The following is a 514,762-nucleotide window of genomic DNA, read 5'->3' as shown; positions in this document are numbered from 1 at the left end:
CACCTCACCCAGATGCCCTCAACCTGGTGACCTCCTCCTGCGAGCCACAGATGAAAACAGCTGCTCCCCGGCTCCGTAACACCTCTCCCCGACACAGAAAAGTTGTAATCAGATGACTTTATCAACTCATTCTCTTCAGGGCCCGGCACACGCGTTTTGCTGTGAGCACTGAGAGAATAACCTGAAAACAGGGAGTGTGCAGAAGCCGAGCCCTCAGCCGAAACTCAACTCCATCTCCATTCCACCCAGGGCATCAGGACGCACCCCGAACACAGCTGGATGACGGACCCTCCCAGGAGCTGCTGTGAAACCAGAGCGACACCTTTAGAAATGGCCCACATCATCTCGTGGAGGGGGGGTGACAAGGGTGCTCATGCCTTAGCAGGTTGGACCTAAACCAGAGGGTCCCTACTTTTCCATTTTTCCCCTGTCCCTAGGATCCTGGCTTTATTCCCAGGCTGGCATGATCTGGGATATCCTTGTCGCCCCAAGAACAGCAGAGGGTGTCCTATGCAGTACCCAGGAGGCACCACTCTCCCGGCGACCCTAGCAGCCCCCCGGCCGGGTTCCAGCCGCTGCTCATGGAGAATGTCCCTGGGGGCTGCCATCCTCATTCCCTCTTTGTTCCAAATGCCCTCCTCCACGTTCTCCAGCAACACTGCCCCCAGCAGGTAGAGCCTCATGCCAGCGGTGCTGTGCCCTCATGGTCAGTCCTCAGCCAGCCATCTGCCAACCTTCCGTCCAGGCCAGTCCTCCACGTGCCCCCTTCGGTGGACTCTGGGGATATCGTCAATCCTCCAGCAGTTCCGGACACTGAGGTCAGGAGACCCCCGCCCACCTGGTGGGGATGACCCAGATGCGGGCTCCAGCAGGCCACCCAGCTGGTTCTCTGAGGACACTGATCTTTGTCACTTTTCAATTTTTGGTGGATCGGGGGTCGGGAGGAAAGGGAAGTAAGGATTGAGTAACATATCAGCAGGTCCCTTGTTTTCAGAAATGCCACAGAGCTGATGGGAAGAGCCCAGGTGACCCTCCTGCTGCCTGGTGGCCAGCAGCACATGTGCCCCTTCGCCTGCTCTCACGGGGACCCTGGGCTCCAGGTGCCCTGGCCTGGAGCGCCTGTGCCCGGCGGGCCTGCCAGCCTGGGGGACACCTGCCCGTGTCGCCTCCTCCACCCCCTGCCCGAGTCTCTTTCCTCCAGAGCCGAACACCAGCTCCTCCAGCGCCTTCTCAGCCTCCAGCTGCCGGGAGGAGACGGGGACCCGCAGCCGCTCTACGCAGCTCACCGCGCGGCCAGCTTCTTCCCTTGCAGGGCTTTTCCACGTGAGAACATGTCTTTTCTGCGAGGACCCAGAGGCGGGATTTTAAAGCAGTATCTCCACCGGTAGGTTCACATCAGTGACATGGGCACCTACGTGCCATCCACTGCTCACGCAGGCCTGGCTCAGATGGTCTAAAACAACGTCTCTGTTGAAGGGGGGGGACTCCTGTCCTTTGGTCTGGATTCTTGTTTCTCTGCTTTTGCTGGGCTATGACCTTGTGAGCTACAGGAAGGGGGCTCACTGGTCCTCACTGCCTCTACCACCCCTCGCAGGAGGGGATTGTCTAAGAGAAGGCAGAGGGGCTCGAGGCGCCAGCTGCGGCGAGAAGGCGTAGAAACATTTTCATTTCAGGAGGATTGGTTGCGTTATCAGGAGAAATAACCCTGTGGCTTTGTTGCCCTCGAGAGCAGAGCTGGCATCAAGGCCTCTGTGTGCCTGGCGGCCGGTGGTGGAGGTTCCAGCGCCGAAGCGGTGCTGAGCTAGCAGGCCGTGCTTCTCCCTCCTCAGTGAGTGCGTGCACGTGTGTGAGGTGTGTGCGTGTGGCTATATGTGTACACGCGTGTGCAGTGTGTGTGTGGACAGCCCCATGACAGCGCCTGGGGCACAAGTGTGCACCAAAACAGCGCCGTGTCCCTGCACCTTCTGTCGCCCACTCCCCTGTCCTTAGGCAGCCCGTCCCCTCAGAGGCTCTTTCAGAGTGAGCCTCTCAGCAGGATGCTGGGGACCGTGAGTGTTTCCGGGTTCCCCTGTGCCCCACCTGGATGTGTCTGTTCTCTGAACCCTCTTCCGTGAGCCGTCCTCTAGGGGCCCTGTCTTGGTCCTGCGTGGACCAGTCTTAGGGAGATGATTGCCACCTCGTGGGGGTAACAGTTAAGAACATGACCACAAACGGGACGACGGTTCCCAGGGGAGGACACACACCCCCTACAGCTGCAGGCCGACTGGGTGGTGGCGTTGGTGGCAACGCTACTGGATCCATCTGGATTCATCTCCACGTCGTCCGCGGTGAACCTCTCCGTTCCCGTCCTCCTATGCTGCCAGCGAAACCTTAGAATGTGGGCGTCCCACACGCCTCTTACGATAAATCACCTTCTGGCCAAGTGTGTCGAGGAGTGACACACACTTCCGCCCCTTCCAACTTCCACCACTTTGCCGCCCATACCCACACCCCATACGCAAGTCAGAGGCCCACACCAGCAGCCCCCTTGTTTTGTAGGTCTGACCGACAGCACTGAGATGCTCTCTGAATCCAGATATATCTGCAAACATACTGCCTTCACCAATTTTACCTTTTACACAACGCACTGCCCTTGGAGATCTGAAAACAGAAATCTTGATCCAACCATGGCTCCTGAAGGCAGGAATCAGCATATCAGAGGCCACTTCCAGTGTTTTGAAAGCTGTCCCTCTCAGCCACACCCCCCTTGGGGTCTCCCTTCAGGGCAAAGGTGATGGAACCTGCTCTGGGCATCAAGTGCTGACAGCTGCCTGGGGTCAGGGGAGCCCCACGGTAGCTCACGTTCATGGCCACTAAATTTTGGCTGAATCACAGGACAAAGTCCATAATGGGAAGACATAAAATAGGCCCACAAAATGCTCAGGAGTTTTAGGTTTTATTTAGGATATAAAAGAAATATTTATTACGGTCCTGCACGTAATAAATATTTCTTGCCACGTGCATCATCACTCGGCAACTGACACCATATTTTAGAAATGGAAACAGCCCATAAAGAAGCCGGTGAGCCCGCCGTGAACGCATCAGCATCGCCCGGGAGGCAAAGGGAAGGGCCGCTTCTCTCCGGGCTGCTCGCAGTAAAGCGTAAAGTGTTCCTGGCGCCAATTCAGGGGACTATGAACTCCGGCAGCCGGGACGGTTTCCGTGAGGTCAGGTCAGCAAACCCTGGGTTCTCGACTTGAGGAGCCCCTTGCCCAGTGGGTTGTCGGCTGTCCGAATCCTGCCACCGCCCTCATCTCTAGCTGTGGACGGTGGGACAACTAACTAGGTCCCACGTGGCAACTTGGCAAAACAGATGCTGCATCCCTACCAAGTGTCAGGGCCTGTTATGTTCTGGGGATGGAAGGCGTAGACCCAGCCCCTGCATCCAGGGCTCACAGTGGAGACAAGGGAGACGTGAGACGGGGCCCTGCTGACCTAGCACAGCCAGGTCCAGGGTGTTATGGGCTGAAGGCAACAATGGCCCTCGATGTCCTCAGTGCAGACCCCCTGCCAGGCATTTCTCTGCTTCACGCTGCAGACTCCTGTGATCCTCACATGCACCCAGGAGCTGGTCAAGATTATCGCCCCATTTTATAGATGGACAGACTGAGTCAAAGAGAGGCCGTGTGCACTGGGGCAGTGACTGGAGCACAGCTGGCTGTCTCGAGGACCTGGGTGTCCAGCCACCGTTCCACACGGCCCCCTCACAGTCAGGACGGGAGGTGACCTCCAGGGAGAGAGAACTTCCTGTGATGACCACTCTGTGCCCAGAGCCCCATCAATCCTTTTAGCCCCTTCCCTCCCGCACTCACCCAGCTCTCAGGAGTCCTTTCTTATGCCTTCTGAGGCTCAGACAGAAGGCACTTACCTAGGGCCACAGACCTAGCCCACACCCGACCTCGTGGTCCCTCCAGGGCTGACTCACGTTCAGTGTTGTTTGGAATAGAGCCAGAGGGTCAGCGAGGGCTGGTGGGCGGCCAGCAAGCTAGGGCTGGCCCTGTAAACTCTCGGAAGAGGCAATTCGGTTCTTCTGCTGCCAGATAGCGGTTCCCGTCTCGTGAGGGCTGCAGTGCGAGGGGGTCACACGTGCAGGTGGCTGGCACAAGACAGGTCCGGCCGATGCCACATGCACAACATCTTAGGCCTCCAAGACGTCCTTATCACAGGGAAGGAACCCTGGGGTCTGGACTGCACTGGGCGTGGCCAGGACCCTGGGCCTACGGAGGCGGACGGTGGAAGCGGGGCGGAGGAGGTCAGGGAGATGGCGGGTATGGGGACAAAGATTCCCCCCCGCCCAGCTCAGATGGGGAGGAGACCAGCCTTGCTGCATTTAATCGCCCCTGCAGAGGTATTATTATAATCCCATTTTCTTATTATTCAGGCAGAGTTAGGAGAGAGAATATGTAACCTGATTATGTACCACATAATATATGAAGCCAGGAAGCTCTTAAAATTAAAACATTTAAAAAGAACTATCTGGGGAGGTAGTTAAAATCCATTTATATCCTTATCAAATAATGAAAATATCTCCAGAAAAAAAATCAGCCTCTCAGCTATGTGTTCACTTCCACGATCATTTGTGGTTTTAGTATTAAGTCTAAAGGCAAATTTACATGAAAATATTTAGGATTTAACTGTTCCTTTCATCCACAGGCTGAGAAAGCAGGCCGGGTGCAGGGTGGCTTTTTAAAGAGCCTCTGATCAGGTGGGGGTCGTGGCTGGGGGGGGAGCGGTGTCCTCGCCTGTGCACCCCCGTCCCCCCAGCACCGCCTCCTCCTGGTCCGGGCTTGGCGGGGGGCGGGGGTGGGGGGCGGCATCCAGCAGCACAAGCCGGTCAATCCCTCCTCCTCTGTGGGACTGTGATTCTCCACCCGTCGGTGAGGGTTTGGGTTCCATCATCTCCAAGCCTCCCTCTGTGGGTTCTGTGCTGCCTCCCAGCCTCTGGCAGCACCCCCCGGGCTGTGAATGAGGCCACCGCAGAGGCCTTGCTGAATGCTCCGAGCTTGGTGGAGCCTCTCGTTACCTTTATGCATATTTCATGAATTAGTCACCTTCTCAGCAGTCCTCGCACCAAACCGCCAGAGGCTGTTTGGGAGCAAAGACAGGGAGGCAAGGGACGCTGCCAGATCAGATCACGCTGGTGGCCGAGGGGCCCAGGCCAGCACTGGGCTGCTTTTACAGCAGGCTCTGGCCGCGTCTGGGTTGCTCAGCCCGGGAGCGGATGGACCCGGGAGGCAGCGAGGCTGGGACCGCGTGGTGAGTAACACGTCTCCTCTTGGCAAGCAGTGACGGCCCGAAGTGGACGGAGGCCCGGCTGGAGACCAGGACGGGGAAAGCGAGGTCCCAGGAGGGAACGAGGGCTGACTCGGCACCAGAAGAATGACGGGCGACGTGCTTACACGTCCTAACCTTCACCCTTCCCTGTTTCTGAGCAACACTCAGACGGACCTAGATGAGATTCTGACCTGGATGTATTAAGGCCTTTAAAAAATGTTAAGATGGAATTTTTCAAACATGTAGAAGAGTGGAGAGAAAGCAGTGACCCCCAGGACCCCAAACCTCATGTCAGGAGCCCCAGTCCCCATAGCTGGGACTTTGGGTGCCCCCTCCTCCTCCAGATCCAGACTTCATACTCCAGAGTTAGCACCTAGGGTCAGGGGGTGACCGAGGAGGGCTCCTGGGCACAAGCCCCACATCAGCGTCCCACTCAGCTCTGCCCGGAGTGGAGACGGCCCTGACCCTGCGTTGGTGACATAAAGAGAGAAACAGTCCGGACCCCAGGCCCCTGCTCCCAGGCCCCTGCTCCCGCCTCGTGCTGCCGAGGGATGACCAGCCCAAGTCCACCTCCCAACAAAGCCCACCTCCTCCCTAGGCCCGCGGAAATCCAGCCACTCGGCCCGCCGGGTCCTCTGTGCATTGGTTGGTTTGATGTTTCTTTTCATTTTCGGTTTTGCGTGCACTTGTTGTTTGGGCGGCGTTGTGCCGTGTAGACCAGTTTCCATGGAGGTGACATCTGGGTGTGGCCACCCCGGTTCTCCTGGGCAGACAAGCTTCAGCGGGTGCAGAAACCACTCGTCCACGTGGGCCCAGTCTCTCAGGTCCTGCTGGGCCCTCGGTCGTCAAGGGCCTGGCCCCGCACTGCTCAAGGTCAGCCGACCTTCCTGCTGTTTCTTGAGTTTAGAATCAGCTGCGCGAAATAGAAATTTGTGATGAAGGCCCAATAATGAGACTAGGACAAAATCTACATCTTTAGAAGTTTATTGATCGTCTCAGCAGAGTCGTTAGACAAACTATTGATTAATGAAAAGACTTTTTTTTCTACGAGAGAGGCATTGAGAACTCTCTTGGTCAGACTCAATACAGAAACGCAGGAAAAGAATGTCTCCCGAAACCCCTGGACCAAAAAGCTTGTGTTCTGAGTGGATTGGAGGGTAGTTACTCCGCAGCCAGGGCCGGTTGAGCTCCGCCCGTCATAACCAGGCCCTTCCCTGAGCCCACACGCCCTGCCCGGGTGCAGCCCTGCAGGGAGGGTCGTGTGTGCAGTCGTGAGGCTGGAGGGACAGTGCCGGTGACGGTGACCGTGTGCGCCTCTGGCTTCAGGAGCCTTCGTGGAGGTGACGCGAGGACTCTCCCTGTGGCTAGGGTCTTCTGTAAGGGAGTGCTCGGGGTGCTTTGCCGTCAGGAAAGGAGTGGGCTGCGGAGATCTGGAGGAGGGGCCGGGGATCTGCTTGAGAAGGGAGTGAAGCCAAGGGGAGCCAGCCACCTGAAGATGGGGTCACGTGCAGGAAGGAAGTCACAGCCCCGAGGCTGCCCCATGGACCCTGCAGAGCCGCCTGGTTCTGGGTGGAAACTTCTGTGTTCCTGGGCTCTTTCCTGCCGTGTTCTAGACAGCCTGGGGCCGGTCCTCAAGGGGCCACAGCAGCCCCTTTTGCGTTGCAGGGACACATGCCACACCCTTCCCTCCAACAGAATCCTTGGGGGCTGAGACCACGGCCAGAGCACATGCCCAGCGGGGCTCTAAGGTGGGTCCTCCCCTGGAACATCACACACGGGGTCTCTCCGTCGGGGTCAGGGTCGTTTCTGTCCTTGCTGACCTGTGGCTCTCAGGCACTCATGCCTGTTGCCATGAGCCCCAACCCAACAATTTCACCCTGCTTTTCTCAATTACCTGGACGACATTTACTGAGCTCAGCCTGGACAGACAGGCAGCAGTGGAGGCCAGGCCAGGTTGGGTGGAGGGGTGCTCATGGTAGAGGTAGCGCGAGCTGTGTGGGCCACCAGGGTGCAGGGACCACTGTCCCATTGGGCTGGGATGCTTTGAGCTCTCACGCTTTGGAAGCATGGATGCCGTAGGGACCCGGTGCGCGGTCTGAGCTATGAGGGTTAAACATGCAACGTAGAGTTGAAAGTACCTGGGGAGCAAGGACTCACGTGTGTGTGTGTGTGCGCGCACGTGTGTGTGCATGGAAAGGAAAGGAGAAGAGTGCCACGTGGTGGGTGATCTGTCCACACCTGGACTGCAGGATTGGATGGCAGGCAGCAGCAAGGCCGGGCCTGTGGTTTCCTGACAACGGGGAGAGCAAAGCCCTGCATGTGTGTTCATTCAACACAAGACCCAGTGCACCCTGTGTCCACACACCCACGCACGCTGGGAAATGCAAGTGTGAGATAATTTGGGTACAGAAATTGTTAAAGGCATCACTTCCTTTTGAAATATGAATTTTATTCTGCTATAAAAATATTTCGTAGTGAGCACATAAACATCGGACATCATGTAGCTGTTGCAATGAATGGAATCATGGGCGAGTAGATTCGCGCTGAACAATTTTACAAGTGTATAGTTAGAGGGATACAGCTTAGGGAAGGGGGTATTTTTGAGGAAACTCTGAGCATTGAAGACAAACCACCCAGCCAGGGATGGGAGGGCAGAGACCAGGACACTCTGCCCAGGGCTGGAGGAGGATGCGGCCGTCGGCCACACTGTGCCCAGAGCCCCCTCTTCCTCCGTGTCCCGAGGGCCAGAGGCAATTCCGGTCCCTGCCGGGTGGTGGCCTGACATACTTGCTTCTCTGAGGGATTCCTTCTTTTCCAGCCAGAATCAGCTCTGACTCACCTTTCATATTAGTGATTAAAGAAATTACCTAGCTTTGTGTACATAGAATTATTCTTTGTTCCCTGGCTTCTAGTTTAAAATTTTGAAACCTACAAAAAAAGATTAAAAATTGTAAAACAAACAGTGCTGTACTTTTCAGATTCATAAGTTTTCAGCAGTTTGTCATATCTGTGCTCTCTCTTTATATATGTATACACATACGTACACATACACCTCTGTAAACACACTTACCTTTTTTCTAAATTATTTGAAAGTGAATTTAAGACATCATGACATTTTACCGCTAAATGCTTCATCATGAGTCTCCAAAGAATAAGAACTCTTGCCCACCCAGCCAAAAATGCCATTGTCACACCTAAGGCGTTTTGACAGCAATGCAATAATATCAGCTCATGGTCCATATTCAAGTTTTTTCTATTTATAAAAACGCCAGACTTTTTCCTCCCCCAGGATACAATCAGGTTCACTCACTAGATGTGGTCAGTTGTCTTTGGACATTTAAAAATCCAGAACTCCCTTCGCTTCCCAGTATTTTGTTTATTTTTCAGGACCTTGGTTCTTTGGAAGTTCAGCATCAGCCCTTGGGATTGTCGGATTGTCCCATATGGTTAACCTCGGAATCAGCATTTTCGCCCAGAACTCGACTATGTCATCTTCCCCCTGCCTCCTGTCAGGAGGCGCATGCTGGCGCTTGCTCCGCTATCGGTCCCCAAGTTGGGTGGTGTCCTTGGAAACGCGCTCTGCAGTGCTGTGCACTCAGTGGGTGAGGCTGAGCCTGCATGGACACCACCTCCCTCCCAGGGTCACGACCCTTCACTTAGGGAACCACAGGTGGCAAAATAGTGGGACGTGTGTTACACTGGTAAAGAGAAATATTCCTTTTTGCCTCTTCCTCTCTCATGGTCATCTGTATGGATAGGTTTTTCAATGCGTTATCACCCTTTATCACCAATATTCTTTTTGATGCTCAAATGGTCTCAGATATAGCCAGTCGGTGGTCCTTGAAATGGGCATCTGTGTCCTTTTGGCATGGAGTCCTTTGGCTTCAGGCTCTGCCTTATTTCTGGGACAGTGAGATGTCCTGGGTTCATGTGCCACTCTCCCTCTGCCAGGCTCTGAGGAACGCTGATTCCTTTTACTGGGCAGATACAGGAGATTATATATACATACACGTATAGGCACATACATCACACATATATACACACAATTACAGCAGAGGTACATGGAATTTTATTTTTATATTTTTAATTAAAGAATGTATATCTTTAAGATCATAGGCTATACCGACACTACTATTTCAAAGCCAGCATCACAGGTTTCTCTTACACCCTCTGTCGTTCTGCATTTTATTTCCCTTCCGCCACAGTGAGAGCTCTCATTCATTTGCTGTCTCCTACAGTACGCACAAAATCATTTCACAATTACTACATCATTGCCACTTTCAACAGTAAACCTAACTAAAATTTAAAACTTTTTTATTTTCGTTCTCAAAATATATCCCACTAAGGGTAGACAGAGTGCACTATTTAAAAGATCTTTGAATTATTTTCCTGTTTGTTTTTTGTTATAAATTTGATATACACTTGGGTCCATGTAGTTCTGTTTGAATTCCATTTTATGGCTTGCTTTTATTTCCTCTTTCTTTCTTAACTAATTTCATTTCTTGAATATGGAAAATATTTACATGGCTCAAAATTAAAATCATAAAACAGATTAATCAGAGGAGCCTCACACCCATTCCTGCCCCTTCACCATGTGTCCTTCCAAATCATACAGTTTAGTCTTCCTGGGCTTCCTTTTGTAAAAAAAAAACAAGTGATTGTGTACTATGTGCAATTTTTGGAATTTTTGTTTTTGTTTTTATTTTTACTTACAGACATAGAAAACAAACTTATGGTTACCAAAGTGGGGGGGGATAAATTAGGAGTTTTGGATTAACAAACTACTATATATAAAATAGATAAACGACAAGGACCTAGTGTATAGCACAAGGAACTCTACTCAATATTTTATAATAACCTATAGTGGGAAAGAATCTGAAAAAAAAATATATGTATATATATATATATATATATATATAAAACTGATGCTATACACCTGAAACTAACACAACATTGTAAGTTAACTATACTCCAATCTTTTTTAAATAGTAAAAGTAATAATAAAACAGGTCCTGCCCTCTCAGCATAGAGAGGCGCCTGGTCATTTCTCCAGTTTCCTGACTTCCCACCAGCAGGAGGTGCTGTGGTCCACATGACTACCCCCTGGGATGCTTCCACTATTCCCAGAGGGAAACCCGCTGCCCTGGTGAATGTGTGCAAAGGTGGGTTCATCTTTGAGGGGATTCCTAGAAGTGCACCCTGAGGCCAAATTGTGTGATTATGCCATTTTCTTAGACATTTAGTTTAGTTCCCCGTCACAGGGAAGTAGCATTCTGTACACCAACCATCACTGGGGAAGGGGCCCTTCCTCCCCCTACCTGCCAAGGGGAGTGTCGTCAAACTTATGAATTCGTGTTAATCTGAGAGGTGAGAAATGGGATCAACACGTTGTTTTAACTTATGACTCTCCTTTATGAGTAAAGCTGTAAATACATTTTCACGTTTGCTCTTTTCCTGAATTCATTTATGGGGATTTGTACCACACAATTTTAAAAGTATGCTGTTGTGTTTATCAATCTTTCATTTTATTGTTTCTAAATTTTGAGTTCCAAATTGAAAAGCTTTTCTCATCTCTGGGTTACAAAGAAGTTCACCCCTGCTTTCCCCTAATGTTTGCATGTATCTATTTTTATCTTCAGATCTATCTGAACTGTGTTATGATGAAAGATGAGAGGGATGGCCAAATTTTCCAAGTGGCTGTCAAGTCCCTAAAAATCACTAAACAACATTTATATTCTCCCCAGAGATTGGAGAGATAGTCAAATATACTTTAAAATATACTAAATTTCCACATATAATTGTGTTGATTTATAGATTTCTATTTTCATCTATTGGTCTGTTGATTCATGTCCCAATATTACACTGTTTTCATCATAGATGCTTTATCATATTTTTAATATCTAATGTTTCCCTTCATTGCTCTTCTTTTAATTTTTTAAAAATTTATTTATTTATTTTTGACTGAGTTGGGTCTTCGTTGCTGCGCGTGGGCTTCCTCTAGTTGTGGCCAGTGCAGGCTACTCTTCGTTGCGGTGCGCGGGCTTCTCATTGCGGTGGCTTCTCTTGTTGCGGAGCACGGGCTTCAGGCATGCGGGGTTCAATAGCTGTGGCGCACGGGCTCAGTAGTTGTGGCTCACGGGCTTTAGAGCACAGGCTCAGTAGTTGTGGCTCGTGGGCTTAGTTGCTCCGCGGCATGTGGGATCTTCCTGGACCAGAGCTTGAACCCGTGTCCCCTGCATTGGCAGGTGGATTCTTAACCACTGTGCCACTAGGGAAGTCCTCCTTTTAATTTTTTAAAAGATCTTTTGCTTTAGCTTCCATATGAAATTTAGAATCTACTTGTTTGTTTTCAGAAAAAATAAACTCATTAGTATTTTTATTGGTATCGCAGGAAATTTATACATTAACCTGAGGGACCTGGCATCTTCATAACTTTGAATAGTCTCACCCCAAAAGAGAAGATGCCTTTCTATTCAGGCAAGTCTGGTTTTATTTTTTTTAAGTACTTAAAAGATTTCCTCATATAAGTTCACAGTTTTGTTAAGTTTATTTTTTTGTATTTTTTTCTTTTTATTCTATTTAAATGGTGTTCTCTAATCCACCATCCCCTCTATGTGGTCATTGTTTGTACACACAGAAGCTATTTATTATTGTGTTAATTTTATATCCTGATACTTCACTGAATTTGCTTTGCCTTTGTACATCTAGGTTTCAGTTTTACTTTAGTAAATTTAACTTTATCCTTGATCCTCCTGGGTTTTCTAGGGATATGCTTACACAACTGCAAACAGGAGGTTTTCTTCCTGCCCCTCTATTCTTTCCTCCTGTGTGATTATACTGCAAACAGGAGGTCTTCTTCCTGCCCCTCTATTCTATCCTCCTGTGTGATTATACTGCAAACAGGAGGTCTTCTTCCTGCCCCTCTATTCTTTCCTCCTGTGTGATTATACTGCAAACAGGAGGTCTTCTTCCTGCCCCTCTATTCTTTCCTCCTGTGTGATTATACTGCAAACAGGAGGTCTTCTTCCTGCCCCTCTATTCTTTCCTCCTGTCTGATTGCACTGCAAACAGGAGGTCTTCTTCCTGCCCCTCTATTCTTTCCTCCTGTCTGATTGCACTGCAAACAGGAGGTCTTCTTCCTGCCCCTCTATTCTTTCCTCCTGTCTGATTGCACTGCAAACAGGAGGTTTTCTTCCTGCCCCTCTATTCTTTCCTCCTGTCTGATTGCACTGCAAACAGGAGGTCTTCTTCCTGCCCCTCTATTCTTTCCTCCTGTCTGATTGCACTGGCTGACACCTCCAGCGGAACATCCAGCAGGCATGGAGATGGTGCATGCGACGTCTCACCATGTTTTCTTATTAGGAAACAGCTTGGCTTTGGGACTGAGGGATATTTTATCACATCAAGGTTGTTACCATCAATTCCTACCTAATTGAGCATCTTTGTTGTTGCTGTTTTAATCAGAAACTGGCCTTGGGATTTGTAGAAGCCACAAAGCAAGCATGAAGTTTCACACAGGGCTGTCTCCAAGCACTGTGTCCTTGGAAACTGCAGGGTGAAAACAAGCGGGGATCACTGTGTCTGCCTCACCTGCTGTGCAACCTCTGAGATGTAGACCTATCATGGATCAGGAGCTGTGCATTCAGGACTTGGGTCGACCGGCAGGAAGGAATAAAAGACTGTAGGCGCAGGGACCGCAGCTTCTGTGTCCCACACGCAGGGTGGCCCTTGTCCATGGCAGCCAGACACACTCAGGTGGGAGAGGCCCAGCTCCTGAGAGAACTTCCTGTGAGAGGAAAGGGCCGTGTGCACTGAGCCCGGCCAGCACCCTCCCTCAACACTAAGCAAACCAGGCATTAGATGAACACCTACTGTGCCCATTGAGTTTGAGTGCCAGCTGAATGCATTGTTGGGTCGGGGTTAAGTTCTTTAAAAAGCTATATATAAAATGGATAAACAACAAGGATTTACTGTATAGCACATGGAACTATACTCAATATTTTGTAATAACCTATATGAGAAAAGAATCTGAAAAAGTATATATATATAACTGAATCTCTTTGCTGTACACCTGAAACTAATACAACATTGTAAATCAACTATACTTCAATTAAAAAAAAATACAGAAAAAATAAAATAAATAAATAAGCAACAAGGATCTATTGTACAATGCAGGGACTATAGCTAACATTTTATAATAACTGTAAACGGAACATAACCTTTAAAAATTGTGAATCACTATGTTGTACACATGAAACTTATATAACATCGCAAATCAACCATACCTCAATTAAAGAAAAAGGATGTAAATTCAATGAGAAGAAAAGCTATGTTAATTCCTCGGTTCGGTGCTCTAGGCTGGTTTTTAATCTCATGGCAAGCTCCCCCGCTCTGGACCCCGGTGTTCGTGAAGAAGTGCTTGTGTGTGAGTGGGAGGTGCCTGAGAGATGACCCCCGTAGCACTCATCCTGTGCCGGCTGCTCTGGGGGCCGAGCTTCTAGGGAGCTTCCAGGAAGCACCACTCTGTGTCTGACCACTGTTCCCATCCAACAAAACTCTGAGAGGAAAGCTCTTCCTCAGAGCAGGTGCTGGCCCTGCTGCTGGAACACAGCCCCGAGTGTTTGGGATCCGGCTGGGAATGGGGCAGGACCCACAGTGGCCACCTGTCAGGGGCTCCCCGTGCTGGAGTCCCAAGCGTGGCTCTGAGGCTCCGTAGGTTCAGAGCTGGAATTCCAGACCCTGGGGACCACCTGGTCCTTACTGGCCCCACAACGCCAAGTGTCAACCCAGACACCCATTTCCTGTGTGTCATCAGCAAACAGATCTTCCCACAATCCAGGGCGCCTCATCCGTGGTGAGGACGCCAGGAGAGCCGGCCCCGCAGCCACAAGTGTTCCTGGCACGTGTGCAGTGAGGACAGGGGCACTGGTGGGGCTGAGAGGTCGACGCAGAGCTGAGCTGTGGTCGGCTCCTGCCTCAGTAACTGCTGTGGAATAGCGAATGATCCCCCACTCACTGTTGGAGACGCCAACAAGATGACAGGTGGGAGAGTCCCGTCAACAGCAAGCTCTGAAGGTTGCCAGGACGGCTGCTTCCTACTCTTTCAACAACGCTTATCAAGTACGTAGCCTGTGCCAGGAACTGGGGACCACGGGCTGAAGGAAAGTCCCGGTCCTTGCCCCACAGAGTTTAACATCGAATCTTGTTTTATTTTCAGTTGTTTACGCATGAGGGCAGAGAACCACTCTTACTTATTTCTGTGTTTCTCTCAGAATGTTGGCATTTAAAACTCTCAAGAAAATTTATTCATTGAATGATCACTGGTCAACCTTGAATTTTCCTTTTGTGAACTAAGTTAAAGACGTATGCAGAACATAGTCTCTTTTCCTATTTTTTTAACAGTTTTTCCTATCTTTCTAATAGTCATGGATTTTATCATGTTAGCATTCCTGCTGGAAGACGGCACACAGGTGAAGTGTACATTTTATGGCTGACTTTTTCAAAAAGTGTCCCCAGGTTTCCTGATGAAAATCCACACTTCCAGCCTCCTTCGAGGTTATTTCCTCAAATTCCCTCATCGGCTTATAGTCACTCCTGTTATCTTCTGTATCAGAAATGACATTTTCCCAGCCCAGCTTCCTTATCAGACTCATGCAATGCACTGTCTAAATGAAGAAACCATAAGTCTGGTCCTTAGAAGGCATCACTTCAGGATCCATCTCCTAAGTGGTCCAAGGAGCAAAAGAATCTCCCCACCGCCGAGAGCCTGCATCCTGATAGGCCCCGCCCTGTAAACTCTGTTTTCAAACTTGGTTCCATAGACTCTGGACCATCCTCACGGGGGCAGTAGTGACTTGCTCCCTGTGTCTCTGGAGGGCTCAGGTCCTTGTGGGTGGAGGAAGCCCCAGAGGGGTCAGCAGCCCTGAGTCACCGTGAGAGCCACCAAGGATGGGGACCCTCAGGGGCCAGGGCAGGGGCAGGCGGCAATGCCACAGGCCTTGAGTGGGGTATGATTTAGGAGTTGGACTAGATGTTCCTTGAGTCTGCTTGCCTCCAGCATTCCACCCCCCTTGTGGTTGCAGGTGGATTGTAAAAATGCAATTCCCATGAAGGGCAGGGGCAGCGCTCCTTTCTTAGACGCCCAGCGGACAGTTGCTTACACTCGGTTATTCAGAGAAATGTGTTTGAATAATCGGCAGGTGAGAAGAGCTGGGGCCATTCTGGAAAAAGTCTTCAGATGCTGCAGTCCTGAAGGAACTGGCACAGTGCGATGCTTTTGGAAGAATGGAGAGATCAGAGAAACAGAAAAGACTTTTCACAGATGGACCCAACTGAGTCTGAGGGCTTAATATTTAATCAGAGAATTGTTGCTGCTCAATCAGGGAGAGATGCATTAGTCAGTGTAATCTACCAAGACATTTCTTATCTTGAAAAAAACAAGGGGGCCGTAGGGTTCTTACACTACACGATTATAACAAAACAAAAGCCACGTGGAGCTAAAGGCAGAAGCACAGCGCTGAGGGCAGGGAACAAGAAGGAAATTTAGGAGATTATTACCTGATTTCTGGATGAGTGGAAATTTCTTGTTTGCTGTTTCTTTTTTTGTTTGAAGTAGATAAACAATACAAGAAATCACAAGAAGATGATGTTCTTCTGGATAGGACTAAATAAATGTTCAAAACATCATTTGAAAAGCACAGGAGATGATTTATAACCTGGGGAGCAGGAGTTAGGGAAGAGAATTTCTACAAATATACCAAACAAAGAGTCAATTTCCTAAGTGACAAAAACTCAAGAGAAATTAATAAAGTCTTTTGTTTTCCTTAATTGAAAAGTGGTTGAAGGAAATGAGTAGATTATTGACAAGGAGATTACTGATAAGCCAACTTAAAAATTATTCAAATTTGCTGGTGATTAGTGAGAGACAATTTATCACAATAGTGAGATATTTGTTACTTACTAAATTAGAAAAGTTTAAAAATAATGACAATAGTTATTACCTGTTAGGGAAGAGTGCAGTGAGCTTGCTTCTGCTACTTAAGGATTAACTGGCACATTATGACTGTGGCAAAGTAAATAAAGTTTGTGTACAAAATATTTATTTCTATGGGAACCATTATGTTCAGGATATATAAAATGTATCTAATTAAACAATTATGAATCTAAAAAAAAAAAAAAAAAGTCTTTCTTGACTCACAAAATTTGACCCAGTGATTCCTTTTGTTAGTATCTGTTTTACTTTTCTTAGTGTCAGGAAACAGTCAAATTGACCACCAAAGACTTCTTTGTAAAGGTACTCATCTTAATATTATCCATAACAGTGAAAAAATGCAAAAGTCTTATGTCCAACCATAGGGAATTATTAAATTGTGCTAGATCACTCAACAGATAATTACACCACCAAGAAAATACTTCTCGAAAATTGTCAACAACATGTAAAAAATTTTACTACACAATATTAACTGAAAAAAAATCAGGATACAAAATTACACATGCAGTATAATTCCAATTATGTAAATCTCTGTGCATAAGCCCAGCAGAAAATGCAGATGAATTTAACAGTGCTTACCCCTGGGTTATGGCATTATAGGTCTTTAGAATACATTTCTTCTTTAAAATATCTCTTCTTTATTCTTCCTTATAAGTATGTATCACTTCCTAAAAATAATAGTAATGACAAAACCAGAGTCCTTTACATAAAGAGCTGTATTGGGCTCTAGCAGCTGAGCTAGGGTGCTTGAGTTTCAAAACCCCAAAGTTACCGTGTAAATCAACTCCTCCTCTTAGCTAGACTTCCATCTGCCGCCTTAGTCAGCCTCCTGCAAAAATCACATCATTCTATTCTGCTCTCTATTGACTAAAGAAGCTCCTCGTCATACATCATTACACATTTATAGATCTTAATTTTCCAGTCTGTTTTGTCCCCTCCTGTCTGGGTGCCTCAGGACCCACCATGGCCTTCTGTCCCACTTCAGCTGACCATCAGAGGAGGGGCTGAGCCCAGCCACAGAGGCCAGGACTTCCACATCTGTGACTCCCACCCTGACCCTGGGATGCAGGGGTGGTGGCCCTGTTTGAGCCAATGAGTGGGCTCAAGGCTGTGCATTTCCCTGTGTCTGCCTCCAGCTGCCAAGGCATATATCATTGTCCCCAGCCCAGGTGTCACTGTCTTGGCTGGCCACAGCTGCTCTGTGTTTGGTCACTGAAATCTGCACAGTGGCCTCCAGTTAAACTCCCTTCATTCAGAGAATACCACAAGACCCTCCTGTAGAGGGGTCAGGCCTCAGCTGCTGGATGCCCTCACCTGGAGGTCCTCACCTGGAGACCCTCACTTGGAAGCCCTCACCTGGAGAACCTAACCTGGAGGCCCTCACCTGGAAGCTGTCACCTGGAGAACCTCACCTGGAAGCCCTCACCTGGAGGCCCTCACCTGGAGAACCTCACCTGGAAACCCTCACCTGGAGAACCTCACCTGGAAGCCCTCACCTGGAGGCCCTCACCTGGAGAACCTCACCTGGAAACACTCACCTGGAGAACCTCACCTGGAAGCCCTCAGCTGGAGGCCCTCACCTGGAGAACCTCACCTGGAAGCCCTCACCTGGAAGCTCTCACCTAGAGGCCCTCACCTGGAGAACCTCACCTGGAATCCCTCACCTGGAAGCCCTCACCTGGAGGCCCTCTGAATCCAGGGTAAGAGTCAGTTGCTCAGGGGTATTTGTCTTCAGGGATGCTCTTTGATGTAGACAGTGTGTGAGCTGAATGACCCGGAAGTGGTGAGGCACTGGGGAAACTAGGAGAAGCTTTGTCAGCAAGGTGATGCTTGACCTGGGTTTTGAGGTACACGTAGGAGTTTTTCAGGTGGGCAGGAAGCAGGTCAGGGGGTTCCAGGCAGAGGAAGCAGCACAGGTGGAGAAATGGGCTGGTTCAGGCTGTTCCGTGAGTGGGAACACAGGGCTCAGACAGAGGCCACTGTGATGTGTGTGAGAGGACACCCTGAGTGCCCTGGGATCGGAGCTGTGTGGCTGGATGCCAGGCCCCGTGTTCCTTTGTCCTTTCCTCGGGAAGACTTGCACTTCCCGCCACCATCTGCCTCCCCCATAAATCCTGCTCTGGCTGCTCGCTTTTTCCTGGATGCTGACTCTCACCGAGTCCCGCCTGAGAAGACATCCTAAAGGCCTCTGTGTCTCCCTAGAGGGGGACCTAGATGTGGGACCGTCCAGACTGGCACAGCCTTGTGGGGAGATGGGATGTCAGTGGGTGGATGTGCAGGCGTCCCTATGGGCTTCCAGTGAGAGTATCCCTATGATGACTAGTGGGTGTCCGCCCCGGTCCCCAGGAGAGCAGGACCCCACGGTCACTAGCTGGTGGCCTACGTGGTGTTTCTGACACATAGGAGTTGGTGCTTTCTTTTCCCATGCCGAGCCCATCTTATGTTTTATGATCCAGACACTCAGGGAATGCTGCTGTGGCATCTTCTAAACCTGAGCCCAACACTGCCTCAGCTCACTCCTAGGCCCTCCACCCAAAGACAGCCACGCCAGTAGAGGCCCAGAGGGCCGAGAAGTGATACTGCTTAACCAGCGAGAAGGTGCTTCAAACGTATGCAGGAACACGCGGTCTCCAAGCACCAGCACAGGGAGAGCTTAGTAATAACTCATATCTGCCCCTCGGGTCACAGGTGAGGAAACCAAGGCCCTTGCTTGAAACTCAAAGGAGGGAGATTATCACCCAGAGTGAAAGATTTCCAGTTCTGATATTCCATAGCGGGTCATTTTTAGACCGGGACTGACGTCATTGTCTCGGACACCTGAGCACCGTCTCTGAAAGGCAACAGGAATTCAGAGCAGCGAGGCTGGGTGACGCTTTCAATCAAGGCCACCTGGGCCTCTGGGCGCGCGCTTGCTCCGGACCCAGTGCGTCGCGTCTCTGTTTCCTAGGACAGCAGCTTCTTTCTCATCTTCCTTTCTAAGTAAATAACATTTAGATGCTCTAACCCAGCGGTCCCCAACCTTTTTGGCACCAGGGACCAGTTTCGTGGAAGACAATTTTTCCATGGACTTGGGGTGGGGTGGGGGGGATAGTTCAGGCTGTAATGGGAGGGATGGGGAGGGGTGGGAAGGGGTGGGGAGGGCTGGGGAGGGGTGGGGAGCGGCAGATGAAGCTTCGCTCGCCCACTACTCACCTCCTGCTGTGCGGCCTGGTTCCTAACAGGCCGAGGCCCAGGGGCTGGGGACACTTGGTCTAAACTACACTCTGCAAGAAATTCCTACTGGGAAATTCTACAAGTTATTAAAGTCTAGAAGTTCAGTGCTTCTTCACTATATATGTGTATATAAATATATATAAATATATATTTATATATATAAACATATATATTTTATATATAAATATATATTTTTATATATTTTTTATATATAAAATATATATATTTATATATTTTATATATATATAAATATATATATATGTATGTATTATCATGGATCTCTGTGATTCTGAGAAAAGCTATATTCTACTGACACATGCTCATAGAAATTTGCATACAGTTGTGGTATATCGCACCAGAGACAACTATCTTTAATAAAAACAAATGACCACATTTTGTAGGAAATATCTTTTAGCCTTCATTTGTTCTCATGCAAAAATTGATTTCCAGTTTATGTAAGATACCTTACACAAATGTTAGTTAGACCAGTAAGACAAAAAAGTGCACTTAAATAGTGCATAACAGAAAAAGTCAATGAGAATATTTCCACAGACGGGCTTAAGTGAGTTGAAAGTGAAGCTGGCACTTGGACATGGCAACCTGTCATCTTTGACCTCCGAGGTGGCTCACCAGTCCACACTCCCTGCAAGGGCACAGTCTTCCTGTGTCTATAACATACACAGCATCTGGGGTGGTGGTGGACTTAGTGGGATGCACAGGGAAAAGTTCATCTACTCCATCTTGCTGGAAGAAGCCCTAGATTCCTTTTAAAAGAGAAATGGAAAGATATTTTCTTCTGGGCTTTTGTCTGCAGAAATATGGGAGAGGCAGCCCTGAATTTCTTTTTTTTTTTTTAATTTTTTAATTAATTAACTAATTAATTTGTTTATTTATTTATTTTTGGCTGTGTTGGGTCTTCGTTTCTGTGCGAGGGCTTTCTCTAGTTGCGGCGAGCGGGGGCCACTCTTCATCGTGATGCGCGGGCCTCTCACTATCGTGGCCTCTCTTGTTGCAGAGCACAGGCTCCAGACGCGCAGGCTCAGTAGTTGTGGCTCATGGGCCTAGTTGCTCCGTGGCATGTGGGATCTTCCCAGACCAGGGCTTGAACCCGTGTCCCCTGCATTGGCAGGCAGATTCTCAACCACTGCGCCACCAGGGAAGCCCCAGCCCTGAATTTCTGAAGCAGGACAAAGCTCTCATCCATGGAAAGCTTTGCAGTCGCACTCAACGTGGTGATGGTGGGACTTTTAATCACACTGCTTACCTTGCTCACATGTCAGCAGAATTCACCGAGCGAGCCGAGCTGTGAATTACATCTCCCGTGTCAAGCTGTCCCCAGAGCCAGCTCCCCTTCTCCCGCAAAGCGAAGTGTATGTATGAGGTTCAAGTGGGCACTTAAGAACGCGTTGAAAAGCAAAAGGATTTCTGCGGAGAAAAATCTTACATCCTACTTCCATTTCTTGACAAAAATCTCTTGAAAGGCAGTAATTCAAGACTGTCTCTTATGAATTTGATAAATCCATGGTCATAGGCATTTTCCAGATAATTGATGGTGTTGGAGTGTAATCTGATATCGGATGCGAAGAGACAGGGTGGCTCATGGCGCTTATTCCTACACCAAAAGCAGCACAGCCAGATGGGTTGCCAGACACAGAAGGCATTCTGTCTGTGTATTGAATACTAAGATTTTTACTACAGTCAAACTTACTCTTGGAATGAAAACTTTCCACAGTTTCAAAGATATGTACATCCTTTGAAGTTTAAAAAAGAAGCAGGAGAGGGAAGCCAAGGATAGGCAGCATACAGATCACGATGGCAGAGTGTGAAACCAAGCAGGACCCTGTGGGACCCTCCCGTGTACAAATCCTTTCCATGTCCCCCACTTCCTGTTTGTAAGAAATAGGTATCATTCAGGCTCCTAGAGCTTCCCTGAGTTCCAAGGGACAGATTCAAACTGTTGTTAATCAGAGAAGGGAGGGAATGCAGAAACAAGGGAGGAAGAGTCAAGAAATGGTTGTCCAACAATTAAAGCAGGGTCCTGGTTCCTCCTCAAGGGATATACATAATAATATCTTTGAGCTCTTCTGCAGGAACTGAGGCCTGCACCCAGGCTGAGGATGGTAACTTCAGGCTGAGCACAAGATCCTTGGAGCACCGCCCTGTTACTTCACCACTAAAAAAAAAAAAAAAAAAACAAAATCAAAAGAAAGTCACACACCCTACAGCCCTCACCTGAAATTTTGCCTAGAAACACTTTTCCCCCAAAGCCATCACGGAGTGAGGGTTTTTGACCATGAACAACCCGTTCTCATTGCTTGGCCCTTGCAATAAAACTTTCTCTGCTCCAAACTCTGATGTTTCAGTTTGTTTGGCCTCGCTGTATGTCGGGCACATGAACTTGTGTTTGGTAACAAGTGGACACAGTGGAAAGCAGGTACCAGTGGAGTCATCCGGGTGCATGAGGAGGGGACACCTGCTCAGGTGTGTCACATGAAATGGCAGCAGTTCTGGAAACGGCTGCATCATTAAACAGAGGCACTGCTTCCCTTCCCTTCCTCCACTCTAAGCTACAAATCCAGTTTCTTCCAGGACCCAGGGTTTTTTTCATGGCTCCCCACTTTTATGTGGCTTTTTCTACTCAGCAGGAAATGAGCAGCCTTTCAGGGTGTTTCAAGGCAAGGTTTTTGCCTTGGGGCCGGTTTGAGTTTTGCTTAAATTACAATCTTTTCAAAAAGAGCAATTCTCCTCTGAAATGATCCATATTCTCCAATGTACTTATGCAAATGCACAGAAGTAAATCACTGCTAAGTGTGTCAGTTGCCAACAACCTTAACAAGAAGCTCTGTGCCCTTTGACTCCCACTCCACTCAGGGACAAAAGTAAATTCCATGGACACTTTCTCTCTGTTGTGCTTTCCTTTCTTTGCTTACCTCAATTATGTTAAAAGAAATGTAAAAAAAAAACATCGGTGATGACAAAGCAGTTTTTAAAAATTCTGGCTGCTGGACATAAAGATTATTAGAGGCTATAACATGGTGGTAATGATTGGTATTTTACCTGATTCTGTTTGGGAATTGTTGAAAGAAACCACTGCCTTGGCCAGGCACAATGATAACCACGTGCATGACTTGTCTCACAGCAGGAGGTCTGATAAGGACCATGATGCTGCCGCCACCAAAAACTAACTGGGAGAATTCGGGAGGAGCCACAAGAGGGCAGAGACGCCAGCCCATAATATGTCCTGCCAACCTCCCAAACACCCTCGTGCTGGAGTCCCTCTTGGGTGAGAGATATTCGTGCCCCCAGGAAGGACCCTGAGTCAGACCAAATACAGGCCAAGCAAGACGATTGGCCAGAGACAACCTGAAAACTAACCCCATCACCATAAACCCTGAGACTGCAAGCCATGTGGCAGAGCAGTTCTCCCGGGTTCCCTCACCCCTGCTGCACTCCGCCCGGGCGCCCCTTCCCAATAGTCTCTTGCTTTATCAGCACGTGTGTCTCCTCAGACAATTCATTTCCGAGTGTTAGAAAAGAGCCCACTCTTGGGCCCTAGAAGGCGTCCCCCTTCCTGCAATAATTCTGCCCGGTCACATCCCATGCTTAGAAATGAAACCAAATAACCAATGAGATCATTTGATATTGCAGTTTGTAAAAATTCCAAGTAAGGTGTATGTACCCCAGTAGACCTTAGGTAAAGAACTCCTGTTTTCTTCCTTTGAAGGATATTCATGTACCAAGAAAATCTTCCTTTAAAATGGAACGCAAGTTCACCAGAACCTCAGGAAAGTGACTTACTTATTTTCTCTCAAAAGCAAAAGTTCTAAATTGAGAAGAGCTGTGTCACAAATACTAGTGTTTTATACTGGAAGTGGTTTGATAGAGGCCATAGGACAAAAATAAAGGAGGTTCTGGAGGCACTTAGAAAGACAATTTCACAGGTTAATTAAATCATCAAGGGTCATAAAGTTTGAAATTTCCTCCCTTGCCAGGAAGCCTCTAAGTTATGGAGGGTTTTTTTGCTTTTTTTTTTTTAATTCAACTTTCCACAGTAACAGAAAAATAAGACTCTAAACTGCAGTAATTCTGGGGGAAAAACTGAAGATTTGCTCTACAAATTCTTTCCTACTTTGCATTTCTTGTGATATGATCACAGTAAAATAAAAATAGTAACAGGGACCACAGGGCTCATCATCTTATCCATTAATTTATGGTAATACAATTTTATTTACCTGTAATGCTATGCTCATTCACTAGATGTCAATTTACCCAATTTGAAGAAAATTATTATCCTTCGGCTCAAAAAATATATCCATTACCAGAATTTTCTATATCATAATAATTGTATTTTTGTGTTTTAAACATCTGTATATGTGAATTCCAGCCCTTTCGTTATTTCCGTCTGCATAAAGTGGCACAACATTCTATCCTTCTATTACCTTATGGGAGCTGTGCTCTCCCAGAGACTTTGGGAATATACTGTGAGTGCACATAAAATGTGTGTGCCCGTGTAAAACTTTTATTTCATAGTTTTAGAGAGAAGTAAGAGCGTAATAATTCTTGATTTACTAGAAATGGCAGTAACAAGAACCCTATTTCCAATGCATTTTGAATAACTAACGTGCATAATAAATAATGCATCTAGCCTTTATCCCCATGTGCTGGGAGGAAGCTTCTAAACACTTTGGATTTCGTGAGCATAAGAGTTGATGTCTTTGTTATTCATGGTGGGCACTGGGACCACATCTGTGCTTATACTAACTAGGTAATTCATGGAAAAGCAAAGGTTTGGTAAACAAATGTTTGCTGGGCCTTGGAGAGACAATGCGACACCAAAAATTTTGCTTTTTATTCTCCATGTCAATTGCCTTTCTCCCCTTTGAAGTCTCAAACCACAGCCCCCAATATCTTCTTCTGTCTTGTATGAAGATGGTACTTAAGGTGCCATCTTGAGGTGTTACTCAGTCCTCCTGGGTCTCTCCCATGCATACCTGTTATTAAACTTTTGCTTGATTTTCTCCTGTTAATCTGTCTCATGTCACTTTATTAGACCAGCCAGAAGAACCTAGAAGGGCAAAAGAAAATTGTGTCCCTCCCCAGCAGTCTCTTCACGTGGCTGGTCCTGATTTGTAGCCTCTATAATAAAACTGAATCATAAGCGTACCACTTTCTGGAGTTCTCTGAGTCATTCTAGTGAATTATTGAAACTGAGAGGGTCATGAAACCCTCAAGTTTGTAGCCAGTTGGCTGGAATTTCAGGAGGCCTGGGGACCCCTGAACTTGCAGTTGGCATCTGAAGTGAGGACAGTCTTGCTGGGGGCTGTGCCCTATGCGGTCTGCACTAACTCCACACAGCACAAGAACTGCACTGCTGTGTTGCACTAGCTATGATTTCTGTCTCCAGTGATGCAGCTGCTTGGATTCATGTGTTCAGTGATGACTAAAGTGCCAGGTCCGGAACGTTTTTGCTAAACAATAAATACAAGCACCATTATTCCAAGCCCTATGCACGCCATTCATTCAATGATTCGTAATTACTAACATGGAATCCACTACAGTCTTTGGAATATATAGAAGGTGGCAACCCTTCACAAACCTGACATGGCGTTGTGGTGAAGGAAAGTACAGCATTTACTGAAGGGTGCCAAGCAAGGAGAATGGGCAGCTGGTGCTCAAAAGATATGCGTCAGATTGTTATGTATATCCCTTGAGGGAAAAATAAGACTCTGTTTTATCACTGAAGTACTGTTGTTACTTTTCTGGCTTAACTGCTTTTCCTTTGTTTCTGCATTCCTGTACTTCTCTAATTAGTAAGTGCTGGAGTCTGCTCTTTGGAACTCAGGGAAGGCCTAGGAGACTAATGCCTTTTTCTACAAACAAGAAACAGGGGACAAGGAGGGACTTTGTACCTGGGAGGCCCCACAGGGATCTGCTTGGTTCCAACCCCCCCTTTTCTTTTGCTCCTCAATCCTCAGGGAAACAGAAGCAGGACAAGAAAGGGAATACAGTTTTGGATAAGGAAGTTAATCATAAACTCGGCAAGGGACTTGGTTTTAAGGGGGCTCAGCTTCAGTGTCACAGTGAATTCCTTAATGGGAAGAGAAATTGTGTAAATTCACTATGGTTAGAGAAAAGTCCGAGGAGTGGGGAGGCGGCAGAAGGAAAAGGACCAGGTTGGTGGGGAATGAGACCAGAAGGTGGGGAAGGGTTGTTGGGGGGGGTAGTCATGGAGGGTTGTGATGATGTTTAGGAATGGGGGACGGATGAGGGCCTGTCCAGGATTCTCTACCCTCAGACACATCTGCAAACTGTTACCGAACTCAGGTTTGACTACTTGCCACTCAAAAAGCCAGTACTCAAGAGGCAAGTGTTGGTAGAAAGGAAAGGTTGCTTTATTCAGGGTGCTGGCAAACCTGGGGAGAAGGCAGACTTGTGTCCCATACCAACTCTGAAGATTCTGCTTGGCCATGACAGCTTTTAAAGGAAAAAAAGGGAAAGAATCTCAGTAAATCATTGAGACAAGAGGATGGATTCTGCATCATTTTCCATGCAGACTGGCTGACTCATGATCCTTCTTCAGATGTTATCTTGCCTGTGTGGTCTGCCTGACGGACTGCTAAGGGGGCTTGCTGGGGGTAGAGAGCTAGTCATTCTTTAACTACTTAATTCTTCATTCTTACTTCTTTTAGTCTAGGAAGAGAATCAACAGGTTAGGTAAGGCATGGTGCGCATTCGGTGGAGCACGTCAGGAGTTAGGTTAAATTGCCTGGTGATCACGTTCCTGTAATCAGGTTCTTTTAAGGTGAGAGGGGAACAGGAACGGGCAAACAAGAAAAGGGCAAAAGAGTTGTTTTCAAAACCAGGGCTGCAGGGGGAGCAACCCCACAGTCTTGCCCAACGGGCTTGGGGAGCCCAGACTCAGCACTTCCTATGAGACAAGTGCCATGACACATGAGGTCCATGAACTACACACTGGTATTATGGTATTTTTAAGGATAAGGAAACCAAGTCTCGGAGATGTGAAACAACTTGCCCGAGGTCACCAAGAGGAGGTGTAGCAGGATTTAGCCCAGGTGATCTGACTCTGCAACCCACAATCTGAACCCCTGAAGAAGCAATAATAAGTCAGTGAAGTTCTTGAACAGAGGATTATGGCAAGTGATGCCCTAGACCTGTGAGGCTACTGATCCCTTGAAATGGGGCTGAGCAAGACTGAGACGTGCTGTAAGTCCGCAATGCATGCTAGAGTTCAAAGACTTTGTGTGAAAAAAATGGGAAGTGTTTCACTCACAATTTTTATATTGATTACATGTTTTAACGATAATATTTTTGATATATTGGATTAAATAAAATACTATTGAAATTAGTTTCACCTGTTTCATTTTTTTTTAAATGTGGCTGCTAGAAAAATGTTGTTTTGGTTTTTTTTTTTTTTGGCTGCACCGCACGGCATATGGGATTTTAGTTCCCTGACCAGGGATCAAACCCACACCCACTGCAGTGGAAGCACAGAGTCTTAACCACTGGACAACCAGGGAAGTCCTCAGAAATATGTTGAAAAGTGATATTTGTGGCTTGCTTCATTGCGTGGAAAATACAACTGTATTGTATTGTACGGTAGCGTTTCTATTGTTCAGTAAAGTGTTGCTTTGAAGAATCAGACCAGGAGAGGGATTAGGAGAAGAACCAGGACCCCTGGAGAGTGGGGACCAGGCACCCAGACAGCACAGGGCAGCACCCACTGGGGTCTCTTTAGCCTGAGTCATCCGAGCACAAGGGATGAGTAATTGAAAAATATTGTCATTGGCCCCAATCATCATTCCCCCTGCAACCGGCTGGGCCCACTGAAGTGTGCCCCTCCTATTGACAATCCTGAAGATTAACTCTGTGGGGGGCAGCCTGGAGGAAGAGTAGGCTCATTACCCCGTTTGTGATGCTAAAGGGATTACACACTGTGCAGTGGAGGTGGGTGGGCGGAAACCCTTCATTAGTTCACTGAGCAAAGAGGCAGTTTTTTTTCCAATAGAGCAGGTAAAAAGCAAACTCTTAGAGAAGAGAATTTACCTTTTAACGTGGGGGGTTCCTACTTTTCTGTAAAGTGGCGGTGTGTCTTTACTTTTGAGCAAATGAAGGCAGGGTGCCGTGAGAACAGCTACTGCAGTCTTTGTTATATATTGATGGGCATTATCTCCAATGTCATCACAATGACCACAGTGGAGGGGGGATATTTGGATTTTGATCTTTTCTCAAGAATGGGATCAGATCTAAGTGCTGGTTCCTGTGTGTGTGTTGAAAGCATCCTGCCTGCTGGGCTTTCACTTTCAGAGCGTACTGCCAAGCTTTCCCTCTACGCTGAGGCCTCATTCCTCTGCAGCCCCAGTTCTAGGCCCCCCCCCACCCCGGTGCTCAGGGGAGCTTAGGGGGGTGGTCTGAGCTGCAAGCGCCCCAGCTGTTAGCATGGAGCCTGTGCCATCCACTGCTGCTGTGGCTGAAATTGGAACAGGGTGGAGAGGATGTGACTTGAACACCAAAAGCATCTCCTGTGATCGTTAACTGCTGCTCCAAGTTCAGAGGAGGAGAGAGAATGTTCATTTTCCTTCCAGGTAATGCTCCATTTTTCTTCACAAAACAGGAACCACAAAGCTCTGTTTTTCTTTCAAGGCTCGTGTTCTCTTGAGAAAAGCTTCCCTCTTCCTTATCTGTTATCTGTTCTTGTCCTGGTCGCCCTGAAGACGGTGTTTGGACGGTGATACTCTCCTGGGCCAGAATGCCCACCTGCATCCAGAGTGACCTAGGTCCTTGGGAACGAGCCATCCGAATGCCTGGCCCTCGTGCCTTGTCACCATCACCTCTACACACTGCAGCCCCCGCACACAGTTTCACCGTGGCACGGTGGCATCTCTGAGACCTGAAACTAACATGTGCCCTGGCGCCTGTCATTCTGGATCGCACGTCCTGGTTCCCAGCACCCCTCTTGGACCTCATCAGGGCCAGCAGCCCCGGGGCCTTATTCTGCTCCACCATTTCCTTCTCATCTTCACGTCCATCTCCACCTGGTCTGGACCAGCAATGCGTCACTTTACCTGAGCCCCGTGTCCTTCCCTAGGAAGAGAGGTATCGTTTCCTGGCTGCTCCGTCACCTGCCAGGCACTGCTGATGGGGAGGAAAAAGAAAAACCTTTGAGAAAGACAACGAAATGACAAATATAAGTTAGATACAAAAATACATATGTATAATGACGAGAGAAATCACAACAAATTACGAAATCTGAAAATAATGACAAATACCAGAAACATCACAAACTTCCTCCCCGCAACAAAGAAGCCATCATGCATGTATTAGCTGCCTGACATTCATATGATCCTTTTTATTTTTACTACATTTTTGACTGTGGACTCTTCAATGACTTTTCACTTAACATGGTTTTGCAAAACATTTTCTACGTAGAATAGTAAAATGAATCAGTTCTTTCCTCTAGCATGGTAGATCAAACTTTTTTTTTCTTCTTTTCTTTTTAATTGATAGCTTAGACAATTTCTTTCAGCTTCCCAACTTCTTGGGAATGTGGTGCACATTTTAGGACTGTAGTCAAATGTGGGAAAATCTCGTCAGGTTTCTTTCATATATGAACCCTAATACTTCAGGGCATTTGAGTGTCCTATGCAGCTGCTAAATCTCAATTAGTCACTGAGTTGTCAACACTTGTTAAGTAGTTTGTCATTGATGGACTCATGCGGTATGAGTTTTATGTTATCTTCTTTGATGTAAACATTCATGTCATCTGAGCAGAGAATATGAATATTTCCCCGGTGGGTTTATGTGAGTGCATGAGAACAGTGAACTGGGTTGGTAATGGGGCTTCAGGCAGTCCTGCTAACTGTGCGCCATATAGAATAGGAATTCTGATAAATTACATTCCATGCAATTTCAGTCAAAAGTAATTATACATACCTCTCTATATATACATAGACATATATATTATATATGTAATTATTTTTATTGAAACTATATGACATAGAATATACAGAATATACATTCTGAGAGCATATATTCTATCCACCTATCTATCCATCCAGAGAGAATATATATCTATGGCACATGTGTGTATGGCACGTTTTCAATTGTATGTGCTCAGTCATTGAGTTTAACCTGACAAGAGAGACTTCCCTTTTGTCTAGGTATTAATGAAAGTTGATTCGCCTCTTAGAGTTTTACCCAGATGATGGTTGGGAAAATTTCCCCCAGACCAGCTTCTGGCTCCGTAGATTTCCAGCCCTTTTCCTCCTTCGTGAACCATATTCTTCCAGTGCTGGTGCCATGAGCCAGGTCCACATTGTCTAGAAGCCTGGTCCTGCACCTTCATGTCCCCACACCTGAGAAGTCACCACGGTGAGCAGGTCATGCTTCCTCAAAGCCACCCCTACACCAGGACAGGCGCTAACTCTAAACCCATAAATATGTCTTATTGAACTTAAGTCTTCCTTAGTTGGATCTTAAAAATATCTACATCTGACCCAACACCACCACACATGAGGGGAAGAGTGGCAGAGATTTTACAAATTTTATTAAAAATATAGGAACATGTGAACACTTCACTAGGGTCCCTCCCAGGGCTTTGGGAGGAGAGGAGCAAGACGGGGACCTAGAGTTTGGAGGTTTCATGGGGCTCCAAGAGCCCCGTCAATGTCCTGACTTCAAACCTGCAGATTCTCCTGCCTCTGAAACTTCCTTGGCTCCTTCCCATCCACTGGGCTTCAGAGGCGCCCTCCCTCTGGTCCTGTCTCATCCTCCCACCTGGGCCCCTCCTGCAGGTGAGCTCTTCATGCATCTCTGCCAGGTCTCCTCCCGGAGCGTCCTCGCCTCGGCATTCGCATGGCTGTGTCTCTTGTCAAACATCTCTCTCTCGAATCCATGCCCAGAGCCAGGGTTCCCCACCAAACGCTCTTTTCCTTCAGAAATCAGCATCACGGAGAATAATGCTTTTGCTTTAGGTCTTCGCCTCTTCACCTCGCATTCTTCCCTTGACGTGTGACATCTGAAAGAGGGCTTCAGCTTCAGTGGGAAAGCCAGTGCACGTTTCCCCTCTTTCATCCCCCTCTTCTGGAAGAATCTGGCACCATCTCCATGCTTTAATTTTCAAGGTGTTTTCTCTTGGCTTCTTTAACCCCACATTCTCCCATTTCCACTCCGACATCTCTGGCAAGTTCTTCTCACCCTCCCCGGAGTCTCTCCTCCAGTGCCCTCCTAGGACTTCTCCCCTGTCCCTCCTCTCATGCCACCACCACAATGCTTCCCTTATAGGCTTATCCACTCTCTTGGCTTTAGATACCATCTTTTACTCATGAGACCCCAACTCTGTTGTTCTTGACCCTAATTTCTGACGATCTACATAGTTTCATTCACAACCTCTCAAACTCAGGTGTTCGAAAGTCTCCCACCCCTTTTCCTTTGAGACTCACTCCACTTTCTCTGTCCCCTGCTGGAACTAACCATGGCTTCCGGGGTCCCACTTTCCTGAGCCGGAGACCTGGCTAGCCCGCCCTTCCCCTGAAGCCCAGCATCTAGTTATCCCTCATCCCACTGCCCCTTCCAAACAGTGCTCACAGCATCGCAAGCTCCTCCACCCCTTGTTTAACACCCTCCCAGCCCACGCAGCCACTTCCCGCCCAAGCCTTTGTTCTCGCAGCTTCTTTCCTCTGTAATCCTGCATCTTCCTCTTCCCCCCTGCAATGCTGGTCGGTTCTCAATCTCCCTGGCCACTGCTCCCCAGGATGGTCCCCTGGCCCCCGGCTCGGCCAGGAAAGTGGAGGCTCCACATGGACAAGGCCGCCTTGCCTGGGGAGGGTCAGTCCTTGTGTCCGGGGTGCCGTTGACAGGACTCTCAGCGTGGCCTTCTGCCCCTGACCAGGGGGACCAGGCACATGGCATCCATCCATGGGGGCCGCCCTGGAAGCCCACCTCGCCAGTGCTGTTCCCCCTCCAGGTGTGACAGCCTGGCAGAGTGGTCTCTGAGCTCCTAAATTCTGTCTCTTCCCCCACGAGATTCTCGGAAGCAGAAGGAAGGTCCACTGCCGTTATGACAGGGACCAAACTCTTGTCTTAAGCGTTCCTGGTGGTGGCCAGAAAGGGGAGTAGCAAGGAGGGAAGCGAGCGAGGGGAAGTGTTATTTAGAGGCAAGTTTCTTGTGAAAGGGGTTTTGGGGGCACTGTGAGGAGATTAATGGTGTGGGGATCAGGCAGAAATCTTGCTCTGAGTTACACGATGTCATTTCTCGGTACAGCCCCCTAAAGAACGCCTTCCTTGAATACTCATGTGCACTTTAAGGTTTCTAGAGGCAAATGTATTTCTTTCAGATGTGGAACTAGGCTGAGATGGGCCTTAAAGCAAATAGGAAAAAAAACAGATTTATTTGGGTTTCATAACACCTTGGAACTAATCTGTGACTGATTGGGTGTTTCACATGAAAAACATGAATAGGAAAAGAAATGTTATAGCAAATCCATGTTCCTCTGCATAATTTTATCAGATGACTACTTTGTTTAATGTATATTTTATGATTAAATTCTGTCCCTATGCTAGAATTTAGATAATACAAAAGTGGAGGAAGTGTTGGGGGAAACCACACCTTTTTTGGTCACTATTTCCCTCCAGAGTGAACCTACACATGCCAGGCAGAGAGCAGATGCAAAATGTATATTTGTCTCAAAAATTAGAAAATTTGCTCTATTTTTCTAGTCATATGTTAAGGTATGAATGGTACCTGCTCCCCTTATTTAATAGTTGTTTTGTAGTATTTTTCTAGTGGAGAAAGTTCTCATTTACAAGCTGTACCCCCAGGAGGCCAGATCAAGATGCTTAAAGGTGGAAAAATTGAACAAGAACTGCCCGCCTTTCTCTCTTCTCCTCCCTCCCCTCCCCCTTCCCCTTCCCCTCCCCCTCCCCCTCCCCTCCCTCCCCCTCCCCCTCCTCCTCCTTCTCTCTTTCTGTCTCCCTCTCCCTCTAATGAGATGCCAAAGGAAGGATGAGGTAACCCATCCCCTCACACTGGAGGTGCTTGCGGCTGAGTTCCATGTAGACCAACAGCATGATCTTGGCTGGAAGGGACCTCAGCGGGGCTGTGGGAGAACCCACCTGCCTTCTTCATTGCGGTGCCCTGGTCTGATCTGGACTCAGGTCGGCTCCCCAGGCTCTGCGGGGGTCCTCACTCACCTGGAGGGGGCAGACGCACCAGCCACGGGACCAGGGGTCTGCACAAGAAGCCTTTCTGGAGCCTGGTTACTGGCGTGGATCCAAGGACATCGTGGGTCAGGGCGCCAGCAGCAGGCCCGGCTCACAGTGGGCTCCACAAATGCTGGTTTCCCTTCTCCTGCCCCTGTGGCCTGATTTCTGTGGCTGTAATTAGTGCTATATTAAAGATCAGTGATCAGAAGTTCAGCTGCACCCACCCAAGTGCTCTGGCAGAGTGAAGGAGAGAGATGAAAACATCTGCTCAAATTGCCATGGTGACTGCAAGAAAGTGGGGGGGAGGGAGAGAGGGAGGGAGGGAGAGCTAGGGGTTGGGGGAGAGAGAGAGGGAGAAGGAGAAGGCCTGAGCTTCTTATTGTACTTTACTGGCCCATGTGACAGGGAACAGGTCCCTGGGGATGACGAGGCAGGTGCAGATGCGGGCCACCTGGTCCTGTCCCTCACCTGCGCTAACCAAATGCCCGGGAGCATGAGCGTCTCTTCCCTGGTGGCAGCTGCCTCATCGTGCGATAGCAGGAGGAACTCCCTTGTCCCAGGAGCAACAGCAGCTTCCTACAGACGTGTGACCCCAGGGTGCCCAGGTCCTCGGGAAGGCACAGCCTGTGTCCAGCAAGTGTCCAGCAAGGCTCCTGACAACGAGTGTTCTGTGGCTCTGCTTAAGACAAACGAGCCCAGCCAATGGCCTTGGACACAGTGACCAGCCTACGACAGACAGCCTGGGAACTGCACAGGTGCATCTGCAGACACTGGGGCGCCTCCACGCCTGGCCTCGCCCCCCTCAGTCCCTGGGACAGCACTGTGGACAGGGGACAGGAAGCTTGCGGTGAGTGTTGCAGCCCCGGCTCCCGGAAAGGAGAAACACTGAGGTGATGGTCTTTCTACACATCACGTGCCCTTTCTCGGGGAGAAGACGTGGCTCCTTTACTCAGGCAGTGAGCTGTGAGCTCCACACCAGTGAGCACAGTGGCTGAGGGTGTGGGCGGGGACATTTCCTGAGAATGCCCTGGAGCCAATTCTGTGGCAGTGGGACTCACCTTCCCTCCTGCCTGTAACCATCAGGAAAGGGGCGAGGCGGTGCCCCAGTTGACTGGATTTAGGTAGCGTGCTTGCCCCCCAGCAGTCTTTGCTGCCGAATCTCAGATCCTGCTCTCCTGGGCAGGCTGTGGGTAGAGGACCCCCTGGAAGCCTCCTCTTCCATCAAAGGCAAGAGCATGGCCCCCTCCACACCAACCACCCACGCAGCCACTGCTCCACTCCCATCGCACTGACTGCTGCACCCACCCGCTTCCTAGCAGTCCTCACCCCTTACTAGGATGACCGTCAAAGCCAACAGTCTGTGGTCCTGGCCTCTATGCTCCTTCATCTCTCCTGCCTGGTTAGTCTTACGAAAGCATCACTCAGATTATTCCCCTAATCAAAACGCCTCAGTATCTCCCTGTGGACTAGATTAGCCGAGGCAAATAGAGTCCAAGTTGCCTGCCCACCCCGAGTGACCCGTGATGGCTTCCCGGAGCGCTGCTTTGGGAATGACTGAGAGACCCATCAGAGCTCCAGTGGTCAGGAAATGCGCTCTGGTCCACAAGGGATGCTTTCCTGGGAAAGAAGGAGCATGGCCACCAGGCAGGTGCCTTCGTGGTCTCCACACCCTTATCTAAACTCCTTTGCTGCGCCCCCATCAGGACGCATGAGGAATTGCTATCGTTACTTAGACTGTAAGTTTCCCTCCACTTGCTCCCTGCTGCCCACTCCACCTCTGACCATCTGGAGCCAGCACGTCCTCCAAGCCTCCTCGAAGGCAGAGGTGGAGGCATATTTACGGGATGGACATCACCCAGCACGTCTGAATGAAATCACCATCGGGCAGATGAATGGATGTATGATGGGGAGAGAAGGGAGAAAGTTTCCCCTCCATCTCTTTCCTGATTTGAAAGAGGCTTCCAGGGCCCTGAATGGGACGATGGCAAGGAGTTTCATTGCTCTCCTGGGAGATTCCACAGTTCAGAATGAAGCCAGTCTCCAGCCAAGACCCACCCTTGCTTAGCTGTCCCCAGCCCCACCCTCTTCCTTCACCCGCATCCTCAGGGCCATCCCCGCAACACATCAATGGACCATGCTTTCCCATCTCCAGTGCTGCTTCTGGGGGACCAGACCTGGGCCAGTAGCTATGCAGATTTTATAAAGTCTGGGTGTCTGGGGGATTTCTTAGACTGCATCTTAAGCATTTGAGGTCCTCACATCTCAGTGCTCATACCAAGTTCTCCTGATGCCAGAATGGTGAACAGCTGAGCTACTAACCCCCTCTCCCACCACTCCCATGATGGCCGTAGACACTCCCAACTTCTTCTCTCCCACAGACACACTACTGGGTCTAAAATTAGGGCCACAGAGTCTGATTATGAACCTTTGACACCATTAGCATTAATATTCAAAATTTATTTCCATCCAGTCTGCAAAGTAATCTAAATTGCCCTGTGAACACAAGGCCTGTGTCGTTGGAAGATGGCCATGCTGAGCAGATGTCCCCAGGGCACACGCCCGGGGCAGCCTTGCTATTTGCATAAATATTGGCATATGTCCCCCATTTTCCTGTTAGCCACAATTAACCACGCTGTGAACTCTGGAGCTGCAGCCTGGTTTACAGACAGTGCTAATGTTGGATGCTTTCAAAATCCATTATAAATATGCTCATAAAAGATGTAGGTGGAGATCCCTGCAGGAGTGTCTCTGGGAAGCCTACACTGTTTGATGGGTTTTGTAGCTGGCAGGACACCCACATGATCCAGGGTTGGCCACAGTCCTGGTCCCAAGAAGGGTGGCTGAAGAACTTTACTACAAAGCCCAGCTGGACACAGTTGAATTCAGCTGTGCCCAGAAGGAGTGCTGCCTGGTGACGGCCCTGGCTGTCTGGTTTGTCACTGTTGCCCAGGTGGGGACTCTGTGTCCCTCTGTGGCAGCACAGCTCCCACTGTGTCCTGTCTCCATCCTATGTTGGGTGGGATCAGGCTCGTGATTGACTGTTACAAACTCAGAAGCCCCTTTCTTCATTGGTTCACCATTGACCAGGCAAAAACAGACCTCCTGATGCTTCTACAGCTCAGGCTGGGACTGACTGCCCCCTCAGCTTTGTTGGGACAGGCGTGAAAGAAGTTTCCTCCATTCTCTGTTGGGCTTATGAATATGGACTTTTGGACTAAACGGTGATGACTAATCCATCTATACCAGGCACCTCGTTGACCAGGATGGGGCATCTGTTAGGATGCACTAAACTACAAGTTAAAGAAAACCCAAACAATGTCTCAAATTATAAAGACATTTACTGAACAAGAAGTCTGAAGGTATCAGGCCCCAAGTTTGGTTTGGTGACTTTTTTGGTTCTTTTACTCTACCATTCTTGTCATGTTATTTCTCATCCTAAATCATTTCACTTCATGATACCCAAATAGCTGCCACAGCTCCTGCCATCACATCTTCATAATAATATCCAAAACTGGCAAAGAAAGGGAGGTGGTGAAGGGCCATCTAGTGGTAGTTCTATAATATATCAGTGAGATAAATCTTTCTGAAAAGCAGCTAGTACCTCATATCTTACACAAAAATAAACTCAAAATGGATCATAGATCTGAATGTAAAATAGAAAACTGTACAAATTTTAGAAGAAAATATAAGAGAAAATTTTCTTGACCTGTTCTGAGGCAAGGGCTTACTAGGTATGATTCCAAAGACAAAATCCATTTAAAATATTGATAAACTGAACTTCATCAAAATTAAAAATGTTTGCCCTATGAAAGCTCAAGATAAAAGAATGAAAAAATAAGCCACAGACTGAGAGAAAATATTTTCAAACCACATATCTGAAAAGATTTGTATCTGGAATATATTAAGAATACTCTGAACTCAGTGAGGAGCAATCAGACCATCTAATTAGAAAGTTGGCAAAATATTTGAGCAGACGCTTGACCAAAGATTCATAGCTGTCCCTTCTTTAGAGAATTAGATCACAAATAAGCACATGAAAATATGTCTACCATTATTAATCATGAATAATACAGAAATTAGCTCTAGGATGAAAAAATTATGCACACCTATTAGGATGGATAAAATAAAAATACTGATAATAGCAAGTGCTGACAAGAGTACAGAACAACTGGAATCCTCATATATTGCTGGTGGGAATGCAAAATGGCACATCCATTCTGAAAAGTGGCAGTTACCTATGACGTTAAACAGACATTACTTTATGACCCAGCAATCACACTCCTGGGTATTTATCCTGGAGAAATGAAAATTTATGTTCATACAAAAACTTGTTCACAAATATTCATAGTAGTTTAATTTGTAATCTCCCCAAACTGGAAACAACCCAAATGCTCTTCAAGAACTGAATGAATAAATCAACTGTGGTAGGTCCATAGGATGGAATACCAGTCAGCAGTAAAAAGACACACAATAACTCAATGGACCTCAAGGGCATCATGCTGAGTGACAAAAGCCAGGCTCAAATGTTTCCACGCCATCCAACTCCATTTTTATGGTATCCTAGAAGTGGCAAAGCTATAGTGATGGAGAACAAACATGGTGGCCAGGGCTTAGCATGAGGGAGGGCATGACTCATGACTGTTCAGGTGGTGCTGGACCAGTCCTGCATCCTGTGGTACTGATGGTAACTTGACTCTGTGTATATGCTAAGTTTCCATAGGACTATATGCCAAACACGTAAAACAAGAGAGAGTCCATGAAAAACTGATGAGTCCGGACAAGAACTATATTTGAATCAACTGAATGGTACTGAGGCCGATTTCCTGCTTTTGACAAGGCACCTGATTATGCACGACGCCACTACTGGGGGAGACTGGGGGAAGGGGCTTCAGGAACTCACCGTGGGATTGCTGCATCTTGTCAGTCTTAAGGGATTTCAAAATTTAAGTCTATATGTTAAAAAATATTGATCAGCAGACTTGTGCTTCTCATTCGCCAGAGCTGGGCTGTACGCCATCCCAGACCCATCTCAGGTAAAGAGGCAGCAGGTGGCAGGATCAACGCGGGCAGACCCTGATTTAGCCTCCAGGCTGAGCACAGAGCTGTCTGAACCCAGTCGGGGTTATGTGACACGAAAGAGGAGCGGGGAAGGTCTGGAGGCTGGCAGGTAGGTTTCACATTGGACCTTGCTGCGTGGAGGCCTGAGTTAGGGCATGCCCCGTACCTGGAGCTTTATGGATTAAAGGGGGAGCCCAGGGACCAGGCACCTGGGAAGCCTTGAGTGCCCTCCTGGAGGGGCAGAGGTCTGGCTGAAATTGACCTCTCATTCCTTTAGCATGGATGTGGGCGTTTTTCAAAGCTCTGTATTTCTCAGATGCTTTTGGGGGGTGGGGCTCCGTTAGCTCTCTAGTGTGGGCCCAAGGCTGGCACATTGTAATATCCAGTACATCAAAAGTTGCAAGTGACGGAATCCCCAGCCAAGAGGCCAATTGACTGATACATGGAACTTGTCATTCGAAGGGCAGCTTCAGGAACAGCTGGATCCTAGGGCTCAGGCGATGTCATTGATCTCTCTCTTCCTCCTTTTTACTCTTCATCCCTCAGTTCTGCGCCTCTTCTCAAGCTGTCTCTGAGCGCTTCTGCCAGAGATGGGCTTTCTCCGTGTGGAGGGGAAGATGGTGGCGGCAGCCCAAAGCCTCTGTCCTTACAGATTGTGATCCGTAAGGGAGAGGGAGCTTCCCTGGGCTCCCCAGAAGAGCTCTGAAAGGCCGGTTTGGATCTGTCACCTCTTCTTGGACAAACTGGAGTCGTGCTGAGCCGTGGGGCCCATCGGAAGAACATCCTTGTACATAACTCAATGGTTCTAGAACAGCGCCTCCCGTGGCTGGCATGTTCTAGGCACTGGTGACAGTGTGGGTGCAAAACAGACAAGAGGCAGCATGCCCGCCTTCGCAAAGTTTACCCTCTCATGGGGAGATGGGTCATAACAAGAAACATAATCATCGTGATGCTTTGACAGGAATGATGGCTGTCAAGGGAGGAGGGTATCGAGTTTGATGGGTGCTGAAGTGGTAGGAAGGGGAAATGAGGGGCATTGCTGGGCAGGGGGCACTTGGGAAAGACATCATGGAATGAGGAGTGGGGGTCCCCGTTGGAAGGAAAGCAGGTCAGACCGAACAGCCATGACCACCAAAGCCTCGAATCTGCTCAATGCTGACGTATAAGGGTGGCGTGTCCACCAGTGTAGGAGAGGTGACCCCAGGGATGTCTGGAGCCAGGACCTTGGCTGCATCTGATTTTGCCTTTGAAGACGAGGCCACCTTTGCCCCCAAAGCTATGCCAGCTGTCCCTCGTCATTCCCGTCTTCCTGAGTTCATGTGTGATAAGAAACAAGACTTCACAATGGGAAATGACACTGGTGCATTTTGAGGGGAAGGAGTTTAGAGAAAATTCGGTGTGCTGGGCAAGTCCTTGCCTGGGAGGACCCAGCACCCCCAAAACCATCCTCGCCTGTCACGCACAGACTCCTGGGACAAGGATGGTGTGACACCCATGGCTCCACACACACACACTGCTTAGCTGATGCAGCAGAGCTTGTCCATGAGAAGAGGCACCAGCCTCTGAGTGCAGGATCGGTGTGGCTTCAGAAGGGCAGGGCGTCAACAGCAGAAAGCGTCCCCGCTGCAGAACCACGGTGGACCAACACTGAGGATGGGGCCCTTCTGCTGGGGGCTCCCTCCAGCCCCCTTGTTGCCTGGGGGCTTTCTTTGAAAGCGGGGCCTGCGAAGAACTGATGGAGAAGTTGTCACGGGGAATCTTATATCCTGCCAGAGCCCTGGGTCCCCAGCAAGAGAAAGGTCAAGGCCATTGCGTTAGCGAGCTGGAAAGCTAAACACTCAATACCCAGGAAACGCGCTGAAGAAATGAGCCACTTTGGCAAATACCACAATGCTTTGCTGATCTCAGGAATGAGAACAGAGGTCAGGGGAACTTTACCTGTAGACTCAAGACTCCCTCGATGAGGTCACGGGGAGGCATCCTTCCCACCCCGCCTGCCACCCTGGCTGTCTCCCTGAGGATCAGAGCTGACTTCTGACCAAAAGGGGACACTGCTTACGATTCAATGCATTCCACAGCTTCCAGTGAAGATCAATGACATACACAGTACAGAAAAGGGAAGCCAGAGAGACATAGCTAGGCTCAAAAATAATTTTAATACATTTCTGTGTGTCGGAAATAGAACAGAAACAGAGATGTAAAAGACACAGGGCTTTTTTTTTAAGGTTTTAGAAGAACTTTTAGGAGAGTCTCTTTGGCTCTGGGGTAGGCAAAGATTTCTTAAATAAGATACACAAAACAAAAATTGTAGAAGAAAAGACTGATAAATATGGTAACACTAAAGTTTTACGTTTCTGAAAAGAGAGGATGCCATAAACAGAATGGAAACTCAAGGTGCAGACAGAGAAGGTATTTGCAATGCATAGAATCAATGTCTGAGATAAATAAAGGTCAATAAATCGATAAGATAAAAGGCAAAACCCAATGCACAAACACATAACTTACAGATGAAGGACCACGAATGGCCAAAAACATCCAGTGCATTTCTGAGCCTTAGGCAACTGGGGAAATGGACATTGAAATGAGAAGCTATCGGACTCAGCCGCTCGGATGAGACAGCGGCGTGGCGCTCAGACACTGACGGAGGAGAGTACCCTACAGCCCCGTTTTAGGGCAATTTAACAAAAACTAGTAAAGTTGAAGATGCCCCCCAAGTCCTCCACATATGCACACGGGGACGAGTATCAGAACACGTGTTGTGATATGAAGCGCTGAAACTCTTTGAATTCCCATGAATAAGAAGATGGGCGGGTAAAGTCTGTAGACTTAAACTATGCACAGTGACACACCAGTTTAAATAAGCAACAAGGAGCCACAGATGTCAAGACGGCTAAATCTCCAAAGCCAGTTGCGGGGAGGACCGCAGGATGTTTACATAAAATTGTAGGACGTGCAAACTGCTTATGGATTTACACAGAAATCACAGGGCACCCCGACATGGCCACATGTTGGCGCACCTCCACCGTGGAAGCACTGAAGGAGCCACTCCTCCCAGGGTGGCGCTGGGGGGCTGGCCCCCGAGGGACCCAAGTGGCAGGGCTCTTGGGTGCAGGCTCACGTGGCCCCGCTCAGCCCTGGCCTGCGCCCTCGCGCAAACCTGATATGACCCACATCTAAAAGCACTCGGGTACTGAAACGACAGACTCAGGACCAGGGGTGCCTCTGGGGCGAGGAAGACAGTGGAAGGGGCTTCGGGGAGGGGCCGGGGCCTCCGATGCGTCCACCACGTTTTACACCTTAAAAATCTGAAGAAGTTATGCGGAAGTGCTAAGATTTGTTACAGACGGGGAAGGGGTCCCATGTTTTCATGACGATGTTCTCTGGGCTCCTTTGTTTTAAAAATATTTCATAGCTTAATAAAAACATTCAAACCTAAGAGCCCTGACCTGCCTGCTGGGCACCGACCGCCTCCCCACTGCCTCTGCCTGTCACAAGCCTCCGGTGTCCACTGGTCCGTGTCACCCACCGCAGGTCCAGGGAACCTGGGCCGTCTCTGCGCGGAGAAGCAGATCCCAGCCAGGTCCCCCAGCTCCACTGCTCTGAGAGCCCCTCCCTCTCGGGCACTGCGGACGGATGTCCATCCTCCGAGTCATGTTTCCCAAGAGGCTGCCTGTAGGGTCTCTGGCTGGTGTCCCGCATGGTGAAGCTGTGGGTTGCTGCTGGCTTAACCTGCCTGGGCGCCTTCACCAGGGTGGCCCGCGGCCTTGGGAGACGCTGGAAGAGGAGCAGCTCTGCCCGTCTTGACCGCCCCTTCTGTGGCTGGCTGTATCTGGGGGAGCAGAGGGGACCACCACAGCCACGGGAGTTCCATCACCGGGAGAAGGATCCCAGGCCCACCCCCATTCCCCCTCCCCAGGCCCAGCCTCTGCCCTCCCCGCCCCCCATTCCAGTCTGGAGGGTCCTTCCCATTTCTCCTCTTGCCCACTCCGGCCTCTTTCCAGCCCCAGACCCCGGCTGTGTCAACAGAAGCCTTCCCTGTGGGCTCCCATCCTGCGGCTGCGGGACGTGTCCCAGGAGAGACTGAGCCCCCCTGTGACCTCGTGCACACCCAGCCCTCACCCCGATGTCCGGCATGGTCTGGGCGCAGCACCTCCTGGTCAACACGTGCTCAGGAGAGCCGGACCCTCCCGCAGAGCCTCATTCTGACGCATGCTCAGTTCTCACTCAAGTTCCTCCCATCTCCCCAGCGAGACCACAGCTCCTGGGACGTCGGGGCCCCTCTTCCTTCTGCGGCGCTGCAGACCTGGGTGCAGTTGCAGGACTGGCCGGGCGGCCCCAGGGCTCCCTCCGGGGTCTGGGTGTGCCTCTGCGGTGGGCTTTCCTCCATCCCTCCGATGCTAGGTGCCCAGGTGCCTCCTGCAGGGGAGAGAGTCATCCAGGTGAAGCCACTGCCCACATGCAAGTCGTGCCCTGAAGGGGATAAGCGTGAATCTGGGGTCACCCACACCTGGTTCGGCGCCCAGAGTGGCACACACCAGCTGTATGTCCTTGGAGGGTCACATCTGTGCCTCTGCAAAGGGGTTTAGAATACCTGCCCCTGAGGGCGGCTTTGAGACGTGAACGAGGAAATACTAAGTCAAGGCTGCTCTTCGCAACACTTACCCTCTTCATGCATCTCATGAGCAAAACCAGGGCATCCGGTGGGGGGGAGGCCCCTAGCCAACATGTTTGGGGATGTCCTGTATCGCTGCGATGTTGTGTATCGCCTCCCTTCCGGGGAGCAACCCCTAACCTCAGAAACCACGTGGGGCCCTCATGCTCGCCATGGAGGTCTCTGAGAACAACCAGCGATCCTTCTGTGACCTTTCAGAGCGTCCGTGTGACCAGCTCAGGAGGGGAACCCCTCGCCTTATAAAGTGCGAGCTGCACCGTGGGGTCAGAGTTCTGATTACTTTTAGATCGCAGCTGTGCTGGTGAAGACAGATGAGCACAGAATCAACTACATTTGTCCTGCAGCTGCAAAGGGGGAGGGGTGCTGGGGGGAGGCCTCTGGCCTCCGTGGGCCTCACCTTCCCTGGCGAGCCACACCAGCGCCTGATTTAATTCAATGTCAGTCATATGGAGCCCAATCAGCGTGGAAACAGTATCGTCACTACTTAGAGGGGAGAGGGAAAATGGAAATGTGACTATAGCAACAAACACCATTTACGTCGAATAAGAATTAAGTAAAAAATCAATCTTCAAGTACTATAACTTTTTTTTTTTTACATCTTTATTGGAGTATAATTGCTTTACAATGGTGTGTTAGTTTCTGCTGTATAACAAAGTGAATCAGCTATACGTATACGTATATCCCCATATCCCCTCCCTGTTGCGTCTCCCTCCCACCCTCCCTATCCCACCCCTCTAGGTGGTCACAAAGCACCAAGCTGGTCTCCCTGTGCTATGTGGCTGCTTCCCACTAGCTATCTATTTGACATTTGGCAGTGTGTATATGTCCATGCCACTCTCTCACTTCGTCCCAGCTTCCCCTTCCCCCTCCCCGTGGCCTCAAGTCCATTCTCTACGTCTGCGTCTTTATTCCTGTCCTGCCCCTAGGTTCATCAGAACCATTTTTTGTTTAGATTCCATATATATGTGTTAGCATACGGTATTTGTTTTTCTCTTTCTGACTTACTTCAATCTGTATGACAGACTCCAGGTCCATCCACCTCACTACAAATAACTCAATTTCGTTTCTTTTTATGGTTGAGTAAGTATTATAACTTTTTAAATAAATAGAAGAATTATAGGGAAGTTAGGAACTCAAAATTCGAGAGAGCAGAGAAAGGCCTCCTAAGTGTGCATTAGGTAGAAGCCCATCAGCTGAGTGTCCTTGCTGGACAGGAGCTAACCCAGGACACATCCAGAGGGGGCTTTTCTGGGTCACGCATTTCAGATGAATCGAACAGATCAGGAACCGACTGGATTCAGTCACTAAGCCAGAGGCATGGTGAGGATGGGAAGGGGCTCACCTGAGCCTTCTGAGACAACTGGAATGTTCAATGGTGGTTGACGCAGTGGTGGTTCCAAAAGTATATACACATGTAAACCGTAATGAGGCTGAATCCTTAATATCTGTGCACTGTATTGTATATAAGCTCGATCTCAACTAAAAAATATACAAAAATGTATCTCTAACAAGCAATCTACTCAACAGTGAGCTATTGAGTTTTGCTCATGAGGTCAGCAACAGGACGAGGATGTCCACTATCTCCACACTGAGATAAGTCCTCTCTTCAACAATACGGCAAGGAACAAAAAAAACGAAAGAAAGAAAATGCATAGGGGTTTAGGAAAAAATAACAAAATGGTCATAATTCACGTATGACCTTATTATGTATATAGAAAATCCAAAATATTATTGAAATAAAATTGAAAATGAATTTAACAAGGTCTCTAGATACCTGGTCAATATACAAATAAATATATGTTACTGTGTAATAACAGATAAAATTATAAAGTCACGATTTCTTAAAAATGATACCAGTTACATTAGCATCAAGAAGCATCCTGTATCAAAGAGTAAAACTAACAGTTGTGTAAGTCAGACACAGGAAAATTACAAAACATTTTTGAGGTAAAGTAAAGGTGGCCTGCCTAAGTAAATAGAGCTTTCTGAAAAGCATTTTTTTAGTAATAGATTTTTTATTGAAGTATTGTTGATTTACAATGTTGTGTTAGTTTCAGGTATACAGCAAAGTGATTCAGTTATATATATATATATATTCTTTTTCAGATTCTTTCCCATTATACAGGTTATTACGAGCTATTGAATATAGTTCCCGTGCTATACAGTAGGTCCTTGCTGTTGTAGGTCCCAGAGATAATCATACAAAGTGAAGTAAGAGAGGCGGAGAAGGACAAACACCATATGATATCACTTATATGTGGAATCTAAAAAAAAATGACCTAAATGAACTTATTTACAAAACAGAAATTGACTCACACTCACAGACATAGAAAACAAACATACGGTTACCAAAGGGGAAAGGGGGGATAAATTAGGAGTTTGGGATGAACAGATACACATCACTGTACAGAAAATAGAGATGGTCACTCTTGCGAGAGTTTTCAGTAGCTTTGTCCTCCTCCAGCTGTGTCGTGGCCTGGTCTGTGCTCTCGCCGGGTCCTGATGGCACATCCCCCATGGGAGGACCCCAGCGAGGAGCACATGTGGTGTCTGCACTTCTGGTTCTTCAAGGAGCTGGACCCCAAAGGGTGGCAAGCTGGCAGGGTCTCCCCTAGAGTCTCGGGATGCTGAATTCTGACCAGTAAAGACTCCCCTGCCGAATTGTTTGTTCTTCATGGGGTGGTCTTACGTTCTGTCGTTCAGACCAGAACACTTTAGAGAGAGAAGAGGGGCTGGGGGTCACTGAAGAGACACGATGGACGTAAAGTGAAGTGTCCCTGTAGGCAGGACGTGTGGTGACCCTATTATAAAGCCCCAGTCCACACTCTTGACCCGTGTGTTTGGGGGGGGGGGTGTGTGTGCGTGGGGCAGTGACAGATGTGCAGTTCCTGCAGCCCAGGACCTTGAAGGGCCACCAGGACCAAGGTAGGTTGCAGGCAAGAGGCACGGTGACCAGAGAAGAGCTGGTCCAGGCTGCCCCTGCTTCCCATCAGCTAGCCTGTGCAGAAAATCCCACAGGGCCGTGGACGCCAGCCTGGCCCTGAGGACTGTCCCAGGGATGGGCCTTTGCCCCGCCTACCCACACACCTGCGTGTCCTGCACAGTGCAGGCGGCTCTGTGGGGCGGGTGGCCTGGGAGCCTTGCCAGGGTGCTGCTCTGAAACACCATCACTGAAATCACCTTTCTACAGTTTATTACCCTTAAAATGCAGAAGGAGAAACCCACTGATAGCTCCAATTTGCCCTCCTTACCTACCCAGGCTCTCAAATTTGGTGCACCTGACTCTCAAACCAGTTTCTACGATGCATCTCTTTGGGGAAAACATTCCAACTGGGACTGATTTGTCTGTCCAGCCAATCGAGGCTCCCAGCCCAGCCTGCATCTCAGGATTTCCAAGAAGCCACGTGAACGCGGCACCTGCAGCTGCCATCTTCCCCAGGCCGCCTCTGTGCCGCAGTGAGAGGTTCTCTGCTGGTGGGTGTAGGGGAAATGCCTCGATTCCTGTGCCACACGCAGCGTGCCAGGGCTGGACTACTGGCCTCCAGGGGCTCACGTGGGACGGACACGCACCCCCAGGTGAGGCCCGGTCTCATCTCAGTGGGCATCACAACCCTCCCTGTGAAATCCAGGGCAGGCGTGTCCTCCAGGACCAGCTCCACCTGGTCTTGGATCACACCTGGGCTTTTGTTCTGATGCCTTGAGATGATGAAGCAGCCCTTCCAGGTCAGGTCTCCCTCCCGCCCTCCAGCAAGCCCCCGCCCCTCTGGCCCATTCTCTAAGGCAGACCTGTGTCTGGAGGGTACGGGCCGGTCTGCAGTTGCTGTTTTATTGCCCTGGGTGGATGGATTCCCTGATGTGCTAAAAAGGTTATGTGTTTAATATGACACTAATGCCGGCTAATTCCATCCTTGCCCTGCAATGATGGGGGCGGGGCAGGTACGTGGGGTTAGATGGACAGCATTTTGGGCCAAGTTTAAAAAATTATATTTGGGAGATTCGCGTGATCCCATGACCCTGATAGTGAGTTGTCGGGCACTGCCTGTGTGCCTGCAGGTCCGACAGGCTCCAGGCCACCATCCTGAGTCTTCAGGGGCTGCACATGGACAGCCCTGGTGCGGAGAAGCTGAAAGGACCAGCCCGAGGGCCGTCCTGGGGTGGGGCCTCGTCGTCCTGTGACCCAGGGCCCAGGTGCCCACTCCCTCGGGTGAGGGGGCAGCAAAGGGGAAGGCTGCTGGACACCCTCGTTCCTCCACGAGACCCCCCTTCTTGGTTCCATTCACCAGCTTGACCTTCCTGCGGTGTGTTTGGGGTTCCTGCCGTGTGACCGCTTTCTGGAGAACAAGCTCTCCTTCCCTCCCACTCAGCAGCGGGCCACCGATGCACCAGCTCCAGGGCCGAGCAGCTGGGTCCAGGGCAGGACAGAGTACCCCGTCCCGGGCTGCTGATGGACACGTTCAGAGAGCTCAGCGAGGACACCGCACCGCGCGTTCTGTCCCCTGTGAAGCCCCGGGACACGTCCTCTGACCGTCCCTGCAAACTTGCTATCCTGCCCTGTCCTGGGGGGTCATGAACTCCTGTCCCCTCCAGCCTGCATTCAGGAAGGCACTGCCTCAGGGTCCTGGCTCCTTGGGGGCCGAGCTGTGCTATCCTGGTGAGGTGTCCTTCCATCCTGGCCACTGTGTGAAATGCACGTGCTATCTTCCCGGGAACTTCCCTTCTGTCTCTTAAGGAAGGTGCCTTTGTCCAACTTCATCTTTGATCAACCCCAGAGCTGGCAGCCCCCCACCTGGATTCTAAGTGGCCCACTGCTCCCCTCGAGCTGGTCCTGTGCTGTGCCTGGGGACCTTCCTCCTCTTCCTGTGGACACAGGAAAGAGGGTACGAGCATCTGTGAACCCACAGCGCAGCTGGGTATCCACAGAAGGTGGGGCTAATCCAGGGAATAGGTAACTGGATGCTTCCAAGATGGGCCTTTTGTGCTGGTTTTAGAAAGACTCTCCTAGAGCAAGTATCTCCAGCACACGGGTGACCCGAGGGGCAGCTCTGGCTGATGGGGCAGCTCAGGATAAAGGGTTCCCCTCAGACCACCCGGCACGGGCTCTGGAGAGTCATGTTACGGAACCCGCCACGGCCTTGAAAAGAGGATGGGACGTGGGTCCTGAGGACCCCGGCATTCCACCCCTGCATTGTATAGGTAACACCCAGACTCAACACCAGCCTCACTGTGCGAACAACACCCGACGTCCACCCTGCCCAGGCGGAGGTGACGGACGGACACACAGGATGCAGGGCGCACAGCCTGGCTGGGCCAGCACCCTCTCTGGGCCTTGGAGCCTGAGCTTCCTGTGTGGCAGGAAAGCGTGAGCATGCCGTGTGTGTTCCGAAAGGATGAAAGCCCCTCCTGCCCAGGTGAACTCCTAGCCCATCAAGACTCAGGATGGCGTTATCCCTGTTGTCTGGGGAAGGCAATTCCGTACCTGCCCTGCGGGAGGACAGGGCCTTGGGGGGGGGGGCAATCCCCTCATCCCACCACGAAGCCCGGGCTGCTGGGACTCTCCATGTGGCAAGTCCCCCAGCCCCCAACCCACTGCAGGGGCACAGACAGGGGTGGTGTCTCCCTGCCCAGGGAGCTTGCGCCTGGACAGGCCTAGGTCCCTGCATGCGCAGGCGGTGAGAGGAACATTCTAGAGCACCGGGGCGGAGCAGGTCTGCAGAGGACTGGCCCCGGAAGCAGAGTTGGGGACTGAGCTGTGCTCTGTAGGAAGTCACCTTCCCTTCTCGGAGGCGAGGGCGTCCAGGCGGCAGGATCAGGACGAGGAAAGCCCGACGTGATGAGTTCACAGCACTTGGGGTAGACGGTCCAGTGGGCAGAGCAGGCAGCCAGAGGCCTCCAAGAGAGGCCTGGCGACATCCTGCCCTCCATGAATGAACTCTGTGGTCTATGGGAGCCCAAGCTCTTGCAGAGTGGGGTGGGGCAGGGCTGGCTTGCTTCATCTGGGGGGGCAAGTTGTTGGGGAGCGCTGCCGACAGGGAGAGAGAGAGGCCAGCAGGCGGGCAGGGCGCCCTGAAGCCCTGCTGTGTCTCCACGGATCCACCCACCCCCCTTCTCCATCCTTCTCTGTCCCTGTGCCTCGGGGCCTGAGGCGTCCAAGGGAGAGCTGAGTTCAGCCGTGGAGACCCCAGCAGGAGACGCCGGGGGAGGAGAGAGACCCAGGTGTCTGTCCCAGTGGTTCTCACGGTGGCTGAGTTCTGGGACGGCCTCCACGCTGGCAGAGCGTCCCCATGACTGTGCTCTCCCCGCCAATGTCACACCGCTGTCTCCTTTGTGTCCCTATGCTGAGGGGCCGCGTGGCCTGGGCGACCTCCCCGAGCCTCCCCTGCCCTTGTCCTACTCGAATAGTTACAGTCTATTTCTTAAGCCTCCTTTGGTCCAAACGTGCATTCTCAACAGGGATGTCAGGGCAACGAGAATTGTTTCTTAGGGGGACAAAAAACCGTAGTCTTTTTACGTCGCGCGCACACACAGCGCATGAGCAGATGCACGGGGTGTCTGAGAGCAGCATCTCCTGGGTCCCTCCTGAACCTGATCCCGCCTGCCAGTGACACCTCAGGAGGATAACGGCGTGGAAGCATCATCTCCTGTCCGATAAACATGAAGCTGCCGCTGTTTGAAAAATGACAAAGCAGCGATCCGGGGCCCTTTTCCCAAGTGCACCGAGCACAGGGTGGGACCATCACCAAGAAATAACGGAGTGCAGCCCAACACAACAGCTCTGCTGGCCCGCCGTCCCCAATGGCCCTCAGCTCACAGTTGGGAGGAAGGACAGGAACGGCTCTGCTGGACAAACGTGCTTCTCGCTGCCATCTCCTTCTCGGCTTTGCTAACGCACTTGGGCTGCAGCCCTTAGCAAAGTGCAGCAGGGGGCTAGGGGAACACACCCGACAGCCCTCAGGGCCCAGCCCTGGTCCATCACAACTGCAGATGAGACAGGACGGGCTGTGACCTTGGGACATCAACTCTCCCCTTTGGGGTCACTGATCCCCGAAAGCTGAGAACTCCTGCTTGTTTATTTATTCACTTAAATTGATGGAAAATTCTTACAAATTAATCCTAATTCATAACCCAGGGATCAAAAAACAATTTAAAAAAAAAAGTGAAGCAGGTGCTTCTCTAAACCAGGAAGCAGGATTCTGAGCTTTGACCTTCATGACCTTCACACAGCCTGAAGTTGTGCCTGGCTCGGGGCTCAGACAAACGGACCTTGTCTGTCTCACCTCATTCAAGGCTGCTTCCTGCTGAGGGGGTGCAGGGGGAAGCAGACCAAGGAGCATTGACAATAACGTACCTGCTCCAGCTGTGACTTTATCTTCAAAGCCCGTTCGTATTCATTTTGTTTGAGAAAATGGTCAGTTTATCAATTGTGAAAAAGATCTGCGGAACTTAAAAAACATGAGTGATGCCAGATAAATATTTCATTTGGAGGGTTTTGGGGTTTTTTTTTCCCCCTGCCATTATGTTTGTAATTGTTTCTCCCATAGAGATTTGATCTTCAACTGGGGCTGACAAGTAATAGGCAACAGGCCAAAAAACACCAAGAGGAGATTACAGACTGTACTGTCTATTCCTAAATGTCAAATATGCTCAGTAAGACTGCAAAACCTCAACTTCCAGCTGCTTTCAGAGAAGATGAGGGGCACACAGGCGGGGGCACAGAGTTTGGGGGCCCACAGGCTGGCGATGTGGTCTGGTCCTCACCTCCATCTGGTTAGGAAGCCCTGAGCATCCAAGCGTGGTTGATGTAAGGGGTGCTGGAGCTCCTACAGTTCTACGATTATTTGTTTTCCACAGGAAACACAGGGAGTTATGACTAACCAGCTGTATGTTATCTGTTGCTCTGTAACTACATTTCCAGACCCTTAGTGCTTAGAACTGCACACACAATCACCTTTCATTTCCAGGGGGGTCAGGGGTCCCAGCACAGCTCCGTTGGGTCTTCTGAGGGGCTAGATCAGGTGTTGCCAGGGCTGGGGTCTCATCTGAGGCTTGACTGGGGAAGGATGCATCTCTGAGCTCATGTGTTCATCAGCAGTATTCAGGTCCTGTGGCTACAGGACTGTGGCCTCGGTTTTTGCTGGCTGATGGCCTGAGGCTGCCCTCTGCTCTGTGCCATGTGACCCTCTCCCTGCAGCAGCTCACAAAACAGCAGCTTCTTTCTCCAAAGCCAGCAAGGGAGAGCCTGTGTAAGGCGATCACTGCAGTCGTGCATTGGTCACACCCTGTCACGTGCTATACTCCAGTGGGTAGGAGCAAGTCACAGTTCCGCCCATGCCCTGCAGGCGGGGATCACACAGGGTGGACCCCAGGAGGTGGGATCACAGGAGCGCCCTAGAGACTGCCTGCAACACCGCCTTTTAGAGAACGGACACTGGCTTGAAATTGAGTCCGATATTTGGTTTGTTTATTAACACTTGCAAACCTTCAAAAGCTTTTAGATTCGAGTGGGTATTTTAGCTGCCATCAGCTTTGAGGAGACTCTCTGCAGTGCTCCAGCTACACAGCGTACCTGGATACCTGTTCCTTTCTGGTGGTCCATAAGGATGGTCCCTTCCTCACCGTGCCCTCCCAATCTGCTGCAGCCCCTCCCAGTGTGAGCAATCTTGGTGAAAGTGATGTCTCTGCTTGGTGGTTCCTGCCACCAGGAAAGCTGACAGCTAAAAGGGCTGTAGCAGTGGCTCCCTCCCCCAAGAGGGAACTTACCTCAGCCAGACAGACCCCACGCACCCAAGCCTCCGACAGTGCACACGAGAGGGAACTGGCAGATGGTCATCAGGTCGCGGGGCACTCATCCACCCCTTCCTGCTGGGAGAGCATGCGGCGTCCCTCACCCAGCCTGCAGGTGCCTTCAGGGCCGCCTGGGACCCCAAGCCGGGCTCCCCAGTCTAGGGCAGGTGCTGTGGCTCCTTCATTTCCTGCTCAAAATTTCCTTTGGCTCCAAGTAGTCAGAGCTCAGCTCCGTACTGGAAGTAAGACTGCTCGCTGAGGACCCCTGGCTGTGTTAATGTGGACACTGCCGACCCCATGGGCTATGACACTTGCAGCCAAGCTGAGCCTCATAGGGTTAGCGATTCAGCATCAAAGGAAACAACAATATTGGTTCCATGGTCGGAAGTAGCAGAATTAAAAGGAAAGAAGAGCTTATTTACTTATTTATTAGCAATGGAAGCTATGCTTACTGTCAGTCTGAGCAGGAACTTCGACAAGAGGGGTTCATTTTATGAATATTCACAGCTTCAGAGTTCTAACCCCCGGCTGAATTTAGACCGTGCCTATTACTTCTTATTTGTTCAACTTCTTTCTCTTTGCTGAAGACACACATCTGTGTACATACCTATTGTGATACGCACATTTATATGAGTTATTTCTAAGTTAGCTATTCCTGGGCACCATTTTATATTAAGACAGAGGGTAAAGCATATTTAATATCTGTAGCTGATTTTACTGAGGTAGATTCATTGCAGTTTTTGGTGCCTTGCTTTTTTCCTTCTAGACTTCCCTGGGTTGCACTTTTTTGTGATGTATTTTAGTTGGTCTTTTCTGTCGGCGCTGTTTCTCTCCTCGGCCTCCCTAACCCAACAGCAATGGCCACCAATAGTGCAGCCACCAAAAGCTCCACTTTGCTCCCTGGTTTAAAATCGGACCATTGTAGAAAACTCCTCAAAAAAAAATAATACTGTGTTGTAAAAAGAGTATGGAGCAAAATGTGCATCATGTTTTTGTTGTTCATGAGAAAAGTGGGCTGGACCAGTAATGGGAAACTGGGTATCATTTTTCTGATTAAAACAATAAATGAAAAGCCAAGATGCTCATCATTTTTTGTTAGGGTGAGCAGTTATTCACTTTTAAAAAAAGAAGACTTTTGAGAATAAAAGTATCATGTAAAATTGATTTTTAACTGAAGAGAGCAAATACATCTACAATCCCACACACGCAAAGAATTGGAGCGCGTTATAAAATGCAAGAGCTCACATTGCATTCCTTGGTGAGGGAAAGAAGTACGATCCGAAGGCTGGCACTTAACCAACAATGGTTTGTTTTAACACTTTGCTCGACAAAGACACGAGAAAACTCTTCCAGGGGATGCATGGACGGGGACCAGGACAGGCTGGGTATCCCTCCTTCCTGCAGCGAGGCCCTCAATGTCCACCAGGTATCTGGACTCCGGGACATTGTACCTGCAGAGGCAAGGGACGGCAGCCCTGCCTTGATCCCCCTTCCAGCTCCCCTTCCTCCCATTTCTAGGCTCTGAATCTCTGAAAACAAAAGCTTTATCTGGAGATTCCTCCGCTTGGCAACTTTCTGTTCTCATTGGGACCTGTCCATCAGAGCAGTGGGGGCTCTTGAGGTAAATGTTTGTGTTCGGTCTTTGCAAACTGTCTTATCTCCCATGGACCCCAAAATATAACCAGGGCTTCAGCCAGACCTGCTTCCTTCCCGTCCTCTACTCACACACACCGGAGCCTCAGCTCATGCTGTGCCCACGTCACACTTTCCCTTCTCCCTTGTGTGTGGCCAAGTCCTCACACAAGTCCTTCAAGTCCTAGGTGTTCTCTACCTGGGCTCCGGCCACATGTGAAAGAGACCTCCCTGCTTCCTAATGACTTTCACAGTGTTTCCCTTTTCCCCTGCATTTGGGACCATCTCATACACACCTGGATTGGAATTGACTCAGTAGTTGGAGTACATGTGTCAGTTGTATGTACATGTCTCAGGTGCCAAAAGGTAGTCAGCCCAGAAGTCAGAGAGGTTGATAGATAGATGGTTGACAGGCAGATAGGTAGATCAATAACTAGACATAGAAATAGTTATAAATATATAAAACATTCCCCTCAGTCCAATGCATGTGGGAGGCACCAAGAAAATTCCTATCGATGGAATAAGATGAATATTCAAACGCAAGAAGAACTCTTCTCCAAGAATCCTTTTAGGTACATTTCCACAAAATTTATCTCCCAGCTTGTAAACATCGTGATGAATTCTTTTGTAATTTTTCTTCTACTCTTACAAAATGCCAGATTGTCCTGGTAATAATTTAGAGATGAGTATGAGAATCCAATCTCAGAAAATTATCAAACGACTAAGAAAAATGCACCATCCCAAATGATTTTTATAATTATGCTTAGCCTGTGTTTTATAATACAAATATTTTAAACATAGTATCCTATGATTATGTTCTAAATTTACAAAAGGATGATTCATCTACTAAATCCTAACCTGTTATTGATCATTTATCTGAAATTGACAATGTGCCTGTGTCTGAATGCTGCGAATTAGGCCACTTTTTCCTCATCACTAAACATCTGCCATCCGTGGGCACGCGTGGGCTTTATCTGCCCAGGATCCCTGCTCTTCCCCCTTTGGTCGTAGCTTCTCCTTTTCCTCTGGGAGCTGAGCCACACATTCTCTGAGGTCTTGGTGAGTCTGTTGACTGGGGGCCGTGACCTCTTAGAGCCAGGGGTCACCCCGGCCAGGCCAACAGGACTCCCGGCCCTGGAAGGGATGGCAGGAGATCTCAGCCTGCTCTCCTTCCTTCCAGGGGCCCGTGGGTCCAACCACCTCCAGCGCAATGAGCCACCAGAATCATTCCATGCGTTTCCTTTTTTCTTAAATGATCATAGAGAATTTCCACTGCTTTCAATCAAAGAAACCTCACCCCCCATCAGGCTTTCTTTGCCGTCTGTGTTATCTTGAACCAAAGCCAAACAAGGTCCTTTTCAAATACTCATTTGTTAAATTTTAGACAGTAAAAACCTTAAAATTAAAATAAAAATGATGATAGGCCATGTCACTTAACATTTGTAAAATAAGAACTTTAAAAAACTTCGTTTGTACCATTTATGAGTAATATTCAAATTGATATCATTTTAGAATATTTCCTGGCTTTTTTGTATAAAGTAATTTCTCCATTTATAAAATAGAATAGCCTGTAGAATCAATTAGTAGTGATTATGTGATTTAAAGATATAAAATTATTTTTGTGCATGAAAAGAAATCTGAATTGTATCATTTGCTTTTGGAATAAAATGGATTGGAATAATCGCCCTCTGACTAGCTGTGGGCAGACACTGACCCCACGTGGTCACTTAGCAATGGCCACTCTGCCCACGGGGACCCGAGAGCCACTGCTAGCTGTCGGGCTCTGTGGCTCCCAGGCTCTGGATTCATCCTGTGCTGAATCACTGGGAGCGTGAGATGCAGGAGGGGACCGTGTGGGGCCAGCCATCGACGTGCAGGCAAAGCCCTGGGAAAAGCATCCAGTGAGCCAACTGCATGGTCCCAGGGCTCAGAAGTGGGCAGGCACTGCCAACACAGAGGAAGAGTGGATTCCAGAGGCCAGGGAGGCAGATGGCCAGTGAGAGCCAGTCGGGGTGGTGACAAGCCTGAAGAAGCCTCAGCTTGGGTAGGTCCCACTCTGCTTGGGCTGCTATGACAAAATGCCACAGACTGGGTGGCTTACACATGACATGACTTTATTTCTCACGGTTCCAGAGGCTGGAAAGTCCAAGATCTAGGCACCAGCGTGGTCAGCCGAGGGCCCTCTTCCTGGTTCGTAGCTGACACCCTCTCCCTGGGTCCTCACATGGTGGAAGGGGTGAGGGAGCTCTCTGAAGCCTCTTTTAAAAGGGCACTGATCGCATACATGGGAGCTCCACCCGCATGACCTGAGCACCTCCCAAAGGTCCACCTACCAATGCCACCACCTTTGGGGGTTAGGATTTCAACATATGAAGTTTGGAGGGACATAAACTTTCAGTCCCCAGCAGGGAGAGTTTGACAACTGTGACTCCAAGAGAGGTGTCACCCAGACAGAAAGCCAGGCAGCGGGCAACCCGGGGCAGGTCTGGGTGCAGGTGGGCTGGCTCAGACTCAGGTCAGGGTTCCGGGCAGGGGCCCCAGTCACCGGTTGGAGGTGCCTGGGGAAACCACATCGGGAAGGTGATAAATGCCCAGTTATCCAATTGGAGAACAAGGCCAGGGAAAGACAAGCAGACACTTTCCAACGTATTGGGCTTAAGCGGTTCCCATTCTCCCGGGCTTGGGTCAGGCTCCCTCTGAGGGTGCCGGCTGGGCTGCACATGTGGTTGTTTTGACTGCTTCCTCTTCACCCCTTTGGTGAGGGAGGAGCCTCCGCCTTAGGGTTATGGGGATGGACGGACACACGTCTGACCCCAGACAGAGGAGATCAGCACAGTTCATCCATCAAATGTGCTCACGGCTCCTGGAAAGAGGACACGGCTTGCCACACGGGGTCATAGGGCAGGTGCTCTGGGGAGCAGAGTGAACCAGCAGGGGTTGCCAGGGGATGCTTTATAGTGACAGGAGAGCGGGTGCCCTGGATCCTGAGGGAGGATGTGATTGGCTTGCTTGGATAATTCTTCAGGATGGCAGGGACCCAAGACTCGCCACCCAGGGATGGGCAGGGCCTGTATTCAATTTGTTTGAGAAGGAGGGCTGTTTCGGCCAGGGGACCTTATCGGTGGGAGCGGAGATGAGAGGGGACACCAGCAGTTAGCTGTTCGAGGCCCCCCAATTTCAGATGCCAGGGCAGCACTCAATATTGAGCCTTAATGTTGGGTCTTCTCCCACAGGGGCATTTAGTGTGGGGGCGGGAGCTGACATCAGTGCCCTGACGGACCACACCTTTGGTCTCAGCACCCCGGCCCCTGCTCTGTGGCCAAACCCGTGTTGCCGTCAGTCCTAGGACCTGTACGACTTCTCTGCTGACTCCCAGCTTCTCCCGATCCTACTAATATTCACCACCACTGCTCTTCCCAGGAAAAGACTTCTGCTCCTGAACCTCCCTCCCCGGGAATACGGATGGACTCCGGCTGCTTACCTCCACCCCTACCCCTCCAGGCACAGACACAGACATGCAGAGGAGAGCAGACTCCAGATTTAAGCAGGTGTAGGCACGGGCTTCCCTCCCTGCAGGGAAGACCATGAAAGGCACCACCTCGGGTTCTTGGTGCCATGTGTAGGGAGCGACAGCTGAGAAGGATCTGGAAACCAGGACATAAGATCGGTGGAATTTACAGGGGGACGGCGGCTGTGAGTCTGGAGAAACAACGGTGCAGGCCCAGGTATGCCTGAAGGAGAACAGGAGAGGGCCTGCTCTCAGTGGCTGTGGACTCAGGGTGGGAGTTCCGGGGCGGAAGGTCGGGACGGGCCCCTACAGGACCTGCTGGGGTCTCGTGCAAGTGTTTTCATCACCTCAGGTCTCTTCACTCTGTCCTGACTCCCCTTCGATAACCCCCAGGCCAGCCTGGCACTCGGTCCCTGGGCTCTTGCAACGATCCTGCTGCGATGCGGCGGGGCCTCGCCCTAAGCGCTGCCCTTGGAAGAGGTGGAGGAAGTTTATAAATGGAAACCAACACACAGGTGTCCTTATCTCTGGTCCACCAAAAGCAAAGGTGGGCCATGGGAGGTGATTCAGTCCCGCGGCCAGGCCTGTGAGGCCCTCGGATGCCTGGCCTCTGCGGGCTAGGGGCGTGGGAAGCCAGCGCTCAGCCTCCCACCGTCCCCCAGCCCTGGGAGAGGTGGGTCCTCTGTCTCTGACCCTGATCACCCGCTGAGCCCCCTCACTCCTCCCATGTCTGGCTCGGCCGCGTCCCCTTTCTCAGGCCTGCTCAGGCGGCTGCAGGCACAGTCCCTGTTCAAAATTTTCAAGAAAGTTAAACCAGACACTTAGAATTAAAATGTACCCACTTTTCCATTCACAGGAGATTATTTGATCTCAGGAACAACTGTCTAAGACACTACTAGTGTTATCCTCATTTTATTGAAAAGAGTCTGTTCTCAACTATACAAAATTGCTATAGATAGTATCGTACTGGTCAAAGATAAAAGCACCACTTCTGACCAAAGGAAACATTTCCCAGAAATCCACCCACATGATGTTTGCAGTCTCAGCGTGTCTTACTGACCCAAACACAAAATTCACTCTGTTTTCATGTGACTCTGTTTCTCTTTTCCCCCAAGCTGAGACTCCTAGACTCACTTGTATTGACAACTTGATACATGAAGAGATAATTAATATTTCTAGGGAAAAATTAATTCTGAAAATAACAGAAGATGATTAGCTCTTGGTTGAGTACAAAAGAGGTTTACTTTCCCCAGAGCGACGTCACCTGAGCATTTGACATGCTACTTCAGGGTCCAAAAACCAAAGAAGACTAATTCTCATTGTAAAAAGCAAAACAAAAATCCTTTCCAGAGTCGTTGCTAATGGTCTGCGAGAGATAATTATTATGTCAAATTGTTCTCTTTCCTTATTTACCGCTGACAATGCTAAGAGAAGGAAAGAAAGTCTTTGTCCATGAAGTTTACAAACTCTCAGAGTATGAAAGCTACTCCATCTTCTGTAACAGTAGTAAGCCACGCAGAAGTGAAATAGGGATGCGGGTTGGATGTATGTTGGGATGAGAGCAGATTGTCAGCCCAGCTCTGTGGAACAGCTGAGGGACGGGTGTCTGTGCTCAAAATAACTGGCAACAATTACCATTATATTAGAAAAGAAAAACCAGCTATATTCTTAAGGTGAGAAAAACAACACTCTTAGAGGTGCTGAAAGTATGTTTGTGCTGGTGCGAGCTCCCTGTGCTAGAAGGGTCGGTGCGCAGGGGCTAGGTTCGCCCAGGGGCACACTGCAGCCCCGGGTCCCGCCCAGAGCACAGCCAAGCAGGCCCTTCTGGAGGGTCACCAATGTCCCTCTCCACCTATGGCTGAAAGACAGGGAATCCAGTCTTGTCTGGGATCTCCTCCGTATGCCCAGCTGTCCTTTCTGGAGGTCACGCCACCCCGCATGTCATAACCCCCCTACCCCGAGACACTCACCCCAGAGCCTCCCCAAGGCCCCAGTGCTGTCCTTTCGTGGTTATCCTGGAAATTTCCACTGTAGGCTGAACAGAGACTAGATAATCGATACTTCCCTCTTCTGCAGGAAAAACACAAATTCTCTAAAGCACTTGAACTCTGATCCCCGCTCCCCACTTCCTGTTGGGCTCTTTACCACCTGTCCCCATTTTACCGCCAGAAACCGAGCGTCCGTTATTTTCACACAGTCTGTTTTTGTTTAGATTTAATCCCATTCACCAGTCTTGTTGCTTCCTCAGATCATCCTCCTGAGAGCGTGTCCTTCCCCTTGAAGTGCATCTCTTAGAATTCCCTAGAGCAGGGCTTGAGGGTGGTCAATTTTCCTGGTTTTATTTTCCTGAAAACACTTTTTATTTCAAGGTGGTTCTTCAAAACCGTGAATTTGCTGTGCCTGCAATTTTTAAATGTGCCTTAGACTGTGTTCTAGGCAGCCTGGGTTTAGAAACTGCCTTTGTTTCCTGATTTGAAATTTAGATAGTATCTTTGAAATTTAGAGTATTTACCTTATAAGAAAGTTGCAGTATTAAATATTACATTATTTCTTAAAATACTGCCTTGCACGTAGTAGGGCTCTCTGAGCGAAACCTTTTATCAGAACATGTAACTCTTTCCTTTAGTTATATTTTACTTAGTTATTTTTATGATATTATAAGTGCCAGCAAATCCACTGTCAAAAACAAAAATTAGGATCTTGCCAAAAAAAAGGAAAGAAAGAAAGAAAGAAAAGAAACCACCTCTAACCTATGGTGGATCCATCCCCTCCCTTGCCTCCTTCCATCTAAAGTAAATATCTTCAATCCCAGACTCATCATTCTTTTGTTTTCCAATTTGCATATTTTTCTTTAAATTACATGTTTTATTTTATTATTCATTATTCTTAATTTTCATTATTCTTAATTTTATAAAAATGTTATTTTCTTGCCTGTAACCTTCAGGGATTTAATTGTTCACTTAATATTATATTGCTAAGATTAAGCCATATCAGGTTGTATTATTGTGTTTATTCACTTTGATTTCTAGAAAATGCTTTGCTGAGTACACCACAGTTTTTATCCATCCATTTACACCGATGGGCACTTGACTTATTTCCAGGGCTTTGCTATATCAACAGTGCTGCTAAGAGTGTCTCCAGGTGTCCAGAGGCAGGAAATCCCCTTGGGTATTTATCTAGGAGGGAAATGTCTGTGGAAGAAGGCATATGAATATTTGACTTTAGGAGAGAATGTCAAACAGTTTCCCAAAGTAATTTTACTAATTAATACCCCCCTGCCCGCCCCGCCCAGCAAACGGACAGGAAATCCTGTGGCGCTCCCTGCTCTCCACACCTGCATTGATTCCCGGGGGATGAGCATCTTTTCAAGTGTTCATCAGCCAGGGAGCCCTTTCCATCCAGGAAGGCAGGCAGGGGTCCTTTCCTAAAGGGACCATACTCTCTGCCTCTCTCTGGAGACAGAACAGCTCGATGACATGCGATGCAATAAAAGACATCACAAACGACACAAACAAAAGACTTCTCACTGGTCTGAGCTATGCACAAAATGGATTTGTGTGAAATTGTGCACTAATCCCTGTGTTAGGGTCTAGCATTCAAAAATGAACAAAATACCCTCGGGGAATCATAATCCAGTTCAAATTCTCGTCGTGTGTTTAAGCACTGAAGTCATTCCCAGGACTTAATTAAAAAAACCCACAGGCGTGGTCTGCATGACCTGGGCTAATGTATCATAGTTTGGGTGCAGGTTCTGACTCCATCACTCTGAGCTCTTAAGCAAATCTCTGAGTGCACCCCTGCCTCAGTTTCCCCTCTTGAGCATCCCAGCCTCATCCACCCCTCTGTGCCCGCCCCCTGCAAACATGCCACATCTGCTCTCCCTGCCACTGAGAGAACCAGATGGGGTCACGGAGAACAAGGGGCTTTCCCAGCTGTAAGCCCCACCTCCGACACTGTACTTCTTTGCTGTCAACTGGAGCAGAATGGTTTGCAGGGTGCCGTTAACTGGCAAGACGTATGCAGCGCCTTGTAAACACAGGTATGGATCAATGGAGGGGGAAGAGTCCAAGGGCTGCTGCTGCTGCCCCCTTGCCCTGACCCCCCGGGCCCCGTGTGTTGGGGAGGGGGAAGCCCCTCGGGAGTCAGGGCTCCCGGGAAAGACACAGTGTTTCAAGCACCCGTCCAGCTCCTGCTTCAGTGAGAGCAGAACGCAGCGTCTTCAAGGCTGCCGAGGGGGCTCAGCTCTTCTTCTCTGGAGCATAAATCTGATTTCTCTCCTCATGGCTGGCAGCATGAAACAGACTCAAAATGGCCATAAATATCAGATTAATTTTGCTCTCTTCATTTATCACAAAACTTTTGACTTAGACGTGTTACTTGTGTTTCATGCCCAGCTTATGAAAACCATCTATATTTTAGCACCTCAAGGTCAATGTGCAGGTAATTTAACTTCCTAAGTAAATAACATATTGATTAATGCAAAGGAAACAGTCTTTCACAGAACAGGTTCTTATTTCATCGGTGTGGATGACCCATCCTGTTAGGCTGGCAGAGAATGGGTCTGGCAGGAGGAGTGGGGGAAAAGAATATTAACGTCAGATCTTTTACCACAAATTTTGCAGCCCAGAGGAATGATGGGCACACAGAATCCCTTTAGCAAGCCTTGGGGAGAATCCAGGGGCTTCGTCAGAATAGAGGGCTATTGTCTTTTTCTTGTCCTCAAAACCAGAGCCCAACTGTGACATGAGAAGATGGAGAACCATTATGGTAGCTCTGAGAAACCAAGATGGTAGCTCTGAGAAAACTATATTAAGCCACTTGTGGGGTGACATGAACTGAAATTCACACCCTCATCATTTCTGAGACCAGACAAGCAGGAAAGAGAGAAGGATCATGATTTGCATGCTGACACTTTGCTTCTCCCCATCACCACCCATGGATCACTCTCCATCCCTAACAGGTCCTTAACCAGCAGCAAATCGGGCCAGGAGAGATCCAGCCGTTCCAGGAGGAGAGGCTGTGCCCTTCCTGCAGCTGGTGCCCACAGCACTGCTTGGCCGTGACAAGGCTGAGACAGGTGCAGACTGGATTGTTGAAAAGATTTGCAATTCCATAGGCTGCCTTCGAACTTGACTGCGAAACCAGATTATATTTTTGTGCAAAGCCAGGGTGCAAAACGGCTGTGGCGTGGCCAGGCCGGCCCCCAGAGCTGTCAGAGGCGTTCATGAGGAGTGAGAGGAGTCATGGCCATAAATCTGTCGGCCTCAAATAGCTCAGCAGGTGGAATCGTATTTCCACCAAATGCTTCACCAGAATTCCATCCCTGCCTATGTCTGTCTTGTGTCTAATAAGCGAAAACAAGAACACTTGTCTTCCTTTTCTCTTTTTCTTACAGATCCAGTAAGGGAAGAACTCGTATCCTGAATACTGAGCGGCGGCCTCATGCAGGCGTGGGGATCCCCCCAGGACCACACAGACCAGAGCCCTCGAGGATTACGGGGCCTCTTCCTGCAGCCCCGAGCCCCCCTGATCCCACCAGGGGTGTTCTGTGTGCAGGAGGCTCCCGGCCCCACGGTGCACAGAGCCTACAGCTGAGGAAGGAAGAGAAAGCCCCCCTCTTCCCCCCTCTCTCCGTCCACACAGACACATCTCCAGGCAGCTCTGAGTCCCTGGGGCCAGGAACCCAGGAGTGACTGAGATTCAAGCAGGGGGACCACAGCAGGCGGCCAGAAATCGGAGGCTTCAAAGCCTTCGTCAATTCAGCAAAGCTCGTTCTGCTCAGTCATTTCTGGTGGAGGAAGCCAGTCTTTCACAGGGAAGCTCGTTATTCTGTGGTTCTTTAGGGCACGTGAGTTTCTAAGAGAGGGAACACTTTGCTGCTGTGTGTGAAACTGGGCTGGATCCCTGGCGAAGCCAAGACTAGGAAAACATTCTGGGTATCAAAGACCTATGAAAAGATGCGCTACCATTTAAGGGGGTGCAAAGTCACGTGACACATGGCTTCTCCCACAGGGCAAGGACCCTGGGGGGATGGGCGGGGCTGGGGACACACCATCACGGAGTGAATGGATAATGGACGACCCGCACGTATTCCAGCCAGGCAGGGTGGCCTCCTGTTCTGCCCGCACTTGCCTTTTGTGGGGGGGACCAGGGAAGCCCTGCCTGTGTGTCCAGCCGCGGCTCTGAAGGGGAGAGGACGCCCACCAGGCCGGCACCTCTGAAGCTCAGCAGCCCGGCTGCCCGAGGATGTCTCCGTCCCCAGGCGCCCCAGGCAGGAAGTGAAAACACCAGGTCAAGTCTTGGAGCCGGTGGGGATTGCGTCTGAACCAGGGGTAGAGCAGGGGGTCTGGAGACCCAGAGGTTGAGAGGTATCAGAGCCACAGAGGAGGTGAGGTGAGGCCAGCGCCCAAGACGGAGGCCCCGGGGGTCCCGGCTTTGACTTCCCCTGGTCCTCTGTGGCTGTGAGTGGCCACGGGGTGAGGGGGGAAGCAGAAAGGGGGAACCCAGTCCGGTCCACTCTTCCAAGGGAAGACCCCACCCGACCACAGACCACAGGAGAATTCTGAGCACAGAGAACCCATCACAGAAACTCCTGACTCCCGCTGACACGGGTCAATTCTGGGCCCCCGGCAGCCCCTGTGGTTCCCCCTGAAGGCACGTCAGCCGGGGCACCAGCTCTCAGGTGGCACCGAAGCTTTGTCAGGCCCCCCGTCTCCTCAAGCTTCTGCTTCTCGCTCTGCGTCACAGGCGGGTTGGAGCTCAGCCTCCTACCCCCGGGACAGGAACAGGGACCCCCCCGCCCCGTTCCCACACCCACTCCCTCTTCACAATGCCTTTCATGGTCTCCTTGAAAACACAGCTGGCCTCCTCTAAGACTGCTTCCCTCGGGAAGAGGGAAGAGAGAGGAAATGTTTATTTTTGTATAATTTTTTGTATAACGATGACAACGTTTCCTAAATAATATGCAAAAAGGCTCGGAACGCTGGTTTTAGAAAGGGGGGAAAAGGAAGCCTGTCTTGGTGAGAAACAGGTGCTTGAGCAACACGGGAGAGAAGATTATGTTTGACAAACACCAGTGGAGATGCTGTAAGATGCTGGTGCTGACGGCTCGACAATCTGAAGCGAGAAACCCGAACTCGGCAGCCCAAGGGGTTCCATCCAGAGGGCACCTCACTGTGCCCCTAACCCCTCCAATCCTGGAGAGCAGGGGCAAGGCAGCACGGCCTCAGTGGATGCCATCCCGGAGCGCTCCCTGCACACACAGAACTCTACCTTTGCCGAGAGAAGACGTTCAGTACTGGCTCGTGTTCAGTGTTCTAAATAGGAAACGCCGTGCTGTTCCTTGTGCGGGCTCTGCAGTGAACGTGATTCTGCTGACTGTTTTTGTGCCCACAGCAGAGTCGGGACGGGGAAGCCTGGGGCCTCACTCAGCACCTTTCCCAGGTCCTGTCTCAACCTCCGTTCCTCGTCCCCAAAATAGAATGATGGCATGTCAATCTTTAATTCTGCAGGGATGCTTTTCTTTTTTCTTGTAACCTGGCAGGATGACCTCTGTGCCTTGCTTTCTGATGAGAAGGTGAGAACAGCAGGGGTCCACCTGCCTGTGTTGTCTCAGTAACAAGGGAAGCAGGAAGGTGTCCTCGCCTTCCGACGGCCTGGTACCAAGCTGCTGATCGCTCACGAAGTGGGGTTAATTCTCACCTGCTAACATCTCTACCGGCACCCCTCGCTCCATCTGTCACTTCCGTGGAAATGGAGCAAAGCCAATCATCCCACTCAAGGTCCCTCCATCCAAACCTGAATCCCACTCCCAAAGCCCTTTGCAGAGCCTGTCCCAACATTTATGCCTTCTCCTCCTGTATCACTAAATACTCTCTTTTCATTTCATCCTCCTCAGCCTATAAAGGACTATTTTCCCCAAATTTGGAAGGACAAACACAGAAAGTAAACAAAAAGCTAGGGAAAAAAAACCCAACAAACTCTCTCCACCATCCGCTCCTCAACACTGCCTGCCGGCTTTTCTCACTGCCATCAGGGTGAAATCCCACCTCTGCAGCCGGGAGTGGGCCTGCTCAGATTTGCATCTGGCCCAGCTCTAACGCCAGAGAGCGGCCCCTCCTGCCCACCTGGTGTCCCATGGACAGCCTGTGTCCAGAGCTCTCTGCTCTCGCGGGGAGGCGCCCCCGGGCACTCACACTGTGGGGTCTCCCTGTGATTCAGGAAGGAAGCGTCTGGAACCCCACGGGCAATCAACTAGCTCGTTAGGTTCCATACATCAAGGAGCACAAGTACCAAAATAATTGATGGAATGGTCTCTGACACAGTTTGATTTGAAACCCTAGGGAACTGTACAAAAACCTTAGCAACAGTCTTTTGTGGGTACAATAATTATACTCTGATTTTAGCACCTCATATTTTAATCACAGAATGATTTTTTTTAAGGTGACTAGTAGAGGTAAATGATTAAGGCTATTGTCACCATCTTGTTGAGTTTCTACCTGTTGCCTAAACCTAAAATATGACCTTTTAAATATTCTTCCTTAAGAATCCAGAATCAGTGTTACTTAACCAGATGGTTAGCAAAAATCTATTAGAGGTTAACGACCTTAGCTTAGCAAACTAACTTGCTCACAGATAATAATCATAAATGTTAGACTAAAAATATTTTTAAAGAATATAACTTTTGGCAGGCACTGAGGAACACTGGAAACTAGGGAAACTGGAGGGAATTTCTGTTGAACACTGAACTGTGGTGGGTGAGGTTTGCCAGTTTGTAGGTTTTTGACTGGGGTGGGAGAAGACCACTCACGCCAGTGAGACTTGACTGCAAACAGAATGCTCAGGGTAGCCATAAAATCAGTGAGGAAAGCCGGGCAGGGAGGGAGCCTCCCAAACTGTGTGTAAGACCTGACAAATCCCTGGCTAAACCTGCGTGTGGAGGGACAGGGGATGGTAGAAAAGAAGGACTGAAAATTGAAATAACTGAGTTGAGATTAGCTATTTTCCACCACAGAGGAAACAGAGAAGATGGTTTGATTCCAAGTAAGTTAATTGCCTTCTAAGACAAAACTCACTCTTCAGATAACGTAAGAACTGCCTGGGTCTCCACAACATATCACTCATAACACCCACTATCTAATTGTAATAATAATAATGATAAAAAGTAAGATGTAACCCAAACTAAGAATGAAAAGAAGTTAAATAGAAATGGACATTGAGATGACCCAGATGTTGCAATTAGCAGATGATGACTTCGAGCAGCTCTTCTTAACATGTTCAAGGACTTGAAGAAAAATAAACACACAGTGTCAAAACAGAGATTCTCAGCATATATGTAGACAGCTAGAAAAAGAACCAAGTGGAAAATTGACAGCTCAAGAAGTACAAAAATTAAATGAAAAACTTTACTAGGAAGGCATAACAGAAGGTTTGAGAAGAAGAAAAAAAAGCAGACTTGAAGATAGATCAACAGAAATGATCCAATCTGAAGAATAAAATGAAAAAAAAGAGATTAAAAATATAAAACAGAATCTCAAAGTCATGCATGGAAATATCAAGCATACTAGCATATATAAAATATTATATATATAAGTGAAGTTCTAAAAGGAGACAAAAGAGAGGGCAGAAAAAATACTTGAAGAAATAGGCAAAAATGTCCCCAAAGTTGATGAAGAACATTGATTTATAGATCCATGAAGATCAAGAAATTCTAAGTAGGGTAAATAAATAAATAAACAAATAATAACTATACCTGGACACATCATGATCAAATTGCTTCAACCCAAATATAAAGAGAAAATCTTAAAAGCATCTGAAGAAATACATTGGATATAAGAGAAAAAAATTATACAAATGTAGGTGGACTTTCCATCAGTAACAATAAAGGTTAGAAGGCAATGGAATACTGAAAGGAACAAAAAGTCAAACCAGAATTCCATATCCAGTGAAATGGCCCTTCAAAAACGGAGGTGAAATAAAGACATTTTAGGTAAATAAAAATGGAGAGAATTTGTCAGCAGCAGACTGCTAAAGGAAAACTTCACGATGAAGGAAAATAAGAGCAGAGAATCACAAAGAGCACCAGATGTGGTGATTATGTGCGTAAACTGACTCATGAAAGCAAACAAAAAATGAACTCGTTATTGTGCTTTAACGGATGTAAAAGAGCAGAGAGGAAAGTGAGCAGGTAAATGGAGCTGTGGTGTGGCAAGTTTCTTGCATTTTACACAAAGCAATGCATTTTAATTATTGTGATAAATTCATGACATATCATAATCTGAAGAGCAACCACTGAACAATAGTGAACAATAGTGAACAATAGCACTCTACCTCCCAAGTCAACAGAGGAATCTAAATGGAATCCTTAAATATATTTAATTAACTCAAAAGCAGGCAGGGAAAGAGAAATAGAGGAAAGAAAATAGATGAGATGACTAGAAAACAAAGAGCAAGTTGCATGCCTAATCGAACATCAGTCATTACATCAAATGTAAATAAACTAAACACTCCACCTAAAAGGCAGAGCTTGCCAGACTGATTTTAAAAAGTAAGACCCAATCAGATGCTCTCAGCAAAAACAAATGCATTTTAAAAACAAAGACAACACCAGGATAAAATCAAATGAAGGAAAAACATATACTATGCATTCCTTTCTGTGATTGAATAATGTTCCATTGTATGACTAGACCGCATCTTGTTTATCCATCACCTGTTGATGGACACCTGGTTGTTTTCACCTTTTTGCTATTGTGAATAAGGCTGTTGTGAACATGTGTGTACAAGTATCTGTTCTAGTCCCTGTTTTCAGTTCTTTTGGGTAGATACATAGCATTACACTTACATGAACTATCTAGAATAGGCAAATTCATACAGTCAGAAAATAGATTAGAGGCTACCAGGGGCCAGGGGGAGGGGAGTTATTGCTTAATGGGTACAGAGTATCTGTTGGGGACAATGAAAAATTTTGGAATTACTGGTGATGGCTGTACAACATTGTAAATATGATTAATACTGTAGAATTGTATACTTAAAAATGGTTAAAATGTAAATTTTTATGTTATATATATTTTACCACCATAAAAAGGTATATATATCTTTATATATATATGTGTGTTTATGAATTTTATATGTATTAATTATAAATTATATATATGTATATGCAAACAGTAATTATAAGGAAACAGGGGAGGCTATATTGTTAATAGCATGCAAAATAGAACAAGAAATACAACTAAAGGTCAAATAACATTCCATGATGAAAAGAGCCATACGTTTACTAAGACGTAACAAATCATAAATGTGTGTGCCTAATAATAGAGCTTCAAAACATACGAAGCAAAAAGTGAGAGAGGTAAAGAGAGAAATAGACGAATCACAACATGCTGTCACCTGAAAAACAAATGTGAGAGCAGTTTTAGGGGCTGAAACACACAGGACAGCATCTACTACAGTGACTGACACAGTTTCTCCATCGACATCTATTCTGTTTCTTCTCTTACTCCTCATTGGAAGCATATTTTCATCAAACACTTTAAATCTCTCGGGAGCTTCTGAATGTGGTGCCTCCTGGGTGTCACGGGCCCCTGGCCACGGGGTCCAGATGCAGGGCTGGTGCAGCTCTGTCGACAGGGAGCAGAGGCCAGAAAGGTCCGTGGCTCACACAGTCAGTTTGCTCGGCTGTGGAAGAGTCACAGCTAGAAACTGTGCCAGCCTCCCATCGCCTCGGACTCTACACTCAACTTTTAATATTCTAGGCTTATTCTCTTTCCTAGAGGCTTAGTTCTGAGTCTTGCAACCTGAACGGCATAATCTGATTTTTCAATATAATAACATGTTCTACATGGTGATAGGAGGTGAAACAGAGGAACGTGAATTTGTGATTAGAATAGGGAAATTGTCTCATTTCTGGTGTTTTGTTCTCATTTTTTAAATTTAACAAATGGAGCATTGAATTTATTAATACTGAAACCCTAGGAGTATAAATTATTGACTTGACTCCTTTATTTATTCACTCATTCCTCGGAACACAGCCGTTGGCATTGCGAAGCTGGACAGGGTGCCGAGGAGTTTAACTTTAGGGAGAGGGCGCCTCTGCACGCAGCGCCCACACGTGGCCCCCACCTGAGGGCCAGGCCTCCCGAGGCTCTCAGAGGAGCCCTGCCTCCCCATGGCCCTGCTGCGACCCGCACCTCACCCTGCTGGCCGTGGGGCTCGTTCCAGCCTCAGCAGGATTAAAACGCTCCCGTCTCTAAATAGGCCCATGGTCTCTCTCCAGTTCTGCTTTCTGCCTTCTCCCCTTGTAGGCTGAAGACCCCCGAGCTGTCTTCTTCCGTATGCCCCCAGCCATCCTTAGAAACCAGAGTGCGTGGGTACCAGAGTGGATTGAACAGTGCACCCTCAAAACACGTTATCTTCATCCTAACCCCACAACCTGTGAACGTGGCCTGATTTGGAATTAGTGTCCATGCAGGTGTAATCAAGTTAAGGCTCTTGGATTCAGGGTGGACCCCAAATCAAAGACAGTGTCCTTACAAGAGAAAAGAGAGGGGGATCTGAAATGGGGAGTCATGGGAGGGAGAGGCCATGTGAAGACGGAGGTAATGACTGGAGGATGTGTCTACAGCCCAGGGGGTACCAGGGAGGGAGGGGCCACTGGAAGAGAGGGGAGGGGCGTGACAGATCCCCCTCGGAGCCTCCAGAAGAACCAGCCCTGCCGGCAACTTGTTTCTTATTCTGGCCTCCAGAACACCGAGAGGAAGGATTTCGGGTGTTCTAAGCCCCCGCAGTGTGTTGTGTTTTGTCATGGAGCCCCAGGAGAGTAACACAGGGGCACCACAGTCCTGCAAACAGAGGCTCCGACGCTGGTCCCCTCCAGGCAGCTCCTTGGGCGTCACCCCCAGCCCCCCACTATGGGCGGCGCTGGCTCTCTCTCCTCGGCTCTCTCCCACCCCCCATACTCTGCGTCCTGGCTTCCACTGCCTCAATCGCACTGGACACAAAGGGTCAGGCCTGCCCGATGTGCCCCCCCGACCTTGTCCCCAGGGCTGGGGTTCAGCCTGGCTGTCCCGCTGGGGGGCAGGATGCAGGGCCCGGTGTGCATCAAGACGAGGCTTCTGCAAACGCCTTTGCCAGAGACCGTCCCGGACTGAGTCCGGCGCGCAGGGAGCTTTCTGCGCCTTGGTGACGGCTGGCCTGGGCGGCCTGGCCCTGGGTCCCAGTTCTGCTTCTGAGACCGTTCAGGACCTTCGTTTCCTAGAGTTCAGATGAAGAGGTGGGGCTCCCCCCACTCTGAAATACCGTGCTTCTCCTCCAGCCCTCCCTCGATGACCCAGGTAGCTCCCTCGGAATAAATGTTGTGGAAAGCGCTTCTGGAATCAACCAAACGACCAGAAAGTGGTGGCACAGCATAAGCTGTCTTTCCGGTACAGTGTTCCTACTCAAGAAAAAGAAGGCTGTGCCTTGGGGCGGCGGGGCAGGGGGCAACTGGGAGGAGGGCGATCCGTGTGCGATGCGACCCTGAGAATAAGAAGAGTCCACCCGGGGGCACGAGCAGCAGGAGGGCACCGCCTCCGCCCCGTGGGTTCACCTCCGTCATCGCACCGCCTGAGGCTTCACTCCTAAGACCAGGCCCAGCTCCGGGAGGGGCTCCGACACCAGAGACACAGCCCACTCCCAGGCCCTTCTCCTACAGGGGAGGAGATACGTGCCCCATATTGTCTAAGGGGTTCAGGGTTGGTAGAGTGTGCCAGGTGGGGGGCTTGGGGGACGCAGACAGTTGTATGCAGGGCATTTCAGGGGCTCCCAAGAGGAGAAGATGCCTATGTTGGGGGGCTGTGACCTGCTGTGCCCCCAATCCCATCTCCAGCAGAGATAGGGGATGTCAGGGTGGTGGCTATACTTCTAGAATGAAGTCAGACGCACTGTTTTAGTTTCTAGGTGCGGGAGGCCTCCACCTTGATGAAGCAAGAGTGAGAGCCTCTAACACGTCTGCAGGTGTCTTTATTTCAACCTCCAGCATCACCAGCTTTCTGGAGGTGCTTTTAATGGGCTCCATATTTATCTGCAGAGCAAATATCTACAACTCAGTTCCTTCCAGACCCAAGGGAGAATCAGAGCCTCTGCCCTTGATGACATAAAGCATGACCCGGAGCTTGCTTTGACTGATGAGGTATGAGGAGAAGTGACACATGTCACCTCTGGGCGGAAAGGTGAAGAGCCCGGGGCCAATTTGTTGTGTCCCCTCTTCCCTCCCGAACAATCCAGAAACAGGAAGGTATCTCCTCCTGCAGCCTGAGTCTCTAAGCAAAGACCACAGAGCAGAAGCCCCGTCTGGCCATCACAGACAGGTGGTGAGAGAGAGAGGCAGATGCTCTCTTCTGCGCTGAGATCTTTGGGTGGCCGGCGGTGGCAGGGTCACCACCTGCGTGACCGATGCAGCAGCAAACACCCATCTTGGAAGAGCGGCCCGCAGGGCTGCAAAGCCAGTACATGCTGCCAAGACTGGTCCCGCTGCTATGGAATATCAAATTCATTTCTGATGAGCTGGGAACACTTTTTGAGTTTAAGTGACAGCCTTGATTAATTTGCATTTGGAAGGAATAAAAGGAAATTTCCAATACTTACTGGAATTGGAACAAGAAACACTTTCTGGAATTCTGTAAACCACGCACAGCCCCCTTCTGAGCCTTGTGCAGATGTGTTGCTGGCTCAGTCATAGTTAACAGGAAAGAACACCCCTGGCCATGGAGAATAATTTGGTGAACAGTTGAACTCGAAGGTCCCCTTTTTACAAGGCCTTTAAACCCAGGAATAGAGCGGACAAAATTATAAAACTGTTGACTTGGATCATTTGAACAAACATCAGTGTTTAAGGCAATCGGCTGGACTGTTGCAGGATCGCATCACTGAGACGGGCAATCCCAGCTGGGGCCCGGGAAGGTGTTTCTATTTGACTTTTTTGACCCATGAAAATACTAAATACAAGACGACTCAGGCTTACTGTTTAAGCACAAAATGCACCAGTGCCCTCCTCCCCAAGTGCCATCAATTTCATTAAAAGGATAGATAATTTAGGATCAAAGGAAGGGGTTACACGCATTACCTCTTGTAACCTCCATCTGTCTGCTGACGGCTGAGGGGAAAACCTGTGATTGTTTTCCTCAGGTTACCTTCTCTAGACCCTCCTGTGTGTGTCCTGGACGCACCTGGACACGCGGCCCATTTAGCTCATCAATAAAGTTTAGGAAGCGGGCCCCTGTTAGTTAAAGGTCAAGATTGAACTGTGCCATGGGCCCCCTCCAGCTTTCCTACTGGCAGAATTGCGTGTGTGTGCGGGTGTGTGTGTGTTTCTGTGTGATATTCCCCGTGTTGCTTGGTCTCTCTATGCATCTGAATAAATTAATGTTTATTTTATATATATCTATGTGTATATATATGTATACACAGCTATACACATACATATATAACTATATATGCATATAGATGTACAACCAAACCTCAGAGGTATTGTGGGTTTGGCTCCAGTAAAGCTAATATCGCAATAAAGCAAATCACATGAATTTTTTGGTTTCTTACTGCATATAAAGTTGTGTTTACACAATACTGTAGCCGATTAAGTGTGTAATAGTATTATGTCTAAAAAATGTACACACCTTAATTAACTATACTTTATTGCTAAAAAATGCCAGCCATCATCTGAGCCTCCAGCATCTGAGTCATAGTAGTAACCTCAGAGATCACTGATCACAATTCTCCACAGCACATATGATAATAATAAAAAAGTTTGAAATATTGTGAGAATTACCAAAACATGACCCAGACGTGAAGTGAACAAATGCTGTTGGAAAAATGGTGCTGTACTCTTGCTGAAAGCAGGGTTGTTACAAACTTTCCGTTTGTAAAAAGCGCAGTTATCTTAAGTGCAATAAAGCAAAGTGCGATAAAATTAGGTGTGCTTGCATAGACATGTGTTTGCATACACTATCACACATATAGACACTGTATGTGTCTATAGTGGTGCATGTATATATACAAAACATACAATGATACAATTTTTCATCCAAATATACATAAAGAAAAATATTTTGCTGAAATGTCCTTGAACCAGTTCTAACTTGCACACCTGGATCCATCACACATGGGCGCTGTTCCCACCCCCCTCCCCATGTGCGGTCCTTCCCACTAAAGGCATATTGGGCAACAGGTGCGTGCACAAGAGAAGCATTTAGCAAGTCTGTAATTTTAGTGTTTATGGCTCTGCTGGGGTCTCCCCATTAGGTGCTTGACAATCCTGGGATATAGCCTCTTCTCTGTTGATCTCAAGAGAATCATCCTTTTATCCAGAAAACTACTTCTCAATTATATGTTGAGCGGATTTGTCTGTTCTTATTGTTTCATAGATGGGACGTTTGTGACAGTCATAAGCTTGTTTACAAATGTTTTTATTTAAAGCTGAGAGAGGCTGGGAAGCAGGTCTTCGGATAAACAACTTGCCATTTTAAACGGTATTCCCCAAATATTTGACAAGTCAGAAGTCCTTTTGGTGAATTCTGTCCTGGGAGGAGTGGGGAGAGGGAAGGAGGGAGGGAGAGAGGAAATACAAGGAAGACTCTGAGATTCAGGGGGCCCAGAAGGTCTGTCTTCAGAAGGCCTGCGGCAGGCCTGCTCTGAGCTCTCTGAGTCCTGCCCCAGCTCACCGCAGGGTGAGGGAGGTGGCCCGCACCCTCTCTGTGCCCCAGCAGGTAAGGAGCCCCAGGCGGTGTCTGGGTGGCCCTGCCTGGGCTCAGGAGCCCTGAGAGTGCTTGACACCCATAACACCTGGGTTCCTACAGGAAGGGGCTTGAAGAACCCAGACGCTGGGCTCAGAAAGGAGCCAGAGGCCCTGGGGAGGCAGGGCTGTTCAAGTCTCAGAGAAGCACGTGGTCTCTGCCCCCCAAGGAGCCTGTTTTGGAGACAAAACACCCACCTGACAAACCCTGGAGGGGGCCAAGCACCGCGGGTTGTTCTGGCTCCATGCCCCTGGGGTCTCGGAAGGTAAGCCTGCCCCGGACCAGCCCTAAGAAGCCATCCTGGGGTCACGCAGCTAGTCTTGGGGCCTCAGGACGGGGATGCGAGCGGCCGCGGGCCTGGGTCCCCCAAGAGCACCGAGAGCGCGGGAGCAGAGGAACATCCTGGCGGGCAGGGGCCACGGAGGGAGGGAGTGCAAGGCCATGGAGGTGCGTCTGCTGGGGTCTCAGCCAAGAGGCGCCGAGAGGGCAGAGAAACACGAGGAGATGCACAGCAAAATGGACGTCTCTCTGCAGCTGCGTCACCGTGCGTCTGGGTCCTCAATTTCGCAGCCCACAGATGAGTTAGGGGAAAGCGTGGTGCCTACACTGGGCTCAAGGCGGGGGGCGGTCGGGGTCTCTGCCACACAGAAGAGGGGAGGTCGTCTGTAATATTTTGCACCGCGTGCGCTGGGCTATGCCGTCAGACCGTGACAGAGATCGATGCTCCGTGTGGGTAACCTTAAGGGAGCCCAGAGGATCCCATCGTTTCCATAGCAACTGGAGGACTTCAGAGTGGAAACAAGAAAAGCCGGAAAGATGAACAAAAGCACATCGGAGCCGCAGCCGCTCCCGCTCAGCTGGAATATGCTCCGCCATGTATTAGGCACTTGGTCTCACAGTGGCTGCGGCTCCAGCTCCAGCTCCGGGAAGTGACCCAGGTGCCCAGGAACGTGCTGTTGGCCCGTCCTCTAATTACCTACCTGCATCTCAGAAGAGCCCGGAGTGAGGCACTGAGGACCCCTGGATTGGGCAGCTGTTTTTACAAGGAAGACTCATCAATGCTCCCACATTGAAAATTAGTCCAGAGAGCGGGAGAGCAGGGCAGGAAATGAGGAGGGGGATGGGGCATGTGTGGTGGGGCTCATTTCCAGGTGAAATGGAGGAGATGGGGGCAAGGAAGATCAGTTCGGGGCACCTTGGACCTGGTGCTGACCCTACAAACTGCCCTTGGGTGTGGCACTTTCAACTCCCTCTGCTAATGTCCTTTGCAGGTGTTTTCATACCAACCACCTGGCCCTCCTCAGCTGCTCTGGGGTCGGGAGCTCTCGTTCATTTGCAAGAAGATGGAAGTAGCTAAGTCACCAAGTGGCCTTCTTGACATCTAAAGGGCACAAAGGAAGCAATGAGTCTATGCCAAAGAGCAGATCCTTAGGGATAGAAGATGGGGCACCGATGAACAATGAGAAGGGCTTTCTTCCGGATCGGGGGGCAGTCCTGGAATCCCTCCAAACCTTAAAGCTTGGGTGGTCGGTACCCTGGGAAGGTTTTCTTGTCCTGGACTCAGAGGTTGGTCTACCTTGTCCGTGGGGGAGGGAGGGTATTCTACCTTCATGAGGGCTTGAGGGGACCCTGCGAATTCCAGGAAGAGATGGATCTGACCTTGCTGGAGAGGAGAGTGCCGGTATTGGCTCCCATGGTCCAGGTAGGAACCACCTGAGGGCTGACCCTCGGTCCAGATGCAAAGGATCTGACTCACCACCGTGTCCTCCTGGTGGCAGAGAACCAGGCCGGGGTGTCCCAGCACCTGAAATGTCCCGACTGGTCAGACATCACCCCCCCACGAGGGCAAACACGTTTGCTATAAGCATAAAAAAGCCGGCTCATGCACAGGAAGACCAACCTGATTAGAGGTTCACTTTGTACCCTATCAATCACTCACCATCTCGCCCGAGCTCTTCTGCCTAATCGTTCGCCAGGGGAGGGAGACGAGAGAACTCACTTGGCAAAAACCATGCTGCAGGATTTTTTATGGAGTGCTCTTCCGCTTCTTGTAATATCCCAGGCCTGGAGACAGCTAAGAAGTGATGTTAAGGAATGGCTGAAATAATAAATTTTTTCTTTATCTAGCTTGATTCCATACCACCGTGAATCATATTTTCTCCAGGTATCCTGTAAATGACGAAATATGATCACCCTTTTCCCCCTCACACAGCACATCCGTCACCGGTTGAAGGAGGAACAGCATTAGAAACCCGGCTCCCAGCTCCCCCTGCCCCACTCTGCTGGCCCACGGCGCCAAAACCGCTGGAACACCCTCTCCAAGACGGGATCATTCACCCAAGAATGCTAACAGCCAGCCCATCGTTTCACGAGAGAGACAAAATGGGACTGGTGATTGCTGTTTTCACTTTTGATCTAGACACCTTGGTGTGGTGTAGACCGACATACTGGGGACAAAGCAGACCTGGATTTCTAGGAGCTCTAAAGGAACACGGAAGTTTGGGCTGTTCTGTGCTCAGCATAATTGCAAAGGGTCTGTCTGGTGGGCGTCCTGGTGGGCGTCTTGGTGGGAGGCTGGCAGGAGGATGTTCCACTGTGGCTCCCTGGACCTGTCGAGTCCAGAGGAAGGATGAGAGCTCCGAGGTGCCTGGAGAAATGCTGGAAAAATACTCCAGCACCCCACATGCTCCAGCAGTTTTATTCACTCTAGCTTCTCTAAGATTCTTCAGGACGTATTTATCAAACGCCAGGCCCAGCCTCTTGATGTGCAATTAAAAGCTTCAGAAGTAATGGGTATGAGATGAGATGAGTACTGAATTCCCGTCCAGGAGTGGGTGGGGGACTGGCCTTCCCCTAGTGAGGCCGAGGTGTGGACACCCTCGCTGGGAAGGGCGGCATCTCCCTCTGTAAATTGTCCCCAGGGCAGGGAAGGAGTAAAGGAGAGAGCACCTTGGGTCCCAGCTCAGGATCACTAGGGGGGCTCAACTCCGGCCCAGCGCCCCCTGGGGTGCCCCCATGCACAGGCTGGGCACCCGGTCCATCTCCTTCATTCCACAGCCCCCGAAATTGGACGCTGGGCCTCTAAGAAGGGGGCATGAGAGCTGCCGTCTGCTTCCAAGTAATGCGAGCTTTATAGGCAGATGTTCTGAGTGCCTGCTATTTGCCAAGCACTGTGTGGGAAGCAGGGGTCCCACTGTAAATAAATAAAACCAGAAGTGTCTGCCCTCCTTGCAGTGTGGTCTGGCAGCAGGACGGTGACCTGAGGGCAGTGGGAGAGATGCAGCCCTGAGAGCTCTGGGGCAGCTCAAGAGGGGAGTGGTCCAGGGTCGGGACAGGGTGGGCGGCAAAGGGACCTCGGCCAGGGCTGGGGGCAGGGAGGGCAAGTGACAGCACCTTCTTCTTGGCCACTCCAAGGAGCCTGTGCTGTCACACCCTCCTTGTTGGGGGCACACGGAAATCCATCCGCCGGAGCAGAAGCAGGGAAGCTGGGGCGCCATGTGCTGCAGGACACCAGGCGACTCCCTGGGGGACATGCACAGGTATTCAGAGGCGTAAAGCCTCAGGACAGCCCGGAGAACCCAAATGCAACTCCAGGGTCTTTACTCGTCTCAGCGAAAATGACAGAAAATGTGCCCGCGGCTCGGGTAGGGTTTGTGTTGCCAGGTGTGCACACAATGCTCCCTGCCCCACAGACACCTCCACCTGCCCGTCCTCCCAAAATGCCCCCCCCCGCCCCTTCTGTCTGGGGAACTCTGCATAACTTTCCGAGACCCAGTGAAGCTGTCTTTTCATTCACTTTTGCTTGATTCTCCACTGGCATTCATTGTCGTCCACAGCACAGGAAGAAAAGATCAGTTAACTTGAGGACACAGGGATAGCACTGATCCAAAATGAAGCAGACAGGGGAAAAAATGCACAAAAGTGGACAGAGCATCAGTAGCTGTGGGACTAGTGTAATGTACATGTAACTGGATGCCCTGAAGGTTGGAGATGATGGGGCGGGGCAGAAATAGTATTTAAAGAAACGATGGTCAAAAATTTTGCAAATTCAACACAAACTATAAACCCACGGAACCCAGAAGTGGAACAAACTCCAAGCACAATAAATATGAAGAGACCTACACCCAAACACAGCATAATCAAACTGCTCAAGATCAATCATAAACAGAAGATTCCAAAAACGCAGAGAGAAAAAAGACACATTGCATACAAAAGATAACAATAATGGAAACTTTCTTGCTGGAAGCAACATGAGCTGGAAGACAGTGGGGTTAACGGCTTTAAAGGACAGTGAAGGGATGGGGTGAGGGAAACCCGTCAACCTAGGATTCTGTACCCAGATGCCAAAGGTTCTCGCAAAGACACAGCAAACATATTGGGTTTACTTATTTACCTATCTATCTATCTATCTATCTATCTATCTATCTATCTAATCTTCTATCTATCTATCTATCTTACTGTTATGTTTTTAGTGCCACAGGAACCTACTAAAGTCTTTAAAACAGGGGAGTGATATAGGATTTATGTTTTTCATTCATGTCTGTCTGAATTATTTCAACTTTTGTATGTCTGAAAATATGTTTATTTCATCTTCATTTTTGAAATATACTTTTTCTAGTTATTCTGCATAAAAAGGAGTCACACAGCCAAATAAATTAGGGGGAAATACTTTCTATACACTTTTCTTCAATCCTCATATGCTTAACAGCTCTGTGAAATCCTAGTGTAGGAAAGTTAGCATCTTAAAGTATACTTTATTTATTATTTGCTACCCATTTTAATTAAGAATTAAGATACTGTCGTGTAAACCATGATTGTGTGCTTTGTAATGCAAGTGCCTGGCTTGAGCTTGGGTATTGGAAGAAGCACCCACTTCAAAGGTGGCCTTCTAGAACAGACACCTTGCCGCCACAAGACTACTTAAAGAGCCAGGCTGCCTCCTCTGACCGAGGCCCTTTTGGTTAGAGACGTTGATGGATTTTGATAACTGACCCTTTTAGCCACTTGTTTGTTCTCTTCCAGTGCTTTAAACTCCTGCTCTTGTGTTGTAAATTTACCACTGAAGAGTGAGCCCACATAACCCTGGGCCCCCCGTCTTGACCCCAATAAAAGCAGCACCCCGGGGTCCGCTCTCACTCTCTCTACCCATGACCTCTCTGTGTGGTCCCAGGTGTGCTGTGTAATTTGCAAGCCCTGCAAGTAATAAACCTTTATTTTTCAGTTTCTGAATGGTTGTTGCTGAAGGGTATCTTGCAGTCATAATAAGAACCACAAGGGCTGGTCCAGCCACAGGGTTGTTTACTGACAGGCTGAGACCCACACACAGTGGACACCTAATGAGGAAAACATTTCCTGGCCCCGAGGCCCATCTTATTTAGAAAACAAGCCACACTGTTGTACACTATTTGGATTCAGTTGCCTCGTGTAGCTAATTGAAGTCCATCCAGGGTAGGCACTGTGTCTCATTTACCCTCCCAGCTCTAGCTTGGGAATTGGAGCATAGGTCACACTTTAAGAATATTTTTGGATCCAGGAGAAATATATCTGCTCCTGTATTTGCAACACCATATTATTTGTTAGTAGCTATCCTTATAAAATCTTTAGACTCATTAAAAAATATATTTATTACCTAAATATATTTTGTTCTCTATTGGGATGACCTTATGTTTCCTATTGATGTAACAATGTGATGCAGTAAAGGAGGATATTGACTAATTCCAGTTTTCTTAGGAGAAGCTCAATATTCTAAATATATAATGTCATGCAATCTTTCAACTTTTATTAAGCGCTTTGATGTGGCAGGACTTTTCCATTATCTAGAAATATAGTAGCAAATGGGCAAAGTCCCTAATTAACTTACATTCTAGTCAGGAAGACAGATAATAAACAATCAAACAAATAGATAAAGCTTTAGGAGAGTGATACATTATAGAAAACAAATGTAATAGAAGAGGGGATGGAGAATGAGAGAGCATTGGTGACTGCATGAGTCAGATGTAAAATCACTAAAGAAATGAAATCTTCAGTCCAAAACCCCACCAAGGTCTCTTCTGTTCCCCACTCTCACTTTGCCACCAAAGAAAACGTGGCCAGGTCCATGTAGTGTTACACAAAGGTTCAACCCAACATTCAGAAATGAAATAATCCTTATCTTATACAAATAGCCTCATAGTCTACAAAATAAATAAATCAAACAGGGGAACATACCTAATCCATTTTTTACGCCAGCAGAGCCAAGATATCAAATTGGAGGAAGACAAAAGGAAAAAGAGAACGTGCAGTCCGGTCTCATTTGTGACAATAGAGCCAAAATTTCTAAAAATATCAATATATTACAAATCTCATCCACCAATGTACATGGCCAAAAAGGTACATCCTGTCGAAGCAGAGTTTATCCAACACATCCAAAGAGGTGGTACCACCAACTTTTTAAATCGTTACAGTGACACTAAATAAGGGGAATGTTTTTCAATAGCTGTGATAAAAGCACTTTTAGTAAAAATTTATATTCATTAAAACACTCAGGAAATTAGAAGAGGACACACCCTAGTTATGGTGCACAGAGAGGTGTCCTTGTCCTTCTCCTACAAGGAAAGAGCTTCTGTCCAGCTACATGGAGTAGAGTCAGCAGTGAGTCTTCGGCCATCTGCCCCTTCGGGTGTAGCCTCAACAGTAGACGTGCCTCTCCCCAAGGTTATGCCACTCTGGGGGCAAATCTCATCTGGCGGATGAGCTGGGAGGGGAACTAAAGTTATGGCCATTTTGGCCCAACATGGAACAGCTCTGGTCGGCAGCTCTCACCCTAGAGTTTCCCCAGCAGACTGGCCAAGCTTGACCTGGTCACAGTTAAACTTCATCTGCCCGGTCAACCTCCTCCCCCCTTTACCGGATATGATCCGTCATAAACGTCCTTTGCCCCAAGCTCTATCTTAGCACCAGAGAGTCCAACCTGTGACACTATGCATGATACATAGCATTGACCACAATATTAAAATATGATATTGACAGATTAAAAGTATTCTTTTTTGTAGTCAGGAATAAGGTAAGAGTGATGGTCATCCCTCAGTGTTATTCAACATTATATTAGAGTTTCTAGAGAGGAAAGTGAAATAAGAAAAACAACTTGTAAGGCATGAAAAGGGTGAAATACACTTGTCAACATAGCAGATATATGAGATTTTGCAGGCAAAGTTTTCAAATGAATAGGAGATTTCACCAAGTTTGCTAGGTACAATAAAACAGAGATCAAATGTTCTCCTAGACACAGCAACATTCATTAGAAAGCATAGTTTTAAAGAAAATCCTACCATATAACAACACAGAAAGTAAAGCAACTAATAATAAACTTAACAAAAACAAAACTTTATGTAGAAAAATTTAAACCTCTTTTTAAATAACATAAAAGTCAGCTTAAATAATCAGAGGTACAGATCTAGACAAACTAATGCTAAAAATTCATATACAAGTACAAAGTGGAAAATTGACAAAACAATTTAAAATAATAAAAGGAGAGTTAGAATATCACTCCAGCAGATATCAAGGCTTATTATAAAGTTATGGTACTTAAAATCATGTGATATTGGTACAGGTGATATAAATAGACCATAGAGACACCTGTGAGGTCCAGACACAGATTCATTCGTCTCTGACCAAGAAGGCTTTGCAAATTAGTGGAGGAAGAATGTACTGTTCAATACCCACTACTATATATAAAATAGATAAACAACAAGGACCTGCTGTATAGCACAGGGAATTGTATTCAGTATCTTGTAATAACCTATAATGGGAAAGAATCTGAAAAAGAATAGTTATATATGTAGAACTGAATCTCTTTGATGTGTACCTGAAGAATTATAAATCAACTGTACTTCAATAAAAAAATTTTTTTTAAAGAGTTAACTGTTCAGTTAATGGTGTAGAGATAATTGGTAGAATAAATTCTAGGTAACTTCAAGACTAAATGTAAAAAGCAAAACTTCAAAGCTTTTGCTAAAAAAATGTAGAATTCCATTATGATTTGGGAAAGGGAGAATTAAAATCTTGCTTTGGAAGAAATGGTATATGAAACAGAGAGACATGTCACAGACTAAGAAAAGATATTTATAACATAGGACAACATATGAATCCAGAATAAGTAACTTCTACAAATTAATATTTTAAAAAAAGAAAACCAACCCAACAGAAAAATGGGCAAATAATTTGTACAGAAAATTAATGTGATAGGAAATCCAAGGACCCAGAAACATGAAATGATTCACAATCTCGTTAGCAATTAGAGAAAAATAAAATAAAACAAAAATGAAGGCTGGCCTCAGACTGACAAACTCTAAGCTGTGCCTGTATCAGGGGTTAATAAAATGTAAAGTAATAATGGTGGTTGTAGCTTAAGTTGGTATAACCAGTTGGACAATATCTAATAAAGTTAAAGATGCAAATTTCCTACACCCTGCAATTTCATTCTTTGGCCTAAATTTTAAAAACACACAGACATATGCCAGACATTCATATATGAGAACTCTTACACCATTGTCGTACAAAGAAAAAGGGAGAGAATTTACCTACCTTATTGGTAAGATAAAAAATATATTTTCATATGTTGGAAAACTATATGGTATTTAAATGAATGAGCTGCATGTGTCAAAATGGATAAACACAAAATAAAATGATGATTGGAGTTTGACTTTCAGAATTGCCAAATGACATGCAATATTTCCTCTTCTTCATGAAACAACCATTTAACTGCTGAACATTATTTAAAAACAAAAACAACAAACCAAAACAACAACAATAAAAACACCATCTCTGGAAGTTGTCCTCAGAGCAAGTGGCAAATGCAGAAGCATCTCTTCAATAAAATCTAGTAAGTTTCACTAAGAACATTGAGAGTTTATGGCATTTGAGTGATACTAACGCCAACCTCTTCCCTCTTCCCGTCCACAACCTGAGTTCAGTGTGACTGAAATTCTACTTTGTGTGTGTTCAGCCAAGAAGACCAGAATGAAAGAAAGAACATTATTACCTGACATTACAATAATAAAAGAGATTACAAGATAAGACTATGAAAAATTGTATGCCAATGAATTAGATAAATTAGATGAAATATATTCCTAGAACAGACCTATAATAATAGTGATTGAATTAGTAACTGAAACCTTTCTACAAGGAAAAAGCTTTGTCTACATGACCTCACTGATGACTTTTATGAAGCAATTAAAGAATTATTATCAGTCCTTCATAAACGCTTCCAAAAAATAGGGGAAAAGAAATCCTTCCCCAAGTCATTCAATAAGGCCAGCATTACACTGTTACCAAAAACAAACAAACATTTGACAAGAAATAAAAAATACTTAATACAGCTTTTGAATAATGATGCAAATGTCCTCAAAAAAACCCAGAAAACCAAATCCATCAACACATAAAAAAGATTATGCACCATGAGTAAGCAGGATGTATCCCTGGAATTCAAGATTAGTTTAACAACTGAAAATCAATCACTATAATACACCATATCAAAAGAATAAAGGACACAATTCACATGATAATCTCAATATAACATAAAAAGCTTTTGACAAAATCCAACTCCCTTTTACAATAAAAAACACTCACTAGGGCTTCCCTGGTGGCACAGTGGTTAAGAATCTGCCTGCCAATGCAGGGGACACGGGTTCGAGCCCTGGTCCGGGAAGATCCCACATGCTGCGGAGCAGCTAGGCCCGTGAGCCACAACTACTGAGCCTGCGCGTCTGGAGCCTGTGCTCCGCAACAAGAGAGGCCATGACAGTGAGAGGCCCGCGAATCGCGATGAAGAGTGGCCCCTGCTCGCCGGAAATGGAGAAAGCCCTTGCACAGAAACGAAAACCCAATGCAGCCATAAATAAATAAATAAATAAATTTTAAAAAAATAAGGAACACTGTAATGAAATCTATTTAAAAAAAAAAAAACACTCACTAGACTAGGAATCAAAAGGAATTTCCTCATACTGATAAAAAGCATTTATAAAAACCCACGCTAACATATTTCAAGATGAAAGACTGAACACTTTTCCCCTAAGGTCAGGAACAAGACAAGGAAGTCTGTTCTTGCCTATTATTCTATTCTATTCTATCCTATTCTACTCTATTCTATTCTATTCTATTCTACTGGAGGTTCTATCCAGGGCAATCATGCATGAAAATGAAATAAAAGTCATCAATATCAGAAATGAAGTAGTAAAACTAACTCTATTTGCAGATAGGATAATGTGTGTTAAAAATTCCAAGGAATCTATAAATAAAACCTATTAGAACTAAGAAACAAGTTCAGCAATATTGAAGGACACAAGATCAATAAACTAAACTCATTTGTATTTCTTGTCACTAGCAATAAGCAATTAAAAATGAATTTAATAAAACAATTCCATTTATAACAGCATAAAAAGAATAAAATACTAATAGAAATAAATTTAATAACATATGTGCAAGGTGTACCCTGAAAACTATAAAATATTGTTGAAATAAATTTTAAAAGATCTAAGTAAGTGGAGAGACAACCCATGTTTATGGATCAGAAGACTTAAATATTGCTAAGGTGTCAATACCCTCCAAATTAATCTATAAATTCAACAACATATCTATCAAAATACTAGCTGGCATTTTTTTTATGCAGAAACTGAATAAGCAATAATTGATTTTGCTCTCTGCCATATCCCCAGTACCTAGAAGCATATCTGGTACATGGTAGGTACCCAATAAGTATATGTAAACTAATAAATAAATTTGAAAACATAAAAAGAAATTAGATAATATTCTATCATATTCCCTCTCTGGATGACTTAAAGTGACACACAAGTAATTAATTCCTGGGACCTTGGGCAGAATTCCCCAGTAAGAATGTCTGTGTCAAGAATTTAAGGTGTTATCATTCTTCAATACCATTCTGAATCCCTTGAATTGAGTGAAGAAACTTGAAATAAATGCTTTTTAAACATTTGAACAATCAAGGGCTAAAAACTGCATCCCATTCAGGATGAAAACTAATTATTCTTTTGGCTTCTTGTTCAAGACAGCTTAGTGTGCAGTTTTGAGAGAACAAACCATACTTGGCTTATTTCCTTATTGAAAACCACTCCAGGTTGTTAAGACATCAACTTTGATCAATTTTATTTTATCTAGAAATAAATAAATAAATGTAATACTGCCACTTTATCTTTGGATAAACATTTTATCGAGATTCTATCTGCACAGCTGTTTGAGTCCCAGAAGCCTGACAGATATGGGTGGACGTGTGTGGCCGGCATTCTCTTGTTGGTGTGCTATGGACCGTCCATAAGGCACGAAGCCCTCTCCTCACATTGGACATGAACTTGTCACATTCTGTGCATCAGCACTGGGTCCATCTGTTCCTGTGTCTCCGATATGGGAAGCACATCTCTCCCATGCACAAACCACCAATGTGCCTCATGTCTCATTTTAGAAAAAGATAAAATGCAGAAGCCAGGTCTTCCAAAAACACATGCCCAGAGGCTAGGTGATTGGAGAATGGATGTTTTGTCATGTAAAGAACAAATTTTATGGGGAAATTTTGTCTCTATTTCATCAGTTTTGTGGACAACAGCATTTGGAAGAGAAGTATACAAGTGGACATCATGGTTTAATATCTCTGAGCAGCTGCGTACAAATTATTTTTATAGGGTGACTTTTTTATTCCACCCCTTTTTGTCATTTGCACTCGTCCCAGCTGCAGACTAAGTATCCACTGAGTATCCACTGAGTATGGCTCTAGGTGACCGTCTCCCTCACCCCACTGTACTGCTTTAAGGAACTTGACTGGACCTTGATTTAATACGCCTTCTCTGCAACGGGTCACCAGTCAAATGGGTTCTGAGCTTCCTCGGTGACAATCTGAAAATGCGCAAGGGCACTTAAGGGGGCCTGGGGCCTGGACACTCCCAGAGACAGGTCCTTGCCAGCTCCGTCCTGGTGAGGAAGGCTCCAAGACGCACCCTGAAGCCTCACACCCGAGCAGGGGGCAGGCGGCCCGGCTAGCGCAACCCAGGGCAGAGTTGCGCGGGCTCCAGTCTGAGTCTGCTGCTGGGACTTGGTGAGATGCTTCCTCTGACCCCAGGCACAGTCAGGGGCCCACGACCACTTGCTCAGCTGTGCTGCAGCCCCAGGCACTACAAGCATAGAGGAGAGGGTCACCCTGCTCTCCTCGAGCCCCCAGGGCAGTCCAGCCTGCCAGAATGCCCATTTAGCAGGTACATAGAAGCTTTTATCTCCCATCTCCTCAGAGAGACCCAAGAGGAGGGTGCTTGTAGAATTTATCATTCACCAGGTATATTTGCCAGGAGAGAGGGAGCTATCAAAAGTTATGTTGAGGAAACAAGTGTCAACTGGGACTGTCCTGGGCCCCCCAGACTGATGACACCCGCTGCCTGCAAGGGGCCTGGCCCGGCCTCCTCTGCCCTCAGAGGCATGAGCTGTGACCCACCAAAGTCTGTGCAGAAGGAGGCCCCACGGGGTGAGGGGACTTCAAAGCCAACCTGTTCCAATTGATTACCGCTCTGTCACCAGCCACCTGGGAAAGAGCCGAGCATTCTACTACAGCTCACAACTCTTTAGGTCAGGAACCAGGCGGGGCTCAGCTTTGCAGGGGCTCTTTGTTGCTGTGACAACCGAGGATCCGCGGTGGCACTCGCTCACCCACGTGACAGGCGCTCCAGCAGCAAGCGTGGCTGAATCAGCCCTGAATGCCGAGGGCTCAAGGACTCAGGGCAGGGGACTTCAGGGGACACCTCGGGGCTCCCAGAGAAAATGTTCCCAAGACCCAGGCAGACGCTGCAGGTCTCTTGAGGCCTGGTCCCGGAAAAGAGCACCGCCTCCCTTCCTGCCCATTCTGTTGGTCAGGGAAGTGGCAGCCCAGGTCCAGACTCCAGGGAGCCCATGGCCTGAGCTGCTGGGAAAAGCAGGCTCGGAGGGGCACCAGCACATCCTACCTACTCACCACGTCGGCCCCGCTAATCAGACAGGAGTGTGTCTCCCCATCTCTCTTCTCCTTTGTGTGTCGCCACATCTCCCTCTTGCAAGGAGTTGGTAATAGTCATAGAAGCTGCGTCTTGGAAGAAGTCACTCCGCTGAAGTTACCTTCTATGCTGTCCTGTGACTCTGAGTGTCCCAGTGCCTGGGTTCTATCAGTGACTCCATTTCACAGGTGAGAAAACTGAGGCCCAACAAGAGTAGACAACTTCCCAGGGTTTGTGTCCCTGGGTTGCAAAAGGCATATGATAGGGGCCTGTGTGCAGAGCAGACTGGGGGACCAAGGCTACCGTCCCAGGGTGTCATGCTGTGTCCCCATCTCTGGGAGCCTCTCTGCCCCTGCTCCAGGGTGGAGACTGTCTCTGTCTCTCAGGTTCATGGTCATCAGGCTGAGAAGGTCCTTGATGTACTTAAACATACTGTGGATGTTCTGTTGTTAAAGTCAGGTTTATTGAGAGCTAGTTTACACACAGTAAAATTCATCTTTTCAAATGTACAGTTCCATGAGTTTGGACAAATGCATACAACACCTCATATATATGTATGTATACTTAATGGTTTTCCTATAATAAAATTCACCGAGCGTAGGGGTATAATTCAACTACATCTTACTGAAATTTTCAGAGTTGTGCAGCCATCACCACAGTCAAATTTAGAACATTCCTAACCCTATGGGTCCCCTTGTCTGCAGGGTAATCTCCATCCCCACTCCAGCCCTGAGCAAACACTTGTCTGCTTTCTGTGTCTATAAATTTGCCCTTTCTGGACATTTCTTATAAATAGAATCACACAGTGTCTGGTCTTTTGCTTCCAGCTTCTTTCACTCAGCATGTTTCTGAGGTTCATCCACGAGCCAGAACTTTCTGGGCAGGGTTCCATGGTGTGAATGTATCACAATTTGATTATCCATCACCCAGGTGATGGACATTGGAGTGTTTCTGGTTCTGGGCTCTTTACATGGACATGTGTTTTTATTTTTCTTGGGTAGATTCTAAGGAGTGGAATGGCTGGGTTGTGTGGTAAGCTTGTGTTGAACTGTATGATTTCTTTTGTTTAAGAACACCTTTGGTGCATCCATAATCTACTGGGTCAGGTGGAAGCAGTAAGTGTCCTAAATCTCTGATGACTTGTCCCTGTGGAAAGTGCATTTAGCGGCTCTGGAGACCATTCCTGGCCCTGTCCATGCCCACTGAGATCAGTCATTACAGACTTTCTAGACGAGACCTGCTTGGCCCGGAGGTTAGCTGAGCGGAGTCTGGCAGTACCCGATGTGCCTCTAGAGGGCTTTCATAGGCATTTCTGGGCCAGCCCACCCCGGGATGCTGGCCCCAGCAGGCTCCTAAGTAGAGGGGTTTGCAAGGCCCAGTCAACCCCTCTCTACCCTCCACCTTGCTTTCCCTCAGCACATCTGGACCCTATGTCCACACAGCCTGCAGAAGAACAAAACTTATGGGAAGCCCTCCTGCACAAGTGCGTCTCCACCCCACCAGATAAGGCCTGATTTCAGCAAATAAGCTCCTTTTAAAAAGACGAATGTCCATTGAAATGGCTGGCTTCATAGTGTCTTGGCTGTAACTTTACCAAATACCCGCGTCTCTGACATAAATGGCACTTGAATCTCTGATCATTTGATTCAGAACGAGCAAGGGATGCACTACAAGAGAAGGGTCAGTGTTAGGACTGGCGTGAGGTCTTTGAAGAACCAACTGGGGTGAGGTGTTCACATCTTTAGAGAAAAGAGTCCTGAGTAACCCTGTGTGCACGTCATGTGAGTGAGGATTAAACCTTTTTGTTTCAGCCGCTAAGAGGTTTGGGGGGTTGTTTGTTACTGTACTATAACATATCCTGCCCTGACTAATATTAATATGATAATAGCACTAAAAATATAAAATACTTAGAATGAAGTTAACCAAAGAAATGAATCAGCTTTTAAGAGAAAATTATTATACTTTAGTGGAAGACATTAGAGGAGACATAAATAAGTGGAGAGAGATACCAGGCTCATGGATGATAAAACGCAATATTGCAAAATCAGAGAAAGCTCCCCAAACTGATCCAATTTTTCAATGTGATTCTAGTCAAAATCTCAACAGGGTTTTTCAAGGAACTTCCTAAACTGAATCTAAAATGCATGTGGAAAAGCAAAGAAGAGTAGCTAAGACACTCATGGAGAAGAAACATGCACGTAGACGTACCCAGCGACATAGCTGGGATTTTATGTTCTAAAGTTGGAATAACTGGATGATGAGGAGTTGGGGCAAGGAAAGACAACAGATGGACAGGAGGAAATAGCCAAGTAGCAGACCCAGGCGTTCATGGAAACTTCACGTAGCAGACAGGCGGCACTGAGGTCACAGGGGAGGAGGAAGACCGTTTCATTCAATGGTCCTGAGGCAACTGGTCCCACATATTTGAAAATAATTAAAATCGACTCGCAGCCATTATAGAGAACTTATGTATTTGAGACTAGCTATTTTTCTACTCAACTTTATAATTTAAAATGAGGAACTTATCAATAATATTTTATTTATGGAAATGTATATAGTAAAGTCACCGGCAAAATGATAAATACAAAATCCAGGGAGGCAGGAGGGCAGGGAATGTGTGAAAGGATGGTTACCCAGGAACTGCACCTGAATTTCTACTCCGGAAGCAAAGGTGATGGGCACTTTGCTGTTCATTATATCGTTCTTTATGTCTTAGATATTTTAGGCATATTTTCTTCAATGTACAAAATAATTCAAAACAAAAACTTTAAAGGGAAATAGCCAACCCACTCTCCTACTTTAAGATGTGTTTTGGGTCTACTTCCATTTTCTACAGTAGAAAAAGAGAGAGTAAGAAAACACAAAGCTTGGAAAAAGCCTCTGGTGGTTTGAAGGTTTCTGTACCTTCCAATCCTTCAGAGAGAATTTTTTGCATAAATGGGGAAGAATGAAGTATTTAGAATAATCATCTATATAGCTGTGGTCTTATTTCTGAAATAAGCTAATTCAAACATGATTTGAATAAACCAAGCCAGCCTCTCTCATCAGCCATACGTCTCTCCAGGGTTTTGCAGACATGGGTTCTGCCAGCTCTGTTTTTCTAGAAGTTGAACTTTTCCATCTGGGAAATATAAAAGCAGGCAGAGCCTCTCGCAGGTGGTGTGCCCAAGTTTCACTGATGAATGGTGCTGGAGATGGGGCCGGGAGGGGACATAAAGCTCCTTTGGGGACCTCATTGTTCTGGTTAGTCATTTAGTGACTGTCACTTGATTATCGCGGACAGCAAGTAGGAAATGAGCTAATTTACTGATTGACATACAAAGAGGAGGGTGAATGGGCATGATTTTGATAGTTCAGAAGGATGCCTTGTTTTTTTTTCTGTTTTAATTAATTTATTTTTTTAATTGAAGTATAGTTGATTTACAATGTTGTGTTAGTTTCAGGTGTACAGCAAAGTGATTCAGTTATGTATATATATTCTTTTTCCGAAGGATGCCTTTTGATAGACAAGAGCCCTTTGAAAGTCCAAACCAACAACAACAACATTTGAACACCAAGCCCTGCAACCTTGGTTTGAAGGCAGATGAGAGGAAGGGCTCAATGACACAGATACTTTGAGTCACTTTTTTGAGGTAAAAATTGGTTTTAACTCAAGGATGAGGGCAAGATGTTAGTTGAGAAGTGTAATGTTATATAGAAGACATTTCAATACAATAAATACAGATACTAATCTCCCAGTTTGAGAGGATTCAATTAAACTCTACCACTTGACTCCATCTGAAGGCAAGCAGGGTGAATACTTCCAGCTAACCTCTACCAGTGAAGTCACTGAGCTGGGACCTGACAAGGCAGCAGGGTCCCTGATTTCCTCGGTCAGCATCTTTCTGCCAGTGTATCAGCTGCATCCCACCAGGACGTCAGGTCTCTCTCCAAGATGACACACCTCAGTGCCTTTGTCCTATGACCTGCAAAGGAAGAATTGCATCAAGTATACGAGTGGGGGTGGATGAAGAAAAGACCAGGGGCTCAGAAGTTTGGTTTATAGGGATGAAATATGGAGGCCAGCGTGCCGGGCTGTCTGAGATGGGACAGGCAGCTGGATGAAGCCAGTTGCCTGATGCTGGGACCATCAGTGGGCAGTGAGACTAGAGGTGGCTGTGATCTTTCTCCATAGCAGCCTCACAGGCACCTCCCCGCTCCCCACCGGAGACCTTGAGAGCTGCATTTGCGTTGCTGCTGGCTGGCAAATGAGGTGAATCATTTTCTCCCAACTCCAGCATGGGAAACATTGTTTGACATTGTAGAAAATACACAGTCTCTGCTGATTTATTTCTATCTCCTTCTGGGCCTGGCCAGCGTAGGAGAATCAGGGATGTACCACTCAAATGACAAACATATCAATAAGACGAGGTAACGCATTGGCATTCCAGCCTCCCAGCTCATCAGGCTGCATTTCTGAAATAAATTCTGCCTTGAGATCATGCTAACTCTTTGTATTTATGTAGCACTTTTACTCCCAAAGTGCATGTGAATATGGCATCTCCTTTCATCCTTGCAGGCTAATGCTTACTGAGGTTTCCCTGGAGCGTGCACCAGCCAGAGAAGGACCGATGGATGGTGATTAAGCTGATGTGTAGCTGCCTACCCACTCCATCCTTCTTTCCCTCCCACCCCTAAGTTCCCTGCTCCTGGCCATAAATCAGCGAGAGGAAACTCAGAAACATCACTCCTTAGGAGTTAGACTTTGTTGCTCCCCGCCTCCAGGTGTCCCCTCACTGTCTCCCCTCCAACCTGCAACCCTGCTCCCTGCCCCATCTCCTTCTCATGTCCTTGACCTCTGCAATGAGGAGATTTGAGGACCATTTGAGGTGGCCTCCTACATGTGTCAAGCATACTCACCACTGAGGGCCAACCACCCAGGCTCTTTTGGTCCTAGAAGAACTTCCAAGGCCCCCACTGACAATCAGTGACATGCAAACTCACTTTTCTGTTACAAATCTGCACGTCTCCAACCTGGTAAAGCTAACTGTTTCACGGTACTAGAAAAGAAGTGGTGCCAACCCTCCACCCAAAGAGTTTCTCTCTTGGATGCAGTAGGCCCACTCCACACCAACCTCCTCCCCAACTTCCCTGCAGCATCAAACACGTTATGGGGAGCAGCTCCTTCTTGGTGGGTTGTGACACTGCACTTCACAGAGTCCCCACCCTGTGCTGTTCTACTTCCTCTGTTGGCTCAGCCCTGTGACAACACATGGTCACTTTCCCCATCATTCACTCATTGGTCTCACCTTCACCATAGTCTGCATGACCCCTGCCCTACACTCCAAAGCTTCATCTTCAGGCACATTCATTGCCTTGCTATTTAACATGCATTTCTTGCTGATTTGGGACACTTTCTCTTCTAATCTTGATCTGTCCAGACTTGAAATGGATCATATCTTTCACAGCTTCCCAGCTCAGCCTGATCATGGCTGCCACTCTGCCAGATCAGGAGAATGGAGACAGGGGACACTCTGGTTTTTGCCTTGTCTTTACCCCTGAGCAGACATTGCTGGTATCCTTCCCAGGTCCCCAGGGGCTCTTTTACCAGCTGCTGCAGAGGCTGCTGCTAATAGCTCACACCTGCAACTTCCTCAAAGCACTGCCCTGGGTGCCTGCAGCTGCCTTGCCCATTGGTTCCAGTCTAAGGAAGGGGCAAAACAGGTAAATGGGCTGAGGTCAAAAGGGCAGAAACATTCTCAGATCTCTGCTCCTGTTTGTTCACATGGAACTGAGTGGCTTCAATAAAAAAGCAGGGTAGAGATGGGGACCTGGCCTGGTTACTTAACATCAACCGCCTCTGTGGAGAAAAGTAGAACAAATCAAAGCTGAACTGACATCACATCTGCTGATTGATGTGGAGAAGAGCTATAAGGCTCATGATAAAACCAAGTGCCAGTACCAACAGCTGCCCTGGCCTACTGGAAAGTTTGAAATGCATCCCAACTTCATATAATATTAAAAAACTGATCATTAACTTCATGGTGCATTTCCTACAAATGGCAGTCTGCAGGAGGCAGCAGGTTCTTCTCTTTATAAATTTTGGTGACCAGGCTGGGCTGCCTGTGAACTTCTCAGAGAGACAAGGGCCCAAGTAGGGTCTCATTCTGGAGCAGAGGAGGTGGTTACAGGTGAAGGTTAGATCTTGGCAGAAGCTTAGAATCAGACTGAACTGCCCCCGATGTCAAATGTGAGCATCGCAAAGTAAGTTAAAATGAGCAACTCTTCCTACAAGCCTCACAGAGGTGGTGAATCCCACCTGCCCTGCCCCCACCCCTATATAAAGCCTTAGATCTTGTGGCAGAACCTCAGGGAAAAGCCACAAGAAGAGGCCTTCAAAGAGAATCCAGTGAAAGAGACCATGACCAGATTTACATTTTAGCATGACCACGCTGACCACAGTGTGAATAGTGAGAGGCACGGTAGAGAGGCATGTGCAGTGACCTAGAGACAGGACCACGTCCTGGACTCAGGCAGTGAAGGGAATGAAGGGATGTTTCAGAGTGAAAGTTGGCAGAACTTGGCAACTGATTAATTTGGGGCGAATGAGGGAGAGGGAGGAGCCAAAGTTCACAGCAAAATCTGAGTCTTGGATAACTTAGCGGATGGGGTGTGAGCGTCTAGATTAGGAGCCATGCGAGAGATGGGAGGGGGCGAGCAGCCAAGGGGCAAGCAGGGCCAAAGGACGAGGGTGCACACTGGTCCACTGGTTCCTTCAGTGTTGGTCTTTTTGGTTTAAGGTGCTTCCAGGACTCTCCATGAGGATCACGAGCTCCACCTGGGAGCAAGGTATGACCTGGACACATCGGGTCATGGACACTCCCAGGAGCAAACGCTCTGCCCCGGGCAGCAGTGAAGAGGCCGGCTGGTGTGTCTGCACACGCACTGGCTCACGCTGATGGGATTCAAATGGAGTCAGCGTTCACTGTGAGGCTTCCCTCTCCAATGCTGCGCTGAGCTCCACGGACAGCACATCTACCACCAAATCTCAGGAAAGCAGGGGCGGTGGGAAGCATGAGAGCGTGTGTGTGTGTGTGTGTGTATTATACACACACACGTATATGCATATGCATACATTATATATCAAATAATATTCAATAACTATTAGGGTAATTGCGTGTCTCCCTCTCTATTGAGTCAGATATTAACTACAATCACCGTCCTTTGTTCTTGTCTCCCAGCGTGACTGATTCAAGCAGCACTGCTCACTGTAAATCCCCCAGTAACTGTAAGGGCATCTACTACATCCATCTTTCAAAAGAAAATTACTAAGCGCTTATTTATTGTGAGCCTAGACAGGCCCACAAGATATCATCGCCAGAATGTATCCCAGAAAAGGGAATGAGCACTTGACAGGGCCGTTATCGATTATTCCAAGCTCTTCGCTTCCAGATCCATCTGGTGAGCAGGCAGGATGGGGCTGATGAGCGGCTTTGGGTCCCTTGTTAATGACCTAGTTAGCAGCTTAATGGAGAAATGGGAGGCTTAAACAAGAGGGGAGCCTTCCCATGTTACGTTTGGCTGTCCCTGGAATTATGGGCCTGGAGTTGCTAACCTTCTGTAAAATAGTCATCGCTCTTATTACAGAAAACTGTCTATTTTTAAAAGCTGCAGGAGACTCTTTGAATGCAAAACAGCTTTTGCAATTCTTTTGACTGATTTATTTATAAGGGAGTGTTTTTTTCCTTTCTTTGTTTTTGATGGGAGCTGCAGAAATTAGGGAGGAATGTTTGCAGAGCACCAGTATAGCTCCATGAAACTGAACTTCTGACATATGCAGAGTCTCAGCCTGTATGTAGCATGGATAGTGAAATGCTAAGATGTTGCTTCTGGGGCAAGGGGCTGCCCTGAGAACAATGGTGGGCAATCAGGGTTACAGCCACCTAACTGCCTGGGCCAGTGTCTCTGAGGTTTTTCCATTACCTGGCTGGTCTCTGAAAGGCTTTCCACTTCCACATACTTGCAGAGGGTCTATAAATCAATTTTTTTTAATTACCTTCATTTCTTTCTTTATATTCTGATATCAAATGTGGGTGCTGACGCCAGGTCCCTGGGGTTAATGTCCCTGTCAATTGTCTGCTCAGTGGCTGATGCTGTCAACTGCTTCCTCACCTGTGGATTCAATCCACAAATATCTGCTGAACAACTTCTATGTCCATAACACCTGTTCTAGGTGCTGAGATGTACACGCTGGTACCAGGAGTTCAAGTCCAGTTAGGGAACAATAGTTGGTTCATTCAAGATCAGTATGTTTAAAACTATAAAAGAAATCCACACGGAGTGAGGGGCTCAGAGAGTGGGGGGGCAGAGCTAGACCCATAGTTTCTCTGTGTTAGACAAGTCAGATAAACCTGAGTCCTTATCGAAATGACTGAGCAACCCTCAGTGAGAGGGACACTCTAAGGGGTGTGAGTCCCACTGTGTCCTTTCTAGAACCCTCACTAGCAGGATTTGCGACTTGCTGATGAAGTCCTGCCTCGTTCTCAGCCTTACAAGGGGCAGGGGGTTGGAAGGGGTAGAACCCGCCTTATACTTTATACCACAGACCAGGGTGCTATAGTTTCTAAGCATCTCTCAATCATCAATGTGTTCCAAAGTGAGTGAGAAAGAATTTATGAGGTTAAGGATGTTCCATTCATGTCAAAAAACTGACTTGATGCTGCATTTTTGACATTAGTTACCAGACACACCAGAGAAATTAGATATTTGAGTCCACTTCTGGCTGCACTGTCCAAAATAGATCCCAAACTGGCAAAGTTATTTTAAACAATCCATGAAATTGTACTGTGTGATGTTATATTTTATGGTGCATATATAGTGCATTTAAATTTTTCTTTAATAACATGCCATTTTGTAATGTCATTACTTAATGAAGCTTAACAAAAACATTGAAAATATGTGGGTCCTCATTGTTTCTCTTTAACTGAATTGTGCCTCAAAATCCCGAAGCTCAGGACCACTGGAGTGGAGAAGGGAGTGAGTCCTCCTGGAAGCCTTCTCCTCCCTTCCACATTTAGTGTTCTCCTCAATCCCTGGAGCTGTCCGTCCCTTGGTGCTGAAAGTGGTCCTGGAAGAGCTGCTGCTTGTCTACTTCCTGTCAACCACATTGTATTGCACCCAGGCCAATTCATGCTGGCTGAATTTCATTACGTTTTCATCCTGAGGCCCAGGTTATGGCCCCATTCCTGGCACATCTTGCTTTGTAATGTTGGGCAAAGGACTCCTGTTTCCTAAAGTTTGGGCCCCAACAACATGTTGCCATGCCTTTCAACTGAGCATAAGCTAACCACGTAAGTCAGAAACACTTTCTGTGTTATTTTACTAGTATTTATAGAATTTTCCAATTTTATTAGATAAGAAATGTATAGTAATTACTGAAACATAATTTAAAAATACATAAGAAACCTGCGACTGTGATTGATGATTTGCTGGAGGCAAAATGCAGACAACTCTGAGAGTTAAGAAGTCCCGGGAGACCCAGTCACAGGAGGGCCCCTACAGTATTGTAAGATTTACCTCCTGGAGCTCAACCAGACTCCCTCAGTAAATATTGGAGAAAAACCCCACTCAAACTTCTGGCAGGGAGAGGGGAAAAGGAACCATTTTGAAATATGACAGAGCACTCGTTCTACTTAACAAGATCTGCTGTTGGGGGAAACTAGTTAACTGGAGTCTAACTGACCAGGAAAGAGAAGTCACCTATTCCAGCTCACTCTAACTAACCTGTCCCACCTAAGGGGTTGGGGGGGGAGGAAAAACTTAGAAGCACTTGTGAAGTTCACAGTCCAGAGTCACAGGCTCACTAAAAGACTGAGACCTAAGCAAAGCACTATGGAACACTTCCCTTTCCCCACAGCTCAGTAACACATTATCAAAGTTTAATATATAGCAGTTCCTTTTACCTGGTACATCATGTCCAGCTATAATGAAAAATTACAAGGTATACCAAAAGGCAAAAAACACGACTTGAAAAAAACATAGTAAACATAAGAACCAGACATGGCAGGGATGTTGGAACTATCAGGTTGAGAATATAAGACAACTCTGATTGATTAATATGCTAAGGGCTATAATGGAGGAAAGACCATATAGGCAACGTAAGCAGAGAGATAGAAATCCTAAGAAAGAATCAAAAATAAGTGCTAGAGATCCAAGACCCTGTAACAGAATGAAGAATGCCTTTGATAGACTTCTTAGTAGACTAGACACAGCTGAGGAAAGCATCTCTGAGCCAAAGGATATATCAATAGAATTCTCAAAAACCAAATAGCAGAGAGAATAAAGGATGAAAAGAAAACAAACAGAACATAATATCCAAGGACTGCAGTACAACTACAAACTGTTTAACATATGTATACATAATGGGAATGTTGGAAGGAGATTAAAGAGAGAAAGGAACAGAAGAAATATCTGATGCAATAATACGTGAGAATTTCCCCAAATTAATGTCAGACACCAAACCACAAAACCAAGAAACTCAGACAACACCAAGAAGGATAAATGCTCATAAAACTACACCTTGTCACTGTCAAGTTACAGAAAATCAATGATAACGGAAAAATTCTGAAAGAAGCCAGAGAATAAAAGCATCTTAACATAGAAGAACAAAGATAAGAATCGCATCCAACTTTATCTCAGAAGCCATGCAAGCAAGAAGTGAGTAGAGGGACTTCGCTGGTGGCGCAGTGGTTAAGAATCCGCCTGCCAATGAAGGGGACACAGGTTCGATCCCTGGTCCAGGAAGATCCCACGTGCCACGGAGCAACTAAGCCCGTGCGCCACAACTACTGAAGCCCACGCGCCTAGAGCCTGTGCTCTGCAACAAGAGAAGACACCACAGTGAGAAGCCCATGCACCGCAGCAAAGAGTAGCCCCCGCTCGCCACGACTAGAGAAAGCCCATGCGCAGCAACAAAGACCCAATGCAGCTGAAAATAAATAAATTTATTTAAAAAAAAAGAAATGAGCAGAGTGAAATATTTCGTTTTGAGAGAAAAAGCCAACAACGGAGATTTCTATACCCTGAAAAAAATGATCCTTTAAAAGTGAAGGAGAAATAAAGACTTTCTCAGACAGACAAAAATTGAGGGATTTGGTGCCAGTAGGCCTGTCTTACAAGAAACGTTAAAAGATATTCTTTAGGGATAAAGAAAATAATACAGGTAAAAGAACTTGGATCTACATAAAGAAAGGAAAAACATCAAAGAAGGAATAAGTGAATGTAAAATAAAACCTTCATTTTTATTATTCTTAATTGATCTAACCGATAACAATTTGTTCAAAATAACAATAGCAACAATGTATTTGATTATGCTTATGTATATAATATATATATATATTTACACATGTTTATGTATAAGTAAAATAAATGGCAGCAATGATACAAGGACAGGAAGAAGGGATTGGGATTTGTTTGTTATTAAGTGTACTCACACTACCATTGAAGTGTATAATGTTATTTGAAAGTGGACTTGGATTAGCTATAAATGTATATTGCAAACTCTAGGGCAACAAATAAAAAGGGTGAAAAAAGAAGTATAACTGGTTTGCTAATAAAGGAGAGAAAATTCGATCATATAAAATGCCCAATTGAAAAGCAGTGGAAGACAAAAATAGGAATCAAGAACAAGAACAACAAAGAGAAAATAGTCACAAATATGGTAGGTATTAATCCAACTATATCAATCATCAATTTGAATATTAATGGTCTAAATGCACCAAATAAAGAGATTGGCAAAGTGGACCAAAACATGACCCAACTATATGTTGCCTATAAAATATGCATTTTAAAGACACATATAGATTAAAAGTAAATGGATGGAGAAAAGTACACCAGGTTAATACTAATGAAAAGAATGCAGGAGTAGCTGTGTTAATTTCAGACAGAGCAGACTTCAAAGTAAGGGGAGTTATCAGGGATAAATAAATGCTCAGCATAATGATAATAAAGGTGTCAGTTCTCCAAGAAGGTGTAATATGTATGCATGCCTTAATATGTATGCACCTAACAACTGAGGGTCAAACTACTTTAGGATAAAATTGCAAGGAGAAATAGATGAATCCACTGTTATAGTTGAAGACTTCAGCACCCATCTCTCAGGAGTGGACAGATCCATCAGGCAAAGGATCAGTAAGGACATAGTTGAACGCAACAACACCATCAGTCAACTGGATATAGCTGACGTCTTTAAACTACTCCATCCAACAACAGCAGAATTCACATTTTTCTTAAGCTCACATGGAACATACCAAGATAGACGATATTCTGAGCCAGTAAACACACCTTAACAAATTTAAAAGAATAAAAATCATACAATGTCTGCTCTCAGACTACAATGGAATTAAACTAGCAATCAGTAATGGAAAGATGCTAGAAAATCCCCAAATACATGGATATTAAACAACATACTTCTAAATAGCACATAGGTCAAAGAAAAGAATCTCACTAGAAATTTTTAAAATATTTTGAATTAAATGAAAATGAAAATAAAACTTATCAAAATTTGTAGGATACAGCAATAGCATTGAATGCATATATTAGAAAAGAAAAAATCTAAAATCAATAATCTAATTTTTCACCTTATGAAACAACAAGAAAAAAGAGCATCTAAGTCCAAAGTAAGCATAAGAAAACAAATAAGGATCACAGTGGAAATCAATAAAATCAAAAACAGGAAGTTAATAGGGAAAAATCAACGAAACCAAAAGCTGGTTCTTTGAAGAGATCAATAAAATTAGTAAGTCGTAACCAGGCTAACTAAGAAAGAAAGAGAGGGCACAAATTACTAACATCAGAAATGAAAAATGGGATATCACTACAGAGCCCATGAAAATTAAAATGATCATAAAGAAACACTATGAAGAAATTTATACCCACAAATATGATAAACTAGTTGAAATGAACCAATTCCTGAAAGACACAACCTGCTAAAACTCACACAAGAAGAGATGGATGATATGAGTTGGCTTGTATCTATTAACAAAATTGAATCAATAATTAATAACCTCCCAAAACACACAGCATCAGGCCCAGATGGATTCACTGGTGAATTCTACCAAATGTTTAAGGAAAAAATTACACCAGAGCTCTATAATCTCTTTCAAAGGATAGAAGCAGAGGGAATAATTCATAACTTATTCTATCCTCATAGGATTACCCTAATACCTAAATCAGATGAAGACATCACAAGAAAACTACAGATCAATGTCTCTCATGAACATAGATGAAAAATCCTCAACAAATATTAGCAAATCAAATCCAACGAAGTCTAAAAGGAATTATACACCATGAACCAAGTGTGATTTATTGCAGGTATGCAAGCCTGGTTCAAAGTTCAAAAATCAATTAATGTAATCCACCACATCAACAGATGGAAAATGGAAATGCACATGATCACAATAACAAATGCAGAAAAAGCAGTTGACAAAATCCATCACCCATTCATTCATGATAAAAATTCTCGGTAAACTAGGAATAGAGGGGAACTTTCTCAACTTGATAAATAATATCTATTTTAAAACCTACAGCTAACATCGTACTTAATGGTGAGGAACTTCCTTTCCCACTAAGATCAGGTACAAGGCAAGAATGTCCCTTCTCACCACTCCTTTTCCACATCACACTGGGAGTCTTTGCTAATGTGATAAGGTGATAAAAGGAAATAAGGAGTATACAGATTGTGAACGAAGACATAAAATTGTCTATGTTTGCAGATAACATGATCCTCTGTGTAGGAAATTTGGAAGAACTGACCAAAAAAATTAGTGATTATATCATGGTTTTAGGATACAAGGTTAACATACAAGATTCAATTGTTTTTCCATTTGCCAGCAATGAAATTAAATGTACAAGTGGAATATGAAATTAAAACCACAACATTTCAAAAAAGTGAAATACTTAGGTATAAACCTAACAAAATCTGTACATGATCTATATGAGGAAAACTATAAAACTGATAAACAAAATCAAAGAACTAAATTAATGGAGAAGATAGTCCATGTTCATGAATAGAAAGACACAATATTGTCAAAATTCCAGTTCTTTCAATTTGATCTATAGATTCAATGCAATCCCAGTCAAAATCCCAACAAGTTATTTTATGACCAGTGACAAACTGTTTTTGTTTGTTTGTTTGTTTTGATTTGTTTGGCTTAACTTTCTTACAATACCTAAGTGTACTTCCTATGCTGGGGTTAAGTGTAGGGAGATTTGTAGCTAATGATAGTTATTTACTTACTCATTTTTATAGGATTTTAAAGGAGCACTTTTTCTTGGTAATGTTGTCTTTATGTTTTTCTTTACTGTATTTGAAGCTCTTGTCTTGGATACGGAAAACACTGAAGCTGATAAATTGCATTTCACAGCTAAAACAATCTAAATTTCTGGCATGGTGGACATTTATATAATGTTCTTTGCCATGGACAAAACTTTTTTCTAAAGAATTTGAAGATGCTTTTTTTCCCCCTGTGAAGAAGGAAATCCTGATAAATCTCAAATTATCCTCAGCTGAGATGTTTGATCTCAAAAGTATTCAAGAAACCTAATGGCGTGTTATTCCAGTAGACTTAGTGTCTCACTGCTGTCTCCCCACTTTGTCTTGTCTCCTTGGGATCTGGGTGAGCAAATTCTCCAGCTTGACAGGGAACCACAGCTCTCTGCTGGAGTAGAGTTGGGCAGATGACACCATAGCACAGAAAAGGCTCCTGGCTTTGCATCAGATCTAATTCTGCCTTTTCTTTAGCTTGGATTTTATGCCTCATGGTTCCTTCCTCCCAGCATCCTTTGCTTGTTCCTCTTCTTCTTGCTGACCTCCTGAGGTCAGAGTGCACCAGGGCACAGTCCTTGCACCCCCTTCCATCTACACTCCTTCCAGCTCATACACCCGATGACTTTCGTGACATTTCCACTGGGGTGTCTCATAGGCGTCACAGCCTCAGCACACCCAGACTAACTCCCAACTACACCATGGCAGCCTGGTTGGCTTTCCATCCCATCCTTCCACTCACTCTGGCCAAAACCTGGCAGGCATCTTTGAATCTTTACTTTCTCCCGCACCCATATCTAATCCATCATCAAATTATACTTGGTCTACTTCAAAATATTTCAAAGAGCTGTCACTCTTTTCTATGTCTATTGCTACCTCATGCTTCCCCCCTTACTTCTCCATAATATGTTCTCTACCTAGGAGCCAGAATGATTTTTTTACAAAAGTCAAATCATGTCACAAAGATATTCAAAATCCTGTAAGAGCTGCTCACTTTACTCAAAATGAAATTTAAAGTCCCCGAACATCTGCAGGGTCCTCTATGAACCAGCCATCTGTTACTTCTCTGCTGTTACCTGCACTGGTGTCCTCTCTCACGCAGCTCTGGCCACACTGACCTCCTGCCTTTTTCAAACTCACCAGGCTCACCCCATCTTCAGCCTTTGCTCTCGGCGTCCACTCTGCCTGGGATGATCTTCCCCTTTGTAGCTGCTTGGCTGACTTTATCATCACCTTCAAGTATTGTTCAAATGTCAGCTTCTCCATGAGGTCTACCCTCCTGCTCCTACTTAACCTCTCTCCTGCTCTGTTTTTCTTTTTTCCACCTTTACAGGCTTTATCACCTTCTAACACACTTTACACTTTACCTGTTTAAAGTGTTTGTGGTTCATTGTCTGTCTTCTGATGGAGGTAAGCCCTCTAGGGAAAAGGTGCACTAATACTTCTCAAGTGTTTATACCATCCTTTGGCACAAAGTAGATTTTCAATAAATACTTGTTGAATGGATGCAGCCTGAACCAGATTCAAACCCCAGCTCTGATATGGGTGAGTTGCTTAACCTCTCTTGATCTCAGAGGCTTCATCTGGAAATGGAGTCATATATAAAGGAACCATCCTGAGGATTAACTGAGGTACCATTTGCAAAGTGTAAGCCCGGTGTCTGCCACTGAGTAAGTGGAGAAGAAGCTGATTCACCTGGTCTGTAACCTTCTGGATTCTCTTAACAAGGTGCATTCTCCTTTAAAATAAGCAGTGATCATGCCACTTGCCTACCCCACTGTACGGATGAGGAGCAATCTATCATATCTCCCCCACACCCGGCCCAGGGCAGCTATGTGCTAGGCACTTTCCATGCAAGATCTCATAAAAATCGAATAACAATACTGAAAAGTAGGTACTGTTTTTAACTCCACTGTATGGATGAGGAAAAGTAAGCACAGAGCCATATATATTCCCTGACCAGGTCACACAACTAGTCAGTGGACTGTCTGCCTCCCAAGCCCCTAATTTCACCATTAGACTTACTGCTTTCTCAACCGTCCCATACATCAACGTCTTCCAAAAATAATGATCATAAATAATCCTAAATCCGCATACTGCACATATTGCCTTAAGTCCTCATCTGATTATAAATTTAGGATCAATTCTTAAAAGAAAGTGAAATGCTTTTGAACATATTTTAAGCTCTTTGATGCTTGTTGTCAAATTATTTCCTGAATTCTTTTTAACAATTTACAGTCCCATCAACAGAAACTGAGGACATCCAATAAGCTACATTATTAAAGACCACACATTTTTCCCTGAATGTGTTTTCCATGGCATGTCATCAGATATTTATTTTTAATTCTTAGCTTTATAAATAAGACTCTTATCAACATCTTGATGAATAAAATACTTTCTCTTTTGGGAATTTCTCTTTGGATATATTTCTTTGATCAAAGGCTCATGAGTCACATTTCTAATTATTTTCCAGAAGATGATAATGACTCTTTTATTTTTCGCCAAACATTGACTGAGGACCCACCATGTGCTGACACTCTTCTGGATTCCTTCTCATGATGAGAGCCCAAAATTGCTGGTCACTCCTATTAGAAATGAGTTTACCCTCTTCCATGCCTGGAAGAAGCCTTGTCATCCTTCATGACTCCTCTGTGCCATTCCATTTATCCTGGAAGAGGCAGAGACCTGTTTCAGCCCTCATCCCAGACTGTGTGCCTGCCCTGGACTTGCGGAGATAGAGGAGACAACCAGCCACTGCCCTTCAGGGTCTCTACGAGAAGACAGACTTTCAGATGGTCCTGTCGGTGACGCAGGTGTAAAAGTTTTATGTTAATATCAATATTTTATTTTTATTGCTATTAATCACTTGAAAATTTTTAAATAAGAGATAAACTTTTTATTTAAAAATGAGCTCTTCTAATGTTCGGTGCTTTTTTATTGAAGTACAGTTGATTTACAATATTGTGTTAGTTTCAGGTGTGATTCAGTTATACATTTTTTTTTTCAGATTCTTTTCCACTATAGGTTATTACAAGATATTGAATACAGTTCCCTGTGCTATACAGTAAATCCATGTTGTTTATTTTATATAGTGTATATCTATTAATCCCATACTCCTAATTTATCCCTCCCCCACACTTTCCCTTTTGGTAGCCATAAGTTTGTTTTCTATGTCTGTGAGTCTGTTTCTGTTTTGTAAATAAGTTCATAAGTATTATTCTTTCAGATTCCACATAGCAGTGATATCATATGATATTTGTCTTTCTCTGTCTGACTTACTTCACTTAGTATGATAATCCCTAGGTCCTTCCATGTTGCTGCAGATGGCAAAACTTCATTCTTTTTTATGGCCGAGTAATATTCCATTGTATATATGTACCACATCTTCTTTATCCATTCATCTGTCAATGGACATTTAGGTTCTTCCACGTCTTGGCTATTGTAAATAGTGCTGCAGTGAACATTGCAGTGCATGTATCTTTTCAAATTAGAGTTTTGTCAGGATGTATGTCCAGTAGTGGGACTGCTGGGTCGTATGGTAGTTCTATTTTTAGTTTTTTAAGGAACCTCCATGGTGTTCTCCATAGTGGCTTCACCAACTTACATTCCCACCAACAGTGTAGAAGGGTTCCTTTTTCTACACACCTTCTCCAGCACTTATTATTTGCAGACTTTTTGATGATGTCCATTCTGACTGGTGTGAGGTGGTACCTCATTGTAGTTTTGATTTACATTTTTCTAATAGTGATGTTGAGCAGCTTTTCATGTGCCTGTTGATCCTCTGTATGTCTTCTTTGGAGAAATGTCTGTTTAGATCTTATGCCCATTTTCTGATTGGGTTGTTTGTTTTTTTGATATTGAGTTATACAAGCAGCACTCTTTTTAAGTTATCTTGGACACCTCTGTGTCTGCCTTGGCAGCTTACACTGAGGTTATTTTGTGACCTTTAAGTTGTACTGAAAGGCTGCATCTCTCGCACAGCCCCTGGAGGTTAACACTCTGGGGGTGGGAGAGGGGCACCCTCCAGCTGTTTCTGGTGGCTGACGGGCAGGGGGAGACCAGGCGAGGGCTGTAGCTTGTGGCCCGTGAGCTCGTGTGCTTGTGTTCCCTCCCTCTCATCTCCAACCCCACCATCAGGGCTGGCTTTAGCCCAAAAGTAGGGGCTTTCTCACCCATGCTGCCATAGAGAAGGAGGCTGATATGTTTTTTGGTTCTGATCTTATTCTCTCTCCGTTTTGCTGAAAAGTTCTCAATATTATTTAATCAAGGCTCTCTGGTTTCTCAAATACTTGGTGAAGATTGCAAAGATTGCCAGGCAGGATAAGGCTGGAAAAGATGTAGTTTTCCTCTGTATAATGGTATCCAGCCCGTCTCACCCTTGCAAAAACTGTTTCACTGGCTTCCCAGCAACTACTCATATCAGCACCAATGAGGTGTTAAATACTCTGTAAATTGCATGTTGGCCGAAGCCTTCTAAGATGTAATTTCCTTATCATGGGCTCAAGCTATCGTCCAGCTGTTCATGACCCAGAGTGATTCCTTTGTACAGGGCATGACAGTCTTAGGAAAAGGCTGCTGGCCGTGAAGCCATGGGAGGGGTTGCCCACTGGTCCAGCATGATTCGGGGTGTAGCCGTCATTAGTACATTTTTTTCAACCTCTGACTCAGCTCTCCCACTTGGTGGCATCGACTTCCGTACAAGATGCTAAAGTGGCTCACGGAGGGAAGAGCAGTGACTGCTCCTGATGGCAGAGCAGAGCCATCATTTCAACCTCCGAGTCTCCGTAGGGACGTCACAGACACGGGGAGAGAGGACGACTCAAGGGGGACCTGCTCCAGCCCAGGGCGGGTCCCGTGCGGCTGTCAGCGTGCTCAGGGAGTGTGATGAGACCCTGCCTTGGTGTGGAGGACCTCTGCCCCTACTCAGTGGGCCTTGTGGGAGCAGCACTGTGGGTCTCACCCAGGGGCTTTGAGAAATGCAGATTCTCAGGCCCCAGACTTATTGACCCAGAAGGTACATGTTAACCAGATCCCCAGGGAACGTGCATGCCCATTTCTTGCAAGAAACCCTAGTTTATGTCCACGGTTGTGGTAAACTCTCGCTGTGCAACAGATTCACTTAGGCAGTCATTTCTAAACCCCCAGGCTCGGTGCCCATCACAAGGTTTGTTTCCTGTTGCTCAGAGATGGAGAACTAGCCAGCAGAGTTTTGAAGGTCCTGTATGTAGCCAGGGGTGAGAACCCTAGGGCTAGAAGAGCTTACCTGTACCCCTCTGGTTCTGATTTAGGTCAAAAAATAATACCCAGATCAAGAAAAGTTTAGACTGTTAACTGATGCTTCAAAATGCTGTGGAAAAATATTTTAGTTCAATGCACTAGTAGGCCCCAGTGAGAAGACAGAATTAAATGTGTATTCTGGCACGCTTAGAAAATGGGGGCTATTTCATGTCTTAGTGTACTGGTGATAAAACAAAGCCAACACGTGACTCATCCCCTCCCTGGCATTCCATCTATAGTGTGGATAAATGTAATGGCACGGCACTTTCAAGCCTTGATAGGGTTTATAACTATGAAAAAAGGTTGACATGAAATAAATTTTGATCCAGGTTTGGTTTTATTTGGAGGTTATAACTGACAGACCTTTAAAGTACCTGGAACAATGCAGCCATAGATTCTGTGGGCCCCTCGGTTTATAGCGAGTAACATCCTTGCCCAAGAAGGTGATATGATGCCCCCGGGCTTCGAGCTGGAACACCACTGGCTGCCTTTGTGTGGTCTCATCCTGGAGCAGCTGCCCTGCTGCCCAAAGCACCAGTCTGTGGCTTGAGTGTCATTCCCAGAAGATGCCATATACCGTTTCACTCAAATTGGTTTTGTGCCCTCACAATTGCCACCAGCACAAATGTTTCGAGGCCCTGGCTTGATGCTTGGCCTTGGGGGAAATTCATTCTGGGCCGGATTACTGTCCTCAGAAAGTTAACAGGCTGTTTGTTGATTGAAGCAGGGCCATTAAGGATAGCGGCCAATGTCAGTGTCATTGCAGAACGTTGCGGATTCAAGCAACTCAGAGTCTAGTGATCGGTGACCACTTATTTCCCCCAAAATGTTATTTCTTTCTTTTAAAAATATATTTGAGTTCTTGATTAGGTAATAACCTCATGTGGTCCAAAAATCAAAACTCAGAAGGATATGGAGGAGAAATCTCCCTCCCACCCCTGGCTCTGATTACAGGGTCTCCCACTCAGCCCCTCTCCCCACACTCCCACTGCTGTTGGCCTTCCAGGATAGTTCCAGAAATATTATGCCTATATAATAAAATATTAAAATATCATAATTTTTATGCGACTGGTAGTTTATCATACCCATTTCTTCTACGTGCTTTGCCTTTCAATTTATTCATTATTCATCTGTTCATTTATTGAACACCTACTGTGTTCTAGTTCCTGCCCTTAGTCCTGGAGAGACCACAACTGACAGAGCAACAGAGATCCTGCCCTTGGGAAGCTTACACACGACTGAAGGGAAAGAGTGAGGACAACTGAGTGAAATATTAAGGATGGCAGGTGTGAAATGCTGTTAAATAAACAGTGAAGGGGGAGGGGTAACTGGATGGATGAACATGGAAAAATGGAGTTTGTCAATGTAGAAAAGAAAGGGACAGGATTTAAGACATCATAGGATTTGGCAATTCTGCAAACATGCAAAATCCAGCCAAAGTGACCTGAGAATGGCCTGGAGAGTCAAGAACAGAGGGATTGACTCCCTCCTAAGTCCAAAGAAGACTACCCAGGGAAGGAGGGACCCAACTCAACTGTCACCTGCGTGGGAATCTAATCATCCTGCACATGTGCAATGACAAGGCCTTGCCTTTCCCAGGGATGTCCAAGGTCATCTTCAGCTAGCTGTGGCCTGAGTAGCCGGGGGGAAATATTATCCAGCCTGAGGCAGGGGTGAGGCCAGGCATGGTGGATCTCGAAGGTTCTGGGAGCAGCTGGACAGAACTAAGTGGACAGTCAGGTCTGAGAGCACAGCATGGGGTTGAGGGAACAAGTCCAGGGAGGAATCCCAGCCCTCGATAGGAAGGAAGGGGGTCCGAACCCCAGCAGGCCCGGAGACAAGAGGTCGCCGTCGTGGCAGTCCCAGGGGCTCTGCTCTCTTTGGACGACTGTTCTAAGCTCGTCTTGCAGTCAGTCTGAGAGCCAGTTGCTGCCAGGAGAAGGTCAGTGGATTCAAAAGCAGGCCTTTGGCCGCTTCCACGAGTAACAGCGGGGACCCCACCCGCCTTCCAGGTGCCCTTTGCATTTCCAGTGGCTTTTCTGTGATCCTGAGAGCTGATGTCACCGCCACTACTTCAGTTCGTTTTTAATCAACAGGTGCTGACTTCTAAACCCTCAGTGCCCTTTGTGTCTGTGCCAAATGAACATGAGACCTAAGCGCTTCCAGTTGCCAAACGCGCTGCCGTTCTTTAAGTCCACGAGAAAGAGCGTCTCATCCTCTGCCTTCCGGTCACTCAGACGCAGCAGCAGACCTGGATTAGGAAATTCGCCGGGAGTTACCCTGGGCAGCGGTCAGGGGCAGGCTGTTGCTGAGCCCCTGGGCCGTCGGCCCCATTCAGTTCTCACCCCTTAGAGTTCCACTGACACTCTCTCTGGTGGGAAGGATCTTGAATCTCTTCCTCCTCAAAACCCAAGATAATTCTCATCGTTTCGTCACATTTGGTAATTCTTTGGATGCTGGCTTGTGAAATTCTGTACGTAAAAAAAATTAATTTCTATCGGTCTGAAATCTCATTTTGGAAGGATCTTTCAAGGTTATTTAACTCAACATTCCATTAGGTTCCCTTGAAATCATCCCCGATGGGCAATGATCTTTAATCCTTTACTTGACCTTCTGACCCCTGATGGTAGGGATCTCTTTGTTAGCAAGAAACAACTTCTATTTGCTCGAAGACTGTTTTATAAATTAGGTGGAGATTTGTTTCCCTGTAATTGCCACCCATTGGTCAAAGAGCTCTGAAGAACAAATCGATGGCAGCCCTTTATGTTTTTGAGATCAAGTTTCTTAGAGTCTTCAGTTGTCTCTTTCCTAAGCGACACATCCTTGGTCCTTTCCTCTGTTCTTCAGAGGGAAACATTCTGGCCATTCCCAGGATTGATGCCCAAGGAGGTGGATTCCCATGTCCCAGCTGGGGATCCAGGGTTTCGGTGGCTGTTTCCTCAAAGAGAATAGTTACATCTGCCTTGACCTGTAGTTAGTGAACTCATTTAGTCCCATTTTATAAAGTGTTAAAATTCGTACTTTTAGAGAATTCACTGTACAGTTCTGCCCAGAATCCCTACTGACTTCCCTCAGCCATTGTGTCCAGCAGGGCCAATCATCTCTTTTTGAAGATTACAACAGGGACCGTTTTGAGTGTTCTAGCACCTTCTGTGTCAGGCACACGTCCTCAAACATTTCTCTCTCTGCAGATGTGATTCTGCCGGGCCACGGAACAAGCTCGCTGGGAGGGGCTCAAACGTCCCCCAAAACATCCCAGATGTTCATCCGTGGCTCCAGTCCCTCCTGAGTATGTCATTTCCCACCTTCTCATCCAAGCAGCGGGTAGAATGGAAGGATGTGGATTTTCACATCAGGGAGACCGGGTTCCACATCTCAGCTCTAACGACTTGAGTCTGGTGGCTCCTCTGAACCTCTCCAAGCCTCACCCTCTCTCCCTGTGTGAAGCGGACGCAGCGAGGTCTGCCCTCAGTGCGTGGTGGGCTTCCTGGGGGCAACCCTGCCGTGTGTGTCAGCATCAGCTTAATGTTCATTTTCAGACCGTGTCTCCCTTTCCTGGGGATGAACAGTCAGGAGATAAAACAGCACAACAGAGGGCTCACACCTGGGGTGGCTATTGTCCTCCATCCATCACCCTTAGCAAAGGGGATGCTTCACTCTAGGTGGAAAGAGAAGACTAGAAGATGTGTCTTCCTCTTAAGGCCAAGAGACTCTATCTGATTCAAATTAGGGTGTTCATCCCTGAGCACAATGCCCAGCACATAGTAGGTGCTTGTGAACACAGTGTGTGCTGAGTGAGTGTCCTTATGCATGGGTGGCCAGTGGGTAAGAGCTATCTTAGAAAGGTGCATTCAAAGATTGGCAAAAGAGTGTTAAACTCCTGGGCAAGACAGTGATCCAAGGATGATCTTTAAAGATCCCCCTCCCCAGACACCGGTTCTCATGTAAATGGCCAATGGCATGAACACTTCTGGGGAGGTCTGGTGTGAGGGCAGCAGTGTGGAATCGTGCTGTCCTCTATAGGAAATCCCTGGGGATTTCGGCCGGAGCAAGAAGGAATGTGAGAGCCTGCAGTGCTGACCGCAGGGACTCTTACAGATTCTCGGGGGCTCCAGGCAGGGCCCAGGAAGGGCAGCCGCAGCCACAGTAGACCCACGTGTGTGGCTCACTTCACTATAGGTGTGGGTGCCCCACAGAGAAAAATATAAAAACTCCCAGAGCAAGCCAAAGACACTGCAGTTCACGGGGATGTGTACACTGTGGAAAACCAGGAAACCCTTTCTCTAAAGTGCATTTACTGCAAGAAACACAGTGCATTACAATGTTTAGGATGTGTTTCTCAGTAAGGGTTTAGCGGTCAGTGCCATCTACAGAAATGGAGCAAGCAACTATGGAGAGGAAACTAAGAAAAAGTGTACAGAGGTCAAAAGTCATTACTGTGCAATTGAAAACGGAAACAACAGCAGTGGACGGCAGACTAGCGGTAGGTCCAATTGTAGAAGACAGTCTTGGGAGATTCAGTCACAGCTCAAAGAAGAAAGAAATGAAAATATGAAGGAAATGGCAGAAAGTGACTGAAGGCAAATTTGGAAGATCTGACCTACGGGGCCTAAGGACACAATGGGCCACTGTGGGAGGACAAGTGATATCCAGAGAGGAGTTCAGCGTCAGTGGCCAGGGTGGGATGTGGGGGGCGTCCCAGGCCCTGCAGCTGATGTGTGACTTCAGACACACTCCCTGCAGGGGGAGGGAACTTCCTGGCAAGGACAGGCCTGAAGCCCCAGGAGCAGGACCTACCCCAGCCAACCCATTTCCTCCTTACAAGGAGGACTGGTCACTAAGAAGATCCCAGTGTTGGGGATACAAAATTATTTTAACCAGTAATAAATCTGAGTACAGTTCATCCCAAGTATGGGTGCCACGCTCTGAGCTCCTGCAGCGCCAGGTCCCAGCTATTGGGACCCAGGTTCGATCACTTGTAAATGATCATTTCATCTGAGAGTTACGTGACATAACGTTTCTAAAGTGTTTTGTAAACCGTGGGAGGCACCATGCGTGTTCAGTGGTGCTCTGATTACCCCGGTGGTCTTTGGGCTCTTCTCAATTAATAACATTACTCACAAATCCTTATTTCTGCAGACACTGTGTAGCGTAAACAGGTCAAGGCTTTGGTGACAAGCAGGGTCCCCTAGATTGGACCCCATCATCGGGCGATTCACACTAGTCCATCCTTGGCATCAGGTGTGCCTGGCAGAGACATGGTGATTGATTTAACTGGCTTTGTAAGGAAATCTTCAAATTGGAGAAGTGAGTATAAGCAAACTCATTCATTCAACTAATATTTATAGCAGGCTTCCCAGAGCCCAGCGTGGAGGAATCCACTGTGAATGCCATGCTGAAACAGACAGAAGACGCCTCTGCGATCTGTCTCGTATCCGAGTGTCTGGATAGCAGACCCGAACAGAACGTGGATGTATTTGTGATATGCACAGAGTAAGTCAGCTAGTGGTGAAGCACAGTAACGCAGGGGCAGGGGTGGAGGGGTGTGGAGAGAAGGTTCCAGGCGGGATGGCTGGGCATTTCCCGGGGAGGCATTTGAGTGGCGCAGAAGAGGCTGGCCACGCACACGTGAGAGGGGACAGCATCGCAGGCACATGAGGGAACAACAAGCGCAGAGGCTCTACTGCAGCAATGGGTTTAGGGTTTTCCCAAACACGAGGAATGTGGCCAAAGCTTAGAGAACAGAAGGCAGAGGAGAATGTGATGAGGTCACCAAAGGAACTTCAGGGGGGTTAGGGGGTACAAAGACTGCCCCAGGTTGAAAGCCCCCAGGGCTGTGACCACACATGTCTGCTCCACGAGGGGCTCCACAAATGTCCACAGAGTGGACGTGAACCAGTCACATTCGCGTTCCCTGATGGCAAGCTCTTGGTGACCGCCGTGCTGCCGAGCCCGGGGCTGCCGATTCTAAAACCGGACGAAGTCTGAGCAACGGTGAGGGACTGTCACCCAGGGACGTCTGAGTCTCCGAAGCCGGATCCGGGAGTCCCGGGGCCCACACTCTGTGCCACCACATGCCCTGCCCGAAGCTCGGCGCCAGACCAGCCTGCCTGCTCAGGGCTTGGAACCGCAAGACGGGAGTTGTATCTAAGTCAGTCAACTGCTTTTACTCTCGCCCTTCCCAGCTGTGAAGTTTGAAGAAGCATGGAACATCAGAGCTGGAAACACAGAAAATCTAGCTGGACTTCTCTTTTGTCCTCACAGAACCAGGTCCAGAGAGTCCAGACCAGTTAATTATAAGCATCACTTGGCTAATTGCGGGTGGAACTGGGCTTGGAACGCGGCCCCCGCCCCCTGGTCTGCTGCCCTTTCGTGCATCCGCCAGCCTCACCTCCCTCTGGGTGCTCTGAGCACACTTGTGACCAGAAACACGGACAGAATGCAACGCCCCTCACACCCCACAGATCATGGGTTCATTAAAGTGGGTTCGTTGCTTTCTCGTACAAAGATGATTTTCATGGGTTACCAGACAACTGGTTACAACTGCAGTGCTTCTTTCTATGGTTCCATGAAATTCAGTGAAACATTGAAAGATGATTTACCAAGCAGCCTTCTAACAGGTATGCCCAGGGTTGGTGCACTTATCGTTTCCGTATCTGATGAAGGTGAAAGTCTCCAATGGAGAGTCAGCTTTAAACAGATCCTCATCCGATCTGTCCTCAAAGTCCAGACATGGTGTTTTATCATTTATTCCAGGGTGCGGGGAGTGTGGCGAAGGCGCTGGCGGGGAGGCACTCTCTCGGGTGCAGTGGAGTTTGTGCCAAGGTGTGAGTGTGGGGAGGGCAGGCTGCTGGGGCAAGAGTCTGGAACGCTGATGGCCGGGAGCCGAGCACCAGCGCCCACCGCTCAGAGGTGAGACGGGGGTCCGGGCAGAGGAGAACGGGAGACTGCAGGTAGCACCACAGATGCCCGGTTTAGTCACAGCTGTTTGGCACCGGCAGACCAAAACAGCAGCTTATCTAAAGTGACCAGAAGCATTTTACTGTGTTTCTGCAAAGAGGCCTGCCGGAGGACGGGGCGGCCAGGCCGGCCTCCATGGGTCTGCGGAGATGGGGGCGGCCAGGCACGTAGGCGCCCAGGCTGGGCGGCCGTATCAGCTCATTGCAGGTGCTTAGGCTCTGCCTCCGCACCCCTCTCTTCCTTTGAAGGTTTTCACTTTCTCACTTTTTAAACTTATTAAATTAATAACCAACTAGGTTATTCTAGTTGGTTTATCCACTACTTGTTTTTTCAAAGAACTAGCCTTTTTTTTTTTACAAATTCTTCACTCTTTGTTTTCATTGATGTGTACTTTTATCTTTATTTCCTTCTTTTGATAAATTTTATTATTTGATTTCTAATATTTTAAGTTATTTTTGTTTTGGTTCTTTTCTTTTTATTCACACCTAAGACTGAATTTTCATCTGATCACCATTTTCATTGTATTCCATAGATTCTGGTATGTCCTGTTTTCATTATCTTTATCCTTTAGAAGTCCTGTTATTTTGGATTGCATTTCCCCTGAGAAGTTCTAAATCTCCAGAAGGATCTGTTTAACAAGTGCATCATGAATTACTAGTTTTATTGCTCTGTGATCAGTAAATGCTGTTTACATGATTTTGACTTTAAGGAAGTCCTTGGCACTTCCTTTGTAACCTAACATTTGGTTCATTTCTAGAATGTTCCATGAATGACCAGGAAGATGCTGTGGTCTCTGTTATTAAGTTGTAAATTTCAGTGTATAGTCATGAACTCTACCTTACAGAATTCATTGGTTTTATATTTTCCCTTGTTTTTATTATCCAGTTGACCTGCCTTAGACTGATTATTATATTAAACTCTCCTAGTGTGCATTACTCCTATTGTCTTCACATCTCCTGTAGTTTTTGTTTTTGTTTTTATGACGGGAGGTTGCTAGGCTCTGGGGTATGTGTATTCACAATGTTGCATTTTGAATAATAGCCTTTGTATTACAGAATGTTCTTCTTTGTAACATTTAATTGGGGTGGGGGGCTGAATTCTACCTTGTAAAATACCAGGATCACAATCCTGCTTTTCTGTTTCTTTCTATTTGCCTGATAGACTTTTGTCTAATTGCATTACTAGTATTATTATTATTTTAGCCTTTCTGAATCGCTTTAAGTGTGTCATTTGTATGCCACACAGAGCTGGATTTTTTTCTTGGGGCCAATTTGAAAATCTTCTTTTAGTAGGTTAGATAATCCTCGTTACGTTTGTTGAAATGGTTGACATGCTTGATTGTATCTCTGAAATATGAATAGCATTAGATGATGTATTCGCTGGGTCTCTTTCTATACATGGTCGGTTTTCTTTTTCATTTAGAATAGACTTCCTTGGTATTTAGGACAGTCTGTTTGCTCTGGGATACCCTTTACGCTAATCTCCTCTTTAATGGCCAGAGTCCCCTCTGCCTTCACAGGCTTCCACTCTGGGGGGTCAACCTTAGAAGTGGTACCTCTGGCTCCCACTTCCTACGCACGTAACAATCAATGAGGCTGCCTCGCTGGCCCCTTTTCTTTCTCCCTTGTGTCTTTTTATTCGTATCGCTTTCTTTTCTCACGTATGACACCCTCACACGACCGCTCACCATTGGCCTCACCTTCTTTTGAAGTTTGGGTGTGCAGACACCTACATTCAGTGCCCACCGCCAGCCCTTTGGCTGAAGTCCCCCCTGTATCCTTCGGTTGGCAGGGCCCCCCCCCCCCCGCCGACAGACTCCCCCAAAGGGTGGTGAGCACTGCGGCTCCCAAGTTCTCCTCTGCTGGCAGCTGTGGTTCTGTGACTCGGCTGATCTAACACCCTCACTAACTCACACGGCCTTCACACTGGTCACTGAAAATGAGCTTCCACTGTTCTTGCTGTCAAGGCCTTGGATGCTGTCCTGGTTACTCTTACTTTTAAGATCCTTGGTCCTCTCACCTGGAGGTCCTGAGATGTTTCCTGTTCCCGTTCTGGTTTGCTTCATCCTTCACATCTAAGAGACTTACTGAGACGTGCCTTGGGGTTGGTCTTCCAGCCCAGATTTCTCGGGCGCCTGGCAGCCTCTCAACAGGCCTTCCTGGAGGTCGGGAGGCTCTCGCTGGGTTTTAGCTTAAATACTGATTCCCTGGCGTGTATTTTGTTCATCATCTTAGGAACTCCAATCAGACATAGGTTGCTTTTTTTTTTTTTTTTTGCTCATCTCTTGCTTCTATTGCTTTTTCACTAATCCTTTTTCTCTCTTTCTCTATTTTCATTCACTTCCTGGTCTATTTGCGAGGCCTGCCCCTCCCCCTTGCTTCATGGGTCCGCCCAGGGCCCTGTGACTCCATCTCTGTCTGTGGGAGGAATTTGCCTCGGCTTCAATTTCATTCTCATGTTAAGTCTGCTCTCGTTTCACACGTTTCCAGGATGTTGTGCATTTCTGTTCCAGTTTTTGAAATTTGGACTCCATGTGTGTTTCCATCCCATGAAATGCTTGTTTAAGAGTAATTCACTCAGGCTGACTCTTGTGCTATGGTTTTATTCTGTCGTGTATCTGTCAATTCGGAGAGAATTCACTTTTAGGATCTGTTCCTCTCTGTTTTATTCAGTTTGGAACGTCTTCCTGTACTGGCCCAGTGTGCCGGGGGGTTACATGAGGCAGGGAGGGAGGGTTTGGGGCCTCTCTGAGTTTCTCAATCCAAGAGCACTTGCTTCTCTGTGTGTGATGAGGTGCGTTCTCTCTAATCCATGATACTCTTTTTGGGGGGTGCCTGGGTAGGTTTTGGTGTGTCTCCCAGTTTTTTTAAAAAACTTCTCTGGACTTGAGGATATGGGGAGGGGGAGGGGTAAGATGTGACAGGGTGAGAGAGTGGCATGGACATATATACACTACCAAACATAAAATAGATAGCTAGTGGGAAGCAACCGCATAGCACAGGGAGATCAGCTCGGTGCTTTGTGACCACCTAGAGGGGTGGGATAGGGAGGGTGGGAGGGAGGGAGATGCAAGAGGGAAGAGATATGGGAACATATGTATATGTATAACTGATTCACTTTGTTATAAAGCAGAAACTAACACACCATTGTAAAGCAATTATACTCCAATAAAGATGTTAAAAAAAAAAAAATTCTCTCACTTGCTTGTTTTTCCCTCCATAGCAGCCTCGTTGCCTGGTTACCTAACTACTCTCCCCCCTCACGCCCACCCCCCGTCCTTGTTCCAAGTCACCCCCGCTGTGGAGAATCCGTGGCTTCCACGCCTGACACTTCTCGTGCACACATTTCTAACCCACTTTTTCTGGCCTCTCCAGGGTCCGGGGCTCTGATCCTGTAGACCCACCTGCTCTCAGGGTTCCCTCTCAGGGCGGCATCTCCTTCTGCGGCCGCAGACCCCTGCTCCTCTCTGCTTTCCCTGCGTGGAGTCTGCCCGGGGGCGAGCAGGCGCTTGGGGCTGCGGGACGTGGGTGTTTATTTCCTACTCACTGTTCCCTGAAGCCGGCGTGTTCTACCTGCGTCCTGCTCCACGCAGGGCCTGAGGAGCTTCTTGGCTCTGCGTGTTAATCTCTGGTGGATTTCGAGGGTGTGCAGAAAGCCGGGTTCAGGCATCTGCTACTATTGTTTTGGAACCAGAACGCCCCTTTCTCTTTTCACGCAAAGTTTCTTTTCTACAGAGCCGTGTTCATACTGCATACGGCATTGTGTGGGTTACTTTACACTGTCACAGGCATTTTTTTTTATATCACTGCACTCTGCAAAAAGGCTTTCCATGGATTTGTAATATTTCATTCAATGGATTAAATTATTTGTTCATTTATCTAACTGTTCCTCTGCTACTGGACATTGATAAAACTGTTGTGTTTTTCTTTATTTAGAGTTATTTCCTTAGCTTGGATTTCCAATAGTCAGTGGATTGGCAAAGTAGTATAAAATGTTTTAAGGTTCTTTCTACAGTTTTCAGAACGTTTTCTAAACTCTCATATCAGTGTAAACTCCCACCCTCTATATCTGAAAACCCACCTGTGGCGTTGGGCCAGTATTTGCCTGCTGTGCTGGCTGTGTGCTGTCAGCTTTCCACGCGTTCTCGAATGGCCTTCCGGACTGGTCAGCGTTAGGCTGGCCCCAAGGTGGGGTGACGCAGCTGCCCCTGCAATGCTCCCAAGCCTGATGTGAGGGGCTGGGCACCACGGCCACTTGGGCACAGGAAGACCCCAGGCCTCCAGATGCTTTAGATCCCACGGAACGTTCTCCTTCAGCTTCCCCGGGCCCTGGGCAGCGTGACTGCAGCTCCGTGACAGAGGCCTGAGCTCCTCCCACAGGCCACACGTCCTGGAGGCTGTAGGTGGTTTGAAGAAACCACAGGTGCCCTTGGCCCTGGTGCCTTCTGGCTCATCCTTGCTTGCTCCCATTGCAGTCCAGCTTTCCCTCCCAGCCGTCTGCCTGGGGATCTGGCGTGACTCAGGGTCCAAAACAGACACAGAAGCAACAGTCTTGCATCACCTCCTCCACCTGCATCCGCCACTGTGGCCGGTCTAATCCTGATGGTGAAGCTGTGCTCGTCACTCCGAGTGGTTCCGCTTCCACGATCAGACACTGACCGTCCCACGCACGCTCGCTAAAGTGGGCCTCAGGAGGGGCTTGAATATCACGAGTGCACGTGGGGCACAGTTGCAGGGCTTCAGGGGGCAGCAGGTGACTGTGGGGAACTGAGTGATGGGCGGGGCTTCAATCCGAATGCTCAGACACTCATTGCTCCTCACCCTTGACCTTGAGTGTGTCCCTTCAACATCATGAGCATCTTGGGGGTGGGTTCTGTGTCTCCTCAGCCTTCATCCCATCCTCAGTTTCCACACAGTATCTAGTTCACAGCAGCTGCTAAATTAACATCTGTTGGTTACTAGTCTCTCTACCTCAACTTCTCTCTCCTTGCCCCAAAGTTACTCTGAGACCCACGGGATCTTCTTCACCTACTTTGAAATGAATGGAGAACCATCCAACATAACCAGAGGGCTATGGGAGAACAATGAACCCCTTAGTGTGTTCGGTCCTAATGGTAACTGATGTAGCACAGACAGCAAAAAGCGGAGTAAGTCCTATGCAATAAATGAAAAACAAAATATTTATTGCAAAGTTTTTTAAAGTGTCATTCTATTTGCAAATTTGGTACTGCCAACTTATGTCAACTGAGTTTGCCTCTGGCACAAAGAACGCCAGTGCACAGAAATATTTTAATTTGAGCTACAATACGCATCCCGTCTGATAGTTTTATGACGGGTCTCGTAGCTTCCATATGCTGTGGGTGATGATGAAGCTGTTTGCCTTCATTCCAAACGTGGAAAGCAAAGCGAGCATGCATAAAGCGCGTACTGTATGCCAGTCACTGATTTGAGTGATTTGTATGTCATTTTAGTAAACACTCACAAGAGCTCTAAGAGGACATCGTCCCCATTTATACAGGGGAAACACAAGAAGTAAGTTGTCCAAATCCTCATAGTTTGTGACTGGCAGAACTGGGATTTTGTCTCAGATCTGTTGAACGATAAAGCCGCTGTTTATTTTACTTATGCACAGAAATAACAAGACTGCTCTTGGCAGGTGGACGCAGAGCGCATTCAGGAATGGCATCTGTGTTTACGGTCCCCTAGGGCAGCCGGTTACAATGGCTAGAAGAGGAGAGAATGGAGAAGGGGTTTCCAGCAGGGAAAGTAGAACGGATGGTCTCTCCTACAAGGAGAAGGCTAGTCTTGTCCCAGGCAGGGGCTTGAGAAAGGGTGGGGGGCTCCTGGATAGGACAGCCCCTTCCAGCATGGCGGGGGGGGGGGGGTTGGCGGTGGGGTTTTGAAAGAGCCTCACTGTGTTTGGGTGACCTTGGACAAGGCACACAGCTGCCCTGGGCTTCAGCCTTCTCGCCTGCAAAGTGGAATACTCACAGGGTTTCTCTGAGGACCGCAGAGGTCACTGGATGTGTGCCTGGCACACGGAGAGCTCTGCACAGGCATCTCTCGCTTCCACTTTCAACCCCAAGGGGGTCCCAGGGTAGGGGTCGGCAGCACTGAGCCTGTAGAACGTCGGCAGATGCCCGTGAGGAAGAAGGAGGAGGAGCTTCGTGTGGCAGCCTCTGCAGAAAGCCATCTCCGAGGTCGTGGTTGTGCCGCGTCTGTGGACCGACACTCAGACCCACCCCTGGACCATCTGGCGTTACTGACCACCCACCCAACTCGGTCCTCAAAGCCCAGCCAGAGCCCTCACGATCCCCGCCCAGGAGACATCAACAAACGAACTCTCCTATTTGTCACCCCAATACTCTCATCTTTTTATTTACCTTACACCCCAAAAAGCTTCAAGATAAATTCCCTTCCAAATTATTATTGTATTTTTATCTCAGAAACCTGTTTGCATCTTCCCTTCCTGCTTACTTTTAGGATATTAAGGGTTCTTACCCTGGGGTTCAGGAAACTCATTCGGCCCTGAAAGTAAATGTAAAATCCCGTCTGTGTGTGTGTGTGTGTGTGTGTGTGGTATTTCTGGGGGTGGGGGGGGAGTGCTTCCTAACTTTCATCAGATCTTCAAGAGCAAAGAAACACTGCTTTAGACGCTCTATTAAAATATCCTAATTGTATTATTTCGCACTGTTAGTCTGACCCCTTCTGGTCCCCTTGGATGCAGACAGAGAAGGAAGATGACATAGATCAGTAACAACGAGGAGTCTTGTACGTTGGTCTCAGCTGTCCCACCACAGGCAGACTCAACCATGATGTTTCGTGTGGCCTTTAGTTTACCCTTTGGCCAAGTTAGGGGAAGGGAGCTGGATGTCCTGGGTGGGTGGTTCTCAAAGTGTAATCCCCGCGCGGCAGCCTCACCCGGGAAAAAGCAAGTTGGCAAAGCAAATTCCAAAGCCCCCGCCCCAGACGGACTGAACCAGAAACATGCAGGAGGCACGTCAATGCGCGGAGCAACAAGCCCAGCAGGAGGTGTTGAGGAGCCACTGCCCCAGGGTAGGTCAAGGTGAGAGCAGGGTTCCAGGTCCTGCACCTGCAGGAGAAAGAGAGGGGAGCAGAACGGTATCCACGGCTGCTTCACACGGCTGGACCGAGTTCTGCGCTGACCTACCACACACTCAGTGACCTCTTTCTATCCCTAAATACTCACAACCATCTGCTTGTTTGGCCGCTGGAAGGAATTTGTTTTGTATAGTTAATACCGATATATTGAAGCTATGTAGGCAGAGAAGATTATTTTCGTATTCCAATCACATTACAAATGAGGTACGACGAATAGAAGCTGTGTTCCCTGGGGGCGCAACACTCTACAGAGTCAACATAATCCATTTTGCTCGTAAGCACTTGTCAGCGTGCCGGAAGAGCTCCCTGTTAGAAGTTTTGGTTGCCGTTGATGGCAAACCCTCGGCCAGCAGTTGTGAGGCTGAGACAATTCCATCCCGTGGAGAGTGCCCCCATTGGGCTGCTTCATGGCAAAGACTCTCACCTCGTGCAAACTTTAGGCAGGCTTCTCTGAGCTCTCTTTTCAACAGGAACTGGTCCTTGGACCCACCTTTCCTCAGCCTGCATAGTCCAGTCTTAGCAAGAATCCACCACCCTTGATGTCTGAGCCTTGACCTGCTTTCAGCAAGAGTCCTGGTAAGGTGGTTTAGCAAGAATCTCCCACCCCTGATGGTTCCTCTTAGTGACTTTCCATCCACTAAGCCCTCCCTCTTGTCCTGGGTCATCAACTCCCAGCTGTCTTTGCTGTGTATGAGTTGAGCACAGTTTTACTGAAGCGTCTCCCGCCTATTGCAAAGCTCTAAATAAAATCTGTCTACTGTCTTTAACTGGTGTCCAGCTCTTTTCTCTCTCACGTTCATCTCAACCTGTGACCATGATCTCTGACATGTCAAAGATACGGCCCTTCTTGCTGGAAGTTGCACAGGACATGAACCTTCAGTGCCTGTCTCCATGCAGGCACTGAAGAAAAGCAGAGCCCCCCAAAGATGGGAGCACTTTTGTTCAGGAACTGCAGTTTTATCTGGCAGCTTTTTATAGGCTGAGTGCAGTAACAAGCATCCCCCAAGCCTTAGTGACTTAACACCTCAAGGCTTTCTTTCCTGCTCAAATCACAGTCTAAGGTGTGACAGTGAGGCCCTGAGCTGTGGGGTTACTTAGGGGCCCTCCAGTGGCCTTGCCGCCCCTCAGAGCCTGCAGGTGCTCCACTGTACCCTCCATATCCCACCAGCAGGGGAGGACTTCATCAGACCTACTGTGTGCCGGTGCTGGTGCTGGGATGTAACTACCACCCCAGGTAACCGGCATTGCAAGGCCGTGCTTGGGGAGCAAGGCAACAGCTGCTGCAGCGTCTACATTCATAAGAGCTGATTCCACACCTCACAGAGCCTACGGCAGGGCCTCTCCTTGCTAATTTACTCTGGGTTAAGTCAGCGAGGACCAGCGAGTTTAGACAGGTGTTCAATGTCAAGGTTTTGGTTATTAGGTCTGGGGTTACTCTCCCCAAGCCTTCCCCCCGACGACCCCACATTGCGATGGCTGTGATGTAGGGCTAGGTGTCCCTTATTCGGTCTCCAAGCCCAGAGGAAACACCTGGCCAGCACGTTCATATTTAGAGAAACGTGCACTTTACAACAAGAAGGCTGACTGCTGATGGCCTGTGAGTCTCGAAGTCGAAAGAATCTGAAGAGCAGGAGGGACAAGGGATAAGGTGTGAGGCTCCCACGGGAGACCAGGCAGGCATCCAGACCTCAGGCGGGAGCCGTCCGAGCCAGTCCGGTACCGCTGCCCCTCCTCCTCTTTCCCATCAGACGGAGCCGCCGACCCGGGGCAGGGCCTCCTTACCTCGTCACCGCGGGGCTTCCTGGCTTCCTGACGTCAAGTGAGCACGTTAGGGTTTTCTTCTCCTAAAGAAAAGAATAATGATACTTAGATCTTATATGGAGCTTTTCATCTTCCAAAGAGTTTCCCACACAGCGCTGTAAAAATGGATGCAAACGTGCAAAAGCAACCCTGTAACGATGCCCAGGAACGTGCCGTAAGTAAAATTCAATTGCAGTGACGGGAGAAGCATTATTTCTCTGCCTAGGAAACCTTAGTTACAAATTAACTATAGAAAATATGACTCATCTATTTCAAGTCTGTATTTTAAAATAATAATCAGCTGTGCATGAGCCCTCGTCCAGCCTCCAGGAAGAAATTAACTGACGGTGTCCTAGTGGCTTCAGGTGGGATCTGCGTTCCCACCTTCCCTTCTGTCTGCCACAGCCCTGCCCAATCCCAGCATCCTGTTCCATCTGTGAGGGACCATCGGGGTCCTTTTTCCTTCTTTATGAAAACGATAGTGCTCTCGGAATGGAGTAGGAGAAAAAAATCATTGTTTTTGCTGAAAATCCAATGTCTAATAGTTTAGAAAATTTTACATAGAATCTGCCTGCTGCATGCATAGCTTTAGTAATAATTCTCAGAGAGAAAACCTTGCCATTAAATACAGCACTTCTCAGGTAATGTAAACTGTCACAATCCAGCATTTTCCTTTGCGGGGTAGGTAGTGGGAAGAAAATGCTTAGAGGAAAGCAGCTAACAGGGGCTTGTTTCAGCCCAAAAGTTTCGCTTAATAGCCTTACCCAGCTCTAGTGGAGATTCAAGTCTTTGGTGCCTCCCCTTGCAAGGGATATATGCGCATTTTAGCAGAGATTATGTGGAGACAAAGCCTTAGCCTTACAGGGATGGCACCAGTGAGGAGTGTTGTGCAGGATTCTCTCGTCAGTGTGGCATCTCTGCCATCCATTCTAAAGGGATGCTTCTGCATTGCAAAAGGAGGCCAGGAACTACATGCATTTCCCAAGTCCCTTCTCTGCACGGCCCTGGGTGAGAGTCATCAGAGAGACACATCTGCACGGGATCTCCAGGACGGAGTAAAAGGAGAAGCATTTTACCCCGACAGTAGTTGCAGACAAGACAAGGGCACATGTGATATTCTTAGCAGCTCCAGTAGCTGAGATCCTTGCACATACCCTGTGGTGTCCTGAAACCTGAGACAGGGCTTCTAGAGGTTCTTTGAGGTTTGTAGAGGGCAGGGTGAATCCAAACTCTGTGCCAGGCCCTATGTGTCCCTGGGGACATGGAAATGAACTTGAGATAGGCACTCTTCTCAGAAAGCTCAAGGCTAACATTTAGATAAACAAATAAACAAAAGTAAGTGAATTATCATGTGATGTGTACCACTGACGAGGTTTAAACCAGATGCTTAGGGAGCAAGGGATGCCCTCTAGGTGAGGGCAGGTCTCCAAATGGTGGAGGTACCTAAGCCAGGGTGAGGCAGGGAGAAGACTGAGGTATCACTCTGAGATTCCTCCTAGACAGGCATGCCATACAAATCCCTCACTAAAGATTAATAAAACTAATGAAATATGTACAGAATCTATATGCAGACAGCTACAAAACTCTGATGAAGGAAATCAGAGAAGATCTAAAGAAATGCATCTATAGTCATTGTTTTTGGACTAGAAGATTCAATATTGTTAAGATGACAATTCTTCCCCAGTTGATCTATAGGTGAAGCACAACCTCACTCAAAAAACCTGCATGTTACTTGTGGATATTGACAAACTGGCTCTGAAGTTTGTAAGTTAAAAGACCAAGACTAGTCAACACAATACTGAAGAAGAGCAGAACTGGACAGTATCTGACAAGAGAGTTATCAAGACAACATGGCATTGATGAAAGAATAGAGACTGATCAATGAAACCGAATAGGGAGCCCAGGAATAAACCCACACAAATATAGCCAACTGATCTTTGACAAGTGAGCAAAGGCAATTCAATACAGAAGGGATAACCTTTTCAACAAAATGTGCTGGAACAACTGGACACCAAAAAAATGAATCTAGACACAGACCCTATGATTTTTCTCAAAAATTAACTCAAATGTATGATAGACTAAATATAAAGGGCAATACTATAAAATATAGAATAAAACATTGAAGAAAATCCGTATGAACTTGGGGTTAGCAATGAGGCTGTGGCAAATAGCAAATGCATGATCTATGAAAGTAAAAAATTGATAAGTTAGACTTTCTTAAAATTTAAAAACTCTGTTCTTTAAGAGACACCATTAAGATAAAGAAGAGACAAGCCGCAGACTGGGAGAAAATATTTGCAACACAGATCTGATGAAGGACTGGTATCCAAGATATACAAAGAACTCTAAAAACTAGACAATAAGAAAACAAACAACCCGAATATGGGCAAAAGATCTAAACAGACGTCTCACCAGAGCAGATACACAGATGGCAAATCAGCATGTGCAAAGATGCTTAACATCATTTCCCATTAGCGAATTACAAATTAAAACAGCAATGAGGCACCACTAAACACATCAGAATGGCTAAAATCCAAAACTGACAACATCAAATGCTGACAAAGCTGCAGAGCAACAGAAACTCATTCATTGCTGGTGGGAATGTGACAGGGACAGTCACCGTGGAAGATAGTTCAGCAGTTTCTTACAATGCTAAATATAGTATTACTACACAAGAGTAATTGTTTAGTATTACTATAGTAATACTATATGTATTGTATTTCTATACAATCATACTTCAATAGATTTGAAAGCCTATGTACAAAAAAACCCTGAATATGAATATTTATGGCAGCTTAATTCATAACTGCCAAACACTGGAAGCCATCAAGATGTACTTCAATGGGTAAATGGATAAATGAACTATGGTACATCCATACACTGGAATGTTGTTCAGAGATAAAATTTAACAACTTTAAAAAAGACCTGTAGGAACACTAAATGCATATTGTTAAGTGTAAGAAGTCAGTATGAAAAGACTACATACTGTATGTTTCCAATTATATGACACTCTGGAAAAGAAAATTATAGAGACAGAAAAAAAAAAGTCAGTGGTTTCTTGGGTATTGGGAAGGGGGAAAGATTAAATAGATGAAACACGTGATTTTTAGGGTGATCAAAATATTTCATCTGATAGCATAATAGTGATACTTGTCATCAGGCATTCGTCAAAACCCATACAGTGCAAAGAGTGGTCCTGAATGTATGCAAAATAAAAACGTGATTTAGGGATCCCAGGAAGGAATACAGACCATGACAAGAGAATCTACCTATATTATATATACAGGAAACAGCCTCACTAAGGGTGGGGAGGTGCTGACAGGTAACTTTGGAAATGAGCAGAGTCTGTAAGACAAGAGGCAAAGGAACTGCACATGAGCACTGCACTCTAGCTGATAAGGTTGTGTCCCACAAGGAAGCCATTGCCAGTGCAGACACCGCTGCTCATGTGCAGTGGGACTGAACAAGTCAGTAAGTGAGTGGTGAGTAGTGGGAGCTTGGCTTTTCTCTGTGAGGAAATTTTTAGGTAAGCAAGAGGAGGAGGCTAGAATGAGCTGTGACGTAAAGGATTGGAGTCTCAGACACCAGTCAGAACACGTTTCATCTAATGTACATGCAGGTGTTCGTATATAGCATTTACAGGTATGTGTGTATACCTAGGTTAGTAGACAGAGCGTAAAGAACTTAGCACACATGTATTCAACTTTATAAATAACAGATATATGGGCATATTATATATATATATATATATGAGGGGCATATATATTAAGTATTCAATACATCTTAAGTAGTTTTGTTCTCTTTGCATCAAAAAGAATAGGAAGCTTAAATATAGTTTGATTTAGGACTCTGGCCCCGAGAGAAGTCAGTGTAACCAATGCGTCTCTTGGGTATGTACCAGGAGCTGACCGTTTGCATGACGCTGAGGACAAAATGCACCCATCCCAGGATGCTGGAGCTGTGCTCTGGCCTGTGGGGCGGGAGGGTGGTTGCCCTCTGGGTTGGCTTACTGTTTCCTTCCTGCTGTTCAGGGAGACCACTGAGGGCCTTGTTAAGGAAGATGTGACTCTTTGTGTGTGTTTGGGGGCAGAGGGCGCATGGAAGAGTCTTCTGTACCATTTTGGGCCCAGAGTTTTGGACATTCTTTCTTCCACTGGAACATGACTGTTTCTAGTTTCTCTTCATTATGATAAACCAGGTTCAGAAACTTGCCCTCAATTCTGCACCTGGGGAGGGATCTTTCTTGTTCCTTGTGATGCTTTTACAACCCCCTCCCTCCAAGGGCTTTCTGCCACGTCCCTTGCTCTGCTCTGTATCCCCTGAGGACTCCACCCCCTTCTCTCTCTCTCCCTCTCCCTCTCCCTCTCTCACCTTTTAGGAAAGTTCCTGTTGAATTCAGGTCATCCTTATAAAAGGAACCTCTGTCCCTAGTCAGGGACATATTATTTAATTACTAATTTGATCTCTGACTTTTCCATCCATTCATGAGTCATTCATTGAGAGCCTCAAGACTGCCAGGTCCTGGGCTACTGGGGACAGCTGGAGTGGTCAGACTGGGCAAATGGTCAGGTGAGGGAACCAGACATGTCAACCACCCACCGTACTTTAGGTTGACTAAAGTAAGTATGGTGTTCCAATAGAAACAGCATGTCTAGGGAGGGTTAATTCCGCTGGGGAATCAAAGATAAAGGTTGGGTTCAAAAAGCATTTCCCTGAGCCTGAGCCAAAGGAGCTGCTATCTTGACAATGAAACAGGAAAAAATGATGTTGAATATGGCCAAAATTCAGGAAGGCAGAGATAGAGCTACCACATGAACGAAAAATGAAATAAATCATGACGTTTTGATGAAATGTCCCGATGGCTGAGAGATACAGTATTTTTATGGTGCTGCAGGAACCTTGTAATTGATCCAAAAAGCCCTTTCTACATGGAAAGCATTCAGGTCCGTATTTGATCTGGACCATAAATCATGTTGGTTGTGTCTCTCGTCTCATATGCCTGACTGGGGAAGAGTATTGAGAAAGTTTTTGATGGATTTGCTTACTTTTCTCAGGTTTCTAAAAGTATCCATGGGGATGGTGGCAGTGCCTGTCATGGCCAGCCCCTGAGGTTCCTGGTTCAAGGTACTTGAGGTAGGAATGCGTGAGAACCTCCCTGGGCTGTGGGCTCTCCCAGGAGCATGGGGGTCTGACTACATAGTGACCCGCAGACCAGCGTTGGGCCGGCCCCTTGGCCTTGGCTGCCTGTGGGCAGCTCAGGGCTCACACAGAGCCCAATCATGTGGCCTGCACTCTCTTCCATGTGGACTGCTGTCCAGTATAGACACTGACCATTGGGTGGATTTTTCTTCCACTAGAACTACCCATTTTATAGACCCAAAAGTAGCACCATGGTGTTATTTTGCTAGGACTTCTCTCTGGGTCAGCATCCTAAGACCCCAGGGTTAGGAGCTGAAGGCAAATCCAGGCTTAGGAAATTTTGTCCTCCTTAATCCCATGGCTTCACAGGCCTCCTGCCCATCTCAGGAAGGGAGGGAGTATTCAACAAGGTTCAATGATGAATGACTGCCCAGCTATCAGTGTCACCCCGAGTCCTATCTCCACAATGCAATCTCCACCGCTCAGGTCACCAAGACAGCCCAGCCTGGAACAGTGTTTACTGCTTAGCATTTCTGAAATGCTTTCTTCTGAAGAGTTCCTGGTGTTTAGGATCTATATCACCAACTAATCTCTGCCATTCTCAACGTGAACCTTGAAGTCCTTCTTGTCACTCATGCCAACGTCCAGCTGCCATGTTCACGCAACTTATAACTACGTAGCTCATTCATTCATTTGGCAACTATGGTTTGAGCATGGCTATGGATCAGGTGCCATCCTGGGATCTAGGGGTTGAGGGTAAATCACTCATGTCAACGTCCAGCTGCCATGTTCATGCAACTTATAACTACGTAGCTCATTCATTCATTTGGCAGCTATGGTTTGAGCATGACTATGGATCAGGTGCCATCCTGGGATCTAGGGGTTGAGGGTAAATCATACAATATCTGTGCCTCCACCAACCTCACTCTCTGGTGGAGGAGGTGGACTGCTTTTGTAAAAATATAAAATTAGGTAAATGTATCCGTCCCTTAAGTAAAAATGGGTGCACACCTTAGTTCTGAGAAAATCTATAAGTAGAATCATCAGGAAGAGGGAACAATGGAAGAAAACTAAGCTGTGAGCGGGGAGGTGTGACTCAAGGAATAGGAAGAAAGATTTTACAGGAAGAAAGGGATTTGAAATAGGCTGTTTGGCATCAAGAAAAAGATGAACACTTTGGCAGGTTTCTGATTAAAACACACAAACGAACTACAGCACAATCCACTCCTACTCTTTTATTCCAGGCTATCTGGGAACTTGGAATAAAATGAGGCAATTCAGAGATGTGTGTGTCGCCTTCAGTGGGAGAGAAACACAGAGAGGCAAGAGTACAAGGAATTGCTCATCTCCCACAGCCCACGTCAGCTCTGCTGGAATGTCTGGAAACGTCCATGGAATTTTGTCTTTAGTGTTCAATTAGTGTGACCCTCCAGGGTGCTGAGAGGTCCCCCTGTAATGTGCTTATTTGCAGCAGGAATGGGGGAAGTGCCTGGGGAAGGAGTATCTCTGAATCAAGAGGAAACACCAAGCACAGGACCAGTCTACGTCTCCATCAGTTTTTCTCAGACCTCACTCTGTAACACCGACATGAGAGACTTCTTCATGAGGCCTTCAGAGTCAGTGGGAAAAGGTGATCACGCTTCAGAGTCCTAAGCTCAGATTTGGGGGACTCAAGTCTGAATTCTGTTGCTGCCGATTCCCAGGGAGCAATTTGAATAGAGTCTCGGTTTCCTGGGAAACAAAAGAACTAAAGAGCATAGTGATATTTGCCCTGTAAGGCTCAGTTATTTGCAAAGCTAAAATAGCATAATGATGAGCCATGATTGTTGTACCCACATGTTCATGGTCACTGTTCAAGGGAGTAGTTATAAGTGCTGTAAGGACAAGTTATAAGTGTTAGGGTATAGCAGTAAACAAAGCAGACAAAATTCCTTCTCTCAAGGAGCTTACATTCTAGTGAGGAGCAGAGGTGGACTGTATATGTGAATTAGTATATATACATATTTAGGGGGAAGAGCTGGGGCTAGTTACTCAGATATTATCCAGCTCTATGTTCTTTCAACTCTGCCAGGCTGTCTGGACGACAATTTGGGGAATAAACGACACAGGAAATAGGAAATGTGGTAGCAGCAGTCCCTGTACCAGAGAACTCACTACAGAGTTTCAAGGAAATTGGGGCTTTCCTTGTTAACTGCCAGAAGATAGAACTGACCCCAAAGCATACAACAATATTAAACCTATAGGAACAGTATAATGGATGTAAGTTCGGGCTTATAGGGCATCAGGAATTTGGAAACAAGAAAGTCTAACAGAAGCAGCAAAGCCCAAAACCATGCTAAAATATCTATAGTTAATGGGGAACCATGGAAGATTTTATGGCAGAGAGTAACAAATAAAAACTGAGTTTGCCAGAGCATCAGGGAACCTTTCTCCAGTGAGACAACCACAAGTGGGGAAATTATGTTTCAAATAACTGTTTAAAGTCTCTGGGAATTGCCCTAAGGGCATACAGCAAATGGAGAAGCATTTATTCAAGGAAGTTTATTAAATTTCAAGCCCAGGGCTTCCCTGGTGGCGCAGTGGTTGAGAATCTGCCTGCCAATGCAGGGGACACGGGTTCGAGCCCTGGTCTGGGAAGATCCCACATGCCGCGGAGCAACTAGGCCCGTGAGCCACAATTACTGAGCCTGCGCGTCTGGAGCCTGTGCTCCGCAACAAGAGAGGCCGCGATAGTGAGAGGCCCGTGCACCGCGATGAAGAGTGGCCCCCACTTGCCGCAACTAGAGAAAGCCCTCGCACGGAAACGAAGACCCAACACAGCCATAAATAAATAAATAAATAAATAAATTTATTAAAAAAAAAAAAAATTTCAAGCCCACATGGAAAATTCTCCAGGATAGAACATATACAAGAACATAAACAAGCCTCAAGAATTTGTTGAGAAATGAAATCATACAAATATGTTTTCCAACTACAATGGAATAAAATTAGAAATAAATAACAGAAGGAATTTGGTAAATTTAGAAATGGGTGGGAATTAAGCCACACACTTCTAACTAACCAGTGGGTCAAAGAAGAAACCACAAGAGAAATTAGAAAACATTTTAAGATAAATAAGAATGAATACAAAGCAAGCCGGAACATATGGAGTGTAGCTAAAGAAATGTTTATAGGGAATTTTATAGCTATAAGCTCCTATTTTAATAAAGAAAAAGATCTCAAGTTAGTCACCTAATCTTACCTGTTAAAAATAGAAGATGGGCTAAGAAAAACCTAAAGCAAACAGAAGGGCAAACATAATAAAGGTTAGAGTAGAAATAAATGAAATAGAGAATTTTTAAATACAAAAAAATTTAAAAAACCAAAATTGACTCTTTGAAAAGATCAACAATATTGGGAAACTTTTTATTAGACTAAGAAAAAAAGAGACAACAAAATCATGAATGAAAGAGGGGACATAACTAGAGATCTTACAGAAATAAAAAAGATTATAAAAGACTACTATGAATAACTACGCCAGAACATTAGACAACTTAGATGAAATGGAAAAACTCCTAGAAAGACACAAAATCCAAAATCGAATAAAAAATAAATAGAAAATCTGAATAGATCCATAATAAAGAGAAAACTTCCCACAAAGAGAAGCCCAGGCCCATATGGCTTTACTGGTGAATTCTATCAAATATTTTAAGAATTAATATCCACTCTTCACAAACTCTTCTAAAATTAGAAGAGGAAGGACCACATTTTAACTCAATCTATGAAGCCTGTATTATTCTATACCAAAATCAAACACTTTAAACAGTAAGAAAACTACCAAACAATATCTATTATGAATAATGGCTCAGAAGTCCTCAACAAAATAACAGCAAACTGAATCCAGGAACACATAAAAGAATTATACACCATGACCAAGTGTGATTTATTTCATGAAAGTAAGGTCAGTTTAACATTTGAAAAATCACTTAATATAGTACACTAAATCAATGTAACAAAGAAGTAAAAACACATCATGACATTAATAAACACAGGAAAAAGCATCTGACAAAATCCAATAACTTTTCATAATAATACTCAAAAAACTAAGAATAGAAAGAAATTTCCACAACCTTACAAAGAAAATATATGGAAAACCCACAGCTAACCTCTTACTTAATGGTGAAAGAATGAATGTTTTTCTCCGAAGATCAGGAACAAGACAAGGATATCAGCTCTCACCAATTCTATTCAACATTGTACCAGAAGTTCTAACCAGGGAAATTATAGAAGAAAATGAAATTAAAGCAATTCATATTAAAAGGGAAGAATTAAAGCTATTTCCAGTTGTAGGTGACATAATGGTATATTTAGAAAATCCTAAGAAAGCCACTAAAACACTTTTAGAACTATCAAAGGAGTTCAGCAAGGTGTAGATACAAGATCAATTTTTTAAAAAAGTGGTATTTATATTGACTAGCAATGAAAAATCCAAAATTGAAATTAAGAAAACAATTCTATTTACAATATCATCCAAAAAAAGAAAATACTTAAGAATAAATCTAGGCAGAAGTGCAAGACCTGTACACTGAAAATATAATAAAACATTTCTGAAAGAAATTAGAGTTATGTAAGTGGAAAGATATCCTATGTCCATGGATTGGAAGACTTTAAGATTATTAAGATGGCATAAATACACTACCATGTGTAAAATAGATAGCTAGTGGGAACCTGCTGTATAGCACAGGGAGCTCAGTCTGGTGCACTCTAGATGGGTGGGATTGGGGGAGGGGAGGGAGGTCCAAGATGGAGGGGATATATGTTTACATATAGCTGATTCACTTCACTGTACAACAGAAACTAACACAACATTATACAGAAATTATACTCCAATAAAAATGAATTAATTAATTATTTTTAAAAAGATGGCAATATTCCCCAAAGCCATCTACAGATTCAGTGTAATCTCTACCAAAATCCCAATGGCCTCTTCTTGGGATGGTGAAATGTTCTAAAATTAGATGACTATAATAGTTGAATAACACTGTGAATATATGAACAAAACCTCTAATTGTATACTATAAATTGGTGAATTGTATGCTATGGAATTCTATCTCAACAAAGCTGTAAAAACTAGTGAGTTCGTAAATAGTATACTGGTCACATAAGATGGAAGAGATTCTGAGGAGGAGAAGATCTCCTTAATTAAGAAATAACCAAGAGAGATATTTATTCAATATTATATCTGAGCTAGATCCTGGCTGATCAGTGGAAGATAACAACCATCTATAATTAATTTTTTTATAACTTACTGGAATGGCCATGATAGGCCAGGTAAAAGGGGAAGAGAACAGAGCTTGGGGGCACCCATGGGAATAGAAAGGGAAGTATGGGTGGGTGAGAAGGGTAATATCTTAGGGCTGATGGGAAGACAGATGAGCTAAAACACAGCTTCAGGACAGAACCAATCTCTCCACTGTCGATTCTGTAGGGATAAATTAGCTTATTGATTACATGGAAATCTGTGTCTAATTTAAAAGTTTACATATATATGGAATAAAAAAAGAAGTTGACGTCAGCTTCCTATGAAGTTAACCATACCATTTCACGTGACCCAGAATCCCACTTGCAGGTAATTACCCAAGAGATATAAAAATACATGAACACTCAAACTTTGTATATGAATATTTACAGTGGCTTTATGTATAATCTACCAAAAAATTTGGGTTGGGAAACAACCCAAATGTTCTTCAGCAGAGGAATGGATAAACACGCCGGAACTCATCCCTACAATGGAAAATGACATATCAATAAAAAGAAATGAACTTCTGATACATACAACGATGATGACTCTCAGACACATTTTGCAAAGTGGAAGAAGCCAGACTCAAAGGTTAGAGGCGGTGTGGTTCCATTTATGTGACATTCTGGAGAGCGGGGATTCTGAGCACAGGAATCAGTCATTTCCAGGGTCGTGGGAGAGAGAAGAGCTGACCACCAATCGGAAGCGGGAGGGATTTTGGGGGGGAATGAATCTTTTCTGACCATGGAGGTGGTTATGACTCTGCATGTGGAAATTCTCAGAGAATGTTCGCTAAAGAGTGAACTTTGCTGTGTGTAAAGCCTACTTCAGTAAACCTAATTAAACAAGGGACAAGAAAAGAAATGCAACATAGCCCCCTAGAATACTGTTCTTTTCAGCCATCTGATTGGCAAAATTAAAAAAGACTTAACACAGAAGAAAAACGCAAAAAGTTGATGTGGAAGTAGCAGGGTGCTGGCTGCATTTCTTCGGGTTAGACTTTCTGGAAAACGCATTTCCTGGAATAATATGTAGTGAACTGCTCAGTGGGTGTTGAACAGTGAGGGGCCCTGGGCTCCATCGAGGACTAAGGAGTCATGACAGGCTGCAGAGGCAGACCCAGAGGGTATGATAGGAAAGGCCAAATCCTGGGCTTCACAAGCAGACCCCAGGGCACCTTTGTCCTGAAAATCAAACCTGAAAAGATCGTCCCTCTTTTTTTTTTTTTTTGAATTTTATTTTATTTATTTTTTATACAGCAGGTTCTCATTTGTTATCTATTTTATACATATTAGTGTATATATGTCAATCCCAATCTCCCAATTCATCCCACCACCACCACCTCCTGCCCCCCGCCACTTTCCCCCCTTGGTGTCCATACGTTTGTTCTCTACATCTGTGTCTCTATTTCTGCCCTGCAAACCGGCTCGTCTGTACCATTTTTCTAGGTTCCACATATATGCGTTAGTATACGATATTTGTTTTTCTCTTTCTGACTCTCTTTAAAATGCACGGCTGCACGCTTTCCGACGCATAGCCGTGGGCTGGATCTTGGGCTGTGTCCTCAAGCTCAGCACCTCCCCAGGTGCAGCTCTGTTAGTAGGGGAGGGATGGAACCGACTTTGGTTCAGAGCCGACCCCGTCACTGTGCTAGCAGCTTTGTGCATATTATTTCAGCCAAAAAATCCAGTGAGGACGGTCACATTGTTATGTTAACATGATGTAAGTGGGAAAACTGATACCCAACAACATGGGATAACTTGCCCCAAGTCCTGCACTGAATAGAGGGGAGGATGGGACGGGGCTGGGTCTGTCTGTGCTGAAATCCGTGCTCCTTCCACCTCACTCCCCACCCTCCCCTGTGAAGAAAGAGGAGTGGAGAGGAGGATCATCTCTCAGGCCCAAGCCCTGCACTGTGTGAGTTCACCTGTCACCCTGTGTCACGGCCAAACCCCAAGGAGAGGCTCGTGGGTTGAAAAAAGCGCTGAATAAGGCTCAGCAACGCGGCCAAGTTCTCAGCCAGTCCGTGCGTCAGGAAGGATGTGACTTCAGGCCTTAAAAGCCCAACACGGGAGGCTGTTATGCTCTGCCTCTCTTCATATCACGTGAAGTTATTTGCCCAGAAAGTGGTGCTGAGAGACCCTTTATAACCCTCTGTGACGAGTAGCTGTGGATCCCTGAGGCTCTGCGTGTCTGCAGCCTTCACAGCGGCTGGTCACAGTCTTCTCTGCGACGGCCCTTCTGTTTCTAGGTGGGTTGTTAGTGACCTCTTACAGCATAGCCTCGCTTCCCCAGATCTTTCCTCCCAACCAGACTGAGAGTCCCTGACCTCAGGGCTCCGCCTCTGACACCCCACACCCTCCTGTGACTGATTGAGGGTGTCTCCCCGACGGCGCTCAGTGGGCCTTCCAGAGAAAAGACAGCTGTCCGTGAGCCTAAACCCCCAGACAGGTGAGTCTGGAGAGGGTCAAGGTCGGAACGGGCAGCCTCTGCGGCAGGAACAACCAGACCTCAAATCCTGGGGCTCCTGGCAGCGAAGGTTCGCCTCTCCCTCACTCTGTGTCCATCACAGCCCGCCGCGGACACCGCTCTGTGACCCCGGGGTTCAGGAAGCTTAGCCAGTGAGCAGGGGCTTCCAAGCAGCACGTGCAAAGGCCAGCCTGGAGTGGCTGGGAGGGGTGGCCGCTGAGGACAGAACCCGGGGCAGGAGGCAGGGCCAGATCACTGCGGCGTGAGCACAGGGGTAACTGCCAGCGTAACAGATGGGGAATTGATCCTGAAACCTCGGAGCCTGTGAGAAATACAAGCACAGAAATCATCTCAGGCTGTGGTCTTCACGTGACCCTTCTGTACAGATTCACAGGGAAGAGCAGGCTGTGTGGCCCGGGGACTTCACTACCCCTCTCCACTCCTCTCTGGGGATCTTCCAGTGAAATATTCTGTTTTCACTGCGATTCCTTCCAGCCCTGACTTCCCGTGGTCCCAGACTCTACTCATATTTACGACCATACCTTCCACACACACACATGCACACATGCATGCACGTGCACACGCATATACACACGTTGTTCTGATTTAATCTTGTCTGTCTACAGCATGAGCTGGATTTCATCTGTGGCTAAGGAGGACCCCTGGCCTGAGGGGTCGCGGGTGGTCAGGAGTAGCACCCTTGCATCTCCATGTATGCCCTCCACGCTTTAGGGACACCTGGCAAGCCCGTGGTGCAGAATGACGCTTGCTGACCCTCTGAGAGAGACCGTAACTGAAGCTGTCCTGAAGCGCTGCTAGCTTTGTTGTACAGAGGTCTTCAGGTCCTTCACTAAGGACCCCCGGGGGGAGGCTTGTGTAGGCCTCAGCCCTGAGCTCAGAAACTAACGTCTGCTCCACTGTTCAGGCAACCACAGCCCCTACTCCAGATGGGCACTGGCCTGGTGAGACGGCCACACACTAAAGAGAAGGGACTTAGCAGATGGGAAAGCAAATCAACACGTCACACCCAGAGGGAAGCCATGAGTTCCAGAATCCCAGGATAGCTCCTCTTGACCGACCAAAGCATCGGCCTTCCTGCGGCTCTGGGTCTGGGGGGTGGAGCTGCCTCGGAGCAAGGGTCCTGATGATTCTGAGAGGCACGGGGGTCCTCAGGGAAAGGCTCAGAGAGGAAAAGGTTCACATACACCCTTTCATCCAGGGATGACAGATTTAGCTCCAGAGCAGGAAAAGGAGCAAAGCCTGCAGGGGGACAACAGTCTGCACCATTCTCTGGACACCTGAGCCACCAGCCTCTGCCTCTGATTCTTATCTGCACACACGGGGATGTAAAGTCCCAGGCGATGAGGAAGTTGCAGTGGCCAGGCACCCACACCGGTCTGTCCTTCTCCAAAAGCCAGGCGAGTACGTTCAGCACCCCTCTGGACCCTAAGGGCACAGGAGGATTAGGGCCCATGGCCGTTAGCTATCCCCCATGTGTACCTTACGCTGAGCTTCAGTTTCCCATGTAGAGGGAACCTCAGGGTCAGGACCCTGGGTGGAGAGTGACAGAGCCAGACATGAGCTGTGGTGGGCGGCATGGGTGGCTTCTGGGGCGAGTCTGCAGCCAGCGCACCTCAACAGGGGTGAGGGGAGCAGAGCAGTGGTAGGTAGTGCGGGGAGGAGATTGGGGGCAAGGGGCAAGGCAGAAGCGCCAGGCCAGGCTGCAGAAGTGTCTCCAGCTGGGAAGCAGGCACTGTTGGATTAGGAGACTAAGAGGGGACACTCCTTCTGACCACCCACTGCCCCCTCCCATCCTCACTGCAGCTCCATCCTCACAAGGCACCTGCAGGCAAACAGATTCTACTGTGCTTTGGCCTCTGCAGATGAGCAAGTGTGTGGGACAGACTATCCCGGGGACAGAACAGGCCCTGGGATAACATTCCATAGAACAAAGGGGTCCCCCAGACCATGAGCTCAGGAGCTGCAGCCCAGCATGGCCAGAATGGAGAGGAATGGCCTGGAAGTGGCCCCTGACAGTCGGGGATCCTAAGGTCCAATGGCTGGACATCTGCTCTCGGTTTGGAGCCAGGACAGAGGGCGTGCCAGTCCTGCCCGGGATATTCTTCTGTCCCCAATTTTAACATTTCACTTTGAGGCTCAGAAAAGGGCTAATAAAATTCCGCTGGCTTCAGGCTGAAACACTAGAAGTAGTCTGGGAGGATTTAGCAACGTCAGAGCAAGAAATACAAGCCTAAGCCTGGCTTAAAAGGCTGTGAAAATCTGGGGCCAGAGCTATTGACCTGAAATGCTCTGCCTGCAGGCATGGAGCTGACTTCTCATCTCCCGGGCTCGGAAGCAGGACCCCTGTCCTGGGAGCTGGGCCGCAGGGGCTCAACGTCCTCACCAGATTCCCCGTGATGTCGCAGCATTTCTCTGAGGTCTCCCGGGTCCCTCCCCACAGAGGAGCGTGGGTGTGCCCACTGGGGCCTGGGGTATGGAGGGTCTTCCTGCCCCTGAAACACGAGTTCCATGGGGGACAGTCACCCCATCCGACACCCTCTCAGCTCTGCCACGCAGCAGGGGCTTGGCCTTCAGGAGCCCAACGGAATCAGCTAGCGGAGGATAATAAAATGGTAACGCCCATTACTCACAGAAGACAATGAACGGTTTTATCAGGTCATTGTGCCGTGTGAAATGTTGTTTTTAAAGTTTCTTCGATATACAAATATCCTCCCCACTTAGCTGCTTGAAAGATTGGAGAAGGGTTTGTCTTAACAGACTGTGACATGAGCTGATTTGTAACAGAACGGCATCGATGCAACGTTAGAAAAACAGTCATGTGAGCAGTAAAATGAAACTCAGCAAAATTCATGCTTTCTGGCTGGTTGTATCTTGGGACTTCATGTGTAAATGGCTGACCCCCATGTTCACAAATCTCCCAACTCCTATTATAGACGGGCTCACTTGGGCTCGTGGTGTGTTCAGGACTTTAAAAGCCAGTTAGAAAACAGTTACCGAAAGTGGCACCTACTTTCTACTTCTGATTCGGGTGAGGTCAGGCAAAGTACTAGAAAGCCTCACAGGGAACAGACCCCCCAAAGATGTAACCTGGACAGTAAGATTATGAAAATGGGACAACAGGGGTGAGATGAATGTCTGAACTGTGGGCCACTGATTTTTACTTCCCTCTGGGTCGGGGACTTTGCGTAAGGTAATTTTCAATAAGTGAAATGCCGGTAAGTGTCACAGATGTCATAGATTTGTGATTTTACAATGGAAAGTCATTTAGTCCATCCCAACCTGCCTCCCGTAACCATAAAGCCGTTGTCCTTCATGCATCATCGTTTTATAGTACTTCTTCATAATTTTTGCCAATCTAGAGAAACGACAAAGTACTGAAGACGCCCCTTTTTAAAGACATTTACGTGTCCCCCTTTTATGCAAAGCTTCCACTGCCTTAGGGAGGAGCTGAGGGTAAACCCGAAGAGCCGGCTCAGCTGAGAGAAGCGGCAGAATTCCCAGCGAGGTTAGCAGCTTGTCATCGGTGCTCGTCGGGCCACGTCTCTCCTAGAGCCTGTGCACAGGCCGGGCCAGCTCTCGGGTCAGCTGCAGCCCCTGGGGTGCCCTTGTGAAACTCTCTCGGCATCTGCTCAGGGGACAGCGACGGTCCCTTCTTGCATTTCCCTAGGAAGCATCTCAGCTTTTGGAAGACAGCCCAGGCTTTCAGGTGATCCACAGTCGTAAAGGACACATCACTTCCTGAGTTCTATCTGATCTGCTGTTTCCAGAAGCCTGAGTCATTCCAGAGGCAGAGGGGTGGTTCCCACTTAAGCGATGATTACGCACTTCACGCTGAGGACGTCCTTCAGGCCACATCTATACGCTTCACCCTGAAAGAAGACATTTAAGGAGCCTGAAGAAACAGAACGAAACAGGAAAGAGGAACAGTCCCAGCAGCCCCTCCAGACGGCACAGCCCACGGATCCCCTGGCTGTACTGTACCCTCCCCCATCGGAGGGAAGCCAAGCCGTCCCAGGCAGCAGCCTGAGACCACACCACCAGCCCAGGGAGGGGACAGGCCCACTTGCATGGCTCCCAAGGAAAGCAAACCCTTAAAGACACTCACGCACTGGTTGTAAAATAGACAGTGGGACCATCTGGTGTGCAGCGTGGCCGCAAGATTCCCCTCCACAGGGCTCTGCTAGTGCTCAGACATCAGTAACCAGGATGATAGGGGCCAATCAGACAGATAAATCTGAATGGAAGCTGTTAATCATGTGGCATCATGAGCAGGACCTGTTCCAGCTCAGGAAAAATGCAGAGGGACCAAGACATTGCTTATCAACCCAGCCTGCAACGTAATTTAGTTTTACTTGATAAAATCACAACATTGTAGGAGAATTCTTCACTAAATTAATTCTATTCGGCAGGCATTTGGGGGTCACAGTGAAATGAAGCATATTTCCAGAAAAGACAAAATCAATTACCCTTTCCAAACTGCCGTTTGTTTTAAAGTTTGTGCAAATGTAAAGGCCTCAAGGAAGGGAATTCCACGGGAGTCTTACTTGGGGGGCAGCTCCTTCTAAGCTTGCGTTTGCAGACAACCAAGATACTGACTTGACTTCTGAACATGCTGGAATATCATTTGTCTTTAACTCATCCACTCTAGGTTGAGCCCTGTAGGGCGTTTGCTGGCCTCAGTGCGGCAGGATGAGCACGCTTCCGACCTGGGGTCTTGGGGGAGACGAGGGACCAGCCAGCCCTCAGGGTGGGCTTCAATGTGATGGCAGTGCCACAGAGACAACCACGCACGCCTCTGTGTCCCCTGAGCCTAGCCCACAGGAGACATCCCACAACCACGTCTCTCAAAGTCCGGGCTTCTGCACTGTCCCACCTCCTGACCCAGACACCTCTCCTCCCTCTTATGCCCTGGTGCCCCTTCACCCCTGCCTGCTCGGCGGCCCCTGATGCCATCCCCTCACGCGCAAGGGGCTCAGCATTCTGCCCCTGGCACCGAAAGCCACACGATTAATCCCCCCCAGCAGGTCTTCCAAAGACTCCGTGCCGGCTTTGGGTCACGCTGCTCTGCCCACACCTTTGGTCCTCACCCTGTTGCCCGTGGAACACGGCAGCAGCATCACTGGCTGTTTCCATGGCAATGTCTGGGTCATTCTGGCCTGCACCTCCAGCATCGGGCACCCAGATACCTAGCAGGTCAACACAATGCTTGTGCATCCTCACCAAAACTCAGCAAAGGCAGGGACTCAGGCCATAGCTGTGTGGTACTGGGTCAACAAAGCCCTTTGCTTGAAGCATCACCTTTTTAGCAATGCCTTGGACTTGTCAATGCCCCCCAGCTCAGGGATGGTCCTCAGTACATCCACTCACCCTTTCCTTGCAGGGATGAACTATCCGGGTGCACAAGCACCAGCCCCATTTGCAGGGTCGCTGAGCACAGAAGAAAATTTAAGAGTCCTCAATCCACGGATTCTGACAACTGGCCACTGACTATTTTCCTAAAGTGAGAACAGCTTTTCCCCAAAGGAATCAAATTGCCAGAAAAGCTAAGAATGGAAAGTTGGGAAAGAGTGAGTAAATACAAGCTGGGTATCAACCTGCAGGCCCATAGAGTTCACCATCTGCCCAAAGCGGGGCACGGCTGGGTGAGCTCTTCTAAGATGTGGACCCTGACGTCCTCCTATGGGCTCCATCCCGAGACTAAAAGCCTGGACCATATCAACTTCTCATGATGTAGCATCCCTGTAATCCTGGATCATTTACAAAGCCTGTCCCCACCTGTGGTATCCTAATCAGAGCCCAGCATGGAGCTGTCTTTGAACAGCTTGCTGTCTGAAGCAGTGGGTCAGCGGCCAGAGCCCTGCGCCTCCATGTGGTCTGCAACCCCCAGAAGCAGCGGCCCTGGGAGCTTCACCGGACCCCACCCAAACCCACTGAGTCAAAATCTGCATCTTATCGGGACCTGCAGGCAATCTGCGGGCACAGTAAATTTGAGAAGCGCTGAAGCAGAGCCTATTCTCAGCCTTGACTGCACGTCACCAGGCAGTTTCTGAAGTGCTGATGCCCAGTCTCGCCAGGACATCCCGATGGGACAGTCAGGGCACAGCCTGGTGTTGTGTGGCCAGAAACTGTGATTCTGCTGGGCCTCCAAGTGGGAGGGTCACTGCAGAAGCATGTATCTGAACTGCCCACCTGAAACCTGGTGAAATGAGAACTTACAGGCGTGGGTGGTCGGTGGTCCTTAGAACACACTTTGAGAAACACCGTCTGTTGGGTGAGTGAAGATGTGCGAAAATCATCAGATGGTTCTTTGTTCCTTTAACTATTCTCAGCTCAGTCCTGAGCCCCCATTGTAGCCAATGGCAGGAAGGAAGAGAAACAAAATAATCAATTGCGCTTCCAATAGTGAAGAATGTGTCTGAGATCGATCCTGCTTCTTTAGAGCTGATTCCTCACCATCCAGGGCTGCTCCCAGGCATGGGGTCACAGTGGGGGGGGGGGGGGGTCACTCCCAGGCACGGGGTCACAGTGGGGGGGTCACTCCCAGGCACGGGGTCACAGTGGGGGGGTCACTCCCAGGCATGGCGTCACAGTGGGGGGGGGGTCACTCCCAGGCACGGGGTCCAGGTGGGGCTTCTGCGTTTCTCCTGAGCATCAGGGCAGGGCTGGTTTACGTCCACTCGGGCCTCACCATCCATTCAGACTGTGCTCTCGTCTCTCCTGGGTCAGGTGCTTTCCTCTTTGCAGCTCTACTGGCACAATGGGCAGGTCTCAGCAGCGCCTCTTCCCCCAGACTCGCCCCGTGTGCACTCACCAGTGCATCCAGCAGCCTCTCCTCCCGCTGCCTGGCGCCGCCAGCTCCCAACTCTTTGCAGCTTTGCCAGGCGAGGGCCGAGAAGCAGAGATCGCAAGGCCCTTGCACTACGGGCATAGGAAATACGCAATCGGCCCTTGACCTGCTCAGCTCTTTCTAAACCGGCCTCTGCTGTGCCTTCTTGGCCCAGGGACTTCTCCGAAGGGCTCCTGGCGTCCCCGGCCACACCCTGAGAAGGGAGGCGCCAGCCTCCAGACCCACCCGCTGGGCCACCTCCTGCTGCCCCACCCCCCCTGGGAATCTGAACATGGAGAAGGAGCCCAGCCTCCTCCCTCACCTTCCTCCTTCACCTTCCTCTCTCTCCTCCAGGCTCCACTGCTTGTGGGAAAGGAGATTATTCCCCAGGCCGAGGCACTAAACCCTGGCCATACATTAAAATTAGCTGAAGGGGTTTTTAAATTACCAGGCACCCTGGCCTCACCCTAGAGATGGATTTAATTGACCCCGAGGAAGGTGGGTGGGGTGTTTTTATAGCCTGGTTGACATTTTGATGTGCAGCCTGAGTTGAGAACCAGCTTAAGTCCTACCCTGAGGTCCTTTTCCTCTTCTTTCCAGCAAACCTCTGTGCCCTGGGGCTCCCAGGCGGGCTTGCCTTTTGATGGGAACTGGAGTTGCCTGGAATTGGAAATCTTTTGCGAAGCCTCACTCCTGACAACTATCGCTCTGAAACTTGTTTTAGAAACCTAGAAACATCTTTGTTTGCAGGTGTCTACCTTTTACTCTGAATGAGGAACCCTATTGGTCCCCTGGTGGCAGCCCAGAATGTATTATTTAAAGGGAATGAAAATTCACTGGTTTGGGGAGGCGCTCAAGAAGGAGTCGATTAGAGACAGAACTAAGTGCATCTGTTATCGCTCCGCTCACCGCACAACAGGCCAATGAATCGGGAGGCGAGGTGCTGAGACAAGGAGTACAACTTTATTCAGAAAGCCGGCAGACGGAGAAGATGGCAGACCAGCGTCTATGAAAAACCATCTTATCGGGCTTTGGATGCCAGTTTCTTTTATAGCACAGAGAGGGGGAGGAGATGAGGAAGTAAAGTAAAAAGCCCATAAGATTTGCAAATGTCCCCTGGAACGGCCAGCCTCGGGGAGGGGATGTGTTAATTTCTTCTTTCTTGCAGCCCTCAGCTGGTGGACCGGGTCAGGATGCTTCCCTGAACAAAGGCACTTTGGTTTAACATTCAGGCAGAAGGGCGGGGGTTCCCCCCCGAGGCAGGCCATTATGTATACACAGTATCCTTTTAGTGAACAAAAGCAACAGGAAGCAAAGGTTAAAGTTAAAGAAACAGATCCAACTTGGAGTCAGATTTGGCTCTTCCCTGTTACACATCCTCGTTCAGTTTGGGGAGGCCCCGAAGAATCCCCATGGGTGAGGGCGGGGGAGCAGCGTGGGGACCGCCTGTCATGTGTGGGCGCCATTCTGGTCCTGGGGGCAGCGGTGGACGAGACTGGGGCTGGTCCAGCTGAGGGAAGCCCCAGGCAATACGGCGTGAATAGGAGGATCGCTGCCGACAGGGTAAGTGCAGTGAAGACGGTGATGAGAAACTTGTGTGTCTGCAGGGGCTGGAGGGGCTCTGCTAGGCTGGGGTAAGGAAGACCCCTTCGAGAGGATGGTACACATTCATCCCCCCTCACTGGCCGGGACCCCTGCCGACTCCCCCCCCCCCGGGGACTCCCTTGGCCCACCCCGACTACCGAATGGGGCCCCCTGGCTGACCTGAACTTCTCCTTGGACTGGACCGTCACTGACCGGGACCCCCCCTTGTTGGCTGGGACCCCCCCCGCTGACCGGTCAGTGCCCCAAAAGAGAACAGAGAGCAAGGGTGTGCGGGCTTCTCTCCAGCGCCTCCTTCCCGCCGGCTGTTGGTCCAGGCACGTCGGGAAGAGGCCACCTCCACAAGCCAGCGTGGCTGGGCTCTGACGCATCTGTGCACAGGGCCCAGCACCTCCAGGTGGGTGGGCAAGAAGGGTGTCCCATCTAGAGCTTGTCACAGGGTCTGTTTGCTGCTTTGGACACGGCCCCCTAGGAGTCCAGCTGAGCCTTGAGACTTCTCTGGGTCTTTCTCAGCCTGCAGGGTGGGCGGGCTGACCTTCGTGGACCCGTGGACCTCACCTCGGCTGCAGCAAGCCTGTCCCGCTGGCCTCCGCACGCTGGCTTATGTGCCGGGGCCCTCGCCCTTTAGACTTCACGCCAGCCTTCTGTCCCCATCTGTGGGTCAGCAGCCAGCTTGAGTCTCTCCCGACCCCAGCTCTGACCCTGGTGGGACTCCAGGATGTGTCCCCCCAGAGCAAGTCCAGGTGACCCTCCCCAGCCCGGGAAGGACCACCACCCCCAGAGCTTGGGGTGGAGGGACACATAGGAGGTGGGAGAACCTTGCTCTTCTCCTGAGGGTGACAGAAAAAGGCCAAAGAAAAATTGTGTCTTTCTCAAAGCCCCAACTCTGTACAGCAGCCCTAGTCTCACACAGGAGTAAGATGTGATTTTCCCTTATAAACGATGCCAATTAATGGCATACATCTTCGTTTTGGTAACTCAAGTCATACTTTTGGCAATTGTTATCACACATAAAAATGAAAAATCACATTTGAGCTGGTGGAGCAGAGGGCTGAAGGCCTTTTATTATCGTTCGTGGGCAGAGACTGAAATAAAATCACTTCTGAGGGCAAAATCTTTTAAACTGGAGCGTGCGCAAGGAACTCACCACTGGTTCTGGGTAAGCAGGCTGCAGTTTTGTTTATTTATTTAATAGATAATGGGTGTGTTAATTGAATCCAACAGTGGATGCAGCAGTTTCTTCTGAAACGTAAAAAAAAAACGTGAGCGTGTGTATCTTTCAAATACCCGAGTCTTGAGATGCTCAGGCCTGGGAGAAGGAAGGTGCTGCCCTCGCGCCGAGCACTTCCAGGTCCGAGAGGCAAGCGAGGCGTGAGAGGCGGTGAGATGTCGTGGGGGGACTTGGCCCGAGGATCAGAGGAGATCTAACTTGGAGGGGCTGAATGACCCTAAATATCTTGAAATAAGACTTTTTTTAAACAACAAGATTTAGCAAAGGCAAGTGTAGGAGGTGCTGACTTGAGCACTGTTCATGTGGAGAGGTTTTGTGTTTCTTTATTTCTTGTATCCATCCTGTAATGATCTTATGAGCTAAGTCAGTGATGCCTGAAAACTCAGGATTCTGCAGATTCCCGAAGGCTGGTTGCGTCTGAGGCTGAGGGTGCCCAGGACGGCTGACCGGCACGGGCACTGCACCACACCAGGTCTCCTCAGTGGTGCCGTGGGTGGTTGTGTCATACGGAAGCCATGAAGGAACATCACCCTTTTTCTTCTTGGAGTTACTGCTTCCCTCTAAATTTCCATCCAGCTGGGTTAATAAGGAATTCAACCTCAGGCCTTCCTGGGGATTTTGTGGGGTGCAGGGCCAAAGGACATTGGCTCCAAGGCTGTGGGGAGGCCCCTCCAGCCACTGGTCAACACTGCATCCTGGTACTATGTGGATACCCTGGCCCCAACCCACACGGTTCCTGGCTCGTGGGGCAGGAATCTTTGGTGAGGCCGGGGACGTCTCGACCATTCCCTTCTGTGCTCTCGTCACCCCCCAGGCCTCTCTGGACATCTCTGACCCCCAGACACAACCTTCTGACTTGAGTCCAGCCTGGGCTGCTCCTTCGTCATCTCTGGAGTCTTGAGGGGGCACCTAATTCAGTGGTGCAGACCTCCCTGTGCAAGGCCAGCAAGGGGCAAAGTTGGCCCTGATGTCAGCAGAAATGCCTAACAGACTCACTTGGCTCTGACGACTGACCTGGGCCCTAGAAGGTCCAGCTCTGAGCCCCTCCCAGGCAGATGGCAGGTATGCACCCTGTACCAAGAAAGCAGGTTGAGTGTGCTTGTGACGACTGCATCCCTCCCACGCCATCACTCTAAAGCCTCCCATGGCTCCCAATTGCCACGTGAGCAAAGTCCCATCACGCCGCTCTCCAGACAAGGCTCCATCACTTTCTCTAAACGCTCCTCCCATCCCTCTTGTTACATACCTGGGTTCCAGCAGACACCCCTCACTGTGTGCTGAGCGGACCCCACACTCTCACATCCCTGCGAATGTTCCCTTGCTGCCGTCTGTGCCCAAAACGTTTCCCCCACGGACCGTGGTCAGAATCCAGCACCCTCTGTCCTCTTGGAGAAGGTGCCATGTGGGGTACTCAGAGGTCCTCCAGGGGGGCACCCAAGTGCACGGAGCCAGAGGCTGGAGGGGTCTTTGTGGACAGAGCCACAGCAAAGGCGGGGGCTGGCTGGGCTTGGTGCTTAATCCATTTTCAAAATGATTTCAATAAAATTATCCCCTAAACGCTCGTTGTCATGGAGATAGGTATAGAGTGTTAACCTCCATTGTGTTTAGCAAATATTTGATGAATCCATTTATTGAGTGATTTGTGATCTTGTGCCAGTCAAGCCCAAAGTTGATAAAAATCCACTTGTACCAGCTGCAGATGGGAGGAGGGAGAGAAACTAGGAAACAGGAGAGGTCGACCTCCGCGCACGGCCTCCCCAGCCTCCCGGGTGGTTGCCCTGTCATGCTCTCAGAGCACACTTCTCCTCTAGGTCAACAGGATCAGCCTCTGAGTTTCCCATCGAGCCAGGGGTCCATGGCCCGCCCAAGTGCCAGACCTCTCCAGGCGGTGAGCTAGGTTTTCTCCAAAACTGCATCTTTTCATCAAACACAGTGATGAGTTTCACCACCAGGCATTTTTAAGTCGAGGTGCTACAGTCCTCGCCTCCAGCTTCCCAAACTCCATCAAATAATGAGGATTCTCTCAAATCCTCTCACATTCCTTTGATGTATTCGGGGCTGAGGCTTTTTTCCCCTATAAACAGGTGATGAAAAACTCGTGTCAAATTGAAACCTGTAAGTCAAACAAGTCATTTTGAGAATCTATGGCAACTTCAGCTGGTATTTATAGAAAAGAAAGGCTTGTAACCCAATGCTTAGTGGTAGCTTGGTTCTCTCTACCTAATCCAATTTTTTTTTTCCTAGCAAATTGGTTCTTGATATTAAGCTACTGGAAACACAATATCAATCACCTTCCCTCGACACTGTTTCTCTGCTGCCTGATCCTTTAGCTACTCCAGCAGGCCTCAATTAATTATCCACAGGTTATTCCTCCTTGCGAAGGTCCCAGCGCTTTCCCCACAAGGGATGAGATATGCAAATGATTGGCGTCAGTGAGCCAAAAGAGAGGTTTGCAGTTGTTTTCAAAATCCATCCAGGAACAAGTCAATCTTGCAAAGATCGTTTTTTTTCTCTAAAGTGCGGTCATATTTCCAGTCCTGCCATGCTGTATATTGTGCAATCTTTATCTTTGGTTTACTTTTCAAAACGATTCTCTTACCAGAAAATAAAGAACAAATTTTTGCCTTGCTTATGCACAACTTACATAAAAAAGAAAATTAATTGTGCACCAGGCCTCTGTGGAAGGTTCGCCTCTTGAGCGGTGGGTGGGTCAGGATGGGCAGTAGAGGCTGGGGAGATAGAAAGTCGTGTGTTCTGTCTGTTACATATACCCCCAGTAGAATCCAGGCAGCATCTTGTAGTCAGATGCATTAATATTTCTGCAGAGAAATGCATGAATATTCATTCTGAGAGGCGTGTATAAAGATTATAGATGGCTCTGCATCAGCTCAGATCAGGTTTTGCTACCAAATGAGTTTCTGGCCATAATGAAGAACAAAAAGCAGTGTTAGCTTTTTGGATTTTGGAATTGCAGACAGGAGACTGTGGCCCCCTTCTCCCTCCACTGTGTCTTTGTAGGTGCCAATCACCACCCGGAGACCCAGGGAAGACGAGCTCTATTTATCGCTGGTGTTGCCAAAGGGAAAGAGCCCCAAGCATCCTCTCCAGTCTGACTCACGACCCCAAAGTGGCATCAAGGACGCAGTCCCAAAGGTCCCGGGCCTGCGGATCAACAGCCTGGAGAATCGCAAGCCAATGGGTGGTAGACAGGCAGCCCTGAGGGTCCCACGCTCATTTATCAGCAGCCCAAGGGTCCTGACCCCCTGGGCTGGCAGCCAAAGTAGCTTCAGAGAAACAGGGCTGAGGTCCGTGGCCCCAACAGGAGCCCCGGGAATGACAGGCAAGGAGGAGCAGAGACCTCCCCTCGAGCTAAGGGACGGGAGGCCAGGACACGTAGAAGCAGAGTCCACGGCAGGCCCTGGCCCCAGCAAAGAAGATGGTCCTGTCAGATTGTAGAGTTTTAATTCCATCTTACTGCACCCCTTTTGAAGCTATTAATATCTCCACAGGCCAGCTCTAGACCAAAATGCCAAAGATTCCCACCAAAGGTGATTTTTTTTGGCCCTACCCTGGCGATGCTCTGTGGTCCTTTATTACCAGCTTGTCTGCTTTTCTCTCCTCCGTCTGCCCTGATTTGACGGAGATGACTTGTCCCTATCCCCGTGACCTCAGCTCGTCGGCAGAAAACAAATACATTTTCTCTGCTGTGACAACAAGTTCACCCGGCCCCGAGGAGGCTGCCTGCCCGCCCTTGCGCTGACACCCAAAGTTGAAAACCTTCTTCTCCAGCATCTGAAACGAGTCTATGATCTAAAACCTGGCTGTCAACATCAAGGAGGAAGGAAAGAGGCGGCCATCAGCTCTTCTTGGCCAGGAAAACGATTCCTGCTCCATTCTGCTTTTTATTCTTCCCAGGAAGGGCCCAGATTGACTGATGGCAGTGGGAAAGGCAGATAAAAAGAGGGCTGAGAGGTGGGTTGGTTTGAGTCTCTTTCTGGGGATCCGTGAAATACAGTTTTTCATTTAGTCCAGGCTATTTCTACAGAAACCAGAACATGCAAATATTTACTTTGTTCTCAATATTACCAGACATCTGTCCAGTTTCAGAACCGACCTGCAAAACGTCACTTTATGTGAACACAGCCATTCTTTAGCTAGGGAACAGCTTTAAAAGAAAACTCTGAAATACTAAGAAAAAAACTCCCAAAACCCTTTATTTAATCAGTGGCAGATGTAAGAAGTAATATCCCCAGGCTAGAATAACTCATAAGTAGAACCTAAGCTTGAACAGAGCAATCTACTTTTTATTGTGTAGAGTTGCTCTTTTGGTTTCGGCAAAGAGTGATGGCTTGTCTGAAATTGGTGTGAGGATATTTTGAGTGGATGTGATCTGTCCTCCTAACTTGCACCGCCTGCGGCAGACTCTGTCACGGAGATAGCATTTCCCTCACGTCCTCAGGTGAGAGTGTTAATTGCAGGCCATTTTCCTTGCGGTCCCCGAACTTAGACAACTTTAGCAAGAGGTACAGGGTCATGGGGAACTTGAGTACATTTGTCATGGACCCAGCAGACACAGCTTTTCATGTCAGTGATGTTGTGTCTCCAGGACATTCCCACTAGCCAGTAGCTGGAGAAAACCAAGATGAAAATGCGTGTGCGTGTGTGTGTGTGTGTGTGTGTGTGTGTGTGAAGGGTCAAGCCTGCCCAAAGATAACTTCAACCTTCCACACCCAGGTCTGAGGACATGCTTTCGATACCAAACTAGAAGGGGGAGGGATAAATTAGGAGTTTGGGATTAACATATACACACTACTGTATATAAAATAGATAACCAACAAGGACCTAGCGTATAGCACAGGGAACTGTACTTAATACTCTATAAAAACCTATATGGAAAAAGAATAAAAAAGAGTATATGTATAACTGATTCACTTTGTTATAAAGCAGAAACTAACACACCATTGTAAAGCAATTATACTCCAATAAAGATGTTAAAAAAAAAGAATATATATATATATATATACTTATACATACATAAAACTAAATTACTTTGCTGTACAGCAGAAACTAACACAAATTGTAAATTGACTATAGTCCAATATAAAATAAATTTTTTTTTGAAAAGCAGAGGAATAAAATTAAAAATTTTTCAAAAGTACCAAACTAGAAAGGCATGCTGTAAGCCTGAGAGCTCCCTACCTCGATGAGAAAATAGGGCGCAGGTCGGAGCCATCGTTCCTGGAGGACCTTGCATCTCGAGCTGGATTTTGACTTGGCCACTGACTCCCTAGCTCAGCTCAGTGAAGCTCTGTGGTCCCAAGGCCGTGAGAATCCGGGAGCTGCACCCGCTGCCACGGCCAGCTTGACCGCGCCCTCAATTCACCCAGGGGACCACCGTGAGCCCTTCAGCCCCGGGTAGGACGCTGGCAAGGACACGCGTTCAGTTCCTCCCCCGTTCGCACCGCCCCTTCGCCATCCAGGTTGCACGGAGCCACGTGCTGTGTGCCGAGAATTCCAGAGCTAGGAAATCCAGAACCCCTGCGATGGGGCCTCGGCCGCACGGAGCTTCTTCTCTACAGGGAGGAGACAGCCTGTCGGTTGAGGAGAGGGCCTGAGGGGCTGCGGGAGCGCCAGCAGGGCACGGGGTCCAGCCAGGAGGGGTGCGGCGAGCCCGAGCTGGGCGTGAGCACAAACCCACTCGTGCCCACCGGGTGTGTGCCAGGCACACAGGATCTGGGACTGCGGTCCGTACCCTCCACGCAGAATTAGGCCGAGTGGGACCTCCCTTTTACAGGACATTTTCCTCTCTGGATGGCGAGCCGCCCGCACCTGCCAAGGAGAAGGGGCTGTCGAGCAGGGACCACAGGCCCGACCACGGGAAGCGCGCTCCCTTCCACGTCAACCAGAGAAGCCTGTGGTCCCCACGCTCTGCTTGAGCCTCTGTCTTTGCCCTCCCCTCTCCATCGGCATTCTCTCCTTCCCCCTGGTTTTCGCTACACTGTGATCTAGTGAGTTTTGATGTTTTAAACTTTTCTTTCACCTGCTAAAGGCAAGAGGAATCGTATGAAAAAGCAACTACGTCAAGTGGGACCCTTTATCATTTTTGTTTCAGTATGAGGTTTGCAGGCTTCGCAAAGAGACTCCAGACTGAGGGCAATCGGTGGCGTCGTGTCAGGCCAAGGTCCCCAAGGTGTCCCCCAGCCCAGACGTGCTCATCTTCTGAGCTTCCTTGAGGGGTCCAGGCACAGAGGTGGCAGATACATGGTGAATTATTCGTGCAAGAAGCAAATGGTAGTGAAAGTTGAGAGGCAGTACTAGCCACCGGGTGTGGGATTGTGTTATTTCCCATCGGCACATAATGTACGGTTATTACTGGAGTTATAATGGCTGAGGAGTCATTTAGATACATCTTCCTTAGCTTGATTTTTAGTCTATTATTTAGATAGATGTCTAAGTTAAAGGCTGGCTTATGTTTTCATTATGAAACCTCAGAATCCATCCAAGCCTGCCCGAGTCCCCTCCTCCCACATCCCCTCACGGGGCAGAGACGGGGCAGAGCTGCCCATGGGATCCTAGGCTCAGAAGGAGGCCCAGCTGGGCAGGGCAGGCACGTTCCAGGCCCTCCAGCCAGGTGACTTCCTCAGCCTCGCCAGCACTGGCAGACCTGTGCACTCCTGAGGGCAGGTGCTTTGGGCAGGTGTGGGCACTGCCTCCCACCAAGTCCAGACTCTGCTGGGTTCAGCACGCTGAGAGGTCCACGTCCTGGCACCACAGAGGAGCTTGCTGTCTCACAGAAAACCAACAAGAGGTGGTAACGTGGTGGCATGGAGGTAACCAGGACCACGGTGTCACCAGCCTCAGGGTGTGGGTCCCTGCGTCTGCGTTCTTGCCGATGCCAGAGCTCTGCTTCTGCTTCTGTTCAGGAACTGGGTGGTGATGGCCTTTGGGATCCCACATCACAGTGACACTTCCTGTGGTCACTGGGCCGTCGGTGACCACCTCAGACCACTGAGCAGACCATGGGCCAGAGGAGAGAATGGTCAAAGGCCTAAGGTCCAGATCCTTGACCCAAATACAGGTCTTGTCCACTACTCCTGGGTGATATGACCTTGATCCATCCTCAAGTAGAGAGAGCGAGTCACCTCTGGAAGGACACAGGACAAGAGCTGGCCTTCTGCACTGTTCCCCTCGCCACGGTGGGCGGAAGCCCCTTAACTACAAAGTGTGTATCCCTGGGTCTCACCTGCCTGTGTAGCTGCAATCTGACTGCTCTCTCACAGAGCGAACCTCATGGGGGTTACCTGAATCCACTCCATTTGAGGACTGAGATTTAAAGTTACCTTTGCTTTGGGGAAGCAACAGTTGGGCTAACATGGAGATAAATTAGAAAGCAAGGGTGTGTTTCACAGAGCTCCTGGTCCCAGACCACCACTTGAACTCCTCATCCAGGCAGATTTCTCTCTGGGTGGAGGTCAGCTGCCTTTGCTCTCCCCGACACTCAGATGCACTGGTTGAAGAAGTAGAAAGTAGAGCAAGACCACAAGGGTTGAGGTTTGTGAAGGATCATCCCCCAGGTGTGGAGAGGACAGTCTAGACATGCCTGTTTGAGGAGAGGGAGGGGCCCATAGTGTGCCTGGAAAAATCCCTGGCCCTTCCTTATCCATCCGTCCACCCATCCATGCCTCCATCCACCCACATATCCACCCACCCATGTGTGCATGCATGCATGCATCCACCCATCCATCCATCCATCCATCCATCTATCCATCCGTCCATCCATCTATCCATCTATGCCTCCATCCATCCATCCATCATCTATTCATCCATCCATCCATCCATCCATCCATCCATTCATCTATCCACCCACCCACAAACCCATCCATCTATCCATCTATCCATCCGTCCATCCATCCAACCATCCATCCCTCCATACATCCATGCATCCACCCACCCACCCATCCATCCACCCATGTGTACATGCATGCATCTAACCATCCATCTATGCAACCATCCATACATACATTCATTCACTTACACACACACTCATGGAGGCAGAGACTGCCCAAGAGGCTCACCTATTAACCTACTAAGAAGCCCCACCTGATGCTGAGAAGAAAGCTGGGGACATGGCTCACATTCGGGTTGATGGGTGAGGCAGCGCTGCACCCAGTCTCTCCCAGACTACCAAAAAGGAGGAGTTGTTCCTTCCAGGCTCGCTGGAGATTCTTGCTCTCCTTCTTTAGGGCTGATGGATGGGGCTACTGAAAGCAGAGAGGATTACGTGTCTTAAGTTCTGGTTCTCTGGCTCCAGAGCTTCAACTGGGTCATTTGCATATCAGAAGCAATTTTAAAACCCTATTCCTCCGATTGTCCCTGTCAAACTGAGGGTGACAGGGATTCCAGGAAGTTTCTGGAGTCTTGATCTTTGAATGTTTCCCTCTAATTTAACTTAAGAATGACATATGGAGATGCTCTCTCCATTCCCACTGATTTGGAAACTGTGATATTTTATAAGTTAGGATAAATAAATGGCCCCGAGCTGTTAATATCTTCAGAGTCCCAGAAAAAGCGTTCTTCATCTGTCACATGGGTGCTGACCTTACAGTTTGTGAGAAGGTTTAAGTCCAACCTGTCTGTCAAGTGGGAGGTGCCCAAGAGAGCACCTGAGTTATCTCATCATTACCTACAACGAGCCGCCGATAGCCCATGTTTACTCCTCACTCGGGGTCGCTAAGCCAGTATCTTGCTTTATGTCTTTTCATCTGAAATTTCATCTTCTCCATTTTCCATGGAGGAACATCAGCCGGGAGACAGTGAAGAAATGACAAAATCAGGAGGGCCAGGACTCCAGTCGGTCCCTTGTTCTGACCGGTTCCAAATCTTAACTCGAATCTCCACTCTCAGGACCGGGACAGTGTTGGTCTTCATCACTCAGGGCTGGAAGCAGCACAGGAGAGGGGTCGTCACCCTACCTTCTGTGACACCCCCAAGCCAGGAACAGGAATCATGTAAGTGAGCCCTGAATCATCACAGTGTACACTGGAGTCGATTTTCTAATTTCAGAGATAAGAAAATGCAAAGGCAAGTTACAACCTGGGGGAAATTATTCACGACACTGACAGAGGGCTGGTGTCAGGATGAATAAGGAACGCCCACAAATCACTAGGAAATCAGGGCCCAGTAGAAAAGTGATGCAGGAGACGGTTAACAGAAGACGATATACTGCGGGAACAAGTCCGGAGGCTGTGTCCCTGCCCTCAAGGTCAAGGGGTGAGTGACCACAGCCACAGGGAGTCCCGCTGTGCCCCCAGCGCATGGCAGACACGAGGACGCCTGGCCCCACCAGCACTGGACAAGGGCAGTTCCACCCGCTCTTCCATACGTAGCTGGTGGAAGGGTCAGTGGGTGCAACTGCTTTGGAAAACAGCTGGGGATTTTCTCTTAAAATAGAAGACGGACACCCTGCCCCCACCCCCAGCGCTACTGCTTGGTGTACAAGCATCGAGGAATTATTGAATATCTGGGGAGACTTGGTCAAAACTGACTGTCAGAGCCTCACAGATGATGGACGAGATCCAAAGGATCCCAGCAGAGGAGGAGAGAACTAGAGGATACAGGCAAAGAATTGTAACAGGAAAGAACTAAATCGGACTCCATGTTCCATCTGTTTCTTTGACTTTAACCTTTGCTTTTCGTTGCTTTTGGGAACCCTGCCCCTCTGTCTGAAGGTTAAACTAAAGTGCCTTTGTTCAGCTCACAGGGAGACAACCTGACCCTGTCCACCTGTGGATGGCTGCAGAAAAGAAGAAATTAACACATCCCCTCCCGGAGGCTGGCTATTCCAGGAGATGTTTTGCAAGACTGATGGCCCTTTTACTTTACTTCCTCACCGCCTCTCCCTCTCTGACTCTATTAAAGAAACTAGCATCCAAAGCCCATAAGATGATTTTTCAGAGACACTAGTCTGCCATCTTCTCGGTCTGCCGGCTTTCCGAATAAAGTCGTACTCCTTGTCTCAGCACCTCGCCTCTGATTCACTGGCCTGTTGTGTGGCAAGCAGAGTGAGCTTGGACTCGGTAACAGAACGAACATAATCCAGCGGCCAAAAGGGAAACCGCCACAGCAGGAAGAAATGCCGATGAGTCGCAGGGATATAATTTTAAATTAAAAGAATGGACTCAAGATTGCTTTCAACATTTCTACCTTTTTTTCATGAAGATGAAAAACTAAAATTTTAAAAATAAACTTAAGTACACATGCAGACACAAGAAATCTATGTAAAAAGCAAAGCAGAGGAATGATCACGTGGGCAGCAGATCCAGTTTATCTGAAGGGGAGAGAAGTGGGCTGTGAGGTATGAGATGGTGGAATGTGGGTTGTTACCTTGTTATCAAGGAGCCATTTGTTCAGGGAGGTGAATTCACCGGAGCGCAGAGCAGGGCCCTGTGGGTCTCCAGGGCACAGAAGCCTTTCAGTGTCCCCCACTTCTGGCTTACAGGTAATAGGCTTCATTCAGCCTCCGTGACCTTCCCTAGCTCCAAAGGGCAGGTTCCAACAGATGTTAATCAGAGAAGGGAGGGGACGCAGAGACAAGGGAGGAGCGGTCAGGAAGCAATAGTGCAGCCTGGGGGCGGGTCCTGGTTCCTCCTCAAGGGATGCACAGAACAATATCTTTGAGCTGTTTTGCAGATACTGAAGCCTCCACCAGGTGGGAGAAGTTAACTAGCTGCGTGCTGCCCTCTAGCACGGAGACCCCAGATCGGTTGGAACCAGAAGGTTGATGATGCCGACTCCCGATGACCTCACCACCAGCCAATCAGAAGAATGTCCATGTGCTGATCATGCCCGCTTTGAACCATGACTATAAAACTCCTCTCTACCCCCTCCAGGGTGGGACACACAGTTCTGAGGGCATTAGCCTGCTGTGGCCCCCTTTGCCTTGGCAAAGCAATAAAGTTATTCTTTTCTACTCCACCCAAAACTCTTGTCTCCAAGATTAAATTCAGTGTCGGGGTACAGAGGCCGGATTCGGCTTCAGACCCGCAGCTCCAGCCTCACTCTGTCCTCTGCCTCGGGGCAACCCCTGCAAACCCCGCTCCCAAGGCCAGCTGCTCCCAGCCAGGCTCCTCCGCATGGCGCTAAAAGGTCCCCCGCTTGCTCTCTGCTCTGCAGTGACCACTCAGGAATGCTTCTCCCCGCACAGTGCAGTCTGTTCCAGAAGCACCTGCATCCACCTGCCAGATTTCCAACACCATCGAGCAGCCCCACCACGCCCCTTCAGATGCCCCCGTGGGCCAACTGGGCCCTCCTCCCCAGCGCTCGGAGACCCCGGGCCAGCCCCCAGCGCGCTGAGCTGCAGCACCGCGGGCCTCACCTCCAAACTGCCAAGTTACAAACGTTCTACTTCTTCCCCCTGTTCCTCTGCCGCAGGGCGATGCCACTTCCTGCAGACTCTGCACCGCCGGGCCCCCTTGCTGCATTTTTACTGCTCCGATGCCAAGTCAGCCTCTCTAACCTGGGGCCTCTGTCCTGACGGGCCCCTGCCTGCTTCTGGTGCTTATTAAGTTATTTGCAAACACAGGGAACAACTCATGCTCATTAATAGAAGCAGAAAGTAGAGAAAGGAATCAGTGCTGACGAACTGAAGCCGAGAGGCCCAGGCCACGCACTGGGGCTCGGCTTCGACCTGCGGTTTTGTGGCTACAGTTTTCCAGACCAGCTGGAATTTGGTGGGCTTGAGGCTGCACGAGCAGTGAGGGGGGCTGTGGGTTACACGTGCACGTCCGATGGGCTCTCCCGGGTTATGAGTTAGTAGGTCTGGGTGTCCCCCACCCGGGGCCTCTTCGAGAGGAGCTGAGTGGTGACCAGGACCACTGCCCCAGCCTCCGCTCTGCGGTCTCCATTCCCTCCCACTCCTTCCTTCTGAATTACAGTTTCTTAAAACCAAAACACCCAAATGCCCTAAAAACACCAGAAAAGCCCCCAGTATAAGCATAATAATGCTCATCGTTATTGTTTGAGAGCTAATTAGCCAGGCCCCCTGCTGAGCCCTTCACACACAAGAAATGAAGCTGTGAGGCTTGAATCATTTGCCCGAACGGTTCAGCTCTGGAGGGCCCAGCAGGCCTCTAAGGTCTGGCCCCAGAGCTGCACCCCCAAACCCCACTGTGCAGCCCATGTTCATTATCTCCCAGGAGCCCAGCCGCGTTCACCGACGGCCACCTCTGGTCGCACACACAAGGGGCTGGGAGGCCAAGGCGGACACACTGACTCCAGGCTCTGCACAGGTAGGTGGCCACGGGGCCCACAGCCCATGGTCTCCCCCCGGTGAGGGAGCCCTGAGCGCAGACATTGCAGCAGTATCCTGGTTACAGGCCCGGGTCCCCGCATCTGCCTCACCCCCGCTGGCTCCCGTTGACTTGGAAATCGGGAAGGTTGTAGCAGGCCTTCTCCAGATGGCCATTCCCCTGGAGGATGGGCGATCCAGGTGAGGGGACACGTAGGTCCACACCGGGAAGGGAAGGGCAGTGTGAGAAATCGGGCCTCGACATTTAGGCCCTGGTGCCCGTGTCTCTCCTGCTGACCTGAGACCCTGGCCAGGCCACCTCTCCCGCTCTGGTCCCCAGTTCCCCACTCAAAGGCCAAGTCTCTCCAGGTAAGGCCCAAGGTCCCTCCCAGCCCTCACGCCCTGTGACTTTGAGAGTCCGTCATGGCCAGGACGCTCGCCTGCTCTGAATTTCTACTCAGTGCTTCTTTTCAATACCTGGTTGCGATGCTATGTCTTAGCGCTGACAAGGGAAAGGGCATCATCGGACAGTAGACAAGAGTGTTTAGTACACACAGCATGGACCTCCGGGCTATTACAGTCCCCAGGACCCGAGGAAGCCCTCGTATTGTGGGCCAACGTCCTTGTAAATGTCTGCAGATGCGCTGGGTGCAAGCCTGTGGGCAGACGCCCCTGCTCACTCATTGTGCCCAAGTATTGCTGCTTATGACTTGTTTGGGGTTGTGAAATTGCTTACTATTTGATTATAGGAGAACACAGAAAAATACCAATGTCTGAGTCGAGATGTTTGTCACAAATGATCATCTCCAAGTTGGATAAGTGAAATCTGAAGCTAGTTTATCCCTCCCACTAGATTTTACAATAAAATTAGATCATTTCTGTTGTGCTCTGAGGAAGAAATAGAAGCTCTAAGGAATAAATAGATACTCAGAGTGACACTTGGAAAGGAGTAGTCTGTCTGGGCGGGAAAAAAAACCAAACCTATTTATCTGGGCTACATAGCACATCAGTGAAATACTGAATCATGATTAAATATAATTTTTGAAACAAACCAATAAAACAATTAACTACAATAGAGGCCGATGCAGCTTCACTGGGGTAAATGAGAAGTGGGATTATCTTGCGTGAAGCACAGAGGGCGTGGTGGACGAAGCATCGGGGCTGGCGACAATGCACTGATGGGTGGTGACACGAGGGGTTTCCGTGGAGGAGGTGGCGTGACGACCTTTCACGGGGCTACGGGCCCTGCTCCGCGCCCGGATCTCGCCACCGTCCTTACTCCCCAGCTACCGGCTCCCAAGTGTCCCGTCTAGACATGCTCACTCCCTGAATGCAGACCTGCCAGGAAAGTCACTGCTCTCACGATGGAACCAGAGCAATGGGGCTGCAGGGTGCTGGGACACGTTCCTCCCACTGCATATGGACCCCGTACCACAATCGAGCTTAGGTTCTGTGCCTCTGAGCTGCTCCAGGAATAGAGCACCAGGCCCTGGCCAGGACCATGCGGACACTTAACCAATATTGTTGTTGGGCTCGTTTGTGAGGGAAGGGATACGACTGTCCACCTGCGTACTCTCCGTGTTAATGACAGTTAAAGATAGGTTCTCTATGGAACCCTGAAGCAGGTGGCATTGCTTGAGCAGAGGCCCAAGCGGAAAGAGAGGGCAGAGTCAGATCTGATGCAATGCCAAGAAGCTCTTCTGTGCTCTGGTGTGTCCTCTGCCCAACTCTACCCCATCAGAGAGCCGTGGTTCCGTCAAACGGGAGAATTTCCTCGCTCGAACCCAAAGGGACAAGGCAAAGTGGGGAGAGAGCCGTGAGGCACTAAGTCTACTGGAATAATACGCCATTAGAGTTTCTTGAATAACTGTGAAATCAGACATCTCAGTTGAGGATAAATTGAGACGTATCACGATTTCCTTCTTGGCAGGGAGAAAAAAAAGAATCTTCAAATTCTTTAGAAAAAAGTTTTGCCCATGGCAAAGAACATTATATAAATGTCCACCGTGCCAGGAATTTCAGTTGTTTTAGCTGTGAAATGCAATTTATCAGCTTCAGTGTTTTCCGTATCCAAGGCCACGGCTTCAAATACAGTAAAGGAAAACAGAGAGACAGCATTACCAAGAAAATGTGCTCATTTGAAAACCTGTAAAAAATGAGAAAAGAACTATCCTTAGCTACAAATCTCTCTACCCTTATCCCCAGCGTAAGCCATGCATGCAGGTATTGTAAGGAGGTTGAAGGAAAGGTGAACTCTCTGGGGATGTCAAGAATAAAGCTGTTTGACACTCCTGAAACCCAATGGCACGTTTAATGTATACTCAGTAGGAATGTTGGCTCTTGGAATTTGCTAGTCCAGAGTGCATATTGAAATTCAGTCTAGGAGCACTCTGGTTTTTTCTTAACTTAAAGAAGGCATTCCTAAACTTTCTAATGTATATGCTACTCACGGTGTTGGTGATACTATAAAATTTTCCCTCTCCCTCGCGGGTTCCCAACAACGTGTGGTCTGTGTCCCAGTGACCATCTCTGTGCTCCTTCCACTTAAGGCTTTGCTTTGGCATCCCCGCCTGGGAGTCACGCTGTATGGCTTATTGGAAGGAATAAAGGAGATTTATAAACAGAGACTGTTTAGATAAAGGCAAAACATCATCCATCTAGAAAGAGAAGCTTATCTGCAGTAGATATGTGTTTATCGAGGGAAATCAGCGGCACATGAAATCTTTCAAAGGACGCGAAACTACCATTGATGGACGCAGTGGTCCATCACAGAGCCCATCCCCTGGCTTTTACTCCAGATATATTGGGCTATTTGTCCCCAGGGCAGAGCAAGGATTATTCCCATGCAACAAAAAAAGAAAAAGAGAATGAAATACACTTCTAATGTATGCTGGGTCTCATGTCATGCTTACGGGAGTAGAAATAATGATTTCTAAAGAGATGCATTTGTATGGTGTTAAATTTTAAGCTGTATTTAAATTGTACAAATAATCTAGTCATGACTTGAGACTAAACAGGTACTTGAAAAATTCCTCTGTTTAGCCTCCAACTGAAGGAGGCCAAAGGGATAAGGTTTTTTTTTTTTTTTTTTTTTTTTTTGATATAACATGTGGGAATTTCTAAAGTTCATCTCTTGCAAACTCATGCAACTTTTCTCTCTCCTGCAATCTGCAAAATTCTTAAGCACCTGTGAAGGCTTTAAACGCAGGGAACAGTTTTTGTCACCAGACTGTGTGTTCTTCTTCCAAGGGATATTCTCTCAAAAACACTCAAGGCTTCCCAGAAAGTGATCAGCCATTGGTCCATCTAAGAGGTATAAGGATACCCCTAAAATCTCAACAGTTTAAGACCTAATAGAAATTGTTTCACTTTATTAAATGGTGACGACTGAATCCTGAATAAATTTCACGTAAAAACTTATTTTCCTTTGCTTCTGAAAATAGCCCCAAAGGTCTGATTGTTCCTGGGTTGTTGAACGTGAAGCATCACGATCACCACAGGAGAAGATGATGCCATGAGGTCCTTATTAGATACCAGCATGGTTTTTTTTTTAAGTTTTTTTAATTATTAATTAATTTTAATTGGAGTACAGTTGCTTTACTATGTTGTGTTAGCTTCATAGCTAACTTCATAGCTTCACTGCACAGCAAAATGCATCAGCCATGCATAGACATATATCCCCTCCCTTTTGGATTTCCCTCCCATTTAGGACACCACAGTGCATTGAATAGAGTTCCCTGTGCTATACAGTATTCTCCCCTCAGTTGTCTATTTTATACATGGTATCAACAGTGTATATGTGTCAATCCCAACCTCCCAATTCCTCCCACCCAGCCTTTCCCCCTTGGTATCCATACGTTTGTTCGCTATGTCTCCGTCTCTATTTCTGCTTTGCAAATAGGTTCATCTGTACCATTTTTCTAGATTCCACATATATGCATTGAAATACGATATTTGTTTTTCTCTTTCTAACTTACTTCACTCTGTATGACACTCTCTAGGTCCATCGACGTCTCTACAAATGACCTTATTTTGTTTCTTTTTAGATACCAGCATGTTTTGAAAACCGCAGCTGAGCTCAGAAACAAAAAAAAACAAGTGGTTGTCCCTTTCTAAATCTGCTCTGTGGTCATGGTTGAACAGAAGGCAATTTTCACGTCTTCTCTAAATGCAAGGGTATGACCCCTGATGACTTTAATAAGAGCGGCGGCCTTGTGTATGCGTGTCCTGAATCACCGTCATGATAACCAAGATTGATTGTATGGGCAGCTGGCTGGGAGCCCCCCAGCAGCACCTGGTGAACACACGACTCACATCCTTTGGTGTTATGATAGCAACAGCTCACGGTGACTTGGAGACCGGGTGTTAATGTAAGCGGTCAACCACTGTCAGCTGTCATGGCCACCGGACATGCCGCACAGAAAACTGTGTTCCAACTCAGCCTCCCCATGGTCTCTCTGCTGGTGTCCCTCGGAATTATTACAGCGACTCTGCAGAAAGCAGAGTGTATCAGCCAGGGTGCAGTCATAAAACAGGGACCACGCCTTTATTTAGTAGAGATAAATTAATTAAATACTTTTAAGCTAGATATTGAAAAACTGAAAAAAGCGAAAAGGAAACCGAGATATCACAGAGGCAGTAAGTTAAAGAAGCAGCTGGAGCCGCAGGGACGAAGGGAAGATGCTGGGATTATTCACGTTGGGAAACACGGAGACATCTACAGAGGAGGGTCACTGCTCAGCTGGTGCTGACATCCCAGGAGCTCAGGGAAGGGACCCCAATTTTCCGAGACTCAGGCAACTAAGAAGGAAACGCTGGTCAGCTGTGGCTGGGATCCCTGCGCAAGGAGGATGGTTTGGGGAGCGAGCAGAAAATAAAAGCAAAGCAGAGCCAACGGCGGCACCGAAATGAGCTGCTGCTCGCAAGGAGGGCCGCGGCTGAGCAACGGGGAGCAAAATGGGAAGGAGGGCACCCTGTCTCCTTCTCGTCCCCTTCGAAGGGCCCACCAGGAACAGCGGGCAAAGCAGAAATTCGATCTGCCGAGGCGCAGCCCCAGCTTCACAAAGCACAGCCTAGAAGTGCATCTGCAGCTGAGACCATGAATTCATAAGCAGCACAGCCCACCCTGCGTCCACCCAGCATCCTTTCCCCCCGCCCCCGTACGTCCCCGCCTCCGCACGGTGCAAATGACGCAGGGCTGCTCCTACTCACATTATGTAAACGACGATGCTCTTATTCTGGTCCCAGAATGAGGGGACACAGAATCCCAAGAGTCACCTGGGTCACATCTGCATGCTCCATCTGCGTGAGTCTCCCGTGGCAGCTGTAACAAATCGCCACAAACATGATGGCTGAGAACAGCACACATTTTCTCTTGCGGTTCCAGAGGCCAAGAGTCTAAAATCAAGGTGTGGGCAAGGCTGCTTTCCTCTGGAAGGTTCTGGAAAGAGTCTGTCTCCTTGCTTTTTCTAAGTTTTAGAAGCCACCTGCGTTCCTTCTTCCCATCACTCCAGTCAGAGCTCAGGGTAGGTGTGGTCAGCTGGATAACAGCCCTACGAGGTCCTCATCCCAATGCCTGAATCAGAAACCCAGGGGTGCAGCCCAGCAGTCTGTGTTTGAACAAGACTCCAGGCGATTCTGACAGAAGTTAAAATGGAACAGGGCTGCCCAAGAGGCGGGGCTCTGACCTCCAGCCCGTGCATGGCAGAGGCTCCAGAGAGCGCCCCTATTTGCTACAGGCACCCCAGTACCCCTGTTTCCAGTAGATCCGCCCACTCCATAGCCGGGCCTCCTTCTGAAGCACTTCCGGCGCTCTGACCCCACTCAAACCTGGCGATCTCACGGGCGGTTCAGTAAACGGATTAGAGTGTGAGGTGTGTGCGGTACACGCCCCCTCTGTACACGATGCATGTTGCCTCTGAAATCCAAAACAGCCTCCTTGGCATCATGCTTCCTTCTGAGTGGAAAGTCAGCACCATATCCTTCACGTTGGCGGCTCTCATAGCAAGTTCCAGAGCTCCAGAAACTTCACGATGTGATGGACCACCACATATTCGTGGGGTTTTCTCTCACCCTCTGGCTTACATTCATCTTCCTGGGGCTCATAAAGTATCTGCTGCTTCCCGCTCACCAGGTCTCACGAGCATAACTTTACCCACGTGGTAATCAATGTGATCTTCCTTGGAATTTCAGATAATCAGGGTGCCGGGGACCATTTTATGGCAGAGAACAGGAGAGATGGGGTACACAGCCTGGGAACAGGACTGTTGAGTTGTGTGGTTGCCCCTTTCAGGTTAAAGGGAACCTGCTAGTGCAAACTGGTTTGGAGAAAAAGACAATTGCCATCAATAGCTAAAAACCACATTCCCGCACCTGTGTTGGTTTTCTCCAGTACAGAGAGCACGTCTGGAACAGCAGCTGCAATTAGAGCCACCAACTGACCCAATTTATCATCATGCAGGGCTATTCTCCAAGACCCATCCACCTTCTGTACACGTAAGGGCAGATGGCTCAATCGTGTGAAATGCTATCGCACATGTTCTGAATCTTTCAAGTCTTTGGTGATGGATCTAATCTGTAATTTCTCCAAGGATGTTGTGTTGTTTTTGTTTAATATTCTGGTCGGTAGGAGATCTTTCAGGGTCACGGCAGCCCTCACTTCCGGGGTCAGGAGCTGGTATGGGGATTCTGTCATTGTCAGCTATGTCCATTCCAGTTAAAACTTCTAGAACCTGAGAAAATTGCCTCAGGTGGGTGTACAAATCCACAATGATTCAAAATTGGGCCAAAGCACTACTTAGCACCTGACCGCCTTCAGCCATACTGTGGATGCTGGATCACAGGGTGCTTCTGGGGGTTTTCTGGTGGGGGAGGGGACTCTAGGAAAGGTATAAATTCTTACATGTTGCCTAGAAACCCCTGAGATGACTGGGCATTTTCTTTTCCCCAGAACCAGTCCCCCTGGTACATGACAACAGGTCCATATAGGACAAGCTTTGTGGAAGACTTCCCTGAAGTGTGTGGCAGTGTCTCAGGACCCCTCCTCAGGTGTACCCAACGCCCTTGACCCAAGGCTGTCACATCTGTGATCTTGTTCGGTTCCAGAAACTGGTGAGGAGGTGGACTTCACTATATATGAACTCTTATTTGGTTTCTGGCCATCAGCCTGGTGTTATTCTTGTTACATGGGTGTATGTAGACCGGGTAACGTTTTGGTGAATGGCTTGTCTGTTTCATTCCCAGGACCACCATCACCGCTGACACTCTGCCAAGACTCCCTGTGGGGGAAACGCTCTGATCACCACTTGTCTCTGATGCTCGTCACGGCAAATGCAGCCACTTGTTTCTAAGCTCAGCTCACTGTTTGTTCTCTGCTGCTCAGGACCCACCACCCTCCAGTGAGGCAGGGAACCTGGTCATTCCTCCCTCTGTCATGCCTAGCCTCCAAGGACAGCCTCCAAGGATTATGCTGCTTCCCTCGCTAAGGTATTTCTCAATGTATTTTTAGCAAAGCGCTCTCTTGGAGGTCTTAGTCTGGATTGTGCAGAATTAATCCTTTCCAACACATAATAAATCCCTTCCAACATTTGTACCCTCTAAAACTTTGGATCCATGTATATATGTACTGTATTATGCAGGAGAGTTCTAACATCCCAACTCCACTGAGTGCAGGCCACCGTTGATTCAAGTTTCTGCCAATAACATGGATCAACCGTTAGAGGCGTCTCCGACCGACCACACAAACTGACTCACCGCACCCAGGCTCTCTGGGAAGCTCATGCTTGTTAATTGCTTTTGCCGATCCCAGGGTCATAGTCCATCCTTCTGGGTCTAATATCTTAGAATCCACTTCCACACATATAACTTAGGTTTCTGCAATATAAACGAACAAACTTTTAAAAACTTTCTTGTAGAGGATAAGCTACTTCTTCCCGAGTCAGACTTTGTACTTCCACCCAGGCATGTGCTGAGATCTGAGCCTAGTTACATGTCTGGGGACAACATGTGTGGTGGGTCTTCATGAAATAGGTAACCCCTTGCAAGGTGACTTTCCAAGATTAGGTTATTTCAGAGCATGTGAGGCTGTGAATTCAACTCACCTTGTTATTCTGCAACCTGCACAGTTCATATTGTGTCTGATTGTCAGGGAGGGCAACCCTGCAACTATAAGGAGTAAGAGCTCCTATGGTTACCACGGAAGTCCTGCTTTCCTCTGACCGTGACCTGACCTGAGAGTTTCAAAACTTGAGTCTGTCAAATTCTTTCTAGAAGCATTTCATGGCACCAAGGAGCAGTCAACGAATCCCACCCTCCTATGGTCACCAGGAACACCACAAGAGTCCCCCACGTCACTCATTTTTTAAATTTCTTTTTAGTAATCACTCCATACCCATCCATCGCAGGTGGTCATTTGAATAATGATGATGTCCTTGCTTTGGAGCCAGTGTCCCAATTCCCATTTGCATGGAACTCAGCCCTGCCTTCAGATCTAATGGCATGACCAATGGACTCTCCAAATACCATTTTGAGTGTCTGTTTCCTTAGACCATTTCTGGTGATAATTTTTACATCAGCCAAGGTCCAGTCAGGAAACAGATATCACACCAGAGAGAATTCAACATGAAGACTTTTGACGCAGGTAGTAGAGAACCAAAAAGGCAAACAGGAAGTATCATAGAGTGTCATACAATGGTAACCCTATCTCCAGGAAGCGGTTTCCACCCTAGGATGGAGAGACAAGAGAGAGAGCTTACAAGTGTGAGGGCTTAGATGTTTGGCAGTCAGTCCCTCCAGACTCGAGAACCAGACCTCTGAGGAAGAGTCAGGGAACGGCCCGCCTGGGAGATGCTTGACCAGAGCTTTGATGCAAGCCCCGCAGGCCACCCAGGGAAGGGAGGGGGGCCAGCAGGAGCAAAGATGAGGAACTTGGAGAGGACATGGCTCACTCGGGGAGACAGTGGCTCAACATGCCAGCGCACAGACAAGGGAGGAGGCTGGGGAGCTTCCGAAAATAATCCCGGAAGGTGCCATGAAGCATATTCTGTCACATTCAGGATTTAGATTTATCTTATAGACAGTGAAGAATCATTGCAAGGGTTCAAGTAGAAGAACAAAGGACTAGATTCTCATTTATAAAAAGATAACTCTGGTGACAGTACAGCAGATCAGACCCATTGGGAAACTGTTGAAATAGTCTGAACAGAAAAAGACTATTTTATTTTTCAGGCTAGAAGGGTTAAGGATGGAGGCCAGAGGATGGGTCTCAGGGTTACAAGGTATCACTGGACAGTTCTTCGGAACCAAGCAGCGAGATGCCAGGGCAAGCAAGAAAAGTCAAGGTGACTTTCTGGGTTTTGCCATGAGTTTGAAATGTAAGAAAATCCCAAATGACGTTCCTTTATGTTCTCACATTATCAGAAACTGTCTAGCAGAGCCCTGGGCATTTTCAGTTTTTTGTCTCTTGTCATCTGCTCCCCTGTCTCTTGTCTGTGGATCTCAAGCAGTAGCATAAGACTCAGTCCATAGCAAAGTCCTGAATAAGTGTCACTGGAAGAATCTGTCATGGTGACTCATTCTGGGTGACTCTGGATATATTAAATCATGTCCACTGATTTTACTTTTAAGGAAAAATAAAAACCAGTATTGAAATTAAAGTGGCTTCTGGATAGTACCAAACGTTAAACAGAAACTATTCTTGATTAGACTATGCAATATCCAAATATTTGGAAATTTATATTCCACTGCACTAAACATCTGTTATAGAGTCCACATAATCTCCTTAAAAACAGAGATGTGTATATTTTATCTTTGCCTTTCTCCTCACCTCCAGCCCCAAGAACCGTACCTCATGCGTGTTGCATGCTGAATAAATGTTGCTATTTACTGAATGAATGATCACGCAAATAACTTGGAAAACGGAAAGCTTGCCTATGTTCCTTCCTTATCACAATTTCCTTCTTCAAATAAGACACTATTCTCAGAAATGTCTTGATGGTATGAAGTGCCTAATGCTAGCAGGGCACTATCCCTCCTTCTATAACTGTCAGTACTGATGGGAAATTCTGTAAGTAGCACCACGCTGGCATAGCCTACGTGCTGATGCAGGCCACAGCTCTCAAGTGATAAGATATTTTTATTTTAAGAAACATGAGGACACTTGTCATGTTTGTCCACGTCACTGTTAGCACGGCTACTTTTTTCCAATTTAATTTTATTTCAGCCCAAACTTGTAAGTCACATCCAATGAGGACATCCAACTTGACCTCACATCCAATGAGGACATCTGAGTAACTGCTTCACTAACATTGGTTTCCAAAGACTTTTTTTTTTAATAGATCTTTATTGTAGTATAATTGCTTCACAGTACCGTGTTAGCTTCTGTTGCACAACAAAGCAAATCAGCCATATGCATACACATGTCCCCATATCCCCTCCCTCTTGAGCTTCCCTCCCATCCTCCCTATCGCACCCCTCTAGGTCATCGCGAAGCACCGAGCTGATCTCCCTGTGCTATGCGGCTACTTCCCTCCAGCTATCTATTTTACATTTGGTAGCGTATATATGTCGATGCTACTATCACTTCGCCCCAGCTTCGCCCTCCCACCCCATGTCCTCTATGTCTGCCTCTTTATTCCTGCCCTGCAACTAGGTTCATCAGTACCTTTTTTTTTTTTTTTTAGATTCCATATATATGTGTTAGCATACGGTATTTGTTTTTCTCTTTCTGACTTGCTTCACTCTATGACAGACTCTAGGTCCATCCACCTCACTACAAATAACTCAGTTTCGTTTCTTTTTATGGCTGAGTAATATTCCATTGTATATATGTGCCACATCTTCTTTATCCATTCATCTGTCGATGGACATTTAGGTTGCTTCCATGACCTGGCTATTGTAAATAGTGCTGCAATGAACATTGGGGTGCATGTGCCTTTTCGAATTATGGTTTTCTCAGGGTATATGCCCAGTAGTGACTTTTCACATGTGAAGAAGGAGAATAATCAGTTGAGAAACAGGTGTTCCTGGTATTGAATCCTGTTTTCTCCCCATGGAGAATGTGTTTGTTCATATTACATTTAGGTAAACGTGACTGAGTGGCTGGTACTGTGTGCCAGGCTCAGTCACAGAAACGGGAGAAAGGATGAGGAAGGTGAGCCCATCCCTGGGGAGCTCGGAGCCTGGTGGGAAAGATGTCCAGTCAAGGGCGAGACAACCAAGTTCCTCTGGGGATTTCTGGGAAGGCTTCCTGGAAGAAGTGCCAGCTGAGCTGAGTCTTGATGGATGAACCAACAGTTTCCAGGCCTGAGGCAAGTGCACAAGACTCCAGGCAGAGCGGACCATGGATGATGTGTTTGTGTGCATGTGATACACAGGTTGGTAACTGTGAGGATATTCACTTACCAGTAACTTGGGTATGTCCTTGATTCTGAGAGGTACTTCCCCTCTCCCACACTTTATCATCTGTTGTTTTGTTAACAGTGTATAAAACAACTGTGGATTTTAGACGGAACAGTGTATAAAATTCCTCATTTGGTCGTTTGTTAAAGATCTAGTGTTCTCATTTCCGTAATAACAGGGAGCCCTCTGGCCAGAGACAGGCCCGTTCTCCTGTTTTCATCCAAGACCGTTGCTCTCCTATCGGCTATTGTTCAAAAACTATGACTGAATCAGGGTTTGACATTTCCTTGCAAATAATTGTATTATCGTTGTTTCAAAATTAGGAGTGAAAAAGATATTTCCAAAAATTCAATTACAAATACCATTTTATTTAAAAAAAAAAAAGACGACAGAGGGATACGTCCCCGCAGAAGAGTCAGGAGATTCATGTGGCTACAAAACAGGGGCCAGCTGTGTCCTGGTAGCAAAAGATGAAACTGGAAAAGCAAGCTGGAGTCGGGTACAAAAGGGCCTTACGTGTCTTCTGGAGAAAACTCATCTTTATCCTGTGGCAGAAGAGAAACTGCCAGTTGGCAAACTGGGGAGTGAAACTATATTTCTTTAAGACATACTGAGTAAAGCACAGAAAATGGATTGGAGCCAGAGAGGCTGGAGGTGGGGAGACCGATTAAAGGCTTTTGCAGTAAACAAGTGAGCTGGCTTAGGGGTGATGCCAGCAGGCGGGGAGCAGAGAGGCTGGGAGAGGATGAGATTTAGGTGCATTCAGGGAGTAAAAGTAGCCCGAGGAGGTGGCTGATCGAACGTGAAAACTAATTGAGCGAGAAAGACAGAAGACGGCTGCAGGCTTTCTTATTAGTAGCTGCAGGACGGTATTGCCATTAATTCATTAATTTAGGAAAGTAATTTAAAAGGATCCAGCAAAGGGAACAGAAACAGAAATGAGAGTGAATGGGCAGAGAGCCCCAGCCTGTCACCGCCTTTCGTACCCAGGACACCCTTCACAAAGACTTAAAAACAGGAAACAAGCAGAGAAGAACTCTTAGCTTTCTCCTTTGGCAGCTGAAATTAAACATGCACAAGAGGTTTAGGTGGGGAAAAAAACCCAGAAAATGAAAACAAAAGAACTTTGTACTTAAAGAAAAAGATTCTGAATGTGTCCCAGTGTGTCAACACCACTCAGGGGAAACCAGCTGGGATTAGACGATGGCCTAGAACATTCTGGATGGCAGCAAGCTCCTCCATGACATTTAGGTGTTGACCTTCCTCCAAAGTTTAGCTGTATTCATCAATGAGTTTAGGTATGTTTATCAGGGATATGAATTAAGCCTTACGTTGGACGATTTTACCAAAGCTTGAAAAAAGAAGGATTTGTGGGTTGTTAGGAGGCATTTCTCCTGCTACAGCGGGTACCCCTTGTGATGGAGAATTTTATGTGATCATCTGGCATGCAGCACATTCATATTTTCTTTTTTTATTGAGATATAATTGACATAGATTCTATTAGTTTCAGGGGGGCGGCATGATGATGTGATATGTGTATGTGTTGGAAAATGACCACTGCAAGAAGCCTAGGTACCCTTCATCCCCACACACAGCTGTAGATTCTTTTTCTTGTGATGAGAACTTTTAAGATTTACCCTCTTAGCAACTTGCAGGTTCACGATACGACATTGTTGACTACAGTAGCCATGCAGTATAGTGGCTTATTCTGTGGCTTATTTAGTTTCTAGCTGGAAGTTCGTGCCTGTTCACCCCTTCACCCATTTCCCCCACCTCTGGCAGCCACCAGTCTGTTCTCTGTGTCTATGAGCCTGAGTTTTTTGTTTTACTTTTTTCAGATTCCACATGTAAGTGGTATTTGTCTTCCCCTGTCCGACTTGCTTCACTTCACATAATGCCCTCAAGGTCCGTTCACGTTGTTATAAATGACAAGATTTCCTTGGTTTTTATGGCTCAGTAATAGTCCATTGTATACATATGCCACTTCTTTGTTATCCACTCAACCACCAGTGGACACTTAGATTGCTGCCATATCTTGGTTTCTGTAAATAATGCTGCTATGAAAATGGGAGTGTATATATCATTTTGAGTTACCGCTTCCACTTTCTTCAGGTAAATACCCAGAAGTGGAAGTGCTGGATCATATGGTAGTTCTATTTTCAATTTTTTGAGGAAACTTCATACTCTTTTCCCCAGTGGCTGCACCAATTTCCCTTTTCTCCACATCCTCGCCAACACTTGTTATTGTTGTCTTTTTGATGATGGCCGTTCTGACAGGTGTGAGGTGATAGCTCATCGTGGTTTTGGTTTGCATTACCCTGATATTTAGTGATGTTAAGCATTTTTTCGTGTGCCTGTTGGCCATCTGAGTGTCTTCGGGAAAATGTCTGTTTAGATCCTTTGCCCATTTCTAATTGGATTTTTTGTTCTGTTATTTTTTTGAAATTAATAATTCATTCTTTAGAAAATCATCTAACCACACCATAAAAAGCAGACAGCAAACCCCCCCACACTTCATCAGACAGCCAAAATGGTTAGCCTTCTTGCGTGAGCCTCTCATCCTTGTCTACATCGTAATTATTAACTGTTCCTTGCAGTTTATTCTTTCCTAGTACTTTATTACACACAGATCTGCTTTTATGGCAGCAGAGCATGCAAGTGCACATCGGTCACTTAATGAGGCATCTCGAGGATGTGTCCGTTCCCTCGAGCCTCTGCCAGCTCCATCTTGTCTGGGTCCATCCTGCATCGTCCTGTGGCTGGACCATCACGTTCTTAACTGTCACTTGCCGGATGTTTGTGCTGCTTCTGATTTTCACGATTACAGATGAAGCCCAATTAACTACTTAAGATGAAGGTAACGCTTCGCACTGGGGCCCTATCCCTTCGTGGCTCATGCTGTCTCTCTCCGCGACGGGGCTGCACCACCCTTCCCAAGTGGCCGGCTGTCACAGAGGACTCAGCAAACGCAGTCCTGCCCGGGTGGGAAACTTTACCGAGAACAGACACCACGTGCCCAAGAATCATGCAGTGACAGGCGTGAGTCGAGAATAAGGACTCACGCTGGGAGGCAGGTGAGTTGCTGCACTAGCCCCTGCGGGATTCCCGACGGTGCAGGACGGGGCTGGGGTGGGGCACGGGTGCTGGGACCCCCGTCAAAGTGAGTGAACTCGTCACATCACAGCCCAAGCCTGCTGCCTGGAGCCGGGCCCTGCGGCGGGGATGAGGGGACCCCAGAGCCATCGAGCTGGATCAAGGGCGGGAGATGGATGTCTTCCAGACAGACCAAGGTTGGGGGGGAGGTCATCCTCTGAGTAGATGGTGCAACCAGGGCAGCCGGGCACACGGTGCCAACATGGACACTCTGGGCGTGGACAGTGACGGCTGGTAAAGCTGTGTCTCCTGGTTGCAAGGACGCCCGAGCTGTGCCCCCCGCCACGGGGAATTCTGTCTTAAAGAGCCAGCAGTAGCCTCTGCCCCCAGGAGAGCTGGAGCGGGTGGGAGCCCGCTGGACCACCCTGGAACGGTGGGCCTGGAGAGGGGTTGTCAGGGGGTGGAGAGGTAAGGACAGATTGATCAACGTTTCCGGGGGAGACGCTACAGGGCAGAGTGGTGTCTGACACAGTCCTCTTAAAAAGAATCTACAGACGTCTTCCACCAAACTGTGGGAAATCATCTTAATGTTTCCTTCAAAATGTGTTCAATGCATGAAAGAAATACACCCCAGCGGGTGTCTGCTGTCACCTTGCCAACCCTGGATGTTGACATGGAGACAGCCCAGCGCCGCTGCACCTAGCCTGGGCGCCGTGCTCTGTCCTGGGTGCCCCGAGGCTCGCCTGCCCCACGAGGTGCCCAGATGGGGACCAGCGTGGGTCATGGGAGCCAGCACCCCTGATCCTCACTTGCAGACATCCGGGAAGGTCACATCTCCCTTCCCTTAGCACAGAAACATGGCATGTTGGAAAGTTCTTTCCTAAATCCTTCTTCTGAGCAGTAAAAACTGAAAATATGGGTAAGGACCCAGGATCTGAACCAAGAGAAATCTATTCCTTTGCACTGAATTTCTGTTCTTAGCTGTAGGTTTGGTCGTGTGTTTACTGTGGCAGCTCACATTAGCTAAATACAGTATTTGGAATAACTGGAATAAAGCTGTGTCATGATCACTATCATCAAATAGAGATTTACGATTGCATTCCGAGGGGCTGTCATGCCCTCTGTCCAAGGAACGCGTGTAAATCTCTCCGTGGTACTCCGCGCACCTCTCCCGCACTGGCTTCTCCCCGCGATGGGCCCCTGTGTGCAAGGCGCTGGGAGCCTGGGGCTGCCCTGAGCGCAGGTCGCCGGCACCGCCAGCCCACATCTCCCCCGACCCAGGTCAGAGCGTGGTTCACACTGCAGGGTTCTCCACCAGAGCTCACGGGCTGCCGATGGCCACGTGCCCAGGCGCTGCTGACCAGGGATGCTCACGGCTCCGCTCACGTTTCAGCTCCTCCCGATTCACATCCCTGACACTGAGCCTCGCAACGATTCCCCGCCATTGTGTTCATCCTGACGTCTCAAGCACACACCAGCACAGAAATGTCATCAGCTGGCTAATTCTAAAATAGCATTTTGATCCCTTATCTTTCTGGAGGGTCCACCTCAGGGCTGGTGGAATTGACGTGTGCTTATTACCACGTTTGGGTTCCTGAAACCAAACGGAGTCATTTGAAGGCCCGTCTTGAGCGAGCACGCGGAGGACCATCCATCCGGGATCCAGGTCATTTAGAACCATCCCCACCAAGAGCCTGAGCACTCACGGCCTTACTGCTGCTCTGGAGACACTGGCATGTCTTCCTGGAAAACGGTGTTTGGGGGTCAGGGTGATGCTAGGAATAGTAATAATAATTTACTGGACACTCGCTCTGTATTAGGTTGTAGCATGAATTATTCAGTGTAACATCTCACCCCTCCAGCAGGTGGGCACCCTCACGATCTACATTTTTTTATAGCTGGAAAAAGCTGAGGGGCGGGAGGTGGCGTAGCTGCCCGGGTCTCAGGCTCAGGAGGAGATGAGAGGGGTCTGAGTCTCCTGTGATCAAAGGGCCCCACGAAGGGGCTCCTGTTCATTGCTTCACCATCTCTACTGTCCCTTTTTAAGTTAAAACAGCAGAAAACTGGGACAGCTCTTTATTTTGCACAAAAGATTTTTACTTTATGGAAAGTTGGGAATGAAAGGGAACAGATGACCCTCTCGCGCCCTCAGCCCAAGTCTTTGGCGGCACTGAATCCGTGGGGCGCAGGGAAGGGGGGACATTTAGCCCCGTTACAAAAATGAGCACAACGAAGGGTGGGGATGTGAGGTGACCTGCCCAAAGTCGCCCAGCTAGTGAGTGGCCGAATATGGGTCTGAACCCGGAATGTCTCCTTTGCAAGATTTGTCGCTTTTAGGATTCGATTGGATGCCTTGTGCTGGGGTAGGAAGGGCCGAATGTCTGTATTACATGAAAATTCAGGAATGTGCTTACGTATAGTCCATGTATGATCAAAGCTTCTTCTCAAAAGGCTTGATAAATGTTTCTTTTGACAGGGCGTTTCGAGTGCCTTCTGCCATAACTCTTGGTCTCAGTTTTTGGGGCAAGGGCCAAAATCAAAGCATGAGAATGACTGAATAATTATAACCAATAGTTATTGAGTAATATGCACTACGGCGTTCAAGTGCTACAGCAACCCTCCAGCTCCTGCCTTTTGCAGGTGAGGGAAATAGGGCTGAGAAAGGCCTGCCCCTCGTGGGTAGAAGAACCCAGAAGCTGCTTCTCACCAGCCTTCTCACTGCCCTTGGGATGCCTGGGGCTCCCACCTGCCTGTCCCAGGTGCTGGAGCAGGCCCCCTAGGAGAACCCAGCCGATGGCTGGCCCCCTAAACTGGGGTCTCCTCCCTGACCAGGCCCAGGCACTGGTCTTGCCTTGTTCTCCTGGAGTATCCACCCACATGAATCCCAGTTCCAGAGACTGGGTCTCCATCCCGAATCCATGAATCTGAGTCCTCCCCCTAGACCAAGTTCCTCCTTACCTGCCACTTTTGCAGGCCCTGACAGCCTGAAGCAAACTATCCATCCCCAGGTGGATCCCCAGGACCCATGTGGGGAGCTGCACATTTCCAGTGATCCACCTTCTTGGGCACCTCATCCTGTGTCTCGAGCTGTCTGGTCTCTCCAGCCCCACACACACCAGCCCCGGCCTATGGTCCTGGCTCCGAGGCCTCCCAGGTCATTCACTTGGGCCCTTGACAAAGGTCCCGTCCTTGCTTAATCTATTTTATTCGATGATGAGAAGCGATCTCCCCCTTCCCAGGCCCCTCCAGGCTCTTTGTTCTTGTATAAACAAGAATGCTTTCCCATCCTACTTGGTAGGAAGCTTCTTTATCCTTCGCATAATTACAACTGCGATGATCACTTCTTGTCTCTCAGTAGGAATCTGTTTATTCCTCCGTGTAAAACTTCTTGTCTTGCCGTTTAATTTCCATTCACAGTGAAAAAAAGATACAAGCACGTTTCATTTCACCCAAACATTTAAAAAATGGGTATCACTTTTGTTTCTTCTGAATTTTATTACCTCTGCAAATCACATAATTACTTTCCCTTTTTTCTTAACAGATGAGAAAGTGCAAGTCTCTGTAATTACAGGTTGGATCCCAAATGCCATGATTTCAGATCATCCATTACCAACGTTTTCTGGTGCTCAGAACTCACTTCCTTAGTCGGAAGGAGAGGCGTATCCCTCAGGACGGTCCTGGTGGTCCTGCTGTGACACCTGGAGCAGTCAACGGTTTGAAAAGACAGAGTTCATTTTTCACTCATGGGACATGTCTCCTGGGGGTCCACGGGGCTGTGCTCTGCCAGGGGCCGTGGCAGAGGGACAAGGGATGGGGCAGGAAAGATGCTGAACCTGAAGGCAGAACCTCTCCAGGTCAAGGCTCAGAAAGTGCGGATGGTAGCAGTCTACACAGGCAAGAAACCCGACTCAGGTTTTGCAAAAACAGAGGTGCAGAGAGATCATCCACTTGTCCAGGAGCAGCCAATAGCACAGCCAGAACGAGAACCCACACCTTCTCTCTCCCGGCTCAGCCAGAATTCCAACACATCGCTCCATTCACCGCAACTCTCCCCATCCATCCAGGTGGGCACATAACCCCACACAGCCCTCAAGCTTAGGGTTCCCCTGCCTGGCTATCCATGACCTCCAGACGTTTCAGTAGATGGGAGTTTTATTGCAATGGCATTAGGTGTGCATCTATATGACTGTGACCTGCTGAAACCTCAAAGCGCCCAAGAAGAGCCCTCTAAGACCAGGACTGAGGGCTGGAAGGGCAGGCAGCTGGGTAGCCCCAGGAATAGGTTATCTGGCTCAGAGGAGATGAAAGCAGAAAAAGATAAGGACTGTGGTCCTGCCTGGGTGTGACCACTGTCAATTTTCATGACCCTTGGAGGCAGAGCCAATGGACCCTCTTGGGGCCATTATCACCAGGCTCCCAACTGGCTGAGTGTTGAATTCAGCTGTACCTTCACCCGTGCACACACACAGGAGTAACTGTGGCCCACCTCTCAGCGTCTGGCCTGCTCAGTCGTATATAACGAGGTCAGTGCTGTCCCTCACATTCCAACTACTTAAATAAAGAGTATTGATCCTGATTGTAAAGCAATTATACTCCAATCAAGATGTTAAAAAAATTTTTTTTTTTAAAAAGAGTACTGACCCTGTATACACTGCTGGGTCAAGTTACCACCGCCAAGAATGATCACAGGCACCCCTGTGTTACCGCCTGCACACCTAGAAGAAGTGTTTGTAGTAAAGGGGCGTCTATTCCAAGGCTCCCTTTGCTCCGGTCCCCAAAGCCTGAGGTTTCCGGCTTCGAAAACAATGGCAACTAGAAATGAGATTGGGAAACTCGAATTCCATTCTGGTTGAGGTCTTCCTTTTATAATTGGTTCTGGGTGACAGTGACCAGGTCTGAATAATAAAGCCACACACTTCACTTACAGAGGCATCGCAACAGATCGTAAACCACCTCACTGGTCATCCTAGCGTGACGGATGTTATTCCTGTCTGCGGACCCCGTGTGCCACCCTGAGTCTGGAAGGGTACGCAGCTCCTGTCTCCTTGCCGGGAAAACTGGCTACTTTGCTCAGGAGATACGTCTCATATGCAGGATGAAGGGAGGAGTCATACTTAGCAAGTCATGGATATATCCCATTAACACGGGAACTGGGTAGCTCTCCCTGGGACAGCTGTGCCAGTGGCAACGGGACGCACCGCAGAGGCACCGCCAGGATCTTCCGGCTACTGAAGAGTCAGACGGTGAGCATCGCCTGGTGATAACTAGTGCACGTCAAAAAAACTCTTCTTTCTGGCTTTGTGAAATAAACATGGTCGTGCCAGCAGGCGGGATGCATTCAAAACCCAGACAGTCCTTTGCAAGGGAAGGAAGAAGCGCTGAGTTTGTTCTCCTGCTTTGACAGAATGTTCTCCGCAGTTGCAACAGTAATGATTTCAGCAGCATCAATCTCTGTGTTACTAATGACAATTATGGCCACCCAGAGGCTCCGGGTAATTCGTTCCGGACACTGGGATGCCTCTGGGAGCATCCTCGCTGATTTTATGCTCAGTCAGTTGTGTCTGCAGGTGAGGAAATGTCAGTACATTTAACTTTAATAAAGGGGCTTTCCCCAAACAGCACCCCCATTGTTTGCATCCCCATTATTTGGGAAAAATAAATACCACATGAGGGTCCCCAAACCTCAGAGTCACCAGTCCAGGCAGATAAACCTAAAAGACAAAAGTAAATAAAAGCAGGAAGGCCCAGGCAAAGCATCACAGAAATGAATGCATGTGAAGGCAGTGCACCACAGCCATGTTCTGAGCAGAGAAAGGTGAAAGGGAAGCTGGTCAATCTGGGAAGACTTCTTGAAGGAGGCATGATAGACAGTTTGATGGACAATGTGGTTTCAGTTGTCAGAGACGGGAGAGGGCAGAGCAAGTGTTGAGGCAAGAACCAAGCTGAGGGCAGGGTTTGGGGAAATTTGCTTGACTGAGCCTGGAAATGGGGTCACGTCCCAAGAAGGAGGGGCAGCCCAGCAGGAGGGAAGATGGAAGGTGCAGGAGTGGCCGAACGGTGCACACGGGGTGCAGAAGGCAGGACAGCCCCTTGACCCAGCTCCCAGCCCTCCTCTTCTTCCGACCCTCCTGGATTGGACTCCATTTTCTGTTGCGTGTCCGTGCTGCAGTGTTTTGACATGAAGAACAGTGTCTGAGATCCCAGCTCACCAGCTAGAGCCACGGGGGAGTGTCAGCTGACAACCACCCTGGTCATGCGTGCAGCATCTGTCAGCCTGTGGCTCCACGGACAAGACAGCGCTGGGTGCCCATGGCTCTCGGGACCCCTTCCTGCAAATAGTCTGATGGACTCTAGGTTACCGAACGGAGGTACTGGTGACACCCAATAACAAGCCACCATTGTGACTCTGCCAGTAACAGAACTGCCCGTCCACCCCCCTAGAGCTGGGCACTGGGCCAGTGCACAGCAGTGCTGATCAACAGAAGAACCCTGAACAGTGGGTATCTGTTGAGGACTGAATGCTTGTGTCCCCCAAATTCCCATGTTGAAATCCTAACCCCAGTGATGGTGTTAGGAGGCAGGGCTTTTGGGAAGTGATAGGTCATGAGGGTGGGGCCCCCACAAAAGGATTAGTACCCTTATAAGAGACCCCACAGAGCCCTCTGGACCTCTCTCCATCCACCACATGAGGACACAGGAGAAACCAGCCATCTGCAAACGGGAAGGGGGTTCTCACCAGGCCCCGGCCATGCTGGCACCCTGATTTCAGACTTCCAGTCCCCAGAACTGAGAAGTAAATTCCATGGCACTTTTGTTATAGCAGCCACAACCAAGATAGGATTAAAGAAACCAGGCTCAGAGAATTGAAATGACTGGTCCCAGGTCACACAGCTGGGTGCCTGAGTTGGGACTTGAAAGCAAGTCTATCTGATCCAACGCCCGTGCTCTGTTCTGTGACGTGCCCACCTCCCCTTCCCTCAGTGACTAGTGAGGCTGGAAGAAGACAAGTTCCAGAGGCTGAAGGCGATGGAGCTCTGGCTGGTGCTGGTCACAGTGAGCCAAGGTCCCCTTTTGTTCCTGTCACATCTCCTTCAGTTCAGGCTCCCAAGCTCTGAGCACGGGAAGAGCAGCCAGCTGCCGAGGTCCGGAGCCTGGACCCAGATCTGGCTGGTTCTTATTCAGGCCCCTGCTCAGCTGGCTATGGACTTGACCCTGTCCTCTACAGAACCGCACTGCTGACGGCTGGCTCCCAACCCCTGTCTCCCCACATCCGGAGAGACACCCCAGTGCCCCCTCCCCTTCCTCTCAGAACTGCCCCTCTCCTCACGGGACCCTCAGCACCTTGTCTAACAGGTGACAGCCCGTGAATGGAGGTTGATGTCCGTATAGGAAACTCAACTGGTTGGCGAGCGGGTGGTTACTTCTGCCTGTAGGTTTTTTCTCCCCTTTTTTCCTAAAAGCAAAATAACTGGGATAACTTCCCACACCCCCAACTTCCCTGCCAGGCTTCACTCTGATCCCTGAGGATGATGTTGGAAGCCAGCTAGGATCCCCTGGCTTAGAGCTGCATTTGCAGGGGTAATCTCTGTTCTTCTCTCCTCCTGGCCCTTATTATTCCATCCGTGTTTCCTGGGAGAGTCTCTATACACTGGAGTTTTTAGGTAACCAGATCCTGAGGGGTGTTGAACATCAGCCCAGATGGACAGGGTACCTGTCTCCCAGAGATGAGCACCGTCTGACAGGCTTGGGTCCGTCAAGGTGGGGAGGGTGAAAGTGCCTCTGTTTGTGTGCAGGACAGCTGGATCTCGTTAGGTGGAGACAGGCTGTGTTTGCACAGTACAGAAGTGCCCGTGTGACAAGTGCGTGTGGGCTCACAGCGGCTAAAGGGCTGTGCGCTGGCAATCACGTGGCTGTCTCCAGCCGCAGCCCACGCTCCTCTCCTCTGCTTTGTGATGCTGCGGTCCCGCTCTTCCAACCACATTCCTGGTTCTCCAGCTGGCTCCATGGTAGGCTCTGCCCAGAGGAGATGCCAGAGAGACGGACCGTCGGGCTGAGACGTCAGGAGGGCATCGCTCCCCCTGTTTGCTTCTTGTTTCCTTCCTATTACTAGTCTAGGGTGGTTCCTGGGACTGTCACCCTAGCAAGACGTCTTCCCTGCGCGGGAAGTGGTTCCTATAGACGAAACCAGTTTGCAGCCTTTCCCAGACCAGCAGGGTCAGCCCGTCACACTGAGCACACACCCTCTCCTCACAGCTCTGGGTCTCAGCCCCCAGGACCCCTCCTCCAGCTGGCCAGCACCCACCTCCGAGGTCTGAGGTTCGCTCTGAGGGAACCACCTTCTCAGTTCCAAGTCTTAATCATCCCCACCTCTCCCGTATCCTCCTCTAGCAGTGGCTTTGGCAGTTACTACCTCTGTAACACTTCAGCATCTTCTATTTATCAGTCACCTAGTTAACAACTTTATATCGTTATCCTGCTTTAGTAGCTGGTACAGTTTTTGCCTCCTGATCAGCCACTAATTAGCACACAGCCTTATAAAAATTACACCTGCTAAGAGGGGCAGAGCCCAGCAGGGAGGGGCAGGGGCTCCAGAGCCAGTATGCCCAGGCTTACCCCCGGGCTCTGCCAGTGACCTTGGAAAAGTGACATGAACTTCCTGGTCCTTTATGTTCTAATCCATGAGGTTGGGGTCTACTTCATAGGCTTCATAGGCTGAGGATTCAGGCAGTTAAAAGACACCAAGGACCAAGACCATCCCTGGAACATAAAGAGTGCTAAATAAACATGAGTTGCCATATTATTATTATTATTATTACTATGTAAGAGTAATAATAAAATAATAAAAATGCAGGAGAGTACTCTACCAAAAAATAATCCCCATATCCTAAACATTATTAATATTATATTAATATCAATGAAGACTTCTTTGTACCTATATACAGATAGAATAGAAACTATGCGTATGGGAGAATAACATTTTACTATAAAAGAATCATAATATACAATACTGTTTAATAAGTATATTAAGTTTGACTTTACCAGAATTAAACCAAAAAAAGAATAGAGGTAAAGCTGAGGAAATTGCTGATTTTTAGGTAAATATCTCTTTATATTTTTTTCCTACAACATCCCTCTGAGATTTTAAAAAATAAAAACATTATGAAAAATACTGAGGCTTTAGTCCTTTGTTTAGATAAAGTTTCCATTTTACTCAGTAATGATTGACTCACTTTGCTGGGAGAAGAGATTTAAAAGGCATAGAATTTTATCCACTCACTTCTCGCCTCTTTCCATTTTTGTAAGTGCTGGTGTTATTATCTTGATTGTTATTGTCAAGGTTTAGAAAGCATTCTGTTCTATAACTGTAATTCTCACAGGTGTTTATTATCACTGCTCCCACAAGCCTCTGTAACACAGATGTTCCATTCCCGAGAGCTCGCTTTTTATTCATCTCTCAGTTTTCAAAATTCTTGCCAAGCAGACATTTCAAGAGGATGTACGGCTGCAATATTCCCTGAGAAATCCCGGGCTGCGCGATCGGGCTGCTGGTCCGTAACACTGGGCATCATCACAGTGTGAGCACATCTGTGCTGGATTCAGGGGCGCCTCCTTCGCTCATCACTGTTTTCTTAAACGGATCACCAAAATGTCCCACAGTGAGTTAAAAATGGGTCCATTTGCAAAGTGCTGTCTGCCCAGCGGTCTCACGATTGCAATGAAAACTTGCTTGGGTTGGCCATAGCGACAGATGGCGCGGGCGCCCCAGCTCCAGGTCTGCTGTTCCAAGAGGAAGCGCTCATCCTGAGGGGTCCCTTCCCAGGACCTGCTCTGATGGAGGATGTAAGTCCTGGAGGGCTCACCTCAGCGGTGGATGGAGGGGCCACCAAGGCCCCAGAATGAGGCCCTTCATTCCTCCCCACACATCCAGGCTCCCATTTGAGACAATTTCCCTGAATCTCAAGAACCCCCTTTCCTTGTAGCGTATCTTGGGGTGCATTTCTCATAGAAGTGCATTCTCCTAGCTTTTGTTTTTCTGAAAGCATCTCTTCCTTTTTAAAAAATCAACTTCAAGGTATAATTTGCACATAATAAAACTCACCTGTATTAAGTGAACAGTTGAGAGTTTTGACAAAAGTGCTCATCCATGTAACCACCCCCAGAAGCAGAATAAATAGCCCCCCAAAGTCTCTCACACCCCCTTGCATTTGGTTTCCAGGCCACCATCCACCCAGCCTCGTGCAATCCCTGATTTACCTTCCGTCACCACATTGGTTTGTCTCTCCAGAATTTCACATAAACAGGATCACAAAGCACGCACTTCTGTGTGTCTGGCTGCTGGCACTCAGCACACTGGCCTTGGGGTCGATCCCGGTTGAATCAGCAGTTCACTGTCAGTATTGCCATGAGGCCTCCCATCATGCAAAACGCCCCCTCTTTACCATTCACCTCTTCACGGATGTCTGTCGCTTCTCATGTTCGTGCCTTCATCTTTGACCAACAGTGTAACTGGGCATAAGTGTCCAGGTTGGAGCACTTTTCCCCAGCTTCTTACAGATGTCATTCTAGCATTTCCAGGCCACCTGAATCTGAATCTCTCCACACAGCCTCAAAAATAGCATACAGAAAAATAAGAAGAAATAAAACATCTTCTGCATAACAAAAAATTCAAATAACACTGCAAACTTCAAATTATCTATGGCAGAAAATTAACAACTGGAGTGTAATGCAAGGCTTTGTGGAAACCTAGTAGGATGGGGGGAAAATGCACAGAAAGACCCAAAATGGCCCTAAACATAGAAAATCCATCCTAGATGCAAAAATTCTAAAAAAAAAAGTCTTATCAGATCAATGCACTGACTAGAGGGAATGTTGTTAAATTAAATGGGACTCAGAAAGACATTGTTTCCAGGGAAGAACGGGCTGAAAATGGAAGGAAAGACACTTACTGGATATTGGGTGGTGGAAAGGGAAAGGACAAAGCAAGTGAGCATAATTTGGATCTCTGCAAGATAAAATATATCCCACACCACTTCCACCTGCCACCCCCTAAAACTCCATTACAGAAGCTACACTTTGATATAACGAAAGAAGTTTCTCTTAAAATATAAAAGTTATAATATTCTCCAAATTATTATAATACAAAATAAACTTAAGCAGACTTCATCTATATAAAGCAAATGCAAGAATAAACAGAAAATTTAAATCAAAGAACTTAAGCTGATGAACCCAGCACTCCCCAAAAGAGTGCCGAATAAAACTAATGCAACACTCCAAAGTAAACGTAAATACCTTTATACGAGCATTCGAGGATATCAGAAATGCAAACATTAAGATTTTAAAAATAAACAAAAAGTAGAAGAAATCAAATGAGAATTTATTGAACTCAGGACAAAAGTGGAAGAAAAAGATAGTGTAAGATCAGAAATGAAAGCAAAGTTATAGACTGCCTGAGTAAGAATATATTTAAATAGAAATTTATTAAAAGTCATAGAAGAAAGTCAGAATAACTTGGAAAATAAAAATAAGGGAAGGAAAGGCATAAAAAAGGTCAAAGAAAAGTGGTTGAAATGGAGGACAGACAAAACAAAATCCAACATATGTATAATCAGAGGTTCTCCCCCCAGAAAAACAAAACAATGGGTCATGGCTAATACGTAAATCTATACTTCATGGATACTTTACAGAAATAAAAGAAGACCTAAGTCTACATTTTGCCAGAGCCTACAGGGACCAGAGAAAAATTGACCCAGAATGATCAAATTTAGGGTAAGCTGGGACAAAGTGAGAGAGTCGCATGGACATATATACACTACCAAATGTAAACCAGATAGCTAGTGGGAAGCAGCCACATAGCACAGGGAGATCAGCTCAGTGCTTTGTGACCACCTAGAGGGGTGGGATAGAGAGTGTGGGAGGGAGGGAGACGCAAGAGGGAAGAGATATGGGGATATATGTATATGTATAGCTGATTCACTTTGTTATAAAGCAGAAACTAATACACCATTGTAAAGCAATTATACTCCAATAAAGATGTATTTTTAAAAAAAACTTAGCCTGGTAAAACTATTACAATTTAAAAGCTTTAAAAAAAAAAATCTCTGGACCTCAAGGAAAAACTATAAAAATAACCTATTAGTCTGGCATCAGACATCTCAAGGTAACAATGGGGGAATTTCAATAAATATGAGGAAAGAATATGTGAACCGAGGATTTTATACACAGCCAAAAGCAGTCTAATGTCAAGGCTAGAATAGCAATTTTGATCATGTAAGATCACAGGACCACTGTTCTCATGAGCCTTTCTTGAGGAATCTGCTGGAAGATGGGCTTCTTCCAACCAAGCTATGACCGAAGAAACTTGGCTAAAGGAACTAATGGTCATGATTTAATATACTTAATTGAATATTTAAGACTAAGCTAATAGAGTGGGGATGAGAGTGGAAGAAGATATAAATATCACATATTTTGGCAAAATGGAAATAATAAAAACTAAAAAGGGAAACAAAGCTAAACAAGAAGAGGGAAAACAAAATAAGTGTATTGATTGTGGTATGGAGCTCAGGGAAATGTCAAGGATACCACCAAAACTGATTTTTTCTAAAGGCAGAAAAATAATAAATAAGAACAGAGAAGGCTAAGGGAATTTTAAAGTGTGTAAGTACAAAGATGCAATAAAGGTAGAACAAAACACAAGCCAATGTAAATAGCAGAGAGAGAGAGAAAGTAAAATAAATAAAAGAATGGAGGAAACCCAACACAGAAGGAAAGAAAATAACACATATGCATGAGTAACTCTAGCAATAGTGACATGAAGTAATATAATTGCAGTGAGACTCATCACAGCCACATATAAATATGAATGAGTTCAACTGACTTATTCAAAATTATTTCCAATTTGTTTCAGAAAGCAAGACTCAACTATATGTTGCATGCACAAGATACACGTGACTTAAAAAGGCTAAAAATATGAAGGAAGACAGAGTTATACCAGGCAAATGAAAGCAATGAGATAGCAGAGGTTCTGACCTTAAGTGAAAAAATTACAAAGAAGGATATGTTTTAACACTACGACCACAATTCACAATAATACGCATCAGTTACAAATAACTCTGCTAAAAATAACAGTAAATATCTCCATAAAGTAGAAAGTATAGAAGTGGACAAAATTCCGTAAGGAGCTAAAAGACACTGGCAACATAATCAAGAAGATAGATCTTATTGTACTATTCAAAAGTTACTCCTTAGCACACAAGGGACTTCCACTAGAATTGACCATTTATTAGGTCACAGAGAAGATATCAATACATTCCATAAAGTAGACAGTTGCAAATAGTCTTGTCTCTTCACAGTGCAATAAAACTAGAAACTAATAACTAAACTAAAAAAACAAAAATTAAATTCAGCTTGGAAATTGAAAAAAACAAAACCTTCAATTATACAACTCAGACGAAAGAGAAAATGCAAATTGAAATTACAGAATTTCTAAAAAAAAAAAAATTATAACCGTTATGGAATTCATTGAAAGCAGTAATCAGAGGAAACTCTGTAGCCTTAAATGCTTACATCATTATAAACAAAAATAAATGAAAAAGCCACGAAAAGAACAAAAAGTAAACCAAAATAAGCACAAAAAAGTAAACAAAAAATAAAGCCAAAAATTAATTTATTAGACAAGAGAAAAATAGTAGATCAAATTAATAATCAAAACATGGATTTTTCCTCCAAAATATCAAAATATCAAAGTAAACAAACAACTAGCTACCTTGATTAGGAAAAGGGAGAAGAAATCATACATATATATATGAAATAATATATAAAATATATAGAAAAATATATATATAATAATCAGTTGTCCAAAAAAGTAAAAATTAAGAACTATCATAAGAGATTATTTGTAGAACTCTATGCAAATAAATTTGAAAATCTAGATGAAATGCATAATTTCCTATGAAATTAGAGTTCTACAAAATTGACCCTATTAGAAAAAGAAAGGTTAAACAAAATAGTTTTTATAGAAGTTATAAAGTTATGAGGAAACTACCTGAAAAAAATATGAGGTACTGATAATTTCACAAGGGAATTACACAAAAAATTCAAAAATTAGATATTCCCAAGGCTACAAAAATTTCTCTGCATAAAAAGTGAAAAAAAAATCTTTTCATGAAGAATAGGAAGAATTACAACACTTAACACCAGATAAAGACAATACAAAATAATCTACTCAACATTGGAAGAATGCTAAGTGAAACCACACTGCAAAGCCATTTCCCACCCATTAGATAATCAAAGTGGAGAAATTTGACAGCGCTTTCTGACAGCGAGGCTGTGGGGTGGGCATTTCCATAACTGCTGGTGGGAAGGATATCTATGCATCTTTAAGGAAGGGCAATATCAAAGCCACACGTGTACTTACCTTCAACACTTCTATGAATTTACCCTGAAGTTGCCCCTTTGACAATACAAAAATGCAAATTAACAAAGTTATTCATTGCAGCTTTGTTTGTGATGGCAAAATAATAATAATATTTTAAACCAAGGGTTGGCAAACTAAGTGCCCCCTGCCACTTGCCAGCTTTTACAGTCAAAGTTTTACTGGAACAGAGCCAAACCCTGCTAGTTTATCTATGGCTGCTTTGAACGACAAAGGAAGAGTTGAATAAATCCAACAGAGACCCCAAAACCTGTGAGCCTCGAAAGCTGACTCTCTGGCCTTTAAGTAGAAGTCAGTCTCTGTCATCAGTGACAAGATGCAGGGGATCGCTTGGCTAAGTTACAGGGCAGCACACAAGTGTATACTGAGCAGGTGTAAAAAAGATTAAGAGGTGTTCTTACTCACTGATGTTAACCGGATATATTGCTGAGCACAAATGCAAAGGGCAGGAGAGTATACACATATAGTATGTACAAAGAAGAAATTACGAATATCTGTTGGTTCATTTTCCAAAAACAAACAAAGGGAGAAGAAGCCAGAAACCACTGAGACTGGTTACCTACAGGCATATGTGCAATGAGGTAAAAGGATTGGGGAAGACACTTCTTGGAGCATTACTTTTCGTATAGTTTTGAATTTTGGAACCATATTAAGATTTCCTGTACTCAAAATCCCTAAAATAGAATACAGGAGCTAATTAACACAACTGTATTTCAGTTAAATAACACAGACTCTGAAGAGAGGACAAACTAACCCAAGAATCTTTGAACACAATGATTTGACTATGTAGCCTGATTATAAAGACCAAAAAAAAAAAGGAGACTGTAAACAGATGTTAAACTCTGGTTTGGTGAGTTTGTTTTCTCAGTGGCGTCGTTGGCACTTCTGAAATGCATTCCTTAAAAGCTAGGACTGTGTGAACAAGTGAGTACCCTGAGGGTGATGGGCTGGGTTTCTCGAAGTGGTGGAGGAGATTACAAATCTGGGAAGGGGAAACGGGCATCACCCTTTTTGCCTTTGAATTCAAATCCACGTCTGCTACAGTCCGCTTACGAGAGCACAAAATCATCCTCACGCTATTCCTGTCAAGAAAGGCAAAATCTGAATCTATTCATGAGGAAACATCAGACAAACCCACAATGAACATTTTATAAAATAACTTTCCATCCTCTTTAACGACATCAAAGCAATGAAGGGTAAAATGGAGAGAAGCTGACCTAGTTTAGGAGGAACCAGACGCCTGGCACCAGAATGTATCTGGCTTGGCTCTCAGGCTGCAAAAAATGAAATAAGAATGAAGGACATTATTGGAACACGGAAGAACTTTGAAAAATGATTTTGGATTAGATAATAATGTCCCGTCAATGCAAAATTTCCTAACTTTGAAAACTTTACTGTGGTGATATAACAGAATGACCCTGTTCTAAGGAAATGTACACTGAAGTGTTTAGGAATGACGGAGCACTGTGTCTGAAAATTACTTCTAAATGAGAATATGTATAATATATATATATATGATTTGAGTTATATATGATAATGGAAGGAGAAGATTCACAATTGACATATGGAGAAACGGAAATAATTGGTGAATTGGGATAAAACGTAGATGGGGCTAATTTATTATTCTTATATCTTTTCTATTTTTGAAATCACATCCAAAAAAAAAAATCCCCTAAATGGTATTATCCCATAGTGTTCTGGATCTCATTTCTGAAATTCAGCTTTCAGTTTTATTGCTCCCGTGAAGGTAGGGATTCTTTTTTCCCTTCAACATTTTCTTTATTTTGCTTTTAATATCTTCTCATCTGTTTTCCAGCAATTTAAGAATAATTTGCCTAAGTGCAGTTTTCTTTGTGTTTATCCTGCTTTGGATTTGGAAAGTGTCTTACATCTGTGACATGATATTTTTAATTAGATTTGCACACCTGTTATGGACTGAATTGTGTTCCCCCGAAATTCCTATGTTGAAGCCCTAACCCAAATGTGACTGTATATGGTATACAGCCCTTAAGGAGGTAAATATGGTTAAATGGAGTCTTAAGTGTGGAGCCCTAATCCCCTAGGACTGGTGCCCTTACAAGAAGAGGAAGAAACACCAGAGATCTCTCTTTCCCCACAAGTGCACAGGGGAAAGGCCACGTGAAGACACAGAAGGTGCTGTATACAAAGCAAGGAGAGACGTCTCAGCAGAAACCAGCCCTGCTGGAACCTCGACCTTGGACTTCCAGCCTCCAGAATTATGAGAACGTAACTCTCTGTTGTTTAAGCCATGCAATCTGTGAGATTTTGTTAAGGCAGCCTGAGCTGACTAACACAGTATCAGTTTTGGGAAATTGGCAGCCAGAATTTTAAATATTCCTTCAGTCTTACTCTCTCTTCGTTTTCCTTTGGGGATGCTGATATATACATAGATCAGACCTTTTTGCTCTGTCCCACACGTCTCTTACAGTTTTCTTTACGTTTTCCATTCTTCTTCCTCTTTGTGCATCACTTTGAATACTCCCAAATGAATTATCACCTGCCTCACTAATTATTTTTTCTGATGTATCTAATCTCCTATTAACTCATTCACTAAATTATTAATTTAATTTATGGTTACTTTAGCTCTAGAATTACAATTTAGTTTTTTAATGGATTTTAGGCATCTGATGAAAGTCTCCATCCTTTTCTCTTTATTCTTAATTGTGTTGATCATAGCTATTTTAAAGTTCATGTCTGGTCTGTCCAAAATCTGAATCTCTGTGGGTCTCTTACTAAAGTCTATTGTTTTTCTTTGTTATTCAGTACTGATTTTTAGCAGGCCTTGTAATTTTTTTTTATTGAATATCAGATTTTGCAGGCTTTGCAGATAAAAAGAAATGGTAGTGGCTTCAGATGATGATGTTTCCTCCAAAGAGATTAAGTGTTTTTCTGGCAGGCAAGTGGGTACCACCGGGTTACAGTGGTCCTGTTAATGGTTAGTTGTTGGATTTGCTATGGCCGACCTGCATTAGTCTTTCCCTCACCCTTAGGATGTGGTCCTCACCACTTGGTATGGCCCTTTCAGGCTCTTACTTGATAGTCTGTGGTGATGACCAAAGCCCTTGACCTTGGCAGGGTTTGAACTCTTGCCTCTTCAGCATCCTGTGGCTGCTGAAAATCTTTTCAGTGTTTTGACCTGTCACACACACAGCTCAGGAGTTAGCCCACAACTTGCAAGGAAGTTGTTTGGGGATTTTCCAGCTTGCTTCTCTGAGGTGCCCTCTCTCTTAATTTTCAGCCACTTGTTATTCCTGAGCTCTGATTATGTCTCCTCAGCCTAGTAAATGTTTTGCTTTCTGCTTGGAGCTCTACCTACATCCCATCCCCTCCCCCTCCCCAACTCCATCCTTTGGAATGGAACACATCCCAGGGAATATATCCAGGTAGTTGTGAAGCTCACCTCTTGTGTGTGCCTCCTCTCCAGGGTCATACCTCCTCACGTCCTGCCTGCAATATGTGGTCCCCACCTCTCTATAGGAATTAAGTGCACACACACACACACACTTTTATAATTATTTCCATCAGGAGGATTGTCACAGTATATCTGTTGTTGCCGGAAATGAAGTATCTTTTCTGAAGCTGATGTAAACAGGGCCCAAAAGGATAACATTTGATATTCCAAATACTCCTGGAAATTTTAAGACAATCAGTAAATCTCTGAGTAAAGATAGCACCCTAAATAAAACTACAACTAGCAAAACTATTTGATCAGTAAAGCCAGAAAACAGTACTAGAATCTTGTAAACCTACTTATGCTCAAATTTTAAAAAAGAAAATCTGTTTAAAATAATTCTTAGCTTCATTAAAGCATAATCCATTTTCATAAATTCATTGTTTGAAAATAAGGAATGGATAAATACATTTAAAACATTCTCCAGCTTATCAGTTTATTTTAAACACGTGGCACATTTGACTGAAATCTGGAATTTCATTCCAAATGATTGAAATAAAAATCATTTACATGAGTAAATAATGATTGATTTTCACTTTTACTAAAGGCCCATAAGTTCAAAAGCCAAAATATGTCAGGGTAAAGGTCATTCTGAACAGTTCGAAATAGTCAGGGACAAACCTGTAAAATCTTGTAAGAGATCAGGAGTGGCAGGGGTTTGTATTTGAGAGTCAGACGGCCCGGGTTGGAAGCTGGTCACCTTGTGCAGCCGTGACACACAATCTGTAGCAGCTACACCTCCCTCATAGGGTCGCTGGGAGAGAAAATGAATCACCATGGTGGAAACTTCTAGAACAGGGTCTGGCACACAGAGGCCTTGGACATTGTTGGCTCTGATTCAGAGATGGATGCTTCCAGTGGGCCCAGGTCTCACCTGCAGGCAGCCCTCAGGACGGCCCTGAACAGAACTTTGGAGAACATACCATCCTTGTGTCCGACGTCCCTCTGTCTGAGAACACTGCTCCTGTAAAGACGGCAGCTCCAGGGACTGGCTGATGCCCTGTGCTCCCTGCTACGGGGCCCTGCCACCCTCCAAAAATGGGGGCCCTCCCCTGGGAATAGGAGGGCAGGGCCAGTCCTCTCTCTCCTGGGGCCGAGACAAGAAATACAACCTACTGCCCTTGGGGGTGTTGCTGACACCTCGGAGGGACCAAGCAGGAAGAAGCCACCACCGGGCAGTGGATTGTGATACAGCAAGGACGCCGTACAACTAGGTGCTTAAGACTGAATGATTCCAACCCTGTGAATCTAGAGGCCTCTCTGTGGGGACAGGACATTGGGGTGAGAACTCCACCCTCCTCTGCCATCGCCTTGCTCTGTGACCTGGGACTAGTCAGCTGGCCTCCCTGGGCCCTGGGTCTCATCTCTGGGGTAAGATGCTCAGACCCAGATCTGAAAGGTCCCCTCTGGCTGTAACATTCCAGGACACTAAAGTGGACCAGTTCAAATGTCACTCAGCTCTGTTTAAGTGTGCTGAGAGATAGTCCACCATTTAAATACAAAAATTCTTTCCTCCATTTTAAAAGATGTTAACTTCCTCACCTGCTATTATGGGCTGAATTGTGTTCCCCCCAAAATTCATATGTTGAAGCCCTAACCACCAGTACCTCTGAATGTGACTGCATTTAGAGAGAAGGTCTTTAAAGAGGGGATTAAGGTAAAATGAAGTCATGAGGGTGGCCTTAATCCAGTATGACTGGTGTCCTTATACGAAGAGGAAATTTGGACACAGACACACAGGGGGAAGACCATGTGAGGACACAGGGAGGTGGTGGTCATCTACCAGCCAAGGAGAGAGGCCTCGGGGGAACCGGCCCTGCCGACACCCTGATCTCGACTTCCAGCCCCCAGGACTGGGAGGCCAGTATTGTGTTACAGCGGCCTTGGCAAACTAATTCACCTGCTTGTCGCTGACGTGTTGTTTCTTTGTGACCCAATTTTGGTTTTTCCTAGCTTTATTGAGTTATGATTGACAAATAAATTATTTATATTTAAGGTGTAAACACAGTGCCTTGACATATGCGTATATTGTGAAACGATTCTCAAAATCAAATTCATTAACACATCCATCACTCCACGAAGTTACCTTTTATTGTGTGGTGAGATCACTTAGGATCTACTCTCTTAGAAAATTGTGAGTACACATTATTATTAATGATAGTCACCATGCTGTACATTAGATTTCTAGAGTTTATTCATCTTAGAACTGAAAGTTTGTACCCTTTGACCAATATCTCCCCATTTCCCCCCTCCTCCAGCCCCTGGTCACCACCATTCTACCCTCTGTTTCTCTAAATTCAACTTGTTAGATTCCACATATAAGTGATATCATGCAATATTTGTCTTTCTGTGTCTGGTTTATTTCACTTAGCATAATGTCCTCCAGGTTTACCCATGTTGTCACAAATGGCAGGATTTCCTTCTTTTTTTAAAATGGATCCAAGACTTAAAAGTAAGACCTAAAACTGTAAAACTCCTAGAAGAAAATATAGGGAATAAGTTCCTTTATATTGGTCTTGGAAATGTTTTTTTGGACTTGACATCAAAAGCAAAGGCAACAAAAGCAAAAATAAAGAAGTGGGACTACATCAAACTAAAAATGTCTGCACAGCAAAGGAAACCATCAGCAAAATTAAAAGACAACCCTATGGTGTGGGAGAAGATACTTGCAAACCACATACGTGATACGGGGTTAATAGCTAAAATAGATAAGGAACTCGTACAACTCAACAGCAAAAAGACACAACATCCAGCTGTGAACATGGGCAAAGCACCTGAACAGACATTTTTTTTTTCTGAAGAAGACGGGCAGATGTGCCCCAGTTTTAAATGTAGGTGTGCGTCCCAGTGACCAACTTCACTGTGGTTAGTAAGTGACCATGAGTCACAAGTCCTTTTTTGTCCTTTCTTCACTAAACCCCAGCCTTGCGTGCAACTTGGGGCAAATAAACGTCAAATTTGTCATGAAGATTAGAATAGAATGCAAGTCTGTGTATAAAATAGGTAAGCAACAAGGATATATTATACAGCACAGTGAAATATAGCCATAGTTTTGTAATAATGTTAAATGGAATATAATGTATAAAAGTATTGAATCACCATGTTGCACACCTGAAACTAATATATTATAAATCAACTATACTTCAGCAAAAGAAAATTTTTTTAAAGAAATAGTATGTAAGTTCCTTGGATACTAGAGACTCATAGAAATTTATCAGTGAAATGGGGTTCTCATGCTCCTTAGAATGGAGTGATGAGTGGTGACTTTCATTGCCAGTATTTCTCGTTATTGGCAAAATGCATTGTCTTTTTTGACTTGGAGATTTCCTTTAAAAAATTAAAACATAAAAATATTTTGGGGCTTCCCTGGTGGCGCAGTGGTTGAGAATCTGCCTGCCAATGCAGGGGACACGGGTTCGAGCCCTGGTCTGGGAAGATCCCACATGCCGCGGAGCAACTAGGCCCGTTGAGCCACAACTACTGAGCCTGTGCGTCTGGAGCCTCTGCTCCGCAACAAGAGAGGCCGCGACAGTGAGAGGCCCGTGCACCACGATGAAGAGTGGCCCCCACTTGCCGCAACTAGAGAAAGCCCTAGCACAGAAACGAAAACCCAACACAGCCAAAAATAAATAAATTAATAAATTTATTTTAAAAAAATAAATATTTTGAGGGAAACTTGGTATGTATCCCGAATAGCCAACTAAATCAAGTCTGAGCCCAGCTAACTTGAAGTTCTCTCCTGTGAGTCTAAGTATCTCTGTACATGATAATCTGTTAAAATAATCATCTACTTCGAAATCTATAAATTACAAGTCACAATGAAGGCAGTGATCCATGAGAGACTCTCCCCAGGGGTTTTCTCACACAAGTCTCAGATTGATTCACGGCTCTGGATTCTAGGAAAGTAAGTCAGGCAATTCCAAAGAGGCCTATCAACCCTCATCAGTTTTCAGTATCTTCTGAAAGATGCTTTGATCTAATTTATGAAAAGAAGTGCTGCCGGTTTGAGGAATGAAAACAGACAAACACCCAGGCAACAAGGCGCCAGTAAATTACCAGGAGATTCTGAGCATCTCCAGAAGCCTGCGTCAGACTCTGGATGAAGGCATTTAATCCTGGCCATGCAGCCCCTCACACTCGAGAACATGCAGACGAATGTGGCGGGTCCCAAAACCTCCCAAAACCTATAGCCGTGGCTGTTCTGTCAGAAACCTTCCTGAGCTGATTTCTGTAAAAGGATTGGCATTGTAGTTTAAAAAGTGAGCCAAGGAGTGTTGATTGCCCAAGAAGAACCTGCTAATTTTCTTATAAAAAGTATGACATCGGTATAAGAATGCAGCATTTGAGGTATTTTGGAAGTGAATGCAACATGTAAATTTATTTGGAAATTCATGCAATGTGTAAAAGGATTTTTTAGATGTCTTTTTCAATTTAAATATCAGAAGTTGAGAATGTTATAAAATACAAGTTAGTTTGTGTCAAAGAAAATTCTGAAATTGTTTCTTTGTCTGAGAATGAATCCAGGGCTTGCTAATATGTCTGACACATTGGCAATGCTGTTTTAAAGCTAGTTTTATGATTTCTGGATTGGAGTTGGGCAGCCGTCCTGCAGCCGTGCTGTGCAAAGCCTGACCCTCCTGGCATCTGGCCATGCCCTGGAAGCCAGCCTGGGGTTAGAGCCTCCTTCTCTGACCTGGGCATTCCAGTCCTGGTTCTGTCACTTGGGACAAATCCCTATGTCGTGCAGGGATGTCAGGGGCAGGGGTGGAGGCACAAAGTTTGGGTATGGCAAAGACTGGATGCCAGGTCCAGCCTCTCCAGGGAGCATCTCCATGACGTGGGCTCCACAGCCACTTCTGCCGCCTCTCGGGAGATGGAGAGAGAGGCATGGGAGGTGCCGAGCACACGTCCCCATGTGGCGGGCACGTCCTTGGGCACGCTGCTGTCTGCTCAAGGGGCAGCCTCTCCAGCTGGCAAGAGAAACGGCAGCCCTGTGTCTTCTGCCCCTTCTCACGTCGGCTGTGGCCCGAGCCTCACACTGTGACCACGTCCAAGGGCAGACGGTGTGGACATTTACACATACACACTTGCTGAAGGCTTCCTCCCTCTGGAGTAGGTGTGCCCTGTTCCCTGAGGCTTCTGTGGAGGACGAAAGGCAGGAGGGGGCTGGACCTCAGTTCAGACACCACGTGCAAAGTCTCCTCCTCCTACAACTCAGCTTAACGTCATCTGGAAACCAAGTCTGGACCTGATGGTGTCTCTGCTATAGATGATCCGCTTTAGAGGCAATTCAGCAAGGACGTGTTTATTTCTCACCGCTCACTGGCGGGCAGCTGCAATTGTTCTACTTTATTTGCAAGGACAGGACTGAGAAATTAACACGTCCTGAGCTACAACTCTTACTAGAGAGCAACCATTACTCATTAAAGACAAGACATCAGGGACCAGACATAATCACCCAGCTGTGGAGAAGTTCCCAATGACACAACCAAGGAATTCCTTGCTGGTGTCGTGGAGACTCGGGGATGCCAAGGACCAGCCGTACCTGCAGGAGCCTGCGGTCTCTCGGGAGGCTCACGTGGGCTGACTGCGGTGATAACACTGTCTTCCTGTTAAATTAAGTTGTCTTTAGTGCCAGTAACTTCCGAACATCCCTGGATTACACGTGGTAAATGTACTCACTGATTCAGGGCAAGAGGGCCACCATCTAGAACAAAATAGTTGTGTCTAAGAGTTAAAAGCATTTTTTAAAAAAATCCAGACTATGACAAAGCCCTGAAAACAAGCACTTTTGATTTTTTTCATTAATAAACGTTATTTTTTTAAAGCAGCTGTAGGTTCACAGCAAAACTGAGTGGAAGGCAGAGAGTCCCCTCCCCCACACCAGCACAGACACCCCGGTGAGAATCACCCCCACCGTAACGGTATGTTGGTTTCAATCAAGAAACCTACACTGACAGACACGTCATCACCCAAGTCTGTAGTTTACATCAGGGTTCATTTCACTCTTGGTGCTGTACATTCTATGGGTTTGGACAAATGAATGAAGGCATATATCCACCATCACTTTTGGTTTTCAGAAGCCAAGCTTTATTGGGAGAAAACGTTTTCTAGGAATTCCTGGGGCTCAGTCACCCAGAACTAAGCTGGCCTGATATATAAGGGATCAGGCATGGAAAAGTGCACCCTGGAGATTTTTACAGGGAATCCTGGAGTGGGAAGGACACAAATATAAAGGGACCTCTCCTGGCCCCCAGGAGAGGGAAGCCTTCCTAGATCCGAGGGTCGGGGAGGAAGAGGATGGTGCAGCAGGCAGAATAACGGCTCCCCCAAAATGTCCGTGTCCTAATCCCCTAACCCGCGACTGTTACCACATACGGCAAATGGGACTTGGCAAATGGGATTTAAGATTAAGAATCTTCAAAAGGGGAGATTATCCCGGATTATCCAGATGAGCCCAGTAATCACAAGGGTCCTTACGAACAAAGAACTTTCCCACCTTCCGCTAGTTAAGTGGTCACCACCCGATCACCAGGAAGCCTCCCCTTCCTCCTGACGAGCCAGGCTGGAGCTGCACCGATAGTCTGGTCTCGCCCGGGGCACCGTCTCTTTCTTACCCTACATCTAACCTGTTGGTGCTTCCTCAGAGATAGTGTTGTTGAAGAAATTAGAGCAAGATGCGGGCACAGGGGATTCTAAAGAAGAGGGCAGGTGCAGGGAGAAGGCAGCAAGCCCTGCAGCCCCAGGGAGGTGAGTGCAAAGGCCCTGGGGTAGGGACATTCGGGGAATGTTCAAGAGTGGTCTTTGATACACAGTTACAACCCTGGAGCCTTGAACAGTGCCTGACACATCACAGGTGATGATAAACATTTGTTGAAGGAATACACAGTCTTAGACACTCGGGAAAATCTGTTGAATGAAAGGGGTGTGCACTGCCTTCTAGATATGGGTATTGTTTAAGGAATAGCCAGTCCTCATCCGGAGGCCTCAGAGCCTTGGGAAAGCCACAGTACAGATATGGAAAAGACCCCAGTGCAAGAAGCAGGCAAGCACCACAGATGCACCCACAGAAACACCAATCAGGTGTCTGAATTAATAGAGTTCCTGTAGTCTCGAAACCTCCAAAGAAAACAGCAATTATTGTGAATAAATGAAGGTACGATCTTGTTGGTCTTTCTGCTGAAGAATCCAAAACTGAAGCGTGCTCCCCGAGTGGAGCTAGGAAACGAAGGTCGTTAGCAATCGGGGCTCCAGAAAGAGTCTGTGCGCGGGGAGCGGGCAGCCTGGCGCCCAGCATTCTTGTCTGCTCAGCGCTGGCCCGTGGCGAATGGAGCTTCCTCCTGCCTGTAGGAAACACAGGATTCGAAAAAGTAAGTTCAGCAGTATTTACAGATGTCAGCTGATTCACTGCCATCCTCCATCTCCGAGATAGCTTCATGCCATTTACGGACGGGCTGGAGATTGACATGGAAGCTTCATTTTTTTCCCTCCAAAATATTTGGTCCAGCAGTGTCTCTCCCCTCTTGTTCTGTCACCACATCTCAGGATCAGAAGGTTATTTCAAGTGTATGACTAGCATTCTTCTAGGGTAATTTTTTCCTCCAAGCTCCTGCCCAGATAGGCTTAAATATACTTTTTAAAGTCACAATGAGTTGCAAATTTATTTGCATAGGTTTTTGGTGAACACACTCAGAAAAACAGAAAGTGAGAGGAAAGTAGGAAAATGCTCATCTCCAGGCCACGGGATAAGTCTCCCCGATGGGAATTATGTTTGCCTGACGGGGCGTGGCTCACAGATGGGGTAGCTGGTGGTGACTTCAGTGTGGATTTGGGAACGGACTCACACACCAGAGCCCGTCTCCCCACGCAGGGGCGCCCCAGGGCCCCGACCTCCAGCTCTTGGTCCAGGAGCAATTCTCTCACAGGCTGGAGACCTGAAGTCTGAACTCAAGGTGCTGGCAGGGCTGTGCTTCCTCGGAGGCTCCAGGGAGGGGTCCCTCATCCTCTTCTGGCTCCTGGCGGCTCCCGTCGGCTCCTGAGCTGTGACCACATCACCCTAATCTCTGCCCTCCAACTTCACAGGGCCTCCTGCTCTGCGTCTGTGTCTCATAAGGAAGCTGTCACTGGCCTTAGGGCCACCCTAATGCGGGATGATCGCATCTGGAGGTCCGTAACTAATTTTGTCTGCAAAAACCCTTTCTCTAAATAAGGTCACAGGTTCCGGGATTAGAATGTGGACACATCTTTTAGGGACCACCATTCATGGGACTGCCCCTGAATCTCACACTTAAAGACTGTGTCCGCCGCACTCAAAGAGCAGCATTGGTCCTTCAGGCTGGGCACTTCCCGGGCACCTTGGAGGGAGGAACTCAAGATCCAGGTCGCATCTGTTGAGGGACGATGGGGAGGATGTAGGGGCGGGGCCTCAGATGGCATTCCGGAGGTCCATGTGGGAACCTACGGCAGCCGGTGGATGAGCCCCTTAGCCCCCTTGTCCCTCGGTGAGAAAACCGAGGCATATTCCACACCAGGGCAGCACACTGCAGCCCACGGAGCACATCTGGCCCGCAGCCTAGTTTCTTTTATTTCCCTTATTTTTTTTTTTTAACATCTTTATTGGAGTATAATTGCTTTACAATGGTGTGTTAGTTTCTGCAACACTGTCTAGTCTCTAAATAAAGTTTTATTGGAACACGGTCACACCAATCCTTCAGGCACGGCTGCTTTCACACTAGAAGAGAACTGAGTAGTTGCCACCAAGACCCTGTAGCCTGCAAGCCTAAAGTGTGAACAATCTGGCCGCACAGAAAATGCTTCCCAGCCCCTGACCTATGACCTATGATCCACCACCACTGGGGCCCAGCATCCTGACCCTGCCTGCAGCAGTACCCGGCCCAGCGGCCTGCTCAGGGCTCACCTCTTCCTGCCCTGTCTCTCGCCCCACTCCCCTCAGGGGTCCCGGGATCCCCTCCCAAAGTACCCACGGGCGCCCACACCTGCCCCGGGGCCACTTCTGGGGAGCCCAAGGGAAGACCCCAAAGATGTTACCGGTCCCCTCAGGTGAAAGGTGGTGATGGGGATCCCATGGAATGACCATCCAGGTGGGGTGGGGCCGTCCCAGAGGCTGGCCGGAGTGGAGGGAGTGACGGCGAGGGCTGTGTGTGGGGAATCAGAGCCCAGGGCACCTCACGCCCCCAGGGTGGTCTGGGGACCAGCCTCATGTAGGAGACAGTGAAGCCCCCGTGTGCGGGGTGCGGTCGGAGTGTGCGGGGCCCATCTGTACCCACAGCCTCAGGTTGTCCGTCCCCCGCCCCTGTCCTTGCTGCTCTCAGAGGGGCGTTAGTGGTAACCACTCACCAACCACACCCTTCTATTGTATTTAAGGAAAAAGGTGGGGATACAGAGGGTTTCCTTGGCCAACCTTAGTGCGTGATTCACTCTCCCTCACTGGTGTGGTTGGATTTGCTTTAATGTGTCCTGAGGACAGAGATCCTTTGCTGCTTTCTCCGTGTCCAGGGCTCAGGTTGCTGGGAATGGCCCCGCTGTGGACGGGTGGCCGGTGGCCATCTGCCCAGCAGGTGTGAGCTCGTGTTGGCCACGTCCTGACCTGCATCTGGGTGGGGCTGTCCCACCGCGGCTGAGCGTGCGTCACTGCGGCTCAGGCTCCATCCCACGACCCCAGGAGACCTGAAGGGCCACCCTCCAGTGAGGAGGGAGGCCAGCTGTGCGCCTGATCCAGAGAAAATCAACCAAGCAGCCTCGAGATGGGGAGCCCGGGGTTTGTGGGATTATCCATTTTCTTGCTGTGCAAATTCAAGCCTTTTGTAGGGCCGTTGCAAAGCCTACTTTTACAAAAGTAGCCTTTACGTGGGTGAAATTGGAATTTCCCGTCTGCAGAGAAGAACTTTCGTTCAGGCGCTGCCACGAGGCAGCAGGACGTGGGATGCCAGTTTCAGGGGGCTGCTCCCGCAGGAGCCCCCAGGACCAGCAGGATGGGGGCAGCGCGGCTCGGAAACCAAAGTCACGACATGATGAGCATTTTACCCTGGGTTATAAAAGCAACATTTTGATGGGGGAAAAAGAATCACAGAATGACATGCTGAGAATCCCTACATTCTTACAGAGCAGTTACTGCACTCAGCACCCCCCTTGTCACTGAAAGGTCATCCTATGCGGACGGCTGTCCCCAGGGTGGGCCCCAGCCCCAGTGGGACGCCAGCATGGGAGGTGAGATGCTGGAAGGCAGAGCCGTGCCTGTGATCTCAGGGGTGCAGGTCGGCTTGCGGGAGGGGACTGAAGGGAGAGGGTCCTTTCTGCGTTCTTTTCAAAGGCTTATTGGTTTTTCTTTCAAACCATTTGAAGGCTGTGCTTCTCGGGGGAAATGTAGGTTTGCAGGTATTCCGTGTTTCTTGCTTTTTTCTCAGCTAATCATCACTCCACGTTTCACACAGAATTGGGGACCTGCTGTTCCTAAACTTCGCTCTCAGCTTGTTCTGCGTGGAGGCTGGTTTCTCTGCAGCTTCAGATCAGCCCCACCAGCCCAACGGAGTGAGGAAGAGGTGCCATTTAGGGCAGACCCTGGTGAGCCGAGCAGAGCCCTTCTGAAGCCCCCGCAGCTGTCAGGGAACAGCTGTCTGGAAAGAGCGTGTAATCAGCCCCAAGTTCAAGAGCTTAAACCAGAGGTTCGGTCTCCAGTGTTCGGGGCCCCTTTGATCCTCCTGAGGCTTATCCTTAGAAGTGCCTCCTGTTAGTCAAGGGCTCGCTTCTTTGTCTCCCATTAGGGCATCAATGTTGAAAGCATCAACTTCCAAATACACTAAGAGGGATCTATATCCACGTCATGTTCATTAAGGACTCCTTGAGTTCATGACTTCAAATTTTAAAAAAGGAGCCATAGTCTTTGTCCTGCGCCCAGACTATTCTGGTGCCTATGGCAGTCGGGTGAAAAGGATGCATGATTGTGTGCACGTGTGTAGGGGTGGCTCTCAGCCTCCAGGGATGTATTAGACAGTCCTCTACAGGAATGGCTAGAACCTGATCAGAATCACATGTGCGTTACTGTAGAGCTAAGATGCCTAAACTAGGAACCACCTTACTTCTAAATGATGACAACCGTGCCTCCCCTGAGTGTTATTCCCAGATGCTGAGGGTTGGGTGTGCTTAGTCTGGACAATGAGTAAAACTTGTGGACACAGAAAGGGTCAACTGGGGGGGAGGGACTGTGTTTCTCCCCACCTTTCCACACTGTCCACGTTATGCGGAGGTCAGCAGTAGAGCTCACACACAGGTGGAGATTTATGCCACATAAATCGTCTGGAACTATTCTGCATGGGGCATTGGTCTGGTCCCCATTTATTAATTCGTTCAAGCATTTATCTGTGTCTGTGTGGAATCATGGGTATTTATTGCATACTTTATATTTGGGGGGATGATTGATTTAGTTAGATTACCATCTACCATGTGTGGAACTGTTTTCAAATGTCCTGTTTTTGTCTCTCCTGTTGTGTTTGGGTTTCCCTAGGAAATCCTTCTTAAATAGAGTCTCTGCCTTTCAGCTCTATTATAAGGATCTACTGTTTTGATGCTGGAGCCCCACTGATATGGAGGGAAGGGAAAAGGAAGGGAAGCATTTTATAAACTTATATTAAATTTAATCCCTTACTGGGCCTGTGACCCTGGACTTGATTTTCACAAGTTTTGGAGGGTTTGGGGGTCATTTTTTGGTTTTTTATTTATTTATTTATCTATTTATTTTTGCTTCCCTCCGCCCAGGTGAAACAGGAAAGAAGATGGGGCTGGGACAGGCTAATCACCCTCCGCCCACAGGGAGTAAGACTTTGGTGAACTCGTTTCTCTTTTTTTCAGGGACAGCACTCTGGGCCTATTTCTGAACAGTTACTTTCCCCTCTCCCCTGCCAGAGCCATGAGGGGGTTTTTTCCTTGGCCCTTCGCTGTAAGAACTTGGTAGGGTTCCTGGAGATGGGCCGCCCCCTAAAGCTCTAGCCCCAGGGGTTTCTCACTTTCACACTAAACCACGCTCAGCCTCCAGAAATTCATCAAAATGACCATTAAATCCTCCTACAGTCGTGGCCCCCGTGCTCTCTGTTCCAGCATGTTGAGCTTTCTGACTTTCCCTGACCCTCTGGATTCACCCCTCTCCCCAGTTTTTGGGGTGGAAGTTTGCCTGCAACCTCAGTTCTCTGACGGGTCCAAGAAAAGTCATCAGTGTTCCCTTTGTTCATCTTCGTCTTGTTTTTAGGACAGAATGAGGACTTCCACGGCTTAACAAGAAGTCCAGGCTTAAACGGAAGTGCCGTCAGCTGCTCTGACTCACCCCTGTGGAACAGCCCCGTTGCTGGGGCCAGTGTGGGCCTCAGCTCCCTGCCACCACCAGGCCAGGCTTCTGCCTGCTTGGTGTCACTTTGAGACGTGTCTATCAGACCCAGCATGTTTCACAGGAGTGACTGGGGTTGATGACTCATTTCTGCTGGGTGATAGCAATCAGAATCAAGTGTTGACAGTGCCTTCAGGAGGTGCTTCAGAAAATTCTGTTTCATAAACTAAGTGTTCTTTAGCAACTGGAAGATAATTAGGAAGCAATTACTGAAACAGAAAGAAACCCTGAGTACACAGGGTAACAATTAGAATGCAGTCCAAATTTATGGTCACACCCAAAGACTCTGTTAATACCTGTGTGGCAGGAGCATGTTTTAAACCCAAAGTAATGCCTAATTTGCACAACTGACCTACTTATCATAGAAATAGGACTGGAGTTCTCATTGCCTTACGGAATCCAAGAAGGCTGGAGACCCCTTTGTCTTCATTGCACCAGGATGGTACAAAAGAAGTTTGTGTTTTCTCCAGAGCTGTACCTCTTACGTAGGACTGGCTTGCTTTTCAGCAGATCTAGCTCGTGCAAAAGTAGCGTTTGATCATGCTCTGGGACCGGGTCTGAAAATTGAGGACCATCAGGGTATTTCACCCTTTGGGAATTTTCTGATGCAGCCTTGGAGGGAGGGGGAGGCAGGAAGCAGGGTGAATAAATCAAGAAGTAGAGGGACTTCCCCGGCAGACCAGTGGTTAAGACTTCGCCTTCCAACACGGGGGTTGCGGGTTCGATCCCTGGTCGGGGAGATAAGATCCCACACGCTTCATGCAAGTGAGCAAGCGCAGGTGTGTGGGGAAGGAGTGAGAGTGTGCACGCAGGGGTGTGGTTGTGTGTGCTTGTGCAGAGTGTGTCTGTGGGGGCAGGGAGGGGAAGAGCCAGGGACGCTGGACTCCCCTTTGGAAGTAACAGGAGCCTGTGGGCCCAGATGAGCACGAGCAGCCCACTGAGAGGAGGTGGGTGACAGGCCAGGGTCTGTGGGGAAGAGGGTGGGGCTAGGAGGGCGGAGCGGGTGGAATGCCACCCACACAGGGGGTGGGGTGGGCCAGGGATGCAGTCTGGGCCCCAGGAAGCTCTTGGGCAGCAGTGACAGGGTCGCTGGGCTGTTGTAGAGGTCACTTGCTGCAGGCGGGGACTCAGGGCTGGGGGTGGAGACCCCTGAGCAGTGGGTCCCATGTCACAAGAGTCTATGAGCCCACCCTATGGGCAGAGAAAGCAGACGTCCCGCCGTCAGCAGCACCCAGAGGGGTCGCCACCCCCACCCCCGCTTCAGAATCCAGCTCTGCCCCCTCCAGCCATGCTGGGAGACCCTTCTCCTTTGGTGGGGCTTCATCTGTGGACCAGGGCGAATTCTCATTAAGGGAAATAGGCCACATCACTGAACTCCAGCTTTAAACATATGGCTTAAGTTCCAAGTTAACAGGGGGTTTTAATTATTTTTTACTTTTACATTTCTGTATTCAAAAATCACGTGAAATTACAAAATATGAAAATAGGTTAAAAAGTTATCCTGTCATCTTGCTGCAGTCACTATCTCTTTTGTCTTTTTCTCTGGGTGAGCACCACACAGCTGCCATCATTCTGAACATGTCACCATGAGCCCTACTCGTGCATTTGACCATGAGCCCTACTCGTGCATTTGACCATGAGCCCTGCTCGTGCATTTGACATGATTTTGTATGCATTTTTCATATTGCTACTTCTTCACAAATTATTGCAAAGAGAATATACACATGTATAAACATATGTTCACTATAAAAACATTGACAATACAAAAATGCATAATGCTACTAACCCTCCCCAAAACTCTCTATTCACCTTTTGGAATAGGGCCTTTCACTGTTCTGCACATAAATGTTCACATATATTTATAAAGTGGATTATATTGATTATGCTATTGCAAAGTCAGCTACGTGTATGTGCATGTACACACAAATACATACATAATTCTACACAATGATTAATACTACATTCTAGGTATGTAATGAATGTTCCATAATTTATTTAATGAATCCATTCTTAGGGGCTTTTTAACATTTTCTATTCCCTCTCTCCCCTCTCTCTCCTTCCTTCCTACTTTTCTTTTTTTTCTTTTATTTGTCTACTGTATAACATTATGATAAATGATCTTGCAGCCTCGATTTTGTGCAATCGCCCCATTATTCTTAGGAGAGATCAGTCGAATTGGAATTTCTAGGTTAAAGGCTATGTACATTTAAATATTTAATACCAATTTGTCAAATATTCACAAGACATTTGCAACAATTTACATCCCAGCTAGCAAGGTGTAAGAATTTCCCCATAAACCTTCCAAATATAGACAATATCATGTTCATAATTATTGCCAATTTGATAAGAAAGAAAAATATATCCTCATCATTTGAATTTAAATTTCTTTGATTTCTGGTGAGGTTGAGACTTGATGATGTGCATTTTCCATTTTATTAGATATTTTCTTGATTGCTTATTTAATGGCTTAGAGCGCTCATTTTTAAAAACAATATAAGTCATGCTTAAGAGCCAGGAAATGGGATCAATGGCACTGGTCAGGATCCCAATGGCACTAAGAGCTGGGAAAGCTTGGGCAAGACACTTCTTCTGTCTGCAGTCATGGTCTCTGACAGAATCACAGTAAGATTAAATGGGGTAACACAGAGTACCACCAACACAGGGTCTAGTACACACCAAGCACTAAATAAATGGCATAGTTTATTGATGGGATATTTATGAAAGTATAACATGGATATAGAAGAATGCATAAAGCATAAGCAAACAGCATGAAGACTTTTCAAAAGTAGATTATACCTGTAGGATCCAGATCACAAAACTAAATATTGCCCATACCCAGAAGCCCCAGCCATACCCATTCCCTTCACTATAGCCAACACACGCCCCCAGGGTAACTACTGTCCAGGCCATCATAATTTTGCACGCTGTCAGGCTTTGTATAAATGGGATCATAGGTCATACCCACCCTCTACTGCTGCCTGTACGAAGGCTGACCACCTGAGATAGCCATGCTGGCAGGCTGTGCACAGGTGCTCTGATAACGGCCCCCGCTGAGCCCACCTCCCCGGCATCTCGGCCCAGGCACGTGGACAAAGAAGCTGTGTTGTAACTGGCTCCCCAGCCCCAGCTGCTCTGGCCTTGGCCATTTGACTCACAGCAGCCTTTGATAACTTCCCAGGGGAAGACAAGCCATCTTCACCCTGCTTGTCCCAAATCCCGACCCTCTGATTCGTGAGCATATACGATGGCTGTTGTTTTACCCACGAAGTTTGGCGGGTTTTGTTACTTGGCAGCAGATAACTGAGTTGCAGGGCTCCTGTGAACAAGGCGGGAGCTGCATGTCCTTTTGCGGACTGGCCCCGGAAGTCACGGGTGTTGATCTTGCTGTGCTATTTTGGTGAAAGCAGTCAGTAGCCCGTGGAGACTCAAAGGGATGGGCATCGACTCCCACCTACTGATGGATGAGTGTCAGGGAGCGTGTGGCCACCAACCACAGTCTGTCCATTTTGCACCTGGCTTCCTTCACTGGACGTTATGTGTGTGGGTCTGTCCAAGTGGAGGTGGGCAGTTGTAACGTTCTCCTCCTCGATGCCGGGTCTCCCGTTGCCTGTTTGTGGCACAGCTTATCCAGCCCTTCTGCTGCCAGTGGATGTTTGGGCTGTTTCCAGTTTGGGGGTGTGCTGGAGAGAGCTGCTGTGACCGTGCATGTCTCAGGCAAACACGTGCACACATTTCTGTCCACTGAATACCTGAGAATCTCAGGATGTCACTTCCATAGACAAACCAGACTCCTCTGCAAAGCCGTGACACCAATTCACTCTCCATCCAGGACTTGCCAAGACCCCAGAGTCTCAGATATTCCCTGACCTTTGCTATTTCTGACTCTACCCACAGCCTTCCTCGCGGGGGTGTTTGCTGTCCCACAGTGGTTCTAATTTGCATCTCCTGATGAGTATTAGCATTGAACACTTTTTCATGCTCAATGTCAATTTTTTTTTAATTGAAATACATTCTTTTTTTTTTTTTTTTTGATGTGGACCATTTAAAAAATCTTTATTGAATTTGTTACAATATCGCTTCTGTTTTATGTTTTGGTTTTTTGGCCACAAGGCATGTGGGATCTTAGCTCCCTGACCAGGGATCAAACCTGCACCCCCTGCATTGGAAGGTGAAGTCCCAACTACTGGACTGCCAGGGAAGTCCCATCAATGTCAACTTGGATAATCATTTTTGTAAAGTACCTGGTCCATTTTTTAAATTGGTCTATCTATATTTTTCTTATTGACTTGTAGGAGTATTCAAACCAGGAGACGTTCTTCATATTATAGGTAGTGTGAATCTCTTCCCTTACACTACAGCCTGCCTCTCCACCTTCTTAGTGGAGTTTTTTGACAATGGAAAGTTTTTATTTCAATGTAGTCTAATTGATCAAGTTTCTCCTTTATGGGAAATGATTATTGTTTCATTTTAAGAAATCTTTGCCTACTCCGTAGTCTTGAAGATTTTTCCAATGTTATCTTCTGAACGCTTTATTGTCTTATCTTTCACAATTAAATTTCAGATCTATTTGGGGCTTATTATTGTTTTTTTTGTGGATAGTATGACGTATGGATCAAGATTCATTTTTCCTCTTGGAGATATCAGTGGACCCATCGTTACTTTCGAAAATGACCAGCCTTTTTTTGGTCTTTGTTGCAGTTTCATCTTTGTTATAAGTTAGGTGACAAGGTAAGTTGAGGTCTGCGTCCGGGTTCTATCAGCATCTCTGTCTCTGTGTCTACACTGCATTATCTTCATAACTCTTGCTTGGTAATATGTCTTAATATTCAGTAATGTAAATACCTCAGATTTTTTTTTTAATTCTTTATTTTCCTCATCGCGCATCCTTAACTCTTTGCACTTCCACGTAAACTTTAGAATCAAATAGTTAATTCACACAGAAAATCCTGATGGTGTTTTCAACAAGCTGCATTTTGTAGTTTTGATTTTGCCATATTTGTCCAGTTATGTGAAGTCTGGGGGCTGGGAATGGCAGACAGGCAGCCTGCTGGGTTATTAGAGAGAGCAGTCACTCCTGTTCTGTGCCCTCTTCTTAAATCTGCTCCTAGCTTATAGCATATTTTAATATGGTTTTTTAAAAAAAGAGATCTCATTGGTACATTTGTACATGAATGCAACACCATGTCTGTGGTTTATGAGAGTGTGTGTGTGTGTGTGTGTGTGTGTGTGTGTGTGTGTTTCCTCCAGTTTGGGGAAGTGGGTAATTTTCCATCCAAACAAAGAAGACTATCTTGTGCCATTAGCTTTTATTGATGATTTTCAAAAAGTAGTTTCCTTGGCAACCAACAATTTTCTTGTTTTCTAAACATAAATCTGGACATTATGAATCTAGACTCTTTCTGCAGAAGGCATTATATTTTAAATAATGAATGCCTACCAAACGCCTTCTATCTGCAGAGTCGCACTGAGCGAGACTGGCGACGTCCTACTGTCCTCACCTCCTGGAGTTTTGCTTCTGGTGGGGAGACACACGCACACAACTCACATACAAATACACAGGCACACCGTGTGCTCTCGTGTTTACATACACATACACTCAGGCACACAGAGCTGTAGTATAAGAAGAGACTGCGGGGTGTGGGGTGGCCGCGGAGCGCCTCCTGAGAGCGGCAGAACTGCAAGCTTGCCAGCCTCGGTGCCAGGAGACTACTGGGATGAAGTTTTGAGGTGTATTTGCCAAGAGAGGTGTCGATGCTTAGGGCCGGTCCCACCGCAGGATCTGAAGAGCTTCATTCATCTCCCACCTGCTGTGGGCAGGAGGCCTGAGCTTGGGACCCCACGCCACAGGCACGAGCTCCCACCCTGCTGACCCCTCGGTGGTGGCCAGGAGTGTGCAGACCCCTCTGGCCCCAGCTTTCCCACCTGCGTGAGGGATAATTCCCGGAGGCCACGTAGAGCCAAACTCCGCTCTCACCAGCACTTGCTCGTCTGGGAAGCAGGTTGGGTGCCCATAAACAGCACCTGAATTATGAATATAATGGGGGTTTTAAACAGAACCATATAATTTCACCGCGAGGTGAAGCTTCTGTAGCCCCGCCGGCCCCCAGGCGTCCTCTGCCCCATCCCTCATCTCCTGCTCAGCCAGCGTGGGGCTCTGGCCCACGTGGTCCTGCCAGCGAGGCCCCTGCGTGAACAGACGCGTGTCATCTTGGATGCAACTGATATGAAGGGAGCCTCTGCATTTTCTAGAGCAGTGCCGACACCCTCACCAGCCACGTTTGGCAGGAACAGAGGCCGGACTCCTGCTCTCTCCTGGGCGGCGGCTCTCCCGTGGCAGCCAGCTCTGTCCCAGAGGCCCCGTCGCATCATCCTACCCCTGCTGCCGCGTGGGCAGCACATGTCTGGTCTGTGGAGACTGGTCTTCTACGTGTTTCGGTGCCCGCTGCCAGCACGCTCTAAATTAAGCCTGTCTGTCTTTCCCACTCCCGTACGGGAACTCACATAGTCTTTGTTCTGAAATGTTGATGCCTGACTTGGTGCAGGCTAGTGGCAAAGTGAATTTTAGGTTCTACTGTCATCATGTTGCTTTTAATAAAAAAACAACTATCTCAGTTAAGAAGGATGTTCCTGTCACCAAGGTAACCTACAGGGAAATGATCAGCTCAGCGACACACCTTGTGAAAGATGCTTTGTGTTTCGGGGGCTGCAGAGGGGCCCTGGGGGTGATCCAGGCTGGGAAGCGTGGCCGGTGAAGGCTTGCCAGGCCTGGCTGAGCAGGCGGAGGGCGCTGCTTCCCTCACCTCCCGGGAGATCTCCCTACTGGCTCCCAGCGCTGGGTCTCGGAGCGCTGCCGTGAAAAGTGCCTGGGGTGGGTGGTGTCTGGATCTGGTTGAGTAGGATTCGAACACGAGGGTTGTTTCAGTAACCAGGTGTCTCCGTGCCTGGATGGGGGCCTGGCTCACAGCGGTGACTCCATGGGGGCTCGGGACAGGGAGAGGCAGGGTCTTCAGAACAGGACAGTCAGGGGTCAGCCACGGGGGTTACAGGCTCTACGGTGGAAAGTCCCAACAACTGACGACAGCCGATTTCCATCCTGTTGCTTGTGTGAGCCTCACCCATAAGAATGTAGGGCCACGCCCTCCCCCCCCCAACCCGATCTCTGAGCCTCAGAGCCCCTGGCGGTCCCCACCTCAGCATCTCACCTGCAAAGCAGACTTCGGTTTAGGAGGCTGCTTCTGGAAATGGCAGGCTTAGGCCAAGGCTCGCTCCGAGGCGTGCGGGCCCTGTGTTCTCACACCTCGCGTCGTTCCCAGGAGGGGATCATATCCCCCTCCCCCAGCTGCTCTGAGGGTACGGGATGATGGCTAGATGCTGAGCAATGATGTGGAGTGAGCACTCAGTAAACTCAGCCATCGCTACCGGGACGGCGATGTTGTGACACGTGTGTGATCTCAGACCTGAGCAAGTTTGAGCAGGGAGGGCAGCCTCAGGCTGGGCTCCCGGCCCCTCCGTCCAGGGGCCGCCAATTCCATGGGCTCCAACATGAACTTCCTGGGCTCCAACATGAACTTCCTGGGCTCCAGGATGGAGTTCGTGGGCCCAGAGGTCACACACAGCTACAATATTCCAACTGTCTCTGTGAGCACAAAACCCCGCAAGTGACCGAGGATCCATAGTCCCCAGAGCCGAGGACAAAGGTGGTCCAGGAGCAAGAAAGGGTCGGGCAGGACTGGCCACAGAAGGCAAACCTGCAAAGACTAGACACTCCTATCAAGCTTCAGCGAGGAATAAACAGTATTTCTGAATATAAATGATGGAAGATTTTAGAGGAGTAGCTTAGCTGTAGCTGGCTTTGATTTAAATTTCCCTTGGCTTTTATAAGATTACCTTTCCCTAAACAATAAGCAATAAACTGATAGTATCATTTACTTGCAAATTAATATGAAAAACAATATCTATGACTTTTCATTTTTGCTCTTTAAAGTTTCTTAAAGTAAATTGAGACTGATGACTCAAGTTATTTCATTTGATTTCTTGGAAAATATAGGCTTAGAAAGGAAAATAAAGGGAAGTTATTTTCTACCTAGTAGCAATTTAGATGAGACATTTTAAAGATAAATATTAAAATATAACTAATTACCCTTTATAAGAAGTAATTAAAACAAAAGTAGTTATGGAAGACTTAAACATTGAAACACAGGTTATGCAAAAGTTGGGCAACATGGAATAATATTGCATATTTCATCAGATCCCAGTTGAATGAAATTGATTAAATATGCCCTTGAAATTAACTATCGATCATATTTAATTTGTTGGACGTAACCCAATTTATTTCCCTAAGGACTTGGACTAAATTTCATAACTTAAGCAATTTCTAAAAACCCCTTATTTATTTTTTTACTGATAATGCAGGGTACTGATGTCAACATAAAACTATGTAGCATGGAAAATATTTACAGAAGTATGTAAGTGAAAGCCAGCTTTTATACATCAGAGTATTTGTGGTCCAAGGAAGTGCTGAAGAAGGAAAGCATGATTTATACTTTTACTTGATCTGTAGATCAGCTAAGTTACCAGTGTAAGTGTTTCCCATGTTTCATTTTCGGAAGGGATCATGTATTACCATAATGTGGAACTCAATCTCTGGAAGTTGAATTATTGCGTATTCCCACCCATTTTCATTTAATGTGTAAGTTTCTCTGCACGTTCTAGTTTGTCTTCGTGCTCAGCTTTTCTCTTCGGAAACCTACTTTCCTTTGACAAGTTGCACATGAGTCCCAGGACCCTCCCTTTAGGCATCTAGCAGGCAGAACTCAGATATGGGCTCATCTTAGCTGCCAACACTGTGATGAGGGTCTGGGTCGTGGGGTCCGAAAGGGACCACACAGTGGGTTTTCCCTGGTCTCCAAAGAAAGAATGGCTGAGGGACTTTGGTTCGGGGACCATGGGCAGGCATCCAAGAATAAAGTTGCAGGTGTTGTCAGTTCCTGTCTCAGATGAAGGTTATTGCTCCATTTGGAGACCCCTTTCTCAGCATTCCTGAAGCACAGAGGGGATTCCTAAGGGCTCACCAATAAAAAGCTTATGTCCACACAGCATTTTCCTACATACGGTAGTTAACCTCTCCAGTTCCTGAATGTGCAGCCCTGCTGCTGGTCAGTGTCTCCTTTAAAGGAACATTGACACAGGCCAGTCTTAGCCAGGCGCTCTTGGAGTGAAGCACGTTAGTTCGAATTAGCTAAGCAAGGGCAGTTCTGGATACGCAGTCGCGGCCACCTCTGACCGCTGCTTTACCCTTGTGCTCGGACAGTTTCCATGAGGCAAGGTGAGGTAAGTCCCATGATGCCGGACGGGAGCACCTGGCTAGGTGAGAGCCTGGCCTCAGGTTCCCAGGGGTGTGCACACCTGTCAGTGGTCACCGTGGTCACAAGGAAGAGCCACGTGACATGGAGAAAGGACGTGGGATTTTGGCCAGGCCTCCACGCTCTGAATTATACTGTCCCGTTGAAGTTTTCACACTATGGTGAGTCTTTTTTCCCATCGGGAATATAAAGGGCTTAACCATGAAATGTGGGCAACGAGGTTAGTGGTTTTCAAAACTGGACATAGAAGAAACGCTTACACCTAAAACCTCTCAAGGACCCTAGCAGAAGAGAGGAATGGAGGTGGGACACCGCCCCACGGCAGTCAGGGTCAGTGCCGGGGTTGGGGGAGAGGGTCTCTAACGCATCTCTGGTGGACTTGGGGCCCCACAAGACCCAACTTGACAACGTGGATGACCTCTGATGGTTTCTCAGCATCTCTGGTGGACTTGGGGGCCCACAAGACCCAACTTGACAACCGTGGATGACCTCTGATGGTTTCTCAGCTCCAAGAGTGATGGTTCTGACAGGCAGCGTTTTGCATCCTTTATCATATCTTTATTTCCCTCTAAGGAACCGAACATTTGTCTCTGAAGTGTTCCTTTCTGAAACAGTTATTACTGAGAATGTGAAAACTATTCCCCCGGATAAATGGATAAGGCAGGGGAAATGCTAATAATTATTTTCAAACTTCAAATATCTGTGCTATTGTGAGTATATGTATTGTAATTATTTATTGCTGCATGAGAAGCCGTCTTAAAACTTAGGGATCTAAAACAACACTTGCATTTTTTGAACAGTTTTGTGAGTCAAGAATATGGGGTGGGCTTGGCTGGGTGTGTTTTCTCTGCTTCAAGGGGTGTCAGCTGGGGCCTGAGCAGTGCCCCTTGATGTGTGTGTGCCTGTCTCTGTCCCTCTGTCTCTGTCTCTCCCCACGTGGAGTCCCATCATTAGAGCAGAACCTCTCGTGTGGCTTGCACTTTTCACAGCGTGGTTGCCTGAGATGCCGTATTTCTTTCGTGGTAACCGACGCCCTGCTCTATTGGTGCAAAGCAAGTGGGTTAACCCACCCAGATTCCAGGGGAGACTCGGGGGCACCAGACTCCACTCCTAGTCAGGGGCCTGGCAAAGCCAGAGAACAGAAGAGCAAATGTGATGGGAGACATTGCTGCAATCAAATTTCAAAAATAAAATCTGCCACATGAGGGATTCTACAAGCAAACCCTCCTGGGAGAGGCGCAAACAGAGCGTTCAGGTGACCCAAAGGCAGCGGCGGAGCCCTTAGCACAGAGACTGAGGGAGGGAGAGCCAGACAGGAAGCCCGCAGAGGAGCATCTGCTTGGGGTCCAGAGACCCCCTCCTCCCGGGAGGAGCACATCCTCCCACCATGGGACCATCGCAGAGCCCGAGGGGCAACGGCATCTCCCAAACTAAACCCCACCTTGTAGAGAGGATGTCCCACACGCCAAGCGAGACAACCTCAGGGCCACGGAGCCACACCTGCTCCTGAGCTGCAGGGACAGTGGGTCAGTGCCCGGTGGTGGGTGCCAAGGACCCGGGGGAGCAGTGAGGATTCTGGGAGTTCGTGCCGGAGCTGTGACCCCCCACGTGCAGGCTCTCGGTGCTCGCTCAGGTGGGAGCTTCTGCCTGCTGTCCTCTGAGTCTGAAAGCAAGTCCCTGGTTAAAAGAAGGACCGAGAAGATGGGCAACAGGACGAGTTTAGGAGCAAAGCGTGGAAGGGAACGTAAAGGAATAACGCGTAGGATTCATGCGGAGAGATTCCGCTCTGCAGACTGCGACGGGACGTGGCCAAGCACGCAGATGGGCACGGTGCCCCCCTCCAGATGCGTGCTCATCACAAAGGAAAAGGACCCCAGAGAAACCGGGGTCCTTTTTTCCAAGTGGAAACTGAAGGGGTTGTACTTAGTTTGGACCAGGACTGGGAAAGGATGTCACTCAGCTGACCTGCACTGGCCAGGGCTGAAGGTCCCCTTCGAAGGGCATTTTCATCACGTGGCCCCTGAGCTTGGGGTCTGACTTCCCTCGGCCAGAAGCAGCCGGGGTTTTTTCTGATGGCTTCCTCTTCCCCTGCTGGTGAGGGAGGGAGGGATTGCTGGCCCGGGGTTATGGGGACAGCTGAAAGCGTGACACCTGAGGAGATGGACAGCCATTAATTCATTTATTTGTCACCGAGCCCAGGGAGGAGGAACCACCTGCCAGAGCAGGGATGCTTGGGGCTGCCTCTCACAGCCGGGGCCGTGGAAGAGGCTCCATCCTAACAGGAGGGTGGGTGCCCCTCGGTCCCTGTGGAGCGTGTGATGGGCTTGTTTGAATAATTCCACGGGTGAGCAGGGAAGCCCACAACTCTGGGATAAACATCAGGGCCGTGGCCAGAAAGGGGGCAACTTAGAAAAGGCTTCCGTGATTAGAGCGGGTGCCCCGGCATTGCTCGGCAAGATGGGGCACACCTGTGGGCTCGCAGGGCCCCAGCTTCTCTGCTGCTGGATCAGGACCTAGATTGTAAGCCATGGGGCGTGAGAGGTGAGCTACCACCTGCAAAACTGATTTGCCGCTGCCTTCCAACCTCCACTTCCATGGGAGAAGCGTTTCCATCTATAAAGACATTCGTATCAGGCTCAGGAGAATCATGTAAGCACAGTTCTCGGTTTAAGGACCGAAGCGTGGTACATTAATTAGCCTAAATAGCAGCGAAATTGCAGCTACAGCACGAGGCAAAACCCTAGTGAGGCTGTTATTAATATTTAACATAAACAGTTTTGAAAATATCCTAGACATCAAGACGGAGAAGAAGAAGATCTCTGCATTTGTGATGGCAAGTGGGAGCCGCAGCTCCTGGGTCAGGTAGCACCTTGCCTGGTAGAAACAGGTTTGGGAGGATCCCCTCTGCCCCCAAGTCGCAGGGCAGACGATCTAGTCACGGATCAGGCTTCACCTCGTGGCAGGACCCCCTCGGCCGGGCAGCCCAGGGTCCCCCATTCGCTGTGGGCAGGGTGCCCCCCCCCCTCAGCCCCCAGGGCGCCCAGCACAGACTCCCGGCTGTCAGGTGCCGCTGCCTGGGATTAGGGGCCGCGGTGTGGGTCCAGCACAGCCCTGGGCTCAGCCCATGTGTGATTACTTATCACACTGGTTGTCTTGATGGTTAATTCTGGGAAATTTTGACATGGAGGCAACCTAAATGTCCATCGACAGAACACTGGTTAAAGAAGATGCGGTATATGTATACAATGGACTATCAGCCATAAAAAAGAACAAAATAATGCCATTTGCAGCAACATGGATGGACCTAGAGATTGTCACATTGAGTGAAGTAAGTCAGACAGAGAAAGACAAATACCGTATGATATCGCTTATATGTGGAATCTAAAATATGGCACAAAGGAACTTATCTACGAAACAGAAACAGACTCACGGACATAGAGAACAGACTTGTGGTTGCCAAGGGGGAGGCGGGTGGGGGAGGGGTGGATTGGGAGTTAGGGATTAGCAGGTGCAAACTCATATATAGAATGGATAAACAACAAGGTCCTACTGTATAGCACAGGGAACTCTATTCAATATCCTGTGATAAACCATCATGGAAAAGAATATGAAAGAGAAGATATATATGTATAACTGAGTCACTTTGCTGTACAGCAGAAATTAACACACCATTGTAAATCAACTATATTTCAATTTTTTTTTTAATTCTGGGAAATTTTGTACTATTAAACACCATTCTTTACAGAGGCCCTTAAGGTGCTAAGGAAAAGTGGCCACAGAAAGTGTGTGTGTACAGGGAAGGGAGGGGTTCTTGAAGGTGGGAGCTTCCAAGCTCAGCCTTCAGGTCACCAACACCCTCATTTAGAAACAGGACTTTTGCTTGACCACATGTATGCATTTTGAATATTGGAACACTTTTACTACAAATACTTCAGAACGTTTTAAAACGGAGATGGTCCTGTAAACCAATTAAACAACTCTGTGTGGGGACAGAGTGACGTGAACATAGATTTACTGCATGTACCGCATTTCCACCATGAGGTTCGGGGGTGTCCTTGCAAACATTAAATTTCTGGTCATTCCCTAAAACCTTACAAATATATGCAATCATGTCTGCTCAGCCTGAGTCCTAATATAGTCAGGTTTTGATTTTGTCCATTGCAAAGCGTGTCCGTGTCCGCTCCTTTGCCCAGTGACCACGCAGGGAGCTAGATCTGCCCGTGAGGCTGCACGAGGCCTCCTCATCTCCCACAGAAATGGGAAGGCGTCATTTGGATGTTGCCTCTGCCTATGGGGTTTCAAGTTGCCAGTGGACACAAAAGCTTTTAATCCTTATTTAAATATCAGGTAGGGGAAGGCTCACCTATCTGCAGGTCCCACACCTGAGAGCTGCTCCCAGCGGCCTTGGACACAATAGCCCTGAGTCCCCGGAACCGGCCCATCCCCCAGGCTGGCCCATCCATGCCTGGAGGGATCCTTTCAAAGCCAGAGTCTCAGCTGTTTGCAAGGTGCCTGGTGATTCATCCTCTGTAGGAGGCTGCAGTCTCAAGGCAAAATAATATGAAATCCTATTCAGGGTACAACTATAGACTGCTCTTCCTTTTTTTTTCCTATTAAGGATCAACTGAAAATTCAATTAACATGTGAAGAATGAAAGGAATCCGTTCTTAATGGTCTTTTCTGCCATATCTAGGAAAACTACCCATTTTCCACCACTGGGTAATGGCCTTGTTTCACAGCCAGAGGTGGGGACCAGGTTACAGGGCTATTATTTCTAGAGAAGAGCAAAGCCCACCACCACCCGCCCACCCACCCAGAGCAGTTCGTGAAGTCAGACTCCATCTCCCTACTTCCCACCCGGTTGTGGAGGGTAAATGGGTCTGTTGGCAAACAGAGGGCAAAATGTCAAGACCCAGCAAATGTAACTGAAGGACAGTGAAGGCTGGACTGTGGGAGTTCTGCAGGTGTCTTGACAATCATCTGACCTTTCAAAGGCCACTCCATCTGCGCCTTCGGGGCCAGGAATTCCCCAGCTTTGCATCATGGGTCTCAGCCCAAATCCTGTTTCCTACAAGAACTCGTCCTCATCGCCCCGGTTTCCTTGCCTCCAACCAGTGACAACCTCAGATTGCCTTTTTCTATCACCGTGAACGTGCCCACCTGTTTACTGCTACTTTCCCAGCCAGGCAGGCAAACCACAACCCAAAATCAACTCCCTGTCCTGTTTCCAGCACAGGGCAGACAAGAGGCACTACATTCATACACACAGCTAGATAAATAGAATATATAGAGAGGTTATGTATGTTAGTAATATTAACATATTACCATGCTTTAATATATAACATACAATCTATATATAACATATACAATATCAATATTAAAATTATATCAAAATATACATTCACTCATTTATTTAAGCATATATGTGTACATGGACATCCATTCAGGAATCCATACACAATTCACTCATCCATTCCTATGCATGTTATTGAATGAATAAGTGAATTTTATACATCCTTGCTTTTGCCAAGTGAAAACGGCTTTCTTTTTTTAATATTTATTTATTTACTTATTTATTTGGTTGCGCTGGGTCTTAGTTGCGGCAGGCAAACTCTTAGTTGTGGCATGCATGTGGGATCTAGTTCCCTGACCAGGGAATGAACCCAGGCCCCCTGCATTGGGAGCACAGAGTCTTAACCACTGCACTACCAGGGAAGTCCCTAGCTTTCTATATGAGGTATTGATATACATATTTATTATTGTTTAAATGATACATTGAATTTCAGAGATAGCTGAGTTATAGAAAACACTGAGTAACGAGTAATCTGGGAGTTGCTGGGTGTGGAACACCGTGGCCGTGGCCCTCACATGGCTGGTGTTCGGAGGCCACGGGTCTGCAGCTCCCTCTGGAAAGCCATCACCTGGGCTCTCGCTGAGCCCTCTGCAAACCCTCTGAGGCAAACACTGCTTAGGTTAAATGTTTAAAAAGTGAAGGAGGAGGGCTTCCCTGGTGGTGCAGTGGTTGAGAGTCTGCCTGCCAATGCAGGGGACACGGGTTCGAGCCCTGGTCTGGGAAGATCCCACATGCTGCGGAGCAACTGGGCCCATGAGCCACAACTACTGAGCCTGCGCGTCTGGAGCCTGTGCTCCGCAACGAGAGGCCGCGATAGTGAGAGGCCTGCGCACCGCGATGAAGAGTGGCCCCCGCTTGCCGCAACTAGAGAAAGCCCTCGCACAGAAACGAAGACCCAACACAGCCATAAATAAATAAATTTAAAAAAAAAATGCAAACCTTTAAGAAAAAAAAAAAGTAAAGGAGGAGGAGCAGGAAAAGGCTGGGGCGTGAATCCTCCGTTCAAAAAGCAGTGGGCAGCTAAGTTTCAATGAGCTTGTAAATTGATGCCCCAATTGCTTGATGTGGAAAAAAAATTGGAATTATATAAACTGAAAGGTGTCTCTGTCCCAACCAGCCTCCTCCGTGATGTGAGGCCCGTGGGGTGAACACCCTCAGTCTCTGCCGAAGCATCCCCCAAGGGACTGTGTCCATACTCCCCGTCTCGGGGCCGCAGGAGCTGCCACACCGACCACGTGCCTGGATTGCCAGGCTACGGTGGCAGTGACAAAGCCAAAACTTATGCAATGCTTACATGCTAGTATCACAGGCGTCAACTTATCTGAAACGCACAGAAGCCCCACGAAGTAGTGGTCACCATTCTCCCCTATTTACAGGTGGACAAACTGAGGCAGAGTGTGGTTACCCTGCCGGGGATTTAAGAGCTAGAAAACAGTAGAGCTGGGATTTGAACTCAGGACGTGTGTGTGTCATCACCGCATGACAAAGGCCACGGGGCGCACATCGGACCCGCCAAGCGGCTGCAGGGGACCACCCTCATCTCTCAGCTTTGCAAAGCACCTCCTGAAATCGCTTCCAGGACTTGGAGAGGAGGGGTCAACGGTGATCTTAGGCTGATTACTCCTGCTCCCGACATCTAAACACTTGCAGGGTAAGGAAAGCCCACTTCCTTCCCTCCTTCCCAGATTCCTCCAAGAGCAAAGGCCCTACTGTTCCAAGGGCTGGAACCCGGGGTTCTCACTGGCTCACACTTGCCATTAGAGCCTCCTCGTGTTGAAGTAAACATCCCACGTGCGCCCCCCCCATTTGTCGGGCCCCCCTGGGCCGGGCCCTTGAGTGACGCCCTCACACGCAGCCATTACTCCCACCCTCGCCCCTGGCTTCTCCCCGGTGCCCAGTGGCACACACGCCAGCTCTTGTGCCAGAGAACGAGGCCGCGTCACGCACCCACCTCACCAACCTCGGGTGCCAGCCTGACCCCTGGCCCTCAGCCAGTATCAGTCAGGGCTTGCCTTTCCACCCTCACTGTGCCCAGGCCGCAGAACTCCCTGGGGAATCCCAGGGGGACGAGGGGACACTGAGGGCGGGACCCGCTGCAGGGAGGGACTGAGCTTGCTGTGCTGCCACCGAACACAATCCGAGAGACCCGGGCACTTTCTCCTCCAGGGAGAGAAGTGGTCCCAGGGGTGGAGCAGATGCGGAGCCGGGACCTTCCAGCGTCACTCGCTCAGGTCGGCAAACGCCTTACAGGAAGGCACAGGGTAGGGAATCCCAGCAGAGAAGAGCAGAGTTTAGACCTGAAATACTCCCGCAGGAGTGGACGACCTCCGGGTGGGATCAGACCCATGAGGTAGACAGGTCAGTCCTGCAGGCAGCACCCAAGCTCTCGGGCGATGGGGGCTGAGGGCTGCAGGGGGGGTGCCCCCTACTAGGGCCAGGGAGCCCACAGATGGGCAGGTGAAGAAACCCTGGTCAGGGCAGAAAAATACTGTCTCCCTGCTGTGACAACCAGCGAGCTCCTTTCCACGTGCACGCCTGTGTCCCCGCTCCGTCCTCAGCACAGACGGGTCTCCGGCGGAGCCGGCCCGGGGCTCAGCTCGGGCAGCCCTCGCCTTAGAGGTGCAAAGCCCCATGACGGGAAGGGGCGGTCTTTGTCTGCACATCCTCGGAGCCTTCCTGCTCGCCTCCTTGGGGGAGAAGCGACCTCAGGTGGAAATCACACATCTCCGTCACAGAGCAGAGGCAGGCGATGCCGAGAGGGCGTCAGCACCGTATTCTCTGTTAGGAAAAGGCTGTCAGACGTGTCGGGCAAGTGCTGGGTGGGGCAGGTGACTGCCCAGTGTCACGCTGGTCAATGCCCACCACCCGCTGGGCTGGGCGCGGGGAGGCTGGCTTTCAGGGTTTGCCAGTGTCTATGGTGTAAGTACTCCGGCCGCGGCTCACTTCATGCCTCCAGCGGGTGGAGTGCGGCATCGGGACACGTGTGGCCGACCTCCGGCACCCCCGACGGGCCCTGCCTTCTGTTCTCTGCCGTGGGATCGGGCGGCCGGCGGCCCGTGGATGCGACAGCACCCTGGGCCTCGGGCTGCTGCTCTCAGCAGAGCCCCCTTCCTTCCGCCTCCCCCTGCACCCCTGGAGCCGTCTTCCCCCCTTGAAATGTTCACGGAGGAGTCTCAAGGTGCAGCTGCAGGCCTCCAAAGGGGCAGTTTGAAATAAATCCATTTGCATGAGGCTAAAGTGCTTCTATTTTCCTGAATTCAGTGACTGCTAAGGTGAAGCCCAGACCTGAGATTTCTCTGCCTGACCTGGCTTCCATCCAGCTTCACAAATCCTGTCCTGGTCAGTGTGAGCGGGTGTGAAAATGCCCGGGCATCCGAGGGCCAGTGCTGCTCCAGACACTGAACAGGTGCCGCTGACTTAAGGCTCCTTGGGAGTGCAGGGTGCACGGAGGCCTTTTCTGGAAAAGGACAGAGTGATTTACGGGTTGAGGGTGCTGAGGAGAGAGGTCTTTTTCTGCGTCACCGCTGGCACCCGGGGAGTTGGCTGGGAGGATGGGGAGAGCTTCCCAAGAATTAAGGGCAAAATGAGGGAACAATAAAGGTGGTGTGACTTGCCTATTTCAAAACTTCAGTTTATCAAGAAAAAATGAGCACACACGCACTAGTGTTAACAAGCTCAGCCGTGCGCAGCAGGCCCTGGGCCTCGTACTTTGCACTGTCACCTCAGGTGTCCTCACAACATTCTGTGAGGAAGTATTTTATCTCCATTTTTAAGGGAGAGAGAGATTTAACAGGTCAAAGAATCTGGTCATTTCCCACAGTCGATGGTAAAATCTAAGTCTGAACTTGGGTCTGCCCAGCCCTGGACGCTGCTCCCACAGGCTTTCTGCTCCCACACTCTCTGCTAAGGGCCTGGAGGGACCCCAGCCTCCCAGGACAGAGAGGCAGTACCTGGGGGTCGAAAGCTCGGAGGCTTGGTCTGAGCATGAAGTATCTGCAGGTGGCACCTCTGAGGTCCAGTGGGTCCTCGCGTCATGCAGGGGTGGCCGGGAGTGTGGAGCTGATCCAGAAAGAGACAAAGCTCTCGGAGTGGGAGGTCACAAGGCAGAGGACACCGGGGTGACCAGCCTTGTCGCAGAGGAGGTCCTGAACTCTGGGGCGGTCTTCCATGCCTGCCTGAGGACCGGACACTCCCAGGTGCCAGCAGAGGGGGCTGGGCGGGGGGGGGGGGGGGGGGTCGAGATGGTTGACCAGATGACCTGAGCTGGCCAAGTGCCAGCCTTTGCCAGGGGGTGGCAGTGGACACATGGGTGAGGGGCAGATCGCAGCCCTCCCTGGAGCCCTCCACGCCTCCTCCAGAGTCTGAGAGCACAGGAAGAGGGGCTGAGGAACGGGGCCCAGTGAGATCTGAGGGAGCACGAAACCCTGGCTCAGTCCAACCAGAGAAGGGCGAGCCCTGACCTGCCGGTGATGGGCCATCCGGATGGGGAGCACAGAGGGCGCTCGCGCACCCCAGATAAACTGGCTGGGGAAACGCAGAGGGCTTGGGGCCTGAAGCTGAGAGGTCTCTTTAAGAAGTAAATACAAAACAGGGCAATAAAGTAAACATGAAGAAAAAGAAATCACAACACATTTTAAATTTACAAGTGCTGGGAAGGCCGCCAACATCACAAAATCCACGAAAAAGCATAACTTTTTTATTAATTAACAGCCCCCTATAATCTGCTTTTTCTGGCGGCACGTTCTCTGATTGCTTCTTCGAATGGCAATTTTGTGGGGTCGTTTTCTAGGGAGAAGATGGTCTTTATTCTAGCATAGCTCAGTGAAATGTTTACATTATTATTACTGATGTTTAGAAAGATTTCTTTCTTTGTATCTCAATGTCAGTAACGTTATGCCATTTTTTTAAGATGGTGGTCAAACCTGGAAAAGTATCTATTGAGTTTCTTTCAGGTTGGAACTATACGGGTTTCTGATTATGTTGAGTTCTCTAGGGTAGCAACAGAAGACTCTGAGCTGGCAGCCCTTTAGCTTGTAGACGTGCAGTTATCGCTGGGTATCAAGAGTTGCATGCCATCTTTTCCACCTCAACATTTTAGGACAAATCACCGGGAGGTGATGACACACCTCTGCAGATGGGCTGAAATGACCTCAGGAGCAAATGCAGGCATCCATCGGGAGCTAGAGCAGCACATAGGGGGACAATGGGGGCAGGGAAGGGTGATGGTGTCCACCACTGGCCATAAACTACTGGTCTCTTGGCTAAAATGTCTAAGGCCTGGTGAGGGCTGGCCGGGCAGAAGACAGGCCATCTAGGGCAGTGTGAAGACTCCTAGCATGGCTGTCAACCTTGGAGTGAATCAGGCTCTGCTCCTTACCAGCTCCTGGAAGCTTCCAGCAGTAACTGGATCCATCTGGAAGTGGCTTTGAACCCCACGAGTAGAGGCCCACTACACAGAAACTCAGGGCCCCCCCAACGCACCCTCCACGAGCTACATCCCAGACACGCCTGTAGCCCCTGCACAACCTTCCACCGGCGGGCGAAGCAGCACCCACGGGAGGTGCAAGTGGAAAGAAACAACAGAAACAACAGAAACAACAGGCTGCAGCTTAAGTGTATTTTGCAACTTGTACCCAGTATATGACTGTAAACACACTGCCGGGACCCCCGCAGGCTTTGGGTGGGCGCTGCCATGAGGAAGCTGGAAAACCCCCGTGGCCCCGTGTTCATCCACTTTTCTGGGTGGGCTTCCTGAGGGCAGAGTGTGGACAAGTCCCACACTGGACCCCTGGTAGGAGGGAGGGGCTTCCTCCGGGTTCCTGCCCAAGACCCTGATGTTTGGAAGAGCATAGTGGCCGATCAGAGGATTTAGGCTGTTCAGAATCCATCCCTGTCAGGTGGAAACAGAGCTGGACAGTTTTATCTGTGCCTCGGCACTGCTGTAACAAGCGCCGCAAGCTGGGCAGCTTAAAACCACAGAAACTCAACCTCTCATAGTTCCGGAGGCTGGAAGTCTGAAATCCATGAGTCTATAGGTCCATTCTCTCTTTGCAGGTGTTGGAGGAGGAGCCTTTCTTGATTCTTCCAGCTCCTGGAGGCTCCTGGCATCCTTGGCTTGTGGCTGCATCACCCCAGCCTCCGCCTCCATCTTCACTTGGCCTTCTTCTCTGGGTGTCTGTTTTCTAATCTCTCTCCTTATAAATTCACCAGCCATTGGATTAGAGCCCATCCTACTCCAGGGTGACCTCATCTTAACTTGATAACAACTTTGAACTGCAAAAAGCCTATTTTAAAACAAGGTCACATTGACAGGTATCAGGGGTTAGGATGTGAACCTGTCTTTCTGAGGAAACACAAAGTAACCCACACCAGCCATGAGCCCAGCATGGGAGAATTTGCAACTAAGTAAATATCCTGACAATCAGAGGGGCCTTCAGTGGTCAAATGAGATGGTCTGAGGTAGCCTACTGTGACGCTCAGGACCCCCCAAATGGCCTGAAAATATAATCAGACTTCACCTTTCCCTTTCATCTCGAAACACAGCACAAATAAATAGAGTGGGTGACCCACTTTGGACTCCTATCAATGAAGCATGACCTGGGATTTCCTAAGGGAGGAAACAAAAATGTAGGCACAACCAGATGGACCCCAGACCTGAAAGTCACCACGGGAGGGTGGTGGCCCTGGCTGTCTCTGGAGGAGACATGGGTTCCTTGGACCTTGGGCCCAACGGTGAACCAATGCTCTCTGACCTCAGAGTGACATGGAGGGATCACAAATAAGGCACATTTCCCGCAGAATTGCAGCTCCTGCCTTCCGCACTTGTACCTGTGAAATTAGCCCAACATCCTTTTCTGAATAGGCAGGGGCTTGTTTTTGCAAATCTCTCTTCCCTGCCAGTGCCCGCAGGAGCCAGAGATACAAACAGGAGTCAAAGTCAGGATGAACAGAACTGCTGAGGCTGGCAGCTCAGCAAAACTCCAACCATCCACAGAATTAGAATAAAATTAGTTGGATGCTTGAGAACCAAAAGGTGAATTTAGAAACCAACTCAGGGATTGCATTTCTGTGTGTAATTGTCGTGTTCAGATCGTGGCGTAGGAAACAGGACAAGACTTGTGTGTCATGAGAGATTCAGTGGTTTGTTGGAATCTTAGGAAGATCACGGCATATTCTTGCAGAGGGGAATATGTACGCCAGAGAATAGGAACACAGCAAAACCCCTGCTTTCTCTGAAACCAGAATGAATTGAGACACTGCCGGGCACGTGCCTCAGCTAATCTAGATGAAATTGATTTCATTATTTCTCATTCTGCAAACTGAGATGAAGCCTAGGCAGAAAATACACAGCCTTTTCGCTTTTCAATTCAGCCTTTTCGCTTTTTAAAGAACTCCAGGCTCACCTGTCCTTTCCTTCTGTCCCCTGATAATTAATAAGAAATGATCCTTTCTTCGGAGGCTGACAGAAGAAGGTTTTGAAATCTAATGGGAAAAGTCGGGGAACATTTGTAAACTGGTTTTTGGAGAATGAATGGCTTCTCGTGCGTCTGTTAGGGGTGGAATGAGGCCCAGGAACCAAGAGCCTTTTGAGGAAGGGATGAGCGTGGGTGAGCCACAGGTGGCTGCACCCCTCCTCCTGGCTCCAGGGGTGCAGTCGCTTTGATGGTGGCCCCTCCGGGATTGTCCAGGGAACCTTTGCTGCCTGACTGGCGTCCCCTCCTGTACCCACATCCCTCCTGAAGGCAGGGGTCAAACCCCCAGGAAGGGAGGCATCTTCTTGGGTCAAGGAATGTCCTTTTTTTTTTTTTTAACATCTTTACTGGAGTATAATTGCTTTACAATGGTGTGTTAGTTTCTGCTTTATAACAAAGTGAATCAGTTATACATATACATATATCCCCATATCTCCTCCCTCTTGCGTCTCCCTCCCACCCTCCCTATCCCACCCCTCTAGGTGGTCACAAAGCACCAAGCTGATCTCCCTGTGCTATGTGGCTGCTTCCCACTAGCTATCTATTTTACATTTGGTAGTGTATATATGTCCATGCCACTCTCTCACTTTGTCCCAGCTTACCCTTCCCCCTCCCCGTATCCTCAAGTCCATTCTCTAGTAGGTCTGCATCTTTATTACTGCCTTGCCCCTAGGTTCTTCTGACCATTTGTTTTTTCTTTCTTTTTTTTTTTTTTTAGATTCCATAAATATGTGTTAGCATACGGTATTTGTTTTTCTCTTTCTGACTTACTTCACTCTGTATGACAGACTCTAGGTTCATCCACCTCACTACAAATAACTCAGTTTCATTTCTTTTTATGGCTGAGTAATATCCCATTGTATATATGTGCCACATCTTCTTTATCCATTCACCTGTTGATGGATACTTAGGTTGCTTCCATGTCCTGGCTATTGTAAGTAGAGCTGCAATGAACATTTTGGTACATGACTCTTTTTGAATTATGGTTTTCTCAGGGTATATGCTCCAAAACATACAAGCAACTCATGCAGCTCAATATCAAAAAAACAAACAACCCAATCCAAAAATGGGCAGAAGACCTAAATAGACATTTCTCCGAAGAAGATATACAGATTGCCAACAAACACATGAAAGGATGCTCAACATCACTAATCATTAGAGAAATGCAAATCAAAACTACAATGAGGTATCACCTCACACAGGTCAGAATGGCCATCATCAAAAAATCTACAAACAACAAATGCTGAAGAGGGTGTGGAGAAAAGGGAACCCTCTTGCACTGTGGGTGGGAATGTAAATTGATACAGGCACTATGGAGAACGGTATGGAGGTTCCTTATAAAACTAAAAATAGAATTATCATATGATCCAGCAATCCCACTAAAGGAATGTCCTTTTATCTCCGCTAGGACCTGCGAACATTTGAAGGCAGGAGCGCGTGATCAAGCATGGCCGAGGAGGGGGCAGTTAGCAGAAACCAGGTGAGCTGCAGCCGCAGGAGGGGCTGCCGGAGGATGGAGCCTGGGCGGGGGGTGGGCGGCCGGGCTCCCGGAGAGGGAGGCGAGGAGGAGGGCAGCCGCGGCTGCGGAAGGCTCCCCAGCTGGACAGAAGAGCCCTGGTGGTCATGCTTCCAGAGCGCAGGGCAGGGCGGAGGAAGTGCCGTGCGAGCAGTCGGGCTGTCTCCACAGCGAGGGCATCCAGACAAGCCCTGTGTGCGGAGCAGGAGGGACGTGCCAGGTCACAGCGTGTCAGCAGCTGTCCCTTCTCCTGCCGTCCTCTCGGCCTCACAGACGGACCCCCGATGCTGGACGTTCCGACACGCTTGTGTCCAAACGCCCAAATAGGAATAGGCTTTAGATTTTCTCTGTGCTCACCAGCCTGTGCTTGACATTTGCCAACAATCCACTTATTCAGAAACATCAATAAATTAATTCATGATTCTAACCGATTTTGCCGGGCCTCCTGGTGCTTCTGCCGTGACCAGTGATATTTCATCGTGAGTCACCGCTCTGCTTGGATCAAAGTTCTCCAGCAGACGTGTCTGTCCCCACTCTCTCCTCCCCGGCTTCAGGGCCAAGGCCCCTGCTGCCCTAGGCACCAGGGATTGGGGATACGTGCCCCTGCCCGCAGGGGGCCACAGGGACGAGGGGATGGTGTCCTAGCCAGCCCACGACAGGAGAGGTCCTCTAACTGCAGGGGAGGGCTGACCGGGAAGGGAGGAGGCGCACGGGACAGGAAGTGACCACCCCACGTCAGAGGGGCTGTCCCCTGGTGAGCGAGCTGGGCAGGGGGGTGCAGGGGGTGTGGGGCTTCCCTCCATCTTCAGGGCAGCGGAAGCCATCGCAGGACTCCAAGCTGGTGGCAGGCAGTCCAGCGAGCAAGTCCACGGGAGCCCCGGGGCAGCGTGGAGAATGGGCGGGCGGGGGCGGGCAGGGGGGCCAGGTAGGAGGAGGCAGGTGTTCAGACCACAGAGGATGGTTGGGTTTGGGGCCGTGTGTGAAGACCAGGCGGCAAGTGGGCGAGGTTCGGGAGGAACTAGGGGTCTCTGGGGAAGGCGTCTCACGTGGGCAGGACCCACCCAGAGTGCCCTGCTCCACCTTTCTGCTCACCTGGTGACCGATCAGGTTCCTGGGCCACGGTGGCCTTTTTCTCCGTCTCACCCCACGTCAAAAATAGCACAGAATGCACCCTCATCTCCCGTCACCCCACCACCATGCACAGGTTCAGGTCCGCGTGGGCCCAGGGCCCCTGGTCTTCTCCTCACGGGCAGAGACAGGCCCCTGAGAGCCCCCTCCCCCGGGAGCCTCGTGCAGGCGGGCAGTGGGCAGTCTCCGTCCTTGCTGCCCTGAGGACACGTCGGGCTGGACCGCAGTGTCAGTTAACCCCTGTCTCCTTTGCAACGTTCCTTAGGGTGAATGTTGCAAACCCTGTGGTACTCATCTTTATACACAAGAGCCTATTTAGGGATTGTTGTGATATTCCCATTCTACTGATGAGAAAACCTTTTTTGGAAAGAGTGACCCAGGCCAGGTCACCAGGCCTGGCAAACAAAGGAGCAAGGACTCGGCTGGTCCTTTCCGCGGAAGTGCTCTGTCTCCAACCAGATGCTGATCCGCCCCCTTCCTAGGACCGCACAGCCACCACGCTGTGCAGACACCTGGAGAGACCCCAAGGCCCCACTGGCCCTCGCCCAGATCCCCTGGTTGTTCCCCGGGGACAGGCCCAATGGGCCATCCTCACCAAGGGGGTCACGCACGCGGCTGTGTTTTGGCGTCTGAGTGCAGACCTGGAGCCCGGGCAAGGGGGGTCTCTGGGTCTGCAGCCCCAGACACTTTCTCGTGGCTTCCTTTCCTGCTCTGCCCGCACCGTGCCTGCCAACATAGTTAACACCAGGTCAGCCCTTGCGATGATCAGCTTTATGTGTCTGTAACTACGGTGCCCGATTATGTCACCAAACACGAATCTAAGTGCTGCTGTGCAGGGATTTTGTAGGCGGTTAACACTGATAATCATTCGACTTTAAGGAAAGGTGATTACCCTTGAGAATGTAGGTGGGCTTCGCCGCATCCATGAAGCCTTAACAACAAAAACTGAGGTTTCCTGAAGAAGAAGAAATCCGCCTCAAAAGCGCAGCATCACATCCTGCCTGAGTTTCCAGCCTGCCCTGCAGATTTCAGACGTGCCTACCCCCAACATCACACAGCCATTCCTTTAAAAAACCTCCTACTCTATATATGCCACTGGTTCTGTTTCTCTGGAGAACGCTGACAAATCCTGCCTTCTCTGACAAATACACATTCTTCCTGTGTTCTACACTCAAGGGGGAAAACAGAACTAAAGGAAATGTGGGTGGACACTTGAAAAAAGGGCCCCATCAATTTTAAATCTTCCACGACTGTGACCTTTGCCTGTGTGTATTTCTAGGATGGATGGTGCCCAGGGCGATGGCATCTCATAACAACTGTATCCCTGGATTCGACAACAGATGCTCACACCCTCTTCCCAGGGGTTCTGAGGCCCACCTGAGGCCAAAAAGGAACCATTCCTGGCCTGGTGTTCTCACACCCAAGGCCAGAATCACAGTTAATAACCAGACATTTAACAGTTCACTAGCTTGATCCATATCTCAGGGTCCAGGTTCTGAGCCTAAACCATTGCACTGGGTTGAATTATGTCCCCCCAAAAGATGTGTTTGAGCCCTAATCTCCTGTGCCTGTGAATGTGCCCTTATTTGGAAACAGGGTCTTTGCAGATGTGTTAAGTTAGGTCCCAAGGTGCGGTCACATGGGCTTTGGGCGGTCCCAGTAGAACGATTGGCCTCCTGTACGAAGAGGAAAGTCTGGACACAGAGGCCACGTGATGATGGAGGTGGCGACTGGAGGGCTGTATCTACAGGCCAGCGGTCATCAAAGATTACTGGAAACCACCAGAAGCTGGGAGAGAAGCCTGGAACAGAGTCTCCCTCTGAGCCTCCAGAAGGAACTAATCTGCCGACACCTTGATTTTTGAACTTCTGGCCTCCAGAACTGTGAAAGAACTAATCCAGGTTGTGGTACTTTGTCATGGTGGCCTGAAAACACTGATACACCATCGTCGATACACTGTCCTTGACTGCAGACTTGGGGGAAAGAGCTATCTAGATACCTCCACCAAAGATAACATCTTACAGATACCCACCATCCTTCTGTTGAACACTGAAAAGATGCAAGACTTGGTTCGGGGTTGGAAATATCAACACCTTCTTTCTATGAAGGTAACCACAGCTGTGCAGAGACTCTGATTACAAGCGACATCCACCTCCACAGGTGCTGGGATTCACAAGGACCTCAGAAGTCCTCAGTCTGGTCTGCACCTCTAATGTGAAGTTCGGGATATTGGCAGTGAATACAAAAAGATCTGTCACCCCCTGGCCAGCGTGCTCACTCACGGACATCCCCACACCCGGTCCAGCTGCCCACCCATCACCAGATCGGTGTAGGACGTTCCAGGCTAAAAAAGGTGGGTTCCTTGAATGTCCCAATTCCTAAGTACGCTAAGCTCGAGCCTCCCGTGGAGTATAAACACATCAGGCAGTTGTGTCTTATATTCCTGCTGGGAAAATCCACTTTGAATGCTTGAAACCTAGAGTCACCGGGCACAGAGATTTTTAATTTGCAAGAGGACCTGGAACCGCATTCGGCAGCACCTGGGGACAGAGGTGGATGGCTCTCGCCCCCTCACTCTCTTTCTTGCTGTCTCTCTACCTCCAGGCAAGAGAAAGCTGACAGGCGAGTCTTTTTCTACTGATGGCTGGAATTTGGCATTAACAGTACCGGCAATCTGCAATCAGCCTACAATTGTGTAGCGATATGAAATGGGATGAAGCCAAGGCCAGGATACTGCTGTGGCCAAAGTGAGCTGGGTTTCACTTGAAGATATCTCATCATAGAAGTTTAATGTGCAACTTATTGTCTGGAAAAAAAAAACCTCTGTAGGCCCACTAATGGATGGCCCGAGGTCCCCGAGCCCTGCTTCTGTGGCTTTGAAAGGAATCGACGCCCCCTGGGATGAAGATACTGAATCTCAAAAAGAACAGGTTTGAGTAGGAGAAATAGACATTTCTGAGTCTATTCTAGAAAGATCACCTGGACGGGTTTTTACACACTCAGAGAATGACAGGAGAGACTCGGTCTTCTAAAAGAGTGGCACAAAACAAGATGGGTGAAAGTAAATCCTTGTGAGGTTTGTTTTCCTTTACCCACTCAGTCCACCCTGCCCTGTGCCCCGTAGGTGCCCTCTGACCCCCAGCTGGATTCCGCCAAAGGGGCAAGGGCAGCAGGGGGTGTGAGACGGGGACGGGAGGGGTTCAGGGTGCCGCTCCCCCGGCTTCCTCCTCCAGCTGGCTGCACCCTCCCCATCTCACGCTCCCCTCCAGCTCCCGGCCCAGCTCGGGCGGTGCGGCCACGCTGTCCCGGCACCAGAATCCCACCCTTTGTCTGAGCTTCCCTTTTCACAGCATCTCTTCACTACCCTTCCTCGAGTCCCCTCAGCTAATCGGGGGACCCTCTGCTTCCCGCACGCCTGGCCCCGGTGCCTCTCAGGCATCCCTGGTGACCTTTCTTTTAATGTCGGTGATGTCATGACCTTGTAGATCCTTTAAGAAATCTAATTGTCGGGAAAGCACCTGCCAGCCGCTATGGTGTGACATGCTGGTCTTTGTGTCCGCCCTCTGGGGGAGCGGGTTTCTGTTTCTGCTCTAGAGTCCACACACCCCGCCAACAAGCACTGCTTTGCTCGCACGGGGCCATGTCTGACATTGTCAAGTTATGGAGACTTCGGAGGAGAAGGAGTGAGGGTCCAAGTTCCCAGCGGTGGCCAGAGCCTGGGGGGGGAACTAAAGACACCACGTGGAACACGCAGTCAGGGAAGGGCTGCCTTGGGAGGGAGTTAGGCGCGACAAATGGTTATTTGTCAAAGATTTCAAAGCAGAATCAACCCTCCTGCCAAAATTAAAAGTATAAATGCAGCACATTCCTAAAGACTCACTCATACCTTGAGCAAATATTCGCTGAATCCTACTCGCATGACTGGCGCTGTTCTGGGTGCTGGATCACGGCGGGCCAAACCATCTCAGCCCATGGGAAGCCCACCATCCACCTCGGAAAGCCCACCATCCACCACAGCGTCAGTGTGGCAGCCGTGCCCCAGAGAGCTGCTCTGCAGTAGGACCCCCCAAAGATGGACCCTGCGAGCAAGAGCAGGCATAACTACCAGCCCAACCCGGCACCCCTGTCCCCAGGGGCTGCTCACAAATACAGGCTTAGAGGCCCTCTGAGACGTTTGGGGCCAGGCAGGCCTGGGAATCTGCATTTCACTCTCCGGTGAGTCCACTGCCATTGTCTGTGAAGTTCGCTTAGAGAGAAGCTGCGTTTCTGTGTCTGGCTGTGCACCAGCCCCAGGAATGGAGGCCCCAGGAGGAGGCTGGCCCGTCCTCACGCTTGCCCACTTCCCTGCGAAGCGTGGCCCAGCGGCCCAGGATGTAGGGGCCTCCTGGACGGTCTTCCTGGATGGTCGCACTGAGGGCCAGCTCCAGGCAAAGACCCTGCCACGCAGATCCTGCCACCCTGGGGGTGACGCCAGTCTCACCTTGGCTGCTGGGCCTCCCTCTGAGGATCCGCTGTTGCTCTCAGAGTTCCCCTTCCTCCAGCTGGTCTGATGACTTAACAAGGTCAACCGCCTCCCTGACGGCTCCATCGTGGCAGGTTCTGTGGCCGGGATACTGTCCAGAAGGGAGACACCCCGATGTGTTCCTCTCATCCCCACTCTGGAGAGATTTCTCCCGAGAAGGAACCAAGTCCCCGCCTGGTGCTGGCTCTGAGCCCTGGGGCGTGTGGGCTTCCTGCTCACGTATGTTGTGTCCAGGACGCGCCCCACAGAGGCAGCACAGGGAGGCCTGCTGGCCGTCGGGACCGCTCACGGCCCATCCCTGCCCTTCTCCCCATGCCCACCGGGCCCCTCCTTCCTCCCCCGATGGACCCTTCACCAGCCCTGGGCATCACCCCACATTCCCCTGGGGCTCTGAGCTGACATCTCCAGGGTTGACCCTGAGTCTGGGTCCAGCTTTGCTTCTGCTCTGTCCGGACAGGGAGTGTGGGGTGGCGCCTGGGAACACACAGCCCTGAGCCCCACGGGCCTGGCCCCAAGTCAGCTGGCACAGAGCCGCCTCTACCGCCCTTTCCAGTGTCATGCAGGCTGGGGACACCTGTCGCCCTCAAGGCTGATGTCTTAGAGAGACCCCCCTCCAACTGCGTGGCAAGAGCGACCTCATAGACCGTGATTTAGGGTCAACCATTTCTGCGGGTAACCCGTTTCCACAGCTCCCGACTCAAGATCAATTTGCTCTGAGTTGACTGAGCCGAGCACGAGATGTTACCACTTAGGGAAAATGTTTAGAAAAAGAAGATGCAAGTCAGCGCAAAATCAGTCCTGCCAAAGCTGCCGCATTCCTGGTTCCTTCCCTGAATTCCGGGTACACATTCTGCTCCTGACCATGGCCAGCTGATGCTGAGACACAGCTCTGACGTGACAGGCAAGCGGAACAATCGTCCAGCAGACACACATTGGAGGGAGCCTTCAGGGCCCCCATAAAAGAGGGACTGCGACTTTCGAGTTGGATGGAAAAGTACCAGAGTCCCCCATTCCTACAGCGAGTCGTGTAGCAGGACAGGTCGTGCTTGAATGTGGTTCCCACTGAGTTAGAAATCCTATGACAGCTGCTTTACTGTTGGAGCAGAATGTCCCCTATCTGCTTCCAGCCACGCACGACATTAATCCAGAGGCTGATGAGAACTTGGGAGACGGCCACCAGTGTGGGAACATCAGTACAAAGCCATGTGTGTAGCCTCTTGTAGGAGAGTGGAGGTCAAAGCCAGTCACAAGTAAACCCTCTGGCCTTGCTCTTGTCACTGTCGACTTAAAAAAAATGCACAACGTGAGAGTTGCGAGTAACTTTTATCTGGGGCAAAATGAGGACTATAGCCCGGGAGACAGCATCTCAGAGAGCTCTGAGGAACTGCTCCCAAGAGGTAGGGTGGGAGGTCAGTATAGATGTGATTTTAGTGAAGGGGGAGTACATGCAATCGAGAATGTATTTTTTGCAGAGGTTTCTGCTAGTCTCGTGAAGGTTACTGCTGGTCACGAGGAGCAGACGTCACGATGAAGGATTTTAGTGCTTCTCTAGATATGACGAGATGCAAGAATTGGGCTCATAAAATCTGCTCCTGAAAATATCTGAACCATCTGACGGCCTGTTCTGCCAGTTTCTCCCAGAGCACAAAGCGCCTCATTCCTGATCTCCACCCTGAGCTCCTTTCAGGGGGTGTTGAAGGTCAGCAGCTGCTGCGGCTCATGATTTGATCCTTGTAGAGGCAGATGGCAAGTGCCAGTTTGTAGATGACATCACCCAGTGTACTGAGATGACTAGTGTCCCCCATTTCACGTCCACCGAACCCCCAGATGGTGACCTTTGGAAACAGAGCCTTTGCAGATGTAATCAGTTAAGATGAGGTCGTACTGGATTAGCCTGGCCCCTTAGGCCAATGGCTGGTGTGCTTGTAAGAAGAGAAGAGACACACCCACAGGGAAAGGCCATGGCACGGACGCAGGAATAGGAGGGGTGCAGCTGCGAGATAAGGAGTGTCCAGGATTCTGGCCATCACAGGAGCTGGAAGAGGCAGGAAGGACCCTCCCCTAGAGCCTCAGAGGGAGAACAGCCCTGCAGACATTGATTTAGGACTCCTGGCCTCTAAAACTATGAGACAATAACCTTCTGTTGCTTTCAGCCCCTCAGTTTGTGATGCTCTGTTACAGCAGCCATGGGAAGCTAGGGCATCCAGACGCTGCCCATGTGGTGGGGTGCAGGCCACTTTAATTACAGGGACATCTGGGGAGGTGGGAGCCTCCCAGGTCACAGCCAGGAAGGAAAATCCCACGATGAGCAGGTGCTTCGGGGCAGAGCCTGGGTGTCCACTCATGCCCTTGGGACGGTAGCTACTGGGGCATCCAGGGGCCAGGGGCCAGATCCCACCCTGGCTCTGGGCTCTCTCACCAGAGCCGCTCATCTCCTGCCCTGGAGACCTGGGCGGGCTTTGACGTTCCAAGGTACACGTCAAGAGCAGGTGCCTTGCGTCCTGGCACTCGCTGATAAACTCGCTCTCCGAGTGGTGGCCAGATGGCCTCGGGTGGCCACGCTGTCAGGGGTTTCTCTTAGGAAGTGCAGCGAACTGCAGATGTGCAAATCCACACTTGCGGTAAGTTTAGGGTCAGATGATTACTTTGAGAAGCCCTCAGCTCTGGGAGTATTCACAATACTCGGCCCCTGCCCCAGATGCAATTTAAAGACGCACTAAACTCTAAGATGGGGGCTCTGATCTTGCCCCCAGAGAAGGTTTGGATACATTTTTTCCCGAAAGATCAAACAGCCAATTATTCCACAGTGTCTTCCCAGTCTTTCTGGAGCCCCTGCTTTGAGCACCCCTCAGCCACGGTGAGTCTGCCCTTTGAGAGACCAGGCACTGGACATGGGAAGAGGAGGCCCCAGACCGACAGAAAGGACAGTGCAGGTGCCGCTGCCCAGGGCAGGGACTGTTCTGGAAGGCCTGGAGGCTGGTGGCACGCCTGGAAGAGCCCTAAATTCTCAGTGGGTCCCAGGTAGAAGCAGGCCTCGCCTCAGTCTGCAGTGCCAGGGGCCAGCACGCTGGGGAGTGCGAGGGGCGCCACAGGGAGCTCTGGAGAGTGGAGGCTGGCAGTGCCCCAGGGCCCCGCTGTGCCAAGCCTACCAGGCAGTCCCCAGCCAGAGCTGCTGGGTTTGGCCTGTTGGTGGTGGCCCCAGGATGGAGGGGTCATCAGCGAGAGTTTGTGCAGGGCTGAACAGGGCTGGGGCAGTGGGGGTGTCAGGCCGAGTCCTGGGCAGGGGTCTGACCAGCAGAGACGTGTCCATATCCGAGCACAGAGCAGCCCAGGCCCATCCCCCTCACGGTCGGGGAGGAGTGTCAGGCCACCGGGCGAGCTACTGGAGGGCCGTGCCCCTAACTTAGGGAGGTTTTGCCCTTGAATAAGGCTTATTTTCATTCACACCAAATCACGCTGAGCCTCGAGCAGAAAACAAGCTGCAAAGAGGCTCCAGTTAGGGGATGTGGGACCCTCGTCCATGCCCAGCTTCCTTTCCTCCCCCCAACGTGGGCTCCCAAAGCCTCAATGAGCCAGTTCCCCGCTGATGTTTACAATCGCTTTGATGGATCCCAAGCTGCAAAGCGTTTGCTCTCTTCCTTTCAGAACTGTGGACTCTGTGATATCAGCCAAAATAGAAAAAAAAGAAAGATGGCGTTGCCCGTATTCCCTCTGCTGCAGTTTCTACCGTCATCACGGAAGGAGCCAGCACCATTGCAAGAATTATTAAGATGCTCAAGAAAATAAGCTGTTACGAAAATGCATTTAGGTATAATAAAATGAAAGGGCCTTGGTTTTCTTTGCCAAAGGAATTATGCAGAGGGACATAAAACGTGACGTTATGACTATAACCTTCCCGCTAAACGTTTCTCGCCCAGCCACGGCATAAGGATGGTTTGAATGGAGCAGGAAAAAGCGAGCCGAGTACAGAGACCAGACGGCAGCCTGGAATATTTCAAAGGACCACGGGTGTGTGCTTGTCCACGCCTGTATCTTTTCAGAGGGTGCTCGATATCACCAGGGAAGAGCTGACGGTCACGACAGAGCCACTGCCGCACGGGCAGAATTGCTAGAAAACAGCTCCACGAAGGCCGAATCACTAAGCTTTGCGGGACCTTACGTCTATTGGCTTCTGGGGAAACAGGTAAAAGAGAAGGAAGGAGGAGAATCCCTGTTTTGAATCCTGGGAACCCCCTTTTCTCGGTCTCAGCTTCTCCTCCTCACTCGGTGTGTGCTACTTTTTCATTACCCTTTGGAAGCAACACGTGCGCTGCGTGTGGCAGGGGAAGGGCCTCATGTCACAGGAGGTGACTGAATCAGGGAGCAGGCATGTCAGGCAGGGGCCTCGGTCACAGCCGGCTCTGCCTTCTCTCTTCTCAGCACTTGCTCATTTTGGCAGGAGTCCCTGTTTCTACGATAGGCCTGGGCCAGTGGCCGTGGCTGAATGGGGGCAGGTCTGCGTGGAGTGCACGGGCCAGGCCTCCGGCTCTGGAGCGGAGCCCTCAGAGGTCAGAGCGCCGACCTGCGGGTAAAGCAGTTTCCATCCTACACACTTTATCAATCAGCTTCACAAAACCCAAAAGAACAGTTTTCAAATGTATGACTTGACCCCTTGAGCTATAAATAAACATGACAACATTTCGCTCCTTACTTACTTACTTTGCACCGGCTCAAGTGATGCTGGGATTCTTCAGAGATGTCGTCCCACAGTTCACCAGCTTTGTTTTTCTTTTTGTCCACAATATGTCTCGAGAGGTAAACGGATCTGAATTCATTCTGCATTTTCAGCGTGGACTCGTTTTATTTCTCCCTTTAAAAAAAAAAAAAAAAAAACCAATGAACTGTGCACTGTAAATAAGGAGAAATGAAATACTTTTTTCATGATGATAATGCTTAAACCTATTTCTCCCGATGAAACTCTTATGGTAATACACAAGCTCCGTTATAAATACATCTCTCATATTTTATGCAACTGGTTCTAAAGTTACAACATTTACAATGCACAAATACAAATTCCATCATTAATTCATGGGTAAGCTCAGTTACCCAAGAGATGGCGCAAACACAGACAGAAGTAATGGAAAGGCGGAGCCAGATGCCGGCCCCCGGGGCCCATTGGCGAAGGGAGCGGAGGCCGGGGTGCCGACTGGTGCCTCCAGGTAGGTGTGGAGGGGCTGCACCTCTCGGCCCGGCCTGCCCACCCCCACGCTGGGACTCTGCAATCATCACAGATGGCACCCCACCTCCTCGTGCTGCCGCTGACCCACTGGGAGAAGGGCAGTGAGGCCCAGCAACCAGGCCCCTGGGCACAGAGGTGGAGAGAAGGAGGGGGAGCGAAAGGGCAGAGGAAGGCGCCGTTAAGTTCCCCACGAACCCCTAGGTTCTCAGGCCAGGCCACCCTTCTGTAACTGGCAGAGGTTTCCTTATCAGGCTCGTGCGGTCCAGCTGCACCCAGAGCACCACTGGCCTGACTGTCCACATCTACTCCAGGGGCTGAACGTGGAGGCCACGGCCAGACTCTCTGCCAGGCCCGGGAGGAGCCCACAGGGCTGCTCCGAGCATTCTTTCTACTCAGAGACCCTCCAACCAGGATAGACCCTGGCTCCCAGCCCCGGAGACTGCAGATGCATCCAGGGGACCAGGGTCCGCAGAACCTCCCACAGACCCGCGGGCTTTGGTGCCAGTGCTTTGCTGAGCCCACTCCTGCCCCCTCTGTGCCGTGGTTCCCTGTGGAAGGCTCCAGGCCTCCACTAGCCACGTGTGGAAAGGAGGGGGGAGTGAGGCAGGAGGGAAGGCCAGGGAGGAGGAGTGATGATAAAGTGCTTCTAACGGTGTCTGTTACCCAGTCAACAAGGCCGCTGCTGCCCCCGTGGGCAGTCTGGCCCCGCTCCTCCGCTGGGGGTTGGGATCATCTCAGATGGCTTTGCTATTTTTGACCAAGGACAATGAGTCTCCGAAGACCGGCTTGCCGTTCTGAGGTCCCGTTTTGAATCCCGGGAACCCCCTTTTCTCGGTCTCAGCTTCTCCTCCTGGTGGCTGGGCGGCTGTCACTACCCAGCCCGGCTTCGTGATGCAAATGTGGCCACTTCCGCGCTGCCTCCTCAGAGTCAGTCACCTGGGGAGGAGAACACCTGCCCGGTGCTCAGGGTGCAGGCCCTTAATCAGACTTAACACTGTCAGCTCCAAAGCCGGGTAAATTCCTGGGACACGTGGGACCATCTGCGCACACACAGTGCACGTGCGCGCGCGCTGGCGTGGCCGCCTGCTGTAACTGTGGCCAGTGCTTCTTGGGGAGGAACGAGCAAAGTATAGGAGGATCCCAAAGGCCACCGCCTAGTCCCACACATGTATGAGGGCCTTGCTGTGTGCCGGACGCTCTGGCAGACCCCGTGTGGTGAGGACCCAAGTTCACGGTCACCATCCTGCAGGCCTCCCTGATTTTGGGGGGAGGTTAAGGGTCAGGACAATAATTAGCCCAAGGACGGCCACGGAGCAGGTCTGCCAGGACAGTTAGAGGCTACAAAGCATATTCTAAGTATTTATGTGGAAGTTAAAAATCAACCTATCAAATTATACTGTAATATGTCCATCTTCCTACCTTGACAAGTGTACCTCATATGACAGCACTGAAAAATACGTGTAAATGTGTGGTTTGTATATTACTGAAAGGTGGCAAAATAGCAAAGGTGACTGAATTGGTCCCCGTTACGTGTGGCTGACAGTTCTGTTGGTTGCCTGGTGAGGTCGAGTGAATAATAAAATAGGGACATATGAATCCCATAAACAAAGTCCATAAAACAGTGTTGTTTGCTTTCATTTCTGCAAAATTTCTAATTCTTACGTTACTTAAAGAGTTTTTAGAACTATGTACTTTTGACAGGAATATTATAGAACTAAAAATAAAATTCGATGACATTCAGAATGTAAGAAAATGAATTTTATCAAAAATTAAATATGAATTTTCAAAAAAGTAAAATGACTGTACATATTTTAACAATTTTCTCAAAACAGTAAGATATCCAAAACACAAAATACAAATTGTGATTTGTATTACTGAATAGCAACTATTAAGAAAAAAATTATTTTAAAAATCTGGATTTTTAAACTTTTCATTTTGACATTTTAGGTCAATCTTATCAAATGACCTTTATAAACAATAAACTCACCACAAGTCTGGCATTCAGCATCCGGAACAGCGTGCCTCAGTTTCCAGGAAGAAGCCTAGGTTCTCACGCCCACAGGCCCCTCCCCACTCTGACAGCCCCCTTGGTTGCCAGCCCACCTCAGAGCAGGGGACAGACACCCAGATGTCCTTCCCACGGGCTCCCGGGGTCCATCCCTCTTACAGGTGGGAGCACCCCTGTAGAGAGTGGATGAACTGGGTGACGCTGGGACAGCTCAAAGGGGACATGTCACACACACCCCCCCGTGCACGCAGCACACCTGCCGAGGATGAACTGAGGGGGGCGGGTTGCCAACAGCTGGAGAGTCACGACCTGGGAACAGAGGGAATCAGCGCCCCACATGCTTCCTCCCTGACCCGACCCTGTGACCTCTGACCCCACCCTGAGATGGGAAGCTTCTACAGAGGGGGAGGATGGCATGTCAGGTGTCCCACTTTTCCGGGGGAATTCCCACAGGCAGCAAGTGATGTGCTTAAGTTTTAAGCCATTCCATTTTCATTTTCCTTTTGGCTAAGTTCCCATTTTCGAAAGCAGCAGGAAACCTCTCCAAGGGTTTACCAGAAATGGCTGGATTTCCCTCCAGGGGCTGTCCAGGCAGCTCCCCACACGGGGGTGAGCGAGGAGTGGAGGGCCCTCAGCCAGGGCAGCTCCACAGGCCTGGGCCCCCCTCCAGCGACCAGGGGCAGGGCGCTCACGCCCCCCTTCCCCAGGTTGTCCTGCCAAGGGGGCGCCCTGGGGACCCGTGGGAGGGAAAGAAGGTCCCCAGCAGTCCCCCAGGTTTGGAGTCCGAGCCTCTTCCCTCAAACTGGCCTGCAGCTGCTCTCTCAAAGGGCGTGAGAGCCCGGCCTCAGCCCTCCAGGCGCCCCCCGAGCTCCCGGCTCATTTCAGGCTGTCCCACGTCCCTGCCTGTCTCCAGCCTGGAAGGCCACGGCAGGCCCGAGTTCTCTGCCCCGGCGCCGTCCCCACCCCAGTCCTGAACATGTAAACAGACCCCCCTATGGCCGGGCTGGTATCCCCCGACCAGCATCCCTGGCACTGACACCCCAGCTCCTCCCTACGGCCTGCAAGCTCCCACAGGCTGTGCCCCAAGACCCGGGGCCCCTGCAGCCCAGCCGGGCCCCCGTCCCAGCCCGTTGGGGACTGGCCTGCGTCCAAGCTTCCTGGGAACACGCACAGAGGGCCGAATGGCTCCGCGGTGTCCGTGGTCCCCCCGCCGGCTCCCGGCAGAGCTGCCCCAGCTCCCTTCTCGGGGAGACTCCCACACACATTTTGAAGCAGATCTCCAGGAGGCCGGAGCCCAGACCCAGCACGCACGTGGCCTTGAGCAAGGGCTACCCAGTTCTGGGCTCCTGAGCCCTGTGGGGCAGTGCAGAGGCAGGTTGGGGTGCCGGGGGACCCCCTCAGGGGTGACGCTCTGGGACCACACGCCCATTGGTCCCGGTGCCCCACAGAGTGGACCGGTTGTGTGTGTTCGCAGCCCCAGGATCGCGTGTGTCGGGTGCGGTCCACAGCCCGAACCAGTTTGGAGGGCGAATCCTACGAGGACGCCCATAAGGCAGGGCCCACGTCCCCACGCAGGCCTGGACGGGAGCTCCAGCGGGAAGGAGGCTGGAGCCAAGCTCAGCCCCGCGTCCTCATCTGTCTGTGCAGTTGTCACGAGCAGAGGGAAGAAGCTTCCAGACCCTGGTAGATGAGGCCGAGGTCAGGGCTGAGTCCCCGCAAAGAGGGTGTTCATGGCACAGGAGACAGAGCGGGCCCTACGTCAGCGGCGACGCGGCTGTGAATCGCCCGCTGGGTCTCGGCATCGTCCGTGAGGATGTGGCACTTCTCTCCCCGCGAGTCCTCCTGAGGCTGACCGCCCGCCTCGGTCAAGGTCCTCACTGTGGGTGCCGCGAGCTTCTCTGGCAGCATCTCCAGAAGCAGTGAGAAGGTCCTTCCCCATGGGCATCAAGGAGACGATGTGGGCCCCTGCCGTCCTGGCTGGGAAGATTCCTCCGCCAGACGTGAGCGCACCCGGCTCCACTCAGCAGCACCCAGCGGCCTCGCCTGCAGGAATGGGGTGACTTGTCCTTCCAGGGAAGCTGCACGTTCTCAGCTGCTGGGTGGGTCCCGCAGGGCAGCCCTGAAGCATTTACGTGGATACTGTTTCTCCGGAGGCTCCTGCACAGGCAGCCCTGAAGCATTTACGTGGATACTGTTTCTCCGGAGGCTCCTGCACAGGCAGCCCTGCCGCCTTGGGGGGAACCAGCTCCACGAGGGCGGGGCCAGAGCAGACCCAGCTGGTGGGAGGGTAAGAAAGACCCCTGCTTCCGCCTGGCGACCCTGTGCTCTCACCCACCCAGGGGCCCCTCAGCATGAAACCCGCCGGCCTTGGCTAGAGCACAGCCCCTTGCACACCCGCCCATGCACATGGAAGACCCACCCGACACAGCGGCGGGCACTGGTGCATCTGAGAGAGCAGAGACCACTCCCCAGGGGACAGCCCGGGGGAGCAGAGGCTCCACACCGGGGGCCCCTCGCTCACCACCCGGAGCAGGGCCTTTCCCCTCCCAGCCCAGGGCCCGGCCCCTTTCTCCTGCAGGACCCCACCTGCCCCTTGGGTCCCCATCTCAACTTTGTCCCCCAGGCCCCCGAACACCCTTCCCAGGCGCCCTTTCCGGCCCCTCCAGGCATCTCCCCACCACGCCCCGCCTTATCCTCAGCCCAGGAACGGCAAAGGGAAAAGCCGTCTGACACCACCTGCCGGTCCCGCAACGCCTGTCTCGGGGCTGCACGCACCCCGAGGCGGACATCAGCTCAATGCCCCTCAATCACCACATCTCAGGGTCCAGCCCCTGCTCCCTCCAAAGCCAGTACACCTCGTTCTCCAGCCCCAATGCTGCCTCGGACTACAGGCCTCTCCAGGTGGGCAGGAGGGACCACAGGGGCCAAGCTGGGCCGCGCAGCCACGGGCAGACCCCCTGTGCATGGCCTTCCGCAGAAGGGATGGGGAAGGCAGGCGGTGACACACTTCCCCATCCCCAGCCCCCGGGACACGGAACGGGGGGCCTGGGGCTCGGCGATGGGCAGCGAGGCAAACGAGCTGCCCTTCCTGGCTCAGCCAGCCCACCCAGCCCCACGGGCTCCTCTTGACCGGGCCGGGCCGACTCTTCCCATCAGCTTTCTGCTGTTGAAAGGGATCTGGGGCTGACACACCATCAAGGCCTGCTCATCGCAGGGTAGACACACACTTCACGTCTCCCCCCGCCGCGTGTCCAGTGAGTTCACAGGCGAGAAGAAGACGCCGCGGGCGTGGGCCCAGACCACCGGGTGTGAGTCCCAGCTCAGCCACGTGAACAAGCCAGGTACCCTCTCTGAGCCTCACCATCCTCATCTGTAAGATGGGGATGATGCTTTCACCTTTCCCGGGGCTGTGAAGATGAAGGCACATGAGGCCATGCCGGGCCTGTGGTGAGAACTCTGTGTGCGCTTTCGAGAAATAAAAAGAAACCCAAACCCAGCCACCCACAGCAGCCACGCCCTGAGGGAGCAGATACTTCGGGTGGCGGGCCCTGAGCCAGTGGAGCCGGAGGACCAGGGCAGCCTTAACTGGCAAGGCCAGCATGGTCAGCAGAACAACGCCCCCAAAGCTTCCCAGAACCTGTGAACATATTGCCCTACCTGGCAGAGGGAAAGGAAGGAGGCTTCTGGAGACAGGTTGCGAATCAGCTGGCCTCAAGATGGGAAGATTGTCCAGGATTATCTGGCTGGGGCCAACATAATCACATGGGTCCTTATGGGGAAGAGGAGGCAGAAGAGGGAGAACCAGAGAGATGGCAGCACGAGAGGACTCGACCCACCGCTGCCGGCTTTGAAGAGGAAGGGAGGGGCCACGAGCGCGGGCTGCAGGCAGCTTCTCCGAGCTGAAACTGCAAGGAGCTGGATTCTCTTCTAGAGCCTCCTAAGGAAGCCTGCTGATGCTGATTTCAGCCCAATGCGTCCACTGTGGACTCCTGGCCCCAGAACGGTAAGGTAATGCACGTGTGTGCTTTGAAGCCACAAGCCTGTGGGCTGGTGCTTTGTTAAGCCGCCCTAGGGAACTCACACAGCGAGAGCCAGTCCAGTTTCTGCTCACCTCATCCTCCTCATCCCTGCTGAGGCGCCCGCACTCAACGTCCAGGGCCCGTTTTCTGAATCCCAAACACACAAGTGCTGGTGAGTGGTCTCAGCCCAGATGCTAATTACAGATTTTCCAAGCTTGAAAGAATGCACAAGTCTGCTAAGATTGCTAGCTTCTTTCTAAATTACAGCTGTTTTATATAAACATACCTTTTATGCCTATAAATCTTTCCAAGAGGCTGCATTTCTAGGCGGAGTAATATCTGTTTGTCCAGAACTTAAGACAACTAAGGGATTACCGTAGTTGTAATCTAAGGGCTGCTTTTTCTTCCTTGCCCGATGGCTTTTCTGTAGAAAGTGAGGGCCACAGTCTCCCTGGTCGCTGCCTCTGTACAGCACAGATGTCGGCTGTTCCCACGTGCTAAGTAACACCTGCACGACAGTTGCATGCACGGTGACCGGCCTCAAGAGCTGTGGCCGAGACTTAGAACCGAGGGTGGACTTTGAATGACCTTGAAAAGCAGCAAGACTGTACCACCCAAGAATAAGGGTGCACATGCTTCCCGTGTTTGAGGTGAATGTGGTTTGATACTAACATGTAATCTCGGGACTTCCCTGGTGGCGCAGTGGTTAAGAATCCGCCTGCCAATGCAGGGGACGTGGGTTCGAGCCCTCTTCCGGGAAGATCCCACATGCCGCGGAGCAGCTAAGCCCGTGCACCACAACTGCTGAGTCTGTGCTCTAACAAGCCACAACTACTGAGCCCACGCGCCACAACAATTGAAGTCCGCGCACCTGGAGCCCGTGCTCCACAGCAAGAGAAGCCACCACAATGAGAAGCCCGCGCACCGCAACGAAGAGTAGCCCCCGCTCGCCACAACTAAAGAAAAGCCCACGTGCAGCAACGAAGACCTAATGCAGCCAAAAATAAATAAATAAATAAATAAATAAATAAAATAACTATCAAAAAATTTGAAAAGATGTAATCTCTCCCCATTTTCTTTAACAAATCTTTTATATTTTGAAGCAGGAAGTTGCAGAGGTAGTAGTAAGAGGTTCCATGAACTGTTCACCCAGTTTCCCCAGTGGTTCCATATTCCGTAATTGCAGCACAATATCAAACCCAGGAATTGGGCATGGGCACCAAGGGTGAGGTTCTAAGTCATTGCATCACATGTGTGGACTCACGTTACCTCCACCGCCATCAAGCTCATAAATATCCCACCAACACACGGACCCCCTCATGCTCCCCGCCTATCATGCCCACATCCCTCCGCACCACTAATCCTTTCTCCTCCTAGTACTTTTGTCATTTGGAGAATGTTACATACATGGAATCACACAGCATGTGACCTTTTGGGGTCGCTGACTTGGGATGTGCCCTTGAGATCCACCAAGTCAATGAGTCCACCCATAGTTCATTCATCTTTATGGTCAAGCAGTGTATGGTTTAATCATTTTCCTATTGAGGGGCATTTGACTGCTACCAGTTTTCTGCTTATCACAAATCAAACTGCTATAAACTATTGAGCACAAGATTTTGTGTGGCCATGTTTCTTTATTTTCCTGAGAGAAATGTTTAAGAGTGTGGCTGGGTCGTATGTAAGCATGTGTTTAGCTTTTCAAGAAGGTGCCAAAGTAATTGCCAGGACATGAGAGGCCCAGTCTCTCCACAACCTCACCAGCATTTGGCCTCATAGCTTTGTCTTAGGCGGCCACCCCTTTCCTGGTCTCAAAAGCAAGCTCTGGTTGGGGCTCTTTTTGGTCTGTACTTATTGGCATTTTGGGGTTTCTGGTTCCTCCCATGTCCTGTCTGGGGTACATGAAGCTAAAAGAAAACCCAGGGAACTCATCTTCATGTTATTCCTTGGGTCTTGAGGGTCTCCAGCTGGTCTGTCTTCTTCTCCCCCTCTTCAGTGTCTTCTTCTGTGTGTTCTGTATGTGATGTCCAAGGATTTTTGCCGCACTCGGTGAGCAGACTCGTAGACACTCAGTCTGCCCAGAAACATGAGTCCCCATATCCACTCAGAACAGAGAAAACGGCTTCCTAGACAAGCTATGCGTGCAGTGGGCAGCCTGCTGTTGTTGATGCCCAGGTGAGAAGAAACCCTTTGAGGTCAGTCTGTGGGTCCCTGTCAAGCTGGACACTAATTAATGATGCAGCCTGGTCTGTCATCGTGTCAGCCGGCACACAGAGGTTCCTCTAAGTTCAGTCAGCAAGGCCATCATTGCTATTATACTCAGAGAAAGAATTTCTTGAAAATCAACAGATATTGGAAATGGTAACTGTAGCTATTGATTAGCGAGTATTAACAAGTTACACCTAGCAAACTGCACATTTATGCAAGAACTCCGGACCATCTACCTCCTCTCCTGTGGTCGGGCCTTTTTAAAAAAAATTTTTTTTAATTGAAATGTAGTTGATTTATAATGTTTTGTGCAGTTCAGTTTTACATATATATATATTCTTTTTCTTATTCTTTTCCATTATAGGTTATTACAAGATATTGAATATAGTTCCCTGTGCTACAAAATAGGTCTTTGTTGTTTATTTTATATACAGTATGTGTATCTGCTAATCCCAAACTCCTAATTTATCCCTCCCCAACTTCCCCTTTGGTAACCATAAGTTTGTTTTCTATGTCTGTGAGTCCATTTCTGTCTTGTAAATAAGTTCATTTATACCATTTCTTTAGACTCCAGGGCCTCTTAATGTATGCACCCTCATCAAATTCATTGGTGGATCCATTCACTCATTTAATCACATTTTGTAAAATAAGTTTTTCTCTTGGAATAATTTTCGATTTTCCAAGATAGTTCAGAGAGCTCCTGTCTACTCCCCACTCAGTTTCCCTTTTTGTTAACGTCTTACGTTTAGAGGCTCACTTTTTAACTAAGAAATTCACACGGGTACAACACAGCTAACAGAACTAAAGGCTTTGTTTGGAGTCACCAGTTTTCCTGCCAGTGCCCTTTTTCTGTCCCAGGACCCCACCCAGGACCCTCACTGTACTCAGTAGTCACATGACCTCAGCCTCCTCCAATCTGGGACCAGCTCTCAGTCATTCCTCGTCTTTTAGCTCCAACAGTTTTGCGGAGACTCTCCTGACGTTTGCCCCCCACCTCGGGTTTGTCCGATGTTCTATCTGACGACGACGCTGAGGTCGCTGGTTTGGGGGGAGGGTCCTGGAGGTGAGGAGCCCTCTGGGCACAGTGTAGCAGGGGCTGTGTGACTCTCACACCCGGCTTATCCAGGTGACATGAACCCCGATCTCGAGGGTAAGCTGGGGTCTGAGGGGGTCTCCACCAGGAAGGCACCATCTTCCCTGTTCACTTTCTGTTCTATGGGAAGTAAGTCACTAAGTGCAGCCGATGCTCAAGGGGCAGAGAATTCAACACCCCCTCCTGGGGGAAGAGGGAGCTTGCCCATACATTATCTGAAATTCTTCTGTATGGCAAGTTCGTCCCCTGCCCTCCATTTATTTACGCCTTTACCTCTGTCAGTAGGATGTAAATGAGCACAGGCTCGTGTGTATCCATTTTACCCCGTGCGTTATCATCCAACAGCCTGCTTCCCCACGTCCCACGGGGTCTCCACGGACGCTGCCTGGGGACGGGTCCCGTTAGCGCCTGGCCGGGTAAAAGCCCAGCTCCCCGTCTGGCCTCCTCTGACACTGACCTTCTCCTCCTTGCTTTACTGTCGGCACAACAGCTGGCTCTCCTTCGGGGGGCTTCTCAAAGTTTCTGCTGCTGAGACACGGGCCTGAGCAGTGGCGAGTCCCTCCGTGGGCTCTGAGACTGACTCACTGCTTCTGGCCAGCCCTGTCCCCCGCCTGGCCCTTCCTCCCTCCCGGCCCGCAGTGTAGCCGGAGGAGCTGCCGCCAGAGGAGAAAGGGGGCCGGGCGGCCCAGCAGGCCGTGGCTGTGCAGGATGGGGGTCGCCCCGGCTTCCTCCTCTCTGATGTCTGGAATGGGCGGGGAGGGCTTCCCGACCTCGTCCTGGTTCTGAGATAGAAAGATGTGTTTTATAAACAATTAAACACCTGCACCCTGCGGGCAGAATGCAGCCTTTTCATAGTCAAACTGGACGGATGTTAAGATTTCCTCTAACTGTAGATTGAGGGCCTACATGGGGGCTGTTCGGAGAACGCTTGGCTGGAAGGGACTTGACCTTGGAGCCGCCAGTGAGGACGCCCCCTCAGCCCCTGGGTAATGGCTTCGTCAGCAAATAGTTAAAACGGCTGCAGAGACTCACAGTCTAGGATCAGAGTAGGTGAACGAAGACCTGAATGTCTTTTAGGTTGAAGCATTTTGTGTTGGTTTGTGTGTAACATGTGTACAAACGCTGCTTTTCAAATATGAGGGTGACAAGTCCCAACTGTTAAAACATTTTAAACTCCAAATACATCAGATGTCGTTTATGTGCTGCTTAATGTTTCGCTGAGGAGGAAATCTTTCTCCCCCACAAGCAAATCAAGGCCAGAAGAACAATCTTGCACAGGTCAGATTATATCACTTTGGTTGATTGGATGTGTCTTCAAAGTCACATTGTCAAAGTGACACTTCAAGGGCAGCAGAGAGCACAGGAGGCAGCTGAGAACCGACGGGGCTGAGGCTGACTCGTGGAGCCGCGGCTGCAGACCCTCCTGGGGGCCCAGGCAACACCTCCGCCATCTTGCTCTAGGCACGTGATGGGGCCGGCAGTGCCCCCGGGGTGTCCCGGGTGAGGAAATGACCGCCTGGGAGGTCTACAGCCTGCCAGCTTGTCCTGCTCGTGGCTCCTGTTTCCACCAACCCCACGGAAAATGCAAAAGGTCCCCTCAGAGCCCTGTGGTGTGTGGGAAGGTGGGTAGACCTGAGGCGCGGGGGTGGTCCAGGCCCCACTGGGGAGGCTGCCAGGGCTCGCGCTGCAGCCCAGAGGCTGGAAAAGGGGGTCACCCTCCATGGCCGCTGAGTTCTGTCTCCTTCTTAATTCCATGGAAGGCTGGGATCTCAAGGCCTCTTCAACTTGAAAATGTAAATTGGGAAAACGTGTTCACAAAACCCTGCTCTTTTCCTGTTCAAATAGTCTTCTGTTCAAACCCTAAGAGAGTTTTCTAATATAAAGTAAGAAGTACAAGAGAATGAGAAGAAACAGAAATCAAAGCTGCTCTTCCCTGGAGAAACCGAAAACAAGATGACGGGGCGTGTATATTAGTGGAAATTAAAGTGGTTCAGAGGCGCCTTTCCCACTCGCCAAGTGCGTGAAGTTCAGGGACGCCACGTTTGTCTAGACGCTCGATGGGCCTCCCTGAGCCTTCCTGCCTCCTTGGGCTTGAGGTGATTGAGGCTGTGACAGTAATGAAGCATTATTGCGGAAGTTTTGTAGATTTGAGTCAAAACGGGCCCGACTTCCGCAAGATGGTATGACAGGACGCAACTGTACATTATGCTCACCTTGTTTTACGAAATTCAGGCTTGCCTGTTTCAAGGCTTTCCCGTTCTTTACGCACAATTCAATTAAGCTACTGCCTCTGAGTTGCTTTCAGACAGCACAGTAACACCTAAGCAATCTTGAATACATGAGATGGCCACACAGCCAACTCTACGGGGGTCACTGGTGTGGCTGTCAGGCCAGGCTGTGGCACCACTGTGCCTCTAATCACTGGCAGTGAGAAATAAACCCAAGAGAGGGAGAGGCTTTCTTCAAGAGGATTATTACAATGGGGTGGGGTCGGTTACTGCCATAGGGAGAATCTCAGACCTTGAGATCTGCAGGAGTCTCCGAGGTCAGAAAGAAAAGAGATTTTCTTCTATAGGGAGGCGCAATCAAGGCTAGAAAGAACTGGGTGTAAGGGGGTGGTGTGATGGAACAGTTAATCAGGGAATGTTCTGGGGAGCAAGCATTCCATGTTCCCATATCCAAGTGCTGGTCAAAGTTCAGGACCTCAAGGAAAGAGAGAAGCCTGTGCTGGGGAGAAAAAAAGTTTTCCTCCTCTACCTTCTTAGGTTCTGTACCTGAGGCATGTGAATTAAACCAACAAAAGACAGATTAACAGGAGAAAAAATTACACATGCAATGTGGGAATACTCAGTGATGAGTAATCCAATAGGGTGGTAAGAATTTGGGGCTCATATACCTAAGTTAGTAGGTTAAAGGGATGGCAGAGAAAAAGCTTTGGGGGGAAGAATAAAAGGATTTATTTAGGAAAGACAAATGGGTTTTTAGGAGAACAAATGAGAAGTAAGAAAATTTGTGATAATGTTTGTTTATGCAGGTTCAAGTGGTCCTTCTTCAAGGCCACGACTCTCCCCAGAGAGGGGAACTGTGGTAGGTCTACTCTTGATCTCTGCCCTGGAAGCAGACCCACCCTAAAGAGGGAATTGATGGCAGCCTCTTTTGCCGGAAGTCACTGTCTTTAAGCAAAACAGGGAAGCTCCGAGGAGGCTTCTTTCTACGTCTATTATTCTCAAATGTTTCCAGCTTAAAATAATTTTTGTATCATTTCTGGGGTTCCAAGTGGGTTCCCACAGCTGACTAACATTTGGTCAAGTAGGCATTTCATCCAGATTTGTCAGTGGGGACAAACAGTTCAGCTAATCATCAGTGAGGTAAAGAATGGGAATTTCAGGTCGGGGGCTGGGCTTGTCGTAACCAGAGGGCATCTGCGAGTCTCATCCAAGTCATAAGGGGAGGGTGGGTCTTGGCAGCTCTGCCTGGAACCCAAAAGGGCAGGGATTTGATCATTCAGGGTGGCGGATATCTTGGCCATCTTAGCAATCATGTCTGGTCCACTACGGTCCCCTGATCCGACAGAGACCCCGTGGGTTCCAAGATGGGGCCAGGGTCTGGGAGTATTTTATCACTGGCTTTGCTTTTAAATCCTCTACGGGCAATGCCCCCTCTACTGCCCTGTGCCTGGGGAGGTCACACCTACTCCACTCCGGGAAGCCAGGCCCAAGGCCCTGCGTTACAGTGATGGGGAGAAACCCCACGCAGAAATTGTCCTCAAACCTACATCACCAGTGTGGCTGATGAGAATTAGTTTTAAGAAAAGGGTAAAAAACAAGGCAAGACTTCTCCCTCCTGAGTGTATTTATAACCGACTTCAAGCCTGCCTGCAGCCAGGCCAATGCATGCGGCTTCCCCGGTTAGCTGACGCTGGCACTTCTCCAGCTGCGCGATCCCGTCTGGACCGCATCTGGAATAACATTACTCACCCACACCTGCCCGTGTTCAGGGCGGCAGGGTCCACTTTCCGAGCTGCCCCGCGAGACGTGGACATCGCAGCAGTGGACCCGGGGGCAGGGGGGGAGCGAATCACAGGGAGCAGCTGCCTGTGGCCCCCCGGCCCCCGCCAGGGCTGTGTTTACACACACACCGCGAGCAACGTGGCCAGGTCACGTCAGACACGTGCCCTCGTTCGTCAGAAATCCTCCCAAAGAGCTCCCTGGAATGTCCAGGGACTGTCCTCCGCAGGGGGGGCAACAGTGTGACAAGGGGGAGCGCAGATTCTAGAAATTCTCAGGCGGCGATGACAGGGGCTGGCCGAGGCTCCTCCCACCCCTGCTGCGCCCCTGGAGCTAACAGGTGCCCTGCTCACGTGTCACCCATCCCTTCCGACCTCGCTGGTTTGAGCTGGGTCTGGACATGGGGTTTGCTGAAGCTTGACCAAGTGATTCAGATAGAAGCCGGGACCTAGAACCACTGCTTTAGGGACCTGTTACTAACAAGCATGGCCTGTTACAATGCAGAATCCCAGGCCCCACTCCAGACCTAAAATGTGAAGGAGATTCCCCGGTGCTTCACAAGGAAATTTGAGAAGCGTTGCCCAGGTGTCAGCAAAATTGTTCTATAAAGGGTCAGAGAGCAATGATTTTAGGCTTTGAGGGCCGTGCAGGTGGCGTTGCAACCTCTCAACTCTGCCCTTGCCGTGTGCAAGCCGACACAGCTGTGTGTGAGTGTAAATGGTGAGTGCTCTGTGTCCCCAAAAAACTTTGTTTACAAACACAGGCATGAGTTCGGCCCACGGGCCGTAGGTTGTTGGCCCTGACGTGGAGGCACCCCAGGAGCGATTACCCAGCTTCTGCAGGCAGCGATGATGTAATGAAATGATCAGCCATCATTTCATATGACAAACTGTCTTTAATGTGTACACATGGGTGGCAAACCTCAGTGGACCTCGTGGTCATCTTCCAGAAGGGCCCCAAAGGAGGCTGGCCACGGGGCCAGGCAGAGGGGGCAGGAAGGCTTGTGACAGCTTTCATCTCCTGCCCCCACCAGGCATCACGGACTGCCGCGGGGCACGCTCACCTGCTTCTCTCTCACAAGTAAGCACCTCTCCAGCCGGTTCCCCGGCTTATCCCAGGTGCCGCGGGCGGCTGTGAAATCCTGGGATGGACCCTAAGAGGAAGGTGGGGGGCGTTTGGACAGTCCTGGGTGTGATAAGTTTTAGGGAAGCAGCGCTTGGAGCCTTGGGCAGCTAGTGACCGGGGGTCCGGGAGGCTAATGTGGAGGTTCAGAAAGATGAGAGGACGTCGGCAGAAGCAGACTTGGCCCAGGAGTTTGGTGGCACCTCAGAGCTGGCGTGGAGGCTGCCAGCCCAGTCTCCCAACAACCAGACACCCAGCCCGGCTCCGTCTGGGTGGAGGGTGGGAGAGAAGATGGGGAAGGATGCAGACCCTCCCCACATTTGCTGAACATGTTTACAGTGGGATTTGCGGGGTGACCCTGTTCTCGGGACGGTTCCAGCCTATTCCCCACAAATGCCAGACGTCTGCAGTGCTGCCTTACGCAGGTTGCTGGGCCCTCGGATGGGTGCCTTTTAAGCATATGGGTGATTGTTGGTTTAAGTTCCCAAATATTTGCTGACAACTTCTTAAGGAAAAATAATGAAGGCATCGAGTTGGAGCCCATCACCTTGGGATCCGGGCACACTGAATGCAACTTTTTTAACTGAGAAGAGTTCCATCATGCCAGAGAGTCGTCACGGCAACAGTAAAGGCCGGTTTATTATTCTGTCAAGTCACATATGGATCTGGAATTATGGGTCCCCCGCAGCCCTCCTTCACCTGGCCCAGCAAGGGGCTTCATCTCTTTATGATTTGCCAATGTTTGGCCTTTGATTGTACTTTTCAGACTAGATATCAGAGGGAAAAAAACATAGAAAAAGACTGGATTATGGGAAAGAATGCAAACAACTTTGTATCCCCACCGAGCACTAAAAAGTTGATCTGGGGAGGTTTCATGGTGGGTCTCAGGAGGGATGAAGGCTGCCATGAGGGATTCTCATTTTCTCGTCCCAAACTTCACGAGGCGGGAGGTGGAGCAGACCAGCCAGGTGGTTCAAGGACCCACGAAGTTCTGGCTTTTTCACCTCCTGGTTGGTCTCAGTCCCCCTCGTGAGGGGCCCTGGCTTTGGGGACCTTTCTACAGGAAGAGTGAGGAAAGGATGGGTGGCCATGAGGTATCAGGAAGGCAGCAGTGGACGGAAGCCAGGAAGATGGAGGAGGTAAAGCCTCCATCTTGGGTGGGGGACAGAGAGGTGAGGCTGGAACCGGTGCCGAGGGCCCCAGCGCCGGCAGCCCCCCTGGACCCTGGGACAGGAGGAGCACAGCTGTCTTCACATCAAGACACGGGCTCGGCTCAGAAAAGCGATGTGCACCGGGCCTCCATGCTGGCCCTCGTCACAGGCTAACAGTGTGGGGCAGCGGGAGATTCTGTCCCCGACTCTGCCAAGGGGACAGATGGCACCAAAGAGAAAGTGGAGATGGAGGGTGGAGTCCAGTCCTGCCGGGGCCCAGCTTGGGGCAGGCAGTGCAGAGGGCAGCAGGGGAGGCCCCCTAAAGCCCAAAGACGCCAGCCACTCTGCCCAGGGTCAGGGAAACACAGCCTCCAAGGATAGCTTTTCGATTAGGGGAGTGCCGGGAAGGCTGGGGAGGCTGGAGGTGACCACTGCCCGCGAGGGCTTCCCCGGGACCCTGGGCTAAGTCCTCCTGGGCTCCCCTCGGCCTTTCAGAGCCCTCCGTCTTCCAGGTCTGCATCTCTACATCATCAGATGCCTCCTCGGTCCCCTATCAGTGATGGGAGGGTCTCTTATTCCCAAAAGCCATCACAGTTTAAAAGACATAGTTACATATTTTTCCTTCGTATTCTGAGAGTTCTCTGACAGTGTTCTGCCATGTTGTAACTTGTCTTTCTTGTCTGTTTGCTTGTCCACTCCGGCACTCCCCGCTGATCTAGCCATTTTTGATTCTGGCCATTTTGTGGAAGGCTGAGAGGACCTGGCCACACTCAGGTGCCAGAATATGACCACAGTTTCCACAAGCCTCTTTCTAAAATCTCCCAAATCCTACTTGTTTTGATGTATTTTTGGATTCATGTCCAATCGCTTGGATCGTTTGGTGTCTTTGAAGAACAAGAAATTTTAGGACATATTTACGCCTAAATGTAACTATGTGTGGTGACTTAGAAAAGTTTTCCAGAAATTATTAGAGAAACTATCTTTCTTCCATGATTAACACATTTGTGTCCTTCTAGAATTCTGTGCAGACGAGAATACCCAATAAGGCCCCATTTCTCTCTCAGTTCCAGAGCAAGAGATACCAGGCTGCATCTGCACTCCCGATGGCCAGTTCTGAGGGTCTCAGAAAGAGGATCACAGGGGGTTTCCCGTGCTTGGCCGATGACCACCTGCCACTGTGCTCAGGACACAGCATCAGGCTGCCGCCAGGGAGGCTGGGCTTCCGGCGTCTAAGGAGCCCAGCCCCAAGCTCCCATCCAGTCCCCTTTCCAGGTGGCCATGGCTCGGCCACCTCCCTACATTCTGGAGATGACACTGTCCTGGGGAAGGAGCTGTCCCGGGGACCAGCCTGGATCCCTGGCTCTCCTCTCCCCCTCTCTGACCCCTGCCCACCCCTGCCCCTCCCAAATGCTGACACGCACCCCAGTGGCTCCAGTTTGCCATCGACCACTAAATGGCTGGTGGTGAAACATTCGCTGTCTTGCTTTTACCCAGGCAATTTTATGACTTCAAATTTATTAGGAAGAAGAGAAAAGCTGCCATATGTTTTAGCCCCGGAATTTAAGACCTTGGAGGGATCGCACTTGAAGAAGAAAATGGCCTGTCCCATCACCTGCCAGATTTGGAAGAAGTCTACGAGGAGGGTGACCTGGTCCTCACAGCTGGCCTGGGGTCTTGTGCAGCTAGGGCACTGGCTCCTCCTCACTGGCCTCTCTCACAGCATCCCTCTCACCTGTCCGCCTGGTGGTACCCAGGTGAGGATCGGGAGGCAGGTGTTGGCAGATTAACTAGTAAAATGAGATAATGTGATTTAGACAGGGGTGCTTGGCCCACTGAACACTCTGTAACTTCTGGTGCGTCTGTCTGCGGGTTTTCAAAACTTCCATGAGGAACAACTGGGCACTCAGAAGTTATCTGCAGTCAAAGCTACGAATTGCTACAGCCTCAAATGTGATTTGGTGTTTCCCCTCTTTGGGATGGCAGCAAGTGGCCCTGCAGTCCTCGGTGGGCTGACACTGCACGGTGGCCTCTCTGAAGGTGGCTCCAGAAGGTGTGGCTCGGGGAAGCAGAGGCAGGCAGAGCTTTGCTGGGGCCCAGGAGAGCTGGCGGGCCCCAGCACAGCGCGAGCGGAGAGCTCTGTGGGGTCCCGGCTGCAGCTCACCCTCCTTGGTAAGTGCACGAGGGCAGGGATCCCATCCACAGACAGGATGCTCAGGGACCCTGCCCGAAAGACCCTGGACTCAGGATTATTTTCCTAAGGGTGGTATTCCTTTATGCGGACATTTTAGACGTTAATGAAATGCCACCCCAAGTGCCCTTGTCAAGGTCCCGAGTGACTTTCCACACTGCCAAACTCATGGCCACTTGTCAGCCCTCCCGTGACTCATCAGCCTGCCACCTCACATCCAGCCTTCGGTCCCCTGCCCCTCCCTTCTCCCTTCTGCTCTCGGCTCCCAGGTCCTGATCTCTCGTGGACCGTCTCCTGCATCGCAGCCCCTCATTCCTGTGCCCCGGACCCTCTCCATCCGGCTGGCCTCTTGCCTTCTCTTCCCATGTGCATGCACCAGGTGGTCTCACATGTAAGGCGCCACGGCTCTGCAGACCATCTCTGTACTAAGGGCTCGTGGGTGTGGAACAACAGCTCCGCCCTCTCTCACCCCACACACCCACGAACCCAGGGCCCCTCAACCTTTCCGCCTGTGTGTCCAACAGACAACTTGAAGTAAACATGCCCAAACAAATATTTAATTTGTCCTCATAGCTCTCCTGCAAAATCCCCATCTGCAGAAACAGGAGCTCCATTCTCCCATTCACTTAGGTCAAAAGGCTCCGAGTCCTGCTCGAGCCCTCTCTTCTCCTTATGTCAATCATGCCGTCCAATCTACTAGCAAACTGTAATGGCTCTGCTTTCAAAATGTATCAAGAACCCAACCACTTCATACTGTCTGTCTTATGATGACCTAGTTGAAACCACTTGGATTTCTTGCCTGGACTAGGGCACAAACCTTCACAAAGTAAGGGGGTGTCGTATGGTTTTATTTTGGGTTTTTGTCGTGCTATGCCACCAGATACTAGAATGATGTCTGGCAATTAGTAGGTACTCAATAAGTACCTTTCTAAAGGTTTCAAATGTTTTATTGAATATCCTTTTTTATATATATATATTTTTTATTGGGGTATAGTTGCTTTACGATGTTGTGCTAGCTCCTGCTGCAGAGCGAAGTGAACCAGCCATACGTATACACATATCCCCTCCCTTTTGGATTTCCCTACCATCCAGCTCACATAGATGTAGAGAACAAACGTGTGGACACCACAGGGGGAAAGCGGGGGTGGGATGAATTGGGAGATTGGGACTGACACATATACGCCGCTGGGTATGAAATAGATGACTAGTGAGGACCTGCTGTAGAGCACGGGGAACTCTACTCAATAAATGTTTATCAAGTAAATGTACAGATTTCTAGCTGGGTCTTGCTTCTCTCCAAACCACTCTTCCCAGAACTGTCGAAATGATCATTTTCAAAGCCATATTATGTCCCTCCTCCGGCGCTTCCCCGTCTCACTCAGGCTAAAGCAGACGCCCTGAGCGCTGCCACTCGCCTGGCACGACCGGGTCCCGTTGGCTCCCCGTCTTCGTCTCTCCTGCTTTCCTCGTGCACGCGGCCTCAGCCACTCTGACCTCCTTGTTCTCACACCAAGAGCGCTCCTGCCTCGGGGCCTCTGCACGATGCTTCCCCACGCCCAGGTGCTTCTTCGCAAGACATCCACGCGGCTCAGCCTCTGTTTCCTTCAGCTGCCGGCTCAAGTGTGACCTCATCAGAATAGCCTTCTTTGACCACCTGTGCTGGTCGCCCTGGATTTGCCCCTCTGTATCCCCTTCTCCACCCTTCTCAACCCAGGAGGCACGGACTCCGTCACCCAAGCCCCCTTGCCTTCTAGCTTCTGGTGGGGTTCAGCAACGGGAGGCACCCACGTGAGTGGAGGAGGAGGGAGGAGAGCACACAGCAGACTTTGTAACCTGGCCTCTTACCTCTCTCTGGCTCCGGCAGCGAGTGTGTGGCTGCAGCTCCCATTACTCAGACCTTCTTCCATGGCTACAGCCCTGGGCAGGATCTGGAAACACAGCTCTTTTCTCTCGCCTCCTCAGGCTTAAAGATGTAAATGGCTTGATGCTGTTCCCATGCCTGGGCCCTCCACCATTGCTTCTGGGTTTCCTTAATGCTTCACATAGCTCTGTAAGTAATTCCTTCACTAGGTCTCTTGACTTAAACCCCCCGAGGCTGCCCTCTCTGACCTGCTGGGGCCCTGACTGTTACAGCACCCTACTTGAAATAGCACTTCATCTATATCTGCCTGTTCCTGCTTTATCTTCCCTTTGAACAGTTTGCAGCGCCTATCATGTTTTTATTACTTTACCCGTTTATGTCTGTCTCCACTAAAACTGCAAGCCACATGGGAGCAGAGGCTTGGTCTCTTATTTTCGTCCATGTTTTTAGCACATAGAATGGAGATGTAATATAATTAACATTCAGTACATATTTCTTGGGATAGTGAGTGTATGAACGAATAAATAAACCCAGTTCCTATGGGTACTTGTAATCATAAAAGTCAGATTTTAGGTACTGCTAGTTCTCAGGTTAGGATTTGCTGGATATGGATGTGCTACAATGTATCTAACCCATTCCCTCGTTCATTCGTCCATCCTACAAGGGTTAATATTGAGTTCCCAGATCCCTTAGAGAAGCATGGAATGGGGCCATGAGAAGGGTGAAAGCGTGTGGTTACTATCCGTGATCCTGAAACACCTTTCCCCTTTAGATCAGGGATGTGTCTTTTAGAAGCTGATCTCTGTGCTTCCTGATGCTATGCTTACACGAAGTATTATGATTCTGCTTCCACTTCCTATCTGCTAGGTTTTGAACTTAAGTTTATCCAACTCAAAAACTGGGGCCTTTCCCATAAGGCACTGCTGCCTCCTTAGGGAAAATCAGGCTCTCAGCTCCTTGAGACCATAATCCTGGATATTGAAGGGGGTGCCCATCCCCAGCCCTCACCTCCCATGTTCTCCTGTCATGACTGTTCAGTGCACGCAAGTACAATCACTGAATGGCCATGTTGCTTCACTGTTACACCAGCCTCCAAAGAGTCTCTCCCTCTCCTTCTAGAAACCCTCATTCTGCAAACCTCGCTGGAACTCGGAGGTAACCTGATGAGTGCTTGCTCTCCCAGCTCCCATCCGCGTTAGAACTGTGGTGCTAATTAAGTCAACTGCCCAGATGGTTCTGCAAACTGCCCAAGCCTCCACAGAAAGGAACCGCGCGTCATTTAGTTGGAGCAATGACTTTTTATGAATAAAATAACTAGAAAAAGATATGTAAGGGGAATATAATAATCCATTAGCAAAAATCATACCCTTGTATTTTTTTCACTCTAAGTGGGAAATACTGAACGTCACGATGCCGCTCACAGAAATCCCGAATCATTGCGGAAAAGTCGTAGGAAAATGCCGCGGGGGCATCGCGATTCATTCTTATCATCAGTTCAGTAACTGGATGCTCAATTTCCCACCTGTCTAGGAGGGGTCAAGGTCTAGGGTGCAAACTTGGGAGAGTAAAGTTTTAGTCTAAAGTCAGACACTAAATGGCCACGTGGTCCAAGTTAAGCCACTGGAGACCTCTCTGAGCTTCAGCGTCCTGAACGCTGAAATGGGGTGTTAAGGAGAGAAAGGGCTATGGATTATGGACAGTGGTACGTATTCCAGGGATAATATGCTCAGCGCTGTTTGAGAGTACACTGCGATGCGCTGTGATGAGGAGATAAGTAAGCTCTGATGTGCAGGTTTGCGTCCCGGGAGATAAAAGGCCATTGGAAGGCTGGTGGTGCAGCAGAAGCAAGCAGCGGGGAGAATTAGCTACAGAGGGACAGGAGCTGATACCAAGGCAAGGACCAGAGGGCATGTCCTCAGACACCCCTAGGATCTGATGCCCTCAGCTCCCTGGGGGCTCTTGGCATGGCAGTAGCTTCATTCAAAGGAAGAGAACAGTACTGGGCCGGTTGTGTTCACAGAGGGATGGGCAGGCACGTGTTAAGACCGGGGAAAATTATCCAGGACTGCTGGATGGAAAGAGCGGGGATGGAGGGGGTAAGAATGCACCATTTAAATAGCAACCCCAGGGCCACGCTGGGTTTCCTTTTTCAGCGCACATGCACCCATTTCCGCACCGCAAGGGGCCCTGGGTTCTGTGATAATCCCACCAGCATGGACTGATGTCATATCTTTTTCAGTATTCCCATCTGGATTCTGAACTTCCCATGTCTGCATGGATCTCTTCTCCAGGTCTTGTCCTCCGCGCTGTCTGCCTTCACCCTCGCTCTTAGGGTCCCCTCCTAGAGCTTGTCATTACGGATCATTACAATCCCTCCTCACTTCTAGTTGAAGCATATCCGGCTAGTGCCTTCAGCCCACTGTCTGCGTTACCCAGGTTCCAAGGCTCCCACATGCTACACCGTCTTCAGCCCACTGACCTTGCCGCAGCTTCCTCATCTGTCACCCTCACAGCTACGCTCTCCCCCTGACTGGGACTAGATTTCCTGGTTAATTTTACTGTTACTCCGTGCATATTCCCAGCTCTCTCCCGTCTCTCCCTGTCTCTGCTGCACTATTTGGCTAAATTACAACCCAGATTAAATTCAGTTCTCTGCCTACGTCATGTCGACTGCTGGTGTGACTGGAGAAAACACACGTCTGCGCTAACCGGATCTGCAAACTCAAGCTAGCTGGCATCAGGGGCACCCTGACGCTGCCCAGAGAGCCTCAGTATTTATTCATGGTGCATTATCCTTCTCCCCTCCTATACGCCACCTTCAAAACCCCTCCTGCCTCTTAAAATATCCAACACCACCTTTGTCACGTGTACACCCAGCTAACCCTAATTCCTATTTCACCAAGAAAGTAGAAACAATCAGAACAGAATTTCACCATCTCCCATCACAACCACCCACCCACCTGAGCTAGTGACCCTGGACTTCACCTTCCCTCCAGGTACAAAGCTCAACCCCTTCTCTCTTGCGTGAGGCCCTGCCCCTCTCTCCTGCTCAAGGACCTTGCTAAAGCAATTCTCCCTGCTCCCTCCAGCCCCATCAAATTTCTCCTCCGCATTGGACCTTCCCAATCAGCACGTCAACCTGCCATGACTCCTCCCGTTGCAGATAAAGAGCAAAACACCTGCTCTCCGTCCCTGTTTCTCCTGCAGCTCTCGCGCCACATCCCTCCTCCCCTTCACAGCACAGCTCCAGAAACGCTTTTTTTTTTTTCCAGGGAGTTTAGGGCATCAGATCCCAGGGGTGTCTGAGGACATGCCCTCTGGTCCTTGCCTTGGTATCAGCTCCTGTTCTCAATGCCTCTACTTTCTTTTGAACTCAGTGCAAGGTTTGGCTGTCATCTCTCTGCTGATGCTACGGACATCCTGATGAAGAGGAAGGAAATGACAAGTACCAACAGCAGCACATGCTCCCCAATCTCAGAAAGTTCTTCGACCCCAAACAAGGGGTCACGCCGGATCCCCTCCTCACCACCAGCTCCGCATCCAAGCCATCGGCAGCTCACGTGGGTTCTACCTATCCTGCGATAAACCCCGAATCTCTCTCCTCGCCTCCTCCACCACCGGACCTAACCCCCACACCAAACCACCCTCCTCTCTGCTAACTCAACTGGTCCCCTCATGTCCCCTCTCTCCACACGGCCCCAACAGTGACAGTGAAATGGCAGTAATAAAGTGAGCACGAGGGCTTCCCTGGTGGCGCAGTGGTTGAGAATCCGCCTGCCAATGCATGGGACACGGGTTCGAGCCCTGGTCTGGGGGGATCCCACATGCGGCAGAGCAACTAGGCCCGTGAGCCACAGCTACTGAGCCTGCGCGTCTGGAGCCTGTGCTCCGCAACAAGAGAGGTCACAATAGTGAGAGGCCCACGCACCGCGATGAAGAGTGGCCCCCGCTCACTGCAACTAGAGAAAGCCCTCGCACAGAAACGAAGACCCAACACAGCCAAAAATAAATAAATAAATTAATTTTTTTTAAAAAAAGATATAAAGTGAGCACGAGTCATGTGCTGGAACCTCACTCTGCCTTCCCGTCCTACTTGGAATGAACTCCACACCCCACCACGCCTGTGGGGTCTGTCACGTGACCTCCGCCTGCTTCTGCACCCACACCCCGATCCTGCGCACCCCCAGACCTGACGTCCCAGCCACCACCAGCCTTCTCTCCTTTCCTAGAACAAGTCAGGGCTGTCCACAGCGCTGCTCCTTTGCTTCTGTGTCTTCCTCTGTTTGGAATGCTCTTCACTCACGTGCTCCCTGCATCCTCCCTTCTCATCGCTCAGGTCTCGGCTCAAACGTCCCCTCTTCGTGAGGTTTCCTTGACAACCACCCATGGGTACCCACTGCCCATCGCTATCCATCACATCCACCTCTTGCCTTTTCCTGAGAGCTCTAGTTGCCATCAGAAATATCTTATTTTCCCCAATTTGTTTTGTTTGGTTTTGTTTTTATCCTTATAGGAATGTATGGCCCACAAGGGCAGCTACCGTGCTCTCTGGTTGGATACAACATCCCTCGAACCTAGATCAATACCCAACACGGGGGTCCTCAATAAGGACTTGCTGCCAGAGTGGATAATGATGGCCATTATTCCTTGCCCTTCTTTGAAGTGTCATTTTCCGTGTGTTTCTCATGTATTAACTCTTAATTCTCAAGACCATTCTACAAAGCAACGCCTATTATGCCGATGTGATAAGTGAGAAAACTGAACTGTGGGCAGGTATGTGATATGTCCACAGAACCAGGCAGTGATAAAAGCAGAGCGGGAGCCCAGATCTTGCTGCCACCAGAACCCAGGCTGCTTCAGTAAACACCACTTGAGAATAAGAAAGGGTAGCATCACATATCTGGGCATACTTTGATTTTCTTTTTCTTCCTGAAGCATGGAAAACAGAGGATGGTGAAATGGTCCGAGCACCAAAAATGTAATGGAACAAAACATACCACGGGAAAATAATTTCAATTTTTCTCCAAATAGTTCTAAGCATAGTTACTAGGTCTTCCACTATACTGATCAAACAGAAGCAAATATATTTTAATATAAAAAGTGGTATTTTCTCTTTAAAAATTCGTGTTTAAAAATGCTTTTTCAGCTCCTTTTTAATGCTGTTTGGCATTATGACGGGGGAGAGCAGTAAATCGATGTCACACTATTCCTCGTGACCAAGAAAAATAGTTGTGTTGAGCACAAGCCACATCCTCAGGTACTGTGTAATTATTTCCCCAGGAATATTCATGTTGACAGCTGTAAACATTGTCCTGTGCTTTATCATGCTAATCAAATAATGCCTTGCAGATACCAATGATGGCTCAATATTTTAATCCAACTTGCAAAGCACTGTATACTTTATCTCATTAAAAACCCACTGTCAAAAAGCACAAGAATATCCAAGGAACTCAACACACGCACGAAAGATCAGTGCAGCCCTGTCTTCCTTTTCAGTATTTCGCAGACGTTGCTACATCTTTGACGTGGAAGCAAATATGTCTATCACCCAGGTGAACAGAACAGGTTAAGGCTGATGGAAGCTTCCTCATTTTTCTCTGTGTCTCTATCGCATGTTCAGGGCCGCTTTATGTATGTTGACTGTGCAAGGCTCACCATCAGCTGAAAACAAGGACCCACCTGGTAATCACCCCCGATTTGAGGCAGCAAGGCAAGGATTTGATGAAGCCCAAGAATGTCTTACTCAACGGATTTTACCAGAAGCCAGCAGACACATGAGTTTGGCCCCAGGCCCTGAGACGGTATCTGCAAGGCCTCCCCAGACAAATGTTTCTTCCCAGGTACTAAGTGCAGTGAAACAGGGAGGCTGATGGGAGGACCGACAGGCTCTCCATCCCAAACGGATGGCGCTCTCTTTTCGGTCACCACCCTCACCATCCTTTTCCTGATGAGTTTCTTCCTTCCCCACAGGGACACATTAGGTTCAGTGCAGTAACGATGACAGTCAGTAGTTTCAAAAACACAAATCAACACAAATTCCCTTGTAACCAATTTTTCTTTTCCCTATCAGAGGAAGTCAAGATAAACCAGTCATGCGGAAAGAGCATTACGCTCAGGGTATTATGATTGTAAGAGTTTAAAGATATTTTCTAGTTATAACTATAAAGGAAATTGCCCCCGTATCTTTCCATTTTTTTGGACACATTTCTATAAGGACACAAAATTTGCTCTTAAGGCACAGACATCCTTGATTGCTAGGAGCTGGTGATTTCTGTTCCTAATTACTAAACTAATTACCTCTGAATATAGTGGGTTGTTTCCTCAACAGATAAACGCTGCTGTTTCAAACAAGGTTGAGGGCTGAGTGCTCTCTGGCATGGGCCATCCTTGCCCTTCCTTCACTCTTTCAGAAGTAACTGGGTTTTGGGAATTCCCTGGTGGTCCAGTGGCTAGGACTTCGCACTTTCACTGCCAAGGGCCCGGGTTCAATCCCTGGTCGGGGAACTAAGATCCTGCAAGCTGTTCAGCGTGGCCAAAAAAAAAAAAAAGAGAAATAACTGGGTTGTGAACCAGGCATATTATTTATTAAAAGTACCACTTTATTTCACTTATTCAACAGTGGCTTTTTTTTCCTTTCCTAGAGTCAAAATTTGATATTCTTTTTATTCGATTTTCTTGACATGAGGTGGGTCTTCCCCATCTCACCGAAATACTTCAAGAGTGGAGTAATTTATTACTCTTTTCCCTCAGCTCCAGTCATGTGCTGTGGGAAAGATTCCAACGTCCTTAGTGTGGTTTCTTCTAGCACGTGGAGCCCCAGCAGTGGCCTTCCCACTGGGGCGCCGTCTACAGGGGCTGTGTCGACAGATGGGGCTCCGTCCTGGGAAGTCTGGACCCAGGCTGCGTTTCTGGGGCACAGAACCGGGGGAGGGCTTGGGTGACCTACTTCTCCTGAATCCACGTGCAAAGTCGGAGCTGCCCAAGGCAGGAATGCGGCTCCCAGGAGAAGTTGGGAGGCAGGTGGTGAGCAGACCACAGAGCCGCGTTTCCACCCTGTGTCCAGCCCCTGTGCAAGGACACCTAGGCAGCAAACGTCCTCCAGAGAAACGTGGTGTGAACCGGGCCAGGTTGTAGGATTAAGAGGCGAGTACACTCTCCTTCTGGCCCCAAGATAAAGTTGGGCCGGTCCCCTGCTCTCCCTGGGATGACCCAGAAGGCTGTTACGCCTGGCTCTGCATTTCCATCCATCCACACGTACAGGTCGAGAACAGGGGAACCCAGAGTCAGAAGTCCGGGGCCCCAGGGCCCCAGGACGATCTCTGGGGGAAGCAGTGGGCAGCAGACTCTCCCGCTCACCACTCCCCAGGATGGATGGCCCAGGAGGACCTCCTTGGCAAGAGGAGCTCACGCTCCCGGCTGCTTCCGTGGGAGCTGGGCGGTCTCGGTCCCTGCAGCCTAGATGGGCCAGCGGTCCCAGGGACAGCCCCCCCGAGGCCTCCACCACCTGTGCTTCCTGGAAAGCATCAGCTTGATGCTGATGCTGGCCGCCTTCCCCACCTGCCCGGGCCTGTGTGACCAGGCTCCAGGGACCTCTGCATATGCTGGGGACCAGCTCCAGCCTCGCAGGAGCATCTTGGTGGCCGAGAGCCTGGCGGGACGAGGTGACGAGAGGCGATCCTGGCCCCCGCTGCGCCGCTCGCATCAATTACCCTGAATCCAGGAGGGATTCGCGGCAGCATCCTTAGCCTCTTTTATAATTTCTGAAGCTTCCCCAGTGGCGCTGTGGTGGGAACGGTTCACAGGCCGCTCTGTCTGCCTCTGTCTTTGAAAAGCACTCGGAGAGTAAAAGGGAAGAAGCCCAAATGACACGTGAGACAGGCAGCCCGCTCTGCTGTCCACCTGAGTCACTTATCGCCACGTGAACCCTCCTTCGCCGATGGAATGGGCCCTGCCGTCCACACCCCATCTTCCTGGATCTGCAAATGGCTCAGGGACCACAGTGAGCACAGACACCCCCTCTTCCTCTTTTCCTCTGGACTGTGACCTCGGATGACCTTCAGGATCCTAAGAATGATCCCACAGCCCTTAGCACGGGCGCACAGGTAAATGTCAGCACGGCAGAATGGGAGTCACAGGCCCCAGTAAGAGCTGACGGCTGGTTCCTGGGAAGAGCCGGGCACAGAGGCTTAGCCACCCCGGGAGCCCTCGCCTGCCTCCCTGAAATCCCTGGGCAGGAACTCTTTCGGTGTTTACAGCCCCCCAGCATTTACGATGTGCTGGGAGGTGCTTGGTCACTGAGAGCCCAACAAGCTAAGGCGGCGGGCACTGCTCCTTCCCCGGGATAAGCTCCCCACCCCGACCCCTCGGACTGAGATGCTACCGTCCACACGTCACCTTCAAAGAGGCAAAGCCCTGGGCCTTTCCGACGCCTCATCTGCTGTGGCGCCTCACAGGCGCTCTGCCTCTTCCCTGCAGCATCTTCTCTGCACCTCGGCTTCGTCCCAGTCACCGGGCTGTCAGCTCACGCCCAGGGGGACAGCCCTGCATCGGGGGGCACCTTAGGGCCTTGCCACCAACAGCACTTAGAGACCCATGCGGGACTTTTATCAAGTGCCCACTGTGTTCCCGATCTGAGCTACTGCCAGGACATGGACCCTCCAAAGGTCACTTGGATCTCTCCAAGACGCTCACGGACTCCTAACTGTTGAAGTTCAGGGGCAGAGGGACACTGGAGGGAGGGACAGAAAAATGGCATCCCCAGGTGCTGGCTTGAGGCCAGCAGAGCTCACGTGCTAACTTATGAGCTCCAGGAGGCTCAGGGTGGTTAAGGAAATTGCAGGTATCTGAGTCCACTCAGGCTGCTGTGGCAAAATACCACAGGCTGGGTGACCTACAAACAACAGAAATTTATCTCTCACGGTTCTGGAGGCTGGAAGTGCAAGATCAAGGCATCGGGTGATCAACGTTCGGTGTCTGATGAGAACCCCTTCCTGGCTGGTAGATGACCGTCTTCCCCCTGTGTCCTCACAGGGCAGGAGGGGTGAGGCTGCCCGCTGGGTCTCTGTAGTAAGAGCAGCGACTCCTTTCACGAGAGCTCCACCCGATGACTTAACTGCCTCCCCAAGCCCTCGTCTCCTCACACCATCACACGGGGGTTAGGTCTCAACCTATGAGGTTGGGGGCCACAAACCTTCAGACCACACGCTGGGGTAGGGGCCGGCCCCTCGCTCTCCTGCCGTGCACACGCCCCCGTCCCCTCCCTGACGCAGACCTTCCCCCACATGTGCCCTTGCACACGGAGGACCCCAGAGCCCTCGCCGATCACTGTGATTGCACCTGCTTTGGTCCACACGGCGGACCCCGGCTGCTCTGCCTGCACCGGGAACCAAGTGGGCAGCTCCTGTCCTCCTGGAGCTCAGACACAGGCAGGGAGGTCACAGGAGGTAGCATCGGCCACTAACACAATTAACGAGTGACATTGCTGATTTACTTCCACTTCATGACGGAGGCCCTTGGGTCTCAGATGGTAAACTTCCTCTTCCACAGTCGCACCGTCACTGAGAGCCGAGACCCTAACCACCTGGCCTCCCCACCTCCCCACCGAGACCACGAGTGTATTCCCAGCACCTGCTCAGAGCGCGCCCTCGGGTTCACAAAGCCGCACCTCCTCGTGTTCGTACCCGGGCAGCGCTGCAGGCGAAAACTTTCGAAAAGGTAAAATCATCTCGACTAGAATGTTCTCTTGTCCTCAGTGAGGGCAATGAATCCCTCACCCCATCGGAGGTGCAAGGCATCCTCATTTCATGCATTATTTCAGAGGGAAATGTCTGCTCGGGCACCATCCGTGGTTCACCGCTGTGCGTCATCTCCAAAAGGAAACCTTCACTGGAAGATGGTGCCACCTTCCCTGTTAAACAGTCACTGGAAACAATGCGGTCTGGAAAGACACACTTCTGTTAAATTCCCCAGATGTACGTGCCTGTGAGCCCTTTAGAGAACAGCCTCATGAGACAGTGCATTGGAGCTGAACTCCCCTACCTGCCTGGGAGCTGGTATAAAAATGAGGGATGATTGTAATCCTGTTCCGCTCAACTCCATTTTAATTGAAAATTATTTCTAAAGTCCCTGCCTAACTGGACTTTGTCTGTCGCCATCCTTTCAGAGTGCATGGATTTATGCCCCTGCTCTTATGAACAGCTCTACTATTTCCCATAAATACGCACAGGTTTCTGTTTGTACAATAAATATTACAAAGATCTTAAGGAAATTAAAATGGAGCTTGAAGATGGCTGTCGTCTGATGATATACCACACATGAATCATGCCCTCAGGAACTTCTATCCCCTATCATCACGCTTCCTATATAAATATTTTTGCTCCTAGGTTCTAAATGGCAGAGGAGAGACTCACCTAATGGATTTATGGTTTATCAGTGAGTTTCAGGGAAGGTGGAGATGGATGGCTTCTCCCAAATTTGGCATTTATTTAGAAACAATCGACCACGTTCAACTTTGCAGTCTATTTGTTTCGGTGAAGTGGTGCACTAGCTACAATTCACTTTATTTTTAAAGAGGAGCGTATTACCTACACAAGCTGAGGACCTACATTCCTGTGGATTAAGTCGTCAGAAAGTATTTGCAGAGGAGTTTTTAAGGTAAAAATGTTGACCTTATTTCTTAAGCATTCAGTTTCTCCCTTGGGCATCGGGACATGGTTCGAAAGGTAGAGGTTTGAATAAAATCAGGTTTAGAACATAAATTAAATGGCTTTAACACAGAAGCATGACTAGAGGATTACTTTCAAACTAGGTGATAAAATGCCCAGTGCCCTGGGCACCCTGCAGCCCTGACCTGAGCGGCTCTGACACTGACCCTGCAGCCAGCGTCAAGGCGCTGGGAACAGGTGCCCCTCGGCTGAGCGCTGGGTCTCACAGGCAGAGCGTCTGGACTTCCAGCCCCACGAGCAGAGATGTCGCTCCGTCCCAGCATCTGAAAGCATCCTGGTCCCCAGGAGATGCTCAGTAAATATGAGTCAAATCGTGGAAAACAATTAACACTCCTACGAGGGGCAATATGTGTTCAATCTGACAGGATTACAAGTGAGAAGCCTCACAAGGCACTCCAAGGCTCTCAGGGTCAGCGTCCGGCTCAGGCTCCAAACCGGGTCTTTGGAGTCGTTTGTCAATAGACCCAAGACAGCCCAGGGGCCCATCTCCGTGTCTCCGGGGTCACTCCAAACTCAGGCGTTCAGCCCCAAGGAGACCCCCTCCAGGGCAGAGCCCTCAGAACGTGCAGGGTGAGCGCGGGGTCACATACTCTGCACCAGCCGGGGCCTGAATCCCCCCAGAGAGTTACCCCAAGACCCCGCTCACGCAGGAGCACCCGCTCTCCCTGCCTCTGTCTACATGTCCTGTCCACTGGGCTGCAGTGGCCGCGACCCCCGAAACCTGGAGGTGCCCACCTGGGGCGCCTCAGGCCAAAGCCCTGGATGGGCTCCCACACACTGAAGTCCCAGCTGACCAATGCGAGTGAGGAAAGCCAGTGCCCAGGATGAGGCTCCAGCCACCCGTCGAGTGGCCACTCAGAGAGAAAGGCAGCCAAGACTGCCATGCTGGTGAGAGAGGAAGGGTCTCCTGGTGCGGAGGGAGTACAAGGGGGGAGAATGCTCCAGGCGATGGGACGGGCTGACCAGGGCAGCCGCTGACCTGCACTGGGTTTCTCCTGGGCCAACCCTGCTCTGCAGAGAGCTTGCTGGGCTCAGGAGAAGAGAAACCCCCCCGACAGGCGCACGGTGACCACCCGCTGCACGCTTTCCCACCAGGGGACACGAATCCTTAGCTGCTTGAAAACCATCCATGAAGGACGACCAGTCCTCTTCCCCCCATACACCTCCTCCACCAGCCTGACACTGGGACCAGGTAACCTCCGCTCTTTTCAACGGCCACGAGCCCAATGGCTGTACTGCGGGAGAGACTTCATTTCAGACGTTTTCATTACTTTGAAAGAAGAATTGGTCAGGAAGCAGAGGACCCTTGGCGGATCAACATAAAAATGACGTATGACAGTCACCTGGGCGCCAGCCAGCAACCCCAGTCAACACCGGCGGCCCTTCTCACGGCCCAGCCCACGGCCAGCTCAGCGATGCCTGGAGAGAAGAACGTCCCGTCACTTTCCACCAGGCCACACCCCCTAGGCTGTGCGGGACGACGCCCTCAGCAGATGGCGGGCAGAGGGGCTGAGAGCTGGCAGCCTGAGGCATCAGGCACAGCCCACCCGGTCCTGCCCCTTGCACCTTCCCCCAGCAGAGAGCAGGGCACCCTCAGCCCCCTGGAAGCAGCAGGACTGGATCCCTTGGGCTCTGGCTCCTGGTGGGAGAGCAGGGAAGGCCGAGACCAGGTCCACTCCTCTCTGGAGAAGCCTCCCTGGATGGCCTTTCCACAGGGACGGCCAGAGAGCAAGGACGGGTCGAGCCCCCAGGGAGCCTCCTGGGCCTGCTCGGACCCCCAGGGCTGCCTGTGGCTGGGAGAGGCCCTCCGCACCGTCCCCCCCAAAGGTGACCTGCTGCTGGCACTGTGGGTGGCAACCCCGAGCCCGTGGGTCCTGCAGAGTTGCTGTGGGATCGATTCCTTCCACGTGCCCTGCGGGCAACCCGGGTCCTCACTCCCAGAGGACATTACTTGTCTTCTCATCCAAGTCTTTCCCAGATCCCGGCAATAGGGGCCTACTAGTTTCATTGCTTTTATATAACAAGAATCTGAAGTTCACAGGGGTTAGACAGCTCTGCAGTCACAGCTGCTAATGAACAGAGCCAGGCTTCGAGCTCTTTACTCCAGAGCCCACCCCTCTGATGAGAAGGGGGCATAACTGACATATAACATGGTGTGAGTTTAAGGTGTACAGGTGTTGATTTGATACATTTATTTATTGCAGAAGGGTTACCTCCATGGCCTTAGCTAACACCGGCATCACATCACATAACTACCATTTCTTTCTGTGGTGAGAACATTTAAGATCTACCCTCTTAGCAGCTTTCAAGTATGTAATATGGTGTTGATCTCGGTGGCCTCAGCCTGCAGCGGCTTGAAGCAAGGTTTCGGTTCCCGGCCAGACATTGAGGTCAGGTCGCAGCAGTGAGAGCACCAAATCCTAGCGACCAGACCAGTGCTCAGTGGTAAGGCCCTGGCCCTTTGGCTTTGCAGAAAAGAATTCCCACAAAGACGGAAAGTAGTGAAACAAGTGAAGTGTTTATTAGGAGAAAAAAAGCGTACGTGTGGATAGACACATGGGCGGGCTCAGAGGGAAAGTCACGCCCTCGTGGTAGTTTGAATCACTTTTATGGGGCATTTCTTCTGGGTTTCCTTTGGCCAATTTAAAATTCTAAAAACCTTCTTGCTTTGCCTGGTTCGGCGTCCCTATTTGGTGTATCTCAGGGTTCTCCCACGTGTGCGTGCACATCTCTGAGCCAAGATGGATTCCAGGGCAGAGGCTTATTGGTAGCTGGCATCGTTTACTATGGGGCGGTGCCCCCTCCCTTTTTGACCTCCAAGGAGCTTTCTGGTCCGGAAGGTCTCCTTGACTTCAAGAATGAGAAATATGTGGTCTCTTATCTTCTATCTGGGCAGGGCCCAGCCTCCTCTCTCGATTGTCCTGCTGTTCTCATCTTGGAGTACTGGTCCACGGGGAACGAATCTCCAATTGCTTTACCCTGGAGGGGGGCCCATCTACCTGCTGCCTTGGTATTATTAACTATAATCCCCAGGCTGTATATGAGACCCTCCAGAACTTGTGAATCTTATAAATGGACGTTTGTACCCTTTGACCGACAGACAGGTCCCCATTTTCCCCACCCCTAGCCCCTGGTAACCACCATTCTGCTCTCTGCTTTTATGAGTCTGGCTTTTTCAGATTCTGCATTTAAGTAAGGTTGCACATTATCTGTCTTTCTTGTCTGACTTATTTCTATAAGTGATTCTTGATATAAGCTTGTTCCTAACCCGTAGTTTAAGTTAGCCAGCGAGCCCTTTTTGGGGAGGAGAAAATCTTTTTTCTTCTAAGCTCCAAGCTTCTCTGGCCGGAAGCCCTGCAAACTAGACTGACAAAAGGCAGGTCAACCAGAGAAAACAAATGGAAGTCTATTAACATGGGCATCACGAATACGCAGGCGAGCACTCAGGGGAGAGTAACTTAAAGGGTGGTGGCAACTCAGGCTTATACAGCATCTTTTTTTTTTTTTTTTTTTTTACACATAACCGTTCTTGTGTATTTCTGTTTACTATATCGTTGATTCATGATCATTGAACTCACAGCCAACAGCACTTACACCTTATACCTGAGCAAAGCTTACCTAACACACACATTTTCTCCTAAGGCACACACATCACAGCCTTCCCAAACGTAGGAACACGACACCGCAATTCAGCACGATGGTTAGGGCCCGTTTTACACAGCAAAAATACCAACAAGCAGAAAAATGAGAAAACACAGCACTAAACAACAAAAAAAGGACACCTGTTATTAGTATGAGAGCTGAGAAGGCACAGCGCTGCCTTGTTCGACCTCAGCTGGGAACACGCACACCCAGACGATTCACATCTTCTGCTGCTCAGCACGTGTCCACGAATGACCCGAAAAGTTCCGGGAGTACTGATTTTGGGGCTACAAATAAATTTTAGTGAGTAGGCGAATTCACAAGTATGGAATCTTGGACTCATGAGGGCTGACTGTATGTTTGTTATACAGCATCTTAACAGAGAAGGATACATTGCAGAGAAGGAGCAGGACAAAGGGGAAGGCTTGAAGCTTCTGGAAGCAGGCAGCAAACCCCAGGAAGGCAAACGTGTGGGGACACTGAGGGCGCATACGGGCTGGGCGGTGGCGTGTGTTTGTATGGAGGCTGTCGGTACTGCGTCACCTCCGGTGACAAGTTTGGTCTCCCCTTCCTGGAGCAGTCAGGCCGGGGCTCCTCCACAAGGGCGTTTACGTTCTGCCTTCGGGCCAGTGGGGTGGGGGGTGGAGCAGGCAGAGAGTTCCTCACGTGTCTGCTGTTGTTCAGTTGCCTTGAGCTCAAAACATGCCAGCGCACATTCGGGGTGGCATGTCTGAACCCCTTTACCCTCTAGAAAGAAGTGATTCGGGTCCCTGGAACACAGACAGGTCTGGAGTAGCCCAGGTGCTCCCTCTTTATCTCCTTTAAGTGAGAAGCCAGTGCAGGCTAAGAAGGACCTGTGATGGGCATTTAAAATTCTGAATAAAAACACGGTTGCCGGGCTTCCCTGGTGGCGCAGTGGTTGAGAATCTGCCTGCCAACGCAGGGGACACGGATTCGATCCCTGGTCTGGGAAGATCCCACATGCCGCGGAGCGACTAGGCCCGTGAGCCACAACTACTGAGCCTGCGCGTCTGGAGCCTGTGCCCCTCAACAAGAGAGGCCCCCACAGTGAAAGGCCCGCGCACCACGATGAAGAGTAGCCCCCACTTGCCTCAACTAGAGAAAGCCCTCGCACAGAAACGAAGACCCAACACAGCCAAAAATAAATTAATTAATTAATTAAAAAAAAAATACGGTTGCCTTTCAAAAACTCCCTCGGTTACACCTTGCTACCCAGAGGTGGTACCTCGGTTGTGGGAGTGTCTCTGTGGGGTGTTTGGCTTTTCCTAGCAGCTATAATACAAATGTAGCTAGATTCTGTGTTTGAAGAGAAAATCATTTAAAAGTAAGTCTTATTTTTAAAAAATAAAAAGAGAGAATAAGATCAATGGGGGAAAAAAGAAGAAACAACCATTGTGAAGTTAGTTACCCTGAGAATAAAGCTTTCAAGTGTCTATTTAAAGCCTCACATGTAGTTTCAACGGTTATTTAATTGGAAAAAACAATTCGAAGGCCTTTCCGGTGAACGCTATTGCTGCAGCTGCTGTGGGTGATGCCCTCTTTGGAGCTGGCTCAGCAGGGGAAGATAGCAGTTAGCAATCGATTGCATCGATGCTCACCAAGCAGCAGGCAGTAATACCCCTCCAATTGTACCTCCTGCTTAAATAACTGTTTGCACCTTAAAGAAGGATTTTCTTTCCACACATTAGGAAGATGCCAACAGCCCGTGCAGCTCCCTGCCTGAGGTTCAGTTCCACGCCGAGCTTCCTGCGAAGTCGCTGCCAACACTTTCAACTCCAGAGCAAGGCAACAACCGTGTGGGTAGAGCTTACTACACCAGCAGAGGATGAAGTAACCAAAGAAAGTGAAATTTGTTAAAATATAAAACAAGAGGTCTCTACTGGGTTGTAGTTAATGTCAGTTTCTAGTCTATGTTTTTTCTAATTCCTAATGTCAACAGATAGACAAAACATAAGTACACATTGATGATCATCTTCAAAAGGAAAATCAGAACACCTCCATTTGCACTGATGGTCAGGATGGGGTGTCGCTGCCCTGAGCAAAGCTCCCAGATTTCAGAACCAGGGAAGGAGCACAGCTTGAGCACCCCGTGGGCTCCTGGTCCTGCCAACACTAAGGGCTTTCACCTCGACAGCTGAGGCTGAACACGCTGTGTGCCAGGGACTCTGCCCCATCCTCTCCCTAAGCCTCACAACAACCCCAGGTGGCACTTACAGGAATCGTCCCCTTTTAGGAAGGAAAGACAGAGTCAGAGAGTGTCCACAACTGACCAGAGGCTGCCTGCAACTGACCAGAGCGCCGCCATTGCCACTGGAATTTCAATCCATGCAGATCCGACTGGGAGGTCCTCCTCAGTCACTGTGTCCTGTGTCTGTCCCAGCACATGGATACGGACTGAGCTTTTATATGTACCTACGTGGGGTTATTTTAATTCAGTTGGAAATGCCTGCTTTCACAGGTTAAAATACGTGTATGTGTTATGGGAGCCGAACGTGCATTTTAAAGGAAGAGAACTAGGAATGCCTCTCCCAGCACACCCTTTGGCCTTAAATTCACGCTGGTCTACCGCTTAGCGCCGCCCTCTGGAAGTTTCCTCCTGGGGAAGCCTCCCGAGGAGCGATGCCTGCCGTGTGCATGGCCCTTGACGCCGCCCACAGGGACACGTCCTGAAGACAGGGTGCAGAGCGGGGAAGAAGGGGCCGATCCCCAGCCGTACATCAGATTTGAATCTGGGCACCGAGAGGCACCGCACTAATGCACCTTCCTTTCTCTTGGGTGACAGGCGACTGGGATCCTCTAAGAGGGTGCTCGTGGCCTGGTCAGCATGGACTCCCACAGCCGACCCCTCACCACGTGCCCAGCTCTCAAAAAGTGCTGTTGAGACGGGATTTTTAGGGCAGCAATACTATCCTGTATCACACTGAATGGTGGGTACATGATATCGTGCCTTTGTCAAAACCCGCCGATCTGCACAGCACCAGGAGGGAACCCTGATGTGAACTATGGACCTTAGTGAATCATAGCCCGTCAATATCAGTTATCAATGTAACAAACATGCCACACTAATGCAAGATGTTAATAACAGGTGAGACTGCAGGGGGCGGGGGTGGACCTGGAACTCTATGTACTATCTGCTCGTTTATTCTGTAATTCTAAAACTGTACTAAAAATAAAGTCTTACTTATACAAATAGAATTTAAAGCAAATAAGTGTTTAGGTGCTGCTCCTGTCGCCAGCCTGGGCCCAGGGTTGGGGATGGAGCAGCCGGCAGGGGGAGCTGCCCGCATTTCCAGGTACCCCTGGTGGACCTGCAGGCACTTTGGAATTATTGTCCCTTTCAGTTTCCCTGGGGCCCTGGGTGGATGGATCAGCTGGAAAGTTAAACAGAAACGCCTGCGCAGGGCCAGGTTGCAGCTGCACTGAGTGGAGACACACGCTATTTCTGAAACGAACTTGAGTGCGGATACTTCACTTTCTAACAGGTCTGACCCTACTGGCAAGTCGGGTGCTCTCTGAGCAGAAATCGTTTCTGAGGGGCACTAACTGTCTTTTCCAGAAGAGTGAGGCACAAACTCCTAGGGCTTTTCAGCGTTACCTTGCCTGCTACAAATAGCCTCCATTATCTCATTAGAAGGCATCCCCGCCTTCCCCATCGCCATCACCATGTGGATAGAGCCTGTGAGTAACCTCGGGAAAAACAACAGAAGATAGTGACATTGTAGCGAAGAGCAGAGGCTCAGGTCAGGGGAGGTGGGGCTGATGAAATGGAGCAGGACCCTAGGGTCCTTCCCGCCTATGTCCTCCGCCTGCCTTTTGACTGTACGAAAATTTAGCCAAAGAATAAGTTTAATCAGAGAAGTGAGAAGATGCAGAAGCAAAGAAAAGCACTCAAACAAAACAAAGTAATAACAGTTTAGTCATTAAGCAAAGTCAAGGACCTTTAGTTCCTCCTCAAGGGCTATAGATCATATTCTGAGCCGTATCCCGTGAGCTGTGTTGCAGATACTGAAACCCCCGCCAGGTGGAAGAAGTTAACTCCATGATGACCAGAGGCCATGACATAAGCTGCCACAGTTCCGAGAACCGGCCTCAAAGAAATGGGAACAAACGACCCTGGAACTGAAGATGAACTGTACATAAAACAATCAAGAGGACGCGGGTCAGACCACCGATGACCAGTTTCAAGATGACTGTCAGAGCTGCCTGGGCTGTTTCTGCGTGCAGCCCCTTCCCTCCGCCTATAAGCCCCTGAAACTCCCCTTTAAAAGCTCTTGCCCACAGATTGTCGGCGGTGGTAGGAGGAGTCAGCCTTTGGACAAGACTCTCCCCTCACCGCCGGTTGCCGGCCTCCAGAATAAAGCAAACTTTCCTTTCCACCAACCTTGCCTCTCGAGTATCGGCTTTTGAGCGGCGAGCAGCCGGACCCCACTTTTGGTAACATTCGCTCTGCCTTTCAGGGGCTCTGCCATATCAGCGAGTTGGCAGCTTCTCTGCGTCTCAATGCGAACCAGGATCACAGGACATAATGAGGTGATTGATGGATGCCGCCGGCTCCGAGGGTGTACAGAGCAGTAAGTAACCACTCTATAAACACCCCCACATCAGGAGCTGCAACGCTGACAGGAAGAAAAGGAACGGAGTCTTTTGTTTTGACACTGTTTTTAAATATTCACAGTTAGCAAGACGGAAACCACAACCGACCATGACCTAAATAGCAAGCGACTGGAAGCAGATAACAAAGTTGTGAAAGTGTCATAATTAATAAGGCAACTCACACAGGCGGGTAAGGGGGACGGGGCGGGGAGGCGGAAACCGGGGTGCACAGCAGACCAGGACACCCCGAGCACCCGTGGTGGCTTCTGTTTGCATTTTCTCTACCTTGAGACAAAACGTGATGCTTTTTTACATTGCTGTAAACAAAACAAAACAAATGCCTGACACATTGCAGTCTCTGTAGCAGATTACGATACTTCCCTGGATGGGAAGTTGAAGGGAAAAGGGAATCCCAACCTCGCGGGACAGCTCGTGTCCACAGTTGACGGGGCAACTTTACTTCCGTCTCATTCCCCTTCGCAGCCGAGTGGAGACCTGGGCCCCTGGAGGCTCTGGGGTCCTGTGACTTTGCCTCAAGGCAATGGCACCAGGAGGGCGCTCTGGACCACACACCCTCTTCAGGGAGCCATCCCGGCGTCCTCCTCTTCCTCCCATCATGGGGCCATCTGGGGATGGGGAGTGTCCCGGCTCCCCTGAACCAGGACTGTCCCTGCCCAGACGAGTGCCCGCGCCGGTGCGGTCTGACGGGGGAACAGCCACCCGAGGTGTCCGAGTCCAGAGGGACTTGCACGGCCGTCGGGCAGCCCCTGTCGGAGCAGGCGACGCGCAGGATCTCACCCGAAAACCACTGGGACTCTCTTGTCCCTGCCTCGTGTCCCCAGACGCAGCCTCCTGCCAGATCAAAGCGGCCGACCCACAGACCCCTCCGGAAACTCCCGGGGACCCTTGTCTGCCTCTGCCCTCTGCCAGCTGTGCACACACCTGCTTGCAGCTGTGATGAAAATAACAGCTTCGCTTTCTGTCCACACTCAGCTCTCAGCAGGACCACTGGAAGGAGGGGGTCCTGGGGGGTGGGGCCCTGGACGCCTCCCCCAGGACGCAGAGTAGACTGTAGGGTCGAGGCAGGGGGTGGGGAGGTGACCTTGTTGCCCGGACACACATTTGAGAGCAAGGGTAAAGGGTTAAGACCGGTCACCACAGGGGTTTTGAGGCTTGCACTGGACCCTAGTGGCTGATTAACCTCAACCAGGAAGGAATGGGGAAGCACAGAGAGATCGTGCGTGGGCTCCAAAACCCCCTAGGCTAATTTATCTTCAAAGTCCATTTTTTTCCCCCAAGAGGTGAATTCTGTTAATACTTCTTCAAAACCGGATTAACACAAGAAAGTTATAATGGAGAAGCCCGCAGGGAGAGAAAACCCCAAGCCAAGAACCTGTGAGCGCTTAAAAACTGCTGGTCTCCAAGAACGTAAAAGTACAACTGAGAACGGATAATGGTAAGTGTGCTGCTTTACAGGAGATGTGCGTCACTTAAGAATCAATAAACATTTCATGGGAGCCTTTATCCTATTGGAGAGCTGATGAACGGAATCTGCAGAGCCAGCAGCAAGCGTGCCCGTCCGCGCCTGCGCTTCAGAGGCCGGAAGGGGGCCGTTGCCAATCCATCCTTGGGACTCCAGCCAGCGGCCTCCGCGATGAGGGGCTTGTGCCTAGAAAGGGCTCTACTGAGAGAGACAATTTGGATCAGAGCCGGCCAGTCCGGCTCTATTTCCTTCCAGCCCTGATTTTGCACAAATGTTCTGTTTCTGACCTCAAAGGCTTCTCCCTTTGGGGTAAACACAACAAGCCAGAAGGCCTACATTCTGAATCTGAAAACAGACTTTCCAGAATCTGTTTATCAACAAGGTCCAGGTCCGGACAGCGTTCATGCTCCGAGTTTAGACCATGATTCCGACCGGGCAGCCTGGAAATCCACATGCATGGAAGGCTTCCTGAGTGTCCACGTGGGCTGCCCTGAGGTCCCACAGCCTGGCACCCGGCAGACACTCGAGGCCACCATAGGTCGTGTCACGCATCCAGCAACGTGGTCCGCCCTGGAGAGGACACCCAGCACACAGGTGAGCTGCTGCCCCCGCGGGTTTAGTTTGCAGGAAGGCAGGTGAGGACCCTCTCAAACAACAGAGGACGCAGTGCAGCGAGCAGCAGGTTTTGTGTCTGAACAAGCTGACGGCCCTAATGGCCCACTTGGGGCCCGACTGGGTGACGTCCCCAGGTCCCCCTGCAGGGAGGGCTTGCTGCCTGGGGCTGGAGAGGGGTCAGTGGAGGACCTCCAGGCCTCCGAGCCCCCAGGGCCTGCCTCGATGCTGGGAGCCCCCTCGACTGGGTCATGTCCTTAGCGGTTGCCCCACCAGTGACAAACTGAAGAAGGGGTGTAATGGCCAAGCCATTCGTGTCCAACAGGCGACAACTCTGATGGGGCCCCTGGGTCCACTGAGCCCTCCCGGTAAGCGTCCTGCCGGGGACCCAGTCTCAGAGCCGGCTTCCCCAGAGCCCCGCCCTCCCTCTTCCCTCTTCTCCTGTTTGCCTGTGGCCTCCCGGCTCTCTTCTCTGCCTCGTTGTAAAGCTTTGATCTTCACTCTAGTCATCCCCAGGGGCTGTCTTCCTGCCCTCCCCCCATCCACGCCCCCATCCCATCTCCAGGAGCCCTGCCTCCCCTGGGGCCTGGGTCCCGTCCTACTTCTCCTCATTCTCCCTGCACCTCGATGACCGCCTCATTTACACAAGACGTTCCAACCCTGCCACGGCTTCCGTGCGGGGGCTCTTGGTCCCTGCCGCTCTGCTGGCCTCTGTCCCTGGCAGTCTCTGCTCCTTGGTGGGCCACGGCCTCTGGACTCAGCCCTGTTCTGCAGGAAGCCCTCCTGGGCTTCACTCGTCACATCTAAGCAAGACGCTCCCCGGGGTCTTTCCAGGCCCAACCTCTCCCCTGAGTCATCGGACACTATGACGTGGTCTCTCCAGTGGCCTCAGTCCCCTCAGGCAGCAAAGAACCTGCTGTGATGAATCCATTTGCTCCTTCAACAAGGGCACCTGCCATGTGCCAATCGAGGCATCCACACGAAGGATGTCTGTACTGAAACAAGCAAATCTCTGGAATTCTATGCTCAGAAACACAACACAAACCGGAAAACTTGCAACCTCAATAAATGAATCTCTGCTGATGACATTTCAGACACCACGATCCTTGAGAGATGGAGAGACTCTTGGATGGGAACCACCCCACTCGCATCACCTCAGCTGCCAGGAACACAGCCTGACCTGGATGTTTGTTTGCCATGAAAACAAAGTCCCAGACATTGTGACCCTAAAGACCGTATATGTATGGTCTTGAAGGCTCCCTAAAGTTGGCAGAGCCCCTACTGTTAGCTCCGCCTCTCCCGTAAGAGTCAAGATGCGGCCCATCAGAAGCCTCTGAGCCTCCGAACAGTGTGGAGCAGCTACTCCATCTGGGGCGAGCACGAGGGGTTATGAGATGCCAGTGAAAAGCCTCCTCAGGAATCACCTGGAGCTGGCGATGTGACACCAGCCTGGTAACACGGGGACACGTGCAGCGACTCCGGAAAGCACAGGGTTCCCCTCCGCTGAGCCAGGTCACCAGGTCAGCAGTGACAACCGTATCTGCATTGTATTCAAAGCCCATGATGATCTGGGGACTCTGAAAAATCCAATCGTTGATAAATGGCCATGATTATAACTATCGATGTCTTCCAGGAAGCTTTATCGGACATGAGAGTTTTAAAATGTGAAAGTGCACAAAGAATCAGTTTCCACCAGGAGTGGGAGGTTTGAGTTTACAAGCCAGGTAAGAATATATTCAATACTTCTCTAGGAACAAAGGCTTCTCTGTAAAGGAAAGTAGGGCTGATTCTGCTGAGTGGTCGTCATCAGAATCCATTAAGTGTTACCGAAACTTAGGGTGTCCCCTCCAGCAACGCCTCATTAGTCTGACGAACGTCAAGTGCTAATCTAGAACTAATGGGCTGCGCACCGCGATGAAGAGTGGCCCCCGCTTGCCGCAACTGGAGAAAGCCCTCGCACAGAAACTAAGACCCAACAAGCCATAAATAAATAAATAAATAAATAAAACACAATTTAGAACTAATGGGATCTAATTTTATGAATTGTTTTCATACATATTAGAAAACATCTCGAGAGAGACATACTGTATTCTACATCTCTGTACATGACGAATGCATACAAATGACCCGGCTCAGCTCCTGAATACTTCATCATCATCATTTTATTTACATAGGAAAATGACACTCGATTTGTTCGGCAGATTTTAAGCCACCGTTTCTGTCGGTAAACTGAACCCCTAGCGTTCAGGCAAGAGGCCCAGGGCAGTGGGAGGTACTCTGTGGAGGACACAGCAGCCTTTCGCTCCCTGAATTCCCTGATTCTTTAGAAAACAAATGCTTGTTTGATCTGGTCTATTTTTAAAAGTCTTAGCTCTGTAACGGTAACTCGCATAGCTGCTTTCAAAAGAGATGTTCCCCCTTTCTGTGCCTCTTCCTTCCTGTTTATGAGTGTCCTCTGCTTGCTCTCTTTCTAGAAAGGCTTTTCATCCTCCTCTTCTTGTTGTTGCCTTGAGAAGCCAAAGAAGAGAACAGGTAGGTGACGGGCACCTGGAGATTTAGGGAGGAGGTAGGGGGCCCAAATGCTCTGACACAGTGACCGGTGCCCTTTGGGGCCTGGAGGCCCTGAGGATACCCAGTAGAAAGCCACTTAGCAAACTGTCATCACCGCTTTCCTTTCTTCCTGTGAACCCTTTAGACCAAGGCAGGGTCTGTCCCCTTTTGAGGCTCTGGAGCTCTTCTGCGTCACCAAAGCTGCCAGATGCTGGCAACTGGCCCCCCAGCACTCGCCCCCTGAGCCCCTAGAGTGCGGGACCCCAGAAGGAAGGCCCGGAGGCTTCAGCATGCTGGGGGAACCGAGGTGACAGAGACTTTGTCGCTACCTTCCCAGAGAAAGCCGTGACCTGCACATCCCCGCTGACACTGCCACCACCTTGCCCATCTTCTGCCCTTCACGCCACAGTCACGACACCGTCTTCCTCGGGCCAAAGGGACAGTCTGCTGGGCGGGCACGTGGTTGCCTGTGGTGGCCCAGATTCCCGAGGTCTTTTGAGAGTGCTGTCTCATTTTCCCCTTTGCATTCCTTCTTCCACAGAACTCAGGTCTCCCCTGTAATTCCTCTTTCTGTTCCTGACTCCTTCAAGCAATACGGGCGCAGGGGGCATTCCCCCCTCGGTGGAACTGAGGATGCAAGCCGCACCAGACACCTCCTCCCACTGGGTCTCACTCACGGATGGTGGGTGAGCAGGGGGGCCGATGGGCGAGTCCTCGGGACCCCCAGCCCCTCCGGTCCATTCTGTCCATTGCTCCATCTCCAGGTGATGCCCTCAGGTGCCCTTCATCCCCCAGAGGTGTTCTCAGCCCCGGGACGGAGGAGCCCCACTCACCTCCACCACCCCCGGCCGCACCAGCCTACCATCCTGTCGCTGGGAGCTGGCTGGACGCTCTGCCCCTGTTTGACCCCTGCTCCCTGCCCCCCCCCAACCTGGGACACGTCCCACTTTCACGGGAATCCTCATCTCAGAGTCTCTTTCTGGGGAACCCAAACCGAGACAAGCGTATGCAGTCAATGCCCTCTCTGTCCCCAGTCCCAGAACACAGGCCCCTCCCCAGAAGCAGCCCCTCTGTAGGTCCCGGTGAGACTCCATCCCAGAGGGCAGAGCACGGACCGCGAGCCTTGCTTTCCGTACCTGTAAAATGGGGCAGTAACAGCGCTGACGTGATGAGACGGCCTCGTCACGAGGATCAGACGAGTTGGTGTTTGCAAAGTGCTAAGGGCGGTGCCTGCGCCGGGGCAGCGCTCTCCAAAGTCACTAAAGGCATTAAGTCACTAAAGGCATTAAGTCACTAAAGATTGACGTGCACATGGGAACCTCTTCTCTCCCCCAGCCTCCCGTTTTGACTCATCTGTGGATGAGAGAGTGGATGTCGCCGGGATCCCTGTGCTGCCTCAGCTGTCTGTGAGGCTGGGGTCCACGGGAGATGCAGGTGGCTGCCAGGACCTGGTCCCGCAAACCCGGCAGGACCTTGGGAGCTGGCGCGTTGGGTTGCCACTTCTTTCAGAACCCAGCCAAGTCCTCGGGTCTTAACTAAGCACAGGGTGCGGGAGGGATCTGCAAACACGGGGAGACCGAAGGGCTGCCTCTGAAAGCCTCACAGCCACTCCGGCACGAGCGCTCAGGGAGCAGACCCCACGTCATCAGAAACGAAGAAGCAGCTGGAAATTCACCTTGCCACGGGGAGACCACCCGACCACGCCTCCACAGACGTGTCCAGGCTGTCACTCATCACACCGGCCCCAGCAAGGCTGAGGCTTGGAAATGCCCAAGCCGTGACACCCCCATGCTAGAGCTGATTGCTCTGCACTTGAGAAGAATGAGGGCCTCTGGTCTGAAATATCTGCCTGGAATGTGGCGTGAAATCTCATCCCACTTACAGCAGGAACATGATGGCGGCGGCCAGAGAGCATATTCGTTTCTTGATAAAACAATTAGGGGAAACAGCTAGACAGCTGATTGGTTCATCAATGAACCCATCCCACATCTTCCAGACAAGCCTGGACACCACATGAGATTTAATAAAATATATTGACCATTTTGGAGTTGGTTTGTAGGGCTGTGGGAATTCAGCCTGGGGCTTCAGTCTCATTAAACCTACCTCATCTCAAATGTTCTCCTTCAGGTTGATCTGAGAAGTATTTTTGTCTGCATTTGGCTCCCACTGTTGGAATTTTATATCTTTTTCGATTCATAGAATATTAATAACATGGATGAGGCTGTTAGTCTCCCCTCTTATCCCTTTCACATCCTTTTACCAAGATGGCTGTGTGGAATCACTCACTGGACTGCATTTTTATTTCTAGTCCTTATAAATACCAAGAAAATACTTAGACTTCACAAGCCAAAAAAAAAAAAAGTCTTTACTAGGAGTCACTGTTTTCTAATAGCTCCCAAAAAAATAAATCTGTGAGGCATCAACAAAGCATAATTTTACTTTCAACACATTGACCTGAAATCTTTCTGTGATCAAGAGAATCCCAGGTGAGAGTATAAGGATTTCTCGAGGCTCATTAACTCTCTTTCCTGAGCAACGTCATACAGATGGGGTGGTAGTTCTAGAATAATATACCCTTTCTTACAAAGAAATTAATGACAATTAAATTGCATAAAGAGAAGAGCAATCCATTAGCATTGCTGGGCTCAAAGACTGCCTCTATTTTTCTCTTAATGTGAGCTCAATAGACCTTTAATCAACACTTCTTTGAATAGTGAAAGATTGAATTTCTGGAAGATCCTGATGTGGGTAGTAGTTAATATCTTAATTTAGACTCAATCAATCCAACACTTGTTTGGAGAAAAGAATGGATGTGAATCATTGCCAGTTAATACAAGAACGTGAAAAGCTCGAATCATGCACTTTCCAACTCCATTCAAGGTCCACATGGGGAACCAATGCTTGCTTAGCGTGGAGGGCTGTCCTCAGGTACCCGTGGAGCTGCTTTAGAAGAGGACTCACAGACGTACTCCCCAACCTAGCTAAGTGTCAGGCAAGGGGAGTTCTGCGGGTCTGAGCCTGGTGTGGGCGCAGCTCTCTGCGGCTGTGGTCCCCACCTGGACTGTCAGATACAGTGCCCTCTTCCCCCCCGCAAGAAGTCATTCCTTCAAATAGTCCCTCACAGAAAACCTCGCCTCCACCTATTGAAATAAAAGCTGTGTGTCTTCATTCACACAGCAAATATACAAGAAGTATGCCAGTGGGGTGTTTGTATACCATCTCCTGGACGAAAATAATGATGTATTTGTTGCGTTTGCCAATTTCTGTTGTGTAAATATTCCCAACATGATCTATTTCAATCTACCAACCCAACATCACTGGCCACAGCGTTGGGGAGAGACGTATGGAATCAGCTCCTTTGAGCTGGTGCGAGCCTGCTCCAGCACAGCCCTGAAAGCACCTGTTCTTTTGTAGATGTGATGTGAGATGATGATACTACAAAGATCCACGGCACCGGGTTCCTGCCCTTGCGGAGCTCACAATATAGACAGGAGCACAGCACATGTGTGAGAAGCTTCCTTCTACCGAATGACATCATCTAAGTTTATTAGCGAGAGGAATTCTCCGAGAATGTTACGGAAGGCATGTCTAGGGATCTGTGGGTGACCACGGCTTTGACATTGGTGCATGACACAAATGAATGAAATACAAAATCAGAAAGAAGAAAAGGAACCACAGAACAGACAATGCTGGTCTATATGACAGTAGAATATTCCTGAGATTTTTGCAAATATTTTTAAAGAATTCAATTAACAGATTTATAATTTAAGTGAAAAACAAATGTTCCAAAATAGCTGAGGTACATCTAGGAAAGAAAAGAAAGGAGACTCCAACCAAAATTAAGATAGAAATCCACAACCAGTAACGGTAGACATGGTCATTGATACCAACCCTTCCACTGAGAAGAACTGTAAAAGTTGGATATTGAAAGGGGCCAGTGGGACGTTCTGGGGCATGTGGCAGGGGTGGTCATAGACAAGGATTGACCCTCAGGACAGCCTTGGGCTAGCTATTATCTTTTTCTTGGGAAGATCCAAAGAGAGCTTCCTACTAAGTTGTTCTGATCATCTCAGGCAAAAGATGCAGCAGAACTCTTTGGTCTTAATACCCTAAGAGTCACCTTCTCCGAACTACTCACACATAGAATGAAAGCCCATTCGGAGGGTGGTGAGACTAGGATAGATATTTTTCTGACAAAGAATGGGCTGGATGAAACAACAGAGATAGGAAAATAGAAAAGGAAGAATGTCTTGAAAAGACTTACACCACCACTTGACTCAATGAAAATCAGTGTAAAGGCTCCAGGTGACTGGTAAATATTCCTTGTGCATCTTCTGAGGCATAAAGTCTTTTGTTTCCCAAGCGTTGCCTCCGTAAAGACTTAAATGACTGTGCCGTCCTATAGCTCAAGATATCGCTTCTGTCGCTCACAAGGGAAACCTGTCCGACAGCATCTCTTATCTGTCAAACAGATGAAGCCGGGGCCTTTCCTGGCTGCTCTGATAACGGGCGTTAGAAGGAAGGGGTGACTGCCTGCACCGCAGAATGATTGGTACAGATTTTGCCAGGTTTTAATGAGCAAAGGAAAGTGTTGCTCATCTCAGCAGCGTGGGAGCTAAATCACTGGCTTTCTTGACTTCCCTGGGAAAGCCATTTGTTCTGTAATTATGTAAGACCCATATACATGTCACAGGAAGGCAGCGGGTTTACTATTTTAAATTAAATTTTATTAGTGCTAGGAACTTCCACAAGCCCGGCTAACAGTCTACACCACCTTATCTCCATTCTGAGTGGGTATTTCACCGCAAAGAAGCCCTCCTCCGAAGGAGATGTGTGGTTTTGCTTGGCTTTGCTTTTCTCATAGAAAATGAAAATTCTATTACACAGAAGTGGAGAAGGGCAGCCGTTGATCCAGCTCCGCGTCAGAGGCGGGAAGCTCCCTTTCACGCTCTTCAAGCCCCTGCACAGTCGTGAGCCCGGTGCCCCCTCCTCCACCCAGCGAGCTGGTCCAGGAAGTTGTGCCGGTTTCCAGGTTACCCTGGGAGACAGGGAGGAGCACGGCCAAGGGCACAGCCTTGGGCTCAGGGTCACGCAGGGTGGTTACACGTCCTGACGTTTGTTACGACATAAGTTATGTTCGTTTAACTAACATTAAAGCTTAAAGTTATCAACTAAAGAGTTAATTACCTTCTCCATGTCTATTTTGCTGTCTTCAGGAAACCCGAGCTCCCAGGGAAGAAAGGAGCAGTGTGACTTTTTCTTGATCAAGTGCTACGTGCAACAAGTATCCTCTTCCTCCCGCTCAGCCTGCACAACCGCAACATGACCCTGGACGGATCACGTAGCACAGAGGGCAGGGGTGGGGTGGGGTATCCGTGGAGCACCCCAGTGCTTGGGATCCAGCTAAGGAAACTCTGCGCTTCTCAACAGAGAGAACTTAATAGAGGGAATTGTTGCCTACATGATGGCACAATTAAAAGTTGATGAGGCAAAGCAGAAAATAGCCCTGCAGGTGCCACTCACGTCCCAGGGGCTGAACGGCCATGGCAGAGCCCAGAATCCAGGGCCTTCAAGTGGGAACCAGCCCCTGGGGTGGGGAGTCCTGGTGGCAGCTGGGAACATGGCAAGTGGGATGTCTAGTAAGGGCTGGGCAAAGTGCGGGGGGGTGCCCCAGATCCTCCCCTTTGCCATCCTCCAATTTTCCACCAGTGCTTCCATGACCTAAGCCACCGGGAAGCAGGAGGCAAGGGACCCTGGGCAGTGTGACTCCCATCACTTTTACCATTTTCTGTGCATTACAAGTGGGTCACCAGATGCAGCCCAAACTCAAGGGGAGGGGCTTACACAGGGAAGTGAATCCCCAGAGGCAGGCATCACAGGACTCATCCCAGAGGCTGTCTACCACACCCTGAACAGCCATACGACATTGTGACGAGATGCTCGCCCTTGAGAGGCACACGGGAACCGAGACCCACTGAGAGAGGACCAGGCTATGCGCTTGCCCATCACGCACACTGAGCCACACACTTATTGCCTGGATGTTTTACATGGTTCAGTCTCTTGTATGAATATGTGTATATTTTTGCTTAAGATGTATAGTTGAATATATTTAAATTAAATATGCATATGACATGACTGTGACATGACACTAATTTATTTAGGTATATATCTGTTGCTATTAGGAAATAGTTCTAGAAGATTCGAGGTGGGGATGGGGAAGGGAGGTGGAGAAAGGATGGGTGTAGAGAAGCCAGTTCTGAGAAAATGCTCCAGGTGAGGAATATGAAACATTTGGCATAGGGAACAGATTGTGTTCCCAAAGGGGAGGGGGGGGTCGGGGAGGGATGGAGTGGGAGTTTGGGATTAGCAGATGCAAACAATTATATATAGGATGGATAGACAACAAGGTCCTACTGTAGAGCACAGAGAACTATATCCAGTATCCAGTGGTAAACCATACTGAAAAAGAATATAAAAAAAGAATGTATATATATATATATACACACACACACACACACACACACATATATAACTGAAATCGCTTTGCTGTACAGCAGAAATTAATACAACATTGTAAATCAACTATACTTCAATTTTAAAAAATTAAAAATAAAAAAAGAAACATCTTTGGATAGAAGAAGCAGATGGTGGCAAGTAATTAAAAGGTGTTTCAGATTCCAAAAGGTCAGAATTGATGATGGACCAGTTAGATCCTGAGACAAGAAGACTAGGGGTTCTGACTTCTCCCATTTGCTCAGATATTAAATCTAGACGATGTTAATAAACCAAAGCTGGTCTGGGGTTAAGGAGGATGCAACGCAGGTGAGAAGGATGGGGGCGGTGGTCCCCTCCATACGTGGCCCCGGCAGGCCCTTCTGGGGAGAGGAGCTCAGGGGGTGCGAGCAAACCTACGGCGCTGGGCGGACAAGAGGAGCCGAAGGCTGGGCCTCCCCGTGCCTAGCGCACTGGAAAACTATTCACCTGGTCAAATTAAGGGCCAAATCATTTCTTTTTAATACAAGACTCTCTGTGAAGAGGGGTTTTTATCTATCTGTGCTTTTTATTATGTTATGCTTTGAAGTGAGACCTTTCAAGGGTTTGGAGCAAGAATTGAGGAATGGAGAGTGAGGGGAGATGGCTGGGGGGTGGTCCCCGCCCCCATCATCCCTGTGCGTCCCCCTCACTATTCGTGGCCTGCCTGTTCCTCTGCTGCCTGGGCCACTCCGCAGGGCCTGCCTCCACCTACCCAGAGACCCCCTCCCCAGCCTGCTGCCCCCACCTGGCACAGGAGGGCACCCAAAGATGCTCATCTGCGTCAGGATGTAACACATTTGATGATCGCCTTCCTTCACCTGACGTCCACGCTGCCGGCGCTCCGCTTTGTAATAAGAATCACTTCTCCCTGGAGAAGACTTCTCTGATCTGATTAAGCATGGGATGGTGACAGTATCCATAATTAAGAGTAGTTAGACGCAAATTTGAGGAAATGTGTTTGAAAAACCTCTGGATTATGATCTCCACTAATCACTGACTTAGATTGAACGTGACGGTTTGAAGGCCCGTTTCAGCTTCCTCTGCGACAGCCGCATAATTCTCTTTGTACATTAGACAGTCAGTCGTGATGGGTTCTGAACGGGTTCACGGAAGCCGTTCCCGGTGGGCCTGTTTTGAAAGTGGCCCCATTTTATACCTGTGTGCAGTATTCATTGGCTGTCACCCCCGATGTGATTTGCATGCCTCCCAGTGGGGCGGAGAGAAAGGCAGAACAACAGGATAATCTGTATGGACCCCAGCGGTGCGGCAGGGCCAGCTCCCGAATCACTCAGAAGCACCCGGGCCTCGCGCTTCAGTCCCAAGGCCTCACCGGGGACAGTTTCTGACCTCAGAGCTCAGCCCAGCACAGCACCTGCTGGAATCCGTAAGTGACCGTCCGTCGTCTGAGAGCCTTTTCCTCTATGAAGCAATTTTTAAACTTGAACTATTAGCATGTTTATTTATACCTAGGCAGCTTCCAAAAATAGCGTTGGAAACACTGATGCTGTAACATGACGATGCATTTAAACGAAGAGAGCAGCCGTGGGTGGGGTTGCTGGGGGCAGCGGGAGGCCTGATGGGGAAGCCGGGGCCACGACCCGATGCTGCAGCCGGTCCAGTGCTGACCCCCGAGCTTCCCGACAGCTCAGGGAGGGGACACCTGCCGGGCCGTGCGGCTCTCGGCCTGAGAAGACGAGCAGAGGTCACCCAGAAGGTACCTTTCCCGCACGGAGCTTGGAGGGGAGCTTTCCTGCCAGCTCACCATGGTGGCCTCACCGTGTAGAACTGTTCTACAACAAGACTGTTTTGAATCCCTGAATTCAGGAAAAAATGAAATTGTGAAATAATGTGATAAGTTTGGGGCGGGGGGGCATCTGGGTTGCTATCTAACAATGTCCTGACATCAGTGAGGTGTAACTCATTTCGATCCCCTCTGCAGCTTTCCCGGAGGTTCTAACCCGCCACAGCACCGCAACTTCTCCCTCTCTCCTTCCTGTTGGGTCTCCCCCACAAATCAATTTCAAACGAACTCCACACAAGCCAGTTAATTATGTGGTCCCCCAGCAGGAGTTTCCGTGGCAGATGAAGAAGATGCGTTTCCTATGACACTCACTCCATCACGAGAGGATCTTTTGCCCCCCCGCTGAATCTGGGTAGGATCTCTCACTGCTGTGACCAGAAGTACAGCATGGTAGAGACAAGCCCAGGCCTTAAGAAATCAGAGGATGCTACTTGCTGTCTCCTGGGAGGCTCCCTCAGGGGAAAACCAGCTTCCCTGTTAAACGCCTGCCTATCCTTGGAGGACGCCTCTATCAGCCTAGGAGAGGCTGAGTGCAGAGAGAGCAGTGCCAGCCAGCCCAGCCCAGCCCTGGGCCATCTTGGACATTCCAACTCCAGCCTCTCCACGTGGAGAAGAAGCAAAGCTACCGAATCAGGAGCCCAGAGGAGCAGACCCAGCCAGCTCCAGCCCCGCAAGCCCCTCAAGGGAGACGCCAGCCGCAGTCTCTCCAAATTCTAGAACCACAGAATTGTAAGCGTCATAAAAGGTCTGTCACTTCGCACCACTAAATTGTGTTGGTTTGTTTTTTGCACCAATAGCTAACCAGAAAAATTATACATTAGAAGTTACATTCCTCCCCGCCTCCTCGCAAAAAAAAGGAAGTTCTATCCCTACCTGGAGATCTTCCATCCAGCTGTCACTCTTAGAGCTACCTGGGGCCACCCACACTCCATGATTTGCATTATTCAGCATGCATAAGGGAAAAAAAAAAAAACATGTATGGAGAGAGATGGAGAGAGGAGAGGAGGGACAGAGAGAAACAGAGGGACACAGAGACCAAAAGAGTCAGAGAGAAATGAGGTAGAGATATTGGGTGAAGAAAGGGATAAGCCTAAGCATCAGGGCCTTAGTGATGTGGAAAGAGGTGCCCTATCGCAGACGAGCCCACCAGGCCATTATGACATCTAATCACCCAGGGGGAGACTTGAGCTAACATAATACATAATATAATGTTGCCTATAGCTACAAAAAAAATACATAATATAATGCTGCCTATAGCTACAAAAAAAAGGCTGGTGGGCTCAGATCAGCATTTGTTTTTTGTTTTCTTTAAAAAAAGCATTTGTTTTCCTGCCACTACTATGGTCTGGCAGCATCCCTCACATTCAGAAGAGGGTTCCTACCCCACAGGCGGAGGCATTTCAGAGCCCAAACCCCCTCATTTGAAAGTTGAAGAAGAACAAGTAGAGCACGCGGGGCTGAGGCGGGGGCGAGGAGCAATGGGGACCCTCCCGGCCACCGGCTCTGTGCATCGGCTTGCCCTGGGGGAGCTGGTGCCACGGGCGGAGACGAGGACCCTGCCTGGACTGTCTCCATGTGCGGAGCGACAGCTGGTGCCACAGGTGAGAGCTTTCTGGATGGAAATAAAACTTTTATTTTTATTGGTATATCTATCACAAATAATTTTACATTCATTCTTGTCACACCAAGTAAACCTGCAAAATGTGTTCAAGAGCTGCCACTGCCTGAGATGCGGTGGCACAAGCTACGTCATGTGTTATTAAGCTTGGAGCCTTGGAACTCTGAAGAAATGAAGTCATGACAGCCTTCGTAAACCGTGTACACTCCCGGGATGGTGCCTGAGACGCAGAGCCAAGGATTGACAGGTGTTTTGCTTCAGAGCAGAGTATATTCATCCTGGAATTCCTTTGGCTACGTGTCACAGTTGGCCGTGGAGAATTTCCATGGAAAGTTGCACTAAATCACGCATATTAAGAGAGGTGGTAAGGCTGAGATGCAATTGTTAATGGAGAAGAATGTCCCCGTGTCATCCTGATGTGAAAAGCTGCAGCTGGGGGAGGACCTCGTGGGGCACCTACGCTGTCGTTCCCAAATCACGTGGGGAGCACCCACCCTCTGCCTCACCCTTCAAGTCTGGAGTCAAGAGAAAGAAGCAAAGGAAGGGATGAGGGTCCATGGGAAGCCCCGCCAGGCCCCGCAGCGGAGCCCCCGGTTTATGGAAACGGATTCATCAGTGTCACGGGCGTTGCTGACATCAAGCTTGCTGTCCATTTCCTCCCACGTGACAGTGACCTTGCCATCTTAGGGGGGGACGAAGTGAGCCCCGCACCCATCAGACCCACTAACCCGTGTCCAGGTCACGCCGCCCCAGGCAGGAAAGGACTGGCACCCGGGTCTCTTAGCCGCGGCGGGAGCCGAGACTGTCCCCGTCCCCGTCCCCGTCCAGAAGAGGCTGCTGCTTCTGTCTCCCCAGGGTCAGGTTCTGCTGCCTCACTTCCCACACTGCTTGTTCCGGCCAGACTAATGCCTCGTAATCCCCACCACCAGAGCCCACCCCCGGTTCTCCGGCCCTCCTGTAAGACTTTGTTCCCTGACTGTGTTGTGTCCACCCAGCCCCACGGCTGAAATCCACGCTTCTGACCCGTTTCAGGCCTACTGGCCCCAGTCCCTTTCCCGTGGCCACTGACCCAGCACTCAGGGCTCCTGCCTCCATCTCCTCCGTGGCTCCTCGGGGCGCCGGGGCCACATTCTCAGTGGCCCCCTGCCCCTCACAGGCTGTGCATATGGAGGAGATAGGGAGGGAGTGAACCCACAAAGCAGAGCCTGAATGGCCATGTGGTTTGGTCAGTAGGCGTCTGGAACCTTCCCTGGGTGTTCCACCCCTGTCCAGCTGAGCTCCACCGGGGCCCCGATCAGGGCCTGGTAGTCACTTGGGTTCTTGAAGCAAGTAGCCTCCAGACACAGAGCAGGCCTCTGAGGAAGGGCTGGGGGGCAGGGCTTGGCTGGGACGGGGGCAAAAGCCAGGTCAGGCGACCATCCGTTCAGCTGGGAGAAGTCTGGGAACAGCTGGCTGGCTCAGACCTGGGAGACCCTGGGACCACCTGCTCGCTGCAGGTCACACCCCAGCGGGATGGATGTGGCAACTCTGGTGCCGTGCCAGGCCTCCTCGGAATGGTCTGGACCCCAACAGGTGAGTCACTGTGCCCAGCCCCCAGCCCCTGTGTGCTGGAGATGCCCCACAAAGCAGGTCTCCAAGGCCTGGGTCTCTCAAGAAGCTCCCTGAGGTAGTGGCCAGAGCAGAGAGAGACGGGGATGCGATAGGTCTCCTTGGTGCAGGCTTCCTAATATTTGGCTGGTTTGAGGTGGGATTCCTTACTGGAAAGGGCACTCGGTGACCAGTTCTGACCCTGCAGCTCTGTAAACCGGAGAGCACATCACTCCCCCTCTGAGCCCCATTAGCTTCATCTCCAGAGGAAGCACCAGACTATCTGCTCTGCAGGCAGGGCTGCTTGGAGAAGCCAGGAAACTAACATACACTACCATGTTTTCTCTTCATTATAAAATGTGTTTATCACCATCCTTGGTTTGTCCTTAGCAACTGACGGTGAGACATAGATACTGGGTGTGGAGATTAGACATTCAAGAATAGGGAACAACCACCTAGGATATTAAGATCATCAAGTCAAGAGAATCCACATTTTTAACCTTTCTCCTCTATTTCTGCAAAGGTTCCTGCCCCTCTGCCCCTGTTTTTGCTCCCACAGTGGGCGTGACGTGTGCCTGGACGGCCAGACGACACAGGTGCAGAGAACCGCTCTTCTGAGAGGGTGTGAGCGCCCGCCCCAGGGGGATGAACTGAAGGACCCTTTCTCCATCCACATCCTCTTGAACTGGACGTGATGGTAGAAATTAGGTCGCATTCGTCTCAGTTTTAGCCAAACGTCAGTAGCTTCATCTTTGCTGCCCTGTCTCTGTTTCTCCACCCGCCATTCACCCCTAACTGGCTCCCATCAGCCCCGGGCCTGCATCACTCCATCCAAGCCGCCACGGTTAAAATCACCAGTGACGGTGACCTTTGGCGAGAGTCCTTTGTACTCAGAGCAGACCTCTGTCTGTGGAGACTCTTCCTGGGATCGAGTGACACAGCCCACCTTCCAGCACGCTCTTGGCTGCTCTATCTCCATCTGCAGACTCTCTCCTCTACCAGGTCACCAAATATCAAAGACTCTCAAGGTTCTTTCTCTCCATTTATACCCTTTCTCTAGGAATTCTCATCTGTGTCCAGTACAATCATAGATTTACATCTCAGCCCAGACTTCTTGTCTGGGCTACAAACCATATACACCAAACAACCTAGTGGTCATCTCTCCATGCAGGGCTCACAGATGTTCACACTCCACAGAGCCAAAAAATTAACTCCCGATCTTCTCCTCCAACCCTGGTCCTCCCCAGCATTCCTTTTCTTAGGAACTAGAACCATGCAATTAGCTGGACAAACCAGGACTTTAACATTCATCCAAACTCCTGTCTCTCCTTCATCCACCCATGCAAAGGTCATCCTGCACCAAGCCCTGGAGATCTCACCTCCTCAGTCTCTGTTCCAAACGTGGTCCATCATTGGTCCTGTCCAAGCTGCCACCATATCCGCCCCTGTGACCCCCGACTTCTCCATGTGATAAGCCTCGTCCCCTCCTGTACCTCCCAACCTGACAAAGCGATCTTTTACAAAAAGGCAAAACCGATCATGTTGCCTCCCTGCCTAAAATCCTTCCCATTTTGTAGGCCTTAAAGACGACCTCCCATCGTTCTCAGGGTGAAGACCACAATTCCTTACTCGGCCGTAAGACCCTGCACACGTTCCTCCCTCTCCGAGGACATCACGCCCCTCGATGGCACAGCTTCACGGCAGGAAGAGCACAGCCCTTAGCACAGCTGTTTGGGTGATGATTTGATCGCTGGCCACCTTCACCCACAGGCTGTATTCTTCACAAGGTCTGTTTTGCTCACATTTTATCTCTGTGCCTAGCATGGTGCCTAGTCCAAACAATCCTTATGAACAAATGAGCTAATAATTATTTTAAATGTTTCACCCCAAACCAAAGCACACTGAACCTGAAAACTAGAACCGGGTCCCCACCAGACACCCCAGCGATGGCCCTGGAAAGGCAGCTGGGGCGACGTCTCTGTGTAGAGCTACTGCTCTCTGCTTCATCTTTGCCGGAGCGATGCGGAATCACCTCTGGCTGGACCACGGCTCACCGCCTCCATCAGGACCACTCTGGAGAAGCCGGCCTCCACCCCTCCTCCGCTGCCAGTGCCCGTGGCTCCAGTTTAGACCGTGAAACGTGCCTGTCTTCACGGGCAGCAGAAATTATGCATACATTACGCTCCTCTGGACCCGAGAATGGACTTAGATGTCTTGTTACTGCCCGGTGCGCACTCATGCTTTCTTTCTCTTTATTTCCATTTAAGTATGGCTGGATGGTTTGCCTCACCTCGAATCTGAAATAGTGCTTTTCCACTGAAATGCGTTTATGAGAAGGAGAGAAAACAGTTTGACTGTAAATCTGTGGCTGAGCCTCAGTATTGGTTGGTTAAATCAAGTGCACACTTGCTTTCCTAGGAGCCGCTGACTCAAAACACAAGCCACTGCCATTTTCCTGAAAGTGATTTGGAGTCTAGGGGTGTGACAGGGGAAGGGAGTGAGCGGGCAAAGGGTGGATTTAATGGGGCACGAGTAGGTGGGAGACAGGGCAGCATCTGGGGGGACCAGGAATACAGTCATCGTAGCCGAGAGACAGCGTCTGGACACAGCAACCCACCATGCTTTGAGCCCAGGGACGCGGAGGTTTTACCACGAGGGGTCCAGAGGGAGAGCCGAGGCTTCTTCTGCTTATCTTCACAAATGGCCGGATTTATATAAAGAAATGGCTCATCCAACAGTCAAGGCTCCCTCTGGGGGCAGGTATTATAATGAGAACCAAGCAGAAGCCTGAACTGCTGGTCCTGTGGGCATCTCTCCTTTCACGTCTGCTCCACAGCAGGGAGTGAGAGGGGGAGAAAGGGGGGAGAGTTCAGGTGGAGGTGGAGCGGGGCAGGCAGGAAGCAGAAGGAGGTGGCAGAATCCTGGCTATGGACCACAGGTCCCCCCTGCGTCCACCTCCTCCTGCCGGGGCACGCGCAGAGCAAAGCCAGTTCAGAGGCATGAAGGTCGTCTCCAAGTTGTCCTCTGACCTGTACTTCTTTCGTGCTTTCTGGCTAATGAAATATGAGACAAACATCAAACTGCAGAAGCAAATGCCCGTGCTCTCCAACTCAGCCAGTCCTCCTGATGAACATGTGTAGCCACATATTAGAGACCTGGCACTTTTTATGAGTGATAATACGGCGTTTTGCCTCTCATCTGAAGACTTTATTTGCCCAGAAAAGTGCATTCGAGCTTGCCCTGGTTCCTCTGCACTGGCCCCCTGGTGGTACGAGGGTAACGGCTGGAGCCCAGCCGCTGGGCATCCCAAACCTATTAAGGGTGTTTACCACCTGATGACAAGAAAACAGCCCCAAGATCAAGAAGACATCGTCAGAGAGGCTCATCGGCTCTCTTTCAAAGGAAAAAAGGATGTGAAGTCATTAATGCTGAGGATATGAGAATCTTCAGATAACAGCCTAATATGATATTTTGACAGGTATTTGTTTCCATGAAAAGTAATGAATTTCACAAGAGAAACAGATTGGAAAATGATTAAATGGACACAGTGCTTCGGAGCGTGGCTCCCGAGACCACATTCCCTGAATAATGATGTTCTCCGCTGTGATGTGCTGTCTGGGCAGGAGCCCCCTCCAGATACATCAAGCCGATCACGGCGGGGACATCTCCCCCGCCAGTGCCCCCGGAGAGGGGTAATGAAAGACTTCTGCAGTATCTGGGATAGAACCAAGAAAAAGAGTGTGCTTGGGATTTCTCCGAGCAGGAGAATTTTCCAATTTCTTCTTTACTGAACTGCGACTGCCGCATTGATCCCTGATGCTATCCTAGCCATCAGTAATCCACTACCCTCTATCGAACACTTTGTAAAGTTTTCAGAGTTCCCGTCTTTTATGCTTCTTTAAGGGACAAAAGCAGAGGCACAGTCTGCTCTGGACTGGAAGTTTCTCTTGGTTCAAATAGGACATTTTTCTAGGGTCTCTTCACCTGGGCCTCTATTGATAAGGTGTTTTAGTCTGTAGAAGGTTGATCTAAAGGTCAGGTCACATTCTTTAAAAACTGAAAACCTCAGCAGACCATTTCCAGATCCATCCAGTTTCCCAGCTTCCGGCATCTTCCCAGAGCAGTAGCAGTTGCTGTTCAACAATTCTTCTCTCGAACTTCAGCAACTTAGCCGCTCTTGGTGTCAGCAAAGGTTCCAAACTGTGAGGTTCAATGCACACTTCCTTCATGAAGTACCAGTAACAGCCACGTCCACAGGCCAGGGCCATGGCTCCCAGACTGACACCGTGGCACTTCCGGTGGGTCTGAGCTGGGCCCCCCGCTGGATCCTGTTAGAGTCTGGTGAACAACTTGATCACAGATTCTGCCTAATGACCACAACAGGCCACACGGTGTGTGATGGACCGTCTCAGGGACACAGAGAGAAGGGCTGGGGGACTTGGTTTATGGCCAGGGATGTACCCACGCCAGCCCACCACTCACAGACCCTGGCGGAGCCCAGGCTGGGGCTTGGGGGCTTTGGGTCTGGGCTGCTTGGCCCTGGGCTGTGCTTGGAGAATCAACCGTAGACGAGGTCTTGGTATTAAGACGATCTATAATACATTTATTTCTTGGTTTAAAGGCAGAAGTCCCATTCATGCACTTAATTAAAGCAACTACTATAGATCAAATTTTCACATTGGTAGGATGTCTCTAAAAATCTGCCCTGGGTTTTAGGAGTTAAGCTGCACTGTCATTAGAACTATATTTGAGAAAGAATGTCCCAACTCTGTTGATCAGGGCTCTCCACCCTGGGGTCCAAAGGCAGACAACCTCCTATGCGACCCACTGGGCGGGGGCCTCTCAGTTTTCAGAGCTGGTCAGTACAACCTCCTCAGGGTCTCCAGGAGACTTCCCAAAAATGAAGACATTGCTGAGTTATCAAGAGAAACAGGCATTCCTCTTTTAAAAGATCCAACTTTTCAAAATGTATTAAAACTGAGATGCATATGGTTTATATACACATAAATGTGTGCGCAATTTATGCCAAGGAAGCCAGGGGAAATGTCAACTATAAATTGGGAATGTTTGGCCTTTGGTAAACAAAATATACAGTAGTGGATACGCTCATAAAATTAGACTCAAGTCCTTACTGGCCATCGTAAAGCATGGATGTAACACTAACATCAGTGACTGATTTTACAAAACAGCAAAAACACTCTGGGTGACACCAAACTGGTCCTTTCTCCCCAAGGCCGTGTAGGTTGTAAACTCCTCACTGCATGGGAGGGAGGGGGCCACCTGGGAGGCAGTGACTGTCCAGGGCCTTGGGTCATTCTCTAACATCTAAAAGCCAGGTCCAGTGTGTGATTTGCACATGTGCACCTGCCCAAAAGTTACAGGGTCTCCAAGTTTTTAAATGTTTTATGAATCACTATTCTATGATTTCATAATTTTCCTTACATCGTGATATGAAGATGAAATAAGAAGGGGAGATGACACATGGGATTTTGGAGGGAAAGTGGGCCTAAGAGCCCATTTACTTCCATCCCTCCCTCCTCTGAGCATCACGGAACCACCTTGTTGGGGGGCACAGGGGGTCCTGTTTCATGATCCTTCCGCTAAGCTCGGCTGCTTTCCCATTAAGAACACGGTGCGTTGTGATACCTGCTACTGTGCGGTGGGACAGCCCAGATAAATGCTGGATCCTGAATCTCCTTCTTCTCCCTTCACAGCACAGAGTAGAAAATGGGTAACGATCTTTCCTCAGTCTCAATTTTGCCTTTTATTCTTTTATTCAAAAATATTTCTCATGCACCACATATGCGCCTGATATTTTGCTGGAATGTTCCTTGGCTCCACAGAGCAACGTCCAGCAATGAATGAATGGATGCATTTTGCTGCCCCTATTAACAAAGATGAATGGAATGATGACACCCAGGATTAGGGGACACGGGCAAACTTGATAAGAGGAGTAAAAGCTTGAGCAAAATATTTCTGGTGAGCAAATTGAAAGAAAATATTTTAAATGGCTATGCCCTTTGGCCTAGCAATTTTGCATCTAAGAATCTGTAACAAGTAAATAATTAGAAATACATTTGATAACTTGAATTCAAGGGTTTTCAATACAGTACATTTTATAGCAATGAAAAATATAAAAAGATACCTGAATATCAAGCAATAGGGGATTTCTTAAGTAAATTTTGGTATGCCTACATAATAGAATTCTATAAACCATCAAAATCCTATTATATGAGAACACTACTTGACACAAGAAAAATTCACAATGCATTGAATCTGTAAATTACTTTTCTGGGGAATTCATATCGTTACGACATTGAGTCTTCCTATCCACACATGTGGTATATTTCTCCATTTACTTAGGTCTTCCTTAATAACTTTTAAAATAAATTTTTATTACTTTTTCTTATACATTACTTTAGATTTATTCCTTGATTTTTTCAGATATACTTTATAAGTGTTGGTTGCTGGTGTTAGAAATGCAATTTAATTCAGTAAAATGAGAAAATAGCCACAGTGGCTTTCTTTTGGTGACTATTTTCCTGGTATATCTTTTGTCCAGTCTACAGAAGGATACATAAAATCACACCCTTTTTATATAAAAAAGATAACAATAAATAAAATTATAGTCACAAAAGTAGACTAAAAATCTTACCCCAAAGCGTTAATAGCCTGGGTAGCATGACCACAGGAAATTCTATGTATTTATTTACTGATTTTAGTGCTTGTGACTTTTTTTATTTTTCAAGTTTTCTGCTCTGAATATTTTTTTAATTTGAATAAACATAACAAACATTTTTATTAAAAAATTAATAGTTTTTTCTCTATTGGTCTCCTCTGTATCTCCTCCCCTCTAATAAACTATTAGAGCACAGAGCCGTGTTTAATTTTGCAGATTCCAGACACTGGTTCCATCTGTACATTAGAAGATATATTTCTAGAACTTAGGAATTGTCTACCCTTTTTTTGCAATTCCTCAATTACAGCCCAGTAAACATTGCCTCGTTCAAGCCCTCTCCCTGCAGCCGAGCAGGACGCTATGGGGCCTTCCCAGGGCAGCCCCTTCCCCCATACCCTCTGCTGTAGCTACCTAGATAACAGTATCTAATGCACATTCCTGAGTTGTTTTACAGATGTGAAAACCCCCCACCAAGTGGAAGAAATCAACTACTTGATGACCATGAGCATGTAGCCCCCAGACCTACTGGCGCCTAAGGATTGATGATGTGAACCCCTGTGACACGGCCCTATTACCTCACTAGCAGCCAGAGGATTGTGCATGAACCGATCACATACCCTGCCATCCCCCTCCCTCACCTGGCCTTTAAAAATGCTTTGCTGAAACCCTTCAGAGAGCTCCGGGTTTTGTGGGGCATGAGCCAACCGTCTCCTCGCACGGCCCTGCAATAAACCTTTCTCTGCTCCAAACTCCAGCGTTTCGGTGTGTTTGGCCTCACTGTGCGTCGGGCACACGAACCTGCACTAACATCCCCGCAGCCTCCACGAAACAGCCCCTATGGCTGGGGGTGTCGTATATCCACAGATATTGAATCTGGACCCCAGAGAAGACAGTCGTTGTCTGTGGACACTGGAAGGGACCGATCCACCTCGTAAAGTGAAGTGAGGAATTGAGACCCCGGACAACCACCACCCTTTAGCAGGCGTGCATCACACCTGTGGGGACACAACAGTTCATCCCAGTGTGGGGTCTACCAAGAGGCCAGGAACGAAGGGAAGAGCTTCTCAGGTCAGGACCTTCGGAGACGCTCCCAGCATCATCTGCCAACATGGCAAACGCATGAGATGATGAAGGGAGATGGGGGTCGCGGGTGGCCCAGGAGACCGCAGATGCCCTGAGCTGCCCATCGGAAAACCAGGTAGAGAAGGAGGAGAGAAACGTGGCACTAACTGCTCCCTCCAAGGAAGCGATACACAAATTCACTCATAAAAAGGTGCAGGGCTTCCCTGGTGGCGCAGTGGTTGAGAATCCGCCTGCCAATGCAGGGGACACGGGTTCGAGCCCTGGTCTGGGAAGATCCCACATGCCGCGGAGCAACTAGGCCCATGAGCCACAACTACTGAGCCTGCGCGTCTGGAGCCTGTGCTCCGCAACAAGAGAGGCCGCGATGGTGAGAGGCCCGCGCACCGCGATGAAGAGTGGCCCCCACTTGCCGCAACTAGAGAAAGCCCTCGCACAGAAACGAAGACTCAACACAGCCATAAATAAATAAATAAATAAATAACATATAAAAAAAGGTGCAACACCAAGGGGTCAACCTCAGAAGCCCGGCTTTCCTTCTCCTAATCCATTGGCTTTACTCCCTAGTGGATGGTCAACTGGGCAGTGGCTATTTCTGGGGAGAAGGTATATCAGTCAGCTCAGGCACCAGAACAAAATATCATAGACCTGGGGGGGCTTAAGCGACAGACATATATTTTTCTACAGTTCTGGAGGCCAAGAAGTTCAAGATCAAGGTCCCTACAGATTCTGTTCTTGGTGGGGGCTCCCTCCCTGGATTGCAGATAGCCACCTTCTCACGGCATCTTCACATGATGAAGAGAGCAAACGATGGGGTCTCTTTGTCTTCTTATAAGAGCACAAGTCCTATCCTGGGGCTCCAACCTCATGACCTCATCTAAACCTAATTACCTCCCAAAGCCCATCACAATGTGATGGCTTCCTAATTCCATCACATCGGGGGTTAGGACTTCAACACATAAATTAGAGGAGGTGAGGGACACACAAACATTAGTCCATAGCAGGAGATGGCCAGCAGTGCCTGCCTAGACCCCTCGCCGAGCACTCAGGTGTCCACAGAGGGCTGGCTGGTAGAGGATGATTCTGTATCTGCCTCCAGGGACCTCTGGATATTGGAAACAGGGGCTCTAAGAATTAACTCCAAGTTCACTCCTCACCCTGAGAGCAAGCACACATGTCCTGGTTCATTTCTCGTCTCAAATTATGCCCAGAGCTGCCGACTCATAGCTCTTTAGCAATTAGATAATGAAGCGAAGGGACAACATAAAATGCCCCCAAAACATGCATTAATAATGTAAAAAGTGGTGTTAATTAGCATATTATTAATATGCAAATTCTCTTTCATTATGAGATGTAGAAAATTAAATCTCTTTCCCTGTGTAGATTACAGTCTGAGGAAATTTAACTCCAGAGCTGTCCCTTTTTCTCCTTGCTCTGGTCAGAGGGTCCCGTCTGGCTCAGCTTCTTTCTGCCGGAGGATGGGCTGCCCTGGCTTTGCCGGAACACGCGATGCTCCCGCATTTCCTCCCAAGTTGAATCCTCCTTTCCCGCGAATTTTAGAGATGATCGAATTCCCAGCTCTTTTGACAGCTGTCTTCAGCAAACCTGAATCCAGACTTGACACAAAGATTAAATGCCCCGCTTCCTGGGACCCCAGTGCCAACCTTCCTTCCATGATAAGATTCCCTTTCCAGGTGCCAGGGCCGTGCTGAGTCGCTGTGTGCGTGCTGGTCTGTGCTGCTCGTTTTGCGTTTTGGGGGATTTTTTTTGTTTGTTTTGGAAAACCTGAAGAAATGTATCGCTGAGTTGTTTAATGTTTTTATTCTGACAAGATATAAAACTGTGCTGAAAACGCTGCTTCTCCAGGGCGGTTTCTCAGAGTCATCTGGGAAGCGGGCTTCCGGGGTAGTCCTCAGTTTGGCTCCAGTAAAACTCTTTTCTCATCTTCTTATTGATTGTCTGCTGATTATTTTCGTTGACATTGCCCTGCATTTTATCTACAACTGTACCCCGGTCCCGCCCACCAGTCCTCCAGATCCCCAGCTAACCCCCCGTTTTCCATCCTGCTGGATGATTCTGTCCTCACCTGAGTCCCTCCAAGGCTGGCAGGAACCCCTCTCCTCTTATGCTGAGTGAGTCCCTTCCTACTCGTTCTGGCCACAGGAAAGGTAGACGGCGTGTGGGTGGGATGGATAATGCAGGAAATCTGAGGAACTCAGTGCTGGCAGAGCCACTTCATTTGCTTCGCCGGTCTTGGGTGTCATTTATTTTCTGTTCAGGAAAGCATTTCCCAGATGGAAACATTCATTTGTTTCATTGTTCAAAGTGCCATGCACTCTCCCAGGAAAGCTCCTTCTCCGGGCCGAGGGCCCTGGACGTCCTCCTCCTCTGTATGTCAGCTCTCCAAGTCACAAAAGGAAACCAATCATGCTGACAATCTCGTCACGGTTCCATAACTGCCCTGTGAATTCACCTTCCTTTTCGCTACGATGATTGAATCTCCTGGACTTTATTTCTTGCTTACACAGAAGTTTTCTTCTTCCCGTCAGTTCTTCATTCATCCCCAGATGGTCTCATCAATATTACATGATTATAAGAGATCTATGTTCCCTGGACCCTGGGAAACCACGGCACTACTTTGCCAACTTTGTAAAATGAGAGAATTTTTCTCAATGTTGAGCAAAAAGGCACAGCTTTATTTTCAATAACAATGCTATTTCAGAATTTTTTAAAGCATCATTTTTTGTGTGTGGATCTTTGACGTGAGAGCACATCAGAGCTGCAAGTTACCTAAAATGTTCTTAAAGACTGTCGATGAATAACTATGTCTGAATCCCCATCAAACTCTTCATGTCAACCAAGTGCCTCACATCAAAGTGGAAAAGGGCTTGTAGCTCCTCATAATGAATCGTGACTTTTGGCGCCAAGTGCAATCACTTGGAGGCTACAGATACTTTAATTACCACGATGCCACCATCTGCTTTAACTTGCTTTTTTGGGAAAAGCAGCAAACGAGAGAAAACCTGTGTCTCTAAGAAACTTGTGTCTGTAAGAGGAACCTGGGCCCAGTGGAGCCCGGCAAGGAAGCCCTCTGATTTTTACCTCCCAGATCCTCTCATTACTTCCATATTTGAGGGCCTGCTCAGGGCCAGGCAGGGACCAAGGTAGTAAGTAGATCAACTACTTATAAAGCTGGTACGAAGCAGATAAAGGGTTTATATCCAAAATATACAAAGAACTCACACAATTCAACATCAAAAAAAACCAAACAACCTGATTAAAAAACGGGCAGAGGATCTGAATAGGTATTTTTCCAAAGAAGATATACAGACAGCCAACAGGTACATGAAAAGATGCTCAACATCACTAATCATCAGGGAAATGCAAATCAAAACCACAGTGAGATGTCACCTCACACCCAGAAGAATGTCTATTATCAAAAAGACAACAGGGGCTTCCCTGGTGGCGCAGTGGTTGAGAGTCTGCCTGCCAATGCAGGGGACACGGGTTCGAGCCCTGGTCTGGGAAGATCCCACATGCCGCGGAGCAACTAGGCCCGTGAGCCACAATTACTGAGCCTGCGCGTCTGGAGCCTGTGCTCCGCAACAAGAGAGGCCACGACAGTGAGAGGCCCGCGCACCGCAATGAAGAGTGGCCCCCGCTTGCCGCAACTAGAAGAAGCCCTTGCACAGAAACGAAGACCCAACACAGCCAAAAATAAATAAATTAATTAAATAAAAAAAGACAACAAATGACAAGTGTTGGCGAGGATGTGGAGAAAAGGAAACCCTCATGCATTGCTGGTGGGAATGTAAATTGGTGCAACTGCTATGGAAAACAGTATAAAGTTTCCTCATAAAAATTAAAAATAAAACTACCATACAATCCAGCAATTCCACTCCTGGGTATTTATCCAAAAAACCCAGACACTCTAATTTGAAAAGATACACTCATCCCTCTGTTCATTGTAGCATTATTTACAATAGCCAAGATATGGAAGCAACCTAAGTGCTCATCAGTAGATGAATGGATAAAGAAGATGTAGTACCGTATATGTACAAATGGAATATTACTCAGCCATAAAAAAGAATGAAATGTTACCATTTGAGACAATATGGGTAGACCTAGAGGGTATTATGCTAAGTGAAATAAGGCAGCTAGAGAAAGACAAATACTGTATGATATTGCTTATGTGAGGAATCTAAAAAGCAAAACAAATGAAAAAACATAACAAAACAGAAACAGAGTCACAGATACAGAGAATAAACAGATGGTTGCCGGAGGGTAGTGGGGGTGGGGGAGGAGAGAAGCAGGTGAAGGAGATTAAGGGGTACAAACCTCTAGTAACAAAAGAAATGAGTCACAGGTATGAAATGTACAGTGCGGGGAATACAGCCAATAATTTTGTAATTTGTATGACAGACAACTCGACGTATCACGGTGCTCATTTTGAAATGTATAGAAATACTAAATCACTATGTTGTCTACCAGGAACGAACATAGTGTTGCAGGTCAGTTATACTTCAAAACAAACACACAAACTCATAGAAAAAGAGGCCAGAATTGTCCTTACCAGAGGCGGGGTAGATTAGATGAAGGTGATCAAAAGGTCCAAACTTCCAGTTACAAGATAAATAAGTACTAGGGCTGGATGCACAACATGATAAAGACAGTTACCACCGCTGCACGTTGAAAGTGAACGTCATCAAGAGGGTGAATCCCGAGAGTTTTCATCACAAGGAAAAATATATATTTTTCTTCTTTCTTTGATGTTGTATCTACATGAGATTGATGAGTGTTCACTAAACCTACTGTGGTCATCATTTCATGATGTATGTAAGTCAAATCGTTATGTTGTACACCTTAAGCTTATACAGTGCTGGATGTCAATTATACCTCAATAAAACTGGAAGAAAAAAATCTATTTAAAAAAGACCTCTGTCACCCAGAGCTGCAGGACCCCACATCTCTGCAGGAGCCCAGGGCTGAAGTCAGGGGGTCCTGTGCCCAAGCCCTCTAGGTGCCCTGAGGCTGCAGGCCACTGCGGGTGCTTCCAGGAGACAGGCCACCTCCACCCACAGAGTGACAGGTGTGTTCTCAGCGGGTGAAGAAAGCGCTTTTCACTGAGCGGACTGAAGAGCCGCAGACTGAATCAACCTGCCAGCTCCGTGCTGTAATATGCTCATTTTCTCTTTCCCTTCCTCTGGGAAACCAGCTCTGTCTCTCAGATAGCTCCTGACATCCACCGCCAGCCTGTGACCTGCATCACCGAGATGGGGACGACTCCGGCCACCCTCTGTGGCTCTCACAGCCCTGCCTCTGCTCACAAGCTCCCTGATGTTCGTCTGACAAACCCCTGCTCATGCCTCATGTAGAAAAGGTCCCCACACACGACGAGCCCCTGAACCCACGTGAGATAGTTTGGGGGAGGCCGAGGAGCCAGAAATCGCGCTGTGTACGTTGCCTGTTCTTTGCTTGTTAATTTCTCGTGCCGCCTTGAATGGAGGTCGTGTTTTTCTCGCGTTGGATCTGATGTTTCAAGTGGACCGCCCTGTCGCTGTCTGACAGGCACTGCATTAATTAAACAGGGGGTGACACGGCACAGGGCGATCGAGGCCTCAATCCATTATTTCAAGGCACGTTTTGTTAGTTATCAAAGAAAAGGGTGTGGGTCGCTGACGACATTCTTACGGAGTTTGGGGGCCTCCCGGGCCCAGCCCTGGAGAGGGTCCCGACTAGTGTCCCCGACGCCCTCACGCCTCCTTCATCCTCGTTTTGAAACATACTAGTGTCAGCGACACCCTCACCCCGAGATGCTGGGAACGGCCTAAGTCCATTCGTCCTCAGGAAACGGGCGCCGTCTCCCTGCTGGAGAGACTTGCTGTCTGGAGGAGGCTGACCGAGCCCCGGACGGGACCCAGACACACCCTCTCTCCAGCAACCCCACACACTCTCACGCTCACACCCACGTCGGTCCATGCCTGGGCCCGTCTCCTGGGGGCCCGCCGGCTCCCGGGCAGGCTGCACCCTACAGGCCTCGGGGGGAGAGTCTGCGGGGATGGCACTCGCCCGCCCGTTAACCCGAAGCCCTAACCCTGCCCGCAGGAGGCCCTGTGTGCCCGTGGTCTGGAAGATGGAGGCACCTGAGAAGAGCACGAGGAGAAGTGGGGCTCCCCGAGGAGGAGAAAGACGGCCCTCGAGGGGCCACCACCTGGGGGTGCCCTGCCCCTGCCACCCACGTCCCCTTACAGGGACCCCCCGCCCCCCCATGTCTAGCGGGGAGGAAGCTGAGGTGGGCGTGCCGCACGGGTTCCTCCGTATCAGCCTCTTCAGCCTCAATCCCTCACCCTGATTGATGCCACCGCCGCGCCTTCTTGGTCACCAAACTGATGCACAACTATCTTGATACACTGCTCTGCCTGGGAAAAGGTAAGCTCTTCACTAAGCAGACAGTTTTTCCACATAGTTATTTGGAAACAACACACGTGGGCATGCATGTGCACGCTCGTGCACACACACACACACACACACAGTCCTACTGTGCCTGACACACAGGAGGAACTCAAGAAATATCAATGGGTTGACAGTCCATGAAAGAGTCAAGGCTACTCCAGAGGAGAACAAAGGCTTCTCTGCTGAGAAATGCTGTTGGTGTTCCCCTTCCTTCTGTTCAATAGGGATGAGTAGCCACCGAACGGCGGATACCACGTTCTTCGGAGTCACCGCCCTGCCTCTTGGGATTACATAAAATCCATCACTCCCTGCTAGGCTCAGCTGTTCAATCAAACGCCCATCTCGTTTGCATGGAAGGGTCTGGCAGCTCTGGGTCAAAGCAATACCGATATTCAATAGTCTAGTTTTGATTAGGGAAAAACGGGCCTGGGAGCTCAAGGGCTACAGTCTAGGTGTCCATGGCCCGGGTCCTGTACCAGCTGGAGGAGGAAGAGTATGGAATGTCTCTTCCAGAAGTCAAACCATGTCACCCTCTGGCCTCTCCATATACTAGAGAGCAAGGATTTTGTGCAGGAAGCACCAGTGTCTCTCAGTCACTGCACAGAACAGAGGCTGCCAGAAGCATCTCTTAAATCAGCAATTCTTGGGGGGGCTGACGTGGCGGGGAGGGCGCAGGACTCAGAGCTGGGTAACTTGAGATAAAATACTTACGATGGTTATAACAGTTCACAGCCACGGGATGAAAGCGTGTAAAATATAATTGTATTTCTCTCTACCTGAATGTACTCCAGTGCTCGAGGCTTCATTTCCTAGGTGATAACTGAATCTTGCCAAAGTGAACTTTTTCCTTTTCATTTAATCTTCACTGTCTTCAGGCTTCCTACAGAACTGAATCAGGATCGGCCTTCTTCCTGGACACGACCTGCCCGTCATTTGGGCATCAGGGGGCAGTTCCCGGTCTGTGTCACCAGCACTTACCCTCGCTGCTCAGGGAGATGGGGACCCTTCCCTGCCCACTGGCCACAGGCCTGTCCCATCACTCTGCACCCATGGTCGCACCCCTCGGGTCCCCTGCTTCTGGGCATCTTGTCAGTGGCCATCACCGTGCGTCCTCTTCCTCCCGACCCTGAGGGCTCTGCAGGCACCCCCAGCCCCTTCTCGGCCCTACTGCCCTCCTCTGAACTCAGGAACCATCCTGAAACACTCTCCTTAGGCGCGTCACCCAGGGGCCCCAGGCTGGACTGCACACAAATGAAGGGAGGGGTTTCAGAGGCGTCCACCGAAACTGCATTGTGCTTGCACGTCTGGAGGCAGATGCTGGAGCTCCCTCTCCAGATTTGGGATGGTGACACCCTAATGTCACCCATGGATGCCAAAAATGTTCTAACAGGGAGGCCCGTTATTCGAATTTCCCCACTCACAACAGTTCCGTGCCTTTAAATCATTGCCCACAGTACAGCAAATCTGCAGAGTTCCAACCTCCCAGGCTGCCCCCATGAGCGGGGGGCCGTCTCCAGGTCACGGGGCTCCCCACACAAGGCTCCTGGCGAGGCCCCCAGTGCCCAGAGGACCTGGCCACCTGCATGAAAGGGAGCCTTGCGGACACAAATTGCATACAATAAGCGTTTTGGCCAAACTGCATTCTGGAAGGTAAACTTCCCGCCTGGATCAAATGTCTTCTGTCTGATGGGTGTGGATCCTGGGACTCGAATGCAGTGTTTCCTTGGCACGGCTGTGAGCTAGCTCACAACCCAAGTGGGCTGGGTGACTCCTGCTCCCACGAATGGCTGGTGATGAGGGCTGGCAGTGGCGGAGTCTCCCTCACCTCGCCACCTCCCCGCTCGGGGGTCCGCGTCCTCAGAGGTTGTCTCCAGGGCCTCAAGGCAGCTGCATCCATCTCCTCAAGACCCCAGGGCACTGGGCCCACCGCAGGGACGGGAAACACAGCCGTGCACATCCGTGAACCCCTGAGCCTGGGCCAGCCCTTCCCTTCCTAGTCGGGACCACCCAGTCTGCTCCAGCAGAGAGGGGGCTTCGTCCCCATCATAAGACCCCACAATCCTCCATCTAAAACTCCTCTGAAGGAAACCCAGATGGCAGTCCTCCCCCTGTAGTCATGGCCTACCCCACCAGGAGCACTGCCGAGCATTTCAGAGAAGCAGCGGGTCTGCACAACAGAAACCAAAGTTCAGATAAATACCGTAATTTAGTGTACAAACAAGCTTACTCCTACTCGCCTCCTGCCCAGCTGAAACACCAGCCTCACACGCCCACCGAATCGGGACCACAGGACGCTGAGGACCAACCCCTCCACGTGCCTCCAGCAAAAAAAACCGGAAACGAGGAAAGAGCGACTTCATTCCGCTGCACTGCGACCAGGAGCTTGAGAATCTGCTGCTGAGGTGGAGAAGCAGAGCCCCTGCCTCATGAAGCCCACCCGCCAGTCCAGAGAAGAGACAGTAAACCAGGAAACAAGCAAGTGGTGTCAGCCGTAAGTTAGACATTAGAGGCAGAGCATCAGAAGCTCCCACAGGGAAGCCATGGGGGCGGCAGCGGGGAGGAGCGTGGGGAGGGGACTCCTGAGCAGGGCGACGGAGGGGGGAGAGAGGTGGGGATGCGGAGACGTCGGGGCATTGGGGGGAAGCAGCAGAGCAGGTCGGGGAGCGAGTGGGCGCGGGCACTGGAGGAACGGGAGGAGGGGCCGTGTGGCAGAGCCGGTGGCCCGGCCAGGAGTGGGATGGAGAGCGGGCAGGGGACTGAGCGGCCTGGGTTCCACTGCCCTAAGAGGTCTTTCCAGCTGCCCGGGGCCAGCGCGGTGGTCCAGGTCCCACAGGAAAGGGTCATGGGAGGAGAGGGGAACAGGGCAGAGACGGGGCCTGTTTTAACCACAGCTGACAGCGCTTGCAGGTGGATTAGACCAGGAGCAGGAGGCACGGAGGGGATGGAGGGTGACCCCTGTGCTTCGTCCTGAGGAACGGGGTGGGCAGTGACGTCCTGGGGCCGGTGGCACTGAGGACAATCCCAGGACCTGGGGTCAGAGGCAGGGCTTGACTCCCAGACATGGGGTCTGACCTTGGTGACAAGCACCACATCCAGGACCCACTCCTGTGACATCACGTCCTCATCCCTCTGGGGCTGCTTCGTGCTTAGCTGAACCGGATTCGATTCCTCTCTTCCCAAAGGACACAGACCAGATGCTCAGGGTACTGCGAACTGAATTCTTTTTGTTTTGAGGAGGTCACAGCCTCCCTTGAGATATGCAGAGACCCCAGAGGGGTGCAGAACCAGGAGTGGGGTCACTGCAGCCGGCAGCGCACAAGCTCATGTCACAACTCGTCCAGTTGGGCAGCCAGGAGCTGCTCGGCATCAATTTCCACGGTGCCCTGGCTAGTCAGGGTCCCTGCAGACAGACAGCACCCTCAAACCTGTCCTGATGTGGGTCTAATGGGGCCATTGACGGGGAACCAGCGAGGGATGGCGTAGGGGGCGGGCAGCTTCGGGGCCAGGCCATCCACCCAGCCCAGGTCACCTCGCTGCAGCTACCAGAAGCACCTCCAGCTTGGGGTCTGAACACACCAAGAACTGGTTTCCTGATGAACGGGCAGAGACAACACATCTGATCAGTAACAGTGAAGCATCCTGACCAAGAGGGAAAACTCAGCAGTGAGCCCGGCACTGCTCCGGAGCAGGACAGGAAAGCAGAAGTGAGAAACGTCACTGACGTGGCGGACAGGTGTGGAGAGGAAAGAGAGTCTATTCTCCACCGTCCTCCAGAGCTCCCAGCCCCATCTGCTGTCCCTAAGGAGGGCGGCCTTGGGCACAGAACGGGGGCGGGGGTGGGGATCATTGATGCAAAGACCGTGACAGGAGAAAGCAGAGCTGTGGTCCCTGATGAGATTCCAGGGACAGCCAGGTGGAGTGGCCAGGGTCCCTGTACCAGCCAAATCCGAGGAGCAGTAGTGGACCCAGAGCAGCTGACATGTTGTCACTTTCTTAAGCTCTGGCCCAAGGAGGAGTGTGATGAATGTACCCTGGACCAGAGAATAAGGACAACCAGCCACGGGCAGGGATCCAGGCCGCCCCCCACTCTCTTACCCCTTGGGAGGTTAGGATGCCCTGCTCCCCAGGTTTTTGTTTGCAGAAATTCACCAGTTTTAAGCGTGCAGTTCAGTGAGCTCTGACAATGCACAATCACGGTGCAGGACGCCTCCCCTCCCGCAAAGGCCCCCCTGCAACCCCACTGCAGTCATCCAGCTCCCCTAACCCCATCCCTAGGCAACCACTGATGTGCAATTTTGCCTTTTCCAGAACTTTGTGTAATTGGAAGAATCCAATATGGAGTGTTTGCGTCTGTTTCCTTTTTGATTCAGATACCATTATTGAGGTTCATCTGTGTGATTAGCTGTTCCTTTTATTCTGAAGAGTATTCCCACCATTTGGATCTTCCATGGTTGGTCCACTCTCCAATAGGTGCACACTAGGATCCTTTCCAGGTTGGCACTGATACAAAAAATGCTTCTATGGACATTTGTGTACAAGGCTGTGTGTGGACATAGGTTTCCATTTATCTTGTATAAATACTGAGAAGTAGGATTGCTGGGTGATATGATTAGTGTGTATTTACCTTTATATAAAAAAAACCTTCCAAACTCCTTTCCAAAGCACTGTGCATACTACATCCCCACAGGAAGGCATGAAAGTTTGTTATTTCACACCTCGTCAGCACTTGATGTTGTCAAGCTGTCAAGCATTCTAAAGAGTGAGTAAAGGTATTTCACTGTGGTTTAATTTTCCCTTCCCCAAATAAATATTGATGTCAGCAGCTTTTTCCTGTGCTGTTTGTCCATTTGCATACCTTCTTTGATAAAGTGTATTTCAAACTTTTGTCCATCATTTATTGGGGTTTTTGTCTTCATTTTATTGAATTATAAGATTTCCTTATATTTTTTAAAAATATTTTAAGCATAATTGAATATTTAAGTCATGAGTATTATTATTAAATCTAATATTCAACTTTTTTCTGTCTATCATTGTCATTTCCTTTCTTTTTTTTTTGAAGCATATTTGATTTACAGTGTTGTGTTAGTTTCAGGGGTACAGCAAAGTTTTTCAGCTTTATATACATATATATTCAGGTGCTTGTCCATTTTAGGTTATTACAAGATATTGAATATAGTTCCCTGTGCTATACAGTAGGTCCTTGTTGTTTGTTTTATATATAGTTGTGTGTAACTGTTAATCCCAAACTCCTAATTTAACCCTTCCCCCGCTTTCCCCCTTTGGTAACCATAAATTGGTTTTCTATGTCTGTGAGTCTATTTGTGTTTTGTAAATAAGTTTATTTGTATCATTTTTTTAGATTCCACATATAAGTGATATCGTATGATATTTCTCTTTCTCTGTCTGACTTACTTCACTTAGTATGATAATCTCAAGGTCCATTCATCTTTGTATATTGTTGATACACCTCCCTTATCAGATATGTTTTGCAAATATTTTCTGTCTGTGGCTTGCCATTTTATTTTCTTTACATGTCTTTTGAAAAGCAATCTTTAAAAATTTTTATGAAGTCAAATTTATCTATTTTTTTTCTTTTATGGTGTGTCCGATCTGTATCTTACGAAAGCTTGTGACTCCCAAGGTCACAAAAATTACCTGCAATGCTTTCTTAAGAAGTTTATACTTTTAATGTTTATATGGAGGGCTGTTTTATATAAACAAACAAACAAACAAATAACAGATAAACTATATATTATATATACATTTCTTTTACATCATACACAAATATTAGTGTGTAGATAAACAGATATTTTAGCACCATTTGCTGAAAAAGCCATTCTTTCTCCATTTTAATTACCTAGGCAAATTTGTTGAAAATCAGTTAACCCTTTATGTGTATAAGTGTAACCACATATACATTCTGTCCCTTTGGTGTTTGTGTCTGTCTTAATGCCAGCACGCCAATCCTGACCTCTGCCACTTTATGTAGTAAACTTGAAATCAGGTAGTCTGATTCCTCTAACTTTTCTTTTACTTTTTCTTAAATTTTTGTAAGTCCTCTGCATTTCCATATAAATTTTAGGAAATGAAGGTTGCGGGGACTTTAGTTGAGCTTGTGTGAGTGTCTAGATCAGTTTGGGAAGGACTGACAGCTTAACAATATTGAACTTTTTGTGCCTTGAACGTGGAACTACTCTCCACTTATTTAGGTCTTCTTTAATTTCTCTCAGGAGTATTTTGTAGTTTTCAGCCAAAACATCATGCATGTATGTTGTTCAATCAATTCTTAACTATTTCATATTTGGGGATATGTGGGTGGATAGGTAGGTGTTTAATGTAAACATCTTTTTTATTCACTACATTTCATTTTTTGGATTCTCTAGCCGTGGTGTCTCTAAAGTTATATGTATATATATTTTTAAACAAATTACAGGGTTTTTTTTGTATACGGGTCTAGTATCCTGTGACCTTGTTAAATTTACTCATTAATTTTAGTAGCTTTTTTGGTAGATGCATTAGGATTTTTTTTAAATCATATACTCCGTTAATAAAGAGAGTTTTAGTCATTGGTTTCCAACCTACTACATTGGTTTCCAATGACTTTTATATTTTATTTATCTTCCCTTATTGCACTAGCAATGGGGAGGGGGCACAGAATCAGTCTTTTACTATTAAGTATGAGACTGGCTGTAGGTTTTTCTAGATGCTCTAAGATGCTCTTAATCAGGTCAAAAAAGTTCCCTTCTACTTCTATGTTTTTAAGAGTTTTCATCATGAATGGATGTTAAATTTTGTCAAACATGATTTCTGCATCTATTAAGATGATTGTATGGTTTTCATTTTTACTCTTGTTATTAGGGTGAATTACCCTGATTAATTTTTCAGTGTTAAACCATCCTTAAATTCATGGAGTAAAATTTACTTGATCAGACTGAAATATCCTTTGATATGGTGATGGATTCAACTTGCTATTGTTCTGTTGAGGATTTTAGCATAGATATTCATGAGGAATATTGATTTACTTTCTTCTAAGTCATACTTCCTTGGAAGAAAGTTAAACTACAAATCAACATTCCTTAGAACATATACTATTCTGATTTTGGTATCAGGGTAACACCAGTCTCATAAATTGAGTCGGGATGTATTCTTATTGTTTTTTCTTATTTTTCTTGTGGCTTCTTTTTTGATACGTGGGTGCATGCGTGCACACACACACACAGAAGTTATTTAATTTCTAATAATTTGGGATTTTTCCAGATTTATTTCAGTTATTGATTTCTTATACAATTTGCTTGTATTCAGAAAACATTTTCTTTAGTTTTTCAATCCTCTTAAATTGAGATTCTTTGTGGCCCAGAATACAGTTTATCCTCAGTCATGTGTTGATTCTACTGTGCACGTCTCTTCCCAACACAGCATCAGGTGACGTCGTGTTGGTAGCTTGAAATCATGGGAACGTTTACACCACGGGAATTAGCCAGCACTACACACGTGGGCTTTGGAGAGCCAGATGTTCAAGCACCGTCAGCACGTGGCCATTTATCTCCTTGAAGGGTCTACATCCCTTGATGAGTTCTATGTTTATCTGCACAAACATTAAAACAAGCGTGAGTTCCTGGCATGTCTGACTCAGCAGCACCACCGGGTTCACTCTGGTCTTTTCTCCTGCTTATTTCTAACTTCTTTTCTCACACTGAGAAACTTGGCTTCATTAGCAGAATTCATTTACTCATTTATTCAACCCTAGTACGTAGGGGAACGGATCTAGACTTGCTAAACTGTACCCACGTGGGAAACAAATCTACCCACTGGAGTATAGGGCTTACATATGGTTCTTGGCATCTCGAGATTTACAGTATCCACCTAAAACCCCCAAATGACTAAGATTAGCTCCCTTTTTCCCCCACCACCCTGAGTGTGGATGCATCACTCATAAGTAATACAGTTGGATACATTTGTCTCAGTCTGCATCCTGTCCCGGGATCCGCAATTTACAGGTTAGTTTTTCTAAATTTGCACACAGTGTAATTCACTCTTTCTGGGGCACAGTTCTGTGTGCTCTGAAATACACCCGGGATATTTGCAATTTCTAATGTTCTTTTTTTTTTTGGAGGATCCTATTTTCTATCTAGCGGCATATTCCTTCAGACTGAATAACTTATGTCGGCATTTCTTATAGCAAAGGTCTCCTGGCAGCAAATTATTTTAGCTTTTCTTTATGTGAAAATGCCTGTATTTTTCCTTAATTCTGAAGAATGTTTTCACTGGGTATAGAATTCTGAATAGAATTTATATTTTGCTTTCAGCACTTTATAGACATTGTTTTATTTTCTTCCGCCCTACATTGTTTCCGAAGAGGAGGCAGCCATTAATTGCCTCAAGGTGCCCTTGTAATAGGCAAGTTTTCTCTTGTTCCTTTCAGGATTTGATCTTTATCTTCGGTTTCAACACTTTGATAATTATGTGCTTCCGCATGGGCTTCTGTGTGTTTTTCTCCTTTGGGAGTTTGTTTAGTATCTTTCTGTGTGCATCAGATGTAGACTATTTTGGATGTTACATCTTCAAATATTTTTCTGTCTCAGCCTCTCTTTTCTCTCCTGGCGACCAAATTACACGTATGCCGAATTGTTTGATATAATCCAACAAACCACTCAGGCTTTATTCTTTAAAAAAGGAAAAAAAAAAAAAAACGTGTTTTCTCTGCTCTGCTCTTGGATAATTTCCAGTGACATCTTCAGGTTCACTTACTCCTTCCTCTGTCACAGCCATTTGACTAGTACACTCATCACATAAATATTTCTGTTCACTAGCGACTTTATGGTTCTCTGCAGAGATTTCCTTTAATTATACATAACTAAAGCAGGCCCAGTGTTTGGGGGGCACACTTTTATGAGTTTTACCTCCAGGACCCTACCAGGCCTCACTGTGAACATCAGAGAAAAAGCCCCTACTGCTCCCCATGGGGGGAGAGAAAACTATCCATTGTGAAATATGCCCGCAGTGTTCTGTTCTCCTTCACAATGCCTGCCCTCAAGGCAAACCCCTACCTCATGGGATTCCACCTGGGGAAAGAAAACACCCAACTCGGGCTCACTAAAAAAGGGACCGCTAACCATAGAACTGCAGAACACCCCCTCCCAACAAGGCTCCTGTGTACTACCTGGGGCTACCGCTAAAAGTGCCACAAGCCCCAGACCCTACTTAAGGAATCTCTAGGGAAAATCAAAGACAGCAGGGGAGACAAGAGCCAGGGCACCAGAGGAAATTTAAGTTCTGACACCACAGCTGCAGCAAACAGTAAATACCGCCTGACTCCTCGCCAGGCAAACATAAAACCTCCTCTAGAGCTGCAGTCCCCAACCTTTCTGACACCAGGGACAGGTTTCGTGGAAGACAGTTTTTCCACAGACCGGAGCCGGGGGGGATGGTTCAGGCGGTGACGCGAGCGATGCGGAGCGATGCGGAGCGGCGGGTGACGCTTCGCTCTCGCTTGCCCACCGCTCACCTCCCGCTGTGCGGCCCGGTTCCTAACAGGCTACGGACGGGTACTGGTCGGCGGCCCGGGGTTGGGGACCCTGCTCTAAAGCATATCTCCCTCAACTCGCTTCACCCTGTACATCATGCCTGGCTTTCCAAAAACAATGACAAGGCACGCTAAAAGGAAAAAAACACAGACTGAAGAGACAAACCAAGCCTCAGAATCTGACTTGGACATGGCAGAGGTTTTGGAATGATCAAACCAGAAATTTAATGTAACTATTATTTATATGCTAAGAGCTCTAATAGAAAAAGTGAACAGCATACAAGACGGAGAAGACAAGACTTCTTAAATGGGTTAAAATCCAATTATCATACCAGCACTATTACAATAAATAGTCTGTTAACATCATTATATCAGTATGGGCTTACAGATTCTTAATAAATATAAGGAGAGAGAGAAGAGAGACTATTACAGTAAATACGGCAAAATATTAAACGTTAGTGAATCTGGAGAAAGATTAGATGGGAGTTCTTTGTACTGTTCTTGTAGACCTTTTTTAAATTTAAAATTATTTCACGATTAAAAGTTTAAAACGTTTAGTTTATTAAAACAAGTGCTAGTGGCTAAACTAATTAAAGGGAGAAGGCCACACCCTCCACGTCAAGACACAGAGCGACCCCCATCTCTCGTGCATCATGGAACACGCCGATGTGAGCTCTCTCCCTGAAGGGGGCAGCCCCGACCCTCACAGCGCCAGTAACAGGTGGGGGCCTGGGCATGCAGGATTCGAGGGAGGGAGATTTGGCTAGGATTTCACATAGTAAGCATCTTCAGGGCAGAATTAAAATGTGCAAATCGTGTGAGATTGCTCCATCTTAGGCATTCCCAATGATTTCTGAAACTGTTTATGATAAGGGATGGAGCATGTTTCTGGAGGTTTTATAATCAAATCTATGTTTTATTCATGACGCTTCTACTGCCCTTCCCCTCATTCCAAATCATGTTTAAATATAGGACTATCTTTATCAATTGCCAAAGGACATCTTATAAATCCAGCTCTTTGATATTTCCAGCTCCAGCTGAACTTGGAGAATGTGAAGGAAGCCCAGCCAGCAGAAGTGATGGTATCTGCTTTAGCTGTGGACCCCCTGTGAAAACCCAGAGAGCATTCATTTACAGAAGAACCAGGTGAGTCGGTATTTGCGTATTCACACCTGCAAGAAGGGAACACCTTGGGTTCCATCTGTCCGTGGCCAGGAATACGATCTGGCTTTGGAGCAGAGGAGAGGGATGGGAAATCAGGAAACTCAACAGCCTTTGAAATGCCAGCCTAGCCTTGGGAGACACAGATAAAACCGTGGCTGTCTGGAGAAACCCTGCTGCTTCTGCAAATTCCATGGATTGTGAGCACAGAACCAAATGGAGCCCAGCAACAGGACTGACACCTCGTGAGTGCTCAGAGCACCCGTGAACCGGAAAGATACAGGGAAGCAGCGAGAGCAGAATAAGCCTGAGTTAGAAGGGATCTCGTGGGGTGGAGGTGGCTCTCTGGGATGGGCTATTGCTCGGCCATGGGACTGTCCTGTTGCATCGTAGAATAGTGACCGTCGCCAGCCTCGGGGCTCTAAATGCCGGTAGAGTCCCCAGTCATCTGACAACTGAAAGCACCCCCATTCATGTCCAACACCCCCAGGGCAAAGATTCCACATTTTATTAGGTTGGCCATAAAGTTCGTTCAGGTTTTTCCGTAAGATGTTACAGAAAACCCTGAACGAACTTTCTGGCCAACCCAATAGAATCGCAGTAACATCGCTGAGCCACCCAGAAAGCAGGCTTTTCCCTCACTTAGACATTAACTGCACACCTGAGCATTCCGGAGTCTGCTCCAATCAGCTGCTTGCTGGTTGGTCAGCAGGAGCAGAGGTAAGGCTTCTCTGGGACTTTGTGCTTAGTCTAATACTGAGGAGATTTGCACGGAGGTGTCTAGACGCTGCACGGACTGAGGGTACAGGCGGGTGACCAGTGAGGGTTGGCGTGGGGTCCTTCGCCAGGGCACAAAGCCCACCCTGCCAAACCCATGACCATGGCCTCTGAGCTCTGAGAACTAAGCCTCAGCTGCCCACCGGGCACGGGAAGCAGAGGCGTGCAGCAGGACGACCTTGAGCTTCAGGGGATCCAGCAGAGAAGGACAAGGGACGGAATGAGAATGAGGAGAACAGAGCAGGTAGACAGGCCAAACGAAGATGCGGAAGGCCAGGAACATTAGGCAAGTGGTGAGAAGCTGTAGTCTCAAAATATAGTTCCCCCAAGTCCCGGAGCCCCCAAAGTGCCACAGGCCATCCTGGCCCACGATGTTTACAATCAGTTCAGTGATGAAGGGCTTTTCCAGCCTCCTCACACAGACACATTTGGATTAGAAGTTTCCTCAAAGTGTGTCTCTCACCGTGGGGATGTTTCTGAGACGCTAAAAGCAGACGCAGAATTAAAGAGGCTGCTGAGCTTCCTAAGAGAAGAACAGGGCTGCGTTGGGAGCTGCAGAGTGTCGTGTCCGCGTCCCGGCAGGGAACAGAGACGCTCCTGCGACATCAGGAGTGGCCGTCAGACCAGGGCAGCTCCCGCCTCCACTCTCTGCCCGGGGAGGAGGAGCTGAAGGGCTCACAGAGTGAGACACTGACATCCAGGAAATCAACATAAAGTCAAACACAGGCTGTGCTGGGGTGAGTTCCAAGTCGACAGAGCAGGGTACCAGGCTCCTCTGGGAGAGGCAGCACAATGCAGGCGTTTCCCGCCGTGCCAGCGTGCACCACCGCTCACCCAACCCAGAGACTGAACTGCTTTGTCGTTACCAACCTGACCCTGAACTTGAGTCTTCTGCCATGCCAGCAGTAAGGACACAGTCTTGCTTTAGGAAAAGGAAGCTTCGTGGAGACCTCCCCAACATCTCGGCTGGAACTGTTGGCCTCGGCAAGAAAACTAGTGATCACCAAAATGTCAGGGGAGGCCAGATTTTCTCATCGGACTCAGAAGCGCACCATGGGGAAAAGTGCACGTTCTGGGCAAGGCCAGGGCGGGGCTTGGATCTCACCATTTTCCCGAGAATCGGGTGCTGGCAGCAAGCACCACATTAGAGCCACTGCCTGGGTAGTGGGGGTGACTCCACCGTCCACGCCGCCCGCATCAAAGGTGTGCTTGACGGGGCAGGTGCGTGTGTATACACACAGCGATATCTGGGAATATATATATCACACATATGTGAGCATATATATGTGATATATATGTGTAAATGTATATGTATGTATATATAATAAATATATACGTATATTATATATACATAAGTATTAAATATGTATATGTTATAGTGTAACATATAAGCTTACGTGTGCATACAATATACGTATATAAATGCTTATATACCTATATGAATATATAAATATACATGAAGATATACGTGTGTGTATACTTATGTGTGTTTATACACATATTGGGTCGGCCAGAAAGTTCGTTCGGCTTTTCACAACATCTTACAGAAGAACCCAAACGAACTTTTTGGCCAACCCCCCCAATATGCATGTATATATACATATATATGATGCCTTTGTGCACATTTTAAGTCAATGGCAATGGCCTTCCTTCCCAAATGCATCATGAGATAGAGACAAAATCCCTTTGCCAATCCAGCAGAATTGCCAAACTGCCTTCCAAGTTCCCAGCCTGTCGGAAGGCGCCAGAGATGAGCTCCTTGTAGGAATCTCACAGTGCAGCGTTGACAGCTTTTTTCTCTACCAGATTTGTGGTGTTTTCATGGGTAAACCAGCAGTAGAGGATACGGCTATCCTCTGCTTTCACAGCCCAAGGACGGATGGTCCACAGCGTAAGTTCATACAAACAAACCAACTGAAGCAATTTGCACTACTGCTCAAAGCTGAGCTTCTTAAATTCTTCTGTTGCAGCCTCAATTGATTTAGGGAAAATCCACATCTGGCTTTGTTTTTCCCTAGGTAATAAATGAACTTGTCCTGCCCCCAACCCCACCAATAGCCAGAGAGAAATATTAAAAGAGCAGCTTGCAGGATGGGGATGGGGGCCTTGATTCAGCAGCAAACCCCACAGAGAGAATCTCGGCGTCCCGCTGCAATAACTCCATTTCATAAATATTTAATATTTCAGCTACGTTTTCTTAAACCAAGAGTTGACCCTTATTTAAAGCAATCATATAAATGATCAGTATTTCACTGCCTGAGGAAACAGGAAATTTGCATCTGGCTTATCTGAGCCAAAATTAAACATTTATACATTTTGTCCACACTGCTTGTCATTAGCCCCAGCTTACTACTACCCTCTGCATTCGGTTCCGCTCTAGAGAAATGTTTCCTCTTTGAAACAAAATCACCCATGAAAATTACACTTCTTCCAGGAATGGTAATGTGCCCCTGTAAGATTTCCTAAATTGTCTTTTCAAGGGAGAGAAAGTTTATGGGGAAATGCTCTTAGCTCATGCAGAGACCTCCATGTCTAAGAGGGCCCCCATCTCTCAGACTCCAACACTGTTTGTTTGTTTAGCATAATTCAATTCTTGAATAACAATTTTGTATCCTTGTTTTTTTACTAACAACTCAGTGGCGGGGAGAGCTGGCCAGAGGGACAGAAAGAGATGGTAAATAACAGAGAGGTTGGCAGCTGGAATCAAGGACAGAGAGAGGGTGTGATTTTTCCAGCGCTGTGGGGTTGAGTTTGTCATCTTTCAGAGCTGGAAGTGGGGTTACTTAGGTCTTTCTCAGCCTCTGACTTAAGTAACATCTTAACCAAGTGATGTGAGGGCCGTCCAGGAGCTTAGAATCGTCTGTTCTTTGTACTTTCCTTTTTAGACTCAAAAGGAGTTTCCATTTCCAGGACAATAGTTGGATTTGGCTTGTCCTGTGTCCTCTTCCTTCTCTGTGACTCCTGTGATGTCCTATTGTGGGGTCTCAGCAGGAAATCCTTGTGAAATTACCTGACTGGCCATGCACTATGCCTAAAAATGGTTATTTTAAACCATTTTATTGTTTTTTTAAAAAATTTACTTAAATGCACAATAAACATCAACGTCAACTTAATGAATTATTTTAAAGTGAGGATCCAAGTCATCCAAGGCACATTGTCGGGATCCCAGGAATTTTCTAAATTCCCTTTCCTCCCTCCTTCCCCTTTATTAGCAATCTCTGTCTTGGTTTTCATGGTGATCAATGCCTTGCTTTTTCTATATTAGCACCACCTGGGAATTCATCACTAAACACCACAGTTTCATTTCGCATTGATTTTTCACTTTACACAAATGCTGCTTTTGTCTGGCTGCTTTCACATAACGCATTACATTTGTGAGTTTCATCCACGCTGAGGTGGATTAGCTGCAGTCCCTTAATTTACTTATAGGGTCCACATCTGAGTTGTTTCCAGTTTTCAGCTATTGCAAATGATTAAAGCGCTGAGCATTCTTAAATATAGTTTCAGGCTCACGTGTGCATGCATGGCCATTGGGTATTTACCAAATGGTGGAATCCCTGGGTCTTGCAGCAGAGATGTACTGAACTATTTTCCAAAGTGTTGGACATTTACATTCATATCCATGAGTACATGAGAGTTCCCATTGCTTCACATCCTTTCAAGGCTAAGTATTTTCTATCTTTTAAGTGTTAGCCAGTGGGTATTGGTATCCCATTGTCATTTTAATTGGCATGGTCACAGCAGCAAATTTTTTGAAAACTCCATTCCTGCCTCATTTTGTAGCGAGTGCCAACTTGGCAGTACAACTCTATTGTACATCAAGTGGTGACATAAATACATCTTTATCTCTGAACTCCTTATTCTGTACTGTCGTGGTCCAAGTGCGGGTTGGAAAAGCATTTCCAGACACAAGGCAGAATGTAAGGAAGATAGAGTTTATTAAAGGGAAGGGTGGCTGCAAGAACAGTGGGCCGACTTGCTGGTAGCCAGGGAAAGTCGACCATGAGCATGGGTTGCTCGTCTGTTTTTACAGCCAGGAGACCTGCAAGTCAGCTGCTGACTGGGCAGACTATGTGTACTTTCAGCGTGCTGAGCGGGAGAAGAACGGGGCAAATGTCTTTCCTTATATGGGATGGGAAAGGGACGGGGCAGGCTGCTTGGGAGGGCTCTGGGACATGGCAATGGTCGCAGTGTGACACAGTGATGGGAGTCCTGTAACTCTCTGTTCCGGCAATGTTGGCCCTTTGAGTTTACCTTGTTCTTTGTCCTTGGAGCACCACATGTACCATTTGTTTATACGTCCATCCTTGTACCGATACAACCTTGACTCAATTCCTCTAGCCTTTGTACCTGGAAAAGCAAGGGTTTCCACTTTGTGGTTTGTCTTCAGGAAGGCTTTGCCTGGTCCTGGCTTCCTTGAGATACAGAACAGAGCAGAGCAGGGGGAGGTGGGGCACTTACCTGAGAGCAAGCAGGCGACGAGCTCCCCTCCTCCCAGAATCTGACAGGTAAGCTATTATCTTAGGTCAAACAGCTATTAAGATGGTCCACATACGTGCGGTGCGCCTTCTATGGCGACAACATCCGTTAGGTTCTCCTGCACACCTACCTCTTTTCTGTTCTTCATTCCTTCCTGCATGTTTTACATGGATATGCATCTTACATCTTCTTCTGCCTAAAGAACACCCTTTAGTACTCCTTCCAATGTGCACATGCTCGGGACCTGTCTTTCGGTTGCGTTTGCCTGAAATCTACTTCGTCTTCATCCTTGAAACACAGTTTTGCTAGCTTAGCAGTTATTCTCACTCCGCTGTCTCTGCTCCTTTTAGTGTGTTCATCAGTCGGTTGAGGAACCCATTTCACTCCTGGAGGTGTCCTCTAGCTGCCTTCAAAGGCTCCATCTCTAGTTGCAATGTCCCCGATGGTGTGTCCAGATGTATCCTTCTGTTATGTATGGTGTTTGAGGTTTGCACGTCGTCATTCACCAGTTTGGGAAAACTCTCAGCTATTGTCTTTTCAAATTTTGCTTCTTCCCTATTCTGGATACTCTCTCCTTCTGGGTCTCTAATTTCATATGTTAGATTAACTTGCTGTACCCTCAATTTCTCTTACCTTCTATTTTGTGTGTTTGATCCCAGTGGCTCACTGTGAGTCATCATAAAAGGATTTTTTCTGATATCTTTTGGTTTACTAATTATTTCTCTTCACTGGGCCCAGTCAGTTGCTAAGCCAGTCCATGGCTTTTTTTTTTTTTTAAGTATTTGTTTATTTATTTATTTTTGGCTGTGTTGGGTCTTCGTTTCTGTGCGAGGGCTTTCTCTAGTTGCGACGAGCGGGGGCCACTCTTCATCGCGGTGCGCGGGCCTCTCACTATCGCGGCCTCTCTTGTTGCGGAGCACGGGCTCCAGACGCGCAGGCTCAGTAGTTGTGGCTCACGGGCCTAGTTGCTCCGCGGCATGTGGGATCTTCCCAGACCAGGGCTCGAACCCGTGTCCCCTGCATTGGCAGGAGGATTCTCAACCACTGCACCACCAGGGAAGCCCCAGTCCATGGCATTTTAAATTTCAATTATACTTTCTTATTTCTAGAATCTCTCTATTTCAAATGAAATTTTTGATTTCTGGAATCAGGTTTTTTTTTCAAATATGCTGTTTCTTTTGATCATTTCCAGCTGTCTACTGCATTTTTAAATTTTTGTCTTTCATCTCCTTGAACAAACAAGTAATTTTGAAATTTGTACCTGATAATTCTAGTTAATTTTTAAGATTCCTTAGGATTTTTTTATGTCACCAGCAGATAAAGAGAGTTGTACTTCATCTTTCAAATCTTCATTATTTTTTCAATCTCTTTTTCTCACTATAGTGCCCTGGGTTGCGCTAACAGGCCAATGCGGACCATCTCCTTGGATGCAGCTTCCTGGAGGCTTGGATGGAGTGGGAAAGGCTCTTACTAAACAGCTCCCAGAGCAGAAATTCCATGACTGGGCGTGCCGTGCATAGGGAGATAGATTTTAATTATTTTGAGGGGAAGCTCAGTAGTGGAAAGGGCACTCAGTCTCCGGGACAGTGCTGTCCACGTCCACGTGGCAGAGGGACATCAAATTGGGTCATGAGGGAGGGTGGACGGGTGATGTCTGGAACCTTGTGGCCTCCCTCTGGGTGTTGGAGGAGTGTGGTGAGCTGTGCACCGTCCCAGGTGGCCCCCCGCATCCTTCAGGGCCTTTGCAGCCCCTGACACACAAGCAGGGCAAAGTGAGGCCAACCTATGGATGGCCGTAGACACATAAATCGTATTTTCCTGAATATTAGCACATAACCTCTTAAAAAAAAAAACCCAATTTAGTGTGCACTCTGCCTCAGTGGTCAGGTGAGAGCTGTGCGGATGGGGTCGGGTACCCTTGGCAGGTCCTAAGAGAATGGTCTCTCCTGTTATTCAGGGGAGCAGGTGGCTGAGGTAAGCAGACCCACACGGAAAAGCAACAAAGCAGCGGAAGACACCTGCACCGCCAGGGGCTCCTGCCTGCCCACCATCTCCACCTGGAATGGCGGCCCTGCCCTCCACCCAACAACAGACCAATGTGGCAAATAAAATGAGAGCAAAGCCAACCGTTCCCTCCTTCTCAAAGATCTGAAACAGAATCCCACGAGATCTGTGCAAGAACCCACCTCAGATCCAACAACACGGAACTGTGGACAGCAGCTCTCCACACAGCTGGATTAACAAGAAATGAATGAACATAGAGAAATCTGCACAATGGGCCAGTAACTAAAAAAAAAGCAGTAATCTGTGTTGTCAGAAATGTCCTCCTATGAAGGAGTTACTACAATATCCAAAAGAAATGTTTAAATTCCCTATTTTTACTTTTTTTAAATAAAATTTCAGATGACAGTCACTTTTCTATCAGGAATATTGCTTCCAGTTGAAAACACTAATTGCTGAATTTAAAAGTGCAATGGAAGGAGAGAACAGAAGCAACACAGAAATTCTCATCAGTGAGTTAGGTGGCCAGCTGGAGGATTTCTCCCTCAGCTGCTGATAAAAGGGATAAAGAGAGCAATGGAAATAAGATATTAAAATGAGCAAAATAACTCTGTGCTCCAGGGACTAAGTGGTGAAAGTGCACCATAGTCCTTGGAGCTCTGAGTCCAGGTGAGCTCATACCCTCACCTGCCCATTTTCACAATTAAATTATGGAGCTGCTTGTCAAGTTGTTCTGAGGCCCAGAGGAGGTGACACAGTCCTCAGTACCTTCCAGATGAGTGTAAGCATAAGCACAGAGTAAATCAGAGCTTTTATCAACCTCAGAAAAAGTCAACAATTTCCATGAAAATCTCACAATGAGATGCACATCTGCACATAACATATAACATTGCTGAAGTTTAAGACCCATGGAAAGGCTAACCAGGTAAAGCAGTTTAACTAGAAGAGAGTGAGACTTCAGGGGTTCAGTCTTTTCCTCTTCTTCACAGGGAGCAGATGCTTTCACCACCTCTTTCCTCCCAGCTCCCTCACCAAAGTCAACGGGCCCTGTGGTCCACCCCCGCCAAGCTCTGTGACAGTCTACCTCCTGGGGCCATGACTTTGCTGCCTTGTCCACGGAAGAGCGCGGAGAAAGCTCACCACAGTTTGCACAAATTCTTAGAAATTCACGTTTCACAACATACATTCAGAACTATTCAATTTGAGCATAACAGACAGCAGGTGAGTGAGTGTCACACCAGGAAGTCAGTGGATGGATTTGCCATTGACGATCAACAGACCAACAAATGATACAAGCCCAAGCCTTTCCACAAGAACATGCAAAGCCCCAAACACTAAACACTAAAGAAACAGAGTAAAGAAATGAGGCATCTAATTTGAGAATTTAGAAAAACAAGAGTAAAGCAAAATTAAAGAGAAAAGAGAAATCAATACAGTTAAAAGGAGAAATGAAATAAATCCCTTTAAAATAGTAGAACCCATAAATTTTGTCCGTGGGTTTTTCATTATGGGAAAAAATGATAATAAAGACTTAAATGAATTAGAAAACCAGGTGTTCCAAGCAAGCAGAGAAAAAGGAGACAAAAACATAAAACACTGGGAATGAAAACAAAGATAATCACAAACAGGGAGTAAATTTCACAAAGAAAATACCCTAGAAATACGGGCTAATTCTTTTAATGATCATAATTTTAGTCAATCCAAAGGTATAACTTTAAAATATGCTTGAATGTCAGCAGAATGAGGTCAGGGATTTTGGTCTGTTTCATTCAGAGGTGTCTGCTAAGCCTCTAGAAAAGTGCCTGACACAGCAAGTGTTCAATAAATATCGTGGAATGAATGAATGCATGCATGAGTGAAGGGAGGGAGGGAGAAAAAAAGAAAGCAAATCTTGATGAAATGAAAGATCTTTTAGCAAAGCAAATGTTTCCAAGTGATTTCCAAATGTTCAAGGAAATATTAGAAAATATAAATATACCAGTAACCATGAAAGAAATACCATAAAAGGCTAATTAAACTAAGGTGATTTCCATCACAAATTATTCAGTAGTAAAATACAGAATTAGATAGATTCACATGGAAAGATTTCCAAGATGTATTGCTAAAAGAAAAAGGCAAGTTTCACAACATACACCCAGAATTATTCAATTTGTGTAAAAACAAAGCAGAGAGGAAATTTTTATATTTCTGTAAGTGCTTCTCCATGCTTTGAAATATGCAGAGGAAAATCTGGAAGAATCCATATTCAGTTGATGTGTTTGCTTCTGCTGAGGCAACATGGGGAAAATCAAGAGAGACTTTTGCTCTATCCATTTTTAAAACTCACATAGCAAAAGTGTATTTATATATGGCTTCCAGTTAGAAATTAATTTAAACATGAAATGTTTAAAACTGCCCAAGAACAAACTTCATAAAATAGCCTAGGTCCAGGCATTTTTATGAGCAGGTTATTTCAAAACTCAGAAAGAGATTATTCTTATGCTATTTAAATTATTTCAGCACATAGAAATCTGCAAAACTTCCCAGTTCATTGTACATAACCCTGACACCAAAAAAAATTTTAGAAGCACAAATATAAAGCTATTTAATATCTTAGCTATTTAAAATCTAAAGCTATTTGTGAATAAATATTTGAAAATTCCAAATGAGTATCAGTCAATATAATCTATCAATATATCTAACAGAAAATGACCAAAATGTTTAATTCTAGAAAAAATTAGTAAATTTATTAATATAATTTACAATAGCAGGTCCAATAAAAACAATCTAGTTGATTATTGATTAAATGTCTAAAAGCCATGTGGCAAATTCAACATTCCTTCCTGATTTTTATTTGTAAAATAGTGATAGAAGAATATTTCTAAGATATATTTTAAAATAAGATAAAAAAGATTTATCTCAAATTTTCTCTTCCTATTAAAGCAAAATTCTCATTATCACTACTATTTCTGAAATCAAAGCAAATTTTAAAACCATGATAGAGTATAAAATAAATTATATTGTAGTTTTTATAGATGATATGACATTTATCTTAGAGAATCAAATTAAAATGTATTAGAGGGCTTCCCTGGTGGCACAGTGGTTGAGAATCTGCCTGCTAATGCAGGGGACACGGGTTCGAGCCCTGGTCTGGGAAGATCCCACATGCCGCGGAGCAACTAGGCCCGTGAGCCACAACTACTGAGCCTGCGCGTCTGGAGCCTGTGCTCCGCAACAAGAGAGGTCACGATAGTGAGAGGCCCGCGCACCGCGATGAAGAGTGGTCCCCGCTTGCCGCAACTAAAGAAAGCCCTCGCGCAAAACGAAGACCCAACACAGTCAAAACTAAATAAATTAAAAAAAAAAAAAGTATTAGAATGAATTGTTTTAATGTTTGTAAGTTTAATGGACTCCAAACCTAGTAACTTTATTACAGTCCAATAACAACCAAGCATAAGGTAAAAATACAAATATATCTGTGAAAATTAATAAAGGGAAACCTCACTAAAATGGAGCTGGGAGGACAGAAGGGGGAGCTCTCCTGCACTGGACATCAATACAGACCCCAACACAAAGAGATGTCCCTTGCATCTCCAGCAGGAAGTGACACTACTTGAGTACTGCCAGCAGGAGGAAGAAAAGCCTTCTCCTCTCCTGGCAACAGCTCAGCCAATAAGAGACCATCACAACTCTGCCAATGAAAAGCCACTATACTTCGAACTCCCAGTTTCCTCCAGTCAACTTTAACAGCCACTCTCAACTTCCGCTTCTCCTCTCTAAAGGAGTTTCCTCTCCTTTGCTTTACTAAACTTGCATGTGATTCACCATAGTTGCATGTCCCAAACTGTAATTCTTTGCTGCTCCCAAATAAACCCATTTTGCTGGTAAAAATTACTGGCTGTTTTAGGTTATGTATCCCATTTATGAGAGCAACAAAACTGCAGTCTTCCCAGGAACAAAAATGGACTGAAATGTGTTAAGACCTGCATAAAGAAAACCACACAGATTCATTTTTATGAAAGTCATAAAAATGACTTGAACAAATGAATTTGTGCCATGTTTCCAGAGGAGACATTTCAAAATTTGAAGGATATCATATTTTTCCCAATTAACCCTACAGATTTAATGCAATTTCAATAGAAATCACAAATAGACAGTCAGACCTAACACAATGTTTGTAAAATTATTTTGAAAGGAATGCATATATGAATATTAGAGAAAAAATTAAAACAAAGTAATAAAGGTGCTTACCCTATAAAATATTTTTTAAATGCACACACACACACACACACACACACACTGTCAAAGTCAGAACACTGGAATATTTTAAAAGTTAAGAAATTCAAGCACATATAACTACTGAAAATATTACACTGTAATTTCAAAGAAATGGGAAAAAGATGACTTAGTCAATAAATGATGTTGAGAAAATGGGAAATCATATGGAAATAATGTTTAGATCCCAAAAATACATCTTTGGTGGACAAAAATTTAAATGTAAAATAAGCTGTAACTGTATTGAAAGAAAATGCAGATGCCTTTAGTATGTGGCAGAAAGGATATTCTAAATGTAATACCAGATGAAAGAAAAAAATGCTATATGTAACTATATAAAAATATAGAACTCTGTATGTACAAGCATCATAAACACAATTAGAAAGTAAACAAACCCTGGGGAAAATACTGATGGCACATATGACAATGGTTTAGTAATCCTAATACATAAAAAGTTATAACAACTCCATTTAAGAAAATTACTGTGAAATAGAAATATATGCAAAGTCAATCCACAAAAGAGGAGTTTTGAATAGCTCATAAACATTTAAAAACATTCAGTCTCAAGGGCAATATAAGAAATGTAAACTACAACAACAATGCAAAAATCAAGTTACAAAGCAGATTGGTTTTACATTTTTAAAATCTAATAATAAAAACAATAATATCAGTCAACCCATAAGAAACAAAAATCAATGCTTATAATGCATTGGATACAACTGGACACCCATTTCTGATTCATAAAAAAAGAAAAAAACAACTTTTGAAAACTTGGCATATTCACATCTATCACATATAGGATCATAATTAGTGATAAAAGACTAAGAGCATTCTAATAAAAATAAGAAAAAAACAATACATCCAGTCTCATGATAATTACTTAAATTCCTTCAGAAGTGTGGCCAATGTACTCCATCATAAAGCAGGAGAGGAAGAAGTACATTTACTTTAAAGGGAGTTGTTTTAAAATCACAGAGGGAGGAAACAATTGCAGCAAACTGAAGTGGTCATGCAAACTCTCCCACAGGTAGAACTATAAAACCTAGATAAAATAGCTAAAACAGCTACTTAAAGACATTTAGAAAGCAGGAAACAGTGGACAAAAGCCAGGGGAGTGTTCATGCTCTTAAAAAATTAAAAAGCAACTGAAAGGAGTAAGAATTGTGAGTTTGTGGCATTAGGGGCCCGAGGGAGCTCTCCAATGCCCATGGCTACTGCAGCAGCAATGACCGGTAGCATGACCACCCAGGTGCAGGAGACAGAAGTCAGGACTGGAAAAGAAGCGAGAAATTTTCAGGGGAAACTCTTGCAGTGAGAGTGAGATAAAAAATGTAAATATAAACCCCACCCAAATCACTGGCTGACAGCAAACTATCTTCAGATGGGGCACCACAGTAGACGCAGTGGAAAAACCACAGAGACCCGGGAGTGGGAGGGATGGCTTCTCGAAAACGAGAGCCGCACAGGTGAGGTCTACGTTTGCTGCTTTACCAACTGAGCACATTCCCCAAACACGCAGCTCAGGAGGCAAGGATCTAACACCTCCTGGGCCTGACATGTCGGAGAACCGAGCCGCAGATGAGCAGAGCTGCTGGAATCTAGGGGAACCCCTACGAGCAAGGAAACCTCAGGGGAGCTCCCCAACCTGAGTCTAATCTCAGCTTTTTTTTTTTTTTTCCTTCTGAAGTCCTTTAATTGTCTGACAATAAACACAACACCCCTGAATATAAGTCACAACCAGCAACCTTCCTTAATCTCAGCTTAAATCTCTGATGGACTGCTGAATTATTCAGGCACAGATCAACTCTCCAAATACACAAAGAGCTATGATAAATTGGTTTTAAAACATTACAATGACATACAAATATTAGCAAGTTCAGTTTACAAAAGCAGGCTACCTAATAGCAGCTGGAATCCATAAAAACAAAGGAGAGATTTCAGCAGCATCATGAAACAGAAAAGCAAAGTTTGTAATTTGAGGCCGGGCAAGTTAACTGCATGTTAGAACAAGAAAAATAAATACTCAGAACACAATGGACTCCCAAATCACTATACTATACCATCTACAATGTCTAGTTTTTAAACCCAAGTTACTAGACATGCAAATAAAAAGAAAAGTGTTCTATACGCAGAAATAAAAGGCAGTCAATAGAAACTGACTACAAATGACCTAGGTATTGGATTTAGCAAGCAGAGATTTCAAAGCATCTCTTATAAATGGAAATAAAGGATAAAAGGGAAAATGGTCTGAATAACTGAAGAGATAGGAAATCTCAACTGAGGAATGGAACTGTAAAAATGGAAATTCTAGACCTGAAAAATACAGTTACTGAAATTTTTAAAATTCACTATAAGGGCTCAATAGCAGATTTGTGATAGCACAGAAGAAAAAAAGCAGGTTCTATACAGATAAATAGAAATTAACAAGCCTGAAAAGTAGTGAAAAAAAGCCTCAGAGACAATATCAAGCCATCCATAATACACACTCTTAGAGTCCCATGTGGTAAAGAAAGATAAAATTGGACAGAAAAAATATCACATTTAGAAATACACAAAAGATTCCCAAAGCTGGCAGAAAACAGACCCAAGAATGGCCATGAACTCAGCAAGCTAACACAAAGAAACCATTGCTAGGTACATACTAGTACTTTTCCTTTTATCTATACACAAGCTAAATAGAGAAAATATTAAAAGAAACCAGAGAAAAAATGGCATTACATATAGGGGAAAATGCTATATCAATAATGGAAAAATAAAAACAATGCTGTATCAATGTAAACAACACTTATATATCAAGATACCTATTACCAAAACCAGCACAAGAACACACAAAAATGACCAAAAGTGAAGATGCCGAAAATCTGAATGTCCCTATATCCCAAGAAAATGTAAAACCTTCCCACAAAGAAAACTCCACACCAGGAATGTATCAATGGCGGAATCTATGGAATGTTTAAAGAAATTACACCAATCCTTCACAAACTCCTTCAGAAAACAGGAGGGTAAAATGCTACTTAATTCATTTTGTGAGTTCAGTATTACTCTGATACCAGAACTACAGCCACCATCAAAGAAAGAAAACACCAACAACCAAAGGATAACCCTTATAAACATACACACAAGAACCCTTAATAAAATATTAGCAAACCAAAGACAACAATATATAAAAAAGGAGAACACATGACCAATTAGAGTTTTTCCCAGGAATGTGAGATTAATAGTTTTAAAAATTATACATTTAATACACTATATTTTAAAATGAAAGAGAAGACTATACATGATTATCTCAATTGGTGCAGGAAAAACTACTTAACAAAATCCAAACTGTTCACAATTAAAAAAAAACATTAAAAAAAAAATCTCAGCAAGCCCGAAAAAGAAAGAAACTTCCTTCATTCAGTTCAGGACGTCTATACTAACCCCACAGCTAACGTCACACTTAACAGCCTGAATGCTACGAAATAAGGCAGAAGGGCTGCTCTCAACCCTTCTATTCAGCTCTTAGTGAAAGTCACACCCGATGCAATAAGACAAGAAAACAAAATAAAAGGAGTGCAGGTTGGAAAAGAAAAATTAAAGCTGTCTTTGTCACAGATGAGTTGGCCATGTAAGTGGAAAATACAAAGGAATGTATCTAAAAACTACTGGAACTAATAAATGAATTTAGGCAAAAATGTTCTTGAAGGCAAGGTCAATATAGAAAAACCAACTGCATCTCTATATACTGGTGACAAACAGTTGGAAATGAAATTAAACATTTAATTTACAATTTAATTTACAATAGCATGCACAATTATGAAATATTGGGGATGAATTAAACAAAATATGCATAAGACCCATACACTGAAAATGACAAAACATGCCTTAAAGCAATGGAGCACTAAGGTGTTAATTGATGGGAAGACTCACTATAGGAAACATGCTGATTCTCCTCAATTGGCTCTTCTGTTCAACACAATCCCCATCAAAATTCCAGCAAGTTTGAAATTTGCAGGATGATTTTAAAATGTATATGAAAATGCAAAGGACCAAAATCATTTCTATAAAAAGGAAAAACGGTTCGACAACATACTGTGTTTGCCCAAGTCCTCTGAGAGGCAGATGCAAGGGTCTCATTAGGGGAAACCCTGTGTTCTCATAGAAAGGAAGAACCCGGGAGCTGGAGAAGATAGGAAGGGAGGTCAGACTGTGACCCAGCGGAGGGAGAGAGGGTAGGGAGACTGGTGGAAACACCCCAGGCTGCCACGAGGTCTAAGGAAGTTCTGCAAGGCATGGGTGCCCTTGAGCCAGAGCAGCTGTCAGACAAGCCCCATGCCTCCCAGGGGTGTGTCCGGCTGCACTGAGCACGGGTGGATTTCGGAGCCCAGGGCTGGGGCCCTCGGTCATGGGCACTTCTCTATGGCTGCCACATTTACACTATCCGATTTCAAGACTTACTATAAAGCTACAATAAGGGACAGTGCAGTATTGGCAGAAGGACAGGTGTATAGATCAACAGAACAGGAAAGAAAGCCCAGAGATGGACCCGGGCATACATCTTCAATTGATTTTTGACAAAGGTGCCAAGGCAGCTCAATGGGGAAAGGAATATATTTTCAACAAATGATGCTGGAACAATTGGATGTCAATATGGAAAAGAGAATGTCACATCATATACCAAAATTAGCTTGAAAGTTCTCATAGACCTAAAACTCTAAGCTAAAATTGTAAAACTTATAGAAGGGAACATGGGAGAATGTCTTTGCCATCTTGTGGTGTTCAAAGATTTCTTAGAAAGGACACAAATCTATCATGCTCATAACAAAAGCTATGAAAGAGGTGCCTTTATTTTCTCCATTTAAAAGGGAAGGATCAGAGACACAGAGGGCTGATGTTCACACCCTGTAAGTGGCAAACATGGGCAGTGTAGATGCAGACACCACCACCGGCTACCCCGTCAAGTCCATCAACACCAATTTCAAGCTAAATCTCAACATGGATTTTCTTTTTTTTTGCCTTCAAATTATTCTAATGATTGGGGAAAAAAACACACAATAGCAAGAAGGAAAATAAGAAACACTGCCCTACGTAATTCTAAAATACACTGTAAAAATACCAAAACTAAAACTGTCACATTGGCCCCCAGGCCAACCGTAATCCAACAAAAATATCCCCAGATGGACCTTCATATAATCAGGACCGTGTGACAGGAAGGCAGCATGAGTCACTGGGCAGAGAGGCACTTCATATAAGATGCAGGCAAAAGTCACCGGTGAGCTATTTGAAAAGAAGTTGACTTAGAATATCATTTCAAACCACACAGAACATTCTAAATGGACTAGGAATCGGGATGGAAAGGGGGAGAACTGGCCTTCGTTCTGCTTTGCTTACAAGTCCCAGAGGAGCCTGGGGTCTTTCCACTCGGAGCCATGAAGGAGGAAAAGAAAACAAGAGAACTCAGTTGACCTGGGTTTCAAGCAGGGCTGGTCTGGATGTGTCCTTTCTCCAAGTGGCGACAGGCAAAACCCCCTAAGCCCACGGGTGGAGAGAGAGGGCAACAGACACGTGGGCCTGCTCCCAGAGGACCGCGCCGGGCACGCCACACTCCGGTGTAATCTGGGGATGAGAGGGTCCCCGGCAAAGCAAACCCCACCCGCCACGGACCCAGACAGCGTCCCTTGTGTGACCTACAGTCATAGAAGGGACCCCTCTGCTTGGGGGGGGGCAGCTTTGTCCTTGATTCCCGACAGCGTAGGGGTGAGCGTGGAGGACAGAAGTGGAGGAAAAGCAGAAAGAAGCACTGAGGTATAGAAACGTATTCATTTTTTCACACACTGAGTTAGCTGTGTTTTATTTTTAGAAGACTCTGGGAAACAACTTAGAACACAGATCCAAAGGCTTCAGAAGCACTTCTGTCTGGGCCAATCCGCTCTGGGCATCACTCCCCGCTGATCAGCAGGGCACCCACGGAGATGGCGGTTAGCCCAGCTTAGCAGGGCCCAGGCTCTGCGCCTCACGTGCCTCGCCCCACCTTCTAAGGGTCTCTGCCACCTCATAAGGCATCCGGCAAGTGAGGAGGACGGAGCACAGAGAGGGTTAGCAACCGCACCAAGTCACACAGCGGGCAGCTGGGGTTTAAACTCAAGCTGGACCCCAGAGCGAATACCGTGTCTCAGTGCTTCCTCCAAAGGGACCCCCGAGTGCAGGCAAGAACTTACGCAGAAAAACGCTCATTCACAGCACATATTCTCAGAAAAGCCAGGAAAAACACTCGTGCAACTCTAGGAGAGGGCCAAGCAAAACAGAACCCGTCCTAGGATACCATCTCATCCAGCCGTTAAATGTCCTCATGAGTGTGACCGTCACACGTGACGCTTTGGATACGTTGTGAAACAATCAGAATAAAATTATCTAAAAACGCACTCAGAAGGAAGGGAAAACATCAAAATGTAAACAATTTTTATCTCTGAATGGTGCTGTTGTTGTTAATTTTTATGATTGTCCTTTTCTTTATTTCTGACATTTATTTAACAATAAGCATTTATCACACTTTCCAGAAAAATCCGCATTCCTGCTATAATCATGGAAGCATCATACTTTGCTGCATTCATCTTGCTTCGACGGGTAAACAATGACTTCAGAGCCCCTGCAGGGCTCCTGCCATGAACAGCAGGCCCGTCCCACGGGTGTAAACAGCCCAGAGGCCTCGGAGGCCTTGGCTATTACTACCCTGGCTAGGAGAGGAAAGGCAGTGGCTCTCGTCTCTCAGAGGTGCCTCGTCCTCCCACAACACGGTCCGCAAGATGCTCTTCCTTCCTGGGCGAGAAGCCCAGTCCGCTGGGCTGGGCGCAACGCAGCAGCCGTCCAGGGGCAGCAAGGCTTCCCCTCTCCACAGGGACGAAGGATGACCCCCTCTGCCGTGGTGCCCGCCTTCGTGGACAGAGACATCGTGTGACGAGACTGGGGACTGTGGGCGTGAGACACCGCACGTGGCAGTGGAGGCACCACCCCGTCACCGCTGCAGACGGCACCGCCGCGTCTCCCCACACCGGCCAGCGCAGCAGAAGGGCCCCCCCCCGGCCCCACAGGCAGGACGGGAGGCTGCCTCTGAGGGTCTGCCTGGGCTTCCCCATCAAAAGCCTGGTGGTGACCCCAACGCAGGACGTCAGGCCTCGGGCTGGGGCTGCAGGGGACAAAGGCTGCCGAGCAACCCGGCCCTCAAGGGCCGAGGGGCCACAGGACAGGGGACACACGCTCTGGCCAGGGCTGCTGACCGCCACCCACACGGCACCAAGGATGAGAAGCACACGGGAAGCAGGGCACAGCCGGGGGAGCCTCCTCCCCGTGGCTCAGGGGAAAGACGGTACCCACGGATTCAACCCTGTGGCACCGGCTTGGTTTTGTTTCTTTTTCAAATATCAAAAGCAATGGTGTGGGTTTCCCTGGTGGCGCAGTGGTTGAGAATCCGCCTGCCAATGCAGGGGACACGGGTTCGAGCCCTGGTCTGGGAAGATCCCACATGCCGCGGAGCAACTGGGCCCGTGAGCCACAACTACTGAACCTGCGCGTCTGGAGCCTGTGCTCCGCAACAAGAGAGGCCGCGACAGTGAGAGGCCCGCGCACCGCGATGAAGAGTGGCCCCCGCTTGCCCCAACTAGAGAAAGCCCTCGCACAGAAACGAAGACCCAACACAGCCATAAATAAATAAATAAAATTAAAAAAAAAAAAAAAAAGCAACGGTGTGCTGGTAGATGTGTAAAACCAGTTCTCTTTAGGAGGGAGATCCTAAAGAGAATCCTGAAGAGAATGGGGGGATCCTGGCTTGCAGCTGTGCTCATCTCCGTGTGTAAATACGCCCCCGATGTCCACGTTAAGCTTCCTGAGGAGCTCAGTTGAAGGTGGGGTTGGGAAGACGTGCACCGTTGGCTCTGGGGACCCCTGGGGCCAGCTCCAGCACAGCACTGAAACCGGGCGGGCAAAACTGGCCCTTTCATCCGTGGATGTTAGGTACAGAAATTCCTAGAACCCATTTGGAAAACAACTCGGAGATTTCATCAGATGCCTACAAAGTGATCATCATTTTTAACCTAATAATCCCATTTTTGAACATCTATCTTAAAGCAAAAAAAAGCAGAAAGTAGTCACTGCCATGGCTCTATGATAGCAGAAACTGGGAATCACTTAAAGATAAGTGAACAGTTATAAAAATTGTCATACACTCCAGGAAATATTGCACAATAATTATAAGGATGTTTGTGGACCGTTTATAATGAGATGTCCACGCCACACATGGTGCTGTAGCAATGAAAGGGGTGTTTACGTGATTACGTGGAGGATTCCTGGGAGCTGGGGGTGGACCTGGAGAAGACTGGGCTCCTCCAGGTGCACAGCCTTCCTGCTCTTCGTCAGACCTGCCAAGGGGAAGGCCAGGTGGTTCCAGAGAGGACCAGGCCGATGGACCTGGGAGAGGCGGGCAGAAAGAGGAGGGTGGTGGTTGCATGCATCGGAGCCTGAGGACAGGGCAGGAGCGAGGACAGCTCCAGGTAGATTCCCAGTTCGCTGATGGACGCAGACATCCCGCTGCCAGGTGGTTCTCACCTTGGGAAGACCATTTCTTCTCTGCCACTCCGGAAAGTGTCCTAGGACTAAGCCATAGGAATAAGTGCAAACTTTTTAGCTGGAGGACACAATTCATCTTCTATTTTGCATTGAGTTTGCAAAGGGATACTAATGGTGTTTCTGCACTTTACTCAAAGATGTATACAGAGCAGGGAAAAAAAGTGGTTTTACATCTTCTTCATGACTTCAAAAGAGAAAGAAATTAGAGGATATAACACCACTAAACAATAAGTTTTTTGTGAAATAATAAAAATGGCATCCATGTTCAAGTGGGCCGAGTCCAGAGATGATGTGGGTTTGAAGCCACAGGTAGGTCCCTCTCAAATCTACGTTCCTTCTACTAGGAATTTTTCCATGGTGAATAAATTGGAACGTTAAAACCAAAAAGCGATGTCTCTTTAGGTATCCCAAGTTTCTTCACTGCCTTCAAAAAGTAAAGCGCAGAAATAAGTCTGTTTGAACAGATAAACACATTTGCTTATTTATTCAAGGAACATTATCCACAATGTGTCAGGCACTGTCTTGGATTTGGGTGTGTACTGATGAATGAAGAGATATGGTTCCTTCCTTCAAAGTGTTAATAAGAGCGATGGACACCAGTGAAATAAGCACAACTTATATTTAATATCAAAGAACAGGTGCAATGAGAGACTGATGAGAAGAAATTGATTATACTTGAACAGTGAGGGAAGATCATTCTGGGGCAAGGACAAACAGGCTCTGACTGGAAAAATATAGATAGGTTCACAAGGTAAAGGTGGAGGGAGAAAAAAGAGATAAAAACTGTCACGTTTTGAAGGTGATATGGTTGTGTGTATGGAAAACCCAAAGCAATCCACAGGTGAATTATAAGAGTTAGTGAGAGACTTTGCCAATTTAAGGTTAGTATAGCATATCAATTGTATTTCTCTATTCCAATAGTAGAAAGATGCAACGTGAATATTTTTAAATAATATTAAGAATAGAACCAAAAATTATCAGATAAGATTGTCAGAATAAATCTAACAAAAGATGTATAAGACCTCAATGGGGAAAGCTAAAATTTTAAAGATAAATGAAGTAAGACTTAAATAAATGGAAAGATATTATGAAGTTGGAAATTCTGTCCAAACTAATCTATTAATTCAGTGCAGTGCCAATCAAAAGCCCTACTTGTGGAACTGAGAAGATGACTGTAAAATGTATATGGAAAGGCAGAGAGAGGTCCATGGATAGCCAAGTCTCAAGTGAAAGAAGAGTGAAGTGGGAAGACTTGCTCTACCAGATTTCAAGCCTTATCAGTGAGCAGAATAGAATGGAGAGCCCAGAGCCAGGCCCACACATACACGGACACTTGAATTACAACAAAGAACAGTAAACTAAGATTGCCTTTTAAATAAACTGTGCCAGAATGACCGAGTATCCATGCGAAAAAAATTAAACTGGACCCAGACCCTCACACCATACACAGAAATCAGTTCCAAGTGAATCAGTGGTAAATGTTAAAGGATAGCATTAAACTTTTAGATTAAAAATATGGGAAATAGCTTCAAGTATTTAGGCAGAAGAATATTTTATAAACAAACACACACACAAAAACTAATCATATAGAAAAGTATTGATACCTTGTCTATACTAAAATTAATAACAGCTATTCATCAAAAATCACCTCCAATTAAGTGAAAAGGCAACCACATAAGGAAGAGATATTTGTAGCAGACATAACCAATAAAAGGTGAGTCATTTCATATATATACAGAGGACTCCTACAAATCAACAATAAAAATACAAAAGAGAAATCTAATCTAAAAAGTGAGCAAAAGACCTTGAATGAACACTTCACAAAGAGAGTATCCATCTGACAAACAGAAAATGTGCTCCACTTCAATGGCAATCAGAGAAATACACATTAAAACCCTCTGAGATACAATTTACCCTGCAGAATGGCCAAAATTAGAAAGACATAATACCAAGTGTTGGTGAGGAAGTGGAGCAACTGGAACTCTCAATCATTGCCAATGAGAGCATTAATTTGTTCAACTAGTTGGAGAAAAAGCTTGACGGTATCTAATAAAGCACAAGATATACATACCCCATGAGCCAGCAAATCCACATGTAGATATTTACCCTTCAGAAAGGTATACTTACACACTCCAAGACTTAAATACAAGAATATTCATAGCAGTGTTATTTGCAATAGCCCAGTCTATAAATTACCTAATGTCTACCAACAAAAGAATAAATAAGCAAACCCTCAAACTGTGGTATATTTATACAATATTCTACTACATGGCAATAAAAATGAGCACACTACAGCGGCACTCAGCATAGATAACTCTCAAAAATATAATCCTGAGCAAAAAAAAAAAGCCAGACACAAGTGAACACATATGTCAATCCACTGACATAAAGTCAGGCAAAATTAAACTCCGTTTGTCAGGGACGCATGATTAGGTAGTAAACCTATAAAGAGAATCTAGGAAGAAAATACCATAACATTCAAGATAGCATTAGCATGGTTACTTGGTCAGGGTATGCATAGGGACTCTGGAGTGCTGACAATGTTTCCGTCTCGGCCTAAGTAGAGGTAATGAAAGGATTTGCTTTATTACAATTTGTTAGTGTGTATAATGTTTCCCCCATTTCTTGTATGTTTGTCACAGCTCACAATACAAAAGAAAAACAACCACCACTATAACTAATTATATACCTCCTATATAAAATTAAAGTTAAAAAAAAAAACAAAAAAGGAAAGATAGCACAGAAAGAACATTCTAGTTTAGAGGAACCACCTAGGTGACAGACCTGACACAGAAAGGAGCTTGTGTTATCAGAGGAGCAGGAAGATGACTGTTCAGCTGGGAGAGCTGGACTAGGGCCAAATGCATAAATGCCAGGTGAGGAGGGGGCCAGAGAGTGGAGGGCCGAACATCACGTGAGGAGGCTCCTTTTTATTCTAAGTACAAGGGGAGCAGAAGAATATACTTTAAAAAATTTTAAAGACTGCAGTTCTAAGGAGAGGGAATCCACACAGCTGGATATTAAAACATATTCTAAAAGTACAACTGAAACCATTTGAATTAATTATTGAACACATATTTACTTGATACCTATCGTATACAAGGCACTGTTCTAATTTCTAGGGGTGAAACCATAGAGCATTTATTCTAGAGGGGGAGACAGGCAACGTGATGGTGACTTTATGTGTCAACTTGACTGGGCCACAGGGGACCAGACATTTAGCCAAGCATTATTCTGGGTGTGTCTGTGAGGGTGTTTCTGGATGAGGGTAACATCTGAATTGGAAGACTGAGTAAAGCAGATTGTCCTCCGCAACGTGGTGGGCCTCGTCTAATCAGTTGAAGGCCTGAATTAAAAAAGGCTGACCCTCCCTTGAAACGCTGGCTTGCCCTGGGACTTGAGCCTGCAGCTTTTGGATTGGAATTAAACCATCAGCTCTTCTGGACCTCCAGCTGGCTGACTGCCGATCTTGGGACTGGTCAGTCTCCATAATCATGTGACCCAATTCCTTATAATAGATACACACACACATTCTATTGGTTATATTTCTCTGGAGAACCCTGAGTAATATAGGTAATAAATACAAAATTAATAAATGGGTAGGATCATTCCAGAGTGTGGTTAATACTATAAGAAAATTAAGCCAAAACAGAGAGGGACCGAGAGAGCAGGGCGTCTTTTCTGGGGCAGCATGGGAAGGTTTTCTGAGAAGCAGACATCTGACCTGAGACCTGAATAATGTAAAAACATGCACAGATGCCAAAGAAAACAGCAAGCCAACGAAACAGAATGAAGAGTTTGAAACATGTAAGAATTTAGAACACGGTAAAGGTGGCATTAGGGGTGGATGCTTTACTGAGCAGATAGGGCTGGGAAGCTGGCTGGCCATTGAAAAACAATGTCTCTCTTTTTCAAGCAATACACAGTTTTAGTCATCTGTGAGTTAAAGATTTCAATGCAAAGGATAATCACTAAAGAGCCTCTGGAAGGTGCCAGAGAGCCTGTCTTCCCTCTGGTGGGACGTCCTCTGAGAGCAGAGGCTCCGGAGACACAGTGCGATGGTGCTTGATGCACATCTCCTGCATCAGGAAAGCCCGAGTGGGCTCTGGGCAAATTATTGAACATTTCTACACCTCAGAATCCACACGAGGATGGAAGCAAAATGCTGAGAATGGTGAAGTCCCTGGGGTGTCGTGGAGTCACCATGCTGCCTAGGGTGCCAACCCCCATTCTTCTCGCCGTGGGACCATCCAGGACCCCCCCAACTCTGCAAAGCAAGAGTATAATGGAATAAAACAAAATAAACCTCAAAATGACAAATTCCTCCCAATTTTCAAAATGGAAATCACCATAAAACTGACCTCCAAGAAGTGAAGAAGACTCACTCAACGAGTGAACTCACAGAAACTATGGGCAGAGTAAGTCAAAGGGCTAAGTATTTAATATACTGAGCGTTCCAAAAATCAGGGAGGAAAAATAGAGAAAATGAACACGAGCAACGAGCAAAGGAAGCAATACAAAGGGAAAATAAATGCACGAAAACATGTCACTCTCATGTAAGTAAATTTCTGTGAAATGCAGCGAGATAACACTCTTGTCCCACTTGACAAAGGTTCCAAACATTTTAACATCCTTTGTGGGCTAAGTTGCAGGGAAGTAGACATGAGGGTAGTGGAAGTTCTGGAAATCACCGGGCACTTCAAGTCTCCCACGCTTGGAATGAGGGGCTGGGGACGACGGTGAGCGTGAGCCCTGACGGCAGCACCACGGCACTGTGGGCGACAGTCGGGGAGAAGCGGGGAGAGGGAGACGCAGGGAGCCCCCGTCGTCAGGGCGTGGCTGGGGCTTGGAAACGCCCGAGGAGCTCCCTCGACAAGGGGAGGTGAGCGGTTTTGTTTGTATTTTTTTAAGCCACACTGTACTTTAGATCCAATTCTTCAAAGAGAAATGTTTCTAGGATCTGAAGTATTGGCAGGAACTTGGTGTCTCTTCATTCTAAAAGGAGCACCTCCAGAAACACCTTTGTCTTAGGGGTATTGATTTTTCTGGGTCTCTCATGTCTCTGCTGAAAGACTTTCCTTCAGGAGCTGATATTTCCACACTGATGTCCTGACATGAGATCAACAGGTGTCTCGTGGGGCAGCGGCTCTATATCAGGAGCCATAAACAGCGGGCACATCCCCTGCTAACAGAAACTGCCTCCCAGATTGAGATGCCGGATACCTTTCGGCCAAGCCTCTGCAGGGCAGCGGCTCCCGGCTCCACACCTGCTGAAGACATATTTTCACGTGGTATGTTGCCGGGCCACCTCCTGCTCCCTGCCCCTCATCGGCATCCAAACTGACAAGGCTGTGGCTGCCCACGGACCTCGGGCAGCCGTATTATCATCGTGGGCGGCTGTTCATTTCTTTCCTTCTTTATTGAGGAAATTACTTGTGGTTCCACAGGACCATAAACGTTATGACAGTGAAAAAAACCAAGCTGAGAATTTCTCCTGTGACCCCGTACTGTTGATACATCTATTTAGATCTCGAAATTAAAATTGCACGCCTACAATGTCCTCAAGAATAGAGCAAAAGACACATAATGTTGCATTCCATGACAGAGAGCATTCAATCATGCATATATTATGTCACACGGAAGTAAGCGCCTTTGTTAACAAGAGTCACCAAAATTTATTAATCTCTCATTGTGTGTGAGGCATTGTTCTGGGGACATAATAGCAGCTGGAATACCAAGAATAATACACAGCCCTGCCTCCTGCAATCACAGGCCAGCAGGAGAAGCACGTGAGCAATTAAACTTCACTCAACTCCAATTCAAAGTAAAATGTCTTAAGGATTGAGTGGGAAATTATGGAAGCCAAAGAAATGCAGCAATTAACTATGAAACGAAAAGAAAGATCTGGGCAGAGAGATAGCAGAGTGACATTTCTCTCCCCCTTACACTGCTTCTCTCCACCCATCACCACTCACCCACTTCTGGGTTTCACCATCTCCTACATGGCCTGGACCGCTTCTCCAGTCTTGATCCCCTGACCACACCAAAGCTGGAGTAAGTTTATAAAATACAAGTTTGACCATGTCAGTACCTAGACTAAAACCATTCCACGGTTCCACATCACCCCCGAGACTAAGTCCAAAGTTCTTAAGGGCCTCGTAAGGTCTCCTCCCTTGCCTCTTCCTGCTCACATCCACACCTTAGTATCATTCAGCTCTCTGCATGTGCGTGGCTTTCCCCCATGCTAGCACCCCGCCCCTCCTCGCCCCGCTGAATCCACTCCACCCCACAGCATCTTCTTCACATCTCACTACGGAGATCACGTCCTCTGCAACCCCAAATCTGTCACGTGGCTTCCGTTCGCCACAGCCCCTGACACTTGATATCATGTGACTCCCCGCCCTGCAGCACAACTGTCTGTTAACTAGATGGGGAGCTCCCAGAGGACAGGGACATGCTGCTCAGCTACCACTGTTGTCTCCAGCACCTAGTGCAGGGCCTGACTCATAGTTGGCACTTAGTATGTACGTATGTATGGATGGGTGGATGGATAGATAGATAGGATATATAAATAGGGAGCGAGCGAGAGATAGGATAGAGAGAGAGATGATAGATAGATAGATAGATAGATAGATAGATAGATAGATAGATAGATAGGTAGATAGATAAGGAGCGGGGGAGTCTTTACATTGACCAGGGCTGTGAAGCATCAATAACCAATAACTGGAAGACAATGGGAAGCGGCATTTGACATGTGCATCTTAGTCAATTCAGGCTGCTATAACAAAATGCCACAGACTAAGTGATTTACAAACAGCAGAAGTTTGTTTCTCACAGTTCTGGGTCAGGAAAGTCCAAGATCAAGGTGGTCACATTCTGGTGAGGACCCTCTTCCTGGTTCATAGCTGGTGGTTCTCACTGTGTCCTCACATGGTGGAAGGGCTGGGGATCTCTCTTGGGTGTTTTTTAAAAAGGCACTGATGCCATTCATGGGGGCTCTACCCTCATGTCTTAAGCACATCCCAAAGCTCCCCCTACTAAAGCCATCACACTGGGCATTAGGAATTCAGCATAGGAATTCACGAGGGACACAAACACTCAGATCATAGCAATGTGCAACGGCTCGAAAGCAGAAAACATGCACCCCTTAGAGGGAATTTCAAAAGACAGGCATATCATGAAAAATTTAGTTGGAAAGGCAGGTTGAGGCCAGATCTTAGAAGGCCTTGAATGCCAGCCTACAGAGTTAGGAAACAAGACTTCTGCTACCACCCAGGGAGAGGAACAGGAATTAATGTCCCACCTGAAACAAACAGGAAAAATAAAAGTAGACAGAGACAAAACATGCAAAATAACAGTTTCCAAGACACCAGACATGCCATCAGGCAATGAAAAACAGTGATCTGTGGAAGTCAAAAAACAAACCACATAAGCCCTTTGATGGCCCCCCTTACCGTCTTAAGTTCCCAGAGCACCTGGGAACCCAGGGGGAGCTGGCGGTTCCCCTGAGTGAAGGACACAGAACTGAGACTCCAGGAAACCAATGTGGCTGCAGTTTGCAAAGCAGGTGTTGACAGAGCTACAGAGAGAGAGAACCCTGAAGTTCTGCAGAAAGATGTCCTGGGATAGTGAGAAAAGTAGATCAGAGTACACATCAGCATATGCGGGCAGTGCAGGAATCTGCATGAGGCCAGGGGGAAAACTACCCAAAAATATTAGAAAACAGTGCATCACGTAGAACTAGAAATAGCGCTTGTTCCCACCAACCAGATTGGGAATTCTCATAATTCATAGTGCCTTGGGGAAAATTCTCAGGAAGTTCTTGCCTCAATAGAGGGGAATAGTTCTAGATGGTGTACTGCTATGGACCACCTAACAAATCAGAAAAGCAAGATCTGAAAGAATCAAACTGTGTCCTTTTAACTTGACTGTGTCCCAGAACAAAGCTCAATAATTATGGGAATACAAAAATATCCAGCAACTAAGTAAAATGTATTAGTGTCCGACAATCAATCAAAGTTAATAAATACACAAAAAAGCAGGGAAACACAACCCATAATGAGGAGAATAACTGATCAATTGCAGCCAACCCAGAACAGACACAAGTGTTAGAATCAGCAAACAAGGACATTAAAAATTATTACAAATATATTCCATATGTTCAAAAGTTTCTTGGAGGCAGGAAATACATAAAATAAAGAATAAACAGAAATTCTGAAAACAAAAACTAAAAGTCTGGAATGAAAATTACACTGAATGGGCAAATTAGACACTGCAGAAGAAAGAAACAGTGAAGCTGACAACATAGCAACAGAAACTCTCCAAAATAAAACACAAAGATATTAAATAACAAAGCAAGATAAAACCGCCATTAGTCACTGTGAGACAGCTTCAAGAGCTACAATATACATGCATTCAAGGACCTGAAGGAGTGGAGGGGTGGGGAGGGCAGAGAAAAAAAATTGAAGAAATAGTAGCAGAAAATTCTTCAGTTTGATTAAGCAATAAAACCACAGATACAAGAAACTTAATGAATCCAAAGGCACATAATAATTAAAATGGTGAAATCCCGTGATAGAGATCTTAAAAACAAACAGAAAAAAATCATTACATACAGAACAATGAAGAAAAGAATGACAGTGTATTACTCACCAGAAACAATGCAAGAAGATGGCAGAGCAACCTCTTTAAATGGCTGAGTGAAAAAACAATCAACCTAGAATTTTACACTCAGATAAAATTTTTCAAGGGTAAAATAAAGACATTTGCATAAATGATGAAGGTGAAAGAATTTACAATGAGAAGTTGAAGTTTTCACTACAAAAAATGTGAAAGGAAGTTCTCTGTACAGAAATAAAATGATACTGGATGGAAATAAGATCTACAGAAAAGAATAAGGAGCCCTGGGAATGTTACTTACCTTGGCAGATATTTAAGAATTTTCCCTATTATTTAAATCTCATTAAAAGATAATTGACTAAACAAAAATAATAATGATGTATTGGAGAGTGTATAACATACATATAAGAAAAATAAATGACAACAAAAGCTTAAAGGCCAGGAGAAGGGAAATGGTAGTATGCTATCATAAGGCTCTTCCACCATATGTGAAGTAGTATAGTTCAGATATACTGTGGTAAGTTTAAGATGTGTGCTACATACCCTAAAGTCATTGCTATTTTTTTAAAAGCACTACAGTTAATAAGCCAACAAAGGAAAAAAATGAAATCATAAAATGTATACCATTAACTGAAAAGAAAGCAGAAAAAGAGGGAAAGGGAGCAAGGAAAAGATGGAAAAAGTAGAAAACAAACAGCAAGCTTATGGACTTGAACATAACCAAGTCAATAGTCACATTATATGTAATTTGACCAAACATTCCAATTAAAATGAAGAGATTGTCAGACTGGATGACAAAGCAAGACCCACTGTCTGCTTCCTATAAGAAATGCACTTTAAACAGAAATGTAGAAGTGAGTGAAAACAAAAACTTAGGGAGAATATATACAGCTAACCCTGCTCGAAAGAAAGTTGGATTGACTATCCTAGATCAGACAGAAGGGTTTCAGAGTCAAGACTATTAACAGAAATTTAGAAAAGGCAGTTTCATAAGAAGATGGGGCTCAACTGATCAAGCAGCTCAAACAATCTTAAACCTTTATGAACTTGATGACAGATTTTTCACAGTACATTAAGCAAAAGAGATGTAACAGCAAATTAAAAGACAGAAACTAAAAATTATGGCACCTTTCCTTCAGAACCTGATTGAAGACGTAGAAAGAAAATCAGCAAGGATATGGCTCACTCCTGCAGTGCTAGAGGCAAACGTAGCTGACACAGAACACTTCACCACCAACAGCAGAATGTGCATTCTTCTCAAGGGCACACCTAAAAATGACCAAGACAGGTAATATCCTGGACCATAATTTAAGTCTAAACAAATTCCAAAGGATTCAAGTCACGTATGTATGTGCTCTGACCAAAATGGAATTTAATTAACAATTAATAACAGAAAGATATCTAGAACATGCCCAGATATTAGAAAACAAAATGACATACTTGTAAATAACGCATGGCTCAAAAAAGAAAACAAAAGGGAAATCAGTAAGTATTTCAAACTGAATGAAAATTAAAAGACATCATATCAGAATGTGTGAGATACAGCTAATTAGGGACACCTACACCAAATGCCTACATTAAAAAAGAAGAAAGGTCTCAAATCAAGAACCTCAGCGTCCTCTTTAAAAAAACTAGAGAAAGGATAACAAATTAAACCTAACGTAGGCAGAATAAAGGAAATAGTAAAGGTCAAAATGGAAACCAATGAAAAAACAGGAATGAATAAAATCAAAAGCTGCTTCTTTGAGAAGATCAACACAATTGATACACTGATCAAGAAACAAAGAGAGAAACTACAAATTACCAATACTAGGGATGAGAGAAGTGGCATCACTATAGATTCAATAGGTGTTGAAAGGGTAATAAGGGAATATTATGAACAACTTTAAACCTATACATTCAAAAACATATAGGAAATGAAAGATTTCTTGAAAGATACAAACTACCAAAAAAATAGACAATGTTAATACCTTTATATCTATTAAGGAAGCTGAATTTGTGGCTAAGAATCTTTGCCCTGCACCCACCCTCCACCCCCCAAAATAAAAACTTCTAGAAGCAGATGGCTTTACTGGTGAATTATACCAAACATTTAAGGAAGAAACATCGATTCTGCACAAACACATCCATAAAATTGAGGAGGATGGAACACTTCCCAATTCATTCTTTGTGGCCAGTATTGCCCTGATTCCAAAATCAGACAAAGACATTATCAGAAAGTTAGAGTAGGGACCAATAACCCTCATAAACACAGATGAAAAAGATCTAACAAAAATTTACTCTGGCAAATTATCCACCGATATATTAAAACATAATATATCATGTCCAAGTAGGCTTTATTCCAGAAATGCAAGGTGTGTCTAACATTTGAAAATCAATCCGTGTAACTCACCATATTACCAAACTAAAAAATAAAAACTACATGATTGTTCCTCTCAATTGAACAGAAAGGGCATTTTACAAAATCCAACATCTGTTCCCCTTAAAAACTGTCAGAAGACAAGAAATAAAAGTGAACTCCCTCACTCTAATAAGAAGCATCTATGAGAAAACTACAGCTAATGTCAAATTCAATGAGGAATGTTTTCCCCTAAGATCAGGAACAAGACAAGGATGTCTCCCCTCATCACTTCTGTCGATACTGTATTGAAGGTTCTGTCCAGTGCACTCAGGACAGAAAAAGAAGTAAAAAGGATGCAGATTGGCAAGGAAGCAGGAAAACTGTCTTTATTCTGAGATGACATGATTATTGATGACAAAAATTCAATGAAATCTGCAAAAGCTACTAGGACAAATAAGGGAGTTTAACAAGCTTTCAGTATAGAAATAACACCAGTACCCCAAAATCTATTTTATTTCTATATCAAGGGGCAATCAGAATTTAAATTTTAAAACTGTGCAACTGGGTCTTCCCTGGTGGTGCAGTGGTTGAGAATCTGCCTGCCAATGCAAGGGACACGGGTTCGAGCCCTGCTCTGGGAAGATCCCACATGCCGCGGAGCAACTAGGCCCGTGAGCCACAACTACTGAGCCTGTGCGTCTGGAGCCCGTGCTCCGCAACAAGAGAGGCTGCGATAGTGAGAGGCCCGCGCACCGCGATGAGGAGTGGCCCCTGCTTGCCACAACTAGAGAAAGCCCTCGCACAGAAACGAAGATCCAACACAGCCATAAATAAATAAATAAATAAATAAATAAAATTAAAAAAAAAAAAAGTCTTACTATAAAGTTACAGTAGTAAAAACAGTGCATTATAATTTTCAAAATGAACAAATATGCTAAAGGAACCCAGTAGAGATTTCAGCAATAAACACACAAGTATGGACACTGAGTTTTGACAAAGAAAGAAAGGCAATTCAGAGGGGAAAAGACAGTCTTTTCAACAAATGGTGATTGAAAATAAACTTTCTATATGCAAAGAAAACCTTTGAAAGTTACCTCGTACACATATACCATATACATGGTATATACTCATACCACACACAAAATTTAAGTCAAAGCATTTCATAGACCTAAATGTAAAGGCTAAACTAACTACAGAGCTTCTAGAAGAAATTACAGGTGAAAGAAAGTGTTTGTGATTTTAATTTAGGTAGAGAACTCTTAGATACCACACTCAAAGCACAATCCGTAAAAGAAAAAACTGATAAACTGGAATTCATAAAAACTATAAATTTCCACTTTTCAAAAGACACTTTAAAAGAATGAAAGAAAATATATTGGAGAAAATATTTGCAAATCACATATATGATCAAGGACTTGTATCCAGGATTTGTAGAGAACTCTCAAAATGCAAGAAAAAATAATAACCCAACTTTTAAAATAAGGAGGACTTCCCTGGTGGCGCAGTGGTTGAGAATCTGCCTGCCAATGCAGGGGACACGGGTTCGAGCCCTGGTCTGGGAAGATCCCACATGCCGCGGAGCGACTAGGCCCGTGAGCCACAACTACTGAGCCTGCGCGTCTGGAGCCTGTGCTCCGCAACAAGAGAGGCCGCGATAATGAGAGGCCCGCGCACCGCGATGAAGAGCGGCCCCCGCTCGCCACAACTAGAGAAAGCCCTCGCATAGAAACGAAGACCCAACACAGCCAAAAATAAGTAAATAAATAAATAAATAAGTCATGAGTTCTTTAAAAAAATTAAAATAAAAAAAAAATAAGGAAAAGATTTGTGAACAAATACTTCATCAAAGAAGATATATGGACAGCAAGTAATCTAATAAAATATCTTCAATAACATGAGTCATTAGGGAAATGCAAATTAAAACCAGAGTAAGATGTCACTACACATTAGAATGGCAAAAATGGGTAAGAATGACCATACCAAGTATTGGTGAGGATGTAGGGAAATATCCTCAGGCATGCAGAATAGTAAAACACTTTGGAAAACAGTTTTCCATACATTTAAACATACACTTAACATACGATCCTGTCATTCCACCCGAGGTATTTACCCTAGTGTAAAGACAGCATATGTTCATATAAATATTGTACATGAATGTTCATAGCAGCTTTGTTTTTAACAGCCAAAAACTGGGGGAAAAATTTTTCACCAGAGGACAGTGGATAAATATAGAGCATTGTACACATACCTCAGAATACCACTCAGCGGCAGTAAAAAGTAATGCAGAACTGACACACGCAACAACGTGGATGACTCTCTGAGTAAAGGCAGGCAGATAAAAATGAGTATATCCTGTACGATATCCATTTATACAGAACTCTAGCATTATAGGGACAGAAAGCAGGTCGGTGTTTGCTTGGCGGGGGGAGTGCAGGTTGAATCAGGAGAAGACGTTATTAGGGGCATGAAGAAATTTGTGGGGTGATGGACAGATTCACTCTCTTGATTGTGTTGATTTTACAAATGTATGCACCTGTCAAAACTTATCAGATTGTACACTTTACATATGTGCAATTTATTGTATGTCAATTAAAAAGGGTTCAAATTAGAGCTAATAAATAACCAGTAGCAAGGTCACAAGGCACAGGATCAATATACAAATACGAATTGTATTTCTATATACAAACAATAAAGTATTCAAAATTAAAAATATGATATTGGGGCTTCCCAGGTGGCACAGTGGTTGAGAATCTGCCTGCCAATGCAGGGGACACAGGTTCAAGCCCTGGTCTGGGAGGATCCCACATGCCGCGGAGCAACTAGGCCCGTGAGCCACAACTACTGAGCTTGCGCGTCTGGAGCCTGTGCTCCGCGACAAGAGAGGCCGCGATAGTGAAGAGGCCCGCGCACCGCGATGAAGAGTGGCCCCCGCTTGCCGCAACTAGAGGAAGCCCTCGCACAGAAACGAAGACCCAACACACCCAAAAATAAATATAATAAATAAATAAATAAATAAAAGATTACTATAAAAAAAAATATGATATCATTCATAATAGCATCAAAAAAGATAAAATATTTAGGAATAATTTTAACACAAGAAGTGCAAGACCTGTACACTGAAAATCGCAAAATAATGCTGAGGGAAAATAAAAATCTAAACAAATGAAAAGAAAATCCACGATCAGTGGATTAGAAGATTAATATTGTTAAGACGACAATTTTCTCCAAGTCGGTCTTTAGACTCAATACAATGTCTACCAAAATTCCAGCAGGCTTTATTGAAGAAATTGACAAGCTGATCCTGAAATTCATATGGAAGTGCAAAAGACCTAGAACAGACAAATCATTTTGTAAAAGAAGAACAAAGTTGGAAGACTTTTACTTCCAACTTCAAAATTTGCTATAACTCTACTGTTATGAAGACAGTGTGGTTCTGGCATAAGAATAGATATGTAGGTCAATGAAACGGAATTGACAGTCCAGATAAATTCTATATCAAATGATTTTTTTAATTAATTAATTAATTTATTTTTTGGCTGCGTTGGGTCTTCGTTGCTGTGCGCAGGCTTCTCATTACGGGTGTCTTCTCTTGTTTCAGTTGCAGAGCACGGGCTATAGGCATGCGGGCTTCAGTAGTTGTGGCACGTGGGCTCAGTATTTGTAGCTTGCGGGCTCTAGAGTAGTTGTGGCGCACGGGCTTAGTTGCTCTGCCGCATGTGGGAACTTCCCGGACCAGGGCTCGAACCTGTGTCCCCTGCATTGGCAGGTGGATTCTTAACCTTTGTGCCACCAGGGAAGCCCCTATCAATTAACTGATTTTTGACAAAAGTGCCAAGGCAACTCATTAAAAAAAAAAAGATGACTTTTTAAACCAATGATGCTGGGACAATATGCAAAATAATTAATTTGAAAAGGATCAAAGACTTAAATGTAAAAGTTAAAACAATAAAAATTTTACAAGAAAACATAGAAAATTTTCAAGCCTTTGAGTTAGGGAAAGATTTCTTAGACAAGGCATCAAAAGCATGGTACATAAAAGAAAAATATTGATAAATTGGGCCTCGTTAAAATTCAGAACTTTTGCAATTCGATGACACCAGTAAGAAAATGAAAATACAAGCAATAGACTGGGAGAAAAATATTTTCAAAACACATATCTAATAAAGGCCTTTGTCAAAAATATACAAACAACACAACTCAATGATAAAGAAATAAGCAACTCAATCAAAGCATTAGTATAAAATTTAAATAGACATCTCCCCATAGAAGATCTACAAATGGCAAATCAGCCCATGAAAAGATGCTCAACACCATTCATCATTTGGAAAATGCTAATAAAACCACAATGAGATACCATTTTCCATCCACTAGAATGGCTATAATGAAAAAGGCAAACAATAACAAATGTTGGTGAGGATGTGGAGAAACTGAAACCCTCATACACTGCTGGTAGGAACATAAAATGGTACAGCCAGTTCTAAAAACACTTTGTCAGTTTCTTAAAAAGTTAAACATAAATTTGCCATATGACCCAGAAATTCCACTCCATTCTTCTCTTCAAGAGAAGTGAAAATATATGCCCACACAAAAGCTTTTGCATATTTGTTTGCTGCATTATTCATAAGATCTCAAAATTGGCAGCAACCTGAATGTCCATCAACTGGTAAAGAGACAAGGGAATACTATTCTGCAATGACAATGAAAAACTACTGATACATCATAGCATGGATGGACCTCAAAAACATTATGTTGAGTGAAAGAACCCATTCACAAGAAACCATATATTTATGATTTGATTTACAGGAAAGATCCAGAAAAAAGCAAAGCTACAAAGACAGAAAGCAGATAAGTGGTTGCCTAGAGCAAATAAATGTGCCCAGGGAATAATACTGGGGTGATGAAAATGTTCTAAAACTGATTTATGGTGATGGTTTGTGAAACTCAGTCAATTTACTAAAAAAATTTTTTAATTTACATTAGGAAAACCACACTTAAAAATTATGACATATATGATATGCAAAATATGCCTTAATCAAGAGTTTTTAAAAAAGAAGTGGTTCAAAGAAGTGTTACATTTTTGAGGATTTGTGATCAAAAACATTTTAGGAAGATCCAACCTGTGTTTTAGGAAGTGACTCCTATAGTTATATGAAGGATGGATCAGATATGTGAGAATGACAGTTTTGAAGTAATAGAACACCTAACTATGGTACTTTCCGTCAAACACACATTATGATACAGAAACCTGAGGATAATCAAGACGCATTTCAAAAGCTCGTGTGATAGTTTTACTCCCAAAGAAAACACCTCCCCTCAAAGGAAACAATGCCACCGAATCAGGCAGAATTAGAGTTAAGCTGAGGTCGTCAGGTAAGGCCCCCCCCTACTCACAGCATCTACTCTGCTGTGACACTTAACAAATGCTGATACAGTTTTGTGAATTACAGTCCTTATGCAGCAAAATTCTGTTTCCTGTCACAGCACATCCTACTAATGTGACAAGTTGGAACTATGACAGTGCTGATGTCCTGTGCCAAAAACCATCGAGCAGGTGACTGAAGTCACTTCACTGTTTACAAACCAGAGCCATGTGCCAATTGCAGGCGAGTGACACCTGAAAACTCCAACATGCAGTTTAAGAGAAGATGACGGATGTGGCCATCCTGCATTTGATTTTGACAAAACGTCTTGTTCCAACGCAAATACGTGGGATGCGTCAAAGATATAATTGTTGGCAACATCAAAGCTGGTACCAGCTCGTGTGAAGGGAATTTGCCTTCCTGACAATTTCTTCCTTAGATCTCTAGCAGAGAACTGCCACTTCAACTTCTTTTTAAAATTTTCCCTTAATCATGCCCTAATGCCATCCTTCCTAAGACACTTCCTTGAAATCATTAATATGATTGGGTTTTGTTCTTCTCTGTCTTTGAACTACAAATGGGTCTTAAAGCAATATACCGCGGCCAGGCAGAATCTCGTCGCTCTCAGTTTCCATTCACGCTGTCAGCAGCTCTCTTTCACGTTTGCAAGGAGCCTTCCCTTACATTTGTCTGAAATGCAACCAACCTCAAGGCCATCATTTTAGGTTATGTTTGAGGTTAAAACGAGTAAGAGGGCTTCCCTGGTGGCGCAGTGGTTGAGAATCTGCCTGCCAGTGCAGGGGACATGGGTTCGAGCCCTGGTCTGGGAGGATCCCACATGCCGCGGAGCAACTGGGCCCGTGAGCCACAACTACTGAGCCTGCGCGTCTGGAGCCTGTGCTCCGCAGCAAGAGAGGCCGCGATGGTGAGAGGCCCGCGCACCGCGATGAAGAGTGGCCCCCGCTTGCCACAGCTAGAGAAAGCCCTCGCACAGAAACGAAGACCCAACACAGCCATAAATAAATAAATAAATAAATTTAAAAAATAATCTGTCTTAAAAAAAAAAAAACGAGTAAGAAATAATGGAGCTTGGGTGTAGACCACACACTATATAGGCGGGCTGTCTGCAAAATGAGAAGCAGTCATAGAGGATCAAGCTGCCTGGTGAATGGGCGAAAACTCTGCCCTTGGGGGTAGGGAGGCTTGTGGGGGGAGGGGAATCTGACAGTAAAGGATGAGAATGTGTATTGGAACTGACTGTAAACGCCCAGAGGTCTGTCATCTGAAAGAGCAATTCTTTTTTTGTTTGTTTGATTTTTGGTTTGGGGTTTTTTAAATGTTTTTTAATTTAATTCTTATTTTATATTGGAGTATAGTTGATTTACAATGTTGTGTTAGTTTCAGGTGTACAGCAAAGTGATGCAGTTATACATATATATATATATATATATATCCATTCTTTTTCAGATTCTTTTCCCATATAGATGATTACAGAGTATTGAGTGGAGTTCCCTGTGCTATACAGTAGGTGCTTGTTGGTTATCTATTTTATATATAGTAGTGTGTATATTTTAATCCCAAACTCCTAATTTATCCCTCCCCCACCCCCTTTTCCCTTTTGTAATCATAAGGTTGTTTTCTATGTCTGTGAGTCTATTTCTGTTTTGTAAATAAGTTCATTTGTGTCATTTTTTTTAGATTCCACATATAAACGATATCATGTATTTGTCTTTCTCTGTCTGACTTACTTCACTTAGTATGATAATCTCTAGTTCCATCCATGTTGCTGCAAATGGCATTATTTCATTGTTTTTAATGGCTGAGTAATACTCCATTGTATATATGTACCACATCTTCTTTATCCATTCATCTGTTGATGGACATTTAGGTTGCTTCCATGACTTGTCTATTGTGAATAGTGCAGCTGTGAACATAGGGGTGCATATATCTTTTTGAATTAGGGTTTTGTCTGGATATATGCCCAGGAGTGGAATTGCTGGATTGTATGGTAATTCTATTTTTAGTTTTTTAAGGAACCTCCATACTGTTCTCCATAGTGGTTGCACCGGTTTACATTCCCACCAACAGTGTAGAAGGGTTATAAAGATCTAAATGGACATTTCTCCAAAGAAGACATACAGACGGCCAAAAAGCACATGAAAAGATGCTCAACGTCGGTAATTATTAGAGAAATGCAAATCAAAACTACCATGAGACATCACCTCACACTGGTCAGAATGGCCACCAGCAAAAAGTGTACAAACAATAAATGCTGGAGAGGGTGTGGAGAAAATGTAAGAGCAATTCTATTCGATAGTATAAATGCTAAGGCTGACAGAGGGAGGTCACAGGGAGAAAGATGGTCGGAGAGATTGAGGAGGCTCTTTCCAACTGCCCACAGTCGGCGTGAGCTTCCTTGGGAAAACTTCAACAGAGAGATACCCAATCAGAAGTGAAGTCGTCAAATGAATTCAGTGGAATTCAATGAAATGGAAAGAGCCGGCACTGTAAATAGTGGTATTTATAGGACCTGTAATTTCTCTTCCAACACTTAGATTATGATCCAGTATGATTATTGTTTCCTTCTAATACTTAAGTTTTATAATTTTAGGCTTATTATAAATCTGAAATAAGTAAAGATTAGGTCAAGTATGGTTAAAAGAAGGAATAAAAATATATAATCCACATTATAAAGAGGTCTAAAAATTATTAATTTCAAAGTTCCTATTTTTGAAGAGGCAACCTTCCGTTGTTAGAAATATATATATAATAGTTCACGCCAAATGATTGACTTGTTTTCTATGATTTTACTATTAGACAATAGTCAAAAAGGTATCTACCTCCAGTAAGGCATCAGAAATTCTTTACCTGTGGCCTGAAACTCCCTAAAATTTAAGAAAAATGTTGTTGTTATATACTTTTGCTTATTTTTCTAAGGTAAAGACACACAAGTTTCATCAGATCTGCAATGAAGTCCATAAATCCTCCACATGTGTAAATCTCTGTAGTAGGATTTCTGTTCGGGGCGAGACAGCACACTGGACAGCTCAGAAGTCTTCCTCAGTGAGTGTGACTTGGAAGCAGAAACGCTGTGAGTGTCAGGGCCTGTGGGGTCTCTCCCAGGATCCGTGCTCCCAGGGTAGGGGCAGTGCAGAGCTGGTGGGCGGGGCGGGCCAGGCTCCAGCCCCCCTGCAGCACTGAGCTTTGCAGGGAAATGGGAACCCAGGCCCAGCCCGCTGCCCAAGCAGAACCACAGGGGAGCTGATGGCAAAGCACAAGGCAGGCTGAGCGTCCGCCCAGCGAGAGGCCCGGGTTACCCTGGCCACTGTCGGCCAGCAGGGCTGGCAGGAAGGAAGGGAGCTGAACGAGGAGCGTGGGGGGCTGAGGACAAGATTGCAGCAGCAGGAACCATCGCATTCGTCTCTGTCTGACTCTGACCACGACGGCCTTCCAAGAACAGTGGCTGCCCCCCGCGTCCACCTTCTAAAATGTATGCGACTCTCTCGGTCAACTCCATTCAGGAACATGCAAGGAAAGGGGATTCTGGGGATACTTCCAAGTCAATTTAACCAAGTTAACACAGGACAAAACCACCACGCAATATTTCTACTACCAAAAAAAAAAATCTTAAAATGCCAGAAAAAATGCAAAAGACACTATTTCAAGTACATGAATAAGCTTTAAAACAATTATGAAAATAATCAGAGACTACAAACAGAGCTAATATATGAAATGAGGTAAGCACCAAATCTGGTGGATGCCAGGGCCACAAACAGATCTCCAGGGACCTGGGGACTCCACCGTCCATCCCTGCAGAGTGACAGCACGTAAAGCCAGAAGCCCTGAAGGGTACCCTCACAGAAAATAAAAATAAACTCTAACTCACAAACGAAGAGAGCAAGGAAATTTGGCTCTGGTGGTCCCAACTCAGGTGCGAAGGGAATGTCCCCCTGAGATGCTGACATGCCCACCCAGCTTCACGCAGGTTAGAGAAGCATCTCACTACCTGCATGACCCAACAAGCCAAGGATTCAGGTGAATGTGGTCCCAGATAGTAAGTCAGCAGTCCCTGGGTTTCCTGGTAGAAGCAACTCCAAATACTATCCCCACCAAAAGTCCCAAATATAAAGAAACAGACAAACTAAACAAAGAAAAATTAAAAAAAAAACAACAACAGAAAACAGGGAAATAAGAAACAGAAGAATCAGACAAAAAAACCTTCATGTATTAGACTATTAGATTCAAAATATAAAATAATTATATGTACCATGAACAAACAAAAGAGAGACAAAATATTAATGAAGAACACAGATGAACAATTATGCAGATTGAAAAATAAATAGAAAACTCTTAAAATAAAGAAGATGTAGTAAAATTAAAATGCATGGGATTAAACAGAGGATTAAACCAGATGCAAGGAGAATTGGTGAGTGGGGAAACAGATCTGAAAAAAGTATTAAGAATACAGAATTGAGAGATAAAGGAATGGAAAATATGAAAGAAATGATCAGAGAGCTGGAGGAATCTGGCATACGCCTAGTGGAAGTTTCAGAAAGGAATCAAAAGATTGAGGGAGAGGCGATATTTGAAGGTATAATGTCTGAGATGCTTCCATACATGGGAAAGATGTAACTCCTCAGAATCACAAAAACAATGAATCCCAAAGAATACACATTAGAGCATATCAGAAAGAAATTCTAGAATATTAAAGTCAAAGACCTCAAGAGCAGCTAGGGAGAAAAGAATGATAAGCTACAACAGAGGACGATTCACCTGGCAGCTGTCTGCTCAACAGCAAGAAGGGGGCCCAGAAAATAGTGCCAAGGGGTCACTGTTTCAGTCTAGAGAGGGGTACCCAGCAAAACGTTAGGAAGGAGGGCAACACAAAGATACCTTAGACAAACAATCTTGAGTGTACTGACCCCAGATCATCACGATGGGGACTTCTAACGGATATATTATGGGAAGAAAGGAAAATGATTCCAGAGGAGTTTCTGAGATTGAAAAAGAAAATGGTAAATATGAGTAAATTTAAACAAGCATTCACTTCAAAATGCTTTCTTCAAAAATGATATTAATACTAATTTGAGACTTTAAAATAGTATTATCTGGGAGTCCATTTCTGGAAATGACAGATTAGGAATATATTTTAAAAATTCACTGAAGACACTGGGTATCCAACAACATCAGAGGAAGAAATTGACCCCAGGAGGTGAGTCCTGGGTTCACGACCCTCTTTCCCCTGGGAGCTCACATCCATTCCGGCGAAAGAGGCTAAGAAGATGAGCAATTCACGTGACAGCACGCGGAACTCTGCAAAAAACAAATCTTAGCCAACCTGAAAGAGTAGAAACTACCTTAACTTGATACAACTTTCCTGCCTTGATAAAATGTTTATGGCAAAAATGGAAGAGTTAGAAATCTGATACAATTGTGTATCCATAAAATGCAAGGAGAGGGTACAGATAAATCATTAAAGGTAGTGGGAGAGTCCTGAAAGGTTGCTGCATGCAAATTCAACCTGTGAAAACCAATTAGCCTTCTATCTACCATCAAAGTTAAATGACGGCTTATAAAGGCCTCCTTTACAAGAGTGTCAAATATGTCAAACATCCAGGAATGAATCTGACAAATAATATGCAAGATCTCTGTGCAAGGGGAAAAACATTATTAAGAGAAATTAAGGAAACCCTCAGTAAAGGGAGTAATAAACCATGTTCACTTGATTCAAAACAATACCAATCGAAATCCCAGTTTTTCTGTTGAGCTTCACAAGCTTAATCTAAAATTAAAATGGAAATGCAAAGGATCCAGAACAGGCAAGGTTAAATACGAACAAGTTGGGATGTTCTATTTGACCTCAGGACTGACTCTAAAGCAAAAGTAAATAACACGGACTGTACTGCCACAAATACACACGGACCAATGGGGCAGAGGAGGAAGCCCAGAAATAGCCCCACACATGTACCGATACCTGGCTTAGAACAAAATGACACATAGAGCAGTGAGAAAAGTGGGTATTTTCAATCAATAATGCAGGGTTGATTGGAATGTAGACCTAAATGTGAAAAGAAAAACAGTAAAACTTCTAGAAGACCAAATAGGAGACTATCTTTATGCCTTGAAGTGGGGAAAATACTCTTAACCAGGAAATAAAAATCATTTAACAAAAAAGATAGGATTGATAAGCTTGACTATATTAAAATTATGAATGTGTGTTCATTAAAAGTCATCATTAAGGCAGGGAAAAGGCAAGCCGACTGGGTGAGAGAAGACATTTACAACGTACATAAATGTTACAGACAAAATGTGTCCCCTCAAAATTCATGTGCTGAAATCCTAAGCCCCAGTGTAATAGTATTTGGAGGTGAGGGTCTTGGGAGGTGAGTATATCATGAGGGTGGAGCTTCAGGACGAGATTAGCGCCTTTATAAAGAAGGCCCCGGAGAGCTCTCTCACTCTCTCTGCCACGTGAAGACACTGAGAAGACAGCCATCTATGAGCCAGAAGGCAAGTCCTCCCTAGAGACCAAGTCTGCTGCCACCCTGAGCTTGGACTTCCCAGTTTCTAGAACTGTGAGAAATAATGCTTGCTATTAAAAAACCACCCAGCCTATGAAAATTTTGCTCTAGCACCCCAAACTAAGACAAAACCCAACAAATGTTTCATGAAGAACCCCTATAAAACAATATGAAAATAAGAGATTTTATGCAGTAGAAAAAATGGGAGAGAAGAGGCAACGCACAAAAGAAGAAATTCAAATAGTAATTAAACATACGCAAAGGTATTCAGCAATATTAATAGTCAGGAAGTGCAAACTAAAACTACTGAGGGTATATTCACCCAAAGGGCTGAAATGAAACTGACCAATAGTACCAAATGTCGGTGAGCACTTGGAAAAATGGGAATTCTCACACACTGCTGGTAGGAGTTTAAATTGTTACAAGCACCTGAGAAAACCACTTCATATCATCTGCTAAAGTTGAACATATAGTGCCCTACGACCCAAGAATTTCACTCCTGGGTATGTTCGCAGTAAATATACAAGCACATAAACCACAAAAAAAAAGGTATAAGAATATGATTGCTACATTATTCAACATAGTCCTGATAACCAACCAGGACCTACTGTATAGCACAGGGAACTATACTCAATATTTTGTAATAACCTATAAGGGAAAAGAATCTGAAAAGGATATATATATATAGATATATAGATATAGATAGATATAGATATAGATATCTGAATCACTGTGCTGTATACCTGAAATTAACATGATATTGTAAATCCAGTATACTTCAGTTAAAAATTAATAAAATAAGCCCTCAGAAAAAAGTCCTAAACTAGAAATAAACTCAAGTGTCTGTCAACAGAATAAATAAATTGTGGCTTATTTATATAATGAAATAATACACAGTATGAAATGAATATATTACAGTTATACTCTACAAACTGAATCACACTGACCTTTGTCAAGGGCCAGTTCCTGAAGATTATAGATTTATATGTGAAAGGCGAAACTACAACACCTTGGGAAGACAATTAGGAAAATATCTTTATGAATTTGAAGTAGGACATGATTTTCAAACATGAGAAAGAAGCACAAACATAAAGGGAAGATGGATAAATTTGACTGTGTTAAAATAAAAAATATATGTTCATAAAGCATACCATAAAGCCCATGATGACCTATATTAGCAACATTTAAAAACACAACAAAAGGTTAGTAACCAGAATATGTAAAAAATTCCTCAAATCAATTTTTAAAACACTCACAATCAATTCAATAGAAAAATAGGCAAAAATCTCAAACAGAAGCTTCACAAACATATGAGAAGTTTCTTAGCCTCACTAATAATCATGGAAATGGTAGCTAGAACCACAATGAGACACATTTCATACCTACCAGTTGAGAAAAACTAACTTCTAACAGGAAATGGGAGCAATTAAGTTTTTTGGTGGGAATGTAATTTTGATGTAATTACTTTGAAAGCAGAATAAGTGCTAGGGATCTAATGTACAACATGGTGATTATAGTTAATAGTACTGTGTTACATACTTGAAAGTTGCTAAGAAAGTATATCTGAAATGTTCTCACCACAAAAAAGAAATGGTAATTATGTGACATGACGGAGGTGTTAACTAACACTATGGTGGTATTTTGCAATATATAAGTGTATCAAATCAACATTTTGTACACCTTAAACTCACACAATGTTATATGTCAATTATATCTCCATAGAGCTGAGGGATAAAAGGAAACCAATTGGCATTACCTCTTAACTGGAAAGAAGTGCACAACCTATGCCCTGAAATATATATGTATATGAATATATATATATGAAATGTTTGCTTTTATGTACCAGGAGACAAATTCAAAAATATTTATAGCAGCATTTTGTGATAGAAAAAGTCTGAACAGAATCCACTGACAACAGAATCGATAAATAATCCCATCTCCATTTAAAAGAACCCTGTAAAGCAGTAAAAATGAACGAACTATGGTTCCTTCCATTCATCACCATGGATGGATCTCACAAACATAATATTAAGTAAGAAGGAAAACTACAGAAAAATGCATACAGCGTGATCACAATTATATAAAGTCCACATTTCTGAAAAAAATAAGTAAAATATTGTTTAGGGATTGCTACACATGTAATAAAAAATCAAGAGAAACAAGAATGGTAACCACAAAACTAGACTTGGTGATGATCTTAGACAGGAAAGGAGGATAATGCTATGGGGGGGAGGACCACAGTGGGCTTCAAAGAATCACTAATGTTCTCTTTCATAACTTGGGTGGTGGGTACATGGGTCTTTGGTTCATTAGTATACTTTTACGTGTCACATATGCTATAAATAGAATTCTGTCACAGAACACACCCACTCCTCTTACTCTAAATCGTTCCTTTGGTCTGTCCTTGGCTACCCTTCTCTCCTTGGGGGAACCTCTGATGCTCTGCGTGTCCAGCACTGAGCTCTCTCCAGTTTGTCCTGTCTGTCCAGCTCCCACGTGGGTGTCGCTCAGTTACCTTCAGTCAACTGAGCCCCATCAACCCCCTCCCCAGGCTGCAAGGGTTCCGCTGCCAAAACTGATAATGGAGATGTCATGAATGTTAAATGATGTGTTAGATCACATTCAGGAAACCTTTGACGATGGGTCTCCTGGGTGTCATTCACCTTTTTGCTAAGCTACTAGCAATATCAGATGCCTAGAATGATCTTGTGGTTGACCTTGGATAATACATTTTGAATCCACTATGGCTCTCCCTTCCACAGCAGCCTCGGATTTGCACCGCAGCTAACTTTTCCGTCATCGGATGTCAGAAATGTCCACAGCAGAAGATAGAAGTCAGGCACTGGCTCACTTCTCCATACGGTACACAGGGAAACTCAATGGCCGGGAATTTCTCTGAATCTCAGGGACGGCAGTGGGTGCAATAGTCTATTGAAAATTAAAATGGCCCAAGACTGTGCACAGGACCCAGCCAGTAGGCAAACTAAACTCTTCCTTCTTATTACTGGTAACAGCTATGGGATTCCAGAGGAATCTGGAAAAACATCAGGAAGAAAGGAACTAGAGAAGGAAAATAACAGGGAAATGTGGGAAGAGAACAGCAAACGGCAGCTGGAGATAACAGGAGAAGCACAGCACAGATCAAGGGGGCAGTGAAGACCCTGAACTATGCTTTCATTGCTGACCTCAGGAAGGAGGCAGTGCCCAGGGTCTTCAGTGTGGGTGGGCCAGATCTGCAGAGCAACTTGGCCCTGGAGGCATCAGCCTGTGTCACAGAAGCTCTCAGCTCTGCAGCCACCAGCTGAGATAGCCTGGATGCCCATGAAGGCGCCATTCAGCAGGAAGTCTGTGAGGGCCAGTGTCTCAGGTTAATTGGGAGGATATCACGCACCACTATGTACGCAGACTATTAGATGCACATGCTGACCTAACTGATGGGAGGTGTTGCCGGAATTTGCCCTCCCCTTGCTGGCTGAAGACAAACAGCTCTCTCTCACCATTTCTCCCACAGCCTCCCTCTGCTCTCCTAGCCAGGGTCTTTGAGGCCAAGTCGGGTGAAGGAGAGAAGTAAAAGGATTAGAGATGTGCTGGGCAGGCTTCAGGGAGGTTCCCCAGAAAGTTTTGAGAGAGGTCTGGAAGCAGACAGGCCTGTAAGAGAAACAGATGAGAGAGAAGAGGGGTCTGGGTCTCCTTGACATTTTCTGGAAAATGCAAGTTAAAAAATTGAAATATTTGGAAACATATTTTTGAAAGTAATTCTGAACACTGTTCTGAGATAGCTCATGGACATGACATCATTAGCTTACAGACAGTTTTAGAAATGCGTGCATCTTTATGTTATAAAAATAGTTCTAACAGCTATCAGACTAAACTAACCTACCTGGAAATCAAGTTAGGGGACTAGATCACAAGGTCTGGACCAATAAGGCATAAAATGCCCCTTTTCCTCTCATTTTGAGTCTGATAAACCTTTAAAGCCCTCTTCAAGTGTCACCTTACCTTCTGCAACTAAGTCTGCAGCCTGGAAGATTCCAAGTCATTGGTTAGTAGCACCAAATGACAGTTAAATAACTGGCTGGTATCACCATCATAATCACCATCATTACCATCATGACCACCATCATCATCACCATCATCATCATCATCATCACCATCATCACCATCATCATCATCATCATCATCATTATCAGCATCATCACCATCATCATCAACACCATCATCATCATCATCATCATCATCATCATCATCACCATCAACACCATCATCATCATCACCATTATCATCACCACCATCATCACCATCACCATCATTATCAGCAGCAGCAGCATCATCATCATCATCACCATCATCACCATCACCATCATTATCAGCATCATCATCATCATCATCACCATCATCACCACCACCATCAACACCATCATCATCACCATCACCATCATCATCACCATCACCAACAACACCATCATCATCATCATTATCAGCATCACCACCACCATCATCATCATCATCATCATCATCATCATCATCATCATCATCACCATCATCATCATCATCACCATCATCATCATCACCATCAACACCATCATCATCATTATCAGCATCATCACCATCATCATCACCATCACCATCACCATCATCACCATCACCGTCATCATCATCATCATCATCACAATGATTGTTTTAAATTCCTTTTAAAAAGTCTGCCAATGACTTCAGCCTGTAGATGTAATTATTATCATTATTATTCCCACTTAACATATGGGAAAATTAAAATTCAGAAAGTTTAGGAAATTTCCTCAAATCTTCCAGCACTTAAAAGAAGCCAGAATTCAAGCCCAGGACTGTCTGACTCCAAAGCCCTCAGTCCCAACCACAGGACGAGGTGTTGTGTAATGTCAGCTCTATGGATGGCAGCCTCTCTTCCCCTACCTGAGGGCAGGTTCCCTGGGGGCACAACAGGACTGTACTGGTGACAAATCCCATGGGACTTAGCACAGAAATGGGCAAACAGATGACACTATTTTCTGATTAACGTAAGGTGCTATTAGACACGTGGGGATTTTAAACCATGTGGAACAATGTTTGTTTCCTCATTACACTGACTTCACCACAAATTGATTGGTGGCACTCCCTTAGGAAGATAGATATACTTCATTAAATGCATATATTAGCCACTACAATTACACACACTTTATTACTCAACCTGAAAATTGCAATAATTTGTTTTTCATTTAAGCACTTTTTTGATGGAGCTATTGCTCTTGAAAGGTTTGCAAATGCAAACCAGTTTGTAATCATTTAAATACATTCCCACTTTAAATACACAAATGTGGTGACTTTTCTTTTTTAGAAGAAACAAATCACTAAAAGCCAATCTTTCTAAGAATTTAGATGGTGTGTGAGGGTTTGCTTTCTTCCTACAAAGGTCCACTTTTTAATAGCCCTGGAAAATACAATATTTCAGTTTACTGAAGCCCAGTGGTTAAACACAAAGCTGACCCTTTACTGTGCCAAAGGACAACAGGAAAATCAAACACAGAAGCACACGTATACAGGCAGAAGGAAAGCTAAAATGACAGCCTGGCTGAGTCCCATGTCTATGGAGTCTAACAAAATATTATCAAAGAGCCATGAAAATTCTAGATGTAGAAGGGGACAAAACTGACTGAAAAGAAAATGAAAAATCAAAGAGTCCAATAACTAGTGAATAAATGGGACAATGTTTTCAATTAATTACCTTTAAAAAACCTCTAGTCTCGAAAGTTTTACTGAAGTCTTTCACATTTCAGGTATCAGGTGTCGACTGAAAAAAAAAATGCACAACCTAAAAGTTGAGAACGATCAGTAAGTCTTATTCACAGGACATACTGAGAATTCAAGCCTGGGAGGCACCCTCTCAGGTTGCTCTGAGGGACTGTTCCAAAGAGGCGAGGGGGGGAGCCATGATCTAGAGGAGTTTTTGCAACAAAAACCAGGTAGTTGGAACATCAAAAGATTACTGTTAACTAAAGAAAAACCAGACATCTCAAGTTAATGAATTTAGTGCTTTTCTATGTACGGGAAGATGCAAGAGTCTGGGCTGATGGAAATCATTCCTTGGATGTGCCCCTCAGCCATCTAGGGCCAGTATCCTGCTTTTCTCCATCCTGAGTCCCCTCAAGGGTGTACCATCGAGGGAGGCTACGGTGGCCGCTGGCTTCTTGGCTACAACATCCTCTGTTTACTGACATGGCTGGCAACATTCTTCATCCACACAAGATGCATTAGCTTCTCGGAGTTGAAAAATACTGACAACTTTCCAATTGCTCAAGCAGCATGCCTGACAAAAGTCTGATGAATCACTGTGTTGACTGAGGGGGAAGAGGAGAAAGTAGTCAATGAAGCGAAGGTCCAGAGGAGACGGGATAGGGTGAGGTTGCCCTGGAAGAGGTCCGGCCATCCTCCTCGCAGCTGAAGGGAGCGGGGAGGAAGGCGGTCCCGTCCCCCGCTGGAGATGAGGTGGCCTCAGGGGGTGGGAGAACACAGAATTTGCAGGATGATGAGTGCAACTTTCCCCACCGTGTTAAATTCGGCTCTCAGAACCCAGAGCTGAGGACAAAGACGCATCAAAGTCTTGGAAAGCTTCACATTCTACGAGTGGTGCAAACACCTGAGGGGGCAGATGGCGCCTCATCACTCACTAGGAAGTGATCCCACGGCCCTGCGGCCTCCACCTCAGCCCCCCTCCCCTGCCCAGGCCCGCAGAAGCTGCAGCCCAGAGGTGGGGCGGAGGAGAGTCAAGACTTGTGCCCTCTACCTAAGGGGAGTGGCGGGGGACACTTTCCTGCCCCCCAGGCAAAGAGAGTTAAAGAGATCCTGGCTCACAATGGAAACAAGTGTTAGACTGGGTTTTTCTAAAGGCTGGTTAACTGCCTCCTGCCCTTCCTTAAACAGGGAAGATGGCAGAGAGGAGGGCGTGGCGGTCAGTGGAGTCCCCGCACTGCCTCTCTGGGTCGAGTGGACACTGGGCAACGGCGCTGGGCTTGAGCAATCTTGCTGCCCCCACCCGAGTGGGCAGCCCACTGGGCAAGGGGATCCAAGGAACAAGGGGCTCCAAGGCAGGGTGAGAGGGCGTGGGAGGAGGTTCTCCACGACTGGGAAGGGGGCCTGGAGAGGCCCTGCGGTGGCCCTCCCACGAAGTTCACAAAGGCACCTGCCAGAGGGCCTCGGAGGACGGCCGCCACTCAGAGGGCACCTGCCAGAGGGCCTCGGAGGACGGCCGCCACTCAGAGGGCACCTGCCAGAGATGCAGCCACAACCCGCAAAGTCGTCTGACAGCAGCAGGTGACAAAGGACACAGGCCCTCTTCCAGCCTCGCAAACCAGCGGACCTGGGACCTGGGATGGGAGGGGAGGCGTGAAAGCCTGGACCACACTTCCTCCCCCGCAGCTCCCTGGGGCCTCATGGGGGTTAGGGAGTAGGTGAGACTGGAGTTCAAGCTGGATTCACTTGGTCTTTTAATAAACGAAGTGACCAGAAATGTATGGAATCCTCCCAAGATGCCAGCAGGAGGTGGGCGGAAACAGGCTGCAACACACAGCCGAAGATGATTCTTAGAAAATATGAAAATGGTTTCATGTCCGTACTCCACAGAATTGATTAGCCAAATATTAGTGTTCGGATCGTTGGCGGATGGAATTGGAAAAGAACGGAGACAGACAAGTAATGTCCACCTGCGCTGGGGGCCGGGGAGCTGGGAGATCACGAAAGCACCGACCACAAAGCTGTAGTTTTTCTCCAGTGAAGCTCAAAGCCCAGGTTGGACACAGAGAAGCAAATAACGCATAAAATGTCCTTGTAAACTAAAAACCACCATAGAAACAATTTATAATGACGTCTTTTTTCTTCTAAGTGTAGTCATTTAGGCGGTTACATACCCATTTCTAGTTTCGACTTTCCACAGACACCACCAAGGATAGCTGTAACTTGTGACACTATCCAAAGTGTCACAAGTCGCAGGTGAGAAAGGACCTCTGCACGTGCCTGCCCACGACTCTGGTTTGTCCAAGGGTTTGGGGATAGGACAGTTCAGCGGGCAAGGCGTGTTTCTGGAGCCGGACTTGCTACGGTTCAAATCATGCCCACCATCTGCTCACAGTGTGGTCTCGGGCAGGTTATACATCAACACCCGACCACTTGTGCTCTCCGACCATGAGTTATTGTTGGCGCTTTCTCAACTTCATATGAAGTTGATGCAAACATAGCTTCAAGCCCTTACCAACTGGATCCCCACCCAGATGGCACTCAGGAGAATCCCTGGAGCTGCTACTGGTCCCAAAGTCAGGCTACACCACAGGGGAGCCCCGTGGGTGGAGGGGTGAGATGCAGGAGGGGGGACTCTTCAGTCACCTGCTTCCCCATCCAGGGCAGACTCTTTCAGCCTCTCCACCACATCCATCTCTGTGTCTTGCCCCGTTCCTGCAAAAGCAGTTAAGTTAAATGTCACTTCATCTTGACAGGGCATCGTAATCTACTCAACACTCCAGCCCTGATTAAGCTCAGTGGGGTCCAGAACCCAACTGGAATGACGGAAGTTGGATGGGTGAGTACATTCCCTAAAATCTGCACATCACAAAGCCAGCAATCGAGTCCAGCAACCTGGCATCCATTTGTCAGCTAAAACCACAACTCAGAAGAAAGACAGAGAATGTTTTGCTCAATTTAGAGCCTACTTGAAATTAATGGAGAATAAATGTTCCAAATTCAAATCTTTCGAGGGACAATTTCCATTAAGCCCGAGCTCAGCTTCATTTCTGATCCACTGTTGCACAGTAACAGCTGTTCGGGGCATTATAACTGTAATCGAACTACTGAGGCCATAAACTTGGAAAAGAAAACTCTCTTTCTGATGGTCATCAGGAGAAAAGGGGAGTGAACAGCACATTTGACAAAATCTCATCCCACTGCGAGTGGCCGTCAAACCCGCCAAGCTGCACTAAAGGTCATTTCGTAGAGAGGTGAAGCCATCAGACGACTCCCCCTCCCTTTCCGTCAGTGGGGAAGGCAAGCCTGAGAGAGCAAAGGAGCAGCAAAGGAGTGACGGCTTAGTAGGGAGGGGACACCGTCCTAACATGTCTGGTGGGCTGGGAGGAGGCGACAGAGGTGACCTCCTTCAGCTTGTCAACCTTTCAGCGTCTGGCTCCTATGTCCAGGGCTCGGGCACACAGGTGTCAACAACCTCATACACTCCTTCCTGCAAGTTGACAACCCAGCAAGGGAAGTGAAGAGGGGATAAATACACACAAAAAAGGTTTTCCTTTAACAGCAATAGCTGCTATAACACTCAAGCAAATTTGTATCCTAGAGGCATCTAACACAGCCATAGGGAGTGACACGTGAGCTGCAACTTAACCTGAGCCAAGGCGGGGAAGGTGGGTGGTCAACATAGAGCCCTGCAGGCAGAGGGTCTCCCAAGGGAACAGGAGCTGGAACAGGTGGGAAGTGGTGGGCGGGGGAGAGGAGCCGGGAGAGCACAGGCTGGGCCGTCAGGGCGCTGCCACACGTTAAAGGGTTTCAGCAGGAGAGGGGCCATGTCTGGTTTGCATGGTTAGAGATCCCTCGCCGTGGCGTCCCAGCACCTGAGCAGACAGGAGGACGACCGCGACAGTCCAGGCGGAAAATGATGCAGGGTTTGGGGTGGGGAGGTCAGGATAAAGACTCCCAGGACCCGGAAATGGACTGGATGGGGTGTGGGGGGGGGGTCTTCCGGTCTCAGCAATGCATCCTTGGTGCCCTCACTGGCATGGGATAGTCTAGAGAAGGAAAGGGCTCCTCCTTTGGGTTGGCTTGTTGCCAAGTGGGGGGTGATAATCAACAAGGGAGGGAACCAGAGGGTGAAGAGGATGAGTTGAGTTTTGGACGTGTTTAGTTTACGATTCTGGCAAGACATCCAAGCGGAGATGTCGGGAGGCAGGTGGATACAAGTCTGGAGCTTGGGGGAGGTCTGAATGGTGAGGCAAATATTGCTGTCATAGTATCTGGATGGCACAGGAAACCGGGACAATGTCTTCTTACCCACGGGAGACACAGAGTCCGTGAGATGAGACCAGGGACTCTTTGACTAAACTCTGCTGGAGAAAGGTGAGAGAGAGGAGACCAGGGCAAGAAGGCTGGAGCAGGAATCCAGCTGAGAGAAACGCTATGAACTCTCCTCATCGGCTCGCTCTACAGTTTCCTCCCAGCCCAGGAGAATCTACTGCAACCTGTTAGTCTCCTAACAAAGCATGGCCGTCTCCCGCTTCTAATATAGTCACTACCCTGCACACGGAGAGCACACGTCCCAGGGGAGACAGCTATGTCCAAGGTTGATGAAAAGTAAGATAAAGACTAAAATTTTCTACTGGATTGCGCAGCACAGAGAACATCGGTTGCCTTAAAAAGGAAGTGTGGGCGAAGTGACGGGAGTAGAATGGGGGTAGAAGCCGGCTGGAGAGCACCGTGGAGGGGATGGAGGGGAGAAAGGATGGAATATATTGATGATTCTTTCAGAAAACCTGGCACCAGTGAATCCCCCTGAGGGTAAGGACCGTAACTTTTTCATTTCTATATTCTATCAAAGTACCAAGTGCCTAATAGGACGTTTGCAAACGTTTGATGTCTGAATGAATGAATTTCTGTGGAGGTTCACAGCAGGGAGAGCTGAAGACCAGGTGTCCAGGCCAGAAGGGTGTGAGAATGAGCAGGAACGTGGGCCCCCCAGGGAAAGCCCTGGAGATGGTCACGATGCCCAGGGTGGGCCATGTGGGGCGGCAGGGGGATCAGGGCGCCACGCAGAGGAGGAAGCCTACAGCCACCACGGGGGTGAGGCTGGACACGCAGGCTGAGTCTAGACGGCGAGACCCCGCTGCCACACGAGAACTCTTCTACTGAATTGAGGAGGTCGTGGGGAAGTGTCCAAGGTCCTGGAGCAGAGAACACCACGGTCGGTGGAACACAGATGGCTCCCAGGAGAATATGAAGTATAAGACCTCGAGGGCAAAACTAGAATCTGTTTCTTATTGGTGTCCACCAATAACATGTCACTGGTCTCCCAAGTGGAGGGATCAAAGTACGAAGTGTACACAAATCACCATTCGAGGCCTCACAGTCAAAACACAGCAATGGCTGAGGACATAACCTGAGTAACACAATGGCTGTGACTGGACCACAGGCTCCAGGAGGACACACGGGCCTCCGTTCAAGGTTAGGAAGATAATCTGGATGCAAAGCCATGCTGTGGGCATTCAGACACTGAAGTTTGTCCCTTTGAAATAAAAATGCAAATAGCCTCATCCACAGCTTGGTCTTTAATCAAGCCAGACTCCCTAGTCTTCCCGCTGAGATGCCCTGAAAACCCGCCAGATGCCTGGGCTGATGAGAACTCAGGTGGGGCTTGGACTCCTACGGGGTCACGTGGGTGCCCACAGCGGGCGGGCACCTTCCGAGGCTCAGGGGCCCTTCTGCTGCCTGACGGTTCCAGCAGCTTCTCACGATCTCCTAACCTGCTCCATCCTAGAACCCAGGAAAGACGAAACCACTGTACTTGTTTCACCTGCAAACTCTCCTATTAGAAGCAAGTCTCAGATTGGTAGAGCTCAGAAACTGTCCGTGAGACTTTCCTGCCACAGAGGTCCTTGCATGTTAAAAATCGGTTCGCTCCAATCAAGGGAAATGCAGTTTTAGGAACCGAAATCTCAAGTCAACTTCACTGGCCTCCTCCAGTTTCACATGTTTTCTTTGAAAACCAGTATCACAAGAATATAAAAGTTGGGCTTTCCATTGTTCTTGAATTTTTTTAAATATTTATTTACTTATTTATTTATTTGGCTGCACCAGGTCTTAGTTGTGGCATGCGGGATCTTTTAGCTGCGGCATGCGGGATCTTAGTTGTGGCACTCAGGATCTAGTTCCCTGACCAGGGATCGAACCTGGTTCCCCTGCATTGACAGCGTGGAGTCTTAACCACTGGACCACCAGGGAAGTCCCCTGAATTTTGACAGAAGTAAAAATAGTTTGGTTATTTTCAAGAAATACAGTACCAGCCTGTTCAGTGCTAGCGTCAGAAACACGAGTTTCTTTGGAGGTCCCTCACAATGATAAGGCCAGTTAACAATGTTAAGGTCCTTAACAATGATAAAGCCAGTGGAAATACAACCAAAACACCTGGGATCTGTCTCCTGGGAGTGAAGGTGGGGCACAGCAGTGATGACCGAGGAAGTGGTCCACCAGCCTGAGACTAGCGTCAGCGTGGCCACAACACATTCTTGCAGGATCCACCCTCGAGATGGGGGCTGCAAAGCAGACAGTGTTTCCTGGAGCTGAGAAATTAGGAGGTGAGCCAGGGCGCGGATGGGGGCTGGGAGAAGGGTGCGTCCTTCATCAACCAAATAAGTCTTACTGAAGGGGGTCAGTCTTCGTGAAATTATCCTCAGAAACTTATAACCCTGATATCTTATACCCCATGTCTTGCTGAAAGATGACAGGCAGAGCTAAATTTTTAATTCTATTGAAAATTGTACTATAGCCTCCTCCCAAATTCTGTAGCAAGAGAGAAACGAGGATGAGAGGGGGCTGAAAATGCAAAAAGAACAGAAATCGATGTTTAGGAAGGGGAGGTTTCCCCAACCCAATAAATGCAATCCAGCGAGACACAGCCCCTGCAGAGCAGGAGGAAACAGCACATCTACAGAGAACTCACTGCGAATGAAGGGGCGAAAAGTCAGTCTCCGGGTCATGGGCTTAAAGCGTGTGATTTTAGCCTTGAAAAGAGAAAGAGGTCATGACTTCTAACCTCAAGTGCAAATAAAGTGTTCAGGGAGGAGAATTAGCCAGTTAATACCACAACCCTCATCCTCGAGCCCGAATTCCATCGCATTTTGTGCTCCCAGGACAGAAAGTGTGGGCATAAGAAGCATTTGATAAAACATGGAGGGACAGATGGATGACCAGCCTCAGTGTCCACCACCCCATCAGAGGCTTTTACAGGAAGACCTGGCCATCAGGTCAGCCGGTACCTGACTCTTGGGTCCAGTTGACTGAGCTCCCTGGTCAGCAACCTCAAAGCCATTCTCCTAGACAAGAATCATTTCTACCCCTAGAGCGGTGTGCACTTTGACCCTCTGCTTTGGTGGGACTCGATCTGCTCACAGGTACAACACCCTTACAAGGTATCACTGAACTGGGACGGTCCAAGGAGCACGCAATCATTTTTAAAATCCAGCTCATTTTTTAATCACATATTTAACTGAAAAGAGCATAGGACTTACAGGTGGAATGTCTGACTTTGAAGGAAAGCTTAGTGATGGTGGCTTCATCAAAGACTCACCCTCAGCTCCCACAGGGGCAGCCGAACGCTGATAGGTGCCCCGCTGGCAACAAAGCAGAAAGAGCCGTATTTTTGGAGCCCGTTTCTAAAGGGGTCCCCACAGGGTGTCTCCTCTCTGTCCACGGTGGAATATTTTAAAGTGTGGGTTAACATCTACTGAGATTCTGATTTCAGTATCACTGATCAAATCCAATGACGGAACTTCAGGGAGAGTTACTGTCTTTTCAGAGCTTTTTCACATAAGAAATTCAGGGGAAGGTGCTATATTGCATAAACACAGTGTTTCACCCAATATAATAAACTCACTCAAACCCGGCAGAGGGTAAAGGCGCGGGGGGAGAAGTGGAGACGTGGAGAACAAGACCCATCCTGTCTGGGACGCCCCTCACCGCCACGGAGAGGAGGGGGTGACCCCAAGACTTATACCTGATCCGGGCCTGAGGCACCACCTCCAAGAGAAAAACACGGAAATCTTGCTACCCGCTCACACTTCCCAGTGCGCTCTGCAAGGCACCACAGTTCTGGAACCCTCTCTCCGGGTCAGCCATCGAGCCCCTGTGCCCTTGGTGCTGGTGCAGAGCCAGCAGCGACAGGTGTGTACCACCTGCAGAGATGCTGCAGGGACCTGGGGGGCAGGGGGTGAGGCCTCTGCTGGCCTGGGGGCCGGGGGGCCTTCCTTAGAGACCCCCAGATCCGTGCCTCAAATCGCTCTGCTTATCCCTGCAGATAATTCAGATTAAACCTCACTTTAAAAAAAAGAAAGGGGGTTTTAGAAGGAAATGACAAAGGAGATTTGAGCACAACCAGAGGAGAGGCAAGCCAACGGGCCTGAATCGCCACCTCTCGGCCACTCATCAGCTTTTCCTCCCAATTTCTCAGCCAACAAGTGTGAGAAGGAAAGAACTGCAGGCGATGGATCTCCACGTCCTTTTTCCAGCTTTTAAAAATTCCCTGTGATTGCACTGCTCTCTAAAATGAAAACGGCAACCATTTGCTGATTGGAAGTGTGGTTAAAAGGTGCCACGTGCCTTTCTAGAAAAAGCAGTTCTTGGTCACTTTGGAGGAGGGCTGACAGCTCAAGGGCCACCTTCTCTTCCCACAAAGCTTCAGCTTCTGCGCCAGGTGAGGGAGGGTCGGCAGCCCCCAGCCCCCAGCCAGCGCCCCGCTGCTGCTCAGCCTCCGTGGGGACAAATGATGCATCCACGGCATCTGGTCTTTGGGGACCACTTTCCCATTTACATCGTCAAACAAAGTTGGTTTCATTTTTCCTAAAGGATGACAGGATCAGGACTTTCTCAAATTCTCTTCCAAAAGAAATTAGTATGGAAATAAAAGCTCTTTCTGCTGTAACGTTATCAACTTTGATTTTGAAGCAGGTGGCAATCAGTTCGTGTTTATTAGAGGAGAACAGCTTGAACCTGATGCTATTTCCTAGCACTCCATACCCTCCGAGGAGACATCGTCAACTTCCGTGTCATGATGATGTGATTTACCTAGAAGAACCACCTCTCCTCATTAGTTTGATTGGAAATTCAACAAAACTTGATGTGCTCTCTCACTAAGGAGAGCCCCAAGGGTAATGTGTGCCAGCAGGCAAATCAGTTCCAGCCAGAGCGTCCAGGGGTAAACCAGAGCCCGCTGCCCAAGTCAGCCCCTACCAGCACCTGCCTCTCAGCCACTGTGCATGACGACCAGGTAGAAGCGGTGCCCAGCACCCCCATCGACCTGCTGTCAGGTGCGAGGGTGATGGGTGCAGAAGGTGCATGCCTGGTGCAGGGCTCTCCATTTTCAGATAACTCAGAATGACATCCCAGGATCCCCACTATACCTTTTTTTTTTTTTTTTTTAAAGATTTTATGAGCATGGCTTTTCATTTATTTATTTATTTATTTATTTTTGGCTGTGTTGGGTCTTCGTTTCTGTGCGAGGGCTTTCTCTAGTTGCGGCGAGCGGGGGCCACTCTTCATCACGGTGCGCGGGCCTCTCACTGTCGCGGCCTCTCTTGTTGCGGAGCGCAGGCTCAGTAGTTGTGGCTCACAGGCCTAGTTGCTCCGCGGCATGTGGGATCTTCCCAGACCAGGGCTCGAACCCGTGTCACCTGCATTGGCAGGCGGATTCTTAACCACTGCACCACCAGGGAAGCCCCCCACTGTATCTTCATGAAACTTTCCTCTGTTACACTTCTCCCAACTATAATTGAATTACGACTTACGTAATTATTTGATTAATATCTGCCTTCCCCCACCTGATGAAGACAGGCAGTGGCCTGTCTCCTTAATTTCATTCTTCTCATGCGAGGAAGCTCAGTGTCTGAAGCAGAGGAGACATTCAACTGAATGAACGAACCAACCATTCGCCGAATCAATCAGTGAATCAGGGTTCTACAGCGATACCTATTTTCTCTTGGGGGCAGTTTTGAAGGTGAGCATTGCTGGAGTCGTCGGAAAGAACAGGGATGCATCTGTCCATAGCAGATCGAGATCATACGGATTCCTCTCACAACCCAGTGTGTTTGGATCCCACAGCCAACTCACCCCCACGAGGCCCCATGGCAGTGGGCCCCAGACTCATCTCAGAGGAAGACTCCACACCCAGAACAGACCCTTTCTTGCTCATCCTTGGGGGGTGGGACATGTGCTGCCCACCTGGGCCAGCACCAACGGGCTTCTTCTGCATTGCATTGGTCCCCACGTGGCCTCCAGCCTCATAGGTGCCCGACACACACACTCTCTGAAGCTTTGTGCTACCCCTGTTTACAAAGCTTGGAAGAGTCACGGGTTTGTGTGGGACTGATAAGATGTACAGCTTAGTAATGGAAAAATGCAAAAAGACCTTCTGCTAACAAACTAGAAAATTAAATGTTGGGGTTTCCCTGATGGCACAGTGGTTGAGAATCTGCCTGCCAATGCAGGGGGACACGGGTTCAAGCCCCGGTCTGGGAGGATCCCACATGCTGCGGATCAACTAGGCCCGTGAGCCACAACTACTGAGCCTGCGCGTCTGGAGCCTGTGCTCCGCAACAAGAGAGGCCGCGATAGTGAGAGGCCCGCGCACCGCGATGAAGAGTGGCCCCCGCTCGCCGCAACTAGAGAAAGCCCTCGCATAGAAACGAAGACCCAACACAGCCAAAAATAAATAAATTAATTATTTTAAAAAAAAACCACAAATAAAAAACTAAATGTTAATTCTTTGCCCAAGAGAGGAAAAGTGGGTTCCCAGAGGTCTCAATATGAGTGAAAAGGTCACCTTCGGATGAGCAGCTGGAAACGGCTCCCCCATCCTGGGGGGCTTGGCAGGTAATTCGCCCCAGGTGATGCCTTAGTCATGCGACACCTGCAAAGGGTGCTCTGCCACTGCTGGCGAAGGACCACGCCTGGGACACGGGCTCGCGGTCCCTGAGCACCTTTCACACGTGCGGGGAGCAGGGATCAGGCAGCCCTCTCGACGCTGTGACCTCTGCAGACGTCACAAGTCACGCCCTCCTGCGCTCCTGCCAGGGCCCCACGTGCTTCTGTCTCACGCGCCCAGCTGCTGAAGGCAGGAGTACCGCGACGCTCATAAAGAGAAAAATATGTTCTCAATAAGAACACTTAATATTCACAAGTAACAAATCACGGCACTGGTAGCACAACAGTATTGAGAACTTAATAACAGGAGGTTAATAACCATAAAATACTAGGATCCATTTTCCTGCGGGACTGAGGAAACGGTTCCAGCTGTTCGCCAGCAACAGCCTGTTTCTGGAAGAAACCTTGATGGAGCAAAGACACCACGGTCCCCACCTTGGCACTGACGTGTGTCCCAGGCACAGACCTCTAGTGGAGCTGTGCATGGCACAGATTTGGTTTTTGTTTGTTTGTTTGCTTAGGCTACAACACAGATAAAACACAAAACAGGACAAGCTAGAAGAATGGTAATAATTTATCACAAAGTCAACATCAAAAAGGGGCTTTTGTTAAATTCAATTATTTGCAGGTTTCTAAGTATTTTCAACAAGCCCAAGAAAGTGCCCTGAGGACAGCCTGGGCTCTCTGCCAGCCCTCCCATCGCCTTGTCTTGGGTGCTGAGTGAGAGAGCCCAGCCGTCGCCCTGACCACTGCACCCCCCAGCCTCCACGTGCTGGGATGTCGGGGGGCCTCTTCCTCATCAGTGACAAGTCTTTTCGAATATTCTGTCCACCCCACACATGGAAAACTAATTATAATAATTAAAGTGAAATACAGCAATAAAGAAGCAACTGATCTGTAACAAACCTGCCAGGACGTTCATTCCCAAACCACTGATGCTCCTGATGTGGTCAGCTGGGGAGCTGTGGTCCTGTCCTCACTGGAGGCGGATCTTGGCCTTTGAGGGGGGCTTGAAGCTCCCGCATGGGTACGGACACAACGGAGAGTGATGTCCGAGTCAACAGCATATGTGTCTGAGTTATTGAGGCTGGACCGAAGAGGCTGTAAATTCCTCTGCAGTTCATTCCAGAAAGACATTTGTAGAATGTCTACAAATGTCATTCTACAAATGAATGCCTCGTTCAAAATTGAAAATGCTCTTAGCTGTTAGGGCTCAGGTATATTTGATGAAAATAGTCTTGCTTTGTACAGGGTCAGGAGAAAATGGTTGGGTGCGAGTTTTCTTCGCACATACCCAGAGAGCTCTCACACACACACACACATACACACACACTCCAAACAGAAGCTCAATCTAAGCTGCTCCCCAAGTGGATCCCTGCAATGCTCTGAGCAGAAATTTATAGCCATTTTCCTGGCAGGGCTACCAGGAGGTCGCCCTTTGACACCTCGTCACCATATTGGAAGTCTCTGTTCCTGTGGGCTTGATGGGGGCAACTGGCAGATGAGTGATTCTGAGCGGCCATCAATGGGGGAGCCTCACGGCGGCTTAGGGGACGTCCCTCATGGCAGCAAACAAACTCGAGGGTAAGCAGGTCGTTTCAACAGGTGTTGCTGGAAGCCACTCAGTCTCAGGCACGGGCAGGGCTCAGGGCCACCAGCCACCGAGGCCACAGCCACGGAGGAACAGGGGCCCAGAGGTCCGGCCCACGGCACTGACCCTGGAGGTGCTGACAGGGGCCCCTGGCCTCGCCACCAGGAATGCCGCCCACGGGTGGGCACTGTCCCCACGCCTCTCGAGGGCAGCACCTCACAAACGCACAGGGTGAGTGGACGTCATGCGTGGAGTTGGGGTGCAGCAGTGGGAACAACCGTGGCGCTTCCGCCACGGAACGATGCCGGCGCGAGGGACGGCTGGGGCGGCCACGGGCCTTCCGCAAGTCGTGGGTCCTCAGCTTCACGCAACATGTGGACATCTGTGTACGGGGGGGGGCGGGCACTCCCGGGGCCGCGGCGGGGAGAGGCGGGCGTGCCTGGGCCCCAGGTGCGGCGGGGGCGGGGGGCCCGGGGCCCAGAGAAGCCCGTGGGTCCCCAGGAACCTCTCAGGGGTCCCTCCATGGGGCTGGCCGGCTTCTCCCTGCTTCCTGCAGGGCTGCGGGGCCCCTGAGAGCGAGCGAGCCGGGCTGCAGGGCGGGTGGGCGCGCCTGTTGATGCCAGCGTCCCCTGCGCGTCTCGCTCTGACTTCTCCCCCGTGAGCGTCCTCCTCGGGAGCAGGACCAGCCGGGCTCCGTGAGGCTCTCGGAGGCACTGACCTCACGGGGCGAAGCCTCACGCAGAAGCTGCGCCCTGACACCCACTCGGCGTGACTCCCAGTGGGCACACGCAGACACGCAACAGACACAAACAACGTAACACGACACACACACAACACCCATACACGTACAACACAAAAACTACACACACGCAACAAAACATGCACGACACACACGCACACATGCAACACGATACACGTGCAACACAAACACATATACATACAACTCACGCACACACGCAACACGATACACGTGCAACACATATACATACAACTCACACACACACGCAACACACAAACCACAACATACAACACACCCACACACAGACACATACCATAGACACGTACAACACACACGCACAACACACAAACCACAACATACACACAACACACCCACACACAACACATGCACACACAGACACATACCATAGACACGTGCAACACACAAAACATACAACACACGTGCAACAACAAAACATACAACTCACATGCACAACACACAATACAACACACGCACAACACAAAACATACAACACACACGCACAACACACAAAACATACAACACACATGCACAACACATACAACGTACAACATACATACACACAACGCATCCAACACACATAATAACACAACATGCACACAGACACGCATGACACACACACATAGCCCTGTTCAGGGGCCACGAGCAAACTTAAATCTAAGAACACACTGTTTAAAGTTCCATCAACCCTCCACCTCCCCCAGGTGGGTAGCACGACTCCCCCTAAGTGTGGGCCGTGCAGAGTGACTTCCTCCCAAAGAGTACAGTGTGGACAGGGAAGGAGCCACTGGACAGTGAAGACACCTGACAGACACGACCTCGGCCAGGGGGTCAAGGTCAACATCAGCAGAAATGCGTCGTGTTGAGAGTACGTACCCCTGATAGGACGTGATGAGAAGGGCACCTCCTCCATGTCTTCCTTCTAAGAACACACCACCCCAGTTCAGCCACCAGACAAACCTCAGACGATGCCCAGCAGAGGGACATTCTACAAAATCCCCGCTCCTGCAATCGTCAAGTCATCAAAAACACAGAAACACCGAGAAACCGTCACAGCCAAGAGGAGCCAAGGGGGACTCGAGACTAAATGAAATGTGGTGTCCAGGGTCGCCTCCTGGGGCAGAAAAAGGATTTCAGGTAAACACGAAGAAGATAAGAATGAAACACGCACTTTAATTAATAATAAATATCAGTGCTATGCATCAGGCATGACAAATGTACCACAGAAATGTAAGATGCTAGCAAAGGGGGATCCTGGGTGTGGAATGTGCTAATAAATATGTCTGTGTATCTTTGCCACTTTTCTGTAAATCTAACATTATTCTAAAATAAAAAGGTGGTTAAAAATAAACAATTAAAATATAATTACCTCCCGTCGGTTGTGGGTGCTTTGGGAGGGGTGCCTTTGACCCAGCACTCAGACCCCACCTCCCCGAAGCCTCAGTTTGGCCGAAGCACGTGGGACCCGCAGGACATCCTCACCCATCCGTTCATGGACCCCTTGGAATTTTTGTTTTTAGTAGATCTTTATTGGAGTATAATTGCTTCACAATACTGTGTTTGTTGCACAACAAAGCGAATCAGGCATATGCATACACATGTCCATGCCATATCCCCTCCCTCCCACCCTCCCTATCCCACCCCTCTAGGTAATCGCAGAGCACCGAGCCGATCTCCCTGTGCTATGCTGCTGCTTCCCACCAGCTGATCTCTAAAAATGTCCATTACAGGTTCAAATAGTGGGAAAGGATGTAAATTCTGGCATGTTGTAAATATTATACTTTACAATGAAACTGTTACATCATTATTAAACGCTTCACATGGAATCTAAATGGCAATGTTTACCACTCCCACCATCTCCCATTTTAAAAATTCACAGACAGGTTCTTCTTAACAGCCAGAAATCTTCCATATTTCTGTTTCTTCCTCTTTTTTCTTTTTTTAAATTTAATTATTTATTTATTTATGTATTTATTTATTTTTGGCTGTGTTGGGTCTTCGTTGCTGCGCGTGGGCTCTCTCTAGTTGCGGTGAGTGGGGGCCACTCTTCGCTGCGGTGCACGGGCCTCTCACTGCAGTGTCCTCTCTTGTTGTGGAGCACAGGCTATAGGCACGCGGGGCTCAGTAGTTGTGGCTCGCGGGCTCTAGAGCACAGGCTCAGCAGTTGTGGCGCACGGGCTTAGTTGCTCCACAGCATGTGGGATCCTCCCGGACCAGGGCTCGAACCCGTGTCCCCTGCTCTGGAAGGCGGATTCTCAACCACTGCGCCACCAGGGAAGTCCCTGTTTTCTTCCTCTTAAACTTGCATTTCCATTCCCCTTCTCCCATGGAATTTTAACTCAACAGGATCAATGTTTATGCTTGAAATTGTGTTATTTATCATCCTATCATACTTCTCTGCAGAATATTGATATGAAATATATGCACACTTTATATTTCCAGTGACCGTAAGACTGAAAGTGTTAAAAATAATCTGCTTCTGGATTGAATTTTTCTATATTATTACTAATGCACAACTAATCAAAATGACATAAATGTTATCTATATCTTGATAAATACACATTAAGCATAAAAATACAGTTTTATTAGAAGTGCATTATTTAATGAAATGGATGGGGTTGATTTTTCCAAATGGTTCATTTATCCTTGCATGACTCCATGACTTATTGCTAGATCGGGGCTGGGGTCAAGGATTGATTCTCTTGCCATCTATTTTTTATAGGCTTATGAACTGAGAAAACTTGTTCCCCTACAATGTGAGGATGAGAATCGAGCTTTGACTCAGCGTCAGGTCAGCTGTGCTTCTGGGCGTCTGCCCCTCACACAGCAGCTCAGTGCAGGCGAGATGGGCCTGGATCCGGGCGTGGGCACACCCCTGCCCCCCACCTCTGCACAGAGCATCCCTGGGAGGTGCCCTCACTCTGAAACAGTCGCCAGAGGATGCCGCCCCTGGGACACACAGGCTCCCTCCCCAAGGATGCAGCCCACACGCCCACGAAACAGTCCTTTCACTGCTGGTGTCAAAAGTCCAATTTTGTCAAGCTTCCCCGCTTCCAGAACAGGCATAGATGTAAATCCCTCCCACCTCATTTCTGCACCTTGGGAGGAGGTAACCCCAAGGAGATCAATGTCAAACCCACTCTGGAGTGCAAAGGGCTCCCTCACACCCAAGGTGACCGTCAAACAGAGCTTCCCTCTGGTGCCTGGCATCTCTGGAGGGGAGGGTCAGCGTCCAGGGCAAACGCGGGCATCCTGAGGGAAGAAGGCCATGGGCCAGGAAGAGTGCCTCTCGAAGGGAGGAAGGGGTCCCACAGAACCGGGATGCAGGTCTTCCTAACTGAACACGGCCATGAATTCTCCGGGCACATTCGGAGCTGCAGAGGTCAAGAAGGAAACAGCAATGGCATGCCTGGATCTCTAGAACTTTCTCCCACAGGCCGTCCAGAGTAGGCAAGGCTCGGGGGCAGGGGCAGCCTGGGGCTCCCAGTCCAGAGGGTGAAGGGACCACAGGTGAGGAGGTGGGGACGGTAGGAGGGGCCTCGGCAGAAGGGGCCGCGAGAGATGGCCAGAAGGACAGAGCGGCCGAGTCCTTACCGACCCAGGCCCTGGACTCCAGTCCCAGGTCTGAGACTCGATGAAGGCAAAGGCTAACCTCTCCTAGCCCAGCACCATCGCCCATGAATGACAGGGCCTCCCGCATAACCTTCCAAAGGATGACATCCCTTTAGGCAGATGTGATGAAGGGCAGTCACAGCCGATGCCTGCGTGGTCCTCGCTGAGGGTCAGCACCGCCCAAGTGTTTTCCTAGACTCCCTCACCAGCCCCAGGACCGCCACGCAGTCCCATCTGCATAGAGAGCTGGCACCGCAACCCCGGGGGACACATCAGAAAGTCAAATGCAATTTGACAAGGAGTCCCTGACACCTGCTCAGAGCCACCGTCAAGAGCGTTGACTCAGGCACGTCCCAGCCTCCAGGGGCAAACGTCCCCAGCTTCTGCAGCCCTGGCGGCAGGGCCAGGAGGCGGCCACACCATACCCTGGGCAGACATGGTGTCCAGGGCGCCCCAGGGTGGCCACCTTGGCCTGCTCCCACCCTTCCAGGACACACTCAAAGGACATCTGCTGGCAGACACCCAGGCCTCCTGCCTGGAAGTCTAGAAATCCAGCCTGGGACAGGGGGCCCCAGGGGGATGTGTTTCAAGCCCCTAGGTCTCAGTGCCCCTTTCACTTTTGGTGGCAGCGAAATAATTACACATAATCGTAGATCGGTAGTTTTGCTCTGAAATAAAATGCAGCCGTGGTGCTGGCTGCAGGTGATGGAGGAGCAGACGCAATCTCACTGGGCAGGATGGTGCTGGTTGGAGGCCAGAGGACCAGCCCCTTGAAGGCCCTGGGCACACGCAGACCTGGCCTCACGTGTCCAGTGTAGCAGGGACCACAAGGGCTACGTGCTGAATGACACAGACCCACCACTAACAGCAACAGCACAAGCCTCAGGGAATCCTGAGTGGATATTCCACTGGCTTCTGGCAAGTCTTCCTAAGCTAAGTAATAGCAGCCCAATTTTTCTTACATCCTATAAGCTTATTTTTGCAAATTGAAGTAACCGAACACAGAACTGCATTAGCCACTTTAGTCGAGCTACAAATCCCATAACTGCTCCTTTTAAAGCAACTGGGGGTTTGTGATATTGCCTTAAAGAACCAAAGGACAATTATTGGCCAAAAACAAAAAACCAAAAAAGTAATTTTATGCATATTGGTTCCTCGCTACAGAGGTCTCTTCAAGAAAAGGAGTCGGGACAAGAGGAGAATTGCAGGATTACGTCTCCTTGGTCTTGGGCCCCCATCTCCTCGCACATTTGCAGCCCCTCTGTCTGTGCCATGAACGTGGGTCTGGACTGCTAACGACGCCGGCTGCTTTGCGAGGCTCCTCTGGAGCTGAGCATCGTAATTAAAATTCACAGCTGAGGCTACTGAACCATGTAATCTATGCGCTGAGGAAAAACAGTGAAACAAAGAAATATACCAGTCCTGGTAAATTGCTAAAGAAAATTTCAAATAACAAAACAAACAGGCACAGAAAAGGAAAAGCAGAACAGAATCGCTCCATCAATAGAATAAAAAGATCCGTCTTCGGGGAGCATACGGGGTCCCTCCCTCGCCCACGCTCCGCTCAGTCGGGTAGGACGCAGGGCCCAGCGGAGGTGCTGCCGTCACCCCCTCTTCGTTCCTGGAAGGGACTGTGTGCCCTGAAAGCCTTGCTCCTTTGCCAATCATCAAGCTAAATTCTAGAAGAAAATGCGAAGATCGGGCATATTTCTATTCTCTGCAGCCGCCTGACGTAGGCAAATTGCTTCCCTGACCCCCAAGAACATGAGTCCCCATCAGGGCCCAGCCCTGCGTTCAAGGGAGGAAGACCCCACGCCAGGCAGTGCCCCGAGGGTCTTCTTTCGAAGGCTCTGCTCAGGGAGCGCCTTCTTCACAGCCCCTGCCCCTGCCCCCTCTCCCACCTCCCAGATCCCTTCGGCTCGGCAGTGATGCCTGCTGAGTCGGCATGGGCCGCGCTGGTGCCAGTGACGTGGGACGTGGGAGGCGGCAGGAGGCTGGCCGCTGAGAACGGGCAGGTGGCCCAGGGCAGTCGGCCCATTGGCAGGCACTGACCCGGCCGCGGGTCGCCCGTTCTCCACTCTGGAACCATCCTCAGGGGCAGCCCCCCAGCATTGCGGGTGCTGCTCCCACTCTGAGCCCCTCCCCTCCACTTCCCAGCTGAGCGGAGGGTGACCCCATCCCAAGGATGGAGGTGGAGGAGTGAAAGCCCGGCGCTCCGAAGACGTGCTCAGTCCTTCTGGAAACAACATCTGATTGTTCTTAGAGCTTTTGCCACCCTGTTTAGATAAGTGCATTCATTTGACTTTAGTACAACCATTAAATTTTGCAAACATCTATTCAAATATATGCTCCAAGATCACCTGACTAGGGAAACCGGGTCCACACTGTGGGTGAAAGAGCAGCTTCCCGCCCGCGGCACCTGCCACCTGCCCACCCTTACACGGCAGACCCTCAGCAATGTCTGGCAGGGGACATGCTGACAGATAGGAGTCCCTGTGTCCCCGTCCACCAGGGCTCTGTCGGGCTTGTCGCTGGACACTTGGCATCGAGAACAGAGCTCAACAAATATTTGTTAAGTGAAGGGAAAGAGGCAGCAATTAGGCACCACCGTTCGCTGCCCACTGGATCAGTGAAGATTTAAGATGTTCAGTCTTGGTTTGCTTTAAACAAAAGCAGCACACAGATCTTCACAGCAATATAGAGCTTCTTGGCAGTTCAAGACACTTCTGTGCTTTCTAGAACATAATAGTGCAAAAGTCACGATTCTAAGGATCCATCAAGACGGTTGATGAGCCCTGGCTCTGAGTCGCCTTTACGGCTCAGCTAGGCGGCTGCACATGGGCGGGTCTGTCACCCAGACAGATTTCAGAACACGCCCCGACCCAGCACAGGGCTGGGATCGCAGTGGGCTGCTGCCCCAGCAAACACCATCAGGCTCCCAAAGGGCCTCAGCCCTCCCCCAGCCCTGCTCAGGCTCTGGCTTGCTTATGGAAAGTGATTTTTCTCAAGCAAACGTTGGCCTCCAACTCTCGCTGGAGGTTCAAATAGCTCTCCTCACTTCAAAAGGCACTGCTGTTTACCCCCGGCTCCTACTGCATGCACACGTGTCTGTAAACAGAGATACAATCACAGCGGGTAATTGAAATTTCAAAATACTAAGAAGTTAAGAGTTTTAGGGATTTGGTTTTATAACAGAAACAAACAAAGGCCTGCCATATTGGCAAATAAAAGCTGACAGTTAAGAAATTAGATCTGCATACCAAGTATTTCACATTATGGATTAATTGGCAGCCCGCTCTGCTCTAAGTCAGCCCGTAATTGGGGGGAAAGCAGATACGGACACATCCAGCCCTTCTCCACTCCACGGCCACGGGCCTGAGCGCCAGCCCCCAAGGGCTAACCTGCCCGGCTGCGATGCAAGGCCGAAGGTTGTTCCGGTTTCTCTTCCCCTGAGTGAAGAACAACTGAAAGCACAGGAGCTGGAGCGTGAGGCCATGTCACCTGCTGCCCACCTGGGAGCCGCCCACGGTGAACCTGCCCGCACAGGCGGGGAAGTGCTGAGCTTTCATGCCATGACATGGCTCACCAGGGCCACCGCAGGGCCCCGGTGAAGGGACGAGGACAGAGCCAGGAAACCAGCGGGATTTTCGAATGTGACCAGTGTGAAGGAATTTCCTCCCCGCCTCCCGTTCTCTGCCAAGCACAGACCGGAGCCAACACCACTTCATCACACAACCCCAGGGGGCACCACTGCTCTCAGAGCATTTGGCATGAAGGGTCCCACCTGGAGACTCCGACCCAGAGGTAGGGGCCGGGCTGTCCCTGGGAGCAGTGGGGGATGGAGAAAACACAAAGGTCAAGCAAACGGAGGGGGAGAAAGACTGAGAACATCACACGATGTGTCCTTGTTTTTACAGAAGTAGAATCAGATCATAGGAACCTTGTAACTTGCCGCAGATCAGCTTTTATCTTCCTACAACTGTGACACGCAGCTCAGTGGGGAGAGGAGACTTCAGATGGCTCAAGACAGGGACTCCCACTGTTTCCTTCTTCCTCATCAGTGTGTAGAGTGTGGCCTGAGTTCCTGAGCAGTGGCCTCAGGACATGCGGGGCAGCGGGAAGAGGACGGGTGGCACCCAACAGTCAAAAGGGCGCTGGTGCCCTGGACCAGCAGGGATGGAGGGGGAGACGGACGCCCCACAGGAAGTAGGTCTCCTCCGCAGTGAGAAAGGTGTCCCCAGCAAGGCCAGTTAGAAACTGCCCCTCCCCAGAGACCCAAGGTTGCTGTGCTCCCACACAGTCTGGAAGGAGTCTGGGTGGACTGGGCAGCAGAACAGAAGCCATGGGCTCTGTCTTACAAAATAATGTTTCATCATTTTTATGGGGTGACTGCTCTGTGCCAGGAAAGGTCCTGGAGGCCCCAGAGCCGGCAGTGAGCAGCCCAGACAAACCCCTGTGGTCATGAGGGTCACGTTTAGGGCATGCCATGGACGTGCCCGAAGGTGAGAAGTGCCGTGGGGACAGAGGTCAGGGAAGGGACACAGGGAGTGCCCACAAGGTTGTGATTCTGCCTCAGAGGTTCCTGTGCAGAAAGGGAGCAGGCCAGTTAGGGTCTCCGCAGAAGAATGTGGAGCCTGGCGGAGCCCGGGTCCAGCCAGCTGCCAGAGCTACAGATACAGCGGATGGTTCCCTGTCTTTGAGCTCTGAGCAACTGCAGACAAAGAAGCTGAAGATTCTCAGCAACTGGTATGAAGTCCTGCCCCAGGGATGCTCTCGGCTCACTCAGACCTTGGGGGGCCCGGGGGAGGGGCAACACACAGGGACACGAGGTCCAGTGCCCCGGGCAGAGATGTGTCCTAACTCACGACAGCCTGAATCGTCCATCCCTTCCCGATCAGGGGGCCGCAAAACAGGTTCCAGAACCACACGCTGCTTCGTGGCGACCGGAGCTCACATCACTCTTCCATAAGTGCATTCTGTCCTCATTCCATGCCTGGGGGGTGGGGGGGCGCCTCCCCACTCATTTACTGACTGTGAAATGAAGAGCCTCTCCTGGTCTTGAACCAATTAATGGACCAGGTGGTCCTCCTGGACAGAGCAGAGAAACAGAGTTTCATCTTTGTAGGAGCCGTGGAAGGAAGAACTCTTTGGGGAATTTCGGGAAAAGGAGAGAAGCAAGGCACCGATTCTGGCTGGGGTGGACGCACTGGAAGGGAAGGGGTCCTGCGGGCATGCAGTCAGAACCCCAGGCACAGATGGAGGGAACCCTCTGAGATCAAAGAATTAAATAAAGAAGAAAACTTGGCAGAGAATGGAGTGGCAATGGTAACTAAAAGGAGCCCCCAGACATGCAGTTAGGCTGGGCTCCCCGCCTGACTTGGGGTTCCTAAATTCTCCTGGCCACAATCCTTCTCCACACAAATGTTACATTCATAATATTAATCACCTGTCAACTTACTGCAGAGGCAATTAAGATCAAGTTGATTATCACAGTTTAACACATATTCGAAAGATTTGGCCAACACCACAGTAGCCTGGGTAATTTCTCTCCATCTAATTACCTCCGAATGCAGCCCAGGACTCTACTCCCCGTAACCCTGAAGCTCTGAGGCTACCAAGGGAAGCTGAAGCACAATCTCAGCACTTTGTGGAAACAGGGCATGAAACCAGAGTTGGTTCACTTAGCCAAGTGAGCTCAAAATAAACTTAATTTAATTCCCATTTTCTGAAAAGTTGTCAAATGCCTTTAATTAAAACACATCCCCTGAAATAGTTTTAAAATAAATATGTTTTAAATAAACAAACTTGAGCCTTAATCTAATTCTGATATCTTGGAGGGAAGGAAAAGCCATGATCCTGATCGCTCTAAAGAAGGGTGAAGACTTCCCTTAAAATCAGTCCCAGGGCGCCTCTTCCAGGAAGCCCTCCCGATCCTCCCCAGGCACAACTACTCTCCCCAGCCCCCTTTCTTTTCTCAGAACTGTCTTTCTGAGAGAGCACTGTCTACCCCATGACAGAATAATGCTTTGGAAAATATAAAGTGCTACATGAACACTCTTTATGGTTGCTATCTGCTACCTGTCACTCCACTGCACCTGAGGTCAGGTAACAAGGGGTATTATCCAAGAAGAAGAAACCTCCCCAAAAGGAACCACAGCGCTTAGTAATGGCAGGCAGGCTGGCAGGCAGAAGGAGAGGGTTTGGAGGCCAGCGGTCCTGAGCTGGTCCTGCCTCTGCAGCTACTGGCCCTGTGATTGAGGCAAGGTTGGCAGGTACAGGGGGCAGTAGCTGTGGGGAGAGGCTGGGACATTTCTCCGCAGCCCACTGCATGGAACATTCTTGTGTTTACAATCCTGTCCATGCCAGAAAGTGACAGGCTCCTTCCTTCCGCCACCTCTTCTGGAACCAGAGACAGGGAGAGGGCGCTCAGGTGGGCCTCATGCATCAGGATGGAGGAGAAAGCTCGGTGTGGGAGTGAGGAGGCCTGCTGGTCCCACCTGCGCCAGCGAGCTGGGCAAGTCACGGTGCCCCAGCGTGTGGGGCTGCAGGAGGCCATGCCCAGGGTCCTTCCCGCCCTGGAGAGCGATGGATCCAAGCAGCGCCCGCAGGAGGCCTCTATTACCATAACGTGGGCTGTGTTTATTTTAAAGTAAAGAACAAAGATAATTACCAACAGTGCTCTTCTCTAGGGGCAGAGAGCCACGTGCTAGGGGCGGAGGGGGGCAGTGAGGGTGTTCATGAATATTTACCACATTTATACTATTTTCAAAATTAAATTCTACGTTATTTCCCACAGCAAGCATACATTACTTTGATAATCATTACACAAAACAATTTTGAAAAATCATTCATTGAGGTGCAAGACGGGTGACATCTCTTAAATTTAATTTATAATCATATTAGCCACGATTTTCCAATCAAACCACAGGAATGTTTGGTGCCCTAGTCGGCGGGCCCCGGGAAGCCCACAGGAGCGCTCTGCCACGACGGAAGCTTGTTCAGACTCCCACGTCGGCTGCCCACCCCTCCCGCCCCCTCCTCCTTCCCCAGCACGAGGGAGGGACCTGATTTGGAGCATCCGTCACTCCGGATGCCGCCTTCCGACCCGGTGCACGCGAAGAGGCAGTCCCGGCCAGTGGGCGTTTGTGAAAGTGAAAAGCAGCCTCTTCTCTTCCTGGACCAGCCCGCAACCCGCCGGCATCCATGCCCCCGCGTCCCCGCCTGCCACGGATCAACCCCCTCAGACGCCTTTGCTGGACGTCCAGGGAAAGTTCCGGAGGGTGGGCGAGGAGAGAGAACAAGGAGAAATACCTGCGCTCAGGTGATCTCTATTCTCACACCTTCCCAAATAAAGCCCAACTCCGGGCAATGTGCTGAGGCTGCAGAGACAACTCGGAAGCCCGCCGTGATGCTGGAAACTTCGGGGATGCAGTGCAAGTAGCAGGTGAGCTTCACGGAGCACCTAACCGGCTGCAGGCCCAGGCCAAGCGTCCAGGAGGTGATCCATCATCAGGGCCACTTCAGAGACAGAGGCCCAGGCTCCCTGGACCCCCAAGAGTGGCCCCAGGGCTCTCCCTCTGGTGCTGGAGCCAGGCCAGGGGCCCACGCCCTCACCCACAGATGGTGGGGCTGAGAAACAAGGGCATCAGGTCCACACACCTCCATCACCATGGAGGAAGGCTCGGGCACTGATCCGAACGCTGCCCACACCACACGCTTATAGTTTTGACTTAAAACGTTGGCAACGTGAGCTGCCTGGGTCTCCTGGTGTCCATTTCATGGAACTTGGACGTTGATTCTACTAGTTTAAATGTTATGGAAACGTACACTGCTTTTGTGCATTTATTTCATGTTACGGGTCAGATCTGTGGTTATTGGGAGACTGTAGTCAAAAATATGATCAGCAACGAAAACACTGCAGTCAGACCAGAAAATACATGGCTGCTTCCGAAGGTGATAAATGGGGCGACGTGTCACTTCATTTTCATTTTATCTAATGACATTCTGACTTGAAGTCAACTGTTCCTACAAATATGATCATGTAATTGGGGCATCTGTCTTGTTCATTATTTGGCAAACATGTCCTTTTAGCACCAGTCCAAATGAAATTTGGGGAATTTGGCTAATCACAATTTAACAGATGTTTTGTCCAGTTCTACACAATCTTAATTTTAACAGACACAAATCCCTCCACTCCCTGACGCTCTAACTGGCGTCCCTCCATGCCTATACAGAACTGTAAAGGTGAGAGAATAATGATTTTATCACATCTAGTCTTCATCCTGCAGCTTTATTTAATTTAACTGGCATCCCATTTGACCTAAGAGCAATTATTTAAAGCAAGCCTTGACAAACCAGTTTCACATAGAACCAGTTTTTTTCTGTACTGTATCTCAATAGCCTCCCAAAGCTGACATCTTAAATATTCAACAGCAGAGGTTCAATGCTCTCCCACATGGGCTCTGATGTAGAAGTCCATGAATGCACAAAAAGAAACTAGAGTTTATTTCAACATCCAGGAGATGTAAAAGGCAAACACCCTCAAATAAGATGGTCTTCTAATCCTTACCAAGGACAGCAGGGGCCTCATCTAAGGAGCAGTAACATCAGACACTGCTGCGAAGGCTCAGGGTAAAAACTAAACATTTCAATTACCCCTTTCTGCAGGAAAATCGGTTCTCTCTGCCTTGGACCGTAATTACCCAGGTGCCGTCTCTGTCTGTCTCCCAAGTGCTGGCTTTTTATCTTAAGTGATTGGCTTCTCGAAATAAGAGTACACACCCCACTTTACTTGGAATAAAAGTGAGAGCTTCTTAAAAGGACACATGTGAGAGAAATTAAAGGGAGGTAATAACACTATCACATCAAGATATGAATGGAAAAGACACGTTCTGACTAAGAAATGAGACAATTTGGGCTCTAAGAAAAGCATCTAGCATATTGTCTCTACTTATCTTGTAACAAAATTATGCCTCTTTTCATGCATAAATCGGAAGCATTTTCCATCATTTTGCTTGAGGAAAAGCACCAGCTTTCTTGGTTTCCTGATTTTTAACACTGGGCGTGTCTGCTTAACGCCACCCTGGCCCCCTGGACGACAGTGACATCCAGAGCCCAGGCTTGGACCTAACTCACCACTGACCAGTGCTGTGACGCCAGGCACCCCAATAACCTCTCGATTCCTCAGTCTCTTTATCCCAAAGATGAGGATAGTAGGGCACCTACCTCCGGGGTGCTGGGAGGAGAAGAGGTGACAGATGCTTGGGGCCCAGCACGCATTGCTGTTATTCCCATGGGAGGATCCCCCCTGGAGGAGCCGCCAGACACGTCATGGCAGGACCTATAGCCCCGGCCACCCACTGGCCCCATGGCTCCCTCCCCCACGTCTCCTATATCTCAGAGCCACTTACAATCCCCTTGATCGTCCCATACACTTCCCCCGCCACCACAGACGACGGACACCCAAGCGTCCATGGTCACACCGCCCAGAAGGAAGAGCTGCATCATGGTGGGAATTCCTGCCTGGCACCTGTCACCTCCACAGAGGTGCCCCTTCAGCCGCATCCATGTCTGCGTCCCTCTAGAATCGAGCACAGACAGACCTGCCACCGTGCGTGTGCCCTCACAGGTCAGCCTCGTACGGAGCGGCCCACCCCTCAGCCCGAGACTGACACGCCCACGTGTCTCCTCCATCCCCAAGACACTCAAAAAAAACCTTCCCAAACCATATTAAATTCATTCTGATTTTTAAAAAATTCATGTGAAGGCTATCTGAGTCAATGTATTGAAATGAGATTTCTTAATTTGCTTTAAGTACCATGAAAACACACAAATGAAAAAAAAGCTGCTCCTGCTATAGGACCTAGGAAGCATTTAGTGGCAAGAACCCAGGCTCTGGAGGCCAGAGTGTGCTTCGCAGCAGGACTCCTGGTCCCCACCCCACAGGGATGCAGAGAGAACGCACCAGAGGCACCGGCAACAGAGCCCAGGGCACAGGGGGCTCTTAACATGTGGACGTCATTTCATTCAATAATTACTTATTATCCAAGCATTTTTCAAAACGAGAATGTCAAGGGTACATTAAGAAGTGACACTGGTGTCCACCGACATGCCATCTTCTGGTCCCAAACAATGGAAAGTGGGAAGCAGCACTGCAAAGGGCCTCCCTCTCATCTCTGAGAAGCACACGTTAGGTCTCCAGCAGAGCCGTGCCCACCAGGCGCCGGGGGTAGGGGAGAGGTCAGCTGCGCACAGCCCCTGGGCCTGCACTGCGGGAGGTCTGAGGTCCTGCCGGTAGCATGAAGGGAAGAGCAATGTCCCCTTACGACCAGGCCCAAGGAGCCTGGATCTCTGGGTCTCAAACATGTGAAGCCGAGTTTCAAATAAAAGTGGATTCCTTAAATCCATAAAATATGGATTCCTCCATATCATGATGGGCTGCAGTGGGTAAAGCGGGCGTGGTGATGAGTGGTCCCCCCAGGTTAGAATCCATCTCACAACCCTGAAAGGCTTTCCAGAACCTCTCGGGATCCACGGGTTCCAGTTGAAGAACCCTGACCGAGGACTGATCTAAGAGGGAACCAACATCAGTGGGCTCTGCATCTCACAGCCAACTGCAAAGGGATGAACGCTTGCAACCTGCGGTCTCACATTTCCAACCTGAGCCTGAGTCAGGCTCACTCTCTCCTTAAGAAACACAGAACACTTTAACACGTGGCTCACGATGAAATTCTGCAGCCTGAAAGAGTGAGAATCATATCCGGGGATTGGGAAGAAAAGTCTGCTGAACTATGTTCGTGACAACAAAAGAAATGTTTTGTAAAACATCAGACTCAGGTTACCTGATTTCAAACCATTATAAAGTAATAATAATTAAAATAGTGCAATATTGGCATAAAGGTAGACAATTAGATCAACTGAACAAAACAGATGCCAGAAGCAGATCCACACATATATGGACAACACAACCGAGTTTTGACAAAGATACAAAGGCAATTAAATAGAGAAAGGTAATCTTTTCAAAAAATGGTCCTAGAACAACTGGATAGCTATATGCAAAAAAATAAAAAGAACTTCAATCCATACATCATATGCTAAACAGAAATTAATTCAAATTGGGTAACAGACCTAGATATAAAACATAGAATCACAACACTTCAAAAGAAACGTAAGATAAAATCTTTGTGACCTTGAGTTAGACAAAGATTTCTTAGATATGACACTCTAAGCACAATCTATAAAATAATAAATCAATAAATGGGACCTCATCAAAATTTAAAACTTCTGCTATTCAACAGACACTGTCAAGAGAATGGAAAGGCAAAGCACAGCTTGGAGAAAATATTGCAAAGTATATATCTAAAAAAAAAAAGGACTTGTATCCAGAATATACAAAGAACTCTCAAAACATCAAGGAGAAAATATTTGCAAATGATGTAACCGATGAGGGCTTAATTTCCAAAATATACAAACAGCTCGTACAGCTCAACAACAAACAACCAACCCAATCAAAAAACGGGCAGAAGACCTAAACAGACATCTTTCCAAAGAAGACATACAGATGGCCAAGAGGCACATGAAAAGATGCTCGACGTGGCTAATTATTAGAGAAGTGTAAATCAAAACTACAATGAGATACCACCTGACACTGGTCAGAATGGCCATCATTAAAAAGTCTACAAATAATAAATGCTGGAGAGGGTGTGCAGAAAAGGGAACCCTTCTACACTGTTGGTGGGAATGTAAGTGGAGAACAGTACGGAGGTTAATGGAGAACAGTTAATGGAGAACAGTACGGAGGTTCCTCAAAAAAACTAAAAATAGAACTACCATATGACCCAGCAATCCCACTACTGGGCATATATCTGGACAAAACTATAAATCAAAAAGATACATGCACTCTGGTGTTCATAGCAGCACTATTCACAATAGCCAAAACATGGAAACAACTTAAATGTCCATTGACAGGATGAATGGATAAAGATGTGGTATGTATGTGTGTGTATACACACACACACACACACACACACAAAATGGAATATTACTCGGCCATAAAAAGAATGAAATATTGCCATTTGCAGCAACATGGATGCATCCAGAGATTGTCATACTGAGTGAAGTAAGCCGTAAAGAGGAAGACAAATACCATATGATATCACTTATATGTGGCATCTAAAATACGATACAAAACTCAACAATCCAAAAAAGTGAGCAAAAGATATACAGACACTCCACCAAAGAAGAGACAGAGATGGCAAATTAGCACAGGAGAAGATGTTCCACATCATGGGTCATTGAGGAAATGCAAATTAAAACCACAGTGAGATATCTCTCCAACCTATTAGAAGAGCTGAAATCAGTAAGACTGACCCTGCAGAGACTGTGGAGGAATGGGGACGTTCATCCACTGCTGAGGGGAATGTAAAATGGTGCCACCACTTTGGAAAACATTTTGGCAGTTTCTTCAAAGGTTAAAGGTTAAACGTATGCCTAACCAGGAACCAGCTGTTCCACTCACAGGTGTTTTTCGTAGGAAATGAAAGCGCATATCCACACAAAGACTTGTGAGTGAATTTTCAGAGCAGTTTTCTTTGCAATAGTCAGAAACTGGAAACAACCCAAATACCCCGCAGCAGGTGAGGAGATAAAGGAACTGGGGTGTGTCTATGCCGCGGAATCCAACTCAGTGATGAAAAGGATGAACTCCTGATACTCTCAACAGCATGAATGAACCTGAGAACGGTTACTCTGATTGAAAGAAGCTGGACAAGAAAGAATACATACCCTATGGTCCCTTTTTGATAAAATGAGAAGATGCGGTGACAGGAAGCAGGTAAGTGCATGCCTAAGAGCAGGAGGGGGCTTCGGAGGGTGGGAGAGAGGGATCGCCAACGGGCATGGCAGTGGTGGTTTCTAGAGCATATACACCTGCCAAAACATCAAACCGTGTGCTTTAAATGTGCTGGTTTATCGTATATCAATTAGACCTCAGTAAAACTGTTAGAGCCGTGCTTGTGAAATTAACAAATGTTATTTTTTAAATAAGGGTCTTGTAAACTCGGCAATAGCATTGTCAAATGCTTACGATAAAATACTACGAGATTAGAACAGGAATTTAAACAGTATACCTAAGTTCAGCTCTTTTTATGTAAGAAAAATAGAACAGCCTTGTTAGCAAAACATGACTGAAGTAGCTGAAAATGTAGACAGTGCCTGTATCTTCGTGGTAAGGCTAAGGAAGATATTCTTCCCAAATTCTGATCATTTCTTTTTTCTTTTTTCTTTAAACACGTGCAATTTTCTTCAGAGGAGATTACATTCATTCATTCATTCATTCATTTATTTATGGTTGTGTTGGGTCTTTGTTTCTGTGCGAGGGCTTTCTCCAGTTGTGGCAAGCGGGGGCCACTCTTCATCGCGGCGCGCGGGCCTCTCACTATCGCGGCCTCTCTTGTTGCGGAGCACAGGCTCCAGACGCGCAGGCTCAGTAGTTGTGGCTCACGGGCCCAGTTGCTCCGCGGCATGTGGGATCCTCCCAGACCAGGGCTCGAACCCGTGTACCCTGCATTGGCAGGCGGACTCTCAACCACTGCACCACCAGGGAAGCCCCTGATCATTTCTTGATTGCCATTTTAATCCGCAAGGACCTGCCACGATGCATCTCAGGAGGGAAAGCCTGGGTGGGAAGGGTGTGTCTCCACATCTCCAACCACAAGCGCAGGCTCTGTGCGGAGGTGGGAGACGGCGCTCGGCACGCAGGAAGCCAGCAGCTCCACGCTGTCGGCTGTCCCTCATTCTTCACTGACTGGGAAAACCAGACCCCAGCCGCCACCCACACCCGCCCCACAGCTGCCCCTGCCGCTGCCTGGTCCTAACTGCAGTCTGCCCTCTGTGTGCTGCAGCCCAGACACGCTCAGAATTGGCTTGTCAGCTGCCAGGCCTGAGGTCTCAAATTTACCTTCTCACTCAGCCTTTTGAGAGATCGATGTCCTCAAGGAAAACAGTCTTGCCCTTCAAAACCACCATCACGTTGAGACATGAGTTCAGACTCCTGCAAACAGCTCTGCTGAGATTTCCCAGGGTCCGGGGAGGGGCCTGGTTAGGGTCCCAAAGGTAGCAGTTTGGAAAGAGAAAAACAAAGCTGGTTTTCCACGCAGCAACCCAAACACTTGTTCTTGCCTTTGAATAATTAAAAACACTGATTTAAAAAAAAAAAAAAAAAAAAAAAAAAGGAATGGATGAAGAACTTCACTCTGGATCAGACACCGTGCTGAGCATCTCACGTATGTTTACCCATTTATCCTCCCCTCTTGTCAGGTTCTGTGTCCAGAACACAGAGAGGGAAACGGAAGCGCGGAGATGTTAGCATTCTCAGTGGCAGTCCGGGGGGTCAGGATTTGAACCCCGGGAGCCTGTACAGCTCCTGCCAGCGCCTTCGCCCTGTTCAACAAGCACCAGCGTAGGACCCACCGGCCCCCCGCTGCCCGGTGAAGGGCGGTGTGGTGCAGCAGCCACAAACCCCAGAGGTACCCGCCAGCTTCGCCGCTCAAAGCAGACCTGTCTACATTCGCCCAGGTCTCCCCCAGTTCCTTCCACCTCCTCTCTTCCCCTGCTTGCGGATCTCTTCTCCAGCATCACGACTTACACCATATTCACTGATGCTTAGCCCTGGAATTCAACAAAATAGCTTTAGAATTACTAACCCGTGCCTCTGCGAGAAATAAGCCCACTGACTAGAGTTCAGACACGGTTAGAGGTTTTTGTCCTTAAGGATGTAGAGTCCAGATGCTGTGTTCAGAAGTCACCCGGCGAGTCCCCCACTGCGTGGCCCTCCCCTGCCCTCGTGAGGGTGTGGTCTTCATCTTGGAAAACAAGTCACTTTACTTTTTCTGTGTTCCACCCCAGGTTGCCCCACCCTCCGTCCTTGTTGATTTTACTGATTTCCTTTCTGGGTAGTGAAATATGAACATGGGTCCAGAACTCTGCACATATGAACATGGGTCCAGAACTCTGCACATATGAACATGGGTCCAGAACTCTGCACAGTAAGAGGGGCGTGGAGGCATGTCATCCCCACCCCCATCCTTCCTGTTCTTCCACCCAATCCCACCCACTCCGGCAGGCACCAGTTCCGGTGGTCTCTGGATTACCCTTGGTGTGTGTAGTTTGTTTGTTTCACAAATGAACAAATGCACGTATATTTTCCTATTTCCCCCCTTTATGCAAACAATGGCATACTACATTCTTCTGCACTTGGCTTTTTTTTTTCCCACTTAATAATATACCCTGGATATGATTCCATACCAATTTATAGAAATCTTTCTCATTATTTTTTAAAGCTGTATAGTAAATACTTCATGGTTTGCATATGTCAGGGATTATTCAGCTGCTCTCCTGTGTAGGAGCATTTAGGTTGTTTCCAATATTTTATAATTACAAACGATGTTGCAATAATAACTTTGTAAATATGTGTTTTTATACTTGCATTGGAAGGGAGTTATCAGTATCTATCAGTTACTACTTTCTTGAGTATTTTTATCAGGACAAATTATCAAATTTTGTAAGAGACTTCTTCAGTACCTAAGGATAAAACCATGCATTTTCCTCTTAGATCTATTAATATATATTGTATTATATTAAGGGGTTCTCCAATATTAAACCAACATTGAATTAACAAAACAAAAATCCCATTTAGAGTGTGATATCATTTTCTTAACATGATATTAGACTCTGCATTGGTTCCAAATTGCATTAAATTAATTTGCATTGCACTATCATCAGAATAACCTTCTAGAATCGAGATTGCTAGGGCAAAAGAGGGACACACATGTATTTTTTTCGGCTATTGCTAAATCCCTTCCATAAGGGTATAAAAGTTTACATTCCCGCCAGCAAAATATGAGGGTGCCTGTTCCCCTGCAACCTCACCAAAGGAGTGGGGAATTTATTTTAACACTTTTGTCAACCCGTTAAGTGAGAAATGTCACCTCCGTGTAGCTTTAATTTGCATCTATTGCTTTACAAGGTTGAAATCTTTTCAGATGTCTGAAGGCACAATTAGCACCTCAACTCTGGTCCAATGTTGAGTAGTGGTGGAAATTCATTTGGAGTTATCTCTAACTGGTTTCTGATCATTTTGGAAAATCTCTCCCCATTTAGTAAGTTGCATACTGAAGGACTAAAGCATATGTATTTTATCATGTTAATAAAGTATCTATCAGTTACTACTTTCTTGAGTATTTTTATCAGGACAAATTATCAAATTTTGTAAGAGACTTCTTCAGTACCTAAGGATAGAACCATGCATTTTCCTCTTAGATCTATTAATATATACTGTATTACATTAAGGGGTTCTCCAATATTAAACCAACATTGAATTAACAGAAAAAAATCCCACTTAGAGTGTGGTATCATTTTCTTAACATATTAGACTCTGTTTATTTCTGCCTTCATCTCTCTTGTTTCACTCAATTATTTTGGTTTACTTTGTGGTTCCTTTTCCAACTTTTTGAGAAGGAAAATTAATTCATTTATTTTCATCCTTTTATTTTTATTTATAAAGATATTTAAGGCTTTACATTTTCCTCTGATCATGCTTTTAGATATGAACCAAAGGATTTGATACAAAGTGTTTTCACTGTTGTTTTTTATGAATACTGTAATTTTGGTTTGAATTCTCCTGCATTCAAGAATTAATAGGGCTTTACCCCACGTTTGGCACCTTCCACTGGCATCCCCTCAACTTCACTCGTTCTGGTGTGTTCTCTGAGAAATCACCCAGTTCAGCTGGCGTTAGAGGTCACCTGTGACCCTTCCCAAGACCAAAAGTCAATCTTCAGATTGGAGCAACACCAGTTTGGATCTTCTGCTGGGGTCATGTCCATGTCAAAAGCAGCAAGAAAGCGCCACAGTAAGAAATGGCAGTCAGTTGGTGGGAATGTAAATTGGTGCAGCCACTATGGAAAACAGTATGGAGGTTCCTCAAAACAGTAAAAATAGAACTACCATATGATCTAGCAATCCCACTCCTGGGCATATATCTGGACAACACTATAATTCAAAAAGATTCATGCACCCCTGTGTTCATAGCAGCACTATTCACAATAGCCAAGACATGGAAACAACCTAAATGTCCATTGACAGATGAATGGATAAAGAAAATGTGGTTTACATTTACAATGGAATACCACTCAGCCATTAAAAAGAATGAAATAATGCCATTTGCAGCAACACGGATGGACCTAGAGATTACCATGTTGATACTAAGTGAAGTAAGTCAGAAAGAGAAAGACAAATACCATATAATATCACTTATATGCAGAATCTAAAATATGACACAAATGAACTTATCTAGGAAACAGAAACAGACTCACAGACATAGAGAAAAGACTTATGGTTGCCAAGGGGGGAAGGGGTTGGGGGAGGGATGGATTGGGAATTTGGGATTAGCAGATGCAAACTAGTATATATAGGACGGATAAACAACAAGGTCCTACTGTATAGCACAGGGAACTATATTCAATATCCTGTGATAAACCATAATGGAAAAGAATATGAAAAAGAGTGTGTGTGTGTATATAAATTTATATGTTTAACTGAATCACTTTGCTGTATAGCAGAAATTAACACAACACTGTAAATCAAGTATACTTCCATAAAATATATTTTAAAAAAAAAAGGATTAATAGGCCTTAAATTTTGATGGAAGGGGCTCTTTTTGTTTGTTAATACTTGTATTGCATTGTGATCAGAGAGTGTTCTTTGTAATATTCCTGCTCCATGGAACTCACTATTGTTTTCTCTGCAGCCTAACAAGTGGTCAGTTATTGTTAACATTTCATGTGTGTTTTACATGAATATGTGTTGACGATTATCAGAGTGTAAATTACAATACATCCAAAAATCTACCTTATTGACTATGTTGCTTAGGTCTTCTGTGCTCTAACTGGTGTCTTCACCCCTTTATCTATCTCGTACTGGGAGTGATGTCTTAGCACCTTCCTTTTCCATATATGTCTCCTTGAATCTCTTGTAGTTTTTGCCTCTTAAAGGTGATTGTTTTACTGTTTGGAAAATGAGTATTTATAATTATTATAACTTCATTGTGAATTATGACTTTTAGCCGTAAAATGTGTCCTTCTTTTTTAATTTAATACATTTAATACTTTGTGTTTGGAATTCTACTAGGTCTGATGAAAGTACTGCTACCCTGACTTCATTTTTATTTCCAGTGACTTAGTATGTGATATTATTTTCATCATCCTTGAATCTTTTTGTTTAGGTAAGTCTCTTGCTTTCAGCATATATTTGGGACTTTCTTTCTGAAGCAAACTGAAAATCATTTTCTCTTACACAATGAGTTAAACCCATTCACCAGTACTGATAAGACTGATATATTTGGTTTAAATCCTGTCATATTACTTTTTAACAGCTTTATCGAGGTATAATTTACACATCATAAATTCACACACTTTAAGTGTAAAATTCAGTGATTTTTAGTAAACTTCAGAGCTATCTAATCAATGTCACAATACAGTTCTAAAGTATTTCCATTACCCCCAAAACTGCATGTCCATTTGAACTCACTCGCTATTCCCACCCTTAGTAGAGTCTACTACCAATCTACTTCCTATCTCTATAGATTTACCTTTTCTGGATGTTTCATATAAATAGGACCACGCAATATGTGTGTTCTTCGACTGTTGTTTTTTGTTGTTGTTGTTGTTACTCAGAATAATGTTATCAAGATTCATCCATGTTGTAGTAAAAGTACCAGTACATCTTTCCTCTTTCTTTTCCAACAAAGAAACATTGTATGGATACACCACATTTTCCTTATCTATTCACCAGTTGATGGAAATTGGGGTCATTACCACTTTCCGGCTATTATGACTAATGCCATTATAAACATTCCCATACAAGACTTTTTACAAGACTTCGTATGGACATATGTCGTCTTTTCTCTTAGATGGATACCTAAGAGTGGTACTGGGAATATGGGGAATTCTAACATGTATTCTTACGGGGAATACATGTTTAACTTCTTAATCAACTGCCAAACCTTTGTCCAAGGTAGCTACCCCACTGATCTTCCCACCAGCAGGATGGGGGTTTCCTGTGTCTCCCATCCCCGCCGACACTTGCTGTTATCACCTTTTGGATTAAAGCCATTGCAATGTGTGTGTTTAAAGTGGTTGTGATTTTAATTTGCATTGCACTAATGACTAATGGCGTCCATCATCTTTTTATGTGATTATTGGTCATCATACATTACTCTGGAGAAATTATTCAAACATTTTGTCCATTTTTAATTATTTGTACTATTATTGAGTTGTAAGAATGCTTTATATATCCTGGATATAAAGCTTTTGTCAAACATATAATTTGCAAATATTTTCTCCCACATTGTGGATTGTCTTTTTATTTTCATACTGGTGTGTTTTGAAGTGCCAAAGTTTTTAATTTTAATAAAGTCCAATTTTCATTTTTTCTTTTGCAGATTGCACGTATGGTATTTTATCTTAGAAATCTTTGCTTACCCTAAGGTCACAAAGACCTTTTCCTTAAAAATGTCTTTTAAAAATTCCATAGCTTTAGACCTTACATTTAGATCTACGATCCATTTTTGAATTAATCGTTGTAAATGATGTGAAAGAGATCTAAATTTGCCTTTGTGCATGTGAACAGCCAATTTTCCCAGTACCATTTGTTGAAATAATACATTATTTGAACCTCATAATTATTGTGCATATTGTATTTGTTGTTTTGTTGTTTAACCGATGTATTTTCTTTGCTCTTTTATTTCTATTTTATTTATTTTGGCATTTATGACAGTTTACATTTTTGTTCTAGATGTTATCTTTGTATTCATATCTTTTTAACTGATCTTATTCTCATTGATTCTTTGGAGTTCCATGTTTTATTTATTCTGCATTTATGTAGCCAGGGCTGGAGATTTAGTGGAGTTTATAAGATACTTAGTTACAACTACCCCTTTCTGTTTCCTGTCAGTGTAATGAAGCATGGTTCTCTACTGAACAGATTATTTTCTCTCTGTGGAGGTGGCCATGGAAGGAAGAAGTGCATGTCTTTTGATTTTTTTTTCTTGCAGGACCTCGGGTTCCCTTTGCTTCCTTCTCTCTCCGCTGTGTAGCATTCACAGGGCACCTCTCCCTGCTGTTAACCCCTCACTCTTCCCAGAGCATTTACCTTTCACGGTTTTGCTTCCTCACATCCCAGGCATGTTTTTACGTCTCTTCTCTGTAGCAAGTACTTTGATGTCTACCAGAAAACTTTCTATTTTCATGCTAAGACTTCCTCTTTCCAGCAGTGGCTTTAGATCAAGCTCAGACCCACAGGCAGGCCCCCTCTGCTCTGTGAACTGCACTTACTCTCTGCAAGGACTTGAACAGTGTGGGACTCAGCTCACTGCCTTTGGGGCTTCTTTTCCTAATTAAAGGGATTAGATATTCAATCCCTCTCTGTCTTCTGGTTATGCTGAGGACATTAGTTTCACATAGTTTTGTTTATGTTTCTTATTCCTCTTTATTTTACTTGGGGGATATGCTGAATATTTCAGATTTATGCAGTCACCATTGCCTCAGCTACTCAGAACTCCCCAATAAATTTATTCTTTAAAATTCCAACTTATACTGGAAAAGAAATACAGGCATTTATCCAATATGTATGAATAAGTTCAAGACAATTAAAATTAAAAATTCTGTCTGAACTAAATAGACATTTCTCCAAAGAAAAAATACAAATGGCCAATAGGCACATGAAAAGATGCTCAACATCACTAATTATTAGAGAAATGCACATCAAAACTACAATGAGGTACCACCTCACACTGTTCAGAATGGTCATCATTAAAAACTCTACGAATAACAAATGCTGGAGAGGGTGTGGAGAAAAGGGAACCCTCCTACACTGTTGGTGGGAATGTAAGTTGGTGCAGCCACTGTGGAGAACATTATGGAGGTTCCTTAAAAAACTAAAAATAGAATTACCATACAATCCAGCAATCCCACTCCTGGGCATATATCCAGACAAAACCCTAATTCAAAAAGATACATGCACCCCTTTGCTCATAGCTGCACTATTCACAATAGCCAAGTCATGGAAGCAACCTAAATGTCCATCGACAGATAACGGATAAAGAAGATGTGGTACATATGCACAATGGAATACTACTCAGCTGGAAAAAAGGACGAAATAGTGCCATTTGCAGCAACATGGTTGCAACTAGAGATTATCATACTAAGTGAAGAAAGTCAGAAAGAGAAATACAAATACCATATGATATCACTTATAGGTGGAATCTAAAATATGACACAAATGAACCTATCTATGAAACAGAAACAGACTCACAGACATAGAGAACAGACTTGTGGTCGCCAGTGGAGGGGGGTGGGAGAGGGAAGGACTGAGAGTGTGGGATTAGCAGATGCAAACTAGTATATACAGGATGGATAAACAACAAGGTCCCACTGTATAGCACAGGGAACTATATTCAATATCCTATGATAAACCATCATGAAAAAGAATATTAAAAAAAGTATATATGTGTATAACTGAATCACTTGGCAGTACAGCAGAAATTAACACAACATTGTAAATCAACTATACTTCAATTAAAAAAAGTTGTCTGCGTATGACCTAAAATCCAGCGTCGGACTCCACTGTCCCACCCACTTTGGGAAACACCAAGCTTACACTGTACTCCTTCTGTAACAGCCCCCTCCCATCCCATCCACACTTCTTAAAGCCAAGTGTGTCTCTGGCGATGCTTCTCAGTTGCCACATCTCCTATGAAGCCTTTCCTGAGAACAAGCTATGAATCTTGCTCCCGTGAATTCCCTCTGCGCTGCGAGCGATTATTTCCTAGAGGACTCATTTCACCTCGTCCTTGATTGGAACCATTTGTCGTATGGCCGTTTTGTCATCTACTTCATTCTCCTAGCATTGAGCACACCATCAGTGCTCAACAAACGCTCGTGAAATAATGTCATTTTCTGCTGCGAAGGGCAGCCAGGAAGACTGAACACGGGTGAACACTCAGGGTGACAGCCACATGTGATGTCACCGTTCCAGACGACATCATGACTGCCCCCAGTGGTCGTGGATCTTTCCAAACCTCCCACCTACTGTCCAAGGGTACAGGGCATGCATTTTGGTGGAACCTCGGTAACGATTTCTGAGATGAGAAGTTGCAAGGACAGAGGGAAGGAGGAAGCAGGTGAGCCATCCTCTCGTTGGCCCACACCTCCTGCCCACAGACAAGCCTGAGATACAGCGCTCTTTGACTCCGGGTTGGCTGTCCTCACTAGGGGCTCAGGTAGGCATGTGACCAGGAGGGGATGTGCTGAGCAAAACAAAGCTTCCTTTGAACAAAATTCTCCCGAGTTTACCAGCATACCATTTCTAAACAGATTACGGGGACATTTTCTAAGCCTTTTCTAAAAACACCTGTGGACAACGGACTGTGTGGCCAGTTCAGACTCCCCTCGGGAGAGGCATGCCAACAGGAGAGGCAACTTAACGTTGTGCAGAGAGAACCCCAGAGTGTCACAGCTAGAAGAGGCCCGATCCAGCACGCGTCCAGTCCCCTCACCTGGCAGGTGATACGTCTGAAGCCCAGAGGAGATGGTCTCAGTCCAGGGTCCAGGCTTCCATCCCAGCCCCGGCAACGTCACCTGCTGCAGCTCGGTCCTCCAGCCTGTCTCTGCGGCAGCCGCCTGCCTGCTGCCCGGTGCCCTCTGACTCAGCCACTCGTAGAGCATCTCCAAGGTCATCCCAACCTGTCTTCCCAGCATGTGCGCTCACGGAGGTGTGCAGAGGGAGACGCGTGTCGCAGGTGCGGAGCCAGGGGAGAATCTGTATCGTTTCCTGTGCCCAGCATCATACCACCTGAGGGGTCCCCATGAGTGGGAGACCCAGCCTGTTTAAAGCCACAGAGCCTTCTCATCGAGAAGTTTATGAAGCAACACATGATCAAGCACAGGAGAACAGGCAGGGACTTAAGAAAATAGACTTCTGTAGAAAAGAATGTTTACAAAACTTCATTTTGGTTTCTTCCTTTTCAGTGGTTCACATGAAAGTTTTCTCTTTAGCTGCATTATACTTTAAGTATGGAAAAAGGTGTACTGTCTCCTTACCTATAAGAATACTTTTTTTTTTTTGGACACGCCACGTGGCATGCAGGATCTTAGTTCCCTGACCAGGGATCGAACCCATGCCCCTGCAGTGGAAGCTCGGAGTCTTAACCACTGGACAGCCAAGGAAGTCCCAAGAATACTTATATTTCATACATTTATAAGACTTTTCATAGGAACACGAGTTATTTCTAATGACGATTAACACCTTTAGGGATATCAGTTAAGGAAAGTAGGACCTGAGGGAAAAAGGAAAATTACTCCTCATCTGTGTTACCTCACCATGAAGAAGATTCAAGGCAAATGAGAGCTGATAGACAGATAGATAGATAGATAGATACAGATAGAAGATATAGATAGATAGATATAGATGCAGATAGATACATAGATAGATAGAAGAGATAGATAGATAGACAGATAATTCTGTAGAGAAGCCTTCTCTGCATTATAGTGTTACAAATCTCTTCTCCACTCTATGGCTTGCACTTTGGCCTCTTGATGGTCTCCTTTGATGATAAGAAGTTCTTAACTTTAACATGGTCTAATTTCTTTTTTTTTTTTTTTTTTTAATTTTTCACATGAGAACATGGTTTCTTTTATTTATTTATTTACTTTTTTGGCTGTGTTGGGTCTGCGTTTCTGTGCGAGGGCTTTCTCCACTTGTGGCAAGCGGGGGCCACTCTTCATCGCGGTGCGCGGGTCTCTCACTATCGCGGCCTCTCTTGTTGCGGAGCACAGGCTCCAGACGCGCAGGCTCAGTAGCTGTGGCTCACGGGCCCAGTTGCTCCGCGGCACGTGGGACCTTCCCAGACCAGGCCTCGAACCCGTGTCCCCTGCATTGGCAGGCAGATTCTCAACCACTGAGCCACCAGGGAAGCCCTCTATTTTTTTTAAATTTGGCCTCGCCCCGAGGCATGTGGGATCTTAGTTCCCCAACCAGGGATTGAACCTGTGCCCCCTGCAGTGGAAGCACAGAGTCTTAACCATTGGACCTCCAGGAAGTCCCCTAACATGGTCTAATTTCTAAATCTTGTCCTTGATGAATAAAACTTTAATTTTTATTCTGTAGTTCACATTTATGTCAACAGTTTGGCTGGCATTTGTTTTATTTATTGGTGAGGCAGTGCTGAAATGTATTTATTTTTTTCCACATGGGTATATAGGTGACCCTGTATCATTTATTGAAAAAAAAAAAATCTCCTTCTATCCGCTCTACAGTGCCACCATTAAATTAAGTGTCCATACATGTATGGGTCTGTTTCTAAACTTTATTCTATTCCTTTAGTCTAACACTACTGTAAATGGCAAAGGCTTTCTATGTTACTTTCCAATATTTGTTGATAGTATATAATTGACACCAGATTCGGTGTCATTGCTGAATTAATATATTAAATCTCATAATTTCACTACAGATTCTTTGGGATTGTGTGCGTAAACATGCCATCTCCAAATAATGATAATTTTATTTCTTCCTTTCCAATTATTATAAACTTTCTTTTTGTTTCCTATCACACTGGCTATGAACTCTAGGGCAATGTTAGAAGTGGTGAAAGAGGACATTCTTGTTTGTTTCCAGTCTCATGGGAAATTTTGAATATTTCACCCTTTGATGTAATGGTGTATGTGGGTTTTCTTTAAACCTTTTATCAGGTTAAACAGTACACCTTTGCTTCCTTATTTTCTAACAGTTTTTATCAAATGCTTTTTTTCGTCATCTATGGAAAGATCATGAGTTTTCCCCTTTATTTTGAAAAAATGCTGAATTATATCGATTGACTTTCAAATGTTAAATCAATCTTAGATTTCAAAACACACACCACCTGGACATGATATATTACCTTTCCAGCATTGCTGGACTCACTTTGCTAATATTTTGCTTATTAGTATTTTAAAATCTACATTTGTGAGTAAGGCTGAACTTAAGTTTTCTTTTTTTGTAATATCTCTATCAAATTTAAGTTTTTCACATTATTTAGTTCTGGTGAAAGAAACTGAGAGGTGTTTCTCCTTTTTCTACTCTCTAGAAGATTTTGTGTAGGGTTGGTGTGAGTTCTTCCATAAGAGTTTGATAGAATCTGCTGGTGAAACCATCTGAACGTGGAGTGTATCCTCTGTGTGTATGCGTGTAAAGATATAATTATAAATCTGACATATTTTACTCTGAAAAGCATATTCAGATTTTCTACTTGGGTCCATTTTTTAACATGTGTTTCCAGGAATTTGATAATTTCACCTAAGTGTTCAAATTTATTTCCATAAAACTGTGCATAATGATTGTGCTCAAGATCTTTGTAATGTATCTTTGTAATAATATCTTTGGCAGTATCGCCTGTGGCAGTCCTGATAGTTTCTTGATATCACTAGGGATTTATCAATTATTGAAGAATCTTTTCAAAGAATCAGCTTTGGATTTGTTAAATCTCTGTATTGTATATTTATTTTCCCTTTCATTAATTTATATTCTTATCATATTTACTTCCATCCTTCTACTTTCTTTGGGTATAATTTACTTCTTGATGTTGGATTCTTTGATGATTAATTATTATTAGCTTTTATCTTAATATATTAATATAAAGCTGTAAGTTTCCTTCTAATTAGAGCAATGGAGCTTCATTAATCCTCCCCAACCTGTATGCTATTGAATTTATGTATTTTAAGACTACGTATGTTACAACTCATAAGACATTATTATTACAAGTATGCTGTTAAATGTACCCACATATTTACCATTATCTGCTTTGTTTGTTCTTTTTTTTTTTTTTTTTTACTAGCATCAACATTTGTAAAAATTGACAGTCAAATACAAGGGCAAGAGCTTCCTTACATAATTTTTTTCTTTAAACGCTACTATCTCTGCAAGTGTCATTCCACAAAAATAGCTTATATTGGTCAACTAATGGTCAAGCTGGATCTAAAATAAAGAAAATGAAAACGCCTTGTTTATCTTGTGGAAAGTAAAAACATGATCATCTGCAATCTAATTGACTCAAACTATGATTTGAGAGTTTTAACCACATCTTCTTGTTAACAATGGCAAATATAGACTGAGAAGGATTTATCTAGATGGGGCTCAACCAAGAGAAAATATAAAGCATGCAGAAGTTGGTGCTCTCCAACCCTCTTCCCCAGGATTTTTTTTTTTAGGTCTTTTAAAAAAATTATTGAAGTATAGTTGATTTACAATACTGTGTTAGCTTCTCATGTACAGCAAAGTGATTCAACTATATATATATATGTATATATGTATTTTTCAGATTCTTTTCCTTTATAGATTATCACAAGATATTGAATATAGTTCCCTGTGCTATACAGTAGGTCCTTGTTGTTTATCTATTTTATATTCAGGGGTGTGTGTCTGTTAACCCCATACTCCTATTTGTCCCTCCCATACTTCCTTTCCCCTTTGGTAACCATGTTTGCTTTCTATGTCTGTGAGTCTGTTTCTGTTTTGTATATAGATTCATTTGTATTATTTTTTAGATTCCACATATAAGTGATATCATATGATATTTGTCTTTGTCTGACTTACTTCACTTAGTCTGATAATCTCTAGGCCCATCCATGTCACTGCAAATAGCAATATTTCATTCTTTTTATGGCTGAGTAATATTCCATTGTATATATGTACCACATCTTTACCCATTCATCTGTCGATGGACATTTAGGTTGTTTCCATGTCTTGGCTATTGTAAATACTGCTGCTATGAACATTGGGGTGCCGGTATCTTTTCGAATTAGAGTGTCTTTTATAGATATATGCCCAGGAGTGGATTGCTGTATCATATGGTAGCTCTATTTTTAGTTTCTAAAGTATTGCTTTGTTTGCTCTTAATTCCTCTCTGTATCCCCAAATTTCTACCTGAGATCATTTTTCTTCTGCTTGTATAATAATAATTTGTATTTCTTCCACTGTTGCCTCTGCTGATTTTTCATTTGTCTTAAAAATCTTTATTTGCCTTCATTTTTCAAAGATGTTGTCACAGCTTGTATAAGTCTAGGAGGCAATTTTTCTCCTTCAGCACATTAAACTTATCTTTTTGCTATTATCTGAGTTTCATCATTTTGTTTAAAAGTCAGCTGTCAATCTTATTGTCGGTCCTCTGAAAGTAATGTGCTGGGAGGGGGAGTTTGGTTTGGGCTCCTTTTAAGATTTTCTCTTTGTTTTTTATTTTAGCAGTTTTGCTATAATGTGCTTAAGTGTGATTTTCTTTGTATTTATCCCAAGTTTGATAGTGTTCCCTGAATTTGTCATGTAGTGTCTTTTATTATTCCCACTCTTCTCTCCTGAGCCCCAATTTTATGTGTCATGTTCAACCATGAGGAAATGCCAATATTCAACCATTTTTTACTCCCTATCTCCTTTAGCTCCTCCTAATATTTTACCACTTTGGGGATTATTTTTGTCCATCCTTTTGTCTCTCAATGACTCAATCTGGATGTGTTCTTCCAACCTTACGTCAGGGTTGCTGATTTTTTCCTCACTTGTCTAATGTGCTGTAAACTCAATCACTGATGGTTAATTGTAATTATTGGACTTTTCAATTCTAGAATTATCATTTTTTTCTTTTTATAGTTCCTAACTCTTTGCCATTTTTTTCATTCCTATCTTTTATTCGTGTAAATATATTAGGTATGGCTCTTCTAAATTTTGCATCTGATAACTCTAGTTCATATCTGATCATTCTGTTTCCTGGATACTGTGTGTATCTGCTTTGTTTGCCTATTGTTCTTTTGATTTTTCATTATTTCTTATCTCCTCATACATTAGATGTTGTGTGTGTGTGTTTTTAAGAAATGTAAAATTTTGCATATGAAAAAATAGCAGAGATCACTTGAGGATTTTAATGATGTATTTTCCTTTGGAGAGTATGTCCTTTTCTTCTTCTTTTAGGTGGTAATCATAGATCATCTGTAATCCAATCAGAGACTGAGGTGGTTTAAAGCTAGTCTGTGTGGGCTCCTCTGTTTCTGGTTTATCCTTTTGCTTGAGTTATAAACCTTTGAGGTCCCAACCCAAAGCCTAGGGGCTGCAGATCTATTTGGAATGAATGCACAATCCTATTATTTGCTTTCTATCTGTCCTGATTCTTTCTGTATCCCTTTTGTGCCATCTTTTAGATTCATTAGATTATTTTCATTCTTCCCTTTGTTATCTCTATTAGCCTCATAGTTTCATACTCTCGTACAACTCTTTTTGTGCTTGTCCTAGAGATCACAACTGCATCTTTTCACTGCCAAATTTGACTTTAAGGTTTGGCTTCCCAGCCCGCAGAACCTGCTGAAAACTTGCTCGGCTTCCCGGCCGCTGAGACCCCACATTCAGATGCTGCAGACGCCCCCAGGGTCAAACCTGCCCCAAATCACAGGCCCGTCTTTCTGCATCTCTCTCCTCCTCTGGAACCTGACAGGTCTGAAAGTGCTTTCAAATGGAATTTTCAGATTCCTTTTCCAGCTCTTCTAGCCGTTCTTAGTGGTCGGTCCAAGCTCTCATCTGCCACCACCACCAGGTATGGAAACGTGGTAGCCACCACCTCAATTGTTGCTTGGTTCATCTCCAATTTTTTGAGTTTTCAACTGTCAATATGTATGATGGGGGACTTTGGACTCAATAATATTCAGGATTTCTTATTAAGTTCTTGCTATGTTGGACCCTGGCCTGAGTATTTTGCACGTGTTGCTTCACTCAATCCTCACAGTGAGGCTTTGAGTTGGGAGTACTATTGTCACCTCACTTTACGAGTCATAAATATGAAGCACAGAGGAATGCCTGCCAAGGCCATATGTCAGGGCTGGAAAGGGGTGGAAGTGAGCCAGCAGAATCTGACCCCAGAGTCTCACCTCTAAACCACTGCACTATATGGGTTGACTGGGAAACACTTAAACATCTTTTGAAGAACCACGGACCCTGGCGTGGTAGGGAAATGGCGGCCTGTGGTTACAGGACTTGAACTTGCCAGAGGGAAAGAGCAAGAACATGGGAAGAGAGGTGTGTGATAAGCAGCCTCTGACCAGAGCAGTAAAAACGCACGTTAATAAGAGGGATCCTTTTCTAAATACACTGAAGCTCTAAATTCTAGAAATTACACTTGAAGAGTTCAATCGTTATACTGCTAAAGAGCAGTAAAACCATATTCATCCGAGTTTAACTCCAGTGCTATTCTCCCGGGGGGAAGGTGCCACACACCCCGTCCCCCAGTCACAAAACCGCACGCCCCTGGGGGCAGGGCTGGCAGACTGTCCCTTTCGCCTGTTACCAGGAAGGAGGGAGCGAGCACAGAGACTACGCAACATCCGGTGAGGCTGTCCCTCCTCGGCCAGGGAGCGGCCACCACTGTCCCCTGACGGGTGTCTGCTGCTTCCCTTCCCCACGGCAGTGCCGGCCATGGAAGACCCCCCACACCTCCTCCCGCCGTGAACACAGCAGCCGGTACCCTGGAGCCCCGTGGCCCCACCTCTGAGCCAGGACAGGCAAAAGGTCCCAAGAAGAAGGGCAAACCAGTGAACGGGGAAAACGACATCACAGTCGCCTCAAAATCCCCAGTTCAGATTTTCCCCAAAATGTCATCAATTGATTTTGAGTCTAGTCCAACATTTGTACCAAAATGAATAATTGGGAGATGAGTCCACATGCACAAAACACAAATGGCCGACTACCTTGACCACTTCCGGCCACCCTGGCTTCTGGGGCAGCAGGTTGGGGGGTGGATTGCAAAGCGACTGCCTCTTGGGTGGGACCCGTGGGCAGGGGACCTGGGAAGGAGACCCGCCAAGTCCTGGACCCCCACCAAGCAGAGCACAGCTCATAACACACAAAGAAGCCCCCGATCAGGAAGGATGCAGAGCCCACCAGGGCCTAGGGCCGGTGGACCTCTGGCATCTAGATTCCTGCGTTGTCCTGTGGGTGCCCGCGAAACCTCCCCGATCTCATAGCCCCGACCCTGTGGCAGCTGAGTGACTACGGCGGGGGAATCACATGCCAGTCCTGGCGTCTGCTTTTGTACGAAACACCCAGAGTTGTTCCAAATGCACATGGAAGTGTGGGGTTTGAGGGAGCCCTACTATTTGAATTGTTAATGGTTCCAACGCAGCTCTGTCTACTGTGGGTCAGAGCCTTCACCAGCTGTCACGGGCTGCCCTCAGCCGACAGCAGAAAGGCGTGCTGCTGTTCAAATACAAGAGTAAACGCTGCATTAAAACTGAAAATTGAAATAATCGACATAGAGGCCTTGATGGAAGCAAACCCTGGCGTGCTTTTCATCCCCCAATGCTTGAGAACAACATGACCAATACAATTAAACAGTTTAAGAGAACGGCAAACAGAAGACAAAACGGGCCATTTTCCACAATTCATTCTCATTACCATGTTTCATTTTTGGAAGGCCCTTCGAAGGGATTTTGCCCAGATGGTCAGAGGGCAATGACTTTCCACTGTTTTGCAGACCACAGGTGGATCCCTCTTGGGCCGGCACTCGGGAAAGCTGCTGCCTGAGTGTGGACAAAGAGGACAGCGGGCACCAGGGCAGCCAACAGAGCTCCTGCCCTTCGCCTGGGGCCAAGCACAGACCGGGGCTTGACTCCAGAGGAAGGGGGGCTGCGAGGTTTTCCCCTTACGTCTTGGAAGTCTGCTCACCAAGGAAGAGAAAGCAGAGGCCGCAGGGCTGTAAAAAAGGTGATTCCGTAGCCCCGGTGCCACCCCACGGGCACCTGCTGAGCCGAGCTCCCAGATTTGCTGAAAGATACCCAACGGGCTGTGGTCTGCAGAGACCAGCCTTCTGTGCGCCCCTGCCTCCCCCGGTCCCACATCACACTCCTCTCCTTCCCTTAGGACCCTCCAAGCCCCCACCCACCTCACCAGCATTTATCCCTTTGAACTGGGATAACCGCCCACCTCCTTCCCTGCTTTCCAAGGCCTGTGGCCTGGGAGTCAAGCCACAGTCCCACAGGCCACTGGGAGGGAAGCCTGTTTTCATATTTGGTTGCTTTCGTAGAGCACGGAGGGGCTGGGTTGGGGATAGGTGTCAGTCACAAGCCCTTAAATAAAACAAACGATGCGAAAAAAAAAAAAAGTGTGGCAGCAGCTTCAGGTAGGTGAGCCCGTGAGATTTTTTTTTTTAATTGAAGTATAGTTGATTTATAATACTGTGTGAATTTCAGGTGTACAGCAAAGTGATTCGGTTATACATGTACATATGTATATATCTATGTTCTTTTTTTATTCATTCCATTTTATACTTCAGTCCAAGATACTGAATACAGTTCCCTGTGCAATACAGTAAACCCTCGTTGTCTATCTATTTTATATATAGTTGTGTGTCTCTGTTAATCCCATAATCCCAATTAATCCCCCTCATCCCCCTTTGGTAAGGGGGGGATAAATTTGTTTTCTATGTCTGTGAGTCTGTTTCTGTTTTGTAAATAGGTTCATTTGTACTATTTTTCAGACTCCACAAATAAGTGATATCACATGGTATTTGTCTTTCTCTGTCTGGCTTACTTCACTTGGTGTGATAATCTCTAGGTCCATCCATGTTGTTGCAAATGGCCTTATTTCATTCATTTTTATGGCTGAGTAATATTCCATTGTATTACTGAGGGGGGGAGGGAGGAGAACCGTGGGCAAGGCTTCACGGATGGGAGCTCGGCTCCTTCCCCAGTGGGAACGCACTTCTCCACCGCCCAAACCCGCTCCCAGGAAGGCCAGTGCCCCAGGTAAAGGTAAAGGTGAAAGCACACCTTTCACACTCCTTCCTAGACGCTACTCTGTGCCCTCATAAGCATCCTCCCAGGGAGCTCATCAGAAACAGCTCCCTCTGCTTCTGAGCTTTCCCAAGGATGAAAGCACCTGCTGGGCTGGGGCAGTTAATATGCAAACATAAGGGATGAGAGGTCCTGCACATCTGCTGTGGAAGCGTCTCTAGAATACCAGCTAGCGCATTCCCCCCGCGCCTCCAACTGGACCAAAGAAAGCACAAGTCATTGTCAACATTCGCTCCTCTTATATTCTCAGAGGTTTTGGTATCTACACGTTAACTTCATATAAAATATTTCAGAAAAAGCAAATTGCCCCTTGTCAAGGGAATTTTGGCTTTTGAAAAAGAGCCATACAATAATTCAACCCCAAATAGTTCAGAGCTTAAAAAACAACCTAACTTTTAAATATGTATTGAGTTTTTGTAAAGGCTGCTTACTTTTACTAGTATTTTATTTTATTTTAAAGGAACATTTATTTATTTATATTTTGGCTGCGTTGGGTCTTTGTTGCTGTGCACGGGCTTTCTCTAGTTGCGACGAGCAGGGGCTACTCTTTGTTGTGGTGCGTGGGCTTCTCACTGCGGTGGCTTCTCTTGTTGCGGAGCACGGGCTCTAGGCGCGTGGGCTTCAGTAGTTGTGGCACACGGGCTCAATAGTTGCGGCTCACGGGGTCTAGAGCACAGGCTCAGCAGTCGTGGCTCATGGGCTTAGTTGCTCCGCGGCATGTGGGATCTTCCCGGACCAGGGCTCGAACCCGTGTCCCCTGCATTGGCAGGTGGATTCTTAACCACTGCGCCACCAGGGAAGTCCTATTAGTATGTTAAAATTATTTTTCCCTGAAGTATGAACAGAAATTTCACAAAATGCAAATGTCAGGACACCTGAACTCAATAAATTCTTTTCTATTTTCCTAACATTCTCCACTCCCTGCCTTCAGCCTGGCCATCACTCCAGTCAAGAATTAAATAAAGTAAGAATCATCATTCCCTAATGCAGACTCGCCCTGGCAGGAAGCCTTTGGTAAGTCTAATGTATTATATACGTTGAAAAAATTCTTACAGAAAGCAACATAGCTATCACGGCTGCTAGATTTTCCCCTGGAAAAAAATGCATTTTAAAGTAAGTGGTGTATTTTCTTCCTTCTCCCTAACTTGAGATTTCCCTTGGTAAAAGTCAAGAGAACAGAGTTCCAGCACACATATCATTCAAGGATCAATCAATTTTCTGGAGGCATTTTTCTCCCTGAGAAAAGACCACCATCTGCTCTAATCAGTTTGGATTTTTTTGCTTGACATAACACTTGTTTCCTAGGGACAAACTGAATAACCGAGTTCCATGAGCTGAATGCGTTTTACAGCGCACTAACTTGACAAGGCAAGGCAAGGCATTTAAGCATCAGAAGACTGGCTTTATCCATCAATGGGTGACATTTTAGAAACAAAACAGGAGGAAAGGCTAGAAAAAGAACACACAGTTTACTTAGTCTACGGAGGTAATGAAGAAGGCATTTCTGACGCAGAACAATCGTTAGTTTTAGGGCTTGTTGATGAAGCCCGGCGTGCCTGTCAAGAGAAGCCAGGGTCTGACCCAGAGATGAACAGGCTGAAGACCGCGGCCACCGCAGGCAGCAAGACAACCCCTTCTCACACTCCGCGCAGGGTCATTCTCACCGGCACCTGCATCCCCGACCTGGAAGTGACATCACTTCTGCCAACGCACTGGCCAGAAATGGCCAAGGCTGATTCAAGGGGACAGGGAGTACAGTCCCACCGGCACCCCAAACGGCAGTGACTCTTGTGAGGTTGGTGAGCACTGTTACACACCAAGCACACCACTTGCCTCCACCTTTACCCAGTGATGGGCCCCAAAACCTGACTCAGAGACAAGTGGTTCTCCACACCGGCCACCCGTGAACAGCACAGGGGAAGGTCTTACAGGTCAGCATGCCTGGCCCTCCCCAGATCCACACATCCCGACTCTCTGGGCCGCAGCCCAGGCGTCAGTAGCTTTCCAGAGCCCCACAGGCAGCGTCGGTACCCAGCGGGTACTGAAGTCCCCCTCTGAGAGTTCTCAGCACCTCTGGATGCGGCTCAGCCGGGAGGGCCTGCCTGGGACCCTGCCACGCTCAGTGTGGTGCCCGGCTTCGGCCCCTCGCTGTCCGGAACACGAGGCTCTCGGCCAGCAGCGTTGCTAAGACACGGGAACCTCCAGCGTGCGTGCGAATCACCCGAGTGCTGGTGAGACCCCTCCTCCCACAGTCCTGATTCCGGGGCATGCAGGTGGGGCCTGGGGGTCTGCATGTTGACTGGTGACCCCGTTTGAAATACACGGCTAAGGAGGTTCCCACATGTGACGGTCAAGTTTCTGTGCAAACTTGACTGGGCTGGGGCTGAGGGATGACGACCCGGTAGCTGGTAAGCATGGTTTGTGGGTGTGCCTGGGAGGGCGTTTCTGGAAGAGGTTAGCATTTGATTCAATAGAGTGCGTGAAGACCACCACAGTCACCCACGCGATGGGCCTCCTCCAGCCCACTGAGGGCCTGAATAGAACAAAACGACGGAGGATGGCAAACGTGTGCTTTCACTCGAGCTGGCACGCCCCTCCTCTCCTGCCCTCAGAGCTTGGACCTCAGAGCTCCTGATTCTCTGGCCTTTGGACTTGGACTAGACCTCACACCGTCGGCTCCCCTGGTTCTCAGGCTTCCAGACTCGGACGGAGCTACATCCCCAGCTCTCCTGGGCCTCCAGTCTGCAGACAGCAGGTCATGGGACTTCTTGGCGTCCATAACAGAGGAAGTCAGTTTCTATAATAAACCTCCTCTCATGCGTGTCCGAGTCTATATACGGTCCAACCACAGCCAGCCAGAGAGCCTTCCCCACTTGGGGCAGCTGCTGAGCTGTGGCCAATCAGGTCACTTTCTTGCTTTGCTTCTGCATCTTCTCTGTAGAAAATCCTCCCACACCTGTTCGGGGAAGACTCCAATCACCTCCAGTTTGCTGCTACCCGCTTCGAACCGATGTTTGTGCAAATAAACTTTGAAAATGTTAGTGTGTCTCGGTTGACCTGTAACAGCACATCTTGGATGGTGGAGGAATTAGAAAGAACAGGACAGCACGGGAACGGCAGACAAAGAGGAGACGGTCCCTTGGGTCCAGCAGCTCCCACTAGGAACTCACTCATTCGTCCCCGAAATAAACATTTCTGAGCACGAAATAAGCACCAGATGAGAAAATACGGAACTTGACACTTACTCTTCCTCTCCCCCGGGAGGGCAAGACTCCACAATGTGAAGGAAAAGCCTCCATCTTGAGGGTCTGTTTCAGACAGAAAAGGCTGTTTTTGCCACAGGGTCCAAGTAATTTTTCCATTTCGTGGAGACCTGGGAGTCTATTTCATCAAGGACTTCAGAAATGATCCATTACGATGAAATGTTACCCCAAATCCTGAGTGGAAATGTTTCCCCGGCACTCACCCTCTCGTAATCACAGCAAAATAGTGAGAGGTCCATTGCCTGTGAAATGGGGCTTGCTGCAGCAGGTCAGCCTGGGCCCTGGCAGCTGCTGCGGCCGTAACTGGACGCGTATCACCCGGGTGGCCAGGTGGGGAGCGGGTGGCCAGGTGGAGAGCAGGTGCCCACGTGGCCCTGCTGGACCAGAACACACAGACGTTCAGAGCTGGATTAGCTGGAATCACAGAAGAGGTGAGGTCCCACTGAGATCTTATGTGCTTTACAAACTGTCTCTAGGTGTTGCCACTCATACAGATGAACTCTGGTCATCTGTCCAGCAGTGAGACGAGCTCGTCAGGCTCCAGTCACGGGTCCGAGGGAAGAGCGTGCCTGGTCCTGCTCCGAGCTCTCCCCTTCCCCACACCACACACCCATCATGTGGATGACCGGGCCCCATTCCTGAGGATGCAGCCCACGTCCTGCCTCACCTGGCCTCTGGTTTCCCCATGTCTTGCAAAGGGAGAAGAAGGACTTGGGTTTCATGGTGGGGACAGAGGAAAGCCAAAAAAAAAAACCCACAAAAAACGCTGGACCCAAGGTCCAACGAAGAAAGTGCAGGGGGGCCCCACTTCTAGATTCCTCAGGGCTTGCAAATCTCAGGCAGGTAGGGATTGACATAAACAAGCTTCCTGGAATATGAGACAGAGGAGACACAGAACACCAGCCAGCAGCGCCCTCCCACGAAGGCAGGTGTGGGCAGAGAGGAGGTGATGGCCAGACCCTCGTCCTCCGCTGACCTCACACCTGGCCCCGCTCACAGAGGTGAAGGAGGCGTCTGTGGGTCTCACCACACAGCCCCTGAGGAGGATGCTCCCCTAGAGACGAGGTCACCCTGTCACAGGCTTCACAGGGATGGGGATTCCCTCTCGGTCCAGCCCCTCTGGTCCTCACCAAACATCCCCCATCGACTTAACTAAGCCCCAATGGGGTGTTCCGCCATTTTCATAAATCACCCGTCCCGGAAGGATGGCTCTCATCTCATTCCTAGGCGAGGTCTCCTCCCGGTTTTCCTTTTCCTGTAAGATGCTACCCACCCCCAGGTGCCGCGCCAGACTCTCAGGGCTGCCTCTGATTCGCCAACACCTCACCCACATGTTTAATCACTTGCTAAGTTCTGTCATTCCTGTGTCTGCTTAATACCTCCTACCTGGTCTTTCCTTCCACTCTCGAGTTTTAGCACCTCGCCTGCTCCCTCTCAGATCTTTTTTCCATCCTCTGCATTTCCCCATTTACATCTACCCAACCCTCACCCACCAGATCCTCCTCTTGTCTTACGAATATCATTTCACTGGGTCCTCCGTTCCTGTGAAAAGTCTCCAGACTTCCCAGCCTGGTCTCCAAGGCCTTTCCCAGCTTGTCCCAGGCTCTTATCCCAGCACAATGCCAAGGAGACCGTCCAGCTGCCCTGATGTGCCCCCTCCAGGCCCCTCTGGCACGACACCCCTCTGCCTGGAAAGCCTGCCTCTGACACCCCGCCACCTGAAGTCCCCCTGCCATCCTATTTCCAGCAGCGTGGCAGGATGGATACTCGAATGGCCCTTGTCTTGGAAACATTAAAGTGGTGCATAGATCTATGTTATTTTAACGTGTTGGCTGAACAGGAAACCCAAGGACCACTAAAGAATCACAAAGGAGCTTCCCAGGTAAATACAGGGTTCCAGAGGGTGCGTCCACCTTAAGTATAAGCAAGAATTACGCACCCCGCCCCCATGCAGAAGACAGCAAGGGAAGGTGCTTGTCTCAGCCCTTACACGGGGGAAGGAGAAAAACTTCCCTGAAAACCACAAGCCAGTCCCCTTGCAGTCTGCTGTCTGAATCACCTCTGTTATTAATCCAAAAACTTTCGAGCAGGAAATTTAAATTAAGTTGGTACCTAGTGGCAATGCCCCAGACAAGAGGAAGAGGTAAATATGGAACCTCTCTGGAGGAAGTCAATCTCAACACACCTCTCAAAGAATGCCACAAAGTCAAGGGAGAAGAGCAGCTTGTCTTCCAAATAAGGAGATAAATTGCCATAAGTAAGAAGCAGCAAAAGCAACAGAAGCAGGCATGCAAAAGCTTATTAAGATTGATATTTTAAAGAAATATAAGAGAAAAATAGAAGCAAAGAGCAGAGATGAAAAAATAGAATTCCTAGAAGTGAAAAATACAACGATTAAAATTAAAAACTCAATGATCTCCACATCCAGAAAGACGGAGAAGGTTTACAAGCCCTCCTGCTAAGTGTGACTACAGACCTGGCCACTATGTGTGAGGCCAGGTAAGGAGATTCCGAAGGTTCAGAGAAGGCAGAGCGGCAGGGCCCCGGGGAGCTGAAGGGCAGCAGGGTTGAGGGGGCTGTGTTTCCTGCTCGCCGAAAGCATCCGATTCAAAGCTGAGTAAGCCAGCCTCCTGGAAACACCAGCCGGAGGCGATGAGAAGCCCCGCCCAAAGCTGCTCTCCAGTCTTGGACCAGGAAAGAGGCCCCATCAAGACAGAAAACAAACCTACGATTACCAAAGGGGAGAGAAGCAGGGAGGGATAAATTAGGAGTTTGGGATTAGCAGATACACACTACTATATATAAAATAGGTAAACAACAAGGACCTACTGTACAGCACAGGGAAATACATTCTATATCTTGTAATTACCTATAATGGAAAAGAATCTGAAAAAGTATATATATACTATATATGTACATGTAACTGAATCACTGTGCTGTACACCTGAAACTAACACAACATTGCAAATCAACTAGACTGCATTAAAAAAAATAAAAAGGTAGAAAATGGTCAGACAATAATAGCTCTTCTCCAAGCACAGGAAAAACCGTGGTCAATCCCCACCCAACCAGCAAAGGCCAAGTGGGGACCAACTTCCACCCGCCCTGGGCAGTAACCTCCCCTCCCTGCCGGGTGGGTCAGAGGAGACCCAGGACAGAGTCAGGACTTTTGCCAGCATCCAGCGTTATTAAGGCCACCCTCCTCCAGACCGCTTTCCCATCCTCTGCTTTTCCCCAGCCCTCTGTGGTCCTCTCGTGGGGACCACATGGGGAGAAGTGATGAGGAGCTCCCACACTCCACACCTCAGCTAAGAAGGCATCAGTGGATGCCCAGTGGGGATCTGGAATCCCATCCCCACCCCACAGTCAGGAGGAGTGGTCCCGACGGTGAAGATGGAGTGGGGAACCTGGGGTTCCTTCCCCTCCTGCCGTAACAAGACAGCTCACGCCCTGGAATTGCCATCGTCACTTCAACTTGACTCTACTCATTGGAAGCAAATAAGTAAATCCAGCCCACGCTCAAGGGAAGGGGGAATGAAGCCCCAGCTCCCGAAGGGACAAGAATCAAGTAATCTTTGGACACATTTTAGGACCTCCACAATGTCGCTTATAATAGCAACAAAACTACAAAGTATCTGAGAATAAATATAACCAAATATTCACATCTCTTGTGGGGAAAATTATAAAACTTTATTGAAAAGAAGTGACAAAGACCTAGGGAAGTGGAGATGCAAAGCACGGCCTTAGAAAACGTCGAGGTCCCCAAAATGTTCAACTCTTCTCAAATTGATCTACAAATTTGATGTAAGTCCACCCAAAATTCCAACAGGTTTGTCCTTAATATAGAACTTGAAGGATTTTTCTAAGTTGTATGTGGAAGAATAAATGAAAAACACTCCTGATAAAGGATAATGGTTGTCAGGGGTAGGGGGGAAATTCTTGACCAGATATTAAAACTTAGTATGACCTGTAAAGTATTTAAAATACTCTGTCTTTGGAGAAGAGGTGGGAGAAAGTTGGCGACTCCAGGGGTGGAGAGGATGCAGACCGCAGGAGCTCTGATTCCTGTGGGGAGAGTGCACACAGCTGCACCCACTTTTCAGGAAGCGTGGCATCACCTGATAAACTGCACATGTACTTATCAAGGCTCCAACCAAAAAAGAGCCCTCAGTGTACATCTTTGAGGAACAGCTGTCCAGAAACCAGCAGAATGTGGGAGCAGAGTCATTCAGAGTTTACAAGGGCTGGAACAACCCGAATGTCCACCTACCAACTACAAGTGGGAAAATAAAGTGTGGTGTACACGGGAGGGACTATTACACTGCCGTGAAAACAGACTAGTCACAGGCATGGACACAGGCAGCCTCAACATCACAATGTCAAGCAAAGAGACAAACCAACCTCCAGATGGTATGCTTACTTTTTTAACTTCAAGAAGAGAGAAACCTAAATGAAATACTGTTTAGCAGTACACATCGAGGTGGCCCAGCCATAAGGAACAGCGAGGGATGAAGTTAAATTTCAGGACAGTGTTTGGCAGGTGGGGAGCTGGAGAGAGACAGCGAAAGGTAATCAGGTTGGATTCATGCCAACTGCCCCGTTTTCCCAGGACTGAGAAGTTTCCCAAGATGTGAGAATTTCAGTGCTAAAACCAGAACGGTCTTGGGCAAACTGGAACGGTTGCCTACCCCACAATGAGAACTTATAAGGTTCCAGAATATTCTGATTTGCCCCTGCTGCTCTTCATTTCATCCTTTTTTAAACTGGGTGTAGCGGGTTGAAGAGTAACCCACCCCCACAAAAAAAGTATGTCCACCTGCTAACACCTGGTACCTGGGAATGTGACCTTGTTTGGAAAAGGGGTCTTTGCAGATGTAAAGAAATTAAGGATCTCAAGATGAGACGATCCTGGATTAACCAGGTGGGCCCTAAATCCAGGGCCAAGTGTCCTTACGAGATGGAAGAGCAGTACGAGGAGGCAGGCAGAGATGCGGGTGACGGGGCCACAGGCCCAGGGACGCCTGGAGCCCCAGAACCTGGCACAGACAGGAAGGACTCTCCGCTGGAGCCTCAGAGGGAGTGCAGCCTGCCAGCACCTTGATTTCAGACTTCTGGCCTCCAGACTGCGAGAGAATGAATTTCTGTTGTTCTAAGTTTGTAGTCATTTGTTTCAGCAGCCCCAGGAAACTTATCCACTGGGCACGTATGTTTTTAAACGCTGCTTTGTATGTATATTTTAAAATTCTTTTCTTTTTAAAAAGAATCGTGTTCACTCCCCCCCTGTCCTTCCAGGCAACAGCGCGAATACCGCCCCCTCACCGCCACCAATGCCCCCTCCTCCGCAATTGGTTTTCAGCCCACGTTCGCAACTCCCCTGTTTTGGCTTCTCCTATGAACATGAATAAATGCATCTAATCTTCCCTCCTGGATGTAAATACCCTTGAAGGCACTGACCAAGCCCTTGGCAGCCCGCACAGCATCGAAAACAGCAGTGCTCGGTCAACGTCAAGGGCGACACCAGGTCGGGTGAGACCCTTACACACACCAGATACCAGGGCACCTGGCAGGCCACACCTGGTCCTTGACAGGCAGCCCGGAGCCAGTGAGCCGCAACCCCAGTCAGACCACCTGCAATTTCCAGCTCGCGTGCTCAGCCCTGCGAATGAGCTGCCCTGCGGCTCCTGGACCTGGCTCCTCTTCAGAGGCCTGCGTGGACCCGTCAGCCTGGGCCTTCCCCGTTCCGACACCTGGCCGTGGACTGGGGCCCCACCCTCAGCGTGGCCCTGCAGCCCCGCTGCACTGTCCCTACCGGACGCCTCCCGGGCACCGCCTCTGGGTCTGAGCCAGGTCTCCGCCGTGCTGGGCCCACCTGGCAGCTTCTTTCTCACAGATCTCATCGATACGTGGCCACTTATAAACCCAGCTTCTGGAAACACCCCGGGGCAACCCTGCTGTTTCTGTGACTGGTCACCTAGGTGCATGAGACCCAGGAGTGGACTCAGCTGAATCATGAGTGTCCAGCGGCGGCGGGCGCCTCCCGCCACCCGGCGGACTCCTGTGACCAGCACGCGGGGTCCCGAGGCTCTGGGTCTCCGTCCGCTCACACCGGAGTCCCCAGCTTGGGCAGCCCGCGCATAGTTACTGGGACTCGCCCGAGAGGCTGACACACCTCAAATCTGTCTCCCAAAGGCGGCAAGAGCAAAGGGCTGCCAGACCCAGAGAAAGTGCAAGCTCAGGACCCCCCCCCAACCGCCCCCATCAGCAGAGCGGCTTCCATCCCCCAGACCCACTCCCATCCTCTCCTGCAGACTCTGCAGAGCAGGTCTACACCTGCCGCATCTCCAGGCTCCATGACCCCATCCAGCTGGGATCAGCCACCGGCAGCTCTGCCAGGAGACAGGAGGGAGGGAGGAAGGAGAGCGAGGTTGGGGTATTCACTCCCTCTCCCCACCTCTGCTCTCTCCCTGCAGGACGCTCTGGGGCTAAATGCTTCCCCTGGTGAGGACGAAGCTGCTCCAAGCCCCTGCCCCCGCTTGCATTTCCATCCACGGTTCTCTCCCCTTCCTGTCTGTTCCACCCTCCCACCCTCCTGCTGACCAACCTCACAGCCCCACCTCAGGGGCAGTCACTGCCCCATCCCTGCACTCCGCCCACCTTTAAGTCATCCTTTCCTTAAGACTCCTGTGAAATCACGCGGTTTGAGGGTGCATCTGTCTTCCTCCAGGACCCGGCTGGCCCAACACCCGCGATGTCTCCAAGACACACGGCAGGGGTCCACTGCTCTTCCCAGCTCCCAAACCAGTAGGGCACAGGGCAGGAAGCTCTACAACTAGGCGCCAGGACTGACATATCCCAGGGCCGGACTTTGAAATACAGCTTCTGTGTGGCGGGAGGGCCCGGGAGCCCTGGGCTCTGATGATGCGGCTGCACGTGCCACCCCAGGGCCAGGAGACCCGGGGCTCCATTTAGGGCTCCCTCCCAACCACACTGACCAGGAGAGCAAAGGCCAAGCCAGTCAGGTACATCCCAGGACCCCTGCTCTTTCCCCAGACACCCCGGTCCTCAAACGACTGTTCCGCGAAAAAACCTGCGACAGCAGCTCAAACCCCAACCAGTCAAGATGGCTTGGGCTGCTGAGCAGCTAAGACCCGAGACTGAATTACAGGTCAGAAGGTACCAGCGAGCCACACGCCTGACTTCTAGTTAAACCAGAGGGCAGGAGAGATGGGGGTTTTCTGGGACTCGGGCAGGAGAGGAGAAGTGGCAGCAGGACCACAGGTGCAGGGCTCAGCTGGGGCCACCTTTGCCCCTGCCCAGGTGGCAGCACTTACAATGTGCAAATGAGGACATTCAGCTTTCAAGGCTGGGTGTCCAATGGAGGGAACTGCAATGAAAGAGTCTATTTTTCCCATTTGTCACTGATTTTGAGCAGCCAGTCAATGACCTAACTCATACACACACACACACACACACACACACACACACACAGTTGTCAGTAAGCTTCCTTGTCCTGATACCCCTTAGGAAAGAGCGAAGGCCAAAGCAGGGCCTAAACCCTGCCTGGCCTGGGCACCCACCTGACCCCACAGACCAAGATTCTTCCCGGAAATTCGCATGTCAGGGTCCCCCTGGAACACCTGCTCTGGGGAAACGGGCAGGCCTGGAATCAAAATTATTTCCTGCCTCAAAGTTGGCGGTACATTTCTTGGGCCTGAAGTCACCGCTTGTTAACAGAGGTCAGACAGCACACCTGACTTCATGGCGAGAGTGATGGGCAGCTGTGACGTCATTTCATGAGAGAAAAGGCTTCCCAGAGGGAAGTGGTGAGTCCAGCTCTTGCCCCCTTGGTCTGAGTAGACGGGTCACGCGGGCCCCCGGGCACTTCCCATCATCGAAACTGCTGGAAGCTCGTGCTTGGAGTTCCAGGTGTTACTGTTACTTGACACTAACCATGCTCAGGTATTTGTGAGGATTTTAACAGTGAGGACGGACTGCATCTGAACAGCCTCGTGAGATGATCCCAAAGCTTCATTATCCGGAGTCCGCTAACCGGGTACTGCAGCTTTTAGTTAAATTTCGGTGGCTATACTTACTGCATGTTCTGGTTACGACCTACTTCAAGAAAAGAATAGTAAAAGAAAAATACAGCTGCTTCCATATATGGAAATGAGGTCCCCAGAGAGCACATCTGTATCAGAGATGATGATTTTCAATAACAGAATATAAAGAACGACAATAGCTCAGTCCATGGGGCACTTACCATGCGGCAAGCACATGCTCTAAGGGCTTTATGTAATTTATCCCAATTAATCCTCCTGAAAAATCCATGAGACACACGTCACTGACGTTTCCATCTTACGGCTGAGGAAACTGAGGCAGGGAAAGACGGAGCCCCGCTCGAGGGGCAGAGCTGGGATTCGACTGTGGCCGTCAGCCCCGATCGCTCACAGGTCTGGCCCACACTCTGTACTGCCGATACCCTGAAATACCATGTGTTCCCGACACGCCTGGGGCCCGTGGGCTCCAAGAACCCACAGCGATGGGAGGCGGAGTCACACACGAGCCAGCGTGGCATCGGTGCCCACGCAGCCACCACACCAAGGTGGCACCTGCGTCTCAGACTGGACCGTCCCCTCCTGGAGTCTGAATCGTGACTGGAGGCATCTGAGCCTATTCCCGGATCCAGCCCCGGTCTGCACCTCATCCTGGGCCCTTCCGCTCACAGAACACACCAGCGGGAACCACCCCTTCACAGCGATACACACACAGATGTAACTCCTCCAAGAAAGGGTCATCCCTCGAGACCTGGGAGCAGTCCCGCTGCTGGGCACACACAGAAATTGCTGAACCACCGCGCTCTGACGACTCCCTCTAGGCTCACCTAACACTGGTCCTTCTGGAGAGCATGAGTCTCCCGAGCTTGGAACAGGTCTCGTCTCGAGTGAACAAAAACAGGATCTGGTTAAACTCTTGCTGTGTGAACAAACGACGACAAGGCTGACCGAGAAAGTGGTGGAGAACAATGGGAATATTCTCTCTCTGCTCAAGATAGATTGAGACAATCGCCTCGGCTGTCACCAGCGGTGGGGCACACACGGTGAGTGCTGGGCATGCCATAGACCCTTCCTGAACCTCTTTACAGCTCTAGACTGACTCCCACCAGCGTTCTGAAGGCAATGACACAGCCTCCAGGGGTGCCTGGTCACATGTCATTCTTCATCCAATCAGAAGCCAGACCTCTGCTGTACTCCTGGGATGCTCTGAGTGCTTCCAGAAAACCCGGGTACCAGGAAGTCACCCCAGCACGTGGTCCTGAGAGCTCTCACCAGCTAGGTGTCCACCTGCAGCCCCGGTTCCCTTCCACACGCCCTAGGCCCCTGCCCACCCCCGCCCAGCTCAGTGCGGCCACCTTGGAACCAGAGACACTCCAGGCTTTGCAGTGGCCACAAGCCTCCCATCTCCCAACACCTGCTCCCGGCCTCTCCAGGCAGCAAGGGAGGGGGAGGCGCTCAGGGTCAGATGGACAGAGGGAGCGAAAGCTTCCGGCTCTGCACCCATAGCCCCACTTCTGCCGCATGTTTGGAAAGAACCAGCCCCCCAGCCTTTTGAAGTGGACGAGAGTCACAGGCTCTGCAGAAAGCATTCTTTCTGGAGGTACTGCTGACCTGGGAAGAGTCAACACTGGAAATGAGTTTTCCGTACTCACCGTGCCGCGTGTCGGTGCAGCATACGGGGAAATCCATGGGCAGGCATCAAAGTGTCCTGCAAAATGAAAAAGAAAATAACTGTATAATCCAAGCGAACTGCTATCATAAACAAACTGTAACGATCTAATATGTTCATCGAAAGGTGCATCTTCAGCGCACTCCCCTGCCCTCGAGGATCTATCACACGGTTCAAACAGCCAGTGCGCCGTCCCCGCCAGCAACAAGATGGAAATAGACCGACACCGTCGGATTGTATGACTATGCAGGTGATGTAATTTACTTCTATAAGATGCCATCAGTAATTCAGAAAAGGTATTGTGTAACACAATACTGTTGTTTCAATTCCGAGACCCAAATGTAAGGAAACTCCAAGGGAAGTCCTGGGTGGATATTTCCCGGACAAGGGGATTCTAGATTCACGGGGAAAAGCCACAGGGGCTGAAATGTGGAAAATTGATTTTTAAAAATCCCTCTCTTCCATCTGGTGTACTAAGGAAGCCATAATTGAAAAAGTTATTTTCTAAATGAATCTGCAGAAGATACTTCTCTCCATCTCTACCCTCCTTTGACCACAAGTTGACTCTGTAGGGGGACAGGGTCCAACACCTGTCACCAGGCTCATCTGAAAGCAAAGAGCCCCTGGAGATGGGCGGGGGCCCAAGCATGCGCAGGTGGTGGAGGCGCGTCCAGCCAGCCGAGACCAGGGCGGCGCCGTCAGTCAGCGCCAGCAAGGTCACGAGCCAGGTCCTGTGTCCCATCATGAGCCAAAGCCAGGGCTGCTCCACGTGCCGGAGAAGGGGCACCAGGCCCACACCTGGGCCGGCAGCGTCTGACCAGGGCAGAGCGGCCGATGAGCCAGTCTCAGAATTGTTGACGTTGGACCAGAAGAGAAACAGAACCAAACGGTTAGTGATCGTTACTCGTTTCATCACGACACTTGCAAGGTCGGAACATCAAGAATTGTTGATGGTGGAGCAGACAGCCCTGCGGCTGCCGTACAGCACGGTGAGGGAAAGGCAGAGGTTCATCCGTTGGTTCCGTCATTTTCTGGTCCGAGTCAGGGCTTCCTGTGCCGGCCCAGGCGGGGCTGCTCTTCTAGGCCTGGGTGGGCTCGCTCTGAGCGACACACCCCTGCTCGCCCCTCTCACCCGGGCCCGTGGGCATCACATAACTGCACAGGGCCTACTGGGGCCCTAGACCCCAAGTCTAAGGGTTTCAATCCCTCCAGCAGGGAACAGTGTGCATGCTTGCTTCCACCCTGCACCCACGGGGTTCCTGGCAGCTGACAATCCACACTCTGAATCCCGCAGATGAAGGAAGAGGCTGCCTCCAGTACTGCTTTCCAGAAAGGTCTCTGCAAACACTGCCAGCTCAATGACAGGGCAGGAGGGCCTGGGCTGCTCTCCTGGAGAGGTGACAGCTGAGGGGCGTGGCAGCCTAGGACATGCCTGAACACGTCACCAGGGAGAAGGCACAGGGGGGCCTTTCCACACCCACCGGCTGCTTCAGGACCCAGGCCGGCCAGCTCGGCCACTGCTGGGCACTGCACCCCTGCCCCGGCCGCTTGCACTTTTACCCGTGTCATATGACTTACTGCCCTAGCGAACTTGGCCTTCTCACTGGTCCTGATGGGAGAAGCTATGTGTTTCCCACAAAACCCCCCACGGTGCTGCGACGGAGGGAAGGTCTTCCAGGCAGGTGGCCTGTCCCCCAAGAAGTACAACCACTTGGTCTCCGCGATGCTTTACCTGCCCTTTGGAAACACCCTGCTGCTCAAACTAGATACAGTGCAGCTGGCTCACTGCTGGAGCCTAAGCCCTGTCCAGGCCCTGGCACATAGTAGGTGCTCAAGAAACATCAGCTGCCACCAACCACCCACCCGGGCTATGGCTACGGCAGAGGCAGGGGGTGGGCTCAGTTCTACTTTGTGTTTAACATAGCAAAAGGAATAAACTGTAAAGAGACGAGTGATGACTGCAAACCACTATCTACATGCTTAAATGTTCAGTCACTATGTGTCAGAAAAGCACCTGCTTCAGTTTCATAACTAGTTTGCACTACGGAGCCCGTCACGTAGGAGGCCTGGCTAGCTCTTTGTTGAGCACTGAAGAGCAACTATGTTCCTACAACATGTGCACACACACATGCACATATATACATGCACACAAATCCACATGTACACACACACGCACATGCATGCACAAATGCACATTTATACAGGCACAGACACATGCATGCATACACATAGACATACATGCACACATGTGCACATGTAAATACACATGCACACAACAGGCACTTGCACACACAAATACACGTGTGTGCACACACAAATGCATATACATGCATGCACACAGTCATATGCAGACATGTGCACGTGTGTACACATGCATACAGGAACACATATGTGCCCACACAGCATGCACACACATATGTGCACTCTGATGCCTGCCTGTGTGTGCCCGTGCCTTGCCTGCACACATACACATATGTGCACATAAGAGGGTATGCACAAACATGTGCCTACACAGACACATGTGTGTGCATGTGTACATGCAAATACAAACACGCTTGTGTGCCCATACACATGTGCACGCACGTGCACACACACACACACACACACGCGCACATGAAAGCCTCTGGTAAAACTGCCTTCTCGTGGCACGATTGCTAAGATTGCTCTGGATCGGACTTGATGCTGGAACCTACAACCAGACAACAGACCCTGAGGAAAGACTGAAACAGACCCAGAGGAAAGAACCCTGAGGTTCTCCTCCAGCAGAACCCTAAGGCCAGGCCCCAGCCCTCTACTCCGCAGAAAGAAAAGTGCCCCAAGGTTTGATTCAGACTAGAAAATGCTTCTTCTTTGTTATCTCTAGGCCGGTTTTTATTTCTCCATCTACATGGTAATATACCTCCACTCTGCTTCTTATAGAAATGTTCCAACACGCATGAAAGCAGAGAAAACAGCCTAACAATGTGCGTGGACCCATCACTCAGAACTGCACCCGCCCCACGCCTGCCTCCGCCTCCGTCTTCCTCCCCCTCCTATGGGGGGGTGTGCAATGCAGAGGCCCAGACCACGTCCAGAACCTCACAGCACTTAATTAACAGTAATTATTAAGTAATAACTGTTTTAGATGAACTTCAAACACCCAACCACAGAGGGCCAACAGCTGGCCCCAGGCTCTGCCTCTGACCCCGGTAACTGGGGGACGCAGCTCTCGTCTCCCTCAGGCACCCCCAAAACGCTTGGCTTCATTGGAAGCTTAAGAAACAGAGCCACTGGTATTTGAATTCCAAAACATAACACTGAAAAACACAGAAACATTCTTAAGGCATCAATTTGTGAGTTTAGCAAGCAGATGTCTGAAAAGTTCCATTAAGTCTGAAAGTCTCATTTTTCAAACTCTTTTTTTCACTCCGCTTTTAACCTAGAGGACAGCATTTTGTTTCTAGAGTTCGAAGCAGCCTGGTTGCACGAGGCACGTGCCACCCCCAGCTTGCAGTCGATCGATCCTTCTCCACTTCTGTGCGTTGCATGTGCAGAGCACCGCCTGACTCGCCACCTTCTTTGTCCCCCCAAAACGCAGGGGAGCAGCATTGGAAAGAGAAAGGGCTGCTGGGCTTCAAGACGAGGAGTGACGAAAGGCCCTGCGTTCAAACGCTCCTAAGTGTCACCTGAAGTCCACTCTCCCCAGTTACGTCCATTCTGACAGGTGTGATGACATGCTTCCTCACTCAGAGCCCATCTGAGCTGCTCCCTTCGAACGGGCTGGCACCTGCCATGGGCTGCTGGCAGAGCACGGACGAGAAGGAGGACGGTTTGCATACGTGGGAAGCAGGGGGTCTGCGGAGACCCTCAAGAGGCACCACACAAAGCACGGCATCCTCTCCACGCGGGGGCCAGACACACGCCCCCCTGGCGCCTGGGAAGCGGGTGGTGGAGCATGGAGTGGCCCCCCATTTACAGAACAGAACCTGAGCTCCAGAGAGCACACTGCCTACCATGAACGGGTGGGGGTCAGAGCCCTGTGTCCACATCCCGCGTCCCAGGCTCCACCCCCAGCCACGTAACAGGGGCAGACAGGGCAGAGTTCTAAAGACGACGTCTCCTCTCCGCAGGCTGCGCTGGACTCCTTGCCTCTCCTGCTCGTCCTCCTCCAAGCACACACCTTTCGTGACGTTTTGTTCTTCTGTGTAAGTTGGAACATTACAAGAGGGTGGCTGGGACGTGGGGTGAGAAGAGGGGCAGGAAGTTGAAAGCACTTGGGTTAAACCAAACAAATCACAATGTGGTATTTCCAGCTACAGCGTGAGCGTTCTCCGGTTATGAGAAGGGGCAGCTTTCATTGTCCTGGATTTATTTACCCTAGAAAATGCTTTGCCACATGGGCCGCCCAGCTCGACTCTCCAGCCATCTGACCTGACCCAGCGGTAGCTGGTTTTCCACGGTGAGCCACTGGTACTACACACAATTTTTTGGTCAAATTAAATATTCAATAAATCTTGGGTGCACTGAATCATAATGCTGTTCTTAGGGTAATGGGGCTTTACGTGGCTCAGAAATTGTTCCTTAACCACAAATTCATTTCGAGCGATGCGTCCAATGAAATTAACATTCTCCTGGTGGCGGGACACCATCCCTCATTCAAGACTGTGCCCCTCTACTTACCGTCACACTTTAAAAAATGACAGTGCTAGTTAAATCTGAGTGGTCCTTTCATTCCCAACTCATCTTTAAAGCTTTCAAAGAATGTTTAAAATTCCTTCAGCTGAGCCACAGGTGAAATGTGACTTTTTTAGGTTAAGTAAACAAAAATCACGATTTCCATCTGGGAATTAGTGAGGGATGAACAATTCATAGCTTGGTTTTAAAGTAATGGCTCGGGCACTGGCTTTGGTAGAAGCTCGAAAATGCAACCTGGGTTGACTTGGGAAAAGACTTTTTTTCTGCAGATGAATAACTGTTTGGAAGCAAAGTGAGGTGTTTTGCAAAGCAAGTACCTTCTGCAGCCCGTGCAAGGTCTCCAGGCAGCAGGAGGAAGCCCTCAGGAAGGTCCAAAAGGGCCACTTAACCAGGGACATTGGGAGGGAGAAGACCCCCGCCCCCAGGCCACGTCACCACCTCTGCACTGAAGGACATTTACAAGCCCCTTATAGGCAGTGCCCAACTCAGAACATTTCATATATGGATAACCCTCTCCTAGAGCAGGGTTAAACTTACACAGTGGGTGATTTTCTCATTTTCCTAGATAATTTAAGACATTAGAGCAGCAGTTCTCAACCTTAGCTGCACACTGAAAATAGCTGGAGAGATTTAGAAAGACAGACGCCTGGGGCTCACCACAGAGGTTCTGATATACTTGGTCTGGGGTGTGGCTGGCTTCAGCATCTACTTCAAATGTGCAGCCTAGAACACCAATGCCAGCCAAAGGAAAGAATCTGGAAGCAAAGAACAAGGGAGAGAGGGAGAGAGACATCAGCGGAAGCGGGACAGGGAAGGAGGGAGGGAGGGGACACGGCTCGTGAAGGACAGACAAACGGCCTGGACGGAAGCACACATTGCCCAAGGAACAGAAGAAAATGTCCCATCTGTGTCCTGCTTGGGAAGGACATAACAAGAACAGAAATTCAATGAAAATAGTGACTCAAAGGTAAGATTATAAAGCAAGAAAATAAGATGAGAATGGAAATGGCAGGCTCCAGGAAACAAAGTGCAAAAAACACCATCATTACAGAAAGGCTATATAAAGTCAAAACATCAAGAGAGAGGCAACAACTAACACGGAATCACTGACACAGAGGAAAAACCACGATCACCAAGGGAGGCAGAGGAAGCCGGGAAGGGGGCGAAGATGATAAAAGGGCAAAGATAAAAGGGGAGACTGAGTAGGAGAGACAGCCTGTGAATCTACAGCTCAGAATCTCATATCATGTTTCAGGATGAAATGATGCAGAACAATCTACACCAAGACATATCCTGGTTAAGGTGCTGGTTTTCAGGCTTAAAGAAATGATACTTGGCCATCTAGGTAGATAATTCACCAACACACTGAGAACCACCAGACTGGCTTGGAGTCCCCCTTGGCCAAAATCAGCGCCGCAGGAGACAAGGGATCACCAGGCACAGAGTTCTGGGGAGAGAAGGCGGGGCCGCCACAGAGCCGTCCAGCTGCAGAGCCCTGAGGCAGACACCTAACCATGAAAGGACTCAGGGAACGTGCACCGCCCCAGCAGCCCTTTTGGCAACATACTCAGTCACCAAGTCCAGCCGGCAGGAAAGGTGGGGGACAGGTCTTCACTGCTCCCACCCTGGAGGCCAGAGATGGTGAGAAAACTCCACGGAGTCTGGGGGGAAGAAAGGCAGCCCACCCTAGACGCAGAGCATTAACAGAAAGAGACAGACACTCAGAGCTCCCAGGACCTCGGGGAATAAGACAGCTGGGTTCTTCTAGGAAAAAAATGATTGGTTTCATGTCCAGCCAACCAGGAAATGAATTTAAATAACCTAGGGATGGAGCAGCCCTCATGGACAGGACTGGGCTGAGTGGCAGGTCCCTTACGTCCAGGACCACACAAATGTGGGAGTTCATTCCAGAGTGAACGGACGTGACAGCAGCTTTGATGACGTCCAGGACCACACAAATGTGGGAGTTCATTCCAGAGTGAACGGACGTGACAGCAGCTTTGATGACGTTAAAATCAGAGCTGACAAAAGACTGAAGGCAGGGGAAGGAGAAAGGCGGTATGGCAAGGCATAGTCCTCAACTTCCCTAACACACGCGATCTGTACACAGAAAGGCGAAAGCGTGGGCTTTCATCGGCCTTCGGCTCCAACCTTAGGAATCTCAGAATTATTTTTCATCACCTTGGAGGCATCGCTATGTCACTAATATCTCTTTTAATTAGAAACGTTCATCTGAAGCTCAGCAGTCCCTTCTATTTTACTTTCGTCTCTGTTATCTTCAGGCAAAATTAAACTTGATACATGTTCTAAGAGAAGCACGTACGGCAGAACCTCGCTTGACCGCTGACCGCGGGCTCCCTGCGTCCCTCCTCCTGTGCGTGCACGTGCAGCGACGCCCTTCACCAAATGTCCACCAGCCCCTCCGGGGAATGGGAACTGGGGGAGCGCCTTTGTGTTTCTACTTTCTTATGCAGATCCCCCTTTAATGCATAACTTTTAAAAGAGCATGTTCCAAACCAGAGAAGTCAAAAAAAAGAAAAAAAAAAAAAACCCTTAAAAGTCTTTCCAGTGGACAAAATCTATAAAGCCCCTATTGCCCAGTGTGGTTCCATCTTCTCCAAGACAAGCCCCTCCCCTGCCTCCCCAAGTCCCCCCCGTAGCCCACTGCCTCTCCCATCAGTCTGTACCCCCCTGCCTCTGCCCTCGGACAGTGAGCCCTGGGGGATGGACTACGTAGCCCTGACAGCGCCCAGGCTCACGGAGCAGGGCTGGCGAGGGGATCCCGTCACCACCACCACCTCCTCCTCCAGGCTCCCGAAGGATGGAGGTGCCCTCTCTACGCCCAGGATACGAGGGAAGCAATGGGCACACAGTGACACTTTGGTGAAAGTCAATAAAACGTACAAGGTGACATTATGAAAACTTCACGCCCGTAAATATGACAATGTGGCTGAAATTCTTTTCTAGTCCAATTCAGCACACAAAATTATCATAGTCAGTGCTTGCTAAGGGTTTGTTTTTAGGAAAAGTCTTCGGGATAAGAAGTACCCACGTGAGCACAGGGGCCTGCAGCTCTCGGGAAAGACAGACACGAGGAGCAACAAAGACGGGGCAGCGCTTTGGTGCTGGGGGCGCGGGGAGTCCCAGGTGCGCGGCCGCATCCTGGACAGTCTTTATCTTTATCCGAGTACAAGCCCTGAGCACAGTTCTGGGAGGACCTGGGGTCAGGGAGGCACCACGGCACCCTGGAAACCCGACACCCTAGAGCCGAGGGCGGGGGCCCCTCCAGCAACAGGGCTTCGAGATGGGGTCCTCTCTCAGGGGGCTCTTCTGCAGCCGAGGAAGGAAGGGGCACTCCGCACTGACCACAGCTCACCCCACGCCCGTGCTGAGGCCGACACCTAACCATGAAAGGACTCGGAACGTGCGGTGCTTTCACCCCTGAGGAGGTGAGGGGTCTGGGGAGCAGGACGGCCCCCCGAGGGCCGGCCTGTGTAGCTGAGGAGCAGGAGAAGCGGGGGCCACGGAGGGCTGTGCCCGAAGGGGAAGCACATCTGGCCTAGGATGCTGGGTGAGGAGGTCAGAGTCCTATCAGCAAGTCCTGGACTATTTCCCCTGCACTGGGGTGAACTGTGTCCCCCCAGAAGTTCACGTCCACCCAGAACTTCAGAACGTGGTCTTATGTGGAAACAGGCTGAACTAGGGTGCGCCCTGCTCCAAGGACCGAGGTCCTGCTGCAGAGCACAGAGAACTATATTCAGTATCCTGTGATAAACCATAATGGAAAAGAATATTTAAAAAAGAATGAAAAAAAAAAGGTCATCTGAAGACGCAAGCGCACGGAGAGAAGCAGCTCACGTGACCACAGAGACCCAGAAAGCAGTGACACGGCTGCGGGCCCAGGGGCACCAGGCACAGCACAGGGGCCACACCAGACAGGCTGGACCAGGCCACAGGGGTCCCCCGGGGCCTCCAGAGGGAGCATGGACTGCCGGCTCCGGGGTTTCAGGGCTCTGCCTCCAGAGCTGTGAGGATAAAGCCCTGTGGTCTGAAGCCACCCAGGACGTGGGGCTTGGTGAGACGGCCCAGGGCACCCGTGCACGGGCAGCACGTGGAGAGGATGGTGTGGTGGGAGCAGCCCCCGGGCGGCGGGAGAGTCCGCCTACGGGGAAGAGCTGACGGGAATGGGTCCCTCCTCTCGCCTCACCACTGTGCTGTCCACTCCCTTTCCCAGCCCCTCACTTCTTGGACAAGTTCTAGAACTTTCCAGTCATGTTGAATCCAGGTGTTTCAGCTCTCCCATCTTTACCTGGCTTAAAGCCCTCGCCCCACCCTGTTGCCAGCCTGGCCCTGCGGTGGGACCTGGGGCCCTGCGCTTGCTGCCCTCCTGGTCCTGGGCGCTCACGAGTGGCCAGCATGCCCGGCCTGCCCTGACCGTCCCATCCTGAGTCCTGGACTCACGCATCCACAGTCTTTGCAGAGCCTCCTGGGTCCTGGGCCCCGGGCCCCGGGCACAGCCATGAACTGATAGGCCAAGCCCGCCTGGTGCTCATGCCGCCGGCCCTTCCAGCAGATCCCACCCGCTCCCGGCATGAGCGTGGAGTCAACGCCTGGACCAGCCCGAGCTGCAGTCTCCTCACTGGCTGGGCTGCGCTCCACCCCGGGCCAGGCTGCTGTGCCCCTCGGGGCCTCCTCTCCGTGTGCCGCTTCACACGCGAGGCAGGGAGGGAGGGAGGCTCACACTGGCCAGCTCCTCCCACTCCGCCCGCCTCGAGCTGGGGCTGGAGGGAGACGGCCCGGGAGGTCTGACCTCTGGACTCACGTGCAGACGGTTTCGTGCACCTGACGCCTACAGTCTCCTCGGCCTGCAGCTGGCGGCCATGCAGGTGGCAGGCCTGGCTTTCTAGGGGCCAGTGTCCAGCTTCGCTCTGACCCCTGGGGGTTGAATCATGTCGCCCCCAAAATATGTTGAAATTCTAACGCCCCAGTACCTTGGAATGTGACCTTATTAGGAAGTAGAGTCTTTACCATTTCAGATGAGGTCATTAGGGTGGGCCTAATCCAGTGACCAGCGTCCCTATAAAAAGGGGGGGCTTGGTTCACTGAGTCAGACACGCCCAGAGGGAGACTCGTGAAGACACAGAAGCAGGCCGTGAAGACGGACGACTGTCTGATGCAGCTACAGAGCCCAGAACGCCAGGAGACAGGCGAGGAACAGATGGTCCCCTAGAGCCTTTGGAGGGAGCACGGCCCTGCCAACACCTTGATGTCAGGTTTCTGGCCTCTAGGACTGTGGCAGAGGAATATCTGCCGCTCTGAGTCAGCTAGTTTGCAGTACTTTGTTACGGCGGCCCCAGGACTCTAACACACCCCTACATCCTGGAGAAAGGTCTCCAAAAGACACGGCGTGTCCCTCTTTAGCCCCCGTTAGGCTGTGGTCCACACCCGGCGTGGCTCTCCCAGGCCTCTTCACTCCTCTCCCTCACCTGCAGATCAGGACCCAGGGGTCCTCTTCCCCCACCCTGGGCTTGCAGGTCCCCATCCTTTTCCCCAGCACACTCCTCCCGGCCCCAGTGAAGGGGCAGGCGGGTCTGCAGGACCTGCCAGGACAGGAGCCCAGGCCTCCCCCGAGACGCACCCCACAGGTCACCCCCTCAGCAGCCACAGCAGGGGTGTCACGGCCCAGTTGCTCCTGGGGGCCTAGGTCACAGCCACGCTGCAACGAGCACCTCCAGCAAGGACACTTGGAGTACACTCAGCTGTTTCCCTCTCATTCCCACACTCACAGTTTGGTGACACTGACCCCGCCAATAATATCCTGTTTTTCTAACTATTCGGAATGGGGAGGACTTCTGTGTTTTGATGTTTCCATGTGCAAAACTGCAGAAGCCAGAGAACAGGACCTAATCCTCTCCTTACTTAGAAAAACTAATGCCATTCCCGCAGTTTTTACTTTTACGGAAGAAACTGCTGTAGTATAAACACTCCTGCTTGTACAACCTGGGCTCTGAGAGTGAGCATTTTGTGCTCAAGGGCAGCCGAGAGCAGGACCCGGGGCACACAGGCAGCGAGAGCCCCACAGGGCCTGACTCAGCATGGGATGTTCTCAGCCAAATGGATCAAGGGACAAAGGGCATCACCTACGGTGCGGGGCTAACGATAAAATAATCTTACACCCACTGTGAAATCAGACTGAGTGGAGGAGAGTTTGACAAAGACAGACACTTAGAGCAGGTAGTCTACATTAAAAATCTCCGAAGACCAGAAGAAGGTTCCCCCTTCCGGTAACTTCCACCCAATCCCCCATCACTCCGCTCCCAGCTGGTCTTCTAAACACCCAGGGCCTTTTCAAAATGACAGCGGGTCCAGAGTCCCGGGGACGCCCCTTCGTCCCTCCCTTCACGCAGCGTCTGTACCTGTAGGTGCCTAACTGCGTCCAAGGCGCCGTGTGTGATGGGGCCCCTGCCCTCCTGCAGCTTAGGGACGAACAGTCAGAGACCTGAGGCTCCTGACAGCCTGAGCCGTGCAGGTTTAGGGCACGAGCCGAAGTGGCAAGTTCACGTTACAACACGCCCCTGTGGGCATCTTTATCATCTTGAGACATCAAATAAGTGCCAGTTGATCTGCCAGCTTAGCATAGTCGTGCCGCCCACCCCACTATGAACTGGGGCCCGTGGGGCGAGAGAGCCTGAGAGATTTGCAGGAAGGCAGAGACGAGCTGGACTCCCTCCAGCCTGGAGCCGGGTCCATGGGGTCCTGAGCCCCAGGAAACCCACTCGTCTGTCTGCTGAGGTTTTCCTTCCGGGCAGAGCCAGCCCCGTCCTCGGGAGCCCTGACGGTTTAGCTTTTCCTAGGATTTGGACAGTATCCGTGTCCTGGGAATAAACCTCCACTTCATGAGCTGCCTCAGTGGGTTTCTGTTTCTTGCCACCGAATAACTTCTGACCAAGAGATGCCGTTCGTGCCAAGTTCTCTCTCGGGCGGTGATGCGCAGCCCTGGTCCCACAAGGCTTGGGCACCATAGTGGAGCTTCATGTTTCCTTCAGGAAGGAGCAGATGACGGGCATCAGCCCAAGTCACGCTATGCTGGCTATTCTGCTTTCACAGATCAGACAGTACATCAGAGGGGGTCAGGTGTCCAGGCACAGACTACCGGGAGGAAGGCGAGCCGACAGGGATCTAAGCCTGCCGGGACCACCCGTGCGCTGGGCCTGGGTCCTGTGCAGGCCGGCTCTGTTCAGGGCTAGATCCCCAGTTTGCCGGTTCTCAGGGACACCTCCTACAGCTACTGTGGATGATTCCCCGGGAGAAACGAGCCTGTTCAAAGCCCACACGAACGGTAAGAGCAGCAGATGGTGATGGGGGCCTGCACACGTGGCCTGCACAGGGGGCCCCGCAGTCCCCTGGTCCCAGGCCGGCAGGAACTGGGAAGCGGCAGTCGTTTTCCCCCAGCCGCTGTGAGTCGTTTCGAAGGGCGCTTCCTCGTGCCAGCGGCGCAGAGTTCCCCAGGCTCTGCACGGCCCTCAGCCCTGAGGGCAGGGCTGCCCCACTGACTCGGCAGCACTCAGACGCAGACAGTCCTGACGTGCTCAGGGCAGCGCTGCGAACAGCCACGTGCCCTCCAGCAAACCCTTTAGGGGAGAAACAGGCTGAGTCTGAAAGCAGAAACATCTGGCCGGGCCGCAAAGAACAGCAGAGACGAGTCTCCAAGAAGATGGCACAGGAGACGCCGTGGCTGCCGGCCTGGCCCCCACGGGCTGGACGTGGCAGATCCTGCTGGTAAATCCCCTGTTCCCGGGACACAAATCTGCCATCCTTACGCCTACTGGGGCCTGGGCTAGCAGGAGGCCTTGACCAGGGTTTAGAATCCATTCCTCTTTTCTTCCCAAATATTTTCTTTTTTCCATCTCCGTCATTACTTCTAGAAGACCAGCGTCTAGAAGCACTTTAGTTGTTCTCGAATAATCTCACCAGGGGCGTGTCCGGGGCTTCCTCGCTGTTGGGGTCATGCCCCACAAGAACATGGTGGGACAAAACACACAAAGCCCTGTGGTGACACTGCATTCAGGACAAAGGCGGGAACGAAACGCAGTCAGACTCAGAGACCCAGAAGGCGTTTCTCTACACCTGGCGGGGGTAGGCCAGACCCCGAGTCAGAGGTCACATGCTTGCCCGGTTTCCAGCCCCGCAAGTGCAGGCCCACAGAGGACAGGATGGTTCTGGGAGTGTCTCTGAAAACCAGTGAGACATGAGGGCCACACCTTCTCCCTACACTGCCCGATGGGATTTCAGGCAAAGGTGCTCGGAAACCGGATGGGGTGCGGAGGACCTGGCCGTCCGCTGAGATGAACCATCAGTTGTGTGACACGTAGGGCCTCACAGCTGCCACCCAGAGGGAACCCTCCCCTCGGAGCCGCAACTCCCTCTGTGGCCACCCCAAAGGGGTACGGAGCACGGACTGAGCCTTCTCATTCAGAAACCTTCCTGGAGGCGGCAGTCGGTTCACTGCCACTCTAGAGATGAAAATCCTGAGACTCAGAGCAGCTCTCTGACTTGCTCGGGTCATGCAGCCGCTAAGTGCCAGAGCCAGGACTGAAGTCCAGGCCCCTCCCAGGCCAAACCCTAGATCTGTTCACCACATCAGGTTAAGTCCACATAGCTTATTCTTGTGATTACGGTTATAATTACAGCTGATTATAAGTATGGTCATGCTCATACTCAGAGGAAGTGCATTGGGCAGGGTGAGCTGGTACAGAGTTACAGGAAATCAGGCCACACAAAGCCGTGCCCTAAATTCAGCATCAGGAAGAGACAAACACTGGGGTCAACACTGACTCCACCCGCTTCTTCCCCGGCAAAGTGTTTGCACTTAGGTAAGGTTTTCTGAATGAGATTTGGAGGGAGTATTGGGATGAAAGTGCCCTAATGAACAGCAAAACAAGCCACGAGAGCTGTGAGCTGTGGGAAGCTTTCCATGTCCCCTCCCCAGAGCGTCCCCACCTTGGCTCACTCTGGGGACCAGACGGCAGAGATTCTTGTTTGGACCAGGCAGCAACACGTTGTCCCAATGGCCAAGATTCAGAGCTTGAAGGTGGCTTCCGTCAGTGTTAAGACTACAAGGACAGAGACTGTTCCACGTTCAACCCCGGCCAGCATTTAAAGAAGCATCATATGGAGAACAGTATGGAGGTTCCTCAGGAGACTAAAAATAGAACTGCCGTATGATCGGAAATCCCTCTTCTGGGTATTTACCCAAGGGAAATGAAATCAGTACCTCAAAGAGATACCCGCACTCCCGTGTTCACTGCAGCGTGATTCACGATAGCCAAGGTATGGAAACAGCCTAGGGGTACATCAGCACGAGAATGGATGAAGATGTGGTATATGTATACAAGGAATATGATTCGGCCCTGAAGCAGGAGGTCCTGCCATTTGCGACATCATGGATGGACCTGGAAGACATCGTGCTGAGATAAGCCAGACACAGAAAGAAAAAACCGCATGATCTCACTTATGCGTGGAATCTTAAAAAGTCAAATTCATAGAAGCAGAGTAAAACAGTAGTTACCAGGGGTGGGGAGGTGAGGAAAATAGGGAGATGGTGATCAAAGGAAGGGCACAAAGCTGCAGTTCTACGGGATGAATAAATCTAGCTATTAGTGTATTGCATGGTGACTGTAGTTGATAATACGGTGCTAAATACTGGAAATCTGCCGAGACAGTAGGTTTCAGGTGTTCTCATCACACACACAAAAAGGTAACTATTTGAGGAGACAAGATGTTAATTAGCTTGACTATGGTAATCGTTTCACTACGTATCAATATATGTTTACCAAATCATCATGTTGCAAACCTTAGATACATACATTCCTTATTAAAAATAAAAGTTAAAAAAAATTAATACCCCCCCAAAAAGAATGCATCAGCCTTGGTAAGTACTCATTGAATGAATGAATAAACAAATGAACAAACAGAACATCAGCTCCCTCGTCATGACACCACGAACCATAAGAGGTCTCACCCAAACTAAATCAGAATTCCCAGGCAACTTTGCTCCTCTCCCATAAGACTCACTGTTCTCCCTTCTCTACACCTGCTCCCAGGAGGGGAGGTTCGCTTCCAGTGAGCCAGTAAAACTGTTTCAACAAATCAACCACCAAAAATAATTCGCTTCAGTCCTCTTCTAACACTAGTAAAAATGCGAAGTATTGCCATAATTCAAGTTTTAAAATTAAACCAGAATAAGTTGAATAGTTCCCATTACTCCTATTATCGTTCGGGCTGATCTAAAAGATAATATTTACCAACTAGCAGTCAGAATGAAAATTAATCTTTTAAGTACTTAATGGGTTTTCTCATACAACTCACCCTCCCCTCCCCACTCAATTATTCTCAAGCAGCTAGAATTTTAAATGCTGTTCTTACTCTAGTTAATATCAGGAACTCCTAGAAAGCACCAAGAGGAGAAGAATTTTAGGACCACTGAGGGACAGCAGCTTGAATAAGGTCACCCTGAGGCGAGATGCTACTCAAGCAGCTGAAAGTGCCTTCCTGAGGCTGGGATACAAACCAGGATTCTGCGCCTCCTTCCCAGCCCAGGGAAGACTCTTTTCCAACCGTCTTCCACGGGGACGCCACCCAACTCTCCACCTGAGTTTCACATCACACTGTCTCCCATGGTTTGGTTCCATTAGCGTGAGCAGCAGGTGAGTCTTACAAGACGTTTCGCCAAAAGTAGCTCAAGTTTAATGCCATGCTGCCAGAAACAGCCTCTTGGTTCTCCCAGGGAAGGCAGGAGCTGTGGCACCGCCAGGGCCCTGGCTGTGAGCTTGGACATGGCAGTGACATAATCAGCACCATTAACTTTGAGATCGATTCTCTCAGAGGATCGATTCAGGAAAAAGAAGTGAGGCAACAGGGCCTGTAACGAGGAAAATAAATATGTATTTGAAATGTGAATTTTCCTCATAACATTCAATAGCCACTAACTCCAAATGTTGCAGCAGCCCTAACTCCATGCCAAATCAATTGTGTTATTCAGTTTTACTGTTGTTCTCTCGATTAAACATTGCTGACTGCGGCCGGTTTCACTTATAAGGGAAGAAAGGGTTCAATGCCGTCCCAGCCCCAGGTTAGAGCTATGACTACATCCAACACGTGAACGGTTTCAACTCTGAAAACTCACAGTTGCTAAAAGGGATAATCAATAGCCATCATCTCATCATAATGGTATTGATTCTAAGGGGAAGGGATTAAATTTGACCTTAATGCTCTATGGTTTTATCAGTGTGTTTGACTAAAACTTCAGGGTCTACACAGGCCTTTGCCCCATTCAGATATTCAGTGTTTCCAGCTTGTTACAGAGCCGGGTACATGCTTATCAGATTAGAAATCAAGATGATTTGGGGGGCAGTTTAGATCCAATCATCCATTTCTAGTAAAACAAAGATACTGGCCACACTTCTTTGAAGAAGCAGCTGCTTTCCAAGGAGATAAGGTCTCTGGGAAACAGTGAACGTCCCAGGGCAGAACAGGGCTGACTAGCTACCTAACCCAGGGCCCCACCACATTCCTTAGGAAGGCCAGCGTGCAGGGATGGCCCTTGGCTGGCATCTGGGCACTCGGATCTGGGGAGGGCTCCGTCACCCTAACCGACAAGGGTGGCTCACAGAACCTAAATTCTTTGTACAAACACCGCGGTGTACGCTGAGCCCCTGCTTTCCTCCGGCAGTCTGGAACTTCGGTGCACGCCAGACAGAGGCGCCCCCATGACCAGCCCCCAGTAGAAACCTTGGGCAGAAACGCTGCACATGCGTTGCTGCATTTTCGTTGCTGGGTGGGGAGGGGCCGGGGAGGGGGCGAGGTGTGCTGTGTGACGCCCTGCGGGAAGGAGAACAGGGAAGCCTGGGTGTGGATGCCTCCAGACCCCAGCCCTGGTCCCCCCTCCCCACCCACGATCCCTGCGTGTGCCCTCCTGTGCCCTGTAACAACCCTCGCCGTGAGCGAGCTGTACCTTGGGCCGAGCCTGGCAGGTCTCCACGAGTGGGAGTGCTGGTGGGGCCCCCGTCACGGTCCCATCGCTAACCTGGGTCGTCTGTGTGTGGGGAGCACACTTGTTCTGGATTTTGTTCTCGGGATGCAGAGACTGAGCAGAGCTGCCCCTGGCTTGAATCTGCCCGGCCCTGGGGTGGGCCTGCCCTCTGACCCCATCACAGAGGAGAATGGCTGGGTCGGGGATCCTGCAGAACAGGCAAAGCCCCTCCCTCCCAGAAGCTGACATGCAGCCCCGCACCCGGGAGGAGGAGGAGGAGGGGGACGTTGCTTGGGCTGCTCACCGCCTTTGTCTTTGGGAGAAGGGCAGAGATGAGAAAAAGAGAAGCTGAGGGAAGAGAAGGGGCAGCAGCAGAGGGACACCGTGCACTTAGGGGGTGTCTGTGCCCCCAGACTCACGTGTTTAAATCTAAGCCCCGATGGGATGCTGTTGGGAGGTGGGGCCTTTGGGAGGTGACCGGGTGGAGCCCCTGTGAATGGGATTAGTGCCCTTATGAGAAGAGACCCCACAGAGCTCCCTCGCCCCTTCCTCCATGTGAGGACCCAGTGGGAAGACAGCATCTGCAACCCAGAAGGGGCCTCCCCAGGACCCGAGCACACTGGCACCCTGATTGTGGACTTCTGGCCTCTGGAACCATGAGACATTAGTGTCTGTGTATATAAGCCACCCGCTCTGTGGGGATTTATCACAGCAGCCTGAGCTGACTCACAGGGGCAAGTCCTGGCCCCATAATGAAAAAAACTTAAACTAGCCCCAATGAGGAAATGTCAGGCACTGAGGCCAGACAACCCAGGAGTGTCATGAAGAGGACCCAGGGGGACCAGGCGGGAGCAGCGCAGGAGAGGGGCCAGAAGGGAGGAACACATCCCCGGGGACGGAGGTTCCTGTGAGTCTCATTCGCTGGCTGACCTGCCAATAAACACACAGATACTTCTGCCCCCCGCTGGACCATGTCACGTCCAGTCAGTTCCTTTTCCCTGGAGATCTGGAAGGCCACTGGCTAACCCAGCATGAGGTCAGCACAGCCCTGTCCAGCTGGAAGCCAGCAAAGAGGACTGCAGGCCATGGGCCTCACTGCCCACGGCATGGCACGTGGATGTCACCATGACATAGGACCCCAGACACGGTCAGAAACTGAATCTGGGCCGTGTTTCTCGAGTTCCCACTGGAACGCCAGTAGCACAACCTTCAGGTTACTCTCTGTTGATCACAAGAGTTTCTGAGCACATCTTATATTTTCACTGGAATCTCCATTTTCCATAAGACATTTAGTGGAATCTTAATAACAGTATTGATACCTTCCTAAAACTCTGGAAGCATGTTAATCATCATAAATAAACCTAGACTGAGACCCCATTCACAGAATAAAGACCCCATCTCCAATTAGCTCACAGTGAAGGAGTCAGTAGGAGAAGAAGTATCCATGGAATAGATAGAATATTCCACATCATAACCACGAAAGACAGGGGACTGTGTTAAGCACCCCCTGAATGTAACCCTGTCAGTCTCCCGTTATGGATGACCCCCAAAGGGGGGCTTAGGCCAAAAACAGGGGGCACAAGGGGCACCTCCAACATCCAATTTATCCACCAAAGTAAGAATTTCACATCAAACCCAAGGAAGCCTATACATTTTAAGATTCTTTGTGTTCTGTTTGCATATGAAGAAAACCCTGCAGGTGGGGAGAGGGTTGGATCCTCCCAGCAGGGGGCGTGGCCGAGGCCACATCTGGGGGTAATTGGCAGAGAGGATCACGGTGATGGGGCCTGGACCAGCCGGGTTTGGGCATGTTTTGTGGAGACTCATTCTTAAAGCAAGAGCTTCAAAGTGTTTCTGCCCATGGGTTGGAGGAGCCTGGAGAGAGACGGTTCACCTTTTCAAAAGACGGGACCTTTGCTTGTAGAGTGTCTTCATAACAGTGAAATGCAGACTCTATTATCAAGCAGTGGTCTCCAGACAGGGTATCCACAGGTTGCATTTTCCCCGCTTTGCAATTCTTTCCTTCCCTTCCCTGTCCATTTCACAGTTTATTAGCACGGACAGAAGGGAACAGGGTAAACGGTGAAATGCAAAACCCACCAAGCCGATCGCCCCTCCACACCTGCCGTAAAAATGGGGTGGAGGAACTGGGAAGAATGGCTCTAATGAGCTTAGGGTCATCAGCGACTCCCTTCTTACCCCAGAATAGGAATCAAAACTTAATCATATTCTCCTAAACCACAGAGGAGCTAACAGATAGAATGATAACAAGGGGAAATAATGACTTTCCCTATTAAGTACCTATTTCAATGTTGATGAGGATTCTACGCTTACGTATTCAGAATCCAAAAATGGATAATTTACGATGTCAGACAGGTCCAGGTACAGAGGCGGGAACATAATGAATTAGGATGACACGTCTGCAGACTCTGGTGCTGAGAGCTGATGTATTCTGAAACGGCAGTTGTATCTCCCAGGATTGAAGAGGGAAAGGTCCATTGAGGCTTAACTGCATGGGGTCATTCCGTTATTTCACTATAAGTACTTCACTACATTTTTCAATTGGAAAGTATTTATAAACATTAAATAGCGCAGAATAATCAAGCTATTATTTCCTTAGAATGAAATGTGCTTTTCCCCCCTCCATGCTGCTTAAGAAATCTATAAAGATTCCACACAGAAGCCATGATAAGAAAATAATGTGTCTACGGTTAGAGATTTGGAAGCAAATCCAGACCCTCCACTAATTAGGGGTCGTCCCTTGGCCCCTCTGCCAGAGAACAAGGCCCGTCTGCAGAGGGCTCTGCCGGATCTCCTGAGACGGGCAGTAGGGGACTCAGCACAGAGCCAGGCATACAGTAGATGCTCAATTAACAAGAAGACACTGTCTTCACTTTAAAACACGATGGCGACTTTACATCGGACAGGGTGTGCCAGAGTCAAACTCCTCTTTAAGATGAGAGTGGCGGTCTGTGTCCTCTCGGCATCCGCCCCGAGGAAAGACCCCCCCTCCGAGGTAACCAAGTTTGCCTCAAGGGCTTCTTCTCAAACGGGAAAGTGCTTTGTCTTTCGAGGTGGCCCTCAAAGAAGCTTCACTCCCGATTCCCAGGCCTGGGCTCCCCCCACACCGATAAACACCCGAGGCCTGATTCCCAGCCCCCAGCAGGCCAGTTCTGGGCCGGAGGTGGCCGGGACTGGACAGCAGCGACTTCACCCTTTCCCCGCTGGACCCCCGCTGGCCGCTCAGGCAGTCAGGGCGCCCACTGTGTGCGGCGGCCTTGCCCACAGGGGGGCCAGTGGTGCTCCACGGACAAGTCTGTCTTCCTGGTAGGGAGATAAAGAGAGAAATGCATGCTCTCGGGATCTATTACCTAGCGTGGGTCCTGTGTACCTACGATTCCTTTACATTGGTGTGCGCACCTGCTCCAGACCCTGATGTAAAATGCATTGTTCACTCCGAGTCAGGCCAAAACAGTCTGAAGACCCCTGATTTTGCAGGAAGGGATTGGCTCCGGGTGGCTGGCTCTCCTCCCCGGTCCACTGGGCCGACTGGCATTTCAGGAATATCACTGATGTGTGTGGCCATCAGGTGTCAGACACCCCATCCCATTTCCTCCTCGTGAGGACAGGTGGCCAGATGCTCCCGCCTGGCCCAGGACTGCTGGGCTCTCTCACTCGGTTCTACAGCCCTCCTCTCCTGCTTACACAAAAACAAGCGCATGCCCGTCCCTCAGAGACAGGAATATAATTAAGAGAAGAAACCGAACACCGTACTGACTACCCCCCTTCTACAGCACGTCCTGTGATTCACTTCGCTCGCCCTGGGAACTCCCCGTGGACCCTCTAGATGAACTCTTTTCTTTCGAGCATCATTATGGGCTCAACCTATTCCCACTCCTACAGCGCTCTCCCGCGGAGCCCACGTTCCAACACTTGGCCGCGACGCCCCTTCCAGCTGGACCCTCAGCCTTCTGACTTCGCCCCTCCAGTCCGGGAATATTCTCTCTCTCTGACCAGAAGAGCAGGTCCCAAAGCCACCTGATCTTTTCCTGCTTCAAGACTGAAATAAAATCCACTGCCCTCCAAGAACTCCCGGTTACATTTATTGGAAAATAGAACCGTAAACCTCGAGTGTTTGGGCTCTGGGGGTGAGCAGAGAGGCAGCAGCGGCTGCTTACAGATGGAGCTGAAGCAGGCCTTCTCTTAAGGGTTTAAATTCACCTTGAGTTTATCCAGATTTTACACACTGTCAGCCCTTGGTTTCGTGGAGCACGAGAGGTCATCAGTGACCAAGAACTTTGGTCTCCTGAGCATGAAGGAAACAAAAACGGAGCATCACGTGGGCGGACTCAGGCCCACCTGTGGGTGTTCACCCCGTTCAGCAAACCCAGGTTGTTACGACACAGGCACAGAGACGGGGTACGCGGGGGCCCCGGCAGCAGAAGGGGCGTCCTCGGCTCTGTACCCTCTGCTCCTCTTTTGTGGAGGGGACATTTAATGAGTCATTTAATCCAGCTTGGTCCCCCCCATTTAGGTCACTGTCTGCTTGGGGAGGCTGCGTCACGCTTGGAGCAGGCTTGGGGCTCCCCAAGGACCACCCTGCAAAGCCATGGCCCCAGCCACCAGCTAGCTCGGTTCTCCCACCGCGGTCGAGAGCACAGCAGAGCCTCGCGGGGTCCCAGGGTGATGGTTGCAACATGGCCCGAGGTCTGCATCTCCCAGAGAGGCCGAGGGGGGCACCCAGGCACTTCAGGGGCCACCCCGTGAGAAGGGGCCCAGCCCGACAATTACTGCTCCCAGAAGAAACGCCAACCCACCTCAGCCACGCATGTCTCTAATACTTTACAGACACTGACACGTCATCCTGATGAAAAGCACCTGAGGCCAAGCCTGCCTTCTCTCCATTCACCAGCTTTTCCCTCCGGGCAGCACAATGAGAGCAGGTGCCTGAGCCAGCGGAGCAGATTCACGGCGGGTTCTCGGCTTCCCGGGTTCACCGCAGGTCGGCAAAGGCAACTCTGCGCCCGAGAATCCCTCAAAGCCCAGACAGCATCATAGGACCTCGGGGTGATCTGCCCCAGTCAGTGGGCCACTGGACCCTCCAGGTCCACGCGTGATCACAGACGCACACACACGAACACACACGTACACAACACATAGACACACACCTAGGTACAGACACGCAGACACAGACACACACATAGACACAGACACACACAGACACATGCACACATAGACATGCATGCACCAAACACACATGTACACGCACACACACACAGAGACACACATGCACGGACACACACACTGAAGCCTAGGAAGAAGAAGAGGGCAAACAGTGACCTGCTTCTGGACTGTTCCTGCAAGAAGAGACATCATGACCATCCCTTGATCTGAGATAATGCATATAAAACACCTACTGCAGAACCAGACATACATGTTTCTTTTTCTACGTTATTCATTTAAAAACACATTAGGAAACTCACGTCTGTCACAGAATTAATATTTTTCCATAAATGGAAATAAATTTTCCATAGATTTATTTTTCCATAAACCCATTCAAATCGACCAAAGGTGTTCATCCAGCTCTCCGTCTCTTCCAGCACAAGGACTTATTTTCCCGTGCAGTTACGCATGTTTTGCAACAATGGATAAACTGTCTATTCCTCTAAAAGCTCGGCTCGTCCTCAGAGACAGTCACCCAGGGCGCAGAAGATGGAAACCTGACAAATGGCCGCAGCAAGAAAGCAAGAGCACTTTGGGAAGGCAACACTGATTTTCTGCACCGGCAGTGCTTGTGGAATAATGTTTAACATCAAGTTCTCATATTAGAAAAGAAAAAAATTCTTCAATTGATGATCTAAGCTTGCACTACTAGAAGAGAAGAAAAGAAGAACAGCCCACGGCAAAGAGAAGGAACAAAGTGATGTAGATAGAACAAAAACCAAAGAAATTAAAAACCATGGGGAGAAATTGCTGCTGTTTTCACTCTACACTTGTGACTTCAAGATGCAAAGCTGTGCCTACAGCCCAGTGGTCTCCCCTGAACTGTACCTGCGGGTCCCCCAGGCCCCTCAAACCCAACCTGCCCTCACCTTACTCCTTGCCTGTTCCTCTCCCTGGGCTCCCACCACCATCCACCCACTCACCCAAACTCAAATCCCAGAGAATGTCCATTCACCTCTCTCACCACCCTCTGCATACTAACAGACACCAAATCCAGCTAAAGCTACCCCTAAAATTCCCCTGAATCTGCTCCAGGCTCTCCATCTCTATGACTTCTGCTCTGTGTTAAGCTCTCATCTTCCATCTCCCTCCTTCCGACAGCCTCCTAAGTGGTGCCCCGCCCAGCCACCACTCACATTGCAGCCCCAGCGACCTCTAAGATAAGATCCCGTGTTTGAGAGGACAGGGTTGGAGCTTGCCAGAGCCAGTCAGCTCCCAAGGCAGGGCTAGGACACCAACAACACCTAAACTGGGCTCCCAAACAACACAGCAGAGAGTTTTCATTCCAATACTTAGGAGAACTGTACCCGTAGACAATAATTTATGTATTCTCTTAAATCCAATACACAGTACCCATAAATAGGCCACAATGCAGCAATTCCTGTTAAGGAAACCAGAAAGTAATTTTCACTAATTCATCTCATACCAAGATCTTTGGGTCAAAGAAAAGTATGCATAATGGCATCACATTAGAAAATACCAGCTCTAACCTCCCCAGAGCCTGCTGGCAGGGCAGAGCCAAGAGGAGGCAGAAGGCTGTCATGAGCGAGGTGCACACGGAAACACAGGGGCTGTTTTTACCCAAAGCAACGGTCCACTTTTGCGTTGTTTCCTTTTGTTTTGTTAACTCACTTAAACTGGATATATATCTGAATGATCCAAGGCTTTCTCCAGTTTGTTTATTTTGGTGGAGAAACAGACTGAACGGGTTATTTCCACGTTAAGCGGCAGGGGGCAGGGATGCGGGGTCACGGCAGTCTGGGCACCACTTGACACGCGGGCAAACCTTGACCCAAGACCCTTCAGTGTGCCCCTGAGCAGAGCAAGGCGTGCAGACGGTGGGGCCCTCCCTCACCTGAACAGGTGTGTTACGATGACGTCAATGACCCAAGACAGGAAACCCAGCTCTGATTTCTTAATAACCAAAAGCAGTTCACAGAGGAAAAGCACAAAAATCTGAAGGGAAAGGAAAGGAAAGAACAACTGAATTAGAAAGAGGGTTACACTTGGTCAAAACGTAGTTTCTCTTACCTTCAACTAGCTCATACTCAGGTATCTGCCCTTAACTGGACCTAGTTCTTGAAAATGAAACTACTCAGCTTAGAGCCGCTGTTACCTAATCACAGTGACTTTCACTGTATTCAATTTCAAGAGGTACATCCATGGAGGAAAAGCCAACTTTGGAGGAGCCCACCTTCCAGAGAGGTCTCCTCTCCACCAGAACAGCCAATGTCGGGCAGAACCTCCTCTTCCAGGCCACGCGTGGGCTCTGCCAGCCTTCAGCCCCGCAAGTGGCCCTTAATCTCTGTCCATGATGGCTTCACTGCAGGATCCAGTGACCTGCCACCGGGTGCAAAGCGGGAGGAGGAGGACCCTGGTCCATCTGTCTCCAGCCTTCTCCCAGGTCCAGTAGGAGGGGACAGGCTGCATCTTGGTGTGCATTCCCACAGCACAACAGGAGCTGAAGCAACCGTCAGGGTTTAGAGAGAAGTGTCTACAAAGGAGTCTTAAATCTCTTGGAGTCTATCTGGACCACAACAGAAACTGAAAATAATAATTTGAATGCAGTTTCACGGTCAGAATACGTGCCTACAGTCAAGAGCAGAGCAGAGACTCCTCAAGGTAATGTTGTACCTTTCGAGGAATGAAACGGGAGCCAGATGTTTTGGAGGAGCTGAGGTGCAGCAGACAGAGGTCCGAAGCCCGTTGAGGCCCCGAGCCCAGGGCGCGGCCTTCCTGCTGAACAGAGACCCCAGGACACGCTCGTAGGGGCCTCAGTTCCCCGCCCCCGGCCCTGCTCCGCCCCTCTGGGATTACAGGCCGTGGGTGGGGTGGGAGTGGGGGATGGGGGGGGGTCTCTCCTTGTAGACACGCCCTCAGCTGATGTGAAGAGAGTTCCATCCCAAACCACCCCATACACCGGCCTGCCTGGGGTCGGGGCAACAGAGCGGCCCTTCAAGAAGAGGAGCTAAAGGCAGGCTACGCTTCCATCCTCAGACGTAAGGACTTTAACTCAGAGGGATGTCACCCAGTTCCTGAACAAGAGAACCCCAAACGTGTTGAAGGTAACAAGGGGTGTCGATCATTTTGACAAAATACGAGAGTGCACTTTTCAAAGACTTGTGTATTGGAAGTATTCTCTGAAATTGTCTTGGTGGTAATACACGTCCAGGACCAGTGGTTCACCTTACATTATTATTTCATTATCATTTCATAAACCTGTACCTAAAAATAACTCAAACCAGATTTCCCTTAGAGTTCAACATTTAACTCAAGGCACTTTTTTTCTGAGAACTTCACATCCAGAAAGGTCTTCAGCTGCTTGGCAGGTGCTTTCTGCTGACCCCGGTCCACTGATGTGGGATTATCAACACAGATGGAGAACAGGTGGAACATTTTATTCAAAATAAATGAAAATCCTTCACCCTGTTCTCTCTCTACCCACCCAGCCGAGGGAAGCCTCCACCCCGCCCGCTGCTGCAGAGGAGAGGTAAGCAGGTGGGCGTCAGCACCACGGTCAGCCCAATCCCCAAGGGCTCCGGGAAGGTGTGGACGCCTCCCTCTCCGGAAGCAGCCAGGCGGCAAGGGTGTCGTAACAATTCACTTGGCTCAACTACCGAAGAGCCCCCCATGGAGGGTCTGAGGAGCCCACAGGGGGATTACTCAGCTAAGTCCATCTGTCATGAATGCTCCTGAAAGTAGCTGGAAGGCATCCTGATTACTAACAACAGTGATGTCTTTTGAGTGCCTGCTATGTGCCCGTCACAGTGCCAGGCGTTTCACACACATCCCGGCCTGGAAGCCTTACCACCCCAGGAAAAGGCCACCTTCAGCATCTTCATAGATGAGGAAACAGACTCAGGTTCAGCCCCTCGCCTGGTGTCACTCAGCTGGTATCTGTCGGAGCCAGGGTTCTGACCAGGGGACTTTCAAGGTCCCTCCTGAATCTAAGGTCCCAGGTGTGCAACCACCACCAGGAGAGTGGGGGGAGGCTGACACCCCACCCCGTTCCCCTCCCCGCGGAGGGCAGGACCTCGCTGCGTGACTTGGCTTCTCTGAGCTTTCCCATCACAGCAGCTGGGACTGCGCAGAGCCCTGACCTCTGCCCTCTTCTATCAGCACCCCCAGGTGACCTCATCAACCCATCCCTATGCCAGAACCTCCCCAAAAGCCTGACCTTCGCACAGTTCCAGATCCGTATATCCAACCACCAACTTGAGGTCTCTAAAGATAACTCGCCTTCCTCCCCAGCCCTGCTCGTCATCCTCACCATCCAACTGTCACCCCAGCCAGGACCAGGACTCACGCACTCTCCCACTCACACACTCATACATAATCACACATACACACACAAACACACACACATACGCGCACACACATACACGCACACACACACGCATACACACACACATAGACACACACATACACACACACACATACACACACACATACACACACACATACACATACACACACACACACAGGAGCAGATGCAGAAGCTGCTCCAGAAGGCTCAAGTCCCTAACTGGGGTTGGAAGTAGGGGGCCCACAGATGGTGTTGACACTAACTCCACAAATTAGCAAACCAGGGTCTTATAGACCAAAGGAGCTAATTCTTCTTGTATTAAGGTTCGTTTATGCTGGGAGGTTTATGCCAGTGATCATGAAGGACTTACGTAAATCATCTTTGCCCTTCATGCGAAATTCCCACAGACGTCAACTATCATCATGGTTCTCAAGGTTCAAGCCCTGCATCACCTCTCAGGGACCAACCAGGTAGTGGTATCAGTGCCCAGGCATCTATAAATAGCACCTCCAGCTTCCCACGCTCCCAGAAATCCTGTTGGGTCCCATGGGTCCCAGCACCCTATTTAATATTCATTAGCCAGATGGTTTTGATGTGGAATTTTTACCGAGACCACACTCGCAACTTCCTTCCCTGTTTCTTCCCCAGGCTCCCATGGGTGGTCAGACATCAAGGAATTGGGGGTCACATATGTATAGTTTCTGTAATTTGGAACTGATCGATACTGCCATTAGTTTCTATGACCTTTTTCTAACACATGTCTTACTTCTTGCCCCTTTTGAGTATCACCCTGGATTTACAGCCCTTTACAAATTCAGCTATAAGCACTGAGGTCTGTTTCTGAGGTTCAAATTATAACACATTAGCCAGTGAGGTCCCCTCTGGTCTGGCTGTGCTGGCACCACACCTCCTCCAATGGTTGGATGCACGCTTGTTTCCACGCGAGGTGTTGCAGGCCTGCCTTCAGTTCTCTTGCTCCAAATGTGGAATCCAAGCAGCCCTGATTCCTCGTAGGGGAGAACGGCATGAGAAACCCAGGTCTGCGCACCAGGAGGTCACCGCACACCTCAGAGCCGTCTACAAGGGCATCAGCTCCCACCGGTACCTTCCGTCCACCCAGCACTTACCCAGCACATTCGAGGGAGCACTCATCTCTCCCCTCTGCTTAGCCTTACTCGCCTTGGTCCTTGTCACTGGTTTGGGTACCCTGCACCACAGTCTCACAACGAGCAGTGTTTGCCCCACGGTGATGCCAAGAAGTGTGCAAGGCTCCACTTCCTTCCTCCCTTCGGTTCCTGGGTCAGGCAGCCCGGACTGAACTTCGGAGCGTGCTGTCTAGACAATCCCCCACCCCACACAGCCCAAGCTCCAAGGGAAAAGGACATCCCCACCTCTCTGGGGGCAGAGTGTTCAGAAAGAATTCCAGGCACTTAGGAAGCAATGGCAAGGAAAGGAAAACTAAAAAAAAAAAACCACAAAGTTCCCCGTGGACTCTCCATTTCCACGAGCAGTAATGTCATTATGCGTCTTTCATCTCATGTAGGTTGGTGTAGACTTGAATTTCCTTTAGCTGTTGGATAAATACAAATATTTGACAGGTCCCTCATCTCAAAGGAAAATGAACACTTGGATAAACCTTGGGGACATTGTGCTAAGTGAAATCGACCAGCCACAAAAAGATAAATATTGTCTGAGTCCATTTATATCAGATCCATAGACACGAAAAGGGTAGGGGTCAGGAGCTGGGGGGCTGTGGGTGGGGAGCGAGTGTCCAGTAAGGACAGGGGTTCAGTTTCACAGGATGAAAAGAGTTATGCAGATGGACGGTGGTGATGGGTGTACAACATTTTGAATGTATTTTATACCCCCGAACTGTACACTTTAAAATAACTAAGATGATAGGGACTTCCCTGGCGGCTCAGTGGTTAAGAATCCACCTGCCAATGCAGGGGACATGGGTTCGAGCCCTGGTCCGGGAAGATCCCACATGCCGCGGAGCAGCTAAGCCCATGCACCACAACTACTGAGCCTGTGCTCTAGAGCCTGCGAGCCACAACTACTGAAGCCCGCGCTCCTAGAGCCCGTGCTCCGCAACAAGAGAAGCCACTGCAATGAGAAGCCCGCGTGCTTCAAGGAAGGGGAGCCCCCGCTCGCCGCAACTAGAGAAAGCCCACGCGCAGCAATGAAGACGCAACGCAGCCACAAATAATTAATTAATTAATTTAAAAATAAATAAATAAAATAAAATAAGATGATAAACTTTATGTTATGTGTATTTTACAACAAATTGGAAAAAAAATAATGAAGGCAAATAAAGACATTTTTGGATAAACCTTAAAGTAAGAAAAAGAAAATTAATACTGTCAGAAAATATCACAAGTTAGTATCATAAATCTGTTTAAGACTTTTTAAACTTTAGCAAAAGAGTTCAAGAGAAACAGTTTCTGTAGCACCATATAATTTGCACAATAATCGTGGGGTTCCCTAAGAACCAGTTTATCGAAGACACCCCAGCATAGTTTTATTATAACATCCTTAATTTTTGTTCATATTACATGTACATAACTTCTGACACCAAGCCAAGTAGAGGTATAGTTTGATTTTTCTTACAGAAACTTCAGAATGTTACAGCCCTGGAAAATGATTGTGCAAAACACCCAAATAATTAAATGGAATGAAATATACCATTCTGTACCCCTAATTTTGTGTTCTTTGATGACCACACAACAAGGACAAAAATAAGACCCATCTGGGTACATTGGTGGATAGGATACAGTAAAACACCAAGTGGGGTACAGATATGCGAAATCCAAGGCAGGCAAGTGGGCCTGCTATTTCCTCTTGGATCAGGACAGGGACGGGCCACTAGCGTGTTCCTAACTCCCGATGTTCTGCTGCTGGCGGCCTCCCAGGCTCTCCCAGCATGGCACTGCTTCCTATTAGCCATTTGCTTAGAGCTGGTAGCAAGGAAAGTCCGCCTTGTGAATCACAGGAAGGCCAGATGACAGGAACATGTGGCCTGGATTTACTGCCCTGTCCTTCCCAGAACAAGCCATGATTCTCAAATATCTAGCCAGGAGCCTTCTTTCCCACAGATTGGAAATTTGTTTTCCAGCTGGAGTAAATGTGTGGGTTTCAGTTGGTCCACTACTTCCCTGCAATCATTCTCAACACACTGTGTAAAAATATGTGTATTTCCTGGGAAGAGGGTCTCAAACACTCATCAGATTCCCATGTAAGATCATCTGCCATCCGTGATCATTATTCTTGCCCACACTGGCCAATTCAGTGCCGAATGTGCAAGGCACATTTCCCAAGGCAAGAGTGACAGAGGAAGTCTTAAGAACCGTGTGCTAAATGTTCACACCTGCTGTCTGGATATCTCCCAAAAGGACAGTCCAACCCAGGAGGTCAAGACAAAGCAGCTACCATGACGGAGAGGCGTGGTGTGCGGTGGTGTGGTTTGGTTTCAGACTATAGGAACTCTTTTTGTCTTTTTCCCACCACGCGAATGCACAATATTTAATTTAGGCAAACGCAAACAACAAAAAGTTTAAAGCGACAACAACAGAACAAACCCTGTGGCATTTCTGCAAACATCTTAGAATTTAACATGGCTTTGTTCTCCTGCCACTGCACAAAAATATCAACTTGGCACTTAGGGAATCCCGTTGAGATGTGAACATTAAGGCTCGCGTTGAAGCTCACAGCTCCATTATTCAGCTTCTCTGGGGGAAATCAGGGCTTTATGCAGCCGCGAAAACAAAAAGCACCAGGAACCCAGGGCGCTCTGAAAATCACAGTGACTGTCACGCCTCGTGGCCCGGCTCAGAAACCGGGCCCCATCGTGGGGCCCCAGTCAGAGGTACTGCAAATGTGACTTCTTAAGAGCTGCCTCTCTGATACATTATTCAGTAACCGGAACCCTGGGAACAAACGTCTATTTCTCGTTAGCGCTTTGTGCAGGGGGAGCCCGGGAACCTTGAGAGGCAGGCGTCCTCTGGCCGGCTCTTCAGCGGGACATTGTCCAGTGAAGGCCGGCCTGGGGGAGGCCCGTGAAACCGGACACCGGACACAGGCCTACCCTCGCAGGGCCACCACCCCAGACACCTGCCCGAGGGCCCCTCTCCAGGAAGCAGTAGAAGCCACGTGTCTGGGCTCAGGGAGGAGCAGCAAGGAGGGAGGGGGCCAGGAGCCCGCGCCCCGGGAGCTGCTGCAGGCACACAACCTCGATGCCGGCCACCCCAGCTGGGACCCCCGCCCCTAACAGCAAGGGGTCCTCAATGCCAGAGACATTGCACCCACTCCTGAACTTGGAGCGCCGCCCGCCGGGCCCTTCAGAAAACCCCCTGGAGCATCACCCGTTTCCCAAGCAGCTACATGAGCGCCCCCCACTTTGCGTTCACATGAGCCACTGTGAAAGCGGGAATTAGGATGGAGACTCCCTAAGAGCAGACGTGGGCAGCGGGAGTCGGACAGGGGAGGGGGACCAGCCAGCAGGGAAAGCTCCCAGATCCCCCCGGAAACGCCCGCCTGGAGGGTGGGTGCGGCCACCCACATCCACCAGCTTCCCTCCCCCCGCAATCCTAGGCTGCACCTGTGGCCCTACCCACAGCGTCCAGAAGGTCCCGGGAGCCGCTCGTGCCCGTGGTGGGACACGGCCAGCAGCAGGCGGGTCTGAGCTCTCCCAGGATGCCTGCGGTAGCCAGGGCTGAAACCGGAGGGCTGGCCTGCGACCTGGGCACCAGTGACACCCTCCACGGCCACGGTCCATCGATTATGGCTTCATCGGCTCGACTTCCTACTCTCGACCAACTAAGTACACTCTGCATCTAATACAAAGCAGAACAGGCCCAGCTCTGGACGGAAGCGCAGGGAGACCGCCCTGCCAGCTGGGCAGTGGGCCTGGCCGGCACTAAGGGCACAGCCCTGGCTCCACGGTCACCAGAGAAGGCCCAGCCCAGACTGTGTCCCGTGAAGAAGGGGGGCGGGCGGCTGGGAACGTGCAGGAGCCACCCTGCCCCATCCTGGGGCTCAGGACCCCCCGAACAGGGCCCCTCGCCCCACGTCGGCCCTGCAGCTCTGGCAAACCCGCTAAGGAAGTGATTTCAGACAAGCTGCTGAACTAACACACCATTGTAAAGCAATTATACTCCAATAAAGATGCTAAAAAAAAAAAAAGAAGCTGCTGAGTGCCTGGTGGCATCTCGGAGGGAAGCCGGGCTCAACGCTGGGGGGCAAGTCAGGATGCTGCAGGCGGCTGAGCAAAGACACTCGGGGATCTAGGCGCAGTAACAGCCCTCGGGGCCTTCTGCCGCCACAGCCCCGGCCCAGGGCAGCTGTCACACGCTGCCGCCATGGCAGGGATGTCCTGCCTTTCCCGCCGGAAGGCTGCTCTGGAGGACAAGGCCTCGCTTTCTTTTCTGTACGTTTTATGTCAATTCCCACAAACCAAACTCTGCTCTTTGAACTGGAAACACTGCAAAGGCCCGGGCCGCGGGGCCAGGTGACTCGGCCCCTGGTTGTTAGAAAGGCACGCAGCCCGGTTCCTGGTGGAGACAGAACAAAGAGGCTGGCGGCCTGAGGGACCCCGGCCCACTAAGCCACCCCGCCTCACCCAGGACACACTGAGGTCCCTGGGCAGTGCCTGCAATGGCTCCCAGAGGGGGAGTGCCCATCACTGCTACTGCAAAGCAGAAGAAAAATTAAATTCGGTTTTGTAAGTCCAAGCAGGCTTGGCTGCCAGATTACTGCGAAGTTCGAGCCAACACCTGTGCCCTTGGGTACCTGGGGACCCCCCTCTGGGGAGCCTTCCACAGCCTTGAGCTGATGCAAAATGCTTTCCAAGAGGAGATGCAAGCCCCCCCTCTGGGACCAGCACGGAGGCCCCAACTCCCTGGGTGGACCGGCTCTGATGATCATGGACGTGATCGACGCAGAGCTCCCCAGACAGGGAGGGGAAAGTCTGGAAGCAGCCAGGAGGAGGAGGACGGGTTCCGCTAGAAAACGGTGGGAACCCACATGCCGGGCCCCCAGGGCAGCCCAGCACCGCAGATTCTAGGGTCAGCCTTGCAGACATAAGTCATTCCCATGTGTCACTGTTGGAATATATGAATATCTGAATAAAATCGGAGCAGACAGAGCCAGCAGTCGCAAGAGGGCTGGCAGAGTCATGGGTCATTGTGCTGTGCTGTGCTGACCGACTGCTGTCAGGCAGAGTGGCTCGGGCACCCCCGGTCACAGCGGCCACCGGCAGAGCCGACCACTCTGGCACAAGCATCCAGCGGGCCTCTGTCTGCAGGGTGCGTGGCAGGTGGACAGCACAGGACACATGCCCTCTCCCACTCAGAGGACCGCCATCTGTCTGGGGGAGGTGCGCGCTGATCAAAGCGCCCGGCGGCTGGTGGAGCCGACAGGGCAGACGAGGCGCTGGGGGGCCGGGCAGTGAGGGCCCCCCCGCCAGGGGGGCGATCAAAGAGGGCGCTCTGGGAAGACACAGCGCTGAGCGGCGTCCACGCGCTCAGGGCCAAACAAGAGCAGCATCCCCAGCACAGGGGACAAAGGAGGGAGGGCAACGGAGCGTGGACGGCAGCCCCGTGCCGGGAGGGCGCTCGCCGCCGTAGGGGCCTCATCTCGTGGACGGCTCACAGCGGCCCTGCGGTGAGAACCATTACCAGTTAGGTAACCACGTAACACGTATGGAAACCGAGGCTTGGCGAGGTCAGCTGGCCGGACGTCAGGCTGCGAGTACCTAGCAACACTGCAATTTGCACCCACGTGGTCCGGCTCCAGCTCACTGCACTCTTGGTCCCTGAGCGGTGCAGCCCCTGTGAAAGCTGAAAGCTCACGTGGTCCACCGCCACCCCCTGCAGAGTGACTTCCGTGCACTGGTGACCGTGGCCGGAGGAGAGAGTGGATGGAGGTGGGCTGAGCAGCCCATGGAGGGAGAGACACACAGAAGCTCATCCAAGACACGTGACAGTAACAAAGAATCCTGAAATTCAGGGGCAGAGGAAGCGGAGAGAATTTTCCATTTTAATGGTATGTGATTGAACATCTTTGAACTCAGAGAGCAAGGACTGGGAAGAGAGGGAGGCACTGAAGCTGTGGGAGAGGAGGGAGAACTAAGGTGGGGCGGGGGTGGAACGCAGAGCCCCCTTGGAGGGCCTGGCCTCAGACGGCAAGACGCTGCCTCCTGTATCGTGACAGGAGAGAAAGAGAAAGGATGAGTGTGGGTGCAGAGAAGCTTGTAGGGAAAAGAGGGAGTTCCCGACGGCAGCTTCTATTTTCTATGATAAGTAGAAGGTGATGATTCCGGTCAGAGTGAGTGCAGAAGCAGGAGGGGTCAGAGATTTGAGGAGGATGGGGAAGATGTGAAAAAGCCACTGCAGGGGACAGGAGAGCAACCTGGCTGGAGGATCATTATTACAGCAGCACTGACGGCCCAGGTGCAGCTGGAGATCATGGGTTTATAGTGAACTGATTATTTACACTACCAAGTGCCATAAAGATTTAAAACAGTCACAATAAGAGACACAAATACAGTCAAAATTTACCACAGGAACAAGGAAGTGAGGAGCGGCACAGGGATGGAGAGGGCTGTATCAACAAACAGAGCAAAACAGCACATGATATTCAATTCTGAGTTTCCTGGACACTAAGACAACGAAAACTGTGTTATCTATGTATGTGGATACATACCCATGTGAGGACACCACCCTCAGCCTTGGATACTGAGGATGATTCATTGCAGGCATATTCCTTTTATTAAGATTTTTGTTATGAGATGTAAATATCAAATCTACAGAAACACTGGAAAATAAGTGAGAAAAAACACACCCAAAATTCTAACATACACAGTCCTTTATGTGAGGTCCAAAGAAATGAGAGCAAGGCCATCACTAACAGGATTTCCAAATGATGCAGGAATATTTGTATATGGCTGTTCACACCTCAGTCTTTGCACAATGGAAAGGACACTATATTTAAACTGTTTCAGGGTATTCCTCTAGGAAACAAAAATTGTAGGATGGGAGTGTCTTCCAGGCGACCTGATAAATCAAAGACAGAAATAAACTAATATGAAAGGAAGAGATATTAAAACACCTTCTAGGCCAGTGGTTGCTTGCAAATACTGATTAAGGACCAGTGACAGTGTAAAAACTGCTTGTGACATAAATTCAAAGTATAGACTCTTAGCCCCATTCCTGAAGATTCTGATTCCATAGGAGAGGTATTGGTTATGGTGATGATGATGGTAATAATGGTGATGATGGTGATGATGGTGGTGATGATGTATGTGATGATGATGATGGTGATGATGGTGATGGTGATGATGATGGTGGTGATGTGATGATGGTGATGATGGTGGTGATGATGTATGTGATGATGATGATGGTGATGATGGTGATTGTGGTGATGATGGTGATGATGTGATGATGGTGATGATGGTGGTGATGATGTATGTGATGATGATGATGGTGATGATGGTGATGGTGGTGATGATGGTGATGATGGTGATGATGGTGGTGATGATGTGATGATGGTGATGATGGTGGTGATGATGTATGTGGTGATGATGATGGTGATGATGTTGATGGTGTCAATGATGGTGACGATAATGATGAAGACGCTGGTGATGTCAACAACTATGGCAATGACAGCAGCCAGCATGGCTTGGTAATCTCCCACGTGCTAGGCGCTATTCTAAATCCTTTACACATCTCATACCACAGATTAAGAGACTGAGGAAATCTTTAATTGAAAAAAGCATTCCAGGGGAGTCAATCACCTAGGTTTGAGAACAAACTATTCTAGATATCTCCTCTCTCAGTCTCTCTCTTTCTCTCCCTCTCTCTCAATATTACTGGCCATCTACCTCTTATCTACCAGTGAAAGTGGTGGAGGTAACAGCAAGGATAAGAGGAAAAGAATATCTAAGGACAGCTCAAGCATTGCTTGGTAAGAAATGAAAGCAGCTAGCCAACCAACAGAAAAGAGAAACACAACCTCTGCTGCATAAATGCAGTGTCCACAGCAGCCTCTGCAGGAAAGGGAAAAACTGAATATCAGTTGATATTGATATCATTGATATTCATTCATTGAATATTGAATGATATTGAATGATATGAATATCATTGATATTCATTCATTGAATATCAATGGCTGTAATAACAATATTTACCTACATAGGCATTGCTCTCAATCATAAGAGGAGTCAACATTTTTGCAAGATAGGAGAACAAATGTGCAATAAAGAAGGAAACTATCAAAGTCTTGTCTGATAAATTAAAGCACAGGGCTTTATAAAATGGTGCCAGGTAACCTAAACACTCTCTAAGAAGGAGAGATGATGAAAAAGCATTTCAAAGTATTTATTTTCTTATTCCATCTCTAAGGATTTATCATAAGGATATAAGATTGGCTAAAATATGTTTAAGAAATAATCTATGTGAAAGTGACTATTCTACCCAAAGCAATCTACAGATTCAATGCAATCCCTATCAAACTACCAATGGTATTTTTCACAGAACTAGAGCAAAAAATTGCACAATTTATATGGAAACACAAAAGACCCTGAATAGCCAAAATAATCTTGAGAAAGAAAAACGGAGCTGGAGGAATCAGGCTCCTGGACTTCAGACTATACTACAAAGCTACAGTAATCAAGACAGTATGGTACTGGCACAAAAACAGAAATATAGATCAATGGAACAGGATAGAAAGTCCAGAGATAAACCCACGCACATATGGTCACCTTATCTTTGATAAAGGAGGCAAAAGTATACAATGGAGAAAAGAAAGCCTCTTCAATAAGTGGTGCTGCGAAAACTGGACGGCTACATGTAAAAGAATGAAATTAGAACACTTCCTAACACCATACACAAAAATAAATTCAAAATGGATTAAAGAACTAAACGTAAGGCCAGGCATTATAAAACTCTTAGAGGAAAACATAGCCAGAACACTCTATGACATAAATCACAGCAAGATCCTTTTTGACCCACCTCCTAGAGAAATGGAAATAAAAACAAAAATAAACAAATGGGACCTAATGAAACTTTAAATTTATTTATTTTATTTTTGGATGCGTTGGGTCTTTGTTGCTGCGTGCAGGCTTTCTCTAGTTGCGGTGAGCGGGAGCTACTCTTTGTTGCAGTGCGCAGGCTTCTCATTGCAGTGGCTTCTCTTGTCGCAGAGCACAGGCTCTAGGCGCGTGGGCTTCAGTAGTTGTGTTATGAGGGCTCAGTAGTTGTGGCTCGCGGGCTCTAGAGCACAGGCTCAGTAGTTGTGGCGCACGGGCTTAGTTGCTCCGCGGCATGTGGGACCTTCCCGGACCAGGGCACGAACCCATGTCCCCTGCATTGGCAGGCAGATTCTTAACCACTGAGCCACCAGGGAAGCCCAGACCTAATGAAACTTAAAAACTTGCACAGCAAAGGATACCATAAACAAGACGAAAAGACAACCCTCAGAATGGGAGAAAATATTTGCAAATGAAGCAACTGACAAAGGATTAATCTCCAAAATATACAAGCAGCTCATGCAGCTCAATAGCAAAAAAATGAACAACCCAATCCAAAAATGGGCAGAAGACCTAAATAGATATTTCTCCAAAGAAAATATACAGATTGCCAACAAACACATGAAAGATGCTCAACATCACTAATCATTAGAGAAATGCAAATCAAAACTACAATGAGGTATCACCTCACACCAGTCAGAATGGCCATCATCAAAAGAATCTACAAACAATAAATGCTGGAGAGGGTGTGGAGAAAAGGGAACCCTCTTGCACTGTTGATGGGAATGTAAATTGGTACAGCCACTATGGAAAACAGTATGGAGGTTCCTTAAAAAAATAAAAATAGAACTACCATATGACCAGCAATCCCACTACTGGGCATGTACCCTGAGAAAACCATAATTCAAAAGGACACATGTACCCCTATGTTCACTGCAGCACTATTTACAATAGCCAGGACATGGAAGCATCCTAAATGTCCATCGACAGATGAATGCATAAAGAAGATGTGGCACATATATACAATGGAATATTACTCAGCCATAAAAAGAAATGAAATTGAGTTACTTGTAGTGAGATGGATGGACCTAGAGTCTGTCCTACAGGGTGAAGCAAGTCAGAAAGAGAAAAACAAATACCACATGCTAACACATATATATGGAATCTAAAAAAAAAAAAAAAAAGGTTCTGATGAACCTAGGGGCAGGATAGGAATAAAGACACAGACGTAGAGAATGGACTTGAGGACACAGGGAGGGGAAAGGGTAAGCTGGGACGAAGTAAGAGAGTAGCATTGACATATATACACTACCAAATGTAAAATAGATAGCTAGTGGGAAGCAGCCGCATGGCACAGGGAGATCAGCTTGGTGCTTTGCGACAACCTAGAGGGGTGGGATAAGGTGGGTGGGAGGGAGATGCAAGAGGGAGGGGATATGGGGATATACGTATGCATATAGCTGATTCACTTTGTTATACAGCAGAAACTAACACAACACTGTAAAGCAATTATACTCCAATAAAGACGTTTAAAAAAAAAAAAAGCAAGATTGTTAAAGAAAATGAGGAACTACTCTGAATTAAGACATAATAACTGGGGACGTCCCTGGTGGTCCAGTGGTTAAGAATCCACCTTCCGATGCAGGGGATGTGGGTTCGATACCTGATCGGGAAACTGAGATCCCACATGCCAAGAGACAACTAAGCCCATGCGCTCTAGTGCCCACGCCCCACAACTAGAGAGCCCACGTGCTCTGGAGCCCACATGCCACAACTAGAAAGAAGCCTGCACACTGCAACAAACAGCCCATGCACCCCTATGAAAGATCCTGCACGCTGCAATGAAGATCCTGCGCGCCACAGCTAAGACCCGATGCAGCTAAATAAATAAATAAATATTAAAAAAAAAAAAAAAAAAGACATAACAACTGAACTCAACTTACCATCCTGTACCAAATCTTGGTTTTAGATAAACTATTAAAGACATTTTTGGGGAGAATTAGGGAAACTGAGGGACTTGTTCATTTTGATAGGTGTGAGAACAGCAGGGTAATTATGTAAGGAAAAAAAAGTTTAAACACACGCTCAAAACATTTGGTGTGAATAGCCACATCTGTGAAATATGTTTAAATGGTTTGGGGGAAAAACCTATATAGACAAGCAAACATGGCAAAATGTTGACAATTGTTGGTAGTTATACAGGTGTCCTTTGTAATACTTTATCCATTATTCTATATGTCAGAAATTTTTAATAATAAACTTGAAGTACACTGCGAAAAAAAAAAAAAGAAAACAAATAATCTAAATATTCAACCACAGGGGAATAGTTAAAATCTATACAGATTTTTAAATAAAGTTATAGAAGTATACTCACTGACATAAATGTATTAAAAGGGACATGAGTTCATAGTACATTAATAGGGAGAAAACAGATTATAAACAAGATGTCAAACTTTTGTTCCAAGTAGGATGTAATAAGCTGTAGGCAGCTGATGGTCTCACTTCAACAACTAGAATAAAAATAGATAAACTACAAAAGGCTGTATTTTTAAAACATCAGACAGCTGTGGTAGAAATAATGTGTAAATGAGCAAATATCCCAGAGAAGGAAAAGTCTTTACTAGAACTGATGGTTGCCAGAAGCTTTCTCTTGCGGGAACATTTGCACATTTGGGGCAAAGTCTGAGGATTTGGCTTAGCCAACACAGAAAGATTCTAGTGGGAGGAAGAAACACCAGGAGAGCTGCTGACAGCCACACCAGCTGGAAAGATGAACTGGAATCCAGAAACAGGGGAAAAAGCCAATTTAAATCCTTGGGGCATTTGCTAAGTTCTAGGGTAACATAGGAGGCTGAAGGGGGCGGGGCCTGAGTCAGAAATCTCTACTAGGCAGATTGAAATATCCTGCAATTAAGACTGTTTAGGAGACAAAGCTCCACTAGAGGCAAGAGGACTGCCTAAAACAGAGACAGCGTCCTGCTCAGGAAAATTGATGAATTTGAAGCTGCAGGGGGAGAGAGGCTAAGACTCAACATCAAACCTCTGAGAACTGACGTGAGTGCCGCAGGGCTTCAGAGCTGTGGGACAGACACCTGTCAGCCTCTAGACTAATAGCCCAGGAGAACCAGGCCCAAGAAAAAGAGATGGGAGTAAGAATGAGTCTTACTTAAATAGCAAAGTGGCTCAATTCTTTGCTGATCAGCCATTCAAACTTAAGCATAAAGCAAAATATAAAACAAACAAAAACAAAAAACTACTTAAGAAGAGAATCCTTTCCAGAGGAAATTAAAATCATCGGCAGTCTCTATGGTTCTTTTATTCACAATGTCTGATGAGACAAATGAAGAGGCAGTATAAGGTGACCAATAATCCAAACAATAAAAATTAGACTACACAACCAGATCCACAGATTGTCCATATATTGGAAAACATACAAAGACATTTAAATAACTATGATTAATATGTTAAAGAAAATGTTAAAGTAGATAAAAGAATGAAAAGATTAAGAATTCTGAAATCTATTTAAAAAATCAAATAGACATTCTAAAACTGTAAATATAATATTTGAAACTAAAATGCACTGGATGCATTAAAAACAGACTGTGCACAGCAGAGGATAATTAGTGAACTTAGAAATACCAATTAAAAAGTCTCTACATTAAAGAACAAAGGGGAAAATATAATAAAAAGTAAGAACATAGCAGAGCATTGGAGACATGTGGAATACTGTCAAATGGCCTAACATACTTGTAAATAAAGTTCCAAATGACAGGCAAGAAAGGATGAGGCAGAAACAACATCTGAAAAGAGAATAGATGAGAATTATACAGAACTGATGAAAGCCATTAACTCACAGAGTCAATGAATCCCTCAGTGAAGCCCCACAAAAATACATACAAAGAAAACCTAAAAACAGTATACTCAAACTTGAAAACCAAAAATACGGAGAAAATCCAGCCAGAAGGAAAAAGGCATATTACCTTCAAAAGAATAATAAGACTAACAGATGGCTTTTTAAAAGAAAAAGTGGAACTCTAAAGAAAAGGTGATGACATTGGTAAAACACTGAAAGAAAAAACAAGCCCAACTAAAAATATTACACCCAGGGAAAAGCCCCTCAAAAATAAAGGGAAAACAAAGATGTTTTAAAACCAATGAAAACAGAGGATTCATTGCTAGAAGGCCCACAGTACAAGAAATACTAAAGGAAGTTTTTAGTGGCAGAAAAAAAAGGTATCCCAGATGCAGGCACAGAAATACATTAAGCAATAAAGAGCATCACCAAGGGTAAATATGTGAGTGAAGACACAAGAATATTTACTGTCTGATACAAAGCATGGGAAGTGTTGTAAGGCTTAAACCCAACTAAATCAGTATTTACATTAAATATAAATAGAATAAACACTTCAACTGAAAGACAAAGATTGTCGGACTACACAAGAAGATTAAACCCGGTTATGTGCTTTTTACAAGATATACACTTTAAATATAAAGACACAGTTTAGGGTAGCACCTAGCCTGGCTTTGCAGGATTAGAGAAGGCATACAATCTTAAGAATTCTGCCCAAGAGAGAACAAGAAGTGTGGAGTAGGTGTACCCATAGAAAAGGTCTCAGAAGGCTTCAGAATCCCTAGCAGGTCTGACAAAAGGCATTTCTCTCTCAAAGCCAGTCAGTAAAGACTGGAGGAGGTGACTTCTTCAAATGCAAAGACAGCAACACAGGACTTCAAGGAACATGAACAGTCAGGGAAACATGACACCACCAAAGGTACACAATAATTTTCCAGTGACCATCCCCAAAGAAATGAAGATCTGCAATTTGCCTGAGAAAGAATTCAAAATAGTTGCTTAAAGAGAGCTCAGTGAGCCACAAGAAAACATAGAAAGACAGTTTGACAAAATCAGGAAAAAAATAAACTAACAAAATGAGAAGTTTGAGAGACAGAAGTCATTAAAAAGAGCCAAACAGAAATTCTGGAGCTGAGGAAAAGAATGAATGAAATGGAAAATGCAGTAGACACTATCATCATCAGACTGGACCAAGCAGAAGAAAGAAACTGTGAACTCAAAGACAGGTCGTTTGAAATTATCCAGTCAGAGGGGAACAAAGAAAAAAAAATGAAAAAGAGTGAAGAAAGCCTCTGTGAACTACGGATACCATTAAGAGGAACAATCTACGAATTATTGGAGTCTCAGAGGAGAAAAGAGGGAGAAATGGGAGAAAAGTTTACTTAAAGAAATAATGGCTGAGAACTTGCAAATCTAGAGAGAGATTTGAACACCAAAGTTCATGAATTTCATAGGTCCCCCTAATTTTTTCAACTCAAAAGACCTTCTCCAAGACACATTATAATAAAACTGTCTAAAATCAAATAAAGAGAGAATTTTAAAAGCAGAAAGAGAAAAAAATCCCTCACATACAAGGGAAGTCCCCTAAGGCTATCAGCAGATTCTCTCAGCAGGAACCTTAGAGGCCAGGAGACGGTGGGATGATATATTCAAAGTGCTGAAAGAAAAAACTTCCAACCAAGAGCACTTTATCACAAAGTTGTCCTTCAGAAACGAAGGAGAGATAAAAGCTTTCCCAGACCAACAAAAGCTGAGGGAGTTCATCACCTCTAGAACTGCATTACAAGAAACGCTGAAAGGAGTTCTTCAAGCTTGCATTAAAGGGAGCTAATTAAACTAGCAAAAAATCAGGAGGAATATAGAAGATTTGAACATAATTTACGAATAGTACCTAACTGGCATGTACACAACACTGCACACAGCTATGACAGAATACATATTCTATATAAGTGTACATGGAACATTTACCAAACTAAATCCATCTGCTGGGTCAGAAAGCAAGACTCAATGAATTTCAAATAATTAAAACCATACTGAGCTGTTTTCTAATGACAATGAAACAAAATAAATAACAAAGATAGCAGGAAAGGACACAAATGTTGGAAACAAATGAAATGCTTGAACGAGAACCCATGGGTGAAGATTAAATTACAAAGGGAAATACTTTGAACTGGACAATAATGAAAATAGGAATATTAAAAATTGTGGGTAAAATTAAAATAGTGCTTAGAGAAGAGTCTATAGCCCAAAATTTATATATTGAAAGAAATGGGAAGAAATGATTGATATTCATTATCTAAACTTCCATGTCAAGACTCTAGAATAACAAATTAAAGTTGAAGAAAATAAACAGAAAAGACAAGAGGAGATGTCAATGAAACAAAAAGCAGATTTACAATATGGAAAATCAAAGCCAAACCATGTTATTTAAAAATATTAATAAAAGTGAAAATCCCCTTTCAAGAATGATGAGGTAAAGAGAGAGGAAAAAATGACCACTATCATGAATGAAAAGGGGACATCACCAAGATCCTATAGACCTAGAGAAGAAAATAAAGGATATTATGAAAAAATCTTATGCCAAGGAGTTCGTAAACTTAGATAAAAAGAACAAACTTTTTGAAGCGCACAACCTAAAAAGCTGGCATGAGGAAAAGCAGAACATTTAAGTAGCCCTATATCTGCCTAAAAATTAAATCAACAGTGAGAAACTTCCCATAAAGAAAACGTTAGTCTCAGGTAGAGTCATGATTAATATCTCCAAACCTTTAAAAATAATAATATCCATCTGAAAAATATTCTTTCAGAGAAGGGAAGAAAGGGGAACACTCACCAATTAATTTTATGAGTACAACAGGACCCTGATGCCAAAAAAATGACAAAGACACTAAGAAAGAACCTATAGGCCAACATCTTTTATGAGCCTAGACACAAAAATCCTAATTAACATTAGCAATTGAATCTAGGGATAGTAAAAAGATGACCAGATGGGGTTTACTCCAGGAATGCAAGGGTTGAGTTAACATTCAAATACCAATAAATGTTATTCACATTAACATAGTAAAGGACCAAACCATAGGATTGTCTTAACAGATGAAGAAAAACATTTAATAACATTCAGTAACCGTTCATGATTAAAATGCTCAGAAAACTGGGAATAGAAAGGGTCTTCCTAAAAATGACAAAGATAATCTGTTGGGGGGGGAACCCTATAGCTAATAGCATACTTGATATCAAAAGAGTGAACACTTTCTCTGTAGGTTCAGTAAGCCCATTACCACCACTTCTATTAAATATTGTGCTAGAGAGACTGCCAGAGCGATGAGGCAAAGATGATGGATAGACAGACAGATACATACATACATACATACATATATAATTAGAGAAAGAGATACATACATACATATAAAGATATAGGTAGATAGACACATACATACATACAAAGATATGTAGGTAGATAGATAGCTAAGTAGATACATACATACATATATACATACATGCATACATATATACATACATACATAATTAGATAGAGAAATAAATACATACACACATACAGAGATACATAGGTAGATACATACATACATATATAACTAGAGAAATAGATACATACATACAAAAATACATAGGTAGATAGATACATACATACATAAATAGATACATACATACATATATACATACATGCATACATACATACATAATTAGATAGAGAAATAAATACATACACACATACAGAGATACATAGGTAGATACATACATACATATATAACTAGAGAAATAGATACATACATACAAAAATACATAGGTAGATAGATACATACATACATAAATAGATACATACATACATATATACATACATGCATACATACATACATAATTAGATAGAGAAATAAATACATACACACATACAGAGATACATAGGTAGATACATACATACATATATAACTAGAGAAATAGATACATACATACAAAAATACATAGGTAGATAGATACATACATACATAAATAGATACATACATACATACATAGGTAAGTAGGTAGAGAGACAGAAGAAATAAAAATGTCAAGATTCACAGATGACATAAATGCATAGAAAATCCAAAATAACCTACAAATAAATTCTTAGAATTAATAGGTAAATTTAGAAAAGTCACTGCAAATATTATCAATATAAAGAGCCCTCTTTGTTTCTAGATACTACCAACAAAAATTAGAAGAAATTTTTCAAATACTGTTTAATATAGCATCAAAAAATCAAATACCTATGGATAAATTTATTTTTTTCAAGGGTAAGACTTCTACATGGAAAACTATAAAACATTTCTGAAATAAGTTAAAGAAGACATAGGAAGAGATATTCCTTATTTATGGCTTAGAAAAATCATTTTTAAAAAAATGTCAATTCTTCTCAAACTGATCTCTGGATTCAATGCAAGCCCAATTGAAATCCTAGCAGGTATTTTTGTGAAAGTGACAAGCCATTTCTAAAATTTACATGGAAATACAAAGAACCTAGAATAATCAAGAGAGTCTTGAGGAACAACAAAAAAGTTGGGAGACAAACTATCAGACAGCAAGACTTACTACAAAGCTATAGTAATCAGGGCACTGTGTTATTTCTGCAATGATGAATAGACAATGACAGAGAAGAGGAAATACAGAAACAGACATGCATGTACAGTCACTTGCTTTAGGAAAAGGGCATCTAAATTCAGGAGGGATAGGATAAGCTCTTGAATACATGGTAATGAAGCAACAGAAAAGAAAAGCATACACTTTGATCCTACTCCAAACCATACCCAAAATCAACCCAAGAATTATTATAAATCTAAATGCAAAAGGTGAAACAATAAAGTTTCAAAAAGAAAACATAGGAACAGTTTTTCATCATCTTGAGTAGAGAAATATTTCTTAACATGACAAAAAGCATTAATAGAAAAGAAAAAACTCGATAAAATGGACATATTAACATTAAGAACTTGTGTTCAGTTAAACAAATCACCGTTGAGGGAAAATCTGCTAAACATATATCCAAGAATGAACTGAAATCCAGAATATATAAAGAATTCTCACAAATCAATAATAAAAATCTACCTAATTTTTTAAAACAGTCAAAGACTTGAGTAGGCAAAACACAAAAGAGGATATTCAAATACTTAATGAGCATATGAAAAGGTTTCCAACATAAGTCTTTATCAGAAAAAATGTATATTAAAATCATAATTAAGTACCTTCACACACCCACCAGAAAGACTAAAACTAAAAAGAAATTTGTGAGGATATGGAACATTAATTTTAAAATTATTTAGTAGTATCTGTTAAAGATAATCATGTATGCATTTTACAACAAGCAATATTTCTCCTGCAGTATTGACTGAAGAGAAATGAGTGTATACATCTCCCAAAAGATATACACAAGCATGGTCCTACACCTTTATTCCTGGTAACCAAGAACTGCAAAGCAACCCAAATGTCCAAAAACAGGAGAACAAGTAATAATAAGTTGTGGCATATTTATATGATGGAATGTGACTGCACAATTAAAAGGAAATAACTACTTTTATACACATCAACGTGAGTGCCACACTTATTTCACAGAAGTCTGCACAGTGTGTGATTCCATAAATCTGAAGCTCTAGAACAGGCGCAGCTGACTTTCAGTGTGAAGTCAGTACAGCCATTACCACATATAATGCCCTCTTGTCTCTCCTGTAAAGGGTTTGAACAGAGTCTTCCGGGGTGATCGGAGGGTTTTTTGCCTTGATCTGGGTGATGGTTATATGGGTGTACATCTATATAAAAATGTATCAATCTGTACACTTAAGATTAGCATACTTTACTGTATGTATGGTTCAGTTAAAAAGGGGAAAGAAGGATACAATGCATAAAAATATAGTATATATGTATACACACACACACATACACACACACACATATATATATATACAAAGTCTAGGAGAATATACATTATAAAACAGTAATGTTTGGTTGACTTCAGGTGCCAGGTTTATGGGTGATCTTTATTCATTTTTAAAGTATCTGTATATTCTTGTCTTCTTGAATTCTATGAAGAACTTGAATTACTTGTGTGATTTTCATGAAAATTTTTAAAAGAAGCCTTACGGAAGATCTGTAATGCCATTTTCTATTCAATCCACACCCTGTATTTGATCATCCTGACAGGTGACCATGGGTTCCAAGTCCAGCGTGTCACCCAGTTCGCTGTAGGTGTGGGGAAACTGACCCTAGAAATCATGGCGGAGTGCTGCTCAAGACCAGAGGTCACTCTAAATCTTCAGTGTGGCTGGTGGCCGCTGTGGACCACGGGGCAGGATGCGTCTGTGATCAGAGGTCCAGTCCTCCGCGGGTGCAGAAGAGCAGACATGCTCCTGTCTCCTGCAAGCCAGCCCTCACCCCACACTTCCTCCATCTTTAAATGCACATCTTTCAGAGCAAAGCGGAAGGAACCACCAGGTGACTATCTGCCTTCGAAGTCATGTCGTTAAACACAACCTCAGTTTTATGGCAAAGAACAAAGAAAACCCTTTTTACTGTCACCTCTTCTTGTGTGTGGTTATTCTCCACTCGGGAAACGCTGTCACCCTGCTGAGTTACGGCCACTTCACCTTTACTAGAGCAGATAATTCTTATATCTCACAACCTATTTATTTCATTTGGATCAGCATGATTTCCTAGACTTCTTCTCAAAGCCGTAAGCAATTATTTCTACATCTTTCCATCTTTCCCTTTACAACTTACTGTTAGGGGACTCAAAACCATCCTTTGACCTGTGGAACTGGAAACAATATTCTCAGGCTGGGAATTCCAAGGAGGGGTTACAGATTGTTCACATCCGAGAAGGTGAATTATCCCGAGGGTTTCCAGTTCAGCTTACTGAATTATGCATTTTCTGAATCATTTCAACCAGAAATCTTGCCCTGTAATGCACATTTGAGCCTGAATGGAAGACCAAAACACCAAAAGTCTCACAGGAGTCAAAGAATTGTATTTATCGACTTTCTATAAAGTACCAAAAAACCAATGAATCGGTCCCTCTGATCTTATTAAAACATAAAATTTAGGATCCGTACTTTTCTTTATACAAAGTCTAGTTGCAGAGCCTCATAAATCTTTAAAGAAGTCATCTATTGTCTTTTTTTAAAAAAAAAATGTATTTATGGGGTTGTAGAGGAGGCACAGCCCAATAAAAAGCAGCCCTGCCATGAGCTTTGGCATGAGTCAAAAAAGAGGGGGAAAAATCACCACATTTAAAGGGCAAATAGGAACTTCACTAATCGCCCTTCATTAATTTGGGGTGGAATGAAGGAGACATAATTGTCATCCTTGTGGCAGCACCACCGTCCTATGGATTCACTCCACATAGAGAGTTAAGATAAATTTAAAACCGAAAAAAGCAGACACCTACAGACAAATGCATCGCACTCTATCAAGCCTGTAGTTAATCACTGTTGCCTCAAAAGCTACTTCATTATCGGAACCGAGAAAAACAGAGCACAATTATGCAGTTTAAAAGGTTTCAATCAAAATGATGAATGGTGGTCTTAGGGGAGCTTATTAGCATGTTTAGAAACTTATTTGTTTGGTTTTTTTTCCTCAAGAGAAAAAACGTGGAAGGTCAGCCCACCTTTAAAGACTTTGTGTTGGAAATGTCCAGCTGAACAGAACCAACATGCATCCCATTCAGCTGGCTCTCAAAATGGCCTGGGCAAGACCAGAATTCAGAGGGAAGTGTGCCAGGGACTATCTACTCTGACCCCTCATTTTACAGAAGAGGAAGCCAGGACCCAGGCAGGGATGTGACTGGACCAGGTCACAGGCTGCTCGGCGGCCAGGCTTGGACAACCACGCTGCTTCCCTGACTTACCGTCCCTCAATCCCTCTCTGAAACCTTCCTGAAGAGCTGTCCAGTATCTCATTAACAGAAATGAAGGCAACATGCTGACCACAAATAAGAGACACGCTGAGATAGAAAATAAAGAGGACAAAAGAGACAAAACTACAAAGTATCCTTTTAAGCCAAAGGTATGTGTTATGTCTTCCACAGGGAATTTGAGGGCTCTGAAAAAGGGTGCCCTCAAAAGTTCAAAATACTGCTTTGATTCTCCTTTTTCTTACCTTTTTTCCTGCATCTTTGAAACAGATGATAGGATGACATACTCACAGTTTTTCCTTTAAACACATCATGAAAACTTCACGAAAGGAAATTAATGGAAACCTTTAAGTTTCCATTTAACAGCATTTTACAACGATGCTGCAGTTGTTAGTCGACACTGCTCTTAACCAAGATTGCTCTGTGCGCACGAGGATTCTGCCTCATGAATCAAAAGGCAATAAACGGTCCTCATTTCAGCAGAGCGAGAGGTGAGGCGGGTTTATTAGCACTCATTCTGGAACTGATTTCACATGGAAACCACATTGCTGGGGCTCTGCTTCTCCACCAACCTTCCATTCAACAAACACTTCATACCTGGTAAGGGTCAGGTTCCATGTTAGTTTACTATCGCTGCTGTAACAAACGGCCACAAACTCAGTGGCTCAAAAAAAACTCCTCAAATTTATTCTCTTCCGGTTCTGGAGGTCAGCACTCTAAAATCCAGGTGCAGGCAGGGCTTCGCTCCTTCGGGAGGAGAGTCTGTCTCCTTGCCTTTTCCAGTGTCTGGAGGTGCCTGCATCTCCTGGCCCAGGGCCCCTTCCTCCCTTCAAAGTGCATCACTCCAGCCTGAAGCAGCTTTGGTCCCGTCACTACATCTCCTTTTCCTGCCTCTGACCCTCTGGTCTCCCTCTTAAAGGACCCTTGTGACCACACTGGGCCCATCCAGGTAATCCAGCATAATCTCCCTATATCAAGACATTTCATTTAATCCTATCTGGAGAGTCCCTTTCACCACGTAAGGTGACACAGTCACAGGCTTCAGGGATAAGGGCAGGAAAATGTCTGGGGAGCCTTTATTCTGTCCACAATAGGTGCAGTGCTAGGTAAACCGACATAAGCCAGAAACCATGAGTAAACCCTGTGGCCGTGCGCAAAGGGTACTCAAGGGATCCCCAAAAGAGAGAGGTGCCCTGCGGGTGGCGGCTGGGCAGAAACTACACTGAATCTCAAACAAACCCTCTTTTGAGGGCACCCCGCCAACGCCCTCCAGCCACGTGTTGAATCACGCAGCTACGGCCAGCCTCCTGGGCTTCCTACTCTTTTCTTCTGCAAAGGGTCCAAGTGCCAGATCAAATTACGCAGAGCAAAATCAAGAAACAGGCATCCTCCACGTGTACCCCCCTCAGGAGGACAGAAGCAGCCTCCAAGGGCATGATCTTATCCATAGGTAAATCTAAAGAAAGCATCCGAAGCCATTATCTGCATGTATCTGCGAGGCAGCTGAAAGAGAAACTTAATGGATCCAGAATGCCTGGAAGTCAGGGTAATGTGTTTTCATTTCCAAAACGGCCTCACGCCTGCTCTCGTAATTAACAAGGACAGTGCCGAGCAGAGGGAAATCCAATTCAGAGACCTTCCCAACACGGGGGGCCTCCCGAGCGCACGAGGGCTACACCGGCGCACCCAGAACTAACAATTAATTACCCAGGCTGCAGGCAATGACACAGCAGTGTCAGTGGAAAATGAGGACGGAGACAGGAGAAAACGAAGTCAATACTGAAGTGAGCTGTTGGACACAAGGCCACCTGTAACAACCTGAACTGCCAGGTTATGAGGCAAAGCCCCCGTTCTCAGGAGTGAGTGGACTTCAGGAGGCAGAGCCGACACGAGGACCGAGCATCCCCGGAGAACCGGGACAGCAGGACTCAGCGCTGCTTTCCTGCCTGTGGGACACACACCCGGTTCCCAGGGACGCCCCTTTGCTGCAACTGGAATCACACCCCTCAGTTACGTGCCCCTGAACTGCCAGCCATCACGGACACCACGCAGGGATAGACACGGGCCCAGCAGTCTTCCAAACATGTTGCTCCAGAAACCAGAACACCCCAGGGCACATCTGGACCTTATATCACACACTCCTGATGGGCTCTTGGAAAATTCTAACTCAGGTCTCAGATAATCAGAAGCGCCTGTTGTGACGAGTTGTGACAGGTGTTACGTTTCTGAACTCAGTGTGGTGATCCACTCAGATGCGAAGTTGGGACGCCTTATTATGGAATTCCAACACAAGCCCCCTCGGCTACTTTCCATACACGGCCATCAAGCTACTGAAGTTTGAAAGCTCTTGGCTTGAAGAGGTGGGGCCTCACTGACGTGTACAGGCTGGGACACGTGCAAAGAAAACATCCAGCCAAGCGGCAACCACATGCTTTTTTGGTTTCTTTTCATTAAAGCAAAGTGGATTGCAGTTCAGAATTTGTTTCTGCAAGTGATTTTGTAAAGCTATGCTGCCTGTCTCAAAATTCGTAAGTTCAGAAGACACTCTGAAATGTCTCTTCATTAAATACTGTCACCGAGAGAGGCGTGAACAAGGTAAATTCATTTCTGCCCGAAACTGAGCTTGTGAGGCATACGTAGGGGTATCGGTGCACGCTTTCAGTGGGGCAGCAGGAACACCCTGCAGGCCAGTCTACATGGTCCTTGGGAGGCCACCATGGGGACCACCTGACCCCAGTTCTCAGGGGGAAATAAGCTCACACAAGGGCTCATGAATCGGCTAGATCCACACTGCCCAAAGCACAAATCGTCTCCGCCTGACAAGCCTGCAAAACCGCACCGGGGAGTAATAGTAACAAATGGACCACCTCACAGGATCTTCAGTTTCCAACAAGCACTTTCACAGGCATGCTCTCGCCTCCGGAGGCACCTGCCCAACACCCAGCTGAGGACATCTGACCCTGGAGAAGGGTGGTGACCCCCAGAGCTGGGCGACGGCAGCAGCAGCATTCACAGCCGGGTCTCTGATTTCCAAAGCCAGCTCTTTCCCCCTCCGTGAGCACGTGCACCAGCATCATGGTTACTGAGAGAAAGCAGTAAGCACCAGGGGGTGGTCTGCCATTTGAACCCACGTATATGTGCGCATGGGACCCACACCGCCTTGGGGGGATTTATGTAGCCCCTCCCCGAGCCTCGTTCCAGTTACAAAGCTCTAGCCCCACTTGGCCAAGTTAGCAGAGCTCAAGCACTGTGCCCCGGGGTCTCGTACCAGAGGCTGATCCCCCTTCCAGAGGGCTAACGCACGATGCTCACCCCTGGTTGAGGCAACGTGCCTCCAGAAATCCCAGGGAAACTGCAGAAGCTCACAAAGATGAGGGTGCCTTGGAAGGGGCAGGGAGGACGGTAGAGCTCTTGCCCCTTCCCGTTATTCTCAGCTTGAGCTGGTACTGAAGCAGGAGAGCCCCCCGCTGGGCATCCTTAACTGATCCCACACTCACAGGCTCAGTCACTTATTTGAAGCCCTCGCACAGGACTGGGCCAGAAGTGCCAGAACCAGACTTTGCCTGAGACAAGAGTCTGCCCCAGCCAGCAGCAGCCCCAATTCTCTCTACCCTCAAAGCAAGTTTCCCCTTGGAAGGTCATCTCTGCCCACGGGTCATGAGCCCACAATAATCTAACATGGTCTAATGACATTGAGCTTCAAAAGAGGAAGAAGATATGGTGTTTATTCCCTTTATTCCCTTTCTCCGGGGGTCTTTTTGGTACAGATACAAACTGCTGACCCCCGGCCCTATGTCCTCAACAAGGTTTGCAATCTGGGATCTAACAGGTGCTGGGATGGAGCACTTGGACAAACCTCACAGCCATGACTTCCCATCACTGCCTGTGTTACAGTGCTTCCAGCCCACTCTGAGCTGCCATCCTGCTGGGCTCTGCAATAAAGTAGCTGCAGAAGGCTGGCCAAGGTCAGCCAGAGCAGGTCATCTCCAGGAACTGGTTTTTCAACGTGTCAGAATAAAGAGGCTGTTTCTAGGAGGGAAAACATCACCGTGCACCTACAGATAACCACGGTCAACCACTTACCCTCTGCAAGGGGTGATCCCATTAAGCCTAACTGCCCTCCACAGATACACGTGTTCCAAGCTGGGAGCTAATGAGCTGCAATTCAGTCCTGGGGTTTTTTAACCTCTCTTACCGGAGAGTTTAAGGAGGTGACCCAAGACTACGGCCCCAGCAGGTTCCCTGGGGGGCAGGCAGAGGTGCCTTGGGAAAGCCTGGTGGAATACCAGTGAACAACAGCAGGTACATGTATGAGATCAGGAATGGGGAGGACGCAGGAACTCGTGGCATACGGGTCTTCCCTCTGAAGGATGGTCGTAAATAATCTTATTCTAAATCCACCTCGTTTCGGTGCACTCTGTTTCCAAGCAGGAATGGTGACGGATTTAGCCTTCGGGGTCCCTGCAGGGATGATGGGTGGGCAATGCAGAGAGAACTGTCTCTGGGCAGCAGGGACCCCTTATCCAGCAGCATCTCCCAGGTGGACAGCACAGGGGGCAGTGGGCAGACACGGCAGAGTCCCAGAGATTCAAAGGGACGCATTTAGAAGAAAAACAAAACACTAGTTTGAAAGAGGAAAGAAACAAAAAAAAGAGTGAAGAACGTCCAGCCAATCACAGACCAGTCTGCACAAACTCAGCCGTGCAAGCCACAGCAACTAACACTCTGAGGCCCACCCAGAACCACCGATCACATCAGGCTGGTTGGAAATTCCATGAGAATCATCTGCTGGGGACTTTTTTTTTTCTACCAATTGCCTGTTGTTAGGGTTCCAGGAACGTCACCAGCACCTGGCAGGGCAGGTTTATTAGTTTCCGGGGCTGCTGTTACAAAGTGCCAAAAACTGGGTGACTTACAACAACAGAACTTTATTCTCTCCACAGGTCTGGAGGCCGGAAGTCCAAAGTCAAGGTGTCTACACAGCTGTGCTCCCTCCGAGGCCCCAGGGGAGGACCCCTCCTTCCTCTTCCAGCTCCTGGCAGCTCCACGTGTTTCTGGAGCATCATTCCAATCTCTGCCTCCTGGGCCCCGAACCCCTGCTTCCGGGGCTGCACCCGGGCACAGAGGCAGAGAGCTCTGCACACGCAGCGACCAGCACCACTGATGCTACCCAGACCCCGAAGAAGCCCAACCCCCCCCCCCCGACTGACACCAGGGCTCCCCGACTCCCGCGAGCTCAGCTGAGGGCATCTGCAGTCCGCGCGAGGCGGCACTTGTGTGTGCGTCAAACGGGTAGAGAGCTCCTCGGTACCTCCTTTGCGGTAGGCACCTCTGGGCAGTGGACGCTCGGAAGGCAGTTATGTTGTCATGTGGGCTGAATTTCTATGTGACTGAAAGCACCGTGAGCAAGGAGGTGCCGGCCTCCAAACACCCGCCCTGTCGGCGACACAAGGCAGATTCGATTTGCTCTAATAATGGGGATAATTACTAGCATTTCAAATTTAATTAAGCAAGATGCTTCTGGCATTATTTGCATTGAGCTTCATATCTCTTCTCATCTAACATCTAGGGATTAACAAGAAAAGGAACTATTTACACAGAATCTTTAGGGCATCCAAAGAGCTGGTTCCTTCCAGACACTGTTTAGACACCAAACCAGCCCCTCTCTGCCTACGAACAACTCGGCTGCAGCTCAAGACTGCTGGACAGGGCTCCCAGGGGCCGCAGATCCAAAGGTGAAAGTGGCACTTCCCTGCCCGGGGCAGGCAGGGGTGTACTGAGCTCCAGTGTAATGGGGAAATTACAGGTAGAGGAAAAATTCTCTGTAGAAACCCAGAAATGATGGAAAGCTTTTGATCTGGCCCCTTAGGATCCCGAATAATGAGATGGAGGTTGTTTAGGGGGAAAAAAAAGTAAGACGTTTCATCAGCCTCATGACACCCAGGATGGGCCACGTGAAGGGCTGTAGCTAGCATGCCCCCTCAGCATTTTAACTCTCGTAAGTGCTGTGCTCGTCCGCATAGTACGACTGCTGGTCCAGTCACCCCCTCGTTCTGCCCCCCGTGTTCCCATGAGAACCCACCTAACAGGAGGGCCGGAGGGAGCTTCCTGATGTTTACCTTTAAGGGAGAATCCAGGAAGATCCTGGGATTTCTGGTTTACTTTGAGATTGAGAGATAGCAAGTCACTGAAACTCTGCCTGTTCAGAGGGGTGGAAGACGCAGAATGGAACGGAAGTGTAATATTGCCATTAGCCAGACGACTAATGGAATAAAAACCAAGCCATACTGTAAACAGATATCCAAGTGCATTCCCACTAGTGTCGATACCAGATTTGAAGTTTGAGTTTAAAGAGAGAGGGAGAGGGCAGAGAGGGCCTCAACTAGAGAAGTGAAAGAAGAAATGGAAAGCTGGGACAGGCAGAGAGGGGAAACCCCAGAGGAGTCAAACAATGATGGAAGGAGGCACCTGGGTGCGCGGTGGTGAATTAGGGGTGCAGGGGGCTGGGGAGGGCATTCGGCAAGCCTGGTTTCAGGCACGTTGAGTGTGAATCAAGATCAGGGCGCGCACAAGACCGTATCAGTTGCAAACACAAGTGAAGCAGAAGCTTGACACTGCAGGGAAAGAGCCTCGGGATCTGCCTTGAGCTACAGCCCTGCTAACCCGCAGCTTCAGCTTTTCCAGTTTAGATATGGAGACGCAATACGGGTGCCTTGAGACCACGGTGAGGATTAGAGAGTGTGAGTCCTCGTCACTGGGAGCCGATGTCATTGTCGTCGTCGGGGCAGATCTGGCGTGTCACTGAGAGTACAGGTTCAAGAGTCATCAGCATAGAGGGAAGCCAAGACTCCCAGTGCGGGAGGAAGATACAGGCCCGTCAGCACCTTGGAGAGCACCTCCGGCAGGTAGCAGTTTGGGGGGTGGGGCAGTGAGAACATGAAGGCAGAAAGCAGAGAAGCCTCACTAGGGAAGCACAGTGGTGACACGGAGCGGAGGAAGGGAAGGGCGTGGGGCTGCATGAGATGGGGAGAAGCGCCAGGCTGGGTTACCCCGCCTACCACATCCACCAGCTTCCCCTCTGGGATGCCTGGTGACCAGCTCTCACTGAGACTCGAGTCTGTGGCCACCTTTTCTAGAGCCACCCACTGATCTCAAGTGATCAGGCCAGTGGAGATGAATTGCCAGGAGCTGAGCCAATGCACAGGTCTCACAGCTGATTTCCAAACTTGGCAGTGTCTGCAGCAAAAGGGAGCCGGCATAGAGGGACCGGCATGACCCACTGGCAGTGCCAGCTTAGAGCAGCTGTTGGAAAACTGAGCTGAAAACCCTTGTTTGGAGAAAGAGCCCCTCTGTCTGGAAAAACCACCCTCTTTGACCGAATGCCCCGGCCCAGGGGGTACACTGGAAGAGGACCGTGGTCAGCTGACTCAGCGGGGTGAGTGGGGATGTAGCCTCACATCTCACTGCAGTATACGCGAAAGCTCCAAAGACCCGTGAGTTCTAGCAATAATAATAGCTAACATGTAATGAGCACCTACGGCGTGCCAGGCACTGGTCTCAATGCTCTACAGAGCCCATCGCATTTAATCTCCTAATCATGCCTGAAACACTTGCTGCACAGACAGCTTATCATTCCCACCCCATAGATGGCAAAGCAGCACAGAGAGTCAGCACCCCTACTGCAGCCAGACCCAAGAAATGACCGTGACCACGGAGCTCGTGGAGCCAGGACTTCAGGCTGCCCCATATCTCCAGCCTCCGGCCGCGCTCAGGTAGGAAGGGGGCACTGTGCCAGGCCTCCGCACACTCCACACAGAGGCTCAAGGGAAGTGGCTGCATTCTCAGAAAGGAATCGGCATGCTCTGTGGATCTGTGGGTGACTTTCTTACCCATTTACAAAGAGATTAAATTCCAGGGGCGTTGCATTCAAAATCGCTATTGCAGCTTTACAAGTAAATGCAGATAACAAACACCGGGCATTGCCTCTACTAAATGCATCCAGGGTGGTCAAGATTTCCAGTCAAGATGTGCCTGTGAATACTGCACTTGAAGTCCTGATCTGCATGCAGCCTTTTCCTACTGGATCTCAAATAAGTAGATTTTCATTTGGCCCCAGAAGTGTCATCTGTCAAAGGGCTGGAATGAGACCGAAATTTTTTTTTTTTAATCAGAACTGACATAAAAAATTGGAAGATTATTCTGTCTTCAGATATTCTGCAGACTCTCCCAGCACGTGGACACTCTCCCTGAGACCTGACCAGCAAATAAGCAGAGAATAGTCCAGCAACGTAATTACCTGCAGAAGGTTCTGGAGCCTCTGGCTGAAGAGAGTGGACTGTTCTAGAAGCAAACAACCCTTGGGGAGGGGGAGGCACATAGGCCTTCCAGGGAAATTCTTAGATAGCCGGCTGCTCTGACTCCAGGATGGAAGTGAACTTGCAAATCAAAGCCTTAAAATTGTTTAGATTATTGAAGTGGTTTATTCTTTCCACATCTTCTGTAGCCCGCACGGTCTACTGCTTTGCTGAGGTATCTTTTCAAACCTGGATCAAATATTATGTTCACTTACCTGACCAGCTCACATTGATTTATCGCTGAATCGCCCAAGCATTTGGGGCCTGGGCACTTGACACTGGAGCTCAACCTCCTAGACACTCGCCTGTTTGGACATAGTTGGGAACCATGCAGGAAGGGATACAGGATGCTGGTGGGCAGACCTTGGGCATCGCAGTTCAGGGCCTTTCAAGAAAGCTGAGGCCTCTTGCTCCGCGGTCACTCCTCATTAACATTCCGACCTGCTTGGATCTCCGGATGCCCCGCTATCCTGTGCGTGTTTCTGTAGGGGCTGCAAGTGCGGAGGCCTCTGGGCTTAAGTGGGAACAGCTTTGCCTCTGTCCTTCCTTCCAGCTAACATTCTCATCATCCTTGGTCTGATTAAGCTTCCACTCTGGCTGGAAAACCTCTTCCACGCGCATCAACAGAACTGTAGCTTTGCAGCTGCTACACACTGGCTGTGAAAGCCATCGATTGCTGAGCGACGTTGACCCCGATCACAGTTACCAGCACTAAGACCGTAACACACATATTTGGAGATAAGGAGAGGGATCTCATTCAGTACTTAAAAGGATGGAATCAGATTTTGCAGAAAATCAATACCCTGAATAAACTTCTATTTTTCCTAAGTAGGACACACAACTTTGTTCTATATTGTGAACGAAGCACAGAAGATACAAAAGAGAATCGATACTACAACTCCAAAGTTTTTCCTTGAACTTCATTTGCAGTGGATCTTCCTTGATGTGTCTCACAAATTATACGCGTCAACCACATCGGATGAGCACCTAACCCTATGGTGACAGAGACTGGGGGGGCCAGGGAACAGGGATGGCCAGAACAGGGTCCCTGCCCCCCCAGGAAACCACGGCTTGGTGAGGGAGAGCACTGTCCGAGGCAGGCAGGTCGTTACAACGCAGTTGGCTCTGCCAGGACCAGAACAAACATTCAGAGGCAGGAGCAGCTCATGCTACTAGCATCCAAACTCTGCTGAGTTGAAAGCTGAGCAGTAATTCAATTGGCTGATGGATTCTGTAGCCAATGTATCATGTGCTGATGCACTGAGATCAAGTTTTGTCTGAAGCCCCAAACCCAACGCACAGACTCATAGAAAGATTTCGGGAGGGACCGCTGCCATCACCCTCTGCTGGCTGTGGATAATAAGCACTCATTCCCCACTTAGTAGGAGTAACCAGCCTTCCTGCAACATCCCTGCCTCTGCCCTTACCTCCCCACCCTAAAGCCCACCCCCAATCCCCCAGCTCCTACCTGGGGACCACGTGTGACTTCTCTGCTCTCTTTGGCTCCCCTCCCAGGACACCCTGGGCCTGGGTCCAGAAGACTCCTCCTGAGGGTGGCTGTGGCCACTTCTCACGCTAGCCCTAACCCCACATGATGCTGCCGTTTCCTCGTGGGAAGAGGACTCTCTGCCTGACCTTCAAGGCCTGGCACTACCCATCGGCAGAGCACAAATTCCGACAGAACCAAAACACGTGCTGGTCCCCCATCACACGGCCCACCGTTTCCGCTCCTGCCCCTCACCCTCCGCTTGTTCCAAATGCCCCTGCCTCCCAAGGTCAGCACAAATGCCACCTCCATGAAGCCCCCCCTGATTTCACTGCCACCACCTCCCCAAATCAACCTCTCCCACTCCGAGAAATCAGTGTCCGCTCCTCTCACCGTGTAAGACCTGGTGCGCCACACTGAGGCTATTCTCCACTTGTTACCCCCGCTGCACTCGCCCCTCCTCCGGGACACAGTCAGGGTCTGCTTTACGCTGAGATCTCCTTCCTCCATCCTCTCGCTCCTTCCACTAGCGCCCAGCACAGGCCCTGGAACTAAGCCGGCCTTCCACACAAATGCATAATTACTGCATGAACTAAATTCGACTCGGATTCAAGTGGGAGTGTGTAGACTCACCAGTTCTGAAATTTAGCACAACACACAAAAGCAAGTAAACAACACGTAGAAAATATTAGACGTTCAATGTTTGTTTTACAGAGGATGAACGCTTACTAAAGAACGCTTTAATTCATAGAAAAACAAAGGCGAAAAAGATGTACGGTATCTCCTTGGGAAAAAGTACACAAATAGCTATTTCTCTAATGGCCAAATTTAATGGTGGGGACATCCATTCACTCACTTATTCAGGAGGTGTATTGAACACCAGCCCCCGCACCCGGCCCGTTGTCAGGCACTGGGTCCCCCACGGGGAACTGCAGACCCCGTCCCTGCTCAGCAGGATTTTCCCCAGTGGAGAGATGGCCACGTGTAGCAGATAAACCCTCTCCTACATCCTCCTCACTGTTCCACGGATTCCACTAGAAACACAAAACCACCAAAACCCTCATGGTCTGGGGGCATTTAACATGGAGGCGAACAGCTCTGCATATCTTAACAGCTTGAAGGGATCGCTGCCCCAGCATCACACAGCGAGACGGCCACCACAATTCTTAGTCACCAAGCAAGGATACTTTACATTCAGTACAGCCCAGAAGACCTAAAAATGTGACATTTGATTTAGAAAGCTATCTTTCGAGAATTGTTCTTTAAAAACTGTTGGCTTTTAGGAGAAACTGCATTTTTGACTCATGATTCAGAGCTCAGGAAACAACACTTGCTCCTGCACACATCTGCCAGAGGGACCCCTGGAAGTGGCGTGAGGCCAAGGTCCCCAACACATTAACAGGGTCCCCCAAAGGAATGGGAGCTGAGCTTCAGCCACGGGCCAGTCTCGCCCCACTGGGCACAGCCTGGACCTAGTCTGCTGCCTCAGTCAGGCCCCCAGATGTGGCCACACGGACTGCCATGCCTTCCCCAGAGGACACAGGCAAACCATGAGAGGGCTTTTCAGGAAGCCTGTGATCCTCACTGGGGCTGAAATCCTAAAACAACACCACCAGGGAGCCCTGCACTCGGCAGGAGCCTCTAAGGATGCTGAGCACGGAGCCTCTAAGGATGCTGAGCACGGAGCCTCTAAGGATGCTGAGCACAGATCCTCGGGGCCCATCACACTCCCCCACGTGCAGTCCAGGTGGGATGGCCGAGGTGTCTGTGCCCAGGGACCCCGCAGCCGGCAGCAGGACCGTGGACGGCTCATGCACCTCCGGGCTCTACTCCTGGCCCTGCTCCTCTGCTGAGGAAGGGAACGTTAGTCTCCACGCCCAGCCCACCTCCTTTGATCTGAAAGGAAATCCCTGGTGAGTGCTTTTCACCAAAAAAAAAAAAAAAAAGGCGGGTGGGGGGAGTTCCCTGGTGGCCTAGTGGTTAGGACTCACTGCCATGGCCCAGGTTCAATCCCTGAGAAACTGAGATCCCACAAGTTGAACAGCACAGCACAAAAAATAAAAAGATACCTGGAACATGACCTGTGGCTATTAAAGATAAACATTCCCTTACTAGATCCTGCATGCATGCTGCAACTAAAGACACCATGTGCTGCAACTAAGATCCAGCATAGCCAAAATAAAATTAAAAAATAAAAAGATCAACATCCCTTAAATCCTCAAATAATAGGATTTTAATTGTTTCATTACATTCTATTTGTCATTTGTCATATATCATTCATCTTCAAGATGATCCCAGAAAAAAACAGATGAGAGAGGCTATTCTGAACTCAGAACCTCTTTCTTGATTGTCTCCATTGGTTGGAAGAGAAATGTCACCCCCCTGCCCACCGCCAACCACCCAGCCAGGCGGAAACACTTCCCAGCCAGAGATATCACCCTGTATCCTCAGTTCCTGTACCCACCTGGCACGTGGAGATGCCCAAGAAATGGTCAGCAAATGAGTGGATGGCACAATCTCAGACAGAAAGAATATCTTTCCTTAAATTTTTCCCCTACAATACATCCCCAGAGATTACTGCTGTAAGTCTTAAACTGTATTAAAATCCATGGGAATTCTAACACCCCACTCATAATGTGTTCTGGGGGCCTTAATTTAACATGATTTAAAGTACTGCACCTCAATAAGACCAATCGTGGGTGTTGGTCCTGTGACCCCACTGCCTGTTCTGAAGCCCACCCAGGGTCATGCCCCCTCTGGTCTGAAAGGCTCAGGCATATGGGAACAGAGTATCAAATGTGTCAGGTTTAGAGTTTTCCAACTGCCTCTGCCAAGAAACACGACATTTCTCAAATCTGTATCTAAATAATTATATGTGGTAATCGAAAGCATCCAAAAGCACTCTATGTGCCAAACAGTGAATTAAAAATAAAAAAGCATATGCAAACACAAACACTTCACTGGTTAAACAACTTCAATCCTGCCCGGGCCAGTAGGCTGACACAGAGATAACATCAAAAAGGCTCACGGTCCAACTCATTCGGTGAGTAGGGATCTGAGAGGAGTAAATGGAGGAGGGGGATACTGTAGAGATGGGGGGCCAGGAGGAAGCAGAATGCCCTCCCTCATGCAGCCCCCGTGGATTCTGGCAGTGTATTCGTTTCCTGGTGATGCCAGGACAAATTACCATGAACTTGGTGGCTTAAAACAACAGAAATTCATTCTCTTACAGTTCTGGAGGCCGAAGTCCCAAATCAAGGTGACGCCAGGGCTGGTTCTTCTGGAGGCTCGGAAGGAGAGCCTGTCCCATGCCTCTCCCCTAGCTTGTGGTAGCGGCCGGCCATCCTCAGCACCCTCGGCTTGTGGCAGCACCGCTCCAGTCTCTGCCTCTGTCATCACATAATGGCCTCCTCTGTGTCCTCGCATCTTCTTCTAAGGACACCCGTCAATGGATTTAGGGCCACCCGAGGGCACACCCTACTCCAGTATGACCGCAACTTAATTTAAATAATGACACCTGCAATGACCCTATTTCCAAACAAGGTCACATTCTGAGGTTCTGGGCGGACGTGAATTTTGGGGAAGGACACTATTCAACCCAGTACAGGCAGCGAGGGCCTCAGGGTTTAGGCAGACGTGTCAGAGGCACAGAACTGCCACTCTAAGAGGACGGTGATGGGCTAGAGCTCCAGGTGGCAGCGACACCTGCAGCACAACATCCTCCTGGTTGCCCACAGGCTCAGGGCAGCTCAGCAGAGCAGCCATCAGGATTCTCCCACGGTCCTTGGAACTTTATTCCATCCCCGGTCTTCTCGCTCAGAAGAGCGAAGGTCATGTATCTGAATGTTCTCCATCCACCAGACCACTGAAAGCTACTGGTTCTTCAGGCAGGAATGGTTTCCTGGTGGTGTCTGTCCTCCCTGAAAATGGTCCTTGCCCAGAAAGTGCTGGTGTGCAGCCCAGGGATTCACCGGGAATGGGACACACCCTCCCGGCCCCTCCCATCATGAGGCCCAGCCTGCAGCAATCACTCATTGAAACCGCAGCTCCCACCATAAGGAGAGCCACACACTGGGTTCTCTGGAGGCCTTGCAGAAGGAACATTGCTTGAAATGGCCTATGAGTAAAGAGGAGAACATTCCAGAAGCAGGAGCTACGTGAATGCAGGAAGGTGAAGAGTGCGGGGCAGGTGTGAGACCCTAAAATAGCCCCGTGTGGGTAAAGCAGGGCGTGTGAGGGGGTGGAGTCAAACAGGATGGAAACAGAGGTGGGCACCAGAGTACGCGGGCTGAGGCTTCTCTCCTGAATCCTGCTGACGGGGGTCCCATGCCCCTCACTATACTTTAGGAAGCGTCAAGGCAGCAGCGTGAGGCCCCATCAAAGTGGCTGAGGAAGAAGATGTAAAAGCCACTTCCTACATGGGTGGAGGGTCTTACATTTTGAGCCATGGGCTTTGGCCGTCTGGCAAAGCCCAGGACCCCTTCTCAGAAGACTGACTGCTAAAGGCATAAAGTAAACACAGAAGTGCAAAGGAAATCAATTATAATGAAGTATGGTTATGAAACAATTTTTAGAAAATAAGCATGATATGGTAACATGTGAGGTTCCTTATCCCTCTGGGTTCTGAGTGGGGCACAGACCATGGAGGACAAGGGCGAAGCGGGAGGATGGTCTCTTTAGAGTTGTTAGAAGATTCTGAAACCATCTAAGGGTCTCTTCTGTGTTTCTGTGTACCTGAGCGCTAAAACTCTAAGGTTTTTAAGACCCCGAAGATTCTGTGGTCCCAAAGGTTCCTCCCCCCACAGTATTGTGAGTTGCCTGAGCCCAGGGGTGTTGTCCAGCTAGCAAGCCCTAGAGCAGCAGGTCCAACACTACGTCTCTGAGTTTGGAGCAGGATAAGCAGGAATGAATGTCCAGATGTCTGCAAGACTGAAATGTGATAGGAAAACACGTGTGTGTTCCCATGGGGTTTCATGAAGTTCAAGGATTCAGGAACATCACACATGCAATAGCGCCCCCCAGAAGCAGAGCCTGTATTAGGGACAAAGTCCCAGGAAACTGCTAATTCCACGGGGCTTTGATGCGTGTGTCCATAATTGAATGAAATGCTAAACTTCAGTTAGAGGTTAATGAATATGAAGATGTAATTTTTTTCCCATCCTAGTTCAAAGATCCCCTGGATTCTGCCCTGATTAGAACAAGACTGCTAGTGTCTACAAGGAAATGTCAGCCTGGAATAGGGCGGGGGTATGAGGACAGAGAAGAGAGGATGAAAACAAAAAATGTCAGGGCAGGACAGCTGGGGCAGGGCAGCCCCGGTGAAGGGAGGGCTGAGGGACCAGACACGCTGAGCCGTCCTCAGAATTCCTGGAGGCAGATGACGCCACCTCCAGGAAGGGGGACCGCAGAAGGAGAGGCCGTGTGGATGGAAAAGTGACTTGCTTTGGTGATAGAACATCTGCAGGAAAAGCTCAGCCAGCCACTGAAAAAGCGAGTTTCTACACAGGAACCATCCAGGAAGCAATCATCAATTTTGAAATGGCCTGGAATGGAGATAGTGACAGATATTCTGGATGCTCCACTGTTTTTTCAGCTTATTCTAGGATAGTTTGAGTGTTTTAATTTTTAAATGATATAATATCTATAGTTACCAGACACTTACATATGAAAATTTTAGAAAAATTTCTGGAATACATTAAAATTCCTTCAATGTTATATGAGCAATTACATCATTTTCTGACACTTTTTTTCCCAGTTCTACTGAGGTATGATTGACAGATAAAAATGTATATATTTAAAGTGTACAACATGATGCTTTGATATATGTATTCACTGAGAAAGGACTGCCACAATTAAAGGACTGCATCTATTACCTCATATAGTTACCATATATTTTGTAGTGACACCACTTCAGAGCTACTCTCTCAGCAAATTTCAAGTGTACAATACAGTATTGTTAACTATCGTCACCATGCTGTACATCAGATCCCCCCAGGACTTATTCATCTTATAACTGAAAGTTTGTACCTTAAGACCAATATCTCCTCATTTCCCCAACCTCCAGCCCCTGGAAACCACCATTCTACTCTCTGTTTCTATGAGTTTGACTTTTTTTTTTCTTTTTTTTTAGATTCCACATATGAGTGAGATGATACAGTATTTGTCTTTCTCTGTCTGGCTTATTTCACTTAACATAATGCCCTCAAGTTCCATCCATGTTGTCACGAATGGCAGGATTTCCTTCTTTTATTTGGCTGATTAATAATCCATATATATTTACCTCATTTTCTTTATCCATTCATCCATCGATGAACACTGAGGTTGTTTCTACATCTTTGCTAGTGAGTAAATGCTGCTATGAACATGGGAGCTCAGCTATCTCTTCAAGACACTGACTTCATTTCCTTTGGACATATACCCAGAGGCAGGGTTGCTGAATCATATGGTAGCTCTATTTTTCATATTTTGAGTAACTTCCATAACATTTTCCATAGTGGCTGCTCCAATTTACATTCCCACCGACAGTGCACAAGGGTTCCCTTTTCTCCACATCCTGGCCAACGTGTGTTATCTCCTGTCTTATTGGTAATTGCCATCCTAACAGCTGTGAGGTGTTTTTAACCTATTTGGTTTTTACTATTGGGTCGTATGAGTTCCTTATATATTTTGGATAATTATCCCTTATCATATAGTTTGCAAACATTTTCCCCGTTCCATAGATTGCCTTCATCTTGCTTATGGTTTGCTGTGATTTGGTGTGGTCTCACTAGTCTATTTCTGGTTTTGTTGCCTGTGCTTTTGGCATCATATCCAAAAACTCATTGCCAAGACCAATGTCAAGGAGTTTTCTTCCTATGTTTTCTTATAGAAGTTTTACAATTTCAGGTCTTACATTTATGTCTTTAATGCATTTCAAGTTAATTCTGTGAGTAGGATAGGGGTCAAGTTTCATTCCTCTGCATGGGAATACCCAGTTTTCCTAGCACCATTTATTGAAAAGACTATTCTTCCTCCACTGTGTATTCTTGGATCTCTTGCCAAAGATTAGTTGACTATATATTCATGGGTTTACTTCTGGACCCTTGATTCTGTTCCATTGGTCTATGTATCTGTTTTGATGCAAGTACCATATGGTTTTCTCATAGTTTTGTAACATCATATGACATCAGGAAGTGTGATGCCTGCAGGTTTGTTCTTCTTTCTCAAGATTGCTTTGGCTACTTGGGGTCATTTGTGGTTCCAAAAAAATTTTAGGATCTTTTTTGTCTATTTTAGTGAAAAACGTCATTGGAATTTTGATAGGGATTGCATTGAAACTGTAGATCACTTTGGGTACTTTGGATATTTTAACAATAGTAATTCTTCCAATCCATGAACACGAGATATTTTTCCATTTATTTGTATCTTCCTTAATTTCTTTTATCAACGCATTATGGTTTTCAGCATACAGGTCTTTCACCTCCCCAGTTAAATTTACTCCTAAGTATTTTACTCTTCCTGATGTATTGTAACTGGGATTGTTTTCTTAGTTTCTCTTCCTTATAGTTCATTGTTAGTGTATAGAAACACAACTGATTTTTGTTATTTTGATTTTGTATCCTTCAACTTTACAGATTGTTCATTAGTTCTCACAGATATTTGATGGAGTCTTTAGGGTTTTCTATACATATGATAATTTCATTTGCAAAGAGAGACAATTCTACTTCTTCCCTTCTGATTTAGACGCCTTTTATTTCTTTTTCTTGCCTAATTGTTCTGGCTAGGACTTCCAGTACCATGTTGAATAGAAGTGGCCACAGTGAACAATCGTTGTCTTGCTTCTGATCTCAGAAAAATATCTTTCAGCTTCTACCATCGTGTTTTCTGCTGAGAAATGGACTGATAGCCCTATGGAAGTTCCCTGTATGTGATGAGTTCCTTTACTCTTGCTGCTTTCAAAATTCTTTCTTTGTCTTGGATTTTCGACAGTTTTATATGTCTCAGTGAAGTCTTCTTCGGATTGAATCTGTTTGGGCACCTATAAGCTTCATGTACCTGTATGACTATGTCTCTCCCCAGATTTGGGACATTTTCAGCCATTATTTTCTTTTTTTTAAATTTATTTATTTTATTTATTTATTTTATTTTTGGCTGCATTGGGTCTTTGCTGCTGCACGCGGGCTTTCTCTACTTGCAGGAAATGGGGGCTACTCTTCGTTGAGGTGCGTGGGCTTCTCATTGTGGTGGCCTCTCTTGGTGCAGAGCACGGGCTCTAGGCGCGTGGGCTTCAGTAGTTGTGGCACGTGGGCTCAGCAGTTGTGGCTCACAGGCTCTAGAGCGCAGGCTCAATAGTTGTGGCGCACGGGCTTAGTTGCTCCACAGCATGTGGGATCTTCCCAGACCAGGGCTCGAACCCGCGTCCCCTGCAATGGCAGGTGGAGTCTTAACCACTGAGCCACCAGGGAAGCCCCAGGCATTATTTTCTTAAGTAAGTTTTCTGCCCTTTCTTTCTCTCTCTCTCTCTCCCTCCCCCTCCCTCCCCCTCTCTGTCTGTCTCCCTCCCTCCTCCTCCTCCTGGGACTCCCATAATATGGACACTGTTCCACTTGATGATATTCAATAATTCACAGAGGCTTTCTTTACTCTTTTTTATCCTTATGTCTTTTTTCTGCACTGACTGGATAAATTCAAATGACCTGTCTTGGAGTTTACAGATTCTTTCATCAGCTTGATCAAGCCTGTTGTTGATGCACTCTGCATCATTCATTCATTCATCATATTCCTCAGCTCCAGAATATCTGTTTGGTTCTTTTTTATGAATGCCATCTCTCTGTTGAACCTCTCATTCTGTTCATGTAATATTTTCCTGATTTCATTGAGTTATCTGTCTGTGTTCTCTTACAGCTCACTGAGCTTCCTTGAAACAATTATTTTGAATTCTTGGTCAGGCATTTCATAGATCTCTATTTGTTTTGGGTCGGTTAGAGGAAAATTACTGCACTCCTTTGGTGGTGTCATGTTTCCTTGATTTTTCACGTTCCTTAAAGTCTTGTGCTGCTGTCTTCACATGTGAAGAAGCAGTCACCTCCTCCAGTCTTTAGTGACTGACTTTCAGAAATGCCGTCACCAGTGAGTCCAGCCACTGATTCTGAGGTTTGCTCAGACTTTTGGATATGCCCACTCCACACTTCTTATTCCCCCTTGGGGAGGAATTCTTAAGACTGTATGCCTCCTCTCTTTCCTGCAAAGTCAGGCCCAGTGCTGAAAGCCTCCTGTTTGTTTTCCCTAGCATTGTACCCTGAAATGCCCCAGTGTGTGAGCCTTCTCCCAATCCTCCAGAGCCAGGCTGGCTTCCTGTGAGGGCTAACTAGTGGTCTGCAAACACTCACCCTCGCTCCCTCTCAGGAGTGCACATGGGGAGCCTGTCACGGGGTGGGATGCGATGGGTGAGACACAGGAGCACTGGGCCAGCTGTGGTATTTGTCACCGTCGTCCGGGGGCCAGTTGAGGGGTCTGCAGATGCGGGGTCCCCAGTAGCTCATGGTGGGCTTCCTGATGGAGTCCGTGAAGGATGAGGAGGATGAACTGTGAAGTGATTAGCAGCATTCCTTTGGTGAGGTCCGAGCCCTGGCTGCTGTGCTCCCAGCTTCTCCCAACCACTCAGCCATGCCAATCACCTCAGTATTCTGGGTGGAGTGAGAAATAAGCATGCATCTTGGATGGTGTCCCACAGAGCTGGACAAGCCAGGCGTCAACTCAAACTCACACACTTGCACTTTCCCCTGCGGGAGAAATCACAGGACGGAGACTCTGCTCCAGGCCCCTCTCCATTTTTTGGTGGTTGCAGCAATCTTTGGTTTTCCTTGACTTGTAAATGCATCATCCAGTCCTCTGCCTTCACGCGGCATTCTCCTTGTATTTTCACATCATCTTCCCTCTAAGCGTGTGTCTCTGTATCTAAATCCTTTTTTTTTTAATTAATTAATTTATTTATTTATTTTTGGCTGTGTTAGGTCTTCATCTCTGTGCAAGGGCTTTCTCCAGTTGTGGCGAGCGGGGGCCACTCTTCATCGCGGTGCGCGGGCCTCTCACTGTCGCGGCCTCTCCCGTTGTGGAGCACAGGCTCCAGACGCGCAGGCTCAGTAGTTGTGGCTCACGGGCCTAGCCACTCCGCGGCATGTGAGATCCTCCCAGACCGAGGCACAAACCCGTGTCCCCTGCATTGGCAGGCGGATTCCTAACCACTGCGCCACCAGGGAAGCCCCCCCCTTTTTTAAGATCAGCAATTATATTGGATAAGGGCCCACCCTAATGACCTCATTTTAACTTGCTTACCTCTGTAAAGACCCTATCTCCAAATAAAGTCACATTCTGAAGTACTGGGGATTAGGACTTCAACACATGAATTTGGGGGAGGGGTGGCACAATTCAACCCACAGTAGGGGGTGAAGGCAAAGAAAATCCTGAGAAAGGTCAGAGTTGGGCAGCTTCAGGCAGATGGACTATGGGTGGGGGGGTGGGGGGAAGGAGACAAAAGCCATGAATATAATCCACTTTTGCTTCTATGGTTTAGGCTAACCTGGCTTCAAGAAACCCTTCACTTCTTAGACAGGCTGGGCATGTGGGGCCATAAGTAATGTCTTAGGAGTGCTGCTGGCAGCCCAGTGACTCTGCAACCCCCCTCTTCCGTCGCCAGCTTGTTCAAGTCCTTGCATCTGGCGTGGGCAGCCCAGGTACCCCATCACCCACCAGACTAGGAGTCTCCTGACCCAGCTCGGCCCAGAGCTCCAGCATCACCAGGAACCTCAGGCACAGATGACCAGCCCCTGGGAACTGCTTGCTATCCATCTACTTTGGGGACCCACTGGAGCAAGTGTCACGAGATAGGGAAGCACAGAATGTGTCTTAGTCTCCTAGTGTTGCTAAGGCTGATGTGTAAGAACACTGGTAGATAGTCCATCCCCCACTTTTCCAGAATCAGGCTCAGAATCTGATGTGCAAGTTTCCAGGTCCCACCTGTGCTTTATTTTAAAAGTGCATAGCTAATAAACTATTTTCATCTTTTAAAATGGCATAAATGTCATTAGAAACTAACCTGAGCTTATTGGCTTTATTTAACTCTTGACAGGTATAGAATACAACATTAAAAATGCAATTAACTTGGGCAGTGGGGAAGAAATAAACCCATCAGATGGATGTCTTTTGGGTAAGGAGAGATATTTACATCTCGTAAATCAAAACTTTCAGAGTCACATCCCAAAATAGGACTATGGTTCCTTATTATCCCAAACTTCTTAACTCTTGGAGGTAAGTTATTAGTTGGATGCTACCATTGATGAGACGGAAAAACAAAGATTCCCCTCAAACTAAACCATTTCCCAACAAAATAAAGGAGATTGGAAGTCAAAGATAGGTTTGTCCAGGTCAACAGAAAAACACCATACTGTCTGTGATGGTGAATTTTATGTGTCAACCGGACTGGACCATAGGGCTCCCTGACGTCTTGTCAAACATCATTCTGGGGGTGTCTGCGGGGGTGTTTCTATATGAGATTAACATTTGAATCTGTAGACTGAATAAAGCAGATTCTCCTCCCCAATGTGGTGGGCCTCATCCAATCAGCTGATGGCCTGAAAAGAACAAAAAGGCTGACCTTCCTACAAGTAAGAGGGAATTTTCTGCTGTCTGACTGCCTTCAGCCAGGACATTGCGCTTTTTTTTTTTTTTACTGTCTTGGGATTCAAACTGGAACGCTGGCTCTCCCAGGGTCTTGAGCCTGCCAGCTCTGGACTGGAATTAAACCATCAGTTCTTCTGGGTCTCCAACTTGCAGTCCACAAATCTTGAGAGTGTCAGGCTCCGCATCATGTGAGCCAATTCCTTAAAATAATTATATATATATATATATATATATATATATTTATCTCCTGTTGGTTCTATTTCTCTGGAGAACCCTGACTGATACACTATCTCTGCACCATTATTCATTCAGTGACTTAAATATTTGTTGGGCACCATGGTAAACTGCTGTTTTTACACTCAGCATTGATTATGCATTCTTCTGATTTTCTCTGGAGGCCAACCCCTCCATCACTCTCACTCTGTGGGGTTTAGCTGGGACCCCACCTCCCTTGCACCGCAATTCAGGATAAGCACGTGACCCAGACCTAGCAAGTTCACACAGCCCATCCTGTGGCTACAATGATTGGTTTAGGGCTGAGCACATGACCCAAGTTCACCCAAAGATAAACAATCCCAGGACTCCAATTTTGGAGCCATCAGAGGAAACGTTCTCTTCCTGCTGGAAATTTAGGTGAAAACCCTGGTGATGCTGGAGCTGCTTGGTGGGGCTGGCTCATGGGGACCCACCCAAGAGCTAAGATAACACAGATGGAATCAGAGACCACACCTGGATGAGCTCAGCAGGGGCCCTGACTCTCTAGCACTCTTGAATTCCATGTGCAAATGAACTTCCTGTTTGCCACTGAGAAAGGGTGTCTGCCACTTGCACCCAAAGAGCCCCACCTTCAGCCAGGTGCCTAGAAATGCTTCACTCTGGGCTAAGAAATGAGAGTAGCTTTTGGGGGCTTAGTGGAGCTGACTTCAAAAATAAAAGAGAATGGATCTTTCACTCGGCACCACAGAGAAATCTGAGACACCACAGACCACCCCGTCTACTCTCCTTTCGGATAAGGAAGCCACGAGGGTGTCACGTGGCCAGCTCCTGGTCACAAAGCAGGAGGTTATTCAGGGACACGGGTGAAGTTCTCTAACTGGTGGACCTCCCCCACCACCCTAGAATCAGGAAACGCTGGGAGAGTAAGACCCACAGGAGAAGCACCTGGGATTTAAATAAAGAATATGGTGCCTGCCAGCCGCTGGGTCTAGCTCAAGTCACTCGGCTCAACTTTAGGAAACAATGGGGGATATTTTACACCTGTTTACCCTGAAACATGTTATGTTTCCTGCACACCAGCTGTGACTGTCACTCCTTACTGGTTGTCAACTTGATTTTCTTCTACCGTCTCCCATTTCACTGACTTAACACAATATAAGAAGTCATTCTACCCAACATGGACATCCGTGAAAGTCAGGAAGGAGAACGTGAAGGCCCAGTGCAGGCTGAACTTCTCTTTATGCCTGCCTGGATGTCTTCAAGGACACAAGCGTCTAACTCATACTTAATTTCACGGGTATGTAACTGATATGGCCCCTCTACCAGCTCAGACTACATAATGAGCTCACACACCTTTTAACAGTCAAATTAGTAACCCTGTGTGTCCAAGCCGCTCTTGTGACAACGCTTTCCTTCCTTCAGCTAGGAATGCCCCTTTCACAAAACCCCAGCTACCCCCACAGGTGAGAAACCCAGGCAGAGGCTCCGTCTGCCAGGAGCCCTGACTCGTGACTGCGCTTGCTGATGCAGCTGTATGACGAAGCTATGACCCGATGCTCCAGCCCAGGCCCCGCCCTGCACAGTGTCCACAAGCCAGGTCTCGCCACTGCCCCAGCACCCGTTTCTCTGGGTCACGAGTAGGACGCCTCGCTCCAGTGTTGGGCTCAGCTCTTGTCACTTTCACCACTCTAGGCTTAGGTCCAATGCCCAGTCCTTGAGGGACAGTTCTCGTAATTTACACACACACACACACTCTCATGCAATTTTCCTATGGCAATCCAAGGTGCCGGCTGCTGGGTCAGAGGCTTCCTCATCAGTCACACACACGCACTACATCTGGACACACGGGCATAGATCTCTTCTAAGACCTTGAGGAGGGATCGCTTTCTTGATGCCCAATGGTGAGGTCATTTGCCAAAGCTCATCACTGTGACCACACTGGCGACAGCCCAAGAAGGAGGGGGGCGGACAGGAGTTGGGCGATATACTAGACCCGGACTCACAAGCCCTCCCCTACAGAGCCACACACCAGGACTTCTACAAGACCTCCCACGGTACCCTCTTCCTGCCCCAGGGAAACCGGAAATAACTGCTGTGTTTCCATGGCCCCCAAAAGGCAATCACAAATATGAAACAGCTGCTGTCAGTCCGCTGCCCAGAAGCCGGGCTGACCAGCCTCAGCAGGGTCACACCGTGTGGGACACCATCATGCACTCAGGTCTCTGACACACGAAAAGCTCAGTAACAATCAGGGCTAATTGCAGGCTTCTGTGCTACCCTCCTGGCTCAGCCATTTAGCAAAAATTACATTGCATTACATTTTCTACTAATCAGTTTCAAGAGCAGAGTGTAAAATTAACTTGAAATAATTTCATGCTTTCAAGTAACCTTTATTTTCTAAATTGCGGTGCTTCGTAGTAACTATTTTATCCTACTGTCTAATAACAGTGTTCTTTGCATGAGGGTATAGCACTTATATAACAGCTGCTATCTTAATCAAATATCAATAGCTCATCTTTATTTCAGCATTAAGTCAATAGCACATGCCATTTGTTACTTCATAAACTTCAATACCATAAGTGTTACTGGTTAAATAAGCGTTCTCTGACGTGTGGCTTAATGAATCAGAACCAATTTAAAGGAGTCTGGCTTGAAATACTGAAATCTGCCAAATTTAGGACTTCTATAATACATCAAAATCTTCAGGTAACCAAATGTTCAGCTGTATTTTGAACATGCACCCTCTTCCAACGAGCCTTCATATACGTGGTTTCACTTAAAATATAAGTTAGCATATTTACCTTGAAGACTCACCCAACCACAAAACCCAGCTCCTGCATTTATATTTTTGCTCTTTCCTAATAAATTTTTAACACACATTTGCCCAAACTTATCCCTCAAAAGCCAATACTGAAGCAAAGAAATACCATGCTTATTGTAGCTTAATAATCATGAATGTAAATAAGATTTGGGGGCTTCAGTCAACTCTAAGCTCCCTATCAGAAAACAGAAGAGCACAAACATCAAAAAGGCCAGAGCAATCTTGAGCTACATTAATAGAACGATGGTATCTAGGGAGCAAGAAGTAATAGCCGTACCCTATAATTGGAACTTGCCTGGAGTGTCATATTTAACTATGAGCCCCATCGCTTGGAAAGAAAAGAGGCAATAGAGAGAATGACCTAGATGGTTTAGGGACTGAAATCAGTCCCCGAGAGACACAGAGGATCTGCACACATGTCACAGTGGCAGGACCAGGAGCAATCAGGGGAAATGACAAGCTCGGAGGAGCTGTCTACACCCACAGCTGCTCAGACATAGAACAAGCCATTCACAGGTCAACTAACTGAAGTTCTCTCATTCCAAAGGTGATGAAAAGCTACAGAGAGAAGACCTAACAAGCGGGTTCTTTATATTTGCCTTAAAAAGTCAGTATTTCAGTGAAATCTCCTCCATGCCGAGCTCCAGGGTCTCCTTGCATTGAGGAGACAGAGCTGGGAAAGCTCTGAAAGCCCAAGAGGCTAGAGGTCACAGAGTGCAGGGGAGGAGGGGGCTGCACCTGTGAGAGCTCCAGAGACCCTCAGAAGACTCCCCCAACAGTCAGTGCACGCCTGTGAAAAAGCCACCCAAGACCAGGAAAAGGACCCCCAAGAAGATAAAGGGAACAGTCATCAAAGCTCACACAGGGCCCAGAACAGTGCCTATTCCACCAGCCTGATTAGGAAAATCTTAAGTTACAGGGAATAGGGTAAAGCACTCAACAAAGTTTTACCTCACTAGTGTAGTAACTTAACCCTAGACTAAAAATCACTCTGCTCCCACCTAAGAAGCACAAAAGCAAAACCTGAAAGGATCAAACTGTTTCCAAGGAACTAAATCATGGCACAGAACAAAGCTCAAGAATATTTATAGGAATAGAAAAATATCCAGCATACAATAAGGTAAAAATCACAATGTCTGGCTTCCAGTCAAAGATTGCTAGGCATACAAAGAAACAAGAAAATAACACCCACAATGAGGAGAAAAAGCAAGCAACCAAAACTGAACTAGCTTTGACATGATGATAAAATTAGTAGAGAAGGACATAATACAGTTATGATAACTGTTCTATATGCTCCATAACATAGAGTCTGTGCATGTTAAGAAGAGCTGTGGAAGTCACTAAAAACGACCCAAATTGAAGTTTTAGAAATGAAAACTATAAGGTAGGAGATTAAAATAAATATGACAGAGAGAATTAACAGTGGGTTAAACACTGTGGCAGAAAAAATTAGTGAACCTGAAGACACAGCAATAGATGAAATTAAACACAGAAAGGGGGAAATGGCTCAAAAAATGAACAGAGCATCAGGATGGTACGGGACAACTTCAAGTGGCCAAATACACATGGCATAGCAGCTCAAAACAGAAAGGAGAGGTTGGGGATAGAATGGCATACAATTTTCTAAATTTTATGAAAACATAAACCCATTGGTCAAAAAAACTCATCAAACCTAAAGCACAATAAACATGAAGAAAACCACACAAAGGCACATTACCATCAAATCGTTCAAAGCAAACGATAAAAAAAAAACAAACCTTAAAGGCAGCCATAGAAAAGGGTCATGTTACCTGGAGAGGAAAAGAAATAAGGGTAACAGCAGACATCTCGATGGGAAAAGTGCCAGCTGATAAATGACGGCACAACTTTAAATTATTGAAAAACACTGTCAATCTAGAATCCTTTACTCCATAAAAACAGCTTTAAAAGTGAAGGCAAAATAGTTTTCAGACATGCAAAAGCTGAAAAATGCTATCACCAGTGAAACTACACTATAAGCAAGTTTTTCAAGCAAAAGGAAAATGAGAGCAGATAGAAATCTGGATCTACACAAAGTAATAAAGAATACCAGAAGTGGTAACTATATGGGTAAATATAAAGACAGTTATTCTTATTACTTGTAGCACTTTAAAATATAGCTGACTGCTTAAACCAAAACTAATGACAGCGCATTGTCTGGTTTGTAATATACATAGAGGCAAAGTTTGGAAACAATAAAGCAAAGACTAGGAGTCTTTGTAAGTGGAAAAGGGAGACAAGAGAGGGAACCAAAAAGATGGCAGAGTGAGAAGACTCAGTCCGTTGCTGGCTTGAAGATGGAGGAATGTGGGCGCCTCTTGACGCAGGAAAGGCAAGGAAACAGATTCTCCCCTGGAGCCTCCAGAAGGAACAAAGCCCTCCTGACACCTTGATCTTAGCCGTGTGAGACTTCTGTCAGACGTCCGACCTCCAGAACTATGAGATAATAAATATGCATTGTTTTAAATCACAAAGTCTGTGATCATTTGCTACAGTAGCCACAGGAAACTCATACATTCAATTCAATGAATGAACAAGAGGATGGATGGATGGATGGATGGATGGGTGGATAGATGAACAGATGCATGGATGAATGGGTGGGTGGATGGGTGGATGGGTGGATGAATAAAAGTGCCTGCTGCCACCAAACTCCTGGCTTCTATGTCATGCATCTGTCATTTCTGCTTCCCTGAGCATTGATTCCTTTTCATCCGGTAATTGCACCTTGATTTTGCTTTGGAGAACCACCCTTCTCTTATCTTCTATCCATGTGGTTCTGGTGAGGCTAACGCGGACGTCCAGCAGTAGGGGTGGCCTAGGGCCTGGGCTGTTAAATAGAACACACACCCCTCTGGGCAGTGATTGGTTCAGCACTGGACACATGGCCACACTGGGGTTTCTGCTGCAAAGTTAGGAAAGCAAAGCTCTTTCCTCCCGGGGAAGGAGGTGCTGAGCTAGGAGGGTCTGCACTTGGAGTGCCTGGTGGCTATTTCTGTCCGCATGTGGGAAAGGTCTGCCTGAGAATGAAGATGACACGGAGGAAGACGCGGCTGAGAAGTGGGGACAGATTCTTAACTGTGACATTTGAACGTCTGGATCCAGCCATGCCAGTCATGTAGGGCAGTCAATTCTCCCCGGAGCTTTTGAGTAAGTTAGTTAGGCCTCTGTCCTTGCAGTAGAAAGGAAACATGGTCCCCTACTTCTAGGCTCTTTGCTCAAGCCATACCCTCAACCTAGGATGTGCCCACCCCCCCTTGAGAACTCAGCTGAACCCTGGAAAGCATCTCTGACGCCCAGATGGTGCCCGTCTCTCCTGACATCCACAGAGCACGAAGCTCATTTACTGCTGAGAACCTGCCCCAACAGGCCTTGGGCTGTGGTCATGGCCGACATGCTCACCCATCCTCACACCATGTAAGCTCCTTGCCCTTGGATAGCGCCTTGCTCACCTGTACTCTCCACTCCCACTGCCAGAATGCAAGTGTCTTCTAAACCAAACTCTCTGTTCATGTCCCATCACCGCTGGGGGCTCCCAACGGGTTAGCAAAGACTGGATGGCAGTTCCTGCCCTGAGCTGAGATGCACGTGGTAGGAAGTGAGTGAAAGCAAGAACGCCAGCCCTGGGCAACCTGGGGTCAGCGAGAGCAGCATCTGACCACGTGCCACCAAACCTCAGAAACTGAAACTCTGATTTTTGAGGCACTCTATGGAAGCCTAACCTGATACAGAACTGTTTATGTTTGCATCAAAACAAGTGGAATGTTTTCCATGTAAACAGTAGCTGCAGAGGAAACGGTACTGCAAATGCTCTTGTAAACACAGGGAAGGCACCTCCCTGCTCACAGGAGATCTACATAACATTTAATGAGTGTGCATCTGAGATATGAATGTGAACAAGCCACTTGCTGTCATTTTAGGACACTACAGACCCTGTGCATCCCACAAAATGTGCACTGGGTCAAGGGCCCCATGTCGCATGGCTCTGAGAGGTGGCACCATGCTCATGACACAAAACAGGTAGGGTGACAGCTCCGTACCTGATGGTAGTAACAAAAATGGCACATCACTCTTTCCTCGTGAATCTAATAGGCACCTCAAACTTAAGATGCCCACACAGAACCCAGGAATTCCTCGCCAAACTGCTTCTCACAAGGGTTCTTGTTGCAAAGATTGGCCCCATCATTCATTCATGGATCAGGTCAAACTGGGAGCTGTCTTTGACTCCTCTTTGTCCTGATTCCCAACCTTGACTCCATCAGCAAGTCCGATCTTCTCTGCCTCCAAACTGTATGCTGGACCCACCTGCTCCCCACCCCCGACCTCGCCTTGTCCCAGCCCACAGCATGGCATTCCTGCAACTACAGCAATCCCTCAGGTGGTCTGGATGAATCAGATCAAACTCTCCTCTGCTTAAACCTTCAAAGGATTCCCACCTCCCCCAGAATCAAGCCCAGTGTCCTGACTGTGGCTGATAAGGCCTTCCTGCCCCACCTGCCACACCATCCCTTTTGCTGTTTCATGAACGAGGTCAAACTCCCCACCTGAACTAGTCAGGAGGGAAAGCTAGCTCTCATGACAGGCAAACCTGAAGCTGGATGGCTTGACGAGCAAGGTTTGCTTCTCACTCACATACATTCAATGGGGATCAGGTGCCACCTCCATCCTGTAGCCTCACCATCTCTACACAGGTTCTCGCAGGTTTTGGAGGCAGGGAGGAGAGAGGCAAAGCAGGCCCACAGCCCTGAAGTGCTTCGATCAGAGAGAGATGCACGTCAGGTTTGCTCACAGTCTATTCGACAAACAGAGCACCCGGCCTGAGCTCTGGGTTCTGCTTTCCGGGGGATCTAAACTAAAATAGGAAGGGAGAATGTTGGGGGGTTGTTTTCTGGATCACATGGCACCTTATGAGGAGGTGACTCTGGACAATGGAGCTGAATGCTGAGAAGGAGACAGCCAAGCAGGAGTGTGGAGAAGGAGCCCCAGTGGTCAGGTCCCCAAGAGCAGGTGGCCATCCAAGACAGAGGCGGGACCCACAGGCAGACAATCTCCCTGGGACCACGCCCTACATCCGTCCATCGGTCCAGAGGGACTTCCAATGCTAAAGTCACGTGTTCCCCAGGCACTCCCATGGAGTGGTCCTGTGTCCCCAGCCAGAGAGAGTTCTGGGCACTGGGATTCTAAGAAGACAGAGACCCACAGTGAGTGTTTACTGCTACACAATCATTTTGAAGTTGATTTGGCTGCAAATATCAAAACTTTAAACACACAGGCATGCCATGACTCAGCAGTTCTACTTCTAGAAAATGGTCAAGGAGATGCCCAAGTATTTAGCTCTAGGAAGACTGAAGCTTCACTTTTAACAGAAAAAAAGAATCTAACTGTCCAAAAACAGGAGAATGTTGAGGACATTTGGGAGCATCCACAAAATGGAATATTCTTCAGATATTAAAAATGATATTTTGGAAGAATTTTTGGACATGGAAAGCTAGTCATAATTTGTGTTGTGAGCAAGAAAAAAATATACAGCAGTTCTATCAAAACGCAAAGTTCACTGAATAATTATTATGGTCATCACTCTTCTCTTCCCGTTATGCCGGCACCATGCGGAACCCTGGATTCACATTATCAAATTCAGTCTCCATAACAACCCTGCTGGAGACAACTGTAGTTTTAAGGAAGAGGGAGCGGAGCCCGTCACTGGGCTATCACCCTCCATTCTCCCCAGATCCACCTGCTGCATGCGCTGTGTCCCTGCTCTGGACTGAGTCATCTCACCCCCCTTCTCTCTGCCTCCTGGTGGGATCAGCTGATGGGAGGCACTGGCAGTAGACAAGAGGCCGGCACAAGAGGTTCAGGCGATCTGCCCCCCCTGCTCCCTCACCACTGGGTTGCAGCCCACGGCAAAGGCTGCCTCGCCATCACACCTACAGCCAGGGAGCCTTCTATGGACTGGGTGTCTGTATCCCCCCAAGATCCGTATGTTGACCCCAATCCCCCATGTGACAGTATGTGGAGGTAAGACCTTTGGGAGGTGATTAGGTTAGATTCGGCCATGAGGGTGGGGCCCCATGATGGGATTAGTGCCTTTATAAGGGGATGAAGAGACCAGAGCTCTCTCTCTTTCCATCACAGAAGAACACAGCAAGAAGGCAGCTTTCCACAAGCCAGGAGGCAGGCTCCCACCAGACACCAAATCTGACAGCATCTTGATCTTAGACTGTAATGGACTGTACATTACTCCACCCTTTTAAGGATTATAATACTGAAGCCTGGAGTTAATAAATAATTGGTCAAAGTTATGTAGAGGTGTCCCACAATTCTGAAATACTTATGACATTAAGTATTTCATAATATTCCCTATTTATCCTTTAAATGTCTTTAGGATCTGTAATGATGCCCTCTCTCATTCTTGACATTGATAATTTGTGTCCTCTTTATCTTGACAAATCTGACTAAAGGTTTATCAAATTGATTGATCTTTTCCAAGAGCCAGCTTTTGGTTTTATTGATTTTCTCTATTTTTCTGTTTTCAATTTCATTGGTTTCTGCTCTTATCTTTGGTATTTCCTTCCGTTTGCTTTGTAATTGGTTAGTTCTTTTTCCAGTTGCTTAAAAAATAAACAGATTCTTGATCTAAAACAGTTCTTGTTTTAAAATATAAATGTTTAATGCCATAAATGTCTTTCAAAACACTTCCTTAGTTGTACCCACAAATTTTCATATCTTGTGTTTTTATTTTCTATTTATTTATTTATTTATGGCTGCATTGGGTCTTCATTGATGCCCGCGGGTTTTCTCTAGTTGTGGCGAGTGGTGGCTACTCTTCATTGCAGTGGGTGGGCTTCTCATTGCAGTGTCTTCTCTTGTTGTGGAGCGTGGGCTCTAGGCACACGGGCTTCAGTAGTTGTGGCACGTGGGCTCAGTAGTGGTGGCTCGAGGGATCTAGAGCGCAGGCTCAGTAGTTGTGGCACATGGGCTTTGTTGCTCGGCAGCATGTGAGATCTTCCCGGACCAGGGCTTGAACCCGTGTCCCCTGCATTAACAGGCGGATTCTCAACCACTGCGCCACCAGGGAAGCCCCTTTATTTTCATTCAATGGAAAATAATTCCCATGTGCCTTGTGTCTTCCCCTTTGACTTATGTATTATTTAGAAGCATGCCTTTTGGGTTCCAAATTTGGGGGAATTTTCCGAATATCTTTCTATTATAGATTTTTCATTTAATTCCTTTGTAGCCAGAGAATATATCTTATATAATTTTAATTATTTTAAATATGTTGAGGTGTTGAAGCTCATTGTATGGCTAAGAACACGGTCTATCTTGGTGAATGTTTCATGTGCACTTGGAAAGAACGTATATTCTGCTGCTGTTGGGTGAATTGTTCTGAGTGTCACTTAGATCAAGTTGGAAAAGACTGCTGTTCTAGTCTCCCATATCCTTACTGATTTTCTGTTTACTTGTTCCACTGATTACAAACAGAGGAGTATTACAGCTTCCAACTCTAATTATGGATTTGTCTGTTTCCCTTTTCAGTCCAATCATTTCTTGCCTCACATATTTTAAAGCTCTTTTACTAGCTACATACACATTCAGGATTATGTCTCTTGATTAATGGACCTCTTATCTTAATGTTATATCTCTCTGTCCCTGGTAATAGTCCTTGTTCCAAGGTCTAATTTGACTGATACTTGTTCAATTAATGTTTGCATGATACAGCTTCTCCCATGTTTATATTTTTACCCCATCTATGTCTTCATATGTAAAGTGGGTTTCTTATAATGGCATATTGCTGGGCCTTGCTTCTTTATCTGATCTGATAATCTTGGCTTTTAAATTGTTTTAAAATATTTATGATGTTTATGACATTTGCATTTAATATAATAGTTGATTTGATGGGATGCAACCTATCATTTTGCTAGTTATTTTCTTTTTGTTCCAATTATTCTTTGTTCTGTTTTTCCTCTTTTTCTTACTGTTTCTGGGTTACTTGAGTGTTCTTTATGATTTCATTTTGTCTCCACTACTGGCTTATTAGTTACACCTCTTTTTAAATTGCTTTGAGAATTGCTCAGCTTTACTCAGCTTTAAAAAGATTCAGTGAAGAGGACTCTAGATTTGCTGCAAGAGGATGTGGTAGGTAACTGTTTACTTATGAAAAAATCCTCTATTCTGGAGAACAGATCCACTGGGGATTCCAAGCTCTAATCATCTCCACCAACGTGGTTGGCAGGGTTCAATCTGCACATAAAACCGACGGCCGCACATCTAAATCAACCAAGGGGCAGTGACAGAGTGAGGTTTCCAGGGCTGGCCTCAGCCCGAGCCTGTGGTGTCACTCCTGGCCCTCCTCTCCAGCCCCTCCACAGGGTAGTGCCCCCTCGGCAGGCTGGGACCAACCCAGGAAGAGCCTGGACATGGCAGGTCTCCTTTCCGTCCCCTCTGCCACGTCTCCTGAGCATCTGATCTGTGACCACAAAGGGGAGCACCCAGTGACTCCAGCTCTGCCCAAAAGCAGCAGGGCATCTGTCACGCTCTCCCGGGCAAGAACAATGGGGATGTTTCATCATACAGGAATCACTAGGGGCGAATCAGGACGGCTCTGTCCACTCCCAGATGTCACTTAGCTGAGCTCAGACCCACATAATAATGCTCACCTGATCTGAGAAGCTGAGCTTTTAAAAGGACGGCTCTGTCCACTCCCAGATGTCAGTTAGCTGAGCTCAGACCCACATAATAAATAATGCTCACCTGATCTGAGAAGCTGAGCTTTTAAAGGACAGCTCTGTCCACTCCCAGATGTCAGTTAGCTGAGCTCAGACCCACATAATAATGCTCACCTGATCTGAGAAGCTGAGCTTTTAAAAGGACGGCTCTGTCCACTCCCAGATGTCAGTTAGCTGAGCTCAGACCCACATAATAAATAATGCTCACCTGATCTGAGAAGCTGAGCTTTTAAAGGACAGCTCTGTCCACTCCCAGATGTCAGTTAGCTGAGCTCAGACCCACATAATAATGCTCACCTGATCTGAGAAGCTGAGCTTTTAAAAGGACGGCTCTGTCCACTCCCAGATGTCACTTAGCTGAGCTCAGACCCACATAATAATGCTCACCTGATCTGAGAAGCTGAGCTTTTAAAAGGACAGCTCTGTCCACTCCCAGATGTCAGTTAGCTGAGCTCAGACCCACATAATAATGCTCACCTGATGTGAGAAGCTGAGCTTTTAAAAGGTGAATAAAATTCTCAGAGACAAGGAAAAAGATCATTTCCCAACTTCCAGTTACTCAGCAAAGGCAGGTTCTTTCCACGTGGTTGCCAGATCACTGAGCAATCATGAAGCTGCACAGAAGCATCTGAAAAGAATATCCTTCCCTTAACGATAGCGTGGACAGAGCCTCAATCATCCACTGAAACAAAGTCCCATTAAGAACATGATCCATCACCCTGAAAATCTAAAACAATGACCAGACTTCTCAAATGCTCCCCCTTTTCATTACGTACTCTCCTTTTCCTAATATTCTGATAAAACTTCAATCCCAAGATTTCCCAAGGATGATGCCATCAGCACATCCCTGCGTGCAGACCGCCAGGGCACACCCAGATGTTCTTCCAGCTGCTAGGACCAAGTCCCCTCCCTGCCCCTTAGGGCTTGGCCGAAGCCAGGAAACAACCAAGGCTCTTGTGCGCCCAGTTTAAAGCGAGAACCTGCATTCACAGCAGATGAAGGGGTCGCTCCACGTGGCCAGGCAGTGGGTGCTCTCCCAGGATGAAACTTTTGGACTGAATGGCCAAGTACTGGTCCCACCCAGCTGTAAGCCTGAGACTCCCTGACCTTGTTTCTCAGACCTGCCTGGAAAGCTGTCCTCCCAAGGCTGTTTTTTTTTTAATAAAATAGCAGTTGGAACTGACAGCAGGTGGTAGGTAACTGACTTTCCAGGAAATGAAGAACATTTTCACCTGGTCATCAAGCTGAGGTGGAGGAGAGAGGGAACCTCATTCCTATTCTGGGATGGGAACCGTCCATAGACCTGATGTCCAAACCGTTCATCAAGCAGTCTTCTGTGCTCCCCCGGCCTGGAGCCCAGCTTTAGGGACAGAGATACCTGCTACGAAGGAACATATGACAGTGGGAGGGGGGCTGGCTGCTTCTGCTACTCTGGCCTGCTTGAAGCAAGGCCACCTCAAATCCCTCCATTCTCACCCACGGCGAGGCCCAGGCCCCAGGAACGCCCTGTGGCCATGCTCAGAGAATCTTTTGTCTCCACCATCCGCAGAGTTGAGGTCAGCAGAAAACCAGATTCAGAGTTTGTTTGGGCGGCTGGATGCCAGCAGCCTTTAAATTCACGCCCTCACCAAGGTTCTCTGGTGAAAGGGAGACTGAGGTGGAAAGAGTAGGACGCTGGTAACTGCAACGGTGCGATTCAGGGGACTTGGGAGACCCCCAACCCAGCCTGACATGCTCCAAATGCGGGTACTGATTTCTGCAGACATGAGAAATGTCTCGGGTTCCTAGAACCTAAATCAATCTGGAAAACTCAAGCCCTCAGGGAATTCATGAGAAGCCTCTGAAAGAAGCTCATAGAATCAAAGAAAAGGCCAAGGAACCACACTCAGAAAGACAGAAACGAGGCAGCTCCAGAAAGACTCAGACTACTAAGCTGACGTGCCCGATGCCTCCATGGGTGAAGCACCTCCAGCCACTTTTAACCGTTTTGTCCCTTCACTCGGGACTCAGAGTCTGCGAAGGAACCATCTGATGGCAGTGCTGGGGTGGCACGTCCCCTCCTCCAGAGGAACACTCGGGGCACCTTCATCCAGGTCCCACGAGGCTTCGTCCAATGGGATGGGTGGGTTCCCCAAAGGGAAATATTGGATGACAACCCCAAAGGAAAGCAGAGTGGACATCAGGCAAAGGGTCAGCAACCAGCAGACCTGTTCAAAGGGCTCCCACCCAACTGGGAATCTGGGCCTGGGTTCAAGGGCTCTCGGCAGGAAATGGCCAGATCATCGGCTGAAGCCCACAGCCTTGCCTTCTGCGGTCCGGAGGTTCAGTTCACCCCTAGAGGTGCCGTCCAAGGCCCAAGGCCATGTTTAGACAAAATGACATGAATAGTCGCACACACTCAGAACCGAAGCGTCCTGCAACGGCACTTCTTTGACTTCCCAGATGTCCTCGCTGTTGAGCACAAAGCCACTCTGCAGGTGAGAGACTGAGTCACGTGTCCATCAGGACAGCCCTCGAGGGGTCAGGCCCATGGGCCAAGGCAGGGTCTTGCTGGCGGTGGCGTGCCTGGAGCCCAGAGCAGGGGGGCCGCCACATGGTTCTGCCCAGGGCTGACGGGGCTTCAGTTTTAAAACCAGGAGAGTCCCAGGAAAACCATCTCCATCTTCCTTGGATTGAAAGTGTTCCCAGCACACAGGACTTTCGATGTTAAAATTGGGGATGTTCTGGGCAACCTGGGGTGCTCCACCTGGTCGCTCCAGCCTGGGCCAACAAGAGCCACCTCAGCCCCTCCTCCAGGAACCTCGGGTCCCAGGTCCCCCTGCTGGCCCACGCCTAGGGCTTGCCTTGGAACAGACTGCAGACGTTACAATGTAATTAAGGCATCTGATACACGAGGTGTTACAAGGTGTGAGAGTCCGGCAAATTCCCTGAAATCCCTAAGTGCCCACCCAACCTTTCTATAACGTCAACCCCTATCACAAGCAGCACGTGCTCTGATGCGACAGGGCTGCTACCATTGTCACCTGGTTTTCGACTGACAATGTCTGTCTGCGCAGATGCCGTCTGGCTCACTCAGGACCTGGCAGGCAAGCGGTGGGCAGCAGTACGCCAGGACCCGCGGGGGCCGTGCCAGCTTTTGATATTTACTGTCGGGCAGAATAGCAGGGATTCACTTTGCACTCCAGAAAAATATAATAATTACACCATCAACAACATTAGTATTTAGGTATGAAATATTATGGCACCGATGCCTAATTAACACAGTAATTAGACATTAATATATTTCCTTCTTCATTTCAAATCCATAATCTACACTAATTGCTTGTAATGTTCTCATTTTGGATGGATGCTGATATTTTCGAGTGTAAAATTATAACTTATCCCATTAACCAAAAACCAGTGGCAGCGACGACGTCGTCCCCGGCGCAATTATACTCCTTGTCTGTGTTGTTACCAGGCAGCGGCCAGAGACAGGGAGACTTTCATCTGCAAATTACTGGAGCAGGACAGGGTGATTGGACGCGGTATTAGCATTTCTCTCCTACACCCCGGCGCCACACGCCACACGGAGATGGAGATCCCAGAGAGAGCCCTGGGCGCCAGTCCGCCGCCGATACTGACAAAAGCCACTCAGGGCACCCAGCGCGGGCGTTGTTGACTGAAAAAAACACACAACCTAAAAGTTGAGCATAATGTTTCCTTCGGCGGACTTGCTGAGGACTTAAGCCCGGGAGGCAGCCTCTCTGATGCTCTGAGGGGCCGCTCGGTAGAGGTCAGAGGGGAGCCAGGATCTACAGCGGTTTTCCCAGCAAAAGCCAGGGAGTCAGACCATCAAAAGATCACCGTCAATTAAAGAAAACCAGACGTCTCAAGGGAATGAATTTAGCGCTTTTCTATGTATGGGAAGAGGCAAGAGTCTGGGCTGACTGAAATCCTTCCTTGGATGTGCCCCTCAGCTGCCCGGGGCCGGCGTCCTGCTCTTCTCCATCCTGACTCCCCTCAGGGTGCCCAGTCCCGAGGCTGCAGTGGCTGAGGGCTGAGGACCGCAACATCCTCTGTTTACTAACACGGCTGGCAACATTCTTTGTCCACAGATCTGTTCAGACATAGCAGTTTTCTGCCCTAAGTCAACAGAAAACAAGGTGGCACAGCCCACAATCTTCCCGTGGTTTCAGGAAAGGCTCCCGCAGGCCTTAAAAGAAGGCGGAGCTCCTGAGATGTCTGGCTGGTGACCAGCTGGCCGAGCGAGCCCTCCCAGTCCGGGCCCCACATAACCTTCCTCATCATCGCAGCCACTCAGGCCGCCCTGGTGCCCGGCCACTGCACACCACACACCCCTGCCCCCTGCTCCCCGTCCCTCCGACGCCCCTGCAGAGGCCAGTCTTGGGGCCTCAGGGTCCCCCACCTGCTCCATGTGCGCGCTTAGCGGGTCCTGGAGGATGGTGAGGCCGCCTTGGTGAAAGGAGGTCCTGCAGACGAGGACTTGGGACCCCGCATTTGAGAGGGGACCTCATGTCGCTCTGCTCTCTCATCCCGGGCCAACCACAGGTGTCTCTCCTTCCTCCTGAACATCCTCAGGGAACTACGTCTGGAAAGAAGCTGCCCCCCACACCAAGGTAGGTGGGCCCCGCAGCTTCAGAGGCCAGAACCATCTGCGGATGACGTCGACCTGACCACCGTGGGTCAGGTCCTGCAGGGAGAGCAGAGGGCAGAAGAGAGGCCACAGTGCCCAGGGATGCCCTGGCCTCCACTCCGAGCGGCCAACCAGGACCCCGCAAGTCCCTTCCCTCTCTGAGCCTCAGTTTGCTCACCTGAAAAGAGGAGAGGTGGATCCAGAGACCTGAAAATCCCTTCCACATTTAACGCTGGCTCAAAGGCCAACCAAACTGTGCATTCTTTCCTGACGGCCCAGGGCACCTGCACTGGGGAAGGTAACCACCCCCCTTCATCAGCTTTGAGCACCTGCCTATGACAGATGTTAGGGAACTGTTGACGGAAACCACCCGCTTTGGCCAGGCCCACCTGCCTGAGCTGTCTCACAACAGGAGGAACCAATAAGGAACATGGTACTGCCCCCACCAAAAACTAACCGGGAGGAATCGGGAGGGGCCACAAGAGGGCGGAGACGCCAGCCCATAATATGTCCTGCCAACCTCCCAGAATCCTTCACGCTGGAATCCATCTTGGATGAGAGATGCTCATGCACCAGTAGGGACCAAGTCAGACCAAATACGGGCCAAGCAAGATGATTGGCCAGAGACAACCCGGAAACTAACCCCATCACCATAAACCCTGAGACTGCGAGCCATGTGGCAGAGCAGTTCTCCTGGGTTCCCTTACCCCTGCTGCTCTCTGCCCAGGCGCCCCTTCTCAATAAAGTGTTTTGCTTTGTCAGCATGCGTGTCTCCTCGGACAATTCATTTCCGAGTGTTAGACAAAAGCCCACTCTTGGGCCCTGGAAGGGGTCCCCCTTCCTGCAACAGATGCACCCTAAGTTTCCCATTAGGGGGTGTTTCCTGGGTTCCTCCAGAGCAGGGAGTGGCCCTATTCTCTCTGCACTTTTGCCCTGCAGGGGAGGAGGAATATTCCTCTAACCACCTCAGGTTCATTGGCTGGGGCCCCGCAAATTCCATGGACCAAAGATTAACAAGAGACAAATAAACAGAAGTTTACTGCACATGCACCTCTCAAACATGGGCGGGTATCAGTGACTCAGAGGGCTGCTTGGAACTCTTAACAAAGGAACAATAAATGTGCACAGAAGTGACAGGACGAAGGAAAACCACTTGAGTTTCCAGGGGCAAATTGTGGGAAGGTAAATATATGGGGAAACTAATGGAACATAAGGCCAGTTAGTAAAGTTCGTTACGTAGATTCAGTTTTCTCCAGTCATTAACTTCTGTACTCGGTAGAGAGAGAAGGGGGACACCTTTACAAATTGATGCCCTGCTTTTAGGCAAATAGCAGAGGACAATATCTGCTTCTCAACTGCCTTCAGCTCAAAATAACCTTGATGCCAAAGTGCCCTGTTTTGGGGTGGCATGTTCTGTGGCTTTCAGCCTCCAGGACAGAGCCCAGCTCCAGGGGGCTGCTCAGCACAGGCTTCTCAGGAGGTGGGTGCGCTCCTCCCCGGCCTCGCTGTAGAGATGAAAATCTGCTGGGCTTCCCCAACTCTCCAGTGCTGCCATATCATCGGCTAGTTTCTGAGTCTTAAATGCCGAACGCTATGCTAATGAAACATCAGCATTCCAAATCTAACCTCTGATGTTGGGAGGATGCATTTTATTTCTCAGCTAAGAGCTGATTTTCCATGTTCAGCCCTGTTCTGCATTACCATTACTTCTTTAATTAATTTAGCATCTCTCAACCAGCAGTTGCTACATTGCCCGAGCAAAGATGGGAAAACTTAAACCCAAGCAGCTCCCAGCCCAAGGTGAACAGGCCTCTGGAGCTCCAGGAGATGTTTGGCTATTTAAAGAAGAAAGCATTTATCTGACAGCACTTAGCTTAAACAGCAGGTGGTCAGGAAGGGAAGGCAAAGCCATTTAGAAGGGCCACTTGGCAGGCCCTAGGCCAGTCTGGGGAAGACCGTCAGAACCCATGCCTGGCACTGAACAGGAAGCCTTAAGTAGTTCCCGGGGGAATCTGACCTCTGCTGTTTGCATTTCAGGGAAGTTTCCTAAGACCTTCTCATTGCTCTCCTGGGGGGTTTGTTTTGCTTTTGTTTTCATTCTTTTTGTTCTTCAGAGCTGCAGTGTTTGAGGCCCACACAAAGGGGCAGCCCCGCGGGCATCTGGGCCGGCCCCACCCTCTTTTCTGACCCGAAAGTCCGAGGACGACTGCAGAGCAAAGAGCCTCTATTTAGAGGGGCCTCGCCGCAGCACCCTCACCACCCCACCCCACAAATGGAAGCCGGCTTTTAGCCGCTCTGCGTTCGTTTAAAAAAACCACCACCCATCTTAAGGCACTTTGAGTCAAGCTCTTCTGAAGACCTCAGAGCCCCACCGGAGATATCACCCTGTGAAGAGTCTACTGGGTCATCAGACTCTCCCTGAAATGTGTCCACCGCCCGGTCACTGGTTATAATGCAGCCCCTTGAATGTACAAGTCAGACTGCTGGATGTGGAAGCCTCAGCTGACCTTTAGGGAGACTTGTATGAGGACCAGAGGGCACTTGCGCAAGGGCAGATACCCCGCCACTCTCCAGAGGGGTCAGGGTGGCACCCACCAGCCCCAGGGTGGCGCAGACCCACATCACCTCTCCGGGAAAGCCTGGGAAAGCTGGGCCCGTGTGAGGCAGGAGACAGACGGGGCGCAGGCTGAGCAGCAGGGGTCTGTCCCCTGTGGTCAGATACTCCAAGCTAAAGCGGATGGCAGGAGCAGGGGGGAGCTGAGCCCCGCCCGGGTAAGAGGCAAAGAGACCACTTACTTCTCATTCTCGAAGTCAAGGAG

General features: G+C 47.8%; 2 long non-coding RNA genes across 2 annotated transcripts; one reads left to right on the top strand and one right to left on the bottom strand.

The window, feature by feature from the left end:
• Positions 1 to 190,584: 190,584 nt before the first annotated feature.
• Positions 190,585 to 427,362, bottom strand: LOC309635772. Its single transcript, XR_014249006.1, has 3 exons — positions 426,019 to 427,362; positions 235,306 to 235,456; positions 190,585 to 194,567 (listed from the first exon to the last, which is right to left on the bottom strand). It is a non-coding gene; the product is annotated as an uncharacterized lncRNA (long non-coding RNA).
• Positions 285,006 to 288,207, top strand: LOC309604788. The gene is made up of 2 exons (XR_014231049.1): positions 285,006 to 287,352; positions 287,578 to 288,207. It is a non-coding gene; the product is annotated as an uncharacterized lncRNA (long non-coding RNA).
• Positions 427,363 to 514,762: the final 87,400 nt, after the last annotated feature.

This window comes from Balaenoptera borealis, assembly GCF_965194805.1.
Source record: "Balaenoptera borealis genome assembly, chromosome: 10".
NCBI classification, from domain to species: Eukaryota; Metazoa; Chordata; class Mammalia; order Artiodactyla; family Balaenopteridae; genus Balaenoptera; species Balaenoptera borealis.
This window is presented reverse-complemented; position numbering and strand designations above follow the sequence as displayed.